We start from the raw sequence: 462,266 nt of genomic DNA on the forward strand, positions 1-462,266 counted from the left end.
TATTTGGTTTAATGATATTCAAAAATCACAAAACCCTTTTAATAAGATGAGGGATCTCTGCATAAGATGAGAAAAATCATTACAATTTAAAATATAAAACTTGGAAAGGATTTAGAATTCAAACAGAAATTAATCAAATGAAGAAAGTAGACAATGAATTAATTAATGAAGATCTAATAGATGTTAAGAACCGAAATTGATATTACACGAAATTAAATATTCATCGATATTGTCGATTCTGCTCTTTTATACTTGGTTATCTGTCGGCTACGCGTTTTTCCTCTGATACCAACACCGCTGTCCAGATCATCTGACCTCTGACCCCTGTTTTAGACACTCCCTGCTCGTTTCTTCGTGTACCTCCCTTCACCGCCTATCTCGAATCACATTTATATGAACATATATTTATCCAGGATGTCACACTCATAACACAAATAGTACGAAATACATCATTAATATTTACAACAAAGCCCAACTCACCAAACATTTGATCTCAAAATGTTATTTTTATTTATTCAATGCAGCTTATTCTTCATTGGTGTATCCCATTTAGCTTTGTTTTGTTTTTAATTAATTTGTACTACTTAGTTTTGTTTAGTTTTTTTTGTATTTTAATGATGGAGTAAGAGCAGTTTTCCGTTTGGGCTCATTCCTATTATTTGCTCCGATCCTGGCAAGATGAAATGTAAAACGTACTTTTAAGAACTTTTGCCGAATAAATATTATTATCAACAAATTAGTATTATTAAAGTTATTGGTTTTGCTCACTGGGCTTTTTAACAGGTATACACATACTTTTTTAATCTGATGAAAGCAAAACTAAAGATTGAAGTAATCCAAAAAATAAGAGTGTCTTAACGTGGTTAAAAGATATGTCAACATGTACCGGTAATTAAGAATATAGCTTAGCAATTTTTTTTTAAATCAAGAAATGTTTTAATTCACAACCACAGATGAGTGTCATTTTGATAATGTGTCCCACGAATTGCAACGTCTATAATGCATTACTGTTTTGATATTTGTAATGGAATATCAACTACGTTGAAGTACATTTTTTTTCAATTCCAAATGAATTCACCAAGGACATATCGGTACAGGTTCACGGTTGTTTTGCAAGTGCAAACATGGTGCAAACCAAAAAGCATTGTCTGCTTTCTCATTTTAATTTAATTTGCTTTGTGGAATAACAACAATTAATTATTCACATATGCTAGTTAATATACTTACAAACCAGGGAGGAATAATTAGACATATTACTCTGAGGACCACCGAACGTCTCTTTAACTGAAACTTAGGCTGTCATAGGCTACTTGAATACCTGTAACCCTACCCATTGAAACTGGACTCTCAAGGACTAGACTTGGACCTGTAACCTATACCCAGCGGTTGTACCGATGACTGCCCAGCCTGAGCAGTCACACCCGGTGTGAGGGATGGAATACTCTGACCTAACCCAGCGGTTGTATCAACAACTGCCCGGCCTGTTTAGGTAGCTTTTCTAAGCCGAAAATGTGACCTAACCCAGTGGTTTTGTTGAGGAATACCGGCAGGATAAACTACTCCTGATTGTATATTCAATCACGGGTTAAACGCTCTGTAATCACCGTCAACAAAATGATTATAGGCTATAAACGAATACGACAGAGAATTAGTGCAGCAAAGGCGGTAGGATCTCTGATGTGGCGATTTTATAGGCACAATCGCACGCATTCTATTACAGAGAATAGTCCCTTAAGAATAATTTCGACTCTGACCTCGCCATTGAATGCTTTCAGCATTTTGTAAATTTTGTTCAACCCCAAAAAAGTGCAAAGTTCTTCCAATTAATTATTTAATAAATAACACTTGGACTTGTTTTTTCAAGAAAGGTAGACTTTACACGCACATTTTATTAATTGATTTCTATTTTTGAGGTTTTATTTCTATTGTACTGCCTTAAAAGATATTGTGACAAAACTTTTTCACAATGCAAAAGTAATTCGACCAAAAATAACAAACGATGCTCATCATGTCGCTTGTGATTGGTCAAATCATTTGCAGTGCGCATATGTTCTCGCGGTGTCACATGTCGTCAAATTAATCTAAAGAAATCGGTCATCGGTGGGATTTGAACCCAACTTTACAGTTAAAAAGTCGTGTTCATGAGAATTCAATCTTTGAATTACTCATTTATTAACCTAAGCTGAGCATCTTCGATTCCCATCGCTAACATCGGCAGCTGAAACTATACCTTTATCGGCTTAGCCTACACAATATCATTACTGAATGCATTAAATTATGCCGCAAAATCCCTTAAGAGTGAACACATTAGTAGATACGATACATTGAAAGTTATGGAAAGTGTCTTATTTTTAAGTTATCTGAATACCTTACGATTGGCCGCCCGTAGATCGGGGTCAGGACTTAGTTCTCTTTCGGCATCAGTTCTCCCCTTCGGCTATCATTAATTTGAAGAACCACTACCACAACATCAAATATCATTACAGGTTTTCTAATACAGGGTATTTTTTAACATACCGCTTAGAAAAACTACTTCAGCCCGGGGCTAAATAATTATGATATTGGTCTGCTTGGCTTGTCTTCCTAATTCGTTACCCTTCGTCCCCATCAACGTAATTGAAAAATAATGCAGACGAAGCACCGCTACAAAAATATAAACTAAGTTACAGTACCTTGCTTGGAATATTTATTGAAAATTATCTAGTCCCGAGGCGCAGTTTTACATTTTCTCCGTGGGGATTAGAATAGAGCGTGCCTGTGATACGCCGCTCAAGGAACCATTTTTCTAGTAGAAAAAAAAGTTCGTGTTTAGGCTCTGATTAAATTTCTCTGATATGAAAACTAATATTAATTCTAAGAGCACGAAGCAAATATTTAATTCTGGTAATTGAGAGCATTACTGTAGAAAGCAATGCATATTCTGTAACTGTATAGTTGTTAAGATTGAGGCGTGTTGTTCCTAAGCTTATTGAGAAGGTGAGCACAGCAGCTCTGTTATAGGCTGCTATGAGAGTGATTGATGTGTGGCATGTTGATCTTTCAATTATCCGGATAAGATAATTCAATGGAAATAAGGTTGGAATTAATGAACAGTTACAATTATCGAAGTAGGCATATTGATAAATTTATTTATTATTTAAATCTTTAGATATCTTCAAAAATAAACTTTTATTAATTTATTTTAATACATTAAAATTTATTTATTCTCCAAATCTATTTACTAAATTTATAATTCAATACCTACAATCCCTCAGACTAAATTATATAAATAAAATCTGTAGCACAACCGCTTTTTCTGAGGGAAAACAAGTAGGGTTATATAAAATAATGTTGTGGCAAAGAGATTTAAATTAAATAAATAGGGCCTAAATACTAGTATACTCCGGAGTTACCTTTTAATTATCTAAGTGTTACTAGGGTGTATAGCATTCTCTAACATGCCTCTTCTATCAAATTTTTCGTCGGCGAGATTCTCCATAATTATTTCCGTTTTCTCCTCTTTTGTGTATTTTTTTTGTACGGTTAGCAATGATTATTGGTTTGTTATCACGTGATTTCATTATACTAAATCTTCGAAACTTTCTGCGCTCATATTTTAACGTAAGTGCATGTTGCATTTAGGAGGCGGTTAACATATTACCGTAATATGTTTGTGTTAGGCCTACCGCTATCTTGTTTTTATCTTACGAAGACCACCTATAATTCGTTAAAATGACAAATTAAGATCTAGTTTTTGTGGTCCAATATTATTTCATGTAGCCTAAGTCGCAAACAATTATTATTTGTTCTATAAAACAAAATTAATAAATGATCGTATAGTTAGTTGTTGACGAAAAAAGGGTGGTTGCTTGCACAATTTAATTAGTTCATACGACATTACGTGAATATTTCATCTTTGTTCGTCAAAAAACAATGAATACGATACATTAGAACCACATTACTATGACCATATCGAATTCTAGGTCCGTACCTGACTTCGTCTAAACACAGAACCATTTCATGCATGGATGTTTGCTTCACACTGCGATCCACTATCTAAAGGATATTTTTCTTACAAAGTCAATCGAAATGTGATCGCTAAAAACATGACTCGAAATGCTTTCTTTTAAAACTGAAACACAGATACAACGGAGAATAATTACAATTCCACCTAGGAGAATAAGAGCAATGCGAGAAACACTTTAAATAACACCCCAGGTAGACGAACACTCAAAAGAGATCCGCGACAGGGGGTTGCAAGCTAATTTTTCGGCAATTAATTTGGAATGATACAGTAATAGGTTGAAGACGCTGTCACCTTAACGATATCTCAGTTGGAAAGTTCGGTAGATTGCCATCATAAAGTAAAAACTGTTACTGTTATACCTATCAGCTATTGACATGATAAAAATGATTTGATACCGCGTTTAGCAAAACAGCATGATGTTAGGCCTATCGCCCGCGGTCATCTGGCAGAGTTGCGCTTGCAGCTGCACAAGATTCGCCGCAGCGAATCTACTCCCGCGTAGGCCTAGGAATGTATAGATCATGTATGACCAATTATATACAGTATACAGTAGCATTAGGGCTTATAAGTGGCTTGCAGGGACAATAATTACACTGGAAATTGCTTCCAATTGCGTATAATCCGATATGTTTATCGGTGTTTTCCTAAATGATATCGCTAGCCATGGGTTCACTTCGGTACGATTGTTTTTTATGGATATTTGCAACATCTCAGAGCAGGGTGCTATATTCCTATGAATTTCACAATCATCTAAAATGAATAAACTTTAATTGATAATCATTATCTCTATATATGATGTCGGTATTCGGTGTATGATCAATTTAATACTAAGCGTGTAATCAAATGCACTCAAATTGTATGTACTTACCGGACAACATGTCTAATCTTATTGACGAACATTTTACGGTATTTCGCACCTGGTTAGATGATGCATCATTATAGTTATAGGCCTAAAAACAATATGAAATCCAATGTTTATGTTTATGTTTATGTGATTCGAGACCTTTAGACCAAGATTAGACCATTACATCGATCAACCCCAAAGGCATATTACAGGGAAAAATTTCATTTCGAAATTCTGTTTAGCAATATTGCCAATCAAACTGATTTTTGATTCGAGAAACATAGTTTTGTATTGTATTTTTTGCACAACTCCCTGATTTTTTGCTACACAAATGTGTAGCAAAAAGGTTGTTTTGATAGCTTTTTGCTATGCTACACTGGCGAAATTATTCCCTGTATTATATCATAAGGCCTCACATGCATGGAACCATAATATACTATGCTACTAAAAAATCACCGAACTTCAAAAATTAGAAAGCAGAAATAAGGTGAATTTGAAAAGATATCGGAACAAACATTTTCGTTAGAACATGTCCTTATTTATAACAAGGCCAACAGCCATTAAGTCGCGTGCTACAATGCATAGTGATACCGGACCGACAGACAAACAGACCGACAGACAGACAGACCGACAGACAGACGGACCGACCGACATAGTGAACTATACTGACCGAAATTACTGAACATGTTTAAAAATGTTGAAATGTTTAAAAACATTTATATTTTTTTAATTTACACGTGCGTAGCCTGTCACATTTGACGTGCTCGTATAACGTAAGTTCGAGTTGAAAATTAAGTCAAGAAAACAGAAATCGGGCAAAAAGTGTGCGCAATAACATTTAACGCGCAGTGCGCGCGCAAAAATCTGCGCACTCATGGCAATTTTGTAAACGCTTAAAATTGCCTGAAACGTACTCTTATTTCATCGAAAATAAATTTTGAAAATTTTAAGCGCGCGTACGCATGCGTTACATGCACTACGCACGTAATTGTATTGCCATATGATGATTTATGCCCTGAAATTTATGAGTACCAAATTTAATTTAATTGTGATTCATGGTTGTTAAGATATGATTACAAACGTGATTTCGTTAAATCGTGCGTAGACCGCGTAATTTTTTATTGCGCACCGTGAAAACATAACCACATCGATTCCTGGCCATAAGGAATATTCTGTGAAAAATTGACTTAGCTAGATTAAACTGATATCAAGATAAGGTCATAAAGCGATAAAACGCATAGTGATACCGGACCGACAGACAGACAGACCGACAGACAGACCGACAGACAGACCGACAGACAGACAGACAGACAGACAGACAGACCGACCGACCGACTTAGTGAACTATAGAGTCGCTTCCACGCGACTAAAAACTGGATTGCATACAATTATGCATTTATAAATAATTTTGTTATAACATTATTATTTCGAAAAATAATAATTTTCTTGGAAAGATAATTACTTTAATCTTTTCATTTAGGTTTCAATCAGTCTTTGTCAAAGAAGTAGAATTTTAATATCATAATTTCCAAGAAAGACAATGTTTTGTGTAATAATGGTTTACTAATATTCATGATAATATTTATAGAATATAAGAATAGTGTTTTCAATTAAGAAAATTAATTATTATTATTAAGTAAATTCACATTTTTGTCGGAGGATCAAATGGAATTCGGTTTGACATGTGTATTTTCTCAAATTATATACTTATGTATATTTTCAAAAACGTATCATTTATCAAATACACTTTTATCAATTTAATAAAAGCATATTGATTAAATTCTACTTTATTAATATTCATAATCTAGATAATTAGATTTTTTAACATTAATATCTTTCCTAGAATATACCTAGGCCGAGTTAATCAATTAAATTACACTCCATAATATTCTGTTTTCATTAAACATTACTCAATGGCCTTGCTTGAGTTATTAAATTCATTTAAATGTTGGTCTCATTATTGTTATTAAACAGTAAAAGATTTTCTTTTTCTTTTCTTAAACATTTCACATTTAATAATAATAATAATAATAATAATATCGTGGATTTATATAGTGCCTAATGTTGTGAAACCTCTAAGCGCTGAACATTATTACCCCAGTCATTTTTTCCTGATCAAACACGTATGTTAAACATACTCCCATAATGCAGCTAGTAATCAGCGCAAAGTTGTGTCATGATCTAACCGGGTTCCCATTTATACACCTGGGTGGAGAGAGGCAAATGTTCGTGTTAAGTTATCTTTTCCTTCATTAATTTCTTTAAATTATCGAAGTAAATAAATCACTAGGTCTATATTTATCATATCATCATTTTGTCATCAACCTAATTTGCATTCGAAATTCTTCAACATCCTTTGGGTCTATTTTATTTATTTATTTTATTTGGGTATAAAAAAAAATTATTATATACAAAAAGCAGCAGCAGCTACATACTGTAGGCCTATAAAAAGTACATTAAACATCAAACATTAACATATAAGGAACGCAAGAAAAATATCAAAATATTTAAGATAATCTAGGACTGAAGATAGTCCAGGACTGAAGATAGTCCAGGACTAAAGATAGTCCAGGACTAAAGATAGTCCAGGACTAAAGATAGTCCAGGACTAAAGATAGTCCAGGACTAAAGATAGTCCAGGACTAAAGATAGTCCAGGACTAAAGATAGTCCAGGACTAAAGATAGTCCAGGACTAAAGATAGTCCAGGACTAAAGATAGTCCAGGACTAAAGATAGTCCAGGACTAAAGATAGTCCAGGACTAAGTAATAACAATTTATACAAAAGAAAATTTAAACACGAAATACCATAGTCATACAAAACCAACAACCAATAAAATGTTTAAAATTCATTCGATTGAGAGTACCTATTGCACATTAGACGAAAGAAGTAAAATTATATCAGGTACATGCTAGTTAATTATTTACCATTGTAAACTGCTCATCAATAAGAACTATTAATGGTGTACATTCAAGGCTACGATTTTGATGCCAAAAATATCTTATATTAATTATGCATGCGAGCTGTACTGGGCTTTTAAACTATAATCTGTGAATAATTATCATCAAATGGGTGAGCAAGATTTTAGTGAATTGAAAACACGATAAAAGAAATATAATATTTAACCGGCTAATCTCATAATCAATTTTCGTATTAGTCACGTGATTCAGGATTAAAAGTATGAAATGTTCATATAGCTCAACGGTGTATTACGATGTATTGCCACAAAAACATGACAATGAAGATAATTAAATCAGACTTTGAATAGGTTATTTTGTAGTTTTAGTAAAGTTAATCACTTTCGTAGAAAATAAACGAAAACAAAATAATGTTTTCCCTTATAAAATGACAAATAAATAGATTCAACCAAAAACCGATTAATTTACTATTTTTTGCGTTAAATTACAGATTTTTTCAGGTAAATAAATTTAGTTTCGAGCCAATTTTTGGTTAAAATGGATAATTATTATTGTGACATTAAAATTGCATATACAACAAACTATTTTTTCTGGAGGACAATACATCTTTAAGTAATAGGCTAGGGCCTACACATTTATATTCCAAGGTTGCTTCTACATTGAGTCTCCACATACTATAGTCAAAAGTACTAATACCTCCCTGGTATTACTATGTTTTGTTATGCCAAAGTTATGCTAAAAATTACACTAAAGTCCTGCACTACTTTTCCAAATACTCGGTTTTAAAGGCCCGTTTACACTAGGGCGATAACTATCGATGATAAATAGATAAACATACATTTGTTTTGGATAAAACGAAAGAAATTAGAACAGTTTTCATTCCAGAACTTAGGATAATCATGTATGCCTTATTTTATAAAAATAATTTTTTTTAAATTTAATCAAATGACGTCATGATCAATAAAAACAATAAAATGGTTGGTATTGTAACGATGTCATTGCTCTTACTAATCATGACGTCATTTGATTGTGGAAATATTATTTTCATCAAAGGCAGCATAGGTGATAATCCTATAGTTCTAGGATGAAATCTTTTTTAAATTCTTTTGTTTTAGGTATGAAAAATGCATATTTATCTTTTTATCGTCGATCATTATCGCCTAGTGTAAATGGGCCTTAAAATTATACAAACTTGTAGTCATACACGTTACAATAACTGAATAACAATTGCATCTTCTTTACAACTTACTAATAAAAAAAACTTCATAATGCGATGTAAATAGCGCCACCTCTCGGCAATAACATAGTTAACTTTCAGCAAAGATGTTTGCTATTTGCTTTCTGATATAAAAAAGGCTCTGAAAACACGGTACGTCGTATTGCATCTTTTGGGACACTGATATTAAGGGGACACATTCTGGTGAATATGCTCCCCCTATTGACTGGGCATAGGGGTGGGAATGGTTCTCTGTTAATGGGAAACTCCAAGGTCAGGGTATAGAAGGTGTCTCCTAATAGTTTTACTGTATAATATTGACTATTACCTAATATTGTTTTATAATAAATTTACAATTCGTTGTCTAGATAAATGTTTTAGAGGAGAGCGGCCTTAAGTTGTGGAACTCAAAGGAAATAAGCGGAATACGGGTAAATAGGTTAAGAATAATATGCGTATCTGCTTTACTTTGTTTTTATTGAATTCGAATTTTATTTATTTTTATGTAAGTCGCAATTAGCATCAGTTTTAGACCTAATCAATATAACGTGATAATGAATTAGTTTGATAAAATTTAGGTTTATTCCAACAAATATGGTATTTTAATAAAAACAAGTCATTGACGTTTCCAAATTAAATGCAACACATTGACTCAAAAATTACAACAACTGAACCTTTTTTCACGAAATGGAGCCCGTAGAAATGAAGCGTTATGCCGTCAATTAGCGACATAAATGACCCGTGTCCATAGCTTGTTTGCCGGGTTGCACCGTGTTAGAAAAACTCATCTATCGGCTCTTTAGATCAACGACATAGGAATGCCATGGCTTGGATATAATACCAGGTTCGCTTTGGTTCGCCGTCGATCGTGAACAAGCTGCGATTCAGGCCTAGTAGAACTCTCTTGGCTCTTCTTAGAATGTTATTTATGTTCACAAAGGATTATTATCAGCCTTATACCACACGTCAAAAATAATAGGCTATTTTAATAGCTAAATGTTTAAGGATTTTTTTTTCTATCTTAGCACACAGCGCATAATAATTTGATTTTTCCATTGTGATTGTTAAAAAAACACAGAGATTTTTTCATATTACAAACCGGACAAAACTATACTCGCTAGCATATTTATCTTTTATCTTTTTCGATGGAATTAACATTGAAAATAATATGCTAAATAAGAATAATTATATAATAAATATTATAAAACATTCGATGTTTCAGCCTGAAATAAATGTGTTATCAATCAATCAAATCAAAAAATAATAATTAAGAATATTTTGATAATGATGTTGAAGTATCAACATAAAAACTTTGTTTTTCTTTAGACAACGAAACGAGTGTAGGCCTACAGTAAACTAACAATAAAACAAAACCATGCGAAACAACGGGATACTATAGTTTGAATTTGATACGTTAATTCTATTATTACATTGGCCATAGTGTCAACATGATAAAATATTATTATTATTAAATGATAATATCAATAAGAATAACAACGATCAGCAAAATCGACTTAATTTAGATTGTACCTTCGGGTCATGTGTTATCGATATGATTCAAAATCCTTTATTAGTTTCTAGCCGCACTACTTGTTTAGCGCGTAAGAATGTTAGCCAAGGGCAATCCGTCATTTAAAATATTGTCACGTTCATGTAAATTAGTTTTGTGCACAATTACAGATGTCATAATTATTATTGTAAATAGTGTGCTCTTTATCATTTGTTATTGTATGTTTTACATCAGAGATTTTAATTGTTTTTAATGAAAAGGCAATACATATTATCTTAAAAAATTAAAGGAGTTTTCTTTTTAGGACAAAGAGTATAATATATTTTTTTCTTCAGGCAAAAACACGCATGCAAGAAATTCAAAATGCCTAAAGATAGGCTAATAATTTAGATTTCAATTTGGGTAAAGATGTATTTATTTACTTTGAAAAAAAATGTAATTAGCCTATTTACCTGAAAAAATGTAATTCAAAGCAAAAAAGTAGTCAAATTGACAAAACGAGGGAAGGGTGAAATAAATTAAATTCTTTCGTCCGTGGTCATATAATGGGGTTAAATTGAATGGTTTATTTTGTATTTTCATATCCGTAAGTGAAATCATTATTTTTGTTCGTTTTTTTCCTATGGAAGTGAATAACTTTATTAAAACTGCAAAATGACAATCAAATCTTCCCCTTTATGTTTTTGGAAATGACAGTAGTATGGGACGCCAATAGCGCATTTGTATTTCGTAAAAACGTAATTGGGTTATCAATACCGTTATATATTATAATCAAAGACCATTTAGACTAATGTGAGGTGTTATTTAACCTTTGTGACTTTGATATTGTACGTGACTCTCCGTTGTATAGATAAATATCATTATCTCTGTTTACCGGAACAGTATATTTATTATGAGATAACAGTGACGTAAAGCTATTAGAAAATATCATAAATAATTAGACGAGTAGACACTTTGTAGAAGATAAATATAATATAATGTTGTCAGAGAAACATTTTAGGCCTTTCGTTTTTATTATTTTAACACCTAGCCGAATAAATTAAACACCGACCCGGAACGAATATTATCAATTGCGTCAATATATATATAGGTCAAACATTCCATAATTAGCTATTAACACATATTTTAAACAGGCAATCAATATTATATACGCACATTAAAATAATTAGTAACACGGCATTATGTTTTAAATACTAAATTCTGTTTAATAAACATCGATCCGTTTATAATATCAAAGTCAACGCTCGCTAGGTCGTCTAGGATCACATAATCCGAATAGACAAATCTGATAATAAGTCGATTATATTGCCAATTTTCCCGCTCATTTCTTAATTGAGCAGACAAGCATAAAATAAGTGACACGGGATTGTTCAGGTCTTACACTTCATTAAGGCCTCGCTTCCACGCGGCGGATCGCGTTACGCCCGAGATACCTGATTGAAATTGTAGCAATAATCTGCTGTCTTCAGTACACGGAACATCCATGCAGAGTTCTTAAAGTATCCCTGAGGCGTTACCGCTTGCTGAAATTGAGCTCTACCTTCATGAACAGCTCGCATCCTAGGTTTTGTTTTCGATCATTTAAATAGCAAAACGAACGAACGGAGGTCTTAAAGATCAAAACTTCTATTACATTGCTAATTTCACGTCGAATTAAGACTGAAGATCGGTGAGATGAAAGCGTTTTGTAGCGACTCGGCTGATACGTTTCTGGCCCGGTGTGCGAGGACGTTCAACCATGATGTGTTAGAACCAGCTGAAACGTTTGAACATACTCCAGTGCAACAAATACCAACGTAATAACATTTCATGATCAGTGTTTGTTTAAAATCATTTCAGTAATTTAGACTCAATTTATTTCAATAAACGATTTATATAAAAATTATTTCAGCTGAAAATGTAGAGTAAATGTTAAATCGGATTAACTTAAAGCAATATCATTACCAAGCAAATGGGCTTTGTCCCAGATTTTGAAATTATCGTTTGTGAACTAAGTTAACAACATAATCTTTTCCAAACCAAATACGGTGAACGTGTATCTAAAAAAATTATAACGTTATCATAATATGTTCGCCCTAGATCAATTATTAATGCATTTCTGGGCCAATCTCTCTAATCTCATCCCTAGCAATCTTTAATCTCATCCCTAGCAATCTTTAATCTCATCCCTAGCAATCTTTAATCTCATCCCTAGCAATCTCTAATCTCATACCTAGTAACTTTAATCTCATCCCTAGTATCTCTAATCTCATCCCTAGCAATCTTTAATCTCATCCCTAGTATCTCTAATCTCATCCCTAGCAATCTTTAATCTCATCCCTAGTATCTCTAATCTCATCCCTAGTATCTCTAATTTCATCCCTAGTATCTATCTTATTCCTTAATATTTATCTCATCCCTAGTTTCTATCTCATCCCTAGTATCTCTAATCTCATCCCTAACATCTATAATTTTATCCCTAGCATCCCTAATATCATCTCTAGTATCTATAATCTCATCCCTAGTATCTATAACGTCATCCCTAAGTATCTATAATCTCATCCCTGTATTATCATCATGACCTATATTGGTTTTGAATATCGTATAAGTTTGTTTTTTCTTTTGTGGGGGCAACCCACATTTATTGCAATGGTTACAGTATATATATCTATTTATCAATGAATATTTAAGTGATATTACACAGACAGAGGTTTAAAGATTATATAAAATATTTTGACATTGTGTTAAAATCTAGATAAAACAAAAAGGCTATACAGAGAAAATTTATATTACAGAGCTAAAACGATATAAAGATTGATATTCAGTATTAAAAATTGAGATTCGATATAATAATGATAAAATGGTATATTGCATTATAAGATTGTGTTTTGTTTGAATACTTTGATAAAATCGTATAGTTTTACATTTTGAACATAATATTGCTGTTATTATTTACATGAACTATGATAAAATAAGAAACTAATATATATTGCAAAGCTAAACCCAAACCGAAGTATAATAATAAGTTTATTATTATTTCAATATTGTTAAATTATTGTTTCGTAAATTCTTCGTCTTCTCATGCCTACATACGTCATCACTCATCGTTATTCCTACAACAATAGTTTGTTTAGAGTAGACCTTATTCATTCCGAAAATAAGAGAGATCTTTAATATTATGCAAATTTATACAGAAAGTATAAAATCCAGTGTAGGCTTATACACTATTATCATTGTTGCTTGGTACTATATAACCGTGATCTTTTGTGAATTCTGTGACTTAAATTGATTAGACCCTCCTTATACATGCCATCAATCCCACACCCACCAGCCCCTCCCTCATCACTCGTAGGCCTACGAATAAGGCATAAATGCCAACGCGATACCGGTACCTTATTATGACTACAGTTCAGTCTCGAGGCCTATATAATGTTACTTGCATTGTATTATGCCTTGGTATGGTCTTTTAGGACTCCTTTGAGACATATATTCTTAGATCTACATGAAGTGTGAAATTGAGACTTCAACGCGTTAATCATATGAAATTAGGCAGCACTGTATTACACGAAAATCTTGAAATAGCTTATTATCAAGCAGGACAGTCTCACATACTGTAGGCCTAACATGGCGCGACGCGTCAATGTGCACGCGAAACGAGTTGGCCCGGGTGCGATATTTCTTTTCGTAAATAAGTTGGGGACGAAAAAAAAATCTGTTACTGTTATATCAAAACCTGTTAAAATGATTCATATTATAGTTAAATGTTATTATCAAAATATCAAAAGGCAAATTACTGAAACTGTGTGCTGTGGGTGGACTAGATTTTAATGGAGATACAAATAAAATAAACAAAAAGCTAAATCAAAACGATAAAGCAAAACAGTAAAAGACATTTTGGATCGCTTTCGGGTAGTACTAATCCTTCCTCTAGTGCAAGTAAATATTATTATTTTTATTTTCTAAACGACATCATCTCCATGGTCTTATAACACTATATAATAATAGTAAATCAAGAGTAAATAAGTTTGGTCCGAATATTTTTTGAAATGATTTTTAATATAATATAGTGCCCTGCCCTTTCTCAAAAGTACACACGATTTATAATCTATTTCCTTCTCAAAAAGTACAACGATCCTGATTTCCGGTAAAATACATTAGATAATTAATAAATATTAGATAATAATGAATAATTATAGATATTATGAATAATGTATCAAGGCCAATAATTAATTTGATTCGAAAAAAAAATTATGAAACGTTATGATATGATTTTTAAAATGTTTTGGAACTTTTCCAAAATTAATATGATTAATTTACCTCCATGATTAAACTGGAGCAAGTGGACACTTTCTCGTGAAGCGGCCAACCCCATCCAGTGGACACTCCTATCAAGGGGTCATGGTCCTAAATGCTTCCCCTAAATAAGGAGTCTATATAATTGTAGTGCAGTGCCGGTATTGAGTCTCTATTTTAGTTCTGCACATTTTAATTTATTTTTAAACTAAGCAGGGGAAAGTTTAGATAGAATCATTGACCGAAGAAAACGCACTTGATTGGAAATACACCAATTCAGTCATACTTATTAATCAGAGTTCAAGTCCAATGTTCAAAAGGTCATTGTACAGTACTTTCTATACTTTGGTAGAGCTCTGGTATTATTCGTCTGGTTAGGCCGCCGAAGCGACGTTAACGATGTTGAGTCACCGGCGAAAACTTGTTTAACTTGGGTGCTGCGTCACTTTACCAGTTTATACGTCGTTAGAACGCATTCCTAACCTTGAGGTTTTGCTGGTGTCGTAAAACAACTTAATATAAAGCTGCCGACAGGAAAAGCCCTTCTTTAAAACATTCCGGGCGGCATATTCTCTTTGAAGTGGATAAATTAAGTAATACGTTTATTTAACATACAATTTTATTCGATTGTTTTGATGATATGGCAGTTGCGTTACATTGTTGCCTGTAGTAATATTTTGTTCAGTTCAGTTTAGGCTAGAGTGTTTACCTATCTGTGATTAAACCATAAACAAACTGATGATTCGATAAATGTTCGTAGGATTTCAAAACCACATTAATAATTAATTAACAATCCACAATATAAATACTATATTAGTACCACGAGGAAAGAGTCACTCTTTCCTGATTAGTACATTAGTAGTGATATTAAGTAATCAAGACGATCAGCAAACACGATAACGGTGTCGACGGACAGAAAAGACAAGATGACGTCACGAAAACGGTTACGAAAATGAAACGATCACGTTGATGACAACGACACAATAACGACGATGACACAAACGAAGGCGACAAAGATGATGACACGAAAAGAAGATAACAATGAAAATACAACGTTGATAACAGGAACACGACACATATAACGACAATTTACGATAAGGACGATGACACGATAACGACAACGACAAAGATGATGACAGGAAAACTATAAGATGACACGTTGATGGGAGCGACACGATAACGATGATGACTATAGAGTCTTCAAGTTAACGGTTTTAGATCTGTACTATGTCTCTTTATTTTTCATATGTTTACCATTTTCATGATTCAAACATTTGAGTACGGTAAGTTGTAAAACGACATTGCGATTCACACAATCGGAAAAAGATGTTTATAAATGTTTTTTCTTCATCATTTTTATTAGGGATAATTTGTACTTCTGTATGCGTTTAATTCAATATTTTATCTTATACGTGTTGAATTGAATTTCGATCATATAAATTCAAATGAATAATCTCGAATCCTTGATTTCGTTAGCAAATCTAAATCAAATCAAAATGAATATTAGTATCATGGGCCTTGATAATTGGAAAAAGAAACACATGCACGAAAAGAAACTTTCTAATTATCCATTAATATGATCACATTACTAGATTGACATCTCATCGGATAAGTAAGAACACATGTACTTTGACGAATATACAGAAAAGAAACACATTAAAGGCGATGATTGCAAGATCGTGCCTTTCTGTCAAAGGAACTCACTTGTAATGCTCTGTGATCTCTGGACAGGTTCTTGTGGATGTAATAGGAAATGACATGCAACAACAATGTACCCTTACCCAGGCCTAGCAAATTGGCTGATGACGGTTAGATAAACCATCACAGCGACTCATCAACGCAATAATGGAACAATTTGTTTTTCTATAACAGCACGAGCTAAGGTGCGATTAAATGAAAATAATTGCGTTAATTCGCCTTACTAATTAGAGTCTAAACAAACTAAGTGCGTTATTAGCAATTTATTCACAGAAATAATTGATTTTCTCCGCTCTTCGAGTGAAAATCAAAACGGATTAAGACCAGCAAATAGCGCGCAATTATGACCATACAATGCATATGAAACTAAATTATTGAACACTTGAGATGCGATACGTATTATGCGTTACACAGGTACACATACAACAAAAGCTTACACAATCAAACACTGGTATATTGTATTTAAATTAGAAACGATTAAACACCAGTAAACAATTAAACGAATATTCCTCTCTAATGTTTTCCGATATCTGTCATTTATAGATTGGTTATAAAGTCCTTGATTTTGATCACTTTAATTATTCCAATCTATTACTGTGTAAATTGTTAGGCACCTGCAACGCATTCGATTTGATAGGTGTTTAGTTATAGTCCATCATCTACTTCAAACTCTATCGACGCTGTGCACAACGCAATTGAAACGCATTTGATACACGTATTATCTGTAATTACTTGTCCATCTTGTAAAATATATTTTGTTAAAGCACTAAGAGCCAATTACACCAGTTGATTGATATTAAAGTTTCATGGTTTTTTATACATGCTTAATTTCTCCGTCGAGTTTACCGAGATGGCCTAGATCGTGTAATAAATACAGTATGTGAATTATTTGTTATAAATGTTCAAAGCAAGATTCTAAACACTGTTTGTTGTTGTGTAAAACGAGCTGTATTTGGTAACATTAGTATGGGCCTAACATTTATGGGCCTACCACAAACTGTTGGGCCTATTAGAAACAATCCGCAGTGAAATTCGTTGTGTGATGGTGGGCTAACTCCTTTACCCCAAAGCATTGATTCTCAAGATTCTAGTGGTGGTAATGTGGTAATATTATTAGTAGGACCATGGTAGGACTAACATTTATAGGCCTACAAAACTTCCGGTTGACATTTTGTGAAATGTGTGCTGTTAGAACGTCTTTAAATGAATAAAAATAACAAAAGGAGATATTTTTCTGAAGTGTATATTAGTATTTGTACTAAGGATTTATTTAAATTTAACCAAAATAAAAGTACAATAGGCTTCTTAAACATCATTTGTTTATATATTAATTATATTTAAAGCAGTCTATGTTTTAGACTATGTTTTGATATTTCATTACCGGCGGCGTCGCTTTGGATACAGTACTATACTATACTAGTACATTAGAGTACTATTTTATCTGTGATTTCAAATAGGAATCCTGGACAAAGACACCGTACAAGGCTATTGGTATCGTTTGCATAAGAAAGTTGCTACAGAACAAAAATGTGTTCACATATAATTGAAAAATAATAAGTGAAAATAGGCGACAGTCTAAACAGATTCTGCACTCACTCCGTACTACAGAAAACAAAAAGTTAAACAAAACATTATAATTTGAAATTATATATAAATATTACCGGATTTTTTTTTGCGACAATGATTAGGCTAAGTTCAACAATCCGGCATTTTGTTTACTTTCTACTTTTGTTTTCAGTGCCGAAATTTAATTAATCAAATAAAAATCATGGAGGAGTCTCCTCCATGTCAAAATAAACCACAACAAAACATTGATCCCCTCCTCACACCTGGTAATTCCACGCTCATCATTCTCTTAATTCGCCAATTAAATAGATAAACTATTAATAATGATTCATTGATGCAACTAATTCGGCAACACCTTTTCTCACGCATCATGTTCAAAATGATATGTTACTCCATTACAAAACCATTTAGATGAGCAGAGAAGAATTTGTGTTATACACTGCAGAGGAACATAGGCCTAAATCTGGTTAGTTTACGTTCGTTAGAATCTATACAATTGTTTAATTATTAAACTGCGTCTTCCGTACCATATCACTGCATTAGAAGGAAATGTATGTATTGTATTAAAGATGGTTATTGTCTGAAAAATAATTTTTTTTAATATGCCATTTCAATTTCACATAATAGTTATCCACTTTGACCAAAAATTGAATCTAAACTAAAATTTATGTACCTGAAAAAGCTGTTAATTTAAAGCAAAACATGGTCAAATTGCCTGCCAGACAATGGAATTTTAGCATTTATTATGTTATTTTTTAAGAAAAACATACATAAAATAACCTATTCAAAGTCTGATTTAATTAATCTTTATTTTTCATGTTTTGGGGGACAATACATCTTTAATAGGTGTGTACGTCATAGTAAATCACTGTTGGTGTTGGTTAAAAGACAGTAAAATTATGGTAAAACACAAATGTGGAGTAGGCCTATATAGGCCTATTTAGAATTACGCATAGACCTATTCATGTTCTTATGGCTTTTTTTCGTAAAGTAAAACATTGTTCGTAATGTATTCGATTCGTTATCTTTTTTGGAGGAGGGAGGGGGGCGGTTTATTTGTTAAGTAATTAATATTCCTACATGGATAACTCATTTCAATTTCATTCGTCCGTGGGTCTGAATTTGTTTTTTTTTTAAATAGAACAATTTGGGTTCAGGGTTTCAACTTTGCTTTCAAATTAGGACATCTACAAATTGTTTACAGAGTTTTTACAGTAAGCGCGCGGATATAGGCTATTGTGTTAAAATATTATGTTGCTAGATACATTAAAATAGAGATAGCATGTGGTAAAAAGTACCATATCATACCTTCACATTTAAGTATAAACAAAACCTGGAAGGGTGTTTTTGAGTCCCCCTTAAACGGGCTAATATAATGAGCCTGTAAATACGATACGCTAATAAAATTGCTTGAAAGTCAAGGCGTTTTTTTTACATCGTACTTCTGTTTTCCAAGATACTTGAAAGGGTAAAGCACTTTTAAGGTCAATAAACACTGCCGCTAAATACCCCTATGTCAGTCTCTTCAAAACTTCAAAGCTCGTTGTACTCGTAAAAATACGTCTATACCAGCCTAGCTTCTCGTTTCCAACCCGATCAACACATTCAGCCAACTACACTGGCGTTCGTTGCGTCACTGCAAATTGATAAATTAAAATTAATTGCTTTATTATTATGACGTAATTAGCTAGTGATTTAAAGCGGTGTGTATTTCAACGCGGAAATACATGAATGCAATATACAAGTAGGCCTACAAATTAAAAAAGTATGTATCGGGCGGTGAAAACAAGGCGGTAAAAACTCAAAAGGAGTTATAGTTCCTTTACATTGGGTAATTAAATTCACGTTTAATGATCACAGAACTCTGATAGAATCATTATATTGAAAGTGCTAGTTTTCATAATCAGGTATAAAACTTGTGAAAGGAGTTTGCTATTCGGTACTGTGTATTTATTGCTCAACTAAACTCGCTCAAGGAAATATTTACAACTATGATCGTTGTTTGATAGCAGGATATCTCCTATAGATAGAAAAACATATTTGTATAATATGTTAATTACCGTATGTCAAACATTATTGCATTGTACTTCAAAAGTACGGGTTAAACAGTGTAATCGTCAAGCGAGGAAAACAACATAGTAATTTATTTGGAAAATTTCACTTTTTTAAAGCCGATGGGGCTGCATTTATAGCAATATCAAAATAGTAATACAAACAGTAGGCCTAACATTTACACGTACAATAAATTTGAAAGAAAAACAAAAATACAAAATCAAATATCAATAAAATATAAATTAATATTCAAAGTAAAATGTCAAATTTCTCAAAGAGAGAGAGAGAGAGAGTATCGACAGTGTAAACGCGGCCGTAATATATAGCATGGCCTTTTTGTTTCTGAAGTTATAGTCACAGATTGATGAATTATTCTTAAAATTTAATTACGAGTGTAATTTAAAATATAACAGAACTGACCAATTATTACTGTAGGCTATTGGAAATATGTTTGGCGAACAGCAGGTACTCGAAACTAAGATCTGTCAGTTAAAGGTGCTACCAGCCCGACGGCAATGTTTAAGTGTCGTTTTAAACAAAACAATATTGCCTAGGCTATAGAGTTATACAATTTTACGGTTGTACGGTAAATGTTACATAATCTCAAATGATGCATACAATAACTGTGAACCAGTGCCGATAAGTTTGATGTTTGATTTATTAACGTATAGTACGACGAATAAAATTACAAATAACGAAGAAATACCGTAACAAATCCAACTTTAAGTACTAAAAAGATGACAAAAAAAGAATTACAAATAATCTTATATTAAATCATTAATACCGATTTTTTTTAAATTGGATATACATAACTGCAACAGTTTCGTTAATTTTGTTTTAGCATATTATACTTTTTTTTCTCTTTTGTGGCATAAGCACCACTTTTATTCACATTCATATTATCTTTCATGTTATCACATCAAATCATATTATTTATCAAACTTGTCTAAATATATTTTCAAGATCTAGTATGTAAATTGTAATAATACAAACTGAAACATTCTTGAAAGGAGTTGGGGATTGCGTTGTTTTAAAAGTTACCCAGAGCAGTGGGATTGAATGACAGATATTAGCAATGATAAAAAATATTAATGTGATAACTAGAACACGCGTGCTCATAAAAAGAAGAACCAACAGCGACTGGTAATTGAGACTAACACTTAAGGAGAATAACATTCCAATTCAAGTACCGGCGGCTTATTTGATCTCGCCGACACCTTATTCTACCCCGTGAATGCTCTTTTATTGCTATTTGATTTCTTTGGATTTGTGGAAATTGCCCCGTTGTTGGTCACTTGTACTCCTGTGTGTAAAAATAATCCGACACAAAGGCGTTACATTGTATTGGTATAGTCTTCTTTTCAGGTAACTGTTTGAGGCAAGCATTCGAGTCAACAGTTAGTGTCCACTGTCCTATCAGTTAATTTACCGGCCAATTAAAATTACCCCTTGTAATGAGTACCGCGGTCATAACCGTATTATTACCACTGATCCGTATACTATAGGCCGTAAGTCTGCTGTAATTGTATTCCACCTATTGTATTTAATCGGTGACTTTATCAACGCATGCGCTCTTCAATTAACCAATCAACGCGTTTCAGAGTAGTCAATGAATTAAGTGGAAAACTTACTATAAAACTCAACACAATCATTTGGTATGATAATATCGAAATACTACAACGTACACGCACAATTGCTGAGTGAAATATTCTGTTACCTATTTTCTGTTATATAATACTTGTTGAGTTTTTATTAGTGTTTTCTTGAATTTTCAAATGCTTGATTACTGCTCAAGAATGGATGAATCGCCGTGCAAAAGTCCGGCGCTTAGTACCGTCGCACAGGAGTACAACAAAGTATCATCCCCGCACGTGGAGGACAGTGTTCATACCGCTAGCCTAAAGAGTCGGCTTAGTCCAACCCCAGAACCGGTAGAAGAACGACAAGTACCCAAAGTAGAAAATGTTGCTGAACCTCAAAACCATGGACAATCTATTTCTCGAATTACACCATTTTCTGTATTAGACATTCTTGATCCGAATAAATTTACTGGATGTAATGCGGGAAGAGAACCCGGATCACCTTCTTCGTCAGACGATAACGAATACGAATATTGTTCAGACGATCAAACAGACAACAGGTTACGAATGGAAACACACAACGAATGTTACAAAGGTAAATACATAATCGTTTTTTAATTGTGTATTTGTTTATTGTAGGTCTATTCAATTGTATTGTAATGGGATCTAACTAAAGCATGTACTATAATATCTAAGCCACTTCTCAATTGTAGATGGATTGATGGTTTCAGGTACTTTTTTGTAGGCCTAGTAAACGCATTATTAACTCATAAAGATAATATTTTACATTTAAATATTGTACTCTATAGTTTATTTCATAATTAAACATTAATTAACAGAATGACTGATCTTCACATTACTAATTGTAGGAAAAGACAACACTAAAGTTATTCAATTAATTCAGGGAAATATGCAATTAGTTAATCATAAAAATGTGTCTTCTTCAGATCTGTACTATAGCCTTAGAACAGTTTTATTTTCAAAATATATTTATTCGCAGAGTAAGATTATCTTATGTCTATCTAAATTTAAAATAATATTCTAATTCTTATGAATAAATATTATATTTTGAACAATAACATAAAGTGGTAATTGTCAGTAGGCCTATCAATTTTTTTTTGTTAAACGTCTAGGCCAAACAACGATCATAATTAAAAACATTGGTATAAACATGTCCTCGAATATTTTCCACATACACCGTGATATTGATACGAAATAACAAGGCCTACACTGATATTTAAAAACATAAACTGTGTTTTAAAAATAAATTATAGTCCTATCTTCATCAATTTTATTAACATTATGTTATTTGTTATCTGTAAATATCTATAAATAAAAATATCTGGTAAATGACATGCAGAATAAAATCAAATTGATTTTATCAGACTACGTTAAATGCTATTGAGTAACTGTAATCCCCGTAACGTATTAAATAATTCTACCAATTATAGAATTCTAAATGTGTTCTGGATGAGTATGTTTTTCGCACACCATAATTTAATGTCTAATCATCAACTCATTACGAGGTATACCCTTGGTAATTCATGTATTTCCCTATGATCCGCAAAACGTTTTTGCTAAACATGTACCGGATGAAATTACCTGTTTTTTGTTTTAATTCAATAAATAATAATTCCCTCGAGTTTACAAAATACAGTTGTGTACTTGTTAATTGCAAATCATTATAGAATTATCTTTAACACATGATTTGTGATGGAGATTTGTCATGAAATATAGAGTTATATTGGAAGCACGGCTATGAAACCAATTAAAGTATCACGTCAGATAGCATCCAGGCTTATCGACATATTACATGATTTTTATTAATCGAGTCGTAAACAAAACAATATTTCAGTGTACTAATGTATTTATACCGTTTTGTTTTTATGTAGATTCCCAAGTTTACGATGATGATCCAAGAGAACTGATTGATGTAGACGATAACGAAAGTACAAAATCAGATTCCGCCAACGAAGACGACGGTGACGAAAAAAGTAGAAAACGTAAACGAATTGACGACAAGGCCGGAAAACCGCGTCGAGCTAGAACGGCATTTACGTATGAACAATTAGTTGCATTGGAAAACAAATTCAAAACAACAAGATATTTATCTGTGTGTGAGAGATTGAACTTAGCGTTATCTTTAAGCTTAACAGAAACACAAGTGAAAATCTGGTTCCAAAACAGGCGAACAAAATGGAAGAAGCAGAACCCAGGCATGGACCCTAACGCGCCAACCACTCACGCCACGACGCCCATCCCTGCTAGCTTACCCAGCAACTATACAGCTAGTTTAATATACGGATCACAAGTATGGCATGGACTCCATAGTGCTGGTGCAGTACCTTATCTTTTAGGCTCGCCATACACGTCAATGCAATCACAGGCGCATCATTTTCATCCGTACTTAGGACACGCTACGTTATAGACCGTACTAAAGACTTTTATAAAGACTCAGAAATATTTTATTTTAAAATCGACCATCTTTCTTGCCCTAAAACCTACCGAGCAGGGTCCGACAGGATTTGGTCGCTCTATTTATATATAGTTAACTTTATTATATGTTTTTCTTTTGTGAAATATGTGATTGTTAGGGGAAAAAAGACTGCAGTCATTATAATTCGTACATGAAGAAAGATATATCGTTACTTAATAGAATTTTACAGTGTATATATCATTGTTAAATCCATACTATTAATATACAAACTATACCTATGTTATTTTTTGTCTGTAAATTAATATGATCCACTTTTCACTCATGTGCTGTGCATTAGAAGTAAACTGTTTTCATAATAAATCTATCCAATTAAACAAAACCGAAATAAAACAACTAAATTATTCTCAAACTAAATGAAATACTTGATTCGATCCAACAAAATGTACAATATTTTGTACTGTCAACTTAGTATGTTTGAATATAAAAATGACGTTATAAAAAGCGCGCGTGTTTTCAGACGATATTAACAAATCGTTTGCAAACTCGCACGTTTGTTTGGAACACAGACGATATTGATTTAGTAAATATGTTCAAATTATTTTAAATTATGTGTATGTATTGAACAATACCATCATGCTGATGTTGATCTTTTTTAGAAAAATAATAAATATATGAATATATGAACTGTTGCAATGTGAAATATACTTTTGTTTGTTTTATTTAATGAGACTGTATTTTTAACGAGTGATGCACAGAAGGAGATCCTATAGTGAGTCGATGGAAGAAATAAATAGATAAATATAAACACAACATGCAATGAACATGAATTCTAAACCGGCCGGCGATATACTGATTAATTAATTAATTTGAAACGATTAAATATATTTCCTCCATGGTGAGTCGGACGAAAAGTGCTTTTAAACAAGAAATAGACAGAAAACGATTGACTTTGCGTGGCCAATCAAAGGTTACGACCTTTGAAAAAAAAATATCTATGAATAAAACTATACCCTAATAGCCTACAGTACTAAGAAAATAGCATTACTGAGAATAATCAAATTGAAGTCATAGCCTCTATTAAACACCAATAAAAAAACCTGTTGTGCTTTGGTGGTCTTATAAAATTATAGAAATTGATAAAGGTACTGTGATAGTAGTACTATGGTTAACAGTAGTATGATAACTGACGGGGAACCTTTTGGTAAACTTTAATAGGTCTAAAAAAAATGAAAAGTAAACTACAATCAACGTAAGAAAAGTAATATGGATACTAACATGATTTTTTAGTCCATCTGTATCAGAGATAATACAGAATCCATGTTGTCATTTATCGTATAGTTCTACACGCATTTGGAAGATAACAAACACGGAATCGGGTGCATACAAAGGGGAAAATGAAACTGGGAACATGACGTAAAGAAAAGCAAGAAGCAGGTAAAGACAAGCAGGGAAATCATTCATTGCTAAAGACCAGTAACTTCTTAGATGTAGCCAAACTTGGAGACGACCATGTAACGTCCACAAAGGACAAGGAATCATAGAACATATACACACATAGGTATGTTTCATTTGGGTATCAAGGTGTCACCATTTAGGCCTACCTCGAATCTATAGTGAGGAAATCTATTTTATCCTACGGCACAAATCCCAGTATGGCATTTTTACATTTTTTAAATAGAGTATTTTTTTATGATATTTTAATATGGTACATATTTACTTCAATAATTTGCAATAATCTGCAATACGCCTAGTCTTTCCTCAACACAATGCATTAAGTTTTAGTTTAAGTTACGTGTGCTCTTTTATATTTTACTTTTTTATTTTTGTTGTTGTAACAAATTTTGTGTGAATGATGTACAGTATAATCTATATATTTTTTTACTTGTTATGTATGTAGAGTATCAAATGACACATTTCCAATTGTATGTATTGTGTATGTAATTGGACAATAACAGTTTTTTTAATTTGTTTGCATTTTTTAAAATAATATATCCCAGTATGGCATAACATCCCAATATGACATTACATCCCAATATGACATTACATCCCAATATGGCATTACATTGGCCTATTCGTAAGATACAACAATTATAGGTAACGTTTACATCAATCTATTTTCTCTCAGTTTATCGAAATGTTGGCGGCAAAAATACGGTAACGGTTGGTAGAAAAAATACTGTAATATTTCCGACAGATTTGTAAACGTTTATGGAAAAGACAAGATTGACATTCAAACCGATTCGTATAATATCAGTTGGCTTCGAGTTGGGTTATGGTGTAAATTCAAAACATAAATAGATGTTTACGATTAACTGTTGACTTTTAATTAACCTAAGCAACAAACTTAAACTGACGTTAATTTTTTTTCTCAATTATGGTAATTAGTCCATCTGTACTAAATATAACTACCGGATATAATCGTATCAAAAGGAGACGATCCCGTGCCCCTTGTAATTGGAAAAGCCAAAGTATCTCACCCATCGCCATTGTATTTTGGGGTATAATGTTGATTCATTCAAGTTGGTTGTATAGCAAATTTCGACCTTATTAACGCGAGTCAAGTATACAGTTAGTGACACGATATAACACAGTCATAAAAACAATATGACGAAGGTAACAATACATTGCTTCCGTTAAGACCATAAAATTAAAAAAAGGGTATTTCAGAGTAACAGCCCCTGCAATACCAAGTGCAATCCGTGCCGAATCCCCCAAATTGGTTCTTGTTATATAAGGCCTATATTAATGAAACTTTCCTACAAAGATCTTTGGAAATTGATAATTGATAATTGATAATTGATAATTGTGCCTAATTTGAATTGCTCTATTTTACTGCGAAAACAGTAAAAAACTTTACACAGTCAATGCAAAATTAAACAAGTTATTTCATTACATATGCTGCGATTGAAATTTTATTTACACCATATGAATATTATTAATCTTTTTATCTTTTAAATTTGTATATTTATGTACCGATCCCTTATACTCATTTTGAGTCTTAAGATACTTTTTATAAGCTTGTACAAATGTTTTTCTTGGTGCAATATTTTTTATATTTCGATGTTTTTTAAGGGGCAACTAACTCTTTGAGTTATAGTAATTGTTTTGCTTTGGTTGCCCCTGACCATTGTGCTCTGTTTCTGTTCTGTTATGTATCTGTGTTTTGGTCGAATAAATAAATGAAATGAAAAAATGAAATGTTTACACCAAAGAAACAAATTGGAAATTTCGTTAATGAGATGTTAATGAGATGTTAATGAGATGTTAATGAGATGTTCGATTACAACATCTTGTTTCAGAATTATCATTGCTTCAAGTCTCCATTGTGTTTAAAATTTATTATATTATTTATTCTTTCTGAGTATTACGCAATAAACTTTTACTATCTCTGTGATACATTGTATACTTGTATATTTGCTTTCATTTTTCACCAGGATTATTGAACATGGAACAAAACATGAAAGAGTTATAGGCTAATTAACTCAATGCGGTGGTTAAGTGGTTAAAAGTTTCGGACACCAAAAAGTACTATTTTGTTCAGGTACGATTCATGTACTCCTGTAAACACATTCTTAAACAATAATATTTTTATTATTATATATATATATGTAATAATGTTTATAGGCCTACTACGCGCGCAATTTATAATCATTTTTCTATTGTGTTGTCTATAATTCTTTGTTAGAGTTTTTGCATTTAGAATGTGAGGGTCACGTGGTGTATGCGGTTTTAGTATCATTGGTGGAGTTCATCTTTTAATATTAACCGCCTCTTATGTTTTATCAAAATTTAATAATGATAAATTACAATCAAAAGAGACTTAATGCCAAACACTGTTACATCGTTATGTTGCATTTATATTTATTCTAGCAAAATATTATTGGTAATTACATTGAAACACGTCAATTTAATATAATATGTCGCCGATTTGTTCGAATTTGATGTTATTAGTACTTTACATATGCTAACGATGTAAACAAACTTATGAAAAAATTATTTAGTTGCACGGGAAATAAGTAGGTTAATTTGAAGAACAATAATAATGTTCGCATTTTTTATCTATTCCGCACTTTCTGGTACAATTAAATGGTTTTAATAAGTTGCTTTATTTGCCAAAATATATCATTTATTAGTAACTCATGACAATTGATCAATATTGACATTTAAGCGAACGAGCGTATAAGAGTTTAATAAAACTTTCCACTAATGTTTTTTACTAAGAGTTTTATGGTTATTGTTACAGTAATCAACAGGTTGTATTAATTAAGAGTTAAAACGCGACGCATACAACGAATTTATGCAGTTTAACACAAAAACATTCTCAATAATTGTATTTGTTTGCTATTCATGGTCACTGTCACCACATTAGTTGAGTTTACAACATATAAATATATTTGCAATAAATCAGAATCCATATTTAAATGTCAGTTATTTTATTTTATAATTAATGCACTTATAGCGTTCCATAGGATTACGCTCAGTAGAATTTCATATTTTCGCTCTGAAATTCTTTATATTGATAACATTGCTACGTAATTATTGACTTGGGACAAATTGAACACGAATGTAATATGAATTTAGTTACAGTATACGATTTGGTCAAAGTTGAATAGCATGCGTGGTTCGGGTTCAGTACATAGCAAACTTTCCGGAGCTCGTTAGCATAGCTCCAAAGTAATTGTTTGTTAAATTGGCTTTCGCTAACATAACATGACTGTTTTTGTTTCAATTGAGCTATCGTAATTATGTTTAAATTATGTATTTTATTCGGTAGAATGCTTAGGCCTACCGGTACTCTTTCAGATCCTCCTTAATCGATTCGTCGAACTCACACGAACGAACATTAGAAGGCGTACAGATTTGTAGGAAAAATTTGTAGCAACCAAATACAAGATCGAAATAAACAGGAAATGTATACATTAATTAATTCAACACGTATCTTACACTATTAGTGGTCAGCTAGGTAAACCATAGCCTTTCATCAATTAATGCACGATACATTGCATATACCATACATACAGAGGAGTATATGGCAAAATACTAGAAAAAAATATTATAAAAGAATACAATTTCTATTAAATTTAATCCAATTAAAAACCACTATGTGACCGATATTGTGGTATTTAGCCGTCTTGATCTTTAAGAACTATAATTTAAGTTCGTAACTTTTTCTGGAGTCCTTTAACTCCACTCCCTTCTACTTACTCCCCTTCCTTCTACTTAATCCCCTCCCTGCTACTGAATCCCCTCCCTGCTACTTAATCCCCTCCCTGCTACTTAATCCCCTCCCTGCTACTTAATCCCCCCTCCCGTTATTAACATGCCCAGCGCCTTTGATTTTGTACCTCGGTCTTTGAATTGACGCTTTATAAATATTCATATAATAATAATAATAATAATAATAATAATAATAATAATAATAATAATAATAATAACACTAATAATAATAATAATAATAATAATATGTATGTGTGGCCATCGTTAATTATAAGCATATTAATTAATTAATGTTTTACAAAACTTAAATTAAACTTATTTAATTGTCACTCTTTCAATATGATTCTTACTGAATGATGTACTGTATTTAATAAATTTTTTTAAATTCCATGGCGATAATGTATCTTCGCGCAATACAAATTAAACGAATTAACATTACTCTTACTACGATTCGTGTACTTCTGTAAACACGTTATTTAGTACTAATAGTATATACAGTTGAATGAACTGTAATTCGCATTTCTACGTATGTTTTTTATTAACTGTATTTGCTTCAGGCCACATTTTTTTTAACTTTCTAGTTTTGCTTCTTTTTGACAGCCCGATACGCGTCACGCCCCATTGGTTTTGCACCGAGCGTGAAAAGCGAAAGCGGTTGCTAAGTATGGCTTAGATGTTATGCCTAATAATTTGCACGATGTTTTCTATTTATTAGGTGACCAATTCAAAATAAATTAATTGATCGACATATCTATGCCCCAGGTGGCAGACGTAAAATAGTCATCAGGTTGGTAGTACAGCCAAGTTCATGGCTTGCGCACCGTCAAACACATTACACAGAGATTCCATCTTAGGCTTAGGCCTATAATTGTTTACGTTCATTCGGTGTTTTCGTTTGGCTAATTAAACATTTCCTTTTATAAATTTATCAACATTTTATATTAATTATAGGCCTAAGTTATAATTAATATTTTGAGCACTCTTTTCGTAGGCCTACAATCTCAATATCAACAAAGGAATACACCATCCCTGTTTATAGAAGTTGTTGAACTCTTACTTGATCTACTTTGGTTCAAATCTACTCCGACTATAAGCCTATACATAATACGTTTTTCATACTAAGAATTTTATTATTTTCTTTAAAATAAAATAATTTTTTATAGGCCTAGTAATTAACAAATTGTTTCTAGATTTTATGGATGAGGGCGTTTATGTGTCTCATTTTAAATCAATACAGATATTGGTGATACTAAATTGGTCATAAAGTACCAACATCATTAGTTGATCGATGTATATTTCTGTTTTTCGAGATTTTTCATGAGAGGACCATAATTCGTCAACGTACAAACTTTGATAATAATCATAAGTGTAAAAGCGTTAAATGCAATCACACGTGCGCGTAAATTGATGATAACCATAAGTGCGCGTAAAAACATTGATAATATCATTTCATAACATTTTATGATCATTTTGCGATACTCATCGATGTCGACAAATACATTTTAAAAACGAATTATGACAGCAAAATGCGGTACAGAAATCAAAACGACAAAAATATGATATACAGTAACTTTCGAAGGCCTATAATACGTTTCTAATGGATCTACTCGAGGTGATAAATAAAAATCATAATTAATAACAATGTTTTGTTAATAAGGCTTGTTCACACCTGTCGAAAACACTAAAATTCCATTTCAAATCTAGGCCTAATAGATTGGTTCTCTTTCAATTATGCATGATATGACGATTATGATGAATTATATCAAACTTTGAAGATCGTAATAATTAATCAGAGCAATTTGCCTTAAGATAGAACATCATTTGGATTATTGTTAATGAATAATATCCTGAAAAAATTTTTTTTTTTTTTATTATGCCATTTTGATGTTCCATAATAGTATAAAAAAAACTGTAATTTAAAGCAAAAAATAGTCAAATTGGCTGCAGCCTGCAGTGGATTTTTAGGCCTAACTGTTTTTTTTTTTTGTCTATATAAGTGAAAAAAAAAGGTTTTTTTCTGTGGATGTGATTAACTTTATTAAAACTACAAAATTGCCTATTCAAAGTCTGATTTTATTAATCTTCATTTTTCATGATTTTGAGAGATAATACATCTTTAAACAATTATTGAATTAGAATTGCATTGTTCCCAAAACATGAAAATGGAAGATTATTTGAATAGCACATAATCACATTAAATGTTATTTTGTTTTGAGCACACCACCGAACGCTGAGGTCAGATTATACGCTCGCGTGCGCGTCAAATTTATGGTATCATGTTTTCTACCCTTAGTCAAATGTTTTTATTTTGTTTTTGCATTCTTCCTATGTAGTTTTTAAGAAATCTGTTTTAAGTGATTCATTTTATCCTTGTTTAATTAAGCCCCAATGAGGCATAGAATTGAACAAAAAATGACGCACAACAAAGCGGGTCGTTTGATTAATTAATCAGACTGAATGGTTTGTATCTGCCGCGTGTTCGTTGCACAGAGGAAGCAGACAACAGTTAAAACCCGTATTGGTGTCAAAACTAATACGAGGAATTCACTGTAAATTTAAAATGCAAAAGGCCACGCTCATCATTTATAATTTCAATCTTGTTTCTCTATTAAAGTGATTCAGGATTTTATATTAAGCAGATCTTCTGTTAATTTCCATTCTCAATTTCTGTTAATTTAGAAGGATTTTTAACTCTTCAACAAATCGCGGTTCACGTTCAGTAATTGATTCATCATAGTTTTAAACAATTTCAATTTGTTATAAGATAACAGTTGAACAATTACATTTTACTGGTTTAAGACAATAGAGTTTTAATTAGGCCTACACAGCATGTGTATTCAATTTCCACAACAAATGAGGAAAAAATGTGACCGATACATTTTAAACACTTTAAAATAATCTAATCCCAAACATTAGCGAAACAAAAAAAAACAAACTCATTATAATTTGTTTATATTAAACCTTAAAGATGTATTGTCCCCCTGAAAAATATTGTTTACAATTTGTTTTGTTGAATATTTTAATGTCACATAATAGTTTTGACCAAAAGCTGGATCTAAACAAAATCTATTTACCTGAAAAAACTGTAATGTTGACAATATTATCTTTAACACATTCAATTTCAAATAAAACGAAAAAAAGTAAATAGGCCTAATCATTGATACATATTAAACAAATAAAATGTTTTCCAATTATATTGGCACTTTGGATTTAAATAGAAATCGTTTGTTCGATATATGAGGAGTTGAATGGCCGGACAAATAATTTTTGAACCGAAATAAAAGCATTATAAGGCCTATCTAAAAATTATTATATAAATCCAAAGGCAAATTACTGACAAAATGACAATGCTGTGGGTAGCTGGATTTCAATTGAGATACAAAATAAAATAAGCAAAAAGCTAAATCAAAACGATAAAGTAAAACAGCCAGAACAATTTGCAGAGCTTTCGGGCATTAGAGTGCACGTAAATATTATATATCAAAAAGAGGGTTTTCCTCTTTTGTGTATATTTTTTCCATACAATAGTAGGCCTATATGGTACATATTAGGCCTACTATTAAATAGCATGTAAAAGAAGTAGATATAAATAGCCTATAATGTTTTGAGGCGACGTGTTTTATTCTAGTGTTATTGATACGGATGAGTGTTGTGTCGGGAACCGCCACGTGACTTGACCGTGTCGATGAGTACGGTGACTGATATTAGCTAAATTTCATTGCTAATTATTTTTTACTAATTGTTAGCACCTGTATATTTACGGTTCATAATAGTTCGTTTATAAATCCCTTTGTTTATCATCATTTTTAATTCATTTGATTAACTTGTTTAAAGTATGTGTAAAGAAATACTCGATGTTTACGTTTCAAGATGGCAAATTTTACGGAAATTTGCTTAATGTTTTTTTTTAATTACACAAAGTTTCATATTTTTATATAATGTTATATAATCGTTCATGTTTGCATTTACGGTAATGAATTTCAAAGTACATGATCTAATAATATTTGTTACAAACAACACTATATTGCGACACTCCATCGCGTCGTGTTTGATCAAATTACTTGCGTTGCGCTTATGTTATTGCGTTGCGCTTAGCGCTTAGGTCATTGCGTTGCACTTAGGTCATTGCGTTGCGCTTAGCTAATTTCGTTGCGCTTAGCTAATTTCGTTGCGCTTAGGTGATTGCGTTGCGCTTAGGTCATTTCGTTGCGCCCAGTTTGTGGATATGTGCGCTTTATAAATCTTATCATCTTATCTTAATCAATTGATTGATTAAACATTTACGCTCTAGGACGAATAACGTAAGCGCAGCGCAAAAGTGATTTGACGAATAATAAAGCGTTTGATTATTTGAACACTCGCTTTTCATTGATCAACTCGCTTGCGTTGTACTTGCGTCAATTAGTTGCGTCCTAGTGCGAACCGTGCTTTAGCAAAGTGTCGATTCATTATTCGGTCAAAATCAACATACAATACATGATCACTAACAATGTTACAATACAGAAATACAGATATTAACGTTAATTTATCTATTTAAAATAAATAATAATAATAAATAAATCCTTTGTTTGTAGTCAATTCTTAATTTAAAAGTAATATAATATTTTTTATTAATTATGTTTAAGATCATTATGTTATGGTTAATTTAAAATACACGTAATCTTTTGTTATATGGCTGGTAGTTGTTAGATATTATAGTTGTTTAGATGAGGCAATGAAGAAGAAATCATTGCAGATGTTCTGCTGTGGCAAGTCAAAACATGGGCTTGCAAAACAAGGAAGACCAGCACTCACTGAAATATACTAGAGACGGATACTGGTATGCCACCAGAGAGAATAACTTGCTGGTCACAATGGCAGATAGGAAGTTATGGAGGAATCTAGTCATATGAGTTCGGGTCCTAGACTAAGTAAGTATAAAGTAAGTAAATGAGGAGGCAAAGTTCTTTTCATTCGATTCTTATAGGTCATGGCGAATTGACCAGTTTCCAACAATCAAGATAAATATAATGGTGAGTGAGTGGCCGAGCGGTTAATACAGTGGAACCGTAATCACGTAGCCATAACATCGGCAGGGGTTCGAGTCTCACTCACTCCATGGTTCTGGTGGTAGAACGAGTCTTCTCGGATAAGGACTATAAACCGTAGGTCCAGTGTACACAACTTGCTCGTGTGCACTTTAAAGAACCTAGTACATCTTTCGAGACGAGTAGGGGGTTACCCCGGTGTATTAGTACATCACAGCCACTGATCACCAACTGGGCCCTCTGGGAGATCAGTCTTTGACTGAAGAGGTCACCCAGTATAAAGATAAAAACAAACAAACAAATAATGAAGAATAATATCAAAACAAGTAAATTTAAACAGAAAACGAAAACCGGATAAATCCCCCACCCTAAATGTCAAGTGCAGGTTTATGGGCAATTTTATAGGATCGTGACGGCACAACGATTGTATTGTTCTTATTGATAATGACGTCGTTTGATTGGACATGTGAAATATTATTTTCTTCAAAGACAAAATGGTTATTCATAAGTTCTAGAATGAAAACGTTTTCGAATTCGATTGTTTTCTACGTATATTGTCGAGTTTTATCACACAAGATACAAGTCTATTTTATTGTCAACATTTTACAATTTTGAGATATGTTTTGTACCTTAGTAGATCATTAGATAATACCAAAGTGTTGAAAATCTGAAACGGTTTGTCGAAATTGTTTTCGGTGTCGGCCTAGCCATTTCTGATCTGCTAATAATAATATATGCAGAGTGTGGGTAGGTCTTGTATAATCCAATCAATGTTAGTTCAACTCTTGGACGGTGCCTCTCTATCCATCAAGATACTTATAAAAGGTGACACGAACTTAAGAATAAAAAACGTGTAGCAAATACGATATAAACATCGCATTGCGTCATCAATATAATATATGTAAATAAAAAACAATATTCTTTGATATAGATCCTTTGGATGTTTATACGTGGTTTGTTATGTAATTCTCTTATTATGAATTAAGGTTGTAAGTAAATTGTCGTAAGATATTAGGTCTGACGTCTCAAGATTTAATGACAACAAGACATAATATTTGTTTGATTAGACAACCATTGACTCTTTAAATCGCGGATTCACCCGTACAGGGATACTTACACGTCACTTAAAAAACAACACAAATGACGGTAGGCCTAAAAGTTCAAAATGGGTGAATAATTCTGTCCAGAAAAAAAATAAACTTTAGAATTTGGACGAAAAAGAATAACTGGCATAAAAAAATGTAGATTTTCTTTATAGTTATCAGACAGGTGATGGATACACATTTGTACACTGTATAGTTGGATTCACAATAACTAGAAAGGACATTGCTGAATACATTGCGTATCTCGTCGTATATGTCTATATCTATCATATGATATTATTAATTAACAAATTGTATCTTGCGTTAAGCTCTGTCTACACTATCAAACTATTTTGATGTGCCCAAATATGGTAGTGATATGCTTAAATATGGTAGTCACATGACATCATCATGTCAATATGGGCACGTCACATAAAGTTTGATAGTGTAGACAAGGCTTTACGTGATGTAAATTTTACTTTATCATTTTTCTATAGCAATATGCTTTAACTTAATATAATATAATATAATATAGACGAATAGGAACGGGGCTGTAAAATAGGTTTATAAATCTGTTAGGTAAAACGTTTCCTCTCTACGAAACCTTTAACACACTGGATATAACAAATCAACAAAACCATGGAGTAATTATTACTCCATGACAAAACACAACAATAAAATTACCCTTTCACAATCGAACTCTTTGTAAACTACAACCTCAATTTATTACAATGGTTTCATTACTACATCAAAGGAACCGAAATTGAATTTAACAATTAAGTAATTGTACATAAAATGATTAAAATAGTCGTCGAAAGAACGAGACATCGTAACTATACTATTAATATACCGTTTTAAACATCACACGCTGTCATCAAACCATTTTTTTCAACGCTGTCATGCTACCTTCGTTGGTGACGCTCCGTGAACAATGTAAACGTACTCGCACATCATTTAATTATCACTCCGCATTTGAATGCGAAAACGTTTCATAATACTGTATACGTGCGAAGAAAGTCACAATACAGTACCTAAAACTAAAACGCGTCATCAGCTCGTTAATTTTTAAACGCGTTACTGTTAATAATTATATAAGAAAGTCGTCGCCCATAAGGTCGGGGTGAAAACGACTTTTTAAACTATAGCCATAAGAATTTTGTTCACTATTTAAGTTACAGTCAATTTAATTTTTTCTTTTTTTTTAATTTTTTTTTTTCTTTTAATAATTTTTTTATGTATTAATTTTTTTTAATTTTTTTTCTTTAATTAAATAATTTTCTTTTAAATTGTTTCTTAATATTTTGTTTGCCTTCGCTTGAAATGCCAAGTTAGTTATACATATACATATGATTTTTTTTCCGCTGGTGGACCTAACCCTAAAGCCCGCTGGGCTTATCACTAGAACAAGTGTCTTCTACTTGAAGTATAGCATATTTGTGTGTAAATTAAAGTAATTAGGCCTCAATTGAATTACCAAAGTTTGAAATAATCATTTTGTTTGTTAATTATACCCTGAGCAATATTTTAACATGACACTAATGGTCTTTCTTCCACAACAACCATGTACGTAGAGTTCGCAACAACAAAAGATAAACAAAAAGATTCACTATAAACAGACAGATAGATATTGAATTTGTATTATAATAGTGTTTCTAGAAACAAATTCTAATAATTTTACATTTTACATGCAATATTAAATTTAAATCAGGACCGGGCCTAATTGGTCTTTTAAGTTGGAATAATACCGTACTTAACTTGGCGTTTCATTTCTTAATTGCTAGCATTCATTTCATTAATCTATTTGGTAAAAATAAATTTCAACACAAGAAAAACCAAAAACACAACAAAAGATGACAAGCAATATGCACTACAAATGGAAGTTAAAGTATTAAAAAAAAGATTACAAAATAAAATATTTAATGATTTTTTAATGTTTATAAAAACTTAAGAACGGGGCTAATAATAGTATAAAGTAACTTTCCGAATCTTCTTTTTTCCCCTTCTTTTGATAGAATATGTATAATGACCAATAAGTTAATGACTTTATAGAATGAGAATGAGACACGATGTTAAATGGGTGATCTTAATTTGATTGGACTGTCGGTTCACCGACCGACCGGTCTGGGACAACAAAAAGTGCAAACTCCAAATAACCAGAACAGGAATAGTCAAATTTAGTCTCAAATTTCCTGATAACAATTTTCGTGTGATTTGTGACAAGTCTTTTTGTGATTTCTGACGATTGCTTTCATCCATCTCAGTAGGCCTAGGTCATTAGGCCTACGTCGAGTATCTCCCACGAATTAAGGTAAACCCGTCATGACACACCGCGCGTTGCGGTTATACACCTGTTTTATGGAGTCAAGTATAAGGCCTACACGTAAGCCCCATGTTAGATGTGACTTGTTGTCTTATGTTATAAGAAAGCATTGATGCCGGAAGTAATGATAAAACATAAAAAGTTAACAACTGTTACAGCCCATTTACACAGCTCAGGAAAGTTTGATCTCGTATGACCTGTGAATCACATTTGTTGCCTCATTAAGTTCTTCATATCAAAATTAACCGAGGGCGCTTCTTCTTGCATGGGAGTAGACTAGACTATATTTACACAAAATAATTGATAATAAATCATTATTTTGAAGAAAGGAACTGTTTTTTAAGTCGAGCGTCGTTTTGTGTAAAAACTATTTCTTGTTATAACTCCGTTATCTTCTTCTTGCCACTTTGACGTGACGTGACGTCATACGGTACTTGACGCGGGCCATTTGAATACACATGTTGCAGTCTTCTTTGGAGTGGGGTGGGGATGATGGAGGGGAATAGAGAACTATTAGGACACCTTCGGGAAATTGGTATACTATGTATCTAGTACCCTTAGTATGTGTCCCTAGAATAGACGTTGGCCATGTGTTAATTAAGTATATTACCACGTCCATCATTTGTTTTCTAGTAAAGTTAATAGAGTGTTCCAAAGGAAGGGTTCTACGTGTGTTTTAAGCGCCCTTGAAATAAGGTGTAGGCCTTGCATATGAGATGATTTGGAATGAATTGGGGAAGACCACTCCCTTGCATTTTACACAACTATTGCTTTCGGGAGCAGGTAAGGATCCAGGTACGTGTTCATCATCATGTATACTATTTTGTTATTATGTCAGTATTGATGATAATGGATATTTAGTCGTCACCACACAATTAGCTGATAATGCAGTTAATTCTACCGATTTCGCATCAATTTTAACCTTCGTTCCTCGGGGATTCGATACAATCAGGTACTTATGTAAAACAATTAGCCAACTTTCACCTCATAATCGTCAATATCGAGAATTTACAGAATAGTTTTTTTATCAAACTGTGAAACACGTCAAATAAACTGTAATCAGAAGGGCGGAATAATACATAGATAGTGCTTATAATTGATTTCTCATCGGAGATCTAGTCGATTCGGTTGTGTAAAAGCCTCTTAAGTGTTGGGCCATTAAAACATATCGTTTTAATTGGTCTAATGCGTGTTAATACATAATTATGAGGTGGAGAGAATTGTCGGAAAATGGCGGTCCCACCAGCAGCCTCGCAAGATTTCACACTTTGAACAATTACTCACAATAATTGCGTCGTTTTAACGCAATTTACATCAGCGGATCAATACCGAAAGCTCTGAAACAAATGCACTAGATAATGTAAACCACGGCTTCATCTTATCAATATGGATATCTAATAGATAAATTAAAATCATAATCTGCTCAGTGAGAACTCGTCGAGAGTTTATTCACTTTCGTCGCACAATTCATCTAGTTAATAATAGAGCCTAGCAATCTGTCATATATTATAACACCAATTAATTGTTGTAATAAGTGATTTTTGATAATATAGTCTGTAAACTGATCGTGTACAACAACATATGACATACCACTCGATATTCGTACGGTATCATGCAGGTGATCCAGTACGTTCTTCTCAAAATTCAGACATCATTACTACTGTTTTTTAAATTTTATATTTTATCCTGAAATATTAAATTTGTATCTGTATATGGATTTTATTGTAAATAGAGCATTATAGTGCTTTTCATAATTACCAAACTTATACATTTTTATATTGTATAAAGGAATTACTGACTCATTGAGTCATAGTGGCCTAGGTCGCTTTTGGTTTTTCTTGACCTGTTTTATTGTTGTATTTTTTGATCAAAATAAATAAATGAAATGAAAAATGGTCAATAAACAATGAATAACAATGATCAAGCTGAAAAATAAAGCCTTGTCTACACTATAAAACTTTATGTGACAAAAATGTGTGGTGTGTCTATATATGGTAGTAAAATGTTCAAATTATGGTAGTGATATCACATCATCGTGTCCACATTTTTTTGTCACATAAAGTTTGATAGTGTAGACAGAGCATAAACTTGAATATGAAATCTAAACACTTTTTCCAATAAACTCACGTTTAATGTTACAAGTGAGTGAACTAAATTTATTTTTCAGTAGGTTTGAAGATGGATAATTTAAAATCAATCTTCATTGGTAACAATTATTCCTTTTAAGTTGAAACCAATCTCATATTTGTCCATTTTTGTTATCTTTAAAAAGCTCACTCGATCATTAAGCTACACTTCTGCACTGCCAAGTGTTTTCTAATATTGAAATAGTGTCTTAATTTTCCGCAATTTACATTCGTTGATGACATAAACGAGTTGTTGAAATACACGCGCACCAATTTTTTTTTTAATGAGATTGTTTGGTAACCAGTTGTTATCGAGTAAATCCGATTCAGATGTGATAATGTTCGTTTCAAGTATATAATAAATTGATTCAAATATGTTTAAATAAACGTTTCAATTAGATTACATTGAATTACAGTCGTAAGACATACACACTGGGTTATTTTCTCTACCATCATTTTATTTATTTTTTTTTGTCTTGTGTGGGTTCGTTCCACTTTATTATGCTCTGTTATAAGTATAACAATATTTATACATGTGTGTGCATTTGAATATTATTTTAAAACATTATTTTTGTACCGCTACAACGTTTTGTTCCAATTATTAATTTTCTTAAATCTGCAGTGTTGTCACGTGTATATATAAATGTATATACTTAAACCATTTGATTTTTTTTTTAATTAGGATCTGAGCTTACCTCTCTGTTTATGGTAGCCTACTCAACTTGTTAACTGGGTCGACTATTGCGTAATAATATCGATTTAAAAACCCGATAGATGCACTGATTATGTTTAAGTAACATAGTATAACTCTTGGTGGAACTTTAGATCAAAAATTAATATAATGTACGTGCTTTTCTGTGCGTGGTACGGTAATCAACGGTGGAATATTATGCCATGGTACGCTATACGATGGTTGCCCATAACATACAAATGAGTAATCATTATTAAGCCTATAAATTAATTGAACAAAACCTATTATAAAATACAATAAATTAATCGCCATTGATAACATAATGAGTTTTAAAATAAAATATTAAATGTCACCATTGATCGTCTGTTCTTTATTATCATTATTGCCATTCTTAAAAATTGTAAAAGCAATTATCGTCGAAAAATATAGTCCTAATATCATCATTGACATACTGTAGTACATGCTAATTTTAATCGACAATGAACAACTCGCTTGTTTCGGAGTACAATAGTAATGATAATATAACTTAGAAGAAGCTGTACAAAACTAATCTGGTAAATGAACAATAGATAACTAATTTTGTTATATTTTATGCTCATCTTAAAGCAATAAATTCCAAATTGTGCCTCTATTTATAAAGTTGAATTATATGAAAAACATGTTAATAAGTCATTAGGGTTATACAATAGGCTGTATTTTGAAGCACAATGCAACAGCGAATGTTGGTATTGTAAATATGATTATGCACTGACAAAACGAATTAAATACTGTTTGCAGACAGATGTACACCGAGACACTGTGAAATATTTTGAATACATTATATTGATTACAAAAAGACTACAAACAAACCGTATTGTTGTTGATTTATTATTATTCTTTAAGTGAAATGTTTTAAATGAGAGAATACCGGTAATGTATACATTATCACTATGTATATATCTTAAATGATGTTTTCGTTTTCGATGTAATTAATTAGCTGGAAATAAACATTTCTTTTGATTTTTTCAAAATATCATTAGCAAATTTTAAATAAAAAGATCGGCAAATCAATTATGAGTTCTGTTGTTATGTTAACATGAATTTAAATTAATACAATTTTTAAAAATATTTGTATTAATTAAATTTTGTTTTAAGACGATTGACGACAATTTCGTTTTAGTTTATTTGGACATATTTCGTTAAATTAATGTGCTTCGAATTAATGTTTGTAGTTTCTCTTTTAAAAAGACATTTGCCACAATAAAACGATTGATAGGCCTTTATAACAATATGGTGGTCTTCTTACTCTATCAAATTGTGTGTATTGGCGTATACTGAACTTGAAAGTTCGACGATATACATTCAAAAAGGACAAATAAGATTTAACTTAACAAATTGTATCAAAATGGTACAAAATATAGTAGGCCTACCTCGGTTAAAGAGACACTCCTTTGGGCTAAACAAAGTTTCCCCCTTAAGTTTGTTTCCCCTGAGTTGTTAGCCTGAGGTATTCCCCTTTATTTGTTCCATTAAAAATGTCCCCTTAATAGTGGTGTCGCCTGATATGGGGGTTCTGTTGTTTCCCATATGAGGTTGGCCGTTTGTAAAATATACCCCAAGTTCGTTCCATTAAAATGTCCCCTTAATAGTGGTGTTGTCCCCTCATGATATGGGGTTCTGCTGTTTCCCCTGAGGGATTCGCCGTTATTAAAATATACCCCTTATTCGTTCAATTGAATTCAATTTCAATTTCTTTTATTTCGGAAATTTTATCCATATCAACAAACAGAAAAGGTAAAAAGAAAATTCGCGAACTATAAGCTTTAAAATGTCCTCTTAATATTGGTGTCCCGTAAATATGGGGTTCTGCTGTTTCCCCTGAGGGATTCGCCGTTGTTAAAATATACCCCTTATTCGTTCAATTGAATTCAATTTTAATTTCTTTTATAAATATACCCCTTGTTCCTTCCATTAAAAATCTCCCCTTAATAGTTGTGGTGTCCCCTGATATCGGGTTCTACTGCTGTAATAATATGAATGTGGCTTATCTCTTTTCAAAGATGATAATAGCGATGATACTGTAGTTTGATTGAGAGTCTGTAACCGGCATTGCTTTGTTGTAGTTTTTATTGAGAATATTGTTTAACTATCGGCAAGTTTTTAGTACGAGTTAATCTAGTTTTAATTTGATTTGACAATAAAACCAGCGTTTTATTTATTTCACGTGACAAGTTTTGTGGACGATCATTAGCTAAATTATTATAATAGGCGAGGCATGTTAATTTAATTTTATTCGACTATCACGGCGGCTTTCTCTTTGAAGTGCGCTATATCTATATCATTAAAGATAAGATATTGTTTAACCAAACAACATGAACAATTGATTAAATGTTACGGGTTTTCAATTGATGACAATGGTGTTTAATCCTTTCAAAGTACCGCTACATGTTCCGACAGAATGACCCAATCAAATACATATAAAAACACCAAGACACCGATAAATGATTTGGATATAATCTATATAGTCATTGGAAATATTAAATGTAGAATTGGTTTGTTATTTAGATGCGATTCCCACGATAAAAATCGTGTTTGCATGCCCTTCGTAAAGTTCGTCTTAACTTGTGTTCAAACGATTCGGTAATGGACTAATTAAAGTTAAGAGTCTTTATAACGCTGTTGTGTGGCCAATGTGCCGAATTCCTGCAGTTGTGCGAACACCCAGTTTCCCGAATCCCAGTTTGCCGACTCTCAATTTGCCGAACCTTCACTGATGATATTTATAATTCTGTTTTATAGTGTAGATAATATGCAAACTCTTCTCCCTTCAGCTATGAAAGTTGCTGTCAGAAATTTCAATTCATTCCGGTAATTTTTATTATTGAAAATGAGGGTCACTGTCTTTGTTTACATTTCTATTGTCATAATTATTATTAATATATTTTTCTATTGCATTTATAGTTTTGGTATCAGTTCTACTGTATGTCTCATTGCTTGGAGAATACATACTTACTAGTATTAACAAAATATGCTATAGGCCTACATTCAATATTTTTTGTGGGTATTTCATTTTTGTTTTCCTTTCAGACCAAGACTTCTAAAGAGACAATAATTGCTCTATGGCTCACAGACAACTCCCAGCATACAAATTACAAACATTATCTACCGTACAGTTTATAAATATTTGTAAAATTGTGTGAAAATTGTCTATTAACGAGTTACTTATTTAAATTAAAACTGTTGTTTTTGTTATATTTGTTGAATATTGTACATTTATAAAATCATTTTCACCCTAAAGGCCAATTTACACAGACGAGCGGTAACGGTAAGCGGTAATTGTAAGCGAAAAACCGCGTGGCCTTTCCCATTTACACAGCGCGCGGAGTTCGCGAACGTAGTGGTGGAAAGTAGGTGCGTGTAGGCCTCGAGGCTAATGCATGTTACAGTCACTGCTGGCCTGGATGTGACTGACTGTCAGTAGGCCTAGCACACACAGGCCGAAGTTTTAGAGGGACTTGTTGCCTAATAACGTACTAAAATGTATATTTCCTTTACACTATCCTTATACAAACAATTATTCACGTCGTAGGTGTTTGTATTTCTGAATAAAAAGAAGTTGCAAAATAGGCTAGGCCTACTACGGCACTCGTATTTATTGTCGTCTTTGACTCGACGGACGCAAAAAAAAAGTTGTTGATAGATGACGTCATTTCAATCATATCGTTGGTTGGCCAGAATTCATAATTACCGCGCGGTAATTTCACAAAATCGAATCTGTTTCGATCCTGCTGAGCGGATTTCCGCTCAACCGCTCGTCCGCTCCGCGTTCTGTGTAAATGGTCATAAGAAATAACATAGATTCTATTTTTGCGTTTTCCGCTCAACTTTACCGCTTACCGTTACCGCTCGTCTGTGTAAATTGGCCTTTAGGCCTATAGCCACTGATTGAGACTTTAATTAACATCGATCTGCCTTTATCCCCTTTCTTGTCTGCATTGAAATTCGATTGGTCTCTCGTAAAATGCAGATCACACAATGCTCCGACCTAATTACTGTCCAGTTCAATATAATGGTAAAATTGCTTTTGTTAATTCAAATAGATAATCTTTTGTAATAGGAAATCTATAGTCATGGTTGATTCGCCTCACGAGGATTCTTTATATTCCCTTCTTTTATACTCTACTTTTGAGTTACATCCTAATATATTATACTCAAAGAGACCGAACCACTAGGATTAGCATACGAGTTGAATAGATTGTATAAAATCAAGATCTATCCCTATCTATCTATCTATACCCTGTATTCAATAATAACTGTTTCATTGCATTTATTTGGTAAAAGCGAAGCAATTAAAATAAAAGACAGAGCAAGGTTTAATCGGGGGTACTAGTTTTAAAACAAATACTTTCAATAACCAAGTTAATATAGTCACACATTCTTGCTTCATGCTTGTGATTTGCTTCCGATAAATTAGCAGTAAAATATCATACGTGATACATAAAAAGAGGAGCACTGAGCGAAGACAAGATCAGTAAATGACAACTTTGTTGACTTAGGGAGTGAAGTTGAAAGACTTTTGTGTTACAACCCTGGCACTAGGTCAGGATTGAACCCTGGAGCATGGGATTGGAAGGCAAACACCTTAACCACCAAGCTATAAGCTCCACTCTTTCTTACCTTATTTTTTCCCTTATTTCTTCATGTGTATTCACTGTCATCTTTCATTGCCTCTCTATTAACATCAACTTCAAACCTGAAACTTTCAGGAAAATTTAAGAAAAATAATTCTTAATTTAGCACATTGTTAAATATACATGTGGGGGTGGGGTTGTGTTTTAAGGGTCATGCGGGGTGATGTTTAAGAGATGCAATGATCTACGAGACTTGGTTAGACGTAGGCTAGGATGCGGTGATCTGCCAGGCAAAGACTTCTTTTCTGGGTGGGCCACAATAATCTACCGAAGTGACGCTTGCTGGGATAATGATCCGCTAGGCTCTCATGGAGCAATACTCTATACTTCATAGCGTAAGTGACGTAGGCTGAGTGGAATAAACCGAAAAGGCCAGTGTAATCAACACAATAACCGTGATATTGCTGCAACATAATTCTATAATAAAGTACAGTTATTGTGTAGAAGGTGACAGGATATCATGATTACATAATGCCAAACATTTAGATTAAAGCAACCTTGTTTGAAATAGACACTCGATGATTTCAAATTCACAAATTAATCTTCCGTCGTATCCTCTAAACTATTTAATGTCTTGTTAAATTATCAGACAATGATAGCACGATTTGTCGGGATTAAGAATATTACATCGAGCAATTATGAAACCATTGAATGTGTATTTGGCGGACACACATCTTTAGGTTCCGACCCTGTGACGTGATAAGCTTCTATTTTGTGTCATTAAGTAAACATCTCAGAAATATCATTGTAATAATTATTATTAACAGCGTTCAGTGTAGTATTTGATACATTTAGAAAGATGACAATGAATTAATAATTGACTAATCGAAGATGAAAAGTTTGCGATTCTTACCGAAATAGATTCGAACCGGGTCTTCTGTAACTCATTTTAGTTAGACATAGACATTGATTAACTATTAGTATATTTATAGACCTGACTTCTTATTATCATATTTTGTAAATAAATAAATGTTGTACAAAGGTTTGAAAAACTATTAATTGCCTCATAGGTTTTTAGGTATTTATGAGAATTATTCTTATTCTGTGATATGCCCAAATATGGTAGTGATATGACATCATTATGTCCATATATGGGCATATCACATTTTTTGCCACATAAAGTTTGATGGTGTAGACAGGGCTTAAGGGGACACTTTGCTGGGTCTCGAATGTGTTCGCACTGATTATTGCAGTACATTAATAGTTTAGGCCAACACAACATGGAAACCACCAAACATAAATGGAAATCCCATCTAAACTTAACTACAGTATTACAATTGAAAAAATAAAACAATTATAATCAAATTAAAACTACAATTAGCAAGCCGACTCATCAAATATTGATGTCGCAAATTGTTTAGGGTTAATGATATTGACTTATTCAAGAATGTTTATATAATTATAAAATCTCTAGCAAAAGGACCCGACAGAGGTCCAGTCTATGGGACCTTTCTATCGGATGAATTTGTATAATAAAGATAATCAAATACACAATTGATATTGATTTACGTAATTGATATCGGTCATAATGTTGGTCACATCAAAGGATTTGCCGACGAGTTGACCAATAAGTCGGTAATTGGAACATGAAGTCACCAATGAACAGGTATTCTACTCGTTGATTAAGGTCTTTATTGAATTTATCGGTTGCCCGTCTGATCTAAAGCTCTGTCTACACTATCAAACTTTATGTGACAACAAATATGATGTGCCCATATATGGACATGATGATGTCATATCACTACCATATTTAAGCATATCACTACCATATTTGGGCACAGAGAATAGGTTTGGGAATAAATGAGTAAATTTAAAGTGTAGCTCCGGGTTTGAAATTTCTATTGTAAACTTTACAGCAACATTGATAATAACCTCGCTTATTGTTCTACAGTGAAGCAGAACGAGTGTCGTGAAAAGTAACAAAATATCATGAAATCTACCAAAATTGACTCTCATTGATGTAAAATTTAGGCATATTTTATGCCTATACTATCTAAAAGTGCTTACTAAATTGTATAATGACATTGAACATCAGAAGATTATACCTCTTATAATATTCACGAAATAAACCATTGAAATGTTAAGGATATATATATATATATATATATATATATATATATATATATATATATATATATATATATATATATATATATATATTTAATATGCCATTTTAATGTCATATAATAGTTATTCACTTTGACAAAAAACTGGATCGAAAATAAAATTATTTTTTCTGAAAAAATATAAATTAACAATTTATATTTTTGATTGTTTTTTTTTCTACAGAAATAAATAACTTTATTAAAACTGCAAATGGACTGTTCAAAGTCTGATTTATTATCTTTATTTTTCAGGTTTTTGGGACATTACATCTTTAAACACGGAGCTACCCTTTAAGATAAGAATGGTATAGCAACAAACAAAAATTACATTACATTATATTGATTGCTGTTTGCGTGCGAAGTTAAACCTAAAGGACACTAAACAATTATTCAAAAGGACTTGAAATTATTCCAACACTATCAACCAATACCAGTGTACGGTTAACTTGCATACCGTATAATATAATGTACTCGGTATTATGACGATAGATCAAGAAGAAATTGATTTCTTATCCGATGGATATTAGAAAAACACACTGGTATGAAAAGACGCATTCAATGTCCATTCTTTGAATATTGGATATACAGACGAGTACAAAGGACCGAGTGTTAATTAGATGAGCCAGATTTAGGTCTTTAACTTTATGTTTGTAACACTTAATATACTTAACCGACTTTACTTTGTCGGCTCTTCTGAAGTTTCTTTAAGAACTGTTAATAAGTCTAAGTGTACTCTTGTTTGTTTTCTGCATTTTGCAGACTTTTCTTACGAGTGGTTCTCAGGTGCAAATTTAATAGCAACTTATAATAAAGATATGTAATTTTTTCATAAAGGCCAATAAACTTGTTCGATAGGTCATTATGAAATAATATATTTACTTATGGTGGGTGGAATCTTACATACTTTAAATACCTTTGAAATAGTTATTATATATAGGCCCAAGAAGAATATCCGACTGTGTCAGCCTACAGAAGGATAACTTAAAAATACTTGAACTAATTAAATTAATTATTATAAAATTATAAGAATTAGGAAACCATATATCTTGTCAATTTATTTCTTTTATTTAAGCACTTGTCTTTCTTTGTGTTTGTCACACAGAAATTTATCTTTACTTTGATTCAATGTTACTTTATTTTATTTCATAATTTTTAAAGATGTATTGTCCCCCAAAAACATGAAAAATAATAAAGATTAATAAAATCATACTTTGAATACTGTAGATTATTTTTGTAGTTTTAATAAAGTTAATCACTTCCAGAAAAATTAATGGTTAAATACAACCAAAAACGCCAAAAACCCATTGGTTGGCAGCCAATTTGACTATTTTTCTGCTTTAAATTACAGTTTGTTAGGTAAATACATTTTTTTTTTATCCAATTTTTTGTCAAAGTAGATAACTACTAGGTGATATTAAAATGGTATTATTCAATAAAAAGTGTTTTAAGACTTATTTTTTCAGGAGGACAATACATCTTTAAATGAAACTTTAAAAAGAAGCACTGAGGAGAGAGAAGAGTTGTCAATGACAACTGTCTCTCCAGCCCCAGACAAATAATAAATGTAAAATTCACAATTTATTTATCTATTGTGCTGATTTCGTTTTCCCTTGCTTTCTAGAAAACGAATTTCCGATTTTTATATCCTGTATCAATTTCATAATTCATCTAATCGCTTACAATTTAATGGCGTATTAATATCATAACTTGTCGGTTTACACGTAAAACGAATAGAATATTGATTGCCCTGTTGATGTTTAGGAAATTGTACACTAATTATCTCTTACCGAAAGCATTAACAAATTAATGGACTCATCGACGAACGATGAAAAAAACTTAATTGACCAATTTTATAGAAATATGAACATCATATCATATTTTTAGTACACCGAATATAGATAATGGACGCAACGGGTATTTATCTATAAATAACGTTGTCTCTTATGTGTTAAATCATTGGTTATAGGTCGCTTTTCAAAATTGCTATTTTCTTCAGTGTCATAGATAGTGCTTGGTCTTTGTGAATAACATGACCACGTGTATGTGGTCATTGTGAATAATGACCAGCAGGTATTGAGAAATGGTCATCTCGAAGGTATAGAATCGATTCAGAATTTAGGTTATAGAGAAATGTCTATACTGGACATGATCACCAAAACCTATCGCGTTAACCAGACTCTACCATGGAGCTAGGCCTATACGCTGGGTAGATTAAAATTATAACTATATTAAAGGTGTACTGTACCCCTGAAAAAATAATTCTTACAACATTTTTTGTTGAATATTTCATTTTAGTGTAACATAATAGTTATCCACTTTGAACAAAAATTGGATCGAAAAAAATTGTATTTACCTGAAAAAAATGTAATTTAAAGCAAAAAATGGTCAAATTGGCTGCCAGCTAATGGATTTTTGGTTGAAATTAACCATTTATTTTTGTCATTTTATAAGTGAAAACATTTATTTTTCTTTTTTTTTTCTATGGAAGTGATTAACTTTATTAAAACTACAAAATAACATATTCAAAGTCTGATTTAATTAATCTTCATTTTTCATGTTTTTGGGGGACAATACATCTTTAAAGACGAATTGAATTTAATAGAATTTAGTGTACTATATAGCCATGAAAGATTTAACAGGAGAAATTTGCTTTAGCATTAAAACGGTCGAGAAAATGTATGATAACTTTTAAACTGTAGGGGGCGTGCTGCTCTGGATAGATTATAAAGTGTTACTATGTAATGTATTGTCCCTTTGACTAATTCCAAAAAAAATTTTTTTTTTAATTTCGAAAAAAAGTGGGTAATTTTGAAGTATCATAATAGTTATTAACTTTCACAAAAAATTAGTCGGAAAAAAAAATAATTTAACCGAAATACAGATGTTTTTTTGTTCAAAAAATAACTTTGACTTCCAGTCAAAGTTTTCAATAAAAACATATCTCATAATGCAACGCACTTATTTGGCTACTCTGTATGCATAATCATAAAACTTCCTCGCGATCTGTGTGAAAACACCTTCTCAACCGTGACGAGTTGTAAACAATCCTAATTACCATCATGAATAATGCATACTCATGGTTTGAAATCTTTGTTTACTTTCGCTTGCGACGATTTCCCAGACGAAATGTAATCTAATTAATTTACCTGTTAAATACGTAAAATTGTTGTTTTTGGCTCGAATTTTCGACTTAAAGTGAATAACTTTAATATTACTTTGATATGGCCAATTTAAATTTAGAATATTTTTTTTTTCATTTTTTGTGTTTCAAGGGACAATACATCTTTAAAGATGAGAATTAAATTTAATATAATTTAATGTATTATATAGCCCTACTAAAACATTTAACAGGAGAAATTTGCTTTAGCATCAACACGTATCATCGAGTTACCTGCTTTGACGTTTGTACATTGATTGAATTCGTTCCAATTATATCTCATGTATCATTTTAACAAGCTTAACGATTGATCAAAAGGTGTTTAGATTTGAGTAATTGCTTAAATGGACGGTCTGACTGTAACATGAAAACGAAGGATGTTCATCTCCTTTATTATTCAATAGGCGAGGCTTAATCCGGCCGGATGGTAATCCCTGTTTTAGATTTCGGTGGGTTTGATATAATTAGCTGATTGCCTTATCCCATTTGAGTATAGGAAGACAAGACGTGTATTCAAATCTGTCTACATCGAAAAGCAGTAGGCTACAATTAATTAAGCTATATGGACAAAAATAGTCGGTTATTGGATGCTCAGAATACTATGATCTTATGTAAATTGTAATGGGTGCATGTTTGACTTAATTAAGGGGAGCTAAGCCTCAAGGCAGGACCACCAAGGGAACTCAATAATTATACTTACTATTGGCGATTATTATTATTATTACAAAATTGTGCTACTGAGTTACTGCAGTAACTGCATTAGAATAAGCTCAACAAGGTTCCTAAAGTAAAACTCGTAATTGCTTTAAATTATATTTTTTTATATACATTATTTTCCTATATTTTACAATATCTCAATAATTATACTTACTATTGGCGATTAAGGGATAATATCAATATTGTGCTACTGCAACAGTGTTCTCCCCAGGCCTTTGAAGCGTCACGGTACCGTGACGCTTGGGTTCTCTACCGTGACGCTTTACGGTCGGCCGTGACGCTTAAAACCTTATCCGTGACGCTTAAAAATATCAACCACAACAATCTAAAAATAGATTAACAGGCAGGTACGGTACTTTTTCTAGAGCTGAGGCGCGGCATGCATAAAGAGCCTAATGCATACGAGACACGTGACATGACCACTAGACGAAAAACAAAAGACTGCGTAACAAAGTGTTAAACAACTGAGACTCGCTTTCACCGGCCGCGCCGCCGCCGAGAGATGTAAACACGTGTTTTGTTACTGCCATGTCTCTCTTTCGATCTCTAGTATTTGGCTGTTGTCTAAAGTGTAGTAACTTGTATATTGTAAATAAAGTAAATGATTAATTGTATTGTTTTTCTTGTAAAAATGTTATGTGTATTAAAAATAAATATCGATGATATTATTATTTTCAATATCACACTGAATTAATCGACTCTATCGGTGGGATTTACTCTTTCGTTGGTAACATACGCACGTCATCAAATGATTTCTAGGCGCAATTCAATGCTAGCTGCTTTGATCGTATAATACATTCAAGAAGGCTACGATCGTTTTCCTATTTGCTAGTGTGCTAAAGTCTTATTTCACTTAACTTAAGGTACATTTGTACATCGGTGCTAGAATGTTTTAGGCCCTACTTCGTGAGAAAGTCGAGTGACAAGGGATGTCACATGGTATTGTGATATCAGTACTGCGATACTGTATGTCACATGGTGCTTTCACCGGCCGCCGCCGAGAGATGTAAGCACGTGTTTTGTTACTGCCATGTCTCTCTTTCGAATGTTTTCCTATTTCCTTGTGCGCTATGAAGTCTTATTTCCGGGCAACTTGAGGTGTCTTACTAATGAGTAAGCCTAGTTTTATTTCATCGGGACTTGCCCCCGATATTTGTATTTGAACGCAAAAAATGTTTTTTTATCGCATATGTTTACCCGCCGGCGGAAAAAAAAGTAGGCTACGATCGTTTTTAATGTTTGCTAACGCGCTATTAGGTGTCGTTTCCGGCTAACTACAGTTGCCTACTGATGAGGCATATTTTTTTTTCATATATCGCGTACAGTATGTTTACATGCGGAAAAGTAGGCTCAATCGGGCTGTTTGCTAGCGCGCTATGAAGTGTCCTTTCCGGCCAACTACAGAGTTGTCCTACTGATGAGTAGGCATTTTTTATTTCATCGGGGAATTCCCCTTGACGTTCGTAATGAACGCAAAAAATGTTTCTTATCGCGTATGTTTACCGGCGGAAAAAGCAGGCTACGATCGTGCGGTTTGCTAGCGCGCTATGAAGTGTCTTTCCGGCCAACTACAGAGTTGTTCTACTCATGAGTAGGCCTAGTTTTATTTCATCGGGGAATTCCCCTTGACGTTCGTATTGAACGCAAAAACATTTTTTTATCGCGTATGTTTACTGGCGGAAAAAGTATGCTACGATGGTTTTACTGTTTGCTAGTGCGCTATAAAGTTTCGTTTCCGGCCAACTAGAGTTGTCCTACTGATGAGTAGGCTAATAGATTAGGCCTATTTTTTTCATTGGGGCTTCCCCCTGACGTTCGTAATGAACGCAAAAAATGTTTCTTCGCGTATGTTTACCGGCGGAAAAAGTTGGCTACGATCGTTTTGTTGTTTGCTAGCGCGCTATAAGTGTTATTTCCGGCCAAACCAGAGGTGTCATTCAACATAAATGTTATGTGCGAGAGTGCCATTTCCGGCCATCTAGGGGGTAAATTACCAAAAACCGCTTCGCCACAGCCCCAACCATGGTGGGGCTGTGACTCAAGTACTTAGTGTCGGAATGCCCCCCGCCCCCCAGGGGGCGGGGGCGAAGCGTGACGCTTGATGTGAATCCTGGGGAGAACACTGCTGCAATAACATGAGTTTGTTTTTTTCTAGAAGTGAATGCGACAGTCGTCACTTAAACAGTGCGTATTACCTCAAAAACCATCTTAAAAACGTTAAAAGATAAAGACTAAATCAAATGTAGGCCTATTACAAGTTACTGCAGTAACTTGTAGAATGTAGGCCTATTATTACAAGTTACTGCAGTAACTGGTAGAATAAGTTTGTCAAGGTCCCTTACTGCTCTGAACAAGTTAGTAGATCTGAACAAATAGTAGAAACTTCTGCATTCCGTTCAACAAAACAAACACACATTAAAAAGTTGTTTTCAGTTATACGCTTTTATCACTCTTTAAACGGACTAATGTTTCCATTTTACTTCATCTATTGGCGGTTAATACTGTTTTTTGGCTTGAATCTCACCGACAATATTTACTAATAAGTCGTAAATCTATCTACGAGATGTCATTAAACCGATCTAATTAAATGGCATCAACATTGAACATTAAAAGTAATTTTACCGATATTAGATTCTTTAATAAATAGATCTATCTATTGAAAGCAAATAAGAACCGACGATATCTATTACAATATTAATGTTTTGGTTTTGATCGTCACACGTGTCATGTTGCATGCGCAGAATCAGATTGATTTGTATATCTATATTGCGCATCATTATCGTCATGACATCATATCCTCTTATTTTTGTACTATAGGTTTGTATCAACTAAACTAATTATATTCTTTAATATTGACAAGCAATAACACACTTACATTATCTTATTTTTATAAGATAATATTTGTATATAGTTATAGTATTGTTATGGCACTTAAACTTATTCGAGACTTGTCCCAGGCAATCTAACAACAGGACACTGAAGCTTGCCTTGCCAAAAGAGGAACGAACTCGTAACAGTCTTTTGATCTTACGTCAAGCATATCTCTATGCGTATACTGTACATTTCTTCGTGGTGCTGAATAGGGGTAATAATTATATTGCGATTTCACGGGAAGGTGTCTAAAGGCCTGTTTATACTACGGCGATAACTATAACTATATATATTGTTAACGATAGTTTTAATTCTGTGTCGCGTTTACACTACAACGGTTTTATCGTTCTATGACTCGCCTTTTTTGTTCACAATCATGACGGACTCAGAAGACGATTATTTGTTATGCCTTCTGCTATATAAAAAAAAGGTGTCAACTGAAAAAAAAAGCCCTAAATGTTGGTGTCCCCTGACTTGGGGACACCAACAACAACAGTAGTCCGGTATAACTATAAATAGTATACGTTTATTACGGTATCCCGCCTATAAGAAGTATTTTTGTCTGTAGTGTGTGTCTGCTGTGAACACAAAAAAAAGGATTTTTTTCACTAAATTTAAACCACATATAGATATATGGTCACGGACGGCTCTATTAAATGTTGAAAGCAATCCGGGCTAGGATCCCATATCTGGACCACTTTTTATTCTTTTAAATTTTATCAAAATTTCCAGACTGATATCTTTATCATCGAACTTGATCCTCTTTCTTTTTTTACTCCTGATTGTAATTTTAATGATTTTACTTTATTATTATTTTATTATTATGAGTTATAATTGAATATCCAGGTCTCAAATTAGTGTCCTGGTGTTGGTCGAGTTCAGTATACCCGGGGGCACAATAATTAATTCAGAGATAATAATCACATCAAATTACAGTTTAAGATCAGATAATCCGACAAAATGAGTGTGAGGATTTCTATTAAGTAGTACATTACGAATCTTTTCATTTAAGCTGTACGCGCGATTTACTTCGTAAGATATGGTTGTGAAGTGGTCTCGTTCGCCATAGATCATCGAGCGAGGCGCTTATCGAGTGTCTTTAAATCCCACTCTTCGTGCGTTGACCCGCGTAAAGTTAACGCCTTTATGTATAGTCTGCTCGTCGTGCGGCGCGCAATGTTGGACCTTTTCTATTTTGGTTCGCCGAAAAAATATACCATTGTCGCTTGGAAGATAATATTTGTTTTGTTAAAATAGGTTTGTCTATATAACCAATTATTACAACGTTATGGACAGAATGTCCGAATGATATTAAGTGTTAGTGGTTACATATTTTGCTACCGTCTAAGTGAAGTGAGTAATATAAAGCGCTCTTCAAATACGCATTAGCTGTTGAGTTTTTTTTTGCTACGAGTAAACACTTTAAAAAGGTCTGCTGTCGGGCACATGGAATTGGTATATAGTGTCATTGCTATGAATCATATGAAATATTTAGCGGTTTGTTCATAAAACGGTTGTCTAATACGTAACGCGTAATTCGTTAGGGATAAATAATCCATTAATAGATATTATTAACAGACAAATTAATTTATCAAGTGAGTGATTGCATGTAACAAAAACAACATGTTAATGTACTGCCTACACACACGCTATTTAGTTACTTTAGTAGTAGATAATAACGTATTGCAAGAATTGGACCATGGGCCTGTAAATAAAAAGTGTTTATGTTTTTATAAGGCATGAATTCAAGGTTTCAAAGGTAATTGAATTGAATCACATGGTTATGCATATTAATTATAATGCATTTATTTATTTTAAACAACGTCTAGTAGAAAAACAAAAGTTACACACAGTATAATTATATTCAGAGGAAACCCCTTTGGGGACATTTTCGGGTGAACGAACTAGGCCTAAACGGAGAATATTTTCTAGAACTAGAATATTTTTTAGAACTATACGGCCGACCATATTCAGGGGACACGCCTATTCAGGGGACAGATCTGCCTTAAGGCCCATTTATAAAACAAAAGAAATATAACAACTTTTCATTCTAGAACTATAAAATAACCATCTATGCTTCCTTTGATGAAAATGATATTTTCACACATGCATCAAAAGCATGCTTAGTCCTAGTGTAAATGGGCCTTTAGGATTTCTTACGGTATTAGGCTACATACGGTAAAATATACGTGTTTCTTTTTGTTGCTATAATGGGCCTATGTATAACTCAATAAAGCATTTTTTTTATTCAGCTATTTTGTCAGCACATTGAACTACTATTCTCTCATTTGAAAGAACGAGGAATTCATCTCTCGATTCCCCTCCTCGGCTTACATTCAACATTTATATCCTAATCTAACAGATCGTTATCGGATCATTTCGGGTATTTAGTCAATCCCGAGGTAGCTCAACTAGTCTATTATTTACTTCATTAAATAGAATCCAATCTTAGACAAATCTAAAAAATACCATCAATGTACAACAACCTGAAATAAGTTTGATAATGTTGTGTATAAGTAGGGATTCGTGGTAATTCAAATCGCCGAATAAGTACATAGTTATTTTAGAAATAAGTTAAAAAGTGGCCATAAACCATCACGTTGTGTAGTTAATTTCATCACACAAACACTTAGCTTAAATATTCGTTTTTCTCTCGCTCTAACTAACTGCCGAAATGCTAGGCCTAAGTGGTGTCAGCTTTAGCAAAGAATTATCCATTTATCCGACGTTAAACCATCAGACAGAATAAACGAAATTGCGCGACTCATATGATTTAGCATGGCATTACAGGGTATTTGAGTTTTAATTGAATTTGTAATTACCGTTCATCCACATACATCGCTTCAATAATGAGAAATTAAGCTTGTACACTGCCGACAGCTGCTATTGGCTTGCCAACTATATCATAAAAAACATTAAAACCTCAATAATAAACATTTACTGATCAGGTACCCCTGTGCAGATTTCAGCGTTAGTTCATTTAAAGTCGCTAATCTCTCTGGTCCTAATTACGTCACTGCGCACGAGCGTTCCTAACCGATCGTTATGATATCGATGAGATTGGATTCTTCTTCGCAGATTTGAATCATGTTCGATGAGATTCGATTCTTCTTCGCAGACCTAGAATAAGCTAACAATAAACCAGTCAACGTAGCACATAAAGTGACTGGCAATCCTAATATTCCATGACAGTGATACGTGTATAATATACGTTGTTCTTTAAGCGTCCCGTTGATAGATTGTCAGTATTTTAAGCTCATTAATTATGAACAAGCATCAAAATAGCAAATGCTATTATTGAACATCAATTAGAGCCATATTTGTAATGAAATTGCTGCTGTATTTTAAAATGCATTTATCAATATCAGCATCACCACTCATATTTACTTTTTCATTTAAAAAATATCACCAACAAATATATATCTATATATATATGAGGAGTTCAACAACATACTGCGCTTTTGTTGCTAAAGGGATTTCTACACCATCTAGGTTTGTTTACTCAAGACAGAGCAGATGTAAGCAGATGTGTTTTTTTATTACAGTAAAATATAAACCTTAATAATCCTATAAATTATATAAATAAAGTTCAGTTCGGAAACAGGTGGGGCAATGTATCAATTATTTTCATTGGAAACCTGTTATAACATTGTATTTATTTGTTTTACATGTACCTAAATCGACGGATTCATTATTTAAATGACATTACTTAACTATGGTTTTACGTTTAATTTGCTTTGTTTTCATTGACTAGTGTTATTTAAAGAGATCCGATTTAATTACCGATGACCTATGTTTGTCATTAACTTCTCTCTCTACTGCCGAATTGTTTTCTTATCGACAAGTACCGGTTACCGCGATCTCCAAGCATCTTTAAATCCTTCCGAGTCCATTTATGATATTCGTGTTTTGAATTGATTTGCAATGGATAAAACAAAAACTGATTTTACATAAACACAAAATGCAACAACTATTCTTTATTGAATTTAAAGTAGCAAAATGTTTCTACATCATATTGGATATAATTATATTAAATAAATATATTTATCCAAAGGCAAATTAATGAAAAAATGACAATACTGTTACTGGGTATCAGTGGCTGGACCTCAATGGAGATACAAAAAAGCAAAAAGTAAAACCGTCATAAAGAAAACACTAGCCCTTCATCAGTGCATGACAATGACAATGACAGCTTCTTTTATTTTCTTTGTAAATAAAGTAGATAAATAAACGACAAAATTAACATTTATAATTACAAAATTGATTTAAACAAAGAAAAGGGGAAAATTCTTGAAGCAGATGCTTAAAAAAGAAAAAAGGTATACCTCCATGATCAGTGCAAGTGAGAGTACTTAGACAAAATATTAAATATGTTTATAAATTAAAACCAAAATATCAAATACATACCACTACGTAATAGAATAAATAGAACAATTTTGTCATAGAACTGAACAATTTTGACCAATTTCAGCTGTATTTTCGTCCAAAATGTTGCATTTGTCTTGGAGACTTTTAGTGGATATACGTTCAATAATGATTATATGTGTTATTATTCGTAATTTTCAAACACAATGTCCGAACAATAACAAAAATCAGGCTTTGTTATTTTGTTTTATTAAATAAATACAACATTGTTATTTTTCTTATCTGAATTCATGAGTAATGGATAAAATGATGTTTATAATATCTATATACTTCATGAGGGCCTTGTAGGCATATGTAGTAAAAAATGTAATACAATTAGGGCAACCCTAAAACTCATCCCGCAATTCAATTTAAAGTATGTAATAACATATATATTTAAAAGAATTAATTTTAAAACCAACAGATAATCTATCTCATGCAATCGCAACATGAAGCACTGTCGGAGTTGCAGTAATAACATGATTGTTTTTGACAGAAATCAGTTTTCTCAATATTTTAATTCAAACGTCAAACTGTGCCAACTTCCAAAAGTGGTATGGTAGAGATTGGAAAATAATTCACTGTTAAAAATTTAATTTCAGAATTAAATGAAATAGAATTATGTTATATCTGTTGTCTAGCCCCATCATATCATCATGGGCCTACCCTTGTCTTATAAACAACTTCCCAGCCCGTAGGATATTTACAGAGGGGTTCATTTTTACACAAAAGGAACACAATCGTCATGAGGCTATAAGTAGGCCGGACCATGGAGAAATAATTCTCCACAGTCTAATAATTTATCATCACTTCAACCGCTTTTCTCTAGAAAATGGCACTTTGGGAAGCCTTGGGTGTTTTGTTCGAATCCTCGAACTAAATCCCTGGTCTTGCCTAATTTCTAACAATTACGAACCTGATATTTTTCAAGTAGGCCTATGGTGAATATTGACTGGAGGCCAAATGGTGCGAAAACGGTCGTATCTTTAATTAGTTCTATTTTATGACCATTTATATTACAATGTTAATAGCGAGCATGGTTATTACCTCCAATTTGCATTAAAACCTAAAATAAATACGCACACACAATGTAATGAGACATGAGGCCTATTGATTGTATGCATTAATTTTTAAATATGTAATTTTAGTCGTTAAATTGCCTTATAGTTTCGTATGTTATGACTCCTCATGGTCAATGTTACTGGTCGCCAACGCCGAATAGTAACACATGCTGTTTAAAAAATGTAAATATTTACACCATTTTGTAAAGGAATGGAAAATTACATAATTAAACACATCTTATGAAAGACGAAAAAAATAAATTACAAACACTTTAATATGACGGAAGTTGGTAACAACTGTTTATTTTTCTGAATTCATAATGCTGTGTCAATTTATTTAATTTCACTAAGTAATCTATGTTTTAATAGGCCTACAGCTATTCGATACAACAACATACTCTGTTATAAAACAAAAACGCGGTCTATACATTGAGGATTATCATACTAATAAATACAACAGCAGTATTCTTTCTTTTCAAAGCGGTAATTGATTTGGCTCATATTTTTAGTAGACGGATATTGCTATTTAAAGGGAAATAATAAACAGAAGATAATGTTTTGTCTTTTAAATTACTTCTCTTTTAACATATTTATTAAAAACCTCAAAGTCCGCCGACTAATATTATTCAATCGTAAAACGCCTTAACATTTGGCGATACACGCATGCGTAAAAGTAATAGCCAATGAGGTTGTTAGTTGCAAAAGTGCCGAGACCTTCTTGTCAAGACGAAACTTTTAGTAGGCAATGTGTGTGGTACAATCAATCAGTTATATGTTTGCAAAATTCATTTATAATTCTTTTTTTAAATTTAATTAAATAATACATATTTAATAATTAGATAATTGTTATGTGTACATTCTCATGGTTGAGATAGTTATATAAGTTGTTTGAATGTAACGGTTACCAATTCTTTTAAAAGGCCTAATTGGTGCAATAAGCTTTCAAAAAATGTTTTCTTGTGGCATCTAAGATATCAATTCTGTCCACACTACTTGTTCTGTTCTCTCGTGAAAAATGCCAGAGATGGCCTGTCTTTCTTTTTAATCGTTTGGACACCATTGGAGATAACGTTTAACCTTTAACCTTTACACTTTGAGCTTTCTGTGGTATTTTAAACCTTATTTCATTGTATTCGTTTTATAAATTTTCCCTTCTAATTTATTTTATGTGTATATGATTCCAAAATCAAACAATTAATCGTCGATGTTCAGGCACAAATTTTATGTTTTCGATTTGTATATACAAAACCGGTAACACGAATCTTTTTAATTAATAATATATCGTTACATATTCATTCTAATTTTTTATCTTCAGAACCCCCAAAAGAACAGTAAATCAGTTTCATGTGCCTCAAATGAATTACTTTTTAAAGAATTTGTTTTGAGTAATTGGTGGGTTAGATAACAGCACTACAAAGTGACCGAATCTGCTGTACCCATTTACTATTAAAGTACCCTATTGTACTAATACTTGTGTTGTCAATTGGGGATCAACTAGTTACTAATTGGTTGAATTGTCAGCGCTATTCACCGAGACTACCGAAAAGACTCGAATTAATTGCTGCAATGTGCGGGACAAATGCGTTTCGGCCCGGCTGAAGAGTATTGTTCTAATCGGCTTTACCAATTATCAAGTTAGAGCCTATGAGAATTGTTGCTCACTTACATGCCATCACCGCGGCATCGTTTTTGATACCGATAGGGACAATCCGATTTTTTAGGATTTAATTTTGCATTTAAACTGGTTTTGATTATTATTTAAAGACTTTGTGTTTGTTGTACCTTCTATTTATAATGAATACTTTGTGGAAGCAATTTGGCGATGTTTTTTTAGTCTTACACAGCTTTGTTCAGAAGTTGGGGATTGTTTTGTTTAAACGGTTTTAAAAAAAGCAAGTAAAATATACTTTGATTGGTCAGATATTTGCTCTACTTTCTGAGAATACGAAAGTTCTCCAGATCACTAGCCTGATCAATAGCAAACTATTCTTAAATCCGTCTTTTTTGTGTGAATGATTGTAAATTATATTAGGCCTACAATAATTTAATCAATTTGTCCTAAATGTGACGTGGTAAGTATGCGTAGGCCTACTAACTCGGTGTTTTCAAATGAGCGCGTTAAGTTGTCTATTCGCGGCGGCGCGCAGTTTAACGCAAAGCTTACTATTTAAACAGTAACTTATATACAGTTGATGGTTATGTTGAATAATTGTGCACCGTATCGCAAATAAGGCATGCGCGTATAACGCAAAACTTAAGTTTATTACAGATGGCGCTATAACAAATAAAAAAGCTTATCAAATTAAGTATGCTTAAATTTAGTAACAAACGTATTTGGTTACTATACCACTATCATCTGCTTTTAGATATTTCTGCTCCCCGTTGAGGAATTAGCCAATTGGAAACAACAATTTCATAACAAGAAAAGAATTTAAAAACGATTTCAACCTCGTTACTTAGTCCTGCCATGTTCATAGCCCGACACTTCTCTTGCAATTCAACCGGCACATTCCAACCCAACGGGCAGTCCTAACTTCCAGGCCCTAAGATACAGTACTGTTGATGCTACAATCCGCTACAGTCACACTGTTACAATTATAGAGGCGCACGGTCTCGTTGTGGGGACCAAATCCTGCTGAGAGGCTAATGGCATGAGAAATTAGACCCGTCGAGAAGGCTTGTTCGGTGATCTTTCAACTCATCGCCAAACAGCTCTGACGGCTTGGATCTCCAGCGAAGTTCCAATGGTGAAATACTGATTCTAGCGGAGAAATGGCTGTAAAATATGCCGTGTTATGAACGAGGACAAGACACTGTTTCGTTTATAACTGTTTTGGCTTGCATACGAATTAATTGCACTGCAGGCAACCACTTTTGGCTAGTTCATGCCAATTGAGAAGTTGATCTATAGTTCTGTTATAATACATTTTAGCTATGAGTGTTTTCTTCATAGCCTGATTAAACACTGATACAAATCAATTTCCAACTGGGTACTTGGGTCAGTATAGATTTCATGCTCTTGCTGCGAAACGTGATCATCCATAAATTGCCAATAAAGAACTACAAATACCACAAACAACCAGCTTTAATAAATACAATGCTGTAACAATACATTAACATTTTTTAGATACGATTGATTAATGTTTAATACACAAAAATATAATATTACTTTAATGACAGATTTAAGAATGTTCGTTATATTAATAACTTGGAATTTGATCTGATCTGATCAATCGTTGGACATTGCAAACCGAAACACTGAATTAAGAAATCAAATTATAAGAAATGGAAACAACTCTAAAAAACAACATCTTTCAAGTACCAAATTGAGGTATCTTCTCCAGAAAATAAGAGAAGATCAACTATTTTAAAGTACAAACAATATAAGACATTATGATGATAAGTTAAGTGTATTAAATTCAATTCAAAGTACGATTTATGTTTCGTATCTCAGTAAAAAAACAGATTAACCAAATTGAGAGGGCGAAATCCCAAAAAGAGAAAGCTTGAGATGATGTTTGCCCAAAAACAGAAACATTGTACAAAAATGTACACTAAAGCACAGTAGAACAAAAAAGACGAGGAGAACAGACGAGAACGAACGAAAAACAAAAACACACAGCAAAAAAAAATGCAACAGGCTCAGAGATCCATGCTCATAGGTCATTGAAAGAGAAGAAACATTCCGTCCGCTACTGAATTAGGGTCTAAAAAAACTATAATAGCCAAACAAATGTCTTACTTGTAAAAAGGTATCTGTTCAACTTGAAAATATATAGGTCTAATTTACAAGAATAGACGTTTTTGTTTTTGCAACTATTAAAATTCTAGATTATACAAGTTATCTATTCTATAGGGAGGAGTAAAAGCCGATAGGCCTAGTAACAGACGGAATGTAAATCATACGATCTTGATCGCCAACTCATCAACTTCAAATTAAAATATTCATTTTAAATTATCTGCTAATTGTCAACAAGAAGCAATTAAATGTTAATGCTTTGAGAAATAAGCGCCATAACATTAATTATACAATAGTCGACCGTATCATGCAACATTAATATGACACTATCAAACAATCTACCACTCATAATTCAACTGATATCTAATCGTTGTCAGTTGAATTCACGGAGCCAAACTTCATCTAAATCGATTAGGGAATAACATTTTAGTGGTCCCATGTTACCGCCTATGTATTGTTTGTACGCACCGAGAAGCGTAGCAAAACGTCGGGAAAATGCGAGTTGAAATTGGTATAGTTTTGTTCTTGTCTTTGTTAGCAATCGTAATCGCAACTTCAAAAGACGAACGTGTATTGTACAGTATGCTAACAACCTAATTTAACATCAATTATCGAATCAGTCTTGCGTATGCCCACGAGACCGTCGGTTATCAGAGATGTAGAAGTAATTGAAGTGGAGTCGGCTAGTTCTAGAACGAAATAGTATTTTACTCAAATCATCATAACTCTATGATAAACGTCACTTATTGTGGATTCAATTTAAAAGACATTTTTGTTTTGTGCAGTTACATCGCTATGTTATCTTCCGTTATATCTTTATGTACTTAAAACATGTTGGTGGCGCTCTATAGGTTTCTAAACGGTACTCCTCTATTTCAAAATATCAATTAAAAAACAATGGTTATTATACTCCTCCTTGGTTAGTAAGACATCATAATCTGCAGTGCCCTAACATCAATCGAGGAATAGTAGTTATTATACGATATTGTATTCATCTATCTCATGGTACATTCTCGTTGTTACAAAATCAGGAATAGACCTACTCATAATATGCGCCAATGACAACTTCTAATTACGAACGCGCGCGTACAAACATTGATAATTGGGACTAATGCCACACGCACATCGTGATGTCACTATAGCCGTAAATTAATTTTAATGAATCTGAACGAATTAACGATTGCAAACTATCTAGAATACCGTAATTATTGAGTGGCGTATTAATTTCATATTTCTATTATACTGGTAATAGTATAGCCGAATGATAATATGCTAAATGAAGTATATCATACTTAAATTTATTATGATTTATCTAGCATACGGTTTCATAAACTGTTAATGCCAGTTAATGGTGGATTAACGTTTTGCTTAAAGTGATATTATCTCGAGTGCCTCGTAACCCAGTGGGCAAAGGTATAGCTTTTCACAAACCAATCAAAATGATATCAATCAGAATGATTACGTTTACCGAAAGGATTATACAGCATTTCTACCAATTGTATTAATAATTAATTATCAAAATCAATGACGTCATCGTCATACTTTTAATAATCTGTTATCAAGACACACGCTGATTACTAACTGCATTATGGGAGTATGTTTCCATACGTTTTTGATCCCAAAAAATGACTGGGGTAATAAATGTTCAGCGCTTAGAGGTTTCACAACATTTATAGGCGCTATATAAATCCAGGATATTATTATCATTATAATCATGATCAAGGTCATGATCAAGATCACAAAATTATCTCTGTTGACGTCATTATCGAACTGGATGTTTCGATGTGACGTCATTATTTATGGGAATACACAAATAATAATTTGTTTAGCAAAAAACGCAATGATTATCCGGCTCCTGGCTGGGTATTTAAATTGAGTTTACTTTTTGCCAATTTGTAGGCTATACATTGTTATTTTGAAAACGTATTGTAAGTACAAACAAATAAAGTTAGGCCTATGTGTCAGATACGGTACGATGCATTTCGAAGCCATATTATTGCGCCTCAAGAATGTGCCCTAGGAGTGCGATGGGCCGTGTGTTAAGACCAGCAGCTGATTCTCAGTACTGTGTCTATTTACCGAAGTATTATAGGAATATTTGGTAATGTTTCACATGTATTTAGTAGTAACCTAACCTTTAACCTAACTTTACACGATACAGGCATCACATGTGATATAAATGAGATGCTGTATTACAAATATTCCCAAGAAACTCGGAAATAGATAGTACTTTATGTGGAAATACACCAATGAGAATCGTTGGTTTCACGTCCATTCTTATAGTTGCGTTGTTGTTTCCAATTATAGCAGTATGTCTCTTGTACTTTTACAACCAACAAAAATAAACCAAACTCTAATTTGTTTCTTCAGTTATTAATTGGCCTTAATCGTTTTCAAATTACGTTGCCTTTTGTATTACTTATTATTCCACTTCATCAGCGATATTACTCTAAACTATCTGTTCATCTTTATGTCTATTTAATGGTATCTTTATATAGATCACAAATGGTCAAATTTAATTTAAAACCTTCATTATTCTGTTACCAATATACGTAATTAGTTTGTAATGCATCGGTTAGTATCTTCCAATTATTCATCATTGTACACAATGACTTATTGATGTTTAAAATATTGTATCGTTTTTTTATAATCATCTTTATGTCCAATCATTTTTAAAGTGCGTCGCCAATTAAATAGCAATAAAACTGTAATATAGTTTTGCTCCAAATATAATAAAGTCAATTTCCTTAAAAAATGATCTATAACTTATCAACAAGCTAATGGCAAAATATAGAGGCTTAACTGGTTGTCCCAACAGGCTGAAATGCATTTTGTTCGAACAATATACATTATACCCAAGCATATCAGGCAAAATTCAGAGAAACATCGTACGGAAAAATCAACAATTTTGGGAGCTACCCTTAATTATACTTCAAATGGAAAAAATTAGGGCGCTAATGCTCTTGGCAATGAGGTATGTGACCATTGAAATTGGGATAGAAGCGTTTTCGGGTTAGAATTGTGCCTAAAAGACAATTTTCACAAATGTATCCTTGTAGCATTATTGATAGAATTGTTTATACTGTATGAGTCACCGCATCCATAATTATACTTAACATAAAACTTTAATATCTAAGGTTACATTGATGATGATAATAATGATGATGATGATGATGCTGATATTGATGATGATGATGATGATTTCGACGATGATTGATGATGATGATGATGTCGACGATGATATTGATGATGATGATGATGATGATGTCGACGATGATATTGATGATCATGGTGGTGATGATGTCGACGATGATATTGATGATGATGATGATGATGATGATGGTGATGATGTCGACGATGATATTGATGATGATGATGATGATGGTGATGTCGACGATGATATTGATGATGGTGATGATGTCGACGATGATATTGATGATGATGATTGTGATGATGTCGACGATGATATTGATGATGATGATGATGATGATGTCGACGATGATATTGATGATGATGATTGTGATGATGTCGACGATGATATTGATAATGATGATTGTGATGATGTCGACGATGATATTGATGATGATGATGATGTCGACGATAATATTGATGATGATGATTGTGATGATGTCGACGATGATATTGATGATGATGATGATGATGTCGACGATGATATTGATGATGATAATTGTGATGATGTCGACGATGATATTGATGATGATGTCGACGATGATATTGATGATAATGTCGACGATGATATTGATGATGATGATTGTGATGATGTCGACGATGATATTGATGATGATGATGATGTCGACGATGATATTGATGATGATGATTGTGATGATGTCGACGATGATATTGATGATGATGATGTCGACGATGATATTGATGATGATGTCGACGATGATATTGATGATGATGATGTCGACGATGATATTGATGATGATGATGATGTCGACGATAATATTGATGATGATGATTGTGATGATGTCGAGATGATGATGTCGACGATGATATTGATGATGATGATTGTGATGATGTCGACGATGATATTGATGATAATGATGATGATGTCGACGACGATATTGATGATGATGATGATGATGATGTCGACGATGATATTGATGATGATGATTGTGATGATGTCGACGATGATATTGATTATGATGATTGTGATGATGTCGACGATGTCGACGACGATGATGATGCTCATGAGATAATGATGATACGATGATAATACAATGATGATGTCGACGATGATGATGATGATGACGACGATGACGACGATGATGTTGATGATGATGATGTCAACGATGATGTTGATGATGATGATGTCGACGATAATGTTGATGATGATGTCGACGATAATGTTGATGATGATGATGATGATGATGATAATGATGATGATGATGATGATAATCATGATACGATGATGATACGATGATGATGTCGACGATGATGTCGATAATGATGTTGTCGATAATGATGATGTCGATGATGGATGATGATGATATTGATGATGGTGATAATGATGGGTGATAATGATGGATGATAATGATGATGATCATGATGATATTGATAATGGTATTGATGATGATGATGATTATGATAGTGTCGACGATGAAATTGATGATGATATTAATGACAGTTAACGATAGTGTTGTTAAGGAGAAGATAAGGATCAACAAGATTTTAAAATAATTGAGAATAGTTAATGAAAACTGCTCAGCAATACTACTTATTATACCATAAGTCGATTTAATAATATACGGGTATACTGCCATTTGTCTTACAAAATCATTCACTTAACACAAATACTGTTTTCATGTTTCTCCGATTACTTACGACGTGAAACCAAATTGATGCATGCAATTAATCTATATAGACATCAGTTTTGTAGGTAATTGCCTTTAAAATTAAATAAATAAAACATTATCGGATATATACAGTGCATCATTAAAATTCATTAATCGGGCGAAGATGAGAATTTGATAAAACCGTTGATTAATTTTGAGCGATATTAAATAATCTAAATGCATGGTTCTTAACTTTTTGCTATAATGGATTATAACGCTTATTAATAATTGATAATGAATAAATTGTGATGGCGCTCGTCAGGTCACTGGTCGAATCTGCCCAGAGACACGCGTGTTGTTGTATAATGTTGTAAATTGGGCACAAAAGGCAATATCAACTGGCAAACTTAGGCGGCCAAGGAAAAAACATTTGTTATTTTCGAAAGAGAAGAGTCGGGTATTAATCATTCATTAGTCGCATGCAAACTCGACTCTACAGCTCACTATGTCGGTCGGTTGGTCGGTCGGTAAACACTAACTGAAATTTAAGCACGCGACTGCAGCCATGTATATGGCCTTGTTATAACAACATCAGACTCTTGACTATATAAATAAATGTATCAGACAATCAAATAAGAGCAAGTCAGACATTAAATCTAATCTACAAACGTAGATGTACATCTAAATGGAAAAATTGAAATTGTAAGGATCAAATTCTAATTGATAAGCGAATGTTTAATTTGTTCATAGATCGACAACGTAATTATTTGAGTATTGTTACAGAGTCTTTTTTTGTTAACTTAACTGAGATTAAAAGCTATAATAAGCTATATTATAAATTAATTATTAATCTTGTAAGTAGAATAAGTGTTTGGCTGAAGCATCTTCTAAAAATAATAAGTATTTCTCAACAAACAAATGACTCCAATTAATTAATCAGTCGCTATGATCTACACTTTTAATTAGAATATTTGTCAATCAAAAACACATAAATACTACATCAAATGGTATTATAACAATCGAATCAAATTGTTATTAACATCTAGAAAGCACATGCATATACAAACAACAGGCCGATCCCGAGGACTCTAACCAGTCGCGTCGCGCACTGTTGACCAGGCGCCAACCACACGCCAACCACACAACAAGGAACACGTATGGAATGAAAAAATAAACCATACTTGATAAAAATCTAATATAATTACTTAAAATTAATTGCAATTAAGAAATGAATGCATGCGTTATCTTAAAGATGAATAGTCCGCTAACGTATTATTTTAATTGCTCAGAGGCGTCCCATACGGATGACCGGTAACATCAAGCATTCACCTCGAGCGTTTTGAAGTATCGTAATTCCAGCCCATTTCCGTCACTTTGGTAAATTGTATTAAAATCTTATCAAACTATAGGCTAATTAATGTTACAACAATGATTTTATAAGCCGTTAACATTAACCGTTTTATTGATAGGCCAGATCTCAGTACTACGCGTAAATTGGTGGTATGCACTCTTGACGTCACAACGGCGGTGAATTTGGATTGATACTTCTGCAGGTGTATGGGGAGGTAATCCATAGATAGTTGTTGTAATCAGTTGAAGATGGTGAGGTTTGATTTAGCCTACCAATTATACTATCTGTAAGCCTAAAAAATACAAAAAAAACGCCTACCGTATTGTATTAAGGAATCTAATCAGTTTTAGGCCTATGAAATTTCTTCCAACGACGTCGTTTAGGTCTACAAACCAAAATATGGCCTATGGTCAGTCACCTGTGTTCGTGACGTAATTTACGTAACAAAGTGGTCTAGTTCGAACAACGCCCTCAATGATTTGAATATCATTATTGTTCCATGTAGGTAAACATTTTTATGTCACCTTTATTTCATCTCACCCTCCCCTTATTCCATTTCTCCACCCTCAACTTTGATTATATCAGTAGCAGACGAGAACATAAACAATATTTGACCATGAAACTTAATGATGTAATGATTGTAGATTTAATAATTCTCCTTAGAGATTTTTTTGTTAAAGAACACAAAGTTTACATTTTACAGCGTGAAAAGAAAATCCTCTTAATACATCTCTAAATTATCGCTTTGCCTTCTTCATCTAAGAACTAGAAATATTACTTAGAATAATCACACAAATTTGTGTCTACATCAAAGTAATCAACTCAAGCAAATACCAATCAGTATTGGCGCGAAATAATTATCATTAAACCGTGAACAATAAAGGCAAGTTTACCGCCAAACCTTGGGTATTTTATTAACCCATATAATGCCGACTATAATCTCGCACGCATGATTTAAAAGCACCACTTTGCTAGAGGACACTACGCGCCACTTTTCGTTATTAATTTGAGCAGGCGATATTATGACGGAAAAAGCGTGAATGGCAGAAAACACAACGAATTATTTCCTCATCCACCTGTTTACTAATTCGTTAAGCAGTATTATTAATTTCAATTACTGCAATTTTTTTTTCTCATATTCAAATGTGCTGATGACAAAACCTTCACAAAAATTGGTTTCTATGGTTGTGCGCATTTCGTGCGAAAGTACGCAACAGCCGTATACATTAACCAGATGAAGCAAAACGCGTTAAAGGCGAATTTACACAGACGAGAGGTAACGGTAAGCGGAAAACCACGTAGCTTGTGTCCCACGTAGAATCTGTATCTATCCTCAGCGGAAACCACCCGTCCGCTCCGTGTTGTGTGTAAATGGCCATAAGTAACACATAGATTCTATATTTTTATTACCGTTACCGCTTGTCTGTTTCTAAATTGGTCTTCAATCTATATACGTTTCACTCCACCCGACCCACCAATCCTAAATTTGCACAACAATAATGAAGATCAACATCACGATTACGTACCAACTAAAATCTATTCCCCACTGCATCCTGTGTTGGTGACAAAGTAAATTATTTCACCATTAATTATCATCTCATCATCACTTGGATTATACATCAATATCCACTAATTGTTTCAACTGTGATAAGCTCCTTATCCAAAAGAAATTCTAACTCGTTTGAAAATTACAAATTATTTCTTAATTAACATTCATTAAACCTAAGTGTAAGTGTATGATCATGATAATGGCTATTCAGTGTTCTTCTTTACAGGACACGAAAGAGCACCGATTCCACGTTCCAATAAATCTGGAGGATATTGCGTTAAAAATGTTGATCTCTGTCTACACTATCAAACAAGTGATGTGCCTAATAGGGAAGTGATATGCTTAAATATAGTAGTGACATCATCATGTCCATATTATATGGGCACATCACATTTTGTTGTCACATAAAGTTTGATAGTGTAGACAGAGCTTTATGCACGGAAGCTGAGAAACTCAAATGGGGATATGGAAACTTGGTATTTAGCATCATAACGCCCCCCCCCCCCCCCCCATCCTAAACTGCTGAAAATAATAAGAAAAAAAAGAATTTAAGTTTATTGAATTGAAGTGCACTTTGAATGGAGATTCAAATTAATTTGAGATGGTGTTATAAGGGTGAGTACGGAAACACCACTGATATGGTAGATGTCTGGGTTCAAGTTTTGTCTTAATATTAGGAAAAAGATAAATATTTTTGCACATATGGCGTTTCATAAGTATGCTACATGAGCTTGGATTTTCAGACAAAAATCAAAATTTTAAAAAATAAATAAAAAAGATAATGAATACAGACTTGGGGCAAGTCTGATATCATAGGTACCGTACATACAAGGAGAGTAAGATTACTGGTACTATAAGAACTTAGATCAGGAAGTACAGGCAACTAAGATTTTTCTCTACTCTTTAAAGGTCCATCAAACGTTCGGTGACAAAAAATATAATGTGCCCATATATGGGCGTGATGACATCATACAACTACCATAGTTTGATAGTGTAGACAGAGCTTAAGACAAAGAGATCAGATCATCTGTGTATCTACGCTCAATGTACAATACATACACATGCCTTCGATTCCGCCGGAAAATTTATCAGTCAGTGTTTTCATTTTCTAAATTAGTTATAGCTACTAACGTTCCTTTAGGCGAGTTGAAATGTGTTATCAAATGGGCGTTGAATCTTTTAATCTTAAGAAATTAAGAAAGATGAAAGAGCTGTGTGCTTATTAAAAACCAATCAAAGAATATGAGGTTAATACATCAGTAGTCGTAGATTTATCAAACGTCATAACATGTCTAAGAATAATAATTTATTATTGATACGCGAATGACATAATATTAAGGTATCAGTGTCATGCTAATTGATGTTTTATATCACACTACATTTGTATAGTGTGTCTTGGTCTATATTATTGTTAAACTTTATATCAGATTTCTCCATACAGCAGTATATATAAAAATATAAAAAGTAGCAAAACATTCAAACCATATAGATATAAAAATGTCATAACAAAATAATGGGCAGCACGAAAAAACAAACTAAAACGCAAGGTCATTAAGGTTACTTAAATACAAGATCCGTTGTCCCCCAACATATGAAAAATAAAGATGAAAAAAAACAGATTTTTTTTAGGACAATAGGCCTAAACTATATTTATTTTATTTATTTATTCTGTTGATCAAGTGGATCGATTTTCTTATCGTAGAAAATCTAGTCTTATATATACAAAAATGGTTTGTGAACATAAAATCTGTACTTTTTTTTACTAAAAGTACTTTTTATCTGAATAGATTTCCATTATTTTTGGACGTTTGGAATGCATTTTTAAGATTTTTTAATCAGGGGAGAAAACCATATACAGCAACCGTAGTCATGATGACATTGAATAAGTAAGGAGGCAAGTAATTTTAGAGATTGTGGCGTTGGATATTTTCTATTTCTGAAGAAAATTTAAGTCTTCCATAGAACCTACATATGAGTTTTATATCAGTGGTTTTGTCACTTTGGTGTTGATCGAGATCAAGACCAAAATATCTTAAGGATGTTTTGGGATTAATTTTTTAAAAATTATTTATTACAACCTCTGTACTGTTTGAAAATTGTATCAATATATTTGAAAAAAAAAAAACAAATAACAACAAACTGTTTCAATACTTTGTTCAATATGTTATTTAAAAATCAAAGTAATATAATTAGATGCATGAATTCATTAGTTATTTAAAAATTACAAAATAGCACACCGGCTTATTTAAATTAGCGTAATATTAATGGCTACTACAATGTTATATAAGGTTTTATTTGTATACACTACAATAATTAAAATAAATGTTATTAAAATAACTGTTATAAAGGTAGGTATGACTGCGTAGGAGGTGCAACCATCAACAAATTGTCTCTATTGGTGTACGTTGGCAGTGAAGTCGGTAGCGATTGGTGGTACGGGTATTTAGAACACACTGGGTAACCCATATAACTGGTATCGTACGTCGGTGTATCAGTCACCGAATTCGGTGGTAGTGGAGAGTACTTGGTAAATTCGCTGTTGAAGAGGTTCTGCGATGACGACATTGAATGTCCAAGCATAGAATTGTTCATACTGTAGTAACCATTGGTGAATGTTTGGCTGTACATCGCTTGCGGTAAACAGCTCGATGTTGTTGTCTGTAAGGAGGTCGACATCTGGAGATGAGATGCCGGTGCGGAATGTACTTGTACTGGTACGTTTGGGATGCCGCCGAGGTTTGGATGTACTGCTGGTAGGTTTGACATGGCGAGCATTGTTGAGGTGTGTGGTTGAGGTAAACAATCTTGAGGCATTGTTGGTATAAGTCCTGGTACTGTGCAGTGATTTACTCTTTTCCATTTCATTCGACGATTCTGGAACCAGGTTTTTATCTGAAAATAATAAATGATGTAAAAACGTTAATCACATTGTTAAACATACATTATTGTAAAGGTTATATGAGAGAATCATCATGAAAGAAACCCAGTTAATAAATCTGTTAATGTCTTTCTAGAACAGGAAAATAGAAAGCATATAAAATAATAATTTAGTTGCCAATTTGATGACGAGACAGTTTGGAATGATGTACACCAAGTTAATAATACAGTATCTTTACAGCTATAAGCTACGGCTAAGCGAGAACAAATAATAATTTGGTTGTCAATTTGATGAAAAAGTAGAGAATGTTTGGAATAGTTTATCTAGGCCAATTAACACGAAACAAAAGTAAAGTAATAAGATCTTACCTTAGTGTGTGATAAACCAATTTCAGCAGCAAGTTTCATGCGTTCATCGGTTGTCAGGTATTTCTTCTTGGCAAACGTAGCTTGGAGATCACGCAGTTGGTTGTTGGTGAAGACAGTTCGAGCTTTCTTCTTCAAGGTACCAGATTGAGAACTACCTTCGGACGATGGTGATGGAGAAACTGTAAAATAAAACATATAAATTGTTAGTAAACGCACATTTGCACAATAATTATGGGGATTGGAAGAGACGAATTATGTTTAAAACATATGTAGATCATATTCAATTCATGGAGATTGGAATAAAATAAACAAATTATGTTTCAAATGTAGATCGTTTTCAAAATCAAATTAGTAGTTAGTTAGTCAAACAAGCGATATAATAAGTACGAAATATGATTTAAAGAGAGCTTAGCTTTAGAAATGATAAAAATTACAAAATCTTACCTTGTTCGGGAGTTGAAATTGTACTGGTCTGATCGATAGTTAAAGATATCTCGCTGTTTTTACTAATTTGTTCAGATTTGTTCTTCGAGGCATCGTCTAATTCAGACTTCTCAGCATGTTCATCAAAAGTTTTGAACAGACTTTGCGTAGAATAGAAGTCGTCTGCTGAGTTGCCAAATAGTATGTTTTCAGATTTCAACATGGATTTAGAATAATCGTCGACGGGGTTAATGGTAGTCTTCCATAGCGCTGGATTAGTATACTGGTTAAACATTGAATACGGTGACAACCCATACATACTGGTGTTGTTAGACGGTGTATTTCCAAAGGTAGATGTTGGTGGCCGTAGGCCTACGTTATCAAACGGGTAAACTCGGGTAGACGATTCTAGTGAACTTGTCTCAAGATGCATGTTGTCTCTTTGATGTCACAGTGAAGTGAAATCCTGGAATAACTTTACCAGCTTATGAAGGTATGCTGACAAAAGACAATGGTAACACTTCAAAACAATGCTTCAATCAACCTGTGACTCAAGACACAGACGCCGCTTTCAATTCTTTCACATGTTGGTTTCACAGCGCGTGAAAAGAACTAGAAAAGCTTTCGGACAATAGAGCTTGGCGTGAGTGACGACATTGATCTAAGGGGTGGCTAGAGCTGGGGGTATTGTTCACGTTCTCAGGGCGTGTGTCAACATACCATTCCATTATCTTAGGCCATAATCCATAACACCTTTTGGTTCTATTCTAAAAACTAGAATTAAGACAAAGACGCGACAACTCCCAATTTCCTACGACACGCAAAGTAGGAAAAATATTTGGTGTGGAAATTGTTAACAATGTCCCCTTAAAGTACCCAAATATTTATATCATACTTATTATTTTTCATGTTTCTATATACTATTAATTAATTAAAGGAAACCGGTATTATAATGCTTCTATAAAGTAACCGCCATAAAATACTTGAATATAAACATCGATCATGATTTATAAAGTATTTTTACTAAATTGTTTTTGATATAGTAATGTGTTTACGAACACAATCTTTAATTGTAGTAACAAGGGCCTAGTTATAATAGTTTCGATTATAAAAACCGTTATGTATGTTAAATAATAATTTAACTGATTAAACTAAATGTTAAAAATAATATTGATGTTAATTAATATTAACAAATAAATTTGTAAAAGTAAAAATATGTGAACTACAAATTATTTTAATTAATAGTTTATAATATAATATATATATATAAAATTGAAAGTATGAATTTATGTATGCAGGGTAACAAAAAACAAATACTATTTTTCTTTTTGTGGAAATAGTACCACTGTATAATATGTTTGTGTACTTAAATTGTTATCTATTTTAATCTTACTTTTAATCTGTCTATATATTTTATTTTAATTTTGCTTTTAATCTGTCTTATTGTTTTTACATTAAATGTTAATATACTTTCTAGATCAAAATTGCAAATAAATTCTTTAGCACTGAAAGTATTTTTACCAAATTGTTTTTGATATACAGAATGAATTAATGTGTTTACGAATAGTGTGCCTAACTATAATAGGTTACATTATAATTATCGCTTATGATAATTGCTCTATGTATAGATATCTAAAGCTTGGTTCCCACTAGAACGTAACGCAAGGATGTAAACGCAACGCAAGCGTTTATAAGCTAGAACGTAACGCAAGGACGTAAACGCAACGCAAGCGTTTTAACCAATGACAAGCGAAGTTATAGACAGTTAGCAATCACAAGCGAATAAGCCATCGCTTGTGATTGGTCAATTCACTTGCGTTGCGTTACGTCCTTTACCAAACTACATCTTTAAACTAAATTTTAAAAATAATATTGAGATTAATTAATATTAAATTCATTATAGAGTTAAATTTAAAATAATATGTTAACTAAATAAAAATTATTTTAATTAATATATAAGTATATAATATAATTTAGAACAAGATTATGAAGTATGAAGATATGTATGCAAGGTAACAAAAAATTAAAAAATACTAGGAGACTTTTTAAAATTTGTTAATTTATTACTTCTTTATATTTATTGATATAAAGTTTGTGGTACACCACGTGTATTAGTTCTGAAAATAACTGTTGAGTTTCTCTCCTTATATTAACATTTTATTTCGCCATGCAAACCTTCAAACTATATATTTATTATAACTAATAAACTGTCTCATCAAAAGCATCATGACAATTTGTTGTTATAAAAATGTGTGCTTTTTGTATCTTATGTGTTTTTTTCATTATCGCGTTTTCGGATATTTTATAATTTTAAGAGCTTTGTCGGTGTACAAACAACAAATTGTTTTATATATTTGATAATAAATGCTGTTCAAGCAGCGAATTCATTAATTTCTTTTTGTGGAAATGGTACTACTGTATATATCCGTGTGTACTTTAAAACTGTTTAAATCTATTTTAATTATTTTTCTTTAATCAGTCTATACTTTATTTTAATTTTCCTTTTAATCTGTCTATTATTGTTTTCAGCTTAAATGTTGATACACTCTCTAGAACATGAAGATATGTATACTAGGAGCCGTTTTAAAATTTGTAAATTTATCATTTCTTTTTTTAGGAAATGGTAGCCTACTACTGTATATATCCGTGTGTATTTTTAAACTGTTAATGTATTTTAATTTTCCTTTTTATCTGTCTATGTATTTTATTTTATTTTTGCTTTTAATCTGTCTTCTGTTTTTACATTAAATGTTGTGTCATAAATAAACATACATCCTAACTACAATAAAACACTGGAACAACATGTATATTAAACTCTTTACATCAGCAAAAAAACGAAACAATAATAATCACAAAGTCAGAAAATATATACGATATCGCTTTCTTTTATTAAGTTTCTTTTCTTTTTGCAAACATAAAAAACCATATTTTCGTCACTCATTTAACATAAAAAAACAAATGTTTAAATCATATATTTATACCTTAAAACTAACTGTGCATTTGGTATTTTAAAACATGATTTATTGTGAAAAAAAATTTGCCAATATTGTTGGTGGGTGGCTAAAGTTTGATAGGGGTATGCTATTACATTTTCACACATTTTCCTGTGAAGACAAAATCTATTTTATTCAGTTTTTTTTTTTTTTTTTTTGCAAACATAAAAAACAATATTTTCGTCACTCATTTAACATAAAAAAACAAATGTTTAAATCATATATTTATACCTTAAAACTAACTGTGCATTTGGTATTTTAAAACATGATTTATTGTGAAAATAAATTAGCCAATATTGTTGGTGGGTGGCTAAAGTTTGATAGGGGTATGCTATTACAGTTTCACACATTTTCCTGTGAAGATAACATCTATTGTATCATTACTTTAAAGGCTTTCTAATATCTACACCTTTTTGTTTTTGAACAATTAACTTCTTATTTAGAAATCAAAGAAAAAACAATACAAATTAATTGCAGAGCACATGTGCTGCCTTTTTGAATGGTACAACCTCTAATACTAATAGCCTTAAAGATATATAGTCTCCTTGAAGAAATTATATTTTACAATTTTTGTTGTTGAATATGCCACATTTTAATGTCACATAATAGTTATTTTGATCAAAAATTGGATCGAGAAAAAAAATTATTTACCAAGGGATAGAATATCATGATTTCCAGACATTTTTATTGTCAATTGTTAAAGTTACGGGGATCAACAGATTTGTATTAAATAACACCTGTAATTTAAAGCAAAAAATAGTCAGATTGACTGGAAGTCAATGAGTTTTTTTTTCTACGACAGTGATTAACTTCCATTAAAACTGCAAAATGACTATTCAAATTGTTTTTTTTTTATTAACCTTCATTTTTCATGTTTTTGGTTGACAATACATCTTTAAATAATAATAATAATAATTGTCTTTTGTATAGCACTTCACCAAAAAAAATGTTCACACAAAACTCGGAACAAGGTGGAAATCTTTAAACATTGATTAAAGATGGAAGCAGTGGATTACAACAGGCGGATCCAGTAGGGCGGAAAGCTAAAACTATTTTTTGATATCTTTTTTTGAACAGATTATTATAACAGTTTTTAGGTAAATACATTTTTTTGTAGATTCAATTTTTGTTCAAAGTGGATAAATATTATGTGACATTAAAATGACATTAAAAAAAAAACAATTTTAAAAATCATTTTTTCAGGGGGACAATATATTTTAAAAGTTTACTTTACAACAGATGTGTTATAAAACAAATAATGAATGCTTATGAATGAGTTGAATTTAGAAAATATTTCAATGGTACAACAAATGCAAAAATTCTCCCCAGTCAAAGAACATGAAACAATCATTATAAGCTGCTTCCATCTTGAATCAAATACAGAAGCCTAGGCCCATTAAATGTGATTGGAATATGGCTTTGTATAGCCATTATAGACTACGGGCTCATTAGGTAGGAGAAAGGCTGAAAAGTTTACTTTAAAACAGAAGCCTAGGCCCATTAAATATGATCAGAAGTCGGCCATGTAGAGCCATTATAGGCTACAGACTCAATAAGTGGGGAGAAAAGCTGAAAAGTTTACTTTAAAACAGAAGCCTAGGCCCATTAAATATGATCAGAAATCGGCCATGTAGAGCCATTATAGGCTACAGACTCAATAAGTGGGGAGAAAAGCTGAAAAGTTTACTTTAAAACAGAAGCCTAGGCTTATTAAATATGATCAGAAGACAGCCATGTATAGCCACAATATGCCAAGGGCTCCCCAGGTAGAAGAAAAGCTGAAAAATTTACTTTATTAAAACATAAGCCTAGGCCCATTAAATATGATCATGTTGGTTGGGAAATGAAAAAAAAAAAAAAAGAAGTCGGCCATGTAGAGCCATTATAGGCTACAGTCTCCCTAGGTAGGAGAAGAGCTGAACATGCCTCCAATGATAAATGCCACCAAATAATGCACAGCAGATGATATGAAACCAATCAAATGACAAGGATACACAGGTGAATTTAAAATACATTTTTTTTCTTAAAATTACATTTTTGTACCTTGTAAGAGTTGGGTGTAATACAGATACAGAATGTTTTCTTTTCCTAAAGCAGCACCATGATGTTTATCCATGGTAGACGGAAAGAATTGTTGGCTTACAGCAAGAAACATGTAGTGTATTCAATAATAATAATTAATCATATTGAAGAAAAGATTCTTGGTATGATATTCATTTTGGAGATTTAGGAAACTTGAAAATCAATTATAATATAATAATAATAATAATACCAGATTTATATAGCGCCCTTTTTATGAGTAATCATGCTCAAAGGCGCTTTACAGGCATTATTACCCCAGTATTTTTTGGGATCAAACACGTATGGAAACATACTCCCATAATGCAGCCGGTAACCAGCGCAGTTGTGTCTAGATCTAACTGGGTACCCATTTATACACCTGGGTTGAGAGAGGCAACGTAAGTAAAGTATCTTGCCTACGGATACAAGCAATGCGGCGAGAGTTGGATTCGAACCTAGGTCTGACGATCGGTAGTCCAACACACTGCGCCACACGCCCTCACGTGTTATTATACCACGAAGAGGACCTAATAAAACTACAGTAGATTCCCTCTTTTTGGACACCCCTAATCACAAGACACTGCTAAAAAGTTTAACCCCTACTGTGGGAAAACCCCTAATAAGGGGATACGCCCCTAATAAGGGGATACGCCTATAATGAGGATACCGACCAGATTCTCGGTGCTGTATCTATATTTCTCCAGTATTATAGCAAGATTTGGTAATACAACATCACATGTGTGATCATATGATACAATAATCTAACTCTTAACCTAACTTTACATGATACATTAACCATGCATGCAATACAAATGAGATGCTGCATTACCAATAGCAAGAGTAGGTAACCGTTCAGGCCTATTGATTGCTCCTGGCAAGAGTGTACTTAAATGACATGCTGAATAAATATTATTATTATTATTAATATTCCTATGATACTGGGCAAATATTGTAGTAGAGATATAGCACTGAGAATCGGATAGGATACCCCCATAAAGGCCAATTTACACAGACGAGCAGTAACGGTAAGGGGAAAACAACAAAGGTGTCTCACAGACTTGCATTTAGCTTGACAGTGTAAAAGGGTTAAAATAGACATGTGAAAGGGTTTGTGATGCAAAAATGTGCAAAATTTGCTGTAAAAAATAATATTTAATACAAATTTATGCTTGAGATAAAAAGAGTTTCAAAATGCTTTAAAATAACAAATTCTTGGTCATTAATTGTTTGCTTTTGCAACCAATCAGAGCTCAAGAAACGAGCTGTATGTGCTTATGAGCACCAGTATTCATGCAACCGGAAAGAAAATCACAATTTGTTCTTGTAGTGGAAAATAATGAAGGGGCAGCAAAAATCTTTTTTCTCTGCGAAAATATTTGATTAATAAACTTTATAATTCTCCACAAAACAAAAAACAATAAAGAATTAAGTTTGTAAATGCATAAATATCTAATACTGCATTACCAAATAGCAAGAGTAGGCAACTGTTCAGGTCATGCTGAATAAATATTATTAATACTGTATTAATATTCCTATGATACTGGGAAAATATTATACAGCACTGAGAATCGGATAGGATAAAGGCCAATTTACACAGTCGAGCGGTTAAGGTAAGATTCAGATAGATAGCAACAGGATAGATACATATTCTACATGGGTCAAGCTTTGTGGTTTTTGGCTTACTGTTACCACTCGTCTGTGTAAATTGGCCTTAACTTAATGAGGATACCTCAATTCAAACAAGCGATGGGAAATGTTTTTTGGAATACCAGAATCAACCAGTAATCAGGGGACAACCAATTAACTTTGGCCCTGAAGGCATCTCACACACTTGCATTTAGCTTGACAGTGTAAAAGGTTTAAAACAGACATGTGAAAGGGTTTGTGATGCAAAAATGTACAACCTGCAATAGTTATGATGATTCATGAGATAAAATTTGCTGTAAAAAATAAGATTTAATAACCGTTTACAGAACAATTTATGCTTGAGATAAAAAGGGTTTCAAAATGCTTTAAATAACGAATTCTAGTTCAAAGTTATTTTGCTTTTGCAACCAATCAGAGCTCGGGAAACAAGTTGCACCAGTATTCAACCGGTTAAAAATTGCAACAATTTGTTCTTGTAGTGAAAAATAATGAAAGGGCAGAAAATCTTTTTTCTCTGCGAAAACATTTGATTAAAAAACTTTATAATTCTCCATAAAAAATGAATGAAGAATGAAGTTTGTAAATGCATAAATATCTTCAAAGCATCACTGCCTAAAAGTCACAGATTTTAAGCTTTAAGGAATAATTAAATGGGCAATAGCTTCTGTGAATTATCACACCTTTTCTTGAAGCTTTTAAAAATAACTTTAAATCATGCATGAAGTTATTGCTTCTGCAATAGCAGAGAAATGCAGTTATGATAAAAGTAATTCCCTGTATACAGGTATTTGAAAATTCGTCCTTGCAGTGAAATCAATTGTTTCAATTGTCAATTTTTCAAAGAATCCTTGGAACAACAAACCAAGATACAAAAATGCAGTATAATCAACATAACAACAATATTTCTATAACAAAACTTTCAACCTTCTAACAACAAGTCCAAGCAGACACCAAGATCCCACTGATTGAGAACAGTAATGCAAGTTGGCCATACGCAGTGGAATTTACTTGAACATACAAAGATTATTCTGGGATTATAAATATTGTTTTAAAGAAGTGTATGTGAATAATGCATTATGATTAACAATATAATCAAAATAACAACATTTCTATAACAAAACTTTCAACCTTCTAACAACAAGTCCAAGCAGACACCAAGACCTCACTGATTGAGAACAGTAATGCAAGTTGGCCATACGCAGTGGAATTTACTTGAACATACAAAGATTATTCTGGGATTATAAATATTGTTTTAAAGTATATGTGGAAAATGCATTTTATTAAGATTAACAAGGTTCCCTTCCAATACATGAGGAGGGGGTGGGAGAGGGGCACTGAGGAGGATTGTTATTTTTAACTACCCATATCAAACCGGCAACCTTAAGGTAGGGCAATGAAAATGTAATGTTATACTTTTAATGAACCTATCCCTAACCCATAAGAGTTAATGAAGAGACTTGTTCAGGTGATATTATTGTCTTGGCTAAATAGGCTATGACCACACTTAAGGGTCTTTCACACCTGTTCCGATACGGTTCCGGTCCGGCACCAACAAATCCAATTGAACAATGTTTTATTTTTACGCGTCTACGCGCATAGCCGCATGGAGCGTCGAGAAATAAGAAACATTAGCATTTGATTCGCCGTACTGGAACCGTAACATGTTTGAAAGACCCTTAACTCATGACCTGACTGACAAAGGTTTAAAGAATCAGAATTTGCATGATGGTGTCACAATTTATTAATGTTATGCAAACTCCTATTGCCTTAACTCTTGTTCAATTAACAAGATTTTAAAGGTTTAGTTGGTGTTATAAAATGTATTATAACCCCACTTTTTTTTTTAGAATGGTGAAGCATAACAATAAGTCCTTGCATAAGCGCTTCAAGACTTTTCTGTGTCTTTACGAAAAAATCTTGTAGGGGGCTTAATTCACAATGCTTGTTCTACTGAAAAATAAGTGGATTATTATACATGTTGTTGCAAAGAACACAGAAAAAAATGTATGTTTTTGCCACATTGCCTACAAAACATATTTTCAGTCACAAAAGCACCTACACAGAGCTTCTGTAAAAACCAGACACAAAATACAAAAATGCTCCTACGTGGTCATAACATTTTTTGCAAAGCCAAAAAAAATGACACAGTTGCACAGTAAAAACACAACATTGCGAGTTGAAATTTCACAGTATTGACATGTGAAACTATAGAAGAATTGGATTTTACATAAGAGGATTTTTACCCAATTATTGAGATTACAAGATTGGTGTGCATGTGGGCACTGTATTGTATAAAGGGTCTTTCACAGTTTCGGCTACGTGCATAACAATTGGCGCATAGCCAAGTGGAGCGTCGTGAAAACGAAACATTGATGTTCGATTCGCCAGATCGGAACCGGAATTGCTATACTGTCACTACAGGCATCAGGAGGGCGCTTCTAATTCACCAGACAAATCAGAAAAGTTGAACTCTCAACCGATGTTAGCCAATGTCATGGATATTGATGGAGAATGATTTGTTTATTAATGCATGTACGTAAATTAATGGAAGCGGCAAACCTAGAGACCGGAGGCCCCTAGTTTAGGAACTCTAAGGGGCCCTCTAACGCTTAAGGCCTTGGACGTTTCTAGTCCTTTTCAACATATTTTAATGCCTGTTTTTTCCTCTGGGTACTGTTCAAGCTCCCTGGGTTTAGCCAGTGAGCGCTCATAGCTGTTACGCCACTGGGTAGGCTAGGTTAGCTAGTTGACTTAAGTTAGGATAAAATGCGTATGCGTTACCACTATGTGGGCTGTACAAATGCTAAAGCTCAAATAGTGTATATTCAATCTTTTCAAGAGGGATGCATTATAAATTGATTGATCTCGAGCACCAGGGGTCACGTTTACCAAACTTGCTTAAGAAAAAAATAATAATTTTGTTTTCAAAATAACCTAAGCTAATTATACTTTATTAGAAGACTAGACATTTACACTTACAATTTAGACCCGATCATGGGCCGGCCTAGGACCTAATCGTAAGTGTAAATGGGGTCTAAGACCATTCAATAAGATAAGAATCAAGGTATTAATTTCATTTCATTCATTTCTACCTGAAAAAGAAACTTTTTGAAAAAAAAAGAGTTTGTTTTCTTATGCAGTTACCATTAATATCAATGTTTCTGAAGCATATTCTGTAGTTCCTCAAGTTCTCGTTTCTTCTGTTCATATTTTTCAAGCAGCAACGCATCCGTGTCGGTAGATGGAGATGGCAAGAAAGCTGGTCTGTGGGATGACAACGGAGTATCGTGTATACCTGTAACAGGGGATGCATTCTGGAAAACCTATAATGAATAATAGAGTATATATAGATATTATTATTAAATATGTTATACTTGGTGGATCTTGGAACAAGAAAATGGTTAAATAGCATTTCTTAATCAGTATAAAGACCAATTTACACAGACGAGCTGTAACGGTAAGCGGAAAGCCATGCTTGTCCTACGTAGAACCTGTATTTATTCCAAACGGAAACCGCTCGTCCGCTCCTTGTTGTGTATAAATGGTCATAAGGAATAACATTCTATATATAAGATTCTATAATTGTTATTACCGTTGCCACTCGTCTGTGTAATTTGGCCTTTAGGGAGTTTCGATTGACCTGGGAACTACACACATTGTGTTTTTGAACACTGTCAATACCCCCTAACCTCTCTAAACATTTTTATTTTTAGAATTTAAATACAGAGAACCTATCTTTTGGGACACCCCTACTAAGATAACTTCCTGTGAAATGAATGAGTAATACTGTCGACTCCGCCTAAGTCGAATTCGCGTAAGTCGAAAAATCGCGAAAGTCGAATTTTTAGGAAAGTCCTAATTCTTTCCTATACATTACTGTGTAATTTTTATTTGTAAGTCGAATTTTTCTAAGTCCGAATACACACATTCTTTAGTGATTTATATCGTATAAGTCGAAGTCACTAATTACGCGGCAACAACGTGCTAAAAAAGCCGATGAAACGTACGTAATTCGATAAACAAACAACACAGGGGATAATGTGGGACCATATCGGTTCTCTCAAGCAGGTTGTATAGTATAGGTGGCGTCCTACAACTAACTCGCGCTAGTGTATAGTGTATGAGTTGTTTAAGAGTTGAGAACTTGAGCGGCGTTTTGTGGGTACGTACATACATTTTAGAAACAAGTTAACCACTACTATTAGAAATCGGAAAAAAGAATATTATATGGTCCAGTTTGAACGAAATAAACAAGATATTAAAAAAACGTGGACAATCCTAAATGATATAATGGGTAGGAAAAAGACTACCAATTTGCCTACAAAAATAAAATTGGGTACTGAGACTTTCTCTGATAATGATGAGAAAGCTGATGCATTCAACTCTTTTTTTATTAATATTGGAGAAAAACTAAATAATAAATTTAGGCATGAATCTCAAAATGAAGAAATCACCCACAGAACTTTCTTAAAGAGAAATTTTACCTCTTCAATGTTTTTTAAGCCTGTTACTGAACATGAACTTAACCACTATATTAAAAACACAAAGAATACTTCTCCTGGCCATGATGGTATAAGTGCCCAACTCATAAAATCTGCTTCCCCGTTTATTTTAAAACCTTTATTGCATATTATTAATACGTCATTATCATCGGGCTGTGTCCCGGCTGATATAAAAATTGCTAAAGTTATCCCGGTATTTAAGAATGGTGACATCTCCGATATAAATAATTATCGGCCTATTTCCATTTTACCCTTTTTTTCCAAAATATTTGAGAGGATTGTGTATGATCAAACGATTTGTTACCTCTCAAAATATAACGTACTGAGTAAAACACAGTATGGATTTAGACAACACCATTCAACTAGTCATGCTTTAATACAATCGATTGAAAAAATCACAAACGCTATTGAGAATAAAGAGTTCACACTAGGAGTTTTCCTTGATTTATCAAAAGCGTTTGATACAATCGATCATGATATATTATTAGATAAGTTAAGATTTTATGGTATAAGAGGAGTTCCGCTAAACTGGTTCTCAAACTATCTTAAAAAAAGACTACAATACACATTTATTGTTAATACTGCATCTAGTAAAATGACAGTAAACACTGGAGTTCCTCAGGGATCCATATTGGGTCCATTATTATTTCTTATATTCATTAATGATATTAGTCTAGCATGTAACCATGTAGACATGATTATGTATGCAGATGACACAAATGTGTTTTATAGTCACAATGATATTACTCAAGCTTTTGATACAATGAACCAGGAGTTATCTATACTTTCGGACTGGTTTATTGCTAACAAATTAACGCTAAATGTAAACAAATCAAAATATGTTATATTTAAGGCTAGAAATAAGTCAGCTGACACTACCTCACTAGAATTGAGGATGGGAAATGAATGTATAGTAAAAGCTACTGAAGTTAAATTTCTAGGCTTATTTCTGGATGAAACTTTATCGTTTAATTTTCATGTAAATGAGGTAGCAAACAGTATTTCTAGAATAATTGGTGTCTTAAACAAAGTGAAGTCTATGTTATCAAGTAAAATCTTGTTAACGGTATACAATGCACTTATATTACCTAGAATAACGTATGCTATCACAGTATGGGGTGCTACTTCTGCTACAAACTTAAACCGTATACATATTCTCCAGAAAAAAGCACTTAGAAATATTTGTCATGTTCATTTTATGCATCCTTCTCATCCACTTTTTATTTCAACCCAAACATTAAATATTTTTGACCTTTATACGAAACACACTGCTATATTTATGTATCAATATAAACATAATCTATTACCTGAATCATTTAATAACTTATTTAGTACATCTGCCTCATTCCATAATTACTCAACTAGAAACAGGTCAAACTACTGTCCACAACTAAAACGCACCAAAGTCGGACAGCAATGTATTTCCTACCAAGGAACACATATTTGGAACAATTTAACAGACTATATAAAACAATCCCCCACTTTAAGTTTGTTTAAACAGAGATTAAAGCAATATTATAACAATAGAAATATTTAAGTTAAGTAAATCACATTATGTTATTTTGGTTTGTTCTTTTTGTTTGTACTAATTGTTTGATCTTTTTGTTAGGGTTACATGCTTAAAGCACTTGTGCTTATTTTGTATCCCATTCCATTATCTTATTATTTGTATTGTATTTGTATATGTTTTTATTTTGATTATGGAATAAAAATGTCGATGAATTGAATTGACCTATTTTGTGCTAGACAGATGGCAATAAACAATGGATACCGATTTCAAATAAGAACCGAAATGTATTTATTATACGTTTTTGTATTGTTTTGGGCTTAAACCATAAAAGAAAATACAGTTTATCATTGCCGATAAAGAGGCTTAGCATTTATTAGGCCTAGCTAGCTAGCTAAGCAAACTCAATTCAAGAAGGCTCATCGCGTGGGCCGCGATCGCGACAGGGCAGGGTCCACTAGGCCTAGCCATAGCGCGGCTAGTGAGCGAACCTAGGCCTAGGCCTAGCATTTTTTTGGCAAAGTCGAAGTTCGCGTAACTCGAATTTTTATACCGGTCCTATTAGATTCGACTTAGGCGTTTCAACAATATCTACACTTTGTTTGGTTAAGAAAATGTCCCTTTAATGGCAGTCATACTGTATTGGATGCTGATGTTACCAACGGTTTATTACAAACACTGCTTCAATGTTTGACGAGCTAGATTGACAATTGACAACAACATGGATGGTAAACATCAAAAAGGATACAGAACTTTTCACATGCGAACCTATACACATGCTTGCTCAAAAACGTACAGAGTGGCGAACACAAGTGAGACGCCCAATGTCTAACAACGATTAGCGTTTAAGATGATGATGAGATTGACAATTAAAAGTGTGCATCACCAACAAGCTAAATCTTTGTAATCTACCATACCTTGTTTAAGACTTCATTTGTGGTGGGATCTGCAACTTCAATATAATTCCATCCATCGTCATGCGACATCAGTTTTATATGCAAAAGCTTTTCACCTTGCCCAAGAACATCTTTAACTCTCTCAATAGCTCCCTCAGACCATGCACTGCCTTGGTCTGGACGGGTTCCTTAAATAGAAAAAAACAGAAAAAGTTTATACTCTAAAATTCATTTACCCGATTCAATAAAATGATGTGAAATAGAAAAGAAAGAAATAATGATGGTGGTACATTGGAGCGTTTCCACATGAGGGCGTGGTTTTGGAATAGTCCATTATTGTTCAGAGGTGTTCTAGAAACTTGTTAGTTTCGTATCCAAGCCCTCCCTGAGGACAGCATGGGCAATTGTCGGTTTATCCAGGTAAGCTAGGCACGAAATAGACAATGTGTAATACGTATGATGCATATCGCTCTTGCCACTGAACTTCTACTTATGTTAGTAGCTCTCGTGTTAACTTTCGCTGACCAACTCTATAGAACTTAAAAACTAGTTGTCTAGTATCTGGAAATTAGTCAAACTTATTGATAGCATATTGGGGAGAATTCAACTATAGTTATTCAATATTATATTTTTGGGAAAAAAACTAAGATTAATCATATTTTTTTGCAACAGCATGTCAACAATTAGCTGGTTTTAATACACAATTTTAAAATTATTACTGCAATGCTGAAAGTTTTATCACATAATAGATAGAAACAGATAAATAATACAGTGTCAAAAATATTGGTAAAAAAAACCTACCAGCTAAGCAACACTTTATAGCTAAGCATGGTGTAGTTGAAAATTCCTTGTCGAGTGGGTGAACGCTGTCAAACGCAACCTTCGCTTTGTTGCCATAATCTACATACTGGACAGAGGCACACTGATTGTCGACGTTAACATCCAAAACAAGAGCTCTGTACCAACTCTGGTCCTCTTTTAAGAGAATGAATGAAAAGCAGTCAATTTCAAATTACACTCATTGCATATTTCTGTGACCATTAACTTTATGTTAAAATCAATAGTTTAATCTTCTGGTAATTATCAATGAATGGTACATAGCAGTGTGTAATTTTGTAAAAGCTTGGAAGAGAAAGAGGCCTGATTTGGATGATTCGTTGAATCATCCAAATCAATCATTCAATCATGGTAAACCTGCTAGAATTCAGTGTGTGACACAATAAACAAATACATGTGTGGATAAACAATATTTGAATAATAATAATAAACATTTTTAAAGCTCTGTTTACCGATGTCTCAAAGACCATAAAAAATTATGAAACGGATGAGATTGACTTGAATTGCTTGATAATAGATTGACACGGACAGATATGGAGTGGAGCTGGTTCCAAACCAATGGTGCTTCAGTTATAAAAAAGCTTCAAGGTGTGTTTTTGGAATAACAGCCTCATCCAGAATAAAGACCTTTATTTGTATCAGGTAATAGTATACATGTTGTTATAAGAAGTTGGGCAATTAATATCATACATACCTGCAAATATACTGCAGCACATCTCGCCCTTCCTTGGAACGTAGTCGTAATTCTTTCCCTTGTTGGCGTATCTTATGTTTAGGCTTTCCATAAGGTTCTTAAGTGCAAGAATATCTGAAATTAGAACAAATAATAAATTTAAATAAATCAAATTAGGATACAACAATAAAGGTCGATAAAAATACATATATGTATTGTTCCATCTTTATGCTTCAAACTCATCGCCTTGTTCTTTGGATGAGATGTAAAGCCGTTGGTCGTGTGAAAATAAATATTAAATAACTTGGCATGCAATTAGGGGGATCGCCTCCTGGTGTGGTGATCGTGACACTATGGCTGCTGTAGGCCTGTACAGGCCTAATCTGCATAAATTCTTTTTGGTTACATGACGAAACTTAAGAAAGTTTAGTGAATACACATGTATATTGACTGCATGCCAAAATATCAAAATGAGCCTCACCACTTATAGGATTGGAACATTGAACATTTTGCGTTTCTTTTTTATCCCGAATAATGCGATGTTTGTCGTTGATGTTCTTAAGGAGTCGCAAACTGCCAACTCTAGAAAGATGAAGACCACGTCTGTCCAGAGTGGAACGATCCACGGTGCCATCATTTAACAGAAAATTGACATCGTTGTTAATCTGTATACAACCGCTTTGCACCGACAATTCCCGGAGTTTATAGTTTAACTTATTGACATGCGCTTGAAAGGATCCATCATCAAACCGAGGACATACGGTTGAGAACGCAATGGTCAAATCCGGCGCCCTCCTCTTTAGATCGTCGAAAATCTCATCATAGACACCCTCTGCAAATTTCTCATCAGCTTCTGTCGTGCAATCGTTCGTACTGCCGTGAATTATTACTGTACTAAATTCATGTACAGGCGCTTCATCTAAATGATGTTTAATGTCGATTACTCTTCTCCCTCGAAGACACACAACTTTTGTATTTTCTAGAATATCTTCGTCAAAGTCTCTTACTATCGAGTCGCTGATGATAAGTGTTTTGGGCTCGGACCTAGCATCTAGTGGATCATTAGTTACATACTTTGTAGACTCGACTGTTGTAGGAACATCTAATAGAAAAATGATTCTATAATGCAATATCGAACGTTGAAGGCAAATAAATCATATGTTATTTTTATTGGCCTATGTCCTCCCTGAACTAAATGATTCTCTATTTCTTTTTCTTCTTGTCTTGTACGTATCCATGTTGATTTTTGTCAAAAATAAATGTTGAATTGAGAAACAATAACTAATAATGATGATGTCGATGAGATGAGTAAAGACACAGATAACAATAGACAATTAAATAAAGACAAATGGATAACTCTTGAAATTATAATTAAAAAGATGAAGGTTGAGGATTAAGATACAGGATTAGGAACAATATGATGAATATATGAAAATTTACGAGGATTAAGGATTAAGACATGGATTAATTACTTACCACCTTCCACCCTTGTACAGTAGAACTCAGATGGACTGACGACATACATAACAGTTGCTTTCGTTTCGCATTGTAACTCCAACTCTCTGAATACAACTGTTGGAACGTTTTTATCGACTTCTGAAAATAATCAAATGATAGTACAAACATAAATATAGAAATTATTATTATTACATTATTTATAAAGAGATTAGAATTTTAAATGGTCTTATTATGTCTAAGTAACTGAAAAATGAAGAAAAAAAAATGTTTTAAATGGTAATATGTAATATATCTTCAAACACTTGGTTCAGGTATTTTTATGATGGCACAATTTTTGTTACAAGGTACTCTGGTTGGCAGGCAAAGTTAAATAAGCCCACTGTTAGGGATTATAATATTTATAAACTAGCCCAAGATTGTTAAGTGATTATTTCCACAAGCCCACAAGAGACATTTCAGGTAGCCTCTAGTAATTTGTACCAATACACACCAGGGCTACTGCTACCCCAATCACAAATTAGCACTACAGTACATGTTCCTCATTTTAAACACCTAACGTTCTGTCTACACCATCAAACTAGTTGGACAAAAAAAAGTGTGATGTGCCCAAATATGGTAGTGATATGACATTATCATGTCCATATATGAGCACATCACATAAAGTTTGATAGTGTAAACAGAGCCTTAGGCATTTAATCAACTCCTGCTTAAATTCATAAATGCATAATATTTCACTCACGCTTTGGCGATTGTACTGGAACGATGTAGTCTGCATTTATTGGTCGGTTGGAACCTTTTTTGTCAAATATCTCAACAAGACTGACTCCTTTTGGCGTGATACCAACTCTTTTCACTCCAACAACTTTGTTCACAAACTACAATACAGTAAATGAAAATTAAAATTTGAAACATGAAAACATAATCCATGACCCCACTCTAATCATATATTCTACATATGGGATAAATGAAATCTGTTTGTGTTTACAAACTAACGCTCTGTCTACATTACCAAACTTTATGTGACAACACAATGTGATGTGCCCAAATATGGTAGTGATTTGCTCAAATATGGTAGTGATTTGCCCAAATATGGTATTGATATATCATCATCCCATATAGGCACATCACATTTTTTTGTCACGTCAAGTTTGATAGTTTAGACAGAGTTAATAGATAAACCATGAACATAAAACAATGTGATGGGGTATAATTTTGTTTCGGATTGCTTGATTCTGATTGGTCAGAAGTTTATTACTGTATCTGTATAGAAGGTTACCCAGATCATTATATGTTATTACTTCTTCCATGGTTAAACATACAATTATTCGTATTGTTCTGTTACTTTTCGGATTGAAGACATGATTCAAAATATTATACAAACCTTTTCCGCAAATTCTTGTGACTGTTTATCTTTTGGATTATCAGTGATTGGAGCACCATGCAAGGCACAGTGGATGGCTACAACTGGAATTTTGGAATATGGCTCTTTGATTCGGCGAACATCTTCTTTCTTGACTGGATCAATGTTTCCGTAGTCAATAAATTTAACATTCAGTTTGTTAGTACCGATACTCAAAACTTCTGCTCTGTACCAGTAGTCATCACTGAACTTCGCGATGCACAATTCTCCAACGACTGGCAAATGCACTTCTTTTATATTGCTGTAATCTTCGGACATTGGGTCACTAATTTGTTGGATGGCACGGACGGAGGTTGGTTGATTGACCTGAACATAAAAGCTACTAGGTCCATTTGCAACGTAGATCATCGCAGTTTCTATTTTCCCCTCTTTCAATGACATCATTTCACATTTTTCTGCCATTACCGGGCTAGGAGGTATATTCTGATTGTTGAACTTTTGAAAGTTGCTTGGCTGATGTTGATAACCATTGTAAGTAGAGGTCTTGCCATCATTTCTGTAAGAATTTTTACCTCTCTGTTCTTGATTGCCATAGTTTTCTGGTGATTTCACATCACCATTCATGGGAGATCTATTATTATAGGTACTCCTTTGTCGATACGAATCTTGGTTACTGCTGGATGGACTTCTTTCTTGAGGTGTAGTATTACTGTATCCTTGCCGCATGACTGGACTACTTTTTTCTTGAAACTTTGTCGGACTGTCTTGAGAAGGTGTGGGCAACAACGGCGATTTACTTTCTGTTTTTGTGTTGTCACCGGTCAATAGCTCAATCATTAATATGCCATTCACTTTTCCAGAAACTTGTATTTTGATCCTGGTTTCTTCCAAATCCTTTACTGACTTCATAACATCTTTTCCCCTAGAGTTGGCCAAGCTACAGGTCACCAACTGCTCGTCTAGTTTCAGAAGGTATTTTGAAAGTGGATGGCAGTCTGTTACAGATATTACCTCTTGGTTCCCATAGTCAACATATAACACTTTAACCTTTGACCCATTAACTGCCAAAATACGCCCACGATACCAATAATTATCGACAAACTTTGTAGCACAAATTTCTCCCACCTGTGGACTATAGAAATGTATATAAAGTAATACAGATTTATTAAAAAATAGATATATTTATATATATAATTGGCATGTTGACACTTAAATGAAGTAAAGTTTTTGGTACACTAGTGTTTCCTGTGAAATTAATGTAATGTTAAGTTGATAATGTATCAACGTTTCGCTTTCTAGGCCTAGATGATACCCATGTAAAGTGATACATATGTCCTTTATTATCCATATAAAATAAACCAATTCTATTTTACCTATTCCTATCCAAACAAGTGATCTTAAATTAAATTTACAATTGTTAACCATATCTAAATAAACATCAACGGAAACAATTCATTGGTGTTTTTTTCCTTGCTTTTAAATGTATTCAATCGCAACCTCACAACTGTAGCAGACTCGGCTAAAGAATGGACAAATACCTGTAGGTCTGGTTAGATGGAAGGATTGAGTATCGATTCATCAGGGCGTCTTGAAGTTCCATTAACGCCAACCCATTCTCCGACAAAGTAGCAAATATGGCAGAGACACTTTCTACAGATGTAACCACCACATCAAGTTTGTCACCAGTAGAAATCTTTTCCATGACACTGGGCAGAACTGTATGTCTTGATTGCTTCGGTTGTGCAAATTTCGCATCTATTAGCTTTTTCTCAACACAAATCTCTGGTAAACACAAAAAACAGAATGCGTTGCCATGATTTAATTTCAATGATTAAACACAATTTAATTTATTAAATAAATGAGGGATAATGTATATAACACTACAGCCCCTTAATGTGCACACGAGCAATATGTATACACTGGACCTACGGTTTATAGTCTATATCCGAGAAGACTTGTTCTGTCACCAGAACCATGGAGCGAGTGAGCCTCGAACCCTTGCCGATGTTATGGCTATGGATTACGGTTCCACTGTCTTAACCGCTAGGCCACTCACTCGCACATGTAACACATATACCTACACATAAGTAAATTGGATTTCCTCACTCTTTTTGTTTTTTTCATCAACCCCTTGAAAATTATACATTACCTTCTTTTCCTTGTGTCATAGTAATAGTTGCTGGGTAAATGCCATTTTCGATTTTCTTCAGGTTTACTTTACATTGTTTGTTGACCAGCATACTGACCAGGTAATCACAGGCTTCAGTTGACCACTTCCCATCGATAGGTTCGATATCTACAAGCTTACACGGACTGGCCTAAATTAAGAAAAGAAGAACCGTTAACTTTACGTTTTTTATTGACCCAACACAATGTTCTCCCCAGGATTAAGATAAAGTACCGACATAATTCACCGGAGGTGGAATTACACCACTCAATGACTTTTCTTAATTTTTTCAAAGCTCAACAACTTAGTCTGCCTATGAAAGTCTATCTACAAGCTCCTACATATAGTATAGGGCCAGGCCTAGAAATCGGCCAGAAACCTTTATTTACCTGTACAACTTTTAGTGGATATATGCGCTATATAAATTGTTATATTATATTATATTAATGGTGAATGCAATATTGATGAAAGGATATTAAGAATTTGACGTTAAAATCACAATTATTATTATTAGATAGTGAACCAGCTCTGTTTTCCAATGAACACTATAAAACAGCATACATATGAATAACATACCAAAATTGGTGTCTTGCTAAATTGTTGAGTCAAGTGACGTAGGTCCTTAGGATGAATGTCCCTAATGTCACCATAGTCAATTAAGCGTACAGACACAATGTTGTCCTCTTTAATCTCCAGGATTGTACCTCTATACCATTCCTCATCTGTTGTAGCTGCACACAGCGTACCGACCTAGAGATAATAATAACATTAACATGAGTTGTCAAGTGTGTTTATGGCGAGACCAACATTTTGTGGGTTGGCCTGGACATTTTTTTGAAAATTCAATCTTAACTTTATGTGTTATGGATGACCCTTTTTTCACCTTGCCCTAAAATTCAATTTCATATTCAGAAATAACCTTTGACCACTAGCAAAGTATCATAAGTTGTTTAAAATTCAGGAAAACACATGCTTTGGGACACCCCCATTAAGGGCCAACATGTTCTAACACTAACACCAATCCAATAGCCCTACTTACAGGACATTTTATAGAGGCTCTACTCTATGAGCATGAATAATCCATATTTACCTTAGGTTTATAGGGAGAGCTGTTATCCATGGCATTGTATATATCAGTCATTGAGCATATCAATGAAAAATATTCTTTGCTTTTTGTCTGCATCAACTGAATCCAAATTTCATCAGGACTAACAAGATGTATTGCAAGTGCCTGTGAAGTGAAAAAAACAAGTTAAAGTGCCAAGTCAAGTCAAGTCTCATCATTTGTTTTAAGAAAAAACATAGACATTCTGTTTGCTCTGTTGGCGGAGCACAATATCCAACGGACACAACACGAACTCAAAAACAAAAACATTACAAAAAAAATGTCTACATTATGTTTAAGGCTCTAATAGCTCCTGGAAAGAAACTATTTGTAAATCGTGCCTTATTGGCCTTAATACTGGGTTAGCACTAACATTTCATTTTGTTTAGCCATTTGGCGAAAGTCAAAATATTTTTTTTAGTCAAATCAGTTTATCTATAGCCAAAATGGCTAAAGTCAAATTTTTTTATTTAGCCAAATGAATCAGTTTTTAGCCAAAAATTTAAAATTGTTGAAATATAATGGTAAAAACATTTTAGTCAATTTATCTATGTCAACATGTCTATACTGTTCCCTTAACATTTTTGTAAGGCATTGAGATGGAGAACCATGCCTAAATCACTGTATGTATGATTAAAAAAAAATGTTTGTATTTGTTTTATATGATCAAAACAATTGTTCAAATTGTTTTTAATCATACAGCATTCATACAGTTATCAATTTAATGAGAAACATTTTACAGTTTTCCGAAATCCCCTGAACGCTGTTACTTTTGTTTTTTTACGCTTGGCTGGTCATGTTTGTGTGATGGCTTCTATCGCGTACCAGGCGAAAATCATGTCCTAGACTTCACGGTCACTCAGCGTCACCGCCGCGCAGCAGGTTAATGTTTTTAAATTGGGTATGCTCAAGAGGTGCGAAAGTGCAGTACCGCCGGCCTAGGCCTACAAATTATGTACGACGGTATGTCGTATGCTAAAAATATTGAGGAAAATTCCCTCGTATCGTTGTTGAACCTAAGATAATATAGGCCAAAGCACAGAGTACACGTCTTTCCATCCCTCAAAGCTGCGTCAAAGCGTTTCTGTCAGGGCGAGAAATTTACACCGTCCCGATTATTTATTTACACAACAACACAGAAGCCGACGGCCGGCCCCGCTCAGCTGTAAAAATGCACGTGTGTGTTTAGCTAAATCCCTGTTAGACTCTACCATTTCCCGCATGTTGTTTTGTTTCCTCTACTGACGCACGATGGAAGTTTATTACAGGTAAAATATGAAACTACATTAAATTGGAAGAGTCTAAAATGCATAACGCATAAATTGTTGATTTCGATAAGATTAAGACGTCATTCATCGAAGATACTATGTTTCTTTTTAATCAGAAAAGTACACCCCTATCGAAAAACAGACAATCCCGGTAATTAGCCGACCGTCGGCTATCGTAGTCGTTTGTGCAGCGCACAACACGTGATAGTTTGGGTAGACTTCACATCCATGTGTCGTGTAACGTCTGTCTCTCTATGCAGTCTACCTCTGCTATCTTTATCATAAGCCCCTTTCTCACAGATGTGTCTGCAATATACCGGTACAATGCTGGCGTCGTGCCGGTATCGTTACCGGCATATACCCATTCTCATCGGACTATCGTGCCGGAAATATAACCGGTATATACCGGCTTTCTGTGAGAAAGGAGTCGGGCATATTCGGCCGATAAAAAGTCTCTGACAAAATAATTATTGAGGGCGTCCTTTATTGTTATTATTTTTGTCTAGGGATATATGGCGGCGAATGTTAGGTTACAGATTATTATCTTCCTTTATAGCATATTTATGCAATACATGCTATGTACAGTATATTGTGCATATATTATACAGGTACAGCAATTAATTAGCCGTCATCGGCAATCTGTAAAACACCTTAGAAGGCTGTACAATTTACAAGGCGACGAAGGGTCAGGCTAGTTAGGCACCAACAAAGAGCTAGGCCTAGCCCTAGGCATATATGGCCTAGAGGCCTGCTATAGATTATGCTACAAATTTCTTCTTGTCCCCTTATTTTAAGCAGCTCTCTTATCTCATTATCCCTCCAGTTCGACATTATTATTGTTAATTGAATTGGCGCCAAAGTGATACACTTGACCGCGCAAGGTGTCTGAAGCCTCGACAGGGAACCCCGGAATATAACGGCGTTACGTTCTCACAGAATGCCCGTCTGGCATTGCGGGGAATATCCCTAGAATATTACTAGGTCTAAAGCAGGTCATGTCGATGCCGGCATGGTGCCGGCATGATGCCAAGACGACCCGTTCTCACAGAAAACCATACCGGCATGGTAATGGTATATTCCCGCAATATTCCAGGCACTCAGCTCTGTGAGAAAGGGGCTATATTGAAATAACAAAGAGACGCCGGGTACAACGAAACAAGTTGACGAAAAATGGAGCTTGAAATAAACAACATGATAACGAACAAAATAAATCCTTGGAGATCAACAAATGGACCTTTTAGTTGGACTTTATGCTTTCGCCAAAATGATTATTTGATTATCTATTTTATCATATGACATCGCCAAAATGGCTAAAGTAGCCGTTTTATTTTTCGCCAATCTGGAAACGTTTTCGCCCATGGCGACTTGGCGATAGGCCAGTGCGAGCCCAGTAATAGAACGAAATCGCCGACCGCTGCGCTTCAACTGGAACATACTAGAGGCCGGATGAAATTGATCCTCTTTGATAGCCACTGCCTTTTTCAGAAGAAGATCCGAAAATATGTTCTCCAAAGGCAATTGAGCAGATCCAATTATAGGCTATGCAGTCTTGACTATTCTATTTAGCGTTAAAGAATACGTTATGACACTCTCTATAACTGACCTATAGAAGGACGACATTATTTCAGAGTTTATACCAAATGATCCAAGTGACACAATGAAACATTTATTGAAATATATCTTATTTAATGCTTAAGCTCTGTCTACACTATCAAACCAGTTTGAAAAAAAAAATGTGATGCACACAAATATGGTAGTGATATGATCACTATGTCCATATATGGTCACATCTCATTTTTTGTCACATAAAGTTTGATAGTGTAGACAGAGCTTTAGTTTATATCATCTTTTCATATTAGCTAGGCAAACCGAATATTGTTTTCAGCTTAACTAATAAATTTGAATCAATTTATAAAAAAAAAAAATATATATATATACCGTATATGACCTAGTCTTGAGGAGTTGGAAGGGAGCGAAGTATCAAGTTTGAGGAAAATTGGTAAATGGGATTATACTCAATATTGCATGAACCAAAGTCTTGTCTTGAAATTAGCCTGAATTAGGGGTTGGGCTTATACTTGAGAAGTGATTATACTCAGTTGTATACGGTGCATTAATCCTTGTACAAGATTATATACAATAACTATTCAAATTAATTATTACCTGTAATTCTTGTTTTTCTGGTTGAAAATAATCCAGATCCTTCAGATAGATATAACTATCTTTTTTGGCAAAACCTCCAAACGCCTCTAGTCTGTTATTAAAATTAAAACTTTCATTAAATACAGCAGCAACAAATTATCACTTTCTTTTCATAATCATACTGGCATAGATATTCATAATACTATATTCTTAAATCGGACGAATTAAGTGAGGTACCAAATCCTAAAGTAATATACTGCAACTACTGTAATATATACATATATACATATATATAAATCCAAAGGCAAATTACTAAAAAAATGACAATGCTGTGGGTATCAGTGGCTGGATCTTAATGGAGATACAAACAAAAAAACACAAAAAAGCTAAATCAAAACGATAAAGTAAAACAGCAAGAAAAGTTAGCAGAGCTTTCGGGCAACACTAGCCCTTCATCAGTGCAAGTGAAGGAAACGTATATATATATATATACATCAGGCAATGAACATTAATTCTAAACCGCCCGGTGATATACTGAAATTTAATTAATTAATTTGAAACGATGAAGATGAGGAAATCTGTGAGAATGAGGAAAAGTCACCCCAACCGAGACTCGAACTCAGACCGTCTGCTTGATATGCAGTTGTCCTAACCATTAGACTACTGGGGCTTTCGTGGTATTGTTCAAACTCGATTGGATAGCGACTCTTTAACATTCTCGGCGTGGTACGGCGGAACAGCACTAGTCCTCAATTGTACGCACGCGCACCAGAGATCAATATCTATTAATCTAAATAAAAATGTCAAATATAAAGTGTTAAATCAATCCAATTGACAATATATAGCTTTCAACAAGATACTGTATATAATTTGGAGTAGCTTGAGTTGGATGGGACATATTCTAAAGCCTTGTCTACACTATCAAACTTTAGGCGACAAATATATGGACATGATGATGTCATATCACTACCATATTTGGGGATATCACAAACAATGGACCACCTACTGAAATGCCCACTTTTGAATCAGAGATGCACAGCAAAGACCTTGCTGAATTCAATGATGCTGCTCATGATTGTGTGCAGCTGTGGCTAAAACACAATATCTAATTTGTGGTTTCGATGAGAAGACTACCATATTTTGACACATTACACTATTTTTGTCAAAATAGTTTCATAGTGTAGACAGAGCTTTAGAAAAGATCAACTAGTAAAGAGAGAATTTAAAGTTAGAGGTAGAAGAGAAAGAGGACTGCCAATGGCGACATGGAAAAATATGGTAAAGAAAGGAACATGATGCGGAAGACAGAAAGAAGTGAAGAGATAGTGTAGCAACCTGGAATAAGTGACAATCAGTAACCCCTTGGAAGAGGAAGAAAGCCGACTCAAATAAAAGACGATAATTGGTTAATAGGGATTTTAAGAAACATTGACGGTTAGGGAAAGACTAAGGAGATTCTGTGTTCGCTGGAGTGTAAAATCATATAGACAGGTTCCATTTCTCAAAAAACGGCCTAGAAAACGAATCAAGAAGCATTTTTGGGTAGAAGCTGGTATCCACTTGGTTTAGGATATTTCGACCTCGCTGATTACGAATATGGCGGATCCCAAGCGAAATTCGGCCATCTAAGCCCTTAATTTGCATAATTAAAAATGGCGGCCATTTTTTATAATTACCCTATATCTCGAGAACCACTAGTCACAGATAATTAATTTTGGTGTCAAAATGTTTTAAATATATGTTTTTATATTCACTTTAATGACACATTTTCTCAAAAAATTGATGCAAGTCGTATTTCTGACATTTTGACCTTTGACCTTGATTTATCGTATCTCAGTAACCAATAATCGGAGAGACACGAAATAGGGCTCAAATTGTTCAGAAACTATACATTCATATTTATTATAATGAAATGTTTTTACAAAAAATGGCCGATTCTACAACTATTGACCTTTGAACTATTAGTCAAATATAATAATATAATAATAATATAACTTTGAAAATTGTGGTCTTATGAATTTTTTTTTCTTTTTAAATTGTTTAAAACATGTGTGTTTCTATCCAGTCTAATGGCATATTTTGTACAAGAATGGCCGATAGTATGGTTATTGACCTTTTAACTACAGCATAGGCCTACTGTATACTAAATATAATATAATTGCATAACTATGAAATTATTTATACACAATAATAATTAGTAAAATTATAAAATTCACTGCCATCAAATATGATGTGTTATGATTTATATAGATTTAAAAAGGAATTTGAATACGCAAGTTACATTTTTTGAAATTTGAAATTTGAAATTACCTGCCATCAATATGATGGAGTGTGCTTATAGATTTTCTAAAATGTGAACATGTCAGCTACATTTGGAAATTACCTGCCATCAATATGATGGATTATGATTATAGATTTAAATAAAAATTTGAACACGTAACCTACATTAGAAAATTACCTGCTATCAATATGATGGATTATGATTATAGATTTAAAAAAGAATTTGAACACGTCAGCTACATTTGGAAATTTGGAAATTACCTGCCATCAATATGATGGATTATGATTGTATAGTACCTGCCATCAATATGATGGATTATGATTATAGAATTAAAAAAGAATTTGAACACGTCAGCTACATTTGGAAATTGGGAAATTACCTGCCATCAATATGATGGATTATGATTATAGATTTTAAAAAGAATTTGAACACGTAAGCTACATTTGGAAATTTGGAAATTACCTGCCATCAATATGATGGATTATGATTGTATAGTACCTGCCATCAATATGATGGATTATGATTATAGATTTAAAAAAGAATTTGAACACGTAAGCTACATTTGAAAATTACTTGCCATCAATATGATGGATTATGATTGTATAGATTTAAAAGAAAATGTGAACACGTACGTAAGCTACATTTGGAATGAACATGTTAAGGGCATCAGTTAAGATCATTCATGCAAAGGTTTCCGTCATCTTTAGCGTTGTTACAGCGGCATAAAGCTGTACATGGTAGTTTTGACTTCTTGCACCTACATCTATTGGTTATGTATCGTGTCTTGCATCCACAATAAATCATCTCTAACGAAGCAGTAGGAATAGCTTCATTTTTCAGAAGCACTGGTTGAAGTTTACCATTAGATAGCTCCCAACCAAAATATGTTGGTGATGGCAAATGCTGGATTGGCGATACAGCTTTTTTCCATACGAGTGCTTGGAAGTGTGCTCTTTTTATATGTTGGTGCACTGCATCGCTTGGTGGAGGTAATGCCTTTTTTTTTTAAAGCCTAACTTTATTGGTACTTTTAACTTGACCAACACCGTAAACGTAGCAAATGAATCTTTCCGATTTCATAATAACTTGGTCACTGATCGGTTTTCTCCCAGGTCTTTAATTAGTTCATACCTTTTTTTAATACTTCTCATGCCGATGCCTTTGAGTGACCACTTAGATATGAGCAGTGAAGAGTTAAATTACTGTATGTATGTATTAATGTAATTTAACTCTTCCCTGGATATGAGGTAGTATCGCATCCACTAATAGTGTGGAATGGAATCAGTGCTTTTGCAGAACCCTCGGGCAAGGCTTGAAAAATGTCTTTTATAGATACTTTCTTTTTTTGGATGTCCCTGTCATCATCCATTTGGATACCATGCTTTGGTAGTGAGACACTAGAATCACTAGTACGTCTGTATCCCTAGAAGCAACTACAACTGTGTCGTATCGGACATTGGCAGCATGACAAGTCTCGTGTCCGATTCTTCATGGTCTGACCAGAGACAACGTATTCGTGTACAATTTTGATGATTTAACAACTGATTCTTTCATAAATGCACCAGCTGTGACAATTTCTTTGTCTATAGGAGCTTGACGAATCAACTCCTCTGATAGAAATCGTGTCAGATCTGCATTATTATCTTGTAATGCCAACAAGTTTGACCAGCAATTTGGCAGCGGTATTTCACCACTTTCTATAATTCGACGAATTGGTCTCTGTGTTTTGGTTCATCTTTGTCTGGTGGTGTCCTTTATCGACAGTTTTAAGTTAGGCATGCCATGTTTAAAAAAAAAAAAAAATTACCTCCAACAAGCGATGCAGTGCACCAGCATCATATAAAAAGAGCACACTTCCAAGCACTCGTATTGAAAAAAGCTGTATCGCCAATCCAGCATTTGCCATCACCAACATATTTTGGTTGGAAGCTATCTAATGGTAAACTTTAACCAGTGCTTCTGAAAATGAAGCTATTCCTACTGCTTCGTTAGAGATGATTTATTGTGGATGCAAGACACGATGCATAACCATATAGATGTAGGTGCAAAAAGTCAAAACTACCATGTACAGCTTTAATATGCTACTGTAACAACGCTAAAGATGACGGAAACCTTTGCATGAATGATCAAAACTGATGCCCTTAACATGTTCATCCCAATGTAGCTTACGTGTTCACTATTCTTTCAAACCTATACAATTATAATCCATCATATTGATGGCAGGTAATTTCCAAATTTCCAAATGTGGCTGACGTGTTCAAATTCTTTTTTAATTCTATAATCATAATCCATCATATTGATGGCTGGTACTATACAATCATAATCCATCATATTGATGGCAGGTAATTTCCAAATGTAGCTGACGTGTTCAAATCCTTTTTTAAATCTATAATCATAATCCATCATATTGATGGCAGGTAATTTTCTAATGTAGCTTATGTGTTCAAATTCTTTTTTAAATCTATAATCATAATCCATCATATTGATGGCAGGTAATTTCCAAATGTAGCTGACATGTTCACATTTAAAAAAATCTATAATCATACTCCATCATATTGATGGCAGGTAATTTTAAATTTCAACAAATGTAACTTGCGTGTTCAATTTTTTTTTTAAATCTATATAAATCATAACACATCATATTTGATGGCAGTGAATTTTATAATTTTACTAATTATTATTGAGTATAAATAATTTCATAGTTATGCAATTATATTATATTATATTCAGTATACAGTAGGCCTATGCTGTAGTTTAAAGGTCAATAACCATACTATCGGCCATTCTTGTACAAAATGTGCCATTAGACTGTATAGAAACACACATGTTTTAAACAATTTAAAAAGAAAAAAAAATTCATAAGACCACAATTTTCAAAGTTATATTATTATTATATTATTATATTTGACTAATAGTTCAAAGGTCAATAGTTGTAGAATCGGCCATTTTTTGTAAAAACATTTCATTATAATAAATAAGAATGTATAGTTTCTGAACAATTTGAGCCCTATTTCGTGTCTCTCCGATTATTGGTTACTGAGATACGATAAATCAAGGTCAAAGGTCAAAATGTCAGAAATACGACTTGCATCAATTTATTGAGAAAATGTGTCATTAAAGTGAATATAAAAACATATATTTAAAACATTTTGACACCAAAATTAATTATCTGTGACTAGTGGTTCTCGAGATATAGGGTAATTATAAAAAATGGCCGCCATTTTTAATTATGCAAATTAAGGGCTTAGATGGCCGAATTTCGCTTGGGATCCGCCATATTCGTAATCAGCGAGGTCAAAATATCCTAAATCAAGTGGATCCCAGCTTCTACCCAAAAATGCTTCTTACATCATATTTCAGAGGAAATAGAACTTGTCTAATAGACAAAATAGCCGTTTTATTAGTTACACACGCTTGCTCGACGATGACAGGCAGAGACTATGCCTTACTACTATAAAGGCCTAGCTACTACTAACCAATATTATGTCTATTAGCATTCACTTTACTTACCTGGCTTGAATGGATTTACAATGCAACTTGTGTGAAGGCCAGTGTTTCTGTTGACATGCTTGTGTGCAATATTTACTCTTGCACGCTGAGCAACATCGCATTCCTACAGTTTAGTAAGCGTGAAACATTCTGTTATTATCAACTAACTTTTTTAAGTGTTTTAAGAAACGTAATCAAATTAAGAATTTCAAATTATACATATTTGAAAACGATGGTTAAGGGTGACAGCATGACTGAAGAACTAATTTTTTTTTTTTATGAAATTTATCTTACCTGGACGTCCACAGTTGAGGCAAGGAGCAATAGTTGTTGTTCCAGCGCCGTCAAAATGCTGGCTTTTACTAACAACTTCTTGTTGGCCCTTTGAAACACTTGTGTCAACCACAGAAACATTCTCACTTGGCTGCACTTCCTTTTGATCTAAACTACTATGTCTGGATCTTTGAATTTGCGCCGACACGTTCTTTAAATCCTCAGCCTCAAGTTCCCCGAGATTGAGTCCAGTGCTGTGAACATTAACTACAGTGTCATTTAACGTTCCCGAAAACTGAGCATTGTCCGTCTTGAGAACGAGCGGTTTATCGCTCATACGCACCTTACGTTGATTACTCTCTACACGAACCTGAATTAGCATAGCACCTTGACTTTTGAATGAAAATGTTTTTTTAAGATTTGGTTGCGCATCTCGTTTCGTTTCTTCTCGCGCATGATCTACGTCACTACGATCACTCGAAGACATTTCTCGGCTACCATACCGATTGTCCATTCTACGGGGACTACGACTACTGCTTTGCGATTCACCTCCGCTGAAGTGGAAAGCGTTATCTGACCCTTCGTTCTAAAGAATAACAAAAAATGTTTGTTTAAAAATCCGATAAGAATTTGGTGCAGGGTCAGGCAGAGGTACGGAAGATTACATCCAGACTTTAGGGCCAGATCGTCTTATGCTTTGAGCATGATGGCCCAGTATTAGATTCGAACCCAAGAAAGCAGCAGGTATTCTCAAATGTACTTGATATGAAGTAATTAAGATATTAAGCAAACATGTAACCAATTAACTGAGCTCCCTGATGCAAAGCTACTTCAGATATTATCATGTATGCTCAGTTTGTATTAAATTGTCTAAAGCTCTGTCTACACTATCAAAAAAAGTGTGACGTTCCCAAATATGGTATTGATATGCCCAAATATGGTAGTGATATGACATCATCATGTCCATATATGAGCACATCACATATTTTGCCACATAAAGTTTGATGTGTAGACAGAGCTTTATTCGATGGGGTCAACCATCTTCCTGCAGTACCAGAACAGATACAGTAGAACTGAAAATCCACTATTGATACTTACCTTCAGATACATTTCCGTATCTCTGGCAACTCTCAGTTTGAGTGTTTGACTTCCAACTTGGTAGTTGTTCAACTGTGTGTGAGCCTTGCTGAGTTCACTAACGGTTGACATTCCAACAAAACTATAACAAATTTACAAAATTAATCATATAGCCTACGACTACTCCAAACATAAGAAAGCTATTACTCTGTCAGTTAGTAATGTTTGTAATCAGGGTTGTCTTGGTTTCTTTAAAAGACTATAAAAGAAGATCGCTCACCCAAAAGTTGTTTCAGTGTCCTGTCGATCAGATTTGCAAATTTTGCAGGAGACAACTTTTCCAGCTCTTGAAAACAGATTTGTTAATCCCTCCTAAAAAATTTATTATATTATAAAAATTATAAACTTTATTTTATTTTGTATATCTTTTCATATTGTTACGGATAAACATAGAGATAGGAACTGAACAACTAGAACTAAAGAAAATCCATAACGAATGCAATACAAGACCTAACAAATTGAAAGCTAGAGAATTTTAATTTGAAATTATTTATGGTAGTCCGGACCTTTCGATTTTGCGCCAACCGAGGTAGTCTTATGGAGTTTTGGTTCGGCAATTTTATGTCTGGTCCAAATAACAATCCTTATTGTATTACAGATTTAATGTAATAACTATTTGTATAGCTCGTTTCACAAACAATGTTATCTCGATTAAAAAAAAAAACCCAAGAAACGGCCTAATTAACAACAGAACAGAAACAAAAAGATGCAATTTCAGTTTCTCCAAAAAAAAAAATGCTGAGATATATTTGACTGTTGCTGCCCACCTGAGGGAGCGGTCATGGACGATACCACTGTCTTGGAGGAGAATACTAAGAATATTTATTCTTTTCGATACGTTCTCCCTCGAGAGGGAAAAGCTTTATGTTGGTTTATCCAGGTAAGATAGTCAAGTGACAGACAGTGAAATGGAGGTTGTTTCTTGAATGCTAGATAGATCATAGCTGGTATTGAATTATTCCTTTGGGTATCATGAAAAAAAATTTAAATTTGTATTATAGAGCTGGTCAATGACAAATGACATGTAAGAAATTGAAAGCTTCTGGGAGGGTTTGGTTCAAATCATATGCTGATCATCTACAACAAGAATTTACCTGGGTCATCTGTTTTGGGATTCCTGATACATAAAACTGAAATCCAGTGTGACGCACAAGTCTGTCATATTCTTGATTACCTTTTTTGGCACTCATACTGATATGTGGAGATACACAAATAGAAGTTAATTGTAAATTAATTTTTATAACATATTGGTAAGTATAAGAAAATATATGAGAAAATTACAGGCCCTCCAAAATTACCTAGAGTAATTTTTTCTGAAGAGTCAAAAGCATAGCATGGTGTGTACATACAGAATTGCTTAATCGATACTCTAAATACGATAACACTAAAAATGAAATAGTACATACTTTCCTGGAAGACCGGTCTCATAAGAATTGAATTTATCATCGTTAAATTCATCCTTCATGGGATTCCAATTGTTAAGTTGAGAAGGTGACCTATAAGAAATAAAAGCATGTGACAGGTTTCTCAAACTAGGCAGCATAAGGCGTCTTTATTTTTATATATATTTAAGCAAATTGCCAAGAATAGCCATAAGCGAATTCATTCACTCTTTGGGAGTAGAGTTGTCATTTGTCAAAACTCCTGACATATGACAGGACTTGACCCCAGGACCCTTGGATTGGTAGCCAAGCATTAAAACCACCAAGCCACAACTCCACTCCACAAAATGTTCTTAATTATCATTTAAACTTGTTCTGAATTTGTTCGTCTCCATCTACATTTTTATGTTTTGTTTTTTATCAAATGTTAATGTTATAATACATAGTTTATTTATTTAATGTACTTACTTCTCCATTTTATTAACAATGTTCTGTGGCACTGTTAATCTAATATTATGACAGCTGCAAAAATAAAAAATAATTTAAATTAAAAATTAGAGAAAATTGTCATATTATACTGTAGTTTCACAGAACCAGACCCTCAAATTAAAAAGTGCTAATATTCTGAATCAGTAATGGAGTTTACATCATTGTTTGAGATTTGTTTTCTCAACTCAAAAATACCACTATAAAATCATCATTTTCAGAAATAGCAATACAATAAATAATGAAATACAATAAATAATTTACAAGAGTATAAAATGACATGATCTCAAAGAATCTAGGTCTGTGCGCGCGATCGACGTTCCGATACTATATTTAGAATGTTAACGATCTTTTTGTTGTCGGCATCGTTTCTGGATCGACTGGACGTTTTATTTTTAGAAGTTGGCCTCAGCATATACTATTACTACTACTAGTTCATTGTGGTTCACCGCGTGGTGCTATCATGCCTCTACCGTGGGAAATTTTTATTTATTTATATATTCGCCGTCGAGTTGAGTAGATAAAAAAAATGATTATGATTATCAATATTTATTAATAAATGCTTCCGAATAATTTACAAATTGGTCCCCCGTCAGTCAAAATTGACTCATTAATAATATTTAATTGTGCACACCTTGTTACCTAAAAAAAAACATCTTCATGCATTTTTTCCGACCTTATTATGAAATGTGTGGGTTTGACGGAGTAGCCGGAAACCCCACTACCCCCCATTTTTTTACTGGGGAGGGGGGGGGTCGCCGATCACCACTTATGACATGCTAGTAACATCCCTGAATTGTTACCTGTCACTAGTTTGTAGATCCTGACTGGGCCAGCGAGGGCTCTCTGTCACTTTATTCGATAACTTCGACGGTACAGAGTCAAAACAGTTCTCTTCTAAAGAAGGCCTAAATGAAAATGTTAATATAAGTAAATATATTTTAATTTAGTTTACTGTTTAATTTAATTAACTCTTTATTTGCAGAATGCAAGACTAGGGATGCTGTATTGTAACCTTTGCTCTGGCTGCTAAAGGTATTTAGTGCCCTCTACAGTATATCGATCTATAATACTGTACTTTTGGTATTAAAAGTGGATATCCCTCTTTTTACACGTATAATGGACTACACCATGCAGGAACGCACATGGTATTTTCTTATCAGAGGGTGCATGTTCGTCAAAAGGAATTTGTTTTTCCAACGATCCTTCGTTCGGCTCTTCCTCGCAATCACGATTCGAACATACCACGTAATGTGAAATTTCGAGGAACGTATTTAGCTTGATTATTAAAAGTGTACACCCCTGTATTTTAATGTACTATCTATACTATGATTTACCACGATATTGTTTTTACAATTACAAATATGTTCAATGTTTTGTCTAGGCGATGGAGTGCATGGATACCACCCTGCACATGTTTATTTTTAAAAAACCACATGGTTGATCGCGAAAAACAAAAAGTTAACAAATGTCGTATTCGATTGGGAACTTTCGTTGTCAACGTAAAGATTCGTTGAGTACTTTTTGTATTCGAATTGTAAATTTGTGCTCAACAGAAAGTCATTCGAATAGAAAACGTTGACAACGAAAGCTTTTTCGTTAAGAACAATCTCAACGCTCAAAATACTCCGTTAAAGAAGTACTCAACGGAAAAACTGTACTCAACGGTGAAAGTCTAAATCGAATACGACAATTGTTACGACAAGGAAGGTCAAGGACGACAAAGGTGGTCGAAATTTCCCCCAGAGACTGAACTGATCATTTTGCTAATTCATTTCATTAAAATGGGCAGGCTACATGGCCGGGGTTCCAGGACGATTTGGCCCGGAGACGATTCCCACTCTTGTGCCGAAACATCCCACTTTGACAATTGTGAGCCGAAACGTCTCACTTTCATATTCATTTTTTTGGTATTTATCAAGATTTTAAAGGTGTTTTAACAAACCATATTTTATTGATATCGACAATTATTGATACTAGATGGCACGCTCGCTTCGCTCGCGTACCATCTAGGTCGTGCCCACAGATGGTTCTCGAATACACAGTATTTCCAGCGAGAAAAAAATGGAGATTTCAAATGTACGTACCGCAGGACTATAATACATATTGTCGTTTACAGAAACGAATAAATATACACAATGATTTATGTAGTCAACCAAAATTAGCACCCTGGGAATTACTTCCGAGAGAGAAACAAAATGAGTCAAATTTTTTTATTTGGACTCATTTAAACAAACCCAATTTGTGTTTTGTATGTAACATTAAGGGTTGAGGGATGGGGGAAGAAGATAGGTGCAAAGAGGAAACATTTTAAAATATATTCTTATCCACTCAGTAACGAAATATTGTTTTTAATGTTTTATAGGCCTATAAATAATATACCACTAAATACAGTAAAACATTTACGATTTAATACGGTACTTTGTTAAAACTCTCACTGTCATAGTCGATTGAAATAGTAAAGTACATGTAACGATACACAACTACGACGTTTATATATTTTTAAATTATTAATTAATACAAACGTTGAGAAGCAACTGTCAGTAATAACGTTTATTTATTTGTATATTATATGTTTATAATCTAACAGTAGGGCCTACCCACACTCACAGTAATAAAGTTTATTTGTATATATTTTTATATTACATCTAACAGTACCAACACTCACAGTAAGAAATTTGCGATTCAAATTGCCATCAAAAGTTGTTAATACCTTAACAGTATTGTACAGCATTGCAATACTATTTATGTTTATTCTCCAAGGGGGCCCATAAATCTAAATCTATACCTCTATGGTTAAACCAAATAATTTGGAATGTTCCATTCATCACAAATCAATGCATTTGTAAAAACGTATATTAAATGTATCAAAATAGTATTTTTTAAAGAAAATCGGCCTGTCTTCAACATTATGATGCTGTACTCGAACTGTTCAACCGGTTTTCAGCTATTAAAAACAATTATCGTAGGAGGAGATAGGAAAATGCGAAGCCTCTTCGCATTTTTGTGGCGGGTATTTTTCAAGATGGACATCCATTAGACAGTGTATACCACGATCGGAAAACACCCCTATTTGGGGCAAATCGTTGAACCTAAATTCGTTTTAATCGTCAATAACTAATTATCTAACTTAATTTAATTAGTAAACAGGGTTACATCAGGTGGTTAAAATCAGTACCGAAAGTGCGAACCAACTTTATATACCATCGAGTAAAAATTCTAGAAGTAAGGCGCGATTTACCGAATTTTGCCCTTACGTAAATTTATATATAGATAATATATAATAAATTACTAAAAAACGTAATTTTATATTCAATTTATTACTTCGAAAACCTTGTTTATTTCGTGCAATCGCCAAGCGGCCAACAGAGGGCGTAACTTGTTTACATCGTTTGCGTGACTAAAAAATGATCATTTTCGACAATGTTTTCAAAATGTTTGCTTTATTGCATCTTTATCCCTAGTAGTACTAGGCCTACCCCATAGTCTATCTGAAAATAAAGGTTGGGGAAAAAAGCTTATTTTGTGCTTATAAAATGCATATCAAAGGAAAAGCCGATAAATTTAAGTGTGCCGAATCGTCTCAGGACCGAATTGTCCCGGGCCGAATCGTCCCGTTACCCATGGCCGGCCTACCCCGTAGCCTAGATTAGCGTCTAGCTGTAATGTAGTTAAGCAGCCTAGCCCGAGCAAGCCTAGCCCAAAGCCAAGGCGTGCGACCACCCAAAAATGCGCAATCACCACACCACTCACTCACAGTCACAGGCTACAGCTTCCCCTCTAGCCACGAGGTCGAGACGAGGAATGAGGATGACTGTCGTCAATCAAAATAAATGTAATAATACAATAGTAGTAGGCCTACGAATCCTTTCATTGGAAGGTATTGCTGTAATATTGGTCAATGATAAAACATTAAACAGAAACTTACATTAGAGATGAGCACAGCATGTGCTACAAGCGGGACTGTAAGTTCAAGCCTCCGTCCGTGAAGTCCGCGAAGATGCACACACAGCATGCACAGTGCACACGCGAGAGGTTGGTGGTGTGTGGGGGGTGCCAAACAAACTTCTTCAGTGTATTTTTTTCACCTATTCTCATTGGCTAATTGAACGTATCATGCCTGAACTTTAAACTTCAGTCCACGTGACTTGCAGTCGTGGCCTATTGTTTTGCATACGCTCGAGTTTTCTGCGTAAAGACTTCCGGAAGTAGGCCATTCGAGTCAGCAGCAGCAGTGTCAACAAATTTATGTGTTTTTGCTGCTCTGCTGCAACCTGTAGGCTATGTTTTTTTACATTTTTGGTTAAACATGATATTAATATTTACATTAATTAATTTGTTTATTAAAAAGATGAACTATGCCTAGGTCTAGCCGTTGAATTGAAAAGTACGTTCTTTGAATGCTGAAATGGAAACAGGTTTGATTTTTAAACAATTTATTTTTTCCTACCGTACCTGCCTTTATGCCAATGGCTAGGCCCTAGTAGGCCTAGTAGTAGGCCTAGGGCCTAGCCATTGGCATTGGCCCTAGCTGCTTATATATAATAGATAGGCTAGCTGTAGTATGAGGCCTACTAGAGGGCTAGTCTAGCTAGGCCTACTTCATCTAGGCAACAGCTAATACTATAGATAGGCTAGGCATGGTATGGAGTAATTACTCCATGCATGGGCTAGGCCAGTGCTACTTGGGGATTAGGCCAAGTTGAGCCGCCGCCAGAAAAACGTTATTTTCTATGGAACGCCAAATGCTAACTTTCGCCGGTGCTCGTTCAATTTATGTTAGGGATAACGATGTACATTCAAACGTTTATATATCATGGTTTTTAGTATATATATTATTAAATATTATAATTAAAGAAATAATTATGAAAATCTGGCTTGTAGATTCCAAAATACAGTGATGTTTTTAGCCAAAAATGATGTAAACATGTTGCCCCTCATTCAGTCGGCAGTTGTTTGTATGAACTAGGCTAGGCCTACTCCATTTTTCGGTAAAATAATTACATAAAATCACGTTTTTTAGTAAAATATTTTGTGTATTAACATTTTAAAATTCAATAAAATATGATATTAAAAGATTAGTAAATAAAAAACAATATGTATTTAACCTCATTCGAAAAAATGTTAATACTCTATTATTAGTATTAATTAGTCCTGAGAGACAACGTGACTTTACGTGGTAGGCCTCCTACACGCGAGAAAAATTATGAGTGCACTGAATTCTTTCCTCGAAAGATTAAAAACAATTAAATTATTAAATATTAGTTATTACTACTTTCCTTTGCTTGCTGTGTTAATTGTAATAGGCCTATGTAATTATATATTATTTATTTTCATGACACAATAAACCAAGACCATGAACTTGTACTCTTGGACAACATCCTAATCACTACGCGAAATGTCGTAAAAGACGCATGCACTGGGCGTTTCATAGAAATCACCGGCGGCCCAACCGGTCATATCCCTATTTGGGACCTAGCTAGTATAGGTACAGGCTGCCTTTATTATTGGATGATGTGTTGTGTAGGCGGCCTAGTTGATTGATTGAATGTTGTTAAAGTTGTTATATAATCCGATCATACAGTAAATTCATATGATTCTATGAAACATAATATATTTTTTGCTTCATTCAAGTTACTTGAATACCTAAATTATATTTAATGTCGAAAATCGGAAACAAAGTAATCAAATCACATATAATTATATTTACAGAGGTGCAATATTTTTAAAAGAATTTAAATTCATGTGCTGCTATTTTTAGAACTGTATTGCAGTGTGTATATTAATCAAGAGTGAGTTTTCAGTTGGCTAGGTAATTTTATGTGTGTTAATGGTAATAGTTTTTATGTATTTGTAAGGGCTTGTGGCGCAGTGTGTTGGACGTTCGACTACTGATCGTGAGATCGAGGTTCGATAATCCAACTCTCGCTCATTGCTTGTATCCTTAGGCAAGATACTTTACTTACGTTTGCCTCTCTCCACCCAGGTGTATAAATGGGTACCCGGTTAGATCAAGACACAACTTTGCGCTGATTACTAGCTGCATTATGGGAGTATGTTTCCATACATGTTTGATCCAAAAAAATGGCTGGTGTAATAATGTTCAGCACATTGAGAGCTTGCTTATATGCGCTATATAAGAATGCACTATTATTATTATTCTATATGAATTGTAATTATCCAATCTTATTTATTTTATAATAAATTTTGCAATTAAAGATTATTTTAAGATTTGAAAAAAATCTCTCCAGTGTCTAGTCAAAATAATTTTGTCAATTGGTGCAACACTCCATGGAATAGAATCAGAAACAATTTTCATTTGATATTGATTATTTGATTAATTTTAGAACATAAAAGGCCATTGAGAAGATGGCAGAAGACGGATTGTTGGAAGAATTGAATGATAACCAATCTACACCTTCAATAACTATTAATAAAGAGGTTGAACAAAAAGATTATTTATCTGGTGAAAACCATAGCTTTGATGGAAATGCTGATGTAAAATCCTCTGTTGAGGAACCAGTAAAGCGCAACAGTAACAGTGAATTGGAGTGGGATAGCACACAAGACTACGTTGAACCATACCTTAGCATGGAGAATTTATCCATACCGCAGACTGATAGTGTGTTTTCATCAGATGGAGAGGTTGATAATCGATCTTCCTCTCCAGTAAATGATGAGAAATTAAGTGACGATCTTGAATCTAATCATCAAGACGAATATCACGATATTGAGAACAGTAATAATGAATTAATTATAGAGGCATCAGAAAGTGTAAATTTTGCTTCTGAAACTTTGGAAGAAGAAATGTCTGGTTGTTCAAAATTTAATAGTCCAGAAAATAATAATGCAAGTATTTGTAATAATACGAAAGAGGAGTTAAACATATCAGACTCTGAATTTGATTCTGAAATAAAATCGCGGCCAACCGCATTGTGTGATCTGTCTAAAGATGCATCCTCCGAAACGTCAGAACAATCTAAGAACGATTTACAAAATTTAGAAGTTAATACAAAAGATAGTAATCTTTCTGAGAAACAAACTCTTAATTTTACTGACGATTTGTCAACTAGACTTTCACCAATTATTGAGGGTTGTGATGATGCGGCAGGTAAAGAGACATCTATTCCATCTAATTCTTCCGTGGATGAACTTGCAAATGAATTTGGAAAAACTAGTGATACACAATCATTAGAATCTGAAAAAGTAAATGATGAAAGAATCACAGCAAGGACTAACTCAATTGAGGATAGTACCGATACAAATAGTGATAACACGCGTCAAGAAACAAATACATTAACTAAAAATTCACAAAGCAATTGTTTAAAAGGTGAAACAGAAAAAAATGAAGAAGTTGTTGAATCTAATAACGTTTCAGTAACGCGATACAATATTGATAACGATGCTGCCGATTCTTTGTTGTCGGAGCTGGAAGATCTGCTCTCGAGTGATTCCAGCGAGCTGGAGTTGCCCAACGGGTTGCGGAAGGAAGCTATCGACATCCAGGATGTTGCAGAGTTTAGGCATCTTCAGTTGGAACTTGAACGTTATAAAATGTCATGCGAGGAAAAAAATAAAGAAATTAAAAGGTAATATGACTATTTGGTCATTTCTCTTACTCATAATTACTGCTGTAATTAATTAATTTTTGTTATAATTTTCCTTAAATTTTTAAAGCTTCATCTACAGTAGCTAGACATTGCAGTATAATTAATGTTGGTTGTATTATGTTGCAACTTGTGTTATACTTTACGAAATGCCCTCCAAATTTAGATGAATTTTGAATATTATACTTTTTAATGAGTTCTGTTTAATCGGTATACAGACAGCAAATTTTAAAATCTTGTCTTCCTAAAAACACAAGATTGTATATGACCTTTGATATTTCTTGTCAATATTACGCTGCATCATATTTGATTAGTTAGCCTTATTATTAAGTCAATTAATGTTGATGTGCATTTGGGAGTTTGCCTGAGCATGGCTAATAGTACTTTACATTGATGTACATGGCTAATAATACTACTTAACATTGATGTACATAGATATACTGTAGTACTTATGTTTATTATGCCTTTACTTAATTTACTAGCTCCGTATGTATATTGTCTATCAGTTAAACAACCCCCTATGGTCAGGCAAGATAATGTTTCTTGTTCCTCGTGGGCTACCGACCTAGTGAAAAACTATTATACAATTTTTTAAATTTTTCATCAATATTTTTTTAATTTATTATCGCTATTATAATGTTAATATCTCTATGATTTAACTACATCCACTTTTATTTTTCTTATATGTAAAAAACCTTGACATTTTATTCACAGAGATCTGTAATTAGGTTTACTACAGTACAGTGATTGTTAATTGTAATTTCTTTGTTAATTAGACTCTGTAGTAAAATCAATAAATTACCGTACTACAGTAATGTGCTACTAATAATATACCACCATACACAGTAATTGTAACTATCCTGTGTTGACTTCTGTGAATGCTAACATTTGACATAATGCACGCTACTAACTTTTAAAAAAAATGTATCATAATGTACAGTGTGCTATTGCACCCCAATATTAAACATAAACATACTATATTTATTATAATACTGTACCCTCAAAATAAATTAATATTTAATCCTACTGTATGAAACTAGTATGTAGCCTAATTACCCTATTAATTGTGCACTAATTTGTTTTTGTTTATTAAAAGAATAGAAATTATTGATCCGGCTTAAATTTTCATTGTTCCCAATTCTGTGTTGCATTAGGCTTGTCAACTGGCGCGTTCAGCTTCGGATATCCTCAGAATACCTTGTTGTACTATTGTTTGTATTTTAAATCATTGGATTATCCATAAATATTACTTTTTAATAAATTTATTATTCCATCTTTATCGAGGATAACCCGTTTCAGATTCTTTATTAATTTTAACTGATATTAAGCGGTGATGATAATAAATATGCATTCAGTAGTTGATAATTATGAAAATGACTATATTATGTAGTAATAAGAATTTATAATACATCAAAATTAAATTGGTATTACTTGCTTGCAGTATATTTATTTACAGTATTTATATCATGGCTCAAACATTTACCATCTAGAAATTAATTGAAAGAGCATCACATGACCAAGAAGTGTATAATTTTTGCATTTTACATTTAAGCGTGTTGGTGAAAATTAGTAAATTTAGAAGAGATTAGTAATCTTTGCTGATAAATGACGTAACAAACCAACTACTGCAGAAAACTCCAGTACTCAAAACCAAACTCAAACACTGCCATTAATAGTCTAATTAACTACTTATGGCATTCGCCTTTGCCCATAGTTTAACAATAACTTGAAATATGCAAAGAATATTTGTGTACTGTACACAATTTTTAAAATAGGGAAATAATTGTTACAGTACCATACAAGATGACCTAGTGGAATGTTTCAAGGTTTAGGTTTTACATCCCCAGAGTGTTGTGTAGAATTTATATTTATTGTGTTTCCTTATTCCATTATTTTGTACATTCTTAAACTTACAGCATTGTAATGTTAACTGTACTATATTTCAGATTACAAGATGAGCGACAATCAAATCAGTGTGATGTCCAAATGATCAAACAAAATGAAGAATTGTTGAGTTTAAAAGAATTTCAAATACAGGAGGTAAATAATAATTAATATATGAACAATCGAAACTAACTATGCATAATTAAAACCGTGCTTAGAATTATAAAAACAGATTTAAATTGTTATATACAGTTGGACAAACAAGAATGCAGTCTAAGGGCCTGTTGCTATTGAACTGAATATGGTCGCCAAGAACCATTATTAAGCTCTACATACACACTGTGACAAAAAAATGTGATGTGCCCATACATGGATGATGATGATGATATCATTACCATCTTTGGGCATATCATCACTACCATATTTTAGCACATCACACTTGTTTTGATAGTGCAGACAGAGCTTTAGAAAAAGTTTCTGATGGAGCAATTTTTAGCTACCATGCAACTACGGTCAATTTGACCTCAACTTTTTGTCCATCACTGATTACCTCTACTCTCAGTCAAACCTTACGAAACCAGTTTTATTGTCACTAGTAACAATTGACCTGCAATGTCTCTTTAATCAACTACTAAAACTGGTTTAGAAGAAAATCGTTCTTTTGAGATTTTTCACCCAAAAAAATGTAAAACACTTTTTTAAATTTTACCTTAATAGTTGACAGAGGTTGTGGAACAACAAAAGAAAGATATACAGATGGGCAAAGAGCGACAGCAGTCCCACGATGTTGCAGCAAAACGTACTATTTTAAAACTTCAACAGGAACTGGGGACCCATGTTGATCAGGTATGTATTATTTTCTGTTTTGCTATTATTATTTTTGATAAATATATCAAGTATATCGGCAAGGATATAAAGGAAATAAAATACTGTACATTACAAAACCACTGGGTTTTCCTATTGAGCGAGTATAATTCTATGCTCGAATATAGTCCGACCCACTAAGTTAGGCTTAATTTGAACATAACACTTAAATTTCTATATAATGCAATCTTTGTGTAATCCCACCCACTAATTCTTCCCAAATTTCACACCTATGCCCCCTGGGGCTATATTTGGATATATGCAGTAATATTATTAATATTATTAAAGACTATTAAGTATTAACCACAATAAATATGATTAAATTATTTCTATGAAAACCATAATATTGTTATACTGATTAAACCTTTGGTTTTTTTATATATCATTTTCGAATTTAAAAATCTGTTACCAAAGAGTAAATTCATCACAAAATAGCAAAATTATAATTTTCTGATAGCCTGCTTAACCATCTGGAATCTAATAGATAATGTCAATATAACAGATGCTTGCTTACACTAATAAAATAATATGTGGAATATTGTATGCAAGCAACGCAAGACTACAGTGCTGAATTAATATATAGAAACTATTATATCATGCAATCAATATGATAGCTTATATAATTCTATTTATTTAATTGTTACAGCTCTAATTCTTTAATTGATAACCTTATGTTATTGTTATATGACTAATAATAATAATAAACTAATATTGAATATGTGAAATAATCTGATACAGTATATTATCTAGTGTGCTGTAGAATGAAAACAAATTGATTTATTACATTTCATTAAAATTTAATCTCAGCCAAATTAAAATTATAAATCCTGAATGTTGAATAGTACTGTAAATAAGTACTATAGTATTAAAGGAACTCAATAAAGTGTCCTCTTAATAGATGCGTTCTCTGAATAGAGGTAGTGTCCTAAAAGAGGGGCTCTTTTGTAGTCTTTTATATGTTTATTCTTTCATCACCAAACAATATACATAACTTTTCATAAGATGAAGGGCTAGTGTTGCCTGAAAGCTCTGCTAACTTTTCTGGCTGTTTTACTTATCGTTTTGATTTAGCTTTTCGCTTGTATTTTGTCCATTGAGATCCAGCCACTGATACCCACAGCATTGTCATTTTTCAGTAATTTGCCTTTGGATTTATATAAAACATTACAGATGGATAGATAAGCTAAGACATGTACATCAATAATTATTCTATCATTCCAATCCAATGATCCTGCCATTGTTTGTTATTATTCTTGCATTGTACAGTAGTTCATTCGTTCATTTCTGTCATGTCTTTCCAATCAATATTCTTGTCAAACCATCTGAGCATCATCAACTTTTCCATACAAAGGTGGCTTTCCTTAAGAAGCTCCTTAGCTTCTAGCTATATTGTAGTAAAGTCTACTAAATCTAATTTTAATCGGTTTTACAAAAAAAAATGTTTCAATAATTTCCACAGTTAAAGAAAAAATATGAAGATACGCTGACTGAAAAAGAGGCAATGGTGGTGAAGTATGCCAGGAGTGAAAATGAAGTGATAGAGCATCAAAAAGCGAAGGAAGGTTTGGAGAGACAGGTAAAGGACAGTGCAAAGACGATAGAGAGTTTAACACAACAAGTTAAACAGGTGAAATCTGATAGAGCTAAGCTGAAAGGAATGTTGGAGACAAGTGTAAGTAATTCCTATGTTCAGATCCATGGTGCTATGCTTTCATATCAAAAGCAATGTCATATTATAATTAGCATTGTAACAGCAAAGTGTTCAGACTTGCTTAACTAACGCTTTTATTTGAAACAGAAGTGTCACCAATTTTGTCGAACATTTGGTATGCAGGAGTAAATTTGATTGGTTAGAGATCAAAGTCATTGATGCATGACTTTCATATTGTAAGCGTAGTTCATTTATCCTGCACCTTGAGCTGTCGTAATGAAAAATCAGGTGGCTTCCCCTAATCTTTTCCTGGTTCAGACCCGCGTACAATACGAAAGCATGACTCTGTAGGTCTGAACAGGCGCTTAAGATAACATAAATGCTAAATAACTGTACAGTATTAACTGTATGAAAATGGAAGTATGATTGTGAATGTGAATGAATCTGGTTGGTGAATTTTAAAATTTTATTTTTCACAAACAAATATTTTAATAAAGAAATATTTTTGTTGGTAGAAAGTTCTGATTTTCCTGGTTTAAATAATTTTTGTATTTGCTTTATATGTTTTTGAATAGATACAGTGTCCATTTTGAGGAGTCCCTGCCCTGCCAGCATCATCACTTAGCTGTCACTTATACCCCTTTCACACCAAAACTCCGGAGTGTCTCCGGAGACACCCCGGGGTTTATGACCATTCGAAACGTCGAGAAACTCCGGAGATACCCCTTTCACACCAACCTAGCAACTCCGGAGTTTATAAAATAAAATTGTAAATGTCGCCCTCTATTTTGTTTGTTTACATAGCGACGATCATTAGAATCATTTTAATTAATAATATGTTTAATTTAATAATTACTTTCAAAAGTCTCAGAAGTAATATAATGTTTTATTGATACTACTTATTATTTTTGAACCCGCTATATATGTTGTACAAATATTTAAAGTATTTTGAAATAAAACTAAAGCAATGAGTGATCGTGTGAGGATGACCTTTTGACCCGAAACACTCCGGAGTTTGATGTTGGTACCTTTCACACCAAAACACCGGGGTGTCCCCGCAGTTCGCTCTCCGGAGAATGTTCAGCTGTTCAACCCCGCAGTTTTAAACTCCGGAGTTGCTTGATTTTACCTTTCACACCAAACAGCGGGACGTCAACTCCGGGGTGTCTCCGGAGTGTCTCCGGAGTTTTGCTTTTGGTGTGAAAGGGGTACTAGTTACTGTAGCTCTCTAGTTGTCCAAAAGAATTGCATCATATGTGAGAATTATAAGATAATGCTTTTCTTTTAATTGTAGGAGAGTGAAATATCTAGCCTACAGAAGGATGTAGACCAACTTAAAGAAGAAGCGAGTTCACAGGGTATCAAGGTTAAATGGGCCCAGAACAAGTTGAAAACAGAATTAGATGCTCATAGAGTAAGTTACTTATATTCAAGATCATCATGTTGGGGCAGTACCCACTGTTTTGGGGCTAGAATATATCCCTAGCCATCAGCTCAAATTGTAACATCATGCTTGTTATCTGAAGGTTGTTGAGACGAGTCCCACACAAGAATTGCTCACTTGTTTGTTCGTGTTCTCAGTGTACTGATTATACTTCAGCAGAGCAATATATCTGAAAATTAACTTAGCTCACAAGTTAAAAGAGTTCTCATCGCATTTGTACCTATAGTGCACCTTAGAAATTAGTAGCAAAAATGATATTAAATAAGCCCAAATAGACTTATCCATGACTTTTGTCCCTTTTTGTAGAAAAATGAACCCCTATAAAAATGTTGCTACTGGCTTGGCTCCTTCGCGCTAGCTACGTTTAGAAGTTTACAAGTATTGCCACTCTAAAAAAATCAATCTATGTTAGTTTTATAATATTCTATAAATTATTTATATTACATTAAAGGAAACTAAAGGTAAGCTTTCAAAGACAGAACAGAAGTTGTCAGAAGCCAAAGAAGAAACCGAACAAATAAGGAGGAACTGCCAGGAAATTATTAAAACATATCAGGTAATTTATTTTTATTTATTATAGCACTAACACAGGATTTGTTACTCTATCAGCTTCTAAAGCACACAGCTGATTCTCTCATCATTTCAGCTGAAGCACCCTTTAATTCCTCCTTAACCACTTGTTACTTTATGCTAGAACGGAAATTTTGTTGTAGAAAATGTTTTCAAAATTCACCACCTTAAACTGCCTTTTTATTGGATTAGTAACTGCTAGTAATACCAATTAAATTAAGGTAGAATATTCAACAAGCTACAAAGATCCACTTACAACTTATGTTTATAGGTGATTTGATGTATTGACCACGCTAACACTTTCTATTGGTAAAACCTCTTTTTTTGTAGGAATCAGAGGAAATGAAATCCAATTCATTAGATGCTGAGTTGAAAAGAAAAAAAGTAGAGCTACAAGCACATTTGCAAGAGAAAACTGACCTAGATGAGGTACATTGTTTAGTTTCCTGAATCAGAATCTATGAAGCTCTGTCTACACTATTAAACTAAAAAAGTGTGATGTGCCCAAACATGGTAGCAATATGACATCATTATGTCCATATATGGGCACATCACATTTTTGTCACATAAAGTTTGATAGTGTAGACAGGGCTTAAGAAAGTCTATTTATGTTCATTTAACCATTCTATACTGTGTAGAATGTAGTAATAAGTGCACTTGAATCTCTTTCAGGTTCATATAGCAAAAGCAAAAGAACTTGACTCACTCAAAAAAGCCTATGCTGACTGCATGGCTGAACTAGATTCGTTGAAAGTTAAGGTAAATGAAGCATTTAAAAATTGAAATAAGAGTAACATTGGGAACTTAAAGAAAATCCTGGAAAAAGACTCCAGAGATCTTGGAGACAACAGGGAGATCTTAGAGACTCCTTTAAAGGGTCTTTCGCACCTGTTATAGCACTGTTCCGGTCTGGCACCATCAAATCAAACGTCAATGTATTGTTTGCATGTGACTATGCTCCTATAAATTGGCCCATAGCAGTGCTATGCATCATAAAAACGAAACGAAACATTGACATTCGATTTGCCAGTGTGAAAGGCCCTTAAAACTACAACAACTCTTGATTTGCCTGTGTGAAAGACCCTTAAAACTACAAAAACTCTTGATTTGCCTGTGTGAAAGACCCTTAAAACTACAACAACTCTTGATTTGCCTGTGTGAAAGACCCTTAAAACTACAACAACTCTGCTGAAATCCTGTAGACTATAAGGGGTATTCTAACAACTTGGCGAAATATTTAATATTGTTTTGTTTTTTAAATATGATTTATTGTGTACTATGAAAATAGACTAATATTTTCTAAATGATATACCTTATTTATTTGTCTAGTCAAAGTGTTTGGAAGACGAAAGAATACAGAATGAGAAACTGATGGATAAATTGAAGAGCATCATCAACTCACAGAAGGAAGAAAACTGCAAACTTAACCGGCAAGTTGAAGAGATTATTGCCTTACAGGAGTTACTGGAAGAGTGAGTATTTTTTTATTTTCAACCCACCACACATGATAGGATACCCATGGTTTCTAAACCAAGTATCAATACCGTATATTCTCAGTTATAATCCCACTTCGGGTTTAATCCCACCCACCCCCTTCTTTTATTGTCTGATCCCCATGTATAGTCCCAGTATTGACTTTTGGTCTAGTTCAGATGAGTTTTTAAAGAAATGCTTACCAATATTATCGGAACCTCTGGGTGCGCTCCCATTGATGGCCCAGCCAATTGATGCTGGCTGCGCTCTCCACCCCTCCCCCCCCCCTCCCCTCATCGAGAAAATCTTTGCGCCACAATCTATTACCGTATTTATTCGGATAAACGCTACATTTAGAAAAATCGAATAAATTCCCCCCTCCCCCTCCATAGGACATCATTTTGAATAACCTACGCCACGGCACCCCCTTCCCCGCTCCCATCGGACATCATTTTGAATTTATTTCCTCAAATGTACGCCCTGCCACATGCATATTATACACAATATTGTATTTTAACACATCTCTATTTGTAATAGAATTCACTGAATGGTGTTGTATTTGTTCATATCTAAAGGGTGTATTTATTTGATTATACACGTTTCCCACATTACACCCACAAAAATATACGCCTCTCCGAATAAACTCCTCACGACGATTACACGCCCCCACTACCCTCCTTAAAAATCAACCACCAAGGGCATTTATTCAAATAAATGCGGTAATTTCACTTTCATCTTGTCAGTATCTCATCCTCCATCTATTGGTGGGGAATTGAGCATGTGCTGATGCCGTGGCATTCTCAAAAAATAGTGGAGCAGCAGTCCAAACCATATTTTCTGCAACGGCAATTCATTTTACTACAACCTTATTTATAGGTACATCTAATCAACTTTAATAGTTTCTCTGGTGCTGGTAGTCAATTTGTCATCAATACTTTCCATCCCTATGTGGGATGTGGGTTGAAGAGTATTTCCTATCCACTGCTATACCTGGTAATAAAGACTCACGAAATGAAATTTTGCCGCAAGGGAATAGATTTGCTTTTTGCAACTTTCTCAAAGAAAAGAGGCTGTCTAAAGTCTCCATTGACTTCCCTCCATAATATATAGGTACCAATGCCAAATTCCTGATGCAATGTTTTCTTTTTTTTTTTGGAAACTGTTTGGTTTACAGAATTTGACATACAACTCCTACTGTGATGTGATGATTTTTAAGACCAACACCTTTTCCTAAACCAAATTTACTTACGGCCCATAATTATAGCCATTAAACACAATAGTTTACTTTGCCTTCACATAACGTAACAAACATACATGGTACATACTAAGTGTCTTGAAATGTTGCTGTTTCGGGCCAAGAGGTTTGATGTAGCAAACAGTGGGCAGTGAGATGAAGGTTTCTGAGTAGTCTAGCAGTGTGTATGGAGTCAATGGAGTAAAAGAGGGCTGCAGGAAAAGTATAAGATTCTTTTTCACCAAATGATGCATTGTGTATGACTGTCTCACATAGATGATGAAATAGTATATGTGAAGGAATGTGCACTGCTTCTTTATTGATGAATATGGTTGGTTTGACCCGCCCATGTGTTCTTTCCTCTTAAATTTATATTCTGTCACGGTTGCTTCATTCATTGATTTAATACTGTATGTTCTCGATGGGGGAGCACTGTGAATGCATGTAAAGTCTGTCCTTGGTGTGAAGCTCTGTAAAAATTAGTTTGCTTTTTATACATGGAATCCAGGGATATGATACTACATCCCATCTATTTGGTATAGGAAAAGGTCTTAAAAAGTCATAACACCTGGGCAGTAGTATGCTTACAAACTCTGTAAAACCAAACGTCTCCAAAAAAAAGAAACCATCGCATCAGAGGAATTGGCATTGGTAGCTATATACTGTATGGAGGAATACGTTCTGGGAGGAAGTAGCAAAAAGCAAAACAGCACTTGAAATAAAGTCTATTCCCCCTACAACAAATACTGCAAAATGTCATTCCCTGCGTGTATATTACCATGGTACAGCAGTGGATAGAAAGTACTCTTCAACCCACAGACTGGGGGATGGAAAGTTACAAATGGCGTGATGTGTCCATTGATGACAAATTTACCACCAGTACCACTGTTTGTGACGAATACCACGGCATCAGCACATGCTTAATTCCTACCTATAGACAGAGGATGATAACTGGACAATGAAAATGAATGGATTAATAGATTCTAAGATTGTATAATTCTATTGTTGTGACAGTACAAATGTAAATGAACTGTTTTATTAGACACTGTAGTCCTGCATTATAATGCATAGGACTACGTTGTCTATTATTATAACCGTGGTGATATCTTGATACTTAAATGTGTGTTTTTGTTGCTAAATAGCATTTAAATTAATATGTATATTGCAGTTTAAATGTTTGACACTAAAGAAATATAAAAAGCATTATAAAAACTGCTATCAAGTGGTAATTAGATATAAAATATATGTTTTTTGTTCATTTTTAGACATTTTTCGCCATTGGCGGCCATTTTGTTTAAAAAAACCTATTTCCCCTACCTGGATTTTTCTAGACTTTTAGTATGTTCATATAGGGACCTTATAGAAATGCATTGTGTTGAAAAAAATTCTGTTGCAATTTTTTCAACCTTTTACTGATTCTGAGCATATCTTTCCTGTACTAGCATGCATGTTAACAACCAGAGCACAGTGTCACTAGAAGTGACAGTGTCAAAATCTTGTTTAATGTATCCAAATAAGTTTTCACTGATTTTTACATATCTACTTTAATTACAGTGAGAGGGAAACCATTACCAAACTCGGTGCTGAGGTAAAAACACTGCATTCCAATAACATGGACCTTAACTCTGATATGTGTACTATGAGACAGAAAGAAGCAGATCTGTTGAGGTTCACTGAAAAAATTACAGGGAAAAATGCTGATTTACACTCGGAAAATACAACACTACAAGAAAAGGTAACAACATTTATATGTATACCTTGTTCACACTTAAAATTCCAATTCCTATCAAGATATCATTGATTGAAAAGACAACCAATCACATCAATGGGTCTGTTTCTGCTGAAAAAAATGATTATTCCCAAGTACCACAAACCACAAAATTGTGCATACTGCAATTGAAAATTACTCGAACGTTAATCAGTTATCTGCTAAAAAAAAAATATCATGTCATTACCCACAACGCAGTTCAAATTAGGGAAGATTGAGTTGTTTTGTTTACATCCTACACTGGCTACATGGGTACAATTAAAAAATAAAAACTTTTCCATCAAAGCTATATTATGTGCTAATAACCGATTATTCAACATTTCTGTTTATGTAATTTGACATTTGTTGAACATTGTCACTTCCTAAAATGTTTGTAAATAAAACCATTGATGTTGATAAATGGAAAATATTGTTTGTCAGATTTGTGGTTTACAATAGTAAAAACATTTGTCTACAAATAGGTTGACAAGCAGTTCATTGACCTGACCAAGTTTAGTAAAGAGCTGAAAGAAGTGAAACAAACAAGAGATAAACTGGTAATATTATGTTCATATTCTGTTTTCTGTATCTGAGTTAAATACTTTCAATATTACAGTTTAAGGGTATGTTCAGTCTCTCGCTGTACAGGTTTGCTGGCTTGCTAATATTGGTTGTGTCTTCTCATTGGTTAAGTTTAAAATCACTGATGCATCACTGGATTAGCGTTATTAAATCTACCCTCTCCTGCTAGAGTTATTAACGCCACTGGCGCGGTGTAACAGCTCCCTAACGCTAATCCACGGCCTGGTTCAGACAAAAAAATATGTACGCCGCTATACTACCTTAACGCCGCAGGTATTTTGGTTCAGCTCAAATAAACATTATATTAAAAAACAGAATGAAAGAAACAACTTTCCAAACACAAAATTTACTGACCAAATTTCAATATTTAAAATCAAGGTTTTAAAGTTTTTGGTGGTGTAGACTTAATAACAATTACTCTAAAAGTGATATTTGCAATTATATAAATATCTAATTTCTTGACTGTATTTGATAAAATTAGTTTGTATAGTTTTGCCTTTTAGATAAAAATAAAGAAATAAATGTAGCTATAACAATAATACAATTTTTCATTTGTGTAGGCTTCTGAGCTGACATCACTGCAGCAGTTCCATGAGGAAGAGACTGCACTCCTGAGAACCAAAGTGAATGAGAAATCCAAAGCAGTGGAACAACTAACAATCCAATTAGATGACGCTAGAGATGACAATAAAACACTCAAGAGAAAACATAATGCTAATGTCAAGGTTAGCTTTAATTTAAGTTGTTATACTAGAAAATTGCCCCATGAGCAGGTACCCCCAACCCCCTTTGCCCAACTTCCAGGGCTGTTTCAGGCCTTGTCTTTTTAAAATTGTAGGTGTGCTACAAATTGCACTCCTCAATACATTCAGGGGTGCCGTTTGTATTTTGGTGTGTAGAAATTTACCAAATTTAAATGTGTTGTAAATCACACTCCTCAAGGGCAGTTTAGGTGTGTGTTAGGTGAATGATCGCACTCGCTCACCTTAAAAGAAAAGGCCTGCTGTTTTCAAGAGTACAATTACCGTCATTTTGATATTTCGCGTGTATGTATACATGCAATAGCAGACCTAAAGTGAGAAAAGTGGGGAATTTAGACACCATTTTGGCAGCTAAATAGGATCCAAAAGATGGCAGATAATGTTGAAATGTCATATAACCCTTCCTAGTACAATTCCAGTTATTTTGATACCCCATGTGTATGGATACATGGTAAAGGAAAAATTTGTATAACAAACAACAGTATATATCAATTCAATTCAATAAAAATTTATTTACAAAATCTGAATACATAGGAAAACAAAGAAACAGAATTTAAAACCATTTAATGTTTACGAAATAACTATAAAAAATCAATTTTATTTATAATTAACAGGACGTCACTAGACAGCTCCAGCAAGCACGTAAACGTTTAGAAGCACTTGAGAATCCGGAGAATGGACATAAAGACACTCTGAGCATAGGATCCCGCACCAGTTCAAATGGATCTCTGGACACGCTGCCATCAGCTGGTAGTCAGGGAGTAGTACCAACTCTTGATGGTGATGGGCATAGGAGAACAGAAAGTCCTTCTCAGGTTTGTGGTTGACCAAAAAAGTGTGATGTGTCCAAATATGGTAGTGATATACCCAAATATATGACATCATCATGTCCATATATGAGCACATCACATTTTTTTTGAGATCATGCATATTTTTTCTGTAGTGCTAGTGTGTGAATTAAACTTTTAGACCAAATGCAGATTCCAACCCATGATTGTTTCAATTGATGTAGGTCTTTACCCATTTAAAATTGCACTGTTTTTCGTTGCAGCCTCAAGATCGACCAATGGGTGGTCCTAATGACTTCCCAGGTGTAAACAAAGCAATGCTTGTGGACAAGATCATCAGGCTACAGAAGGCAATGCATAAAAAGAAAGAAAAGATGGACTTTATGCAAGACCATATGAATCAATTGGTTGAAGAGTTACAGAGAAAATCAAAGTAAGATTCAAATTCAAATAAAAAGGTCTGGATTAAAATGATCTTACAAAATATCACAAAACACAGTACAATATAACAAGAGTCAAAGTTCAAGAATTTCAGAGTCGGATGGCCACTGGCAAAAACAAATTTCTTTTCCGATTTGTGATGAATAAGACTGTGTTTCCACAACAAAAAATTAACTGCCTGTGGAGACAGAGTTTAACCTATTCCACTCAAGAAAAATTAACCGATAATTATCTCATTCAAATCAGATAATTATAGGATAAATGCGATAATTTTTAACCTTTGACCTGAAAGACAAATCGTTGCGTTGTGATTGGGATCTTGGTTGTTCACTAATGGCTGATCATGCGCACTCTATTTTTTTAATAAATTATCAGATTGGTTAAGAAATTAACTAAATTTTGTTATGTCTAGTTTTATTGATAAAAATGAATTTGGTATTGTTGGGACTAAAAAAAGTCTATGGGAGAGTTTTTTTTTGGTTTTCAGAGAGTCTTGTATTGGGAGAGTTGACTGTATAGTCTAAAATTGATTGTGTTGGTAATGACAATATATATTCTTGATTATAGAATTATACAGATGTATGTTCTTCGTGAAGAATCGGGGGCACTTGCTCCAGTTTCAAGTGATATTAATAAGGTAGGCAAGTTTCTTATGGACATTTTGATAACCATTGTTATTCATGTAGTGTTGACTCTGATTTTTCTGAAAATTATTCAACTTTATTGATTTATAAATAGAAAATACTTCAGGCAAAACCTTTTTTTAAATATAAATTTGGATTTTTTGTTGGGTTTAAATACACTGATGTTATATTATATCCAGTAAAACATGTATTCCAAAATGCAAAGTCCCAAGCTAAAAAAAACCCTGAAATGTCAGGTAGACAATAGAGGGCATGCTATATATAATTTCAGATTATAGAGGATGCTATATACTAGTATATGCTAATATTAAGATACTGCTATACAAAAATCTCTAACGTACATCATCTGGAGATATGCAATACCTGGCTATGTTCAGTAATAAATAATGGATAATGCATTGCTAGACATTTTTTTCAAGCATGGTATAGCCTGGCCACCTAGGCCTACCATAAGTTTGTTATTGAAGTAGACATTTGTTTCACTATTTTCATGTAAAAAATCATTTAAAAGTCAGTCCTTTTCACCTTGCGGGTGAACACCGCCCCACTCTTATTAACGCATTGTTGCATGCGACACTTCAATACAACAATGTGTACTTGGCTTGGCAGTTGATAGATGGCTGTTAATTTGTGAAACAAATGCCTAAGAAATGCTTCTCTTTAAATACTGGGCGTCATTATAAACAGTGCCAGCAGTGTTAATTGTTTATTTTGGGAAAATATTGTTATCTTAGAGTTTGAAAGAAAGGCTAGACCTAAATCATCCAAATTTGTTGGAGAAAATAGCCAATTTCGAGGAGGAGGGGATCTACATTAAAAATCGGGGAAAATCGTAAAAAAAAACAACAAATTTCAGGGAACTTGGAACTGTTCATTTACATACCTAAATGATATTATATGATATGCCATATTTACTTTGTAGGCCAAGATGTCAAAGCAAGGTGGAATCATGGCTTCTCTATACAAATCACAGCAATCCGATCCATCCATGAACCTTGACCTGTCGCTGGAAATCAATAGGAAATTACAAGCAGTTCTAGAAGATACATTACTGAAAAATATAACGCTAAAGGTATGGTGGAAGGAAATTATTTTGTTATCTAGGGAGGGGCTCTGAAACCACACACTAGATTAAAATGAAACTTTATATATATTTACAGATACTTCTTTCTTTTTTTTTTTGGAACATTTGTTCAACATCAACAGACAGTTGACATTGTTTATGGTCAAGACACACAGAAGCCAAAGTGGCTTGTCTTTGTAGTCCCTAAGCATAAAACATAAACGAACGCATCACAATTACAATAAATGACAATTTTGATAGACATGCTTTTACTGCCATTATGTATTATTACAAATTCTACTTTCTAGTTTAGTACATTTGACCCTTTACATGAATAATACAGTAATGTAAAACAGTGTTTTATATATTGAATCCATTGCACTGATGAAGAGGTAGTGTTGCCTGAGAGCTCTGCTAAATTTTCTGGCTGTTTTACTTTATCTTTTGATTTAGCTTTTTGCTTATTTTATTTTGTATCTCCATTGAGATCCAGCCACTGATACCCACAGCATTGTCATTTTTTAGTGCTTATTTTATTTGTATCTCCAGGGAAAAATTTCATTTGAAAATTTTGTTTAGCAAAATTGCTAATCAAACTGATTTTTTAGTCAAGAAAGATAGTTTTGTATTGTATTTTTTGCTACACAATTGTAGCAAAAAGGTTGTTTTGTATAGCTTTTTGCTATGCTACACTGGCGAAATTATTCCCTGATCTCCATTGAGATTTAACCACTGATACCCACAACATTGTAATTTTGTTAGTAATTTGCCTTTGGATTTGAATCCAAAAGTCTAGTATAGGGATGGGGGTATTTTTAATATTCTTACTTCAACCCAAACCATTAGGAAGGTATGAAAATGAAACATATCCTGTATTACCATTACATTGGAAATTTACAATGCTATATGTATTATTACATTGACAGGAAAGCATTGAAACTTTAGGAAATGAAATAGCAAGAATAACATCGCACGAGATGGATCAGAAAAGAGGAAGAACAGTCAAAAAAGCCAAATAATAAAATGTTATCATTAAAAACACTACCATCAACATGTATAACAGGAAACTGAAATATCATCAACTGATTTTTTATTTTTTCCATACGCATCCAACAGTGAGTAAATTACAGGATGGATAAACTATTTTATAATTGACTTATTGTGCTTATAAACTAATTATCATTTGAGGCTTAGGGATTGGAGTTGAAAGAGTAGTGAGTTATAACCCTGGCGCTAGGTCAGGAGTGAACCCTTGACCATGGGATTGGGAGGCAAGCATGTTAACCACCAAGCTACTGCTCCACTACTTCATTCATTCATTCATTCATTCATTTTACGTTTAATTCGGAAACTGACGTCCATAAATACAAAAAATAAGCACACTGGTATCAGATCATCTCAGGATCTCCATCAGACGATGTAAATGTTGTCCTTATTTGATTTGTTGTCATTAGCAACTTGTTACTAGGAACAGGGAGAAACAATTTATTTCTTTATGCTAGGAAGCACATGTCATGCACTGATTACTGTCATTACTTGAGAAGATATACACATATATTTATATCTGAATTAAATAGTGAAGAATGAAAATACTATAATATACAACTGTTCTTTCAATTTTTATTTCATGGTAAATTGAGCTGTAGACAAAATGAAAATCTTCGTAGAATCTTCGTTCATTTTCCACCCTGTTTTTGTGCTCCAAACTCATAATTTCACTATTTTTATTGGACATACTGTATTTTTGTATTGGGACAGTTATATTTATGAATTTTTTAATCTATTTTTTTTAATTGGTTTTTTTTTCCAATAATAATTCTGTCCATTTTAAAAATTATTTGAGACCAAATTTGTTTGAAGTATGAAAAAGTATAAATACAGTATATTATTGTATAATGCATTATTTTTATTTTTCAAAACCTTTTTTATTTAGCAACTTGTATCTGACCAAATTCAATTCCATTCTCAGGCAACCTTATGTCTACCATATTTTGGATAAATACCCTTCCACATTATTCAAATTTTATGTACCAAACATTGCTGTACTCGTCAATGTGTGTGAAATCTAAAAATTAAAACACACCAGTAAAACGATACAGTAATTGTATTGTTGTTTTACGCTTAAGTTTATCTTGTTGTTTTATGCTTAAGTTTATCTTGTTGTTTTACGCTTAAGTTTATCTCTGCACTTAGATTATGTATAAATGTAAATAACTATTTTATTTTAATTGTTTTAGTTTTAAGAATTTAATATATAATTTAATATATTTATGGTGCTTGTACTCTATTTATTTCTAAAAATATCCCTTGATTCTGATCGATTATTGTTTACTTATTATATGAATCTAAATATTTATTATAATAAATTAAATATTTAAAAATCAACTTAAATTATGTGCACAAATGTTTATATCTAGATTTACTAATTGTTTTATTTAAAAAATAAATGTTAACTTTTTGGTTAAGTACTTACTTGCTACGTTTCAGCTACTTTCAGTAGCCTTGGTCACGCAAATGACGTTGACATGATGTTCTGTCATTCGATTCGTCATAGTTGATGATGATGAATTGCGCCATCTGTCGTCTGAGGTTCAGCTTTCTGCTGGTGTCCCCCTTTGGATGCTCGGGTGTCCTTTTTTATTAAGTTATCGTTAATAAGTGTATTATTAGTATGTTCTGAAATACAGCTTCTTCATAATTTTGATTTGTATAATGGCAATGAATTGTCATTTGCTATGTAAGGACATATCATGCCCATATATGGTGTGAACCTAATGCAAGAAAGGGTATATTGTATAATCATAAAAAGGCAATGTGTTCTATTTACAAGATACTTATCTTCCAGCAAATGGTATTTTTAATTAGCTAATGCTCTGTCTACACTATCAAACTTTGTGTGACAAAAAAATGTGATGTGTTCATATATGGACATGATGATGTCATATTACTACCATATTTAAGCATGTCACTACCATATTTGGGCACATCACACTTTTTTGTCAAACTAGTTTGATAGTGTGGACAGAGCTTTAAAAGTTGATTTATTTGTGACTTGAGGGATATTTATTAAGATAAATGTTATTCTTCGAGGCAGATCCAGACATTTTTTAATAGTCTGTCAAAAAATAAATATAAAAACTAGTTCGTAATTTTATTTTTTTTTTTCTGCAAAAAGGAAGCGTGTCCCTAGTATTTGAGTACTTAATTAGTACTTTAAAAAAAAAATGTTTGCATAAAATGTAGCAATATGGTGTCTAATATAAATTGGATAAAACGGACTTCCAAGTTAAAATAGTGTAGTTAATATGTACTATATACAGTAGTGATATGTGATGATCTGTTTGTCTAAATATAAATATGACTGAAATAATATACAGATTATATAGTTAATAAATTTATGTCACTGATACAGTATTCACATAATTTACCATATTGTGATTTAGTGTGTTATATGTTGCAATATTCATGTTATAGCAACACTATAAAAAAAATGTGATGTGCCCATATATGGACATAATGATGTCATGCCACTACCATATTTAAGCATATCACTACCATATTTGGGAACATCACATTTTTTTGTCAAACTAGTTTGATAGTGTAGACAGAGCTTTAAAAAGGCAACCGTCTCCCTGTGCTGAGATATAATACTATATAATTGTCATCTTCATTTGAATTACTTTTTTGATTTCGCACCACTGTATTACTTTATTTAAAATGGGTTTAAATAAATGTCATTATTTTTAAATTGTAAATAAGAAGAATAAAGATCACACACATAGATACCATCTTGTTATTCAATTTTTTTTTTGCTACTTCGATTGAATACTTTCAAAAAAAGTTTATGAAGAAATACAATTTGGATCGATCCTACAATTTTAATGTAGTCAAATTAAAATTTAATTGTATTAAAATACAGTATTATCCATGAAATATGTAGGCCTACATTATTATTTGCAAGGTTTTATATGTCCGACCACCGTACCAATAGGTAACGTTAGAAACTTTTTTTATTCGTTGAGGGCGTTATACATGTTGTTTTTGTGGGCCGGGAAAAAACAATATTTATTTTTGCTGTCAAATCGAAAAGGTTTAGAAGGCTTTATGCATAGTTAAGTAACTTCTAGCACCAGCGATGGTCTCACACTATTATTTCAGATCGATTTTATTCATTATAGTTACATTTGTTAATGGGTCTAGGCAGAACACTTTACTGCTAGGCCTAAGTGGTTGTCCTCAACTAGGATGCAACCCCAGTGGAGGGTTTTCGTTCACCGGCAACCTACCCCTTTCGAATGTTACAGTACGATGGCAGAATGACGAAGGCGGCCAAGCTGACAGCACAGACTTTGGTTGTATTGGAACAACCGAAAGGATAGTGTGTCCTCTACGAGCTCCAAACTCCACGTGAGTTGTCACTATTATTAATAATTATTTTTTATTTTGTCTTAAAATTAAATTAATTAAAATAATATTTTAATATTTATTATTAGCCTATACTGTCTTTAATCTTATACAATAGCTCCATGTAGAATGATAATAATTATTAATAATAATAAGATTGATTGAATAAGTTAATATACTGTAATTAAATACAAAATAGGCTGATTTAAATGCTTTTATTTTACAGACTCATGGGCCTAGATACACAGAATGGAAAGTTAGTCTGGCATAGCAACCTTTTACATTTTCCTAGAATGCCTTTGATAGATATCTACAGTGACACCATAGCATGTGATGGAAGCCTCCTTGTGCCCTATGATAGTGAAGGCAATCTACGAGGAACGCCAATTCCATTTACACCATCAATGAATCCTGTATTCAGGTACCTTTCGAATGCGGTCTAATGCGGCTAAGGCCTGGTATCTAGGGGCCCGGTATCACCTGGTAGGGGCCCGGTATCGCCTGGTAGGCCCAGTTTCGTCAGGTAGGGGCCCGGTATCGCCAGGTAGGGGCCCGGTATCGCCAGGTAGGGGCCCGATATCGCCTGGTAGGGGCCCGGTATCGCCTTGTAGGAGCCCGGTATCGGCAGGTAGGGGACCGGTATCGCCAGGTAGAGGCCCGGTATCCCCTGGTATGGTTTTATGATATAAAATGATGTCAAGTACATGTTATTAACATGCTTTAGTCGTAAATTTTACTTTTATATATTTTCTTTCCAGAACCAAGTTAAAATCAGTTAAAATATTGTTATTTTTCACAGAGGCCGGTCTTCAGTTTCGGAAAAAACATAACCAGTATTTTTACAGTTTTTTATATTAAATAATGTACTATATAATAAAAAACGTACAAATAAATCAATTAAATATTACAATAACATTTATAGTATGTTAGTAAGTAAATGTAACATACAGTATATCATAAGATCATACCAGAAGATATCGGGCGCAGCTTACCATGACCCTTCAAATGTGGTTAAATATTTATTTGCTGGTGAACGCTGTCAAGTAGCGTAGTCAACGTTTTACTTTATTTATAGTTGGGAAAACTTCATCAACCTCGGGAAGGAATGGGGTTATCTCAAAGAAATCTTACAGTGTGCTATTAATATTTCATGAGGAAAGTGGATTTGAATCAAGCACTTTGAGATTTAAAAGCAGGCATCTTGCAAATGAACCATTCAGACTCCATTTCCAATTTACAATTGAATGTTTACTGTACAGTACATACATATATAGTGAATATTGAAATCATAAATCTGTCTATTTTTCTTTCAGTTTGTCGTTAACAGATAACGATGCCTTCATTATATCTGGTTATGACGGCAAACTTGTCACGTACCTTACAGGTAAGTTTATTAAATTATAGCCATTCATTTTATTGTGAAACCTTATCGCATTGCTTGTCTCCTTAAGGCCAATTTACACAGACGAGGGGTAACAGTTAGGCGCAGTGTGTTGGATGCTGGATTACTGATTGTGGTTGGAATCCATTTCTAGCTGCATTGCTGGTATCCTTAGGCAAGGCACTTGCCTCTCTCCACCCAGGTGTATAAATAGGTACCCGGTTAGATCAAAACACAACTTTGCGCTGATTACTAGCTGCATTATTATGGGAGTATGTTTCCATACGTGTTTGATCCAAAAAATGACTGGGGTAATAATGTGCTATATAAAGCGCCTTTGAGCATGATTATTCATGAAAAGGGAGCTATATAAAAGTGGTATGACTATTAAAAATATAGAACGTTATTTCTTATTACCATAATTATACGCGGGAGGTTGAGCGGCAACTTAAAGATGTATTGTCCCCAAAAAACATGAAAAAGGAAGATTAATTAAATCAGACCTTGAATAGGTTATTTTGTAGATTTAATAAAGTTAATCACTTCCATAGAAAAAAAAATTTAAAAAAAAATTGACTTGTAAAATGACAAAATAAATGGTTAAATTCAACCAAAAATCTATTGGCTGACAGCCAATTTGACCATTTTTTGCTTTAAATTAAATTACATTTTTTTCAGGTAAATACATTTTTTATGGATAAGTGGATAACTATTATGTTATATTAAAATGGAATATTAAAAAAAAATGTTTTAAGAATTATTTTTTTATGGGACAATACATCTTTAAGTTGTGTTTTCCTCGCTTCTTTATTTAAATGTTCTCCCCATAGATCCAATGTAGCCCAAAAAAATTCCATATTTATTTTATTTTCAGATGGCGTAATCCATGCTTCTATATTCTTAAAAGCAAACATTGACGGAGTTAATGGGACGTTTGTCCCTATTGTTACACCAGTGGTGGCTGGACATCGAGCCTACTTTCTAACACATTTCAGGCCTGACACTAGAGGGCATAAATCAAAGGTATTCTAAAGCATATCAGTTTTAAACATCTTTTTCTAAAGAAACAGAAATGCTTTTCGATATTGTATTATTGTTTTTGCACTTTGTTGTTTTTCAGGATGTTTTGCCAGTTTTTAGACTTTATGCTGTTGATATTTTACGTCAAGCTGTCGACAGAATGAAAATCATATGGTTTCATACGTTCAAAAACAAAAGTTATGCTTCAAACCATGAAACAAAATATAGTCAAACTAATAAAAATTCAAACAAACAAAATTGTGTAGTGACTAAAGGCACAAGGGTTTTTGTAACATTAAATGCTAAATCTTTAGATGGTTTAATAGACGGTAAGCAATTGGTTAATAATCCAGTGAACTATCCATATCTAACTAATTCTGACCAATCAGAAACATTGTTATATGGCTTCAATGATACAGGATTAAGTTATGATATTTTGTTTAGTGATACTAAACCGTTTGTTGCATTGAGTGCAACTATTGACGTTTCTGACGATTCGGTTAATTTTTGGGCAGCTACTAACTCATCAATTTACAAAATAAATGGTTTAAACGGCCAAGAACTTGCAAAATTTAATCTAGCATCCATCTTTGGGGAACCAGTTATATTGACATCAAAATTGATGGTTGTTAAGAAAGTTGGCACGAGCGAGGGAATCTTAATTCTGATAGCGGTGTCGTGTGTTGAAGAACATTGCAAATTTTCTGGCACGCAAAAACATTTTGTATGTCTGATAGATGTAAACACTAAAAAATTACTATGGGCGGTTGAAACACCTGAAGATCGAGCCGTGAAAGGTCAGCTGATAGGTATGTCATCCTCCAATGAACATGAAAGTAAGGATCTTATTGTAGCATCTGCTGAAGGAATTATATTTGCAATAGCAGGCTATTAGGCAGATCTAGCTCGTCGCAATGCTGTTTATATGCGAGCTGTGTGAGTAGATCACTGCAAGACGTATGTGAATACCGTAAATCTTCTAATAGTAACCCACACTCCAATAGTAACCCCCCTTCTAATAGTAACCCACCTTATAAGTCAATCTATAATAATAACCCACTACTCTAATAGTAACTCATGGGGGTTACTATTAGAGTCACAAAAACTATTGACAATGACATTATGAAGACTGGTCATTTATGATGCAGCCGTATTTTGAAAATGCATGTTGATCTCGGGGGGTTTTGCTAAACACAACAAACCCCCGCAAACCTCCAAAAAAACATAGCAAACCCCACCGAACCAACATAAAAGTGATTGAATCATGTAGTATACAACCCACTGGGTTTATCAATGTAAAACAAAAATTAAATTTCTACTGTAAAACATCATTTTTTGGTCAAAAATGATTGCTAAACCCCGCAAACCTCCAAAAAACCATAGCAAAGCCCACCGAACCAACATAAAAGTGATTGAATAATGTAGTGTACGACCCACTGGGTATATAAATTATTAAATTTCTACTGTTAACTACTTTTTTGGGGATAAAACATCATTTTTTGGTTAAAAATTAGCAATCATTTTTGACCAAAAAATGATGTTTTACCCCAAAAATAAGTAGTTAACAGTAGAAATTTAATATTTTTTTAACATGAATATACCCAGTGGGTTGTACACTACATGATTCAATCACTTTTATGTTGGTTCGATGGGGTTGGCTATATTTGTTTGGAGGTTTGCAGGGTTTAGCAATCATTTTTGACCAAAAAATGATGTTTTACCACAAAAATAATTAGTTAACAGTAAAAATGTATTATTTTTTTTACATGGATATACCCAGTGGGTTGTACACTACATGATTCAATCACTTTTATGTTGGTTCGATGGGGTTTGCTATGTTTTTTTGGAGGTTTGCGGGGGTTTGCGGGGTTTGCGGTGTTTAGCAATACCCATCTCGGGAGTTGGGGGAGATTGAGTGTTTTTGAGTTTATAAAATAAATAGAGTTCAACCAAATTTGTTTATTCGTACTGTTTTGTTATTTTTCTATGAGTTGCTGACCGGAAAAGTGGGGGGTGGGTTACTATTTTCAGGTGCCTAATTTAAGATTAGTAATAGTAACCCACTACTCTAATAGTAACCCCCCCCCCCCATCCCCTTCTAATAGTAACCCACCCTAAAAAACAATCAAAGAATAATAAACCCAGGGTTACAATTAGAAGATTTACAGTACGCATATTAACTTTAATAATAAGAGGTAACCCTAATTAAGGGGGTCCCTGTGAAATGTTCGGGGGCCAATATATGTTTTAAAACTACAGCCAACTATTTTTTAGGGACACCTCTATTAAGGGTACTGAAGGTGTCGCCTATAAAATAGGGGTTGTTTGTGTTATAAGATGTTCACTTTCCATGGCATTAATAAACATTTTTTATATTAAAAAAATAATAACTAAAATTACTAAAATAAATAAGAGGTGGGGTGTATATAAAAATATTGTATTCGATTTTTGAACTATTGATAATTTATAGTACAGTATATATATTTGCATCATTTATATAATAAAGACAATCAAAACAAAAATGTATTAAAAAATTACGTCGTGTCGTGTGATATACCGTTTAATGAAGTGAGCCCTCTAGAGAAAGAAGAAGTGGTAACCGCGATAAGAATGTGTAAAGTTTCCCATTCATAATTTACTACAGCACAGGTATAATAATAATTTATTTAGAGTTTACAGCTTTACAACAGTGGCACTTGACCAAGCGGAAGGTGCATCCATAAGAAATATACACACACAAAAACATCATATAGTAAACAACAATTACAATAAAAGGTCGATGTAGGTCAACATGTCAAAACCATTCGACTACAGTAACTACAATACCATTGATAATTATCACTACCAATCGTATATTATTAGGTACAGACATCTCTGATGTATCTGTAAGGTTTATTTATTTATTAGGCCTATCCTGTATTTTTGTTGTTCAGTTTTTAATTTTGTAGTTATATATACAGTATTGTACAATTTACGTATTATGTATTTTCATACAGATTTAATTAATTAATTAATTAGTTTACATTTTGTTTTGATGTTATGTATTAGTATTTAGAACTTTGTGGCTTATGTTATTTGTAATTCTGTCTGTAAATTGGATGCACCATTAACTGATAAATGTGTGCCACCGATATAAAGGTGATTCCTATGAATAAATAAATAAATAGGTATTATGTAAGGTTTGAAATCCCAATAAATGCAAACGCAAAAGTTCAGTTCGTGATGGTCCTTTTTTTTTAATTTATTTATTTATTCTGGTTTATTAAAACAAAGACATGGCAGTACAAAACTGAATTGCGTCCAGTAACATTAACATAAAAATATATCAAAAACGAGCAAAATTTACACAAACATCCAATATAATAAATGTGTTCAATGATATATCAACGATGCCAGGTCTATGTAGATGTGTGTATAGATTTTAACAGTTTGCCTATGAATGAGGTTTTGTTTTGTTTTATTTTTACCAGTTACAGATTCAATTTTATCCCATCTAAAAATAAACCATTTTTAAGATTCTAGAAGTTAGATTTGTTTTTGGTGATTTATATTTTTAGTTCATTTTTTTGACGGAATTTCTGATAATGTTTTTTTTTATCTGGTTGCATGCGGCGTGAGAAGATAACATTACCTTTCACTTTTTTTGTTATACCACACATTTCAAAACAACGGGAATTAGGCGGCCTACTCGCAATAGGTCATCTTGTAAAAAGTAGGCCTGTGTGTATTTTTGTTTTGTAAATTATTGGTTTTATTTTTTGATATCTTCGGTTTCTAAATGTTGTAATAGTTCAGTTGAGTTCAAACAAGACCGCGTAGATGATGTGGGTTAAAGGTCATCTTTTGGTGGCCGATTTTGACGTGCCAGTTGTGGTCAACAAATAATATGGTATCATTTTGAAGGCTGTAGAAATGGTGAAAAGAAATATACATATTGTAATACCGTACGGTATAACATCTACAATGATCGAGATAAATATACGGTATATTATTATATTTGTTATGAGACCCATTCATGCTCCCTTTTTTACGGTATATTTTTGGCAGCATAGCATGCAGAAAGGACGTATTTGGATGATGTCCAAATACGGCGGCCGTGGCCCAAATATAGAACCACCGTATTGAAAAGCGTATACAGTTGAATCCAACATGGGTTTTATTTTAATCACAATCAGTGCCGAGGCGAATCCAGAAATAGCTTACGTATAAAAAAAAATAAATAAAATAGGTCTACTATACTATTGAATTTGAAGAATTATGAATATTAATCTAACATTAATTGAATGAATTGATCGAAATGCTATAAATGAAAATAAAATAATTTAAAAAGAATCATGGACCTAATTTAGGTCATTGGATGGGAGGAGGTTACAAAAGAAGCCAAGTCCGCCACTGCTCTGTGGGTCCACATGTCAATGATTCAAAGACAATATATCATATGCCTAATAATATGTCAAATATTGGAATACACTATTATTTATACTCAGTGGAATGTTCATCGAAACAAATACTGTTTAGCAATTTTACAAAATGTTAAAACAATATCTATTTAGCTAAAGATTATACAATGATTATACTGAAAAGAATTAAAGAAGTACCGCCCTTTGATGTCGCCGACACGTTTCGGACTGCGTGAATAATCGCAGATAAATGACGTTGCTCTTGATCGTTGTTTATAGAGTAAGACCCTATTGTAAGTGTTTTATTCGGTTAATATTTATTTTCTAATGTTTTTATTTTGTTTACAAACAAAATTAAAATTGCATATTTGTTCACCGGTTGAGTAAAATGTGGACTTCAAATGCTATTTTACAATTCATGTATTACACTATATATAGCCTCGATTTTTGTTTTGTTCTGTTCTGAATTGCTTTCCTATTTAAAAATTGAATGCTTGTATAGATTTGGATTTATATAGAATTAACCTCCAATGAATGTTAAAACAACAAATTAACATAAAATGAGTAATCCAATTGCCATGACACGAGTGATTGATACTAAATAATTATACTAAACCTCCTACAGCGTGCTTGGGCTACGCCCTGCTGGTACCACTCATCCCCCTATTCCTGGCGCCAATGCTGGCACTGAGTGATTTACAGTACGAGATAAGGAACGAATAATCCTAGCCTACTGGGAATTCAAACTAAACACGCCGTAAATTCTGCTAGCCGAGGTCGTTGACAGGAGCCACTCACCCTGATGGGAAAAGACGTTAAAGAGGGCCAGGTTAATTTTAAGATTAAACCAACACAACAATGATGAGAAATCAAAGCTTATACAGTACTGTACTGTATCAAAACTTGTACCGTATAGAAAGAAGTACGAACGTGCGGCTAATAAATTAATCATACGGGTGTGTCTGAGCCCCTATTAAGGGGCCACTTTCCTGTGGATTGAATGAGTGGAATTTTTTATTAGTAACCAAATTTTATTCGGGGGACGCCCCTATAAAGGGGAAACTTTGTTTGTGTTGCGAAGGTGTCCCCTTAATAATAGGGGTTTTATATGAATAAATATTTGATACACAAGATTTGTAAACCCTAAAAAGTATCAAAAATTAAAACATTAACTCCAAAAATCACGATTTATTTTTATTTAAATGAGGCCTATATTTAAAATGAAAAAGGGGGAACCAAAAATTAACTCGAAATTAAAGTTTAACATGCGTTGTGTTTATTATATGATATCTACAGGCCTAAAAAGTATACAAAATAAAAACATTTTGAACTTGAAAATCACGATTAATTTTTATTTAAATGAGGCCTTATTTAAAATATTCATAGAAAGCCATTAATGTAACATTTATGTTCAAAACACTTTCCCAGGCTTTCGTAGAATTCTACTTCCTCTGTTTATCTCGACATCTTTTGTCGAAATAACTACAAACTTGCAATGAATAGGTCATTAGCATTTCATTCATTGTTGTTTATAGTTTTAAACACTCTTTTATTATTAATTGATAATTTCGTTCGCTTGGGATGCACCACCCTTTATGTTTTGTTGTTTGTTAACTAATAAACTTTAAAGTGAGAAAATAAATTAATTCAATTTTAATTATTCCAGTTTCAAACTGGCATTGACTATTTTATAATTTAATGCCAGTATTTTTTTTTTTTTTTTTTTAATTATAATTAATCTTTGTTTCTAAATTGTATATCTTGTTTCAGTGAGCTTATCATATAGTTTGTGTATGCATAAATATGTATTGTCCCTCTAAAAAAAAAGTTCTTAAAAACATTTTTTGAATATGCCATTTTAATGTCACATAATATTAATAGTTATCCACCAAATTAGATCGAGAAATGTATTTACCTGAAAATTGGCTGCCAGCCAAATGATGGTTGAATTTAACTATTTATTTGGACATTTTATAATAAGTAAAAACATTGGGGTTTTTTTTTCTACGGAAATACTACAAAATCATCATATTTCATGTTTTTGGAGGACAATATATTTAAAGCACTTAATTTAAGCAATTAATCGACTTTTTTTTCTTTTTTTGGATACGATATCTTAGTTTAAAATGTTGTTTTTAGATGGTATCAAAGAATATATTAGTCTTTGATATAATAATCACCTGTAAACCTTTTCCACACTATCAAACTTTATGTGACAAGAAAATGTGATGTGCCCATGGACATGTCATCACTGTACCATGTTTGGGCATAGCACTACCATATTTGGGTACATCATCACACTTTTTTTTATCAAACTAGTTTGATTTGAGCTTTACTGTATGAATGTATTCTAGTCTACTTAGTCAGTTAAAAAGAATTTAAAAATATAGGCCGGCTTTAAAAAAATGATTTATTTTATTGAATAAATATTCATTTATGAATAAAATAGGTACGTCAAAGAATCTTGCGAAAGTAAGACAATTTAAAGTTGCCGTGATTTGAAAATGGACCTATAAATTAGATAGGATTATAATGAAAGGTTCATAAATAGATCAGAGTCTTTACAAATGTGTCACAATGGTTGAAAGGAACTGTAAATTGTAACACAGACCAGGAGTGATCGATTACACCAGATTCCATTCAACTTTGATAGCGTAATTACTTATTTTTAATCATCGGGCAATTTTGTTTAATTCCTCATTTGTTACGATTTTTAAAAATGACTGTAGCCCCATCATTATATCAGGAACCATGGAGAACCATTTAGGAACTAGTCACACTGTAATTGGATTAAGAAAACGATATTGTTGGTTGTCGACGACTGCTGGATTTTAACAATTCGTGGCTGGTGGTTTAAAGGTCCATAGTTAACTATGAAGGAAAAAAATAATAATTGGCCGTCTCAAAACAGGAGGAATGGTTATACAGTATTATAATAAAAAGCGAACTCAATCCTTTTCTGTACGTAGCGCTTTGCTACGACACGATCAGTGGAGGCTGGTGTACAAGAAAGGGCATAATAAAAGTTTTACGTAATGGCGAAATTAAACACTGCAAACACACGTCACGTGCGACCCATTACCAATTTAACAGACCCTGGGAATAAATTACACAAAAGGCTGTGCTGGTAATGGACTGACATTCCAATAGTTAGTCTCGTACGGCTATTTTCTACTTGTTTAGTCGGGGAGAAATGTTATACTTTTTTTTTACACGTGAAATGGCAAACAAATTAACACGTGGTAATTTTCCATTGGAAGCAATAACAACGAACCGGTCTTTTATAAATTCATTTAATTCATTAACATCCATAAATTGGAATTAAAAAATTGGGATGTACCCCTCCATTACCAGCGTATGAATACTATTTAGCGGTTACCAACCTTTCTTGTTTTCTTTGGTCGGTCCAACCACTGACTTTATATCTAGGTTCTTATCGTATCCCATACGTACAGTATTTCAAAAAGTTGCCTCCGACGCCGTGTCGGGTCACGGAGAAGTAGGCTACTGGCTTGCACACAACAGGCCCTCATTCATCAAATCTAAAAAGGCTATGGAATGCGAGGATATTGAATAGAAGTGAAGGGTAAATGAATTGTCTTTATTTTATTAATCAGTAGGTCTTTCGTTTCTACTTCTATGGTATGCTATATAAATAAACAATAACTATGTAGGCCTCGTAACTCGTACTATAAGTAAAAGTAAGTCGTGTATATAGGTCCTAAATACTTTTATATGTTTGTGTCAAGCCACATCAATTAAAATCTCAACTCTATCACACCATGGATAAATGAATAGATGATCACACAAACGAAATATAGAAGAAAGAAAAAACTACCCATTAAAATGAAAATACGCGCGCGTACTGAAAAGGATTAGCCTACATGATCACGTACTTTACTTATTTTCACGGCAGCTGGGCTGTTAGGAAAATATGCAAATTAACGTAAAAACAGGTTTTTTTCTTTGTATTCGCATGTTTTAGGTCTAGACGTATTAATTCTAAATTCTGCTACAGTACTAATTACTAAATGTTATTTACTAACCAAACATCTAAACATTATTTTTCAAAATACAGTACTCTAATAAAGAAATAAAATTCGTTAAATCAAATGGCTGCCATGATGCAAAAGCTATGTTTTGAGAATAACAACAAATACATGGGACTACATGAGTATTACAATGGAAATATTAACTGTTTATTTAACCAGTCAGAACACTTTAAATTAGAACTTTTCTGTTACACATGGACCTAAAATAATAAGCCCTTGGTTACATCATGAAAGGTACCTCCCTATGCCATGCTTTTGTTTTTCTTGACCTGTTTTTATTGGAATATTTTTTGGCCAAATAAATATGTATGTACAGTAATAGTACACAAAAGAACATTTTCACTGTACAGTAGTGTTTAAATATATTGAGAAATTGAATTACAGTAGTAATATTATAGTTATACTATTACTGTACTGTTATATTTATTTATTTAAATAACATGGGCGAATTTATGTACGCAGATAATGTTCGCGCGATGGAACCACGTGTGGTGAGATTTTTGGATGCTCCACCCACAATATCTAAAAATAACTATTTTGACCAATCAGTGCATTCGATGGCTTGAGGTGAATTGGTAATCTGAATATAGCACCGGTTTTAAAAATCAGAGTTCATTCAATTTTATTTACTCAAGCGCGGTCTTTCTAGTCTCAATAATCTGTATTAACTGTAAAGTATGTTGTCTTCATCTGCACCCATGAATTCGTATCTTAGGCAAGACAATTCGGCCTTAAGTGGTAGTGTTCAACCGTTTCAGCCCATGACCGATTATTTGGGCTTAAGTTCACTAGTGGGGAGAGTTGGTGGTGGAGAGTGTGGTGGAACTCACAGTGAGTGTGGTGTAACGAGAAGGCGTTCGCTATCCTCCAGTAGCAATGGTTTGGTGAGCTGCTTCTCCTCCGACGACGATATGGAGCGCCTTCGATTCGACTTCAAGAAAAACGGAATTGACAGTGAATTGGACCCTGCTGAGGATTTTAACTCATGCTCCGGCTTTCAGGTAAGAAATTGTTTGTTTATAGTTTATAAATTTTAAATAATTATTTCTTATTTTCAGAATATTCACCTATAAAGTAGTATATGACTTGAGTTATTAGATTTAAACAAATAATAAATAAATATGCATATGTTTTAGGTTATTTTATTGGATCTCCATATTATTATGCCCAATCTTCAATTTCTAAAATTCTTTGGCAAAATTATTTACAATACATTGATGAAGTAGCGTTGCCCGAAAGCTCTGTTAATTTTTCTGGCTGTTTTACGTTTTGACTCGCTTTTTGCTTATTTTATTTTATACGTTCATTGTCATATCCAGCCATACTCGCAGCATTGTCATTTTTTTTTCAGTAATTTGCCTTTAGATTGATAAAAACTAGAAATGAATTGTGCACAATCCGTGCATGTGAAATTGACTAGTGCCCAGCAGACTGAATGAAAATACAAATAGTTTAAAAACTTGCAACGAGTCTACATTACATAGGTAAAACATTAAATTAATTGCATTTTCTTTTCAGCCATTTAATCCTCTGTCTTTTTTGGATAAGAATTTTAAATCAACTGGTGGTGCTGGAACCAAAAAGGTCGGACGCAGACGAATAAGTCCAGATTGGTGCGTTTTCTGCAAGAATAACGGAGAAGTAGAGACCGTGTACATGAGCCACGTTCTGAAAAATGGCGATGGGAAAGTCAGATGCCCTATTCTTCGCAAGTACACATGCCCTATTTGTGGTATGAACGGCGACCATGCCCATACCATAAAATACTGTCCTCGTAACCGGGAGGACAGGCCAAATATTCAAAGCACGAGGACGTCGACCGGCTTGAGGCCGCAATAGACATTTTAGTCGATTTTAAGAAAATATTATATAGTATACTATAAATTGATGTACATTTTTTTAATTATTATAAGGTCCCTTTAATTAATCTAATCAAAAAGATACTGCCATATTGGACACTTTCATTTTTGTTTTAATGTGATGTAGAAATATTCTTTATTTTCTTTAAAGAATGTTTTGTTTTTTATATGGAAGTTTTTCCAGCATTTTACCAAATAAAAATCTGTTTCATAGGATTTTAGTAGATTGCGCGGGTTGTAAATATAATTATAATAACTTACAAATTTCAAGTAAATATTTAAAAATAGAAGTAAAAAAATGAATTAATTAATTTTAAATTTAGAAACTTGGCACTTTTTTAGAAATGGATTCGTGTGCTTTTTAACAATTTCAAGCAAAATTGAGCAACAAATCAAAAAGGTTTTTTGAAATATGTATGTACAGTATTGTAAATTTTCAGTTTTGTTGATAAACAAATTGACAAGCAACATATCTGTTAGTATTTTTTTCTTTTCATTGAGTTTTGTTGTGGAAATAGTGTAATGAGATGTTTGAACCTGGCCAGCCATCACCCAGACCAACTACTATTACTACTAAACAGTACTACAGTACTTACTAAATGTCCCTACGTTTTGTGCCAGTATCTGGTATATTAATATATACTGGATACTGTACTACTACTTAATTACAGTATTTTGACTATTTCTACTGCAGTGATAAATTTAAACGCCTTTTTTTTTATATTAATATTTTTGTTATAGTGCGTTTCGGAAGTAAGTTATAACAATTTTATAAAATTTGCGCGCGCATGGAAACGGGGCGTCGTGCGCAATGCACAGATCATCATCAAAGCATGCTGAAACTCCAGAGACAGAATTTATCAAAAAGGAAGTTCAGCAGAGTGTGAACGGTGTAACGTCTAATGTTTGCTGATTAGAGAGGGCGCACCTCCATAATTCGCCAATACCGTAGAATAAAATAATACAGGCGCGGCATTTCACTGATTTTTAAATAAGCAATTTTTCTCAAAAAATTTCATCTGGTTTCAATGGATATTAAATAAATAAATGAATAAATAACTAAAAGTTATCCATTTGGATAAGAAAACCAAACAGAGACCAGGGAGGACATGAACTGAGCCACATCTACGATGACTTAATAAAAAGGGACACCCTAGCATCCAAAGGGGTACACCAGCAGAACGCCCTATCACATGTAAGACATCTGTTGCAGGGAAAACCGCGGATTGCTATTATATTCTTTGATTTGACCAACAAACCATAATGTAAAATAGAGGAAAATTATCAGACTGCTAAAGTAAACTAGAATACTATAACTTCAAGAGTCGGCAGTTCCATGATCGTACATAATCATCATACAATAATGATCATACAAAAATAAATAAATAAATACAATATTATATACGAAATTAAAGACACAACCAAAACAAAAATGAATTAAAGATAAAAATGACGAAGGAAAGAGTCAATAGATGAGGAGGAGATTCAGTAACAGCTATTCGATGTAATAATGAGTAAGGTAATTGAAACCGAAATAAAAACCTGTTTGATGACTACTACCAGAAGTAAGATACTGCCCTCTATAAAATGTTGGTTTTCTCAATGATCTTATTTCCAAGATCTTTGGTCTTCTCGTGGGAATTTCCGATATAGAGGGCAAACTTCTAAAGTCTTATCCAGTAGTAATATGACAGATTATAATTGTGTCTAAATAAAATGAAAGTTTACACCATGTATTATAGTTCTGAAAAGAACTGTTGAGTTTCTCGACGTTCCTATCAATATACTTTGATCGTCCATATAGATCGAAACGTCCATCGAGAAACTCAACTACTGTATATACGTGGTGTACCGCAAACTATATCAATACTGTATTTAATTTCGCCATGCAAATCTTCAAACTATAAAAAAAAAAAGTAACGAATTAAGTTCGAGGTTGTATCGTTACAAATCAATTAAGTAATTAACAATTAAAGTGTATATAACATATCGTTATGATAGCAAATAAAGATTACATCAAATCATAACGAACACATCTGAATCATAATACGGGAGTAGAATTTGTTGTACAGGTTAGACTATATATAGCTATAATTATCCTCTCCATTTTTGTTTTTGGTGTGCCTTTTAATAAATTAATGCACTGGAAAAATCCATACTTTTTAGTGGCGAAATAAAATAACGATTAAAATGTTTTTAGAGTATTAATTAATGATAGAAAATATAGTCTGTGTAACTTGAATTGTATTGAAAGTGAAATACACTGTTTTATGGAGATTTCAACTTATGATATCTGATCTCATTCAACCATATTAGCCGGCTCAATATTTAAAAATCCATTTTTTTTATGTGTGGCAACCACTGTTTTTCAGTTTTGCTAATCAAATTCTCTCCTTACGTCAGTCCTTGTTTTTAACAACTAATTTTTAATAGGCCTCTATATATTCATAAACACATCAGGCTCATACTATAAGTGGCGTGCGTAGAAATTAAAAATACAGGTAATCTTTGTGATAAAACGACTAATCTTAATAAATTAGAATGGATAATTAAAGATGTGACTTATCCACTAAATAGTATTGTAAGTTTTAATAGATCTGGTAGAATTCGGCAATGCAAAGTTAAAACCAACCGTTTTAGAGACTTTTTTTTCCATTATTCTTATCAGCTATATAATGTATATTTTTCAAGATAGTTAGTTAAGGTGTTACGTTTTTATATTGTGTTTTAAATTGTATTGTATCTATGTTTCTAAGCTCAGGAAAACAAATTTCATCATGTATGTAATATTATGTGACAATAATTTGAATCCTGAATCTTGAATCTTAAACGCCCGGTGATATCACTTATAACATTTAATTAATGGATTTTAAAAAGGCACATTTGAGAAAATCTTTCGAAAATGACAAAAAGTCGCCCCCATATATATTTTTTTTTTCTACACGAAAAGTCCTGTTGAGTCCTATGCTTGTTTGGTTGATATTTATTTGGTGTTGTAAGACTGTAAAAACTTGTTATTTCGTTTTTAATTGCTATAATATATTTGTTCACTCATAAGCCAGAATTGGCTGGTCAAGGGTCTTAAATTAAAGATGTAGGCCTATTGTCCCCCAGAAAAAAAATGTTTTTTTACATTTTTTGTTATTGAATATTTCATTTTAAATTTCACATAATAATTATTCCCTTTGATCAAAAATGTAATCGATCGAAAAAAAATGTATTTACCTGAAAACTGTAATTTTCAAGCAGAAAATAGTTACATTGGCTGCCAGCCAAAGGCTTTGAACCTGACCATTTATTTTGTTAAAACATATATTTTTTCCATTTTATTTTCTACGGAAGTGATTAACTTGATATAAAACTACAAGATAACCTATTCAAGGTCTAATTTCTAATCTTCATTTTTTTCATGTTTTTGGATCGTTAATCAATGTATATGCCTATTTACCCTATTAATAAATGAAATATATACATACAGTACGCCTAGTAGGCCTACCACAGAACATCCTTTGGAGAGCACCCTTATTGATTTATTCATAACAGGGGGAATACCTTTGAGAAGATAAGCTGTGAAAGTTAGTTCACATAGGTCTATACTACTTCTAAATAGTATACGCAATCATTATGAAGATTTAAATTAGGTGGGCTTATTGGCTGATAATATTGTTAACTATATTATATAGTTTCGTTGCCATGATATTCTTAATATATTTTGTATGTTGATGATATGCATACGTGCGTGTGCTATTGACACGTGGTATTTTGGCTAATTTACATTTAACAGGTGTGTATCGACTGGCAATGCACGTAGGCTAATTAAAATATACAGGCGTATTTTGATTTCAGAAAGAACGGTCCGTTGTTTGCGGGGTGAGTTATCTATGGCGCGCCAAGCTGTCATTTATTCGGAAATAAAGATATCTTAGTTTAAAACTAAGATATCTTAGTTTAAAACTAAGATATCTCTATTAATAGAGATATCTCTATTAAAAACTAAGATATCTCTATTAAAAACTAAGATATCTCTATTTAAAACTAAGATATCTTAGTTTTTAATAGAGATATCTCTATTAATAGAGATATCTTTATTAATAGAGATATCTCTATTAAAAACTAAGATATCTTAGTTTTAAATAGAGATATCTTAGTTTTTAATAGAGATATCTTAGTTTTTAATAGAGATATCTCTATTAATAGAGATATCTCTATTAATAGAGATATCTCTATTTAAAACTAAGATATCTCTATTAATAAACTAAGATATCTTAGTTTTTAAAAGAGATATCTCTATTAACAGATATATCTCTATTAATAGAGATATCTCTATTTAAAACTAAGATATCTCTATTTAAAACTAAGATATCTCTATTAATAGAGATATCTCTATTAATAGAGATATCTTAGTTTTGTTTCCGGTTCAGTGTTTTATGGGTAATACGATTTTCCATCTGTGACTGAGGTAAGGTCAAGTTCCTATATTGTTAACATCGCAGTCCCAGTTGTAATATAATAGAGGCTATAATGAAATAAAATGGAACAGAGGCAGAAACAGAATGTTTCAGAAAAAATGATGAGGCTTATAATGAGCACATAAACACTTTCCATAAAGATAAAAACCATTGTATTTGATCACTATTTTATTATGGATGATAGAAGTTTCTATGTACAATTTTGAATAAGTTTTCGTGAAATAGCTTGGTGGATAATGCCGATCATTTTGAATGATAAGACAAAATTGAAATACCTCTAGTTTTCTAGAAATTTCACTCTTATTTATCTGGTTCGCGGTCAATGCCTAGAAAATTGAAAATTATTCCAGGTACAGTCAGTGGGGAGGAGTAGAAGATGTAGATGAAGAATTGTTACCTCCATGTTTGTAAAACGAAAAATAAATTTAAACCTGAACACGTCGATACTCCAGGGAGTTGTAACAACTCCCTGGATACTCATTGCAATGAAACCGACTGTCGTCCTTTTGAGCTGTCTTATTTTATACAATATACTATTAATCGGAAAGGGAAAACATACTATTTCGGAGAGAGCGCACCACATATTTATTAATTATTTATTTCGTTTTCTTTCAGTAGGGTAGCCCTCTTAGAAATAATATAAAAACTGCTCTTCCGATCCCGATGGGTCCTACGACATGCACATTTCGTTTTCTTATAGTAGTGTAGCCCTCTCAATCAGTAATAATATAACAAAGTTTATGATGTCGATGCGTGTCCCTTTTCACTTCTTTGCTAGTTTTTTAACCTTCAAAGGCTCGGTATAACTATAAGAAGAGATGACATCCCTTAGATCTGCCTTTTAATGATATGTTAAATGCATGCAACGTTTAGTACTTTTGTACAGTATTACAGCTCGAAACTCCACGAAATTAATACAGTACAATATCGGCTCTCAACAATTTAATTATTGTATTTTTCAGTTTTTGTAGCACTGTAGCTTATACCTGTTTGACCTAGAAATCAACAACTATAAACACCTTGGTGGGATGTCCCTAATGGGTCATTAATCTTCCATTCTCAATGACACACTTCCACCACATTCACAACTATACCATTCCCTACATACTTTGCAACAGGAAACAAAACTAAGATATCTCTATTAATAGAGATATCTCTATTAATAGAGATATCTCTATTAATAGAGATATCTCTATTAATAGAGATATTTTCATTTTTTCATTTTGTCATAGTAACATTTATTTCCTTCATAATATACAAAATAAATAATATAATACAAAATTCATGACGAGAAGAAAGATAGTTAAAACAATACAATTTTTTTTTTCTCATCTTTAACATGAATAAAACAATATTATGAAGGAGGCACAATTTCTAAAAAGCAAAAGCTTGTAGATAAAAAAAAAAATCATCATCATCTATCTTAGTTTTTAATAGAGATATCTTAGTTTTTAATAGAGATATCTCTATTAATAGAGATATCTCTATTAACTAAGATATCTCTATTAAAAACTAAGATATCTCTATTTAAAACTAAGATATCTTAGTTTTTAATAGAGATATCTCTATTAATAGAGATATCTCTATTAATAGAGATATCTCTATTTAAAACTAAGATATCTTAGTTTTAATAGAGATATCTTAGTTTTTAATAGAGATATCTTAGTTTTAAATAGAGATATCTCTGTTAATAGAGATATCTCTATTAATAGAGATATCTCTATTTAAAACTAAGGTATCTCTATTTAAAACTAAGATATCTCTATTAAAAACTAAGATATCTCTATTGCTTGAATAAATGACAGCTTGGCGCGCCATAGTTATCGAAATCTGTAGGCCTTTGGTATAGTGATTATCATATAATATCTCTTTGGTAGGCCTAGACATTGATTATACTTTGACGGTTATAATTATTGATTGCTTATGTTCTTTGAATACAAGTAAGGGCCAATTTTTCTTCGATACAAAATGGGATTCATAATAATTATGAATTGTATATTGATTCATTCTATGACCAGTGGCGTAACGGCTATGAGCGCTTACTGGCTAAACCCAGGGGCCCTGAGCTTATGGAGGTGGTGGTGGGGGGGGGGGGGGGGGCTGAGCAATGCCAAAAGGAAAAACAGGCATTAAATAGTCGAAAATTCTAAAACCGAAGCATCCAGCGTTGGAGGGTTCCTAAAACAGGGGCCTCGGGCCTCCGCGTTATGCCATTAATGTACTGGTGTTTATGGGGACATGATGATCTGGTAGTCATTGTTTCTCTGTTCATCTTGCTGAAGTTTATCATTATGGTAGTGGTATGACATCTTCATGTCCATATGCGGACATAAAATTGGGTTTTTTTTGTCACAGAAGTGTGATTTACACCACGATTATCAGCCTCATTAAAAAAAAATGTATGTTTTTTTTAATTTTTAATTTAATTAATTTAAACTTTGTTAATGATAAAATAAACTGATTTCCGATTAAAGAAGTGCGTATTGTCATCCATCAGCTAGTTGTAGAAAGTCCCCTTGTACCGCCTTGTACCAAGCTTGTACCAACTCGGAAGACATACACTATTGTTAGGTAACCTTTTCCATCTGTTTATACCGGATTTCGGCGGCCGTACCTATTACCGAAAAGTACAATCATCATCATGCAGCTATTGTTCTCAATGAAAGTTTTAAAATAATTGTTGTTAACACTCGGCAAACCACTATTTAGAATGTAGCCTCAGTAACACACATTTAAAATACAAAGAATAAAAAGGCTAAATAAATAGTAGTAGCCTACACTTTACTTTAGTAGGCCTAAGTCCTATACCAATAGTGTATATTGCCATAATATAAACGTATAACACTAATTCATGTATTTTAGCTCCTATTCTGGGGACACCTGTAGTAGGCTATCTTTACTTACAAACAAAAAATCTGTAAAACGTTACCTATTAGCCATTTAAACATGCTTACTTTTGTTATGCTCAATATTTTTCTCTTTCGTTTTTGACTTATATTATTGTTTATTGTTTTACAGTTTTTTCTTTTATGTATTTTTGCATATTTGTATTGTAGGGGCCCTCCTGAGACAAGCTATTGCTTCTAGTGCGGGCCCCAGTTGATGTCATAATAACTGAATAATGATAGGCCTATTTATGAATTATGACGTGTCAGCTGCAACTGGGTTCAGCTGATGGTATAAACTTTAATTCACATATTTATTATTCACATTATTTCGTAGGCCTTAGTACAGTAGTCGTAATGTTTGACTACGTACCATCAAATTGTAATGGAAATAAGGTTGTTAGGCCGTAGGCCTAATAGTAGATGAAGAAAGCAAATACAAGCAAACGACGTAAGCCTACTAAAAGAAAAAGATAGAGTGATGTTTCATAGTCGATTATTAGGCCTAATATTTTGCAGGGATGAATTCTGTATTTTGTACTTAAATGATTTGTAATTGAAGCAATGATTTGATGCTGCAAGAGTACAATAACGATACCGGTACCTAATAAATCAGAAGGATAGAATAATTTGTACTCTCCTTTTTTATGGAACCACGACAATAATTCATACCAGTTTAGTTTTTAATAAGCGCAAACGCAACATGCACGTATTCACTGTAGCCTAAAAATAGTATTTATAGTATTACAGTATACCAAAAACGTGTTGTGTCAGCGCCTAAAACTAATATAAATAATACTGCGTCTAGAAGACTGCTGGGAAACCAGCCGAAAAATTCGCTGTTAAAATGTATATTATCCTTGAACTTTCCTATTTTTTACCTCCATGGACCATGACATACAGTAACCATTATTGCATTCAATGATCGGTTAAAACATTCCCCACAATTCCGCTGCTGAAAACGACATTTAGCCAGGGTTTTTTTTAAGAGACCATTTTTTTTCTAAAAATATCGAGTGATTGTTAATAATTAAACGTAATAATATTTGTATTCGTTTATATGCAGAAAATCCTTAACATTGAGAATCTCATTTTTTATTTTTTTTTTCTGTGACGTTTCAACAAAAACGCAGCCCGGATGTTGGGACGCTAGTATAAATTTCGTGTACGGTTGAGAATACATTCATTTGAATACGTTTGGTGATATCTCAGCAGCGTGCAGGCTCGTCTACATCCTAAAAGTAAGTGACCAAAACTCGCTTAATAATGAATTTGTCTACATAATGTTTTAACCTTTAATATTATTTTGTCAACTGTATGATGTTTCGATACCAATCGCGTGAAATATTAAACCTTGTTTTCTCTGCTGATTTTTTAGACTGTATTTGGCCTGCCTAACTATATACTGTAGTGTAGGCCCTAGTGTCGCAATTCTGATCATTGCGATTGTTATAATAATACCGTATTGGAATTGAATGCATTTTCTTAATTCCCAATACGAAATATTGTTTCTTTCTCCATCATCTGACTATTGAAATTATTATCAGAGTTTAGATGTATTTGCGGTTAGAATGAACTAAAATCGAAGTTCATGTTGGTTTATATCGGGGCGTGGTCGTCTGCTAAAGCCTAAGTATGTAGCCTATACTTTCTTATAATGTCGTTAATACAGGCATTATGGATTCTAGTATTAGTATGCCTGTATCTTTTAAGTTATTTTTCTTCTAAAACCATGTTTCCAAAGATGATATCAGTAGGCTACAGTATCATTTTAGATTTTATAGGCCTAAGAGTTTTGATCTCCCTCAACAATTGATGCCGTCCAATTCTCCGTCCATGTTCATACACTCCAATCCAAGACATGGAATTAAGAGAATGGAATCCAAATTGCCAAATGTCTGCTGCTATAAATGAAGGGAAACTTGTCCCCTAAAAGACTACTTAAAAAGGCTATTTAAAAAGGCTATTTCAGCTCACCAACCGGCCAAATTTGGCCGGTCCTCACGTAGCCCTTTCAAGTAGGGTTTAGACATTACACGGAATCTATTTCTGTTTATACAACACGCCAACGTAGAACTTGTACATTTACTACTCTACTCGCAATAATATCTAGACATGTAATTGAGAGGCTGTCTCTTTTCTAACGAGACCTCTGACCTGTGATGAGCTTGGCTGTAGGTCACGTGTTACAGTTGAATTTACATTCCTATCTCGTTATATATGTAATGATATGATATATGATATTGTATTTTCTTATTTAAATTGTTGTTTGTGTTTGTTTTTTTTAAAATACTAATAAATTATTAATATAAATAAGTAGGCCTAAAGATACCAAATACCAAATTCATGAACCCGTGATTATCCAGAGCCTACAACATAATGTGCCTACGAGATGGGCCAAATAATGTCATAATTCTTGACTGCAAATCTATTAAAGATGTATTGTCCCCCTGAAAACGTTTTTTAATATGCCATTTTAATGTCACATAATAGTTAGGCCTATCCACTGTCACCAAAAAATGCATCTAAACAAAATGGCTGCATTTTTTGTTGAATTTAACCATTTTATGTTATTTTATAAGTGAAAACATTACTTTATTTTCGGTTTTTTTTCTACGGATGTGATTAACCTAATTAAAACTACAAAATAACATATTCAAAGTCTGATTTAATTTAATTAATTTTTCATGTTTTTGGAGGACAATACATCTTTAATGTAAATTAAAATATTAAAAATTAAATATAATTTACCACCGTGGTTGGGACTGAATTGAGGCATGTGTATACGAGTTTGGTGTAATGGTTATGTAACAAGCCTTTCAATTAACAATAGCTTCAGTTGACTAACAATAGAACAGCAACGCGAAAATCAAACGAGTTAATTTGAAAAGAAATAGGTTTTTTAAAATACTCGCATCAAAAAACGTGCACATTAAATCAAATTAAAATTACAGACTCCAATCCCTAAGCCTCGAATAATAATTCAAACTTATAAATCAATCAATCAATAATTGTGTTAATAATTAATGTATTTTACTTTAAAGGAGTACGTAGCGAAAGCTGATTTCTTTTATTAGTCTTTTTTGTCACATTTATTAATGACATTTTATTGTTTATGTTATGTTATGATAGTGACAGATAAAGTATTTACAAACAGATAAGCACGATCAATTATAAAATTAGTTTATCCATCCTTTCGAGTTTCTCAATATTGAACTAAGTACAGTATTTGATATTCTAATTTGTTTTAATCACAATAAATCAATGTATCTTTTGATTTCATTTATAGGTTTAAGATACTATTCACACTCATAATGGATTCGAAGTTGTTTTTAGCTGCTGCAGTTGTTTTGTGCACATTTGGTAAGTGTGAAAATGGGTCCCATTTAGAGGCTCGTTCACATGGGCTTCTAAGTTACCGGAATATAACTGTGTTCTCACCAGAGATGCGACGTAAACTCAACGCAAGCGAATTGACCAATGAAAAGTGACAGTGTTCGTATATTATCCATCGTGTCGCGTGATTGGTCAAATCACTTGTGTTGTTTGCGTCACTGTTGAGAACAATACGCGAAACGACGTAATTTTACTATCCGAACTGTCAATTAGTCAATTATATTACATGCGTTAGGTGTGACATGCGTCCAGCCTAGTTAAGCGTGGTTCCCACTAGCGACGCAATACAAGGACGTAACGCAACGCAAGTGAATTGACCAATCACAAGCGATGGCTTATTCGCTTGTGATTGCTAACTGTCTATAACTTCGCTTGTCAGTGGTTAAAACGCTTGCGTTGCGTTTACGTCCATGCGTGACGTTCTAGTGGGAACCAAGCTTTAGTGTGATGCGGTGTTTTAACAACATGCCCCGACCTGAACATTAGTAACAAATCTTTTTTTTATAAGAAAAATGTTCACATGATTTTTTCAACGCTTGGTCTGCTTCCCACCAGCTGCTTATTTTTTATAGGTGGTTCGTTGAAAAAATAACTTTATTATTAATTTGTCTACTCATGTACGATACTAATTGAAATTCTGAATTCTTCTAGGTGTTAGTAACGCTTTTATGTGTTACAATTGCACTCAGTTTTTCACTCCTGATTGTGGAGATGTGTTGGTGAATCCAGAGAATATCCCGCAGGTTTCTTGTTCTGGAATGTGTTTGGTAAGCTCCGGGCTAAATATTATCATTGGTTATGTATTGTTAATGTTAAATATAATACAGTATAACTATTTGCACATTAAGTATATCACCTGTAGAGATACATACAAGGGGCGCAAAAGTCGTCCACTTGATAAATATCTCGTCCCTCCTCTGGCCCCCCAAAAAAATCACCTGCCATATTTTTAGAAACCTAAACATGTGTACTTTAGAGAACCTAGTAGGACTACATCTTTCGAGACGAGTAGGAGGATACCCCGGTGTACTATAGTCCACACAAACACAAACATCGGCAAGGGTTCGAGACCGACTCGCTCCTAGTTCTGGTGGTGGAACAAGTCTTCTCGGATAAGGACTATAAACCGTAGGTCCAGTGTACACAGTTATAACCTGTGTGCACATTAAATAACCCAGTTCATTATTCGAGAAGAGTAGGGAGTTACCCCGGTGAACTGGTTCACAAAATAGCCCCTGTATCAGGGGGATTACCACCTATCTGATAGGACAGTGATTAATTAACTATTGGTAATCCTTGGCCACATTGTCTAAAGACATAAAATAAATAAATAATAGAGATCCTTCACTAAGTTGAATAAATAAATAAACGTAGGCCTATCGATTGTTAATTTTCAGGTGTATTTTGGCATTTATTATCATTTTGATTTGATAAAATGAAACATTTAATAAAACACAAAATGCATTTATAATGTCTTTGTTATTGCAGACTAGTCAATCGACCGCGTCTGTCGGTGGTCAAGAATTTGTTCTATACGACAGGACTTGCGTAGAAGCTGGGTGTGTCGACGGCGCGTGTGTGGACTTTCCAGATGGCAAAGCCTGTCACAAATGTTGTAATACTGATGGATGCAACGATGCTTATGCCGAGCAGCAGGTTATGACTACACCAAACCCTAACAACGCCTGTAGCAATGCTGTTAATATTCTTACCACACTGTTTACGCTCTTCATTTTCAAAACAATGGTTTAGATCTGTTGTTTCATTTTGTGTTTAGAAATATACAAAAACACATTTTTTATTAACCATTTGTATTTTTTCAGAATTGTTAATTTTTTTTTGATCCATTTTCATTTTAGGCTTGATACAAACTTTTGTTTATATTTTCTTTTTTTAACACATTTCTAAGCAGTCAGTCAGTTAACAAGTTGTAATAGATCAATAATTGTTTTATAATAATAATTAGTTCATGTTTTTTTAATATGAAAGAGGATATTTCTTTGAAACGGAGCGAATTAAAAAAAGTAATAAATGCATTCGCTATGATTGTTTAAAGAAAATTTTTTTTTATTGTGACATACTTGGTGGCGTACTTAGGTCTGTGTTGCTTAAGCATGACGTCATTAGAACTAATATTAGGCCTTTAATAATTATTTTAGTACGCGCGCCGCACGTGCGTATAGGGTAATTAGGATGGTAACAAGTTGGGCTTGAAAATGATTAGTTTAGTTAGTAATATCGGTGCTGAATGTATCTAAATGTTTGATAATACAGTACCACTTTCGGTTAAAAAGTTAATAAGTTAACCAATGATAAATACTACTATTCCTTCATTGGAGATATTTAGAATAGAAAAGAGAAACTTTAAAAATCGCCGAAAAAAAAATACGGAAATGGATTAAAGTCAGTCGACGAGAACATACCGTACTGCAGATCATGTAGTTTAATTAAACAGTGTTATTTTGGAAAAAAACATGATCTCCGTATAATGTAACTCTCTATATCATCAAACTAATTTTTTTCATTTTCTCAATCGTTATAAATGTTTTTATAAAAAAAAATTTTGTCGTAGTGTCTTTCTTTCTATCTACCCTTAATACAATTTCCAAAAGAAAAAAAAACATTGAATTTCAGAAAATGAATAGTTTACATTTATACACTGGGTTAAGACGAGGAGAAACTACCAAATTTATTTTTAAAAATTGGGATTCATTATAGGCCAAATAAACTTTGGTTTTAAACTTTGCACTCATCAAAGAAGGGAGAAAAACGAAGAACTAATCATGGAACTGATAAACTACTCTCGTCCAGTGCCCACCTTGACCAGAGGAAAGGCATGGGCCAATACGTCTGAGGCATGGCAGATAAGATGCAGGGGCTGCTATACGAGTCAGCAGTGCTGATTTCAAATGGCTAACGGGACCCTAGCACCCGATATTCCATCTCCCATCCAATCTCTAACCAGTGATCTAATTTCGGTGCGAACCGGTGTTAGTAGTAAAGCCGTATGAAAGAATGAAATTTATGATAATACTGTAATAATAATGACAATGACAAAAACTCAAAATAAAAAGATGTCAGTATAAAAAATTCTATAACACAACAATACAAAACATTACATGCTATCTGCGAGTTTTATAAGATTGTTTCGTATTTTCCATCATCTTGTTAGGTATACGTTACAAAATTTGGCAAGACACAATAGAACATTATTACTGAGGAGAAGACTTAGAAGTGTATCCGTTCCCATAACATAAAACATTTTTCGTCATTGATGCTGGTGCAGAATATTTCCTAAACATTTAACTCGTTATGATAAGTATTAAATCTTGTTTAAGTATATTTAGCTGTTCTTCTCTTACACATTGTAATGCCTCACAACTAAATAAAAAGTGAGATATGTCCTCTATATTTCCAGAGTTACATAATGAACAGAGATCATCATTCTCCACGGTCCATTTACTTAATTTAAAATTTAAAGACCCGGCTTTGATTTTAACTTTGCATAAAAAGATAGCGACGATTTAGATTAATTATTTACATTATCTAAAATATTTTGTTTCAGTAAATTAAACCAATTTTCCATAGTGCGATTTTTAATAAAATTGTTTAAAATATGCATGCATTCAAATCTACAGAAAGTGGTTCGTATACGGAATTTAAACCGTAATTCATTTGTGTGGTTAATTAATTTGTGTAATTAAGCATAGTCTTGTACAATACTAGGTTGGGCCATCCTTTCTCATTTAACCCGACTACACGTTCAAAGAATGTTAGTTGTAATATGTTATGAGATACGGTTAAGCATCCATCCTAAATCTCCATTATAAAGCCACTTTGGGTGAATACGCGGGTGCTTTTAAAATATATCGTGCCATCTGCATTTGAAGCCGTTCTAGTCTCTCAATATCTGAATTGGACCCTCCAGTCCAAATAGAGCAAGCATAGTTAATAGAAGGTAAAACTATTGTTTTCCATAAGATATTTCCGTAATATACTCTGTCAAAGTCATCAAAATTATCAATTATAGATTTAGCATATGAAACTAATATATTACCTTTTTAAGAACATTGTTAATATGCGAATGTTCACGTACATACATTTCTTGATATTAGCACTCCTAGATATTGGTAGGTGTTTGTTTCTGTGATGTGATGTTTGCCTAGATCCCTATTTATCGTTTTTCCAAAAAAAATCAGAACTTTTGATTTTTCATAATTAAAGTTAATTTTCCTGCTAATTTAAGCATCTATTTAATAAGGTCATGTTCATTATTAGCAATTAGCACGACATCATCAGCCCAGAAAAGACTATCCATCCATTTATCTTGGATCTTAACACCAACATTATTTGACTCTAACAACTTCTTAAATTCATTAATAAAAATAGAAAAGAGTACAGGAGATAGAGTAGGCCTACATCCCTGTTTAACTCCCTGATCGATTACAAATGAGTCAAAAGAAATGTTTCCAAATTTTACATATCCTTCAACATTTTTATATAATTTGTCTATAATCATATATTACCCCTAATACCACAGTTCCATATAGCTTTTAGTAGCCCTTCTCGCCATACACTGTCGAATGCCTTTCGGAAGTCCAAGAAGGCCATTAGGTGTTTTTCCCTTCTGCAAATCTGCAGGCAGCAATACTTTTTATGTAAAAATGAACATAGCGCCATCTACCATTGACCAAAGAATGTATATCAAAAGACTTAGACTTTCCCCAAGTCTGTATTCATTGTCTTTTTTTAAATTTATTCGTTTTTATTTCGATTTTTGTCTGAAAAATCCAAACTCAAGTAATACACGTATGAAACTCCATATGTGCAAAAATATTTATATTTTTACTAATATTAAGACAAAACTCCGTCTGGAACCCAGACTACAGAAGACTGAGCAATCCGCGATTTGAAACATTGGATGCTTTCGATATACTACAGTAGTAAATAACACGTTGGTGAATAACTAGATGCTTATTTACACCTTCACTGCTATGATTAAAGTTAGAATGTCATAAAGGGTAAATCGGTATTCTTTAAAGAATTATGAAACAATGAAATTGTCGAGTTGCTAGACGTTAGAGAAGTAAATGTTGTTTGTGTTTACATTGTGTGTCATAGTAGAGTTTGTAATTACGTTTTTTTAAATTATTTTATATATTAAATATATTTTAAATGTATTATATGTTGTCGATAGTATTGTGTAAGTACAATGTTTTTTTAATCACACAAGCCCATAATAGCTCTAAATATCATACGCAATCATAATGAATAGTTAGATTAGGTGGGCCCATTGGCTTATAATTGGTTGACTATAGGCCTATTTATGCTATACCATAAGTTTCGTTTCCATTTAAATGATATTCTTAATATGTTTTGTATGTTGATGCACGTAATTTAAGATTCTGGCGTATTTTGATTTCAGAGAGAGTTGTTTTGCGAGGTGAGTTATAGAAATATGTAGGCCTATAGAGATAGTGAATATAATATACATAATATCTCTAATGGTAGGCCTAGACATTGATTATACTTTTGGTTATAATTACTAGAGGGTGAGCTCGCTTTGCTCGCCCCTCCCCCTCCCCCCCCCCCCCCCCCCCTAGGAAGTGTAGACGATGGTTCTCGGAATGATAACGACTCGGGCAAAAAGGTTTTAGAAGGAGATTCTGGCTTGGACGTTTTGGGGTATTGAAATGCTTGATATTCGTAAAACTAAACCTACTCACTAACCTGTTTCACAGTGTCTTAGATGATTATTAGCATTTTAACGTATAGTGTTTATTGTGTAGGGACTTTATAGGGTGGAGGTGGGGTGGAGTTAATTTGAGGGAGGTGCTTATTTGAGGGATACGTTAAATCTTTAAGTTTGAATAATATGGTACATTTACAAAGAAAATCCTCTAGTAGATAAGAAAAGTGATAAAAATAAATACCAAATGCTTGGTAAATTGAAGAAAACAGTCCGATGAAATCTAATAAAAATAGTATAATTGTGTTATAAACTTATAAATATAATACAATATTGTGTGTATAAATGTAGATGGGCGTTTATTAGAGGGTAGTTTTGGTGGGGAGGTAATTATTAATTGATGTTTTATTTGGGAGGTGTTCCGGGCGTTTATTTATTTTTTTTTTTATTTTTTTTTTTATTCCACATTTATTTAGTCATCAATTACAGTACATCATAATTACAGTACAACTGAGAACAGGGATCCTGCATAAAAAAGCTATAGCTTCGTTTTTTTGTAGGACCCTTTTACATTTTGAAATAAACCATCCTAATTGGTATAATTAATACATTATTCTGCGATACAGTGAGCCGTTTTGGCCTAAGAAGGAAGACGTTTTAGACGGCTTGCAACATGGGCAGAAGTATCCCAGGGTCCTAACGGGACACAGATAGTGCACAGTATACATAAAGTCCTGGCAGCTTACTAAAAAACTCGGCTATTGGGGTTTCATTCGATTTCAAACAATTAAAGCTCTTATCATCAGTTCTCTCGGTGTAATTGTATATAGGCCTACTTATTCCCCACAATATACTCCTATGGTTTATGAATATATTTAATTTGATCTTTATGTACTACTATACCTTCACACGCGCGGTCCGAAAATAAACATCGCCACCAATACAACGGCCAACTTAGTTGAAACATGGATTAAAGAATAGAAGGATATGCATCGACGTGAGATCAAGGGTTCCTTGACTCTCGCCGACAGACCGCGGACCCCCCACAATGTTACAGTTTAATTAACCGCATGGTAACAACGAAACGGTCACGTGCCTAATATATTGTTTACTGCACATGTGCAACGACATTTAACCTTGTTGACTACGCTTCTTTCGCGCGTTCTTTGTTGCACTGTATGTATTCATACGATTGTTGTATGGGTGAACACCGGCCGCGCTAACAACATACATGGTCAAGTGCATAATTTAATATTCTATAGATTAACGCAATTTTTAATGACAGAAGATGGCAGGCAAATAATGATAATTCAAATATAAAAATTGCATATTTTATTAATATTACCAACTACTTAAAATTACCAGTCGTAAGAAAGTGAACTTTTCGTAGTCCGATTGTGATGAAACTAAAACAGAATTATTCAGCAATATATTTTTGTTGTCAATTAATCATCGACGCAGACATGTCAATAGAACATTCAGACTGCGCCGATTTCTACATGGTTACGTTTTGGTCTCATAAAAATGTAACAGTTGATTCGCAGCGTTTTAGAGAGGGCCGCGGTTAGAGACACGGAGTTCAATGAGCGTGTTTGTTTGATTGGCAGCAGTGCTTTAGTATAGGCAAGCGCGTTGTAAAATCGTTTGATGTCACCGTCGATGCATATCCTTCTATTCTTTAATCCATGGTATAGGTAAGCGCGTTGTAAAATCGTTTGATGTCACCGTCGATGCATATCCTTCTATTCTTTAATCCATGGTTGAAACCAACCATGCAGGAAGTTGCAAGGTGATTGACACACGTGAACCCGGAAATTACTTCTACCGCGCGTAGAGTTAAAAATCTACCGATGAAATCATAAATTTTGTTATAAAACTCTTTATATCTTCCTAAATATAGAAATATGGAACAATATCGTAATAGTGAAAACTAATGTTATCAAATCTACGTTTCGCGGTACATCTGAGATAGATAAGGTAGGCCTAGGTATCCAAGGCGGAGATTTGTACCGAAGTTTTTCCATTGTGCTCGCCTATGTCAGAATTAACCATAATTTATATAGATTGATTGCTTTTATTCTTTGAATACAAGGGCCTAATAATTATCGGTAAAAACATTCCCCACGATATTCGGCTGCTGAAAACGACACATTTGTGCTTTTTATAAACGTCCCCCTTTTTCCACTAAAATATCCAGTGATTGTTAATAAACAAGCAAACATAGACCCCATTTGCACTTCAGTTTTTAGCGAGCCCGAGGCCGGCTCCGAGCCAAAAGTGCACAAGTGTAAACACTCTGGGAACAACCGAGCCGGCTTTGAGCCGGCTCAATTTTGAACCTAGTCTTGAGTAGGCTTTGGGCTTCGGGCCGGCAATTGCGGGCTTCGGGCCGGCACTTCGTATAGTGTAAACACTCGCGGTCATAAAATGAACGTTCTGGGTCAACTATAGCTTTAAGTTTACGAAACTTATTGCTGATGAATCGGAAATTCTTCATTGAAATTAAATTGGTGAAGATGTATACGCCTTTTTCAAGAAACGAAGACATCTTCGATCTATGACAAACAATGCCGTGCAACGAAGCGTAACCAACAGAAATAACATAGCGTTGTTTTCAGGGGATTTCAGGACACCATGCGGCGCCTATGCTTATAAACTGTGGTGTTTTTTTCGATGGACTTAAGAAGTGAAAAAAAAAATTATAATTTTTTTTAATCACACAGTTATATAGGCTAATCTTTAAAGAACATTTTACAGTAAAAAATTTTGTCCATACGACTGTCTGTTGAGGAGTTACGAATTTTTAAGTAACTTGTCCTCCGAAAATAGGCTGAAAACGCTATGTTATTTCTGTTGGTTAGGCTTTGTTGAACGGCATTGTTTGTGTTTTCATCGATCGAAGATGTCTTCCGTTTCGTGAAAAAGGCGTATTATCTCTACTATTCTTTAGAAAACGAGACGCAAACATTAGTAGTAAAGCAATAATACAATTGTTTTGATCCATATTAAATACCGTTATTTGATTCTTTTTTGATAAAGTTGATAGGCCTAGTGCAGATCGACAACGCTTAATAATATTAACTTTTTAAGACGCACATGAGCGGATATGACGTAAATGTAGCGAAATCGTATCATCGAGCACTCTTCCGCAAGAGCAAGTGTAAACACAATAGTAGGGGCCCGAGGCCGGCTTTTTGGGTAAGTGTAAACACATTGCGGGCTAAAAAGAAAGCCGGCGTCGGGCCGACTTCGGGCCGGCTAAGAAATCGTCGATGAAGTGTAAATGGGGTCATAATTGTTATGGCCTATTTTCAGTTACTTTGATATTCATATGGATTGTATATTTATTCTTTTAAGGATTTCCGATTAGGTGTAGGCCTATTCATTTCATCCATCGTCTACAATACTTGTATTGTTCAAAAGATATATTGTGTCCGATTACATATTTTAGCAACCGCTTCCGGGTGATTCTATCTGTTCGATACCGGATTTTGGCAGCCGTACCCATTCCATAAAATAATGTACAATCATGCCATTGTTCAAATTTAAAATAATTTTTGCTTGTTAATTCTTTTATTTATTTTTTATTTTATTTTATGTCTTTAGGCACTGTGGCCAAGGATTACCAATAGTGAATTAATCACTGTCCTATCAGATAGGTGGTAATCCCCCTGATATAGAGGCTATTGTGTGAACCAGTTCACCGGGGTAACCCCCTACTCTTTTTCGAATAATGAACTGGGTTCTTTAAAGTACACACAGGTTATAACTGTGTACACTGGACCTACGGTTTATAGTCCTTATCCGAGAAGACTTGTTCCACCACCAGAACTAGGAGCGAGTCGGCCTCGAACCCTTGCCGATGTTGTTGTTGGCTCTTTAACCGCTCGGCCATATGACTCGCTTTAGTGAAGTATATAAACCATCATTCTTATTATGGAGGAATTACTTTATTTAAATGAATATAGGTATACAGTATAACTGCCTTGGGACACCTCTATTCCCGGGAATGGGGAAATATTCTTAACACTCGGCAAACCACTATTCAGAGTACAGTCCAAAGAGAACTCTATTATTAGGTTCCGAATGATGGGTTTTCTTTTTTTTTTCTTTTTTTTTTTTTTATTTCATCATATAGGCCTAATACATTACAAAGGAAAAACATAATCAAATAAAAAAATTAAATAAAATTTCTTGTAGCCTATACAGCACACAATATTTAAAAGACAAAGAATAAAATGTTAAAAGGGCAATAAAATGATACATAATAGACTTAACAATCAGTCTCCTCGTTAAACTACTGTATATTATAGTGTATTATTGCAATAAGTTAAGTCGTATACTACTAATTCATGTATTTCAGCTCCTGTTCAGGGGACACCTCTAGTAAGAGGAACCGTTTAACGCGTCAGCTGCAACTGGGTTCAGGGGGTATAAACGGGGTATAAACTTTAATTCACATGTTTATTACTCTTTCGTAGGCCGTAGTAGTAATTGTTGACTACGTACCATCAGATTTTAATGGAAATAAGGTTGTTAGGCCTAGGCCTAATAGTAGATGGAGAAAGCAAATTGAAGCTTACAAGCAAACGATGTATGCCTACTAAAAGAAAACGATACCGCGATGTTTCTTATTCGATCATTAATATTTTGCAGGGCTGCTGAATTCTGTACTTTAATGTAATTTTTTAATTTGTAATTTAAGCAATGATTTGATGCTGCAAGAGTACAATAACGATGCCGATACCTAATAAATATCGGGAGGATAGAATCATTTGTACTCTCCTTTTGTGTGGAACCACGCCCATAATTCATATACCATTAATTTTTAGTTTTTAATAACTCGCAAACGCAGCATGCACGTATACACTGTAAAATAGTGTTTAAATCTTAAACATGTATTTTGTACTCAATTTTTCCACACGTTTAGCGTTTAGATATGAAAATGTTTAGGTTCTATAAATACATTCTAAACATGTAGTCTGTATCCAACTCAACACATCAGTGACGTATTGATTGTTAAACATGTGGAGCAATAAAGACACGTTTAGGTTTTAAACGTCTTTAATTTTCCATGTGTGGAGCTCATTGTGTGGAGCTTTTTCCCTCCATAGTAAAATCATATGCACGCAACGCTAACCACGTATTTAAACATCTAAACATGTTGACTGAACATAATAGTGACATTTTGACTGCTAAACGAGTGGAGGAAAACAACATGTAGTTATAAACACGTTTAGATTAGACTAAACATGTAACTACGTGTTTAAAAGCTAAACGTGTGGAAAATGTGGGTACAAAACAGTGTACGTTAATATAATGTGCGCAAAAAGTTGAAAATAAATATTTAACTTTAGGCTTCAGTGAGTGTGTGTGTTTTTTTTAAATGTTCAATTAGGGTCATCTTTCTGCTGCGAAAAAAAAAAACCAATTCCTGCTAAGTGGTTGTTATTGTGTAGTGGTTGCTGTCCTACCTCACAGTTTTGCTGAGACTAGATTTTCCTATCATTATGATCATTTTTTAAATTATCAAATTACAGTATACCAAAAATATGTTGGTGTCAGGACAGTCCAAAGGGGAATATACTGAGTTCCGAAGGTGTCTCCTTTACAGTATACCAAAAACATGTTGTGTCAGCTATGGCGCGCCAAGCTGTCATTTATTCAAGCAATAGAGATATCTTAGCTTTTAATAGAGATATTTTAGTTTAAAACTAAGATATCTCTATTAAAAACTAAGATATCTCTATTAAAAACTAAGATATCTCTATTTAAAACTAAGATATCTTAGTTTTTAATAGAGATATCTCTATTAATAGAGATATCTTTATTAATAGAGATATCTCTATTAAAAACTAAGATATCTTAGTTTTAAACTAAGATATCTTTATTTCCGAATAAATGACAGCTTGGCGAGCCATAGTCAGCGCCTAAAAACCGCGACTAGAAGACTTCTCGGAAACAACCGAACAATCCGGTTTAACATTTATATTATCCTTGAACTTTCCTATTTTTTACCACCATGAAAACCAATGATTGCATTCATAATAATGATTTGTAAAAAAATCCCCACGATTCCACTGCTGAAACGACATGTTTTAAGTGCATCCGGATGTCGGAACGCTAGTATAAATTTCGTGTACGGTTGAGAATCTTACACATTTGAATACGTTAGGTGATCTATCTATCAGCAGCGTGCAGCATCGTCTACATCCTAAAAGTAAGTAACCAAAAACTCGCTTAATAGTGAATTTGTTTACAAAAGTAGTGTTTTAAACTTTAATGTTATTTTGTCAACTGTGTGAAAAAATTTTCGATACCAATCGCGCGAAATGTTAAACCTTGTTTTCTCTGCTGATTTTTTAGACTGTATTTGGCCTGCCTAACTATATACTGTTATTATGTCGCAATTCTGATCATTGCGATTATTTTAATAATGTATTAGAATTGAATACATTTTCTTAATTCCCAATACGAAATAATGTCTCTTTCTCCTTCATCTGAAATTAGTATCAGAGATGTATTTGCGGTTAGAATTTACTAAAATCGAAGTTTATGTTGGTGTATATCGGGGCGTGGTCGTCTGCTAAAGCCTAATTATGTAGCCTATACTTTCTTATAATGTCGTTAATACAGGAATTATGGATTCTAGTATTAGTATATGCCTGTATCTTTTAAGGTGTTTTTTTCTTCTAAAACCATGTTTTCAAAGGTGATATCAGTAGGCTACAGTATCATTTTAGATTTTATAGACCTAATAGAGTTGATCTCCCCCAACAATTTATGCCGTCCATGTTCATACACTCCAAGACATGGAATTAAGAGAATGGAATCCAAATTTCCAAATGTCTGCTGCTATAGTAATTACACGGAATCCATTTCTGTTTATACAACACGCCAACGTAGAACATTTACTCGACTCGCAATAATATCAAGACATGTAATTGCGGGTATGTTCAGACTCACGGAGTAACGGTGGGGTTATGTAAGCGGCGTACATATAATTGTGTCTGAACCAGTCCGCGGATTAGCGTTATAAGGAGCTGTTACTCCGCGCCAGTGGCGTTAATAACTCTAGCGGGAGTAGAGAGGGTAGATTTAATAACGCTAATCCTGTGATGAATCAGTGATTTTAACTCCCGTTTTAACCTTAACCAATTTGTGGCTGTCTCTTTTCTAACGAGACCTCTGTCCTCTAACCTGTGATGAGTTTTGTAAATTTGTAGGTACAGTATTATTCAAATAATGAATGTTTATGAGTGTAGGCCTAATGGTACAAACTAATGGCATGAGGTGAAAGATGAAAGGTGATATTTCAACGAGGCGACAGTCGAGTTGATATATAGGGCCTACCCTTTCATCATTCACCAAATGCCATTATTTGTACCATTACACGAATATAAAACACTCTTTATTTGTTTCATATAACATATAAATATAGATTCCTGTCATTTGAATCAAATGAAAGGTAGGCCTAGGCCTGCATTTGATTCACATTGATTTAAACAGTAACATAAGGTTTTTAATAATAATATTAAATATTATTATTTATATGACATAAACTATTCACAAACAATTTCAATATTTAAGGCTGCTCTAACAAAACACTATATTTCATGTTATGTATAGTTTATTTGTATTTTTCTTGTATATGGTTTTAACTGGTTTTATTGTATAGAGTGAGTGCAGAATATGTTTGGGCTTTAGCCTATAGCTAGGCCTAGGCTGAAAGACAGCAATACGAAATTTCGACAGGCAACTGGAAATTATCTAGGCTAATAATGTTTTTCAAATGATTCCCATTAATTAATCAAAATCCTAAAAACAATCTAAAGCTAATTTAAGCCAAAGTATAAAAAAAATATTTTCCAAACGCGAACAAATTTTTTTTTTCGTACACAACAAAAAAGTACTATTAAACGATTATTTAATAGTTCGTACTATTGCACGCCATGTTCAAATACCAACGTCAGGGTTCAATCATCCTGAGGTGCCAGGGTTGTAACTTGGACTTCCTCTCTCTAAGCCTCGAATTTATAAGCACGAAATTATAAATTAGTTTATCCATCCTTTCGCCTACAGTATTGAACTAGTATACAATATACAGTATACAATTTACATATAATGTATTATTGAACTGCAAAACGTTCTTCAGTTATGGAAAAAAAAGAAATCTAACTTTCTTTGGAAGGATAACAATCATCAAAACGCTTGCAATCTCTAAATTAGTTTATAACGCAAGCATAATTAAAGTACCCTTAAATATAATTCCATTTGTTCAAAAAAATACTTTATAATTTTCTGTGGTGTGGCCAACGTGAAATAATTTAAAGACTTGTTCTTATAAAAAAATAAAAAAAAGCATGCGAAGGTGGCTTGAGTATGATAGATTTCAACTCCGTAATAGATTCATTAAAACTAACATGAATAAATCCAGGATCCAGGAAAATGGGAAAATATTCCTAAATAGGCCTACTTTATGTATCCAATAGAATACACTTATGTGCTACTCAGCTTAACTTTGAAGATCATATTGACTTGAATAGAATGCCTGATTTTTATGTATCAATGTTAAAATCAGCGGTTAAGTTGAATAATATTGTTAGTGTAGTTCCACAAAATATAGAAGACATTTTAAAACAACCATTTTGGGAAAATAAATATATAATTTCCGCAAGTGGAGAATCTCTTTATTTTAAAATACGGTTGCATTCTAAATACAAATCGGTATGTGACATTATCGTTAATAACAGATTTTTAACTTTGGATGAGGTGATACCTACTTTAATCAATAAACAAAAAGGACGAATATTTTACGCTCTTGCTTTCAATTCCAAGTTATTGGAAAGAAAACATCTTTACTTCAATAAACAAGGCCAACAGCCATTAAGTCGCGTGCTACAATGCATAGTGATACCGGACCGACAGACAGACCGACAGACCGACAGACAGACAGACAGACAGAGAGACCGACCGACCGACATAGTGAACTATACTGACCGAAATTACTGAACATGTTTAAAAATGTTGAAATGTTTAAAAACATTTATTTTTTTTTAATTTACACGTGCGTAGCCTGTCACTTTCGACGTGCTCGTATAACGTAATTTCGAGTTGAAAAGTAAGTCAAGAAAACATAAATCGGGCAAAAAGAGTTCGCAATAACATTTAACGCGCAGTGCGCGCGCAAAAATATGCGCACTCATGGCAATTTTGTAAACGCTTAAAATTGCCTGAAATGTACTCTTATTTCATCGAAAATAAATTTTGAAAATGTTAAGCGCGCGTACGCATGCGTTACATGCGCTACGCACGTAATTGTATTGCCATATGATGATATTTTATGCCCTGAAATTTATGAGTACCAAATTTTATTTAATTGTGATTCATGGTTGTGAAGATATGATTACAAACGTGATTTCGTTAAATTGTGCGTAGACCGCGTAATTTTTTATTGCGCACCGTGAAAACATAACCACATTGATTCCTGGCCATAAGGAATATACTGTGAGAAATTGACCTAGCTAGATTAAACTGATATCAAGATAAGGTCAGAAAGCGATAAAACGCATAGTGATACCGGACCGACAGACAGACAGACAGACCGACAGACAGACCGACAGACAGACAGACAGACAGACCGACCGACCGACATAGTGAACTATAGAGTCGCTTCCACGCGACTAAAAATTATCAATTTGATCTCTGGTGCGCGTGCGTACAACTGAGGACTAGTGCTGTTCCGCCGTACCACGCCGAGAATGTTAAAAGAGTCGCTATCCAATCGAGTTCGAACAATACCATGAAAGCCCCAGTGGTCTACTGGTTAGGACATCTGCATATCAAGCAGACGGTCCGAGTTCGAGTCTCGGTTGGGGCGACTTTTTCTCATTCTCGCAGATTTTCTCATCTTTATCGTTTCAAATTAATTAATTAAATTTCAGTATATCACCGGGCGGTTAGTATACAATTTAGATATTATTTCTTCACAATAAATCAATGGATCTTTTGATTTCATTTTATAGGTTTAAGATACTATTCACACTCATCATAATGGATTCGAAGTTGTTTTTAGCTGCTACTGTTGTCTTGTGCACATTTGGTAAGTGTGAAGATGGGTCCCATTTAGAGGCTCGTTCACATGGGCTTCTAAGTTACCGGAATAAAACTGTGTTCTCACTAGAGATGCAACGCAAGGACGTAAGCTCAACGCAAGCGAGTTGACCAATGAAAAGTGACAGTGTTCGTATATAATTTATCGTGTCGCGTGATTGGTCAAATCACTTTTGTTTGCGTCACTATTGTGACGACGCAACGCGAGAACAATACGCGAAACCACGTAATTTTACTATCCGAACTGTCCATGTAATTGGTCAATTATATTACATGCGTTAGGTGTGACATGCGTTCAGCCTAGTAAAGCGTGGTTCCCACTGGCGACGCAATGCAAGGACGTAACGCAACGCAAGTGAATTGACCAATCACAGGCGATGGCTTATTCGCTTGTGATTGCTAACTGTCTATAACTTCGCTTGTCATTGGTTGAAACGCTTGCGTTGCGTTTACATCCTTGCGTTACGTTCTAGTGGGAACCAAGATTCGGTGTTTTAACAACATGCCCCGACCTGACCATTAGTAAAACATTATTTTCCTATAAGAAAAAAGTTTTTTTCGACGCTTAGTCTGCTTCCCGCCAGCTGCTTATTTTTTTATAGGCCTAGGTGGTTCGTTGAAAAAATAACCTTAATATTATCAATATTCCTACTCATGTACGATACTAATTGAAATTCTGAATTTTTCTAGGTGTTAGTGACGCTTTTATGTGTTACAATTGCACTCAGGGTTTAAATGATGATTGCGGAGAAGTGTTGGTGAATCCAGAGAATATCCCGCAGGTTTCCTGTTCTGGAATATGTGCGGTAAGCTCCGGACTAAATATTATCATTGGTTATGTATTAATAATGTTAAATATAATACAGTACAGTATAACTATTTGCACATTAAGTATATCACCTGTATAGAGATACATACAAGGGGCGCAAAAGTCGTCCACTTGATAAATACCTCGTCCCTCCCTGGTCCCAGATATTTTTCTGCCATATTAAATTTTTAGAAACCTAAACATGTGCACTTTAAAGAACCTGGTACATCTTTCGAGATGAGTTACCCCGGTGTACTAGTCCACACAAACACATCCACTGTCACACACAGTCACTGTGCAATTGGGACTGGACCGTTTTTAGAGGTGTTTACCACCTGTTGGTCCCATCCTTCACTAATAGTGTTAGTGAAAAGTTATCGATCGAATGTATCAATTGGTAATTTTCATGTGTATATTGGCATTTACTTTAATTTTGATTTAATTGATAAAACGAAATATTGAATGAAACACAAAATGCATGTCTTTATTATTGCAGACTATTCAACAAACCGCGTCTATCATTGGTCAAGAAATAGTTCTATATACTAGGACTTGCTTAGATGAAGTTGAGTGTACCGACGGGTGTTCGGACCTTTCAGAAGCCAGTATTAGTATTGCAGACGTTACAGCCTGTTACAAATGTTGTACTACAGATCTTTGCAACGATGCTTATACCGAGCAGGTTATGACCACACCAAACCCTAACAACGCCTGTAGCAATGCTGTTAATATTCTTACCACACTGTTTACGCTCTTCATTTTTAAAACAATGGTTTAGAACTGTTTCATTTTGTGTTTAGAAATGTACAAAAACAAAATTGTTATACCCAAAATTATAAATTTTTTTTAAACAATGGCTTCGATCCCTTTTCATTATTAGGCCGGATACCGTAAACGTGTTTTTTTATATTTTCATTTTTATTAAAACACATTTTTAATCAGTCTAACATCTTTATGTTTTTTAAGATGTAAGAGAATATTTCTTTGAAACGGAGCGGATTTTGAAAATAATAAATGCATTCGCTATGATTGTTCAAAGAAAGTTTTTCTTTATTGTGACATACTTGGTGGCGTACTCCGGTCTGTGTTGCTCAAGCATGACGTCATTAGAACTATTAGGCCTTTCATAAATTTGTTTTCAAAGTGCGGATAGGGTGGTGGCTGAGGTAACAATTTGAGCTTGGTGTTATAGAAAGATCAGTTTCGTTAGTAATGTCGCTGCCGATGTATTTCAATTTTTGAAAATACTGTACTTTCGGTTAAAAAGTAAGTTAATCATCTGATAGATTGTAAACGGACAGAGAGGAATGGAAAATTCGGAAAACACTATTCCTTCATTGGAGATATTTATAAAGCATAATAGAAAAGGGAAATTTCGAGCAAATACTACAGATCTCATGTCGTCACAATTAAAAAAGTGTTATTTTGGAAAAAAAACATGATCCGTATAATGTAAACTATCTCATCAAAAGAATATGTTTTATTTTTTCAAAGAAATAAATATTTTTATATAAAAAAAGTGTTTTCTTGGTATCTTTTTTTTTCTATCTACCCTTGACACAATTTCCAAAACAACGATGAATTTTAGGACATGACACTGGGTTAAGACAGGAGAAACTACCAGATTTATAAAAAAAAAAAAAAACAATTTGGATTCATTATAGGCCAAATAAACTTTTGCTATACACTGTGCACTCATCAAAGAAGGGAGAAAAACGAAGAACTGATCACGGAACTGATGCATTACTATCAATAAAGCTTGGTTCTCACTAAAGCTTGGTTCCCACTAGAACGTAACGCAAGGACACGTAAACGCAACGCAAGTGAATTGACCAATCACAAGCGATGGCTTATTCGCTTGTGATTGCTACTGTCTATAACTTCGCTTGTCATTGGTTAAAACGCTTGCGTTGCGTTTACGTCCTTGCGTTACGTTCTAGTGGGAACCAAGCTTATAAACGCTTGCGTTGCGTTTACGTCCTTGCGTTACGTTCTAGTGGGAACCAAGCTTATAAACGCTTGCATTGCGTTTACGTCCTTGCGTTACGTTCTAGTGGGAACCAAGCTTATAAACGCTTGCGTTGCGTTTACGTCCTTGCGTTACGTTCTAGTGGGAACCAAGCTTATAAACGCTTGCGTTGCGTTTACGTCCTTGCGTTACGTTCTAGTGGGAAGGCTTACTACTGTACCAATCACTGTATAAAGAGAATGAAATTAATGAATATAGCGCCATCTATCATTGGTGGCGATTGAGGAAAAGTTCACAGAAAAAGTTGCTGAGTAAAGTCGCAGGCTTTGAAAAGTCAGTGGGAAGTATGGCGGCTACTGAGGTTCAGACGACTTCTGTAGGAAATACAGGGCCTCAAGCAGTCCAAAATAATAAATCAGAGTTAGATCAATTGAAAGAGATCGCTAAAAAAGGTAATGTTTTACTAGGCGAAATATAGGCTTAGTGTGGTTTTGTTGTATGTAGAAATAGAGCAGGCGATCATATAGCCCATTACTTCCGGGTCTAATTATACGGGGACACAGGATGTGATTGCTATATCTAGTGCTGCTTAGAGATTTATTAGTGTGCTAAGTAACAAACGTTTAACTAACTATGCAGTACCAATATATATATGAAACAGCCTAGTACCTAAACCAGGTGGTTGTTGATTAAGATATAGGTTTGAAAGAAGCGAATCAATAGTTTTTAAATAAACATTATTTTTTAAAAATGCATTTTGTTTTGGGAATGCCATGTCACACTACATGTGCAAAGCACAGCCTACCCATTTTGATTTTTGTTTCAAGAAGTTAATTCTAAGCTGTTAATTAAATACTGTATTACTTTCTTACTTTTACAAGTACATTTGTACCAATCGGTTTGTATATTGTTACAGTACTATAAACTGCTGTGTTTAGGCTAATAACTTTTTGGAATATATACTTTATTTTTTTAAAGAAAAACTTGCATTATAATTTACATACAATATTTTTTAAAGCAGTGAACAAAGTATACCAATGTATAATTTGCATAAATTATAACTATAAGTATCAAATACCAATAGGAGTAAATCGTGAATGTTACGGTAGTCCAAAACATAAATATAGTATTTTTAAAAGCAGACCTGGTTCCCCCACTTGACATAAATTTAGCCTTATTTGAAATAGTGTGACATAGCCAAGCCAGGAAATACACAGGGCTTCCTATCTCGGTCAACATGCACGGTCTTCACCATCGAACACATCGTTGAAAACTATATATTAGTCACCTTATGTGCTCTCGTAAGAAACACTGTTTACGAGCAATCAATGTTTCTGTACAGGAAAAATAAGTTTGTCAAGTACGCTGTTTAAGGTGTACAGTACAGTTCTCGTTCATTTGTTGTTCAATCGTCTAGTCCTTCATTATGGCTCCTGTGTCGCGGTTAGCTGAAGCCGTCAGCTCAGTGGCTTTCAACAACAGATCATTTTCTATCTTTGGTAGACATTATCTTTATAATTTTTCTTGTTCTTCTATCCACATTGATTGCTTTTTAAGAATTTTAAACCATCGGCCGATATTCCTAACATAGATAATGATATTTAAATATTTTATACATTTTTTTTATCTTAAAAATTAACATCACAATTTGTTTTTATTTTAGCTTTACAGGAACATGAAGAGTTAAAGAAGAAGTATGAAGAGAGTCAAAGGATTCAAACATTATTGAAAAATCAACTGGTTTTCAAGGAACAGGAACTGATAAAAATCCATAATGGTATGTTTTAATGTTAATAGCATAAGAATTTACATAGTTGTCATTTTTTGTAGTTGAAACATCCCATCCATCTCCCCTTTTCTTAAATAGAGAGAAAACAGTTCCAAGCTGTAATTTGTTCACTTGGCTAAATAATAAATGATGTATGCTCCTGCCTTCTCTCTACCCTTCTATTTCATCTCCTACCTACTGTATGTTTTATAGTGGTAGTTAGTTAATATTTATTGTCATCAGACTTTGGGGGTGTTTTTGTAGACTTACCAATGACGTCACGATTTCAAATGACTCCCTTTGTTGTTAACAGACACCACAAACAAGCGTTTGTTATAATATATTATATAGGCATTCATGAATATATTTTATAACATACTTTACAAAAGAGTTTGTCCAACCAATATGCACATGTAAAACAGTAGAATTTGGGCCAATTAAAAGAGTGTTGGTTTGTTAGGAAATCTATTGATATCTTGACAGCCTAGATCAGTGGTGGCGCCAGCGGGGGGGCTACGGGGGCTCTAGCCCCCTTGTCGGGAAGCCTAGCCCCCCGTCGGGGAACACGGTTTGGTGTTGGTTGGCTTTTAATGTTTTTCAGTTTGGTTATTCTGCTTTTTTCTTATGTCAAACAATACACTTTATGGTGATTATTAAACCATAAGGTGCCTCATTTTGTGGTGAAATCTCAGTCTATTGTACAGCGCAAATGCATACATTTTCTGTATTGTGTATGTTTTGTTTACATAATGATCGACCTTCGTGTTTACTTACTTTTCACAATGCTGTTCTGGATGCTTTCAATTCTTGCTATTTGACTTATAGCGTCGGATTATTCCAACTAGGAGTCGATTTTATGCCTCTGCAAATCAAAATACAAATAATATGAACAGTAAATGTGCGGAGCAGAATACTGTTGCGTAGACAAACTTTAGAATAGAAAACCATAACAAACCGTTTGAAATTTTCATCAATTTCCTCCTGTGTTGAATGGCTGTCAACAACACAGGATCTCTTCATAAAATGTATATAATCCAATTATTATGTCATATGTAATGGAAATTATCTGACTTAATATTGAGCCTACATTAAAGTTTTCTTCGGTAAAAAATGTCAAATTTTCTTAGGTAAAAAAGTTATCATTTCAAAATTGTCCCCCTGAAAAAAAATTCTTGAAAAATATTTTGTTGAATATGTCATTTTAATGTTGATTAATAGTTACCCAATTTGACAAAAAAATTAGTATTTATTTACTTGATCATTTACACATTTATTTACTGTACCATATTTTCGTAGATCCAAAGTGTAGTAGGCGCTATCAGTTAGATGATTGAAACATTATAGTTTTCACTTTATAAATAGGATACACTGTTAATTCATTCAGTGATTAAAAAAGGAAGTAATTAAAAATTGTAATCTATGTCATTGTTTGTGGGTTATAGTCCCGTTCTAGGTAATACGTTTTAGTTTAGTTATAATTATTGTGAACTTGAAAATTTATGAAATATTCTTGTAGTGTTGACAAAAATGATTGTATTTGAATTTTAATATGTAACATTAATTTAGATTTTTATATAATGATTATAATGATTGATTATTAAATTATTAATTATAATTTATTTTTAAATTGTACAATGTATACTGCTAAAATACAATTCGCCACGACCCCACAACCCCCCCCCCCCCCTCCCAACCTATTGTTTACCCTTTAAAGATCACAGTGAACATAAAACTAGTTTCTACTCACATTTGGATAATAAATAAAAATGAACAATTTAGTTTTATTTTAAGACAATAAAGCTCAATTTTAAATTAGTAATAATTTATTTATTAAAAAACCTTATATTACTGTTCAGTACCCAAAAAGCTAACCTTTGGACAGTCTCTTTTAAATAACAATAAATTATTAAACAAATAATTCATGTGATTGCTTATTAGGGAAAGCCCCTTGTCTCTGGGTGTAATCATTGAGTTATAAAATCACTGACCTTATTAAGTTTAGGTATATCACTACCAGGATGTATTCTAACTTGCCTACTGTATTACTAAAGTTCCTTGTTCAAAGTTAACCACATTTGAATATATCAAGGTTAAAGATTAAATATTAGTCATAGAGGTTTTATTAATTATAGGAGAATACTGTTTAAATGAGGATAATAAAGATAATTCCGTCCTTCAGTCAAACCTAAAGGCATTTTAACAATTGATTGATTTGTAGTTTCAACACCCTTTTGTACCTTGGGTTTATTAAAGTCTAACAGGATATAGAACATGAACATTGTTTAAATGATGATTTAAAATAATTCTGTCCTAAAGGCATTATAACAATTTATTTATTTATTTCTTCTTTTTTTTTAGTTTCAACACCCTTTTGTACCTTATTTAAAGTCTAACAGGATATAGCACATTTTTGTTTTGTTTGGGCCAAATATAAAAATAAAAATCAAAAGATCATTTATTACTAATGATTGACATGCAATTATGATGGTAAATTGAATAATTATTTTGAAATTTGTTTTAGAGTATTCAACCATTTTTGTAAAAAAAATTGAAATAGTACATAATAAAAAAAAGTATGTGGTTCCAAAATGTCATGAGAAAGAGGATGTGATACTATTTTTTTTAATTCTTTTTTTTTTATTCTGAGAATAGAATATTGTATTGGACAATAGTCCGAGGCAGACCATGTACGTATACTTGGTTTTATACGCATGCACAGATTATTCTGTATTGTTGTCTCCTTTATCTACCATCACAAACGAAAGTTGGCTAATTAAAGACAACACTGATAACCGATATGTTTAATTAGTCAATTCTCGTTATGCATTAATTATCACTACTGTATGTTGTTGTAACAGACAAATATGGAACAACATAGATTCAATTCAATAAAACCTTATTATCCCAAGTCCTTGGGAAATTCATTTGGTTATGATAATACAAATATTCATAAAAACATTTAAAAAGTACACAAAACACAAGCACAACAATCATAATAAAAATCTAAAATATGTTGAAAAAACACAGAGAGAAACAAATAGTACACCAATAATAACATCAGGCTCATATTTGCACAGCATTGTCTTTTTAGAGTACCATTGTAGGATCTAACTAGTATGAATGAAGGATTGTTATAGATTTACTAAAATTAAAAGAACCTATATCTGGTGCAAGTTTTACATTTTAATGATTTGTGTTTGTTTCTTTCAGTTTCCGAAGCAGCTTGTGATGAATTTGCAGAAATTAAAGCACAATTGGAAGTTGAGCAGTTATGCAGAGAAGAGGCGGAAAGCTATGCCACAAAGGTTTCTTAGTTTTATCATCGTATAATTTTCATTTTATGTAATTTTAACAACTATCTAAAGGTTTTAGGTTTATTCCCAAAGGGCCCATAAATTTATCTACAGGTACTTGTGTTAAACCAAATATTTATATTGAAATGTTCCATTCATCGCAATTCAATACATTTGTATAAACTTACGGTATATTAAAATCTATCAAAATAGTATTTTTCAACTTTATATACCATCGAGTAAAAATTCTAGAAGTAACGATCGATTTACAGAATTTCGCCCTTATTTATATATAGATGTTATAAATGTATTTCTACGTTTATCCTTGCTATTTGATTGGTTGATTTTGTTTCGCGTGCCATGAATTAAATTTTCACAATTTAATGATTAGGGTAGTGAACACCGATGATGACACAAAATTCTGGTGAATTTCAACATGCAGCGCCATCTATAACTTCTCAACTTCGTAGCAAAATCCGAAAGCCACCTTTTTTAATAACCTAGCCTTCGACATTTGATTCAAGATTGAAATAGTAATATAATTGAATACTGTAAATGTTTAGCACAGTAGGTGTTTAATATAAAACCATGGACCTATAACTTATTTAGGTCTAATTTATAGGTCCATGATAAAACAAATAATGAATGTTTTGTATTTGTTGAATGAGAGTTAAAAGCTTGAATATTCTATTTTAACTTTGCTCTGACTGGTATACTTGCAACAGGTGATCTATGTATTTATAAGGTCTTCATATCCATAAAAAAAAGTAGATTGATGTGTAAAACAATTTCAAGAAAATAGTGAATTAAACTATAAAGTTTATTTTTAGTATCTAGAATATCCCAGCAATTGATCCCACTCCCTCCTTTACATTCACATCACTCATTTTCTAGTATTCCCTTCTCAACAGACATACTTAATACTAAATGAATAGCAGATGGGGTAAATTCAGTTAAAGTAAGTCATCATCAACCGCATTAAGATAAAACTGCTAGTGATCTGGCAATATCCAATCTGTGACAGCCGCCTTACCATGCTACTTTGTACGACGGAAACTTTTAATATAGTGTTCCCTCATTTGTCTAGTAAGAGAGAGGAAATCGCATATGCTATCTATCGGAGGCAAGCCGTTGGGATTTCCCCTGTGCTTACCATACTAATGTTACTATGTCTGCAGTTGTTGTGTGCCGCAACTGGACACATATTGAAATGAAAAGATTTTTTAATTTATATTATTTTGTTTTTATTTTTTCTTGTAAATTTCATTTCTATTGTACATCACGCCCTGAAAACTTTTGCTTAAACAAACTTTATGTGACAAAACAAAAATGTAATGTGCCCATATGGACATACCATATTTGGGCATATCACTACCATATTTGGGCTCATCACATTTTTTTGTAGACAAAGCTTTAAAATGAGGACATTTATAGTTTGGTCTTTTGCACATATACATTGGATTTGAACATACCACAAAAAGTGGTCTTATGGTAAAGTTTCTGCAGAATTTGATTCTCAACTTGGTTGCGAATTTAATCACTTTACTGCAGACACTGTCACCATACAGCCAGGGATGTATCCAACATTTTAGATTTGGGGGTGGGGAGGGGGACCTGTTTAGTCCCCATCTAAATCCACTCCTGACAGCCACACCCAAAAAAACATTAGCCTGAAAGACAGAAAAATATTCGTTTATACATACAAAAAAACAGTAGGGCCTAGTTAATTTATAATTTCCATGTATTTGTCATTTGTATCATGACTCTGTCACCTCTACTCTACTAGTAAGTGCCGTGACTTTAAAAGATTATGTTCTTTAGCGTTTTATCCCTCGGTGTCCCCTGGTGTGGTACCTCTTTTTATCTGGGTCTCTGTCTATTTGCCAACTCATTCATGTTTTATATATAATTAATAAAATTGTAGCTATTTTTGCTTTCAGTCGGTTTTATTAGTTTTGTTGTACAGTAAATTAAATGTTTACTTTACAGTATTGAAAATATTTACACAACTTTAAAGGAATAGTTTTGTATTATATGATTATAAGTATAATTGATTAATTAAATTTCTGAACTAAAACAACAAAAATAACTTGCTTTGATAAAATCATAAGGTGGCATTCAAATATAGTTTACAGACTTCCCAGTGCAATCGCAATAAAAAATCTTTTTTTCTGTAAAAGGATTATTTTTAATCATCTCATATTTGTCCTTATTTACCAAAATGTCACTTACACTTTAAAATTTACATTTTAAATTTTTCTTGCAGATGGTCAAACAAAATAAATCGATCAAAAGAAAAAGTGCCGCAATTCTTGGAAATAAATGGAACTCCATAGAAATCAGTTTGGACGATGATGACGATGACCCTCAGGTCAATAGTTCGTTGGAATCGGAACAACAGCGACTAAATGGTATGTAGGCCTACAGTCTAAAGCTCTCGATTCTACACTATTAAACTTTATGTGTGTGCCCATATATAGACAAGATGATGTCATATCACTACCATATTTGGGCACATCATACTTTTTTTGTCAAACTAGTTTTATAGTGTAGACAGAGGTTTATATCAAATGGTATGGTCCAGGTCTGAGGTATTGTACCCGAGCTGACATGTCCATGCTCTTTGCATATCTTTATTGATTACTTACATCATCCACATTAGTGAAGGCCTGATTTAATTTTTTAAGAAGTAACAAATAACATTCAAATTCGCATTATATTATGTCAACTCTATCCAGGGCGCGCATAATCATCTGCCTGCCGTCCTGGGGCCACGAAAACATCATGTCGGGCATGTAGAACTTCACTGGCAGTGGCCTGATGGGCAACCTCACAAATTTTTTTTTTTTATATATAATTCTGCAAGTTTATGCCGTCTATACTGAGGAAATTCTGCGGCCTGAGTTTAATGCGAGGTTGAGGTGGTACACTCTTACATAGCGTTTTCTTGTAACAGTACATACAAAATGGGCAGGGCTAATTATTCTAATGAGGATCTGATAGAAAGCTGTTGCATGTGTCAAGATTACTAAATATAACCATGCATAACCTACAAGTTCCTAGGGGAATGCGGTAGATTAATTCACCGTGGGTATGAATAGGAAATAATCAAAGGCCTTGGAAATATGATAACGACCAAAATAATATTTTAAAATTAATATGTTGATTTGTATGTTATTTTATTATTTTGGTCAGCGTCTATCACATGGAGTACCGCCCAATATTTTAAAGATAAATTTTTTAAGCTGGAGGTTATTTTAAAAACTAAACTTGTGTTTGTCCTTGTATCGTGTACTACTGTACTGTAGACAGAAGTAACGTTTTATATCATCATAGATGAAGTTTATATAACTATATATAGTAATACATTACTGTTACTGATGTTACTGATGTATATTCAATTCACATTTATTCAATGTTATTGTATTCGAGCCATAGTCAGAATATGTGAACGTTTTTTAAATTGTGATTGGCATAAAATATTACAAATACTTCTTCAATTTCCTTTGCACAAAAAAGTACATTAGAGTTAAAGGTTTTCATAGAATTGTTCAGTTTAGACACACGATCAAGGAAATGGAATTAAACTGTCCTTGTAAAAGAACAGAAACATTACCAAAAAATATATATTATGTTCCTCAGTCAATATTCTAAAAATGTGCATGAAATATTAGTATATTTTTATATTTTACACTGTCTGCTGTAACATTATGGTTTTTATAGGTTTGATTTTAAACTAAACTTTTTATCAAAGCCTTATTTTGGAAAGACGAGTGCAGATAAATAATTATGCTTTCAGAAATTTACAATTTGAGTGGTTTAAATGCATTCCAATCCCAAAGTCCGGGGTTCAATCCTCACCTCGTGCTAGGCTAGGTTTGAGTTCAAATAACTTCATTAAGACTTATTATTTTATAAGAACTCGTTTATACAATAGTTTATCCATTCTGTAATTGCCGAGTTACTGTACTTACTTTTGTGGGTGTATGTACATTTTAAATATGTGTACTGCATATCTCAATTTTCCTCCTGAGCGAAACTGCTCCTTTTTGCTATTCACCCCAGGCAATCAGTTTCACTCTCATCTCTTTCTAATTGGTCCTTAACATTTTTTTCTTTTTTTATGAATTTCTTCATGAACCAAAAAAAAAACAAATCTAATATTACTGTTTTTTTTAAAAAAAAGAATTAAGGGATGAACTGACTGCATTACGGAAAGATTTAGATGTTGCCAACAAAGACAATAATGAGTTGAACGAGGAAATGATCACATTGAAACATGAAGTAAGTATGGTTATAACCAATACAAAGAACAAGTTTAAAGCTGTGTTTACACGCACTAGATTTATTACATTAAAACATGAAGTAAGTATGTTTATAAACAATACCAAGAACAAGTTTAGAGCTGTGTTTACACGCACTAGAGTTATTACATTAAAACATGAAGTATGGTTATAAACAATACAAAGAACAAGTTTAAAGCTGTGTTTACACGCACTAGAGTTATTACATTAAAACATGAAGTATGGTTATAAACAATACATAGAACAAGTTTAAAGCTGTGTTTACACGCACTAGAGTTATTACATTAAAACATGAAGTATGGTTATAAACAATACAAAGAACAAGTTTAAAGCTGTGTTTACACGCACTAGATTTATTACATTAAAACATGAAGTAAGTATGTTTATAAACAATACATAGAATCAGTTTAAAGCTGTGTTTACACGCACTAGAGTTATTACATTAAAACATGAAGTAAGTATGTTTATAAACAATACATAGAACAAGTTTAAAGCTGTGTTTACACGCACTAGAGTTATTACATTAAAACATGAAGTATGGTTATAAACAATACAAAGAACAAGTTTAAAGCTGTGTTTACACGCACTAGAGTTATTACATTAAAACATGAAGTAAGTATGTTTATAAACAATACAAAGAACAAGTTTGGAGCTGTGTTTACACGCACTAGAGTTATTACATTAAAACATGAAGTAAGTATGTTTATAAACAATACAAAGAACAAGTTTGGAGCTGTGTTTACACGCACTAGAGTTATTACATTAAAACATGAAGTAAGTATGTTTATAAACAATACATAGAACAAGTTTAAAGCTGTGTTTACACGCACTAGAGTTATTACATTAAAACATGAAGTAAGTATGTTTATAAACAATACATAGAACAAGTTTGGAGCTGTGTTTACACGCACTAGAGTTATTACATTAAAACATGAAGTAAGTATGGTTATAAACAATACAAAGAACAAGTTTGGAGCTGTGTTTACACGCACTAGAGTTATTACATTAAAACATGAAGTAAGTATGTTTATAAACAATACATAGAACAAGTTTAAAGCTGTGTTTACACGCACTAGAGTTATTACATTAAAACATGAAGTAAGTATGTTTATAAACAATACATAGAACAAGTTTAAAGCTGTGTTTACACGCACTAGAGTTATTACATTGAAACATGAAGTATGGTTATAAACAATACAAAGAACAAGTTTAAAGCTGTGTTTACACGCACTAGATTTATTACATTAAAACATGAAGTAAGTATGTTTATAAACAATACATAGAACAAGTTTAAAGCTGTGTTCATACGCACTAGAGTTATTACATTGAAACATGAAGTATGGTTATAAACAATACATAGAACAAGTTTAAAGCTGTGTTCATACGCACTAGAGTTATTACATTGAAACATGAAGTAAGTATGGTTATAAACAATACATAGAACAAGTTTAAAGCTGTGTTCATACGCACTAGAGTTATTACATTGAAACATGAAGTAAGTATGGTTATAAACAATACATAGAACAAGTTTAAAGCTGTGTTCATACGCACTAGAGTTATTACATTGAAACATGAAGTAAGTATGGTTATAAACAATACATAGAACAAGTTTAAAGCTGTGTTCATACGCACTAGAGTTATTAAATTGAAACATGAAGTAAGTATGTTTATAAACAATACAAAGAACAAGTTTAAAGCTGTGTTCATACGCACTAGAGTTATTACATTAAAACATGAAGTATGGTTATAATATAAACAATATAAAAATAAGTCCTAGACTCGGGTACCCCGAGTAACAAGTTTAAAGCCATGTTCAGATACACTAGAGTTAAGTCCACCAACCCATTCATTTATGATTATGATTTTTAACATGTGTTTGTTTCTAAAGCTTAACTTCTTCATATGGTAACCCTGATTTAACCTTTTGCTTTCATTAGTTTCATTATTATTCCTTCACTTTATTGTCCTATAGAATACAGACCACAGGAAGTTTGATTGTAAACTGCTTCTGGTTTGCTCTTTGGTATAACAGATTGGATTTAAAACCATTACCAAATTATTATTAAAAGGAAACAAACCAAACAGATAAATAACCCTATACTCGCTGATGCATAATATAGACACTGGTACCTACCTTATGCATACCTCATGGGGTATTAAGTATTGTCTAAATCTAATTGTATAAAATAACATCTAGCCAATATCACAAATTGACAGTGTCCCAATGTTTACAGTTTGATCTGATTTCCCAACTGCACAATGGTTCTCTGATAAAAGAACATATATTACATAATATAGATAGAAGTCGTAATAAATGTGAGCATAGGCCCTGTTTCTGCTGCCAAGAAAATACCGTATTTTATACGGTATTTTTTGAATACCGTATAATACCATATTTTTTTGGCAGCAGAAACTGAGCTCATAAAAAAATACCGTATTTTGTATACCGTATTTTCCCAACAAAATTTGTGGATAAAATATGGTATTTACAAATTTATACCGTATTTTTTGTACCCTTTTCTGCTGCCATGAGGTCAACATCGTGTTTTTATTTTCTGTCGCTGTTAGCTGTTTTACACACGTGTATAGATATTCGGCGAAAATGTGGAGCAAAGACGTCACAGTAATTACTATATAAATCTGTGTGGGGAAGGAGGGGGTGGGGAAGCTAAATAATGTCCGGCCAACTAAAAGGTAATAAAAGGGACAACCACATTTATAAAGACATTTCTAAAAAAATAAAGCAGCAGGAGTACGGAATAGACCAAAGCAAGTAAATTCAAAGCTAAAGAGCCTGCGTAGCAGTACAACATTGCAAAAGACAATAACTCGGGGAGGGAACGAATTACTTGTCCCCATTACGATGTTTTCTGTGCTCTCACAACATCTCTATCACTAGGGCTAGGCTGTTGAAAGTGAGACGTAAAACTTCCTTTATTGCAACTTTTAATTATCGACCAAATAAATGAATGGCAATTTGGGTAAAATGGATGAAATTTAACACGACCACCCAAGAAGTATTGTTAGCAGAAACGAGGTACTAAAAAAATACGGTATAAAAAATACTGTATTTTGAGCAGTTGCAGCAGAAACAGGCCCATAGAGATATACTCTATGATGTGAGGCAATAAATATAGCTTAAACAACCTCTATACAAATTGTCCTAATTTCGGCTTTGGTAATGTAGGCTTATAAATATATGGTTACCGTACCTAATACTCAGGCCTTGTCTTTTTAAAATTGTAGATACTCAGGCCTTGTCTTTTTAAAATTGTAGGTGTGCTACAAATTGCACTCCTCAATACATTCAGGGGTGCCGTAGGTGTGCCGTTTGTATTTTGGTGTGTAGAAGTTTACCAAATTTAAGTGGGTTGTAAATCACACTCCTCAAGGGCTATTTAGGAGTGTGTTAGGTGAGTGATCGCACTCATGAAAAGAAAAGGTCTGAATACTGTGTACTATTGGATGGTTTCATTGGTCCATTCCAATAAAACATACATGTGTTGAAACTGAAAGTTATTATATTTCTCTTGTATCAACAAAGATCCACAATATAATTTTATTATCAAATATATTTATGTTTATAAAATAATATGGTATTTCCAACACAGGTAATTTCCTTTTCAATTTAATAAATTTATCTGTTAGTATGCCTACTGACTCTGCTAAGAATAGATATATACCGTATCACCTCAAGTATAATCTCACTTTGAGTCTAATACAACCCCTACTTTATGTTTGATTTCACAAACAGACATATCCCGGGTGTAGTCCCAGTATTGTCTTTTGGTCTGAATACGGCCTCTCTGTAGCCAGTTCAGATGAGTTTTTGCAAGAAATGTTTACCAATCATTTTTTTTTTTACCCAGGGTTTCCCCCGGGTATAGTCCCACCCAAAAAATCAGCCTAATTTCGTGTTCTAGGAGGTTAGAATTATAACAGAGGATATACGGTATATATTATGTAAAACTCCACCCAGTGATATACAAAACAAAAAGTATCAAACATATGCAGACATCCTACCATTAGACCACTGGGCCTTTAATGGTATAGTTGAAATTCGATTAAATTAAGATACATTTTGGATAAACCTTTGAAATACTTATATGAATTTATATGACCATAAATTTATTTTTTATTTTGTATATATATATAATATAATATAATAACATAATAATAATATTTAATTTAATGTTGAAAGCACCTTTTATTTACACATGTGAAAGTATAAATAAAATCCTTAATACCTTGATTCTCTGCCAAAATGTTTCAGAGGCCTAATACACAGTAACTTCTGACCTGTGTGACTCATTAATTAATCAACAAAAATTAGTCAAGGCTGGATTGCATGTAAATGAAACTATTTGCCAATGATAGACCCACAGAAAAAAGATTTTTTTTTTCTACCTTAGTTGTCGACATACATCTAAATTTAATGACACTTGGCAAAAGTTTGTTGGAACTCGGATAAAACAATAGTTAAATATTTTTGTATATAATCATGTGATGATATACAGAAGCATGTCTATTGCATTACACCATAATATAAAAATTTGTCTAAAAAGTAATTCAAAATTAACATATATTAGACGAGCAGGAAGTATTTGCTTAAATAAATTTTTGTTGTGTCACTAAATTTGAGTAATGGCACGAATACCGGATGAATAAAAGAAGAATTGCACATGAAGATTATTGGAAACTGTGTCAGAGGTCTGATCATACCGATTCAGGGATAAGCCCACTCTGGGGTACAGTAAGCTTGACGTACTCCAAATGTTATGCCAAATTATGCAATCATATTTGGATTCAAGGGGCGCCCGAATATTGAATTCGCTACAGTGAAAGGTATAAGCCAACCTCATCAAAATGGAGGTAAAATATGAACAGGAAAAACTGTACTGTAGGCCTACTACTTGAAACGTAGACAATGGAACAAAATAGTATGTGATGTTTTAGTTGCACTTTAAAAAAGAAACAAGAACATAATATTCATAATAGGTAAAACAAAAAAAAGGTCATTTGCAACAGAGGTATTTCTTTTGTATTTTGATTTGGGAAAATGTTTATATTTTTTTTTTTTTTTTTATTTCAGCTTGAACAAGAACGCATATCAAATTCTGATTTGAAAGATGCACTAAAGCAGAGAGACCGCGCAATACAGCAATTTAGTAGAGGTAACCTCATTTGTCATTCATTAATACTGTACTGCGTTCACACAGCCTAAGTTGCTCATGAGCAAGAATCAGCTTGTCTTGAATATACTGTACTTGAACACATTTCTAACAGAGCTGTGTGCCATATACAGGTATCAATACCAACATTTTGCCAGCGCGAGAAAAGGGCTTTATAGTAGCACTAGTGGAGTTGTGGCTTGGTGGTTATAATGCTGGGCTACCAATCCAAGGGTCCTGGGTTCAAGTCCTGTCATGTCAGGATTTTTCTAATGACACATTACAACTCCATTTCTAAAGTCTTGTAATAAGACTTTGTTTATGTAGAGCATCTTGTCTATTTGTTTGTCTTGTGAACAAGATTGCTACCTTTAAGAAGAATACTGAATGAATTAGCTTATGGTTATCCTTGGTAATTTTTCTAAATATATAAAAAACAAAAAACTTGAGAAATCAAACTTAATTCAAATTTAAGAATGCACTTACTATTGTGACACTGATAGTAACTAATGTCTAATAAAAACAATTACTATTTAAATTATCTGATTTTGTTTCAGTATCTACTCTGGTTGTTAACGAATTTGAAGAAATTAGTGAAAATTATGAGAAAGAGGCATTACTTCGCAAAAAAGCTGAGTCTTTTGCAGCTAAGGTAATTAAAACCTGGTAGATTATATACATTCTATACTCATAAAAACAATTTTGGTTTTAATATTTGGTGTAATCAGTATAGTACTTTCTTTTGCAGTTGTTTTCATTACAAAATTAGTAAATTATTTAACATAAATTTACCTTGAAACAATAAATAATAATTTACAATTATTAAGTTAATCAATATGTACATCATGATTTGGAAATTGTGCAAATTAAATGCAATTAATTGTTTAATTTATTTATTCTTTATACTGAGTGACCTCTTCATTACAAGACTATTTTTCCAGAGGGCCTAGTAGAAGATTATCATCTGGACATTGGGAGACAATCCCCTACTCTTGTTGAATTTTGCATAGTACCATGTTCTTTATCATGCGAATTACATGTATTCGAAGGACGAGGCGATGACAGTGCATTATCTTGCTTAAGGAGGTTCCATGTTCTTTATTATTTGCATTATATCCCATCCGAAGGATGAGGCAATGACAGTGAAGTATCTTGCTTAAGGAAGATACAAGCATTGTGGTACAGACAGATCTTGAACACATGCCTTTCATATAATCGGATATTCCTTGGTAGATTCCTATATTGTTTAGCTAATATTAAATGATGGTTTAATATACAGTGAGGCTTTTTGTATTCCAGATGTACCAGGAAAAGAAAGTAGTAGCAGAGGTTGCTAGGCGGCAGAGTCAAATCCTTCTTGATCCACCAGATGACAAATTTACACAAGCCATGAAAGAAATTGAAGAACTCAATTCAATGCTGGAAAAGACCGAAACACAAGAAAAGGTAATGCAGTAATAATGCCGGTACCAATCTTTATTGTTTTAAAACCAACATGAAAATAAAAACATCTGTCATATTGACTCTGGTATAATCCCTTTCCTTACACAAGCCTGTTATTTTCTTGTTTGAGTGTATTGAAAATTCGAACCTTCAGGCAAACCAAAAATAAAGTTCTATTTTTAGAAAATAATCAATCAACTGATCTATTTATGTAGCACTGTTACTCACTATCAGTGATACAGCACATGTTAACAGTTATAATTATACATACTTACTTTTTAAATAGTGATATCAACACCTGTAATTTGTCAACACCTAAATATTGATGTATTAACACACCTGTTATTAGTTATTCACACCTGTATATCAATGTACAAACTTTTAGTAGTGATACACCATCTGCTGATAGGATAGGAAATTGCATTAAAAAAAATAACATGTAAACTATGATATTGAAATTTAGATTCAACCTGTAAATAGTGCTCAAGAACCTTCTGTAAATGACATTCCAACATCTGATAAAACTCCATCTGATGTTGCTATTGAATCAGATTCAGTAGTAGCAGATCCCAATGAAGATGTCAGTAAAGATGATGCCATTAACCAACATACAGGTGATGTTAAGTTAAGTAAGACAGATGTATCAGCAGATGTCAGTGAGGTTTCTGCTGAAATGCCTTTGCAATCTGGCAGAAATGGTGAATCACTGATAATAACTGGAGGATCAGAAGTAACTGACAAAAAAGCTGAACCTGATGAGAAGCAATCTAGTAAACCTGAAGAACCTACATCTTCTAACAAACCAGAAATACCTGAAAGAACTGTATCAGCTGTCAAAGTTGAAGAAACTAACTCCTCTTGTAATAAAGAAATACTTGAAACAAATGAAGAAGAAAGCAAAGCTGAAGAATCTACAGAAATACATGAAGAAACTGTGTTAGCTGTCAAAGTTGAAGAGACTATGTCTGCTATCAAACCAGAAATACCTGAAAAAAATGTAGAAGTTGGTAAAGCTGAAGAACCTAAGTCTTCTAACAAACCAGTAATACCTGAAAGAACTGTATCGGCTGCTAAATATGAAGAACCTAAGTCTTCAAACAAACAAACTGAAAAGAATGTAGAAGTTGGCAGTTCTGAAAAGCCAAAGCCTTCTAGCAAACCAGTAATACCTGAAAGAACTGTATCGGCTGCCAAAGTTGAAGAACCTAAGTCAGCTAACAAACAAGAAACACCTGAAAACAATGAAGAAGTTGGCAAAGCTGAAGAGCCTAAGTCTTCTAACAAACCAGTAATACCTGAAAGAACTGTATCGGCTGCTAAATCTGAAGAACTTTCTAAAAAACCCAGTCAGGAAACATCTTCCAAACTCTCTGAGGTAACTTTCAGAAAACTTTTTAAACAGTTTCCACGTTCCTGGGTAGTGACAAGACTATATACTTATTTATGAGATATTATACAGACTAATAGAGAAAAATGCTGCCTAGTAATCCCTAACAAGTATTATACCTTCATTGATTGATAGTTTAAAATGTTTTAAAATGCAGTCTGAAAACTGGATGTTAGTGTTTGACATCTGCTGTTGATAAATTAATTACCATTATGCACTTTTCTGATAATAGATACTTTTTATTATAAAGTACAACAGAAATCATGATTAATACTAATTATAATTCTCTATGATAATTTATTTTTACAGAGCAATGACCAAATGATTAAGGTATTTAGAATATTTCTATCAAATATTTATGGTGTTAGTATTAATAGTGGTCAATAGTAATACCATATTCAGACACAATCAAATTGTAGAGAGTATGATTAAGTTTATGCCATATCACAATATCGGCTAACATTTCTGGATTCGCGTTTAAAAGAAAATGTTTGCGATCTGATTATAGGAGTAAAAAAGCACCGAACTGTACCGAGTAACAATTGCGATATTGATTATGCATTGCGAATTGGTGTGATTATGTAATGTTTGTCTGAATAGGATTTACTGTGGCTCCATATTAAGAAATAAAATATATTGTAAAACTGTATATTGTACACTAAATGTTTGCACTCGAAAGCCGCACACCTAACTGGAAAATAGATTCACCCTATTTAATCAATGTGTATGTTAACATAATTATTTTGTTGGTATTAAATTTGAAATATATTTATATGTATATAAACACACAGGCACAGAACAATAATTCTAAACCACCCGGTGATATACTGAAATTTAATTAATTAAAACTGAAATGATAAGATGAGGGGAAATCTGTGAGAATGAGAAAAAGTTTGTGCACTCTTTGTGTTACCAATCAGTGTACCATGTCCCACACAACTGGCTTAACCTATATATTGTGCCAGTTCTGCAGTACATATCATTTCGAAACCTGAGCTGCACTGACGAGATCTAATAAGATCGAAACAGTACTGTCTGCAGATTGGATATATATAAATAAAAAACCGAATTACTGAAAAAAATGACAATTCTGTCAGGGTATCAGTATATATATATTTTTCATTTTTAAATAATTAAATATTTGTTTTATTATTGCATTCAGAAAATTCTAACTATGATGGAAAGTATTACTGATACTGAGGTGAATGAACTCTTGTATATACATGCACTATTGCAATAAAAATGAATTGAATCTTTCTTTTGCTGTATTAGAAAAGTACCACTTGTAGTATCTTAGAGCTTAACCTTTGTCTACACTATTAAATTAACCAAATATGGTAGTGATATGACATCATTCTGTCCATAAATGGGCACATCGTATTTTTTTGTCACATAACGTTTGATACGGTAGTGTAGACAGAACCTTAGAGTCGGAAACAATTCCTACATTCTATAGGTATTGATGGTGGGAGGGTGGTACTAGGCAGGGGTATCTAGTCATACATTGTGACCAGGTTAAAGCTAAAGCAACAACAAAAACCTATGCTAAAGCTCTGTCTACACTATCAAACTAGTTGACGTTGACTAGGACAAAAAAGTGTGATGTATCCAAATATAGTAGTAATATGACCAAATATGGTAATGATATGACATCATCATGTCCATATTTGGGCACATCACATTTTTTTTTCACATAAAGTTTGATAGTGTAGACAGAGCTTTATTTAATATAGACTGCTAACACACAAGGGCAAATTATAGTTAAACTAATCATATATATTTGCAGTTCTTATTTTTAACATTTATGTATATATTACTTAATAATTAATCATTTTTACAGGGAACATATTCTTTTTCTATTATATTTTAGCAATTTATTATTTATATTTACAGCATATTTACTTTAGTATTTGTATCTATCTGTTGTGATCTGTTTCTATACAGTAGCGCCTCTCCTTGGAATACCCATTCAGAGGAGGACATATTGTTGTTTCTTTGTTTGTTTTATCTTTATACTGGGTGACCTCTTCAGTCAAAGACTGATCTCCCAGAGGGCCCAGTTGGTGATCAGTGGCTGTGATAAGTAACCCCCTACTCGTCTCGAAAGATGTACTAGGTTTTTTAAAGTGCACACGAGCAAGTTGTGTACACTGGACCTACGGTTTATAGTCCTTATCCGAGAAGACTCGTTCTACCACCAGAACCATGGAGTGAGTGAGCCTCGAACCCCTGCCTATGTTATGGCTACGTGATTACGGTTCCACTGTCTTAACCGCTCGGCCACTCACTCACTCGCGCGTAGTTAAAAATCTACCGATGAAATCATAAATTTTTCACTTGAGTCTCTTTAATATGTTTTCTACTGTTTTATGTCGTAATTAACAATTTTATATTTCAAAATAACGTTTATGTTTTCCTTCCAAAATGTTATACAATTTTGGTTTAATTTATTATATATTTAATATATTTTATATTTATTAGTCTTTGTCATACAACCTGATGTGTTTTAGTGTTAGTGAAAATGCAACATATTTGTATAAAGTATTGGAACTAAATGGCTTACTATTTTTAGAAACTTCTTTTTGTTAGACCTTTATGCTATCCTAGCCCCTTATTATAGACCACATTTTTGAAGCAAGCAAAATTTGAAAACAAATGACATGGAATGCTCAAAATGTAAACATTGCAATTAAAGAGATATTACCATTTCATCCCCATTATATGCTAAACAGAACATGCATAGAATGAACCAAATAATGTTACCATAAAGTAAAATGTCATACATCATCATACAAATTCAGGATAATAACATGTTACAAAAAACTAGATAAATAATAGTGCTAGTAGAATTGTCTATATTGTCACTTGCAAACACCTCGCAGTGATCTGCTCGTATATAAATAAAAAATGAGTTTGAGAAGCTATAGATATGCTGATTATCTTTTAAAAACAACCCAGTCGAAACACAGCTTCTATTTACCTCTACTCTCATTTATTTATTTTTCTATCGTTTACTTAGACCAACAATGAATTGAACAACACAGAAGACAAAGACCAAAAACCAAAGAAAGAATACGTCCACAATCTGGAAAACAAGTTAAGCATTGCACAGGAGGAGAATGAGTGCCTTGAACAGCAGATAAGTGAGCTGCAAGATGAGCTGAAGAAAGTTAAGATTCAGTTAGAAGTGGCAGCTGAGAAGTTACGTCCACCACCACCACCTCCTCCACCACCCCTTCCTACTGTAAAGCATCCATTAGAGTAAGTGATCTTTCCTTTTTTTATAAATCTGAAATGTATTTGTAAGTTTTAAAAATGTGCCCATATAGGGACATGACGATGTCATATCACTACCATAATTGGGCAAATCACTACCATATTTGGGCACACAAACTAGTTTAATAGTGTAGACAGAGCTTTATATTGGCTTTATTGTTAAAACATTGTTTGTTTCACTGGAAAGTATTCCTGTATTAGACTGTCCTCTGACTTACCCAAACTTTAGCAGCATTGGTCAAATTTTTCTGAAAAAGAGTAATTTAAAAAATTTAATTGAGTTTATTTATTTTTTAGTCTTTTGAAGAAGATTTTGAAGAAAAGTCCAGATGATAAAAAAGACAAAGGTAATGTATTTACAATATTGTAAGTAACAAAACAAAGATAATTTAGTGTTTTATGAAATTTATTAATTTAGATTATTTGAATGTTAAAAATACTTATTTGGTTGTTTTGTTTGTACAATTTGATAATACAGGAAGAAAAGCTAAAGCTCAAGCGGGTATGGTATATTTAATTTTGCTGTTTCAACATATATCAATTTTTTCATTTTTAAAGATATTTTCTTGCTTTCATTCTTGTTTTTGTAGTTTTGAATGTTCTTATCTTCTGTACACATTTCTAAATTATAAAGTAGAAATTATTTAGATTTTAATCATATCATTAAAAATAAAATCATCAATCATTTGATCATATCTCATTTACATTTAAAACTAAAGAAAATATATAGAATTACATTAGAAACCATTTTATAAATTGCTTAAGCCCGGCGCAAACTAGACCTTTTGGCTGAGCTAACTGGCATGAGTAACACTTGGCTCACTAAAATATTTACCGCAAACTGTGATCGCGTTCTATCGCACACTAAACGCCTTCAGTACGCGATTTTCTGATTGGATAATTACTTACTACGCTATACGGCACGCTCTGACATATTATAATAAATCAGAACATGTCATGCGCAGTGGAATATTTTAGTGAGCTATCTGCTCACGTTCGGCACACACTTGAGGAACGCATGGCCGATTCCTCACGAATTCCCCGGCGCACACTGTGAGTCAGGTATTACTCGTGCCAGTTGGCCGAAAGCTCTAGCTTTAGCTTTATATAGCACTTTTCCAAGCTCATCAAGGCACTTCACAGTAGATTCGTGTTAAAATGTGCTTTATAGATGCAACACATGAAACAACTTTCACAACAACTCTCTCTTTTCGACCTGCCATCAAACGGTACTAATCCTCCCTCAGTGACAGGGGTTGATGTGGACCAGTACACCAGGGTAACCCCTGCTAAGTTGATGTGGACCAGTACACCAGGATAACCCCTGCTAAGTTGATGTGTACCGGTACACCAGGGTAACCCCTGCTAAGTTGATGTGGACCAGTACACCAGGGTTAACCCCTGCTAAGTTACTGCCATCTTAGTTTTTTTTAGCCATCTAGAACAATAAATAATGAAATTGAATATAGTGACCCAAAACTTCTATATAAAACTTAATAATAGTGTACTTTTATTTGAATATTAAAGAATTTTTATTATTTGTTTTGTTTATACAATTTGATAAATAGGCTTCCAATTTCGTTTTGCTGTTTAAAAGAAATTACAAATTTCATTTATTTGTTTTGTTTTTCCTATTGTTGTTAATTTGCTCATCCAAAATGATGTTTTCATCCTTATTCAATGACACATTAATTTATTTATTTTTTTAACTTTTATTTTCTTTATTCATTTGGTAATTTCCATCTTCCCCCCCCCCCCCCCCACAAAAAAAAAACCATGAACAATGAAGATTAATAAAATCTGATTGTGACCAGTTTGTAGTTTTGATAAGTTAATCACTTCTGCAGAAAAAAAAAATTTTCACTTAAAAAAGACAAAACAGTTAAATTCACCAAAAACGCATTGACTGCCAGACAATTTGACTATTTTTTCCTTTAAATTAAATTTTTTCAGGTACCGGTAAATATTTTTTACATTTTTTTGTCAAAGTGGATAACTATCATGGAACGTCAAAATGGCATATTCAACAAACCAAAATTTTGAGGGGGAAACTATCTTTAACCATCTTCTTAATTATAATTAGCACTGTAGATAAATATAATACCTGTGTTGTTGTATATTGTTTGTAAACGGTATGTGATACTGTAACTAGTCTGGATGCACCATTGTTTGTGGTGTTGGTCCCACTTTCTTTGAGGATGTTAGAGTTTATTAATCAATTTCAAGGCATTCTTTAACTTTAAGTCACTGTATATATTGTATTTGTAAACAGCTATATTGCCGTTGTTTTTTTTATATAATATTTATTAACAATTGGCAGACTACTTGAACTGCAGCCTACAAAGCAACAATCTTTGTTCATTCATTCACTCAAACTCATACCTGATGAAACAACGTTTGATTAATACTGTACTAATGTTTGTGTTGCCAGATCCCTTACAGGAAAAGCATACTGCCTTAATAGATGAAATGATGAACAGGATAAAGAAAGGAAGAGTTGGACTTAAACCTGTAAATGAGGTAAGCTTGCCTGAAACAGGAAGTATTAGAATGGTTTTCAAGAGTCATGAAGAGAATGGACATATAGAAATATGATCTGGTTTTGGGCCAGTATTTGAAAAAGTATCTATCCTTAAATGTTAGGGATTAGTCACTTACCATCTTATAAATGTAATTACAGAGACTTAGCTATTTGTTGTAGATTTGAACATTTAAAAAAAAAAGAAAATAAACTTTGTAATATTGTGATTGAAAATGATTATATGAAAAAAACACGATTAAAAATAAAATTCAAATGTCTTTCTGTATTTTACATTTGAAGCAACCAAAGCCTATTGAAAGAGGGAGAAGCTCTAAACTGAGTCGCAAAAACACTCACACACCAGCCTTTATGGAACTCAATGGACTTTTGGTAGGTGACAATTCATTATTATACTAGGTATAAATCCAACTCCTAAAAGATGAATGCAGTCTGTCAGAGATTGTAGCTAAAGCTCTGTCCACACTATCAAACTAGTTTGACAAAAAAAGTGTGATATGATCACACTTTTTTTGTCAATTGTCAATATATTTAATATAGTAGTGATCGAGTCAAATGGCGAGCGGTTAAGGCAGGGGCGCCGTTTAGCATACATCGACAAGAGTTCGGGCCCACTCGCTCCTAGTTCTGTTGGTGGCACAAGTCTTCTCAGATAAGGACTGTAAACCGTAGGTCACAGTTATAACCTTTAAAGAACCTAGTTAATTATTCAAGAAGAGTAAAGGGTTTTGTCACATAAAGTTTGAGCTTTAGATTGTTTGTCTCAAGTGAAAACAGAAGTAACAAAACTTCCTATTTGAGATGTATAAAGAACACTTGAAAAGACTTGAAACCATCATGTGAAACTGTTCATAATAATGAAACCATTTTTAATAAATGAAACAAATGTATTACAATGGGAGAAATACAACCAAGCTCTAAGAACAAACACATTATAATAAAAGAATATAAGAATCAGATTGAATATAAAAATCTTTTCTTTTAAATTTGTGTTTGTATTTATATGAAGATATTAATATATTAGGCCTAACATTATAAGAAATACTGGCAGCTAAAAAGTTGTAAAAAGATTAGTTACCTTTAATCTTCAAAACTTGAAACACCAACCCCCACAATTCCTTAATACTTACTTCCTTCTAATATCATCAATAATTAAAAATATGTACAGTATTATACTTGTGGACTGATATTCCAATGTGTATATGTATCTTTTTTATTTCAGAAAAAGAACAATAAAAACCAGCCTCCATTAATCAAATCCTCGTCCGAATCCGATGCTTCTCCAGAGTTAATGAAGATTATGAACCGTAGACGTCATAAGTTAGATATAGAGGGATCTCCCAAAGAGAATGGACAAAAAGGTAAGATTTTCAATTTGTTTATTTTATTTGCTCAATATATATTGTTGCTGATGAATACTTCTACTTGATTAAAAAATTACCTGAAATTGTTTTATTATGATTTTTTACATGACAGACATTTCCTTTAAAATAAAAAGCTGGCTATAATATATTCAAAACAGCAACTATAATTATTATCATAATAAACTGTTTTTATCAGATAATATGGATATTTCAAATGGCAATGCAGTTAGTCCTCCTCCAATCAGGTTTGTTGAAAGGATTGTGGGATTGCTAGCATGTGAATGATATGAAAACAAAAACTTGCATTGTGATTATACAACTGCCTTGCATTGTTCTTATCGTATTCATGCAGTAGAACCGTTATGAAGGGGACACTTTCAGACTGTTACTGTCCCTTTTACGTTTAACAGGAGATTGTCCCGTTAATAGGGCAGTTGTCCCCAAAATAGGGGTGTCCCAATAAACAGGTTTCTACTATTTGATTTGATACAATTCCTCTCCTTTTTATTTATCTAATATTACTAATAGGATTGTAATTCAGTGTAGTCCCATCTGAAGATCATTGCTTGGGATTCGAACAACTACTTTTTGTAAAAAATTCTCATACAATTATTTGGGACATTACTTTATTTTGTTTGTTTATGTATTATTGCATGTCTGTAGTAGTATTATTTGGTTTTTATTCATATATGCTTGCGATACTTTTTTTGTGTTAAGACTGATTAATATTTATTCATATATTTTATCAAGAGATTGATTGAATGCAGGTTTTAGTAAATAGTAAAACTTTTCCAACATAAAATTGTTTTACTTTACAGGAGAAACAGCCTCTTAAAGAAAACAAAACTAAAGACACCACCAGCAGTTGCTAAGAAACCAGTAACAAGGTCAGTGTCTTCTACGACAGCACGACCTTTCAACCTTAATCATTCCAGAAGTCGGGTAAGAGCTCTACAGGTCAGATACGAGGAAGCTTGTTCCGCGGAAGAAACCGAATCAATCGGTAGTTTATCACCAATGAACTCACCGACCTTTGACTTGCCTGATTTGTTTCCTTCTGCTACTCCTTCTTTATCGTCGTTATCGCCCGCATCTGTCAAGAGGAATGGCATAATCGGAGTACCTCAACCATGGACTCCTTCCAGGACTTCATCTAGTTCCAGCACGGCATCGGGAAAAGGCACACAATGGATGGTACCACTTATTTCTCCTATATCGCCAGCAACTTCCTTTTCATCTCAATCGTCATGGTCGTCATCCTCATCATCGTCGCCCCCACCGATTCCTCCACATGGGCCATTTTCAAATATACCATCGCATCATACTAACGGCTATTCTCGATCCTCCTCGCCGGCAAATTCACAAATTATCGAACCTATACAGAACAGAACTAAAAGCTCAAGATCGCCTTTGTCGTTTCTTTTAAAATCGCCAAGTTTTTCTCGATTTTCAATGAATAGTAACAATGAGCTCACAGAAAGTGGCGACAATCATATATACGAAGCGTACGAGTTGTTTGAAGAGGAAGAAGATAATCCATTGTATGAAAGCATAGACCAGCCTTGTAGAGATTATAAGATACGCGAAAGATATTACCCAAATTGTAATAACCCTTTGACAAATTCAAGGTAATTGTTAAGAAGTTTGTAAATACGTTTTATATTTGTATAATTTGTACTATTAAAGATTATCTTTTTCTCACTGTTTCAGTTTTATTTCACACAACATTTTACACTATATGTACAATTGTACTTATAAATGCTGTAATAATACTTTTGATTGTGTGTGGAGATTACAATAAGTTTGAACCTTGTTTGTTTTAATGAAGGAAAAATAACTTAACATTTTGGTTTGCTTTTAAAACTACATAAATACTTGTGATATATTTTGCATGCATTCCATGCTTCGGAATGTGTCATGCATAGTACTTACTAAAAAAAAGTTGAAGAATATTTTAAAATTTTCAGTTACATAAAGAGTAATTTTAGACCTAAAAAAATAAAACTACTATTGCGTCAGGTTGCGTAATTATGTGAAAAGGTGAGTCACATGACACATCACATTGTCTGAGTTATAGAATCGTGTATTATTATAACAAAACTCTACTTTAGATAACATTTTAATTTTGTATATACATAACCTTATAGTCAAAACTTGACATATTACTATTTTTAACGTAATTGTGTATATATTTATGACAATGTTAAAACTCTTCTGGATAAGAGTATTTCACTCTCATATTTCTTGTGTAAGAATCTGAAAAAGTATTTCAAAAGTATAGATGGTGCAGGGCCGTATCCCAGTGTTTAAGGATATGCTATCTGGCCTCACTATTTAATATTGTTGCATAGCAGATGGCAGTCAAATTAGCACGAAAATACTACCTGATTTTGACACCCTGTTTGAAAGACCTAGCACAGTTATTTTGACTAGTAGATTAAACTCTTTTTTTGTGGACTGATGGCAATAAAATCGCATCTCAATGTTCGTTTTGACTCAATATGATTTGATACAGATTTGTGAAAAAAAATGCTAGGCCCAGACCTAGGTTCACTCACTAGCCGCGCTATGCTAGGCCTAGTCTAGAGGCTGGTAGGCCTAGACCCTGTTGTGATTGCGGCCCACATGATGAGCCTTCTTGAATTGAGTTTGCTTAGCTAGCTAGGCCTAATAAATGCTAATCTCAATGTTTGTTTTGACTCAATATTATGTGTGTAATTGGAGCTGGACCAAAGCAGGTGTGAAAGACCCTTAACTCTGTAGACCCATCACTGGCCCACACTCATCTGATTACTGATACTGTAGAATGGTAGATGAATATATATTGTTTCATTGCTATTGAGTAGTAATACTTAATTTTAAGTGTAAACTGTGTGTTTTATATCTTATTATAAATATATATATTGTTATATTGTTTATAATCTGTGGTGTCTATGTACTGTGTTCAAATAACAATTTATAAATGTAATATATTAATCGAGAAATTTTAAATGAATTTAAAATATTTGTTATTTTTATATGCAGAAGTATAATAGTATAATATACCTTGAAAATATAATAGCAATACATTGCTTTTAAAAAGATTTTATACTAATAAATTTATGTAATTTGTGACTACAATACTTGGTGTTTTTGTAGAAATATTAAATTTGAAAAATATATTTTAAACTGAAAAATAGAAGCCTGGTGAGTTTCAACTGCAGGTATCAAAATAACTTTCAACAAATTATTTAAATTGTATATATAAATAGAATAGAAAAATATAGTATATAGTTTATGTAATTTTATATATAGTATGGTGTACCATCGAAAAAATCCAAGTTTTTACACTGTTAAAAAAGTCCTCTATTTTGGATGGCGTCAAAGAAGATGCATATTCTGGCAAAACGTCCATTCATGCGATAAATACATGTGTTTTAGTTTCTGTATTACTGTACCCTCTTTTCAGTTGTTGTCCTAAATGCCTAGGGTGAAATCTGTATATTGTCTATTTATCCCTATTTTATCCATGGGGTTCTATAGTCGTAATTATTATTATTGAAATAATAAAGTATTTCACAATATGGTTCCCAAACAAATGATTTTATTGGTGTCTGGTTTGGTTAATGCAAAGGATAAATATTTTGTGTGATAGTGTAGCTATAGTTGTGTGTAAAATGACTTCTAATATGTATGATTGTAATTTACGTTTTGAGAACAGTTGAAGAAGCTGTAATTGCAAAATAAAATTAAGAATTCTGTAAACTTGTCGTCATATTTGTTTTTAAATAAAGCAGAATATTAGTGATCACCAAAGTAAAAGTAATATTCGTATACACAAAGTGAATTTCAGACGTAAGGTCAAAAGAAAGGGGTATACATTAGAATGGTACTTAGTGCACTATATGGATGTGGTAGGGGGCTTGCGTCTTTTTTTCGACAAAAAAGTGCACAGCTTGTAAAAATGTATAGCCCCCTCAATAGGTTGTATCGATAACGACACTGTGATTGGTCAATGTTGAAAGATAACATCGCGCACATTTTTTAATTCTCCCATTTCGTATCGACAGGTCACAAGAATAACATTTATATTTTGTACCGTAAGTAATTATAAATAAATGCAATGTGGTTCTTGAATTAATACCAATATATATGATATTTTGGGATCATATTTTGTTTTGATATAAATGCTATCGAGCTTATAATCTTGTTAGAGCTTAATAAATAATCATAATGTATGGCTCCCGATTGATTCAAACTGTTAGCCGCGGCTTCTTTTTTTAGGTAGGGGGCCTTAGTATAGGCCTAGCTGGGTAGATAGGCCTAGGCTAGCTAGGCCCTACTCTTTTCTGCCTGAAATATAGGCCTAGGCCTAGCGTGTATTCGGCTTAGTTACTGTTATGATAAGCCTCACACTTGACTGAGCCTCTGCTAGGCTATGCAGGGTATCTAACTTTAAAATAGGCTAGCCTAGGGCTAGGCCTAGGCTATTAGTATTAGTATTAGAAGTTTTTTTAATTAATTTTAACAATAAAAACATCTGTCTAGGCCCTAGGTAGGGCCTAGCTAGGCTTATGTAAGTACAATATGTTTTTCTAGGCCTTGTTTGGGCTACGGCTACTTCATAAAGGCCTAGCTAAAAATTCCTAATGGATGTAGGCCTATGCCAAATGTATTTTCTTTGTTTTATTTCAGAACACACTGCAGTTTGAAAATGGCAACATCACTTGTTCAACCATATGTAGACCAGGAGAATGCAACATCTGTGAATGCATCAAGTAGAAAGTCAAGTACATCAGCAGCTTCTAGGCCTAGTAGTCAGTAAAATTCTAATGCTTTTGAACTGAAATAATAATAATAACCCAACCAACTGAATACTGGGATTACAATGATTTTAATTCATCCTCAACTCCTACATCCTCCTCAGCATTATACCCCCTAAATAATTAACATTATACCCCCTAAATAATAAACATTATACCCCCTAAATAATCAGCTTTATACCCCCTAATAATCAACATTATACCCACTAAATAATCAACATTATACCAAAGTAACACAAGAATCTCCTGTTCAATTTTCATTCAAAACACAGTATTGGAAGTACAGGGTTAAAAGGTCAAACTGGGCGACGTCATTGCACAGCATGGAGCAGCGCCCTCTCCAAACTATGAAGTCAAAACTATTAATTCTTATAGAGGGCTCAGTCAATTACTCTATCCCCGCTATAGTATTAGCAGATCCCCTCTATGATTTTGACTTTCTAATTTGATGCGGACGCGCTACTCCATGGCTCACAATGGCGCCACCCATTAGCTCTATTCTAAACAACAATGCCTTTCGAAATTGTTACAAGCTTTGGACGAACAGGAGATTCTTGTGTTACAAGTTCTTTGATTATACCCAATAATAAATTGGCATTATACCTCTAAATAATCAACATTATACCTCTAATAGCAATTGGCCATGTTGCGGATCTCCTTACATTTAAAATATCCATGTTGTTGCCGCAGCCACCTATTTCACATTCTAGTCTTCTGCTACATGTTAAATCTCTATGCATACAAAATGTATTCCTTTCACATTATGTTTCAGTAATAGGAAAGACATTCTCCAATGCATCAAGTCTAGCTACGCCTCGTCGTGCCTTTGGTGACCTCAGTAATGTGACGAGCACAGCCAAGAAACCCAGTGGTGCTATAAAGAAAGGACCAATCAATAGGAAAATGCCGTTGAAGAAGTCAACACTGACTCCAAGTGCACAGGTACCATAAAATTGATATTAGGGAGGTTTCAAAACGCTACAAAATCATATTCGTGTGACAGCTCAATTTTGATAAATAGCAGTTTTTAAAGTCCTCACTCGCTTTGATGTTATGCTAACCAAGCAACATATACAGCAATCATATTTTGGATGGTGCCCTCAATATTTCGTCGCCATGCGAAACAGATTTTTACTGGCTTATGAACATACGACGTTTTCGTTTTCGTATTTGTAGCATTGCGAAACCTCCCTAATAATTTCACTTTGGTACAAAAAAATTATGTTTTGGTATTATTAGAGATTTAGTATAACATTCACACACCAGGCAATTGGACTGCTTTGAACTACGCCCTTGTCCAACAGGCCTCAAGACCAAAGTATTCAAACTAATTAAGATACCATGCATCTTATAAATAGTTATTTTAAAAAATTAATATAGCACAATATTGACATTTGGTATACTTTTTATTAGAACCCTTTCATAGAAGAAGAACATAATTCAGTGCCCTCTATTTTGCATTGAAACATAGCTGTGTCTGTAAACTTCAAGGTGCTGCCAAAACAATTTAGAGATCTTTTTAAATTGGTTACGATGAGACCATGTCTACCTAATATTTTGTTTAGTGTATTTTATATATATTTATAGTTATGAGACAAACACAATGCATGTTCTACTTTTCTAGTCCATTAAAAAACCAAAGGCCAAGTTAATAGACACTACGAAATCGGCTAAACCTGAAGATGCCTATCCTCCAATTGAAAGTATGCACATCTTTGAGGACATCGAATCTGGTAATAACAAGTTTTTCTTCTTTTAGTTTGTATGTAAATTGTATTAACATGTGAGCATGAAACTGAACACCAACCAACTAAATCTCTGTAACATTATGTGACAAAAAATGTGATGGGCCCATATATGGACATGATGTCATATCACTACCATATGTGGGCACATCACACTTTTTTTTCAAACTAGTTTGATAGTGTAGACAGAGCTTAAGAAGATGGAAGCCTACAAAGAGTTGCTATCTACATTAGATTTGCACAAAACCAGGAAGGCCCATCTGCATATGGAGCAAAAGATTATCATCTTCACCGTTTATAGATATAATTAATAATTGATTTCTTTCACTGGGGTGTTTGCCTGTCAAATTATAGGCCTACTATAAATTGATAGTGCTTTAGTAATACATTTGAATGTATGTATGAAAGCTTCTATTCTGTGTAATATCATTGTACAATTTCTGTATAGGTAAATAATCGTGACAGTCTAGCTTAATTATTTTGTAGAATTTGAGTTACCACCTGAGCACCGTCTATCAAACATGAACCTTTTTAAACGTACCCTGCCTATAATGCAGACAGGGCTACGAGATGTGGATGATATAGTTCCAGACTTCTCTTTTCTGACCCTGCATCCAATCGAGAGACCATACACAGACACATCAGGTACTATTTACATATCTAATCAAAGAGATGATTCTCTGCCATGTGTGGGTTTGAATACAGATCAAATCGGTTTTATCCTTGAGGCAAGACATTTTACTTGCATTTGCCTCTTTCCACCCAGGTGTACAAATGGGTACCTGGTACAGTTTAGACACAACTTTACATTGATTACTAGCTGCATTATGGGAGCTATGTTTCCATATGCGTTTGATCCAAAAATGACCAGGGTAATAATATATACAGCGTTTAGAGATTTCGCAACATAAGGTGCTTTATAAATCCAGGATATTGTTTAGTTTTGCTTAGTATGCAATACAGTATAATAATAGCTTTTTAGTGCTGGCACATAATACAGTAACTTTTTATGTCAATAACGTATGATTTTATTTTGTTGCAATATGTAATAATACAATGTGTGATTACCCCCCCAAAAAAAGGCCAATTTACGCAGATGAGCAGTAACGTAAGCGTGAAACCGCGTAGCTTGTCCCACATAGAATCTGTATCTATCCTTAGCGGAAACCGCCGGTCCGCTCACTGGTGCCTATCAGTTCCGTTCACATAAGCATACCTTAAGATGTGTTGTTTCTTCCACAGATTTTACCTTGCCATCTGAATCACCACTCTCTGATCAGCTACTGGATCTGCCTTCCGTTAATGATGTGGATATTCTTGACATCAATTCTTTACTAAAGGATTTGGAAATCTAAACATCCCTTTTAAGATTTTAAGAATTATGATAAAAACATTAAGATGATTAGAACTGTGGTCTTAACACTGAATCGTGCCTAAATAATTCAAACTGTTTAGTTATGAAAGAATTCTATTGGTTCAATATTGTGTGAAATTAGGATTTTATAAAACGGCATTTATTGCTAATTTAGTAACGGTTAATTAAGTAGGTTATTTTGATCTTGTATACTTTTACATACAACCACCATTGTTGAAAAATTAATTGTGGTATTGTTGTAGATGTAAAATAGCTTCTGTAAATATCAGCTGTAAATTATACTGTATATAATATTTTGTATTATCTTTGTCTTGCATTTTGTTTTTGTATAAGTTATAAATAAAGTACATTATTTGAATACTGTATTAGTAATCGGTTTTGTTAGCTGTACCGCAGGTAAACAAGCCAACAATTGCGAATTAGGCTGTAAATATTGGTCCGCAGACAACTAGCGAGAGAGTGGCCAAGCGATTAAGAAACGTGATTACGTTGCCATAACAATCGCTCCATTATTCTGGTGGTAGAATGATTCTCAGATAAGGGCTATAAACTGTAGGTCCAATGTACACATCTAGCTCATGTGCGCTTTATTTAAAGAACCTAGTACATATTTCGAAACGAGTAGATGGTTACCCCGATGTACTAGTTACACACAGCCACTGATAACTGGACCTTCTCGGAGACCAGTATAAATAAATAAAAATAACTCTATATGACACCTCCATGATGATAAACTACTGTATTCCATCTTTATTGACGCAGTATTAGGTAAGCTATCTGGTTCATTTCAGTCACTGTACTATTATAGTAAAAATTGGCAAATATCTAAACATTATGTTATGTGATATATGTGCATGGTTCTAGACTCTTTGCCACCTGGCCAACTACTGTATATTTGCCGAACACCTCCTCTATCTAGGACAACTACACCCAGAACAACTGCCCCCTTGGATAACTAACACTCTATCAAGGACAACTACACCCAAAGCAACTACCCCTTTATCTAAGAAAAATATGCCCCTTGGATAACTACTACTCTATCTACTACAACTACCCATAGGACAACTACCCCTCTATCTACTACAACTACCCATAGGACAACTACTATTCTATCTACTACAACTACCCATAGGACAACTACCCCTCTATCTACTACAACTACCCATAGGACAACTACCCGTAGGACAACTACCCCTTTATCTAGGACAACTATCCATAGGACAACTACCCCTCTATCTATACAACTACCCATAGGACAACTGTCCTTTATCTAGGACAACTACCCATAGGACAACTACTCCTCTATTTACTACAACTACCCATAGGACAACTGTCCTTTTATCTAGGACAACTAACCATAGAACAACTACTCCCCTATCTACTACAACTACCCATAGGACAATTACTATTTTATCTAGGACAACTATCCATAGGACAACTACCTCTCTATCTACTACAACTACCCTTTATCTAGGACAACTACCCATAGGACAACTACCCCTCTATCTACTACAACTACCCATAGGACAACTACCCGTAGGACAACTACCCTTTTATCTAGGACAACTATCCATAGGACAACTACCCCTCTATCTATACAACTACCCATAGGACAACTGTCCTTTATCTAGGACAACTAACCATAGGACAACTACTCCTCTATTTACTACAACTACCCATAGGACAACTGTCCTTTTATCTAGGACAACTAACCATAGAACAACTACTCCCCTATCTACTACAACTACCCATAGGACAATTACTATTTTATCTAGGACAACTATCCATAGGACAACTACCTCTCTATCTACTACAACTACCCATAGGGCAACTACTCCTCTATCTAGGACAACTACTCCTCTACCTACTACAACTACCCATAGGACAACTACCCCTTTATCTAGGACAACTATCCATAGGACAACTACCCCTCTATCTACTACAACTATCCATTGGACAACTACCCCTTTTCTATGACAACTACCCATAGGACAACTACTCCTCTATCTACTACAACTACCCATAGGACAACTACCCTTTTATCTACTACAACTATCCATTGGACAACTACCCCTTTTCTATGACAACTATCCATAGGACAACTACCCCTTTTTTCTACTACAACTACCCATAGGACAACTACCCGTTTATCTAGGACAACTACCCCTTTATCTACTACAACTATCCATTGGACAACTACCCCTTTTCTATGACAACTACCAATAGGACAACTACTCCTCTATCTACTACAACTACCCATAGGACAACTACTCCTCTATCTACTACAACTATCCATTGGACAACTACCCCTTTTCTATGACAACTACCCATAGGACAACTACTCCTCTATCTACAACTACCCATAGGACAACTACCCCTTTATCTACTACAACTATCCATTGGACAATTACCCCTTTTCTATGACAACTACCCCTCTATCTACTACAACTACCCATAGGACAATTACTCCTCTATCTACTACAACTACCCATAGGATTGACAACTACCCCTTTATCTACTACAACTATCCATTGGACAACTACCCGTAGGACAACTACCCCTTTATCTAGGACAACTATCCATAGGACAACTACCCCTCTATCTATACAACTACCCATAGGACAACTGTCCTTTATCTAGGACAACTAACCATAGGACAACTACTCCTCTATTTACTACAACTACCCATAGGACAACTGTCCTTTTATCTAGGACAGCTAACCATAGAACAACTACTCCCCTATCTACTACAACTACCCATAGGACAATTACTATTTTATCTAGGACAACTATCCATAGGACAACTACCTCTCTATCTACTACAACTACCCATAGGGCAACTACTCCTCTATCTAGGACAACTACCCATAGGACAACTACTCCTCTACCTACTACAACTACCCATAGGACAACTACCCCTTTATCTAGGACAACTATCCATAGGACAACTACCCCTCTATCTACTACAACTATCCATTGGACAACTACCCCTTTTCTATGACAACTACCCATAGGACAACTACTTCTCTATCTACTACAACTACCCATAGGACAACTACCCTTTTATCTACTACAACTATCCATTGGACAACTACCCCTTTTCTATGACAACTATCCATAGGACAACTACCCCTTTTTTCTACTACAACTACCCATAGGACAACTACCCGTTTATCTAGGACAACTACCCCTTTATCTACTACAACTATCCATTGGACAACTACCCCTTTTCTATGACAACTACCAATAGGACAACTACTCCTCTATCTACTACAACTACCCATAGGACAACTACTCCTCTATCTACTACAACTATCCATTGGACAACTACCCCTTTTCTATGACAACTATCCATAGGACAACTACTCCTCTATCTACAACTACCCATAGGACAACTACCCCTTTATCTACTACAACTATCCATTGGACAATTACCCTTTTTCTATGACAACTACCCCTCTATCTACTACAACTACCCATAGGACAATTACTCCTCTATCTACTACAACTACCCATAGGATTGAAAACTACCCCTTTATCTACTACAACTATCCATTGGACAACTACTCCTCTATCTACTACAACTTCTCATAGGACAACTACCCCTCTATCTACTACAACTACCCATAGGACAACTACCCCTTAATCTACTACAACTATCCATTGGACAACTACCCCTTTTCTATGACAACTACCCATAGGATAACTACTCCTCTATCCACTACAACTACCCATAGGACAACTACCCCTCTATCTACTACAACTATCCATAGCACAACTACCCCTTTATCTATGAAAACTATCCATAGGGCAACTACCCCTCTATCTACTACAACTACCCATAGGACAACTACCCCTCTACCTACTACAACTATCCATAGCACAACTACCCCTTTATCTATGAAAACTATCCATAGGACAACTACCCCTCTATCTACTACAACTACCCTTTATCTAGGACAACTACCCATAGGACAACTACCCCTCTATCTACTACAACTACCCATAGGACAACTACCCGTAGGACAACTACCCCTTTATCTAGGACAACTATCCATAGGACAACTACCCCTCTATCTATACAACTACCCATAGGACAACTGTCCTTTATCTAGGACAACTAACCATAGGACAACTACTCCTCTATTTACTACAACTACCCATAGGACAACTGTCCTTTTATCTAGGACAACTAACCATAGAACAACTACTCCCCTATCTACTACAACTACCCATAGGACAATTACTATTTTATCTAGGACAACTATTCATAGGACAACTACCTCTCTATCTACTACAACTACCCATAGGGCAACTACTCCTCTATCTAGGACAACTACCCATAGGACAACTACTCCTCTACCTACTACAACTACCCATAGGACAACTACCCCTTTATCTAGGACAACTATCCATAGGACAACTACCCCTCTATCTACTACAACTATCCATTGGACAACTACCCCTTTTCTATGACAACTACCCATAGGACAACTACTCCTCTATCTACTACAACTACCCATAGGACAACTACCCTTTTATCTACTACAACTATCCATTGGACAACTACCCCTTTTCTATGACAACTATCCATAGGACAACTACCCCCTTTTCTACTACAACTACCCATAGGACAACTACCCGTTTATCTAGGACAACTACCCCTTTATCTACTACAACTATCCATTGGACAACTACCCCTTTTCTATGACAACTACCAATAGGACAACTACTCCTCTATCTACTACAACTACCCATAGGACAACTACTCCTCTATCTACTACAACTATCCATTGGACAACTACCCCTTTTCTATGACAACTACCCATAGGACAACTACTCCTCTATCTACAACTACCCATAGGACAACTACCCCTTTATCTACTACAACTATCCATTGGACAATTACCCCTTTTCTATGACAACTACCCCTCTATCTACTACAACTACCCATAGGACAACTACCCCTTTATCTACTACAACTACCCATAGGACAACTACCCCTTTTCTATGACAACTACCAATAGGACAACTACTCCTCTATCTACAACTACCCATAGGACAACTACCCCTTTATCTACTACAACTATCCATTGGACAATTACCCCTTTTCTATGACAACTACCCATAGGACAACTACTCCTCTATCTACTACAACAACGCATAGGACAACTACCCCTTTATCTACTACAACTACCCATAGGACAACTACCCCTTTATCTACTACAACTATCCATTGGACAACTACTCCTCTATCTAGGACAACTACCCATAGGACAACTACTCCTCTACCTACTACAACTACCCATAGGACAACTACCCCTTTTCTATGACAACTACCAATAGGACAACTACCCCTTTATCTACTACAACTACCCATAGGACAACTACCCTACTACAACTATCCATTGGACAACTACCCCTTTATCTACTACAACTATCCATTGGACAATTACCCCTTTATCTATGAAAACTACCCATAGGACAACTACCCCTCTATCTACTACAACAACGCATAGGACAACTACCCCTTTATCTACTACAACTACCCATAGGACAACTACCCCTTTATCTACTACAACTATCCATTGGACAATTACCCCTTTTCTATGAAAACTACCCATAGGACAACTACCCCTCTATCTACTACAACAACGCATAGGACAACTACCCCTTTATCTACTACAACTAGGATAACTACCAGTTATGATAACTACACATCTAGAAAAACATCATACCTACCCCTGAAAAAATATATTCCCCATGTTATTTTGTCCATGCAAGTCATTCCAGTTCTTGGAAACAACTTTATTTCTCATATTTTTCTTGTAAAACTTGATTGATTGAAAATGAAGATTATTAGCTTGAATAATAGACATTCGTTAGCAATGACAAACAATAAGAAACTTCGAAACAATTTCATTTCAAATTCTTTGTTGTATTTTTCTTCATTTTTTCCAACATTTTATGTGTTTGAAATAGCAATAAAGGTAAAATATACATATGATAAAACAGGGCTGTATTTGCTAAACAATCAAGCCTTCAACGATAGAGCCTAAGTGTTGCAACGACACTAAACTCACAGTGTCGACAAGCCGTCACACATTCATATAAAAATAACACTATTTTAAAGAGTTTTGTACAGATCACATTACATATATATCACAATGTTGAATCCATCTAAATGATAAATTTTTAACGTAAACTTGATTTGAACACAATAGTATGAATCTGTCGAACAACACGCAATTAGCTATACACAAGCAAGAAATGAGACACAAATCTACAAACATACTTTCTTTAAATTACATTATCAAATTCTACAAAAAAAAACATGTTGGTACTAAACTAAAATTGATCTATCTCAATTTTAAAAAGAAACATTTATTTTTTGTTTCTACAGTTAAATCAAGTATTTTATACACTATGTACATCTTGTAATGAGTTATTGAAATAAGATGCCAATTTGCTCATCTCCCTGGAAAACAGGGAGAATGTGTTGACAAATTATACATTTCTTTTGACAAAAAATGTTATACTGTATTTTATACGAAATTTTGGTGCATTTTTCTATTTTCTTTTAATAAACATTTAAAAACACTAAAAAATTCTGCAATACATATATTTAAAGAAAAATTCCAGGAGATGAGTTTCCATGGTTACAAGGCAAACTAGTAATTAAATCATAAAATATATTCCTTTTGAAACTACTCACATTGAAATTATTATAGGTTTGAAATATGAGGTATGAGTGTTATGCTATAGTGCTTTTATGAAACATTCAAATAGCTTGACTACATTATAACGGATTTATCTCATCCACTCCGCCTACTCCAGCCTTACCCCAGCCTTACCCCAGTAGTGTACATGTGAGATTAACATTTGCTATGAACACAAACAGTATACAGCAGTAACATCTATGTGGGAACGTGTAATTAATTGTAGGGTAGGCTTAACACAGTCTGTACATGTTAGTCAACTAGCATGGAGAATTGGGGCATCGTACTCCTTATCCGGTAAGGATCGTCATGGCTTAATTAACGAAATCATAACAGTAATTTCTATAACATCTTACACAACAACCAAGTGAAAATGAAAACGTTGAATAAAATAGACACCACAAACAAAAATAATTACGGCATCCAGATTTTGTCTTCAATATAAATAAATTCTGTTGAAATACATTTTACATTCTTTTTTTTCAAGGAAAAATATATATAATTTTCTGCACACATTTTTTATTAAAATCACTTAATTTTCACAATCCTGAATATTTTATTTTCTTGATATACAAGTTCGAAACATAATCAGGATTTATCAGGAATCTCCTCGTAATTTATCCATAATATATAAAATAGCAAAAACCATCAAGTTTTTTCCAGTAGACAAATTGTCTATGATATAAATCATTATTGTCCAGTCTAATAAGAAAATGTGTTCATCTTGATGTTTTAGCTTATTACGATTTCTTCTCCAACTTCTTCGCAATCAGTTTTAATTTAAAATATTCAAACAAAAGCCCTGCTTGTAAACACGTAAAACTCAGCTCAGCTTAGCTTGAAAATAAAGTAGTTCATTGCGGTTCAATCTGGTTTTGACATTTCTGGACTAAACCAGATTTTAGCAGATGAATCCCACTCAAAACTGGTTTCACTCTGACAGTTCTGGAGCAAACCAGATTTAACTGGTATTAACAGGATTCAGTCAGTCAATAATGTATGTTTAATTTGCCTGCATATTCAAAAGACGTTAGAATTTCCTGAATTAAACCAAATTTAACTGGTATTAACTTGATTTATTTCGACATGTTCGTTTCATTTGCCTGGCGGTTCATGAGACATTAGAATTCCTACGGTATCTTTGATTGCATGATAGATAATGTTTTTCACTTGCAGTTTGTCTTCATGGTTGCTGTGTGTTGAACTCAAGTAACGGAACTCCTGCGTTAATTTGAAGCATTGGTGTACATGCTCTGGCGATACAAAGTCCTCAGCTGCCTTTATGCAAGAGTGCAAGTTGTGTACCTGACAGATAAAAAAGTATTTGAATAATAATAATAGTATCATAATGTCTGTAATTTAATCAAGAACATGAATGTAGCTACAAACAGTTGAAGAGTGTGTGCCAAAACATTTTTAAAAAGGATGGCAATGATTCTTATGGTGAATGGAAATATATAATTATCCAATTCGGTCTAAAGCATGTTTACCACTATGAGGATGTATATTCATACTTCCAACTGCTTTTTGTGATGCGAGAAACCAACTCTTTTAAGTCACCTAGTTGAAAACAGGCTTAAGACTAATTTTGGCCAATATTTATACTGTTCACATTTCCAAACTGCTAATTACAGTAAAACTACTAGCTCAAGAACAACGCAATTATTTTGTCCGGCATTATTAAGTAGAAGAAAGCATACCTGATGTGGAGCGCCTGCTGGTATAAACACCGCATCTCCCATGCACTGTACAATAGCCCAGCCTTGTACGCCATAGTCTTTCTTAAGTCTTTCCAATAGCTTCTTATCAAGGTAGAATGATTGATCATGGATTGGGTCGTGATCCGGTGGGAAATCTTCACCCTGTTCCTTAGACACTTTTCGTAGCATATCACGGATCTTATCCGCATCGACAGCTCTGAATATATGCCAAAGGGCACCAGGTTTTTCTGTCTTATCCCGGACACGTTTCTTGGTCAGTTCATCGCAAGTTGATTGATCGACGGCTTCAAACGCATCTGAAAGTGAGTAACCGATACAAATGTTTACATAATGCAACAGTGATAATGAGCTTTGTTTGAACATTAATAATTACAGTACTCATCAGGGACCCTAAAATGTAGTAAAGCGTACAGCTTGACCCACTCACCTGGGAATAACAAATTAATATGTTGTGCAGTAACATTTTAATCCTTCTGTTAATTTCCTAGTAGTTTGATCTGTTAATTAACTAGCTTACTACAATCACCAGTATTTGTAGATACATCAATTATGTCATAACAGGATATAGTCAGGTTAAATGAGGTATCCTGTCAGTAATTTGTGGTGAAAGTTGGAAAGCTAACTAGACATTTTAATTAGGTCAAAATAAACCATGTTGCCAAACCTGATAGTAATCATGTGGGGGGGGGGAGGGAGGGTTCTTTTATAAGCCTTTACAAAATGGCCGTCAAAATATTTAATTGGCTTATATCTTGGTAAACGCTAGTTTGGACCATTGTAAAGCTCTGTCTACACTATCAAACTAGTTTTACAACACAATTATGAATATAAACAAGTGATATGCTTGAATATGGTAGTGACATGACATCATCATGTTCATATATGGCATATCACATAAAGTTAGAGAGTGTAGACAGAGCTTAACAATAAATTATTTTATATTTGTTTAGGATGTTACAGAATATCATTTTGAAGATGAATCTCAATTACCATTTTCAAAGTCAATATTGCTAAGTTTTCCTTTATTTTCATTCAGTGGTATGCCAACATAAACCATCATGTTCACAGCATCTGAGATGTCAAGGTGCAAATTAGTTGTTCCTAACTTGGGATATCTGGCAGAACCTATAAAGAAAAATGACAAATTGTTTAACAAATTGGTATGTTCAGTCTAAGCTCTGTCTACACTATCAAACTACTATGGTAGTGATATGCCCAAATATAGTAGTGATATGACATCATCATGTTCATATATGGGCACATCACATTTTGTTGTGACATAAAGTTTAATAATTTAGACAGAGAAAATTTGAAAAAAACATTAGAGATTGGGTTCCCGCTAGGACAAAGCATAGGAACACAAGTAGAACACAAGTAATTTGACTAATCAAAAACAATAGATTATCCAATCATCATATTTAGGTAACCATAGGTGAACGTACAAGATGCTCTACATAAACAAAGTCTTACTCCAAATCTTTGGGAGTGAGAAGAGAACAATGGGATAGCTAACAAGCTCTACAACTCCACTCCATTCTAAAAAATGTCTGCAAATATATTTTACCGTATGCGTTGTACATCTTAGGCCCTAGGTCGGGTTTGACAAAGAACTCTGGTAACCGTGATGACAAGTTCAAATGTCCGTTTCTATGCGTATACTCTGGTAGAGGAAGCCCTTGCATAAGATCTTGAAAGTGATCAGGTAATAGTTCGCTGAAATCCTCGGCTGGTGGCCAGTCTTTCAATTTTAATACCATTGGATCTCGATTTTTGCTTGTTAGTCGATCTAAACAACAAAATAGATTAAATAAATAATGAATATTGATTATGTTGAACATGTTAAAACAGTTAAATAAAAATAAATACAATAATTCTTAAATACATAATACCTTACTTTTCATACATTATCGTATTAAAATATAATTTGCTTCTTCTACTCAAACCTCAGAAAAACATTTTTTTTCTTCAAATGTTTCAAATATCTAATGTATGTATAATAAATATGTTTTTATTTATATTTGTTAATATTATTAGGTTTTACTCATATATATATATAGACTATATTCTTAGTATTATTCTCAACACATTATTTCATGTGAAAACAACTTGCATTTGAAAGGAAATTATTGTCAGATCCAATAACCTGTAAAATAGATTTACGAGTTGCTTCTAAATTGAAATGAAGCCATCTCAATCACAACTGACCTGCTAGGCACTGATACTTTTTCCTGATAGTAATTGATATCAATTTGAGTGGTGGGAGAGAATGGCTAATCTAGGCACCTTGATAAGTACAGGGCTGCTCGAAAAAAGACAGCCATTCAAGGCTAAAATTAGATGGATTTGTATTTTCAGGGCACCAGTTTGAAACAACCAGGTCACATGGCTGCATTAGTCACACAATTAATACAGATAGAAGTGACTATACTATACATAATAATTCTACTTACACAAACTTACACCTTAACTATTTTCGCTTTCTATTACTATCAGGATTTTTTTGAAAATTTTTTAATTAGAAACATTTCAGCTGTGTTGTGTTTGCATTCCAACTTTATGGGTTTGTTTGTTAATGTACTAAAGCTCTGTCTACACTACCAAACTAGTTTGAAAGTGTGATGAGCCCAAATATGGTAGTGATATGACATCGTCATGTCCATATATGGGCACATCACATTTTCGTCAAATAAAGTTTGATAGTGTAGACAGAGCTTAATGTGACAAGATAGTCCTATCTATGTTTTCTCTCAATGTTTATTTCTTATGCATACTTATGTGCATTTATAAATGAATTCCATACATTTGTATGGCCTGTAAATGATGATTAATGCCTATAAAAGAGATCTACTTTGGATATCAAGCATAGATTTATCTTAAATAAAAACATAAGCAAGTTAAGTGAAGTATTTTGAATAAAAAAATATTTTGGCACAAACTAATTGGCATACTGTAAATGCAACTGAACCACAGCTAATAAATAACAGGTAATTTTCACATAAAAACATTGAGATTTAAAACAGATCATGATTGCAGCTATGGAACATGAACAGCAGTACCACACTGTATCTTTACTGTATTATTATTAAGGTTGATGGATAACGTATGACCTTATTTGGCCTTGTAAACATTAAATGATGATGTTTCCGGCACGCCACTTGACTCATGTCTATGTGTTCTTAATAAAGGCAACGCAATGTTCAGGTCAGAAATAATTATGCCATATTACTATTAATCTTAAATTGTATTTTATTTTTCCTCTATAAGTATATTTAAAACTAGGAAAGATACTTCGCCTAGGCAGTTTTCAAATTTAGTTTAAAATCTTCTCGGTTAAATTTAGGTCATGACAATTCATGTGTTTGGATGCGTACATGTAACAATAGCAAAAATGAACAAACAAGCAGCAAATTTCCTAATTAAATTTCTCTAGTTTTATAATTAAAAATAATTTTAATTCAATTGTAAACGCTACATTTTTTTGGTTTTAAACCATGAACTGAGAATGTTTTAAAACAAGATTTAAGAGTTTCTGTAAAAAATATGCCAGGCTATTACAACTAAACAATTGCTCAAATGGGATTATTTTGCTGCCATTTATGATGCCAACAATCTGCCAATAAAACATGACGTTGTTAGGTGGTTAAAAAACAATTCCCACACTCAAATTGAATGTCACCTATATACAACTATACACACACATGACAATGTCACCTATATACAACTATACACACACATGACAATGTCACCTATATACAACTATACACACACATGGCAATGTCACCTATATACAACTATACAAGCACATGACAATGTCACCTATATACAACTATACAAGCACATGACAATGTCACCTATATACAACTATACAAGCACATGACAATGTCACCTATATACAACTATACAAGCACATGACAATGTCACCTATATACAACTATACAAGCACATGACAATGTCACCTATATACAACTATACACACACATGACAATGTCACCTATATACAACTATACACACACATGACAATGTCACCTATATATAACTATACACGCACATGACAATGTCACCTATATACAACTATACACACACATGGCAATGTCACCTATATACAACTATACACACACATGACAATGTCACCTATATACAACTATACACACACATGACAATGTCACCTATATACAACTATACACGCACATGACAATGTCACCTATATACAACTATACACACACATGACAATGTCACCTATATACAACTATACACACACATGACAATGTCACCTATATACAACTATACAAGCACATGACAATGTCACCTATATGACATGACAACATTAAGTTGTTTATATACAGTTCCAACATTGATTTAGAATATTAGAAGTTTGTCCATGTTAAATATGACATGGTTGAAATGTTTGCCTAAAAAGCTCTGTTTACACTATCAAACTTTATGCACAACAAAAAAATGTGATGTGTCCATATATATGGATATATATGTCATACCACTACCATATTTGGGCATATCATTACCATATTTAGGCGCATCACACTTTTTTTGTCAAACTAGTTTTATAGTGTAGACAAAGCTTTACAATCTGAATCCTGACCAATACTTACTTCGAATGTCTTCGAAGCCATCCCAGAATTCCTTCATTGGCACTCCTTGGATGACGTTGGAGGTGCGACAGTTCACGAGGTCATTCTCCAGCTCACCGAACATTCGACTAAATGTTGAAGGGTGCCAAAGTTTTTGGCTGAGGACCTTGTGACAGCCGCTAACTAAAACCGGCTGTAAGAGATAAAACAATCACTTTGTTATTTACTTGTTACTTCAGCACCAATCAATTATCCAATCTTATTTCACATTAGTACACCCTGAAGTTTTCTACTGAAACTACATATTCTAAGAACAAGTATATATATAATTCAATGAAACGCTTTTGCAAAGCTGTTTCGGTTTCTTCAATAAAAACAAATCATGTTGGAGCCAAAATCTATATTTAAAGAGACAGTCTTGATGGAAAACCATCAATCACTCAGTAAGACAAACAAGTATTAGCCCCTCTTTAACTCAGCGATATATTACTTCAATAAATCAATCAATCAAAAAACATAGTAACAAGAAGTGCTCCAAATGGATGTCATTTCAATATTATACTTATATAATTGCAGAAAGTCTGTGAGGAGAGGAACAATGTCTAGTCTCTATACAATTTATGGCATGTCAATGAATACTGGATTTCAATCACATGCCACCAACTGGATTTCAGTTTTTGGACCAGTGCCAACAAGCTACTGAATTTGCGAATTTGAATGGATTCAAAATGAGTAGATGAATTCACCTAAATTGATTTGATGTTTAATTATCTAAAGAGAAAGAAAAATCACAACCATGCAGGCCTTGTCTTTTGAAAATTATAGGTATGCTACAAATTTGCACTCCTCAATACATTCAGAGGTGCTGTTTATATTGTGGTGTGTAGAAGTTTACCAAATTTAAGAGTATTGTAAATCGCATTCCTCAAGGGCAGTTTAGGAGTGTTAGGTGAGTGATCGCACTCGCTCGCCTTAATCCTGGCTTAACCCTGGCTATGCCACTAAGCAACACTACCGATTGAATAACTTACCTCTCCACGTCGCCATTGCTCCTGGAATATCCTTAAATTACCCTTATGTCGTGGATCGTGAAGTCGTAATAAACGGCCATCACACAGCCAGGAATGCGGTACATCTGGGAATCTCATACTAGACTCTACTAATGTATGGCGAACCTGGCCGTCTTCTAAGTTAAAATTAGGGTTCATAAACATGGCCGTGGGCTCCATTGTTTGTATGTTAGCATTTTTGCTTTGTTTAGTCTGTGTAATAGCACTTCGTTCTTGTTTAGTCAAGGTGGTTGATGCAATGTTCTGTTCTACTACAGACGCAATAATATCCTCAAACGTCCCGGTCACCATGCGCTTTCCACTGTTGTTTTCACCTTTAAAAAAATAAGCAGACAAGAACGAACCGCCAGACATTGTCGTTGGTGGTTTTGCAAGTTTATCTGCGGTTTTTGTTAATAGTTCTCGCAACGTACTGGAAGGCGAGTCTCTACGTTTATCTGTCGAGTTTCCCTTTGTGTCATCCAGAGGTTCTACTGACTCGCCAGTTTGACTGTTTGTGTCCGATTGTGTCGATGTAGCAATGTCAGCAAGGATTTGTAATGATGATGCGTTTGAATTGGACGTCTTTGATGAATTTTTGTTATCCTTTGATTTCATTTTAGGTCCAGTCAACACAGTTTCAGCTAAGATATTCTGTAAATATAAAATGTAATAAATTAAATATTATACAGAAAAACCCATATCATCATCAGATACAATTGTTACTGTTAGAAATTCAGTGGGATATTTTTCCCCTTTCAATAATTTTATTCAATCATTGAAACAAACTACAATCATTAAGTATCTTTGGGTCAAAAAGAGTACAAACCAAGGAAAAGATACAATTCTATATATAGAAAGAAGTCAATACATGTTTGGCATATTTTCAAATTGTAAGAAGGTTGGATTGCCAATCTTTGAATCTTGAATTAAAATGATATATTTATTTCAATTTCATAGATAATTTGAATAATGTTCCAATGCCAATTTTTTTTATTTTTGTCTAGTAGAATATACGCATAGCAAAGTCAGTCGGCACAAGTGGTTAATTGCAGTATGGGTTGTTATTAGAAAAGTTGGCCGACTGCTTGTAATAAAAAAAAGTTATCGCAGTATGGGTTGTCAATATAATAGTAAAGTCGGCCGACCGCTTGTAATAAAAAAGTTGTCGCAGTATGGGTTATTAGCAAAAGTCAGACGCCACAAGCAGCCTGGGGTTTATCGCAGCATGGGTTGTTTTTAGCAAAGTCGGCCGACTCCTTGCAATCAAAAAGCTATCGCAGTATGGGTTGTTATTAACAAAGTCGGTCAGCCCCTTGTTATCAAACAGCCTGTGGTTTATCGCTATATGGGTTTTTTGAATTGAGAAGGAAATGAATACATCCTTCAAATTGAACATAACAAGAATTATATCTGACAAGTTGTACAAGTTTTAAATGCATCATATCAAACATGGTTTTTACACGGGCAAACATCTAAATCTCTGTCTACACTATCAAACTTTATGTGACAACAAAAATGTGATGTGGCCAAATATGGTAGTGATATGCTTAAATATGGTAGTGATATGACATCATCATGTCAATATATGGGCATGTCACATTTTTTTGTCACATGAAGCGTTATCAAATTAATCATATTTGTAGATAAACCTTTTACCTACAATCTATGAATTAATCTTAATTAATCTTTTGATGAGCAATACAAATGCTGTGCCTGTCATTAAATACATGTGTTTATCTCCATAAGACGATCAAAACATTTTTTAAATTTAACAACAAATAGAAGTTATTAAATGAAAATGATTATAGGACTCACAAATGTTGTACTAAACTAACTACAGCAGAACCTCTATCAAAGGGACATCATAAAGACTGACATGGGGTTGGCTGTAGTAACTACAGCAGAACCTCTATTAAAGGGACATCATCAGGACTGACATGGGGTTGGCTGTAGTTTGAAAACATTGTTTTCGGTTTATTGGGAAAATTTAACGTTTGCTGTGAGATGTATCGCCTTAATAATAGGAGTGTCCCCTGAATAGAAGTGTCCTAAGGGTGGAGTTATACTGTATGTACTAAATTATTTGTAAATTAGTTGAGGGGTATGAATCATTTGAGTTACAGCGATGTATTTTGCTTAAGCTGTCCCTGCCCAGTCGTGCAAATACTCCTCCCTACAACTCATAAATGTTTTGTAACAAACCTGTGATGTTCCATTGATTGCTGCAAGTTTGCCGTTCTTTGTGCATTTACAGTTGGGGTTGACATTCCATTTCACCCTCATCTTGTGCACCATCTCACCCACATCCCACAGAGCTGATTGAGAAAGTAATTATATAGAATTAAGATGGTGTTTGAGACAATTACGTATACACAGATCAATACAGGTTTTAATAGTTGTACTCAAATAGTTTGTACTCAAGTTAACAAGCTATACAAAACAACCTTATTGCTACACATTTTGAAAATTGTGTAGCAAAAAATACAATACAAAACTATGTTTCTCGACTTAAAAATCAGTTCGATTAGCAATATTGCTAAACAAAATTGTTAAATGAAAATTTTCCCTGACTCAAGTTAACAGAGTGACGCCTGTTATATTGAAGAGAAAGGTTTATTCCTTAAGGTGTCCAGGTGTAAATAGATAGGAGGATCTTGTTTGATACTTACCGTCTTTGGGTATAATCTGTGTGAGCATTAGATTTTCAACATGATGTACTTGGTCTTTTATACACTTCAGCCAGCGTTGAGGGTATTTCCCATCTATGTCTATTAAAAAATATAATATATCCTTAAAATAAGCACATACAAACCTACTATTAACCATTTAATGCATGTAACTATGTAGTGAACTTTACTAGCCAGATATCTCACTAAAATACACAGTGCAAAGAACTAACCTACTATACTGTACTGTGTTTCTTCACTTTAATTGAACAGCTTTTCATGGAAATTTATCTTTTTTTAATAATAATATATATAATATTACTGTAATTAAAGGATCTAGATTTATTTTTTATTATTAACATATCAATTAGACATACAAAATCCAAAAAAAATGATTTTTGTAAATTATAATTCCATTTAATAAACAAAGATAATGGAAAATCATAAAATATTACGGTGATATTTGATTGATCATTATTACGATGCTCCCAGTTCATGCACTTCAAATGAGCATCAGAGCGAAACCACTTTACCAATTCATTTATAATTCACAATCGGATGACTACTACTAAATAAAAAACACGACTCAATTGCGTTATACAGCCTGTACGTACCTTCATCACCGCTGTTCTTTCTCGATTTGTAACAATCCAAGCAGACAACAAAGCCACACTTGGGGCATGTCCAATGGATGTTAAAGAGTGTTGTGTCGCATGTATCGCACATTTCCCGTACACCCGTCACGGCACGTTTCCATGCAATTTTGCCTAATATTAATATATTATAACATAGTTATGTATAACGTAAAAATAAACTTTATTTAAAGGGTTAAAGACACTTGAGTATTATACAGGAAAGAATAGCAATTATATTAAGCATAAGAGGAAATGTATTATTACTATACTCAGAATGTATGAATGAATGGCTTTGTTACTTATATAGTCAATAAAAATGCTGCCTAAAGGAAATAGGCATTTGTGAAGAAAGTGTATGCCATATTATATATAATATAATTATATTCGATCCCAGTACTTTGCCCTCGTATATAGTATCTATATAAATTATCATTTTAAATATATGAATAACTCATTCAGTAATTGATATAGATAGATATTATATACAAGGAAGTAGTACTGGGATGGAACAAAATTATGGAAATAATTAAAATGTAGACAAAGAAATATAGGCTAGACTTAGAATAGCTACATAAAGCTCTGTACACACTATCAAACTAGTGTGATGTGCCCAAATATAGTAGTGATATGCCCAAATGTGGTAGTAAATGACATCATCGTGTCCATATATGGGCACATCACATAAAGTTAGTGTAGACAGAGTTTAAGATAACTTACCATTCTCCATGGTAATGGCCTTTGCCTCTCTCTCCTGTTGAACCAAATCACAGAATTGGTCACCAACTTTCGAAAGAATATACTTGGACGTGTTCACATCTAGCGGACAGTCTGGGTCAGGGTACGGCAGCCAGGGGTCAAGATCTTCCTGTTCACAGTGACACGGCTCAGAGAAACCTGCTATTGTTAAGTTGCTATTCCTACTATACTTCAGCCTGAAAAATAAATACAAATTTAACAGTAATCATTTTGTTGTTTTTTGTGAAGTAATATACTGTATATATATTTATATAATTATATTATAATAAAATTGTTAATGCAATTCAAGTATAATCCCATCCATACGATATATATAAGCTTTTTTCCAGCAACTCTCTAATTCTTTGCATGCGTAATGAACACAACCGCAACTATTGGGCATATTTCCAGAATTGCATACGCACGTTAACAGACAGTTAGTAATTACCTACTGGATAAATAGATTCTTTAGGCAAACAAAAAAAATACACTTTCATTTTCTCTATTCCCTATCTTGCTTAAAGAAACGGACCAGAAATAATAAGCTTGTTAATTTAATAATGAAAACTTTCCGACATACTTCGCAAATATTACGTGTAACGTAGTATAATATTCAGTATGTTCTATCGTCGACATTGAATATGGTAATTATTTGCGGGATTGCCTGGTTGCAATTACAGATTTTGATTCATGATGACATCTATTCATCGATAATGAATGCAAACATATGGACTTGATTACATCAAACAAAAGGCGTTTATATCTATTTTTTTTCCAGTTGAACTTTCGATTGCTATTGACGATCTAAGCAACATTATGGTAGGCAATGAAAGTATGTTTTTTAATGTAACAATCGAGAGTAACCGATTTCCCTATAACTGTGAGATAAATCATAATTAGACACTTTGTTGACAGATCCATTATTTAGATTAATCAGATCACCTTTTGCTACTAATGTCGTACTCAATACAACATGGTATTATTATTTTTTATACTTTTTCCTACACGAGACAGTACCTCAACCTTATTTATTGTTCCCCATGACAATATTAAAAAACATTACCCCATTTTACGATTAACCTTTCATCGGTTGTCCCCAATTCTTTTATCATTTCTAAATATTACTACCTTGAAAAAGTGCGATGCTAACGCACGCACGAAACGTTGGTAAGTTCAACGTTTATCTTCACCTTCACTAAAAACAAAAATTTGATTTCAAAAATATTTTGGGAAGGAGATGAATTTTTTTCAATTTTAAATATTACATGTTGTTAATAAAAGTGTAGATATTATTACAGACATATTTGGTTATTTTTATCCCTGAGATGTATTAAAATACTTATTTATTGTTTATTCGTCATGCCAAATTAAATATAACATAAACCTTTTGCTATTACCTTTTACCATCATTTAGAACATTACTTCTTTTTAATTGAAGGGCAGATATGTTACACACATACTTGTTTATTTATTTAGCGATTTTTGTCATGGCAACAAATAACATAACCTCTTTTATAGTAACTTTTCCCCTCCTGTCCCCAATTTTTGTTTTTATAGGCTGCTTTATAATGTTGTTTTTATTCGAAAGGGAAAACAACATCATGACCTGATGTATCAGATGACCTTTTAAAAGTAAATCAATTTCTTTCAGAAAACATTGTGGTTTTTAACTTATTAGATATAAATCATTTTATGGGTTACAGCCAACTGCTAGATACAAAGGGCAAAATAACATGCATGCTTTCAATATATGAACCGACCGATGTGTATGCGTACATCGCTAGTCGGCCAACAAGGTTATGTAGGAACTTTAGATTAACATTTTAATGTCCTGAGGTTTTGTAAATATATCTGTCTCAAATAGTTTTCCACTCATATTTATATCAGAAAGTTAGAATTGTACATTATTTGATGAAATCAAAGGTTCTTTAAGTTCTAAAATGATTCCGATATAAACCCCAACTACCCCACCCTCTATAAATATCAAACTGGAATAATTTTTTTGGGTAAAAATTATTCTAAATTTGGGCTTAATTGATCAATACAATATTTGTAACAAATGAAGGATAAATAATATTAAAAGAAAAATTAATTTCCCTTGTATTATGTAATAAATAGATTATAATTCTACCTGTGGGTTTACATACATATAGAGAATTTGATAGATAATTTTGTACTGATTATAGTTGAATATCTGTCCAAGACACTTCTTGTAACAATTACATTTGCTGTATTGACATATAGGAGCTGTTATATTTACCTTCTAAAAGCGTAAAACCGACAAAAAATGTTGAGCTTGGAATGACGACTGCTTGGCTTCATTCTACACTCCCTGCACTTCATCAAGTTGGGCGTCACGTCGCAACACGATCCATCTTGTAAAAATGCCTCTCCTGTCTTTTTTAGCTTTGCGATAGGTGGTTTCACTAATGCACGGGTTATATTCAAGGCTATTATTAAAAAGAAATTATATTATTTGTTGGTAAAAAATAAACATTTTGTTGCCTTGTTAGATTGTTAGGCTGGATCAATGAGACGGCTTGTGAATATCCACAAGTCTTCATCCAAGACCAGAAACCAAATTGTAAATTGACCTGAAACCCAGAGTGGATATTAGCTGAAAAACTCCCAATTACCAGTGAGAAATGGTTACATAGTAGGCAGATACCTACAAGATATGCACCACTGAGATTTAGACAACATAATGGAAAATTAGATGAGAAAATTAGAAAAACAAGCAAACTAAACTACATATAAATAAAAAATGAGGATTAGTAAAAAGATAGTTAATAAGAATAAAAGAAGTAACTGCATAATAGGGTTATGACAAATAAAAAAGCAACATATATTTAAAATGTATAGATTAGTATTAAGTTCTGTCTACACTATCAAACATTATGTGACAAAAAGTGTGATTTACCCAAATGTGGTACTGATATGCTTAAATGTGGTAGTGATATGCTCAAATATGGTAGTGATATGCCCAAATATGATAGTGATATGACATCATCGTGTCCATATATGGGCACATCACATTGTTTTGTCAAGTTTGATAGTGTAGACAGAGCTTTAGTAAGTCATAGAAAGTAGTAGTAGATAATACTATGGTACTTTATTAATGTACTTTATTAATAAACTGTTGATTTTATACAAAATTTTATCTAAACAATTATTATTATTCTATGAATTTGTTTGGAGATTGGGATAGGAGAAAATCAAAACCGCCTAATGTTGAACTTTATGATTGTATGGTGTAAAACGATGTTTTATTATAAAAAAGAAAATTTCCAATGAAGAGAATTGGTTGTTGATTTATCACCATGAAAGATCCACGAAGCAGACTTAACAAAGGCATGCTGTTGAGAATCTTTCATACTGTACCTGTAATCTTACCATCAGATTTGGAGCGTTCTTTGCGAGCTCTTGTCTGGATAAACTTCTTAGGTGCCATGGTGGCTGGATCACGCTGTAAAGAGTAAAACAATATTTGTTTGTTACTCAAAGTAGTCAAGATCTTATTTTCTTGAAATTACCTGTATAGGAAGCATGTCTGTCTGCACGGAAGTATGCCATGCATGGAAGCACTCTCCTCCTTTAAAAAAGAAGCTATTAAAGGCGTACTTAAGTTAAGTATCTTGTTTTGTAAAAGCTCTAAAAGTGGGTTTTGCTAGGAGTCAAACATGGTGCAAATACAGATTGTCTGTGTCTGTGATTTATAATATGACATAGGGCCTAGATAGTTATTTTTTTAACATCGTTGGGAAAAAAAGTTTGGCACAACATAGGATTTGAACATAATTGAATGTTTTTAGTTTACCTGCAAAATGCCATTTTCTTTGACATCCTTATTAGCATCTTGTGACTCTTGATCTTTGGCTGGTGTAGAATCCTTATCATTTGCACCTTTGCGTTTTGGTTTCTTTGACTCTTTGCTCTTCCGTGACTTCTTCTTTGTACTGTTTGAAACGGATGAGCCATCTGAACACGTGGACGAAGTTTCAAAGTCGTACACACGGTCAGGAATGGCGTCTGGAATGTCTGTAAACCTGCTGCAGGCAGTTTTGTTTAAAACGTCCGACTTTTTATCAAGTTCTGTCTGACGCACATGGCCATTATGCAAAGACGTTGGACCAGGTGAATCCGAGCTACCATCCGAAAATCGCATGACTTTAGGATCGGATGGCCCACTTAATGAGGAATCTTTTGTGTAGGTATGGCGATGAAGCCAGGCTTTCTTTAAACTCACATGGCCTGCAGATTTATTAGGTGATGTATGCGGGTCATTCCGCTTTGATTTATCAGATGGTGAGGTGGATCGAGTACTGGTGCTGTCACTGTCCGAAATAGCACCGTTTATTCTTGGGTGGTCAGATTTTCCAGAAAGAACAGTAGCAGGTGATGAAGCACTTACATTTGAAACATTTTCAAATTGGTCCACTTTTTCAATTTTAAGTTCAACATCCTCTTTACGACCAATTCGTAAATCTTTGGCTAATAGTTCAGCTGCTCGACCACCTGTCACTGGATTGTTCCTGTGATCTTGTACAAACCAGTTGTACTGATGTACATAGGAATGGTGAGGATGCGGTCTTCTGTCTGGATGGCCAAGCGGTCCTAAAGGAGGAGACGACTGACCATCTTTCCCTTTGGATTTCTTAGGACCAATTGACTCTTCCATAGACGTTTTCCTTTTACCAGTAATTTCACCCCTTTCATTTGGTCTTAGAGCAGACATAAGTAACGAGGCATGTCCCTGAGTAGCTGCAGATTGAGAGGTTGTGGCAGTGTTAACTGTCCTTGCCTGCGATAAATCCATCGGCCTAAACACAGCCGCTGAAAGTTGCTGCGGGGATGCTACTTTAAGAGGCGATTGTGGCTGACTGGTAGACGTTCTAACAGTCAATGGCTGTTGGTGATGAGGCGATGGTGATTCACTTGACATATGAGAGGATGGTGTTTTACAGATTACTGGAACACCTTTACCTTGTGGTGCGCTCTGTCTTCCAGATTCCACCTTCACATCAGGCCCTCTCATATGACCACCATACTGGTAATGATACTGATTTTCAAGATGATAACGATTATACTCTTGTTTCCTATCACCAGGTCGTTCTGACCCAAATGGAATGCCTGGGTACGACTCTTTGGTTCGTGAATCGCGGCCGCTTCGTATCAGCGGCGGCGGCCCTCCAATATCCTTACCGCTCTTACCCGAAGCATGTTTCGAGTATGCGTCTGTGTGGCGAAATCCACTTTCATATCGGCTATCTGTAACAGAGAGTCTATGTTCGATATCAGCAGCTTGCGGTGCTGAGGACAAAGTATGACCAAATGGTTGATAACCTTTCATAAATTCAGAACTGCTATCTTGTTTATGAGATAAATTTAAATGACCGACTTTAGGGTAGACAACTTGTCGGAATTCCTCAGCTCTTGAAGCAGCGGAGTAAAAAGACGACTGGCTGCCAGGTTCCGATTTAAGAGGTGGCTGGTAAACCTGGAAGCCCTTCGGTTCTGATGAAGAACTTGAGGGACGATGAGGATGGTAGTGGCCATCACCGCCTTGTTTCTCTTGGGACATGTAGTGCCGCATATGTGGTGCATCTGATTGCGCTAAAAGACCAGCATATCCTTCACGTTCATTCTATTCAAAAAAACAATATTTTTTTTAGTTTTTAAATTTGTAAATATAATAAATGTTAATTAATGAAATTGGAAAAAAAAACAAACAACTTTTATTCCAGATATTTTGTAAAATCTAATACGAGAATGTAGCCTTCAATAAAATCTGATATGAATATTTATTTATTTACAAATCAAGAAATGAATGTTTACAGTTAGCATAAATACATATACAGTACTTTATAGGCTTATTATACATAATTGATTCATTTTAAGAATAGCAAAGGTTGATTTCCTAGACAGTGTGCCACAAGGGGCTACTCACCTTTACCATACAGATCATGTATGCAAAATACATTACTTTCTCTTACATATAGTCTATCCATCATTTCATGATTTTATTAAATTATTTCAAGTAATGTTTTATTTTGTAGTTAAGATTTAATACCTTAGCAAGTCATTACAGTAGTAGCAGTGAAAAGTCTACAAAAATTACTAGGGCTAGGTATTAATTTATCGGTGTGCCTGGTGGGCTAATAAGAGGTGGGAATAGTGCAGAATAGTAAGAGGTGAGGCTAGTAAGAGATAGCCTAGTTTCACATACTCTATATTTCTGTGTAGTAGATATAGCTAGTAAACACCACAATTGAAAAATATGCAGCTACACACGAATATGCGTAAATATCACATTCAATTCACTATGATACTCTTAATATATTACGACTGTTCAAACCATATTGAAGATGGTTTAATACTAAAATATGTTAATTAAGGGATTTTCTCAGGACTTCACAATTCCCGTGGGAGATCAATCAATGTTACTTTTCTAGTTTTGAAAAGACATTTTGAATCTTTAAAAAGCTTTTAAACGAATACTATTCCTTATTATGTATTCAGCAGGAATATTAAAATGGTTTGAGTAGAAGAGGTTGGCATTTATCAGTACGCAATTGTCCATAGAGCATAGCAAGAATGCCAGATACAATTTCCTATCACAGTATTCACTGTCGGTTTGAAGCACTTAGGAATCGAGGATTAGTCATCTAGAATACAAAATCGCTCAATAACTCATTTTTATTAGCTTGACAACTAGCAATACACTTTATTGATTCAAAAAACGTTAAAATGTATCATAAAATATTAATATATTGGAAAGAATTCAATTGATTTCACTTCTGTTCAAAAATAAATGAACAGGAATTTATTAATCATAAGGAATTAAAATATTTATATAGGACGAAATTTAGATTAATTTTAACATTTGTTGAAAAATGAATTAATATGAAATATAAATCATTTAAAATTAAAGCATTTATTTATAGCATTAAATGGTACGAAATTTAAATTAATATATACATCTGTCGAACAATAAATAAATATTAATTTATACCCATAAATCATTCAATACATGGAGAATTAGTTTTTAATTTTTTAGGGATCATAAATATTAGTTTTTGAAAGGTATTATAGTTCAATTTTTTTAAATATTTTTATACTATAAATATATTATAGTTTTTAAATTGTTTTACTAATCTGTTTTTTTTTCTCGCCTGTGTTCTTCCTTTAACTCTATATTAAAAAATTTGTCTCCAATCGGCATCAATTTGGTCTTATTTGCTAAAATTTTACAACTTTTGCTTTATTTTTAGAAGAGTGTTTCATGAATAAGGGCATTTACCCACCCCTATTTCTACTAACTAGATGACCTTGGCCTTCTAATTGACATTTTAATCTAAACAAACATTTCAGAATTCATCAGAGACAGCCTGCCTGTTGTATCTAATCGACATCTTTACATATAGTCTCTTATTATTTCCTATTATAAATTGATTTAGTCATATTTTTCCCTTTCAACATATGACATTTTTATCGTTGGAAGAGGCAAGTATAATAAGATGAGCGATTGTCCTTGATTGGAAATGGTCTTGTGATAATGAATATTTACTTTGGAATGTGATGATTTTATTATTCTTGCAAAGAGAAAATATTGTCCTTATGTCAATTTTGTTTACTGGTTGGTTTCACATCCCTTCTCACAAAATTTTGGAGCCACATGTCGTTTTTGTTAGATTAAAAAATTGTTTATTATAATTTTCTATTTTTAGGATAAAGGGACAAAATCCAACATTCTCAGATTACAGGTGACCTTTGACATTACATTTTTTTTCCTAAACTTAATCAAAATATTCTTATCATTGTCCCACAATACTTAATAAAAGTCATATCAAAATATTATTTACTGTCAGAATATTGTTTTATAAATGTTATTATTAAAATAAAATATTTTGCAAATTGTTTTTACATTTATACAAAAATGTTTTATAATTTCTCCCAAGAAAAATAGAAAATCAAACAGTAGTGATAAAGAATGTATCAGTTATAATTATGTACAGTATAGGTTCAAGGTTACTACAACAGAATCCAACTTTGGGACATCCCTACAGTGTACACCTCTCACCTATGCTCTATTGAAGAGACATTTTCCTGTTCAAAGGAGGGATATGATTTAACCTTACATCTATTCAAGAGACACCCTATTAACAGGACACTTTCTTTGGTACTTAAAGTGTCCCCTTACTAGAGGTTCAACTATGTAGTTCTGCTACGTTTCAGCCATGGATTTACTCTTCCCTGGGATTACGGTGGACTACAATAGCTTCAATCCGACTCTTGACTGCTTCCTTATATCATAATTCTACTTGGATCTCTATCTTTACGAGTGTAAACCTCTGTCTACACTATCAAACTAGATTGACAAAAAAAGTGTGATGTGCCCATGTGGTAGTGATACGCTTAAATATGGTAATGATATGACATTATCATGTCCATATTTGAGCACATCACATTTTTTGTCGCATAAAGTTTGATAGTGTAGACAGAGCTTAAGTTAAAGTGTCTTTTCTATCCATTATATATGGATTAAGAGGCTTAACAAAGCTCATTAGTTCATTAACAATAACAACTTCAATTATTAAAAATATTTGATATGTTACCTGTGCTCGTTCACGATGCTCTTTCTCACGCTGTAACTTCTGCCATTCCCTTTCTTTTTCCTCCAGTTCCTTCCTTTTCATTTCTTCCTGTACTCGTTTATCATCCTTACCCTGTGGGTAGATCAAATTAAATCATAAGTGAAACTCATTTAGAAAAGTCTTTATAAGGCGATTATCCCTTAACAACACAATGTACTTTGCTAAGGAACTGCATTGATCTAATCAGGATATGTTCATTGCAACTCAAGGAAATCATAACCAGTTTATTCATAGTGAAAATAATATGATGGTTGGGTGCAATAACATTCTCATGTGAATGTATATACACAAAGATCAAATTGATGAATGAAGTGTGAAATACAGTAGATTCAAGAAATTTTATTTTGGTCCACTTTAAAATGGAAATTTGTTTTGCTTGGCATAATTAAGACAATAAACAACAAAGAAAAATACATCAAATTGCAAATGGCAATGTTAAAATACTATTAAAATACTGAACCTCTAAAGAAGACACCTTCATGACCAAACAAAATGTCACCTTAATAGGGATGTCACCCAATAGGGGATGTCACCTCAATAGGGGTGGATAGGGGGGAGGGGGGGTCACCTGAATAGACATTTACTGTAGTGTTGAAATATTGCCCCTTTTTATTTTCATGAGAAAGTGTCCCCTTTTTAATCCCTTCCTTTAATAGGTGTCCCCTGAATCTCCCAAAGGAAAGATTCTAACTGTATATATGTAGTAACCGTACTGTAAGACCTTCTAAGCTTCTGTAGTGTAGGTGGAAGAGGATGTTGAAATGTAGATAGGAAAACAGGCTTACAGTATTTTATTAGCAAAACAACAATTTGTGACTGTAAAGATTAAAGACTTGGAACACTACCAATTGTGTCCAACTGAATATCCTTATTAATTTGACAAATACATAATTTTAAAAACATACCTAAACAGAGAGCTTTCCAATGTTTGCACTTTAATAAATTGTAAAGAGTACAACAATCCTACTGTACAAGTAAATGCTATTCTTCACAGATAGTGTAATAATAGTAAAACTGTATTTGATATGGTGAATGGTGGATAATATAGTTGAAAACAGGTCCAAAGGTGTGTGTATATAGTAGAAGCTTAGCTAGAATCTAAAGGTCACATATTCAATTAATTTCTGCAATAGAGACAAATGGTGTTTGCAATTTTAAGTCCACCATCATAGAGAAGTCAACAACACAAATATAGCACAAAATGACTAATAAGCCAATTCAAAAACTAATTAGGTCTCTTATTAACAACTTGTTCATTAACACACCATTGGGCAAGGGAGCTTCTCAAAAGTTTAATTAATTGGAAACATCTGATTATAAGCAGACAAATAAACACGTTGGCGTAAATGATGAGGCTACGTGTTACATATCTGTGTAAATCAATACCTAAGCTCATATTGTAACTGGCAGGATTGTTCTACACGCGTCTCATTTTTAATTCTTTTGTGAAAAATTAATCACACGATGAAATAACAGATTCAGCCCTAAAAATAAACCAACACAATACCTTCTCTTTTCAATGTGTGTGATTCATGGTCGTCTAATTGCAATTAAAACAATAGGTTAGCTGAAACTAACACAACACTTGTGATTTATTATTACACATATTTACACAATGCTGTGTAAACTGGTATCCTTGGGCATTTTGTATTGTTTATCTAGAATATTATTTATTTTATCGCATTTTTATATGCCATATCAAATATGATTTATTCATTGCTACAACTTATAAAAACAAACTATATTATTAAAGCCAATGTTTAATAACAATTTGATACCATTTGTTCTGTCTATGTTTTTTACAGTGAGAAATGATATTTATGGTCGAGCTTAATAACAAATAATTTGTTTTAATGATGCGCCATTGACATTGACAAAAATATTATTCTATGTCTGCTCATAAGTTGATATATATTTTTTGTTTCTCTTTGTTATCATTATAATATGGATTTTCAATTATCTTAATTTAATATAAGTTTAATTAGTTTCTATCTAAATTTGATTGCCCGGAAACAAATAAAAAACTTAACTATGTAATACCGTTGTTTTTTTTAATAGAAATGTTTTTTTCGTAACAGAGATACAGAATTATAACGGAAGTTCATCCTGAACAAATATTGTCTGTTTTTTATTTAAACTGATATAACACGACCTTGGAATATATGACTAGTAGTCATTCAAGGGAAACTTACAAATTACCATTTTAAAATAAATTAATTTTAAATAGTTGTTTCCTTGTGAATATAAAACAAGGTTGTCAATCAATCAATTAGAAAACAGTAGTTAGTTAGTAGTGTCCTGTAATATAAAACAAAAGCAACACTCTTCAGAATTACGTTTGAATAAACCATGAATAATATAATGACAAACATAACACTTCTCCCTCCCATGCAACGACTACCCAACTTCCTCTTGCAACCCGCCCTTTCTCCATCTTGAAACTATTCTTTTCTCGCTCTTGCAACCCACCCTTTCTCGCTCTTGCAACCCATTTTTTCTCGCTCTTGCAAGCCGTCCTTTCACCCTCTTGCAACTCATCCGTTCTCTCTTTTGCAACTCATCCTTGCAACCCACCTTTTCGACTTCTTGCAACCCGCCCTTTCTCCCTCTTGCAACTCGCCTTTTCTTCCTCTTGCAAACCATATTTTCTTCCTTTTGCAACCCGCCTTTTCTCCCTCTTGCAACCCGTCCTTTCATCCTCTTGCAACTCATCCTTTCTCTCTTTTGCAACTCATCCATGCAACCCACCCTTTCTACTTCCTGCAACCCGCCCTTTCTCCCTCTTGCAACTCATCCTTTCTTCCTCTTGCAACCCGTATTTTCTTTCTCTTGCAACCCGCCTTTTCTCCCTTTTGCAACCTGTCCTTTCTCCCTTTTGCAACCTGTCCTTTCTCCCTCTTGCAACTCATCCTTTCTCCCTCTTGCAACTCATCCTTTCTCCCTCTTGCAACTCATCCTTTCTCCCTCTTGCAACTCATCCTTTCTCCCTCTTGCAACTCATCCTTTCTCTCTTGCAACCCCCCATTTCGCCCTCTTGCAACCCGCCTTTTCGCACTCTTGCAACCTGTCCTTTCTCCTTCTTGCAACCCACCCTTTCGCATTCTTGCAACCCACCCTTTCGCCCTCTTGCAACCCACCCTTTCACCCTCTTGCAGCCGCCCTTTCTCCCTCTTGCAATTCATCCTTTCACCTCCTTGCAACTCATCCTTTCTCGCACTTGCAACTCGCCATTTCTCTCTATTGCAACTCAACCCTTCTTATAACTTTTTTTTGCAACTTAGATCTCCTCCGTCCTCTTTTTCAACTTTTTCATTTTGCAATGCTGAACACCCTGTTTACACCAGAGCTAGCACAGTGAATGCACATGAACAAAGAAATCTGTCTGGTATAGACTGACACCCAAGTCACATTACCCATATCAATAAAGTATTGTTATGTCAACGAAATTATGAGGTCATCCTTTGTATGACCTAGTGCTTAACAGCTGAAACAGCAATTAAGGGATCATCCCAACTTCCAAGGTTGAAACATAAACATACAAAATCATTAAATTAAAGCTTTTTCCTGTATTTAACCTGGATAATTGGTAGGATGTTTAGGCTTTTTGACCTTATGTGAGTCACCCAGGAACAGATAGAACAACCATCAGGCATTGATACAACTATTTAATAGTAAATAATTAATTATGGTTATGTATTTCAATATAGGTACTTAGGTCATTCACTAGCTGTATGAAACTAATTACTAATTAAATAAGCAAAGCTTTAATCAAATATTTACTTTATGATTTATTACACTTTCACTTCCGCTAATTAATTTCAATTATTTTCTTTCTACATTCATAATTTTATATAATTTTCTTACATGCATAATTAATGAAAGCAACCTAGTTTTTTTATGAGGTATTTAAATTTTAAATGAAAACTAAACTCATATATGTCAAGGTCGATTTTCATATTTAGTTTACCTAACAGTATCTCAAATGTATGATACTACAGTAAAAGAATTTACTTTTTAATCACTAAAAATTATTATTTTTCTTATTATAATAATGATAAATATTTATTAATATTAAATTTTCATCTGTAGTAGTTGATGGGTTTAAAATTTATAATTTAATAACATTCATCAATTCTAAAAATAAAATGATTTGACCTGTAAGGCCGTATAGTTAATATGCAAATACAAAATAATACAGTCTACATTATGTAACTACACAAAACGCTTATTAAACGCAAAAGGTCTTGCATATGTTGAAACTTAATTTATTTACTAAGTTTGCGCCTTGGACCAATTATTGTTAAATTTGGTGGGTAGTTAACCAACTTAATTTCAGCCCACCCCTAAATTACTAAGCCTGAATGTGCCAATTGTGTCTCTGTTTCCAATCACAAATTGATTATATGATAATAATATTCAATTTGTACATTACACTATACATTAATTATTATCAAGACATTATGACCGTGGAATGAGTCAAAATGAGCCTGGGAGGAGTTGCAAGCATCAAGTGTTGCAAGTCACAGCAATTCTGTCAAAGCTTATTGGGTTGATTGTTGCTATCCAAGGTCTCGTAAGCTTATTTTATGATCCTAAGGCCATGTTTATATTAAAACTGTTAATGAGATAGTTCTAAGACTTATAGATAGTACAGGTTGGTAATCTATCAATGCAAAATGTTGGTAATAAAAACAAAGCAATATTAAATCATGTGTACAGAATCATATCCTTTAATTGGTTTTCGCCAAGTATTATCAAGGATATGATAATTTTGAGCGGGGGCGGAGGTGGATTAATTGCCCAGCCTAAAATTCTTTCATCCACACAAATTTATTTTTAAACTATCTTAGGATGATGACCGTAAACATTGGATTCACAGCCTACATGTTTTCTCCCACTTTGTTTTAGAAATTTTTCTGTACAAATGCTGACTAAAGTAACGGCCTTTTAACCAGTTCTTAATAGCTTTCAATTAATTGATTGGTCACCCATTCTTTCTTCTTATCTAGAGTACACATCACATAATGTGCAATGCTTTGCTAACAATTTTTCATCTTGCAAACGTAATGAATGGTAAAACGAACTAAAAATTGCATAGCATATAAGAATTTTTCTCCACGATAAAACAAGTCTTCTAACCATGCTGGCAGATAGGTGTGGTCGGTGATGGTCTTTTTTTCTATGTTATATCATAGAGTAAATAAATATTATTTTACGTAAATTGTATTATTTATTAATTAAAGTGAACAGTACTTATGTCGGCATCCAAGATAACTTTCTTTTCTTTCTTTTATTCAATTTTTTACACTTCCAAACAAAAATATAAGTTATGTAAAACAATGATAACAGGTATCATAGTAATAAACAATAATCAAACTAATTTTTTTTTAAATATAATATAGAGATACTTGTACTTTAAAAAAACAGAGAAGTGTGAAAGGAGGTCAAATAAGTATGATACTTTAAGCTTGACCCCCTAACAAGACTGCAGGTTACGGTACATGACAAATAATGTTTAGCCATATAGAATAGAAATTTCAGTACTTTCCTTCCATATTTTAGTGTACAGCCAATTATATTTTGTTTACAAGGCTGTCAAAAAAGCATTCCTCTAAAAAAAAAAACCTTGAAAAATAGTAATAAAGAAAAAGCTGTGAAGCCTGTCACATCAAGGTTGACTATTTATAATGGTTCTATTTGGTTATTAAAGATAACTAACTATCTGATCATTGCAAACACCATTGAAAACCAAACCAAATAGAGCCTTGTCACAATAGCAATCAGTAACAATGCTCCATGGTTGGCTAGCTAACCGTTTTATTCATATTAGCTTGCCGGTGGTAATCGCACTACTACCTAACCAGTTGGCTTTCTTTAAAATCAGTAAAGCGACGGTTAATCAATGGTTTTCTAAGTGATTAGTAAACTATAATAGAATGTTACTGTTGTTGTTCGCTAAGCAGTAAGGCATAAAAGGGATTATACTATGTGAATTACGTAGTGTGACCTGAATAAAAGATGAGGTGATTGGCCATACTCAGGGATTTTGATGATTGTATTCAAATTTAAATGCTTAATTAACAAAACACTGTCATTATAATTATACTAAGGTTAAAAGCTTACAATTAGCCATGACATAGTTAATTAAAATGAAGTGTTATTAACAAGAGGTTGATCCTGTAATTTAATAGTGATCAGCATTTGTGAAATAACCAAGGGTACAGTATCTAGTAGGGTACTTTCAAACAAACAAATTTAGGAATAATTTTGCATTTAAAGTTGTTTATAACATACACCACCTAAATTGTATATTATATGGAATGCAATATAAACTGGGTTATGACATTTTATTTTATATCTATTATTAAAATGTAAATGCTTTAACAAGACCAGCAAAGATGAGAATATATATCACAATATTGGCATGAAATTCCATATCAATAACATTAAAATAATTTTTCTCTGTTACTAGTTCAAACTATATAAATATCCTGATTAACTCATCTGTGATAATTCAGACCTTTGATTATTTGTGAACCAGGATGTGGTGGTAAATTTATTGACTATTTATTTTTACGATTTAAGTGTAAACATATTTTGTTCAGGTGAGTGTCCGTTCACCAAATGCGTTTATGGCAATGGTTATGGTCTAGTTTTACAGTACCAAATCAAGGGTTTTTCCCTCAAGTTAATATTAAAAAATATTATGGAAATATCTTAAAACTTACTTACAAATTCTAAAGATAAAAAATCCGGTAAAACTAAGAAGAGATGCTAGGTAAAGAATATTTCTTACCGGATGTTCACTTGAGGGTCGTGCTGGACTAGTGTCCTGCCGCTGGGCTGGTGTACCCTTGGTAATACTTCCACCTTTACTTGACTGCTGGGCTATTATAAACGGTAGAGATAAATTCCGAAGTGACTCTTGGAAGTGTTGTTGTACTGCAGCTTTTGGGTCACTCGTGTTAGTTTGGAATTCTTGGTAACGTTTCAATGGTTCGTGCGACGGAGGATTTGAATGTTGCGCATGCTGCTGTTGTTGTTGTATCTGCTGTTGTTGCTGGTGTTGCTGCAGACGCAACTGATGTTCCATGGACTCGTGAAGAGCACGATGATGGGATGGAAGCAGCATAGCAAGTCCCGGTTGAACGCCCATCATGGGAGGGCGCTGTAGAACCGACAATTGCGGTTGATGAAAACGAAAGTGGTCTTTCTGAGCTGCAAGATCGGTCAGTAATCGTGTATGAAAGGATGGATCGAGAGCTGAAAGATGCGGTGAAGCGTAATGTGGCGAAATACCTGGTATGTGAGTGGGGTACAGCCCGTATTGAGCATACAGATGATGCGCTGCGGCAGCCTGGGCCTGAGCTTGGGCCTGAGCCTGTTGATTCGCATGATGGTGAGCCGGAAGGTGGGACACCGGTTGTGGAGCAAAGGCACTTGGGGATGGCCCGAGACCAGGCTGAGGACGAAGACTTGAATGTGGGGAAGGTCCTAATGATTGAGACGGAGAAGGTGCGTGTTCACCTCTATGAATATGCTGATGCTGCACAGAATCAACGTGTATTACATAATTTTCCCTCAAATTTGGGTCGCGGTAAACATGCACAGGTTCTTTTGTTTCCGTTGCAAGAGAACTGCGATTGCTCTCAGTAGAATGTGATCGTGGCAGTTCACGTTTAAATTCTTTTGCTTCCTCTTTTTCTAAATTCTGTTTTTTCTCTATAGTTTTATCCCTTTCCTTTGGCTTATGACCATCCAATTTTTCCATATTTATGGCTGACATTTGATCAGTCCTAACATCAGGTGATGAACACGAGGATGAATTCATGGCCTCCATGTTAAAGGCTTGCGATACCTCCGCGTTCCTAATGTGTTCAATGACTGTCCGTTTGTATTCAACTGGTTTGTTATGTTCCATATGCTCTTTCTGTTTGACCTGGCCGACCCAGGGTGATGAGGCTTCCTTGATTTCAGAAGTGGAGGTAGAATGTACCATGCTAGGTTCTGTACACGTACTAGAAACTTCCTCGCAACTCGATACTTTTGTCACAGACTCTAATGCAGATTCTTTTTGTTCCTTCTGCTGTACAGCAGTATAGTTGTCTGCAAGAGGGTTTTCCACACGCTCAATTGTTTGTGGTTCAATAGCGAGCACCGACTCAACTTGTGCGGTATCAAGGACCTGGTTCGTATCTTGAGGTAAGGAAATACTATTATCCACAAAATTGTTTTCCTCTTTGCATATATCTTTCTTTCCCTCTTTATCAATTTTTGCTGGTTTATTTTTATCTCCAGTCCTTTCTTTTGTTTTACTTTTATGCTTACTTTTAGATTTCTTTTCCTTTGTTTTCTCTTTTTTCAAAATTGGATCATTTGAGTCTGTTTCAATCTCTTGATTATTTGTCTGAGATTCCTCAGTCTTTTTTGAACTTTTATTCCTTGACTTTGACTTATCAGAAACTTTTTCCTGTTTATTAACAGTTTGTTTATCAGTTTGTTTATCGTCCTCCTGAACTTCGGAACTAGTGGAATGCGAACGAGAACGCTTTGCTGGCGCAATTTCCTTTTTGTTCACAGTTTCAATAACTTTTTCCTCGTCAGTTTTTTTCTTACGCTGCTCCTTTTTAGCCTTAGAATTTGCTGACGTTTTAGTTTCTTTGGTCACTTTTTCTATGGAGAAAACAACATGAAATGTTTCAACAAAAATAGAATAGAATCGAGAGAAATAATATTAAAATCATAAGTAGCTCATTGCATATCTTTATCATTCCAAATATTGAATGTTTCTGTGTGATATGGGTCAACAACTATTGTTACATGCTAGGAAAAAATTACTAATCTAATACCTACAGTACTGTAGTACGGTAGCTCTCTTTTTTATAACCTCCTCAGTGTCAAAAGCTCTTCCCACCTACCCTTAACTTTTCCCCCCTTAGCCCCACGCCACCGTTGTACTGTAGTACGGTACCTCTCTTCTTTATAACCTCCTCAGTGTTAAAAGCTCTTCCCACCTACCCTTAACTTTCCCCCCTTAGAGCCACGCCACCGTTTTACTGTAGTACGGTACCTCTCTTCTTTATAACCTCCTCAGTGTCAAAAGCTCTTCCCACCTACCCTTTTAACTTTTCCCCCCTTAGAGCCACGCCACCGTTGTACTGTAGTACGGTACCTCTCTTCTTTATAACCTCCTTAGTGTCAAAAGCTCTTCCCACCTACCCTTAACTTTTCCCCCATAGCCCCACGCCACCGTTGTACTGTAGTACGGTACCTCTCTTCTTTATAACCTCCTCAGTGTCAAAAGCTCTTCCTACCTACCCTTAACTTTTCCCCCCTTAGCCCCACGCCACCGTTGTACGGTACCTCTCTTCTTTATAACCTCCTCAGTGTCAAAAGCTCTTCCCACCTACCCTTAACTTTTCCCCCCTTAGCCCCACGCCACCGTTGTACTGTAGCTCTACCCTTTATTTATTCTTAACACTAAACATTACCAGGTTGTTTGTCTTTCTCCATGTCCTTTTCATCTGGTTGTTTTTGTCCTCTTTTCTTCTTAGTGGATGACGACGTAGAATTCTGATTAGAATTTGCATGACTTGGACTATGACTTCTTGGTACTGACCTGCTTAATGTGGTCTATAAATAAAACAAATAAAACAAAAATTATAATAAAAAGCAAAAAAATCTAAATTGTAAAAAAAAAAAATCACTGTATACATGTTTGGATTTAAACTGAATAACATAGTTATTTAGTTTTTAGTTTATAAAAGTTAGTAAAATATAAATTGAATACTGTGTATACTTCCTTCAAAAGACATTTTTGTACTCAGTGCTTCATTAAATAAAATACCTGTATCCACAGAATATATAATTTGTATGCTATATAATCAATTTCTGTTGATGTAAGTATGGGTATTACCAGCAGCTAAAAATGCACACCATTCTTTATTTGTAGAAGTACTACTGTACAGTACAATGAAATAAATTAAATAATAAATAATAAATTAATAAATTATGTGTTTAAATGAATAGTAAAAATCACAATACCAGTAAAAACATCCTAAAAGTTCCTTCACTTTATGATAGCAATCTTTATTTCTTGAAAGAACAAAGCCCTGAGAAATTAGCTAGTAAAGATGTAGCTAAGGTTGCAATTAATTTTTGTAAAATAATTTAAAATTAATTTATTTTGGTTTTAATTTTAAAGCAGATGTACTTAGAAAGTGCAATTAAAATGTATCTTCAACAGGATACATCATTTATCTAATAATAGAAGGGACACAATAGATAGCGTAAAAATAAACCTAAACTAGATAATACGACAATGATTAAACACACAAAACATCAATTGTTATTGACTCTAGTTAAAATAACTATCAAATATTTGTTGTTATTGATTGTCCACTCCCATTAAAATTATTGCCTAGAAAGACACTCTAGTTAAAATAACTATCAAATATTTGTTGTTATTGATTGTCCACTCCCATTAAAAATTAAACATGAAATTGAGCGTGCTTTTATTTTGGTAATTTGTGCACCTCCTTTGGAGGTTTTGGGACACCAGAAAGATACCTCTATTAAAGGAGCACTCTCCAGTGAAAAGAGCAGTATATAAAACCCCATTAAGGGGACACTCTGTTGGGTCCTGGAAGTCTCCTCTAATTGGCGGTTTTCACTCCGAAATAAATGGTTAGTAAAATGGGTAGAGTTTACAGTATTTTAAATTCCAATGAAATAATTGTACTCTCTTCTCTCAGTTCCATAATGAAAGAAAAAATTGAAAATATATACAATTTTAATTTATAATGAAAAACAAATTTGAAAATATGTAATATAATTTTAATAATATAACAATTTTACAAATTTAATATTTCAAATTAACAATTTTTAAAATTAATTATTTAAAGCATACACACAAAATAACTAATTAACTTTATTTGAACCAAGGTCTTATGTCTTCTATCACCACTATTGATTTGTTTACAAATTATGTGATTTATTTCATTACAAAATTAGCTTCTGAACTCAGCACTGTAATAGTTATTCAGTGAACCTTTGCAGCCATGCCATATGTTAATCTAGACGCTTTGTTTGCATACTAATGATTTATATATCAGTCATGGATAATCTTTTTATAATTTGCTTGCTCATCTGTTTAAAATATACAGCATCCTATGTCCCTTTTACCACTATCACTATTTAGCAAATAATAACTTTTTAGGAGTTGTAAGTAAAGTAAGCTTAAGTAAGCCCGTAACCTTGGAGAAGGAGAGGAGGGCTTTACAGTAAATGAATCCTTTCTTTCTCGTTAAGTGCCATTTTCCAACTAGAAATCGGCAGTGAAATTATAATAAATATGGCAGTTGACAAATACTCCAGTATTGGGAGGGGGTTGAGAGTTTTAAATGAATGAACTCTCTTTTTCGTTGAGCGCCTCTTTCCAACTAGAAATCAGAAGTGAAAGTATGATAAATATATTTTCCAATACTCCGATATAGATTCGATTATACTAACTAGTACTTATACACATTGAAAGTTTATTAAGCTCTGTCTACAGTATCAAACTAGTTTACAAAACAAATGTGATGTGCCCAAATATGGTAGTGATATACGCAAATATGGTGATATGACATCATAATGTCCATATATGGGCACATCACATTTTTGTCTGATAGTGTAGTCAGAGCTTTAGAAGAAAGCCTTCTGTTTTATAGCATGGAAATGTAAACAAAGCAATAGGAAATGAGATAGTAATTAAAACAATGGGACAAAGACAATGTTAACAACATACCGTATTAATGGGCTGTGTGTTACTGGTTGCTGCTATTCTTCTTCTAGGGGTAATTCCAACGTTTTCTCCTTTCAATAATGATTTTACTACAACTGAAAGACACAAGACGGCATAGACAATTATATAAAATTTAAATGTGTTAAAATTTCAAGCATCTGTGCGACTTTTAATATTATGCAATCATAATTTATGTACAGTTTTGGTCTTACAGAATAATGGGATATAAAACAGAGGTTAAATATACATGAGTAAAATAAAATTTATATTTTCTGAAAGGAACAAACAGAACAATAAAGGCCTACACATTATTTTACATACAACATAACAGGTTTTAGTTACACAGTACATAACAATTGCAAAACATTGAGAAATTTTTAAAAAAAAGTACACCATTTCTATTATAAATCCCTATAGCTATTTTAAAGTTTCTCTATTACCTGATATAATATATCAACTCGTAATACATACAAATAAGTCCATCATGATAGCAAAGAATCATAGAGATATTATAGTTCACTATAATATCTCTATGAAAGAATGCATACAATTTATACTTAATAAGTCTATAGACTATGCATAGAGATATTATAATATCTCTATGGTCTATGATACTGATAGTATAAAAATACATACAACTTACATTGAATAATTCCATATGATAGTAAAAATACATACAATTTACACTGAATAATTCCAAATGATTGTAAAACTACAAACAATTTACACTGAATAAAGACATACCATTTACACAGGTCATCCAGGCATTATTCCCATTTAAATTACACAGTGGACAACAAGTCATGCACCTGATGCTGAGTGTCTAATCACTGACTGCTGCAGACAGAATGCTAGCCTAGCCTATCTGAAGTGATTACCAGCCAAATGACCTTGTTACTTGACCACTCACATTGTACAAAGAATGTTTAGATAATGCTCTTTCCTATTCAAGGCCAATTGATAAACCTCAAAAGCCACCATTGTAACAACCTTGTACTAACAGATTCTAACCCTAGATAATTATATAAATAGATTTTCAATTTTTTACATCCAATGATAGATTTTATTCTCTATTCACTACGTATGGGCCACTACCCACATAATACTGATAACAATATGGGTTAATTACCATGAACAAGAATGGTTCTATGCATGTATATTAAAATTTGAGTGATACATTTTTTTTTTTTATCTCATAATAGAATGAATTTTTGAAACAGTACATAGATAGCAATTAGCCTTGATATTTTCAACCTATTAAAAAGTACTTAATTGCATAAAGCAAAAATATTTATAGATCAAGTGTTAAAAAGCAATAAAAAGTGATTGATTGAGATTATTGCACAAAAGTATATCCATTGTTCATGACCTTCCTTCATGCCATGCTTATGCAATCTTAATTTTCAAATGTACCATTTAGTTAATTAAAATAATATAACAGATTGTTAAACGTTGATAATTATTCACTCAAAAGTCAGTTTTTTAGAAGTTTACCGTCAAAAGAGTTTGAAAAAAACTATATTCCCATTGAGTAGTGTGTATTGCAACAACAACACAACACCCATTTTGTAATTCCGTTGTTGATTTCAAGCCAGCATTGTGCTTTCCATTTAGCTAAGTTATTCAGAGTGCATAAACATCGTTGAAGGTCAGTATCACAAACGTTTAGAATTACTTGCCTACTACTCCACGACGAAGCTTTTAATATCCATCAATAGATTAAAAACACAATACTCTCTTTACGTCTTACCTTACTTTACACAATAGTCGATAGATGCCACATAATAAATGTATAAATTAACTCAACTGACTGTTACAACGTCTATATGGAAATATCACAGGAAACTAGTGAATTACTTCTGCACCGATCACCTAATAACGTTCACCCGCTGAGAACTAAAGCTTAGAGTCTATGAACTAGGAAAGTCACGCTTTTTCACTTGTTTCAATAAAGGTTAATTTCAGGTCAAAGAATGATCAAGAATAACCAAAGCGTTGGAAAGAAAGCCTACCGGCCAGGGGGAAGCGATTATCTAATTGCTTTTGACTGTCTGTTAAAAAGTCCAGGCTCTAGAACGAAACTATAAAGTCTATGTAATGATCTGCTTATTACCTTATCTCCATGGACAAGGTTTTTACATCATGGGAGGGGAAAACTAATCTGTCCTGGAGGGTGCAGAACCACGACAGGGAGTAAATGAACAGGAAAGAATCAACTTAGGTATAATTTATGAAAATTAATTATATCCAAAGAAATTGCTTAATTTTGCATTAAAATAATTTAATTTGTAAGGAATTTGATGTCTGCCTTCTGTGTGACTTTCTTTTGTAAAAGGTTAAAAGTTTTAGTAGTACTCTAAAGTATTTTCTTCAATCAATTAAGAAATATAACTCGTAACAATTTATATTCTTTTATTACTTATTCTTAGTTTACTTATATTATAGTATTTATTTATTAATCAATTATTATAAAATCTTGTTATGTTTTCACATAACAAGTACGTCATTCTGTCTGTGAAATTCAAAGAAATTATTCTCCATTAAAAAAAAACATGCTCAATTCCAAATGTCATATTATTAAGAAGAGAATTTTCGTCATTCATTTTATTTATAGTCTACCTCAATATCAATTCATTTGAATTTCCAAAATAACATACATGTAATAAATTGTTCTTTCTATCTACAATCAGTCAGGTAACGATAGTGTTCCCATTACCGTAATACAAATTGCTTATATCAATGACATCCACTGCACACTCAATTTTAATGGCTCGACATTAATTTATGATTCTATATTCCTCAAGGGCATGGAATTATTACTAAAAGGTTGAAATTACATATTTTTTCCTAGATTGAAGAAACAGTACTTTAGTATCAATAGCCGTATCTAAATATGTAATGTAACCATAAAATCCATCAATAATCAATCTATTTTAAAAATTAAATTAACAACTATCTCATCGCTGATATTCCTATCTGATTTTATATATTCCGGTTTTTATGATATTGTTGCTCTTCACTTTATATATTTATTTTGTTATTGTACCTTTTTTTTATATTATCTTTTTAACATTTTATATGTGATTTTTTATTTCACATTTCCATATGCTTTCTTATGATGCTTGTTCACTTTCACATTTCCGATTCCTCTTGCAATGGACCCCATTGGAAATAAATTGACATGTCGATTTAATGGGACATCCTTGCATCCATTCACTTTGGTTTTATTCAATTTTAATATTCCAATTTTTGTATATTTTCTTTGTTATGTATTTTATTTGTATTGTTGAATCATATGGAGGCTAAATGAATAAATGAAAAACATTTAAACTGGTAATATTTTATGGTGGAAATACATTGTGATGATAGTAGTTTTTTTTTTTTAAGATTTTAATTGCTATAATGGCAAATAGTAAACTATATAATTCAACACAATTGATATGTATATGGTTCTTCCTAAAAGATGTATTGTCCATTTTTTTTTTACTTTCCTGATAAAAGTAAATGTAGTCTTTAATTGAATGAGACATTATCAAAATAACATCATCACCTCCACGATTTGGCACAATGACAAAACTTATTGTTTTGTTAGTTATGAAAAATATCAAGATATGTGTGTGTCATGTTTTGTGACTTATTTGACCTTTGACACAAGCTGTTTTTAAGCTCAAGGATACAGCATCTCCTCAGAGACCTTGATAAATTTACCAAACTAACCAACTACATGACCTGCTTGCTACAGATGCCCAATAGTACACACCACAGATAGAATGCAAGTCCCATGGGTACCTATCTAATCTCTGCAACTTTAGTTTCGCTTCAGTGTAATTCACTGAAAAGTCACGCATACAAATCTCAGCCCTTCTGTGTTTTTCGAACCCAATCAATTACTGCAATATTCTAAAAATACCAAGTATTATGTTTATGGAAGATAAAGTTGTTACACACATTATTTAAGCATTTTTGCATTGTTATTTAGAAAATATCAATCCTCCAATTAAGAACCATATAATAAATCAAATCTATAAAAGAACCATGTTAATTAGAGAAGATTAAATACATATTTCTAATCTAAGAATATGCCATTTTAAAGGGTGGGTATTTTTTCATACTGTGGGAGAAATATTCTTGATATGCCAATAAACAACCTTGGGTTGTGGTAGAGGAAGTTTCATAAAAATTAACAACTGGCTTGACAATCCACACATTGTTCTGCTATCATAACAACCCAAACTTTCAAGATGATCCCTAGGGCAAGGAACTTGATAGGACCAACTGCTTGTTATACCAATAATCTTTAACACACAATATAAAAGCGATTAAAAATGTCTTGTATATAAATGTATTGGTAATAATACTATTGATATATAGGAAACACCTGGTTGTGTAATCTTTCTATAAGATACAATATATTGGCCCTACCTTTCCTGATATGTACCCAATTCCTTCCTGATATTACAGACAGTATAGTAACTTCTTTTTGTATTATAATAATTTATAAGTTACTCTTTTCTGGTAAAATCTAACCCAAGAACTGTTGCTAGTAATGCATTGTTTCCACTAAAGATACAACACAACGATGTAACGCAACATAAGGAATTTGACCAATCACAACTGATGAATTAATCGCAGTGCTGCTTGTGCGTTGCTTCTACGTCCATGTGTTCCGTCCTAATGGGAACCAAGCTTTACAATATAGGTATATTTTATTCATTCATCACATACAGAAGGCAGCCAAAATGCTGAACAATTTAGCACACAAATTAAAATATTAAAACAATAACCGCATTAGTAGTAGCAAGAAATTACCGATAACGGTTGCTTGCATTCATCAACGAGGGAAGTAAACAATCTGCGACAGAAAAACTTTTTAATATATCCAACGAGAGCCAACATAATTCTTTCCTGGAATAGCATTTGATCTAGGACACCGATTCAATAACTAGAACTCTATGTTTAAAGTATCATCTACAATAATGTACGCAAGACATATACAGAACTGAGTTATTGCAGACCAATAATGGCAACAAACGATATCTGAATGTAAAATGAATGTTGATTGAACGATAAACCTACAATATTTATATGTAAACCTATTTATTTGAATCAGAATAATAAATATAACAACAAATTTGTCTAAACCATCATCCTCCTACTCCTCTTTGTTATTCAAAAAAACTGTTTTGAGCTGTCTACACTATCAAACTAGTTTGACAACAAAAAAAGTGTGATGTGCCCAAATATGGTAGTGATATGCCTAAATATGGTAGTGATATGCCTAAATATGGTAGTGATATGACATCATCGTGTCCCTATATGGGCACATCACATTTTTTGTCACATAAAGTTTGATAGCGTAGGCAGAGCTTTAGACAAAATTTGGAAGAGCATTCACTTTCTCCATTTCCCAGAAATCCTATGCACATTCTCTGTAAATGGATTTAGTAGACGACACATTTCTTATAATGTGAACTTGCGGAATAGAATTCAGGATGGTTAAATGAAGTTCAGAAAAAAGCAGGCCATGCTGAATTTGTTTTAATACTCAATTCTAATTCCTGGCATTAGAATAAAGTCCTTTGATATTGTGGTTTTGTTTTTTTAGGATTTTTTTTTTTCGGTTTTTTTTTCACACATTTTTCTCTTTGTTGATCTATCTCTATTTAATATTCAAAATTGAAAAAAAAATAAAAAAAATAGAAATTAATTTTTAATGCTCTTATACTATTTAGCGAGAGTTTGGTAACTAGGTCAGGCAACCATGTTTTATCAGTTCAATCTAAGATTTGTAACGCAGCACAGCTAATATAATTTATAAGATTATCCTTATCATCATGTAATCAATTGAATTTACTTTCAAAATGGCTAGAGATTCATAACTGAATGGAAATGAAAAAAATCAAACCAACTTGTAATATATCTTTTAAATTGGCCTACTTTGTATTTATATGTTATAAATTTTATTTACTTTTAGACAATTTTGGAAAGCAGTACTGCGTTACTGAAAATGCAATCCAGTCAAAAGAAAGAATAAATAAATAATACAGTAGGTCAAATGAACAATTAACAACAATCAAATACAAACAAACAAAAACTAAGCATTCTAGCCAACACACATAGGAAACTTGGGTAATAAATACAGAGATGATGTTGTTTAAATTGAAGTTGAAGATTTTACTGATTTGCATTGTCCACTGATTGGTCAGTTAAATACGGTGCTACTGAATTACGTGGGTACAAGTTCATCCCACTATATTTGGACCAAACAGTATTTCTGTTGTATTTTTTAAATATTACTGTCTTTTTCTGTGTTACTTACCTTCGACTAATTTTGAGCAATTGTATACATGAATTTCCTTTTGGACAAATAAAATGAACTGTGAACTACCCGGGTCAACACTAATTAGCCATCATCTACTAACTTACCATCATCTAAATCTAAAAACATCATCTGCACAAGAGCTGGATTTTCTGTATGGCTCTCCAGGACAGTATCATCCATAACAATCAGCTCCTAAGAAGAGAGAAAAAAAAAGTATAAAATAAATTAACAAGGAGATTTAAAAAGAAAATAATTTAGTTGTCGGACTACTGCTGTATGTTCATAATGGAATTTATTATATAAAGCTCTGTCTACACAATCAAACTTTGTGACAAAAAAATGTGATGTGCCCATATATGGACATGATGTTGTCATCCCACTACAATATTTAAGCATAATCATTACCACATTTGCGCACATCACACTTTTTTTGTCATTTATATAGTTTGATAGAGCTTTAGTATTAAAAATTGCAATTGCAAGTATGTAACTTGGAGTGCATTCACCTTTTAATCGGTTATGTAAGTAAATTTGATAAACAATTCGGAAAACATACCTCCTAGTTAAAGGTAAAAATAATATGAATATTGTAAAATAAAAGGTTATTATGCGTATAATTATAATAATCATTTCTCTGTCAAGTACCTTAGTATATTCCCAGAGCTGGTAATTATCTTGAATATAATGTTCTTGTGCACACTTCATCTAAGGATCTAATCTACCTGTACTTCATATCCTACTTTAATTACACACTATCAATCATACTAATCTATACCAATGTCTGATATTATTTGCTTGATAACATCAACAAAGAATTTAAAGTCGATGGCAAGACATGTTTTCAATCGCCCACACAAATTCTCATTAGCTTTTACGACAGTATCCTCTTCACGAATTATAATATTTGTATTTATTCATGAAATTGAGTGCTTAAAATTGTGTTTTCATGAACAGCGATGATCCAATGACATTATGAAGTTTGGTTTGTTTTTAATTATTAGTAAACTTGTAAACGACCACCCATTAATTTAAACAGAAAGCAATTATTTTTTGTTTATGTTCATTTGGTATTACAGCAGTTTACTTAAATGATTTATTATTTAAGTTTTCACTTTTTTTTATTTTGTACATCATTTAAAACAAGCTAAAAACTAATTTGGCTTTATAAATTATAATATTATTTATTCTGTCTTTCAGTGCTAAAGCATTGATTTCCAAAGTGGTTCAGTAGAGAAACATTAACAATATAATAAAAATAATAATATTTGCCATTTAATTCAATTTCTTATTCTTTATTACTGACCAATGTGATGTTAGTATTTAATATTGAATGGAGAAACCTGCTTATATAGTACACTGTTAAGGTTTGGTGGAAAAATGCCAATTTCTTATAAAACTCACATATTTTATAATAAATCAAATCACAAAAGAAAGACACTGTAACAATGAGAAACAGGAAACTAAACAATATTCAATCCAATTTCTAAATGGCAATGAACCCGTTTTCGATATTTATCGTATTCTAAGACAGGGAAGTCATCAACCCATCTTTATTATGCATTTTAAAGCCACACAAGATAATTCACCCGCTCTTTCAAAGCTTTCCTTAATATTCCAATAAAGAAGAAATGTAAGTTCCTGTATCTTGCGCACGTTTTAATTACTTGAGTATTCTAATCTTGAGATATCCATTTCCTAATTGATAATTATCTAGGCTGGCGTCATTCGTAGGATATGCAGCTTCTAGGTTATAATTGAATTAACACTCCATTCTCACCAAAAATTATTTTCATCTGTGACCACAACTATTAAAAAGCTGCTGATTTTATTTGTTAAATTTTTACATTGTGCATTGATAGAGTTTAATCTTGTACACTTTATATTGTTGGGTCAGGTACTATACAATTCTCTACTTCTACTAAATTTGGAGTACACTTTAGGCTAAATTTAGAGTACATTTTAGGCAAAATTTGGAGTACATTTTAGGCAAAATTTGAAGTACATTTTAGGTTAAAATTTGGAGTAAATTTTAAGCACAATTTCGAGTAAATTTTAGGCTAAATTTGGTATATTTTGGAACACCATACATTTGTTGCTGGCCTGGGATGCCAGGCAAGTGATATGGTTTGGTTTATTACCTTAGTAATAATGACCAATAGATAGAATATATTATATTGAGTCGTGCATAACAAACAGATATGTATAAACAGGAATAATATAAATTTATATTTATTGAAAGTTTATTCACCTTCAAAGTAAATTAGTCTTCAATTATGGCAAACATAAATTGACATCTGAAAAAATTAGGTTGTTTTGAAAAGTGAAACAAGATTGAATCGGTCAGAGTGACGGATATTGGGTTAATGATTTACTTTGTAGAAATTTCGCATGTCAAGGTAATTGTCCGATTTGACTTATGATGAAAAGTAGACACAAATATTTCATTCATTAGACGCTTATTATGCATACAATGCATTTATTAATGGGAAAGGTAGCCAGTTAGTAGTCTTATTAAAATGCTTCTATTGAGCTAATAGACTGAATCAGTAGAATTATAGCCTTGAAAAACATGTTTCAAATAACAAGTAATCATGCAACAAAATAAAAAAACACCATCAATATAAATATTATTAACCATGGATGTAATGTTATGGATGGGTGTAATGTTATGGATGGGTGTAATGTTATGGATGGGTGTAATGTTATGGAATGGGTGGGTGTAATGTTATGGGTGGATATAATGTGTTGGGTTGATGTGGGCAGGGACTTTAAATCTTCCACCAACAACAAATGTTATGTAACGTCCTACCACCCAGTCTAATTTCACCCACCCAAGAGACCTCTGTGTACATGAAATTACAGTTTTAAATTGTTTATACGCAACAACTTACATGTTAACACCCCAATCACTAGACTTCTGTATTAATACAATAGACATGTGAGATACAGAAAACTATTCCAAAATCAGACACTCTCCATAAAACCAAAGGTTCAAAGGTCAAATATTACACAACAGTACTGAAATGTCATTTGGTAAACCAGTCTTTCCAGGAAAAGATGAGCCCAGGGGTGTATTGACTGAGTTATACTGTACGCCCTGTTTTAATGTAACTTGCAAAACAAGAAAAACTACATCTAAACACTTTAGCCAACAAATCTCAAATGAAAACCTATAACTGTGTGAAATTTGTCCAAAACTTGTCCCCTTAAAAGATGTCTATTGTATACTATTACCGAATTGTTTTGTAAATCATACCGCTCTAGGCAATCGCTACAAGGTACTATACTGCCATAACAATTTGTTGTTAATTAAAAATTAGGTTCAAATAGATGTCAGCCTAATGGCTTGACTGAATTTAGCAATTCAATAATAATAATCAATTTCTTTTATATAGTGTAAAATTACTGGTAATCATAACACTGTAAATATACATAAATGTTCAGTATTAATATTTATTTATATACTTTGTTTTAAAAACATATTATGAAAAAGGTATTATTTCCTTCTAACCGAGGGATGACCTTTTGCCAATGACACAATAGTTTCATTTTAAATATGTAAATTATATGCATATATTTAAAAAAGATTTATTCTAAATTAAAAATATTCACCAAACATTTTCCATGTTCTATGTTTTTGTAATTTTTATTTATTTGAAAATGTTGCAATAATAAAAAGCGATGTATAGGTCAAATGAAAAACAGTTGTTACTGTAATTCCAAAAAAAAAAGAATTTTAAGAAAACAGCATGTATAAATTCACCAATAATTAGTTTTACATGGAAAAGGCATTACTGGTTGACAGATGACCTAACCACTCATTGTAAACGATCACAGCCAATTCTCAGTACTGCATATCTATATTTGTTCATCATAAACAACTTCTGTAATATACAGTATTACATAATGATGAATCACATGTAACAGCTGTATCATAGGCCTAGCCTAATCTAAATCCTAACCTAAATACAGGCAGCAATGTGATACATATGACACTGTATTTAAGAAATTGCCTATGATACAGGACAATTAATTACATATGTAGAGATATAGTTTTAAAAATCACCCGCTGGCTACCTGGCTTTATACTGTGACCTGGTGGGTGATGGGAAAGTAGAATCACCTCCTATGATATCAGTTGGGCTACCAAAAAGGTATTTAGTTGGCTAGTAGAACTTTTGCATAACTAGCCCCAAATACCTATATTTTACTGCTCTATAGTAATTGATCACTTACCCGCGTTTCAAGATTATGGCCTGTTATAACGGCCGAGAACCACTGAGTGGCGGATCCGATGCGGTAAACTTTGACCCTATAACCAGTTACGATGTAGGGCGCAGTGATGAGGATTTGTTGGACCTTCTGGTCATGTATCCATTGATCTACTTCGTTCTTTACTTCAGAGTGTCGCTGAAATGTGCTGTGCAGCTTTTTATTATTCTCATCCTAAAAAGAGAGAAAAGAAGAGAAATGACATTACTCTACTTCATCAATATTATTAGTAATCACAATACAGTAAAAAATCAGTCAGTATTACATAGAACCAAATTACAGCGTTATACGTATGGCATTAATTTGTTTAGACTGTCTGTCATGAAGATTATGATCTAATCACAGTAAAGTTATAACAATTCCAAAAAAAGAATAATTACATTTTTCCTTAAAAGATTGAGAATTCGAATCTGCATTTTGAAGCATTTCAATTTATGCGGCTTTGACAGAAGAATGCGCAAATCTCCTTTGAAATTTACTTTTCGTATGTGCTGTTGAATTTAATAAGTGAGATGCATTTTAACATGAAGGCATATCAGTCAGTTACTTGCAGACATTCTGGAATCCATAGCCAGACAGCATATCAACTGTTATCGATAACTATGAGGTGCCAAGTGTGACTTATTTATCAACATCATTCATTATTAGGTCATTATTAAAGTATATTAAAATTGATATGTTAATTGTTATTATTAACATAATTGAAAAGTAAACAGCACTTATTATAAATATATCGCTTAAATCATAATGACATTTATATAATTCATACTCGGCACCTCATAAATAATAGGCAGGCTATCATTATTTATACTAAATGGCCTTCTCGGAAGAAGACATCCATAGTAATATCATCTGATATTACAAGTAAGAAAATTAACGATATAACATGACCGAATCACAGCTGTGTGTCTTTAAGACGACACCGCGCTAGAACCTAAGTCGATCCGTATTCTATTTTTGTCTAGTGTATCTTAATATGCTAATAAATTCCATTATGAAGAAAGTGCTTGATGGAACGAGAGATCATTAATTTTTTAAATGTCATGTAGATCTGTAGTAAAAACACTGCCTTATTTACTGTAATATATACTAACATATGCTGTACACGTCAATGTATTTTTAATAATGTTGATATTTACCAAATATAACATTTTCAAATTCTATTAAAATAATTAACAGCAAGTCAATCAATCAAGTACAATACCAAATGTGTACACATTTATTGCAACTGTGAAACCTCTCTTTTTAAGTTGAGAATTTTGGGAACCCAAAAAAATTGTCACCTCAATAATTAATAGGGATGTTCTCTGAATGGGGTTGGGCATTGAAATTAAACATAGTAATTAAACATACAGTTCTCCTTATTCTTTTCACAGGAAAATGTCAACTTATATAGAAATTTCTACTAAATAAAGGAGGGGTTAAATTGATTTGTAATTGCACAATTTGGTAAAACTAAAACACAATACATAAATCTCGTTATGCTAATGAGTACGGCTTTCATTAACAATGCAGTCGAGTATTGTTGTTTGCACTGCGTGATTGAGTCTAGGAGGTGGGTACACAATGAAACTAATACCAACTAATATATATTTTGATTATTCAGTTTGGAATAAACTAAGTGATGATGTGTCCTTGTATTGCAGATTGCTTAAGGCAACATATTTTGTTATTTACTTCAGTATTCAAATATTTGAAAGCAGAACTTGAAAGAGCATGTGACTCCTGTCTGCCTCAAGTTCAATTATTATGAGCGACCGTTAATAATATTCATTTTTTTTTAATGGAATTTTGTTATGTTTGACAAAACTAAAGAAAGCCCTGTCTACAATATCAAACTAATGTGACTCCTGTCTGCCTCAAGTTCAATTATTATGAGCTACCGTTAATAATATTCATTTTTTAAAATGGAATTTTGTTATGTTTGACAAAACTAAAGCCCTGTCTACAATATCAAACTAGTTTGACCCAAATAGGGTAGTGATATGCGCAAATATGGTGGTGATATGTGCAAATATGGTAGTGATATGACATCATTATGTCCATATATGGGCACACCACATGTTTTTGTCGCATAAAGTTTGATAGTATAAACAGAGCTTAAGAATTTTACTATAGTATAGGTATGGTAGCTTTAAAATTAGTTTGTAAGATTCATTTTTTAAATAAACTAAAATTTGTATAAGGGCCAGAGGATGAACGATTAAGATGCACAATGCATTTACTAAGCATAAATATATATAAATCTATGTAGGTGTAGTCTGCTGACAACTTCGCCCACCATTCCAAAGGTGAAGCATCTCAAATAAAATAAAATAAATAAATATTAGAATCTGATCATTTTGTAACCTTTTCAAATTAAAATAGCTATTTCTGGTACATACACACATTTTATGCTATGCTATCTAAAATTCTGTATAACTGTAATACAAGTACTTAACATTTTGCTGAGTCGGCAAAACCAGAAAAAGCTCTCAATAAAGGAAGTACAGTAGGCCAACATTTGATTACCAAACAGAAAAAACAAACTTTGTCAACGATGTGAAAGACGAAATACCAATGCGGTTTCTACTTAATTGGTTGTTGATTCAACTGCGTGCTGGGTGTGAGTGAGTGAGCAAGGTTTCATATGTTTCATTTTTGTTTTGCATAAGCTAAAAGTTTATGATCTTTTAATAATTATTTGCTTTTGTGGTTTAGTTTACTGATCAATTAGGTCACCACTTATTATTATTAACTGTATTATGTAAAATTGCTGTTTTACAAACATTTATGTAGTGGTTAAAGTACCTACACTATGTTGTCTACCATTTGACTACTGTACCTCTTTAAAACTATCAAGACTAAAAATTACAGGGGAGAAAAGAATGAATTACATAAATCGAACATTTAGGACCCACGAAAATAAAGGGTTTACAGTACAGTGAAATTATTACACACACCTTTCATAATGGAAGACTACAAAATGAGAGATGAAAGTAAAATACTGGACTACAGTAGAATTAATTTTATTAAAATATAAAGACAACAAAATTTACACAAAGCGAACATTTAGTAACCACAACAATTAAGGGTTTACTACAAAATATTAACAGGGAGATAAAAGTAAAATACTGGACTAGAATTAATTAAAATAAAAGACAGCAAAATTACAAAAAGCGAACATTTAGTACCCACAAAAATGGGTTTACTACAAAATATTAACAGGGAGATAAAAGTAAAATACTGGATTAAAAATAAAGGGTTTTACAGTAGACATGATTACACAATAGATTAGAGCGCCACTCTAGCCAAATCTATTACAAAACCATGCAGTCTGCAGGGTTGCAAAGGTCAGATTATTACCATGTTACAGATTCCTAATGGTTCTATGTACACAAAACAAGCATAAAGTGCAATGAAAACAGGATGTCTACAATAGAATTGAAAGAGTGGGCGATGAATAATAAATTGTGCAAAGAGTTTATGAAAAGTAAACACAACCAGGCAGGTAATATAATCTCTATATTAAGGATGTAAACATATTATATGAATTCATTATGCTAGTACCATTACTTAATGAAAATCTATATTTAGACTTATCATAATGCAAGTTTTAGTAAACAATTCTTTCCGTCCAACAAAGTTAGATCAATTTTATCTTGAACGCCATTTAAACTTTAAAATGAATAAAAAAATCTCCTTTAAATTGATTAACGTAGATACAAAAACAATACTGTATGACTATGGTGGGTACTTTAAAATTACAAATAGTGGGGACCAATGCAATAAATTGTGATTCACTATAAACTCATGTTAATAGAAAAGTAGTCATTTTAATTTAATTAAATGAATAACTTATTTTAAGAATAACATAGGAATAATCATGAGTCATTTAACCCAAGACAATATCTTCGAACAAAAATGTTTTTTAATTGGAGGGAAGCCCATAGAGCATATTAAGTTATTTATTCTATTTATAAAAAGAAATAATGTTTGTTGTTCCAAGATGGTACTATATTTCTCTAAGGACGGTACTATATTTTCTCTAGTTAGATGCCATGAAACTGGTATCTAACTAGAGAAAATACAACAGGAAATTGTAAAGTTATTGTACAAAAGAAAACTATTTATAACTCTTGGTAACCCACTAAACATTACCAGAATGTCTTCTTCCTGTCCTACTCAATTCTAGGTATCCATTGTCATTCACTGATGATTCAGTCTAATAAGTACTTTATATTATTTCCTTTGAGGACACACTACTACTGTGTGTACTGGGAAATGTATGTTTTACTAGGGCCAAATACTATTCAAGGTAAAGTCTAAAGCTCTGTCCACACTATTATCAAACTTAATTAATGTGACCAAAAAAAAAATGTGATGTGCCCATATATGGACATGATGTCATATCACTACCGTATTTGGGCATAATACTACCATATTTGGGCACACTTTTTTTGTCAAACTAGTTTGATAGTGTAGACAGAGTTTTATAAGGGGAAACTTTCCTATTGAACAAACAAAGATATATATATATTACAGCCAATGATTATTCAGCAATATTGCTAAAAAGAGTACACTTTGTTAGGTCCTAATAGGAGTCCCCTATTGTAGTAACTAGCGCATCTTTCAATCAATTCTGTTACAAGGTCACAATAGGTCACTCATAATATATCATTACCCCTATGGCTTACTTCACCTGAGAGGTGTCTTTTATCAACAAGTTTCACTTTTATCTTCCTTGCATACCATGCCCTGATTGGCAGATCAAAGTACAAGCAGGGTGGCAGGCAGCCACGCTGTAAAATTACTCATTCTTAGATTTCAGAATATTATAATACACTGTACGTGTTGATGTGTTATACAATATAATACAGACTGACATGATAACTATGAATCATGAATAAACTGGCAAATGGACTGTTTTTATTATCAAAATGTATTTTTAGAGTCGATTATAAAGTCCATCAAATAATGTAATTAAATTTAAGAGTGTATGCATGTGATTGCTGGAAGGAACAGATTTCTGTAGATAATAAAAATGTTACACGTTGTGACATAAAACCATGTGATTAAAACTGGTTGTTACCACATAGTAATAGGGTTAAACCAAATAGTTAATAGATTTAAACCACAAGCTTGGTAAACAGGAAGGCTAACCAGGTTAAAAACAAAGAAGATGGTACTGTTAAGCAGAAAGATATGAGATAATCAAATAAGGACATACCACAATGATACAAAACTGTGTTATATGGTATTTAGTCTGTATCCATGTTTAAACCGTGGGGTGGGTTGACTCCAGATTTATCCATAGGAAAATGGATCAGTGAGTGATTAGACCAAAATCATTCCATATAGCTAGAAATTAAGCAGGGTGGTCTTAAGACAAGAGCAATGGTAAACTTAGACCAGACTAGGCTTAAAACAGATAGGTGGTTGGGTTAAATCAGAAAGGTCACATTAAAGCTTGGTGTCTACATTATAAGCTAAGTATTATTATATATTATATACCATAAACTAAGTGTTATTTAGACCAGAAACAAAATGGTATAAATTACGGAATATCTGGTTTGTTTTTATATTACACACTCAATGACATGTATTTAGAAACCTCATTTACACACTTTGATTGCATAGCTTGGAGTCACGAATCTGTAATCAGTATAAATAACTAATAAGTATTTTAAATATTAATAAAAACGCTGATTACACAATTTACTTAACAGATAAAACAGCCATGATGCGTAAATTAATTGAAATCGCAAAAACAGCCATCATCTTTTATTGAAACAAAATTATTTATAGATCTATTAAACGAAAATTAATTGTTTTCAGGGAAAAACATAATACTTCCATCCCTAGTTAACGTTTACGAAAATCTAAGAAGAGAAAGACTAATAAATTTAAAGGAAATTAATGTTTAGTCATAAAAACATGACCTTCTCTACATTTCCTTTTATCACTTTACTATATAGTGTTGACATAATTTAAATAACTGATAATTCATTAATACTAATTGATTATATTGACAATTTATACAAGTGTTGTAATATTATAACAAACAAGTATAGTTTGACCTTTACAATGACCCTACTGAATTCCTTTTAAAGGCTTGTGTTACAAATCCAAAAGTAATGAAATATGTGACCTTGAAATCAGAAGGTTAGCATTAACACTCCACCATATTGTTTGAAATCGAAAAATAAAATGGCTTTGAAATTTATAGTCTTAACCTTAGCTGCAATCAAGTGTTAACCACATGAAAACACTGCACATCAATTCATGTAGAAGTAATGGCATTAACCATTGAATAAACACCAAAAAAAACCTATAATCAATACGAGAATTCTTTGAAAAGTATGCACTCATAAATCTAAATTTAAAAATTTAAACATTACATTCTGATAACTTGAAATGTGTTAGAACCAGAAAAGAAATTGAATGCGTTCTCCGGCAATTATTTAATTCCAATGAGACTGAGCGAGGTCAATTGTAGGTTCAATGCAAACTAATTAATTTGAAAAATTAATTCTATGAAATATATTCTTTTGATAACATTAGAAAGGTCAATAAACTCTTGCGTTACAACATTCAGATTGGGCCGGGGGAATGCACCCAAAAAGATTTGATTGTCTCTCTTGTTAAACATTGTTGGGAGTAGCAATTTATTAAATTCAAGATCTCCTCAGAAGGTCAGATCCCACCATATGGTAAATTGGCTAACCTAGTAGCTACCTCCCCTTTCTTTGCACAATTAATAAAATCTCAAGTCAAATGTAGAAACTGCTGCTTAACAATCAACAAACAGCCCTTACCTTATTCCATTGTTAGATATAATATCATCGAACAACTGTTAAAAATTCCAAAGTTCGTAGGCAAATGGCTGCCAAGTTTACAGTAGTTAAGATTTCTGTAGACTTGTAGTGTGGAGCCACTGGCAGCATGAATGTTCTTTGTTTCCCGCTACTTCCTCTTAGCCCGTCTAAACCGCATGACTCAAATAGGGTATAGCAACAGAACGTGAGCTCACTGCCCTTTGCTCTAACACTCCCACTAATGCACCTGCACACGCCATCACCAGTTAGGGATCACCTACAAATACTCTACAATTACCAAAGTCAATTGTTTGCCATATGTCTGCACTGACTGAAGAGGAAACTGTACGCTTTCGATGAGCTCTTCAAATTTTCATTAGAAAAGCGAGAAACGTGAGCAAGGAGTCTGCGATATGATATGCTTGACATTAATACAGCTTGTATTATTAAGAAAGAATGTTCTATGGTGTAGCGTCGATACTATGACCTATTTTATTATGCATGCTTGACTGAACTGACGCTGATGAAATTTTATTTCTTAATAACTATACGACTTGAATAGAAGATTATCTCCAACGCCAAAATAGAATATTTTCATTGGCTGAATTAGGCTAATGAGAAAAAATTGTAAGACAATATACTCAACCTTCAGAACACGGCATTTAATGTAAAGTTGATGGGACAATTTCAAATTATTAAATCTTAAACAATCTATACAGCTATCCTTACATCAAGTTACTCTCTTATGACATGGATATGTTTGTGACGATTATCATTTTAAACAGTTTCTACAAAAAAAAATGTCAGCAATCACGTATAAATTGCAAGTTGAAAATTTGACCTGCTTTTGGTAATGCCAAAATAAATGTATGTAATTAACAGTTTACTACAAACTAAAGCCGTTATCAATACTATTATGGAGTTATTAAGCTCCAAGTATGATTGCTAAAGAGATTATTGAACTATATATTTTATTTCAAAACATGCTTTTCGTCATCAGTCTTACACTTACACAGTATTAAAAAATTGTCAATATTTGCATTATTTTGTAATAAATTATAAATAATTAAGTTGTACTGCAATGTATTATTTCTTTAGTAATATATTTTCCTTAGTCTAATTTTTCATTTCATCTTTAAAGGGATCTGTTTTTAAAAATCATATTTAATTTTTGAATTTAAAAAAAAATTATTATTATAATATTACTTTTAGAATTTTTTTTATGATATTGTTGAAATTAAGAATGTTAATGTGTTGTTATTATACTAGTACCTGTGAACTTCAAAACACTTTCTCAAGAAACAGAGTTATCCTTAAATAACACTGATACCATACTTTTTCAAGTTAGTCATCCATGACAGCCATCTAGAATGCAATTTCTATTAAATAATATTGAACCAATAAAAGCCGTTTAAATGTTATTCCAAAAAGCGTTAACTGCGAGTGTCTATCATTCTCAATGCTTGTTATTAGACCTTGCTAAGCCAGCATATCCAATAGCAACCGCCGCTGGCGGTAATTAGGGTCTAAGGGCGAACCTGCTTGGCAGTGGTAACAGTTCTCTACGACAGTGGATACTTTAGTGCACTAGGAATTTTCGACATAACACCTAGTCATGTAAAGCCCCTGAGGAGTAGGTCGTTGGTAAACAGGAAAAGGCAGGGATAGCTTACTTAAAACAACAAAGACATTTTTTATCGCGTATCACATCGTGATTAACATTTAAACTATTACTCCGTCTGTGTGATAAACACATTTAAACTCTAAGATTATGAATTTTATTTTCTTTTAAGAAAGTGATTATTAAGCATTGCTGGCTAAGTAGTAGACCATAAAAAAAAACATACTTAATTATTAAGACAGACCGTATATTATCAACTTTAAGATGGCTATACTAAGAAAAGCATCCACGACTTATTAGGAACGCTGCTTTAGGGTTAGCATAATGCTAGCAATTATCTCTTATTAAAAACTAGATTGATGAAAGGAAATAGGCTACAGTAGTATAAGCCAAGAAATGCTGTAATAGCATTTATTTTCAACTCTGAAGGGTGATAAGTTCTTACTCTGTGCTTAGGGTGATAAGTTCACGACAATGCAATGCAAACAATCTTCATGCCATTCTAAAGTCGTTGTCGTTCGTTCGTCTCTCCGGATGTAGTAATGCTACAAAGTTATCAACAAAACCGGCAATATACATTCCATAAGCAAGAAAAAAATTGTTAAGTGAAATGAAATTGTTGTAACGTAAATAATAGGTTGAAATGTATAACTAATTCTTGTCATTGAATGCATACTTAGTATTCCCTAAAATTATATAATATTTCTACTACATAATGCGAAGAATTATTCATGCATAAAGTATTGTATTGTATAGTATAAATGTTTTAAATTTGTACATGGTAAGAATTATTCAGTAGGTTTTTGTATCAAAGAAAGATTGATAAATTAAACGGAGTAACTACTGTTAAAAATACTGTTAAAATAACACTACACGATTATTAGTGAAATATAAATCAGAAACAATGATTTTAGTTTAAAATATACTTTAAAATAAGGTAGATACTGGGTCTTATAATATCATATAATACTACGTTGTATTCTTTTGTTGATAAATTTAATTTTTTCATAATAATAACATTACCAAATAATCCTATTCTTATCATCTCCTATGTTAATAATACATTAGCAAACAAAGAATGGGTATACTAATTTGCATTGTACTATCCTAAAAAATTAATTTTAAATCTAAAAAAAAAAATGTTCACAACAAGCGTAATACAACAATCCAGATTAAACTTGTGAGTAGGGTCGCAATAACAGGTCATCTATGAAGTGAAATTATTATGCATTAAAAAGTATACTGTGTATGCATTGTACTAAGATTCGTTTACAAATCTGGAACAGTGTTAAGTTCACAATGAACAGGTCGACTAATTTAGGGCACATATCATTCATTATGTCTAATGTAGAAAAACCATAACATTAATGCTCTTTATGTGAATGTACTATCTTTGTAAATTAAAAGAAAACATGGTCAACGCACACAGGTCATAAATTATAGGCCAGTTAATATTAGAACGATAATGTACTTCCATATTAAAAATGTATATGAATATGTTGTTATCAACATTAATGTGTTAATATTATATTAAATACAGTCTTTTAAACCCTTGCACTGGTCCAATATGTATACAGTATACAGCAGTTTACCAAATATGGTTTTGTTCACAAAAGTGGACAATACTGTATTACAAGTACAATGGAGCTGTAGTATAAACATACAAAGTTCATCTTTCCTTTCAAATCTCTTAAATTTTAAGAGTTAGTAGTGAATAGATCAACTTTATTGGACATTTTGATGTTTATGTATTTAGCACTTTAGAAAGAATGATGAAATATTTATATAACAGTATATTTCTACTGGGTGATGCAAAAACAGTTTTATTTTCAGTACAAAAAAATAATTATATTTCTGATCTAAAATAAAGTAAACATAATTACGAAGTTGAACTATTTATAATTGGTAAAAAAATTAAGTGTAAATATGATAATTATGTCGTCATATGTAAATGATGTACTTTCCTTGTAACAAATATTTAAAGAGGTCACATGACCGAATGAGTAGTCAGACGCACAGTGTGTTAACTGTTTATTCTTCCAATTTCTAAATGCTCACAGTTTACCCAGCCAACAGAGTGAGGTGGAATAGGTTGACAAGTTAAAACAGTCATGGCTGATGTAAGTAACTAGATACCACTAGCTATTTAACAATCTCCAACATGCCTCGATCCATCGAAATGTCCAATACGACGACGCACACTGCTCATTAATTAATACTGTATATTATTGCCATTCTAACAATACGCATAGCCACTTGCAAGATGACACAGTAGACTAATTAAACACAGAGATATATTTAGGTGCGTTTGCAATGGATAGGTTTTGAAAACAGCGAAAGTAACATCCACTTAGTAGACGTCAATCACGTGTGTTATGTATCCTGCTGTGAACGTCCACACATGAATGAAAGTCAATACTACGCATCGATTAGCCTCTAAATAAATGGCCATCTAACAGACAAGCTGTTTCTAAATATGGACACAATGCTTATACAAAGATAGCACTGTACTGTCGCTTTTTATCTCATAATTGTGACATTGAAAATTCAATATAAATACCAAAAAAAATAAATAAATAAATACAAAATGTTGAAGTACAGTAGATGTAAATCTTTACTATTAGGATTATATGGGGGATAGGGGTGGAGAATTTATATCAATTAGCCCTCACATATTTATAAGTTGAGATGACGTGGATATGTTTCCCATACAGCACCAAGGTCTTATTTTTTCCTATCAATTATCTTTTTAAATGAATCTATCTATCAACAAATTATAACAATTTTGTTTTTAACAATTTGTCAAAGGAATTTATCTGTACCGAATTATATAAATAATACATGTGGCAGAAAAACTAATTAGGTGAAACAAAATAATATTGATTTCTTTTCTTAAGCCTAGATTGTAATTTCTCCAACATGCCTCAACATTAAATGCTAATGTATCCCCAGTCACTATAAACCAAACATAAAATAACACTGTTCCTCAGTCTATGTGTGCAAAATAATGAGAAAATGTTGAAAAAATGTATGTATTGGTGCTCGTAAATAAGTGATAATTATTTTAAAATTGCAATTTCCTACATTAATAATTTACAATATTCTCTGAAACCCAAGCTAAAACAACATTAACTTTGACAGAAATTAATACTATATTAATCACTTTTTTTTATATTATAATTTAGTTTTTTTGTGATAAATTTGAACTATACTATGGAGTTTTCAATAATCCACAACCCTTGCAACATCTATGCTTTCAAACCTTTCTAGATCTAAAGCCGGTTGTCCACTAGACAAATTTATTCGCGCAAATCGAACGTTTACTAATACGCATGCACATTATTATTTTTAACTACTTTTTGTGATGTGGAAAAATGTGCAACCAATCATAACTACGGGATGTTTGATTCGCGTTAAAAAAATCGCTAATGGAAAAGATGCTTTAGAGGAACTTTTCAACTTTGTATACTATTACTGTAAAGTCGGTGAATAGCAACGGTAAAAGCATATTTTGTAATACTTTACCTCAAATCTCGAAAGGTGAAAAACATCATTGACCAGCTAATTTCACTTCCCATGTAATTCTCCACATGACTGCTTTATTTTCTTAAAAGGTCTTTAGGGGTCAAAGTGATTTATTAAACATTAAAGTCAGTTAAAAACCTTTAATTTAATATGAACAAGAAACCACAAGTTCGGGGTTTGAACCTCCATTTAAGAACTATGTATAGTGACATAGGTAATTGAAGGAAGAGGCTAATAAAATGTTGCAGAATAAGGATGTCTGTAGCAAAGGTCTGTTCAACTAAAAATGAAAAAAATTGATGAAAACAAGTTTTAGCAAATGAATTAATTCTACAAAAAGTTAAATGTACAAAAATTGGTAGATCAAGCCGCAAATACCTTTACCAAAAAGTACCTTTTTTTTTAAATGTTAACTAGCAAATATAGGTACCTTTGACATTTTAACATAAGGTCAATTTTGAGCCCTGCTCACATTTACCATTTCCATTTAAAAAATTTTATTTCGCTATGAACCCACCATGAAGACAAATGAATATTAATTTCAGTATAGCATTACCAACCTGCCTGAACCAAACAGCAACAAGTAACCTTTAAGCTAGTAAATGACCTTTATTGGTAATGATGGCTGACTAACCTCAAAGAAAACCAACACCTTCAAGTGTGCGCCCTAAAGGTATATCCCCGGGGGTAAGCGGTACAATGTTGCGATTGTTGATAACAATCAGGCTACCTATGCAACGTATCCTCGCAATTTCATAATCAAATTCAACTTATTATACCTCGCACAATGTTGGAAATAATTTCCGATTTCCCGAGAAAGTCAAAACAAAAATCGATGCCTTGTACAGTGGGTGTTAAATTACTGTGCAGCATATGATTTGTAATAAATATGGTAATAAATACATGCGTCAAAAACAAGTTGGTATTTAAATAATGAAACCCAATCATTTACAATGATGGCATCAATCTATAAAAATAACAACACGATCTAAACATCAGAATATACACAGTTACTATATTACAGCAAGCAACAAACTAATATTCATACGTACTGACAGAAACAAATAAGGTGATACTTCATATCCCCAAATAAAACTAGTATACATCACAATGTGATACATTATTGAGAGCCCATGTCCTATTAATATACAAATAATATTTCATGAGTTAAAAACTGCTCTTTTAAATGAGGCAGAGCCGAGTTCAAAATAGAGCAGTCAATTTTTCATCGAATGAAATATTCTCTTCATTCAACGAATACAAACTATGCATATTATTTGTTTTATAAAACATCTACTTTTATTCAATTTATCCATCGTAAATCATTGACGAATGCTAGGCCGGGAAGCTAGGCTATTAAAAAGGCAGTGCTCTAGCTTCAGATGCGGAGTAGAACAGTTTTAGATGGTGCACACAACAAGTTAATTTCGAACATGATCAGTCAACAATGTCGCATGGCAAAAATTCTCAAAATGTTTAGAATTAAAGAGAATGTTAATTATCACCATTAGACATCACCATTCAGTTAAATAGGGCTAATTCCAAATGACACGTGATGCGTAATTAACCAATCAAATTGCAAGAACACAATCAAAGTGTGTTATAAAGTATCATAGCCCATGTACTAATTGTAGTAGTAGTAGTAGTAGTATCATTTCACTGTATGATGCAAGGCAAGGTTCACCTTGCATAAACCGATTTACAATGTAATTTATACACTCTAATTATATGTCCCATTGACCTAATACTATCAAAAATGATGACAGAATCTTAATAATGATTGATGCCTTAAGAACTAGATTTAATAAACATAAATTTAATCAAGAATCATCAGGGACAAATAATGGAAATTTCTTGAGATAATACCTTGAATATTTATTAATTAGAGATGAGTATAATACATGGCTAAGGGGACATAATGACAACTAGTACGGGTAGTAACGTACTGTTAAAAAAAAATGTTATTCAAATATTCCTCACTACTCTATTGTATTAGTATTACACTTGGCGTACAACAGACAAAATACACACACATTAAATCGCCCATCCATCCTAAAAAACAGTAGCATATTTTTATATCTTTTCTAGTTATATTTATTTTATAATTTATTTATCATTTTAATGAAATAATTTTAATACTGAATTTAGATTATTTAATTATTTTGGATTATAAAAAGAGCTGACTGAAACTTTCTAAGCTTTTTGGGCTAACCTGGAAAAGTTTTAAATGATCTTTTTTCAATAATCTCATTTAAGATTAATGCTACTTTAGTTTTCTAAATAAATTAAAATAAAAAAAACTCATTAAAATATTACAATAAACCATGCTTCAGGAAGTTTTTAGAGTTTATAAGCTCAAAGATTAAAGATTTATCATAAATTCATTAATAAAGATTTAAATACTATCCTTTGCATAGTACAACCATGGTACAACAACCTGTAAATACAGGGAAAAATTTCATCTTATTCTTAAAATTTTGTTTAGCAAAATTGCTAATAAAACTGATTTTTGAGTCGAGAAACATAGTTTTCTATAGTATATTTTGCTACACAATTGTAGAAATGTGTAGCAAGAAGGTTGTTTTGTATAGCTTTTTGCTATGCTACACTGGCGAAATTATTCCCTGAAATACACCTAGTTCAACATTAATGGCAACTAAAAATATGACCTTTGACTTGAGATAGTTTATGACAAAATTTGTAACAAAAAAATGTGATGTGCCCATATATGGACATAATGATGTCACAACACTACCATATTTGGGCATATCACTACCATATTTTGGACATGGCACTACCATATTTGGGCACATCACTACCATATTTGAGCATATCACTACCATATTTGAGCATATCACTACCATATTTGAGCATATCACTACCATATTTGGGCATATCACTACCATATTTTGGACATAGCACACATTTTTGTCAAACTAATTTGATAGTGTAGACAAGTACACTAGCTCAACATTGGCAATTAAAAATATGACCTTTGACTTAAGATAATTTGACTTTTACTTAATGAACATGAATTCATTATTTCCTAATAGTATTCAGTTTTTCTACAATAAATCAATTATTATTAAACAATGTTCTAGCACATTAAATTCAATTGTATTCTTGTATGGGATTGATATTTTCTTTGTCTTCAATCTTTCAAGTCAAATCAAACTGCTGTATACACCAAAACCTATGCAAACCAATTATTGTTTGTTTATTTCAGTTAGTTATTACTTTCTGACTGCTGTAGATGACAATAATAGAATGCTGACATAACCTTGCTAGCCACATAAATATGAAGAATGTGCTGGCTAATGTTTGTAGTATAGATCTGATTACAAATTCCTGCTAAAAAATAAAGCCATCCAGCTAGGATTTTGAAGAAAAAAAATGGTGGGAATGAAATGCTTTTTCTCTATTCAAAGAAACGCTAATTATTTATGTGGAATGTTGCAAAATGGTAGCCATTATGTTAATGCAAATATAACAGTTGCAGGGAAATTTTACAGTGCAACAAATTTATAGAAAATTAATACTATAAAAAATAATTGATAACACTTACTATTTATATAATAACTAAACGTCATAGGCTTACCTGAACCGACCTCAGATGTACTGTGCTATCTAATATACCTGTATAGTTATTTGAGGATAAAAATTCTTAGCAATACACAGAGTGCACGTATATCGTATCATTATCCTTGTATGTAATTAACACAATTTATAGCATATCCCTAGATACGCAGATACGCATTATCTATTGTGTAATTAACATTTAAAAATTGTTGCACTATCTAACTGTTCAAAGTTCAACACTGAACCGAGGAGACACAATCAATAAGTGCCTGTTACGCACGACAAGATTACAATCTGATAATTTACAACAGATATTAACGTTTCCATCACGTTGTTTGTTCAATTCTCTTCGCACACTCATCATAATATTATCAGCAGACATTGATTTTAAAATATACAGAAATAATAATAATTATCCTTAAATTATAAAAATTAATATATTTATTTAATTATAATCTTTAAATTGGTATTGGAGATCCTTACTTGTGAATTTACGATATAAACTTGAGGTCAATTTGAGGTCAATTTGATGTCAATTTGATGTCAATTCCGATCTATATTAACACTTTCACTGCCAGGCATTCAATAAAGGAAGTACTATACCCCTCACCGCCAGCCATTTTAGATAAATTTACCTGTTTTTCAAAGCTCATAGCAAAGGTATTTATAATCAGAATAACATGCAATATACACTCAAATAATGAGATAGAAATAAACTTTCCAATGGTACCAAACACTTTATTGAAATAAAACTGTAATACCACATAACTGTACAAAGAACTTGGCTCACTTTTAGCACTTTAGGCTCAATCGGAGAACAAAGCAGAGACAATGAGGATTTTAGCCTGGACTGCACCGTCTGTCAGTGTCACGATTCTCAACCTATTCTACAAACTAGCCTAGGCCAGGCTAGCTAAATTATTTATTACATTTTATAAACCAGATTTAGGTACAAATATACCTACATCATCTGGGGATAATAAATACTCATTTTCAGAGTCAGAGTCGGCAAATATTTCTGCAATTGCTTTGTCCGCAGTAAGCACATTATGTTGTTTACGGATAGGACGCGATGTAAGCCAGCTGGGGTCAATGGCACTAGGGATTAATAAAGTATCAAAATATTTTCGGTCCAGATCGATTTGGATGTTGAAATTTCTACATGCTGTCCATATATACCTGATCTAACAAAGACGGAAATTTCCGTCTTTGGCGGTCTGGTGCTGGGCATCGAAAGACAGAGATTTCCGTCTTTGGCGGTGAAAGTGTTAATGTAAATAACCTGAATATTTATCAGTGCTTCCCCTATTTTGAGGGTCTAATGGTAATAAGAGATTTCAAAGGTATTCTTGAGTATTTTATGAGAGGGGAGGGGGGAGGAGGAAGATGGTGAATTTATTTATTAAGTTTTTTCTTTTTTTTTAACATTATTAAATACAATTTGAAAAAACACATATGAATTGAATGTGGTTAGTGTTCTATTAGACAATGAGTCACGTTTTAGGCAGAATCTAGATTGCTCAGTTTCAAAGTGAAATTTTATGTTTTATACTGTATAGGGTATATTAGCATAATGACTGGGTACAAACAAACATCCGGTCTACAATTGCTTTAAAAAGCATGCAATGCTTATTTCGCAGGGTACAGTACTACTATACAGTACATCAATTATGACTAAAACATATTTTTATAGATCATTTTGGTGTTATGTTTACTCCACATTAAAATTAAATATGCTACTTGCCTCAAATATATTTTGTGTGAAAAACCAATAAAGCTAAGTGGCATGGAAAAGATTTCACAATTTGTCAGACAAAGTGGTTTATTATACCCATGAATACTTGTCATAAGACATTAAATTCGTTCTTACGGCATGAACCATTGTTCCAGAAAATTGAACTTTCATTCATAAGTTCAATCATATTTCAATACAACATATGAAAAAATATGTTTTCCCACAATATAGTAGATGAGTCTGTATCAATTCTGAATGTAGGGGAATGAGCTCATTGTACTAGGTAAGCCCATGCATTTTGTGGTGGGGTGGCCAGTTTTTTGTCATGCCACTTTTCCTGCCAATAATTAATATATCCTAAAAAAAAAAAAGTTTGACAAAAAAAAGTGTGAAGTGTCCAAATATGGTAGTGATATGATTATATATGGTAGTGATATGACATCATTGTGTCCATATATGGGCACATCACATTTTTTTGTCACATCAAGTTTGATAGTGTAGGCAAAGCTTAAAAATCACATTGCTGTCTGAATAGCGATGTCCCACAATTCTACAACTTTGAATTGAAATTGTATATTTATTGCACCAATCATGTACTATACATTGAGACCACAAAGGACATTCACCCAGCCCTCCAAAACCACAAAATTAGGACAGGCAAACAAGTCTGCAGTCCTGTAGTTCAAATTATGCACATAAATGAAGGGTTAGGTAATGCATGAACACTATGACTTCATTGACAAAAAAAATGTCCGATTTTAAGCAAGTCAGCTATTTATTTTATTTTCAACAGCATTTACGTCTTTTTAAGTCTGTCCTTGAACCTGTCTGTTAGTCAAGATATGTTATCGTTTTTTACATCTCTTTGTTGGATAAATGAAATCAGTTTTGTTCAAAACTGAATTGGTCTGAGACAGTAGACTTCTTGCAAAAGTAATAATATAAATTCATCTCTTTTTGATAAAACACATTGCAAAATCGATAACAAAATAAAAGAGATACAATAAGCATTACTTTATCTGCATGGCAACCATGGTTAATGAATCAAACCAATAGAATAAAGATCAGTTGATGATATAGCAAGGTCACAGTCTTACAATTACTGTAACTACTACATGTATCAATTTTATGTGACAAAAAAATTTAATGTGCCCATATATAATGGACATGATGGCATATCACTACCATATTTGGGCGCCTTACACTTTTTTGTCAAACTAGTTTGATTATGTAGACAGAGCTTTACAATTTACAGTTGTTGTTCTTTAGTTGTGTTATAAAGTATTACTATTATTTATCATGTTAAGCTCTGTCTACACTTATCAAACTTTATGTGGTGAAAAAATGTGATGTGCCCATACACTACATCAACGTTGTGATGTCATATCACTATCATATTTGGGTATATCACTGCCATATTTGGACACTTCTTTTGTCAAACTAGTTTGATAGTGTAGACAGGGCTTTAGAACGAATTTATAAATTCATACAGTAGGTTGGTTCATTAACAATGACCTAGGTCATTGTACACAGGTGGCTTTAAGTATGCTCCTCAGGTGTTCTGTTGATGAAGTTGATTGAAGATACTCAAGCAAGTCAAGTATTCAATAAACAAGATAGATGAACTGAAATACTTAGAAAACACCCATTAAAACTACAGTATAACTAAAGCTTAAAAGCATTGCTCTCAACTTCACGATCTAGGCAAAAATATATGAACAGTGTAACCGCCTTCCTCTGATTTTCGAGCAGGCTCTATATCTTGTTGGCCTTATTATGAACTGTGACAAATGCATGACAGTTGAAAATCCTGTTATAGTTTATTTTAAATAACTCCCTTCTATGTACTTAAATTTTCCCTGGAAGAGTGCTTAATTTCATCCTCTGGGGTGTCCTTTTACGAAGTAGTTTAGAAAAAGGGGTGTAATTAGTGGGGTTGATAGGTAATCTCTTTTCTCACTCCTCAATAATGCCAACTCATAAACATTCCCTAGTTGTAGGAAATGTACACTACATTGAGGAGTACCAGATTATATAAAGCAAAATTAAATATCTGCATTTTAAAGGTGCAGTTATGAAGGTAAATAAAAACAAAAAGTTTACAATTCAAAGTCTAAAGTGTCACTTGCGGCAACAGGAACCAAGCCTACAAACATGTCTATGTTTACATTACTCTACTTCACTATGTACATATTAAACTTGCTTGCTCATGCGACTCATTTTACCCACTTATAAAATATGCCATAGATTGTTTAACGAATCATCTCATTAAATTGCAATGCTATTTCATGTCTCTTGTTGCCTATTATATATTGATGCTATCTGTATTAAGATTAATGACATTATGCTATAAACAGAGATCTATCTGGAACAGATCAATCAAATGCAGCTATACTGCCGACAAATGTCCTTTCAACACATACGCTGATAGAATAACATTTTAAAACTTTTTTTTCTATTAATTCATTGTGTTTATTCATCTGTCACCGTATGTAATAACCCCTTTATTATCATGTTTTGTTTTCCAATTGTTATTTATAAATAAAAATTTTTTATTTTATATTGTTCTTTAACATATGAAATATCACTCTCCAATCCGAGTATGACATTTTGAAATCTAGATATTACTGTATATTATATAATATCTTAGATTTAATTAAAGCTAACTTTTGTAATTCTTTATAACTACATTTATGAACCGAAATTAAATGTCTTTAAAATATTATTTCATAACAGATTTTTGAAACAACAAAAACAACAAATAAATGCTTTGAATAGAATTTAATTTTTTTAGATAGAATAGAAAGCCTATATTTTCCACAATAGTATTTCTGATGTGAGTGCACCTTCCATAAAAACTTGCCATCAATATAAATTACATGCCTTCCTGTCTGATTAATCCTAAAGCCTTACTGTTGACCACTATAGGAAATAAATTAATTCACATCAAACTCCAAGGTTTTACATGTCTTTCAACCCATTGTGTTGACTCTAAATTGTGTAAATCAATTCTAATTAGTCTTTCCCAGTACAAATTATTTCAGATTTATGCATCACTATCAGTGTTTCTTTTAAGAATTCTTTTTGTTTACGAAATTGATGCATTAGGCTATTTCCAGACTTAAAATGTGAAAGTATTTAGACAATAAATTTCCTAACGCCTATCATTTAAAATAGAAGTTCCATAATTACTCGAACTGTAAACTTATCATTGATTGTGGCAGTATGTATTCACTAGCGTCGTGTAGCAGTGTGTTGGACGTTGGACTACTGATCGTGAGACCGAGGTTCAAATCCAACTCTCGCCTCATTGCTTGTATCTGTAGGCAAGATACTTTATTTACGTTTGCCTCTCTCCACCCAGGTGTATAAATGGGTACCCGGTTAGATCAAGACACAACTTTGCACTGATTACTAGCTGCATTATGGAAGTATGTTTCCATACGTGTTTGATCCAAAAAATGACTGGGGTAATAATGTTCAGCGCATTGAGAGCTTGCTTATATGCGCTATATAAGAATGAACTATTATTATTATTAGCCAGTGTGTCAAAAGAGAGATTTAAATACAAGCTAGGACCTTCATAGGCACATTATGTTAATCATGGTCTGGGACATAGAATCCAATTGGCACTGCATGCGCATAGTGAATTAAAATGTTATTTACTAGGGCCCAAGTCATAACGAATTTATAAATAACAATCAACCAGCGTGGTTATGTTTTCTTGGCTAAAATCACTACAATGAAGAGTATTTGACGCTGGTTAATCTAGACGATACTGCTTGCATTACGAACTCTTAATGAATGATTTAACAGAGCTGACCGGCGCATATTTTTGGCTGTCTAGAAAACTCAGATCTAGAAAACTCAGACTAGACACCCCATATTTTTTTACTAGTCCAGACTGGGGTCCAGACACAAAAATATTTACAAAGCGTAAACTGTGCGAATACTTTGGTTTCGTAATTCTATACCTATTGCGAGTACTACGGTACATTTTGGGATAAATAAAAAATATTGACTGGTTAAAAAAAATGACATACCTCATATGGTAGTATCTGTGGAGCAGTTGGAAAAGCACGGGTTCGATCATGAAAGAACTCAATAGGATTAAAATCTGATGACTCGACTCCAAGTTTGTCTTCAATTGCTTCAAAATTCTGTCAAAGAAACAAATTTAATCATACAAATTTAATCATACAAATACTGTTATCGTACATCCATTATTTTATTATGTAATTTAATTAATCTTCTATATACATCACACTTATTCTTAATAATAGTAATCAAAATTAATGATTGAATAATATAGCTCTGAAAGTATTTTACTAAAATTCTCTGTTTGAGCTGTTATTATGACTGTCGGTCATTGGAAATTAAACTCATGCTAATTAATTTAATGACCTAGAAACCTCTAACGAAGACCAATTAACTACGCTCTTGTCGCGTGTAGTATCACAGTGTTATTGATTATTGCACACGCATCAGATTTGGTAGTAAAAGGTTGTAGATTTATCGCTTATTTCCTGTCTCTATTCGGTCAGGGGGGAATTTGTTTTAAAAACAATGTCTAGTCCGTCCCCTATTTTGTGTCAACCTAAAATAGCCAAGGTTTATCGGATAGAATTAAGTTCTGTTTACACTATCAAAACTATTTTTGACAAAAAAATGTGTGATGTACCCAAATATGCTGGTGATATGACATCATCGTGTCCATAATATGGGCATATCACTTTTTTTTGTGCAGACAGAGCTTTAGACTAAATACACAGGAGCTGATGGAAGCTATATTCTTTAACACAATTAATTTACAGTTTCTCTATATGATAATTAACTCTGACTAATGACCTGGCTATTATTAAGAAAGAATCATGATGGGCATATACACAGTGTATATGCCACAGCAAGCAATTGGCAATAATTATTAATAGAGATTTTTGTATATTTAAATTGGCATCATTTGCCATTGTTGAAATTAAATCTACTCTACAGAAATAAATACAGATCAGAAATTCATTTATTCACATGCAAATTTCAATAGTAGCAGTTAGAAGACATTTGGTCCAGATGATAGACAAAGTATGTATATAATCATAACATAAACACTAACAGAAGCCACTTAACAAACATTCCTAAGTGTTGACGATATCCATGGTAACAGTGCCATTAGTGGTTAGATGGATAGGTGAATAAAATCAATTGACAATAATGACAGAAAGAGGATTTATGCTAATGGTTAACAGTAGCCACTGTTCTGTCTTCTAACCAATATATACCTGGAACATGCTGCTAGCGCCAGAGAACCGGCACAGCCTTGAAATATTGTCAGCCATCCACAACACCAAATGCCAAGCACAGAATAATAATTCATAGTTTTTGCACAAAATTAGCATAGAATTCTTATAACAAAAAATGTTGTTTATATCTGAAAGGCCAATACTCAAGGATAGCATATTCACAAGTCAACTTTGGTTTCCAAAGCTCCCATCAATTCCAGAAAATCATTATAGTACAGAGAGGCTCGAACCTATGCCTATCACATGCTAGTCCGATTACCTTATCATTACACCATTAAGCGTGGTTCCCACTAGAATGCAATGCAACGTAACACAGCAACGCAAAGTGCTGTATTGCATAATCACAAGTGGGAACCGATGACGCAGTAGTGCTGCTGCAAACATCGATGCAGGAAATAAATAAGTTTGATTTCACACAACAACGCAAGGCAAAAGACACTGGACATTAGTAAAGTGCGTACTCAAAAGTATGCGGAGTGACCCAGGTCAAAATCAAGCAGGTAGGAAAGGGGAAAACACAATTATTGGAAGGAAGGGCATTTCCTTACATTGCGTAGGTTGCGTTGCATTGTGTCTCTGGTGGGAACCACGCATTACTCTCCGGTTTATATATCACTCAACGCCGTATTCCCAGATGGTCTCCCATCCAAGAATGGATATCGGTAATCTGACAAAAACCGGTGTATAGCACTGCAGTATGCCCGTATATTGCAGATACAGTACATAACTTTTTTTTCTGATTTATAAGCAGATTCCAACAATCAAAGCATCTGTGATGATATCATCCATCATATTCTTAGCAATCAAAAACGGATTGCAACATACAATCATACGTGTAAGTCACAAAGTGCATGGTATTTAAATTTGCAGATGTTTTATTGAAACCAATTCATTTGAACTACCGTTTTAATGGCAACAAAATTGAAAATCTTAAATGATTATTTATTCATCCATTTATTTTCACAATATAGTATTAGTACCTTGCTGAAAATGTCTTTTTTCCCTTCACAAACAAAGTCAAAACAAGATTTAGGGAGGTGGGAAGGAAACAAAGGGTTTGTAAAAACAAGCGATTTTATGATAATTTGTTGCAAATCTTGCTACAAATTAAAATTGTTATCCAATATCGTTCAGTTTTCATGATAATATAGATACTGTACGAGAATGTTCTGGTTCTCTGGTGCAAGCAGCATGTTCCAGGTGTTACACATTTTTGTTACATTACTACTCAGCACTCATTTTCGGTCGATTTGTCATCCGTCGTACTCGAAAATGAAAAACAGAAACTTACCAATGCAGGCCAAAGTATACTAGTAGCTCTGGGTGAATATGGATCGCTTCGTTTGCACCAAATAATTGTTTTTTCTACCAGAAACACTAGATTGTTTTCATCATGAACTTTGACCCAGTCACGTTTTTCCCAGTCTTGCCCATCAAATTCTACATAAACCTGTAAAACATAGAAAATTAAGTATTTAGAAATAGAAATGTTAGTATTTAATCATTGTAGCTTTGTGTATCCAAGTGCAATATGTCATTTAGGGACAGTAGAAAACTGGGTCAGTACGGGTCAGTTCATACCAAAGGACGAAAAATGGAGTATGCCCACTCAATTTACTTGGGGTGAAAGTCTTACATAATCCTACCCTAGGCTTATACCCATCAGTTAGGTACTTGTATGTACCATAAATATATGACCAAAAGGGCAGAAATATGTGGAAACAATTAATAAAAAGGCCTACTCAATTATTTTGGCAGATCAAGATATATTGCATTGCTTTCTGTACAAAGAGGATAAGACACAATAGTATTGAAGTGTTTCCAATTGATTTCCTGTCTGCTTTGCAATATGCAGATAAAATATGAATGAATTACAATATTTTTTATAGTGAATGACCTTTGCCAACGTTCTACACATGCTGTTATATGAATACATAAACATTTGCCTTTTAAATAAACAATACAATAAAAAAACTGCTGGTTAAAAATAATAAAAATGCAAGGTCAATGACATACGATCCTATTTATATAGTGAATGATTTTGCCATATTATGTTTGTGAACATACTGAATTTTGTATGCTAATGTCCAGTCAGGCAAATTGAATATACAGTAGTAACTTATTAGCTGCAAAAAAAATTATGATTTTGGCTAGGCACAGTATAACAACAATTATTTTGTTAATTGATATTACGCTAATTCTTTACTACAGTAATAGTACATTAACAATATGGTCACTTATATTATAAGTAAATGCAGTACACTGACATTTTACACACACACAAACACAGTTTTAATATGCAAAGCATGTAAAATACACATTTTTCAATGCTATCCCTTTTAACACTCAACGTCAAAAATAAGTAAAATGAAAGATCACTAAAAACATGCATGCAAGCGTGTACCACCCAAGGGGTTAGCTTATGTGAGCACAATACATAAAGCTAATGCTACATTAATCATTAATGCAAAAACTATTTAAAATGCAGACGACATGCAAAACATCGTTCACCATTAGCAATGAAAATAACCAGTTTGTTTGTCAGGCCAACCATTTCAATGATCAATTATAAAACCTATCCAGATCTATAATTAAACAAGCCTAATTTATTTGGAGATAAAACGAGATCATTTTTTTTTAATAATTGTGTATTCAACGTTGGATATTGAGGAGAATAACAAATTTATAAATATCTTAATTTAATTTATGAATTTGCGGGTTTAGAAAAACTTTAAACCGTCAAGTGATATTTATACTGGAAAAATTAATTATTTTTTAATGTTAAGATGAAGAAATCTGTGAGAATAAGAAAAAGACGCATTTAAGATTCTAACATGGAATCTTCGGCTCGATATACAGACATCCTACGACTCTAGTCAACTATAGTAGGATGCTCATGATAGGGTTTTGACTTGGAATACTGACTGCTTTAAACACCATTGGTGGTTATGGTGTAACAGTACTAGTTCTCAAATGTATGCCTATCAGATTAATTTAATTTAAATATAGATAATTTTATAGATAGTCCAGTTTAACATGCTTCTTTTATTTTTAACCCATTTGGATACGCCGATGAAATATAAAAAAATATATTTAGACGTTTTCTATAGTCATTTTCTATAGCCATAAAGGATACAATGTAAATCATATTCCGCCACGATTATTAAGTACTACATCCTGCAGATTTATACAAAGGCGTTTTTTAATTAGATTTTTACTTAAGGTCTAATATCCTTTTAGTTGATTCCTTACTCCATGGTTTATTCTAAAAACTTGATACTAATTTCCTATATTTAATGCTATATTGACACATTCTCCAGTCAGCAACCTTTGACCTTTCAAACAACCCTTTGGCTAGTTTTAAACTACAGAGTGATCAATAATATCCCCCTTAATCAAGTCAATGTGACACGCATTAAAAACAATGAAAAACAAGTTAAATTGGGGACAGAGCCTGGAGGGCAATCAATCAACAGGCAAGCCCATATCAAGAAGCCTGTTTATGACATCATGCCAGGGTCACATGACCTTGCTGCTTAATACACTTCCATGTTTAGTTTGCCAGAAACTGTTAACCAACTGCTGGCAGCGCAACGGCTTTTGTTGCAATGATGCTCCAGCAATAATAATTGGATACTAAATGAAAATAACCCGAAACCTAATCATCAGTCCAGGAGCAGGCCATGAACATAGGTGCAGATTGACATACTGTATCATGATCTAGAACGCCTTGTTATTTTCATTAACAGTTAAAACTGGGACAAAAAAATAAGAGAAACAACCTTTTCAGCAATTGTCAATGGTAAGATTAAGAAAATAAACTAACTTCACAAGAGGTATTTCATACACAATGAAAGAGAGAAGGTTAACTCACTATGGGGCTAGAGGACAAATATTACACACAAATGCCAAACCATTATTGATATAAATTAAAATCAAAATATGAAAGGTTCCTCAACAAAACGCAGAGTTGTGCTGGGTGAACGTGGGTGGGATCACTAAATGAATTTGAATTTTATTTCAAACTGAATTCTTCCACCCTTATTACAGTACACGTACGCATCAATATGATGACACCCATAAGAACATTTCCAAGCTGCACCAACAAAAAAACAAGAACATTGGGAGTCTGGGTGAAAATTGAAGTGTTTAACGCCGTGGCCTTGAATAGCAGAAGCAACTAGAGCTCATCCATACTGCCTACTGATAAGCTCTAAACTCATGGGAATTACTTTCAATTTGATGGCTCCTGATAGCCTTGCAGTTCATCATATCTTTTGATGAAGATTGAAAGCACATGTTTTGCAAGATTTTGGTAGCTTCCTTTCAAATCTTCTACACTAGGGCGAAAAAAACATTTGTGTTTTATTTTAGTAACAGGACAAAACACCAAATACTTAAAGCCCCCTTCCCTACGTTTTTTAGATCTAATTTAAGATCACAAACTATATTTAATGTAAAAATATACTATATGGTCCTATTGCGATAACTTTTTTCGTCTTTAAACGGTTAAAAATGTGAAAAATAAGTCGATTCTAATAATTATAGCGGCCCGCTATAAATCCCAAAATGCATTGCGCGCGGATTGATATTTTTGTTTTTCACCTGTAATTCGCCCACTTTTCGATCGATCGTGAGGCCAAAACAAATGGAAGACTTTTCAGCGAAAATACCAGGTTTTCGTCAATTTGTATCAACGGAGTCTGGCAAAAATAGAAAGACAATTAATGCAGCAACTATACAACGTCAGGCTAGGTATATAGCTAGCGTACGATGTTCGTACGTTACCGATGTTTACCAGCTAGGCCTACAAAACTAAGCCTAGCTAGGCTAGGCCTAAGACCGTCCACGGGAGGTCGATCGCCGCGAGCTACTTAGGTAGTGCATTGTTTCTCACTTTTTATCATAATTTACCATAAAACGTACATTTAAGACAAGGAATGACATGGTTTAATGTTTTTAAAGTGATATATATATGTATTATTTTCCAAAAAACGTCCAAAATTGCAGGGAAGGGGTCTTTAATTTTAATTACGTCTTAACTCCCCGCATTTTTTACCAAGATCACGCCATAAAACATTTCCTACAGCGCTCAATGCTGCTGCGAAAAAATAAATAACCAGTTAATATTTATGTGTAAATAAATTACCCTAAATTTTTTTACATTAAAGATGGGACAAATTTAAAATAACCAGTTAAATGGCAGCCCCAAAATAATGGTTAAAAAACAATGCAATTTATTATTTGGGTAATGTTTTTATCCTCGCTTGTTTTTTAAACCAAATTTAGCAGAAATGCAGTCAATATAAAGATGATATTTTTAAATCTATTTTCAAATGCTACACAACAGAAACAGACCCATCAATGATGCCAAGACCCTGTGAAATGTGGAACTGATTAAGATATGCACAAATTTGATTGAATAAAATAATTAATTTATAAAGCAGTTTTAACAAGATATGGATATCATATTTTCCAATTAACATCTCCTTATGTTATTACATTTACAAAATATGGCAATGTTGCGAATAGCAAACAAGTGACTGTATTGGAAGTGGAAGGAGACATCTCATCAACAACAAAAGGCAATGTAAATGTCAAATACTCCTATGCAATCAGTCTATGACGCCAAATGTCTACACAGGGGACGCGGCTCAAGGGAAGGCAAAACACGACTAAGTAATGATAATAATAATCAACACTTACAATGAAATCAAACAATGAATTATTATTTATATTATTATAAAATATTGCTTGTTTGGTAAAATTTGTATAAGCATCTGTTTCTGCTGAAAAAATTGTTTGTCATTAAAACACGCAATAAATCGGTTATTTTTTAATCAGTTATGTCATTTTGCGTAGTTTTTGCTGCCCAAAAATAATCGGATATTCCGTTAACCGATTATTCCTACTCAGCAGAAACAGGCCCTTAGATTATACAAGGATTGGGAAAGGGTGGGAAGAAATTAATAACAGAATTAGAAATAATCACTACAGAGTATTTACATATAAAATGCATAAGTAAGCCATTTTGTAGGTAAAACTTTTAAAACGCATCAGTATTAAAAGTTCAACTGATAATTACAATCAATATTTGTGTGGGCATTTTAATGGTTGAATATAATATATTATTCTATATTATTAATTAATATTATTTATTCATAAGGCGGCACTATATTACTATTTGGAGTTCAAATGAACCATTGTAACCAACCTTGTACTACAACATACTACCTAGTGATTATTTGCACTTTGCAGATAATTAAATCGTACAGTTCATCAACGTCCTAATTGTCACTGATTAAAAGTGCAAATTACATTAACCTGTAGCATTAAAGGGCAACCACATTTGCCACAATCAAGTGTTGACAAAAGGCAGCCAGCACTTTTCAACTGTCCCCTACCAGCAAAAACACAGTCATCAATAATATTATTAGCATTTAGTAGACCAGAAAATACAATATGCATACTAGGTAGATTGAAATAGAACATATATGCAGGGAAAAAACCTTTACTTCTTAATTCTGACGGTAAAATACATTTTTTATCTTGACTGCGTATCGATCGGAAATTTAACTTGGCTATGATACAGAAGAAAAACTTGTGATTCACACTTGACTTGTATAAACATCTACTATTACTAATTACTCACTTGACTCTAGAATTATCCTTTATCCGAGTTACGCTATGCATTCACAGAACTAGTTATACCTTATTAGTATTATTATTTAATAGTTGGAACATATGGCTGATAAAACATACAGCAAATCACCTTCTGTTTGGTACTCAAGAGTCAGTGTGGTAAGCCAAGTATTGACGACAATATTGTTCTTCTAAATGAAAGAGCTAAAAATATCCTTTTCTTCGTAGAAGTGATAGATACGGTTACTGTAGGCAGGCATAAACACATAAAAAAGTCCTTGATAAAGGTTGCAGACGCTGTAATCAATTATATAACTTTGATTAATAAGTTTCCAATTAAGTGCTGAAGATAGATGATTACGTAATTGAAAGCATGGTTTGCCAAGGTACGCTTGTTCACTACATGCTATCAACAGAGCATCAGCAAGCAGTTATTATTGACTGTGTGTGATAATAAAGCCAGCTAGCTAGGTGGCTGCCGGAACTACTTTCACAGTGTCAGTGACCTCATTGTATTGTTTATTGGTGTAGAATTCTAATGATTTTGTGCATTCCTATAAAGTTGCAGTATTTTGAATGTTTATTAGGAGCCAGACTATAACCATTGCTTTAATTAACCTTTTTTTTATACTCGTTGATAATGATATATATAATACAATTATTAATCTGTAAAACAGATTTTTACACTTGAGTTTTACAACTTTGTTATATTTGCGGTATATCAACCACACACTTCAAAGTACTGGGATATAAAGTAAATATTAATGAACAATGGAACTTTTGCCTTTTATATATTTTATTGTGGTTAGTTGAAGATAAATATCATTCAATGCACAATCTTGACATCAATTTATAAAATACTCAGATTTTTATCGCTCGCTACTTAAATTTTTACACAATAGCTTTGTAATCTTTTCTCATAATGAGGGCAAGATATATACTTTTACTTTTTCAAATATATGGAGCCAAAGAAACATGTATTAAACAATAACTTTTTAGGTAATTCATAGCTTGATGTACTATTATCACAGTTCTGGTTGACCAGTTTGGGGCAGTTGACTTACTCACCCTGTTTGTAGGAATGGGGATGCTACAGTATCATAAAGTGTTGTTTAGGTTTTAGTCAAATACAGCTAGCCTACTGAACTAGATCAAGTTGTAGAACCGTAATACATAGCCAAACATCGACAAGGGTTTGAGGATCACTTGCTCCATGGTTCTGGTGGTAAAACAAGTCTTCTTGGATAAACCGTAGGTCCAGTATACACAAAATGTTTGTGTGCACTTTAGAGAACCTACGGTATTACATCTTTCCGGTGTACCAGCTCACACCATGGAGGAAAGTTTCCTCCATGCTCACACATTCACTATCATGGAACATTCCATTTGAATTAAACAAAGACATTTTATCCAAACATTATAAGATAATATCTTGTTAATACTACAAAAGATGCATAAGGCATTACAATAATATTACAGATTGTGTTAGCAGGAAGAAATAGGCAGTATGGTTGATGAGAAGCATGTAATCAGGCAGGTCATGTCACATTTCATATCTACCTGATTAGGTTGACATTTATGAAGGCCTAGGCACATCTGCCTGCTTGTCTCAAATTATCCTCCAGAGTGATGTTGTAGCTACAGGCATCTGACTGCAGTAATTCCAATAAATCACAAGCAAGGGATCAGCTTCAAAGTTGCATAACATTGATTATTACATATTTTCATTTTATATCAAATTTATTTTAAGCCGAATGGAATTCAAAATGGATAAGTTGACAATCAGATGATGATGAAAGTTCTTAGCCATGTTTAAAAAGTCATCAACCGATGTAATACTGATTCTTTTTATATAGTAACTCAGAATATCTTATTGCTTAGAAAGAATAAAGTTATTGAAAAAAGGGGAGTTTTTTTTTTAAGACTTTCGAGATTAGCCAATAATCAAGTAAATATTCTCCAACAGATCTCCATTATATTATTTCTACAATGTGGTTGGTTTCGGGTCAATAAAACTATAGTAAAAAGTAGTTCATTTTTCTGCCACAATCAGGTTGTTTGCCCTTCAAGGACGACCTGTGCCTTTGTACAAGACCACCTAACCGCTAAGTTTAAAATAACTCCCTTTACTTGTTCCACTTAAAGAGCACAACCTTTTAACAATCAAAAATAGTAATCTACCTTGAACCAACCATCTATTCACATTCAGCTGATGGTTATCATGCTAGAAATGTTGTTGACTTCTATAAACTTACACAAACAATTATAATGGTGAAGGAATTTCTTTTTTAAATCCTTATAAATCTATGATCCTCCGTTAGACTTAACCCATTTCAATAAAGAACAAAAACACTACTTATTACACTAAAAGGTAGCTTCATTGTAAATACTGAATTGTTTCCCTGAAACACAACAATTAAGGATATATTGAAAGCCTCTCAAACAGATATGTAAACATTCAACCTATATTAAGCTTTTGGAAAAAGAAAGCTTTTGTAATAATACGTAGCCTTTTAAACAACAAAGAACAGCAGCTCTGTAGGGAAGCTGTTTTTATTGCAAATAAACCTGATTTCCCCTCCAGTAGTGAATTTCTGGCAAGCAGAAACAGGTGAGTTGGATGAAATCTCCAATATAGATGAATGATTAGCATTACTAGTCAACTTAACATCTGTAAACTATTACAAACAAGTTTTACTATATAAATTAAATAATCATTCAATCTATCTCTACACCTGTATTAACCAAAAAGAGAAAAAATAAAATGGTTTAATGGACATCTTCACACTAGCCATTACTAGTCAAATCAACATCTGTAAAAACTGTTTTAACATTATTAACAAGTTCTACTAATACAAATTAAAACGCTCAATCCATCTCTATTAACCAAAAAGAGAAAAAATTAAATTGTTTATTTAATTAAACATCTTCCCACTACAGAAATGTTCAAACTTTTCCTCCATTTTATCTGCACTGACAAAGGAATAACTCCAGAAACCACATCAAAAATCGTTTTCATTCTCTTTATTTACACCTGGCCACTGGCAACTCCACTTTCCAGCCCCTTGGAAAAGCTTATTAACCAGACATTATTTCCAAACATGCATGTTACATTTCAAGGAATTCGTACAATAATAAGTAGAAAACAAAATGATGTACAGATTAAGAGCTAGATTAATACCATTAGAAAGCCAATAATTTAACCGAATTAGCAATGGCTTTTCAATTATTTGCGACTGTTATGCTATGCCTCAAAGGCTCAATAACCTACAAATATTTTGCAGAATTACTTGATAATGTATAACGAATGGCTTGCCTGGATAACGACATTTCAAAGAGATTTGAATACATGAGTAGAGCGTGCAATAAAGTAATTGCATTCGTGTCTCAATTTTTTGCAGAATGTATAAGTTTCATCAACAACGTTTCCATTTTCAATTTTCAGTATGTTTGGCTGCTAAGATACTGTAAATAATACAGTTAAACGGATGTTTGAATGCCATTTTATCACTTTACAATTGCAATGCAAAATAAATGTTAATTGGTTAAACCAATGTTGACGATGCATCCGATTAAACAAGCCCTTAATGTACTGTTTTGCAGTGACGCTGTTCATACGCACTAGATGTTGTTAACTCTAATATAAATCGGTTTCAGGAACATCAAATGTAAGCTCAATTCTAAATCAAAATGTAAAGTTTAGATAAGCAATGGAAATACGATTCCAACAGAATACAACATGCGATTTATATATATTTTTCTTTTCAGCTTTAAGTGACAAACAAATATGTGTCATATTATTAACATATTTGGTCATATCACTACCATACTTGGACACATCACACTAGTTTGACAATGTAGACATAGCTTTACTCTGATAAAGAAAAGAGCATGTGATCAAGCTAATGAAGTTAATAAAAGAAAAACCAACACCTGGGAATTTCTATCAATGAGACCTAGAAATGAAGTCAAGGATGATGTGTGGTGAACTTGGCTAGAAGGAAAACAACACATTCCATTGTATTAAATAATCCTTCAATCATATTCACATTAGTACAATATGACCTCATTTAAATTTCAAATAATAGATAAAAGCAGGACAGGATGATAAAGAAAGACATTAAAATCAGATCCTGGGAACAATTCATATTACTAACATCATCTGCTAAAACTACTGTATATATAAATATAAATCAAAGAGCTGCATAGGCAAGGCAGATACAGTAGGAAAAATCGAAATAAAACATGTTAAAACTGCCTCAATATAAATTTATTAACATGACATGTTTCGGGAATAGCCCATCATCAGGTAAACAGAATTGTAACTAAGAATAACATATATATCATCAGTCACAAAATTACATAATGAAACAAATGTATAGTTCAGTATGTTATTACTTAACTACAGTACATTACTATCAAGTTTCCTAAATCATTAATGATCAATTGTAATAATGTTCGAAATATAGGACAAGAGATCAAATTATTAATAATGAAAATGTTGAAATGTTAGAAATGTCACATTTTAAAATTTTAATTATGAATGTTTGATAACCTAACCTTTTTGTTTTGATGATTATTGCGGTAATTTTCCTTTGAAATTAAATATCAACCGAAATTAACTAGATCTTTAAAAATGCTATTTAAAATGATAATCTTCGTTGATGTAGAATGAGATAATTTCCATATTAAAGTTAATCTTGAAATTGAAGAGCATTTGTGAACAAGGACATAGATTATCATGTTTACAAGCAACAATAAAATGCTTTAACAATTCATTAAAGACTTTGGATTTGGAATCTTTATTAAAACCATTTTATCTTCTTAAAACATGCGGCCGAATAACCATGTCAATTACGCAGTTGAACCTGCATTGGTGTGTTTTAAATTGTTTTGTAATTCTACTGTGATTTGTGTACTGGGCAAATAGTTTTTTTTACAGAGAAGGTTACACTATAAAAAATAAATAAATAAAAATAAACCTTTTAATTTTATCAAAGTATTTAGAAGATGTTTGAACACTGAATTTCCAAAAACAAGTTACAAGAAACAAAACAAGTACATCTCTAAAACATTATCATACTCTGCAAAATAGTGATACACTTATACAAACAGCATCCCCATCTTCTGTCATCAATATCTCATAATTATCATATACGCAAGTTGTCAAATTGTATTTAGATTAAAATCGGAATACACTCGCTCAAAACATGTATGTATGAATTATGACTTGAGTCATCACCGAGCAACAGGAATTCCTAGTACCGTTATTATTTGCTCAATTTCCACGATCCAATTGGCGTTGGTCTTATCTCTATAATTCAAGCACCGGGCTCTGTTTCAAGTGTTACTGCCATTGGACACATTTCCTTCCCTTACTTGGGCCTACTTTTGTTTTTCATTCAACACAGCGAATGATTCATCCATACTCTGCTGTAAAATGAAAGTAGATGGATATGATATGAGTGTATCAGCATTTAGATCGGAAGAAAGTTAACAGGCTTTCTTTCTTGTTTATTGACGGTTGATATTCACCAAAATTGTATTCTATTGTAGAAAAAAATCTGTTAAAACCTAATTTTGTTGAACTAACGAGACTTCAGCAGAGGGCAAATGGGGTACCATACAATATATGATGACTAAAAGTAAAGGCTCAAGTGCTGATCCCTTGCCACAAAAGTCTGACTTTGAAAGAAGGCGACAGACTGAGCCATTTTAAATGCGGACTTTGTCTTTACCAAACTTCACTTAAGCCAGGCTTGATATCAATATAATAATCCGGTAGACTTTAACTAAGTTCTTTTGTGATAACAGGCCTAGACTTTAACTAAGTTCTTTTGTGATAACAGGCTAGGCCGCTTAAAATTCTTTACCCCTAAAAAACAATATTTAGAGTTATGATTTACAGTTACAAACTCTCGTAAATTTACTAACTTTCAACTCAATAAATATTTGTGGGAATTCCCCAGAAATGTGTATATTTTACAAATAAAACTTTTATATTTTAATAATGGGTGGTTGACAATATTGTTAGACAACAAATAAAACTTGGCCTAAAATCAGAGAATATTATACATCCCAGGATATTAGTAATGATGCCAATCAAATTCAATATCACATTCAATAGGAACATGGTAAAGTAGGTAACAACATTTATCTAACTAACATATGTAATACAGTATATAAAATAATAATTACAAAATGTAGCAAGAAGCTTTAATAATCCAAATAATTTTTCAAAAGCAGACAAATGCAACAAACACTAATACATTCTGAATCATATTAGCAATATAAAAATAGGAAAATGACCATATTATTTTCAGTAAAGTTAATGCACTTTTTACATCAAGATAAATTGAAATTGAGAGCATGAAACAGTGTACCCTGTACTAAAGAATCTAAGCCCTTGGGTTAGGCAGCGTAATTTGGCAGATTGATGAGAGAATTGTTGTCATCTACAGCTAGTTTTGTTTATTCCTAGGTCAAGAATTTTCAGTTCAATCAACAAGTATGAAGATTATTTAGCATCACTGTGTGTTAACTGTAGAAATATAACTATTAAAAAATAGAAATTAATTTATTGCCTGCCTTCAATAAGGCAAACCATTTATTGTAATTCTTTTTAGATGTTTATCGCATGTTTCCTGGGAGCAGACAATACAAAACCATATTATTTCCTTACTTTCTTTATTATGGTTTATTTTATTTAAATTGTACAGCTTTCAAATGTTCTATTACTATTAGCTAGGTTTCATGAAAAAGGAGTTGATGGATAAACTAAATTAAACCTTATATTAATAATATTGCATAAAAAAACCATTATATGAGACCTTGTAATAACAATGTAAACATAACATATTAACAATTTATGAGGAACTTTAATAAAAGTTTTTTTTAAATAGTATGGATATTTATCAAGCAAAACTTATAGGTTTTTATATTTTCAAGTGATGATGATCTAGATGGCAAAGTGATACAATGTTAGACATTTAATTATTGGAGCCCACAGTAATATATAAATTCTACCAGGGAGATTAAAATGTTTACCAAATAAAACTATAGATGGCAGCAAACATATTTTAAATAACTGGTTAAACATTTGCTTTGTTTGCTTTGGTTTTTAGGGATTATCTAAAAAGTTTGTGTTTAAATTATATTGTAATCGTAAAGAAAAAATTTAAGATTTTTTTTAGTAAATCTAAATAAAATGTTCATACAGTAAGAAATGGTTTCTTTATTTGGTTTTATTTATCTTAAAACTGAATTTTTTTAAATCAATTTTGCTTGCAATGTTGAAAATGAGTAGGATTGTAATACATTAGGACATACATCCTTCAAATCAATTTTCATAAGGTATATGCCTAGTTATACAAGTAATAATTATATGTTAAAAATAAGTAAAATATCTTTTTGCAATTCATTTAAATTTATTTGAACGATACATTTATTTAAACTAACATTTTTTTTTTTTTTGCTCTACATATTATGCAACACACATGCCGAAATTATTGTACTGCAGTTACTGAAGTAACTATATTTTTTAACTGCAATAATCATAATGTATGAATTTATTTGTTCCTACAGTATGTTGTTTTTGTTCAATTGCAACAAATACAAAAATGCTAAATAACTCCCCAGTTTAAAGCGTAAACAGAACGTTAATGCAATAACTGCAGTAGAATCATTCCAAAATGTTGCTTTGATTAAATGTGAAGACAAATAGGAAAGTTCCATTTAAAAAAGATAAATGTCTCCTGGATATCAAACGTGCAAATTCTCACTCATGGTGAGCCTTAAAACTTGACAAGATGAGTTTACACAGCTATCTGAAATAAGTATATCCATTTTGTTAGATCCCTGAAGACAGATAAGACGGCAATCAATATAAAAACTGCAATTAAAATGGAAATCTAATATAAATTGCAAAGCGTAACCTTGACTGATATTTCCAATGTTCATCTATAATTTTTGATACAATAACAACCCATATTTTTAAATATGAATAATATTTTACTCATTATTTTCTTTAAGATATTGTTCGCCGATATAACGTACGTCTCAAGGACGAGAACAACTAAATCAGGGAAATATATGTTTATGACATTCTTAGTTTAGTAATAAAGTTAAAGACAACTATTTTAATCAATCTTTAATTTACAGGGTTGGTATCTGCTAAAAGAAGTTTAATATGGAGGTAATAAACGTTATATTTTTGAGAAAAGAAATGAATGAACAAATACAGTATAAGAACGAGTAGAGGCCCATGGAGTATGGGTACGTAAACTATCAAAAATTAGGTGGTGGGGCGGGGTTAATACTCATATTGGTGGGGCGGGGTTATACTCATATTGGTGGGGCGGGGTTATACTCATATTGGTGGGGCGGGGTTATACTCATATTGGTGGGGCGGGGTTATACTCATATTGGTGGGGCGGGGTTATACTCATATAGGTGGGGAGGGGTTATACTCATATAGGTGGGGAGGGGTTATACTCATATAGGTGGGGAGGGGTTATACTCATATAGGTGGGGAGGGGTTATACTCATATAGGTGGGGAGGGGTTATACTCATATAGGTGGGGAGGGGTTATACTCATATAGGTGGGGAGGGGTTATACTCATATAGGTGGGGAGGGGTTATACTCATATAGGTGGGGAGGGGTTATACTCATATTGGTGGGGCGGGGTTATACTCATATAGGTGGGGAGGGGTTATACTCATATAGGTGGGGAGGGGTTATACTCATATAGGTGGGGAGGGGTTATACTCATATAGGTGGGGAGGGGTTATACTCATATAGGTGGGGAGGGGTTATACTCATATTGGTGGGGCGGGGTTATACTCATATAGGTGGGGAGGGGTTATACTCATATAGGTGGGGAGGGGTTATACTCATATTGGTGGGGAGGGGTTATACTCATATAGGTAGGGAGGGGTTATACTCATATAGGTGGGGAGGGGTTATACTCATATAGGTGGGGAGGGGTTATACTCATATAGGTGGGGAGGGGTTATACTCATATTGGTGGGGAGGGGTTATACTCATATAGGTAGGGAGGGGTTATACTCATATAGGTGGGGAGGGGTTATACTCATATAGGTGGGGAGGGGTTATACTCATATAGGTGGGGAGGGGTTATACTCATATAGGTGGGGAGGGGTTATACTCATATTGGTGGGGCGGGGTTATACTCATATAGGTGGGGAGGGGTTATACTCATATTGGTGGGGCGGGGTTATACTCATATAGGTGGGGCGGGGTTATACTCATATAGGTGGGGAGGGGTTATACTCATATTGGTGGGGCGGGGTTATACTCATATAGGTGGGGAGGGGTTATACTCATATAGGTGGGGAGGGGTTATACTCATATAGGTGGGGAGGGGTTATACTCATATAGGTGGGGAGGGGTTATACTCATATAGGTGGGGAGGGGTTATACTCATATAGGTGGGGAGGGGTTATACTCATATAGGTGGGGAGGGGTTATACTCATATAGGTGGGGAGGGGTTATACTCATATAGGTGGGGAGGGGTTATACTCATATTGGTGGGGCGGGGTTATACTCATATAGGTGGGGAGGGGTTATACTCATATAGGTGGGGAGGGGTTATACTCATATAGGTGGGGAGGGGTTATACTCATATTGGTGGGGAGGGGTTATACTCATATTGGTGGGGAGGGGTTATACTCATATTGGTGGGGAGGGGTTATACTCATATTGGTGGGGCGGGGTTATACTCATATTGGTGGGGCGGGGTTATACTCATATTGGTGGGGCGGGGTTATACTCATATTGGTGGGGAGGGGTTATACTCATATTGGTGGGGCGGGGTTATACTCATATTGGTGGGGCGGGGTTATACTCATATTGGTGGGGCGGGGTTATACTCATATTGGTGGGGCGGGGTTATACTCATATTGGTGGGGCGGGTTATACTCATATAGGTGGGGAGGGGTTATACTCATATTGCATTAGTGAAAATTAGGAAGCGGGAACATAGAATTAAAATTAGGATCAGTTCCACAGTGTATTATATTTACTGACAAGACAAAATAAATGGTGATCTTGCTTGACCGAAGCAGCAAAGTACATTGGGTCAACCTTCTGACATCTACCACAACATGCATACCAGCATTTCTGGAAACGTTTTTCACTGATTTTATTTGTGTAACAAATAAAACTAGAAAAACTATTTTGTTTACTGTTACTGTGGTTCAATAACACTAAACAAAAATAGTATCTAAATAAACAAATTTAAACAGAATAATCTTTAATCCAAGGAGACCTTTCCTTTTATCATTCCGCCTTGACCAATTTTCTAGTTTTCTTTTCCCACCAAATCGAAGTCTTCATATTTCCATGGCACTTTCCAGTTCATTGGTCTTCTGTGCAAGACACAAGAAGTGACAGAAGCTAGAGTCATCCTTTCCGTGCATGCACACATATTTCCGTTGTGACTTCCCAGTGGGATTTACAATTTAAGAACATGAAAAAAATAAGGGTTGAGTCACAAAGAGTTTACAAATTTAATTTTCTTTTATTTAAATCTATTTTCCTTAAACTTACTATTCCAAATGCTGTGATATTGAGGATATCATTTTAAAGGTTTATTTTTAATGTTAGTTTATTCAAACGCTACATCTGACTGGATAAAGGAAATAATGTTAAATGTCACATGAAAGAAATGTCAACAGTAATAACATTAATAAGACTGAAAGATATTGACACATGCCATCGTTGTTTTCATCAACCGACTCCCAAGGAATGCTGGGATATCAACAGGACCAAACGACTAGCGTGCAGCCTTTTTAACTGGATACGCGCTGTGATTATGAAGTTCGGTATCAAGTTGCAAGGACATCAGGTGTAACGGATCAGGTGCAATTTTGTTCACGCTTGACTGAACACGGGGCTGTGAAACAATCAAGGCTGTGACCATGATGAGCTGGCCCAATTACATTAACTAGTTGGTACTGCTATGAAATTACAGCTGACACAATGAGAACAGTAACACAATTAAATTGATGCTTTTAATGAGTCTACTATGATTTTCAGTCAGTGTATGACATTTACAATTGTTCGTCGTTCCATTTGTTGGATAGCTTAAGTCAATATTCCCATTAGGAACTGAAACAAAGACTAGAACTAATTCCTTCATGTATCTGGTAATAATTAGTAGGCCTAAGTATTAAAAAAAAAGAAAATGCATAGTTACGAATGAATTACCACAAATCACTGTCTGCATACATGGAAATCAGTTTTAAGTCTTTCAAAGTGGACTTGTTTTTGTCGATAAAAGCAAATCCAAGAATTAGAGAAAGGGATATTAACCCCAAGACACGACTCCACTATCGTCAACTCTTATTATTATTAGTGGGGTTTTTTTTTCAAACAACAAACGATAAGCATGCTTAGTACATTTCTCGAAATTAGTCAATACTGCCTGGTCAATATAATATCAATATCATTAAACTTGAATAAAATAATTTGAATAAACAGGTGTAAATTGAACTAGACAATAACCAGCTTCATACAATATTCTAATAATAAAATCAAGTCCATGCTTCCTACAACCTTCCTACAGGATACCTACACAAATGTGTTATTCCATACGGAATATGGATAGTCATACTATTACTAATAATTTCATTGTTCTTTATTCATAAAATGATTTACAAAATTATATTTGCACAATAATGGAAATGTAAATTAACATTTTTTTTTAGATCAGTGCAATATCTGTATAATAGTTAATATTCTGTATAAATGCGAAATTGAAAGATGATCCCTAAAATAAAATGTTATGCTCAATATTGACTGCTAACGTTATAGATTTTTTCTACTATATACTCAATTAATATTAATAATAATCTTTTTCAATTTAATAAACAATATAAAATTTGTTGTACAAACAAAATATTTATTTTATAGTACGTAAAATCAAATAAACATTAAAATATAAATAAGTAATAATATAAATGATATTTTGAATGCAAGACTAGTATTGTATTATGTAATTACTGTACAAGACAACGACATAAATATCACATGAAACATACTGACTGTATAGAATAAGTGTAAATTCATTGTTGTTGAATAGGAAATTTTAAAGTAATTAAACAGAATAATCAAGATGCACTGCACTGAAATAAAATTAAGGAGCGTACCAAAAAGTGAATAAAAATAGTCTTTCAGAAGCCGACAGGAAAAAGGACCTCGTCAGATTGTCTACATTATAGGGGTAGATAATCAGTCTTTCAAATATACGGTTTAGAATAGTACTCTGTTATGGTAGATAGTAGGGTGATAGCTAATCAATATCGGTGACCTTGACCTTAAAAAATAATCTCACTATCTTAAATAAATCATAAACCACACCACAAGGTGTCATTCTAAGTAAACATGTTATTTGAATTACAAATAATAGTTTGAACTGTATGGATCTTTAGCAAATGTCATCATTATTAATTGTATAGCAAAGTATTACACAGAAAGTGTATGTGAATATACCAAATGTAAAATTAGCTAAATAATACAGTATCTATGTCAACTATAACTCTGTGTATTAAAAGAGTATTGCTACCAAATATGCCGATTATTTGGTATTGGGAAAGGAGAAAGGTAAATAAATGGCATTTTTTTCTTCTGCATTGCGCCAAATAAACTAGTTATTTCCAAAATATAACTTTTTGACAGACCGCAGTTCTGCTGAATTTGTGCTCTCAAATAACCGTTTAAATTAGTGGTTGGTCGTAACAAATGTTAAAATAATAAAATTACCCAAAATGCAATACAAGCAGCCGGGTTAATCAAACAACTGTTATTTTGCATTGCAACTAAAAGTTGTACATTGATTTAAATGGTGTTCTAACTGGGTGTTTTAAACAGTTATTTTCACACGCTGTTATTTTAACACGCTGCTATTGAATTGAACTAGTTATTCAAAATTTGTCTTGTTTCTGATGCCAAGAAATTGGTTACACACAATTATTAGGTTTTTTTGCAGAAACAGACCTACTACAGAAAAGGCTGACCTATGTGAAGGGATGTGAAAATGACTTCTAACCTGCAAATTTAACTACACAAAAAAGGTTTACAAAACTCTCACATGTACCAGAAAACCTGACTGCTAAATTTATATTCCTATCCCTAGATAAAATCTTGTTTAAAACTATAAATGCACATAAAACCATGTAAATATGATGACTAACCAAAACACACTAAAATTTAATTTAATAATAATAATAATATTATTTTCATAGGCAAAAATTAAGTTATGAAATACCTTGGTTAGGAATGAATGAATTATTGACTGAAATAATATAATCTCATCTACCTTGACTTTGCACAGTATTTAAAAATGTTGCTGGTATAGACAATTATATTCTGTTTATTTTATAAACAATTCAGCTTTATAATAATAGCTATCATTCAATAGTACTTAAAATATCTTGAATAATTATTAATCAATTTGTTTCCTTTAAATTGTAAATTTATTTATAAATTCCCACTTTATTTTTATTTTAAAGTACAAATGAGAAAAATTAGTTCAAAGTTTAAATACTATTTATCTTATTATCATATTAGTTGTTATTCAAATTTATGCATACAATACAATAACTAACATACTTGTTCAGCCTCAATGTTTACTTCCATACAACACACATCTGTGCAATTTTTTCAGATGGTCCCTAATCAGCCATTCAAGCAAAGATTTTAGATTAGAAGCTAGTACAATAAGAAGTTTATTTATATATACAAAGTGCCCTCGCTATTATAAAGAACTAATATGAATGCTATTAGCAAACGCAAACTACCAACAGGTTGATAATAGAAGCATGTAGTGCCATAGTAATTTGCATTTTATATTAATCTATTGTTGCACTCGTGCACTCAACATAGTCATTAATCCATTGGAAGTATGAAGTGAAAAATACATATTTCGGTTAAAAAGTAAGAACACAATTGAAACTGCAAAAAATGCAAATTTACCAACAAAAAATGAATGTACATGTGTAATAGAAATTTAAATTCATTAAGTAATAATTAGTATATCAAAAGTTCTTGGAGAACAATGTTTTTGAGTTAACTAAGCGTTATAATATAGTGCAAATTGTAATCTTGCAATTATACTATATTATATAACACCTATATAAATTCCTGTCATTTGATTGGACGAATGTGGGTCACATGGCGTGCAATAGTACGCACTATTCAATGATCGTTAAATAGTACTTTTTGAAACATTTTTGTGTACGAAAAAAAAACGTCTAGATGTTATATAAAACAAATAATGAATGTTTTGTATTCGTGTAATGGTACAAATAATGGCACTTGGCGAATGATGAAAGGTTATATCAACTCGGCTTTGCCTCGTTGATATAACCTTTCATCATTCACCTCGTGCCATTATTTGTACCATTGCACTCATAAACATTCATTATTTGTATACTATACTACTATACTAGATATTCAAATTATGGATATATTATTAGTGAACTATATCAAATGAGGTTTCACCTTATGAGATGTACCTATCTGTATTCTACTGAATATAAAAATATACTATATTTATAACTTTATTCACAATCTCAGATAATACAAAGTACATGCAAAATTAATTGAGGTTGTGAACGGGGTTAAGCTGTAAGCTAATGCTTTAGACGCAAAGCCCCTTAAAACGAGAAAAAAAAAAAACAAAACAAACAAAATTGAAATTGAAACTGAAATAGATAAATAATTAAAAAAATAAATAAATAAAAACAGTGTTTTTGCAGGTTTTTTGCAATATCTTAAGCTCTGTCTACACTATCAAACTTTATGTGACAACAAAATGTGATGTGTTCATATACTGTATGGACATGATGATGTCATATCACTACCATATTTAGGCACATCACACATTTTTTTTTTTTATTTGATAGTATATTACATAATTATCCACCAGTATCTTTATCATCAAGGTCAGGACTGACAAGCTCTCTTATTTACAAATCCTATCATAAAAATTAATTAAATTTAATAATTCATAAGCTGTACTTTGTACATAAAATGAACAAAATACTATTATTACATAATATTGTTTCATATTTTAGAAATCTGTATGATAATTTTACTTTTTTATAGTTAAACAATTGTACAGTATATAGGCACACCTTCTGGATGGTAGAGCTACAGCATCCTTGTAGCGTGTACCTCATTAGCTAATGACCAAGACTTAAGTACAGGTGAATACGGTAATAGGTTCATAGTACTGTTATGATTAATTTGCAGTAAATGCATTGCATTATATTTGATTAGAGTACAGTACCACTTCTGTATCAATATTGTTGATTATAGTTTTGATAGAGTACACTAAATATATCTAAACTTACTACTGTAGGTCATGACTCCAACTCTTTACTCAGGTTAAAAGAGGGACATTTTTGTGAATACCTGACCGTGACGGTTGTGAGGGAGACTGAAGCTTCACATACTCCAGGACCAATATTTTACAGGCGTTTCAGAATTACATCAGAATGGCATTTCAGAAAGGCATTCTTAAGGCCAATTTACACAGACGAGCGGTAACGGTAAGCGGTAAGTTGAGCGGAAAACGCAAAAATAGAATCTATGTTATTTCTTATGACCATTTACACAGAACGCAGAGCAGACGAGCGGAAATCCGCTCAGGATCGAAACAGATTCGATTTTGTGAAAATACCGCGTAGTAATTATGGATTCGGGCCAACCAACGACATAATTGAAATGACGTCATCTGTCAACAACTTTTTTTTTGCGTCCGTCCAGTCAAAGACGACAATAAATACGAGTGCCGTAGTAGTAGGCTTAGCCTAGTTTTGCAAATTCTTTTTATTCAGAAATACAAACACCTACGACGTGAATAATTGTTCGTATAAGGATAATGAAAAGAAAATATACATTTTAGTACATTATTAGGCAACAAGTCCCTTTAAAACTTAGGTCTGTGTGTGCTAGGCCTACTGACAGTCACATCCAGGCCAGCAGTGACTGTAACATGCATTAGCCTCGAGGCCTACATGCACCTACTTTCCACCACTCCGTTCGCGAACTCCGTTCGCTGTGTAAATTGGAAAAGCCACGCGGTTTTTCGCTTACAATTACCGCTTACCGTTACCGCTCGTCTGGGTAAATTGGCCTTTAGGCTTAAAATCACAAGCTGAGCTACCTATCAGTTTAACAAAAAAATCACATTTTTTTGTCACATGAAGTTTGATAGTGTAGACAGAGCTTTTAAGGCATTAAGCTTTTCATTATAACATTATTTAACAGATTTAATATAATAAACATCATTAATTTATTATATCTTATGCATAGGGGTACTGTAGATTATTTACATAAATCTAAAACTTGTCTACTTATCGACACTTGACATTTTATTCGGCGCTATACAGCAGAAACAGATCCTTATTCATTATTTTAACAGGAATAAAAAATTTTTGCTGCGGTTTGAAAGTAAACTACAACATCCTTGGGAAACAGCAATTGAAACAAAGGCACTTCCTAATCCAAGACATTCAACCTATCAAAGTATGGCTTGCAAAAGAACTAGTGTAGGGAAAAGAAAGACAGGGAAAAGAAAGAATGTTAAAGGGAAGGATGGGCATTTTTAACATTTTAAAAAGGAAAATGATTGAAATTGATGTTCATTTTCATTCAGTTAACTTGGTATGATGATTTTATACTTATAACATCTTGTTCATCTGAAGGTTCTTTGCATTAAATATAATAATGGATAATAATGGATTAATCTAGTACTATATCATCAGTAACAACCTACAAACATATCACCTAAATTGCGGATATAATTTCAACTGGGAGAGGAAGATGGTGTGAAAATGAGAGGATTTTCTTTCCTTGAAAAAAATGTATTTAAATTAAATTTCCGATCCAAAAACAAATTATAGATTAAAATATTTTTTCATCAAAATTTGAATTTAAATTGCATAATCTGGCAGAAAGCAATATCATGCAGTTATTTAATGCATTTTTTAAGGTAAACGCTGCATTTCTTATTCATAAATCGACAATGTGTCAATATTTTTTTTTCAAGAATGATGCTGGCCTGGTAGTTTAGTCGTAGAAATCATTTGTTATACAAAAATATGAATACAGTAGAACACAAATTAGGGACACCTTCAGGACCCTACAAACGCCTTAATATGGGTGTCTCAATTGATTGATTGAGATTTATATTTATACTGGGTAACCTCTTCAGTCAAAGACTGGTCTCCCAGAGGGCCCAGTTGGTGATCAGTGGCTGTGATGTACTAATACACCGGGATAACCCCCTACTCGTCTCGAAAGATGTACTAGGTTCTTTAAAGTGCACACGAGCAAGTTGTGTACACTGGACCTACAGTTTATAGTCCTTATCCAAGAAGACTCGTTCTACCACCAGAACCATGGAGTGAGTGAGCCTCGAACCCCTACCGATGTTATGGCTACGTAATTACGGCTCCACTGTCTTAACCGCTCGGCCACTCACTCAAGAATATGGGTGTCCCAAAAGAGGGGTTTCCCAAAAGAGGGGTTACTAACATCTTATTGTAGTTGTACACAAAATTCAAATATAGTAATTACCAGGTCAGCACATAAAATGAGTTAAATTAGATTCTATACTGTATGAACCTATAGTACTGTATACCGTGTAATGTAGTGGTAATAGGTATGAAGGCTTGTGAGCTGGATATTTAGAATATGTGGTAGGGGGGGGGGGGGGGGAACATTGACATGTGAATTGGTTTAGCTGTACTGTATATAGCTTTTGGTGGTTTATAAGACTGTCACTGTTTCGTTCTGACAATGCCCACTACAGACGCAACACAAGGAAACGCGAGTTGACCAATCACAAGCAAGGGATTATTTGAACTGTCGCTTGTCATTGGTCACATTTGAGTTGTGTTTATGTCCTTGCGTTGGGAACCAAGTGGGAACCAAGCTTTACTTAAAATGCAGTATGTTACCATACGTTGTTAAGTCTGAACATAGAATATCATTTAAGTAGCATTAAGGCATCGCAAAGTCATTCTACAGCATTAGTCAGCATACACAAATTATTTTACCATGAGTTACGAGTGCCTGAAAATGACATTACAGGCGACTTACAGTCTCTATGAAAATTACAAGGGATATCCTACAAAAATGTTAATTTTTAACAACATATTTTAAACTCGCAGATTATTGATGCAATACAGTTTATTTTTATTTTTCCATAAATTATTTAAGGCCTTGCGGTGAACCTCACAACTCCATAGTCTAACTGTTATTAATCAAATGCTAATTAAATGGTAAGAATATGGTATTCTTATTAGTAATTTAGGCCCATATTTTGTTTTCAAGGTTGCCAAGCTAACCCTAGGCCATAGCATTATTTCCTGCACACAGAATGTCATTTCCTCGCCACAGTCTGAATATTAATTCAATTTCACTCGGATTAAAAGCTACAAACGTGACAGCTTTTAAACAAACAACTAAGCCAGCTAATTTGATTTATTTTTCATACTCAGAGTCATAACAAAATATGAAAATACATTACTAGACAAAACACATATTTTCAATCATTCGAATAAGAATTTGTTTGTAACTAGTACAGTATAAGACTTTAGCAAAGTCCCATCACACTATGCTGTACATTCTAAATATTAAAATGTTATCAAAAGTCAAATTGATATCTGTATTTTGATTAATAAACAATATCAGATAATAACACATTTTCAATCATTCGAATAAGAATAAGAAGGCTTAATATATAATATCGACAGTATAAGACTTATTATATAATATCTATAAGACTTAAGTCTGTACTACTAGCCCCACCTACAAAATGAAGCCAGGCCAGTGACAAATGACAATGTGACAAATTAGCAACTGTCCCATCACACTATGCTGTACATTCTAAATGTTACCAAACGTCATGTATAAATTGATATCTGTATTTTTATTAATAAACAATATCAGATAATTTAGTAATTAATATTTGCATATAAATTTTACAATATAAAATAGTTAGACTTTGCAAAAATCAATTTGCATAACTTAAAAATCTAGCATCAGATTGGTGATCATTGTAATATTTGTTGGGGTTTGCTCAAATCTTTTTCAAATCAATACAGAGGTGGTCTAACTTTCACAACAATGAAATATTAGGTAAATAATAGCAAGTGATCAATCCATCCATAAAAACTAAGACGTAGGATTAAGTAAGCAAGCAAGGAAATTCTTATATTTAGGAAACTAACGCATAAATTGAGTAAATTCTAATCAAACGAGCTCTATTGGCTGAAAATGGCAAATTCCAATTTGCCAGTGCCCCTGAGGATGTGACAATGACGTAGCCACCATACGGAGCTATAAGGAAGATTTACTGAAATCGGGGCCGCTTGCAATGACCTGACTAGTCAATTGCAATATTGCACATTGAATTTATTTTACTGCTGCGTATTTATCATGCATTACGGTATAAAATAATAGTAGCGATTAGTGTGCTATATTGTGTACAAAATGTTTTCTCAAATACGACGAAGGAAACGTTTGAAGTCGCATCATAACCAAGGGACTGAAACAGAAGATCCAACACGACAAAAATCAATTTGAAATTGACAAGCGGCCTCGTTGTGTAAACAGAAACTCATTAAAATGATTACCAATTAAACTAGTTTAAGCCGTCGTTACATCAAAGAATAATTTCAAACCCGAATTTCACATAAAGTTTTATCTGGTTGTTTTAGATAGTCTGAAATTGAAATGTTTTTTGCATTTTTTCTCAACAATGTTTTTTTTTTATTTCTTTTTCTCTTAATTTCTGTTTCTTATGAATAATTTAAATCATCTCATCCGACACAGAATATTTTCTTATTTCTGCATCTAATTTATTTACAGTTATTACTTATATTGTATTGCATAATGAACAACAAATAGTGGTCAACTGATAGCTAAGGGATCAAACTAGTTCTTGGCTAGGTTGTTTACAAACTGATTTCAGTCATTAGTTATCACTGTTCATAAGATACAGTAGTTTGAAATTTGTCTTTAAAATACTTATCGATCTAGTACCGTGTACAGTATTTGTTTTTGTTTTTTAACAAATACAGAATTAATGCCAACTTTATTCACATCATACATAAATAGTACAATATGTATGTGAAAAGGAGCCAAACAAGTGTTATTGTGTACAGTATGTATAATAAGCATGGAGAAACTTATTTCTCCATGGTATAAGAGTTTCCCACCTTCTAATTTAGGCTAAGTTTGAATGCAATACTGGTAAATCCATGGTTAAAGCAAATATTATCTAACCCCTAATTTCATAACCAATCCCCTTGTAATTACAACGATATCATAATTGAGAGACCTTGATTTTAAATGTTAAATTACAGTATATATATTTTTACCACATCATTATCATAAACATTAGTCAAAGCTTTGTCCTCCTCCTTCTCCATAGGGTATTCACAGATATGAAAAGCCTATAGCCTAGAGACAAGATAACAGACTATGATAATGTGTAGTCTATTCATTAATATCATTGTTTGGTATATCAAAGCATTTTTCCTCCATGATCAAAGCATGACTACAATGCTAAATTTATTTTCGCTTTATTGGTAATTACCTATATTGATCCAAACGCCACTATAATCCAAGGCGACAAACCTAAATAATGTAGTTCTCATATTGGTCAATACTTTATAATAATAATACAATTGTAACACATGTGCATGGAAATATTGTACAATTCTGCAATCTACTTTTTAATATAATTTCTTTATAAAATAGTAATGTTTGGCTTATTATAAACAGTATCATCATAATTGGAAGTACTGTAGTTACAAATGTTTACAGTTAGTTCTTACACTAGTAGTTAGTTGGAATTTATTTACAGAGTACAGTAGTCCTACATTATGTGCCAAGTAGCTAAACTTTACCATACAGTATTATTGTTACCTAAATTCCATTGTATTGTATTAAGTATAAATCTATGCGTGTTTAAATAACATTATGTAATTGTAAAAAGCATACTAAAAGTACAAGTCTGTCCATTACTCTTTTTTAATTAAAAAAAAATCTTGCTAGCATGACAACCGATGGTACACTCTTTTTATTTAGTTACCAAGTTGGTCGAAGAATTACTAAAATGTTAGGAAATACTCTAATCTCAGAATTAGATAATCTTTACCATATAAATAATAAAATATAAAGTTTGTGTGTTTTTTAATGCTTTATTTTTATACAAAAATCTTGATTTTTTTCTCTCGTCCTTGACACATGATTGGATATTTTATATGGCCAAGAACATAAATTCTTCAGGGACTTTGGGAAGAAGAAAAATACATAAGGGAAAACTTGTATATAATGCTGTTTTGCAGACAAAGCCAATATTGCAATAGAAAAATCTGCTAATAATACATGATGTGAATGAACTCTTCACCTTTTGCTTATACTAACAGTGTTTAGCCTAGGGTAAATCATGCTGTCTCAAGCACTACCATCAAGATTACCATTCCACATGCACTAAAAAGCCGACCAAAGTCAATTTTAAGGATAAATTTATTAAAGTGCTTTACATGCTGTTATAAAAGATTAAATTTAAGTCAAATAATGTTTTTTGATATATTTGATCAATAATTCATTTAACTGAACTATTCAATGGCAATAATGTAAATTAAATATACATATGATGGCAAGCATTAATTAAATATTTAGGATAAAATGAAATCCATAGTAACTAAAATATATACTGTACTAGACCCTTTCACATTGAGTAAAACTCAAAGTAGTATATAGTATGTGTGTAGGGGTGCGTTTTATAGTACAAGTGTGGTGGTGTGTTTTGTTTTGTAGTACGTGTGTAGGGGTGCGTTTTGTAGTACAAGTGTGGTGGTGTGTTTTGTTTTGTAGTACGTGTGTAGGGGTGCGTTTTGTAGTACAAGTGTGGTGGTGTGTTTTGTTTTGTAGTACGTGTGTAGGGGTGCGTTTTGTAGTACAAGTGTGGTGGTGTGTTTTGTTTTGTAGTACGTGTGTAGGGGTGCATTTTGTAGTACAATTGTGGTGGTGTGTCTTGTTTTGTAGTATGTGTGTAGGGGTGCGTTTTGTAGTACAAGTGTGGTGGTGTGTTTTGTTTTGTAGTACGTGTGTAGGGGTGCGTTTTGTAGTACAAGTGTGGTGGTGTGTTTTGTTTTGTAGCATGCGTGTAGGGGTGCGTTTTGTTTGTAGTATTGGTGTGGGGCTTTGGTTTGTATTGTACTACGCGTGTGTGGGGGCGTTTTGTAGCATGTGTGTGTGTAGGGGTGCGTTTTATAGCATGTGTGTAGGGGTGCGTTTTGTAGTACGTGTGTAGGGGTGCGTTTTGTAGCACGTGTGTAGGGATGCGTTTTGTAGCACGTGTGTAGGGATGCGTTTTGTAGCACGTGTGTAGGGTGCGTTTTGTAGTATGTGTGTGGGGGTTTGTTTTGTATTGTAGTACGTGTGTGGGGTGCGTTTTATAGTACGTGTGTTGGTGGGGGTGTGTGTAAACTCGAGAGGTTGAAATGGGTATTAATATAGAGGTTCATTCTCACTGTATATACCCACTGTGTAAGTACTTTTAATGTGATGTGGATGTACAAATCTACAACTAGTCCAACAGGTTACCACCAAGGGAAAAATTCTGTAAAGCGTGGTTCCCACTAGCGACACAACACAACGACGTAACGCAACGCAAGTGAATTGACCAATCACAAGCGATGGTTTATTCGTTTGTGATTGCTAACTGTCTATAACTTTGCTTGTCATTGGTTAAAACGCTTGCGTTGCGTTTACGTCCTTGCGTTACGTTCTAGTGGGAACCAAGCTTAAGTAATGAAATTTTTCCCACTGAGAAATAATTTTTTGTTTTTTATTTATCTTTATTGTTAAGGTGTAGTGTCATTGAACTGAATAGAGATTTTAAGTAATAAATTCGCAGAAGCTTATGGAATTATTATGTCGGGAGAAAATCAAGCTAGCCAGTATGTTAACAAAAGGTTCAATTCAAACCACTACACATCAACCACAATGGATAATTCTTCCTTTCTTTCGCTACAACAATCATAATACAAGAATCCATGCATACACTTGTTCTTGTTCAGTGAACAATATTGTATAGTAATACATCCAAACTACAGGTATTTGATGATGCTATTCTGTACACAATTGGCAATTCTGTTGCATTGAATAGTAATCAATGGATGTATGAAAATAGATAAAACAAGAAAGCTAAAAAAGAGATTTACCAATTTTTTCCCATCTTTCCCGTTTATCAAAAGAAGTTTTAACAGATTTATTTTCCACAACGAATCATTGTTTTGAGAAAAAGCATCATAATTTTTTGGTTAATAATAATAATATTTATTCAGCAAAAGTTCTTAAAAGTACGTTTTACATTTCATCTTGCCAGGAGCAAGTAATAGGCCATTAAGAAACTTATTTGTACTTGTACTAATACTTAAAAGTATGAACCTCAATATTTTTCAATTATAAATTGTTTATACTGTATGAGGCAGAGAACAGTACTGTTGCCTTCAACATCATTAATGTTTGGGTACAAATACTGTACAGTATATGTAATAAACTCACATTCTAAAATTTCAATATAAATTCAAAATCATGGAAATGTACTAAATTCTAAATAAAATAATTATAAAAGGTTTGATTTACTGTTTATTCTTTCTTACAAATTCTTCTAAAAATATTCTAAAGCACATGTAATAAAACCTTATGTTAATAAAACAATGTTAAAAAAGTGGGTATTTATAGAATTACATAGTTACTATATGGTTAAATAATCTTCACATTAATGTAATGATAAATAATAATACATTACCAGTTGGCATATCTTTAAACACGACTTAAAGATATTAAATTAAAATTCTATTTTTTTCTATGCCAAGTGTTGTTTTGGTTTTGTTTGTTAATTGAACGTGTCTCCCTATGCGTGTTATCAAATTATGCATCGAAATAGGCAGGTTTCCTATCTTGTTATTTTACATCTTTGGTAACAATTATAATAAACATTTATTCTTATAAGTTATAAATATCCTATATAATTGAAATGGTTTATCATGTCAAACTAAAGAATGACCTGCATTGTGAAATAACAAAGAGGGAAAAAAACATTATAATACTGTACAATAAATAATTCAACAACAAGTTAATCCCTTATTATAACTAAATGTGATTCTGTATAAATTATCATTTACTACAGCAGCTTCAGGTATTATTACCTATTTTTAGTATTATGAGCAACTGTCAGAATAACTGGATAAACTACATTGATGTACAGTTATATGACTCAAGGCAGGGATCATCTCAACAAACTTCACAACTCTGCTAATTACTGTCATGGTCAACAACACACTTTCATTATAGCAAAATCATTGTTTATAATTTCAACCTATTCTTTATTTTCATTAAAAATGACAATGATGAATGATGAATTAATTCTTTTTATATTATTATTTGTTAAAATAAAAGTAGATAATGTAGTTATAAAATAAATGAATTTTAAGTCACATTATAGTTGTAATATCATTTTTCATTTTCTTACTGTTTTCTTTTTTTTCTTTATCGATAGAGACTGTATCTAAACGTGAATAAAAACAGGTTTTATTTATTTTTTTATACTCTATATAAAAAAACAAATATTATATGTCACACTTAATAATCACTTTTTTTCATTCATTGTTTGTTAAGATAAAACCACACAACAAGCTACTCAGCACATTAGGTGGTACACCACAGAAGAATGACCAAAAAAATCTGAATTATAAACAACAGAAAATATTATAGAAAGGCTAAGGTTCATTCACCCCCATCGCTGAAGGAACTCTGCCTGAACTTTGTATTCAAAGGTAAAAAAAACAGATCATAGTTGGAGATTTTTAGATAATATACCTACAGTAATAAAATATTTCATGATGTTGGACTGCTTCGTCTACACTATCAAACTTCATGTGACAAAACAATGTGATCTGCCCATATACGGACATGATGATATCATATCACTACCATATTTGAGCATATCACCACCATATTTGGACTCGTCACACTTTTTTTTGTCAAACTAGTTTAATAGTGTAGACAGATCTTTAGTAAAGACGGCAAGATTTCATTAAAACAAATTGGCTTTTTGCTGTTGAAGTATTTTTTATAAAGTACTGCATTTTCGATGTGCATATATTGTATACATTGTAACCAGTATTTACCGAAAATCATGTTAAAATTGATAATTTATTGCAATAACCTGAATGTTAATCTTGTCGAAAAAAGTATGTGATACAAAAGAGTCAGAGAAAAATAAATGAATGCCTCAACTTAAAATTTTCAACATTTTATTTATACAAATAAAATGCTGCAATTGAGTCATTTATTTTATCTATAAGTTCAATCAAAATTTCTGAAAATTGAACAATTTGAGTTTCAGCCAAACGAATTGAAAAACTAGAACATTAATAGAAACTTTGAAATTGATGGAAACATTTCTAATGTTATACATGTATCAAAAGGAGAATAAAATGGAGACAGACTACATTGAATTAAGAAGAATAACCCATCTTTTACAAGATACATTGATTTTAAATTAAACTTATTACTACTAGCCTTTTAAATATGGCAAAAAAATGCCTTAAACATTCTCCTTTTAACGTTGCTTTCAGGAACAAAAAATATATTCATTTACTTTGCAATCTGTAGGTCAGGAGTCTGTCCTATATAAATGCACAATCCAGCAAAAGCCTAGTAGTATACTATATAATTTATTTGGAAGCTACACTTTTGAAACAGTGGCACACTTCTTGAATGAAGGTGCGCCCAGAGTAAGTAAAATAAAAGGGTTTTTTTTAAATGATTTAATAGGCCTACTTACAAGGAAACAATTATGTACAACTATTGCTAGAATTAGAAATTTTTATTAATTAATAACGGTTTGTTTTCATTAATTAATAATGGTCCATAATAAGAGAGCTAGTTATTAATCAATCAGTAGAATATTGCCACTAGGTAAACAGACTTTAAAATCAATAAATTAATTAACCATCACAAATCCAGAATTTGCAACAATAGTAAAAATGATGGCACTCCATACAAACAGGTGGATGTAATATTGAAAAACTGTATTAAAAAATAAAATAGGAGTAAACACAAATTAGTTTGCTGTCATATGACATTGCATACAAACTATGTACAGTAGTAAGTGACCTACATATATTCTGAACTGAGTGCTTATCATTAAAATGTTTATTGCTTTATTATTGTTTATTGTAAGTAAAGTAGAAACATTAAAACAAAATGTACATTTAGAAAAATTATTATTACATCTACTATGCCATTGATGAAAAAAAAAATTACTTTAGGTATGTGATTATTTTGGTGAACATACTGTATGGTACCTGTACCCAAGGACCATGAAGTAACCAGGGAGATGTAACCTATTATACATTAATCTGTAACCGCCATAGGCAGCGTTATGTATACCCACATCCATACATAGATTTAAAATATATATTTTTTCTGCATCAAAACAGGTCAAATGTCAAAAATATTTAGTTTTTTTTAATCTTTAGTACAATATTCATATTGAAGTAGGTAGAAGCCTTTCTTTCAATCATTGTTCAGGGTGTACTTTCCTATGAAGGGGAATGTCTCAACACTACGGCCAACCTCTATTCAAGGGACACTCATATTCAGGGTGTACTTTCCCATGAAGGAGAATGTCTCAATACTACGGCCAACCTTTATTCAAGTGACACTCATATTCAGGGTGTACTTTCCCATGAAGGGGAATGTCTCAACACTACGGCCAACCTCTATTCAAGCGACCCTCATATTCAGGGGACACTCATATTCAGGGGAAAATTTCCCATAGGGATTCTACTAAGTATTGTTTTTACTTAACTTAGAGAGGACAATGAAAATTGTACTGTACAAAAATTCACACAAATAGCAATCACATTATTGCTATTATTTCCTTGACAGTCAACATGAAACTATGTCAATCAATTTCTGGATTCTAAATTGAGGTAATAAACTGTGTTATTAGTTTCAGAACCACTCTAACTATGCTCTCAATGAATAACGAACATTGACATAAAAGGATAATTGGAATTTTTGTATAAACTTAATATTTTATCGTTTTATCCTTCAGATTATGTTGGTTTATCGAGGTAAGCTAGGCACAAAATGGAAAATTGACAGTAAACTTTAACCATGCAAATTATTAGCTCAATAAAAATGTCCAAAATTAATTTTTTTTCGATTCATACTTTATAAGTTACGAAAGCAATACATGTTATCAAACAGTAGAAAAACAAGCTGAGTTTATGAAATTTATTTTTTTTTAATTTTACAAATTTTAATGAAACTGTTAACATAACTATTGGTGATGTCATGTCATCTATAATTTAATTTACATACAGAAAAAATTAAGAATACAATTTAATCTATTGTAAGATATTCATATTGACGTAAAGCTCTGTCCACACTATCAAACTAGTTAACAAAAAAAGGGTGATGTAGCCAAATATGGTAGTGATATGACATCATCCTGTCCATAGGACAGAGATTTAAGTATAAGTTTAACTAATTATTTTTACTAAATAAAATGATATAGAAAGCGTTGCCTACACTAATCTTGATCAAATTTTATGCGACAAAAATGTACATAATGATGTCATATCAATACCATATTTGGGCATATGACTACTATAATATTTGGGCACATCAAACTTTTTTTTTGTCAAACTAGTTTGATGATAGTGTAGATAGAGCTTTAGAAGTATTATCTACCATTTAAGAATGTAAACGCCAGGATATTAATTACTTGATACTCATTTACAGTACTTGCTGTTGGCAGTCTTTGTCTAGTAGTTATGGAAACTTTCTCAATTTAAAATTCTAACCTACAATATCTCAAATAACAAATTTGACCTCATATTAATAGTATGCATGCTAAGTTGGTTTAATAATGTAATAACCAGAATATAGTTGATCACAACCTTGAACCTTTTAAGCTGCCATCTTAACACTTCCCTCAGCAGACTAAATTCTAACCTCCAAGGCATCAATATAGTATTAATAGCTATATTCAACCATTACTATTTTCATAAGTGAGGCCTAGAAATTGTTAACAATATACTGCCTATGAAGTTTTAACGTATAATCAATATTAAGCCTAGACCTACAGTCTCTTATTAATAAAGTGTATCGTAGACGTTGTTTAGTTCCGCACGCCATCGCATCAATTTATGAAAATGAAAATCAAATTTGCATTGAACGTTTGGCTAGCAACAATCTGTCAGCAGCCACTAGTTTGCACTTGTTTAATCTTCTCACCTGGGTAGATTAAATTCAGATATTTCACACATGATAGGACACCAATATAACACATACCTGTCTAAACATTCTGTTCTTTGTTCTTTGTTTTTCTGCCGTTGGATTTTTTTTTTGTCAAGAGCGTAGTTCTTATTCGTTGATTTATTTACAAATTAATAACAAACATAAACAAATAAGTGTGTATCGGCTAAGTTTATTGAGGATATTTTTTTATTTTTTAGTCTATATTATTCTCTATTTGTATTTAAAGATGTATTGTCCCTCAAAAACATGAAAAATAAAGATTAATTAAATCAGACTTTGAATAGTTTATTTTGTAGTTTTAATAAAGTTAATCAGTTATGTAGAAAAAAAAACCATGAAGAAAAATGCTTTCACTTATAAAATAACATGATAAATGGTTAAATTCAACCAAAAATCCATTGGCTGGCAGTGGCAGCCAATTTGACAATTTTTTGCTTTAAATTACAGTTTTTTCAGGTAAATAAAGTTTGTTTCGATCTAATTTTTGGTCAAAGTGGATAACTATTATGTGAAATTAAAATTGCATATTCAACAAAAAAAAATTAAAAAATTATTTTTCAGGGGGACAATACATCTTTAAGAAATAAATTAATACTTTTCTTGAATACCATAATAAAATAGTATATATACAGTACCCATTTTGTATGTATACTTTTAAACTTTTTTTTAAAGTAACTAAGAGTACTAGGAACTGTAGTAGACTTCTAGCACTTAGCAACAAATTTTAGCTGTACCCTATTTACACAATAATGTACTTACTACTATTAGGCTCCTGTAGCTTTATAAAGTACATTACATTTCCTGATAAATTTACAAATTATGGCTACAAAGGAAACAAAGCTTGGATGGCAAAAAGGTGTAGTGACAAAAGTTTTGGTTCAAAAATCTTTAAACAATACATTCTGAATATTAAATAAAGGCTTTTAGGGTGGGGACATAAAGTGGAATTGAAATGTTGACGCCACCCATCCTTGAATCAAAGACCAAAATGAACAAAAAATGTTATACGGCCTCGTGGAAGAACACCTTTCTGGTGAACAAGGTCTAAGGTTCAACATTGCAAAAATAAAGATTTTATTATCATGACTTTTTATATCAGCAGTGGCAGGCAATCAATATTTGGAGAAAAACCTGTACTAAAATAACTAATTATTTTGTTTATATTAAATGCAACCTTAATAATAGTACTTTCATGATAAATTAAAATGTATACTATTATTACTAAAATGGAAATGCTAAGGGTTCCATGACAACAAATCAAGTGACAGCTTATTATAACAATGTACTTGAATCAAAATAATAAATGGCATTGTCTTGTGTACAGTGCTGTACAAAGTACACTGTACAATAACTGACCTTACTCGTAGTAATCTTGATGTCGCTATGTAACCAATTGATTCTTTTTCAACCCAATGATCAATTTGGTTAATAATTCACCAAAGACAATAGCTAGACAGGTAGCCTAGAGTAAAATCGGAGGTCAGCCAGTGTAGAATATTTCTCAAAAAAGAGAATCAACAACAATCAAAATACTGAGTTTTAAAAGGTCAATGATGATGAAAATATTTATTTATTACTTCCCTCTCTTGCAGATATAAATTATTGCATCTTTTTTTGGGGGACAGGGAAAGTATTTCAGAATAATTTATTAATCATACAGTACATCTAAATTTAGTATATCATTTTAGGTTTATGTATTAATTAATGTCACTGTTCTGTTATCAATTGCAAAATCCTAATGACACATGAACACAAGTGTAGTCTGGGGAAAATCCTAACCTACAGTAATACATAAATAACATAATCCCTATACTAGTATAGTAAGTATACAATTGTATTACTATACTATATTACTATACTAATTATAACAATTTAAATTGAAAATGAGAAAACTATCACTAATTTATAAATATATACAATAACGATACTAGAGTACGGTACTATTATTAACAGAAATGGCATCAGATGTTGCATTAATAGATAATCATAAGTATTTTCAATACAAAGAACCTTGGAATCACATTATTATTAGGAGTGCTGTATATAGAGAAATACAGCAAACACAGAATTATTTTTATGAAGATGATGACAACAGCTGGGACTCATGATGGCTAATAATGTCTCCCAAGGCTAAACCTTTGTCACAATCATATAGCACACAGAGGTCATGTCATAAATTGACCACTCATGTTCATACCATGTATAGCAGAAGATGCAGTCAATGAGCCAAGCCTTATTATAAACAATCTTGAAATAATCTTTCCATGTTTAGCACAAGCTACTGCCTATGTAACTAAAAAGTCAAAGGGCCAAAAGAGGACACAGCAAACAGTTAATAGTTCCAAAAACTTCATCCACAGTCTACCAGCAATATTTTTCCCCCCGAGAACTACAAAATTAGAACATGGAATACCCTATTGCAGTCTATTGTTAACGTAAATAAACATGAAAAACTTTAAAGAAGATTTTAGCAAGCACCTTGTCCAAACCAATTAAACAGCACCACCACTTCACGGAGACCTCCTAGTTAATTTCCCTCGTGGAAGATTCAGGAGAAAACAAACCAAGTACCTAGTAACCTACCAATCTGCAATATCTTCTAAATATAGACATCTCATGTATCAATATAAATATGTATTATAATTCTCTGAAAACAAATAAAATCATCTGTAATGTTGTTTCTATTTTTCTGAGCTTTTTTCAGGGCATGTTTTTATTCCACTGGGAGACGGTATAAAGCCAGTTAATCTTAAAAGCTTTCTCTCCAACAACCTGATTTCAAACTAGTCGTAACTCCTTTAAGGGTCATTCCATCTCAGTTCACCCAAAAAAAATGGAATTTTAAACCCTACCTCTTCCAATTTTGATGAAATTTGGTATATGGGTGATTCATAGCAATTAAAGCCAAAATTTCAAATTTTAACTTTATCGGACCAACGGTTTTCGAGATATCGCAATTTCAATTTTCGGTTTTTACGCAAAAAAGCGCGCGGCCGCTACGTTTCAAAGAGCTGTATCTCGGGAACTATAGGTTCGATTTTAAAAACAAAGGTATTTTTGTAAAGGGGAGACCATAAGGAACCTAAATATACTAATTGTGTGTGTTTTATGTTAATTTTAAGTTGAATAAAACTTTGACATATATTTTGACCTTGAAATTGACCCCGTGGAACACGCCCGATTTGTTGGTGACTATCACGAAAAATGTAGCCCTACGTGTCAACTACAACATATAAAAAAATTGGAGGGGTTTTTTGGTTTGTTTCCATGAAATTACAATTTGAAGTTGACATACCTCTTCCTTTTAGTGTATTTTTGGTGTTGTTATACTTTATACACAGTGTGAACACTAACTGTTAAGGTGTCTTATTGTTACGCTTTCTCATCAGGCCCACTTAAACAGTAGATATATTTTGATATGAGAAATACTGGGTAACTCACATACTTTTCAAATCAATTTTGACACATAGTTTAGTGTCCTTACTATGTTATTATGCACATTAACATATGCATAATAAGTGATTGCAGAGAACATACAACAGTTAACTGTATAGGTCTTTTTAAAGGTTGTCATCCCCTATATAAAAACAAAACTACCAACCATGAAAAAAGTTCATTATTTCACAGATGGATGTGGCGGCCAATACAAAAACAAATATAACTTTATTAACCTTTGCCACCACCAGGAAGATTTTGGTTTAGACGCCGAGTGGAATTTTTTCGCTACATCACATGGCAAGAGTGCGTTTGATGGCATAGGTGGAACAGTTAAGAGGCTTGTCACTAAGAGAAGCTTACAGCGTTTGACTGAATGTCATATTATCACATCTCTCAGTATGTTCGACTACTGTGTAATTTTTTATTTTTATTTTATGTCTTTAGGCAATGTGGCCAAGGATTATCAATGGTGAATTAATCACTGTCCTATCAGATAGGTGGTAATCCCCCTGATACAGGGGCTATTGTGTGAACCAGTTCACCGGGGTAACCCCCTACTCTTTTTCGAATAATGAACTGGGTTCTTTAAAGTACACACATGTTATAACTGTGTACACTGGACCTACGGTTTATAGTCCTTATCCGAGAAGACTTGTTCCACCACCAGAACGGAGCGAGTCGGCCTCGAACCCTTGCCGATGTTGTTGTTGGCTCTTTTAGGTACGGTAAACGGCGCCCCTGCCTTAACCGCTCGGCCATATGACTCGCTCATATGGACATTCCAGGCATCAACTTTTTTCATGTGGGAATAGATGAGGTATCTACTGTGGAAAAAGAAATAAAGCCGAGATTCAACCTCGCCCAGACCATCAAGGGTACATTACAATATCATCGCTTTGTTCCCGTTTCTCTGGCACAGATGCAGGTCTACAAAGTACCCAGATAAACCCTCCGGATGTGGTAGTGATTCAAGAATCTTTCAGTGATGAAAATGAAATTGTTGCTGATACACAACCCACCATTATTAGAATTCAGAATTTTGTGTGCTGTAGTTATGATGGTGTCCCATGGATTGGTTTGGTGGTGGATGTCTCACTCGCAGAAGAGTTTGGGGATTTTCAAATTAAATTTATGCATCCTCATGGGTCAGCGAAAACCTTTTATTGGCCGTCCAAAGAAGACTGTTGTTGGATTCCTGAATCAAATGTACATTGTATTATAGCCTCTCCGTTTATAAAATCCGCTTCGACTAGGAATTACAGTATTTCCCAAAATGATCGCCACAACATTTCTAAATACTGTTTGAATTGTCCAGATGACAAGGAGTAAAGGCCAGACATAGACAATTGTAACATTATAATAATATTTAGTTTGTAAATAAAATTAATTTTGGAATACATCAAATTGACATTGAAGTAATGCATGGACAGACACCAAAAATACACTAAAAGGAAGAGGTATGTCAACTTCAAATTGTAATTTCATGGAAACAAAGAAAAAAACCCCTCCAATTTTTTTATATGTTGTAGTTGACACGTTGGGCTACATTTTTCATGATAGTCACCAACAAAACGGGCGTGTTCCACGGGGGAAATTTCAAGGTCAAAATATATGTCAAAGTTTTATTCAACTTAAAATTAACATAAAACACACACAATTAGTATATTTAGATTCCTTATGGTCTCCCCTTTACAAAAATACCTTTGCTTTTAAAATCGAACCTATAGTTCCCGAGATACAGCTCTTTGAAACGTGGCGGACGCGCCCTTTTTTGCATAAAAACCGAAAATTGAAATTGCGATATCTTGAAAACCGTTGGTCCGATAAAGTTAAAATTTGAAATTTTGGCTTTAATTGCTATGAATCACCCATATACCAAATTTCATCGAAATTGGAAGAGGTAGGGTTTAACTCATTGGGTGATCTGAGATGGAATGACCCTTAAACATAATTTCCACATATTGTTTCTCACTGTCACCCACCCTATTAGGTTTTGTCAAGACACATGCTATACAACAAACTTAAATTTACTAACTGTACTTGATAATTATAGCATAAAAAGAATGCTTTGAATTTCAACAGAACATCTATTGACAGTTTAACATCTGTAGTTGCTAATGCTATGTACACAACAGTGTCACTGTCAAACAAAGGTTAAAGGTTATATAATAATAACAAAACACAAACATTAATTCTGAAAAAATCTTTAATTATACTAAATTAATAACCATGTAGATGATTCAATTTATTGGTTATTTTATACGTTTTTTTTAAATTTATTTCATAGGCATCTATTAACAGCAAGCACAAACTCGCCAATTTACAGGATGGATTAAAACTATTTCCTAATCATTTGAGGCTTATGGAGTGGAGTTACAACCCGGACACTAGGTCAAAATTGAACCCTGGCACTACAGTAGGTCAGGATTGAACCCTGGACTTGGTCAGGATTGAACCCTGGACTTGAAGGCAAGCACGTTATCCATCAAGCTACAGCTCCACTACTTTTCTCTAACTTCACCATTTGTATAGATTTTGTTCATTAACATCATCCTGTTGCTAAACTTTGGAGATGCTTCAATATTTTTCTTTGCATCATGATGAGAGACCTTACGAAGTGAGGTGCCAACTAAATTAAGGTCTTCTGGGTAAAACAATATGAAATTGTCATCTATATAAGATTTCGCAAAACATTAAATACCAATTTGACTGAAAGATATGATGGCCTGGATACAGTTTAAAGTAGTTTTAATAACATACAATTAAATATGTCACTATTCTTTTGAATACATACAGTACAGTAACGTTACATTACAACACTTTGGCTTAATACAACTACTGTAAATTAATGGACGCTGTCAGGAGGCGATGTTTTTAACATAGGCTATAAAAAGATGTAATGTCAGCAATTATTTGTCTGAATAACATCGGATTGAAATGATATGTGTTTAACTCCGTTTAACAGGTGCACTAATTTCAAGCCACATAAAATTATTTTTACAATGAAGTTAATGTTTATTAAGAAATATAACAAAAATAACAGGGTTCTCAGAGCATAATAAAGTCACAAAACAACAATGATGACCAACTATGAGTGTCGCTTAACTGGAACCTACAGTATTCTCCTAAAACAGCAAGATATATTTTGAAAATTTGAAAATTCATTGCAGAAATGGTACAGTCTGTGAACCCCACCCTCAAGTGAGAACATCCCAATATCCCAAAATGATCATAACCTTTTTGAGACATGGAAGTGAAAACCTGTTTGAGAAAGAGCTTGCAATACACAGTGATTTGCTGTTTGCAAAGAAAAAATACTATAATCGCTAACCACAGGTGCGGCTGTTTTTTAAGACGGGACGCCAAAGAACACTAGGTTTAAATGTGTACTTTTTTTTCCCACGGAAGAACATTTTTTTAAATGCTTATAATTTATTAGGTATAACCAGTTCATAACCAGTACTGGTAGTTTGATTGTGTCGCAGCCTAATTTCCATTGTATTCAGTTTGGTGGTTGTTGTGTAATGACAATAGTTATTTAAATTATCCACAGACAATAGAAGATTGTTTGCACCATTCATTTGACCTTTTGAGGTATAAGGTCAAATTGACACAATGATTGGTTACACTACAATAAAAAAATTCCTTCACAGAAACTAGTGTTGAGACTACTGTAGAATAAATTGGGTTTCCGTTTTCTGGATATTTTGTAAGGAGGATCCTTTAAAAAATATGGTTTGAATCTACATAGATCTAGGTTCGCAACATCAAATATTTATTTTTAACAAACTGAGAACTTGTTTATAAACATTTTAGTTTCAAATGGTGGCTGTTTTGGTAGGAGTGCAGACATTCACACAGCATGACATTCTCTGTATTCCGAAGGGAAAACACGAAACTAGAGCATAGACAATGTGATTTAAGAATTCAAGGTAAATTGCATGACATTTTGCACTTTGGTGTGCAGAAAAATAAAATCAAATTTATCTAACATCAAATTGTTTGTCACACATTCAAATAGTAATAAAACTATGTTTTATACTGTTTTTAAGATAATAATTAATAGGTTTACAAAATATATTTAAAAACTATTTAATAAAGTGAACCCTAAACAAGTTAAAGTCAAAGATTTAAATGTGAAATATTAATATTAATCTATTTGTTCACTAAAAAAAATTAATCAAACAAAATAATATACCTGTTCTACAGTACTGTACATCAAATGATTGGCATTAATTTTATGTTGAAAAGCTTATAATGGGATATCTATCAGTGTTCTCAAATATGAATTAATTAATGAGTAATTCATTATCTTTATAGCAGTTACTGTATAGGCTTCATGGGTCTCTAGTACATTTTTCTTTGGCCTGTTTACACAGTAGGTTTAGCTATGCCTTTGGCTTGGCATTTACCTGATACAGTACCTTCAGGGGTATGTCAATTTATTGTGGAAAATACCTACTTCACTCCACTATGGCCAGTTTACAAGGAATTGACAATTAGCAGCTATGCCAGCCAGGGACCAGCTTCATACTGTATGTCAAAATATTTTTAAATGTCATATCTTTGAGATGTAAACTATGTTTCCTTTTTTACTGATGAATATGCAAGTCTGACATAATCCAATATACAGTAATTAATATGTAAAATATTGTCCATTGTCCCATATGGAGGTCACACAGTATGGTTGAATTGAAATACTTTTCAATAATAATAATTTTTTAAACCCGTTTTATTTACTAGAAATGTAACAATCTCATAGTCATACTGTAAAGGTCGCCAAAGTAAAGACACAATTTGATTTCTTCAATTAATAATAATAATTAATAACAAACAAATTAATAAGTATATCAATTATTCATCCTATTATTACTGTAATACAATGATACAAAGTGAATGAGAATTCAATTAACATTACAATTCAGCAGTTAGTTTTTGGTACAATGGGCTATGGTATAACGATGACAAGGCTCTCCAGCATAATATTCATAATTTATTCAGCCTTACTCATAAGTTTACTATAGGCTGTAGCAGTGTATTACAGTTTAACTTTAATCAAGGTTACTACTACTAGTACTACACTACTGTACCTACAGTATACTGTACAACAATCATGTAATGCATGAACTGTTCATGCATAATACAATAATACTAAATAATACTAACCAAAATGCATACACTAATACTGTATTTAAACCAACAATAAAGATTATTATTTTTTAAGTAAATAAATAATTTTTTTAGTATAAAAATAAGTCTATAATTTATTTTAAAATGACTACAGTTTACTGTAGTACAATTGTCAAACATATTTGATATAATTGTGGTGCTTTTAAAATAAATTTCTTTAGTTTAATCACAGAAACAATTGTCTATGGGAAAAAATGTAAGCCTAAAAATATTTATTTTTGATATACCGTATATCTAGCTCTACCAATGGTATCGAGCACTGTATGCTAGACCATCTAGTTTATCTCTTCTTACTCGGATATTAGAAGGTAATATATACAGTATTACGAAGGTATGATGTTTACAAGCCTTGCCTACTATACTAGCTAACTGTATATGTGCAAATAATTCTTATTTCTCCAAACATGCTTTTAAAGTTATTATAGAAAAAACCATCTGCAAAAAATATTTTTAAATAGATTCTTCGAACAATCCGTGCTTATTCCTCTGTGCTACAAGTACGAGGCAAGCGATGTTATTTAAACAAAATTCATTAAAAAAATATTGTGCTCAGTGAAAATTACTTCACTTGATTGATAATGCTCTTGTCAATTTAAAGAAAAAAAACATGAATGATAAATAGCAAAAAAGCAAAGGCCTAGGGCACTTAATCATAATTATAAGTACCTATGTTGAGGAGCCTCCTATGCTTTATTCATTGATATACAATTTCAGTGTGAAATGAATACTTCAGTGTACATAATAAATGATTCAAATACAATTTCTATATCTAACAAAAAAAAAGCACATTTAATTTGTTTTTAAATGTACTGAGGTCAATGGTACAATACAGTATGCAATGTATAATAATAACACAGTCATTAAAATAGTCTATTTAAAATCTGCAGTAAATTGCTTTAAAATCAAAATGAACTAATAAATAGGGTGGGAATAGGGTAGAATATACATAGGATGGGCTTGGAAACATCATTGCATACTGTACTTTTACTTTTAAATATTTGCATTATGTCTAGACTAATTGCAGAATTAAAACTAGATTTAAACATTAATTTCTCCTTAAATAAGAAATATATGAATGGCTTAAAATACTAAACTGTGTAACGTTATTGTATACTGTACTATTGTTATCCAAGGAAGTTAATATTTAGGATAGGGAAGTCGGTGTGGCACAAATTACATAATTAATATGTATTATAGTTCAAATCAATTATGCAGTTAAAAAGCCTTTATGACACAAACATGCATAATAGTAGCATTTGTAGTATAATTTATTATTGTATTGTTGTAGATCAAGTATTTTAAAATTGTTGCATTTAACAAAATGCACTGTAAGCTAAACTTGCTTGGATACTGTATGAAAGTTTACTAACTACTGTAGGGTCAAAGGGCCTTAAAGGCTACTGGGTACACCCAGGGGCCTACTGTACAGGCTGCATTATAGTCACATGTGGCTAGGCTAGGTAGGCTAGATCAAACAAATTCCCAGGGTCATTTTTATATAGGATACAAGTAGTGTGTGGAAACGATCTGGATTATACTGTGTATTTCATATTTACTTAACAGAATAATATGGTTAAAATTCATAAAGGGTCAAACTCTATTAGCCACACCTATACTACCTATACTGTAGTTATACTGTACATACAGTATCCAGAACAAATTATACTGACAACAGTGTATACTGTATTTACTCAAATGCTACACTACAGCATACTTTAGAAACATACAGCACGGTAACTAACCTGTATTTTTTATATTTGGATTAATTATACTGTTGTGGACTAATTTTTAGGCAAACACAAATTTAGTCAATAAAAATAATAATTAATATAATGGCTAAACGAAAATATTAATGGACTATACTGTACTAAAAAAAGTACTACAAAAAGAGATTATCAATATTTTCAAGAATGGACTTGGAAAACGTTAAAATTCAAAATTAACAGTCATTTGGCATGACCATGTGTTAATAATAGATTACAAAATTTGAATATATTAATCCGTACAAGGTTGATTAAATAACAAAATAAAGTTACCAATAGTAATATACCCCCTTAGATGTTTTCTATGAACAGTACTGTACAAAGGAAATGAAGGGTCTGCATAGTTGTTAATGAGATGGAAAATATCCGCAATAGAAATACCCTATTTCAAATTAATCAATACATGAAAAACAGGTAATTAAGGTTAGGTCGATTGCTGCACAAATATAAAAACTTGTTCAAAGTATTTAGTAGTAGAAGTAGGCTCATAGTACTCGTGCATTAATTGTTAGCTATACGGATTAGACTGTAGAAAAAGGCTGAAAAACATTTAGAAATTCTTTTATGTACCGTAATGTATTTAGGGATCTGTAGACAAAAAGGAAAGGCCTTGAATTCAAGGATCATACTACTGTACTAGTAATACAGTGACTGGTTTCCACTTGTTTCCTGATCAGTGCTTTTAAATCCTATTGGCATTTATTTGCAAATACATTTTACAATCAGTTTAAAAACTTGTAGAATTTTCATTGTTATGCACCTTGCAAATAAGGGTTAAACAGGGAAAAATTTCAATTTTAAATTTCGTTTAGCAATATTGCTAATCAAACTGATTTTTGCGTTTAGAAATATATAGTACACAGGGAAAAATTTCATTAAAAAATTTTGTTTAGCAAAATTGCTAATCAAACTGATTGTTGAGTCGAGAAACATAGTTTTGTATTACATTTTTTGCTACACAATTTGGGAAATGTGTAGCAATAAGGTTGTTTTGTATAGCTTTTTGCTATGCTACACTGGGGAAATTATTCCCTGGTACAGTAGTTTTGTATTGTATTTTTTGCTACACAATTGAGAAACTAAGGTTGTTTTGTATAGCTTCTGGATGCTTGCTACACTGGCAAAATTATTCCCTGTTTAATAGTAAACTGGTACAATAGTACTGTACTGTGGTAGTGAATTATAATATTCATTAGTTGTCCAAAGATTATAGGGATACAAACAAATATGGTAATACTCTATGATACAAAGTTATTGAGTTAATTTATTCATTAAATATCTCCATTAAACTAAATACAAACCATTAACTTCAGTAGGTTGTATTGTTTTCATGTACTGAAGAAAGGCTTGCTATTTTTTATACACTTGACCTGAGCTAAAAACTATGCATAATTATTTACTTCATCAAGTAAAAATATTTTACTTAAATTGACTCATCCATTATTTATCAGGCTTTGAACAAATTTGTAGTTCAAAAGGTCAACATATTTAGATATTATATAAATTTCTTTTAATAATTAATATGTGCTAAAATAATTATTTAAAAATATTATTAATAATCACTGTCACCCACATATTTGTTTATTTTCATTTGCAACATTATATTGTTTAATTCAGATATTATCCTACGCTTTATTTGTTTAAATAAATTAATTTGTGATATTTGATATTAGGCCAAGTACCGGTAAACATTTGTTTTACTTATTTAAAACATTAGTTTATTTATTTTGATTTTGATATTTATTAATACTTTTAAAAAAATAAACAAATTTCTATTCTTTCAATGATATCATGTTTTGGTTATTAAAAATAGATAGAAGTAACGATTCTATACAAAACAAGTAAAAAATAACCCTAAAATAGCGACGTTCTATTAATTCATGTTACATAATATAGGTATAGTTTTGTTTTTACACATAAAATAAAATGTTAATATTAGGAATACAGTATGAATTGACCAGACAAACTGTAGATATAAGACTACTGGTCCAATGCTATTTTCTAACAACTTAAATAATAATATATTACTGTACATTGTTTAATCAATTATTAATTTCATCTTAATATTTTTATTATATAATTAAATATTATATACAAAAAAATATCCCTTGTAAACAATGTAATGCATAAACAATAGTTCAACAGTTTCTTATATAGGCTACATACAGTATGGTAGACAAATACGCTAGACTGTGTAGGGAGTACACCTTACAAAATCATAGATTTTTAGTAAATTGAGGGGTCGCAGGAAAATTCATGGTAAGACTGAGGATGAATAGCCTATTCTATAAAAAGAGTAGCATAGGCCTAGGCCTAGATAAAGGTAAAAAAGGTAAGTTGGGCCTATAAATACAATACTGTACCTAGCAGCTACTGTGTATCTAGGCCTAGCCTATAATCAGAACACAGCACCGACAGAGTAGAGAGATGTCCTGTGCGGACTAATTTAAGAAAAATAATAGTAATCACTGTATATTAATCATATACGCTTATATCTCTTAAACTAGAGTATAACAGGAACACCATAATTACAGCAAACAAAAATATAAAAAGCAACGAAACTATAAAATACCGTTGAAGGTAAACTCACCGAAGTAACGTCGTGTTTTGTAGGCCTGGTTGAAGCTCCGTGGTTGCCATCAACCGCTCGGATTATCCCAGCTTGCCAATTCCACTCAGAAATTTTATTTAGTTTCAATTTTCCAGAGCCAGAAACGCGGAGAAATCGCTTACCGACTAACTCCTCCCGATATTCTATTCCCATAATGTGCTTTACACTTCACATTTCTCCATGAACTGAACAAAAATCGTAAAATGTTAGTCCAAAATTTAGGAATCCCGCTGTCAGACAATCTCCCCGCTGTCGACCTCCAGCAGTATGCGCAATAATTCTGTTTGGGATTTCTTGTTGTGGGTCAAAGGGTCACATCACACATCGACAACTCACACACACAACCTACTCAGCAACAACTCACTACCATCAGCAACAGGGAGATGCAGTAGCAACTAAAGGTCGTTGCTGATGGTTGCAAACTTAAATTTTACGGTATAAATAATACATAATAGCAATATAAATAACAGTGTATTAGCTGGTAAAAATAATTCAGCTAAAATGTAAAATTGCATTTAATTAAAATACTTAATCTAATTCATGTATCTTATTCTAATAAGTTAGTTAGTGATTTAATTTTAAGTATAGAACATTAATATCATATTTTAGCTTTTCATAATTTGTTGATTGAAAAGATGAGACACCTAAAAATTAACATAGCGTCTAGAATATGTATGTTTTGTGACCAATGATAGAAATAAAAACGTTAGGCTACCGTATGTCTGATTTAAATGTATAGTCCCTACATGTAAAAAAAAAATAAATGTCGTTGCTGATGGTTGCAATGTAATATTGATTGGTAAGAAACAACATATCACTTTATGGAATTGATTGTCACGTCAACAAAATAGTTTTTAAACGCGAGGAAATCATGTAAAAAAAAAAAGTTATAAATAAAATAAATAAAATGATTTCATAATCATTATACTGTATAATAGTTATATGCTTATATAAAGCTTATATAAAGCTTAAATAAAGGTATACCTGTATACAGTATCCGACAATTGTATTATGTGAAATGGGTCAGAGGTCAATGTTTATTGAAATAAAAAGAAAAAATTAAATAAAGTTAATCGGGAAACCGTGGTGGTGGTGGTGATGGTAGAAAACGGGACGGATCCTGAGGGGGTCATGAGGAGAGAACACTTGGTCATCGGCTTGGGGATGATGGATGGAACATTTAAAAGTCGGATATACTAGAAAATATATAGGCCTACGTTAAAAAAAAAACAGGCATTCTTATAATACCGATGTTGATCAACATCAACAATGAGGATATATAAAAGAGCATAACAAAATTGAAAATATTTTTCTAAAAATAACATCAACAATGAGGATATATAAAAGAGCATAACAAAATTGAAAATATTTTTCTAAAAATAAAATCATTTTATATTTTCCCCGGACACTTGTTTTTCATAAGCCAACATCTTATTATTATACGGTTCATGCACAACATATGCACCATCATAAAAGATGTTTTAATTTTGTACAGATATGTTTTAAAAATGAATAAATAAAAGTTATGACTCCTCCTGAAATATTCATTCATTTTCGCTGCAATAACAACATCTCCGTTAACCTACCTAGACGTTACATGACTAGTTCTGAATCGTTTCTGCCGAGAAGTCCATCCCTGAAAATACGAAAGTTTTTTTTTTATCACAGATTTAGCATTCATGAAATGAATCATGAGATGATACTTAATTTGAAAAAAGTAAACCTGTAAGGGAACGGCACGATTTATTATGGTGTATATATATGCGTATACGTACGCGCACGTACACAAACCACCGCGCCGTATTATTATGTCAGTGTCAGCAATATTTGTTATTGATAAATTCCTGTATATATCATTATTTTAAAGCAAGTCCATTTATTTTTCTGATAGATCATCCTACAAACGATTTTATTTTTGTATTTGCATTTTATCAATATCGCCGTCGTCTGTCTAATTATTACAATTATCATGATCCTTTTATCATCTTCGTCAGCAGAACTGATTCATTATCACTATCTAATGAACTTACACAACTTAATATGCCTCGATCGCAGAAGTCAGAAAAAGTAAGACATTTTTTACTACTCTAAAGAGGGCGCTATTCAAATTTTTTAGGATAGTACCTGTTCACAATTCAACATAACGCATTATCTGTATACAGTAACCACATTTATAAATAATTTTCAGTGTCCTATAGGCCTATTATATGTAATTTCACTTTGTAGTATATTCAATGTGGGTAGCGCAATGATATATTTATTTAATTGATAATATCTCTCACAATTAGGATATTAAGCATTGATGATCATAGATATTGTTTTAAATTGCTAATTGATCAGAAATAACTCAATTTCCGAATAGCCTTTTTATGTTGGTTCGCGGGCATAGAGAACTACATAAAGTTTTCAGAAAATCACGGATGCTATAACATCAACGATGTAATTAGTGTATAGGCAGAAATGTAGGCCTATCCAGTTTAGTTTATCAATGTTACACACGGTATAAGTCAATAAAAATGGAAGTGTTGACTCGACTCCTTGCAATCATAATTGCCCTTCGCTTAATCTGATAAGCAGGGCACGAATGTATGTTTGCTTTGAATAAATATCTACCAAAAAAAAAACTCAGCATTGAACTTCGGACTCTTCAATTCCTGTATACAATTCAACACGATCAGTCGTGTTCTCGAATCAATTGAGTAGGCTATACGGGAGGCTATACTGTGTGGTGGTATAAGGAATTCATATTGGCTATTGCATAAACTTAAGATGAATCCAATCATATTTATCTTCATTTTTTCAAGTTTTTCAATATTTGGTTGGATTGCGTATAAATGGGTTTACTCTCGAGTAAGATCTGCATTCACACGATGTCGTAGTAAGAGAGATATGAAGGGGAAAACTGTTATCATCACTGGTGCAAATTCAGGTGAGAAATGTTAAGTCAAAAAGTACATTACATTTACAGTACTTTGTTTGGTGGCGCTGTTTTAGTTTAGTCCGAAAGGACAATTATATACGTGTATAGCACCCCACCCCGAATATGTATACCTATTCATTCATAAACAAAAAGAAATTTGATATTTAAAATTATAAATTAAGTATATTCTCATTGCAGCTCATATCAAATAAACTAAACGGCTTTTGTACGCGCGCGTTACAGTCATTTTGTCCAATTATCGAGTCGCGTTTGATAAATGTCTTGGGTTGTTGCGCTTACGTCCTTGTCCTAGTGGGAACACAGCTTAACGTCAAAGTTGCCATACTGTTGCAAACATTTTTTTTAAACAAAACTTGTGCACAATTTCAGGAATCGGAAAGGAAACCGCTCGTGATCTTGCCAGACGAGGAGCAAAGGTGATCTTAGCATGTCGTTCTTTATCTAAAGCACAAGTGGCATCCAACGATATTCGTGCAACGACTAAAAGTGAAGAAGTATATGTAAAACAGCTAGACATTTCGTCTCTTTTTTCAGTGCGACGATTTGTAGAAGAGATAAAGCGAGAGGAAACTAGACTTGATGTTTTAATTAACAACGCAGGAATTTCAGGTACGGTATTTATGCAAATTCGTGTAGTTCCGGGTTCAATTTATCCATTTCGACTTTGCCACCTTCAGTCATAATATACTATGAACGTACACTTGTTGCAATTAATAAATATTGTATTTCAGTACATTATATTAAATAATTATGTTGCTCTGTACATTTTTGTAGCACTTTGCACCCAAAACATAATCTAATTTACCTTATCAATACAGTTATTAAATGGATTACCGTGGGCCGACAAAACTCCCGTCCATTTTGTCTCAACCAATGTCCACCTGTATAGGCCTAAGTATAATAACTTTAAATTAATTCTTTTGTTTGTCTGTTCGTTGAATCATTGCTCCATCCAATCATCATATCCCCGAATCTCACTTGATCGAACCAAAGCAAATATAACCGAACATACACTTTAATTTATTAGCTTTTCTGATTTTCTTTTCTAAGCCCCCAGTGAGCAAAGTATAACAGAAGAAGGGTTAGAGCTGACATTTGCAACCAATCATTTAGGACATTTTTTACTTACCAATCTTCTTCTTGGTAAGTTCTATGGAGAGTTAAACCGGCCCTAAACTACATGATTGGTTGGCCTACTAAAATAATAATATTGATTGGTCAGAAACAACATATTACTTTATGAAATTCACTGTCAACAAATAGTTTATTTATTTAGACGCGGGGAAATTTGTTGGGTTCCGAAGGTGTTCTTTTTATACTGTTTTATTCAGTTCCTTAAAGCTTGGTTCTAACTAGGAGGACGCAACGCAAGGACGTAACGCAACGCAAAGTGATTTAACAAATCACAAGCGATGAAGTATTAGAAAAGTCGCGTGTGATTGGTCAACTCGCTTTCGTCTCTACGCTCTAGTGGGAACCAAACTTTAAGTGTCATTGGTTAAAACGCTTGCATTGCGTTTACGTCCTTGCGTTACGTTCTAGTGGGAAGATTATTCAAACAGTTTGTCATTGGTAAACTCGCTTGCCTTTCGTCTACGTCCTTACGTTGCGTCATAGTGGAAACTGAGCTTAAGCGAGTTGATCAATGACAAGCGACTCTTCAAATAATCCATCGCTTGTGATGGTCAACTCACTAAAGCTTGAAACTAGATACAGTATTAAAAGGACCTTCGGAAAATGTCCCCTAAATCTAAGATAACATGCCCTTTCGAGGACTTTGTTACCAACCAATAGGTCGTAAAAGCAACGTAAAGCTTGGTTTTCACTAGAGACGCAACGCAACGACGTAACGTAACGTAAGTGATGGCAAGCGAGTGACGAAGTTATAGACAGTTAGCAATCACAAGAGAATAAGCCATCGCTTGTGATTGGTCAATTCACTTGCGTTGCGTTACGTCCTTGCGTTGCGTCGCTAGTGGGAACCACGCTTTACGTTCCGTTTACGTCCTTGCGTTACGTCTCTAGTGGGAACCAAGCATTAGGAGGTACATTAAATAGCGGTGTACCTCAGAGTGTCCCAAAGATACCCTAAAAAAATATACCTCCAATAAGGAAAATATGTATATTTTATTTAATATCTATAGATTTGTTAAAGAAATCTGCACCTAGTCGCATCGTTATAGTTGCTGCAACGGCCTATCGATTCGGCGAGGCATCGGAGTTTGAATTTATGTCAGGTTATCCGAATGTTGAAGAATATGGTCCTTTAGGAGCAATGTATTGTCATAGTAAACTTGCCAACGTCATGTTTTCACTAGAATTAGCGAAGCGACTGGAAGGAACGAGTGGGTATAATGTAATGTGATGTGCCCATATGGACATGATGATGTCATATCACTATCTTGGGCACATCAATACCATATTTGGGCACATCACTCTTTTTTATTGTCAAACTATTTGTCTGTAAACAGAGCTTAAGAAGAGATTTGTAACAGCGATATGATGATGGATGAAATAATGCAAACAAGAGAAGTTATTACTTTCAACGAAAGGAGGTTGCTGAGAGATGATGAAAGAGGAGGACTGACGTGACGTAGATAGGTAGATAGAGATATAGAGGATGATAAGTGATGAAGGAGGAGAGTCAGTTTTAATAATTGTCACAAAAACGGCGGATTGGAAAGATAATAATGCGGATAAGAATTAGATGACAATTAAAATAAAGATGGAGATGGAAGTTCTGACCTTGATATGATAGTGGTGGTGGTCTTGATGATAGCTACCCCGTGATAGAAGTTGCATTTTCGTTGGAATGAAATGTGATGAAAGTGGAGGGATACGTAATAATAATATCCTGGATTTATATAGCGCCTAATGTTGTGAAACCTCTGTACATAAACTAATACGATAAAAGGGATTCCAACCATGCCAAAAAAAAACAACCCGAAGTAAGGGGATACGCCATCGTCGCTAACCAGGGATCGGTCTATTGAACCCCGGTCAATACCTGTGTCTCGGGATCCCGGACTCAGGCGCCTCCTCCCTGCTTAAACTAGATATAAAAAAATAAAAAAAATAAAAATTCTACGGACACCATCACAACGACAATAGGATGAACAAAAGAGAGAGAGAAGAAGAAGGTGATAAAAAGAGAATGAAAAGAAAGTGACGATATCAGCGAAAGGGATAATGATGTATGACATTAGAATTATAACGGGTTTTTTTTTTATAAATATTTTAACTTTCAGATGTGACGGTCAACTGTTTACATCCTGGTATTGTCAACACTGAATTTTACAATAATTCGTCTAAATACCTTCAAAATTTCGGTTTCTTTTCAAGATTTGTCTTTAAGGTAAGCTATTCTTGAATGAGTAAAAACAGCATAGTACATATTTGATTGTAATTTAGTACTATTCAAGATGTATTGTCCCCCTGAAAAAAATAATTATTAACAAAATTTTGTTGAATATTCCATTTTAATGTAACATAATTTGTATCCACTTTGACCAAAAATTGAATCGAAAATAAAAGTATTCACCTGAAAAAATGTAATTTAAAGCAAAAAATAGTCAAATTGCCAATGGATTTTTCGTTGAATTTTTTACGATTTATTTTGTCATTTTATAAGTGGAAACCTTATTTCTGACGTCTCTGACTTCCAGCAACATCATAAAAACCCCGTATGTAGTTTGATGCAATGTATTGAATATATGTTACATACAACATTTAACTACTACTACGCAGAACACATGACGATTTTGTTACTGCTTTAGCTTTAACACGTTTATAGTTGATGCTACCACTTTATGAAAAGTGAAATACAAGATTAAGATTTCTATTTTCTTCCCTAGTCACCTACGGAAGGCGCCCAGACAAGTATACACTTAGCGGTATCAGAAGATGTGGATGGGGTTACCGGGAGATTCTTCTCTGACTGTCGGGAAGAGAAACTCGAAGAGATTGCTCTTGATAAATATGATGCCAGAGAGTTGTGGCAAAGAAGTGAACAACTTACAATGAAATAGTAGCATTTAAACCTATTCACGCTGTATCATATCTAGCGACAGTAAACATCGCATCTTCTGACAGAAAACTTCGTCTTATATTGGATATATTGTATAGCCTCTTCTGATCTGACCCAGTATATCCTCTGATTGTTAAAACGTGATTTCATTATGAAGAGCACTTACCTTTACCATCTTAATTCCATGATGGTGATGACAAAGAAAACGATCAGAATTATTTGATATAAATCGAGCGTGCCATACACAGTGCCAATGGGGAATTTTAGCTCTAAAGCTCTGTCAACATTATAAAACTAAGACAAAAACATGTGTCCATATATGGAAATGATGATGGCATATCACTACCATATTTGGGCATATCACTAGTACCATATTTGGGCACATCACACCTTTTTTGTCAAACTAGTTTAATAGTGTAGACAGAGCTGTATAGAGCACTCTGGTACACATAAATGAACAATTCCCGGGTTGTCCATTTTATTACCTCTTTTATTCATGTTTTAGGCTTTGCTTTATTATAAAAATATTACAAGGAATAAGTCACATTTTTTTACTAGTTCAACTGGTAGAACACTTGCTTCAGTGAGATGAAAAACGATGCATTCTCTCGAAACATATTGTATCAAAACTTTCAAAATTTATGTAGGTTTTGTTTCCGAAATATATAAAAACAAAAATAAACTAATAGCCTTACTTTTTATTTGACATAAACTTTACAATTTGCATGCCTCTTTCTTAAATTCTTCTTAAAACATCACCATTAACATAAAACAATACTTCTAAACACAAAGGCAAGTTCCTTAGCATTATCTTATTACTTCTATATTATTGTATAAATGAAAAATAAATAAAAAATAAAAAATTACTTCCGACATTTCTAAATAATTATTTCTACTGCAAAGAATGCATAATGTATTTGTGTTTCAAAGTCTGGAAAAGAAAACAAAGTGTTGTAAAATTTACAAAAATGCCAATGTTAATAAAGATGATATAAACAATTCTATAAATATTATAATACTGAATTTCAAATAGAAGAAAAACAATGTTGATAAATGAATACAAATGAAGAATGATATATAGTTATGACAACGTCATAAGACAAGGACTACAACATCATTATTATATTAATTATATTCCATACATTGATTAATGTGAATTATATTTGAAATAACGTTCTTACAATCCACAATTATAGTTTATATGTAACCGCATTATTTGTAAACAATAGCTTACATAACATGGGCGGAGCATTATATGCATTTTTAGATATACGGTTAGTTCATATTTTTGCGTATCAACAATTTTTCAATAGGCCTAAAGTTTAGGATATATTTTGATTAATGAGCAAATAAAAATTGACCTAAATAGAATTATTTAATTTTTTGAATAACAAAAATGAAAAAAATATAAGCAAAACTTTAATATACTTTCTTAATCTTGTTAACAGCGACAAAGATAAAATTAATAGCTAAATTAAATTATTTTTCTTTAAAATCTCAAAAATAAAACATTTGCATTAAAAATTTTCAATGACATTGATTTTTAATGACCAAAAAATTTAATATACAGTACTTTAAATAATTGCTTGTACTAATAATTTCTATTTTTAATAATAATAATAAATGTTCAAATATTTAATTAGGACTAATTTTGTGACAAATATTCTTTGTTAACCCAAACATATTCCAGCGTAAACACAAATTATTTGTTAATAATGATAATCATCAAATTTTAGACATGAAATTGATACATAAATTGTACAGAAATATACATAAATTTGTCCATAAATTTGGAATTCTTCTTAAATATAAAAATAAACAATATAAATAAAGAAAATTTCATTGAGTTTAAAAAGGTAGCGTTGTTTGGAACTGTACAATTTTCACTGCGCAAACCAAAACTTACAGTACCACATATCCAATGAGTTAAAAGGTAAAGCTACTTTTATCATTATGGCAATTAACTTCTCTAAAACTTATAAACATTAAACTAATCTATATATATTTTTTTCATATTTTTTACATTAAATTTTCTTTTATAAACATTTTCTTGGTCTTAATATATTTTCATGATACCAATGTTGCACAAATATAAAAATAGTAAAGAACCTAAAAATGTTGTAACAAACAAGGTAGGTACTGGCACCTTCTGTCAATTACAGGCACAAGGCATCTGCCAATCAAAGGTTGTCACCTTGGTAACAACATGCTCTGGCCACTCCTACCTCTGAGGTGATGACCCTAGAATAAACTCACTGGATTCCTCAGAGTCTGGAGTTTCCTGAAATAATTATAGAAAAACATAAATGACTTTTGAGGAAAATGAAATATTAATAATTTTTTAGTTTGGAAAAGTATGAAAGAGCCCAGACAATGTGATGCATGATGCTGGATGTCGTTTTGAGGGAAAGAGCTTCTCCGAGATTAAGAAATGAAACAGCGAAGGTGGACACCCAATCATAACGGCTGATTGTCCTGTGACAAATAATTTCTTCTTGCCAGTTCCCAACTGGACACGCATTTAAGTTCTCAACATTATTTGTATAGTATGGCCGGTAGCATATGTAGGTCTCTTTCAACATTGAAAAGGCCTGCTGGCCTGGGGAGGTATGCACTTCATACTAGTTTCCCAGGCACTTTCACTAACATCCTTGTACCAAATTGGTAAAGCTTATCAGACCAACAAGGCAATCAAAATAATACATTGCATCATCCATCATTGATTGCCAATTTGCATCTGGTGGGCAAATGTAATTTCCAATGCTTACCTCCATTGTATTAGACTCTTGGATGGCCAGTTCCATATTATGGTCATTTGAGTCTTCTTCCTTCTCAGCGTCTGGTAATGGAAGAACATTCGGAGGGTAGAAACAATCTGCCTCTTCTTCGGCAAGCATCTCCTCAAAACAGATCTCTATAAATTCTTCCTCTTCCAGCTCTGCTAATACCTATATTAATCAAACGCAAAAGTAAAGTACAGTTCTCCAAAAAAACTACTCCCATTGCTCTTCACACCGTAAGATAAAGTGACAGTTTACTTTTGCTTGGGATATTTAAGACCTATTGTATAGATAGTCAACTTATCTGATGTAATCCACTAAGAAACAATTTTCATAAGCTAATGAATGTAGCAGGTATTTTTCAATTGAAAATGTTACACTCACTCTTGCTTTCAGTTCTATTTGACTCAAAACATCTAAGACAACCAGGCCCAACATCTAAATCAATCAGCTCTAATAACAAGATGATTTTGCTTATGGGCATGTTTGTATTTCTTATTGGCACGATCATCCAGCAACCCTTATCATTTTTGGTTTTTTAATGTAATCATTTTTGTTTTAATTTTATTGCAAAAATTAATCAGAGGAGACTATAAATAAATATTTATTATTATTATGAAATATAATCTTTATGACATATGAAATATTCTCATTGTATTTGAAGAAAAAGTCAATAAGACAAAAATAAAAATACCTTTTTATCAAATTCCTCTTCTTGGCCCATCCATTCATATTCAGCAAAAGGATTTGAGCTGCTATTCACCTCATTGTTGACTACTGGGTTTACCAATTTAGTAATTCCGACCATTTTCTAAAAAGTTAAACAAGAGCAGAAAATATTGGTTTTTGTTCTGGTGGTGAATAAAATATAATTGTGAGATTATTGGTAGCCTAGGCCTAGTCTTCATTAAAAAAAGTTATCGATCTGGAAAAAATAAATTGTATTATTTAGGTCAACTTTGGGAAAATCCGAAATTTCTATCCAAATAACAATAATGTCGACATGACTATTTTTAGAATACATAGCACAACAATCAAAAATTATAATATAATTTTATAAGGAAATGACATTGGTTGAATAGTTTTCGTATAACTGGCCATGGCGTTGTATAATATAAAAGTTCATATGCTTATTAGGCCCTAAACACTGTTGATAGTTTGCCTACACAAGTGACGTGACAAGCACTGGTTTTATTATGGGCTAAAGCTAGGCCTAGCTAGCCTACCAGAGCGAGGCCTGGAGAGAGTGGCGAGTCAGCCATGCATGATAATTGATATGGACTGCTAATGAAAAATGTAGCATCATTTAATTAAGAAATAAACACAGTATTAATGCTCAAATTGTTACACATGGCATCATTAAGACATTTATATTTGTTTGTACTCATTATACGTACGCTTTTCTTCAATTTATCACAAAAAAGACTAATAATTGCAGGCACCTTTCTTTGTTTTGTTGTAGACAAAAAATCAAAGCGACATTTACGAGCGACAGCGACCTGACCTTTGAAGGACCCATCCACAACAAATTATTTTAAAAGAAATATATTTTTTTAACTTTATCAATTTGAGTTGCATTTGAATTATTATATTTGATACTTATTATTCAAAATGTATATGTACTAAAATAAATAATAGGCTTATAAGAATATCGAAATATCTAGAAAATAAAAAATTGTATGGCGAAGAGCCTGATAGGAAAGCGCCACCAATGGATCAACTACTTTCAAACTTTTTTAGTTTAGATTAAAAAACAATATAACGTACTTTATAATTGCTTTTTATGTTATTTTTTGAATTAAATTTTACAAATAAATGCATCACTTTACAATACTTTGAAATAAATTGGCTGTATGTTTTAATTAATAGATTTTGAGGTCATAATAAATAAAGACCCAGGGCCATATTACTAAAAAACCAAAGATCTTAGAATTATAGTTTTTATTAAGATCTTGAATAAACGCACCTTAGTTTAGATTGATTCAAAGACCTTTAGTGGTAGATCTATTAAATGTATTTGGTTAATTAGGCCAAAAATTAAAGATTTTTGCGGAAAAAGATTAGATAGATAAATTAGATAAATAATCAACAACCGCTGGTGGCGCTACATAAAAATCTATTTTAATAGATTTTTATTAAAATTAAATTAAAATTTGCATGTAAAATCAAAGATAGTTGGTAAAATGAGGGATTTTCCAATTATTTTCAGTTTTTTGGCCGAATTTATATTATTTTCAGTTTTTTGGCCGAATTTATTATTCATGCTTTACATTTTATATAAATTTTAATTTCAAACTAATAATACTTTCAGCTTTTTAACATTTCAATAACTTTGCTATTATTTGTTTTTACTGTTCACATACCACAGGTGTTGTTGGTGTAGTACTGGTGGTATGTATAAATTAATTAATTGTGACGGGATGGCGAGAGAGCCCTCAGCGGCTTTGTAGGTGATATATTTGATTATTATAATACACATAGATATAAAGTTATATGAACTAAATCATGAAATACGATGAGGGTAACAATAACATTCTTCATCGCCTCCTTCGTCTTACTTTGTAGGCTTAAACACTGCCATGTGATTTGGTGTGGTAGGCATATCGATGTGGTGTGGTGGTGGTGGGGTACTTAGCTGAATGAATTTGCAGTGGACATTGGCCTTTAGTTCCACATCATGGACCTTAAGTTTTAAAAGCATAGGAGTTTTTACACCAGGTTCCATACCAAAATGTTGGTACCATAATTCAAAATTATTGGGTCATTTAATCCTTCCTTTTCTTTTTATTTAATAAATATGTTATGTTAGTGATCCTCTCTATCCAATTTCTTTTTTTATCTTTTCTTCCCCAATGGAGATTTTGTTCAGTTGGACTCCAAGTAGTCTCCATCTGTTTGTTTTCCCCTCAGGTCCTCGTAAGTATTATTAATTGTTGTCCCCATTCGTTGATTTTTAGATTTTTGTCCATTTTCTGTTGCTTCAGTAAGAAAGCTGTTATTATTTATTGTCTCATGTCTATAGACACTACGGTTTTTAATTATTTCATGTCTATAGGCACTTATGATTGTTGATTGTTTTGTGTCTATAGGCACTTACGATTTTTACTTGTTTTATGTCTATAGGAACTTACGATTGGTAATTGTCTCATGTCTATAGGCATTTTTTTAATGTGTTTGTGTTTGTCATTTCAGGTTCATAATAAGGCACTATTGTAATGTCATCTGACACCATAAAAGTTTACTTTGTTCAATTGTTTAGTAATTTATGGCTTTTGTTATATGAGGTGGTGCTTCAGAAGTTGTCCCATGGCTAGTGGAAGTGATTCAGGACAATACTCGGGTCACTGACCTGAAAGATAATGAAATATTTTATGCCTGTAGCTGCAAAAAATAATATAGTATAGAATGGAATTAAAAGGTACTGTGTAAAAATGTTTGTGCCAAAAACTTTATGCTAAGAGTGCGTTATCAAGTTGTTAGTTGTCCATCTTTATTTAGCAGGACTTTGGAGGCCGGAGTTGATCCATACTAAAGATGGTAGAATATCCATTTAATATCTATTATGCACTGTTTAATTAAGAAATAATATAGTTCTACCATCTAAATTGAACTTGAGTGGGTAGAAGCAGAAGATATACTAAAAGCATTTGGTGTGATTTTTTTCGCCCCACTTAAAATTATATATCAACTTCACCATGATTCACACATTTATGATTTATACCTCATCACATCATGATAAATCATAAATTCATCCTATTTTGGCTACTCCTTTTATAACAATTCTTGCAAAGATGTTAATATAACGATTGTTTTTTTTTAAGTTTTTGAAATTTGTTAGTTTGGTTTGGAATGGTTGTGCAATCTCTTGACCTAAATAGTACTACTAAATATACAGAGAATTAGGAAGAATAAAAGTAGGTCTAAAAGATCAAGAAGAATAATTGCTAAAATGGACCCAGACTAATAATGCACAGAGAAGAACTAAGAATTACTTTATAAGGTAAGAGTAGTTAAACTTTATATTGGTTGCAGATTTTGTGGTATTCTTTCTTCAACAACATTAAGGTATATAGCATAGAACTAGGGCAGATTCATAACACTTTTAATAGTTCATCGTTCCAGTTTTTTAAGGCTGTAAGTAATGGCAAGTTAGGCTCTGCTCATCTACTGCTAATCAAAACCTTGTTTTCTTTAAGAATAATATTGTTCTTGATAATTATCCTATCATGATGAAACAATTACGAATGATTATTCCATTGATACTGACCTGTACTGGCTCTACCCCTTGTTAATTATGGCCTTGGGCCTACTGTTAGATCTTGTATCTTGATAGGCTTCAAATATTAATGATGACATGATTAAAGACAGGCAATCAGACAATGGTGTTAAGTTCGGCACTTGCCTTCTATTAATAATTTTAAAGATATTACCTTACCGCCCGTAGAATGTCTGGCATCATTTAACAAAATAATGATGTTAAAATTGGTTATAATAGAATGGACTACCAAATCTAGTTTTAAATTGTTGGTTTTAAACTTTATTCAAATATACTAAGTAATAATTTTAGTTCAGTATTTTCAGTTGAACTTAATTAGAAATACCTAAAATATACATAATAAATATGATAAATTCATAAAATTTAATAATGTTCATAAAAAAATAAATATGAATAAATATATTTAATATATTCATAGAAATATAATACAGTAATATTATAATTGAGAAAATAAAGATAGATATTACAAATTATTAATAATTGATATTGTGGCACTGTTGACTGGTGCAACTTTCTTTCAAATGGACATTTGTTCAATCTATACATGGGTGCATTTTTTTTGCTTGGTTAACCTGAAATTTCTATCTCTGCTACATTCAGTCAATGCTGCTTGCTTTTCCCCATTATCCATTCTTGCACTGTTTTTTCAAGTACTTATTTACATAAAAACACAAGATCCAATTGTTTGTATGGGTAAGTCTGTATCAAGTGGCTATTGGTCGGAGTTCAATTCCATATAGTTTTTCTTATTCTTTCCTGCCTTGGTTCTCTTCTCAATGAGTTGATTCTTCAAAGACGTATAATGTCCCGGTTATTTGCTTAATTCAACACCTTAGCGTTCCTAATGACTGCTCAAATATATCCGACTCCGTCAAAGGCACTTACAAGAACACTCACTTTGTTTCTGAATTTACGTAGGTGGCGATCATTTGATTATTATTTGTTAGAACAGTGTTTAATAAAGTATTGTGTTGCAATATATATGAAGGATTGTTTGTATAGGTTTGTTCTTCACTTTCTCCAAGTGTCTACTCGGCAAGGTGGCTTATTCAGGTACCTGGTATACAAGTACCTCATTTTGAATGAGTTTTTAATTGTCATTTACGTTCTTACTGTTACTAACAATACTATTTGTTATAAAGTACCCATCCTCAATACATTCTTCTCCATTAATTAACCGTTTTGCATTGCCTTCTATTTGAACATATTTTAAAAAGTACACATTTCTATATATTTTTTTAAGGAAATAAGCAACAGTCGTGTAGCCAGGATTTTTATAGGCAGTTGTTTTTTCCACAACAGAGGGAAAAAATTGTCATGAGATATTGCTAGTTAGCAGTGGTGTAACCACTATAAGCACTCACTGGCTATAGCCAGTGGCCCTGGATCTTATGAGCAGTGTCCAGAGGTAAAAACAGCCATTAAAATATGTCGAAAAGGGCTGAAACCACCCGAGGCCTCCAGCGTTGATTGGCAAGAAACATAAACAATACATATAATCACAATGAATTGAATGAAAAACAATAGCAATTTTGTTTAAACAAAGTACAGTATATCAACTATATTATCAAATGACTGTAATATAAAACAATATAGATTTTAAATAAAATAATTCCTGTCAATCAAAGTAATATCATTTGATGCATTCAAAGTAAAAAAACGTTTTGATAAATTAATTGGTATTGAAACTATTAATGGAACATATACAATTACATCAACAGGTTGTGATTTACTAGTTGAATAAATATTAATTAAGTTGAAACCGGTCCCAGGAAATGGCATCATCATCACACCTGAGTTAGTCTCCTACTTTTTATCAATTGATATTCTAAGTTCTATTTTGTGACCGTACAGCTTGTTGTCCAAAACACGAGCAATCTTCAAGTTGAAAGACAACAAGATGGCATTGGTCGGTCTCATATATATAGTGTACTAGTCTGGGCTCCAGACGGAGTTTTTTCTTAATATTAGTAAAAATATAAATATTTTTGCACATATGGCGTTTCATACGTGTATTACTGGAGTTTCAGACAAAAATCGCGGTCGAAATAAACACAAATAAATTTAAAAAAAAACAATACACACTTGGGGCAAGTCTAATAGTGTATCTGTCCCCAACATGCCCACAGTTGGAACCAATTAATTGATGAACTTTACAGCTTTCTCTTTAGGACAAGCAAGATTTTTTTTATTCTCAATTTTCTTCACCATAAAAGGGATTATGAAAACCCCAGGGACATCACATGTACCAGTTTTCCATTACGTAGACTATCCCATTAAAATAAAGGGTCTGTGTATTGAGTTAGAGGTATTATTATTATTTTAAATAACTTTTTAAACAAGTTATTCATACATTCAACTATATGCTATTCCAGTAGAGGAATGATGCATGAAATTAAACATTATATAGCCATAGTTAAACATATTGTATTTTTTTCTGTAAAATCTAAATGACCTGTTTAGAAAATGGATTCAACCAATTTGTGAATGAATGTGTACACACAAGTATTACCAATACTGTGTATTTATTAGTGGTGTTACAGTACACTGAACTAATTGAGGACAGACAGCTCTCACGCTACATGGGATCCATACTGTTGTAACATTTAACAATTATCAACAATTTCCCAGTGACTTTTGCAAAGTTGAAGATATTGAATTCTTCTTTTGATGCATATTGCTGTTTTTGATTCGTTGAGTTTTTAAACCAGAAATTATGTCATCTAAGGTTAGTCAAATTGTGTGTTTCTTTAAACGCCGTTGCTAAAGATACGGTACCGTATCCATGCTTTTAAAAACTAAAGATACGGTAATTATAGAGGGCGCTTCCGTTTGCTAAAAGTACGGTAAAATTGTATTCCTAAAACTCGTACCTAAATATAAAACTCGTTCCTAAATATAAAACTCCTTCCTAAATATTAAACTCCTTCCTAAATATTAAAAACCTAACCCTCTAAATAATCTCTCTTAAATTAAAAACTAAAAAAATAAAATAAAAAAAAGACGTCAAGAAGAGCATCGAACCCCCAACCCCTTAAGCCAAAGCCTCATCTCATGCCCACTAGGCTACACAACTAGCTTGCAGAAAACCAATGCAATAACCTATTTGATTAACATCCACATTACATAGCGCCCTCTATAATTACCGTACCTTTAGTTTTAAAAAGTATGGATACGGTACCGTATCTTTAGACATAACGTTCTTTAAACATATGTTTAGGGAGTTGTTCAATAGGATGAGCAATTTCATACCAAAACAGGACACCTTATTTTGGGAAATGTTGTTTGTTGTTTTCAGGGACGAGTACAATCATGTAGTACTATTTACTAAGTAATTGAACAAAATATAGTTAATCCATCTTATCAACTAATCATGGTCTAAAAGCGATGTGTTATTTATAGTGCTTGCCTATTAAGTATTATTATTGAACAAAATATATGTGTTTTGAGTGGAGTATTTCTGTCTGTTTCAATAGCTTCCCTCCAGAAAATGATTTGCAGTCATATTTTTTTTGCCAAACCTACTGTACATTAAGATAGGTATATTAAATTTTGTGTATTTTTCACAAATTTGGTCCACAATTGGAGATGATGATCTATTGATTGATAAATTATTCATCAGCCATATTTTTTCATTCTGATGTTAAGGTGAAACTGAAAGCTTTAAGATGTAACTAACAAACAAATAAAATTAAATCTTTGAAAACAAATTAAGTTTGCTAGGCCAAGATTGTACAAACTAGCAAATAAAAAGTTATATGGTTTTACAAATCCAAGGATACTGACTTGCCTGGTGTTGTTACAACCTTGAGTTGGTTAATTTGTACAAAGCATGTAGGGCATTATGTTGTAAAAACTTGTTTAACAATTTCACTAAATTAACAACATAATCGAAATTTCTTAGAAAATTATGGATAATTTAGCTGTCCTCGGTGTTAGTGCTAATGTGCCCTTCAACTCATAAAATGTTACAATTTTTTCCTTATTTAATATTAGCAATAATGAAAGAATTTTATGGTTGTGAATTGTTCCAAACCTGAAATATTTGGAATACTTGGTGTATGGTAGTATCTGCAAAAAGACTTGTACCCAGAACTTCTAGTTAACGTACTGGGATTGTACTGTACCCCTAGACCACCTAGCTTGTTCTTGAAATAATTTTATAAATTCTAGTTCCATTTACAGTACTCTTTTTCAGGTATTTTTTTCATTTGTATTCAATAATATTGTTGCAGTCCCAACCCCATTACCAGCAACTAAATTGTATGACTTGAGTTTTATTTACAATTATAACCATTTTCATTATTCTGCACTGGGAATTATTTAATATTAAATGTTTTGATGTACAGATATTTCATATAATTATGTAAATTGGATGCATGACACAGATTAGAGGAAAAATGAAATGATCCACAATTCATTTTTATAGATCTTTAATAAAAAATATCCATTATGAAAATTCAGATTGTTATTTTTAGCTCATAATGATAATAAAAATCTACTAATGTACAGAGTGCTTTGTTTCCATAGTAATATTGATTTTGATATGATATCGTATAATTATAATAACATATTTACAACCTGTTTTGTTAGGCAGATTTTTCAAATTGTTATTGCAACACAAAGTCAATTTGGTGACTTTTGTCCGATGCTACTACTACCATAAAATTCCTCTAAAACCAGATTACAGATTAATTACTGGTCATTTTGTCATCATGTCATTTTACTCTTTCATCTCCAGCCTCAAGTTCCATCTTTTGATGTCCTCTCCAACCTTTAATATACATTGATGACCTCATACTTCTACTTCCAACCTTTAATACCCATCTGTTGATGTCCTCTTACCATAGAGATATTATATTGAATTATAATATCTCTATGCTCTTACCCATCCACCTTCAACCTCTACTAGTTGTTACATCTTTTGATCCTCTCTCTTACAACTACAACCAATTTACATCTGTTGATGTCCTCCTACCCATCCACCTTTAACCGCTACTAGTTGTTACATCTTTTATGTCCTCTCTCTTCCAACTCCTATCTCTAATCTACATTTTTTTATGTCCTCTTACCCAGCCACCTTTAACCTCTACCAGTAGTTACATCTTTTTTGTCCTCTTACTCTTCCAACTCCAACGTCTAATTCCCATCTTTTGATGTCCTCTTACTCTTCCAACTCCAACCTCTAATTTCTATCTGTTGACGTCCTCTTCCATCCACTTTCAACATCTACTTCCACCTTCAACCAGTAATTCCAGCCATCTCTGCAGAACCACAGCAACCACAGTGCAACACTTAGCATGAGCAAATAACATTGGCTGTTCCCATATCCCATCCTCTCCCACCATTTTGATTTGCTGAATTATCAAAGTGGTAGGATCCATTAACTAACAATATTAAATTGATTGTTTTGAAGTTTCACACAAGTTCAAATTACATATTTTATTGGTACAACGCAAGGTATTATGTATAAAACCCCTATCAACGCCTCAAAGTAATTGTTATTAATTAACACCCATGAATAATTGTTACTTTTCACCGCCCACAATTAATACTTGTGATTTTGTTTAATTCTATCTAGTTGTACTTGACGTTTCAGGTTACGTGGAGTTGATTTTTCGACTTGTATTCTGTTCCGCATAAACGATTTTTGGTCAGCAAACATCCTATTTCAACCGGAAAGAAAAACAAGTACCGTAAAGAGAAAGCACCATATTCAAACTAGATACTACTAACGATTAATTTCCCAATATATTTTTTTATGTCATTTTAGACTCCATCCTCTACGTTCTGTCTTTTGATATCCTCTAAGGCTTTTACATTAAACCACTATTTTCCGTCTTTTGACTCCCTCTTAGGCTTCCATCTCCAACCTCTAAGTCTATTTTTTGATGTCCTCTCAGGCTCTACCACCAACATCAAGTTTTGTCTTTTGATGTCCTCAAATCTTCTACCACCAACTCTTCTACCACCAACTTCTAAGTTTTGTGTTTTGTGATGTCCTCTTACTCTTCCACTGCCAACATCTAATTTTCCATCTTTCGATGTCCTCTTACCATTCTACTTCCAACCTTCCGTCTTTTGATGTCCTCAACTCTTCTACCACCAACATCTAAGTTTCGTCTATTGATGTCTCCTTACTGTTCCATCTTTGGATGTCCTGTTTCTTTTTCCTTTCTATTCCAAAAGTTTTCACAATCCTTGGTATTATTTTACTTTGTATAGAGTTTTGTAGTTTACTGTTTTTCAGTAACTTATGTATTGCTTAAAGACCCCTTCCCTGCAATTTTGGACGGTTTTTGGAAAATAATACATATATATCACTTTAAAAACATTAAATCATGTCATTCCTTGTCTTAAATGTACGTTTTATGGTAAATTATGATAAAAAGTGAGAAACAATGCACTACCTAAGTAGCTCGCGGCGATCGACCTCTCGTGGACGGTCTTAGGCCTAGCCTAGCTAGGCTTAGTTTTGTAGGCCTAGCTGGTAAACATCGGTAATGTACGAACATCATACGCTAGCTATATACCTAGCCTGACGTTGTATAGTTGCTGCATTAATTGTCTTTCTATTTTTGCCAGACTCCGTTGATACAAATTGGGGAAAACCCGATATTTTCGCCGGAAAGTTAGGAGTCTTCCATTTGTTTTGGCCTCACAATCGATCGAAAAGTGGGCGAATTACAGGTGAAAAACAAAAATATCAATCCGCGCGCAATGCATTTTGGGATTTATAGCGGGCCGCTATGATTATTAGAATCGACTTATTTTTTACATTTTTAACCGTTTAAAGACGAAAAAAGTTATCGCAATAGGACCATATAGTATTATTTTTACATTAAATATAGTTGGTGATCTTAAATTAGATCTAAAAAACGTAGGGAAGGGGGCTTTAAACTGAATAAATCAAATAAAATAATAATTCTACTTTAATTAATATTTGTTGGAATTGAAATGCTTGAGTAGCAAAGATCATTGCAAAGAAAAACATTTCTTAACAATAGCGGACATCTAAAACCCTGATTCCTATTACTCCTCATTAACTTCCCATTACCAACAACAAATCTTGTTGTTCTTTATACTTATAATTCACATGAAAAAATATTCTGATTTAGTAAACGTCACACCCAGGTGTTCGCATGAAAACCCGGCTAGCAACAGGTAGTGGTAAAAATTACACTTGGACAATACCACGTAAAAAGCGCTGGCTCTCAAGTGTAATCAGGCGAGTGAATTAATCTGCAGAATGCAGTGAACTGTGGGTAATGTTTGTTTTAATCTATGGATTGCTTTTAGGGATAATCAGCAATATAACCTAGAATATTGATTCTTAAATAAAATGAGTCATTAAAAGAGTATTGTGTATAGATTTTTTATTAAATAACAATTTTTATTATGGTTTATTTTATTAACTTTCAATAGTAATTCGATTTAGTTATGGATAGTACCAATTCTTACTATAGCTACTACATACTTTGAAAGTAAACTTCATTTTGTGAAAGTACAATTTGTGACTATTTTAGTGCTACAATGTCATCCTTTAGACATCAAAAGAACATTTTGGGTATCTCCAAAAATACTACAATTCATTGTTAACTAACGAATGTAATTTATTTTGCGTTTGATGATTTAGATTCTGCAACAGTTTTTGTTGCCATATTATCTTGGAAATTTTCATTTTTCTAATATTTTCTATGAATTGAAATGATACTTACTGCCCTCTATTGATGACAATTAATGAAATAATTTTGGGTAGAGATTATAAAATATAATTAGTTGTATTGTTTTGTAATTTGAAACGTTTGTTCTTTGACTCTGTTAATTATTCGTTTAATGCAAATCAATTAACCGTTAACCGTTCCCCAAAAAAAAACATTTACAACTTCCTGAGGTTTGAGCCAATTAATATTTGCTTTATTTATCAATCAATTATTTGCCGCTGCAAACATTCTCTGCCGATTTCCAATTCTTTTTAAAATGTCTTCTTTTACACAATGACCATGTTTATTGTCCTGCATTTCGCATTGTACCTTGTCTAAAATTGTGTATATTTAACATACGCCTTTCTATACAATATCCTAATTTCAATTTTCACAGAGGTCGTCCATATGTTTCCAATCAATACGCATAATAATATGCGAGGTAAGATGCATCTTTCTCTTCAAACATATCACTTTTTGTCAGTCAGAATTTTGCAGTTGTGAAGGACCTGTGATTTTTTTTCTTTGTAACATATTATAGTGCCCTCTCCAGTTCACAACAACCATCTATGAATTGTCATGAAAGTGGAAGGCTAAAGTTCCATTCAATGATAAAATTCACTTGTTAGGTATTCAATTCAAAGTTTAATCTCCCAAAGCCATTATCGAGTAGAGTAGAGTTACTATTAGATGATGTTATTATTCTGCCTGAAAGGTTCAAGATGGAAATATGCATTATTTGGTAGACCTTATCTCCTTACTTTTTTTTTATCATAGCCCCATCATAGTTATCTACTAAATCCATGTTACCTAAATTAACAATTGTCCAGATAAGAGATCTAATGATGATGATGACAGCTATTGCATACATTGGTTGAAGTGACAGTTTTACTTTACTGTCTTTTCCTGTTCTTATGTAGGCCTATGCAAACTTGTTTAAATTACCTCTTTAACCATTTATCATATCTACTAAGTAGTGTGTGACTTATTATACCTACAAATGAACAATTATAAGACATTTTTCCCCTATTATAACGTTATTTTTTAGATCTAAAAAAGTGATAATGGTCAACTGTGAGAAAAATTAAAGGGAGTGGAGTTCATAAATCCATTTTAATTACTAGCATGTTGCAACACACCCTTACTTACAATTAAAGGATATAATTATAATACAGTACTGTATAATGTTACACTGTAATTAAAGGGTATTTGACTGGCGTTGATCTTATCTTTTTTTTATCCCGCTTGTTTGATCTGCTAAACACTCCTTGAAAAGATCTAAACTGCTTTTCTCAGCCTTTCCATTCAGCTAAGATTAAGATAATATTAATATAATCTGTCTTTTATGACTGATTCGGACATTCACTAAAACTGTATTCTTCCATAAGGCCATATATATATAAGTATAAACATGGAGTTGAATTGAATTGAAATGTTTAGAATACACTTGGGTTCGTTAAAAAAAATTTAAGATCTTGGATGTCCAAACAAATCTTCAGGGTACATGCCGGTCCTTGTAGTAACCTTTCACATATAAATCTACTAAAAAGTTTAAGAAAAATTTATAGTCAAAATATTGTTCTCAGTTTTTGTTTGCATTTAATTTTGATACTGCTGCATTTTAAGCTAATAAAGTCATTAGACAAAAACTACTTGGATTCAGAAATATATCCATTCGAATAATATGCATTGATCATTTTATATTGTTGATATAAGTTGTATGAATCTTTCATTTTGTTTATACAGGTGCCATATTTTCTAGACAACATTTTACCTTACTCTACCGGGAATTATTTGTTCTTGGTCATTTTTATAAATGGCATTTAAGAACTGAAAAGTGAAATTAGTGTACTCATAAAAAAATCATAACATTTTAAGTTAGACATGTAAAATATTTTATGTCTTAAGTTGACAGACTTATTAAAGATGTATTGTCCCCCTGAAAAATATTTTTTTTTTAAATTTTTGTTGTTGAATATGCCATTTTAATGTCACATAATAGTTATTGACTTCGTCCAAAAATTGGATAAAAAAAAATTATTTACCTAAAAAAATGGAATTTAAAGCAAAAAATTGTCAAATTGGCTGCCAGCCAATGAATTTTTGGTTGAATTTAACCATTTATCATGTTATTTTATAAGTGAAAACATCATTTTTCCCGTTTTTTTTTTCTATGGAAGTGATTCACTTTATTAAAACTACAAAATAACCTATTCAAAGTCTGATTTAAATAATCTTCATTTTTCATGTTTTTGGGGGACAATGCATCTTTAAATGTCTACCTTATCTTGTGTTAGGAATTTTTAAATATATTTTAATATGCAATTTAAAGGAAAGGGCAAGGGAAATATCCGAAATATTCCAATGATTCCCTTCATAAAGAGGTCCTCCCCACTCACATCGCCAACCACAATTGCGGAAAATTGTATTAGAAGGTGGTTTGCAAGCCTCTATAGTTTTAAAGTATCTAATGGAGTACAGTATAGAGTATCACGGTGCTGACGTCACGACGGTAGGTGGCGCTGCGCTGCGCTGCGTGGTTCAAAAATGCGTTTAGCTAGCTTAGATACATAATTTGATAGAAATACAGATCTTTATTGTTTATCAACATAGTAGCGCTGAACGCATTTTTTGGTTGGCTAGCAACCATGCAAGGCCCTCCATTGTTGTAACGTCACACCGTGATACTCTATATGTGGACTTCTTTAGAGTATTCTGATATTTTTTAACACCCATTTCTTCCATGCACAAGTTCTTATTAGAAGGATGGTTGCTTGTGGGAGATTCCATTAGTTTGACCCAATTGATGTTTACGCCTATGGCTTGATAATTGTAATAGTTATATGAAGGATTGCCTACTTAATCATAAGAAGAGATGTTTACAGATACAATTATTTATATGTGTACGTGACTTGAAAGAATAAATAATGCATAAATAAATATGGAAATAGATAATAATTAATGAATGAAAAAGCTATACATAGTGAGATACTGTTTAATATTCTGGTGAAGTGATCTTAGAAAATTTAGTTATTTTGAATTTAATAAAAAGAACTGTTTTTATTCATTTTTCATATAAATCCAGTTGAGCCTAGCCATTATATTGTGACCTACTTATATTCATAAGGTATCATGAATATATAGATGGATTTGTAATATTTTCAAACGTGCTAAGTATTCCACACATAATATTTCTACAACTTCTTCTGCATCTCCTTGTTGATAATTATATACAAACAACTCCTTTTTCGCCATCTTTTTTGTTTCTTTGTGTTGGCATCCTGTTGTTTTCCAGTAAAATATTTTCTACCCACAGCTTAGTTCTCCTTCTCCTGGCAATTGTTGTCTTCTTTGATCTGCTTTCAGCAGCCTAAAAAACAATTGACCGCCACAAGATTATCCCGCTTAACACTTGCGGCTACACTGTATCACCACCCCACAAGATGTGAACCTCCCTCTCAAGAAACCTATAATATTGATCATTAGTCAATTCTTTTTTGTTAATAGTCGAAAGTAAAATAGTGTTTCTTTGTAAATTAAAAGGTGTTTATTAGCTTCTCCAGATTTTGAAGATATCAACTTAAGTAGTGAGTTATTAAGTTATTAGCTTTCATTAGACTTCTTAGAAACTTGATGGTCTTAACTCAAGTAAAACTAATTTGCATAATAATTAACAAGTCACTTACATTACAATGGGAGCCTTCCATTTTTTATATAGGGATGTTCATAATAAAATATTTGTTTTGACATTTGTTTCTATTTCGCCATATGACTTAAATATACTACAAATATGAACATGAAAAAAGTAATTAGTATGCATATAGGAAAACAATACAGGTATTGTTGTAAAGGAGTAATATTGAGTTTCTTTTCCTCCTGTAATACATTTCCTTTTTTTTTAAAGTGAACTGGTCCGTGTCAAGTTTATCTATGTCTACTATCTATATATAATCTGTCTAAATTCTTCTTAAATTTGAAGCTGAAAGTGCCAGAGCATTTTCATTCATCACACATGCTGTACGGATGTTCAGGACATGTAGTAGTTATCCATTTGAAAATGTTACATTATTAAGCATATAGTTGAGTTACTAATACTAGTAGAGAATACTAAGTGCCAGCTAGTTTAGGATTCATAAGGTACAGTATGTTCGTATCACTTTAATGTATTATTTATCAGGGTAAACTTAACCGGCTTTTGACAGGTAAAATATTGTGAATACATAAATAATATTTGTTTGTCATTATTGGTATTATGATATGAAATTGAAAGGAGAAATAGCGTACTGTACATTACGCTATAAATGCGTTGTTGGTATCCAGAAATTGTTCTGATTGTGTTCTTTTTCATTTTTTCTTTCACTGCAAGCCATTGCTAGTGTTTTTAATCTGAATCTGTATTACTATATTTAACAAAATATTGAGAACATTTTCTTTAATTGGTGTTTTATATTGCCAGAGATCACATGGCGTAAACCATTGCGATGTGTTTCAAGGCAAGTTTAAAACGAAGAAAACGAAGAAGTTGATTACCATTACAGGTGTTTCATCAAGGACATTTCTACCTTCAGTTGGTCCCCTTTTCTATACCCTTCATCCCCCCTTTCCATTAAAAAAAAACATTTTAATCAAGAAGCATAGATGATCATGCTATGTTGTTGAATGCAGTTTATAGTTCATGGCCACCGGAAGGTCAATGACTTTAATGTTTTCAAAGTACAGTTATGTTTTTTTTATTTCATAATTATAATCGTTTGGGTCTGTGGCTTGTTGATATCACTAATGGTAAAGCATTAAGGACATGAGTAAACAAGGAATATTTCTTACAAAAAACGCTGCTCGCTTATTGAAAAATATTTTTTATTTCAAATGTCTTTGAATGTGTCATTTTATTGAATGTCACATAATAGTTATTTTACCTGAAAAAAATGTAACTTAAAGCAACAAATACTTTTTGGGTTTCTTTTCTCTTTTTATATGTGAATAAATATTATTTTTTTGTTACAGAAGTGAATACTCAATTTCTGTCACTTTAGTTAATTTTGTTGCTAAGGTCAAGTCTGGGGGTCACTTTAGATATTTTAAGTGGGAAGTATCCTATTAGCATGACATGTCCTAATAGACTCTTTTCCCAGACGTTTTTTCGGTCTACTGTAGCAGCTGGAATCAATAAATTATAGTAGGGTTTCCATTTTCGCAAAACTGTCGTCCTTAGAACTATAACTGCTGCTTGCTTTAGCTTCTGATTGAGTAGTCCTAATGGGACGTAGCGGGCTAGAGCAGCAGCGTGAAAAATATCTCTTTATAACTTTTTCTCAACCATAAAACCTTTGAACCATTTTTGTACCACTTTACAATTTATGGCAGATTCTTCAAAGTAGACAGCTACATGGAGAATATTTATTGATTCAAAAAAGTGTTAGCAATGTAAGAATATAAAGTTTCTTCTTTATACATTTCAACGAAAAACATTCAGTGAATTGACTTTGGGTTTAATCTCCATTAGCTCCTGTCCATCCATCATTGCTTAAAGTAGGTCGCCTAACGATTTTTTTTATCTCTTTGAAATATATATTAAGTTTACCTATAAATCTCCTTACGTTCTACATTGTATAAATAATCATATTGAATCTAAAATATGCCAATCTAAATTGTTTTGTGAATAAAAATAATTAGTCTCATTTTCTTGCTCTTCAGATGGGATGTTAAGCTACTGTATTGGGTTTCATTCCATTTTGTGGTATTTTTGTCTTGTGAATAGATGCATCCATCTTCTTTCTCGCTTTACAGATAGGATTTTAAGCTCTTGGCTTTCATTCTATTTGTGGTACAATCACATTTTATAATTTTCTTGTGAATATATGTATCAATCTTTTTTCTTGCTCTTCAGAGTGGATGTTAAGGCTGTTAGCTTTCATTCTATTTGTGGTACAATCACGTTTTATAATTGTCTTGTGAATAGATGCATCCATCTTCTTTCTCGCTCTTCAGATTAGATGTTAAGCTGTTGGTTTTTATTCTATTTGTGGTACAATCACGTTTTATAATTGTCTTGTGAATAGATGCATCCATCTTCTTTCTCGCTCTTCAGATTAGATGTTAAGCTGTTGGTTTTTATTCTATTTGTGGTACAATCACATTTATAATCGTTTTGTGAATAGATGCATCCATCTTCTTTCTTTACTCATACAAAATACTAGAAATATTAAATTCATAAAAATATGTTTTCAAAATTTACTTAAATTTGATCAAACATATAATTCGATAAATTTGTAACATACCTACATTCCCTCTAATAATTTTGTGAAATTTATATTTAAATTTACTTACAGTATATAATACGTATTGACAAATTGTTTGTGTTTCTGACCTGGCAAATATTACACTTAATTATAACAAATTTGTCTTTCAGAAGAAATTTTCAATTATAAATATTTGATATTGTAAAACACTGAGTGGCAAATGTCATACCAAGAAAATTTCAAACATCAAATGTGAAACTTGACCTTTAACCTATCTGCAATTCAATACTACAATAATATAAACAGGATTTACATTCAGTTATAATACATTTACATAAGTTATATAATAGATATTTAATTAATATTTTCTAAATGCAAATACTGATAGTAGTATCTATAAAAATATAAAGCACACAAGAAGATTGTCTTCTACTCTTTAATATGGTGCAGCAGGTTCATGCACATGCCTTGATATTGTCCATTCAGGGACAAACGTCCATCTGAATGAACGAGGAAATACAATCAACACCACAAATGCACAGTAATACCAGCAATGCAAGTCTTGGACTTGTGCCTTCTCCAACATAATTCTGATTCCTTATCATTTCTTCTCACTTAATGCATTAATTTCCAGTAGCTTGGGTGTCTGTACTGTATTACTGTTGCCAAGATGGCCGTGCATGTCTGAACTTGGGCTTTCTCCTACATAAGTCTGGTTTCTTACCATTACGCCACGTTTTTTTCTCACTTAATGTATTCATTTCCAGAAGTTTGGATAGAGATGCCGTTTGGATTTGAGAGACATGCCCTTTAGAAATGGTTGTCAATGACAGCTCTTGTCTCTCCTCAGTTCTCCAAATTATAAATAATATGTATTGCTGTTTTGCCCAAGATACCAATGTAAGTCTGAACTTTGGTCTTCAACTACACCAGTTTTATTCCTTACCATTGTGCCACATCTTATTTTCACTTAGCGCATCAATTTCCAGCAGTTTTGATATATATTACTATTGCCAAGATTTATCTAATAATAGATAGTTAACTTTAAATGTTTTATTAGTCTATTCACAGTTTTGACAGTCCAGTTTTAATGTCGTTAAAGAAGAGTTATAGTGCTAGCTATTTAAGTTGTAAATTTATTTGCAATGTTCGTTTCTACGTTTTACAATTTGTATGTTATTGATGATCTAAAGAGACCATTGAAACGTATTGAAAGAGTTGAATTTAAAAAGTTATCTCTCTGTAGAATTCTGTATTTATTATACATATTTAGCACATGGCTCAGACCTGTCGAGCCTTTTGCACATTACCATAAGACTTTTTATACATGGTTTTTACCAGGCAATATTTCTATTTGTCATTTAACTACAGTTACTGTACTGTATAATAAGCCTTACGTTTTTTTTTATGGACAAATTAGGTCCCTGTTCATAAATACTGTAGTAAATTTGGTCTTTGATAAACCTTTCTGATAACATCCCCTTCAAAGTCTTCCATGCAGCATAGACTTAAAGTCCAATTTCTACTTAAGAAACGGTACCTTATCATAATGTTTTATGTTCCAGTGATGTAGCCACAAGATATAAAGTGGTCCGGTTTTCGTAAGAAAAGGGAACAATCTCTGTTCAAGTCTGGGTTTTAAAAGGCCTCTGTGAAAAAGTGGTCAGGTTAAAACCTTACCAACTCTACTGGTGGCTACGACCCCGTGTTCTATTAAGTTATTTTGCAGTACTTCTACATTTTTTATAAGAAGCAGTCAATTTGTTGTTTTTTGGCCAATATCAGCCTTCTAATTAAATATGTTTAAAATATACAAAAATTGATGAGATTGCATCTTCAGGGATTGTTTTTTGTTAGCCATTTCTGTCTCTTTTAGTTTTACTTTTTTAAATTAGATTAATTTTTTATTTCTGTTTAAATGCCGTTTTTTATCTACAGTATTGTTGAATTCAAATTCAAAATTAACATTTATGGTGGCGTCTTGTGTCAGGGACACCAAATTGATGAGATTGCATCTTCAGGGATTTTTTTTTTTGTTAGCCATTTCTGTCTCTTTTAGTGTTACTTTTTTTAATTAGATTAATTTATTGTTTCTGTTTAAATGCCGTTTTTTATCTAAGGGTATGTTCAGACCTACGGAGTTATGTTTTCGTATCACAGCCAAGGTCATATTTTAATGAGCGTCGTAAGAGCAAAGTGTTCAGATTCATTGCAACGAAGTTGCGTTACAAACGGATATGATGTCACTCGCTGGCGATTAACCAAACTCTAACGCACGCATAGACCTACCTTCGTTGTTATTAAAAGTAGTAGTGGTTGGTTTAGGAGTTACAGGCCTAGACCGAACACTTGGGCTCGGCATTATCGATTGGTTGTCAGCCATACCAACCAGCCGATCGTTTTGGGGTTTGGGTTTATATTTGGTCTATGACCTAAAATATCATTTATGGCAGAACAATTTTCAAATCCCGTACTTGCACCGGCTCCAGATTTATTTACTCGGTCTTTCGCCGCTTTATACGACGACCCCTTCAATTTCGTTTGGATATTAATAATCCTTCTTTATGAGGATGGCCCATTCTGCTAACGTGTCCGCCATGTCGTTGAACACAGACATCTTGTTGCCGGTGCTTTTACGCCAGTTTTTCACTTCCAACCGATCTCTGAACTCAGGGCTTCCCCACAATGAAATAAGGTATTTTACTTCGGTTTCTCGCCAATGCGCACGCTTCGATGACATTTTAAATTAATTAATATAATATTAATAATACTGTATAGTGTAACAACAAAAGGTATGATTTTTTCGCACGTTCACTGATCACAACAAATGGATCAGCTTGGCTATACGATGAGGAGCACATGTCACGATGTGATGTGGCGAATATTGTAATTTGATTGGCTAGATATCTAACCTAGGTCATATTCATCGATGCGTGACTTTCGTATTGTAAGCGACGTCCACTAAACTCATACCTTGAGCTTTCGTAGCGTACGAAATATCAGTGTCGTACGAGGTGGCTTCCACTAATCTTTTCCTGGTTCAGACCTATGGACTTGTACGCCGCGTACAATACGAAAGCATAACTCCGTAGGTCTGAACAGGCCCTAAAGCATTGTTGGATTCAAATTCAAAATTAACATTTATGGTGACGTCTTGTGTCAGGGACACCAAATTGATGAGATTGCATCTTCAGGGATTTTTTTTTTGTTAGCCATTTCTGTCTCTTTTAGTGTTACTTTTTTTAATTAGATTAATTTTTTGATTCTGTTTAAATGCCGTTTTTTATCTACAGTATTGTTGGATTCAAATTCAAAATTAACATTTATGGTGGCGTCTTGTGTCAGGGACACCAAATTGATGAGATTGCATCTTCAGGGATTTTTTTTGTTGTTAGCCATTTCTGTCTCTTTTAGTGTTACTTTTTTTAATTAGATTAATTTTTTGATTCTGTTTAAATGCCATTTTTTATCTAAAGTATTGTTGGATTCAAATTCAAAATTAACATTTATGGTGGCGTCACCAATAGAGCAAAAGCAAACAATATATATATATATAAAACACAGAAATGAAAATAACAATAAGACGTAAAGCGGTACATTTCAATTGCAGTATAAATCATATTTATACATTTTCAATTGCTAGAGGTAAATATATTAACAAAAACACGTCCACTAAGTATTGTTTGATAATAAATAATATTTTGCAATCTTTTTGAAACTATTTACATTTTGTATGTTTTGGAACAAAAGAGGCAAAGATTCCTTTAAACATGAATTTGTATACTTAAATTAAGAATTATTCATCTAAGATCGAGTATCTTTAAATTGAAAACTATTCAAATATTAATCTAAAATAAGAGTGAAATTGGTTAAAAGGCTTTGTTGTTAATAATTCATAAATTTGATTATCCCTAGCATATCCATATATGTACTGAAGCAAGTCTGAAACAATACATTTATTGATAATAAACAGGACTGAGCATGGATAACAACGTTTTCGGAAGATACCAAATAATCGGCGAGTCTTTTGTTTTCAACCGTTTTACACTTTGTGTGCGGGAAAACACACACGTGAAATAACAGAATTTGACACTATGCGCATCAATTTCGCTTCAATTAATATGGGATTGGTAATTCCATACAAAAACATTTTACATTTAAATATTAATGCAATTTGGAATCAATGAAGTGTATATTCAAACTAAAAATTTTAACAATTCAGATTATATATATAAATATATTTTTAAAGTATCTAGTTTTTTCAAACATAATATACACTAATCCTGAATACTGTGTGTGCAGTACTCAGCTTTGTGGTTATAAAGTAAATGTAGAATTATAAGTTATAGAAATATCGCACTGTGAAAATTACTCAACTGTAAAAATTAATGACCATGAATATTAAAGTTGTTCTGGATGTCAAGGCTATTACACACACTACATTGACTACAGCTAGAGTAAGCTATACAGCAGGCTGCTTCAGTGTATACTTGGTATTAGTGGTGAGAACAGAACAACATCCAGGCTCACGTTTTATTACCGGTGTCTTCACATTATGTTATTATATCTGTAGGAATCATATTTTTTTATTTATTAAATGAAATGGTGATGCAGTTCTTATGTTTACAGTGATAATTCAAAGCAAGAGAGGAATCGTTTTTTTTGGTAAGTTTGTAGTAGATACTAAATGTTAATATTAAATTTCTTTGAATATGATATTACTTTACTTTAAAACTAGAGAGATGTTGATGTGTAAGCAATGATGTATGATGCGTAGCTCTCTCGTGGCATTCATTAAAAATAATTTAATCTCTAAAAGCCAAGTTAAGTATATGTAATTACTGTATGTAGTATATATTTTACAATCTCTATGGATTCATAGTGAATTAATGTATTTGAAAGTATAGTAAGTTGGCAGGATCATTAGGTACTAGGATATTATTCTGGGTTACTTGACATTTTCTGAACCATAATATTAATTATGAATATGTATTTACAATTATTCATGTAGAATACAGATATGCTTTCTTTGTGTATATGGATAATTATATTCTCCTCTCGTTGTTAGGAAGATCTGTATTACGTTTTGTAAACATAATCAAGGCATCTGATTATAATAATGATAATTTTTCTTAGTTTAATATTTCTTATTTTTCATAAAATCTTTTACTATTGATGTACAAACTTTCAGGAAAGGTGGTTTGAGTTCAGAAGTTTAAACCCCAGGTTGAATTGTTATTGTTGGTCATGCATAGAGATCCCAAGTTCCATTGTGAACAGGTTGTTACAATGTGTCTCTGCTTTTTAGACTCTTTCACTTAAACATATAAACACCTGCATATAGCTTTGTACAATTGAATTGCAGAACAGATTTTTATTATAATTACAAATTATTTTTTTGCAGAATTGGAATTAAGAGAAATTCTAAACCACTCAGTGATTTTATTAGTGAAATATTAACATTTTACAGCAATATTTAAACAAACAGTTAAATTCAAAAACTCATTGTCTGACAGACAATTTGAATATTTTTGCTTTAAATTACAGTTTTTTTTTGGGTAGATAATTTTTTCTATATAAGGGAATAACTATTCTTCAGAATTTGGCAGTCTACTGCAGCACACATCCATCTTTCAACACCTTCTATTTACTTTACCTCTTTTGCTATTTTCAACCAATATTAATTGTTTTTATATTTCCTCATGTCATCTCTCCATCTAAATCTGGGTTTGCCTCCAAATTATTATGGGACATTAACATTTTATATTCTACAAACAATTTGTTGAACAATTATTTTTTTCATGTTGAAAATATATCTTTAAAGATCATATGCTTCCTATCTAAGCTTTTAAATATAAATATTCCTTAATTTATAGAATAATAATATGTTCAACGTCATGTTATTTATGTGGCTAAAATGTTTTTACTGAGAAATGAATACAGTAAATATCATGTTTCATTTCCATTAAAATTATGATGAAAAATTTAAGAATTTAACACATCTGTAAATTGCATAAACACTAACTTTTTATTTTTGGATCTATATACTTAAAAAAAAATTATATAGGACACTTCCAAATGATTGACGATACTTTATATGAATGTAAAGATGAATCCAGAAATTTTAAATTCCACACAGTAATGCTATTGTATACCATGGAAATTCCTAACTAATATTAAGTAAGTCATGCTTTTTGTCTTAAATTTTCACTTCCTGGTCCGCAGGCCTGTCTGAACCTGTAGGTGATAATATATCTTTTACTTAACCAGTTTCGTCATATTTGTTCTCCCACGGGCCTAGAACATGTCCAATGCACGCTTCTTTCAATTATCCCCAGTTGACTGTAATTTTTCGGCGCCCTTAATTCTTTCACTTGGCCTTCGGTTGTTTGATCAGTGACTTGCATTGTTCTCCACAATTCCTTCTGGGTGATATATTAATTTTGATAAAAGGAGGAGGAGATGCTGGTTAATCATAAAGTACAGTAGGTAATAATAAAACAACCATTGTCTTGTGGGCTACCACTTCTGGTAATGAGACTTTAAGACTGAACAATGTGTCCCCTTATAGGGGGTGTCCCAAAGGAGGGGTTTTCCTGTAAGATATGATACAATAGTATTTATTGTCATTTATACAACAAGATACAAATGAAATTTGGTTGGTTGATTTACATTTGACATAAATACAATAACAAAGAAATTACAGAGATCTAACAAACTTATGATGCATGTTGCATGTATCCTAATTTATCACATTGTCAATTTGGTTCAATGATATAATTATTTCAATGATTATAAATATTATTATTTATTAATCACTTTTTTTAGATGTTAAAAATTCAATTCGTGGACAACCCTCTGTTTCCTTGTACATTCAGTATGCAATGCAAGAAGTCTGCCTAAAGTCAGAACCTGTCTTGTTGTTTTTAAAGTTAAACATTATTGGACATGTTTAATATTTTTAAACTTTTATTAATAGATTCTATTTTCTAATATTCCAACATTTTTCTAATACTGTCTAGACTCCAGTTCATAACAGTTATTGAAATATTATCACAAATCATATTTAAAGAGTGGAATTTATACCCATATATAGGAAGTTGATGTAGGCCTATTCCCAAGGCCAGGCGTTGCACATAGGGGGCTTGGGGTAAAAAACTTCTATTCAATTTACGGTCACCGCCTAAACAAGAAAATCTGATTTGATAAACAATGTATAAAATCCCTCTATTATGGTGTATATTATGGTAGTGATTTTCATTCACATAAAGGTACTTCGTAAGTTGCTATTATTTAAGTCTTAAAGAGGATAATTTCAGATTGGTTATTTTCTAGCCCATTCATATGGAAGTAACAGGTTTAATTTGAGTTATTTGGTTTAATCTTCTAGGCCTACCTGATTTTCTGATGATTAATTGGTATTTTGTTACCCGATATTTGATAACAGATTTTCTGAATTTATGCATGTTTGAAAATGATGATGAAGTGTTCAATTGGAATGTTGAAAATCTGCAGGTAGTTGATAAAGTGATATTTTGATTAATTGTCTATTAAATAAGGGGAAATGCTTTGTGCTATAAAAATAATTAAAAAATACTAAGGCATCATGTAGAAATTATTTATTGACCAAAAGAATACAGCTCTAAAAACCTGAAACAAACCAAATCACCAAAAGAAGAAAATCACCAAGAAACCCGTTCAAGTATCCATTTACTCTTTCAAATGTTTACATATTTTTTTTCTAATCTTTTTGTGCTAATCATACACACTGAAACAAACTGAAATCATGTTATTTCTGCTGCTGTAAAAAATGTTGTTAATGCAATAACTGCAGTAAAATAATTTTGACTTTTGAATATTTTAAATATTTACTTGAAAGTGGAATATTAATTTAATTGATTTTAAAAAAAATTTTAAATAGATAAAAAAGAAAATAATTAAAAAGATAAATACTGAAGAAAATATTATTCAAAAAATATTAATTTATTTTGCATAAAAAACAGTATAGTGAATAATAAACGAATATTATTATGTGTACAGCAGCTTTAAACATGTATCACATGTTTTACAATTTCTAAAATCATTTAACTTTTTTTCAAAATACTCTAAATGTACATATTGATTTTTCTTGTACAATTTCATTTAATGTTCACATGTCACATATTCAAGATTTAAAATATTGACATGATGTACAGCATGTCCCTACTACGTGTTTTGCCTGGCCACCATGTTGTAGTAGATCGTTGCCAATGATTGCCTGCTAAGACTGAGTACTGCCTCGGAGGTCGTAGATAATTTCTCGTTTATGATTGATACAACATTAGTAAGTTTAAAATGATTTCGATTATTTTAAAATGAAGCTGTAGATCATTAATGTACTGACCTGGATATGTTCCCAGGGTTCTTGGAGTGATTGACATTATGCAGGATCCTTTTATTATAAAGACCACTCCCAAATCCATTATAGTAAAGAGACTGACTCTGTTTGCAGCATATGCAGAATAAACGATGCGACGTTTATATGCAGTGCTTATCTAACTGTGAAGCTTCTTTGCATTAGTTATTTTTGTATTCAGGCATATTATGGCAAAGTACGTTTAAATTAAAATGTATATTTCTAACTTCAATAATGTTGTGATCCATCAATTTGAACTTGTGGATGAGTGTGTTATTGGAGTTTTGTGCCTGCTATGGAACTATTTTCTGTGGCAATTAGCATACAAATTGAATCATGTGGACTTATTCGGCCACTTGCAGTACAAATTACTTATTTTCATATGTTATCGTCTTCAGACTATGTTTTTTTTACCTTATCCTGCGATGGATATTTTTATGGACTGTGTTTCCGCTCTGGCACTTATTAACTGATATAAGCATACATTTACATTGTGGCCTGAGCAGTGTCATCTTCATAGGATTATTTTACTTTATTGTTTCTGTTTAAACTTCCTGATCATGCAATTCATCATATATTTACTAATAATCGTACATTATATTTTAATGTCATAGAAGAATTTATTTTTTAGTATGTGGACTTAAAATTTTATAGTCAATAAGAAAAATAAAGCATATGAATAAATATTGAATATTTATACTGGAACGTCATTCAGTATTGCAAGCACGTAACATTTTAACAGATGCTTGAAAAGATCTTTATAACTAACATTATGCTACCTGCTAAATAAACAACATATAGTTATTAATATTTGCATGCTTGAGTGAGTACGTACAGTGCTATCTGTTACTCCGCAATAATTAAGTTAGTATGTAATCATTAGTCCATCCAGGGTTCACAATAAAAACATCTTACAAGTCACGCTTTTACCAATTTCTAACTAGCATTAACGATGCAAGCTTATCCTTTATAATTATAATTACTTTTATGTAAATTGAAGAAAATAACATTAAAGATGTTTTCTCCCTATGAAAAAAATGTGTTTCTATTTTTTTGTTGAATATGCCTTTTATTTTTTCATTTCACATAAAATTAATAATTATCCACTTTGACCAAAAATTGGATCGAAAAAAAATGTATTTACCTGAAAGAACTGTAATTTAAGGCAAAAAATTGTCAAATTTGCTGCCAGTCGATGGTTTTTGGTGAAATTGAACCATTTATTTTGTCATTTTATAAGTGAAAACATTATTTTTTTTCATTTTTTTTTCTATGGAAGTGATAAACTTGATTAAAACTACAAAATAACATATTCAAAGTCTGATTTAATTAATCTTCATTTTTCATGTTTTGTGGGACAATACATCTTTAACAATAATCTGTAGTCCTCCTACTACCTAGAGTTCCGTAAAATAGTAGTCCATTTCTTAAAATGAATTGTAATGCATTTCAGAGATGATCTTATTTCAGTTGAAGAAACAAATTACAAAATTCAAGTTTTTAAATTTTAAATTTTTTTTATTTCCAAGACAGACGGTCCATTAAAATGAATGACAATGCATTTTAGATCTGATCTAGTTTTTGTTAAAGAAACCGCTTGCTTATTGATAATTCAGCAATTCAACTTATTTTTTTTTTGTTATAAGCAATATCAATATTTTATTTCAAGAGAGACAATCTATTTCTTAAAATTAATGACAATGCATTTCTTCAGAGCACAGAGCATAAAGATATTATGTTCGCTATAATATCTCTATGTTCAGAGTGATCTAGTTTTTTGTTGATTATGTTTATTGATATAAAAAGCAATGCAAGAGTTTTGTTGTTGTTATAACAATATCAATATATTTTTTAATTCCCAACATATGCAATGCATCGTTAAAACCCCTTGTTATAATATCCATATGGTAATAATAAGTATCGAGATGAGTTTCCTTTGTCTAAAATCAATATAAAGATATCTATAACTTAATTTATGGTAGTATCTGATATATAACAATGAAGTGATATGAGTCATTAAATAGATATTGATATGGTTGATAATGAATCATTCACTGAGGGACTACCTTTATGCAAAGAAAACATGCAAGGTTGTATTATATAGCATAACTATTGTATAAGAGTAGCAGCTTTACAACAATTACTTTTAATCACAATATACTGTCTGTACATTTGATTATATTTTCAAATGTGAAACCATTGTTGGTATTTAATTGCATTTTATTGAATTGAATGAAATGTAGTTTTTTATATATAAAGTCGGTTTATTGAAAATATTTTATAGATGCAAATTTAATAAATGAATGCAAGAAAATCTTAATTTGAACTTTTCAACTCATTTTATAAATACAACCTGCGTTTCATTTAAGTTAATTATGATGCTTTTAAGTGCTTTAGAAGCTGAATCTGGTGCTAATTTTATAATTAGCTAGAGTATGTTTTTAATTGAAATCTGGGCTAGTACTAAAAACAGTAAAGTTTTATCAATATTATCATCTAGTATCCATATATAAACAACCAGTCTAGTACAACACTGCAGAATATTCTTAATAAAATATATATATGTAGAGATTGGATGATGAAGACAAGTTGTCCATTTTCTATTTTCTTACTGCTATTTATTCTTCTTTAAAATGCACATCTATGTATACACACGTACTCAGTGTGTACTCTCTAAATAAAAGATTGGAAAGAAAGATGTATATTACATCATGGTGCTAGATAAAATGTTTATGATGATTTTTATTGCAATCACTTTCTATAATTTAATTTATGTTGTAAATAAATCAATACCCTGTTTGTTTAAAATGCATATAGATATTGTAAAATCTTCAGGGATGAAGTCAAAAAATAATTTGAGGGATGGGTATTGTAACCTTTTAAAACATTGCTGTAATATAGTCCATGTTTCGGGTGGTATAAAAGAAACCTGCAATTTATTAAGCTCTGTCTACACTTTCAAACTTTATGTGACAGATATTTTATGTTCCTATATATTGACATGATGATGTCACATCACTACCATATTTGGGCATATCACTACCATGTTTGGGCACATCAAACTTGTTTGTTTATTGTTTATACTGCTTTAACTTGTGAATGATTCATCAGTGATGAGTTAAGTTGTCTTATTCACACCACTAAGCTTGTAACATTCTCTTGAGTGATTGAACCATGAGATAAATTTTATTCAGTGCAAATGCTACAAAGCATAAAAAACTGGGATCTATAATTTAGTTAGGTAAGCTTAGAATTACTCATAATTTTAGTGTGAATATAGCTAAATATTTTTCAATAATGTAGAGAAAAACAGTATATAGTAGTACGGTTGGAAGAATTTATTCGATTCATTATAGATGATACAAATACTTTGTTTTGTTTACAATGACTTTAAATTTTACAGAACCTATAGTTATTGACTTGTTGGATTTGTAATATGCTGCTGAGGTAAAAAAAAAAGAGATTGATTAATTAGGGCACTTATCAACTATTACAGGGCCGTAGCCACTAGTATGGTTGGTAAACCTGACCACTTTTTCACAGAGGCCTTTGACAACCCAGTGGCTTGAACAGATATTGTTCCCTTTTCTTGCGAAAACCTCACCACTTTATTACTTGTGGCTATCATCACTGTATATTGCTGTATGCCTCACCTTTAGTTTTAACATGTATGTACTACATTGTTGAAATATATTGTTGGCTAAGTACAGTATGCAACATGTGTCCATAGTTGATTTGCATCAGGTTGATCATTTCATGATAGCTTCTATTGTAAATAGATTTACATCACTATGAGAATTATATAATCAATAGTTAACTATTGCACATAATAATTGCATATTTATTTCATTAATGCTACAGTTTAATGTTAAAATGCTCCTTTGTATCACTAATGATTACTTGAATTACCTCTTTGATATTTGGATATAATTAAATTTAAATACATTCATAAATATGGGCAAAAAGAAGTGCACAGTTTTTCAAAAATGTCTTCAAAAAGGCTTTAAATTTACTAAAACTGTGGTAACTGGTTCTAATTTCTATTTTAAATTGAAGTTCTAGTCTGCTTTTCCAAAAAAAAAAAAAAAAAAATTTTGGAAAAATTTTGAATATGATAAATTCGAAACAGTTATAACCTTCTTTATACATTTGCAATGTGTGTGATTGTGAAATTAAAGCCTGTACTAACTTTGGCTGATATATTATTTTGAAAATTCTAATTTGTGAATCAATACAAAAACATCCTTAAACATTGCGTGCTATTGGAAGCCTTAAAAGATTTGTGATAATATAAACATTTTCATTAATTGGTTGATTGAAAATGTACAAGTAGTAATTAGTACTACGAGTAAAGCTATCTCTCAAAGAAAAGGATTTTATTTAGCCATGACTTGGAGAGGAGTTTAAAATTCATATTGTTTAATGTAGAATACAATTGTAACCATATTTTAATATGATACCACTTTGGTCTAATAGAGGTAAATCGGTCCCGAAGTTGTCCCTAAACTTAACCTTTAATTGCGTTCTACTGTCATTCTAATTTTATATTGCTTTTGTAAAATATAATTAGCAATAAGGCATATATTAGTGAGTATAGGATGACTGTAAATATGCTGCTTACTGGGTTGTGACCCTCGCATCAATAAGCGTCATTACGCAGTCCTGATACGGTCCTGATACGGTCCTGTTTCATAAACTCACTCTTTAAACATGAGCACATCATTCATTGTTTAATCAATGTTCGAATTAAAGTTATGATTATTGCAACTGATTGGGCATTTCATTTCTATTATGCATATTGAAATTGAAAATACATGATATATTGATTGAACCATATATACAGTATTTGAACAGGTTAGAAATATTTGCATTTAATTGATGTGAAGTACACTGAATTTGTTTATGTTGTATTCTTTGAAGAATTTTATTATGCTGGTTTCGTTTTCAAATAAACTTCTTTACACTTCATGACTATCCAGAAACAGGTCACTTAAAGTCTAGATACACTTTGTACAGTATAATAAAAATATTGAATATTGAATTGAAAGGTATACACACACCTTACCCCTCTCCCTCTCTCCACCCTCTTCCAAAAAAAAAAATTTAAATTGATTGTTTAATAAATTTATATTAATTTTCAATGCCTCACTGTGACATGTACTGTATTTTTATAACTTCTACCAGCAGGGAATAATAGAGTAAGCCCAGGAAAATTGCTATTCAATTACAGTACAGTTACATTTTATAATACTTTAAGATAGATAAAATGAATGATATTATGATGCCATTGGCAACAATTAAAATGTAAATTGAGAATGATACAGGAGAGGACGTAAATGAGCAAAAAACCTGAATGATGCAAATCTGCTCTGACTAATCATCTCTGTTACGCTTAAGTATGATATTTCTATGTTATCAAAAGAGATAATGTCATATTTATTTTATTCTGCACCCCAAGCACAAAATTAAATGTTAAAAGCATACATTTGTAATGATATTGAGTATTCCATTGTATGAGTGGAAAATAATTATGCACATTGAGGGCAGTGTTTGAAAGTCAGTTGGACAATGTTATGCAAGTGAATGGTAGATATATTGTAGACATTCAGTTTGGAAGGTAGGAATATATTTCACAATTAAATAAACTTTGTTTTGTGGGGTAATGTATTGAAGATGAAAAATCTAGTTCAAAATTGTTAAGATGCACAGAGAGATCTTTGATCCATAGTGCAATGTACCGTAATTGAAAGCATCCTTGTATAAAATTTAACATGATTTTTCATGACCATATTTGAGCCGATTTATAGGTTGATTATCCGTTGCAATTAACTTGTTGAATAGACAATGGTATAAGTGCCGATATTGCCATTTGTAATCTGAATATTGTAGTTTACAGCGCTTGATTAGAGAAATGTCTTCATCAGCCGTAAAGCACCCAGTACTAGTTCAATCGGGGAGAACATAACCTTGTTTTTGTTAAATTTTAATAAAAACATTGGGCACATGTCTCAATTTCACCCCTCACTACAACTATACACTCTTTATTTATGGTTCGGTGGGGTTGTAAAAATCTGAATCGTTCCGTCAACCGTGAGGTGTTGCATTTGATATGATTTGGTAAAATTTTTTCCTCTGACAAAAGCCTTGGTTACTACAATAGTCAATTGCCATTAGATCGAAATTGTTTATGTTATGAGTTGGCCCAATAAAAATAATAATAATCATAATAATGGCATTGATCGTTACCTTGTGTTTTTCATTGCTGATGGTAGTCATTTAAAGCCTCAATCAACCAGATTTAATTGGTCAAATTAAGTCGCCGACTAAAGTGACCAAGAAAAGTCTGTAAATTTTACAGGCCACTGCCTTTTTAGTGATAGTTACTTGGTTAAATTTTTCAGTTCGAACAAGGCTTTAAATTTCATTTGTTTAATATAATATATGGTAAACAAAAGAACAAGACTCAACTATAGAATGATTGAGAAAAACTTTTTAGTCATGTCCACATTATCAAACAATCTGTAAATGGCATCATGAATTACAAGACGAGACATTTATAGGCAGAAGACGCCGATTTCTGCAATTAAGTTTTCCTCAAAAATGGAAACAAGTTTTTTATAAACTAAAGTAACAATTCAAAAAATAAGTACTAAACAAAATATATAACGTGCGTCTTATTGACGACAACAAGGTTTCCTTTTGTAAAATTTTTTTATTTTCTCTATAAACCTTTCCATTGTTATTCGGTTGTGTGTGTGAGTTTTTATTACCTGGACTAATTTCTTGGGCCAATGAACATTAAAAATCCAGGTTTAGTTTTATTATCAGTATTAAAAGGAGGAATTTTGTAAATGCAATAAAATTGGCAATTAATAATTGTTTGATTGATGTAGGTAATGGGTGTTTGACCTGGGAAAAATGGTGTGAAATACTGTAAGGTTTGTGGTTTAAATATTACCAATTCAGGTTTGAGTGTTAAAATCCTGGCTGTACAATTTTATTCTACCAATCCTTCCATGTTTATATATTTTGGTTTTTTGGAACAGAACATGAATTAAAAATCGCCCGGTGATATACTGAAATTTAATTAATTTGAAACGATAAGATGAGGAAATCTGTGCGAATGATATAAAGTTGCCCCAACCGAGATTTGTACTCTAAACATTCTGCTTGATATGCAGATGTCTTAACCATTAGACTACTAGAGCTATCATGGTATTCTTTAAACTCGATTGGATAGCGACTCTTTATCACTCTCGTCGTAGACAGAGATCAAATTAATATACTCTCATCTTTTCAGTAATTTTATTCAGGAAGTGGGATCTCCAAAGAGATAATTTTATATATATACACATCAGGCACAGACTGTTAATTCTAAACCGGCCGGTGATATACTGAAATTTAATTCAATAAACAGTAAAGATAAGGATGATATATATATATTTAATTCTAGTTCATAAACCTTTAAGCAAATTAACAATCTAGGAACCATGTATTGTACTGTATTTAACAGTCGTCCCCTGAAGCAGCCAATCTTGTATTATTTTAAACTCTACCTGTTGTTTAATATTCGAGTGTCAGATCCACATCAATTGTTGTCAGGTCGCTGCTATGTAGTTTAATTGAAATTTCTTTAAAGTCATCCGAGTTCACCCATATAGTCAGTATTTCTCTTTGATCTGTTGGTTTGTGATTATGCAAGCCTATGATTAACTGATGAGTTCTGCATGGGAACTTTCTACCATTGTCTGATAATTGCTGGTTTTTTTATGGTCACTATCATCCAAACAATAGGATAGTACTATTGTATCATAATGGTAATTTACTAGATTGATTCAGAATAAAAAATACTGTTCACGGTGCAGTTTTTTTTACATGTGTGACCTGACCAACAACGTCTTAATGATCCTTTTTTAGCCATCAACCACATGAATGGTCACTGGTTGAAATATACTGCCATAGTACCAATTTAATAGTTGGCTGATTGTTTATTTCATTCAGATACAGATAACTTAATATTGTCCAAATAAACTGGAAATTGCATTGCTCACTTATATAAGAATATAGTATAAAAACAAAAAATATATTAAAAAAATTACTGATTTATATTGTAATCATAAAGATTTTATTATTGGGTTATATTTAGCTGGTTTTCATGGTGCAATTTTTACATGACTATTAGTATTTTTGAGTCCCAACCACACTAATGGTCAGTGGTTGAAATAAACTGCCATAGTACCAATTTAATATTGGCCCGTGATATTTGCAGATTAATATTTGATAGTTCACAGATATTTTTGCAAACTGTATTGATATGCTTTTGTGGCTGAACTACCAAGTTGTTTCCTTCAGCTTATTAATTAGTGTGGTAGCAATTAGTCAATTTTGAATTTCATCAGTGAAATTAATGGCAGGTAGGAATGTACAGTGTCTGTTATTAGCATTGTTGTAAGGTCAACATGGTGTCAATTAGGACTTGAGTGGATGTGCATCTAATCAATAAGGGCCTGTTCGTAGGGGTTGAAAATACCAGCTTATTCCCGATTTCCGTTCGCGTGATCCAATTAACTTTTGCCTCAGGCTACAAAAAATTCGAGGTAAAATGTTCACCAAATTTGCAGGTTATTTCAGCGATAATCCAATTATACTCGGCCTTCGAGGATAATAAATCTCCGATAGAGGCAATGTGTCAAATTTTGACAAACGTTCGCTGCCTAGGCCCGTCATTTCTCCTACGAAGCTCTTCCATACACGCTTCGAGAGCGATCGTCAGCTGGTGCTGTCCTTGTTGGTGTAGACCGCTTAGTAGGCCTAGCTGGTCGGGGAGCCGCTGGTCGGTGGTGTTTCCGTCGTGTAAAATTGGGCTCAAATTCTTCGTCAATGAGTAAAATAATGGTCGTCAGGAGAAGGCATATTTCGGCAGGATTATCGGCGTTAAGAGGCATAAGGTTTGTCGCAAGGATAAGCAGTGTAAAAGGTAGCAAGTAATTGTTATTGTAAAGAAAGATCGCGAGTAAAAAATATACAACACGAAACTAGCGTGCGAAAATGGGGTCGTAGGTTGTAAAGACAACTGACCTTAAAACGTAATTTCCGGTTTGTGATTCGTCGATTAAGCATTTAAGCGGTTAAATATTTCAAGTACGAACAACGCTCAATTTATAACCCGAGGCATGGGTGAAATTAAGCGCTTATTTTAACCACCGTACGAACACGACCTTAGTGTCAACTTGACCTTTAATGATGGACAACATTGGTCTTTTTTTTAAAAAGAACATTGGCTAAAATCAAATGTACAGCTATTAAAGTTTGGAGTTTTGGCTGTCCCGATTTTGAATTAAAGGGTTCTGAAGTTGTTGTTATGTTAACTTCAAATGAAAAAATAGTGAAGAACTATTGTCTAATATTAATAGATTACAATATAGCTATGTTTTAATTAAGGTTTTCAGGGTTGAGCAATAACTACTAATTTTAATTAAAAACTTTTATTTTAGTAGTAATAGTACTATAGTACTATAGATCTGTTCCCCTGTTTTAGTACAATAAAATAACAAAACTGAACACCATGACATGCGTACTGCGGCAATTCGGCTTAATATTTGTAAAAAAAAAATATTCAAAAATAGGAACAATTACTAGAGACTTATGGTAAGTTTATTAAATGCTTTATGCTAATATTTCTAAAAAATTAAAGTAGGAAGATTCCTGAGAAGATATTTCTGTTCTATTATTCATATCACGTACAAGAACATTTCATGATCCTGACAAGCATTCTACGCCCTAGATACTTAGACGTTATTTACCGCCACAAATACAACCAATCATCCTTGATGCGATGTCAGAAATCAGAATGAAACTGATCCTTTGAAGATGCGTTTTATAACTGACACCATAGCTGTCATTATTGTTCAGTGTTAGTACCTGGGAATACATTGAGTTTTTAAACAAACAGTGTATTATTATCGAGCAGTTGTCTGTCAATATTTACATGTGTTATTTGCTTGTCTAATTTCAGTTTGATAAATATACCTTTCAGACGATAAATAAAGTTTATTTTAATGTGCTCTCAAAAAAAGCAGAGAGAGAATTGACATTCAGCTTTACGTGTTGGGTTTTCTATTCATTTGAAATTACCTATATAATAAAACTTCTTAATACTCATTCATTACATGTTATTCAATGAAAGATAAGTATTTTTAGAATTCAATGTTGTTTAACTTTCATTTCCATTGTGTACACCAAACATGCACAAAATTAGAATAGTAGTCCTTTGAGAGACATAAACATTTTTATCTCTTTATACTTGCGTTTAAGCAGGGACATTTCCCTGGTATAAGAGCAATCATGGTATGGTGAACAAAATCCTTTTATAAGCCAACTGTGGGATTTTGTATTTCTTCTGAACTACACCATTTTCTATTCTCTTTTTTTCTTAATTTGTAACCACATTTTTCTTCTTCGTGCTTGAACATTTAATTGGTTTACAAGAATATGGCCATTTCCATTATAAAGGGATCAATGTGTCAATGTGATATTTTAACAAACAAAGCCTTGGTAAAAACTGGTTATGAGGTTGAAAGAAATGAATTCTGCAGTAACTGCAGTAAGATAATGTTGACCCCTATTAAATGATAAAGAATTAAAAAATTGCGTTTATGCAGTAACTGCAGTAGGATAATGTTGTTATGATCCCTCATATAGTCATTGGATAGTTCACAAACCTGCTATGAACTTTGTAATGAACCTGATGACCAAACACATCTCAGAAAACAGAAGCAGATTTGAGCACAATGTAAGGTCATCAACCATTGTCCATCCTCAACCCTGGACAATCCAAGCTTAAGCCGATTCAAAATAAAAACCAGCTATGTGCCGGGTTTTAGATACCAGCTAAGCCTGTCTGTGCCTTTCTGAATAAATCGTTTTACCCGTTTGTTTACAGATTAAACATCTGAGATGGCTTACAAGTGTCCTAGGCTTTTGTCAATTGAATTAGGACTTTTTTCTATTCCCTTTTACATTGAACTTCACCTAGAAACATTGAGTATGTAAAGCTCTTTCTTAGTTGTTGTGTTCAGGTTATGCTTTGTGTGTATTTTGAACCGTAGCAAATTTACATTGCTAGTAATGTTTTTAGACCGCTGTTCTGCTTCGGAACTGGGACACATCATACTTTCTCTGTAACTCTAGCAAGATATTTTTAATCCAACGTTCTTTTCATGCTTCAAGTTTCAACCAGGAGACAGAATAATGGTTATTTAGTAGCTATGCTATATATTTGATATATTTTTATGCATTATAGATTGAATTTGAAGTTTTTGCAACCAGGAATCATGTGTTCAAATGTAAGTTTTTATGTGTATGTGGATTTACTTCGACACCTGATTTATTTATAGTTCATTCCGGAAACCATTAAAAACTTACCGTTTGTTTTTATCATATCGGCATACCCATAAATGTATTATATTTTTAGAATTACAATATTGATCACATTATTTCCATAAATCAGCAAACAATACAAAACGGAAAATCACACTAAAATAGGATTTTCTCCCATTTAGTTAAGATATTTGAAGATTGTATTACAGATAGTTCATTCATAGTACACCTACCAAGATCATTTTCAATGTTCAAAACTCTTATTCTAAAACCAAAACACACTTGCGGACATGCTCGTAAAAAGAGGGATATTGATTTTCTATAATCATAATGAAATAAGGTCTACAGTACTTCTACTTGCTTGCAGGCCAAAATTGTTCACAAGAAAAAAACATATGGTGTATATAAGTATCATTTTATAGTGTTGGTTTGGCACTCGTTAAATTTTCATTACTGGCAATGGTAATGTGCGTTATTGAATTTATTCTTCTGTCCGACATTAGTAATGTTTATGTGCTTTATTGTATGTCCTATGAGGGATAAAGATTATGTAGTATGAGCAGGTCCATCTGGTAACGTTGACCATAAATTATGTATGTATATCCATCCCTGTTGAATTATGAAATGTCCATGGTCCTCGGAAGATTCACTGGATTAGTACCTCATTCCTATGGGATCCATAAATGAAACGCCTCATCAGTGGCGCTTATCCGCACTCTCATTCTGAGATTGTGACTTCTACAGATGTCAACGCATTTTCAATTTCTCTGTCCAATGGAAAGATGTTATTTCTCTTGTGGGTGATTTGGTGAATGTTATTGGACTGACATTTTCACCACTTTACAAATGGTTTCTCTTCTGATGGTTTGAGATGAGTTTATGCAGTAAACACAAATATAGTATGTATTTCTTAGTATTATTATAATATTGTTTGCAATATAGTCTTTGTGTAATTCTATTATACCAAACTGTAGTTTTTATATAACCTTTTACAACGAATAGTTTAATTTGTATAATATTCATACTTTGTCTTACTACGTCTTTTTTACTGTTCATAAATTGTCTTGAATATTATGCTTGTTTTGCCTAATAATTTGGGTCAAATATTTAGGACATACTGGCAATTTCTTCGCATATGTAATCCAACACCGTGTCATTATTAAGTAAAGGTTATAAACACTCTTTATCACCTTTTCTGTAATTCTGTCATTTGTAATCTGAATTTTATCAGTAACAAGTTTACAACCTTCAACAATAAGCATGTAAAATTGAAAGCATGCCCTTTGTTATCTCTTTATCTGTCATCTAAATGTACCTGCCCTTTCTAAATTTGATTACTTTTCGTCTTAAAAGATTAATTTTGAACCAATTCTTCAGGTAATTGATGTCAGAAAAGATTTGGATTTCAGATTTGTCTTTTAAAGAGGTACCCTCTGGCGGCATGAATGCATCCTTCGTTCGCTTTAAAAGGATGTTATCAATAGAGTTCGGATTAATCTTTTGAATACTGTCTTGGTCATGATTAAGTTGTCACGATAACTGCAAAAACATGCTAGCCAAGGACCGATTGTACGGATTTATATGCAGGGTCATAGCCACCAGTACAGTTGGTACGGTTTCCACTTTTTCACAGAGACCTTTGATAAACCGTAGTGGGTTGAACAGCGATTGTTCCCATTTCTTGCAAAAACAGAGCACCACTTCATTTCTTGTGACTACATCATTGATATGGTGTTACAGCACACCCCTAAATGTTACCACAATATACACTACAATAAATCCGTTGTGTCAAAGAAAGCTTGTTCACACTATTCATGTGCTAGTTATACACTGGGACAAATGCATCCACACTCTTTAGATTTGGCGAGTTCCACCACCAGACTAATGTCAAGTTTCTTGATCAAACTCTATTATTATGTATTATTTATTGCGTCAGTTGCATCACCCTGAAACTAATAAATTCACACTTTATTATTTGTATTTTAATGTGAATAATCAGAGATATGTATAATAGGGAAATGATCTATACATAATCAAGTTAATTAACTTTTTAAGTCGCATTTGAAATATGTGTTCTTACTGAAACAAAAATGCTTTTAAAATTGGTGGCTAATTGGTATTCATGTGATGTGGTAGATTTAGAATTTTAAAAATATATTGCTTAAAATTTCCCCAAATAGTTATTAATCACAACTTTATTATGTATTTTGTTAAAGTAATAATTGCCTTCAGTCAGGCATTAATTATAATTATCCTTGATCAGCCAAATATGTTGAATTGAACAGTTACAATTCTCATAGGCCTTTCAAGTCTAATTTATTGCTTAAGATTCGTTAGTGTTCATATTTGATGTGCAGCACAACATATTAATTTGTAATATTGATTTATGATATTCAGTTGGTATTCCCTAATTGCTTGGTTCGCTCATGTTACACTTACATATTTTCATTTAAAGACAGTTCAGAAAAATATAGTCTCATTTATCCAGACAGTTCAAAGAAGTAGCCAATTATACCTAGACAGTTCTCTATATATTTTATAATTATTGCTACATTTTTTCTAGACAGGTATAGTCTCATTATCCAGAAATATCTAGTTTGTAGCGACACTGTACCTATATTTCAAAATCTTTGTCTTTTTGTCCAGACATGTATTAAGCTAACCTAATTAAAACCCAGACATGGATAAAGGTACATATAACACCTACCTACATTTTATTCTAGAGATCACCTCATTCTAATTATTCTCATGAAGCATTTATTAAATAAAACATTGCATGATTATGGCCTAAATATTTCAGTTACTACCTAAGCAATGTACAGGTGCTTCCGTGCTTGAAATAAATTTATGAATACCATAATAATATAAAATACAAATAATTTGAAACAGGATTGGCACAGTCCTCCAAGCAAGATTTGAACTTATACCTTATATGCTATATATGTAGGTGCCCTTTACCATTAGACCATATATGTATTGCAGTATCTATATGTAACTATCATCGCAAATGCTTGCAATTGTATATTAATTGCATTTTTTAAAATTATACGTGAATATTGGTCACATCACAAATACTTTAATAGTAAAATTTTAAGTTACCCTTAAAATGTTCAATATAGCACGCCCTCTGTCGCTCTGTATTTCTCTATTTTGCTCGCTTTCTGAACGCTACATTTACTAGTTTAATATTCCTTATCTTCAATATAGCACGCCGTCTGTCGCTTAGCATTCTGCAAAGTATTTCGCTCGGTTTATGAACGCTACATTTACTAGTTTAATATTCCTTATCTTCAATATAGCACGCCCTCTGTCACTTAGCATTCTGCCAAGTATTTCGCTCGGTTTATGAACGCTACATTTAGTAGTTTAATATTCCTTATCTTCAATATAGCACGCCCTCTGTCGCTTAGCATTCTGTCAAGTATTTTGCTCGGTTTCGTTTACATTGACTAGTTTAATATTTAGGATAAATAGCGCAATTAAATTAAGTTTGACCTAGTATTTTCCTCTGTCAAGATAATTAAAACTTGTCCTTAGTTATTCTGCTCATGCGTCATTTACTTGATACATTTGACAAAGACTAAAACCCTAACAAATTGAATTATTCTCTTTCACACAACTAAAATAAACAATACAAATTCAATTTGTTTCTCAAATAAAGATAATGACTGAAACCCTCTTATTAATTAAACACTGTAATCTAAGATAAGCTAACGTTGTTGAATTTAATTAAGATGCAGTGCCGTAGTGTAGCCAACTAATCGCGTACAGCATGAAATTATTCCGCACATGCATGCAACCTTTTGGAGGTGTGAGCATGGTGTATATGCCATATGTTGTGTAATAATATTGTTGAAAGCTATTTCAGGTTTTACTGTAGGATATATATTGTAGATGGGTTTTGTTCTGTTACATAGTTAGTCACACCATTCCTAAGGTCAGTATGTTCATGTTTGCAATAGCAAATTGCTTACCTTATTTTTAAATATGTTGCCTGGACCCCACATTTTAAAGCCTAAGCTTCCAGTGGGGCACCCTTTTTCTCATTTATTATCTATTATTTCTAGAAAATGTAACTGTATTTTGTTTTTATTTGAGAAATAAATTGATTGATTGATTGATTGATTGATTGACAATCAAATAGGATTATGACTGTAGAGTGTAAGTAAAATTTTACCAGTTCTAACAAATAGTTACGAATTCATGGAAAAAACATATCAGTCAAGCAGGAAAAATGTTGTGACTACTCAAGCATATCGAACAAATTAATGTACTCCTACCAATAAGATTGTAATAATACTTTATTGTGGGTGACGGCAAAAACGGTAGAAAAGAATGCGTATACAATTAAGTAACTGATTAGGGCTATCAGTTATGGAAAGGTCGTATTTGGAGATAACTCGCTGCCAAATTCCGCCACTGAAGGACCTCTGAAATAATAAATCGTTTTAATATGATATACGGGTTAAAGTAAATAATTAATATTTCTTAGTTGTTATTAAACCTGCTTTTGTAAAGTTTTTGATGTTTATATTGTTGATACAAGATGTTGAGATATCTACTGAGTAAACAAGTTGAACAATCAGACAAACTCTACATAGTGACAAGCTTGTTTATTATTGAAATAGTAAACACTCCATCAAGAGCCCTTTAGCTCTCCTTATGACTGTTAATAGATTTTGTGATTCATTACTCACAGACTTATCGTTTACAAGAAGATTGACATAATTATTTGTGTAAAGAAGATATAAAAGCATTATTCTATGATTGGATAGTGGCATTATAGTACTGTAGTTTAGTAAATAGCTTTTTGATAACTGATGATATCATTGCTTTGGCATACAACTAAAGAAAATTAAGCTTTACTCCCCAATGCTAATATGGGCATAAAACATCAGCAGGTAAAGATTGGTCTTAAGTTATAACCAACCCTACACCATATACATTGCCACTTATCTTAAGATATGTCATTTTTTATATAACGGTTATTTGATGAATATTGCTACTTAAGTTAAAATTAGTTCCTGTATTTCAATCTCAAGTGTCTACTACAGTTAAAAATGAAAGACCAATAATGAATCTTCAAAAATGTCTTCAATTTTCAATGCATTGCTGTTTTACTGATAATTTTTTTGGTTTAATTTTTTTCCCCCTCAACAAATCCCTAAGCGCCCACAATTTTGAATATGATTAAGGGTAAGCATCTCTTTTAATACATTTCTGTTTACTAACAATTATTTTTTTTAATTGTGAAATGTTTTTTCTCAACAAATCCTCACCTTCTTTCACTTATTCTTCTGAATTTACTTGAAAAAAACTATTTTAATCATCTCTTGTGGCTTGTGTCTGACAAGTCCAATATAGGAATGGCAGCCATGACCACAATGGGTGCAGATCGGTAGGTTTTGTAGAGTTGACAATTTGCTGAAAATTTGAATTGTTTGAATCATAATTATTTGTTAAAATACTCAATCAAACCATTGCTATAGTTTATAAATTGTTAAGCCCAAGGGCTAAAATCTTACTACTACTCCCAACGAGAAACCTTCACTGTGTGCGTTCCCTTATCAGAATTGAATTTAACTCGTAATCGAATATTCCACTTTCGCTTAATTGGGTTTAAGTGTTGTTTCGTTTACTGCTGTGAAAGTCTGCTCCACAGTAAAAAGCTGATGGCGGGATACCATGAATGATTTCGTTATTCATACAGCTTCATTGAAAGCGGAAACACTGTTCAGTTGCACTGTCATCAAAGCATGTTATTTCGGAGTTTGTGGATTTGATTTTGATACAACAACGTGTGTGGATCATTTTGTAGTGCGTTAGTACAGTGGAATTATCTGGGGGAAAACAATTGTGAACCCTCCAAATTAAAACAAGGATTGTTGTGCAGTTTGTATATTAAATGCAGTTATGATTTGTCAAAAGAAAATGGTAAGCTTTAAATTTCAATGTGTATAAATATTTCTTTCGCACTTCTTTTGGTTTCAATCTGACTCTCGTACACTAATGGTATGTTCACATGCACTAGTGTTCATTGCGCATAGAACTGATTTGAATCATATCAGAGTAAGTACTGTACTGCGATTGGTTACTAGGTTTCAGATTATATCAGATGTATTAATGGTAGACAACTTGTGTTTGAACACTGAACAAACTAGACCGCAAGATTGATTACATTTAACTTCAATCAATAGAGAAAAGAAGGTTTCCCCATATCTCTACTTATTATCTTTCAAGTTTTTGGTATTGTTTTTTTAGTTCTCCTGCGGATTACCATGTTATATTTTTGTCCAAGCTCAAGTATAGGTATGATATGCCATGTGTGGCAAAATGTTACCAATGTTAACTTGAATCGCCAACTAGAATGCACCTAGGCGCAGGATTGGTCCATAGCATATATAGCAGAATGTACATCAAACCTCCATGACCAAACTTTATATGCAGAAATAGGTGTTTATAGTAGGTAATTATACCTCATCTCCAAGTACTAAAAATACTTGTTAACTCCTACATACAGTATTATAATTATACTGTAATTTAGGGTTAAGGTTAATAGTAAAGTAATTTCAGTCATACATTGTAACAGTAGGTTATTAGCGTCTTATATATCTCAACTCAACATTGTTTTTATTCATGTTAAGTCTTGTGGTGCATTACCTGTGGGCTCTTAATAATTATTGATTGTTACCCAATGCAGAATGTGAAATATAATACTGTTTATCTGCAAACGTAATGATAATATCGCCAGATGGGAACAATACTAGCAATTTAGTATAGAATTCTTTTGTTTCGGAATGTTGACTTTCTTGAAAAGGTCTGCCAGGATATGATATGCTTGTTTCCTAATTTCTTGTTCAATTATAACTTTAGTGTTCACCTGGAAGTTGTTGGAACAATGTGCGTGTTGTGGTGGCGTTACGTTCATCTGGTTGATTTGTTATACAGTACTTTACTGTAGTAAGTATTGCATTGTAGTGAGAGATACTATAGAGATAAACATTAAATAGGCGTGTTATTTTTATACATTACCGGTACTGGTGATTTCAAGATAGGCCTATTGTACTGTAACAACGAATGGTTTAAATCATTTTCCTAAACATGGCGGAGTCATTGGCTAACTTCTTCAATAGGCCCAAAATTAGTGCTGTAGTTATGTTTGGCAGGTTGGCAGGATATTGGCAGATCCAGGATTTTGAAGAAGAAACTGACTGACTGACTGACTGACTGTCAGTTTCGAAATTTAGTAGAGCCCTGATCTAAACATTGAATTATTATTACCTCAAGATGGTAAGGGACTTTCCTAGCCTCATGGAGTCCATGCTAACCAAGAGCATTCACTTTCATCATAAGAAAGGTATTATAAAACAATATCCATCATATTTATAAATAGAACAATTTGAACTAAACTAAAGAGCTATTACTTTTTTCCTGAAGCCTAGGGGGTCAATCAAAGATATCCAACGTGTGAGAGGTGAAGCAATGTTAACGTATATAGTTTTCTTGTAGAATTACTCAATGACTTAACTAACAAGCTGTCACATAATATTGATGTCAGGACTCAGCATGTAGGTTATGATTTATGAGAAACCACTACCGAAACCACAGTGTGTTATTATTTAAAACATCTTAATTGGGATAGCTAGGCTGTGCTATATTGAAGTTACATTTTATTTATTTTTATTCCAAACAAAACTGTTAATACAGTTTAATGATGTTTTAATTTCATTTAGTTAGGGCCTGTTCAGACCTACAGAGTACATTATTTTGATGTTGTTTATTTGAAAAAAAAATGTTTGAGGTTTTAATTTTATTTGGATAAACTTTTCAAAAGTACATGAAAGTACAGCAACCGCTATAAAATAAATAAAAAGAATGAGGTTTATTTTAAGATAAATGATGCTTAGCTAAACTGTTATTATTGGTAACATAAAGGGTAGGGCAAAATCTCAGTTCAGTCAGTTCTCACGATACTCATGGGACCACTCAGAAGAACCAGTATATTGATAAAACTCCCAGCATCTTTATAAAATTCAAAGGTCAATAAATCATCCCCATCGCATTTGAACTTTAATGAACCACACATGGAAATAATCAAGATAGACTTGCATGTTAGTTTGTATGTTCATCACTAAACAGCGATTTTTTTTTGTTTCAATTTTTGACTGAATTATAAATCAAATAATTCTATGTGAATATAAAAGAAATTGATACAGATAAAAGACCACCTGAAACTAGTGCTATCTATCCAGCTTCTTCTAAATGACTCCAATGATGGACCTCTATTCCTTTTTATTCTACATACTTTCCTGTATTTCTGCAGCAGTGTAACCCCTAAGTTATTGTTAAGTGATCTTTATCACAAATCCATTTAAATAATATGAACTCTGGACTTCCAATTCTTTTGCCCTGGGTTGGTCTCCATGTCACCACTTCCAACACTATTTCCCTAATGGCCAAACACTAAACAATCTCGGCTCCCAATCCAAAGCAGATGCAAATAATGCAAAAAAAATAATAATTTAATATCATTTGCAAGAATTTATATTAGCATCTATAGTATAGGCTATACTAGGATGCATATTTTTTTGGCCAGATTCCTTGCCAGGTTGCTGTAATGATGGATGTGTGGATGTGCTGTGTACTTTTATTACTTTACAATTTTATTTGTCCCCAGGTGATGTGTGTTGGTTTCCGTTTTATAAGTTGTTTGCCACAAATGTTCCATGTAATGACATAAATTGCACACCTTCAGGCCGTGTATAGAAATAGATTTAGAATATACGGCCCATGATGTCGCTACAGAATTTCGGGTTAAAATTTAGGGTGCATTGATAGGTGCTAGGCGATAATTGAGGTCGCTCAAGGCTTTAAACTGGGAAGAATGTATAGTAGGCTGGTAAGCTTCATAGAATAAAGAAGATCCTTCTAATTCTTCATGATGTCCCTACAAATTTAGGGTTATTTGGATGGCTAGGTGCTAGGCGATAATTAAAGTTGCCGAGGCTTTAAATTAAAGATTAAATTGGGATAGCCTGTTGGCATCATAGAGTAAAGAAGATTCTCTGTGTTATCACAACTACATCTATATAACTGCTTAACATTTAGTGGTGAAATGGGAACAATTTTCTGGTCAAACGTATTCGATTACCTTTCTAGATTAAACCATGTAAGACCTGACCAATGGACAGAAAAGCATGGACAATCTCCAGGGGTTTGGTCACTCTACTGGACATCATTAGATTCAGGGGCCTTTTCATTCTGCAGCTTATACCTTGCAGTAAAAAAGGTTTTCTGTTCTGTCAAAGAATAACAAATACCTTTGTTATAACATGTTGAAATAAAAACATTCAATGTTCCAAATCTCAAGCTCTGTCTACACTATCAAACTTTATGATAATGTGACAAAAAAAATGTGCCCATATATGTCGTATCACCATATTTGGGCATATCACACTCTTTTTGTCAAACTAGTTTGTAGACAGGGCTTTAGAATGCTTCTTTTTAGAGAGTATTCCTGTAAATGTTTTAGAAAATGTCAAATCCATCGTTGAGGGAAATGACATGTTTGAGATGACTACTTAATGTCTCATTGCATGTAATGTATCAACATTTGAATGTGCCTTGACGCTTGAAGCTGGGTCAGATAAATCTAAATTGATGTCGCTTTGCATGTCCACAGGATTATAATGTATAATGTTACAGTATCCAAAGACAACATTCGTATATATTATGACATGCAATTTAAATTATGTAATATAAACATAATTTAACTTGGTAAATACATTTATTACACATCAATCGGATGTACATACTTTATTTAGTCTCTTTGCGGTGGTCCAAACCAAATCGTAAATTATATATTTAAAATTAGTATGTATGTACTAAGCCTACGTTAGTATCTAAAAATATCTTATGTTCTTATTTCTGAAATATAATAAGGACATGATTTATATTGTACCATTAATACACAGAAGTAGTGGTATACAATTACTCAATTATTTAAAAACTGGTTTCAACAGAGAATTAGTTTTTCTCTGATGAAAACCTTAGAATGTTATTTAAAGTTTAATCAATCATTTTTTAGTGTGTTAATCAGGGAATTGTAATCTCCTGGTGTTAATAATGTTTTACAAAATTTATTTGCAATGTTTTATAGAAGAGTAGGCTTAAAAAACTTTAACAAACAAAAGAACATTTCAACAATTTAGGAAAAATGGAATGAGCACAATGACTACTACAAAATAATATTATGCTTATGATATTGCTATAAGATTTAAGTTCCTAAAACCATTGAGATGGCCTTGAGGATAAGGAAGTGCTAAACCACATATTAACACACCCATTTGAAAGCTAATTTTAATGATGTTTACCGTAGTTACAAACTTATCACCATGGTGAATGTAGCTATTTTGTTAATTCTGATTTTTATTAATGAGCACTGAAGGTCAAAGGTGAATGGAAGAGAACAAGCCTGTTCATTGTGAGTCACACTATTTGTAATCCAGTCACTATGAATTTTGATACAAACTTTCACTTTGGTAGTGTTTAATAAATTGTCAGTTGTATTATTTTATATCTCCATGGTTGTATTGTATTGTTGGATAAAACTTTCTGGGATATTTACAGCTGTATATATTTTATATATTTATGGAGTTTTGTATCAGGTTTTTGGTAGTATTTGACAATTTAAGGTAAATTAATATTTTTAATTTTAGCTTTTCTTTTAATCATACATTTAAATTATGATTTCTTAAGCATCTACACTATCAAACAAGTAATGTGCCAAAAATGGTAGTGATATGCCCAAATATGGTAGTGATATGACATGTCCATATATGGGCACATCACATTTATTTTGTCGCATAAAGTTTGATAGTGTAGATAGAGCTTTAGTAATTGTTTTCACATTTCTATTGTGAGGATGTTTTTTTCCCCTTTTTTGTGCCTAATTATATGTAATTTTCACATTTCTGTTGGGAGGTTTTTTGTTCTTTTTTTTTTTCTTCATGTTGTGTGTAGGCCTAATTTTCCTGATTTCCCAGGCATCTTGATATCTCTGTTTACACGACAAGAACCACCAAATCAATGGGTGCTCCAACTAATTACATATTTTGTTGTCATCCAACACGATTTCTGATAAGTGCCTGCACTTGCCAGCATGTTTGCACCCTTCTATGAGCATACATAACCTTTGTTGAACTATTTCATGCCCTAACCGATAACTAATATTGTTTTTGGTGGAACTTTGTGAGTCAGACTAATTACTTTGCCGATGATGAGAAGTTTTTAACAATGATTTTATTCAAGTGATGTTGTTTTTACAATATTTATTTTTCTAAGAAACTAAAAATTAATTTATTTTGGTATTAAATTCAGTTTTGTATTTGTTTAGCCTAATAATGCTGTGTGAGTTTAAAGTTACTGTTAAAATCGGGCATACTGTAAATTTGCTTCAGTAGAATATTAATAGAGCTACTAATTATCTTATTAATTATTTTAATTAAATTTATATTAATTAATAGTTTAATATTGAACTGAAAAAACTCATAAATATGTACAGTGTATACCTTTCAACGAATGTAAAACTTACTCAATAGATGTGAACTTTTAAACACTGTCTACACTGTCAAACTTTATGTGACAAAACATGTGATGTGCCCATATGTGAACAAGATGATGTCATATCACTACCATATTTGGGCACATCACATTTTTTTTTTGGTCAAACTTATTTGATAGTGTGAACAGAGCTTTAAGACACTATCTACAGGTACCACTAATTACACTATCACTCATAATTAAATTTTTATTTTATTTTATTTTATTTTTAAAACCAGAAACAACAGCAGAAACAAATCCGCCACTTACAGCTTGGTTTAACAGATACAAAACAATTACAACAACTCAGAACTTTATATATATCTGAGAACAGGAGCAACTGCTGGTTGCTGGCTAATCTAACTCTGCATTAATTAATCACATTGTTATGTAGTACCTCTTGCATAACCCACTTCCTCTGTCTGCCACTTTTTTTTTGCAACAACTTGCAAGTATTACATTATTGTTCAGAATCTGCATTGACAAAGTCTCATTTATCAGTAGAGTGCCTGAGTGAGAACAGTGATATTTTTATAATTTCTGGACAATCATTTGATTAGTGACTGTAGTGTCTGATATTTGGGTTGTAAAATTATTTTAATGTGCATTGGATATTATTATTATTATTATTACTATTACCACTGGCCAAGGATTCCTTTATTTGTAGTAATTTAGCTTGGAAATATGCAGCATCTTTATGGTGAGTAAACAACATGTGCAGTAGATCCAAGCCACAACAGCCTACAAGGTAGTGTGGTGATAAATGGGCCTAACTAGCTCGTGATAATTAGTTATCCGCATTCAGCGGATAACTCCTTGTAACTGTATGAAATCATCTTTTTTTTTTTCTGTATTATTCTTTCTTTCTGTCAATTTTGTGTCTCGCGTAACTCAAAAACGTGTAAACATAACATGTTATAACTTTGTCAACATGTGGGCATTCACGTGAAATTGTGCACCTCCTATTGTGAATGACGACAGAGTTGCGCCACATGACTTACGCGCGTTTTTACGAATTTCGCGTATTTAATATAGATTGAAAACCATATAACAATTTAAATTGAAACTTAACAAATGTTTAATTTATATCTTGCGCTAACTGACTGTGGGGAAAAAATGGCATGTTTCACACGAAGTTACGCGCGCACGCGCGTTTAAAATTTCATATTGAGAAAAATCAATTTCTAATCAACTTTCTACGCGTTTCATGTCATTTTGAGCATGTCAAAAATTCCCACGCGTGCGCATTTTTTTTTCGCGTCCGGTGCACACGTAGCGTTGAAAACAATTTTTTTTCCGTGATTTATGTTTTTCCACCCTTTTTTAGTAATTTTACAAATTTCTAAACATTTTCGACTTAAAATTACATCATACGGGCACGTCGAATTGGATAATTTATGTGCGTTTTTTATGAAAAAGTTCAAAAATTCGTCAAAATTTGTCAAAATTATATCTTTTTTTAAACAGTCGTAGTTTCTAAACTAAACGGTGAAAGTTATTTTTATTGCATATTCTGGAAGTTGATGAGTTGTAAATATCAGATCATGCATTAATATGGCTAACCGGACATTGTGACGTCACTGTATGGCCACGCGAATACAAAATTTAGGATTTTTGTATCTTTCGTCATAGCTCATCACATTTAATAGAGCGCATCTACACTTATCCGTTTTCCATTTTCACCCCGATTTTGAAATTGTCTAGGTCAATCAACTGTCTTTCGCATGAGTTAAAAATATTTTAATTTTTATGACGTCATCATGCCTAAAAATTTAAATTACATGTTGCATAAATTTCATCTTTACAGTAAATTTTATTCTGTTATAGCTCGTAAGAATGAAATGTGATAATCACGATTAAAAGGTTTTCTGGAAGCTATTGAATTGTAGATACGAAATCATGTGAACATTTTGCCAATCGGATGTTGTGACGTCATCATATGGCCAGTTAAATAAAAAAAGTCGTATTTTCATCTTTTGCATTATAATTCATTACATTTAAAAGAGCGCGCATCAATATTTCACGTATTCAAATTTCTTCTACATGCTAATATGTTGTTGCTGAGATAATTTCCTTCCGAAATTGCTACCTTCGGGTTTCATTTTGAAACCGTCAACATGTTAAAAATTGGAATAAATAGCGGGTCCCGTAATTTCACCTATTCCACACTGTATGTGATGTATACAGATTATACTGTGTATACTATATGACACAAAATAACAGAATTCAGCAATAATAACATAATCATATTCTTCTTCAGGTCATAATGCCATAATCTTTTTCTGTGCGCAATATTCCAATGTAAGACGTGCTCGTGGCGTTTGTCGTGCGGATAACTAACTCGTCAAAGTGACGAGTTTCATGTCTAGTTCTTCTTCCCAATGCTTCAGGTTTGAGATTGATTCAATAAAGCTATGAAATATTCAACAGTACCTTAAACCAATTACAATTTTTATTTCTTATAGATTGTGTTAGTTTGTGATGTACCAGTGGTTTACTGTCAACAATCAAAATGGCTGTTTCCAGTTCTGGGATCACCACAGCACATCCTGTAGACGCATATACTGCAATACCAAAAAATATAGACTTCGAAATAACGCCATCTCCATTATCGCCCATAATGGGCAGTGTTTCCAGCCTCGTTGAGAGAGGGGATTCGCAACGTAGCACTTACTCAACCGGTTCTAGTGGAGGGAATCAGAATCATGTATATGAAGAAGTGGATATCCAAGTAGGCCCGCCGAAAATAACGCCATTCAGTGGTAAATTAGAGAAGGTTAGTTCTGATTGGTTAATTTTGTATCACATGCTGTTCAGACTTAGACCTACTGCATGGGCAAAGTGATATTTAATGGTTCTATTAAATGGTCTATGGTACTTTCAGCTTTTTGAAAACATTTTTGATAATTTTTGCACACAAGGTTGGTGACTGTTGTTGCTATAGACTGTACATAACTCTCACAATGGTTGGAAATAAATATAAATTACTTTAGAACAATAGGGTGTGATAAAACAAATAATGAATGCTTTGTATTGCTGAATAGGTAGAATATTTCATTCATTAAAAGCCTAATTAATTCAGCTCTGCCTCGTTAGGTAGAACATTTACTCTTCCAAATCATGAAATATTCTTACCATTCAACTCATAAACATTTATTATTTGCATTATAGATAGAATGTTATTACAAAGCAGTATGAGCTAGTAAGTAGCATTATGTCAATCCTCAACTTTATAGGCAAATTTCCTTTAAAAAATAACTTAATAGCTATAATACAGGAAAGATATAGATGACCTTGCTAGGTATCAAATAGTTTAAATATTGTCATATTATAACGATACTGTATACGTTCTTTACGAGAAATTCCTACGACAATGGCAAATCAGCTATTTAATTATTAGTTGTGAATGAAGATTCGGTCGATGTTAATTAAATAAAGACTAATTAATAGACTGCGCATTTTTTTTTTTTTTTTTTTTTTTTGTACAACAACATTTATTTAGTATTCAATATTTTACAAAGTTTATGGGTTAGGATACACAGAAGCCAAAGTGGCTTGTCTTTGTAGTCCTAAGCATAAACATAAAACATATTATACGGACGCATTACATTAACAAAAAATGACATTTTGAGACAGAAAAAGAAAAAAAAAACACAAACACAACAAAGTGATATTAAGCTAAATGTTTACAACCCCAATTTTGCAGTAGAAATAGTAGCTAGCAATATGTTTCAAATATCATCTTTTTAATATTGTACTTTAGCATAGGGAGTGAGGTCATGTGATTTTGTTCTAGAGTAGACTGGAGTTTATTCCAGTATGTTGGTCCTTCAATAAAAATTGATCTTTTATTAATTTCTAGTCTACTGTGTGGAATATATATCTTATTTGCGTTTCTTAATGTCTTTAAGCGATCAGTTTTAGGGTTTAAATTTGATTGTCGGTTGTCTTTGATTGTCACATGCTCATTTTGATGTCAGTTGTTCAGTTGCCTTCTAGTTTGTTCATTTTGATATCTGGTATGGGTGATAGTAATTGTCATTCCCTGATTGACAGTTTTTTTTAGAAGTGATGGTAAATTTATCACCTAATATTCATGAAAGTGGTAGGGATAAATGAGATAAAAACCAACATTTTGACCCTTGACTTTTTAAAATACTGTGGAAGCTTTCTTGTTTAAATTTATTGCAATGTAATGACCGATTCTTATAGGCTCGTTGTCTACTGATACTGGATTAGCAACCTTTGCAGTATACTTTTTTCTGAACTCTTTGATAATATAATATTCCGATAATATACTGGATTTTAATTGATTTGTGGTTTTATTTCGTACGTAACATATAAGCCAAAATGACATAAGCTTTATTGGTATAATCCTTGACCTATCTATTTTATCATGATTATTATTAAAACAGATTAGCTTAGCTTTAGTATTTATATTTTCATAAAAGGTTTATTTTCAAGTTCAACAATTAAAAACCACCTTGTCATTGTCAGAAAGTAAGTTTTTTTTAAGGTAAAAAAAGATGCGTATTCTACTTTTTTGTTAATTCATTCGTTTGATCTGTTGAAAATTGACGTTTGACGTAATCTAAATTTTAGAAGATGAAACAACTTTAAACAAAATCTGGTTAGAAGAGACTACCCCACCGTCACCCAGCATATTCACCTCCCAGGGTGACCAGTATAATTTTCCTTTCCCCCTTTCACAGCCTGAGCATTATCTTTATTAGCAACTAACATGCCAGTACTTATATGCAGTATTGTTTATCCAAGTTTGTGTCGTAATTTAATAAATAATTCATTATTTCTGTCTTTTGCTATCCACAAAGGTTGAGCTTATCAATATTTTTCTCACCGTCACCCAGCATATTCACCTCCCAGGGTGACCAGTATAATTTTCCTTTCCCCCTTTCACAGCCTTAGCATTATCTTTATTAGCAACTAACATGCCAGTACTTATGCAGCTATTGTTTATCCAAGTTTGTGTTGTAATTTAATAAATAATTCATTATTTTTGTCTTTTGCTATCCACAAAGGTTGAGCTTATCAATATATGTCTAAGGCCCTGTTCAGACCCATGGCGTTAGACCGTTTTAGCGTACGACGCTAAAAGAATGTGTGTCTGAACAGTTGGGGATTAGCGTACAACGCGTCGTACAACGGTTGTAGCGTTGTAGTGGAAAACGGTTGATAGTACCGTTTTAGCGTACGACGCTACTGTAAGTCAACGTTGTATCCAATCAGAACGTTTCCTGTTATGACGCCAAACAAGGTTTGACCTAGGCTGACATCTTGTATCGTCAATGTGTGAGATGGATTTCAATAACAAAAAGGCCAGAATAAATAAGGCCTAACTACACTACAAATACAACTGTTACAAAGGCTACAAACTATTATCAACTGATTACCATTATATTTTCTAACAAATGACATAAATACATGCACCTTGTATTTAAACATAGGGACTACGATCCCATCCGCTTTTAGGCCTAGCTAGGCCTAGAGCCATTCACGCATTTCATTCAAGCTAAAAACTAGCGTGGGACATCAAAAGTCACTCATTCATACAAGGCAGACTAGACTGGACAAGTTTAATGCTGAAAACCCCCTAACTCCTAAAAAAAACAGTAAACAAACAAGGGGAGCTGTGTCCCTTTTATTAGCAAGTTAAGGGTTATTTTCAACCGACTGGACCAAAGAATATATATCTTTGACTGGACTGGATAGACTAATCTCAATCTTTTTTTTCTTCATCATTACGAGGACGAGGCCTGCTTTATTTTCGTAACACAAGAGCCTGGGGAAAATGTTTTTTACTACAAAATAAAAACAATAGAAACAGAAATTTGACTTTACTATATTTTTCTTAAATAAATGCTGAGGTATGTTTTATTTACGGCAAATTTTGTCATAATATTGTAGGGCTGAGATCTAGGCCTATATACAGTGGAAATAATGATGAAAACACGTGGGTAAGAGCACATGAATATGCAACTAGAAACAACCTGGATGACGTACTTCCGTTGTAACGATAATCGTACGCTATGGGTCTGAACACCTCGTTTTTTTCTCTGCGGTTTGTAACGTGACCTTGATAGTAACGTTGTACGCTAAAACGGTCTAACGCCATGGGTCTGAACAGGGCCTAATTCAATTAGTATGCATTTGGTGTATGGTGGTAATTTAGTTATGGTCTACAGAGATAACATTATTTATTCTTGAATGGAGATGGTAGGTCACTGACCTTTGAAAGTAAAGTGCAAAACAACCAGTATAATATATTGTATAGTTTTTTTTGCATATTTCTACGCAATAATACTGTAATAGCACATCCATAGGTAAATGTACTTTTATTTTAAAATCTCCTAAATAATAATATTAAATAATATATGAAATATTAAAAAAGAAATAAAACATAGCAAATACAAGTTTACAATATTGTACATGGAATGTTCTAAATCTGTAGAGCGTATTAAAAGTATTTTGTAGTTTCACAAGAACAGTTTAGTACCAATAATACAGTACTATACTATACTGTATTATACATTCAGATGGAAATTTGGGATATTCAACCAGGTAAAGGTAACAACTCAAAGTTGGTATCAGATCTTAAGTAAACAATTGAGGTTTGTTGTGATTGGCTTGTGGTGGTTTCGCTCCACTGCCTACTTATTGTTTTCTTGGCCAGATTTGGGATCTATTAATGCCGCCATTCCGAACAAGCTATAAATTGTTTGATGAGGCCAGGCAGATTATTTGCCATGCTGGAGTTCTAAGGACATGTGGTCATGTATGCTCACTGTTTGTTGCTGCAGGCTAGGCTGAATTAAATGTACATCAATGTTTGATGGTTGTTTCCTAATACAAATGTGCATGTCAGTTTGTTTGATGAGTTTAATTGAAGACATCTATTGTTTTATTCCGTCTATTGTTCTTGGAAGGAAGATATGTTTGACTGATTTAATAATTTGAAATCTTCATATTTTACTGGTACGATATATACATGTTTAAATTATTAGGAGAAACTTTCAAAAAGGTAAAGTTGTTTTTATGCCTTTAATTACTTTTTTATATATTTATACCATGTTAAAAAAACAAACTGTACTTTTTTTTCACCGATTTCAGATTTGCTCAAAAAGTTTAAACCAATGTTTAAATATTCGTCCGTACTGTTTACTTTAAGAATTCATTGTATTTAATTAGACCATGGAGGTATACCTTCATGATTAGACTTATTGTTTGTATATATCTCTTTGTATCTAAAGCTCTGTCTACATTATCAAACTTTGTGACAGAAAAATGTGATGTGCCTATATATGGACATGATGATGTCATATCACTACCATATTTGGGCACATCACATTTTTTTGTCAAACTAGTTTGATAGTGTAGACAGAGCTTTAAGACACTATCTACAGGTACCACTAACACTATCACTCATAATTAAATTGTGTGGAACTTTATAGATATCTGAGAACAGGAGCAACTGCTGGTTGCTGAATAATATTTGAGAATATTGGGACCATTGGGCACATTACACTTTTTTGGTCAAACTAGTTTGATAGTGTAGACAGAGCTTAATGTTCATGTTTTTAAATTAAAAGTTCTATAAATATTTGGAAAAAATTGAGATCCTCGGCTCTGCTGCTCCGGACTATTAAATGAAAGCTTTAATATTATTTGTTTATATAATAATTATATACACACTGACTGATTTTTATCGACAAAGTTGGATATAAAATAATGACGATGGAAAATTATTAATATAAACTGGCCAATAATCTTATTTGAAAATGCAGCACTTGTTTCCAAGATTGCATTATAATGTTTTCACTATTTTGATGATGATTAAAATTGATTTTGTCTATATTTGGCGATGCTGAGTGAAGTGTATATAGCCTTAAGGCAAAGATCTTGTGTGTTTAATGTGAAATTGGCGAGCAATTTTGACCGCTGAAACAAGCCTTCATCAAGCTGTCCACACTTTCAGCACTTCATTAGAACAAGTTTTGGAAATTAGAGAACACTTTTCTGCGCTCTTGTTACAGGCAAAATGAGAGCTATTGCTTTTATTAAACATTCAAATGTTAAATATTACTACTCAAACTAGCAGGTTAAGCCTGGTTTCCATTAAAATCGCTACAGCGTTTCCATTAAAATCGCTACAGCGTTTCCATTAAAATCGCTACACGCACAGATATCGCCGACGCAATCGGGAAGGCTCCCTGATACATCGCAGTCAAATCGGCAAAGTTCAACCATGGTCAACTTTGCCGATTATGTCGGCGATGAATCGTATACGCGTACCAAAGAATATTTAGCACTCGCGTACTAGATGCCCGAGAAATTCTAGCGTTTCCATAGAATCGCTACGCTCTGTCGTGTAGCGATTTTATGGAAACCAGGCTTTAATTTATGAACTGTTCAAACAATAAACGGTAAACTTTTATTTTTGTGTTAAACAAGGGAAGAGTGGTTAAACTGTAGAGCATGGACCTTAAATATCCAGGATTTTTAAGTCTGCCTAAAATTGTAAACTAAAGTGGTAAACCAATATTCTGTATAAAAATAGGATTTAAATTACAATCAATCCAATCCAATTTATAAATTCGCATTTATGAACACAGAATGATCTCGTGCAACTTGCAAAAAGGTACCATCTCTTTTGCAGATTATTTTTTGTCTAAACAATCTTAATCATGTGAACCAATAATATTCTGTATATTGATAATATAAGAATTTACATTATAAATCTTTAAATTTGCCTATAAACACTGATAAAACTCTCCTTAAATCTCATGCAACTTGGTGCCAAAATACACAGCTACAGATCTCTTTTGCAGATTATTTTTGGTTGGGTCTAATCTTTGAAATCTTAATCATGTCGTCCACTGGTTATAGGTTTTGTCACGTTACATACTGCTTAGCCAGATAACTTGTGGCGCTACTTACTTCTTAACCAAATAACGTGTGTATTCAGGTGCTAAGGACACCGGTAATCCTAAAAGTAAGTGGATATAGTAAACTCCATTCCCAATCTGATTTAATGTTTTTATTAACATATAAACTGCAGTACTATCCTGCAGTAAACGCTATACTATATATGTCTAACGATAAAATGTTTTGTTTCTTATAAATTATTGTTTAGTTTTCTGTTTATTAAATACCGTATGTACTTTTACATGTAGGTGTTAAAATAAATGTAATTCTGCTAACAAGTAGTTTGTTTAACACCTAAATTTGAATAATTGCTTGGCACAGAAATTGATAAATTCCAAGCAACACCTTGACATTGGTGCCTTCCCATGAGTGCTCAGCCCACACAGAAAGTCAAGTCAGAACCTAATAGTAATAAAGTAATGTTGTTATTTTGATAAATACGGAATAAGGTTATTTGGTAATTTTATTATATGCTAAACATTAGAAAAAAAGTTATAGCGGATGTTTTTCACAACTTTTACGTTACCGTGGAGAAATACTGTACTATTTTCAATTATTTTTGCTCATAAATGCTATATTTGTTTGAAAGTTTACATGATAATGATATTGGTAGAGAATAATTGCGTAAACTTATTATTGTCATGACAGCACTGCAAGTAAATATAGTTATAAATGTTGTCGGTTTCGTCAGTTTCTGAACACATTAAGGATTAGAGAAAACATACTATAACGTAATTAATTACTTTAATAATGGATGTAAGAATTGATTATCAGCAGCAAGGTAAAGGAATTGTTTACTTTATAGTAAAACTGTTTATTCTTTGTTAACTTAATGTTTACCTACTTTAACCAAGATCTTTAGTTGTGCACAACAAACAGTATAAGTCTTTTGAAGTCCTTGGTTTTAGCATTAAAAAAGAACATTTTCCCAGGCCTAAAGGAGATGAAATTATTCTTCCAGTTATTAGTCGGGTCCATCTTTAAATCTTGTTGCTTGAAATATAGTATTTGGTGGCAAGATTGTACAGTAGGCCTACAGTACAATATCTCCATTGAGATTCAGCCACTGATATCAACAGAATTGTCATTTTTTCAGTAATTTGCCTTTGGAGGATAGTGATGGTTAGTTTGTACAGTAGCTATAACTGGGGTATTCCTCAGCTGTAGAACACAAAGCTACTGTAGTTCAAACTAAGTAGGGAAATTAATTCGAAAACTGACCATTACTAATAGTCGTCAACATACAAAATGTCCTTATATCGGTGCCCTCTATAAATTTATAATGTTATCTTCAGATTAGTAACCTTGTTAAATTAATATATAATAGTAAAACAAATTTTTCCATGGTCAGGTCATAAGTTTCCAGACATAAACTATAAAAACCTTGTTTAATGTTAATAAAGGTGAGTACTGCATAATATAACTTTCCATGCAACATAAAATAACAGAAAACAATGTTTCTTCATCTACCCACTGTCAAGCTTAGCTCAGTCTACACTACCAATGGTGGTAATATGCCCAAATAAGGTAGTATCATGTCCATATATGAGCACATCACATTTTCTTGTCGCATAAAGTTTGATAGTGAGACAGAGCTTTACAGTACAAGATAATGTATTGTAATTTAATAGGATCACCCATCATGATGCATTAGAACTGTATGATAAAATATAGTGCATTTGATTATGCTGTAGAGAATACTGATTGTATTATACTCCAATTTAAGGAACACCCCCTGAGCCTCAATCAAAGGTTAACAGTAGTGTTTCAAATCTGAACTTGGCAACAAAACAAGCATTAAGAACTTTATTATTGAGGTGCCTGGTGGAGTAGACGCCAAGATAAGGATTTTGAATGGGTACTGGATTTAAGAATTCTAGCTACTGTTTACATTTTTTGGTGAAAAACAGGATCTAAAGCATTGTATCACGGTAAAAGACTAGGAAGTATATTAATCTGGTGTTTCATCTATTGAATAATGTCGCTAGGTAAATTTAATGATAAGGTAGGGATTTTGAAATTTATTAGTTTGAATTAAATTAGTTTTAAGCTCCGTCTACACTATCAAACTTTATGTGACAAAAAAATGTGCTTATATATAGACATGATGATGTCATATCATTATCACTACCATATTTGGGCACATTGCCAATCATATTTGGGCAAATACTATTTTTTGTCAAACTCGTTTGATAGTGTAGACAGAGCTTTAGGGTTGTCTTACAAATTATTTCAAATGGTATGATGATAGACGACCACCTTCATACAGATTAAAATCACTTTATTCTCCATTACAGTCATTTACTCCGCCTATAAGTGTTGAAATTGGGCTAAATTAGATAGATGGTAGGATAAGATTTGTATTGTATTGATTGTAATTGTAACGATTCAAGTCAACAACAGTGACAACGCATATTTTGATACAAAAATAACACTACAAAGATTTCAACAATTTAATCTTAAGAATCAGATCCCACTTTTGTACTTATTAATAGTTAACAACCCAAGAAATTTGAATGGTTTTAAATATTGTTTACTTTTTATTTAGTTATTCAAAGTTAAACACTTCAGTCATAGAATGGATAAGGAGAGTACGAGAAACTTAGTAGTGTTGCGGCGTACTCTAAATTTACATAATTATAGAAGAATCCTTTTTAATTTGAATAAAATTACTTATTTTTATATCCTATATTCCATTTCCATTATATTAAATGGTCTTTATAAAATGATATACCTGTATTTTTAGTTTTTGGCACTCTACCCAATCCCCATTTTTTTATATTCATTTTAAGCATATGACATGATGATAAATGATGCACATTCAGTTTTTGTCACCATCCCCCATTCCTATTTTTCATATGGCAGGCTTATAGTAGATTCAGTATAGCAATGGGTAAACGATATTTATGAGGTATGAATATTACGAATAGGAATGTTAATAGTACTATATGAAATGCTTAAACCATTACATGATACAGATACAATTAGGTGGACTAAACAAGACACCTTTCAACAGCTTCAAAACATGATAATATCCCAAAACCGTTTACAATGTTTTTGAAGGCCTGGGAGACAAGTGGCGTTATGGCCTAGTGCCAACTTCTACCTCAACAGGTCCTACTTTAAAAAGCACATACTGTACTGTACTGAACAAACTATAAACACTAATTCTAGTATCATATTGCTAACATAATGGGCGTCGTCGGTGATAGCATTCCCTAATGAATTCACCTCAGTCTGGCCCCAAGGATCCCTCTCTGTGACACCATGCATCATGTGATTGTAATAATACCAGATCTTAATTTCTATTCAAATTGATGGATAATAGAAACAGTGGTGTATGGTATAATATTTTAGGCCAGATAGATCTGAGATAAATGTATTGTGAGTATGCTTTTAGAAAACTCTGCGGAATTTGTCATAAGTTCTGGTCACTTAAGTTAGATGAAGGAGGTACTATTTTCAGTTAATTTGCAATCTGGCCTAAATTTGCAAGATTTACAGTCACGCAATGTTCCCAGACCTGAACTACAGTGGAAAGGTTAGTATTTAGCTGGTAAGGCTAAAGCATGAACTAAACTGTACAAAGGTATATTGAGTGGAAAATGAGCAAAGGTTATGTGAATTATGGAAAAGTTCAAATAGTTTATTTATGGTAGGTACTTTGTAACATTTTACTTAGTTCCGATTGTGTTTTACCAGCACGCAAGATTATAAAGTGTCGATTGAGATGCTCTCATACATGTATTTTTGTTGTTCATGTTTTAAATTTTTCAAAATTGCAGTTATCATCTACTGTATTGATTAATGAATTTCACAAATTAAGTACAAATCATTCTTTGATCATACTTGGATTGGATAAAAATTATTTTATTTTATCATACCATAGGTATTTGCCTTAGGTGCAATTATACAGTAGCATTGGTATTTCTAGACCTGTATTCCAATTCCATATAATCCCATATAAGAACTTTTATGCCCAATTCTAGGCTTTGGCATTTCTAGGTCCATAAATATGGTTTTTTTTTACTGCAGTGATGACATATTTACTTTACAAACATTGTAAACTTCTTGCCATTAAAAAACCATAAAGAATCTAGTTATTGGCCATTAAAGAACCATGGGGTGTCAACTCAATATTGTTTAGCAAATAAATACTATATTAAAGTAGTCTTTACTATGTTATTTGTAATAGTTTTTGGAGGTAGATTATAGAGTAATTTATACAACATTTTTTATACCCAGTATACATTGTCCCATTGTGTTATTACTGCTGTATTTGGTCGATTAAACGTCCTTCGTCTACCTTTCTGAAACGAAAGCTCACTGCAATCTTGATTTCAGTACCACCCGTACACCTCAAACAGAAAGGACAATGCCCTGTTACCGACTAATTATTCTAACTATCATTAACCTTGAGAATATAAATAAAAGCTAGTATTACATGCCTAATAAAGACAATGAGCTTAATGACTCAAAATGTATGTCTTCGTTACTGTATCTTATGTGACAGCTAGGCTTAGTACAATCAGGGAGTTGTAAAACAGGAGCAGTGAATCATTAGCCTTCAACAATATACAGCTTCTTTTGTAGTATATTTATTACTAATATTAAAAAACCATGAAAGTACAGACGCTACTTCAGTCAACCACAGTGGTTGAGATGTAGTGGTTTATTTTTTATGTGGTATAAATTAGATTTAAATCCTTGAGTAAGTTGATGTTATTTACGGAAGAGAAAAAAATGAGCATGGCACAAAAGATGCACTGTTGAGTACAGATAATAAAAACCTTTGACGAGAACTGATGGATGTTTTAAATGTGGATATGTAAAGTGTAATATTGGGATCAAACTGTATGCTTTTCATTAGCAACTTTGAGCTCAGTTGCACAGTACCACAGGCTGAGGTAAATGTCAGGTAAATGTCATCCTTGGTTTGATGTTCTTCAGTAAAAAACAAAGTAACTAGCCAATCACTTTCTAAATATTGTTTGATCTAATGTAGTATTAATCCCCCCTCACCCTCGGCAAGGACAGATCTCAGTAGGGTTGACATGAAAAAGTGCTCATCACTTGATCAGTAACCTTGCTATCAAGATCAAGAAACTTACAAATAAATTCTTTCTGCTTGAAATCTTTATTTCATGAAAAGGTGCTCATCACTTGATCAGTAACATTGCTATCAAGATCAAGAAACTTACAAATAAATTCTTTCTGCTTCAGTGTAGTTTCAGTATCAGTGGTATTTTTCATAGAAATTTGGATACAATCTTAGTTTAGTAGATCACAATCAAAACATGTATGTAAAGATCAATGAATTGGTGGACTGTACACAGTGAATGTGTCAAACAGATAGTTAAACTTAATTAAAGATATTTTAATACCCATATGTTTCTAAAAACATCAATATTGTATTTATGCTGTGTCACTTTTTAGCCCAGAAAACAGTTTATGAACACTGTTTTGTTGGAAGTAAGTGTTTTATTTGCAATACCTTAACATTTATTGGCCTACACTATAAAGATGAGTTTTGTGGGTTGGGAATAGTTTAATTCAAATTCCTCATGGTTTACTAGTGTTACATAATTGTGTGCTGTAGATGAAAGGAAAGGAAAAAACACAATTTGGTCACTCCTTCTCAAGTGGCAGAAATTCATGGAATCAATTTTCTTTTAATTCAATTTGTTTAAACAACTATTAACACTTATTGTTAAGCTTTACTTGAATTAAAGTCTTTAGTTTAGGTTTTATTCGGTATTCACTGTAGAATTTCTTTCATTTTGGTATTACATACATTGAGTGGCTTATAATGCTTTACAGTACAATAGTGATTCTTAATGATTTACCGGTAACTTTGAACTCTATAACTGTTTATCCTAATTTGTTCTCTGTTAATAACCTTTTTAGGTATAAGATCAAACCTTGTCATATTATTGATTCATTCGATGTGAAATAATGGCTCCAATTGATCTGTTCTCATTGGTATAAAATGGTAGTACCTGCGTAACTAATCCCCATTGTTTTTGTGTCTCTGAGCCGTCTCTTTTAAACAATTGGAAATTGTAACAACTATACTGTGATATAATGACAAACGGGGTATATTTCGATAAACAGTATATGGATTGCCTGTAACGTAGAGTACCTGTAGGTGTACTATTTGCACATTACTGTTTTGTAATAGGCTTCTATTACTAGTATATTATGTTGGTAAGTTTTCTTAATGTATAATACTGCTATGTACTAATATATTGCCTCTATTTCAGGATTATTGTGTTGAATATTATAGGCCTACTGTATAGTATGTTCATGTGTATACAGCCGGATAGGCTGCAACAATTTTGAAGTCCAACCAATTATGTTTTGTTTACTTGTTATTGTTTTTGCAGCATAAAGAAAAGGGATTGATACGACCAATCGCCATGCATCCTTGTACATCACCACACTCGTCAAACAAAGTCAAACGGACGATGTCTGCATCTCCAAAACCGAGTGTTCCTGACAACATCCGGGATCTTCGACGAGTTCCTGATGTCGTCTTGGCAAACCAGAGACGCGACTACGGTGGAAATCATTTCCATGAACCTCCAATGAAAGCGTATTCCCTACAAGATTTAAACTCGTCTTCTTTGCATCCCTCTTTTCAACCAAATTTAGCTTCTATATCGGATGGTCCCGAGTCAATCAGACGCACGAAAAATGGGAAACTACATCCGTCACAGTCGTTGAACTATTTAAATGGAAATTATAACACGATTAGTGGATCGCCCTCTATGAAAGCATCGTCTGATCCTCGTGCAAGAAATCATAGTCATAATAACTTATCGTCTGATAAGCATATGAACCATTTGAATGAGACATTGCGTTCAAGTCATGGTAGTTTAGCATCATCAGGACGTGTGTCGGGGTCAGGTCAACAAGATGGATGGTCTCCTACTTCCAGACACTCTTCTAGGCAGTCAAGCCGTGTATCGTCGGTTAGCGTTGAGGAAGATGAGTTACTGATGCTAAGAAATAAAGTGCAGGTGAGGTTAAAATTGTTACTTTTAATTACAGTTAATACTATTTCTTGTTTTGTATGTTATCAATATCACATTTTGAATGCTACTTGTTTTCCTCATAATCATCGCCATGATGATTAGCTATGGTAATCATCACAATCGCCTACTTCTGTACTACTTGATCTAAAATATTAATTTCTCTACTGTACATCCCCTGAGGTAATTAGCCTTTATTGCCTGGTGGCTGTATGTGGAAAAATAATTAACCTTCCTGCTTCATACAGTTAACAACATAAAACAGTATGAGTGCCTATAGCAATACCAGAATAATAATTTAGCATTTTATTTCACAAGAATCATGCATTATGATAAGGCAAAGTGCATGGCAAAGTTAGAATATTGAATTGTCAACAAGAATTACAATGTTGTATCAAACGCTTCCGGAGCTAAGCCCCGAATTGATTGCGTAATAAAGCTACAACAAGCAATTACTGTCCATCGGGATTTAATATTGATTAAGATAGGTATTGAATTGATCTGCTCCTCCAAGCAGGTGATAAAATTTGGCTTCCAGCCAATTTGTAAAATTGATGGAAGTTGCAGACCACAAATAGTGACTAATAAACCATATGTAGGCTGGTCCTCATCATTAGGTAATTATGTCCAACAACAAAGAGAGTGAAATTAGTACTGTGCTTCCATAACGAGAAAGATTATCGTCAGAATGGAGACATACTGATGTTTCTACAGCTGGATTTTGTCGCAGAGTGTCACTGCTCTGAGGGAAGTCTAAGGTATCATGGTTCGCTTGGAAAAATTATAAAGCTCTTGAGAATAGATACAATATCTCATGTTGATAGAATCTGGCCAAGTGGAATGAATTGTTACTCGGGAACTGTATTCACTTGATTATAGTGAACAATAGCTTATTTTATTTGGTTTGTACTGGAGTTGTACTACATGTTTGCTGTAGGAAGAAGTACATATATTTCTGGTGCCATTTCAGTCTGATATTATTCTCCTGTGTACTAGTATGATGAAATTTAGGCGAGGTGAGATGGTTTTATTTATTCAGTACAGTTAGTGTGTTGTCAATTGTGTGTGTTATTATATAGTAATTGAAAAACTATTTGTTTTGTAAACACATCATTTGAAGCATGTGTGTTTTGGATTAAGTAAATAAATATATGTAAAATTTGAAGTGAAGTTTGAACTAATTGAATACAGTATGTATAGCCTCTTGGACTATACTTGTTTTTAACTTCAATATTTAGGGGAATGTTTGTAATGTAGGTGTAGTAGATCTTTTAATTAACGATTCCTCAAATTAGAGACCATTTTAAGTACTTTATGATTCCAGAGGAGACCATTAAATCACTGGTCCCAAAGTGGTAGGTTTTATTTGGATTGCAATGGATTTATAGATAGTACAATCCTGTTTACAAAGATAAATATATTTTTTTGGTTGACATTTTTTTAGATGTTGAGTATGTTGTTGTTGAGTATGTTGAGTTGATGTACAGTATGAGCTTGTGACATTTACACCGTGTCAGAATTTCAAGATATAGAAATAATTTTATGCGCAGTCAAGTAAAGAATCACCATAATAAGTTATACAGTATTAGTTTTAGATTCTCCTGCTTGTTGTCTGAATAATAATCACAGTATATTAATATACTCAAGTGTTTTAATAGCTGTGGAATTAAACCTATCACAAAACGTATACACAGCTCTTACAAGTTATTTTTTAATGTAGAATATTATTAAGGAGGTTTTCTGTCATTAAGTAATGCACTTGTCAATTGTATGACCCACTATACGACCCCCGGGAGAGGTGTGTCATTTGTCCGATGTGCGTCATACTTTTGAATACCATGACGCACCCGTGCGTCAAAAAGGTGACTTACCTTTAGGTGACCATGACGCACCCATTTTGACGCACTGTGACCATGTTGTTTATGATATGGTGGGTGGTAAAGTGACGGACATTGACACACCTTGTTCATTGATGTGACGTACCATCTAGGTTTTTTGACGCACCCCTGCGTCAGTAATTATTTGTAAATGACGCACCCATGACGCACCTCTCCCGGGGGTCGTATAGTGGGTCATACAATTGACAAGTGCATAATGAAGTATTGAGCATTGACAATGTTTAGTAGCAGTTTCAATCACCATTCAAAATACTGTACAATACACTATACTAAAACCATACTCTGAAAACCACCACCTTTCCTAAAACCATAATTTGTTTACGATCCCATTCCCAATAGTTATAAAAATTATATTCAAAGTGCATTCTGAAATCGTGGCTGTCAAAAAAGTTCAAAAAAGAAGAAACTGAGAGTGCATGTAGTGAAATTTCATAAATAAACTATGCCGGTAAACTGTATTATTACTATGTATAGGTTGTTGATACTACCGGTATATTACCATTATTATTTAATATTATATAATTCCCAGAATGTTAATCTATAACCACCAAATATAATGGTACTATTTATTGTAATCAATAAATGTCAACAGGTTTAGAGAAAATAAAGTTTATCATAGGATTTAGGTCGGCTTATTTATTGTTGTGGGTTATTGGTTTCAATCAATGCTTGTCTTGTTTCAATTTATCAAGAAATTGATGATATAATACTTTTGAAATGTTACTTTAATAATATAATTGAAAGTTTAGTTTCCTGTCTATTGTGTTCAATTTTCAGTTTTATTTGATCTTAGTTCCTGGATTAAGTTGTGAAAATAACAGCGCTGTTATCTGAAAGATCTGATCATATTTTTATCACAATAAAGAAGGTTAGGCTAGCTGTTTACTTTTAGTTTGGTTGTAGTCAATAAAGTACACACATTCCATAATGAGAGGCAGCTACATGGCTGTGTATCAGAAATTTACGATCTTTTAGTCGATTTTAATTCTGTTGATAAGGTATGTAACATACTCGCTTTTTTTTCTGGTGATTTTAGGAACATAATTTGAAAATGGCATGTCATTTTAATTTGAAATAAAGGAGAAGCACTATTAATAAGTCTTCTCTCCACAATGCTACAAACTTTTTCTATCCACTAGCAAACTAATTGTAAATTAAACATATTGCTTGCCTTTGTTAAACATTAAAGTGTCCTCTAGTGTTCTCCCAAAAGAGGGATTCTGCTACACTCTTGTGGTAAGTCTGTTTAATTACTGTTACTGTACAATAGACCCACTGCAGGCATACAATACATAACATAAATGATTGTTAAATTAGAAACGAGTATAGCATGGATTGACATACTTTTTACGATATCGTGATTGTTAAGTATGCCGATAGCGCAGAGACGAGTAAGCGAATTAAGTATGATATAAATTGGTAAATATTAGAAAGATAATTCCTGTTTATGATACCGATTCATCTTCTGCGATATTACTTTTTAAACATGTACTTGTAGTGGTATTGCAAAGGCTGCTAATATTCTAACAGCTCGCAGACACTGTACATATGATGGATTGATATCTGTAGGCTAGAATCTTTTTAAGACTTGAACTCATTTAAAAAGCCTATAATTGAGGTACATGCCCTTTAGCTGGGATTTAAATCTGAAAAGAATATAAAACCAAAAGATCGAGATGAATAAAAAGTTGAGTAATCTGACTCGTAGAACTCAACAACAAGTGGGTTTTGTCGTTAATAAGAACCGTAAGTAATACAATTTAAATTTGGCTTAAAATTGTAAGAAAAGACTTAGTGGTATATGGTCATGTGTTAATAATTGTGCTAGTTTGAAATCAGTACGATTAGTTGGATTTTGTTTATCTATTGTAGAAGAAAAACCAGAAGGAGACTTGTCAAAATCAAAATATCAGATTATAAAAATTGTTATGAACAATACTGTACTTGGTTGCCCTTGGTTGCCCTTTTGGGCAAGTCAGTAACAAACTGTGCAATGCATTGAGATTAGCTTAAAATTGTATCCATATTAAAATGTAGATTTTTATGAAACTGTGATTTGAAAATGGCATTAAGAAGATATAAAACATATTTATTTATATCAAGATAACAGAGGCGGATCCAAGCAATTTCGCAAATTGCAATGCAAAAGATAGGACATTTTTTACCCTGGATCTGCCATTGGATAGCAGCAAGTATAGTGTTTACATCAAAAAGTAATAATAGATTTAGACGATCATATGTTCATATTCCAATAGATTACACAGTATTTTTATTTATTTATTAAACCATGGATCAGTATTCCCACAACAAGCTGTTTTGAATCGATATTTCTATCACAATAACTACTCATACTTTTTTACTATAAAACGACTACAACAGGTTGTTTATGATTTACGACTTCTCTGCGTCATAATCACTCTCTGGAAGACGATGATTGCTATGGTAACATTGCGTTAATATGAAATAGTAATCAACTTGGGTTCTTTGTTGATAATTCCGACAGTATTCTGTCAGTCACTCTTAATATTAAGATGTCATACTGTTTAGAAATATTTGTGAGTATGTACATCCTTTTTTTTTATCTGTTTAATCACAGTTAAATTATTTTGTAGGCCAATCCTAAAATATGTTTGATTAAAATGGGGTTTTTTTTTGTAGTGGATGTGGATGTGTATACTATAATACTGTACATCATACATCTATAAATCGTTATTCTACACCTTATGGTACTTCTAATGAATGCAGGATTCTATTAATTATTTTTTTAAATAAATGAAGTGAAAATAAAACAACTATTTAAGATCCCTTTTACACTTCACAATGGTAGAAATTTACATTTACTGTTTTCAATTATTATACTGATTTTTCACAATTTTTTATTAATACCATACTACCATACATAAATTTTCTCTAATTTTATTGTGAAACTTAAAACCCAGAATACAGGTATGTGGCAAAACAAAGAACAATTTACTGATAATTCAAATCAAACTACTATATTCACATAGAAATAAATGTAATAATACATTTTACATATTTTTTATTTTTATTTATTATTATTGTTGTTGTTATGAAATTATTAATAGATGAAACATTTTGCAGGATCTTTATAAAGTAGGCATACTTATAATTTTCTATGGCATGTAAAACATGCATAACTACTATAAAACTGCTGAATATGTCTGGTTTTACGCGTGATTGATTGTATTTGGCTTCTCCAAGTGCAGAAATTGTATCAAAACTGTATAAATTACAATAATATGTCAAATATTCAGACTCTGGTCACAAATGAGAATTTTCCTTGTACTTCCATTCTCCTTTTACCGAACCAGGAAGGAGTTGGAAGAAATGTGATGTAATACCACCCCCACCAAGTTTATTTTATTCTAAGCCAGTTGAGTCATCACAAACATATTCATAATTATCATAAAAACCAGGCAGTTGATTAGGAGAACAACATGTTTTAGAGGGGAGTGCCAATGGTGCTTATCTCTCTGATATTTGCTCCAAAGCAGCAAGACAATACACCGATATCTGACATTTGATTCCGTCAAATTCATCCTGATTAAATTCTGCATCTTTATTAAACATCTTGAAAGGAAGTTTGGATTGGTGATGATAATTGACTGTTTTTTGTAGTGACCTTTATTGACCTGTGTGGCTTATCTTTAGCATTACTGTTAAGAAACATTCACAATCAAGACACTCCTAATTTTAGTCAGTTATTGTCTACAACAAGACAAGACATGTTTTCTCAATTTGTGATTTTCAACGAAGTTTAATCATTTGAATGCGACAAATATACCTCAGCTGATTACGGATTTTAAACAAGATATCTTTTTAAATTACATCGAAACAGATCATTTTATAATATTAGTGCATAATATACTTGTTTTGAGATTTCTAACTTTTTATTCTATCTGGTCTTGAATTTGACTAATATGGCGTTGTTTAAACGTTGTATCGGAATGGTAAGTTTTCATTGCAGATATTGAGCAATACCATAAATGGAATGATATACAGTATTTGTTTTCAAAAAGAAGATGGATGAATAACTAATTCAATGTTTCATTTGAATATTTTTTTTACTAACAATTATTTTATATTTTATTTTACAGAATCAAGAAGTGACAATTGATGCACTTCGACAGACGATGGAGAAGAATGAAAATACCATATTTCAAGTTTTTGGAGAAAAACAGAAGAGCTGGGAGAGACAAATGGAGAATTTAAAAGAAAAGCTAAGAGAGAAAGAAGACAGAGTGCATATAGCTGAAAATAGGTTAAAACAGGTAAGAAAGAATAGATACATTCAGTTGCCCACTAGGCATCCTAGCTGTTTTGCTGGCCCAACTAATATTTTTCAAAATACGTAGAAGCCTTATAAAATGTAGAGGTAAACCATGCATGGTGCATGCGGTATGTATTGTTGCCATTAATGATGGTGTGCCAAATGTTCTCTGGTTTATCAAGCTCTGTCTACTGTACACTATCAAACTAAAAGTGTGATGTGCCCAGCTATGGTAGTGATATGCCCAAATATGGTAGTGACATATATGGGCACATTACTTTTTTTGTTATATATTTAGACAGAGCTTTAGAATTGTCCATAAGAGGAATTAATATGCCACCTTCAGATTGGGAAAATTAAGCTAGCGTAACTAATATAAGGCATAATTATATTCAAGGTCGGTTATTGCTTTATCTTATTCAACTTTTAATCTTCGCTGGTATGAAGTTATATTGTAGAGGTCAAACCTAATTAAAATTCAAAATCAGGGTCATCACTTAAATCTTTTTATCTATTATAAATGATAGAATAATGACATGATAATCAAAAACAATGTTGGTACCAGTTTTACCATGAAGAGAATTTAATTTAGACTTGAAAGATATCTATTATTAGAAGCATTTCACTTGTAATAAAACAAAAGAATCTAGGTTGAATTCATAGATCAACGTACCAAGACAAATTTAAGTAAGTCAGTTCACATTTCCCTAAACAAGACTGTGACACCTATTAAAAATTGTGTGCTTGGTACATGATGTTTTTGTGCTATTTATTTTGTTTTTTTGAGTTAAGATTCTACAATGATTCTTATTTGTCGCAGTCGATGATAATAATTAAATTGTAATTTATATTTTAAATATTTTTGTTTTTTCAGAATCATCTCAATGGAGGTGTAAGAATGTTGAAGAAATCCTACCAGAAACTAAGCAAAAGTCAAGAGAGTTTAATTGAGTACGATCATGGAGACGATGAGGTTAGCGAGTTACGGAGTAAAGTACAAAAACAAAGAGGAGAACTTTTAAAAGTAAAAGCAAAATTATCAGACGTGAGTAGCGAATCTGAACACCGACAAGTTGAAGCTACAAGAATGCGATCTCAACTCCAACAATTAACGAACAATTTGCAGAGACGTATGTCAGATTTGAGCAGTTATCAAGATGAAATTTCTAGGAAAGATACTGAAATAGACAAATTAAGAAAGAAGCTAGCTTCGTTTGAAAATCAAACCTCTAGAGGGAAGAATAATAGTGCAACGTTTACCGCTACACAACAAAAGCTAGATAGTCTGCAAAAACTACTGCAGCAGAAGGATAGCGACGTTAGTCAAGAACGAGTGCAAAGGAACCACTTGCATGAACTCAATGAGAACTTATCAAAAGAGGTTAAGTTACAGGAAGAGGAACTTGGTTTACTCAGAAGTAAACTCTTTGAAAAAGAGAACGAACTCTCACAAGAGAAATGTGAAGTGTCGTACTTAAAGGAAGTACAAGAGAAATTAAGTCAGGAGGTTCATGATCGTAAAGTTGTAATTAAAAATCTTGAAGAAAAGTTATGTAAAATTGTTTCATCTTCTGGACACTTAAGCGTGAAAAAAGATGATAAAAAAGAAATTGAACAACTGCAGGTACAATTAAAAAAAGTAGAGGGGGAGAGACAAAGTGAGGTGACGTCTCTACGCAGACAGCTTGTCGCGCAAGATGAGGATATTGCTAGATTGCATAATCAACTTGGTTCCATAGAGAAAGATAAATTATCGCTACAAGAACGAGTTTCAAGAGGAAAAGATGGGAATAGTAATTTTATTTTGATACAAAAGCAAATGGAATGTGATTTAACAAGTCTACAAGTTAAATTGACTCAAAGAGATCGTGAACTGTCAGAAACGAAACGTGTAATGAATGAACAAATGGAAAGTAAAGAGTCTGAAATAATGGCGCTTAAAGCACAGTTTAATAAATCGTGGGAAGGCTCAAAAGCTTTAGATAACACAGCTATGGCAAGAGAAGCTGAAATCGCTTTCCTAACTGATAAGCTAAATAATCGCGATTCAGAAATAGCTACATTGAAACGACGTCTTGATGGCATGCAAAAGCGTGGAAGCTCGCCAAATAGACGCGGTAGTTCACCGAACGGATCTTTGAAATCGGGATCTGGCAGCTATCATGACGAAATGTCCACTCTTGTAAAAGAGAAAGAATCGTTGGAAGTTCATCTTAGTAGCGTAAAAACGGAGAACACACAACTACAACAACATCTTGAAAAGTCAATGAGTGAGATAATTTCACTTAAAAAACAACTTGACTCTGCTTCACCAATGTCATTAACGAGTCAGTCAAGCGCGACAAGTGATAGGCATAAAAATGATATGGACACACATCATGAAGTTCAAAGGTTAAGACAAGAAGTAGAAAAATTGAAAGAGAAATGTTTTAGCAGTGAGAGCATGATAGATAAAGAACGTCAAACATGGCAGGATGAAAAGGAAAAGGTGATTAGCTATCAGAAACAATTACAGTTAAATTACGTGCAAATGTATCGTAAAAATCGCAATCTAGAACGTGATGTTGAACAGCTGACACTCGAACTAGAACGAAGACATTTGATTGAAGAAGAAGATCCCGAAACTACCGTTAATGTATAAAACTAAATGTGCTTTCTTGTTTCTTTGTAACAAAAAAAAATAAAGTCATGCTTGGAGATTGTTTTGAACATTCTGCGAACTTAAGTGAACTGCAGTGATTCACATGATATTGGCATGACGTTACATTCCCAACGTGTATTTTAAACTGACTTGATCTCACTAATTGCCAACATGGATCATACGTAATCTAGCATATGTTACGCATTCAAAACAAACTATGTCCAAAACCACATGTTATCTCTTTTTGAACAAAAAAAATTATTTTCATTCTTCACTTTCCTTTAGACTGTTCAGGACCAAAACAATTTATTTTGGATGTTGGCGACTTTTAAAAGATTAAGGATGGTTAACAGATGGACGGATATTTTTTTAGTTGAATTTGCATCATTCCGAAACGTTTGTAGTACGCAAAGGGATTTAATGCTACTTGAAGGAATGTAAGAATTTCTAAAGAATGTAAAAATGACACACATTCTGGATTAAAATTTGCATATGTTTTAAACTTTCATTTTATACTGTTCTCTTTGTTTTTATATCAAATACTTTTTGTTTTTAAACACAAAGCTTTCGAATGTTTATTTTGTAAATAAAAGTGCTTGATTTATTAGTTTTAAACAAATTATAACAAAAACAATTATGTTTTAATTTGTTAATCAATGATGTAAACAATTTTAACGAGATATGTCATTTAAATTATGATTTTTAATAACTAGAAAATCTTTCGAACAAACATAAGTCAATGTTTCGTTTGCTGCAGGGTACATTCCTATTGCAATGTACTTTGATTGTTCTGAGCTAAAAATAAACAGTAAATTATTCTTGTTGAATCATCAAATATGCTATGCTCGTCTCAAACAATGGTTCTTTTAATTGATAGTGGTATTAAAAGGCAACTCTATCTTGCCTCCAATAACTCATCATGGTTTTATTTTTAGCATTTAAAGATTGTTTACCAAAATTGTCTTTAAACTTTAAATAATTGTGCACTAGAAATGTGGTTTACATTATTCAATACAGAAACTGTCTAGATCTACAAAGTTCTATTGAAAACGTTTCAATAAAAAATGTAAGTTTATTTTATTTAAAATCCCTATTACATCATGAATTAAAGATGCTTTTAAACATTTCCTAAATTGCTTAAAATATCTTCACTAATTAGAAAGATTTACATTTTCCAGAGTTGTTTTATTCCCTACACCTGTTTGAAGGATTTCCTTAAGGCCTATTTATACATAACCACCAGGTTTTACACAGTTGACATACAAACCCTTATACAGCATAGAATGTAATACATGTGTGATGTAAGGCATAATTTATGGATGTGTGTTATATGATTAATACCATTGCTTAGGATTTAGGATTAGAGTGTGATTTTTAACACACTATTCTCTCTGTTCAGGGCGTAATGTTCAAGACTGTATGTAAATTGACGCTGTGGCAGAATTAATTAGATTGATGTATTTACCTACTCCACTACTTCCGTCATAGCAATTTTTTAATTCTTAAAGCTTAAGTCGGTCTATTTTGTAATTGGGATTTTGAAACAAAAAATATAACGGATTATGTACTATTGCATTATGTTGCTATATAGTTGTGACATATTTATTAGTGATGCCATTCTATTCTCTTTTTCTGGATGGGGTGAAAATGGGACAAAATAACAAAGTGTCTGTAACACATATGTTACATGGTGATGACATAGCATTCAGGTCATGACTTTTTATCATACTTGTTAGGGTGATGATGGCAGAAAAGGTGTTTCAATTGGTATTAAATTACTAGTTTGCTGTACTCCACCGTTCTGAACTGCGAACATTCCATTCTGTAATATAAAACTTCCTCTAATTAAGAGTCATCTAAAAACTATTCCATAGAGGTGTACATTGTTTAATGAAAAACAAATTAGTAGCAGATTAAGTATATAATCTTAGATATTAATTTCTACAATATTTGGTTTACACTTGAGTTGTATGTAAATTGATGCTATTCACGGTGATGTCGCTTGTAGCAAGCTGGGTCAACTCCTGCATACAGCACCTTCTAATTATTTACAGTATCTTATTCAACAGTTAGGACATTTTCTGTTTTAAATTAGATTGTGTCATAACAGTATCATAATTTAATGGAACAGGAGTCATTATTGAAATGTGTGTATATTATGTATTAAATACAAAACTGTATAAATATAAATATTGTGTTATAAACTAGAAACATGTATTGTGTTAATTGTCTATACACCAGAGAACTTGTTCAAAATATTATTATCAGGAAGAATGAAACTATGTATGGGTCATTTAGTGCAAAAACCCTCCTGTTTCTTTGATGTTGATATATATACTTAGATATTATATAAAGTATTGTATATAAGCTGTTAAATATACTGTATATACTGTTGTACCTTATCACATTGTCTATGCTTATAATAGTGTCGTCAAATTACCTTTATCCTTCATATTGTAGGCCTACATAGCATGTATCCTATACAATTGTTGGTTTATATCCATATTTATATAAATGAATATCTTTCATATATATGATACTATAAACAATTTGCTGATGTATTTGTCTAAGGGTCGTTGACGTACAGTTTAACAAAATTAATGAACAAACACACAGGGTATTCCACTGTTAAACTTCCATATTAACTGATCAAACTTTGTATAATAAGTTATGCTGCACCATCAGGGGTCAAAGGTGAGCTAAAATGTCAATTAAATGTTTTTATATAATATGCTAATTACTCTTATAAGATTTAGTTTGTTTTATATAGACTGGTTTGTGACATGTACTGTACCGATATGAAGGTATTGACTAATAGATTTATTATTTACCTTATCAATATTCTTCCATCATTTTAAAAATGTTATGTTCAATATGAAAACTTACATATAGTCATGCAAAAACAATACCATTATATAATCATGTTATTAATAAAATTATTCCACTTTTAATAAATCGTTGAGACTATTTATTTCAACAATTGTTTTAAAAAGAGTATGTTAAAAATAATTTTATAAAATGCTAGTTATATTGTGCTTTTCCTACAGTAATTTCTACACTATATAATATTGTCTCATATAATATTGCATTGTACATTTTTGTATCATTTTTTAAATAGTATTGTTGCTAACAAGAGTATGTATTTTAAAAAGTACAATTTCTTTTTATTTATTACAGGTTTTGTTTTATTTATATACAGCTCAATATTCAATGCATGCTTGTTACTTTTGAATTCCTTTCTAATGTTCCAATGATATTTTGTTTCATTTTTTATAACATTGATTGTTAATTACATTGCTGTTGAAATACAGACATACTAGAAAAATATTGTTTGTGTATTGTTCAAAAGTTTTGTGGCGTGTTTTGTATGAAGTTAGACGATAAATAAAGGTTTGTGGCATTGCCTTGTGAGCTTAATATCGGATATATACCCTTGATAGATGGCGTACACCTAGTATCAATATTAGCCCATAATGTCTATACATTGGGTGATTTAATACAAATCAAGCTATAATATTTATAATAATAATTAGCGTATATACAATATTGCAGTATTGAAGTACTGTACTTACATAGCAATAATAAGCGCACATATACTAATTATTGGCACGCATTTAGCAATATTTAGTGCACATATACTGTAGCAATATATGTAGCATTAGTGCATATTATAGCAACATTAGTGCACATATAGCAAATGAGTGCACATATAGCAAATTAGTGCACATATAGCAACATTAATGCACATATAGCAACATTAGTGCACATTATAGCAACATTAGTGCACATATAGCAAATTAGTGCACATATAGCAACATTAATGCACATATAGCAACATTAGTGCACATTATAGCAACATTAGTGCACATATAGCAAATTAGTGCACATATAGCAAATTAGTGCACATATAGCAACATTAATGCACATATAGCAACATTAGTGCACATTATAGCAACATTAGTGCACATATAGCAAATTAGTGCACATATAGCAAATTAGTGCACATATAGCAACATTAATGCACATATAGCAACATTAGTGCGCATTATAGCAACATTAGTGCACATATAGCAAATTAGTGCATGTTATAGCAACATTAGTGCACATATAGCAACATTAGTGCACATATAGCAACATTAGTGCACATTATAGCAACACTAGTGCACATTATAGCAACACTAGTGCACATTATAGCAACATTTGTGCACATTATAGCAACATTAGTGCACATTATAGCAACGTTTGCTCACATATAGCAAATTAGTGCACGTTATAGCAACATTAGTGCACATTATAGCAACATTGGTGCACATTATAGCAACATTAGTGCACATTATAGCAACATTAGTGCACATTATAGCAACATTTGTGCATATATAGCAAATTAGTGCACATTATAGCAACATTAGTGCAAATTATAGCAACATTAGTGCGCATATAGCAACATTAGTTCAATTTAGAAGTCATGTTTTCAGTGATTTTTGTTAAAATCTCTGAGCTATAGCTCAGGAGTTTTACCAAATCATTTACAAACTTCTCTTATACCTGTAGTTTAATGTGCCAGATGATGTATATATAACATAAATATGGTGAAAGTAGGGACTTTTGTTGACCTTTTACAGGGTTGCCATTATTGGTAGACACCAGAGTATAGCTCACACTAACCAATATTGATCAGGTTTCTTTATCACTATTCCCATCACTGTATAAATTTAATCTTATTGTTTTCAATTACTGTGAGTAAAAGCTTAATGTATGTTTGAGTGTACGACGATGGTGAACATTCATCATAAAATGCTTTTAAAAAATGCTAATGATTTACAACATGATTTCTATTTTTATAAAGATTATTGTTGGATATGATGTGTTGCTTATGTCTTTTAAATGCTGTGAACCCCTCCATTCCAAGTGCATAAACCACCCTGGTTTATTGGTTGAATACCACAACATCAACATTTCACCCGTGACCCCATAAAATCGACCTGAATATTTTAATAAACAAAGGAATATGAATCAAACTAAATTTATGAAGCAAAAATTGATTTATCAGTATGAAATAATTCCTAAAGAAATTTGTCCTTGGGAATGTCATTTCTTCCTAATGTAATTTAGGGTTAGATACATGCTTGCAATGTTTTAGCTTAGACCTACTTCTGTGTCTCCACCCTCCTACCTATTGTGGTTGAACATACTAAAGCTCTGTCTACACTATCAAACCTTATGTGACAACAAAATGTGCCCATGTATGGACATGATGATGATCACTAATATATTTGGGCATATCACGCTTTTTTAGTCTACAGAGCTTTAGACTAAAATTAACAGCGACAAAAATATTCACATCAGGTATATTATAAATGTTCAAGAATGTTCCCTTGATTGGCATGTATGGCAGATGGTGAAAACAATTTTAGGAATTAGATAATATATATATATATATATATATATATGTATGTGCTTCAGTGGGATAATACAATTTTATTTGTCGTACTGTACCAAAATGAATAGTAGGCGAAGCAACGATGAATACGCATTTAATGTAGGTATGAATTCAGATGTTTAAATTTCTATAGGTAACGATGAAGAAAAGTCCAGTAAATTCTGACCTTTTCAATTACAGAGGTTGAAAGGTTTGTGATGCAAGTACTATAGTTAAAAAGTGCAGATGAGACGGCATTAGCTCCCTTTAGGCAGTGAATACAACAATAATTGTAAAAGGCTCAAATTTACAGTCATTAAACTAGACATAAATTACAATTTGGTACTAACATTTGGTTTGTAATAAAATACACATAGTGATTTGTTATGATTAAACAATCACTTATTTTGTAGTACAGTACACACATGGTCCTACTACCGTAAAAGCATTCCAAGTTAATATATTAATATTACAATCACTAATTAATATATAAATCCAAAATTACTGAAAAATTACAATGCTGTGTGTATCAGTGGCTGGATCTAAATGGAGATAATAAAATAAGCAAAAACAGCCATACAAATTTGCAGAGCTTTCAGGCAATGCTAGCCCTTCATCAGTGCAAGTAATTAATATATAAAAATAAAAACACATTAAATATTTCAGAGCAAACTAAAAATGCCCAATATTTATTTTGAAAAAATATTTCCACAAAAACATACAAATTAAATACTCTTACAAATACGGTAATTAAATCACATCAAAATGAATACTGATAAATTTCACAATATAAATAGTGATTTTAATATTTTAATTATGGTTATGATTGTAATAAACACAATAGTACTGAACAGAAGTAGTGTCAAATAATCCCTTTTAACATCACCTAAACAAATTCTACACTAACCAGGTCGTCAACACAAGCCTTTTGTAAGTGTAGAGTTGTGCACTGGAGTACTCAGGTGACATGACTCATCAAAGGCATCATTTTCCAATACATAACCCCTGGATATATTTTTACAAATTCTTTGCAAATATAATTTCTATAACCAGATAAAAATCCGACAAATTGAGGATGATGAATACAATATTACACTGATATTTCACCTGACAATTTTCATAAGTAACATTTGTATGAGATAGTGGTTGAACCAGAAAGAATGTAATGCAATACTGCCAATAGTGGGCCTAATAATAAAGTATTATAACATGGAGTAAAGAATATTATTATTTACTCCATGATTATAACTATATATTTATTTTTAAAAAGCCCTGTTGTGCATAATTATTGTATTTACAATAGATAATGAAATTATTACAAAACTAAAATCTTATCAAACAAAGTATAAAATATTAAAAAATACCCAAATATAGTAAAGAATAACACATATTGCACTGTTAAAATACAAATCTATAAATGGGATATAAATAAGCATGCATTGTATGGACATTATTTAATTCCTGATGCTATAATTAATCTTTAAACATTAAATTATTACAGCATGTATTTCATTTATTGTTGGACTTTCCTATTTAAAGTTTGTTAGTAAAGCTTTTGGTACTGTATTGTTTAATTTACTGTTCCACGGACTACAGTACTTTTTAAAACGTATTTTAGTAAAATATCACCGTGTCAGCATTTTTTATATTACAGTAATGTACATTTAATCTTAAAGATATACATTTATTTGGACAGATTTTTTTTAAAGTACTATACATAAATTATTCTTCATATCTGAATAGACAGAATTTCATTTCATTTCATTTCGTCTCACATAATTATAAAAAAAAAAATAACAAACAATAGAGAGAGACAGGATTCCCAAAAGCGAACTAAATCAAACTATCAAGTGGGTCTGTGATGATTTATAAATAACCTTTTATTAATTTGTTGACAGTACTGTATTTTTGATCTTAAAGATACATTTAGTTGGACGGATTTTTGTTCAAGTACTGTACAAAAATTATTCTTCATATCTGAATAGACGGAATAGGTCTGTGATGATTTATAAATAACCTTTTATTAATTTGTTGACAGTACTGTATTTTTTATCTTAAAGATACATTTAGTTGGACGGATTTTTGTTCAAGTACTGTACAAAAATTATTCCTCATATCTGAATAGACGGAATAGGTCTGCGATAATTTATAAGTAATCTTTTATATATTTGTTTTACTATAGAATGTGAATAAAATAAAACATGTTATAAACACTGCTCAGTGCAAAGTTAAATATTGTAATATATATATATTGGTATGCAGCATATACAATGTTAATAAACCTTATAATTACCAAAAAGAAGTTTATATATAGAAAATAATTCCCGTTGAAAACAAAACTATTGATACAAGATTGTTATTCATCAATACAAACTGGAATAGCATGTTGACAGATTACTGACGTTTGACTGATAACTGTACGTCTGAAGCCAACATAGGCCAAGCAACCCTCATCAAATAAAATACAGGTACAGTATATTGCAAAGTTACATATCATATATAGTTTCACAAACATAAAGATCTATCAACAATATAGCAGCTTTAAACACATCTGTAAACCACTGATTAAGCCAGTAAAAAAACAAAACATGTCCACAAGAATATAACTATTACTGCTTTCAGTCTCATGTCTATAAAAAACAAATTTCGTTTTTTTCGGCCTAGAAGTTACAGACATTTTTCATTGTGGAGATGAAATTGTTGTATAGACTGCGATATAATTGCTGGTTAGAGTAACTAATAGTTATGGTAGGCCTACTAAATTGGTGGAATACTCGTCAGTGAAAATCTCACTTGTCAAAGGTGTTCAAATAATAACAGTAAGTTGTTGTTCATTTGATAAGAACCGTGATGCTCAGTCGATCCCGATTCGCATCGTTGTACGCTTTACGTATTACTTCAACAACTTGGTTGTGCGTTAAACTATGCAGCGATCGACCATTGACTTTGATAAGTTGAAAACCAGGCTACAGAAAAAAAATAAAATCATTACTGAAGTAAAGAGTAATAAAAGCAAAGCAAATAATATCAAATTGTTTGCTTACTAATAAATGTATTAACAATGATAAATACAATTCAATTCAATTCAATAAACTTTATTGTCAAACTCATGAATGGCTTGAAACTTTGGCTGAAAGTACACACATTAAAATTGTCTAAAAACATTGTCGCACAAACAGTAAAAAAGATGGTTTATTTCACTAAAGAAACCTAAATACAAATATCAGAAAACTAATTTGCTTTCTGCAATAATATTAATAATATCAAAACTTTTATTTCATTCATGACACATTCCAAAAATTAATGTGTGTATAATATTAATGATGATAGCTGTATGATAATGAACATTATTAATTTGCTGATGATGACTATAATGAGGGCTGAACTGATGATAACACTAGCAGTAATAATAAAGCCAATTTTCCACTAGAATTTGATTACGCGAATCGAAAGCGTCACATTATACGCATGTGTAGAGTGTGGAGGATAGGAACTTGAATATGCATGTGTATAAGCCGGCGCTTTTAATTCGCGCGAACAAATTCCCTCTAAAATCAGCCTAATGCTGTCAATGATGGTGATGATGCTAATAGAGTTTACCTGTATAAATCCATCGTCATGGGCGGCACCTCCTGGGAACACTTTATCTATTAACACTTGAGGTTGTTGTCTTGAGTCACTCCCTCCTGAAATACTGATACCTACAATTAACAAAAATCATCCATTATTATTACTGCAATTATTTAGCTTTACATAATATTATAGAAACATGGTCTTTGCATATAAGCATTTAAAAAAAACCACCATTATATATATATATATATTACTTGTATAACCTGTTAGAAATGTTAGCAACCTGTTAGAGATTGGCATTTGGAATGCTGTCTTAACAACAATAAAGGAGAAACCTTCAGGACTGATCAAAGAGTCCCCTTAATAGAGGTGTCTTTTGAATAGTTCAACATAGAAATGTTAAAATGTATTTTGCTCTTTATTTTTTTTTTTTATATGAAAGTGTCCCCTCCCAAAAGAGGGGGGGGGGAGGGGGGGTTCTATTATATTATGAATTGTTCCTATCTTTAGTTTCATTTACACACAACCTTTCCATAAAATGCATCAATTATCATTAAGTTAATAACTGTTATTATTGTAAAGGTAGTACAACGTTTTTTTCAGGCTCTACCTTAGTTGTACGTCCTCCATCTTAATTTGTATGTTATGTTTGTTGTGATGGAAATAAAGATTGATTGATTGATTGAACTAAATCAACTAATATTTTGTAACCGTTACCTAATGATGTTTGTGTTTTCTTTATGACTCTTTCAATAGGACCATCTTCTATGTTATACTCCATTCTGGCACTCTGCAGAATCTCTTTCAGTGGGAATGGTTCCTCCTCACTGTGGTAACCATTTGATAGAACTGGTTTTTCTGCTTTATTTTTTCTGAGGAAGATAAACGTGTTATGTGGGACCGTTTGCTATCATAAAGTAACATGTAGGATGAACCATAAAGGTTTATTATAAACAATAGAAACTGTATACACAGATCTACCCTTTAATCCCAATGCCAAAAAAGGACATTTTCTGTACCTATAAAATGCTATGCTTAAATAATGGAGACATCCCAGGGTGACTAGTATATCTGCAATGTAGAAAATAATGTTTAAAAAATGATATATCCCCAACTGTATCTAAAGCTCTGTCTACACTATCAAAATAGTTGGCAAAAAAGTGTGATGTTCCCAAATATGGTAGTGATATGCTCAAATATGGTATTGATCTGACATCATCATGTCCATATATGGACACATTTTTTGTCACATAAAGTTTGATAGTGTAGACAGAGCTTAAATTCAATGAAATTAAATGTAAAACTGACTTACAGAATTCCTTTTTTTGGAAATGTTGGCGACTCATCAAAAGAAAGACTTGAATCTCTGCCAGCAAAGTAGTCCTCCATCCCATCAACACTTAGATGTTGCTTCTCACTAAAATCATTATTCTTCTGTTTGCGATCTTTTGAGGATGATCGAACATTTACTGGAGAAGGAGTCTTTCTTCTTATATTGGATTTCTTCTTTGTCCTTTCTTTAATGGTTGATGTAGAACTTGCATCACTGTCATCCATTGTGAATTTATACTTACCCTTTCTGCTTCCAACAAGTACTGGTGGTGATGCCATGTCTGACTCATCACTAAACTGAAGCTCTAATTCAACATCATCGTCAATTTTTGTTGGAACATGATCCAAACTTCCATCACTTTCCACACTCTCATTATCCTCTATTACAAAATCCAGTTCATCATTGACAACAATATCTGGTGTAGGTTGAAGACGTGGACTGGGTTCGCTATCACGTGGCGAAGATTCAACACTAGATATGAAATCATCAAAAAGTTCAAATCTAACTGCGCTTCTCGGTCTTGTATTCTCCTCGGGTTCAACAGTGGTTTCTGTCGGTCTAACGGCATGTCTCGGTTTTGCGTTCTCTTCAGGTTCCTCAGCGGTTTGTTTCGGTAAATTATCCATTCCAAAGATTGGGTTTGCAGTAAACTTTCCAGAGCCAAGACTACTATCAAGGTCTTCAAAATTATTACTTAAACCACTGCTTGGCCGTGCCTCCTTTTTAGGGTTTTCTTGCTTCAGACTGCTTTCTGGTGGAGAACTTTTATAATGACCTCCAGATGATCGATCTCGGTGGCCATTAGTGACAGACTTCCTACTAGAAACAGTTGAGATCTCACTATCATCATCACGTTGATCATCGTCATTAGAGTCATAATCCCTTCTTAAGTAATCACTAACAAACCTTTCTTGTTTGTTCTTTGATCTCTTTTCAGATGTTCTGCCATTCTTAACTGGTCTCTTTTCTGGTACTGATGAGATATCACTTGTATCGTCATCTGACATTTGCAAATGATCATTAAATTCTTGTTTATGTTTATTATGATTGTGATCTAAAATCATCATTTTTGGTTTCGATGATGAATTTCTGTTGTTCATGTTTAAGTCATAGATGTCATCATCTGGTACCATCAACTTAAAGTCAGATGTCCTTCCTCTTATTTGTTTATTATTCACGTGTCCATAAGCTATTGTCCTTTCTGTATATTCATCAGCTTCTTTTTGTTCTTTCATTTTCTTTTGTATTTCTTCTTGTCTTTCTCGTTTTAATCTATCTAATTCTTCTTTTCTCCTTTTCTCTCTGTTCATATTTTGCGTTGTTTGTAGATGAAATCCTCCTACAGAATCTACAAAATAATAAATAATAAAACAACTTTAAGCCACCTTTAACAAAATTATGGGATGTATAGAAATATATTATACAAATAATGAACGCATATGGTGAGAATATGTCGATTGAATTTTCTACCAAGGCAGTCAATATCTGTCAATACTATTTTACCAACAATGTATTTTATGAATCTATCTATTAAATCGGCAATAAGGTTGAAGGGTTATATGCCACAACACTAGATATCACACATAGACCGATGTAATGCAAACAATGTATTTTAATAACTCTTAATAATAACTACATGGGAATTGTAGCAACAATGAGTGCACTGGTGAATCACGTTTCACAACTAAGAACATAATATTTTTAGCTTACTTGGTTTGGTTTCAAGAATAGTCTTTTTTGGCGCTGATGTTTTATTTGCTCTTCTTAACATTGGTGACCGTCGAACTTAACATAGAAAGAAGAAATATTGAATAAAAATAATAAAATTAATCAAAGTATATTCAAATATTATCCCTAGTTACATAATAATAATAATTTAAAGAATTTATTATTATTATTATTATTTCTTTATCCTGGATAGCCTCTTCAGTCAAATAATGTTCTCGCAGAGGGTCCAGTTAACCGCTCGTCCACTCACTCGTCAATTGATGAGTTTATACACTAGAGTCAGTACGATACTTACTATAGTTGGATGTGCCTGACTGCAGTTCTTCAAATGCATCTGCTTCCCTTCTAGACACCATGCTTTCAAAACGACCTATGTCAGTTTGATAGAGAGTGCTTCTAATCTCTCGTAATAATATCACTTTCTCAGGCTTGTCAAGAATCGCCAGCAAGGGGTGGACAAGGTGTTCAATGTCACGATCTTCATGATACTGAAAATGAAAATTTTCTTGCAAAAATTAATATTATAAATCTTTGAATAGAACACAAACAAAACAACTCAAAACAAATTATGGAAAGCCTACAGTAGAAGTAGATCTTTCAAAACTTGTATTAGTCATGTATGTAGCACAAAACAGCAGTAGCATAAATCCACATTTTGTGCAAATTAATTTGTTTAAAAAGCAGGCAGAGGTGGCACATTGCATGTTGGGAAATAACATTTAAGTTAAGTTTTACTTGTTCCAATAAAAACTATTGTTACTGTAACGGTCATTTAATCTTACCCGTTTGATATGTCTAACAATAGCAGTACATTCATCATGTTTAAGCAAACGTTGTGCTAGCTCCATCATACAGCTCATGGCCGGACCAAAATCAATTTCAGGTTCAGGAGAATTACTGCTTGAAGTGGCCTGTACTGATGCAATACTCTGCTTGCCGTCACTACCATGACTGGAGCCTAGGAAAAAGAAAAATCCTGTTTAAAGAAATACAACACCATTATCTTTTATTTTATTGTGAAAATTCACAATAAGAGGGAAAAGGTAAATCATGATGAGAAAAAGCAGATCGCCATAAGTTTTTGTATGTGATAGATTAGTAGTAATCTTTTCTCTGTGTATAAACATAAAAAGATTAGTGTTACAAATGGGGTATTGTGATTCCATAAATAATCTTATTAGATAAATGGTCTATGAACAATTTTAATTACTCAAATTACCTGCTTCAACAGATCTCAAATCTCCCATGCTGCTTCTTCTCACTGCCCATGCTTTATTGGCCCACATTGGGTCAGAATCTTCACCACTAACTTTATCCAGACCATCCAGGCTTGTGGATGTCTTAGGCTTCCGGAAACTTCCCAGCGGATTTCGTCGCTTTATTTTGGCACTCATTGAGCCTGTAAATTATAATAACATTCAGTATAAAAAATTTGACAAGTTTGACAAAAAAAGTGTGATATGCCAAATATACACCTATGCCCAAATATGATACTGATATGACATTATCATATCCATATATAGGCACATCACATTTTTTTGTCACATAAAGTTTGATAGTGTAGACAGAGCTTCTTACAGCTACTGTACCTCCAAACAGTGCTCATTTTTCTGTATACAATGACAGGGGCTGAGATGGAGTAAATACAATTTCAGAGGTGTAACACTGAACCTCCATTTTAAGTACTTATTCGAGAAGACTTATTCTACCACCAGAACTATAGTCCAGATTTGATTACTTTATGTTGCAATGCCTTAACTGGAACCAGTCTCAATTCAATAGAGTGCAACAATCTTTTTACATGTACCTGATGATTGTTTGTCTTTTTCTTTCCGTTTCATTTTCATTCCGAATAAGATTTCTCTAAATGTTCTGTTGCGTTTTACTTTCTGACTTCCAGGTCTGTTTTCCTGCATTGGTGGTAGATCTTTTTCTAAAAACAAGAATAACAAATTTATATGAATTATATTTCTTTTTATATAACAATCAAGCCAAAATAGAAAATGGTGTAGTGAAAATGTATGTTGTAATAACTTGTTACTACTCCAAATGACCTCCTATATCTTTGTAAATACAGTAAGTTATCAAATATAACCTCATTTAAAAACAGGGATAAGTAAAATCTGATCAAAGAGAAGAGCGTACGAGATGCATGATGGGAAATAACTATCAAAGCAATTACTCCACAAATTATTATTTTTGATATAAAAGCAAGCAAAAAGAGAAAACGGGGTAACAAAAGGGTACTGTATTTTACAATAACTCCAATTGAACTCTGATATCTTTATAAGTTATGAACTATAACCTCATCCCAAAAAGCTTACAAGATGCATGATGGGAATTCTTACATTTGCTTCAATATTTACCTCAATTGAAAGAATATGCATTCTGTATACTGACGAAATTTTGAATTTATTTTAATTTATTGGAGAGTGCAAAGGATGAAAAATTAATTGTTGAAAAGTGGAAATTTAACAATAGGTAAACATAAAGCTATAAAAAAGTGATTAAAATAAATAAAGTGCAAAACAAAATCTATCAGTATGTTTAAGCAGAATATAAGTAAAGAATGGGCAGAATAAAAACAATTTTGTAGCTAAATTTGCAATAAACAAAGCATCATAATGTGGGTTTTGACATATTTGTACATATAAATAGAATTTAAATAAATTAGAAGTTGGCTAAAAACAGTATTTTAAAATGTTATAATACATTTGCTGCTTTTTAAGGTAAAATTAAGACACTATTAGTACACAAAGCAATTTACCCATTTGTAAATAAATAGATTTTAAATGTTCATATAAATGATGGTTAAAAGGGTAGGAGGTGGAAAATAAACATGGACTTGTGTCTGGGTTCCTTTCTAATTCTTTTACAGTGTAAGCGCATTATTTTTTCTAGCCATTTAGTAAATTTTACTTACCACGATGAAACATTTGCACCTCTTTTTTATAATCAAACAGAAACAAAGAGTATTAGAGACATTCAATTTTATTTTACTAAAAAGGCTGCTATAAAATATAGGACAATATTCAGATTACATTAAAAATGTGTTTATAAATGTCTTGTGTCCAAATTTAACTTAAACCATGGGGTGGGATAGAACATTTTCAATTTTGAGGCTAGGGCTCTGGGCTTACTTAGTTTATGGACTGTCAAAAACAGGCTGAACTTGGGGCCTAGAACTACTTACAGTTAAGCATGGGAATAATATGAATCATATGCAAATTTGTGGAATGGGATCAAAATTGTGTATTTGATCAAATCTCTAAATCCTTAATATAAAAATTTCTGAACCTACCTCCAGGGTGTTTCATGCTGTGTGATCGGCCTAGATTGCGATGGTCACTTTTCAAAGCACTTGTTCCCATTACAGGCTGACTTTTGGCTGTTTGTACACTCTTAGCTGAAACACTATCTACGTCATCTGTAGCTGCCAAATCTTGGTGAGTTGTTACTGGTGGAGGCTTAGAATGATTCTAAAAAATTATAATATATACATATTACTGAAATAATTTTCTGAGAAGATATATTTTGATCTATAGTGGAACATTAGTTTGAATGACCATAATCTTACCTGCATTGTTGCAGTAGCTTGCAGCATTTTAGAAGGAGGATGGTTATCTTGTGGAACTGCAGAGTATGGAGGTGGTTGTGATTGTCTTCTTGATAAAACTGCATTATCAAATACTGGATTTACTCCCTCTGCTCTACCCTCTAAATGATTGATGTCACCAGTTGAAGCCACTCTTTTGTACTGCTTATGTGGTTTGATACCAGTATGGTTGCTTGGCATAGATAGTCTATTCATTCCATTTTCATGTAACGGTATCTTTTGTTGTACTCCTCCTTCCTCTAATAGAGGAGTCTGCGTAAATCGTTCAATATGGTCCATTGGTATTAAATGGTTCGATCCATTTGCATAAGGAGGAATTAGAGGTGGCACTTTAGAAGAGTTACGTGACTGTGGGCCTGAAAATAATTTCAAATACAAAAAGGATGGTAATCAAGTGTTAATTTTTACAAATAAAAAATTTTATTTATTTGGCCTCTCATTCTCAGTCCTGGATTTGTAAGTTTTATATAGTAAAAGGGGACATCTTTGGGACAAATCAAAGTGCAATAGGATGTCTCCTGAATATAGCGCACAATGTGCCCTTCATAGTGGTAGTACCTGAATAAGGTTTCACCTTAAAAGATCCTAAATTTGTACAATGTACTGTTTATTTTTACTTCATGTTCGCAAAATCAGTAATAAGTTAATAACTCACGTTTATGATTTTTAACTGGCTGTTCATTCACCCAGCTATACTCCGCAACCATCTCCTTATAAGCTGGATATCTGTTTACCGTCTTTATTGTCATTATAAGATGTCGCTGATGGCGTAGGAAGTCAATCGCTCTTGCGTGTGAAATGTTTAAAAAACTTTCCCCATTTACATTCACAATCTGGTCACCAACTTGAATCCCGCTCCTAAAAGCCTGGCCTCCTTTGTCAAGCCTATAAAAAAAAATAGAAAAGAATAATTTGTTGTGGTTTACAACTTCAAAACCATTAACCATTGTGCTTTCAAATAAAATAGTTATGCTTACTTAGACACATAGATTCCTAGGCTGTACTCACTGCCACCTCTCAGGTTGAAGCCAATGCACTGGCCAGGATAAAGCTTTATAATAACCCTTCTTTCACCAGCATCTTGTAGCATTCTTGTACCTGACATGTTGAAGCGTGGAGGGGTAGATTCACACTGTTCATCATTGTCCGTGATTGTTCGTTCAACTGTGTCATACCTTGATAAAGAATTAGTGATAGTTTATACTATGTGTTATTGAAAGGTTACATACAACTCACTGGTTACATGTGATTTAATGTATTCATTTAAGAAACAAAGAAAATGGCGGGGTAATACTCACTCATGAGTGAGTGGCCGAGCGGTTAAGACAGTGGAACCGTAATCACGTAGCCATAACATCGGCAGGGGTTCGAGGCTCACTCACTCCATGGTTCTGGTGGTAGAACGGGTCTTCTCGGATACGGACTATAAACCGTAGGTCCAGTGTACACAACTTGCTCGTGTGCACTTTAAAGAACCTAGTACATCTTTCGAGACGAGTAGGGGGTTACCCCGGTGTATTAGTACATCACAGCCACTGATCACCAACTGGGCCCTCTGGGAGATCAGTCTTTGACTGAAGAGGTCACCCAGTATAAAGATAAAACAAACAAACAAACAAAAGATGTCTTGGCTTGTTTTACATGCACTAGATGTGTATACCGGCCCTAAGAAGAGAAGTCTGAGTAATGTCTTGAACCTGACATTATGCTTTGCGGTGCCCTATCTTAACCATGGATTAGAGGATTGGATTGCAGCTTACCATGATGTTTTCTCACGAGCAAACTTGAACCCAGGTACTTTCCCGGTTCGCTTCACCTTCATCCTCAGCCGGTTGCTCCCTTGCAAGACCATCACAGCACTGCTTGTTGCGATGTTCTCAAAGTTTACATTGTTTACCTCTATTAGCTGATCACCTAATTCCAGACCGTTCTCCTCTATAATGAATAAGTGGGACAATAATTTAATTTCACACTTATTTTTATAGTTACAGTATATTATATTGAAAACTACACATTTTCATGGTCAACAATATGAATTAGGTTCTCAAAAACTGAGCAACATACTTGGCAAAATGGAGTGGCACAATTTAGTGGTTGAGAGTGCAATGGCCTCCCTTTTGACAGTTAAAATGATGAACTACTTTTTAAAATCAATTTTTGACAGACTATTAATATTCAATTTTAGCATTCCTAGATTCATCTCTGAAGTATATATTGTTAAAGCTTCCAAAAATGACATTAATGTTATTCTTATTAATTGTTGATGATTAATGCAAATGTCAAATTAAACTATTAATCACAATGTACTTTAAATATCTCAAATTCTGATATTAGCTGATTCAAACAACAATAGGCATTTACAATTACCATAGTTACTATGGTATTAAAGGTAATAGGTTAGATAATCCAAACCTTTTGAAAACACTACAATAGATAGTTCTTTGTAATGCCATGTTCGATTCCTAAAGAATGTAAGCTACTGTTTAAATCAATGTATTTGCTGAGTAAATGAACAAATACTTCTTTTGTAGATTGGTCTATTTATTGTCAAGTGTCCTAGTGAAGGCAGGTACTATACTACAATAGTTATCACAGTGATGCAGCCACGACAAAATAAAGTGGTCAGGTTTTTGCAAGAAAAAGGGAAGAATCTCTGTTAAAGCCACTGAGTTGTCAAAGGCCTCAGGTTGAAACCTTACCAACCATACTGGTGGGTATCGCTATGGCCCTGTATCACTAAAGATATAGGATTTGAAATGGTATAAAAAGTGCAAAAGGAATTGATGAACAGATACTAATGTCCTATCTTTTGCATTATAATTATCAAAACTCAAGGGAAAGGATGGGGGATGGTGCTGGCTGGCCAACCACATTTTATCCGCCTATTAAAATTACTGTATTACATTAATATACTCTAGAAGCACCAGATTTCACTAAATTGATAGTAGAATTGGACACAATACTACTGAACCATTTGTAGTACAGCTAAACTTATTTGGTTTAATTATTTACCTGCTGGTGAGCGTGCATCAACAGAGCTAACAAATATTCCCAAGCCGTGTTCTGAGCCACCTCTGATGCTAAATCCAAGGCTTCCGCATACCTTCTGTATGGTTATATGACAAAGACTTGACGGGGAATGCTGGCCTACGTGAACAGATCCTACAGTGTACAAAAAACAAAATACAATACAAATAATATTAGGGGGAAGAGAGAGAGTTTGTATGGTTATAAAAAAAAATGTGGCTATTGCATGCATCCATACGCATAGGGTATCAAAATGACCAGAATTATACTGGAAATGTATTTGAAAACTGCACTGGGGTATAGTATCTTTGCTTGTAAGCAGTACTAAAGTCGTTTTGTTTAACCAATCATTTATTAAATACAATAATATTCGGGTAATGATATCCCAATCATAATAAACTACCTGTATGAAGTGAAATTTAAAACAAAGAGGTGTACAAAAAAATTTTTTACAAATTTTGTAAAAGTACAGTATGTTTTTCAAATTCAGGGATGTAGGCCTACTGTAGCTACCGAAATCTGAAGGTGACTAAATTTTGTTAGTACCAGCAGCTTTCAGGAAGACTTATTTAGGGGGATCTTTGACACCTTTTTTTATAGTATTGTATAAATATTGTAGATCATCACAACATTTTTAGAAGATGAAATCAATCGATCAGCCAATTATTTATATTCATTGCAAACAGCTGAACATAAGCCTCAAGTAAATGATATAATTAAAGGCTGATTTGGTAATCATCACATTTATTGAAGCATAAATACTCATTTGCATATTGATTTATTCCATAGAACAGGTGTTTGTATTTACCAGGTAGTATTATAATATTTGATTTTTATCACCTGGAAGAGACACATTTGATGTGTATCACAATAGCATTTGAAATTAACTTACAATGACTCATATAGTATTAATCATACAATTGTTATTATTATTACAGTATAATTATTATAATATTGTATTCAAAATTACAAAAGTATATAATTAATATCATTATACACGGGTAGCTGTGTAATCTATGCAGATTGAAACAATTTATTGTTGATTTTTTATTTCTCCTTCCTTGACCATTTTTATCTTTGCTATTAATATTATCATCTTTAATTTTCTCCAATGCAATTTTTAAATTTCTCGTAAATCTGAAATATAAAAAGATGTATGATCAAATATAATCCAGAACATATCTCCATTTAATTACAGATCATGTGAGGAGCATGTCTTAAGACAACTTATCATCTGAATGACACCAATGTCCTTAGTAGAAAGGTGTTCATACTGTAGAGTATACAGTAATTAAAATAGGTATGTATTGATTTGGTAATGAGGAGATCTTAACTGTAATATTGTAGCTTACTGCATTTCATGATTCACTATACGACTATGTTGCTGTCGAGTCGAAAAGTCATTCATAAACAAATGTGAGCATGCACAGATCCGTATAAGAAACCAAGAGAACCAGAGATACAGTATTTACTATAAAAACTACTCAATGTTTTGAAATAATAGATTGGATTGTATATTCATTCATTTATTCAAACTAAATGAACAGGCCTATACTACAGTGTACAGTACGTAATTCTGATTCTGAAAAGTGCAAATATCGTACTGTACCTGTAGCTTGATAATTCCTTTATTAAAAAAATAAACAGAGCACTATTCAACATCTTTCATTTCGTACAAATGTATTCGCCTAGTGGTAAACAGGCTTTACTGTACTGTAGGTAAAAAACTGAATATGGGGCATTTGATAAATTGTTTTTTCTTTGTATTATATTTAGCCAATAGGAGAGCAATGTTACTATCGTCTAAGGCATTGCCAACGATAGGGTTCTGAGATATTAATGTACTATACAGTATTTATAAATTCCCATGGAATATACAGTACAGTACATCTCCATGTCTTTGTGAGGTTGTAATTTGTCATTAGACAAAATCCTGACATATGACAGGACTTGAATCCACGATTGGTAGCCAAGCATCATAACCACAACTCCACTACAGTACTACTACTGTAGTCAGTAAATTATTGCACATGTACCAGAAGTGGATTAGTGAGGGATTACCAAACCTAAATCTACGGCAGACAAAACAAAAACCAACCTGTTGAGTATCTTCTTGGAATAACAAACACGTTTGTACGAACATTAGTATAAATCCTAGCCATAATTGGAATACCGTAATACTTAAAACCATGTGTACAAAACACAATAAACTGTAGGCCTGTATATGGTGTGAAAACAGCACACAAGAATCAGTTGCTGCTATGATAGACTATCAACATAAATACTAATACAGCATTGATTTGTGGTGGCTTTGAATATAGATCACATGATATGGTTGGTAAGTGGGGGAAAATCACCAGATGTTAGTCAATGGCAGCAGAAAACAATAGAGTAGTAACAGAGGTTGTTAAACTGAATGCAAGGATCTTTTGTTTGATTGATCGTGAATATTAGTTGACAGAGAAATACTATATTACATGTGTTGATCACAATACTTTGCATATTGAAAATCTTAAATTAAATGGAATGGAAAAAGAAAAATTACCATCCGTATTTTGTTCTCGTTTTCTTCTTGTAGTTGGGGAGTATGGGTGGGCCATCTCAGAGTATGGAGCTAGTTCATCAAACTGCTGCACGTGCGATGATGGAATCAAGGATCGAATTTCCTTCAAAAGGTCTTTCTTTCGTGGAGTATCAAGCGCACTTTGCAGGCATATCATCAACTTTTCCACGTCTTTATACGTGTGGTACTGTCGTAAGATATCATGTAGATAATCACGTTCTAGATCGGTTAGTAACGAGTTGGCTTTTCGTTGGAATTTCTTCAGATTCCGCTGTAGGTCTAACGTGGCAGCCATCTTGAATAGAAGAAGAAGATCCTTTGTGTTTTCTTTAAAAATGTCTACATTATTTTCCGATCATTGCATACTGAATGTGTAGACCTGCAAATAAAATAAATATTAAAAATAATAATAGACATGATTTACTAAATACTATATTTATTTAATCTTGAGTACAGTAATACCAACAATACAGTAATTTCATAACAAAAATAATAAAAATATAAACTGTAGTATCCTTTATATTTTCATCGGAACATTATAATACAGTATTTATTTGTTTAAATTTATAAAATTGTTTTTTCTTGCTCTTTATAAATAATGAATAACCACTTTTAACCATACAGTAGGAAAAATTGCCAAATGGTCAGGTCGTACTTACAATACATTAAAATGCTACAGTACTGTACCTGTTACACCATTTCATTATAACTATGACAACCACATATCTATCCTAGGCTTATAGTTAGGTTACCAGTAGTGCGTTTCTTGTTCAACAAGGCAAGAACAATTCCCAACAGTGTAAATGTCGTACTTACTGTAAATTAAAATGCTACAGTACATATTACACCATTTCATCAAGAACTATGACAACCACATATCTATCCTCTAGGCCTATATAGTTAAGTTACCAGTAGAGCGTTTTTTGTTCAACAAGGCAAGAACAATTCCCAACAGTGTAAACGTCAGACTTTATGTACATTAAAATGCTACAATACATGTTAAACCATTTCATCAACAACTATATGTATGACACCCACATATCTATCCTAGGCCTATAATAGTTAAGTTACCAGTGGCGCGTTTCTTGTTCAACAAGGCAAGAACGATTCCCAACAGTGGAAATGTGAATATTTTAAAATGGCAAAAGAATCGACTACTGTTGCAGACACACTTGGTTTGTTATGCCAATCAATTTCATAATCAATAAAGAGCCAAGATAAACAGATAATAGAATTGTCTTATAATGAAGCTGATCTCGCTAACATCCTCTGTATCCATTGGTTTCCATCCAAAGTTGATTATATCCATGTAATTTTAATTTTCGCTAATGTAATAAGTTTTTAAAACCAAATTTTTGGCAGACCTTCAAATTCTAATTTGCCTAAAAATTACACACATTTTTAATTTATCAAAATTTAGTGTTATGAAATATTGTGTAATAATTGACATATTTTAAATTATATTACAGTACTGTATGTAGTTTTGTACTCTATAGTACAGTATCTGTAGTACAGTATCTGTAGTACAGTACTGTAGTACTGTACTGTAGTACTGTACTGTAGTACTGTACTGTAGTACTGTACTGTAGTACTGTACTGTAGTACTGTACTGTAGTACTGTACTGTAGTACTGTACTGTAGTACTGTACTGTAGTACTGTACTGTAGTACTGTACTGTAGTACTGTACTGTAGTACTGTACTGTAGTACTGTACTGTAGTACTGTACTGTAGTACTGTACTGTAGTACTGTACTGTAGTACTGTACTGTAGTACTGTACTGTAGTACTGTACTGTAGTACTGTACTGTAGTACTGTACTGTAGTACTGTACTGTAGTACTGTACTGTAGTACTGTACTGTAGTACTGTACTACAGTACTGTACTTGGAGTATCTGTACAATAGTATTAGCTTATCAGTATGCAGACTTTTATGTATTGTACAGATACTGTAATAGTTATTTTTATGCCTGTCTATCTCCACTGTACGGAAGCCCGTTCGGGCCACAAGTTAACTATATTTTAAAAGCTGTTATCTGGCGGCCGCCACTTAATTATCTGGCGGCCGCCACTTAATAATTAGTACATGTCCCCGTCACGTGACATGTACGTGCATTGGATCAGAGGCGATGATGCATGCAATAAAATAGGGAACGCCAGTATTCTCTTCACATGCGGTGACGTCATGCTCTCAAACTATTTCATTAATGCTCTTATACCGCACACCATTATCTTATACTCATTCCTAATGCTCTTATGTGCATAACTGATGCTCTTATAGTTATACTCATTCTTAATTCTCTTATACTCTTTCTTAATGCTCTTATACTCTTTCTTAATGCTCTTATACGGGTCTTATACTCATTCTTAATGCTCTTATACTCTTTCGTCATGCTCTTATATGACTTTCCATGCTCTTATACTCTTTCGTCATTCTAAACTATGCGACGTATCATGCTCTTATGAGGTAATTAAAAATGCATCGACACATTCTCGACGCACGTGGCGCACTACTTCCAATGTAAAATAATCGACGGCTGTACAAATAAGTCTAGGAAAGTTACAATTATCTTAATTATCTGGCGGCCGCCAGATAATTATCTGGCGGCCACCAGATAATTAAGTGGCGGCCGCCAGATAATTAAGTGGCGGCCGCCAGATAATTAAGTGGCGGCCGCCAGATAATTAAGTGGCGGCTGCCAGATAATTAAGTGGCGGCCGCCAGATAACAGCTTTTAAAATATAGTTAACTTGTGGCCCGAACGGGCTTCCGTACCACTGCTATTTTACAATATGCATAAATAGATCAATACACAATTAACATTTTCTATGCTTTTACCAACTTTCAGAAAAACCTTAACAAAATTTACATGAATACATGTTAACAACAGCAGTGAAAGAAGTCATAAAAAAGATTTTGAACCATGGAGATACACAGTAACAGTACTCTGTCTCAATGTCTATGCATTGCCAAACCCAGGAATGTAAAACACTGTATGGGTAAAATGATGTAATGTGTTACTGTATAATTTAATGGGGGTCCTCCTCTCCCTCTGGATCCACCTTTTATTATTTTATGTTTAAGTACAGAATATCTTCTGAAGTACTGTATTAAAAAAAGTGGTAAAATTATTTTTTAAATGAAATTTTATTGCGATACCTACAGTACAGTACTGTAAGCTGTGATGAAGTGTACAAAATTGTATCATTGTATTAGAAAGTCTATGAATTGATTTTCTATTATGAGGTTGGCTAACGATGTCATGATCTACCGAAGCAGAATAAGTAGAAGGCTTTGCAGTTTTAAAAACATCGATGGAAATCATTCGCACATTTGTACGCTAAATTTGTAATCAATCATATCAATGTCTCACAATTATTACGTTATAAACAACGCATTTCTAATATACTGTATCATACTTCCTGAGAGACATATTTACACCTACGGTAGAAAATATCAACAATTTTTGTTTATAAAAAATGTGACGTCCATAAACCCCCGGACTAATTTGGAATAGTCCAAGTACACAAGGTGACAGGGTGGGCATAGGTGGCATGAGGTCATTAAAGATTTGCCACATATGAGTGTAACATCTATAAAATCCTTGTCATCATTTATTGTGTATTACTATTCTTAGGTACGTAAATATTATTCTCTGTATTATTTTGTATTATAGAGATAATTTCCATAATGTAGTTATTGTTCAGGATGATAGATATTACCCTTGGGATAGATATGTTGTTCATACAATATGGTTACAGTTGCGGTTCTACACCGTATAATGAGAGGGTAAGCCAAGGTTAACATTCTTTCCAGGAGGGAACGTCCTTGGATTCAGCATGGTTACTATGACAACTAAGATAAGAGTATCATTGTGTTATTTTATAGGTTACGTATGAAGTATAACTTGATCATAGTGACTTTGAGAGTTATATTTGGTATAGACACAAGTACAAGTCATGTATTATTTATACTGTATTGATGTTCACCTTGGTATAATAGGAAGGTGAAGAAGTGTTACAGGTTTATTACTTATTTAACACGACCTTAGTTGAGAGATAATGCTTCATCGTTAGTATTTTTAGAGTTATGAAATACAGTAGCAGATGTACTGTAGTTTTAAGCTTACTATGTTTGATGATAAGAGGTCCATTAAAGATTTGCCACATATGAGTGTAACATCTATAAAATCCTTGTCATCATTTATTGTGTATTACTATTCTTAGATCTCTCAACGACGGAAAACATCCCTGTACTCATTGACCAGGGGTAACATTTTGGAGGCACTGCCCGGATTCATCTGAAACTATGGCTGAAAGAGAGGAACAGAATGTGGAAGGTGACGTCAATCCGGTTGAGAATCAGGACGATAATGGTGCTGAGGATGCAGGAGTAAATATCGGTTTACAGGAGGAATATGAAAAAAAGCTACGGGACATGATGGCAGCGCATGAAGAACAACTGAAGAAACTACAACAGAGCTTTAAAGAAGCTGCAAATGCTAAGCCGACGACAGTAGTTTCTAGAAGGGACTTCAGGATGAGTGGCCAAATTGGTGAGCCAGGCCAGAAAGACCGATTAGCATTTGGAAGTTTGATTCACCAAATTGAATCTGGCAAGAGCCGAGGATACAGTGATCAGGAGATTATTGAAGCTGTTATTAAAGCAATAGTACCAGGTGCGTCACTCCGGAGCTACTTAGAAGGTAAACTGGGGTTAACTCTGCCCAAACTAAGAGCTATCCTTAGGGCTCACTTTGGAGAGGAAAATGCCACAAAATTGTTTCACCGACTATCAAGTGCGGTACAAGATCCAAAAGAAACCCCACAGACATTCCTTCTGCGGGTACTGGATTTAAAACAAAGAATCTTGTTTTCTTCGCAAGAAGAAAACTCTGGGATCAAGTATGAGCCAAAGCTGGTTCAAAACATGGTCAGGCAAGCCCTTCTAACTGGTTTCCAAGAAGACGAAATCCGATCCGAGATAGCACCACACCTCAAACGAAACATCGAGGATGAGGAAGTAATGGATGCGCTTAATATAGCGGTAAACAATTACCAGGAACGTTTGGCTAAACTCAAAGCAGGAAGGACTAAAGTTTGCAAAGTGGATGTGGATGAATCTTTGAGAAAGGGATCAGGTTGTGAAAAGCAAAATGAAAACAAACGTTTTGAACTATTCACTCACGAGATGAGGGACATGTTACAGGCCGGATTAAATCAAATTCGACAAGAAGTGGGTGTAATTGGTCAACAACAAGCCACGACCCAGAACAACAACCACGGAAACCGGCCTGCAGTTCGGGCATGTGATGGATGTCGCACACGTGGTACCAGATGCAATCACTGTTTCAAGTGTGGAAGCAGTGAACATTTTGCTCGTGGTTGTCGATCCCAACGCAGAAATCAGGCGGGAAACGAGCAGTGATCACCCAGACGGGACGAGGCGTGATCAATTCTACCGAAAAGTCCCCTTATGTAAATAGTTTGCCAGGATACATAAATCAAATAGGACATATTAATCCTGTTCACCATCAAAGACTTGTCAAACTGGTGGGCCGAAAGTGTATCGTAAATTGTAAATTAAATGATGTAAATTGTAAGGTTCTCTGGGACACCGGAGCACAAGTTTCATTGTTGCCGACGACCTGGTTAAAGACACATTTTCCAAACCAGCAACTGAGAGACCTAAAGGAACTACTGGATGATACAAACCTTGAGCTAAGTACAGCCGATGGAACGAATCTTCCATTCGACGGATGGACTGAGGTGTTTGTTGAATTATCGTTGGATGGAAAATCCACACAGCAGGTCAGAGTTCCTTTTCTAGTTACTAAAACAAATCTAAGTGAACCAATAATCGGTTACAACGTTGTGGAACATATAATAATGGGTCCGGCTCGACTACATCCGAATGCCATAAAAGCGTTTCCAAAGTTTCATAATAAGAAGGTAGACTGTTTAATAAATTTGGTCAAGGAAAACACTGGCACTATGGGCACTGTTACGTTCGACGGAAACGATGTTGTCATCAGGAAAGGAGAGACAGTTTCAATAAAATGCCGAGCCTATATGGGAACAAAAGATAAAGTTATGGCTATGTTTGAACCGAGCGTTGAAAATCTTCTATCAATTGGACTAGAAATGTACGATACTGTTGTTGAAATACAAGGAAATTCCTGTAGACTGTATGCGCATAACCCAACACCACACGAAATTATGCTGAGACGGAGAATAACCGTTGGACATGTGGAAGGAATACAAAGCGTATTGTTACCTACACAATCAAGAACGGAGTATAGCAAGAAAAAAGGCGACTCTCAAAATCCAACCACCAAAGTTACAGTAGGAGCTACAACCTCGGAAGGCGGTACGGACGAATTATGGGACCCGCCTGTGAGTCTAGACCACCTTACCTCGGAACAACAGACGGTAGCCAAACAAATGCTACGCGAGGAGTCAGCTACTTTCTCAAAGGGAGACTTTGATATTGGGTGCTCCCCTGAATTACAAATGAGCTTACAACTTACTGACAATATCCCTGTACAGAAATCATATACTTCAATCCCTCGACCGTTGTATGAAGAGGTAAAACAGTACATTCATGAACTTTTAAGCAAGGGGTGGATCAAGAAGTCACAGTCTTCATATTCATCTCCAGTAGTATGTGTCCGAAAAAAGGACGGCAGCCTTAGATTGTGTTGTGATTTCCGTGGACTTAATTTAAAGACTGTACCCGATAGGTATCCGATACCAAGAATGCAAGATGTACTCGATGGCCTCAGTGGACAAAAGTGGTTCTCAACTTTGGATCAGGGAAAAGCCTATCATCAAGGATTCATATCTCCCAATAGCCAACCCCTAACCGCTTTTGTGACTCCATGGGGATTATTTCAATGGAACAGGATTCCATTTGGTTTGAAAAACGCACCTGCGGTATACCAAAGGTTTATGGGAACAGTACTAGAGGACATTAATCATCGAATCTGTGAGGTGTACTTGGATGATGTCCTGATCTACAGTCAAAATTTTCATGAACAAGTGGAGAACATTCGAAAAGTTCTGCAACGATTCCGACAGCACGGTGTAAAAGTCAAACCTGAAAAGTGTAGCCTCTTTCGGAAAGAAGTGCGGTACCTAGGGAAGGTAGTATCCGCAGAGGGGTATCGACCAGACACCAAAGACATTGTTGCCATGACGTCATTAAAACAAAAGACACAAAGGACAGTTGGCGATGTGAGGAAAGTACTGGGACTGATTGGTTACTACCGACGTTATATAAAAGATTTCTCAAAAAGGGCGAAACCCATTTTTGACCTTCTGAAGAAAGATTTACCCACGTCACAAACATCGTCAAAGAAGATAAAAGGTCAAACATCATCAAAAACCCCTATTGAATGGACAAGAAATCACCAAAGCATATTGGATAAATTCATCGATGAATTAGTGAGTGAACCCATATTAGCTTATCCAGATTTTTGTTCACCATTTGTGTTACATACAGATGCCTCGATGGATGGTCTTGGAGCAGTACTTTATCAAAGGCAAAACGGAAAAATGCGAGTTATTGGGTATGGTTCCCGATCTCTAAGTCCCTCAGAGAAGAATTACCACTTACACTCCGGTAAACTCGAATTTTTGGCTTTGAAATGGGCAGTGACTGAACATTTCCGTGACTACTTGTACCATGCACCGTCATTCACGGTTTATACAGACAACAACCCGCTGACCTACGTTCTGACATCGGCGAAACTGAATGCCACAGGTCATCGATGGGTGGCAGAACTTGCCGATTTTCACTTTGACATTAAATACAGGCCGGGTAAATCTAATATTGATGCTGACGTTCTGTCGAGGATACCTCTTGATATCGACCGCTACATCAAAGAATGTATTTCATGTATATCAACGGATACTATCAAAGCTATGTCAAACGGAGTGTTTGCACTGCAATCCGGCCAAGTGACGCTACTTTCTGGAGTTTCAGCAAACCCAACCGATAATGAACCAGTAACACCTGTGACCAAACATTCCTCGATATTTTGCCCCGCAGATATCCTCCAAGAACAGCGTATGGATGATACAATTTTAGCGGTAATACCATTTGTCGAAAGAAACCGACCGCCAACTAAAAATGAAAGAACGAAGTTATCACTTAAAACCAACCTATTACTACGACAGTGGAAAAAGTTGAGACTAGATGACAACGGAAATCTTCGACGAGAAACATCGGATCGGTCACAGCTAGTTCTACCGCAACAACTAATTTCTAGAGTGCTAACGGAGCTGCATGACAACATGGGTCATTTGGGCGTAGAGAGAGTACTTCAAATGGCACGGGACAGATTTTATTGGCCAAAAATGCAAAAAGACATTGAGGACTACATCACCAAGCGTTGCTCCTGTATTAAGAAGAAGAAGCCGGTGAGAAATGACAAAGCTCCATTAAGACCAATAAGTACAACTGAACCATTTGAGCTGGTCTCTATTGACTTCCTTCACCTAGAGCGTAGTAAGGGCGGGTATGAGTATATCCTAGTGGTTATGGACCACTTTACCAGATTCGCAGTGGCCTACCCAACTACAAATAAGTCTGGAAAAACCGCAGCCGACAAAATATTTAATGATTTTTGTTTAAAGTTTGGGTTTCCTAAACGCCTACATCATGACCAAGGACGGGAATTTGAGAATAGTTTGTTTTACTACCTCCAGAAATATTCAGGTGTGGAACATTCCAGAACAACACCATATCATCCACAGGGAAATGGGCAAGTGGAGCGGTTTAACAGAACGTTACTCTCCATGCTCAGAACACTGGAGGATGACCAGAAACCGGATTGGAAGAACCATTTGACCAAACTTGTACATGCTTATAATGCAACCAAGCATGACACGACGGGTTTCTCTCCTCATTTTCTTTTATTCGGAAGACAGCCAAGATTACCTGTTGATATACTTTTCAACTTGTCGCGATCGGGTCCAGAGAAAACTACTCCACAGTATGTGCAAGCATGGAAACGGCAGATGAAGGAAGCATACCAGATTGTCAGAGAACGGGCAGGAATAACAAGTGAGAACAGCAAGCAACGGTACAATCGGAAAGCCCACGCCATTACTTTACACCCAGGAGATCGCGTATTAGTAAGGAAACTGGCACAACCAGGTGGTCCTGGAAAGTTGCAAAATTATTGGGAAAATGATATCTTTAAGGTAGTACGACAGCAAGGGGATTTACCAGTATATATCGTAAAACCCGAATGTGGAGTTGGCCGGACTCGTACACTACACCGAAATCATCTTCTACAGTACCTTGTGATTCTTTACCGTCAGAAGAGCGACTACAACCTAAACCAACATCAACCAAAAAGAAATGCATGCCGAAGACACAGAATGCACAACACACTATGACAGATAGCGAGCTGACAGATGGCGATGACGAGGATAGATGGGATAGTGTAGGCCAAATTGAACCGACATTGGATAACAGGGTAAATGAAACAGATTCTTCAAGTGATACATCAGCGATTTTAGATCCGAATGCAACTGCATTTATACCACCCCGACTACAGTTTGTCGATGAAACTGACGTACCGCAAATTCAGGATCTGGCACCAAACATGGATGAACAGCAATGTTTCGCTGATGACAGGTCGAATGAGGATGAATTAGTTGATCAACTACAGGAAAATGAGAACAGAATTTCCAATACTGGTAGTGTAGTAGAGGAAGCAGAAGACCGGCCAATCCGAAATAGGCGTCCACCTCAAACACTGACTTACAGCACCATGGGAACGCCTGACCCATCTTGTATGAAGATAACAGAAAGCATCGACAGAACAAGCGAAAAGCAGCGGAAACTGAATTTTATATCGTATCTATTTATACCCCAGTCGTGTCGGTTGTTCGGCAGTTAGTTTACCGATGATATGGCCGTGATGTATTATATAATATTTTTTTCGTTCTTCAAACGTGTTTTCCTTTCTCATTATGTACATATTCGTAGATTAAGTTTGAAATGCCGTTACGTCATTTTTTTTAGTGGGGGAGGGTGTGACGTCCATAAACCCCCGGACTAATTTGGAATAGTCCAAGTACACAAGGTGACAGGGTGGGCATAGGTGGCATGAGGTCATTAAAGATTTGCCACATATGAGTGTAACATCTATAAAATCCTTGTCATCATTTATTGTGTATTACTATTCTTAGGTACGTAAATATTATTCTCTGTATTATTTTGTATTATAGAGATAATTTCCATAATGTAGTTATTGTTCAGGATGATAGATATTACCCTTGGGATAGATATGTTGTTCATACAATATGGTTACAGTTGCGGTTCTACACCGTATAATGAGAGGGTAAGCCAAGGTTAACATTCTTTCCAGGAGGGAACGTCCTTGGATTCAGCATGGTTACTATGACAACTAAGATAAGAGTATCATTGTGTTATTTTATAGGTTACGTATGAAGTATAACTTGATCATAGTGACTTTGAGAGTTATATTTGGTATAGACACAAGTACAAGTCATGTATTATTTATACTGTATTGATGTTCACCTTGGTATAATAGGAAGGTGAAGAAGTGTTACAGGTTTATTACTTATTTAACACGACCTTAGTTGAGAGATAATGCTTCATCGTTAGTATTTTTAGAGTTATGAAATACAGTAGCAGATGTACTGTAGTTTTAAGCTTACAGTACTATGTTTGATGATAAGAGGTCCATTAAAGATTTGCCACATATGAGTGTAACATCTATAAAATCCTTGTCATCATTTATTGTGTATTACTATTCTTAGATCTCTCAACGACGGAAAACATCCCTGTACTCATTGACCAGGGGTAACAAAAATAAGATGGCGTGTTATTTGGTCAGCCATTTTACGGCGGTTTTAAACTAAAATTTAATTTATATATCTCTCATGTTCTACTACTGTAGGAATTCAAATCTAATTTTTGCTGTGTTGTTTATTCACATTTAAAGGATTCATACAAAATATTTTTAAAATTTATTTTTAAAAGCTTCCATATCCATTATAAAACCTTCAAAATTGTGTACAGTAGTGATAAAAAAAATATCAGCAAATTTTATGGAGTTACATGTATACATTCAGTCTCCATGTGAAATATTTAATAGTCAGCAACACAATACTTCCATAATGTTACAAACAGCAGTCTCTTCTCCATGGCAACAACAACTGTTATTTCAACAAATAATACAAGAAATATTTTCAGACATTTTTGCTCATATTAAATAAGTAAATTACACAATTCCAAAGTAATACTGTATATAAATTTCAATCAGATGCTATAATCGTTACTAAATTGTTTAAAATAAGGATTATTATGATTGTTACTGTATATCATAATGTTATTACAGGGAGATACATCTCCCTGGTTATTATTAATACTGTACAAAATTGTTACAGTAGTACTATTCATATGGCAATAATGCATATGTTTTGATCATGTTCAGAAAGACCTTTTGACTTGACAGCTGCTTAGTACGGCATAAGGGCATGTCAATATCATTTAAAATGAACGATTTATGAATCATCAACACTAACCATATAAAATTAAAAATTCTAGTATACAGTGTAATCAAGGCAATGTAACAGCTCTCAGATCAAAGGGTTTAACTGTGGCTGCGACACAATCATGATAAACCCCAGCCTTACAGACACTGCATGCCACGGAGAATATGTACAAAGTACAGTACTGTTAGTCTTTGTCGCAGCCAGACCAAGGATCAAAGGACTGTTATGAGTTTTTATCCTGGCAAGATGAGCACACTGTCCTGTTGTTAGATTGCCATGTTGTAATATGAGATTAAAAGATGCGAGTTTAGTGGTGACTGAACAGTAATCTCAGTTGAATTAGGAAGAGTACAGTAAAAGCATTGAGATGCTGCAAAAGGAATAGCAGTAACAATGAACAAACACATTCATTGCGGTAATAGAGTACATTTCAGTCAGTGCCGACTATGGCTAGACATAATACTGTAGACCCATTCAAGATTTGATATTTGATGCTAAAAATGTTTATGGTAGATGAACAAGTACATAACTACAGTACATTCAGATTTTAAAGGATATCTTAAATTACATAATAGTTTCTCTTTAAATCAACAATTGTTGTGTGTAGCAGCTAAGTGACAGAAAAGTTTATGTTAAGAATAGGTGTAAATTGGTATCATTGCATCAAGTTAAGTACAGAATTACTGCAGAAGAGACCAAATGTCTTTTGTTCAGACATGGTTTAAAGGTCTTAACTTTTTTCTTAACTTTTTGGTTGAACTAAAATAACGTACTATTTACTTATACTGTACTGTATACAGTATAATGACATATAATTTACAATGCCTGCTGTATTCAAAGATAGGTATAAAGTACAATACAGATTATACAGTACATCATAATGTATGATATGATTCAATTCAATTCAATTTATTTATTGCTGCAAATGCCATCAAGGGCTAATATCCGCTTAAACATACTACATACAAACATATACATATTTACATTTAAAATTTAAACACATAAAAATTATAGTCATTACTATACTGTTGTAGTTATTATTTTTTTAAATTATTGTAATTGTTGTTTTTATGATTATTGTTATTGTTATTATAATAATTAATATAAATGTAATAAATTATAGGTTACATCTTAAGGGCAGTTTTATTGTGAAGCATTGTGAAGCACAGAGAAGGAAGACACGTTAAGATGAAACGATTGAGCGAGTGAGAGTGAGTGAGGTAGAGTAGAGTGAAGAAAACGAGTAGAGTGAAAAAAACGAGTAGTATGTCCTTTAAAGGGAAGATAAGAAAAGTGTCGATTATGGCGAAGGACGAACAGGAGGAAGAAATGAACGAAGAGGGTGTTGAGGAGACTGCGTGATAGCACAAAGAAATTTAGGTAAAAAATACTGATGCCTTAAAGAGAGGGAAATAACAGGGCTTTATTTCTTCATGCTTAAATCATAGAGAAACTTAAACCATGGACCTATAAATTAGAGGTCCATGCTTAAACTAAGTAAGGATCACACTTAGCGTTAACGTACATTGTTGATTTAATCAGTTTATTGTGTGAGTATTAACAATGAGGTAAAAAGGGTATTCATTCACTATTGGCTCTTTTATTAGGGATTAGAGACTTATCCCTATGACATCAGATCATGGAGAAATTCCTTTAGACCACCCCCTGTACATGTACTGTAGGCGTACAATACATTTGCACATGAAATAACAAATACAATCAAACTTGTAGATTGTGTTTTGTGATGAAAATCAATACAGTAATTAACATGTCATTGCAATATATTTGAATTCAAAAAATAATTAATACAAATTTTAAAATCCTTTTAAATTTAACTACAGTACTTGTTTATAATATAAATATTCCCAGGGAGATCCCTAATATTCCGTACACATATTTTATTTCAAATTAATTGTTCAGATAGTGATAATTCTGAAATGGTGCAAATCGCTCATATTACGCTACTACATCGGTTAATAAATAATACTAGGGCCTAGGCCTAGGCTATAATATGCATTGTAGTATTACCACCAGACTGAGCTAAAAAACTAACCAACTAACTCTCTGGGCCCCTACCTAATATTATTCGTGACAAATGCAAAAAACAACTTGCTCTAACATAATCAACATATCTAGTATATGCATCCACTTCTTACCTTATTGATAACAAAACATGTTCTCAAAATTAAACGTTAAATACAGTATTCTCATTCTTAATTTTTGACCGCGTATCCATAGACGCTCAAACGAAAGTGACTTACCCTATTAACCCCGTGTTAATATTACGCTCGTTCATCATTGGTTGATTTGTCAATTGCGTAACCTTTGAACTTGATATAGAGTAAAAACACACAAAACAAAAACACGACTGTGTGTGAGTCCGCGAGACTTTGTTTACTGTTTGAAATATCAAATTAAATTGCAATTTTACATTTTATATGCATTTAAATAACTTGGTAACATGCTTTCAATATTACCGCCCGATATGAGCGATAGTTCAGACGATATATCATCATCTGATCAGTCGGAAAGCGATCATCTTATAGCTAGGCCTAGGCCGCAGCAGGATGAAATGGATTCGTCGTCGTCGATGACAGAAAATCAAAAGGGGAAAACAGTCGAGCCTCCACGAGGAGTATCAGGAACTCATTGGGAGGTAGGCCTAGCCTAGATAATTTATCAATAAATCCACAAAATCAATCTTACGGTATATATGATCATATGAAAATGAGTAGGCCTAGGCTAATTTATATTTTCTTTGTTTTTTTATATTTGTATGTAGAAATTTTTAGAACTTAAAAAAGGTAGAGAAGCGATCCCTAGTTCGTCTACCACAGAAGTACTGCAGAAAAATCGTAAACGAAAGCGAAAAAGGAATCGAAAGAAAAAAGACAATGTAGAAGGTCTGTCGATAAAGTAGCCAATTTTTTTCTATTCAAAATGAGTCACATAAGCACATATACTTTATACTAAATAATTAACCATTCGGCATTAACTTTTTTTTACAGAATGTTGTAGAAAAAAAGAAGTTGGCCAACTTTCTGGATCCAGTCTACCGATTGGTCCTCAACTTCCAGGACAATCCTCCAGGCATCTAGGCCCATTACCAGGTCAGCCACCTGGACAGGAGTGGAAAGATGTCAAGCAATATTTAGGAGTCTATGATCGTTTCAAAGGCGTTGACTATGGAAAAGTATCAGAAATGGTGAGATATGTATAAAACATTAAGGTTGGTCTATAAAGCTTTGTCTACACTATCAAACTAGTTTGTGCCCAAATATGGTAGTTCTATGACATCATCCTCATCATGTCTATATGATAAATAATACTTTTAATAGCCAAATGTATTTATTTTTATTTGAAGTCCGATACTTTTTAATGTTTTATATATTTTATTGTATTGCATCAAGGAAAACAAATTTCATGTTCGCCTTGTTGTGTTCATGATAATAAAGATTTATCTTATCTTATGTATGTATGTCTATACATCACATTTTTTTGTCACAGAAACTAAAGTTTGATAGTGTAGACAGAGCTTTAAGATCCCAAACATTTTTTGAAAGCCGGATTCAAAATTCTCCCAAATGTATGAGTTTTCACAGATCCAATGTCATAAATTTCCAGACAATTAAAGTATTGTATGTTACAAAGGTACACTTCAATTAGGTACCATAAGTAATAGTTAATAGCCAAGTGTATTTATTTTTATTTGAAGTCTGGGTTGGAGAAAGAGATAAACAGTGCAATAAAAACTAAAGATTTTCAAACTGCGGAGAATTTGAGTGATCGTCTATCCAACAGAGACTTTGGTACCAAAATTCACGAAGCCATCAAAGCCAAGGAATATGTTGAAATCAAAGAGGCAAGTTCTGTACATTTTTCTGTTTCCCCCAAAATTGCTGATATTCTTCTGCCCATCATAGTAGAGGGCGCTATAATATTTTTGCTTTAATTGAAGAATAAAAATGCTTTTATTTCCAATCACTTTAGAAAGAAAAAATGGAAAAATCAAAAAAGAAAAAGAAGCAGAAGCTAGCTTGGAGATTTGAGGTTAAAGAAAGATGGGAAATGAAAGGAAATATGTAAAAAAAAACATATTTCATCTGTCATCCCCAAAAATATGGTATTATAAAAGTTATAATTTTCATCGTTTTGTAGCCATACTCACTCATATCTCTGTAAAATAAGGACTGTATTCATTTTTCTGAGATTTTTTTCCCCTTTCTTGCAAAAACTAAGATACTGTAGTACTAATAATGTTAATGATCATGTTAATCACAAACATCAGTTAAATAAAATACAGTGTACAAAATGTTTCCATTCATCTTCTTTAACATCATAGTTATGTTTTATAATTTTATAGGTTAAAAATAATATTTATGAATAAAACTATTAATTATTAATTCTTCCCAAAAGATTAACTAATGAATACACTAAAGTATTAAATATATATTTTTTTGTCAAATATGGTAATTGTTTAAAACAATTGATAAAGCTGAAATTAAGGGAGTTTAAATAATTAACAAGTTTAATAAAAAATCAAATGGCCCACTTAAAATAAATCTTTTTTTATAAATTATAATTAGAACCATGATTACTAAACCATATATTTCCAACAATTTTTTTTTTTCGAAGGAAAATATATTTGACTTAATTAGTATTTAAAATAAAAATAATAAACTAAAATATTTATATAAATACATTTTTTGTATATTGTACATCAGAATTATTATATATAAACACATCAGGCAATGAACATTAATTCGAAACCGCCCGGTGATATACTGAAATTTAATTAATTAATTTGAAACGATAAAGATGAGGAAATCTGTGAGAATGAGAAAAAGTCGCCCCAACCGAGACTCGAACTCGGACCGCCTGCTTGATATGCAGATGTCCTAACCATTAGACCACTGGGGCTTTCATGGTATTGTTCAAACTCGATTGGAAAGCGACTCTTTAACATTCTCGGCGTGGTATGGCGGAACAGTACTAGTCCTCAGTTGTACGCACGCGCACCAGAGATCAAATTGATACGCCCTCATCTTTAGCTACACCGGGGGGGGGGGGGGGGGGGCACACTAAACTATTACATGATTATTTATCACATTATTTTATTCTTGATATTTTAATAACTTGCACCCCTTAGTTTTATAGGCTGGCCATCTGCACTTAGGACAGCAATGATTTCCCCCTCTCAGCCATGTAACAATGCAACCATGGTGGTAAACATGTCCACATGGCAACCCACAAACGGTGTCGTTTTGGTGGTACACTTCCAGGCATATGGCACACTCCAAACATGTATTGTAGTTACTGGTAGTACATTCACGTTCTCGATAAACGGTACTTGAACCTTTATCATGTGATCTTGAATTGACATTTTGATTGGAGTCCGTCACTTGATTGACGTCACCATGATTTACTCTGCCTGAAGCTGGCATAACATCGTCATTTTGCGAAAAAGAAACATTCTGATTATCAAGCGAGTTACTACTACAAGAACTATTCAATTTGTTGACATCCGTTCCATTTTCCTCATCAAATGCAACATTTTCCGTTCCTTTCCCACCGCAAAATTTCCACGTTGGTAGGTTTGAAATGTAATCCATTGGAATAACTGGGTGTAACCAAAAACCAGGAACCGCAAGTCGTTCAATTAACATGTCCAATCCTTCTTCCACATGCACTCTATTCAAACGAGGGCCGCGTAAATTTGACGAAGGCCTGATAAGAAACATGTAATAATCTTGAATAACTCTATGTAACCAAGCTGCATTTGATTCTTGCGATACATTCGTCAATCTCTTACGATATTTTTCGATAAACCCAATAACACAACAATATATTAAGAATGTTAACAAAAGAAATGTCGTATAGTGAGAGTACACGAGAAGATCACTACGTATATAACACATAAAATCAGATATCAGAAATTTACGAAGGATTTTGTTGCCGAAATTCCAAACAGGTTTAAGAACGGATAGTTGTAAAGTTCCAAGAAACGGTAACCAAAATGCCAAAAAGCTGAAATTTGATTTTCCAAATGTCCATGAAAAATAAACGAATCGTTTCAATATACCACCTTGTGTTATGAAGAAATCAAAAACACAAAGAATATTCACAGCAAATAAACTCCATATAAATGCATCATTAATTTCCGGAGATAAAGTTTTTAGATACAGAACAAGTTTATCATAAGACATATATTCACCTGCGTGTATTCCGTAACGTACATCACCTTCTGATGTTGCAATTAATATAGATGGAATTCTCGTTTTAATTTTTTTGGAATTTTTAATTTCAGAAAACTGTCTTTTATTTGTTGATATAAATGCAAACTTAATCCTTCCTGTAAATTTTGCACCAAGTGATGAGAAAAATAACGGTGGTTCACTGGCACTCGAAAAATAAGCGATGCGTACTGGAAATTGATTGGGACGATTTCTTGCCATTTCCATCCACGGTTTAGCATTATCAAGATTGTAAAACCTTGTGACCTTTGACATTAAATGTGCGTTTAATCGATCAAGTATGTAGGATGCTGAACTTGGTTTGTAATAGTGGAACATGGTCACATGATCTTTGTACGTCTCGCCCTGAGGCATTGCCAGCAGAACGCTTTGTTCCAACCAGTTTTTCATCAAACAGAAACTGAAAGAAATATAAATTATTTTTCCATAGTATTTTTGTGTAAGGGCGTGTGGCGCAGTGTGATGGACGTTCGACTACTGATCGTGAGATTGAGGTTCAAATCTAATGCTCGTCGCATTGCTTGTATCCTTAGGCAAGATACTTTACTTACGTTTGCCTCTCTCCACCCAGGTGTATAAATAGGAACCCTGTTAGTGTTAGATCAAGACACAACTTTGTGCTGGTTACTAGCTGCATTATGGGAGTATTTTTCCATACGTGTTTGATCAAAAAAATGACTGGGGTAATAATGTTCAGCGGTTAGAGGTTTCACAACATTAGGCGCTATATAAATCCACGATATTATTATTATTTTAAAGTAAAATAGAAAAGTAAAATCTGTATTTTTAATAGAAACTAAAACTTATAATAATAATAATAATAATTTTCTGATAATGATCAAATAAAGATCGAAACGTTGAATCACGGCTTGCTTCACGTTATTGGGATATGTTATTTAAACATAACCAGTGCATCTATTGGTTAAATAAATGTAATATAGTTTTTTTATATAGTGGTATGAAAAACTATGTTTGTACAACTTTTTATGTATTACTGTATATTTCATTGTGTTGTTATTAGTAAAGAGCAGTTATTCAGTTTGGGTTTTTTTTTCTGGCTTCTTATCTATCTTACTTTGTATCCAAACTACAGTTAAATGTTCCTGTTCTTATACCAAATTTGGACACTTTTCTTCTAATTGTTTTCCATGAATTTTTAGAATGCAAGGGTGGACGATCTGGAGGTACAACCTGAAAAATGTAAAAATATTAGTCAAATAAAGGAACATCAGACTAGCATGTGAGAGGCATGGGTTTAGGTCATATTGCTTAAGAAAAGAAAGAACATTTGCTCTCATTGCCTCATCCATCAGATGTAAAGCCGCTGGTCCCATGTATTTATTGCTCTATAAAGAACTTGGTACACTATTCGAAAAGAGCAGGGGATCGTCTCCAGGTGTGCTGATGATTTCTGAGTTGATTTCTTGGACATTAATTTGTTCAATTATCGACATTCGAAAGTTCTTTAATTCTAAAGCTCTGTCTAGACTATCAAACTTTATGTGTCCATATATGGACATGATGTCATATCAATACCATATTTGGGCATATCACTACTATATTTAGGCATATCACTAACATATTTGGTCATATCACTATCATATTTGGGCAATTTACCTGAATCACCCAGACACTGTCTTTCTTGTCCTCTACTTCCTCATAGAAGTGTCCTCTAGACCTGAACAATGTGGTATCATTTTCTTCCAATTCACCATCTTCCTGGATTTCCATCAATTCACCATCATGGACATCACCTACACAATGAAAAATAAAGATGAATAAAATCAAAGTATATTTTCTTGTAGTTTTAAATAGTTATTAATTTTTACCAAAACAAAAGGTTTTCACTTATAAAGAGACATAATAAAAATGTTAAATCTAACCAAAAACCAATTGACAATGAGCTTCCGGTTTCTGGTTTTTCTTTAAATTATGACTTATCGGGTAAATAGTATTTTTGTAAATAAATATTCTTTGACATTAAAATGAAAAAAAATTATTTTCAAATTTTTGTCCAGGGAAACGGCCGAGACAAATATCTTTAAGCATGTATCTACCACACATGTATTTATTAATGCTACATTAATTAGTTTGGAGGGTGAAATGCAAATCTGAATTCTTATGTCCGAAAAAATAAAGTTAAATGTTACATACCTGATTCAGCGATCAAATCCGACAGTTCTTTTTTCTCAACGACCTTCTCATAATTAATGCCCCTCACATCCAGCAGGTTTTTCAGTTTGTTAACGCTGAGCGTCACTGGATCAACAAGTTGAGTAGCTACAAACCCTGCTTCATACCACACTAGTAATTCACAGAGGCGTAGCATGGCTGACATTAGTACCAAATAGAGTAAAAGTAGCAGAATCTTCAGTACCATAGACATCATCGCTACTCACTAGATTCTTCACAGGAATCTGCCACTCTTTTATAGGTACACTTGTCTTGCATATCCTGATGTTCTGAAATAAAATATTTAGTAATTATACTCCTAATTATATACATACTAGTCCACCTACATGTTGAATCTACAATGCAAAAGATAGGTAGGACATTAGCAAGTTAATTTAGGTTCTTTGGGAACAGTCTTTGTTTGACTGAAGAGGCTACCCAGTATAAATAAATAATAAAAATAAATAAATCCGCCACTAATACTAATAAACAAAATTAGTAGACTATACCCTCTCCCTGCCAACAGTAGGCCTACTGCTACAATAAATAGGCCTATCCTACAGTACAGAGTTTAAAGCTAACAACTAGGCCTACTTTGTATTGACTGTTGTAGGTAAGCCCTTACTTATAAATAGAGGCCTAGCCTAGTTAACTAGCGCCCTTGGGCCTTACCACTCAGTCTAGTAATACTTAGCTAAAGAGATATTTTCAGTTTGCTGTCATTTATTAATGTTAGATTAAATAAAAAGAAAAGAATTCAATTAATTATTCACCCTTCTGGTTTTTTAAATCTTGGTTGACACATCAGCGGAAGTAAAAAGAATGACTCCTGACCTCTGTTTTGTAAACAAACAGAAAGGCGCGAAATGGATCAATCCATTTTATTTGTAGGGAGTAAAACAGGAGAATGTACAAATACTGTGGGACTATTTAAGATTTTGTGATGATAATCAATTATATGACGGTAAGAAAGATAATCGATTTCTGAAATAAGTATGTGCCATACAAAAGAACTAGTGTATTAAATGTTAAAACACCGTTTAAAATGTTTTGAAATGATCATGATTATGATAATAAACTCGTTTGTGATTAAGAACAATTAAACTTTACATAACAACATTGACGAACATATTAGCTTGAATCACTTTGCATTTTATTTAGTGCTGTTACATTGTGGCCATGATAATATAATGTGCAATCCTTTAGAAAAATTGTAGCTCTAAATCATAACTCAAATTCATTAATAAATCTAATAAAAAATATGTATTCTATGTAACTTTCTTTTTTTAAAAAATGTATAAATCCATACATTTAAGTTGCCTTAATTCCAAATACGGTATCTCTCTTCTTCTGGATGCAGCATCTACATTTTTAAAAATCAATTGCAATGTTCTTTTTTAAAATAGTTTATAGTCAGTTAGGTCAGCCATAATTAATATACAATATACATTAATGATAATACAGGTAATGACTCCTCCACATTTAATTAAAACTATTTGAGATTTATATGGTAGTAGATTGATATCTATGCATTTAGGAATATAAGCTGGCCAACGACACTTTGGGCAAATGTGGTTAAGCTCCAACCAAGGTTTAATGCACTCTTTATGGTGAATATGATTGCATGGTAACTTGGAACAAACTTGCTGACTGAATAGATCAAGACATATGCAACATTGGTCACCATTAATATCATTCTCATCGTCATCGAGCAACTCGTCAAATTCCCCAGTTGGTAGTCTACCAATATAATCTGGTGAAAGAAATCTTAACCATCCCATCATTGCCCAAAACTTATGTCGCAAATATTCTGGACGATGGTATTCATTTCGTGACTTTCCAAGCAAGAGAAGATAAAAATCTTCAGAAATTTTGTTTACCCAGTGCTGGTTTGATTCTAGCGAAACAGAATCAGATCTTGTAAGGTACAACGTAATGCCAATTGTAGAACAAATGATTAAAAATGGTACTAACAGAGAAACAGGATTCTGTGAGTACATGAGAAGATCATTACGTATGTACCACATGAAGTAGGAAAGAAGTTTGGCAGGATTAGAAAGAGAAAATAAAATATTAACTATAATAGATAATATAACATACTTTACACTTGTTAATGTTAAAAAAAACAAGCGTCTGAAAATACCACCTCGTGTTAAACAGAACTCTAAAAGGCAAAGACTGTTATAAAGCAAAAACTCACCACGATAAAAAACATCAGGGTTTAAAGTTTGTATGTAAAAATATAAGTTCCTATATTCTAAAAATTCTCCATGTTGGTTACCATATTGTAATTGACCTTCTGGGGTTAGAATTACTATAGAAGGCACTTTTACAGATTGGGAACTTTTTGGAAACCAAAATCTCCTTTTTGGGGTTGATATGAATGCAAACTGATGCATTCCTGAAAACATATTAGCAAGCCTTGTAAAAAAAAGGGGTGGGGTTTCAGCTTTTGAGAAGTAGGCAACTTTAATTTGCAAATCATAATTTTTTTCATTTGCCTTGTCCATCCCTTGCTGAACAGTTTGGAAATCATTCTTTTTTTTGTTTGCCTTGTCCATCCATTGCCAAACAGATTTAGGATTGTAAAATCTTGTCACCTTTGGTTTTAAATGATTGTTTATTCTCCCAAATATGTACTCTGGTGAGTGTGATTCATAGATGTATTTTTCAGATTGAGAAATAACGAGTAAAATACTTGGTTTGTTCCATTGCTTTGAGTCACATAACCTGAGAAATAAACAAAATAGTATATTTCAATATTTATTATTCAAATTAGTCAAATTTGTCTTGATTTGTACATATTTGTTGTCCCTAACAGGACTAGGTTTAAGGCCAATTTACACAGACGACTGATAACGATAAACGGAAAACCGCATAGCTTGTCCCACATAGAATCTAGCCTGAGTGGAAACCTCCCATTTTGTGTAAATGGTCAAAAGAAATAACAGATTCTATATTTTTATTACTGTTACGAGTTACCGCTCGTCTGTGTAAATTGCCTTTACTTTACATCCGTCCGCAATCAATCGCCTACTCCATAAATAAAGACCTAACTTTTTCCGCAGGCCAGCTCTCGCTAGATGTTTGGTGTTTCGCCTTTGGAACTGAAGACCTGAGTTCGCGTTTGGTGATAAAAAAACAAAAGTCATCTACTGAGACTTGAACTCACAAAGATTAGTCCACATCATCACGAGACAACTTTTTACCTGCTGCGCCACGTAACTTGCTTGAAGAAATTAATCAACTAAACTATTTAAACTATGCATACATAGCGCCCTCATTTGTTATTTGCCCCCTATAGATGTGACGAAAAAGACCGTTTGTGATTGGTCAATACTCAAGGTAGTAACCTGGTAGGCCTACGCATGGTGCGCTGAACATCCGGTGATTCGGCTTGAAGAAATATTATTCGGCCTACCTGATAATAATAATGTAGGCTTATTGATGAAAATTCTTCTGTTATTATTTAAACGACCTAGGCCTATAGGTGAATATTTTATTTCCAAGGAATCATTAATTATTAATATCTGTATATTATTCTTCGCAAGGTAAAGTGAATGCAACACCTAACTATAGTATAGGCAGGGTTATTACATAAAGGAGGCCTAGCTACCCGACCCCGTAGATATTCTACTTGTTGCTATATAATATAACATATATCGCCTTTATATCGGTAAAATATAAGATTTGACATCCACTCGGGAATGATATTATGCTCTCGAGAATTATATTTCCCTCAGCTAGCCCTGTGGGAAATATATATTCCCTCGAGGCTAGGAAAATATCATTCCCTCGGGGATGTCAAATCTAATATATTACCTCTAAGCAGGCAATATCTGTATAATATAATTCACTTACTGTTTATTTGTAGTGCAATTGACAGTTGCTGTATTTATATGAAAGTAGTTGGCCTTTCTTTCAATTTTTTCCCATTGCCTTTTAGTCATTAAATTTTGCGTTCCACTAGGAACAATCTGAAAAATATTTCAACCCTAATCATTCCAATATTTCATTACTCCAAATGACCCAAGATGTTCTTTATAAACTTTTTCAATAAAACATAACAAAATTATTATTTTGAACTCAAAAAGCATCTGGCATCTGCTGGTTTAGCATCATTGGAAGATTCAATATGAATAAAAAAATAGTTTATTCAGTAGATATGAAGCAGTCTGCTTTAGTTAGTCATCTTTTCACAAAATGATATTGAATAGACTTCAACGTACCTGAATGACCCATACACCATTTGCTATCCTATTATTAAAGTGTACACTGGATCTAAACGTTTTTGAGTGACTGTTTGTATCAGGTGCGTACAGCGCTCCTTCAAGAACTTCACCTGTAAAATTTGTGCTTCATTAATTAAATAATTAAATTTGTATCGTGGATAGCCTCTTTCAAGTGCTTAAAGCTCCTTCTACACTCTACAAAAAAAGTGTGATGTGCCCAAATATGGTAGTGATATGCTTAAATATGGTAGTGATATGACATCATAATCATGTCCATATATGGGCACGTCACATTTTTTGTCCCATAAAGTTTGATAGTGTAGACAAAGCTTAAGTACTTAAGATGATTTGGCAATACCATTCCACATTTACATTTGTAAGATTCAGAACTTTAAAATGTTACAATAGTATTCAAAAGATATAGAATTGTTATTATGACAAAATCTGTAAATTTCCAGCTATGTCACAACCTAATACATTTTAAAAACCAGTTTTCACATCTTTAAAATGTCATTGTTAACTGACAGGCCTACCTGATTGGTCAACTAAGTTTGCAAGGTCAATCTTCGTAACAACATTGTCGTAGTCTACACCTGTCCTATCTAAAATCTTCTTCAACTGTGTGGTGTTTAACAGAGTCGGATCCATGACATCGGAAGACCAGAATTTCGTTTTCCGTAACACGAAACTGAGCAAAAGCATAAAGACTCCTATAAATAACACTTTTGCGATGAATAAGCATATTTCTTTAGCCAAAAACTTTGTGATTTCCTTTTTAATAGCTGAAGAAAATAAAATATAATTTAATTACAACCATAAAGTATAGATATTTCTAATTTTTAAAAAAAACAACAAATGAGTAAAAGTATTTCGCTTTTACTATGCTAATCATAATATGAATAAGTTTTATCTTAATCTTGTATGTACTTCTAGTATTCCAGTAGATATAGCAGCAGGGAGTGGTGTATGCGCATACTCTTGTTGAACAAAAATGATGGGAGAAAATGAATGCAATAATGCTGCAATTTTAAAGACCCAGTATTGTCAGAAAGCACTTCCTGATAAACATTCTAAATGTTTAGAACCTACAGGGGTCCTATATGCCCCGCCCCGCCCTGCCACAGACCACATCCCTCCCCTCTCCAACCAAATGGTGGAGTTTCACAAATTTCAAATCTCTCAGGTTAGTAACTTTGAGATGGCGATTTTGATTGATATTGGTAAAAAGTTAATTATTTTGGCACACATGATCATCAACATATACTGGTGATTATCGTAAAAGAATACCTACATAAAAACAACTTCAGACTTGGGAAAGTGTACAACTGTATAATGTTGCAAATGTTAGGCGTGGCACAGACTGCATGATACATTTTCATTACATTGTCAATACCAAGATAAAAAAATACATATTTGCATAAAATAAAGGATGTTGCTCAGAGAACTAAGATAACATCCCTGCATCTCTCTTCTAACAGAATGGCTATTTTTACTGCAGTTTCAAGATGGTGAAATACAAAATGGCTGACCAGGAAGTCAAGATCAAAAGTGTAATGAATGAACATTTGTTACTATTTCTACATCTAAAAAATGACAAAAATTATAGTACTTACACATTTCTGAATTCTTAGTCCCTTACGGTGTGATTCTGCAAATAAAATTAGTAAAATCAAGATAGCTCATGTTAACACTGTTAAATAAAATATCAGTATTTCTTTATACATAAATATGCATATTTACAGTAATTAGTCGGATGAATAATAATAATAATCTAGCCTCTATTGTATTGATTACAATTGCTTCAATTACTATTACTTGCCTTGATTCCTAAATTCAATGCTAATCAAACAGTTATAAAATTCTATTCTCAATATAAGTTGGTATGTAAAGCAACACAATAGTACTATACCGAACTAATATGTTGAAATGGCTGACATTCGATACGACCTGTTCAATACCAGAAATTTTCATTGCGGGATATTATTGTATTTGACCAATGAAATACAAGAATTACCTTCAATGCAAGAGTTCAACGTAGCTTAGCCAATAAAACAAAATATTAAAGCACATTGCGGGGAAAAAAAACAGAAGACATTGGTTTTCTAGACAAAGCCAATGAAAAATAAGAACTTCTATTTTTGGCTTGTTACCAGACAAAACCTAAAAGAATTTTTAAAACAAGATTGTTAATATAAATGAAATAATTTAGGATACAAGAGTAGGCTATGTATGTCTCTATACAGCACATATATATATATAAATAAATTATCTAGAACGTGATAATACCTAACATGAAACATTATTTTAAAAGAACAAATATTTTCAGGGCTTTTCAGCAACTGGGACGGCGCGTAATGACACAAGCATGAAGAATTTGAGCAATCACGACACGATGGATAATCCAAACTGTCGCTTGTGATTGGTCGCGCTTGCATTGTGCGTATGTTGGTGCGTTTCATAAAAGTGGGTGTTAAGCATTAGTGTCCAACCTATCCCATCCTACATCGAGTAGTGTCAACTTGCGGATGTCCGAGTCATCCACCCTTATAAATGCTAACTTTGTTCCCTAACTTTTCCTACCACCACTATAATGATTTGTTTTACACTGTTGCAGTTGAAAAGAAATAAAACAACATATTTTTTTGCTATTTACAAAATATACATTTAATAAGAAAAAAGGCTATAATTCTATGAAAATTATTTACAGAATAACTGAATTTGACAACATGAGTAAATTTAATTATTAATTTTAAAATCATGTTAATTTTTTTTATTTTCTTTAAAAATTTAAAGTATTTTTATTGACATGCCAAATTATTTACGTTATATTTACAAAATATAATATACATCTATTTTATGGATGGCAAGTACATGCAGTTTAGGTCTATTTACAACAAAATAATTATTTAAAGCTAATATATAATTCTAACACAATAAAACTTT

The 462,266-nt window shown here is 32.9% G+C and overlaps 18 protein-coding genes and 1 long non-coding RNA gene across 29 annotated transcripts; 11 read left to right on the forward strand and 8 right to left on the reverse strand.

Annotated features, from left to right (window-relative positions):
* Nucleotides 1–4,942: 4,942 nt before the first annotated feature.
* On the reverse strand, nucleotides 4,943–69,894 carry LOC140046432 (uncharacterized). The gene is made up of 3 exons (XR_011844784.1): nucleotides 69,755–69,894; nucleotides 45,219–45,294; nucleotides 4,943–4,956 (listed from the first exon to the last, which is right to left on the reverse strand). It is a non-coding gene; the product is annotated as an uncharacterized lncRNA (long non-coding RNA).
* Nucleotides 21,753–24,779, forward strand: LOC140047927 (NK1 transcription factor-related protein 1-like). The gene is made up of 2 exons (XM_072092956.1): nucleotides 21,753–22,257; nucleotides 23,555–24,779. Exons 1-2 carry the CDS (start codon nucleotides 21,858–21,860, stop codon nucleotides 24,088–24,090), a joined length of 936 nt encoding a protein of 311 aa, XP_071949057.1. The 5' UTR covers nucleotides 21,753–21,857; the 3' UTR covers nucleotides 24,091–24,779.
* A 13,682-nt stretch (nucleotides 69,895–83,576) lies between the features above and the next one.
* LOC140047928 (tudor domain-containing protein 1-like) lies at nucleotides 83,577–94,411 on the reverse strand. Of its 3 annotated transcripts, none has more exons than XM_072092958.1 (9): nucleotides 94,127–94,411; nucleotides 92,610–93,720; nucleotides 91,968–92,103; nucleotides 91,247–91,363; nucleotides 90,252–90,872; nucleotides 89,792–89,905; nucleotides 89,062–89,235; nucleotides 88,282–88,448; nucleotides 83,577–84,678 (listed from the first exon to the last, which is right to left on the reverse strand). In XM_072092958.1, the coding sequence occupies exons 1-9, from the start codon at nucleotides 94,288–94,290 to the stop codon at nucleotides 84,508–84,510; spliced, it is 2,775 nt and encodes a 924-aa protein (XP_071949059.1). In that variant the 5' UTR covers nucleotides 94,291–94,411; the 3' UTR covers nucleotides 83,577–84,507. The 3 variants fall into 3 exon arrangements, with proteins under 3 accessions (XP_071949059.1, XP_071949058.1, XP_071949061.1); XM_072092957.1 differs by having other exon boundaries at nucleotides 91,247–91,366; XM_072092960.1 differs by lacking the exon at nucleotides 90,252–90,872 and having other exon boundaries at nucleotides 91,247–91,366.
* A 283-nt stretch (nucleotides 94,412–94,694) lies between these two features.
* On the reverse strand, nucleotides 94,695–112,269 carry LOC140047929 (uncharacterized). Its single transcript, XM_072092961.1, has 12 exons — nucleotides 112,247–112,269; nucleotides 108,301–108,354; nucleotides 107,857–107,946; nucleotides 107,545–107,641; nucleotides 106,671–106,762; nucleotides 106,412–106,532; nucleotides 105,335–105,899; nucleotides 105,062–105,164; nucleotides 99,292–99,382; nucleotides 95,846–95,986; nucleotides 95,332–95,505; nucleotides 94,695–94,906 (listed from the first exon to the last, which is right to left on the reverse strand). Exons 1-12 carry the CDS (start codon nucleotides 112,264–112,266, stop codon nucleotides 94,727–94,729), a joined length of 1,728 nt encoding a protein of 575 aa, XP_071949062.1. The 5' UTR covers nucleotides 112,267–112,269; the 3' UTR covers nucleotides 94,695–94,726.
* A 298-nt stretch (nucleotides 112,270–112,567) lies between these two features.
* LOC140046437 (coiled-coil domain-containing protein 186-like) lies at nucleotides 112,568–134,858 on the forward strand. Its single transcript, XM_072091081.1, has 18 exons — nucleotides 112,568–112,736; nucleotides 114,666–115,907; nucleotides 117,872–117,965; nucleotides 118,527–118,655; nucleotides 120,133–120,345; nucleotides 121,619–121,738; nucleotides 122,220–122,324; nucleotides 122,669–122,767; nucleotides 123,011–123,097; nucleotides 123,668–123,810; nucleotides 126,600–126,780; nucleotides 127,275–127,349; nucleotides 127,935–128,099; nucleotides 128,750–128,950; nucleotides 129,187–129,356; nucleotides 129,932–130,001; nucleotides 130,931–131,080; nucleotides 131,998–134,858. Exons 2-18 carry the CDS (start codon nucleotides 114,688–114,690, stop codon nucleotides 132,088–132,090), a joined length of 3,315 nt encoding a protein of 1,104 aa, XP_071947182.1. The 5' UTR covers nucleotides 112,568–112,736; nucleotides 114,666–114,687; the 3' UTR covers nucleotides 132,091–134,858.
* A 101-nt stretch (nucleotides 134,859–134,959) lies between these two features.
* LOC140047930 (uncharacterized) lies at nucleotides 134,960–139,951 on the forward strand. 2 transcript variants are annotated; one of them, XR_011844996.1, is made up of 6 exons: nucleotides 134,960–135,478; nucleotides 135,702–135,896; nucleotides 136,789–136,859; nucleotides 137,731–137,879; nucleotides 137,977–139,057; nucleotides 139,778–139,951. XR_011844996.1 is itself a non-coding variant. In XM_072092962.1 (5 exons), the coding sequence occupies exons 1-5, from the start codon at nucleotides 135,207–135,209 to the stop codon at nucleotides 138,769–138,771; spliced, it is 1,482 nt and encodes a 493-aa protein (XP_071949063.1). In that variant the 5' UTR covers nucleotides 134,960–135,206; the 3' UTR covers nucleotides 138,772–139,114. The 2 variants fall into 2 exon arrangements, 1 of the variants encoding a protein (XP_071949063.1); XM_072092962.1 differs by lacking the exon at nucleotides 139,778–139,951 and having other exon boundaries at nucleotides 137,977–139,114.
* Nucleotides 139,952–145,682: 5,731 nt separating this feature from the next.
* Nucleotides 145,683–148,634, forward strand: LOC140047931 (nanos homolog 1-like). Of its 2 annotated transcripts, XM_072092964.1 has the most exons (3): nucleotides 145,683–145,862; nucleotides 147,044–147,329; nucleotides 147,847–148,633. In XM_072092964.1, exons 2-3 carry the CDS (start codon nucleotides 147,090–147,092, stop codon nucleotides 148,165–148,167), a joined length of 561 nt encoding a protein of 186 aa, XP_071949065.1. In that variant the 5' UTR covers nucleotides 145,683–145,862; nucleotides 147,044–147,089; the 3' UTR covers nucleotides 148,168–148,633. The 2 variants fall into 2 exon arrangements, with proteins under 2 accessions (XP_071949065.1, XP_071949064.1); XM_072092963.1 differs by lacking the exon at nucleotides 145,683–145,862 and having other exon boundaries at nucleotides 146,909–147,329; nucleotides 147,847–148,634.
* Nucleotides 148,635–156,676: 8,042 nt separating this feature from the next.
* LOC140047932 (uncharacterized) lies at nucleotides 156,677–161,487 on the forward strand. Its single transcript, XM_072092965.1, has 4 exons — nucleotides 156,677–156,782; nucleotides 158,831–158,904; nucleotides 159,589–159,704; nucleotides 160,426–161,487. The coding sequence occupies exons 2-4, from the start codon at nucleotides 158,856–158,858 to the stop codon at nucleotides 160,687–160,689; spliced, it is 429 nt and encodes a 142-aa protein (XP_071949066.1). The 5' UTR covers nucleotides 156,677–156,782; nucleotides 158,831–158,855; the 3' UTR covers nucleotides 160,690–161,487.
* A 9,258-nt stretch (nucleotides 161,488–170,745) lies between these two features.
* LOC140047933 (uncharacterized) lies at nucleotides 170,746–177,066 on the forward strand. Its single transcript, XM_072092966.1, has 4 exons — nucleotides 170,746–170,846; nucleotides 174,652–174,728; nucleotides 175,430–175,545; nucleotides 176,044–177,066. Exons 2-4 carry the CDS (start codon nucleotides 174,680–174,682, stop codon nucleotides 176,323–176,325), a joined length of 447 nt encoding a protein of 148 aa, XP_071949067.1. The 5' UTR covers nucleotides 170,746–170,846; nucleotides 174,652–174,679; the 3' UTR covers nucleotides 176,326–177,066.
* Nucleotides 177,067–177,832: 766 nt separating this feature from the next.
* On the forward strand, nucleotides 177,833–205,805 carry LOC140046442 (uncharacterized). Of its 3 annotated transcripts, XM_072091085.1 has the most exons (18): nucleotides 177,833–177,968; nucleotides 179,180–179,293; nucleotides 182,495–182,589; nucleotides 184,844–184,988; nucleotides 186,764–186,861; nucleotides 191,974–192,055; nucleotides 192,610–192,704; nucleotides 193,352–193,498; nucleotides 193,959–194,870; nucleotides 195,192–195,212; nucleotides 196,045–196,083; nucleotides 197,902–198,143; nucleotides 198,456–198,505; nucleotides 198,637–198,660; nucleotides 200,590–200,678; nucleotides 200,980–201,069; nucleotides 201,920–202,058; nucleotides 202,880–205,805. In XM_072091085.1, the coding sequence occupies exons 1-18, from the start codon at nucleotides 177,863–177,865 to the stop codon at nucleotides 202,894–202,896; spliced, it is 2,505 nt and encodes an 834-aa protein (XP_071947186.1). In that variant the 5' UTR covers nucleotides 177,833–177,862; the 3' UTR covers nucleotides 202,897–205,805. The 3 variants fall into 3 exon arrangements, with proteins under 3 accessions (XP_071947186.1, XP_071947187.1, XP_071947189.1); XM_072091086.1 differs by lacking the exon at nucleotides 198,637–198,660; XM_072091088.1 differs by lacking the exon at nucleotides 196,045–196,083.
* A 288-nt stretch (nucleotides 205,806–206,093) lies between these two features.
* Nucleotides 206,094–210,341, forward strand: LOC140046443 (uncharacterized). Its single transcript, XM_072091089.1, has 6 exons — nucleotides 206,094–206,140; nucleotides 206,736–206,857; nucleotides 207,636–207,805; nucleotides 208,488–208,596; nucleotides 209,095–209,253; nucleotides 209,851–210,341. The coding sequence occupies exons 2-6, from the start codon at nucleotides 206,755–206,757 to the stop codon at nucleotides 209,961–209,963; spliced, it is 654 nt and encodes a 217-aa protein (XP_071947190.1). The 5' UTR covers nucleotides 206,094–206,140; nucleotides 206,736–206,754; the 3' UTR covers nucleotides 209,964–210,341.
* A 5,572-nt stretch (nucleotides 210,342–215,913) lies between these two features.
* Nucleotides 215,914–329,981, reverse strand: LOC140046447 (probable JmjC domain-containing histone demethylation protein 2C). 2 transcript variants are annotated; one of them, XM_072091092.1, is made up of 22 exons: nucleotides 329,703–329,981; nucleotides 282,976–283,134; nucleotides 280,431–280,547; nucleotides 259,095–259,304; nucleotides 254,963–255,050; nucleotides 248,540–248,631; nucleotides 246,243–246,384; nucleotides 243,548–245,424; nucleotides 236,713–236,823; nucleotides 231,915–233,741; nucleotides 231,491–231,563; nucleotides 230,358–230,547; nucleotides 228,080–228,294; nucleotides 227,342–227,494; nucleotides 226,731–226,829; nucleotides 226,264–226,376; nucleotides 224,041–224,712; nucleotides 223,031–223,202; nucleotides 219,988–220,209; nucleotides 219,414–219,548; nucleotides 218,403–218,719; nucleotides 215,914–218,007 (listed from the first exon to the last, which is right to left on the reverse strand). In XM_072091092.1, exons 1-22 carry the CDS (start codon nucleotides 329,874–329,876, stop codon nucleotides 217,798–217,800), a joined length of 7,368 nt encoding a protein of 2,455 aa, XP_071947193.1. In that variant the 5' UTR covers nucleotides 329,877–329,981; the 3' UTR covers nucleotides 215,914–217,797. The 2 variants fall into 2 exon arrangements, with proteins under 2 accessions (XP_071947193.1, XP_071947192.1); XM_072091091.1 differs by having other exon boundaries at nucleotides 231,479–231,563.
* Nucleotides 329,982–332,612: 2,631 nt separating this feature from the next.
* Nucleotides 332,613–336,692, forward strand: LOC140046698 (retinol dehydrogenase 14-like). Its single transcript, XM_072091405.1, has 6 exons — nucleotides 332,613–332,652; nucleotides 333,034–333,273; nucleotides 333,715–333,807; nucleotides 334,809–335,009; nucleotides 335,913–336,019; nucleotides 336,519–336,692. Exons 1-6 carry the CDS (start codon nucleotides 332,613–332,615, stop codon nucleotides 336,690–336,692), a joined length of 855 nt encoding a protein of 284 aa, XP_071947506.1.
* Nucleotides 336,693–337,374: 682 nt separating this feature from the next.
* Nucleotides 337,375–340,965, reverse strand: LOC140047935 (polyadenylate-binding protein-interacting protein 2-like). Its single transcript, XM_072092967.1, has 4 exons — nucleotides 340,869–340,965; nucleotides 340,166–340,282; nucleotides 339,460–339,639; nucleotides 337,375–338,972 (listed from the first exon to the last, which is right to left on the reverse strand). Exons 2-4 carry the CDS (start codon nucleotides 340,277–340,279, stop codon nucleotides 338,913–338,915), a joined length of 354 nt encoding a protein of 117 aa, XP_071949068.1. The 5' UTR covers nucleotides 340,280–340,282; nucleotides 340,869–340,965; the 3' UTR covers nucleotides 337,375–338,912.
* Nucleotides 340,966–362,150: 21,185 nt separating this feature from the next.
* LOC140046452 (uncharacterized) lies at nucleotides 362,151–417,274 on the forward strand. 4 transcript variants are annotated; one of them, XM_072091096.1, is made up of 5 exons: nucleotides 362,151–362,354; nucleotides 391,530–391,840; nucleotides 404,394–405,029; nucleotides 411,058–411,231; nucleotides 412,105–417,274. In XM_072091096.1, exons 2-5 carry the CDS (start codon nucleotides 391,577–391,579, stop codon nucleotides 413,869–413,871), a joined length of 2,841 nt encoding a protein of 946 aa, XP_071947197.1. In that variant the 5' UTR covers nucleotides 362,151–362,354; nucleotides 391,530–391,576; the 3' UTR covers nucleotides 413,872–417,274. The 4 variants fall into 4 exon arrangements, with proteins under 4 accessions (XP_071947197.1, XP_071947198.1, XP_071947201.1 ...); XM_072091097.1 differs by lacking the exon at nucleotides 362,151–362,354 and adding an exon at nucleotides 388,119–388,157; XM_072091100.1 differs by lacking the exons at nucleotides 362,151–362,354; nucleotides 391,530–391,840 and adding an exon at nucleotides 396,050–396,103.
* A 2,632-nt stretch (nucleotides 417,275–419,906) lies between these two features.
* Nucleotides 419,907–448,990, reverse strand: LOC140046454 (uncharacterized). The gene is made up of 18 exons (XM_072091103.1): nucleotides 448,822–448,990; nucleotides 435,113–435,509; nucleotides 432,553–432,702; nucleotides 431,301–431,475; nucleotides 430,518–430,715; nucleotides 430,196–430,425; nucleotides 429,502–429,896; nucleotides 429,226–429,403; nucleotides 428,848–428,868; nucleotides 427,732–427,857; nucleotides 427,144–427,323; nucleotides 426,707–426,882; nucleotides 426,220–426,412; nucleotides 425,907–425,981; nucleotides 424,176–425,544; nucleotides 423,581–423,735; nucleotides 422,891–422,991; nucleotides 419,907–422,256 (listed from the first exon to the last, which is right to left on the reverse strand). Exons 2-18 carry the CDS (start codon nucleotides 435,423–435,425, stop codon nucleotides 422,122–422,124), a joined length of 4,170 nt encoding a protein of 1,389 aa, XP_071947204.1. The 5' UTR covers nucleotides 435,426–435,509; nucleotides 448,822–448,990; the 3' UTR covers nucleotides 419,907–422,121.
* LOC140046699 (uncharacterized) lies at nucleotides 448,972–450,751 on the forward strand. Its single transcript, XM_072091406.1, has 5 exons — nucleotides 448,972–449,321; nucleotides 449,448–449,568; nucleotides 449,674–449,870; nucleotides 450,381–450,527; nucleotides 450,656–450,751. The coding sequence occupies exons 1-5, from the start codon at nucleotides 449,127–449,129 to the stop codon at nucleotides 450,749–450,751; spliced, it is 756 nt and encodes a 251-aa protein (XP_071947507.1). The 5' UTR covers nucleotides 448,972–449,126.
* A 41-nt stretch (nucleotides 450,752–450,792) lies between these two features.
* On the reverse strand, nucleotides 450,793–455,964 carry LOC140046453 (E3 ubiquitin-protein ligase RNF103-like). Its single transcript, XM_072091102.1, has 5 exons — nucleotides 455,865–455,964; nucleotides 455,074–455,381; nucleotides 454,537–454,673; nucleotides 453,995–454,110; nucleotides 450,793–453,319 (listed from the first exon to the last, which is right to left on the reverse strand). The coding sequence occupies exons 2-5, from the start codon at nucleotides 455,306–455,308 to the stop codon at nucleotides 451,780–451,782; spliced, it is 2,028 nt and encodes a 675-aa protein (XP_071947203.1). The 5' UTR covers nucleotides 455,309–455,381; nucleotides 455,865–455,964; the 3' UTR covers nucleotides 450,793–451,779.
* Nucleotides 455,965–456,099: 135 nt separating this feature from the next.
* On the reverse strand, nucleotides 456,100–460,952 carry LOC140047938 (E3 ubiquitin-protein ligase RNF103-like). The gene is made up of 5 exons (XM_072092968.1): nucleotides 460,937–460,952; nucleotides 459,857–460,105; nucleotides 459,321–459,433; nucleotides 458,953–459,068; nucleotides 456,100–457,821 (listed from the first exon to the last, which is right to left on the reverse strand). Exons 1-5 carry the CDS (start codon nucleotides 460,938–460,940, stop codon nucleotides 456,489–456,491), a joined length of 1,815 nt encoding a protein of 604 aa, XP_071949069.1. The 5' UTR covers nucleotides 460,941–460,952; the 3' UTR covers nucleotides 456,100–456,488.
* Nucleotides 460,953–462,266: the final 1,314 nt, after the last annotated feature.

This window comes from Antedon mediterranea, chromosome 4 (genome assembly GCF_964355755.1).
Source record: "Antedon mediterranea chromosome 4, ecAntMedi1.1, whole genome shotgun sequence".
In the NCBI taxonomy this organism is placed as follows: domain Eukaryota; kingdom Metazoa; phylum Echinodermata; class Crinoidea; order Comatulida; family Antedonidae; genus Antedon; species Antedon mediterranea.

Coding starts and splice junctions, on each gene's coding strand:
- LOC140047927 (XM_072092956.1), top strand. CDS start 21,858: ATGCTTGATTACTGCTCAAGAATGGATGAATCGCCGTGCAAAAGTCCG. Junction 22,258..23,554: donor ACACAACGAATGTTACAAAG/GTAAATACATAA, acceptor GTTTTTATGTAG/ATTCCCAAGTTTACGATGAT.
- LOC140047928 (XM_072092957.1), bottom strand. CDS start 94,290: ATGGAAAAGATTTCTACTGGTGACAAACTTGATGTGGTGGTTACATCT. Junction 92,104..92,609: donor CACAAGAATTTGCGGAAAAG/GTTTGTATAATA, acceptor ACTGTATTGTAG/TTTGTGAACAAAGTTGTTGG. Junction 90,873..91,246: donor CTGTACAAGGGTGGAAGGTG/GTAAGTAATTAA, acceptor TTTTTCTATTAG/ATGTTCCTACAACAGTCGAG.
- LOC140047929 (XM_072092961.1), bottom strand. CDS start 112,266: ATGCTGTGCTCATCTCTAAT. Junction 99,383..105,061: donor TGTAAATCCATTCAAGCCAG/GTAAGTAAAGTG, acceptor TTTTAATAACAG/ACTAGAGGCGTTTGGAGGTT. Junction 94,907..95,331: donor TTAGCAAGACACCAATTTTG/GTATGTTATTCA, acceptor TTCTTAATTTAG/GCCAGTCCGTGTAAGCTTGT.
- LOC140046437 (XM_072091081.1), top strand. CDS start 114,688: ATGGCAGAAGACGGATTGTTGGAAGAATTGAATGATAACCAATCTACA. Junction 117,966..118,526: donor AAGAATTTCAAATACAGGAG/GTAAATAATAAT, acceptor TTACCTTAATAG/TTGACAGAGGTTGTGGAACA. Junction 128,951..129,186: donor GAACAGAAAGTCCTTCTCAG/GTTTGTGGTTGA, acceptor TTTTCGTTGCAG/CCTCAAGATCGACCAATGGG.
- LOC140047930 (XM_072092962.1), top strand. CDS start 135,207: ATGGTCTCACACTATTATTTCAGATCGATTTTATTCATTATAGTTACA. Junction 135,479..135,701: donor CTACGAGCTCCAAACTCCAC/GTGAGTTGTCAC, acceptor TTTATTTTACAG/ACTCATGGGCCTAGATACAC. Junction 136,860..137,730: donor ACTTGTCACGTACCTTACAG/GTAAGTTTATTA, acceptor TTTTATTTTCAG/ATGGCGTAATCCATGCTTCT.
- LOC140047931 (XM_072092963.1), top strand. CDS start 147,006: ATGTTGTCTTCATCTGCACCCATGAATTCGTATCTTAGGCAAGACAAT. Junction 147,330..147,846: donor ACTCATGCTCCGGCTTTCAG/GTAAGAAATTGT, acceptor TTTTCTTTTCAG/CCATTTAATCCTCTGTCTTT.
- LOC140047932 (XM_072092965.1), top strand. CDS start 158,856: ATGGATTCGAAGTTGTTTTTAGCTGCTGCAGTTGTTTTGTGCACATTT. Junction 158,905..159,588: donor AGTTGTTTTGTGCACATTTG/GTAAGTGTGAAA, acceptor GAATTCTTCTAG/GTGTTAGTAACGCTTTTATG. Junction 159,705..160,425: donor CTTGTTCTGGAATGTGTTTG/GTAAGCTCCGGG, acceptor TTGTTATTGCAG/ACTAGTCAATCGACCGCGTC.
- LOC140047933 (XM_072092966.1), top strand. CDS start 174,680: ATGGATTCGAAGTTGTTTTTAGCTGCTACTGTTGTCTTGTGCACATTT. Junction 174,729..175,429: donor TGTTGTCTTGTGCACATTTG/GTAAGTGTGAAG, acceptor GAATTTTTCTAG/GTGTTAGTGACGCTTTTATG. Junction 175,546..176,043: donor CCTGTTCTGGAATATGTGCG/GTAAGCTCCGGA, acceptor TTATTATTGCAG/ACTATTCAACAAACCGCGTC.
- LOC140046442 (XM_072091085.1), top strand. CDS start 177,863: ATGGCGGCTACTGAGGTTCAGACGACTTCTGTAGGAAATACAGGGCCT. Junction 179,294..182,494: donor ACTGATAAAAATCCATAATG/GTATGTTTTAAT, acceptor TGTTTCTTTCAG/TTTCCGAAGCAGCTTGTGAT. Junction 198,506..198,636: donor AGATGATAAAAAAGACAAAG/GTAATGTATTTA, acceptor TTGATAATACAG/GAAGAAAAGCTAAAGCTCAA.
- LOC140046443 (XM_072091089.1), top strand. CDS start 206,755: ATGGCAACATCACTTGTTCAACCATATGTAGACCAGGAGAATGCAACA. Junction 207,806..208,487: donor CACTGACTCCAAGTGCACAG/GTACCATAAAAT, acceptor CTACTTTTCTAG/TCCATTAAAAAACCAAAGGC. Junction 209,254..209,850: donor ACCATACACAGACACATCAG/GTACTATTTACA, acceptor TTTCTTCCACAG/ATTTTACCTTGCCATCTGAA.
- LOC140046447 (XM_072091091.1), bottom strand. CDS start 329,876: ATGGGAATAGAATATCGGGAGGAGTTAGTCGGTAAGCGATTTCTCCGC. Junction 259,305..280,430: donor CACAGATACTACCATATGAG/GTATGTCATTTT, acceptor CTCTCTTTTTAG/GATGAGAATAATAAAAAGCT. Junction 223,203..224,040: donor AGCAATGGCGACGTGGAGAG/GTAAGTTATTCA, acceptor TATCTCTTACAG/CCGGTTTTAGTTAGCGGCTG.
- LOC140046698 (XM_072091405.1), top strand. CDS start 332,613: ATGAAGGGGAAAACTGTTATCATCACTGGTGCAAATTCAG. Junction 332,653..333,033: donor CATCACTGGTGCAAATTCAG/GTGAGAAATGTT, acceptor GCACAATTTCAG/GAATCGGAAAGGAAACCGCT. Junction 333,808..334,808: donor ACTTACCAATCTTCTTCTTG/GTAAGTTCTATG, acceptor TAATATCTATAG/ATTTGTTAAAGAAATCTGCA.
- LOC140047935 (XM_072092967.1), bottom strand. CDS start 340,279: ATGGTCGGAATTACTAAATTGGTAAACCCAGTAGTCAACAATGAGGTG. Junction 339,640..340,165: donor AAGAGGAATTTGATAAAAAG/GTATTTTTATTT, acceptor TGATTAATATAG/GTATTAGCAGAGCTGGAAGA. Junction 338,973..339,459: donor AAGAGTCTAATACAATGGAG/GTAAGCATTGGA, acceptor TAATTATTTCAG/GAAACTCCAGACTCTGAGGA.
- LOC140046452 (XM_072091096.1), top strand. CDS start 391,577: ATGGCTGTTTCCAGTTCTGGGATCACCACAGCACATCCTGTAGACGCA. Junction 391,841..404,393: donor TCAGTGGTAAATTAGAGAAG/GTTAGTTCTGAT, acceptor TTGTTTTTGCAG/CATAAAGAAAAGGGATTGAT. Junction 405,030..411,057: donor TGCTAAGAAATAAAGTGCAG/GTGAGGTTAAAA, acceptor TTTATTTTACAG/AATCAAGAAGTGACAATTGA.
- LOC140046454 (XM_072091103.1), bottom strand. CDS start 435,425: ATGGCTGCCACGTTAGACCTACAGCGGAATCTGAAGAAATTCCAACGA. Junction 429,404..429,501: donor AAGCTACTGCAACAATGCAG/GTAAGATTATGG, acceptor ATAATTTTTTAG/AATCATTCTAAGCCTCCACC. Junction 422,257..422,890: donor ATGACGATGGATTTATACAG/GTAAACTCTATT, acceptor TTTTTTCTGTAG/CCTGGTTTTCAACTTATCAA.
- LOC140046699 (XM_072091406.1), top strand. CDS start 449,127: ATGCTTTCAATATTACCGCCCGATATGAGCGATAGTTCAGACGATATA. Junction 449,322..449,447: donor TATCAGGAACTCATTGGGAG/GTAGGCCTAGCC, acceptor ATTTGTATGTAG/AAATTTTTAGAACTTAAAAA. Junction 450,528..450,655: donor AATATGTTGAAATCAAAGAG/GCAAGTTCTGTA, acceptor CAATCACTTTAG/AAAGAAAAAATGGAAAAATC.
- LOC140046453 (XM_072091102.1), bottom strand. CDS start 455,308: ATGATGTCTATGGTACTGAAGATTCTGCTACTTTTACTCTATTTGGTA. Junction 454,674..455,073: donor GGATTTGATCGCTGAATCAG/GTATGTAACATT, acceptor TTCATTGTGTAG/GTGATGTCCATGATGGTGAA. Junction 453,320..453,994: donor AACTGTAGTTTGGATACAAA/GTAAGATAGATA, acceptor TATTTCTTTCAG/TTTCTGTTTGATGAAAAACT.
- LOC140047938 (XM_072092968.1), bottom strand. Junction 459,434..459,856: donor AAACTTAGTTGACCAATCAG/GTAGGCCTGTCA, acceptor CAAATTTTACAG/GTGAAGTTCTTGAAGGAGCG. Junction 457,822..458,952: donor AATTGCACTACAAATAAACA/GTAAGTGAATTA, acceptor TTTATTTCTCAG/GTTATGTGACTCAAAGCAAT.